Source organism: Pinus tabuliformis, chromosome 2_2 (assembly GCF_031772625.1).
Source record: "Pinus tabuliformis cultivar Carrire ecotype Pingquan chromosome 2_2, CPIR1, whole genome shotgun sequence".
NCBI lineage: Eukaryota > Viridiplantae > Streptophyta > Pinopsida > Pinales > Pinaceae > Pinus > Pinus tabuliformis.
In genome coordinates, this window is record NC_142300.1 from 1,241,236,226 (window position 1) to 1,241,812,941 (window position 576,716).

General features: G+C 40.1%; 2 protein-coding genes across 4 annotated transcripts; both read left to right on the forward strand.

Moving 5' to 3' along the window:
- The first annotated feature begins 26,329 nt into the window (after positions 1-26,329).
- LOC149197987 (disease resistance response protein 206-like) lies at positions 26,330-27,163 on the forward strand. The gene has a single exon (XM_089404039.1). It carries the CDS (start codon positions 26,403-26,405, stop codon positions 27,003-27,005), a length of 603 nt encoding a protein of 200 aa, XP_089260165.1. The 5' UTR covers positions 26,330-26,402; the 3' UTR covers positions 27,006-27,163.
- Positions 27,164-179,747: 152,584 nt separating this feature from the next.
- Positions 179,748-426,975, forward strand: LOC149197988 (uncharacterized). Of its 3 annotated transcripts, none has more exons than XM_089406041.1 (3): positions 179,748-179,901; positions 180,342-182,311; positions 182,818-185,109. In XM_089406041.1, exons 2-3 carry the CDS (start codon positions 180,428-180,430, stop codon positions 184,996-184,998), a joined length of 4,065 nt encoding a protein of 1,354 aa, XP_089262167.1. In that variant the 5' UTR covers positions 179,748-179,901; positions 180,342-180,427; the 3' UTR covers positions 184,999-185,109. The 3 variants fall into 3 exon arrangements, with proteins under 3 accessions (XP_089262167.1, XP_089262166.1, XP_089262165.1); XM_089406040.1 differs by lacking the exons at positions 180,342-182,311; positions 182,818-185,109 and adding exons at positions 422,007-423,976; positions 424,534-426,975 and having other exon boundaries at positions 179,754-179,901; XM_089406039.1 differs by lacking the exons at positions 179,748-179,901; positions 180,342-182,311; positions 182,818-185,109 and adding exons at positions 421,352-421,540; positions 422,007-423,976; positions 424,534-426,975.
- The last annotated feature ends 149,741 nt before the right edge of the window (positions 426,976-576,716 follow it).

Sequence of the window (576,716 nt, forward strand, 5' to 3'; positions counted from 1 at the left end):
CAGGCAAGAAAGAAACAACTCTCAAGACAAACAGGGAGAAAGCCCCACCCAACAACAAAAAAGTGAACTCGACAACCCCTCAAGCATCAACAGTTATGAGGATTCGAATACCGCACAAAATAAATCTTCATTTAACAGCAAAGCAAATCTCCTAGACCAAACTTCTTCTCCGACTATCTTCAAAAGGATGAACACAATAGATCGCGAAGCTAAGACACCAATGTCCGAAGAACCAGAAGAGATGAAGGAGATGCAAGATAAAGGAAGTTGGAAGACCGTAGAGAAAAAAAAGAAAGCTACAACATCAATCTTGCCAAGAAAGACGAGGAGCCAGACAATTAAAAACTAAATTATAGGTCCGATAGACCAATTTGGTCTTAGTGGACGCTAACCACTATCATCATCATCATCATCATCATGAAATAGAATTTAATTAAATTTAATATGTAATTCTTTAATATTAATATATTATTTTTTAATATGTATAAAACAATGTGTATCTAAAAGCAAAAATTAAAACTATTTGAATCTGATTCAAATTAAAAAAGAAGAAGTTAAAAACCTCTTACCTAACCTAGCAAAGCGTTACTCTCTTCGCGAGTGCATAACCTACCATAGTTTAAGCGTCATTCGTGAGATTGCAGTTGCATCTCTGTGCGATTGCAGTTTTGTCGATAGTATATTTTATGTACAATTGTCGAAGGTCAATACATTGAAGTCTCTCTTATCATAGCCTACATTATCTAGGACAACTGCTCGATGGCTTCTAAAACTGGCCCTAGATGTTTGTGCACATTTTCATTTGCACGCTTGATGACCCAAACCGAGTTAATGGGACAACTTAAATTTGAACTTAAACAAGCCGTTTAAAATTCTAAGAGAGATTGGAACTCGAAAATTGAAATCGAAACTCCAAAATTGAAATATTGCGATCCTTGCAATGAAAAATAAGGCAAATAGAAAATCGAACATGAACCAAACTTAATTGAACTTTACCCGAACCCGAAGATATTTTTGAGGTTCGCCAAATTTCGAACCTCAAAGTTCAAATTCGACGAACCCTGTGACATTAGTCATCGCTCTTCAAGAATGGTCCAATCACGAATGGTCCACTCACGCCATTCTGGAAAATAAAATCACGTAAGGACAAAACTGGATCGGCGCGACTAGCGTTGAATTCTGCACTCATAACTAGAGGGTTCAACAACATTCATCATACTAGTTATACAAGCATTTTCCCTATATCTTTTTGGCAACTGAATGTTCCTACCTGATCCCCTGAGTGGTGGGGTAGATTTAAACCTTTTCTAATCATCCTTTTGTGGACTTGGCTTGACAGCTACATCATCTTATTTTCCTTCCTGTTACTGCTGCTCGTTGTCACCTGATTCATCATTTCCTTCTTCCACCAATAAGGGAACGTGCCATTCTTCATTAGCACTCTCATGGCTTCCATCATTAACTTGCTCATGAAACACTACATCTCTGCTCGCAAAAAATTTATGAGTAGAGGTATTCAATAGTTTGTAAGCCTTAAATTTTGTACAATACCCAACAAAAATACATTTGATGGCCTTTGAATCCAGTGTCTTTCTATCTTCCTTTCGGACATGAGCAAAGGCTTTAGAGCCAAAAACTCTCATATGCTTAACTACAGACTTATAGCCAAATAAAGCTTCAAAATGAGTTTTGAAATCTGAACTTTTTGTTGGACTCCTATTCTTTAGATATACTACAGTATTAATTGCTTCAGCTCAAAACCTATTAGAAAGATTCTGACCTTTTAACATACTGTGAGCGCACTCCACAAAGGTTTTTTTCTTCCTCTCTGCAACCCCGTTTTGTTGAGGAGCGCGGGGTACTATAAACTGCTGTTGTATCTCATGATCTTTGCAGTATTTGAGAACACAAGCTTTCTTGTACTCTCCCCCTTGATCCGAGCGGAGAATCCTGATGATTTTACCTGTCTTTTTTTCAACCATACTTCTGAACTCCTTGAAGTATTCAAAAGTGTGCCTCTTCTTCATGAGGAAATACACCCAAGTAAATCTAGTACAGTCATCAATAAATAGTAAAAAATAGTATGAACCACCTACTGACCTTGTCTGCATAGGTCCGCATAAATCTGTGTGTACCAACTCGAGTATATCTCTCCTTCTTCTATTAGCATTCACAAGATATTCATCTTTGTGCATCTTTCCAAGAGCACATGCTTCACAATCAATATGGACAAGCTTTAAAACAAAAAGACCTTCGACCATACCTCTTTTCTGTAATAGCAGCAGATCATTGAAGTTAATATGGTCGAATCTCTGATGCCATAAGTCCACTGTAGTTATGGTAGATGATGTCAAAGCCTGATGTGGTGCACTTTTGGCATTTAGCTTGTACAATCCTCCCATACGAATACCTGATGCAATAGGATTCATACAATCCAATAGGTCTTTAATAACACAATATGATTTATAAAACTCTACCTTGAGATTCTGATCAATTATCGTAGAGACAGAGATCAGATTCTTTTTTATCTCGGGTACATACATTACATTATGAATATGTCTAATATTTCCATCAGGCAAAACAACAGGAATATTACCATAACCTTTGATTTGGTACCCTCTATCATCGCCAAGATAGATGTTTGCTCCACTGTTGGTCTCTTTGAAGTCTTCAAACCACTGTCTGTTCCCTGTCATGTGGATGGATGCACCTGAGTCCACAAACTAGGTATTTGCTTCATCATCCTTAGCCGAAAACGCAGAGTCAGATATGAACAATCTGAGGTTCTGACTCTGTTCCTCATCAGCAAAATGACATGCATGTTGTTTATGTCTCTTTCGGCCTTCATCAAACTTCTTCTTCATGCAATATCTGGCTATATGGCCGATTCTACCACAATAAAAACATTTGGTTGCAGAGTCATTTCTAATGAAAGACGTATCTTGAGGTGGGGGCATCTTTCTCTGTGGGGTTGCATTGCTCTTCTATGTTGCATTTGGCTTTCCTCTGAAGGGCTTCTTCTTCGCCATTAAGGCCAGATTTGAACTCAGAGGCTTATGAGTCAACCATCTTTCCTCCTCTTGCATGAGGATCTAAGTCAATTATTCAAACACGGGGTATTTTTCTCTTGCATTTAAGCCAGTGATGAACATTTGATACTCGTTAGTCATACCATTCATGGTAATCGTGACCAAATCTGTATCTGACACAACTTCACCGATGTCACCCAACTTGTTCTTGAGCTCCTTGTTTCGCGAAATAAATGCTACAACTGTCTCATTTTCCTCCATCTTGATGGAGAGAATCTTGCTCTTCAAGAACAATAATCGATTGGTGTTCTTGACCTCATAGAGATTCTTGAGCGTCTTCTAAATTTCTGGTGAAGTCTTGCAATCATAGATATGGGGAACAATTCAATCTTTGACTGACAATTTCAGGAGCATTCTCACCTTAGTCTCCTGCTTGTTCCAGTCTTGGATTGTTGTTGTTGTTCCTCCTACAAGCACGTTCGGCTTCACCTCATCATTATTCACAATTACCCATGCATTGTGTCCCTCAAACAAGGTTTGCAATTTAAAGTTCCAACCAAAGTAATTGAATCCATCTAGCTTGTTATTCTCATTGAGGTATGCTTCTGCAAACTGATTATTCATATTGAATAATAATAAAAACTTCAACCCCAACAACTTAAAAAAAACAACAACCCCAAATCTTAAAACCACTGCAAATGGCAGATCCAATTAAAACTTCAATAAAAAAAACTGAGCCGAGATCCCTTTTTTTTAAGAGATCACTCCAATTCCTCCTTTAAAAAAAAAAAAAATCACCCCTTTTATCAAATCATAAGCCCTTTTTTTAGTTAAGGAATTAAAAAAATCTTTAATTAAAATTTTAATTTAAAAAGTTCCAATATCCTTTATTTGCCAAATCTTGCAGGGTTGTCTCTATTGGTGATTGGGAAATGTCACCGTCCTCCGGAAATATACAGCTTCACTGTCAGATACAGAAACTGGATTCAACAGATCCTCCTCCGCTATAAGAAACCCAAACTCTCAAAGAATGTCGTTTCCGAGCGCTGCAGACGGCAGAAAATGAACAAGCTTCTCTACACTCTGAGGGCTCTGGTTCCCAATATTTCCAAGATGGACAAGGCATCGATTTTAGCGGACGCCATCGAATATGTGGAGAAGTTGAAGCAACAGGAGGAGAGAGCTGAGTCTGACGTTCAATCCACCAACGTCTCGGCTCTATCGGCAGATCCCCAGGTTGAGGAAACCGATTCTTTAACGGTGAGATCGCAGCAGAAAAATTTAGTCAATCTGCGGCCTCCTCCACAGCGGTCCAGGCGCCTTTCACATTGGTTGTAAAATCAAATCGCAGAGGCCTCGTAGTTGCATATCTCAGGCCTCTCACCATGCAGATCATGTCGTCAACCAAAAAACTCGCAAGTCGCTTCAGTGAGATCAGTGCAGTGGATCAATCAAGGATCAGGGAGCTCAGATCCCCCTGTAAGATTTGTGAGAAACACAGATAGATCTAGATCTGTAAAACAATAACAAGCTTGCAAGGCAAAGAAGAAAGCGAGCAAGAATTGAGAAAGAATGAAAGTAATTCTACATTATGAGGTTTAGAATAAATAGACAAAAGAAACTAAGTTAAGCTTAGTTGTGCATGCAAATAACTAAAGCTAACTAAAGTTAAGTGTGTTGTGCCGCATGCATGCAAGCAATAAGTTAACTAGAGCTAATCTAGGTGCATGTACACCAACACAACTAGTCTACAGCTAGTCTAAGTCTACGGCTAGTCTACAGCTAGTGCATGTACACCAACACCCCCCCTTAAGCATAACTTAGGTGAGTTTGATGCAATAATGAATGGGTCCCGGCAACACGGCCATTTTAGGTACCCATATACAATGTATAAAAAAATAAAAATAAAAAGTCTCGATCGCTACCGTTGTCCATCGGACACACCTCATTTTCATGCTCTGCAATACACACGGGAGCGGACAACTCGTGGCCCACCGGGATTGGCTCCAACCACGTCTCTTCTTCCAAGTCAAACAGCAGCACCATGTATGGAATCGACCAAATTTGCACACAGTCCATCACCCAACACAATAGACGCCCATTCACAATTTGAGCGTTACAATCTAAGGGTGGGCCAATTTTTAGCTTACTGCTAATTTCCCTTGACTCTGGTATTTTCTTCCACGTCAGCTCTTTGAAGTTGTAAACATAAGTGGTTCTTTCAGAATGATAATCGAACGGAATCGACTCCTGGATGGTGCTGCTGTTTGACTCGGAAGAAGAGACGTGGTTGGAGCCAATCCTGGTGGGCCACGAGTTGTCCGCTCCAGTGTATATTGCAGAGCATGAAAATAAGGTGTGTCCGATGGACAACTGTAGCGATCGAGACTTTTTTTTTTTATTTTTTTATACATTGTATATGGGTACCTAAAATGGCCGTGTTGCCGGGACCCATTCATTATTGCATCAAACTCACCTAAGTTATGTTTAAGGGGGGGTGTTGGTGTACATGCACTAGCTGTAGACTAGCCGTAGACTTAGACTAGCTGTAGACTAGTTGTGTTGGTGTACATGCACCTAGATTAGCTCTAGTTAACTTATTGCTTGCATGCATGCGGCACAACACACTTAACTTTAGTTAGCTTTAGTTATTTGCATGTTCAGGGCACAGGGATTTGTAATCAGTGCACAAGCAATTTATTTGCAGGTTCAGAAGAAGAAAGCAAGCAAGAATTGAGAAATAATGAAAGTAAATTCTACATTATGAGGTTTAGAATAAATACACAAAAGCAACTAAGTTAAGCTTAGTTGTGCATGCAATAACTAAAGCTAACTAAAGCTAAGTGTGCTGTGCCGCATGCATGCAAGCAATAAGTTAACTAGAGCTAATCTAGGTGCATGTACACCAACACAACTAGTCTACAGCTAGTCTAAGTCTACGGCTAGTCTACAGCTAGTGCATGTACACCAACACCCCCCCTTAAGCATAACTTAGGTGAGTGTGATGAATGAGTCCCGGCAACACGGCCATTTTAGGTACCCATATACAAAAAATGAAGAAAGAGGAAAAACCCAGTGGGAAGAAAACCCCCCTCAAAATATAATGCAAAAATTGAAAAAAAGAAAACTGCTAGGCAGTCGTGTCTTCACCCGGAGTCGATCACGCAGGAAGTGAAACTTCTGGTCAACGCTGCCACTGTACTCAGCGCTGCAAATCGATCACCGCGCCGCTGTCCGTTTGATTTTATCAGCAGCAATGGACCAGGGGCTGTATGAGAAGGTTTCGCCCCTTTTGAGGCCTCTTCATTTTTTCGGGTTCTCTTGCGTCTGTCTACGTTCCTTCGGCGCGGTTTCCGCTCATTCTCAACGGTTTTCTCCATATCGTGGAGTTCAGCATCAATGCACCCTGAACAATTCATTATCTCGTTCCATCTACACAGCTGTTCCTCCATCCCATAGAACTGTAAATCCAGCAACTCATCTCTAACATACCTTATTCGCGAGCGTCCACCTTTGAAGGAGAGAATTGAATGAGCCGATGAACAATTCCAGTCTTCTTCGAGGATCTTTTCAGTGCCACAGCTGGAAATGGAATTTGTTAAGACTTTAACCCATTCATCGCTCAGGGTTTGCGCGATATGGTCCGTCTTCGTTTCGCCTTCTGTGCGGAGCTCTTCAATGAGGACCTCAGGCCTGGTGGGAATCGCCTTCCTCGAAAGAGCTTGGCTGCAGCCGTAAGGCCTGGCGTGCACCACGACACCGCCCTCGGGCATAAACAGGCCATTCATGAGGCCCGTCCCATCCATGCCGAATAAAACGTCAGTGACCGCCATCAAGCGGATCTGGCTCGCCATGTCCATATCTTCAAGGTAAGATACTTGGACCGTTTTAAAGAAACCTGTTGCCATGGCCGTTTGCTGCAGCTTCTGGACGTTGAGGATTCTTCTGTTGCTTCGCCGGTCGATAATGGTAAGCCGCGGCCGGTCCAGTAGGATTTCGTTGCTGTAATCGATGGCGAAGGCCAAAATGAAATGAAATTCCACAGCCGGATTGATGGGCACGTCTGCGAATGTCACGTTTTCGAACAAGGCGCCTATGTATTCAGCGAACAAATTGCCGTTCGCACATGGGTCTTGGAGACGAGTCTGCAGGAGATCTTTTGCGTCGGATTGAGAGCCACGAGTTTCGAAATCGCGACCTCGTTGATCTCGGTCAACGACTTGGGCTGCTGCAGCAGGGCTGTCATTGCCCTCGATCCACGGGGACGTATCCGAAGAAGGACAGGGTGATCCATTCTCCGCGTGTTCGAAGCCCTGCAAGGCAGGCTCCTGGCACTTCTTGCCGAGCCTGGAAACGGCCGTGGCCACGTCGTTGAGATCCTCCAGCTTCTCGGCGCAGGCGAGGCCCAGTAAATAGTTATCGTCAAAATCTGAACAAAACCCTTTAGCATTTGCATGGACTGCCGAGGCGCCGAGATCACAAGCATCATCCTCTCCACATGGGATGAGGTCTTCCAAGATGATTAATTGGCGCTTGGATTCGAGGATTTTATGATCCTGCACCCCATGGGCCCGGGTCTCAGGAACCAAACCGTGAATCGAACTCTGCGACTCTTTGTTATCGACACTATAGCCATTCACAAGGACGGTTCCCTCGGTAGTTCGGCCATGCATTATATAAGCATGCATGGGCATGGATGGCTCCATAGTTAAGAGTGCTTGCGGATTTTCCTCAAATAGAGGAATAGAGGCAGGATTATCAAAGATATCACTCATGCTGCGCCATTTTTGTGCAGAAGTCTGATCTCGATGTTCAACAAGTGGTGATCTAACAGGGTTTTGAGGAACAAAATCAGAAAATGTATACAGACGAGATTGATCATTTACCTTGCCAGACGCAATCTTCAAATTGGTTTGCATGTCGTAAATGCTCACGGAATCTGGGGTAAATTCCACTTTCCTTCCGCTGCCTGTGTGTGTCATCTGATACACTGAGAGAAGATTCACAGCAAGCCTTGGAGTATGCAAGACATTTTCAAACCTTCCATCTTTGAATTGCACTCTTCCTTGCCCAGTTGCTGTAACTGCAGAATTATCCCCCATGAGGATGGGAGGACCTGAGTATGCATGCAGAAAAGAAAAGGATTCCTTTGAAGAAGCCATATGATGTGAAGCTCCTGAATCGATGATCCATTCTTGTGGTGCAGAACGAAGAGCAATCAAAGCATGCCCGTTACCTCTTGGATGACGTGCTTTTTCTCTTGGATCGGGTGCTTTTTCCTCAGACTTCTTCTTAGCATTCTCAGGAATGTGGTCTTCAAGATTGTATTGCTGGAGTGTCTGCGCCATAAGATCTATAGTCTTCTTCATGCATGCAGATTCAGGATGAAAACCACGGTGGCAATAATTGCACATTGATTTTCCTTTCGTTCCTTTCCTTTCCTTTGAGCCAGATGATCCATCGGGGGATCTAGGATTTGCCTTTCCTTTTGCATGCACAGTGAGTGCATGAGCTTTGGAATTTTTAAGTGTGCCCATTTTGATGAGCTTATCTTGCTCATGCATCAAAGACTGAATAAAAGTATCCAGTGAGGGAGGCTTCCAATCTGCACCAGTTGCAGATCTGACTGTGTGGAATGTAGAAACGAATACTGCATACTCTGGACCAAGTTTTGATAAAATGGAAAGAATCAACTGCCTTTCTTGCTTGGATTTGTCAATCCCGCATCCTTTCAGCTGCACCAACAAGGCTTTATACCTTGTGAAAAAATCTTGAATGTTCTCAAAGTTTCTCGGATCTAATGAGTTTAACTCATTTTCGAGAATGTGACCTTGCATTTCATCTTGTTTTCCAAACAATTCTTCCAAAATTTTCCATACCTGATTTGGAGTTGAACATGATTCAACATGAAATAGCAGTTCTGGAGAAATAGATAAACATAGGATGCCGAAGGCCTCGTCCATGCGATTGAAATATCTTGATTTCTCCACTGCCGATGTTGGTTCAACTTCCGTTTCCATGGTTATTCGAAATAAGCCTCTACTTCTGAGATGAAGTTGAATCTTTGGCTTCCATTCGAAATAATTATATGGAGTGAGAATTGCCGATTGTGGAAAATCTAATTTAGACTCCATTCTTTGTTGTTGCTTCAATCTTCTGAACCTGCAAATAAATTGCTTGTGCACTGATTTACAAATCCCTGTGCTCTGATACCATGTAAGATTTGTGAGAAACACAGATAGATCTAGATCTGTAAAACAATAACAAGCTTGCAAGGCAAAGAAGAAAGCAAGCAAGAATTGAGAAAGAATGAAAAGTAAATTCTACATTATGAGGTTTAGAATAAATACACAAAAGCAACTAAGTTAAGCTTAGTTGTGCATGCAATAACTAAAGCTAACTAAAGCTAAGTGTGCTGTGCCGCATGCATGCAAGCAATGAGTTAACTACAGCTAGTCTAAGTCTACGGCTAGTCTACAGCTAGTGCATGTACACCAACACCCCCCAATGTGCGGCCTGTCAATGAGTGTTGAGCCAATGTAGCCTGCGTTCTCACACGACGGCTGTCCCTGAAAACCTCATTCCATTTGTGTAAGTCGCAAAAGAAGGAAAGGACATGCAATAATCTTGTCGCTTAGGAACTGTGCCACGGAGCATTCAATCCAAATCCGCCTTGTCTCAGTCGATCTCAATCGACTTCTCCAGCCACAAATCGACCTTTCAAAAAAAGAGAAACTGCATCGACTCACGCAGAGTCATATATGGAGACTCCTCACGCGATCAATCGCAACGTCTTCCTACTCTTCATCGCAGACACCAACAGAAACTTCACCGCAGACTTCCTCCTCTTCACGGTCGGCGTCAAGGCACCGGTGATTTTTTTATGGCAAGAGCGATTACCACACTCTTCACCGATGCGATCGAGGGAGAGACTTATTTTCGACTCCACTTGAACATCACACTTTATGAGTGCTATTGATATATATAGCTCATCGTGATGATCCCTTGAAAAGAGAATGTAGAAGCATGCACTGTTGAGACGGTGATATAACATTAAGTGGTGTTATGTATTTTGATTTTTCTGGTAGCCGTGTTATGTATGGTTGTCTTTTTTGTTAATTTGTTGGTTTTGTTTCGTTAATATGTTGGCATTTTGTTTCAGTGGGTTTTTCATCTTGTTTTGATGATGAATCACACTTGATGGTTCCAAAGAAATTTACTAAAAATCTTTTATGTGATTTTTAATGAAAACTCTTTTAAAATTCATAATATAGATCACATGAACCTAAATTCAAATAAAAAATAAATGATTTGAATATGATGAGTTGTAATCTAAACATTACACTCCCAAAATAACCTTACACTAAATTAATATATGTTTTTAAAAATTACTAGTTTAATTTAATTCAATTTAAAATATCATATATATTTCAAAATTGAAAAAGAAGTTCACTTTTTAAAGATAGTCTTAAGAAAATCAAAATTTACAAGTGATATTTATAATAAAAATTTGATTTATGGAATATAAAATAATTGTTTATATATATATATATAATTTTTTATGCACTAAGTAGACTTTTTCTTGTAAGTCCCCATTTAAGAAAGCAGATTTAACATCTAGCTGGTGAATCATCTAATGATGTTTGGTAGCTAAAGCAATTATCATTCTGATTGTGTTTAGTTTAGCTACAGGGGCAAATGTTTCATCATAATCTATAACTTCTTGCTGTGAATACCCCTTTGCAACCAGCCTAACTTTATATTTATCTATGCTCCCATCTGCTTTAAATTTAGGCTTATACAGCCATTTTCATCCTATGGATTGTTTGCCTTCAGGTAGTTTAACTAAATCCCAAGCGTGTTTTTAAGAATTGACTCATATTCCTCTTCCATAGCAGCCCTCCATTCACTATATTGATTGGCTTCTTTATAATGAGAGGATTAACCAACATTCATCATACTAGTTATAAAAGCATTTTCCCTATATCTTGTTGGCAACTGAATGTTCTTACCTGATCTCTTGAGTGGTGGGGTAGCTTCAAACCTTGTCTGACCATCCTTTTATGGACTTGGCTTGACAACTACATCATCTTCTTTCCCTTCCTGTTGTTGCTGCTCATTGCTGTCACCTAATTCATCACTTCCTTCTTCCACCAACAAGGGGACATGCCATTCTTCATTAGCACTCTCATGGCTTCCATCATTAACCTGCTCATGAAACACTACATCTCTGCGCGTAAAAACTATATGAGTAGAGGGATTCAATAGTTTGTAAGCCTTAAATTTTGTACAATACCCAACAAAAATACATTTGATGGCCTTTGAATCCAGTTTCTTTCTATCTTCCTTTGGGACATGAGCAAAGGCTTTAGAGCCAAAAACTCTCAAATGCTTAACTATAGGCTTATAGCCAAATAAAGCTTCAAAAGGAGTTTTGAAATCTAAACTTCTTGTTGGACTCCTATTCTTTAGATATGCTGCAATATTAATTGCTTTAGCTTAAAACCCATTAGAAAGATTCTTACCTTTTAACATACTGCGAGCACACTCCACAAGGGTTTTGTTCTTCCTCTCTGCAACCCCGTTCTATTGAGAAGTGTGCGGTACTGTAAACTATTGTTGTATCTTATGATCTTTACAGTATTCGAGAACAAAAGCTTTCTTGTACTCTCCCCCTTGATTCGAGTGGAGAATCCTGATGCTTTTACCTATCTTCTTTTCAACCATACTTCTGAACTCCTTGAAGTATTCAAAAGTGTGGCTCTTCTTCCTGAGGAAATACACCCAAGTAAATCTAGTACAATCATCAATAAACAGTAAAAAATAGTATGCACCACCTAATGACCTTGTCTGCATATGCCTGCATAAATCTGTGTGTACCAGCTCAAGTATATCTCTCCTTCTATCAGCGTTCACAGGAAATTCATCTCTGTGCATCTTTCCAAGTGCACATGCATCACAATCAATATGGACAGGCTTTAAAACAGGAATACCTTCGACCATACCTATTTTCTGTAATAGCAGTAAACCATTGAAGTTAATATGGCCAAATCTTTGATGCCATAAGTCCACTGTAGTCATGGAAAATGATGTCAAAGCCTGATGTGGTGCACTTTTGACATTTAGCTTGTATAGTCCTCCCACACGAATAGCTGATGCAATAGGCTTCATATGACCCAATAGGTCCTTAATAACACAATATGATTTATAAAACTCTAACTTGAGATTCTGACGAGTTATCGTAGAGATAGAGATCAGATTCTTTTTTATCCTGGGTACATACATTACATTATGAATATGTGTAATATTTCCATCAGGAAAAACAACATGAATATTACCATAACCTTTGATTTGGTACCCTCTATCATTGCCAAGATAGATGTTTGCTCCACTGCTGGTCTCTTTGAAGTGTTCAAACCACTGTTTGTTCCATGTCATGTGGATGGATGCACCTGAGTCCACAAACCAGGGATCTGCTTCATCATCCTTAGACAAAAACGCAGAGTCAGCTATGAACAATATAAGGTTCTGACTCTATTCCCCATCAGAAAAATGACCTGCATGTTTTTTATGTCTCTTTCGGCCTTCATCAAACTTCTTCTTCATGCAATATTTGGTTATATGGCCGGTTCTACCACAATAAAAACATTTGGTCGCGGAGTCATTTCTAATGAAAGATGTACCTTGAGGTGGGGGCATCTTTCTCTGCGGGGTTTCATTGCTCTTCTGTGCTGCATTTGGCTTTCCTCTGAAGGGCTTCTTCTTTGCTATTAAGGCCAGATCTAAACTCTGAGGTTTATGAGTCAGCCGCCTTTCCTCCTCTTGCATGAGGATCTGAGTCAATTCTTCAAACACAAGGGATTTTTCTCTTGCATTTAAGCGAGTGATGAACATCTGATACTCATTAGTCATACCATTCATGGTAATTGTGACCAAATCTGTATCTCACACAGCTTCAACGATGTCACCCAGTTTGTTCTTGAGCGCCTTGATTCGAGAAATAAATGCTACAACTATCTCATTTTCCTCCATCTTGATGGAGAGAATCTTGCTCTTCTGGAACAACAATCAATTGTGTTCTTGACCTCATAGAGATCCTTGAGCATCTTCCAGATTTCTGGTGCAGTCTTGCAATCACGGATATGGGGAATAATGCAATCTTTGATTGACAATTTTAGGAGCATTCTCACTTTAGTCTCCCCTTGAGATTTTTGTTGTTGTTCCACCTACAAGCATGTTCAACTTCACCTCATCATCATTCACAATTTCCCATATATTGTGTCCCTCAAGTAGGGTCTGCAATTAAAAATTTTCAACCAAAGTAATTGGATCCATCCAGCTTGTTAGTTTCATTGAGGTATGCTTCTGCTAACTGATTATTCATCTTGAATAATAAAAAAAACTTCAATCCTAGCAACTTAAAAAAACAACAACACCAGATCTTAAAAACTACTGCAAATGGAAGATCCAATGAAAACTTCAATAAAAAAACTGAGCCCATATCCCCTTTTTTTTTAAGAGATCACTCCAATTCCTTCATAAAAAAAAAAACACCCCCTTTACCAAATAATAAGCCCCTTTTTTAATTAAAGAATTAAAAAATCTTTAATTAAAAATTTAAATGGAAGGGTTAGGGCTCTCAAGCTTTCAAAAAAAGAGAAACTGCATCGCCTGACGCAGAGTCAGATATGGAGACTCCTCATGCAGTCAATCGCAACGCCTTCCTCTTCTTCACCGTAGAATCCACCAACAGAAACTTCACCATGAACTTCCTCCTCTTCACAGTTGACGCCAATGTCACAGGGTTTGGGTTCGAGTTCGAGTTCGACAACAATTAAGTTCGATTCGAATTTGAATTTTCGAATGAGGTTCACCATTAAAGTCGAATATATATATATATATATATATATATATATATATATATATATATATATATATATATTATAACTCAATATAATATTTACCTATTAAATTTTTAATGTTTATAATACAATTAAAGTTGCCCCTTTATATACATAAACATCATTATATTTAGCATAAAATTTAATTGAACTTTATATATTTCATTATAATATTAATATATTATTTTTTAATACATATAAAATAATATGTATATAAAGTAAATTATTTATAAAACAATTTTAATGATATAAGATATTCAAATAGAATTTAGTTAAATTTAATATATAATTATTTATTATTAATATCTTATTTTTTAATATGTATAAAACAATGTGTATCTAAAAGCAAAAATTAAAACTATTTGAATCTAATTCAACAAAAAAAAAAAAAGTAAGTTAAAAGCCTCTTACCTAACCTATCAAAGTGTTACTCTCTTCGCGAGTGCATAACCTACCATAGTTTAAGTGTCATTCCTCCATGTGAGATTGTAGTTGCATCTCTATGCGATTGCAGTTTCGTCGATAGTATATTTTATGTACAAATTGTCGAAGGTTGATACATTGAAGTCTCTCTTATCATAGCTTGCGTTATCTGGGACAATTACTCAATGGCTTCTGAAACTATCAGAGTTTGCACGATGGCCCTAGATGTTTGTGCACATTTTCATCTGCACGCTTGATGACCCAAATCGAGTTAATTGGGCAATGTCAATTTGAACTTAAAAAGCAGTTTAAAATTCTAAGAGAGATTGGAACTCGAAAATTGAAATCGAAACTCCAAAATTTAAATATTGCGAACCTTGCAATGCAAAATAAGGCAAACAGAAAATCGAACATGAACCGAACTTAATCGAACTTTATCTAAACCCGAAGATATTTTTGAGGTTCGTCGAATTCCGAACCTCAAAGTTCAAATTCGGCGAACCCTGTGACACTGGTCGACACTCTTAAAGAATGGTCCACTCGTGCCGTTCTAGAAAATAAAATCACGTAAGGCCAGAACTGGATCGACGCGACTATAGCGTTGAATTCCATGCTGATAATTAGAGGGTTCAACAACATTAATCATACTAGTTATACAAGCATTTTCCCTATATCTTGCAGGCAGCTGAATGTTCCTACCTAATCTCCTGAGTGGTGGGGTATCTTCAAACCTCGTTTGATCATCCTTTCGTGGACTTGGATTGACAACGACATCATCTTCTTTCCCTTCCTGTTGCTGTTGATCATTGCTGTCACCTAATTCATCACTTCCTTCTTCCACCAACAAGGGCATGTGCCATTCTTCATTAGCACTCTCATGGCTTCCATCATTAACCTGCTCATGAAACACTACATCTCTTCTCGCAAAAACTTTATGAGTAGAGGGATTAAATAGTTTGTAAGCCTTAAATTTTGTACAATACCCAACAAAAATACATTTGATGGCCTTTGAATTCAGTTTCTTTCTATCTTCCTTTGGGATATGAGCAAAGGCTTTAGAGCTAAAAACTCTCAAATGCTTAACTGTAGGCTTATAGACAAATAAAGCTTAAAAATCCGGAATTGCCGAAACTGCCGGAACTACCAGAACTACCAAGAAAAGCCGGAACTATCGGGAAAAGCCGGAATTGCCAGGAATAACCGGAATTGCCGGAACTGCCGGGAATAGTTGGAATTGCCCGAACTATTGAAACTACAAGGAATAGCTGGAACTGTCGGGAATTGACAAAACTGCCAGAACAGCCTGAGCATCTATCTCTGAAGGAGAGCAGCATGCAAGGGACAACTAACTAACATTGGGACAGTTGTATGGTACTTAGAAGCAAATACACCAAGCATGCAATGTTACAGCTAGCATGCAAGGGACAACTAGCATGCAAAGGACAACAAGCATGTTAGGGACAACAAGCAAGCTAGGGACAACAAGCAAGCAAGATGCAGCCAGCTCATAGGTCAGTATGGCAACATGGTGTAGCAATGGCACATAATGCAGTACAGTGATGGGTATAGTCATGATTAATGAAGCATAGTGATGATGGGTGCAGCACGGTGAGGTGCAACATGATGACGAAATGCAACACAACGATTGGTGAAAGAGTCACCTTGGAGAATCAGTTGAAGGAGCATGTCTTCAACTGATTTCATGTATCATCTTCTTAGAGATGATCTATGCTCTTATCTAGATAAGTCAAAGTGTTGACTTCTTTTGTAAACGTACTATTTCTCTCTCTCTGCTGAACTATTGAAGAACATATAAGAAGAATTGATCAAGGGTTTCCCCACATTGGTGATTGTCCCTGGCTAGCGCCACATCTTGTGTCCTCTTGTCTTGGCTTGTCTTCTACGATTTATGTTTATGTTCTATTTGTAGTTTACTTTAATGCTGATTAATCTGGAAAAGATATTGAGCTAACTGTGAAAATTGAAATAAATTACTCTAAGCATAGAACATACCTAAAATTTAACATGGTATCAGAGCTGAGGTGAAGACAATGCCCAAGCAAGAGTGAAAGAGCAATCACCGAAGACAGTTGAGAAAGGACAAAAGGATCAGTGGATTCCTCATCCCTCTTCAAATTCACCGAGGGTGAAGTCGAAGTAGAGAATATTATCAGAATGGCGCAACGAGGGTTTCTAATGGCCTACCTAAAGATCACTTCATTGGGAAGTCCAGATCTAAGGGTGGAAGGAAAGGAAGATGCCTTGGTTGCAATAATTTATGCGAAGGAGTGTCCGAATGGCAGAGACACATCTCTTGATGAAGATAACAATCATTACAGGGACACCTTCAATGATCAAAGGAATGACAGGTAATGCAGGTCATCAAGGAAATGGCCGACTCTTCAAAAAGAAAGTAAGGAACCCCCTAGGTATGAAGAAGACAAAGGTTTCAGGGTGGCATTCATCGATGGAAAGGTACGTGTTAAAAAATAAAATTTTCAAAGATGCTTTTTCTCATGGGTTCAGGGTTGGCAATTTGTATCAAGCTGCAGGATGGTCCATTGTGGATCATGTCAATTGACATATTGCATCTATAACATTGGAGGTCTACCTATGGGGCCCTACCCAATGTGAGTCAGATGGTGATAGGGATGCCTGAATTCAAGAAGAGCATGAAGGTACATATCTGAGATGTACTGAAGGAAAATCTTATAAGGGGACCATTACCCTCATGCAACAGGTCCACAGGTTTGGAACAACCCGAAGAATTTGAGATTCATGATCGGGAATCTCATGTATACAGGTGGAAGAAAGCCCTCTATGACTTGAAGCAAAACACATCGGGCGTAGTATGAGAGGATTGATAGCTGTCTAATGAAGCTGAGATTCACTAGGAGTGAAATCGATCCAAACCATTACTCGAAGGTTGTGGATGATAGACCTATCATACCGGCACCTTATGAGGATGACCTATTTCTGATATGTGTAGACCCTTTCATTTGCAGAAGTAAGAGGGAGTTGGATTCCAAATGTGGAATGATAAACTGCAAGCCTGTGACTACCTCGAGGATCTTAACTTTCAAAAGTTATATGGTGGTGATGCCGGACTAGATTTGGGAAATTCCTGTGAGTTTCATAAACTCATTTGCATTGATGTTCTTGGTCAACTTCTGTTCGGACATATGTTTTGCAGTTAGCATGGTGAACTCATATTTGGTTGAGCCTCACTGGATTGGTACTAAGAATCTTCTAAGATATCTTTGGGGCACAATCTCTCATGGATTGAGATACATTGCCAAAAATATGAAGCTGCATGATTATTCGAATGCTGACTGGGCAGGCAGTGTGGAGGATCACTAGAGCACTTCTCAACATTGGTTCTCTTTGGGTTCTTCTTCGATATCACGGATGAGCAGGAAGCAGAATCCGGTTGCTATAAGCACCATTGAAACCGAATACATAGCTACGAGTATGATCTCATATGAAGTTGCATGGTTGCAGAAGCTCTTAAGTGAGCTATTTGTACACATGATGAATACCATTGTGATTATCTGTGACAACCAGAGGGGGGATTCAATTATTGAGGAATTCCGTAGTCGATGATTGCTCCAGCAGATAGACATCAGATACTGCCTTATTTGGGATATGGTAAGTCGATGAGTGAGGAGGCTCCATCGCATCAAGATTGATGTACAGGTCGCAGACATTTTGTCAAAGCCCCGGGGAAAGGTCAAATCTGTGACTTTCCCAAACGACTTGGAGTTGTTGAGAGACTTTCTTATAAGTGTCCTGCATGTTGCATGCATTGAGCTCTAGGAGCTCTAGGGAGCTTGGGCTACTTACTGGAGCAACATACGACCACAGGGTGACTCACCCTCCCCTGGTGGTGCGCTATGTACAGGATGATAGGTTCAACCTTCCCCTGTGAGACCCTGTGGTGACTGTGGAACAGGATGATTAGTTCTCCTGTGGGATGGGATGATTAGTTCTCCTATGGGCCAGGATGATTAGTTCTCCCATGGAAATTGTGGAACAAGATGATTAGTTCTCCTGTGGGTCAGGATGATTAGTTCTCCTGTGGCAACTATGGAACAAGATGATTAGTTCTCAGTGGGCCGAGATGATTAGTTCTCCCGTGGCAATTGTGAAACATGATGATTAGTTCTCCTGTGGGCCGGGATCATTAGTTCTCCCGTGGAAATTGTGAAACAGGATGATTAGTTCTCCTGTGAGCTGGGATGATTAGTTCTCTCGTGGCAACTATGAAACATGATGATTAGTTCTCCTGTGGGCCGGGATGATTAGCTCTCCCGTGGCAACTGTGGAACAAGATGATTAGTTCTCCTATGGGCCAGGATGATTAGTTCTCCTGTGGAAGCTGTGAAACAGGATGATTAGTTCCCCTGTGGGCCGGGATGATTAGTTCTCCCGTGGCAACTGTGGAACAGGATGATTAGTTCTCCTGTGGGTCGGGATCATTAGTTCTCCCATGGCAACTGTGAAACATGATGATTAGTTCTCTTATGGGTCGGGATGATTAGTTCTCTCGCGGCGACTGTGGGGCAGGATGATTCGTTTTCCTGTGGACAGGATGATTAGTTCTCCTGTCGAGGCATCCTACCCAAGTAGTCTGGAACTCATGGGAAGTACCTCTCATCTGATCAATGAGTAGGGAAATTGGGTTAGGGACCATAGTAGTACTATCGATGGATGCATCGATATGTCTACCGTACTCCTATGCTAGGATGACCTCCATTGATCTGGGATCAGTATGAGCGGTTTGAGACACTCTCTTGTGATATTGATCTGGGATCAATAAAACTGACTTTGGGCCAATAAGAGTGATGTGACACACTCTCTTCAGATGAAACTGACTTTGGGTCAGTAGAGAATAGTATGAGACATTTTCGATCAATTATTCTTCTTCATGGTTCAGCAGAGCAGAGCAGAGTAGTGCAGGGCAATGATGGCAGAGATAGTATAGTCAGACATATGGATCAGCGGATGGAGTTCTCCCTAGTTGAGAGGGAGTGTTAAAATTGGCAACTAGGGCCAAATTCCATGTGGGTCATCTTATTAATAGAAGCTAATATTTTTCTTGGATCCCTCTCATCGAGAGGTGTAAGATTGATTTAAAAATCATCCGATTCTAATAAGTATTCATGGAGATATGAATTTATTTGTGTTATTGGACAATTCCTCAAGGTCAGCCAACAACCAAATAAACCCCACTTGTGCTCAACGTTTTAGTATAAATAGAGGTGGCCTTCAAGTCATTTCAACACACTTGGGATCTCTTCTTCCCTACTTGTCTTTGGGTTTTAGTAGGAGGAGAGATCATAAGGGATAACGTTGCCCTAATCCAGAGGGCAGAAGCCGAAACTGCTGGGAATAGCCGGAATTGCCAGAACTACTGAAACTGCCGAAAAAGCCAGAACTGCCGGGAAAAACCAGAACTTCTGAGAAAAGCCAAAATTGTCGGAACTGCCGGGAAAAGCCAGGAAAAGGTAGAACTTCCAGAACTGCCGGGAACTACCAGAACTTATGGAACTACAGGAACTGCTGGGAAAAGCTGGAACTACCGGGAAAAGCCAAAACTGCCGGAACTGTGGGAAACTGTCGAAACTGCCAAGAAAAGCCAGAACTGCAAGAACTGCCTGGAAAATCCGGAACTGCCAGGAATAGCCGGAATTGCTGGAACTGTCGGGAACTGTTGGAATTGTCGGGAATAGCCGGAATTGCTAGAACTGTCGGGAATAGCCGGAACTGTCGGGAATAGCCAGAACTGTTGGAACTGTCGGAACAGCTTGAGCATCTGTTTTTGAAGGAGAGCAACATGCAAGGGACAACTAACTAACGTTGGGACAGTTGTATGGTACTTAGCAGCAAATACACCAAGCATGCAATGTTACAACTAGCATGCAAGGGACAACTAGCATGCAAAAGACAACAAGCATGCTAGGCACAACAAGCAAGCAAGATGCAGCCAGTGCATAGGTCAGTATGGCAACATGGTGCATTAATGGCACATAATGCAGTACAGTGATGGGTATAGTTATGATTAATGAAGTATGATGAGATGCAGCATAGTGATGATGGGTGCAGCATGGTGCAGCATGGTGAGGTGAAACATGATGATGAAATGCAGCACAACGATCGGTGAAGGAATCACCTTGGAGAATCAGTTGAAGCAACCTGTCTTCAACTGATCTCATGTATCATCTTCTTAGAGATGATCTATGCTCTTATCTAGATAAGTCAAAGTGTTGAGTTCTGTTGTAAACGTACTATCTCTCTCTCTCTGCTGAACTATTGAAGAGCATATAAAAAGAATTGATCAAGGGTTTCCCCACATTGGGGTTTGTCCCTGGCTAGCACCACATCTTGTGTCCTCTTGTCTTGGCTTGTTTTCTACGATTTATGTTTATGTTCTATCTGCAGTTTACTTTAATGCTGATTAATCTAAAAAATATAATGAGCTAACTGTGAAAATTGAAATAAATTTCTCTAAGCATAGAACATACCTAAAATTTAACACTAATATTTCCATCAGGCAAAACAACAGGAATATTACCATAACCTTTGATTTGGTACCCTCTATCATCGCCAAGATAGATGTTTGCTCCACTATTGGTCTCTTGAAGTCTTCAAACCAATGTTTGTTCCCTGTCATGTGGATGGGTGCACCTGAGTCCACAAACCAGGTATCTGCTTCATCATCCTTAGCCAAAAACGCAGAGTCAGATATGAACAATCTGAGGTTCTGATTTTGTTCCTCATAAGCAAAATGACCTGCATGTTGTTTATGTCTCTTTCGGCCTTCATCAAACTTCTTCTTCATGCAATATCTGGCTATATGGCCAGTTCTACCACAGTAAAAACAATTGGTCGCAAAGTCATTTCTAATGAAAGACGTACCTTGAGTTGGGGGCATATTTCTTTGTGGGGTTGCATTGCTCTTCTGTGCTACATTTGGTTTTCCTTTGAAGGGCTTCTTCTTCGCCATTAAGGCCAGAGGTTTATGAGTCAGTCGCCTTTCCTCCTCTTGCATGAGGATCCACGTCAATTCTTCAAACACGGGGTATTTTTCTCTTGCATTTAAGCCAGTGATGAACATATGATACTCGTTAGTCATACCATTCATGGTAATCGTGACCAAATCTGTATCTGACATAGCGTCACCGATGTCACCCAGCGTGTTCTTGAGCTCCTTGATCTGCGAAATAAATGTTACAACTGTCTCATTTTCCTCCATCTTAATAGAGAGAATCTTGCTCTTCAAGAACAACAATCGATTGGTGTTCTTGACCTCATAGAGATCCTTGAGCATCTTCCATATTTCTGGTGCAGCCTTGCAATCACGGATATGGGGAATAATGCAATATTTGACTGAAAATTTTAGGAGCATTCTCACCTTAGTCTCCCGCTTGTCCCAGTCTTGGATTGTTGCTGTTGTTCCTCCTGCAAGCACATTTGGCTTCACCTCATCAGTATTCACAATTACACATGCATTGTCTATCAAGCAGGGTCTGCAATTGAAATTTCCAACCAAAGTAATTGAATCCATCCAGCTTGTTATTATGGGCTTAGTTTTTTTGCCATTTGCAGTAGTTTTTAAGATCTAGGGTGGTTGTTTTATTTTAAGAGATCACTCCAATTCCTTCTTCAAAAAAAATAACCCCCTTTATCACATAATAAGCCCCTTTTTTAATTAAAGAATTAAAAAAATCTTTAATTTAAATTTTAATTTAAAAAGTTCCAATATCCTTTATTCACCAAAGCTTGTTGACGATTGGGAAATGTCACCGCCCTCGGGAAATATACAGCTTCACCGTCAGATACAGAAACTGGATTCAACACATCCTCCACTATGAGAAACCCAAACTCTCTAAGAATGTCGTTGCCGAGCGCCGCCAACGACAGAAAATGAACAAGCTTCTCTAGGGCTCTGGTTCCCAATATTTCCAAGATGGACAAGGCATCGATTTTAGCGGACGCCATCGAATATGTGGAGAAGCTGAAGCAAGAGGTGGAGAGAGTTGAGTCTGACGTTCAATCCACCAACGTCTCGGCTATATCGGCAGATCCCCAGGTTGAGGAAACCGATTCTTTAGCGATGAGATCGTAGCAAAAAAATTTAGTCAATCTGTGGCCTCCTCCAAAGCAGTCCAGGCGCCCTTCACGTTGGCTGCAGAATCAAATCGCAGAGGCCTTGCAGTTGCATATCTCAGGCCTCTCACCATGCAAATCACGTCCTCAACCAAAAAAACTCGCAAGCCACTTCAGTGAGATCGGTGCAGTGGCTTAATCATGGATCAGGGAGCTCAGGCCCCTCCAATGCGCGGCCTGTCAACAAGTGCTGAGTCAATGTAGCCTGCGTTCTCACACGACGACTGTCCTTGAAAACCTCATTCCATCTTATAAGTCGAAAAAAAAGGAAAGGACACACAACACTCCTGCCGCTTAGGAATTGTGCCACGGAGTATTCAATCCAAATCTGCCTTGTCTGAATCGACCTCAATCGACCTCTCTAACCACAAATCAGCCTTTCAAAAAACGAGAAACCGCATCGCCTCAGCAGAGTCAGATATGGAGACTCCTCACGTGATCAATCGCAGCGAATTCCTCCTCTTCACCACAGACTCCAACAACAGAAACTTCACCGCTGACTTCCTCCTGTTCACGGTCGGCGCTCCTCAAGAATGGTCCACTCGCGCCGTTCTGGCAAATAAAATCATGTAAGGCCAGAACTGGATCGACGTGACTATAGCGTTGAATTCCGTGTTGATCACCTTTAAAAACGCGCTGGTCTCTCCACTCAAGGTTACAAGAAGTCCTCAACCTTTTAGCTCCGATACCATGTCAAAAATATAAGAATCAAATTTATTGAATAACTTTGAGTAGCTTAGAGGTGTGGAATACTATTTGGAGACTGTCTCCACAGAACACACTTTGTGTTAGCAGAACATGTTCTGCCTTACTTTTATTACATGAGAAATATATATAATTTACACACAATTAAGGAAGTTGAAACAACACTCTAGAAAACATGAACAAACTCCTAATTTAAGGTTCCGTTTGAACTGTCACTCCATTAAAACATTTCTTCATTAATCTCAACATGATGCAAGTCATAGCCTAACCTAATAGACTAATGTAGCTTTGAATGTTACAACAAGGTGATCAATGAGATTACCCAACAGACTAGTTCAGCTGTGAAAGTTACGACAGGGTGACTAGTGAGATTAATGACACTTCCTGTGCCACAAAGCAAGAATTCCTTTCAGCCTCATCAGCCTACGCACCGCTCTTGTCAATTATTTCTCAATGAGCTGCTTTTGTAATTTGGCCTCTTAATCCTACTTAAAATCATCAAAAATAGGCATACTTTGAATGGCAACAATAGAGAAAAAACTTTGTACTGTAAAGTTATTCCACTCTATCACTTTTGTAGACCTTCAACTGTGGAGCTACCACCCTGGATCTTCTAAATTTCTCTAATTCTTTTCCACTCTGTGCTATCAAGGGTCTGACACAAGTGTTTCAAGGGACTCATCGTAGACCTTGTAAAGAATTAAACCAATCAAGATCATGCTTGCATTTTCTTTTCTTTTTTAATTATCTAGTGCGCGCCTTATTTTTAAGAGCTAACCACACAAGACCGACTTGCAAATTTCAAATATGTTAAAGATGAAAGTATGGAAAAGTTATTATTGCTACCATAGTAATAGTAGAAGGGATTAAAAATATGAAGGCAACCGTGAAAGTTGTTGAAATTACAGCAATAGTAGAAAAAGAGGAGATGAAAGAAAATTAATATATTATTTATGATTTTACCGAGATTGAAAAAAACTAATGTAAACTTAAAATATAATGTTTGGACCAAAAAGAAAAAAGGATATCATAGCATAGAGCTAAACACAATCTACACCCTGTAGAAATAAAACTAGTGTTTGAATTAGATTATAATTAAAGAGAAAGTTATCATATAATTCTAGTAATTTAGATATAGTTTATACTGGGGATCCTTCTGGATGAAACTTTGGCTTTTATTTAATCTATCTTAAATTAACATATTAAAGATCCTTCTGGATGAAACTTTGGTTTCTATTTAATCTATCTTGTAGATTATTATTTTAGATCAAGTTTTGGCTTCTATTTAATCTATCTTGTAGATTATTTTGGAAGATTTTCCAAAAGTTTTGGATCTATTTAGTCTTGTATTGTCAAACAATTTAATTAATTTGGCTTAGAGCCACAGCTCTATTCTTTTGTGTTATTATTGAACTATTGCAGTAGTTTGGTTTCCTCTTGTATCTCTCACATGGTAGGAAGGTTAAACCTAAGTAAAATTAAGGTTAAACCTAAGTAAAATTGGATGCTGAGGTGGTCTATAGCCTGGTGAATAAGCTGTGGATTCTGTCGTAATTGAATAAGCTGTGTATACTCCATCCACGGCTGCGTAGAGGGCGGACTCTCCTCTCTGTAAAATTTCCCGATTCTTTGAACCCTATCCTCCATAACTACAGTATCCTCTTCAAACTGAAAAGATTGTTAATTGCATGAGTTTCCGGTATGTTTTTGGTCTCAACATTGAAAAAATAATAAATTAAACAAAAGATAGACAAACTGCAGCACAACCAAAGAAAACTATGTTAATCTGAGTAGCAAACAAAACTTATTACACAGTACAACCAAAGAAAACAATGTTAATCTGGCAAGCATGCAGAACTTAAAATGGCAGCAGCAGAGAAAATAATGTTAATGTTAACAAGTAAGCAAAACGTAAAACGGTACAACCACAGAAAAGAACGTTAATCTGACAAGCAAGGAAAAGCTTATTACACTGCAACCAGTGAAAATAATGTTAATCTGACAAGCAACCAAAACATAAAGCAGTAATGACAAACATGTGAATAAATGAGAAGGACAACTTCAGAATCCCAATATTTTAAGATCCCAGGAAAATGGATCGGGCACAGTTGTTCTGACTCGATCAATAAGCATCCTTCCTCGTTGTACGGAATTGAGTGTATTTTGAGGTTACTGAACATCTTGGAGTGTATTGATTACACGATGGTTTAGATAAAAACTCTCATATTCCCTTGTTCAGAGTCCGGTCGATTGACATTGAACGGTTGTTAGTTCCAGACCAAATTCAATGCTTGGAAGTTGGTGAATATCACTTTCGTTCATGGAATATATAACATTAAAGCAACCCTGCTGGTGCAGAGAATATCACACAGGCAAGTACTTGGAAAAGTTTTCTTCAATGGCTAGTACTCACCGCTAACTCTTCAAAATAGTGAAAGTGTTGTCAGCGTCTAACATGAACCGATCCAAGTGGTTTAGGGGTGGTGCCACTGGTTTTATCTAATCTTGATGTGACAGATGACGTTCCCCGTGGACGAAGGAAGTATCCATTAGGCTACATACACTTCCCTGCCCACCATGAGTTGCGCAATAATAAAATTCAATTCAATTTCCTTTGTGCAAATATACCTACCCTTTGGAAGGGTTAGGGCTTTCAATCCTCAAGTGTTACAGTTGATTACTGAATAATATAAATAGAAACATCTTAAACTATAGAAATTAAATTGGTGTATTATCTCACTGTTAAAATTTACAAAGCTGTACCTACTCTATCTTTTAGGTTCAAACATATAACCTCAACTCATACTCTAGGTTCAAACATATAACCACAACTCATACTCATACTCTACTATTAGGTTCAAACATATCACCACAACTCATAGTCATACTCTACTATTAGGTTCAAACATATAACCTCAACTCATACTCCACTATTAAGTTTTAACCCCACTTAAATTCTAGTATATTATTATGTCTGTATAATCAGAGGTTTAATCTAAATTAAATTTAGATCAACTCAATACATCATCAAAGGCAGCTACTGCTACAATCTTCTATAAATAAGTCAGAAAAAAGAGATAGAACCCACATACGATGAGTTCATCTTTTAGACGTTGCATCTATGCCCATGATCTGATCATAAAATTCACTGGAGCACCGTCTATAAAAACTGAGCATGGCAAGCTGCAGGAGAATTGCTAAACTCTTGAACTTGTGCTTTCTATGGATTCTGCTGTGGGTTCCAGTTTTTCTAGACATGGTAAGGGGGCATAAGAATAGTAGGCTTCAATTGAAGCCTTGCATGAATCTGGTTTTGTATTATCATGATATCCTTTACAATGGGTCCAACCAGCACAATGCAACTTCTGCACCTGTGGGGGCTCCCCACGGGAAAAACCTTACTGCTCTCTCTAGTAGTAACGATCACAACTTCGGAGATATGGTAGTCTTCGACGACCCTCTCACACTCGACAATAATCTGCACTCCCCACCGGTGGGCAGAGCTCAGGGATTATACTTCTATGACATGAAGAACACGTATAGCGCCTGGTTTGCATTCACGATTGTGCTCAACTCTACAGATTATAAAGGCACTATCACATTGGCTGGAGCTGATCCTATCGGTGTTGAATACAGAGATATAGCAGTGGTGGGAGGCACTGGTGATTTTTTCATGGCAAGAGGGATCACCACACTCTTCACCGATGCTATCGAGGGAGAGACTTATTTCCGACTCCGCTTGAACATCACACTTTATGAGTGCTACTCATATATATAGCTCATCGTGATGATCCCTTGAAAAGAGAAAGTAGAAGTATGCACTGATGAGACGGTGATATAACGTTTGACTGTTGCTTTGTATTTTGGTTTTCCTGGTAGCTGTGTGTTGCATGTATGGTTGTCTCTTCTGTTAATCTGCTGCCTCTGTTTTGTTAATCTGTTGGCATTTGGTTCCATGTGGGCTCTGCTTTCTTGCGCTTTCAATAAAAGATGTTTTTTTATTGGTTACAAAACATTTTTTTCCATTTATTTAATTTGATGTAAAGATTTGTTCTTCATCTATTTTTTATAGTCCTGTCTTGCCTTGTCAATGAACTTATTTGTTGGTTTCAAAGGAGTTTATTAGTATTTTATGTGATTTTTATAGAAAAATCTCTCAACATTTATAATATGGATCACAGAAACTTGAATTCAGATAAAAATATGTTATATTAGTTAGAGTAAAAATACTGATTATATGAATAATTTGAATATAATAAAATGATTCTAATCCCCCAAACATTTCACTAACAAAATAACTTTACACTAAATTAATAAATATGATTGATATATATTTTTAAAAATTACTAATTTAATTTACTTCAATTTAAAATATCATATATATACTTCAAAATTGTTCATTTATAATAACATAACATAACTATTATTAAATATAACATATCTATAGTAGAGTAAATATACCCAAAAATAACAGGTAAAATTTCTTGGACCATTACAATTTCTTTCTCTATATGTAAATATAGTGTCAAACGCATAACACGTGTTAGATGTGGCACTTCTCTAGGACAGTAATTCAATTAAAGAAATAACAGGAAAAATTTCTCGAAACAATTTCTTGATTGAAACGTTCAGAGTATACTCAAATAATAATAAACTCTCTTCCTATTCTGGTTTTAATCATACTCAGTACAGCAATCATTCTCGTCGTAGATTCTGAAAAAGGCAGCAGCCAGCGGCGGTACAAGTGCATTGGTATGTGCAAAAGCGCTGGTACAGAAATTCTCCTGCTAGTGGGGCAAGCGCCAAGTTAACGTATAAATAAAAAATATTAAATAAAATTGTTATAAATATCTCACATCTCAACCCTCCCACTCTGAATGAGAAAGAGAAAAAGAATAGTAGTTCTTTTATAAGTTTAAATACAAAAATTTAATACACAAAAATAAAACAAGGGTATCCTAAAAAATTTTCAAAATATAATTAACTAATATTATTTACATTAACATATATACACTTATATATATCATCATCATATATATATTATTTTTATTAATAGATAAAAATTTTATAATTAAATTTATTAAAATATATTTTTAATATAATAATAAGTGATCTTAAATTGAAAATATAGAAAAAAAATTATAGTTCATGAACTTTGAAATAATAAAAAGAAAGAAATAAACTAAAAACAAAAAATCAGTAACTAATAGAATGGAAGTTACTAAATAGTACCCAAATCAATCACCTTACAAATAAATAAATTTAAATAATAATAATAAAAAAAATGATTTCCCAATTTTAAACTATAGATAAACTAAAAAAAAATTGGTCAAAGAAAAATTAATACAAAGTCAAAACAAAACTAAATGAGTAATACCATGCCTACTTCAAGTATAACCACCTGATTCCCAGCTGAAATACACCTAACAAGTAAACACTGAGTGGAACTAGAAACTCGATTATGAAAGTGTTCTTTAAGATGTCGATCCTGCTTTGAGACACGCCACCTAGCCAAAAATTGCCCAAAAGCCTCCCAGAAAAATTCTGATAGAAAAAATCACCATAGATCTACATGGTGGGAAGGAGCACAAAAAGAACACTACACTATCATCAAAGAAGAATACTCTCGAGAAAACTCTGAATCACAAGAAATCGGGCAAGAAAGAAACAACTCTCAAGACAAGCAGGGGAAAGTCCCGCCCAACAACAAAAGAGTGAACTCGACAACCCCTCAAGCATCAATAGTTATGAGGATTCGAATACCCCACAAAATAAATTTTCACAGCAAAGCAGATCTCCTAGACCAAACTTCTTCTCCGACTATCTTCAAAAGGATGAACACAATAGATCGCAAAACTAAGACACCAATGTCCCAAGAACTAGAAGAGATGAAGGAGATGCAAGATAAAGAAAGTTGGAAGACCGTAGAGAAAAAAAAGAAAGCTACAACACCAATCTCGCTAAGAAAGACGAGGAGCCAGACAATTAGAAACTAAGAAAATTATAGGTTCGATAGACCAATTTGATCTCACTGGACGTTAACCACCACCACCATCATCATCATAATAAAATGGTCAATTATCATTAAAATAATTCAATTTCAAAATATAATTTTAAACTAGAGTATAATTTTATATACAACTTAACAATGTTTATGAAACTAAAAATTTGTTAAATATGTTTATTGTCCCCCATCAAAGATTCCTTAAATATGTGGTGTATTAGAGTCTTCCTCTAATTTCTTTAGTTACGAGTGTTTGAGAGTTATTTTAGGTAAAAGTTGTGTTAGCCTTCTTTTAATTTCTTTAATTATAAATTTTTTTAAATATTTTAAATTTTAGTCATTTATAAATATGTGGTGTATTAGAGTCCTGGTGTATTAGAGTCCTCTTCTAATTTCTTTAGTTACGAGTGTTTGAGAGTTATTTTAGGTAAAAGTTGTGTTAGCCTTCTTTTAATTTCTTTAATTATATATTTTTTTAATTATTATAAATTTTAGTGCATTTTATTTAATGAATGTTGATAGGCATCAAATAATTAATAAATATTTATAGATATTAATAATAAATATTGAAATATTTATTTCAAGTTAAAAAAATCATAAAAATTAAATAAATTATAATTTTATTCTCATATATATATATATATATATATATATATAAGTTTAACATATATATATTTTAAAAAAAACTTGAAATGATATTTTTAATTATGGAGATTACTTTTATTTTACTATGGAAATTCTTAATATGTAATTAAGGTTGGATACAATATCATGGACCAATATCATTAATCTCAATACCACATGTCCAAAAAACTATAACTCATTTCATATTACATTTTTTAATTAACCAATTTAATTAAGAAGACAAAAAGGGCATAGCTACTTTGGAGATAAATCTCAACTATTGATTTGTGTATACTATTATGAATATTCTAGAATATTCAATCGAGGTTAAATCCTTGCCATCGACTTAATAATTATCCATAATTAAATTAAATGCTTGAAGTCTTTTTCCAAAATATGTCTATCACTTAAATAAAATATAGTATGTAGTTAATTAATAAAATAAGTTACTTTTATAAGAGAAGATTAATTTCTTTTTAAAGAAATATATATATATATATATATATATATTAGTAATGTCTCGGTTTAGGCCAATACCCTTACATTACATTTTGATATTTGATTAGTGGGACATTTAGCAGTACTTACATTCAAAAGGTCATCAGTAGCATTTTCATTCATGTAAGAACAAAAAATAAATTCACAATTGTAAGCCTCACAGAAGGACCCGAGAACTAACCAACATTCATAAGGAAACATAAGGCAAAATTAGAAGTTGTTGAAATCATCATAGAAAGCCATCAAACACAATCGTTGTCTAGGAGGTCATCTTCACAAGGGAAACATGTTTCCCTTATGATGAACTGACGCAGCCAAACTGCGTCTTTTCAAATATCCATGTGTAGCCTATGAGTCAGGCCCACATTTGCATCGAAAGCACTTTTACATTCGTGGACTTTACAAAAATCCGACCAACACTGGTCGTTCAACAAACAATGCAATACACGGAAAACCTGACCAACGGACATCGGTCCCACTCCGAAGCATAAGACCGGACCTCAAATAGAATTAAACTGCGTTGATAACTTATTGGGTCCACCCAACCATTAACTCGCACACACATTCCCACGCTATCACCATCTGATCCATCATCCAACGAATGGTCTGTATGGTCGGACTTCAATAATGGTTAAACCTTGTTATATAAAACCCCATCGGTTCCGAAATCCAAATTAACCTCCTCACTTGTTCATACTCGATATCCGTCCGATCATCCATTCGATGGACGGTCAGATCACCTCCGGATTTCAACTCAATCAAATCTTGGCTCATAACCTCATTGGGTCCTTTTTCTAGAAACTGCTTACGACTTTTGAGGCCGCCCGATAATCCGCTTGCCACCTTTGGGAAACCGCTCTTCTGGTTAATGCGTGCACGTCTTCACTACCTGATGACCATAGACCTCCTTTGATCAACGAACACAACACTCTTGCAACTGTTGACTTGTGTAGTGTTAAACAATATAACATGCAATCTGCGCTTAAATCTGAGCCGTCCATCCTCTGTTTTCAACAATATGATTTAATCTTCACTATCCATTGCCCTTCATTGGTTTCTTGGCCTTTCCTTAGGAATTTTTGGAAAAGTCTGCATTCTCCGTTATAGTCAGATATTCTCAGTCTTCCTCTGTTCCGCTGTAAAACTCAATTGCGCCTACTTCCAGCTTATCCTTCCATCCATTCACACGGAGATCCCGATTTCTACATGTCTATACACATGATTTATTAAACAGTTAAATATGGATACCGTAAAGGAAATCCCATCAGACATTCATGTTCCTTTCAACACATAATTCCACAATGTTTCTCAGGTTCACAGTAAATGCACCATAAGGCTATGGGGACACACGCAAGTACAAATTTACACACATAATATACACAATCCACACTATTTAGAATTATAATATTTATAGGAGAAACAGTCACACTCGACTATTTCAGTTCTCCCTTCACTCATCCATCTTGTCTATCCATTTGAATCTAACCTAGCTAACCTCTGAATTATACAAAATACTATATTTATACAAAAGTGGATTCATGAACCAATTTTGGTTTAGATCCAGAAATCTCTCGCTCTCTCCTAAAGAATCTCTTCAACTCCACTCTTTTCTAAAACAAATGCTAAATTAAGTTTTCAAATCCCTCATATCCTATTCAAAACCAAATAAATCTAACTTCTTGGCCTGATCTCCACACAGGGAGGATCAATTAGCCACTATGCCCTTTTCTCATATTTGACAATAAATAAACACTCTCACACACTTAAATAAATAAAATTAACTAATCTCTTATCTTCCAACCCCTTGTTAGTCACAACATGTGATCATTCCATCACATTGCTGACTAGGTCTGCATGCTCCTTCAGACTCCCAAAGTTGAAAGTTTTCATGACCTTCTGGTCATGTGTTTCTTCTGTTGATCATCCAGTATCCCAAACTTTACTTTGTAACTAGTCATCACTTTCATCATGTTGCTTATTCAATTCTTTTTCCACTGTCATTTTTGTTCCCCCAAGTTTCCAAATCTTATTTTGCTGTTGTCCTCTTTCCTTGCTGATATAAATTCCTTTTGTTAATTTCTCTTCCTTGCTGTCCCTCTTTTTAACTGTCTTCCTCTTCCACAATTTCTCAACTTCCTCTTTACAATTTGTTCTCAATTGAACTCCACTGACATCTGCCTACTGTACATTTCTCTTCACCATAGAAATTATGAAATTTCTGTCCAGTTCTTATTCGCCTCTACCATTTACAAACTGTTGTTTGTACGCTACAACTTCTCTTCCACTATCATTAAAGATAATCTTTTCCTCTATGTTATCAGGTTCATCTAATAATCTTTCCAGAAAAATACAAATTCCTTCATATTCAATAAGCATGTCGATTACATATGACTTCTCCTTCCTGTATAAGACAAAATTTCCATCACAATTGTCAGATTCAAAATAACTATGGTTTTCAATTTCCATAGGTAATTCTTCCATCAAATCTTTATATTGTCCCTCTACAAAATTTATGAAACTGTCATTAATTCTCATTCCAATACTTTCCTCTGCATTACACAGTGTTCCTTGTTCTAACACAAGACTATCATTCAACATTTCAATAGCTATAATTTCTTGGAGCATATCATTATGAAGTATCCTTTCATCTTCTATACTTATACTATTGCAACAAAATGATGTTGTTTCGTCTTCTCTTACATCAGAAACAAATTTTTGGTTTTCTAAGACTTCTTCATGGTTTACAGATTCATAAAAATAGTCCAGTTTAAAATTGCAGAATTCTTGAACTTCTGTATCTGTCAACATCATCTTATATTCCTTCATAATTTCCATAATACTTTCATTTTGTTTCTCGACTAAAAATACTTCATTCTGGTTATCATCACAAACTTTCATTTTCTTATCTTTAGCTTCTTTCATCATGACAATTTCCCTGTCAATACCATCATTCTCAAAATTATTAAATACATGCTCAAAATATCTTTCTGTTTCAGCTATTTCTTCCAGTAATCTCACTTCTTCATCAACATGCATAAGCACATTTTCCAATTGCTATTCATTACCTGTCAAACCTAAAAATATACACAACATGTCAATTTCAAAAATACAAGGCTCTTCATTTGAAGCCTCAGTGATAAGTTCCTCATGCTTCTCTGAACTATTCTAATAGTTTACTAAGTTATTGATAAATCCTTCCTCAACATCTCTGATTTCTTCCTCATCAGAGAAAACTTTTGGGACTACAACTTCTTGACTATGCTTGGCAACTTCATCATAAGTTTGTAGAATACCTTCCTGTTCTACACAATTTCTTCCAACACTCAGTTTATCCAAATAAGATAACAATGTCTCCTCCTCTTCTATGATAATACTTTAATCTTTCAAAGATTTCCTTGACTTAACTTCTTCGGCTGAGTTCTCTATGTCATCTTTTCTTCTCTTCATTTCACAAATCTACAATGCATTTATTTCCTTTCCTTTTTCCATTTCCCCTTGGTCTTCTATCCCTGCTAAAATTCCTTCTAACATGATCCAATAAGTTTTCACTAAGAGAAGACACAACCATTCAACCATACCTTTTAATTTCTTCCACCAATTGAAGTCTTGAAAGTATTTATGCATCTCCTTTTGTGGTTTTCTTGCCTCTGCCTCTTTCACCTTTTCATACACAGGTTCAGATTCATTAAGCTGCATACCAGCAATTTTGCATTCACAGAAATAATTAGTCCCAAAAATATGAGATTCTCTTGTCTGTGTGGATTCTACCAGCGCATTCCTCTCATTCTCAACTGTTCGGAGTATTAATTTCTCAGCAAACAATTCTCTGACAGACCACTTAACCATTTTTCCCACATAAAATCCTTGTTTCCATTTTTGTCTAATTCCTTTCAATACCAGCTTCTTCAAACGAGTGAGTTCTGCCTTCATCTCAGCCAACTCTATGTTCCTTTCTTCTTTACTCATTCCTTTGAGTCCAACTCCTTCAACACTCTTTTTCCTCTGCTTCTGACTTTCCTTTGTACCCCTATCATAACTACGAATAGTCAATTCCATTTTTTCCTTTGGTGAACTTTCTTGGTTCACTAGTGAGCTGCAACTAGCTATTTTCATTGGTAACAACTCTCCTTCATGCCTCACCAAGCTTTAATGAGTTTAGCCTTTTGGAACCTATTGGTTATTTCCTCGAACCTTTCACTGACTAACAATTCTAACTAGCAGTCCTCTTGGTGGAATTGTTATCTTTAAGACAACCCTACCCACAATCACAATTGTGGAGCTACCTCAACAACTTCTACCCAACCACAGTTGGAAGTTGTTGTCATTTCCTCTTGAACACTCCTTACTCTAGGCTCTGCATCTTCAATTGCTCACTTCCTTCTTTCATTTAGTAATTTTATTTACTGTTGGGTATTGTCACCTTTACTCATCTGAGAGCTCTTCTTGCTCTATCTTCTTTAACATAGCTCATATGCTATGATGTTGGTACAACTCATTCTACCTTTCAACAATTCCACTGTTTCTATTGACCTGCACAATCTTATCTCAAGATACATCAAAGTAACCTTTTAAACCTGCAACTTTTCCTTCAAATATGTCTTAAAACTAATTCCCATTCCATTAGTTAAATCTTTGCCAAAAGATTCATTTGTTCACTATTTCATTTAGACTCTCCATTCAAAAGACTCCATACAGCCAACAAATATTTCCCATTTTACTTTTCATAATGGACTCTTCAGCTTTCAAGATCAATTAAGATTAGATCTGAATTTCAATTATTTTGACCAATTCATGACAGACACTATCAATTCCTTCAGATAACTTGTTTATAAGAAAATCCCGTTTTGCTTCTACAAATTCCGAAATTCATTCCTTGTAATGACTCTCTTTTCAGATCTATTGAATCCAACCTTCAATCTAACTATTCCTTTATCTATCGATATCATTTTCTTCAACAATTCTTTAAGCAATCCTCAATCATTCTCAATTTTCACAAAATTCTTCAAATCATTTAAATGACTTCAATGCCATAGAAAACCACTCTTATATTCAGCTTTAACTTCTAAACCTTTCATTTCAATTTACCTTTTAAATCAAACCAATCATTCAATCAACTTACATGGAAATTTCATTTTCCTGAAAGGAAAACATCTTCTCCTTTGAAATTTCAATCCCTTGTTGTTCTTTAGACATTCAAAACACATCTCTGCAAAATTATCAAAATAAACATTCTTACCAGACCTTCATCAGAAGTTCACTGCTTCCCCATTCTGATCTCAGTGTCCTTTGTAGTCTGATCCCCATCTATATCAAATTCACTTCAGTGCAATTATACATATGCTGGAATTAAAATTCAATTTCTCAACTAATCTCTACAGAGCATTGATCTAGCTGTGATACCAAAAATGACGCAGCCAAACTGTGTCATTTCAAATATCCACGTGTAGCGTATGAGTCAAGCCCACATTTTCATCGGAAGCACTTTCACATTGGTGGACTTTACAAAAATCCAACCAACATCGGTCGTTCAACAAACAACGCAATACATGAAAAACCCGACCAGTGGACGTCGGTCCCACTCCGAAGGATAAGACCGGAGCTCAAATAGAATTAAACCTGTGTTGATAACTTATTAGGTCCACCCAACCATTAACTCGCGCGCATATTCCCACGTTATCACCATCCAATCCAGCATCCAACGAATGGTCTGGATGGTTGGACTTCAACAATGGTTAAACCTTGTTATATAAAACCCCATCAGGTTCGAAATCTGAATTAACCTCCTCGCTTGTTCGCACCCGATATCCGTCCAATCATCCATTTGACGGATGGTCCAATCACCTCTGGATTTCAACTCAATTAAATCTCAGCTCATAACCTCATTGGGTCCGTTTTTTAGAAACCGCTTACGACTTTTGAGGCCACCCGATAATACGCTTACCACCTTTGGGAAACCGCTCTTCTGGTTAATGCGTGCACGTCTTAACTATCCGATGACCGTAGACCTCCTTTGATCAACGATCACAACACTCTCGTTACTGTTGACTTGTGAAGTGTTAAACAATATAACATGCAATCTGTGCTTAAATCTGAGTCGTCCTTCCTCTATTTTCAACGATATGATTTAATCTTCACTATCCATTGCCCTTCATTGGTTTCTTGGCCTTTCCTTAGGAATTTTTGGAAAAGTCTACATTCTCCGTTATAGTCAGATATTCTCGGTCTTCCTCTGTTCCATTGTAAAACTCAATTGCGCCTACTTCCGGCTGATCCTTCCATCCATTCACACGGAGATCCCAATTTCTACATGTCTATACACATGATTTATTAAATAGTTAAATACGGATACCGTAAAGGAAATCCCATCAGACATTCATGTTCCTTTCAACACATAATTCCACAATGTTTCTCAGGTTCACAGTAAATGCACCATAAGGCTATGGGGACACACGCAGGTATAGATTTACACACATAATATACACAATCCACACTATTTAGAATTATAATATTTACAGGAGAAACAGTCACACTCGACTGTTTCAGTTCTCCCTTCACTCATCCATCCTATCTTTCCATTTGAATCTAACCTAGCTAACCTCTGAATTATACAAAAGACTATATTTATACAAAAGTGGATTCATGAACCAATTTTGGTTTAGATCCAAAAATCTCTCACTCTCTCCTAAAGAATCTCTTCAACTCCACTCTTTTCTAAAACAAATGCTAAATTAAGCTTTCAAATCCCTCATATCCTATTCAAAACCAAATAAATCTAACTGCTTGGCCTGATCTCCACATAGGGAGGATCAATCAGCCACTATGCCCTTTTCTCATATTTGACAATAAATAAACACTCTCACACATTTAAATAAATAAAATTAACTAATCTCTTATCTTCCAACCCCTTGTTAGTCACAACACGTGATCATTCCATCACGTTGCTGACAGGTCTAAATGCTCCTGCATCAAGAACTAGTATTGGAACCATAACCACCTGAGCCGATATAAAAATCACCGAAGATGATATTTTCCTGTAACACCCTCCTCCCATATCCACCTAAGTAACCAATTCCAATCAGGGTAAACATGAGACGAGAGGCTACTATGATCATATTCAACCTCCTAGGTAACCTTAAGGAAGTGGAATCGACGAAACATCACACACAGTCATCCGACATCATCAACAGAGCTCTCAGAAGACAAGTCATCCACTTAGACAGCCTGTCCTTGGGTCCCACTGTTGTCATGGGTCCCTTAGGCCATAGTTTCTCTAATGCTATGGGCAAGGGAGCGACCAACAACCCAAAGTTGCTCTCATAGGCCTGCTTGCTAGTGACTGTGGACCAAATTTTCCAGTTCTGTGCCAATGACCTTGGGATTTAAGCCATTTTTCAGGCCCATAGCCCAGGCCATTGCTTGGAATGGAATGAAAGTTTGAAATCGAGAAAGGTACAGGGAAACAATGAAGCAAAAGAAATAAACTCAACAAGACCTTAAAGGGACTCCTACTAGCCATGACAGGCATTTCGTCAAACATATCATCAACATGTAATCTACAGGTCTAAATAGTAGAATTAAGTGTAGGAATCTCATACTTATATGGGAATTGCCATGAACCATTGTTTCCTCATGTCATTTTATGCCTTATCATGTATCAAGTCATAGATACAATATCCATTCAAATACAAGTAAAAACATGCTGAGAGCCAAACATAGTTGACGTCATAAAATGTGCATATAACTAGCATAATAGGAATAGAAATACAATAAACATATTAGCCATCAAAATCCATATATACACCAGTAAATTTACAGATGAAAATCAATGGAATGAATTTCTCATTAATCAATGCAATAAACCAACCAGTGATGACACTACCATGTTCCACCGACCATAGATTGGTTGATCCAAGTCTCTCTTCAACCAATCACCCCTGTGCCATATTCCAAGCATGAATGTGGGACTCATAGAACACATAAAAAACACCAATCAATGTGGATGACACCGAATTTCTTCACCTACAACATGAGGGATTTGAGTGCCTCTTAGTCTCTCAGGATTTACCTTGCATCCACAGTGTGATCCATGGATCACAAGGCCCTACACGGAGACATACTCTCTAGGCTTTACTGTGCATTCCATCCTGGAATCACTAGGTCCAACGAAGAGGAAATCCACCTCTTGGCTTTATTGTATATCCCATCATTCACCGACAAGGATTCCTAGGCCCACCAAGGCACACAATTTGGCTTTATCGCAACCCACAGTCTGGTTTAGGGGTTACTAGGCCAGTGGCTTCATGCATCCTCAATCTGGTTCAGGGACCACTACACCATGTGTTTGTCAATTCGAAGATCCACCCCACTCAGCTTCGAATCCAATCCGACCATCCCACATAAACCAAATGAGAGAACCCATCTCATCAAAGCTATTAGGAAATGGAAAGGCTAGGCTAAAAATATTGTCACACCTGGAAAACCCATGCCATGGTGTAAAAGAAACACATGCAATCCCATGCATGCCAAAACTAGCAAGGAAAATACAGATGCAAGTCGATACCTACAATGAAGCTTATTGTAGCTACTTTATCCTGCCTTTCCCTATTTGATATTTGCTTCCTCTTGCCTTCTTTTATTTTCTTGCTCTAATGCCAAATTGCTCCAAGAAAACTCTGTGTGTCCAAGAGTATGAGAGAGATAGAATAATGAAAGTGCTCCAAAAATGAACTAAGAAAAGGTTACCAATTGATCCTCAAAAGCCTTTTTATGGATGAGGCCTTTATTTTCTTCGTTTTCCATTATTTTTCTTCATTTTCCTCCTCACATGCAACCTATGACCTTTCACCTCCTTTTTCTCCTAATTTCCATTATTTTCATAAATAATTGTGCCAAAAATGTCATTTTTCCTTACTAAAGCCTTCATCATTTCCTTTGCCAATTTCTTTAGCCATAAACAACCAAATGAACACCCCCTAGGATGTCTTTCCCAACATTCAACTTGGAATAAGTGTCCCATTCATCCGTGGTTATTATTTTTAACTTTTATTACATAGAATTTTCACCAGGGTTGTTACAGAACCCACCCCCTTGGGGAACACCATCCTTGGTGTTCAATCACTCATATACCTCAACAACCTGCTGAAAGGAGACATACTGCTTACGAAGTTTTATAACACATCTCTATGTAGTATTTACAATGAAAGATCTGCTCAAGATAAGAACTTCATGACAACATACTGCATAGTGGAGATTTATATCACAACTCATTATAGTATTTACAATGATCATCATGCTGAGTGCCAACCCACAAGACATCATAACATCATGATAACGTAACCTTATGATAGCATAATAACATGATAACATAACCATAATGACATGAGACCCATACCACAAAGTGGAGCTTTATAACACATCTCGTTATGGAATTTACATCCATACATATGGGTACATATAGCAATATCACCATAAATATATATACCAAAACATATGCCAAATCATATACCAAAACATATATCAAATATATACTAGTCATCATATCTAAGAACATATCAAAACATCATATAACATATATCAAACCATCATAAAGCATATATAGAATCACCAGAAAGCATATACCAAACCACCATAAGAAAATACCAAACCACCATGTCAAGATGCTTGCCTCAACAGGGAAACAAGGAAGGATACAGCTCAATTGCTAGGTTCCGGAGCATGAACACCTTTTTCCTCAATATACACTGAGGCTCTAGTTGGAATTCTCCATCTGGTTCCACTTGCAATATAGACTAGTCAATTACACGATCAACATCTTTAACATACTTCTTAAGAAAATATACATGGAAAACATCGTGGACTTTCACTATCGGAGGTAGTGCAAGTCGATAGGATACTGACCCAATCCTCTCAATGATACTGAAGGGTCAATAAAACTGTGGTGCCAGCTTAGCACATGATCCAATCCGCAAGGAGCTCTTCTTTGGTTTGATGTGCATGTACACTTGTTCCCCAATCTGGAACTCCTTGAACAACCTGTTATTTTCTGCATAACTCTTCTACCTATCCTGTGTTGCCTTGAGATTCTTCTTGATCACCTGCATCTCTCGTTCCATGTTTGCTAATATATTTGGTCCAATCAATACTTTTCTAACCGGATCACTCCAACTAATGGGAGTGTTACAACTCTGCCCATACAATGCCTCAAAAGAACTCATCCTCAATGACTCTTGATAACCGTTGTTGTATTCGAACTCTACCAAAGGGAGATACTCTTCCCACTTCCGTTGTTGATGCATCACATACATCGTCAACATTTCCTCCAATCCTATTGACCCTCTCTATCTGTCCATTGCCTGCAGATGATAAGTTGTGTTGAAGGCCAACTCTGTGCCAAAACCTGCAAATAACTCGTTCCAAAACTTGGAAGTGAACTTTGCATCCCTATCTAACACAATCTTCTTCGGAACTCCATGTAGTCTAACCACATCGTTGATGAACACCTGTGCCACATCACTAGCGAAGTACATATACATCACAGGAATGAAGTGTGCAACCTTTGTTAACCTGTCGACATTGACCATGATGGAATCATGTTGCTTCACTGTCTTCGACAACCTTATGATGAAGTCCATGGAAATGACCTCCCATTTCCATTATGGAATCACAATCGATTGTAGCAAGCCACATGGATGCTTACTCTGCCTTCGCTCACTGGAAATGAAAGCATCTAGCCACGAACTTTGCTACACCCCTCTTCAAATTTGGCCAATAGTAATACCTCTTCATCGCTGTCATTGTCTTCTAATAACTTTGGTGACCTTAATATTGTTTTGCATTAAATTCCCTCAAGATCACCTTCTTGAGCTCATTTTTATCTGGTACATATATCCTGTCTCAGAACCTGACCAATCCATATGATGTAAGACAATATTCCATGCCGTGTGCACCTGCACCTATACCTCTACCTGTACCACTACATGTACTTGTACCTACACCTGTACCTGTACTATCACCTTGCTGCAACCTATGCACAATCTCCACATACTTAACATCTGGTTGTCTTACCTGCAAGATCATATCCTGTATGTCTGTCCCATAGGAGCTCACAGCTACCAAGTGATGTACTTGTGCCTGTTTGCTTAGAGCATCTAGCCTGTATCTGTACAGGTACAGGTACTCCTTTGTCCATTCGAACTTCTTACCTTTCCTTTGTAATGATGTAATGAGATAAGAAATCTGTGAGAAGTTCCTAATGAACCTCCTATAATAGTTTGTTGGACCCATGAAATATCTCACCTCTTTGATGGCCCATATCTTCTTTGGATCTACTACAATGCCCTCCTTGGAGACCACATAGATTAGCATATAACTGATGCTCTCTCAACAACCTCAATACTGCTGCTAAGTGCTCGACGTGCTCTTCCTAATTTTTATAATATACCAATATATAATCAATGAACACATTAACAAACTTATCCAAATATGGACACAACACACTATTCATCAAACACATAAATGTAGTTGGAGCATTAGTTAAGCCAAATGGAACAACAACAAACTCATAATGGCCATACCTGTCTTGAACGCAGTCTTGTAAATTTCCTCCTCTTTGATGTGTACCTGATGGTATCCAAATCTCAAGCCAATCTTCGAGAACATTGCTTCTCCCTTCAACTGATTGAACAAGTCATCAATCCTTGGCAAAGGATACATGTTCTTCATAGTCACTTTGTTCAACTGCCTGTAATCAATGCATAATCTAAGAGTACCATATTTCTTCCTCACAAACAATATTTGTGTGCCCCAAGGTGATACAATTGACCTAATTCCCTTGTCCAACATTTCCTTTGTCTGCAACATTAACTCAACCAACTTAGATGTGCTCATCTTGTAAGGTGCTTTCAATGTTGAAGCTACCCCTAGCACTAACTCAATAGAAAATTCCACCTCCCTGTGAGGTGGAAACTCTGTAATGTCCTCAGGGAATACATCTTGAAACTGTTGTAACACTAGATATGTTCAACACATCTGCATCCTCAACCTCCTTACCCTTATCACTAGAAATGTGTACTACAAATATCTTGCACCCTTTCTTACTGCTATGCTTTGCTTCCATATCTATCACCATCCTAACTGATGTGGCTTTCTTCTTACCTTGCAATACTTTTGGTTCTCCATTGTCATCAACACACTCAATAGCTTTTTCATAGAATTCAACCTTGGTTCTATGTAAATACAAACAAGCCATGCCCAACAACATATTGTCTGATCACAACCGTAACACATTCAAATGTGTTGTTGTAGGCATACCATTTAAATCAAATGCGCAAGCTCTTACCCAATGATGAACTTGCTTCTTTGTACCTATAGCCAACTTCACTAACCAAGACTCTGCATGCAATTCCTTATTCAAACCACACTTATCCACCAAGTCAAGACTAACATAGCTATAATTAGATCTAGGGTCAATCAAAATAGAAATAACTTGATCAAAGAGCTTATCGTCCATCTAAATGATAGATTTCTGGTGTTCTGCTTGTCTGTTGTCCATTGCTGCATAGATACGTGGAATACTCTGGCCAACATCCCCAACAGTCTATGCCTCATGTGCACTGTATATCTTAGGCCTTCCACCCTGATGTTGCGGACAATCTCTCCTAAGGTGTTCCTCACCACATGTCCAACACTCCAACCGACCAGTGCCCTCACCTCTATGTTGTTGTTGCTGTTGTGACCCATGTCCCTGTCTAACTACATTAAATCTCTTTTGTGGAGCCACATTTTCTTTCCCATCTGCATGTTGAGGCCTTATCCTCTTAGGTTGCCAATTACCTCTAACTTTGTCTTTTCCCTTACATCCATGTTGAGCTTCCTTCTTACGCTTTGATTGCTCATAACAATGCTTCATTTTCCGAACAACTTCCTCAAGTGATCGAGGTTAATCATACTCAATCTGATCTCTAAAGGCTAATGGAAAACCACTGACATATCTACAATACATACCTCAATATCTCCAGAAACTTGGTTGTGTACTCTTTGTCTGTCATTGATCCCATCTTTAACTCATAGAATTCGTTTGCCTTACTATCATAGTACCTTTCTGACAAGTACTTCTTCTTGAAAAGCCTCTTGAATTCCTGCCAACTCAAGTCATATGTCCTAATGTCTCTAAACCACTTAACATCATCCCTCTAGATGTTTGTTTTACCTTTCAAGTTGAGGATAGCTATTCTAGCCTTCATGTTATCTGTGTACTCATGCAACTCAAAGAATTTGTTCATTCCAAGTATCCAAGCCTTTGCATCTTCTGGCTTCTTCACATCTCCATCAAAAGTAGGTGGTTTTGCTTTCTTGAATTCATCCAGTAAGTATCCCCTATCATTCCTCCTGTAAGGATGATAGTGACGACGATCATGATGTCTATCAGAACCAGAACTAGAATAATATTTGTACTCATTGCCCCTCCTTTTCGAAGTGTCCAACAACCTGCCATCTCTCACTGTGTTAGATTATTCGACATATGTCTACCAGGAGATCCACTGCCATATGCTCCATTAGTTTTATCCTCATGTGCATGGCTAATCCGAAGCGGCCCTTGCCACTGCAAGTCTGACAAACTCTGAATAAGTATAACATTGACCTCAACTTGCTTCTCTTGTGCTTGTATGATCCATTCATTATCCCCCTTACAACTCCTTATCTATTCGTTCAAGCTTCTCAATGTATCAGCCAAATTAGAAGTATGCCCCACACCACAGTGCTCATTTGATGCATAGGGATATTCTACGTAATCTAGCACCTTGCTAGCCATTTGATATTTATCTTCCTGCAATGCATAATATGTCAAATAAACCAAATCAAAATAAACCAAGGCACCTTAGTATAGCTTTGGTAGGATACCTTGTCTACAAGACCACCAAATCAGTGTGATACATGTATAACATAATCATAACAGCATATCAACATATGAAATTCAATGTATCAACTCATAAACATCACTCTAACTAGGGTCGAATGATTAATGCAAGACCATATCAACAATGGATGTTATGACCTCATGCATGACAACAACCTTTATCCCAATATACACATTGCTACATGCAACCGACAATATGCATAAGCAATGCCTAGCCAACTACAAATACACATTAAGCATGTAGTCGAACATAATCGATCAGTTATTGTAATCAACCTACAAGACTGATGCATGTAATCAAGATATTAAAAATGTAACCTAACATACAAGGATGTAAGTAGGTGACATAAAATCAACATGTATGCGAAAAATAAGCATATACAGTCAATCACATACTCATGTCAAATACGTTCTAAAATATCAACATGAAATTCTCCATGATAACCATACAACCACCTTAATCCATCATCAAGCACATGCAACAAGTATATAAGCATAAGAGACACTCATGCAACTTATATGAATGCATGACCAACACATTCAACCCATCTAGTCTGAGAGTTGAACCGTACTCTGATACCACTCTGTACACCCTCCTCCAAGATCTACCCAAGTAACCATGCCAACCAGGGTAAACATGAGACGAGAGGCTACTATGATTAGATTCGGCTTCTTAGGTAACCTTAAGGAAGTGGAATCGATGGAAAATCACACACAGTCATCCAACATCATCAACAAAACCATCAGAAGACAAGTTAGCCACTTAGACAACCTGTCCCTGGGTCCCACTATTGTTATGGGTCTCTTAGGCCATAGTCGCTTTCATGCTATGGGCAAGGGAGCGACCTGCAACCCAAAGTCACTCTCATAGGCCTGCCTGCCATCGACTGTGGACTAAACATTAGGGGATTTTTGAGGTATAAAATGGGCCTCCTAAGGAAATTATAAAATAATAGTGGAAATAATAAAATAAGATTACATTACATAATCAAATTTTAGAGAGAAAGAAGAAAAAACTATTTTTTCAACTTGCATTTTCAACTTATCTCTCTATGGGTTTAATCAAATTTCGAGTGGAAACACTCGTTGGATGAAAAATTTAATTCCTCATCCAAGGATTACCCATGTCGCATACTTTTGATGGACCCTGCTACATGAAAAATGAGAAATACATGAAAAGACTTGATTGCAATAACATTTTCTCATGTATTTCTCATTTTTCATGTAGTAGGGTCCATTGAAAGTATGTAACATGGGTACTCCTTGGATGAGGAATTAAATTTTGCATCCAACTAGTAATCCCACTCGAAATTTGAGTAAACCTTAACAAGATAAGTTGAAAATACAAGTTGAAAAAGTAAATTTATTATTTTATTTTATTTTCAATCTTTTTACTTTTTTACTCCAAAAATGGTGAATCATCCCCCATGGTTGACATCATTATCTTGAATCCTATTGGTTCTTATAAATTTTATTTTGTCTGTACATTTTTCTTAGGAGCCCCATTTTAGACCTCAAAACTATCTTAATGGTTACCAATTTTGTGCCAACGACCCAGAGATTTAAGCCACGTTTTCAGGCCCAGAGCCGAGACCACTGCCTAGAATAAAATGAAAGTTTGAAATCAAGAGAGGTACATAGAAAAAATGAAGAAAAATCAATAAATTCAACAAGACCTTAACGAGACCCCTACTAGCTATGATAGGCATTTCATCAAACATATCATCAACATGTAACCTACAAGTGTAAATAACAAAATTAAGTGTGGGGATCTCATACTTATTTGAGAATCACCATGAACCATTCTTTCCTCATGTCATTTGCTATCTTATCATGTATTAGGTCATAGATACATTATCCATTCAAATACAGGTAAAAACATGCTGAGATCCATACATAGTTGTTGTCATAAAATGTGCATATAACTAGAATAATAGGAATAGAAATACGATAAACATATCAACCATCAAAATCCATGTATACACGAGTAAATTTACATATAAAAATCAATGGAATGAATTTCTCATTAATCAATGCAATGAACCAACTGGTGATGGGACTACCACGTTCTACCTGACCATAGATTGGCTGAGCCAAATCTCTCTTCACTCAATCACCCTCATGCCATATTCCAAGCATGAATGTGGGACTAATAGAACACATCAAAAACACTAATCAATGTGGATCCCACTGGAGTTCTTCGCCTACACCATGAGGAATTTGAGTACCTACTAGTCTCTTAGGCTTTACTATGCATCTGTAGTCCAATCCAGGGATCACTAGGCCCTACACCGAGACATACTCTCCAAGATTTACCATGCATTCCATTCCGGAATCACTAGGCCTAATGGAGAGGAAATCTACCTCTTAGCTTTATGATATATCTCACCATTCACCGACAAGGATTCCTAGGCCCTCTGAGGCATAGAATCTGTCTTACTGCAACCCACAATCTAGTTTAGGGGTTACTAGGCTAGTGGCTTCGTGCATCCTCAATCCGGTTCAGGGACCACTACACCATGTGTTTGTCAATTCAGAGATCCACCCCACTCAGCTTCAAATCCAATCCAGGGATCCCACATAAACCAAATGAGAGAACCCATCTCATCAAAGCTATCAGGAAATGACAAGGCTAGGCTAAAAATATTGTCACACCTGGAAAAATCCATACCATGGTAGAAAAGAAACACATACAATCCCATGCAAGCTAAAACTAGCAAGGAAAATACATATGTAAGTCAATACCTGCAATAAAGCTTGTTGTAGTTGCTTGATTGTGCCTTTCCCTACTTGGTGTTTTCTTCCTCTTGCCTTCTTTGCCTTTCTTGCTCCAATGCCAAAGTGCTGCAAGAAAACTATGTGTCAAAGAGTATGAGAGAGAGAGAGAGAGTAATGAGAGTACTCCAAAACCGAACTGACAAAAGGTTACCAACTGATCCTCAGAAGCCTTTTTATGGATGAAGCCTCTATTTTCTTCATTTTCCATTATTTTCCTTCATTTTCCTCCTCACATGCAACCTATGACCTTTTACCTCCCATTTTTCCTAATTCCCATTATTTTCATAAATAATTATGCCAAAAATTCCATTTTTCCTTTCCACAACCTTAACCATTTCCTTCGTCAATTTCCTTAGCCATAAACAACCAAATGAACACCCCCTAGGATGTCTTGCCCAACATTCAGCTTGGAATAAGTGTCCCATTCATCCATGGTTATTGTTTTTAACTTCTATTACATGGAATTTTCACCAGGGTTGTTACATTTCCAAAGTTGCCACCTGAGCACTAAGGGAAGAGATTTCCTTACAGAGTCCATTCAAGAACTAACTCCATGTCACTAAGGTGGCATATAATATTTTTTCCTCTAGGAGAAGCTTGAAGGATTGGCATTTCAAATCAATCATGTCATCCTACCTTTGACAAGCTTTTAGAGGGGCTTTGGTAGCGTCAAAGATTCTATTAATCACCAAAGCATCCATATCTAGTGCCATCGTCTGAGAGGGCTCATCCAAATCCATGAAAAACAAAATAGACATAATTCCAACCAAATTAAACCACTCACCAAAGAGGTACAATATCCCATAGAGGCTCGATAAAACCTAAGAAGCCATTATATAATACAACGGAGGCTTTTTCATGAGCCGAACAAAAAAAAACCCACTGCAGATCCAAGATCTTCAGAAGGGTGGTGAGAAGATTGATGATAGAGAATTCATGCTAGTGATAATAACTTCCTCCCTCTGCTCAATGATAATACCATCTTTTCCATATTTGAATTCACCCACTCCTAATGAAGACAATTTAAGAACAAGTATTGTCCCGAATGGTCAATATTTATGAATACCAACCACTTGTTATAAATGAAGTGCCACAACAAAAGAATTTCAAAATCTTGTGGCCGAAGAGCATGTGACTCCAAACCACCAAACTGATTATACTCAAAATATGCACCAAGAAATGACTGAAGTGCGGAGCAAACAACCTCGACTTGAGGAGAAATAACTTCTTGAGGGAAATGTACTCCCTATCACCGACCATGCATTTTGGAATTATGTCTATCATTAAGGAATGGGGGATTTTTTTTATATACCCTAATATATTTCTATATTACCTTGGCCTAAAGTGTTGGGTTGGGTTATATTGTTTCCACGAATAGCCCACGTAGTTAACGGGGGGTTAGACGGGGGGGCAGAGCCCCCCCTTTGTTGCACTGATTGCGTAGCGGGGGGGGGGGATCACAGGGGGTTTAAGGGGTGCCGGTAACCCCACTCTATGGGGTCTGGGGTTTGTTTTTGGACCCTATATTAGGTTGGGCGGAGCTACCTATGGTTTTGTGCATGATTTTTCGCACATGGTTTTGGACGCGATGGTTTTCAGTCCATGGTTTTGGATGCGATGATTTTTAGTCCATGATATTGGATGCTTCAGCATGTATAAATATGTGTTGCAATATTGAAAGGAACATAATGAAAAATCAAGCTGGTAGTCCCGGTTTTGGGATCCAGGGGAAAATCTCTGTGTATATGTGTTTTATGTGTTATGCTCTCGCATTGTTTATTTTTTATGTTTTAGAATTCGTATGCAGGTAATTTCTGTACGGGGTTAAAACCTACATTTGGTATCAAAGTTGTTTTGGTTTCAAGGGGATGCCTTTGTTACTGAGGGGTTTTTCTCGGGCTTGTGGTAGACCCTGTTCAGTGGGAGATCTACGAGATCGATTCTGGTGGTGAAAGAATATGGCGAGCAGTGGAAAGATAAAGATCGAGAATTTTAATGGTCAGAGTTTTAAGTTGTGGAAACTCAAGATGGGGGATCTGTTGGTGGATAAAGATCAGTGGATCGCGGTAGATCCGGGTACTAAACCAACGGGAGTGTCCAATGAAGAATGGAAGAAGTTGGATCGGAAGGCAAAGAGCACAATACAATTGTGTGTCTCAGATTCAGTATTGTTGAATGTATCAAGGGAAGCTACGACAAAGTCTTTGTGGGACAAGTTAGGGACTTTGTACTAATCTAAGTCTCTGGTGAATAAACTATTCCTACGGAAAAATTTGTATAACCTGAGGATGAAAGATGGAGACTCGATGACAGAGCATCTGAATGCATTTAATACTGTGGTAAGTCAGTTATTGTCTATTCATATCAAAATTTCATATGAAGATAAGTGCATTAGTTTGTTGTGTTCTCTACCAGATTCATGGGATAGTCTGGTTATTGCAATAGGTAGCAATGCAACTGCCTTGTAGTTTGATGAAATAGTCTCATCCTTGCTAACAGAGGAGATGAGATGGAAAAATATGGAGAGCCAGAATGGTGATTCCTTGTCTGTACGAGGATGGTCCCAGAACAGAAACAAAAATAATTCATCAAGTGGAAGATCTAAATCTAGAGGGAGATCTAAATCTCGAGGAAAACTTGTAAAGGTGGTGTGCTGGAAATGCGGAAAGGAAGGGCACTACAAAAGGGACTGTAAATCTAAAGCTCCTGACAAAGGAAAGGGATCTGATGATGCTCCTTTTGCAAAGGCGAAAACCACCTCAGATGAAGGTGGGGATGTGTACTTGGCTTATTCAAGTACACATGTAGATCATGAGGCATGGTTGATTGACTCCAGTGCATATTTTCACTTCACTCCCCATAGAGAGTGGTTATGCAAGTATGATAAATACGATGGTGGTGATGTCTTCTTAGGGGATGATAGGAAGGCTAGAATCGTTGGTCGTGGAAAAGTAAAGTTGAAGTTGCAAGGTGGAAGGGTTAGAACAATTTTGGGTGTTCTACATATTCCTACATTGGCCAGAAATCTAATTTTTGTAAGCAAGCTGGATGATGCAGGTGTAAAAATAGTGTTCAAGAAGGATACCTGCAAGATGGTTCGGGGAGCACTGGTATTGATGCGGTGAGTTCGGATTGGAACTCTGTACGAGCTGAAAGGTAGCACTATTTTTGATGGTTGCAACAGTTCTGTGGTTCCTGAAAGTGGAGCAGAAGATCTAGTGGTCTCTGGAGAGAAGACCATGTTGTGGCATCAAAGGCTTGGACATATTGGAGAGAAGGGCCTTCGAATACTCCATGGTAAATGTATGGTAGAAGGTATGAGTAATATCTCTATGGATTTTGATTTCTATGAAAACTGTGTATATGGGAAGTAGAATCGGGTGAGTTTCCCCTCGGGTGGTAAGAGGGCGAAACAAATATTAGAGCTTGTGTGCAGTGATGTGTTTGGACCTATGAAGGTTCCATCACTGGGTAAGTCCATGTACTATGTATCATTTATATATGACTTCTCAAGGAACACATGGATATATTTCCTTAAGAAGAAATCTAAAGTCTTTGACAGGTTTAAAGAATTTAAGGCTCTGGTGGAAAACCAAATAGAGAAGAAGATAAAGGTGTTGAGGACAGATAACAGTGGAGAGTTTTGCAGTAAGGAATTTGAAGAATTATGTAAGAAGTGTGGCATAGCATGACAGAAGACCACCCCATACACACCTGAGCAAAATGGAGTTGCCGAAAGAATGAACAATACATTGATGGAAAGGGTAAGAAGCATGCTCAGTGGTGCCAGGTTAGGATAGGAATTTTGAGTAGTGGCGGTGGAGACAACATGTTACCTGGTCAACAGATCACCTTCATCAGCGTAGGAGGATAAGACTCCACAAGAGGTATGGACTGGTAAGAAACCCTCTCTTTTACATCTGAAGGTGTTTAGATGTGATGCATATGTACATGTTTGTTAGGGTCCCACCCTAACCCCCTTATTTATGTCATAGTCAAGAGTCAATAAAGCCCATATTAATATTTGTAAGTGGTTAACCCGCAATTAATGACGGGACCACAGTTAGTTGCAAATGGGCCGTAGTATTAGATAGATGGTATTAATAAAACCCATGGTATTGGCACGTGGTATTGCATGTATGAGTCATATATAAAGGATAGAGACTCCCTACGAGGAGCATCGTGTCTTATTTTGTAGTCGAGCTCTGCTCTATTGGAGGTTGCCCCCTCGAAGAGGCAAGTGAACATTACTCTCTGAATAATAAAATCATTGCTACTCTGTGTTTTGGGTATCTTTTCTTCGCATATTATGTATTTGGGTATCATTCTGCAGGTTAAGAGCATAAAAAGTGCTATCAGAGCACTTTCCAGGGCTGGTGGGATCTCCAATTCTTAGCAAAAAAAAATTTCGGCTAGAGACGTGTTCCAACGTCTTTAAACCACGGGATCTGTCGTTGAGCGCATAAACTTGCAGATTTGGGGAGGCATGCACGCAGGAAATACAAGAGGTGGTCACGTCTGTTGGACTCCCTTGTAACCCCTGTGGGTACCCCTTCGAGTAGTAGCGCATTAGACAGAACCGTGCACAGACTGTCTTCCACGTACCCTCTGGGTATATTGGAAGCCCCCTAGGCTCCCTTGAAACCTCGCCATAGATAAACCGTCAACCGTCTTGTGGCTACAATACACCGAGAACAGCACTCGGAGAGATTACTCGCCCGTACGATAGGGTAGTCGAGTTGTACGGCTAAGGGTATGGTAGATCCTCCTTAGTTAGAGGAAACATTGGGCCGAGTACTACTGCCAGACCCTTATGTATATTGCGATCTGTAGCACCTGACACTCCTCAAGACCATAGTTCCCTTTTCTATCGGGGGATCGCACATCATCTATATCAGATCCGCTTGTGCAAAGGAGTGCAGTAGCAGCAGCAGACATCAGTCCCGCAGTCTCGAGTTCGTAGATCAGTCATTTCGATCTATTAGATCCAGCCGATCCGCAGCAGCAGTTTGTTCCGCCACCCAGATCTATCCGATCCACCATTCATATCTCTCAGATCCACCAGATCGGAGTTGTTGTGAAGGGTTCCTATACCGGGGTATAATTTTTGCAGGACTTTTGGCCGCATTGACATTTTGAGGATTTGGAAACTGTAGTATTGATTAGGAAGGAGTAAAACTCCGTTAGGAGTTTTCATAATCTGGACGACGAGCTAAGCACGATGGTACCATTCAATTATTAGTGAAAATTTTTTAGGCGGTCCCAATTGTTCATCAGGTTGGTGTATGGTAGAAACTAGAGCCCAAGCGATGGCCAATGAAAGGATGGACAAACTTGAAGAATCCATGCAATCCCTCACCAATCAGCTTAACGGACTATGTATCCAGGTCCAGCAATTAATCCCGAAGGGCAAGGAGCAAGCCCACGAGGAGGTGTATAATGGCAATGAATACAATGAGGGTGAGTCTAGCCACTCTCCTCACGTCTGGCACACCCACCAACAACCCAGTCAGCGACCTCCCAAGTTGGATATGCATAAATTTGATGGTTCTCACCCATCAGCATGGATAGCACAAATGGAGCAGTATTTCAAACTGAATCGCATCTTAGATAATGCGACTCAGCTTATGTTGGGGAGCATGTACTTGGACAATGAAAGGTGGCAATGGTGGGAATGGCATCAACGTTGCAATGGACCTTTTAGGACTTGGACCCAATTTACAAAAGCTCTTCAAGACTGCTTTGAACAGGAAACCTCTTTTTTGGGTCGTCTTACTAAGCTCCGACAGACGGGTACAGTGGATGAATATATTACAGCTTTTGAAGCCTTAGCCTTCCGCACTTGGGGTCTCTCAGATGTGTTCTACACGGAATGTTTTATCAGCGGTCTTAAAGAAGCCATCAAAGCTCAAGTCTTACTGCACCACCCTCCCACATGGACAGAGGCTTGCAAGGTAGCCCGTAACGTGGAACGTGCATTAGCAGCCCAATACAGTTGCCCAAATTTCTCCACTAAAGGTCGCCCCCCACAAGCTCACAACACGACTCAAACACTTAAGGTCCAAAAGGTGTCACCTGCGGAAATGGCCGAAAGAAGAAAGCAAGGACTATGTTACTACTATGATGAAAAATGCTCCCCAGGTCATAAATGCAAGGAGCCCAAATTTTTTCAAATAGATGCCACTGACTACACCTCAACAGAGGAAGATCCACCACTTGAGGAACATGAGGCGCTAGAAGAAGACAACCAAAAGGACAATGTCTCTGACGGACCAGTTATTTCGTTGCATGCGTTGGCAGGGATTTCTTCCCCTCAAACTCTCAAAATCAGAGGTTTTCTTAAACATCGCCGAGTAGTAGTCAAGATTGATAGTGGAAGTACACAAAATTTCATCCATCAAAAAGTCGCAGAAGGAGTGCATTGTTTTGTACGAGCAGTTTCTAACTTCCAAATCCAAATTGCAGATGGGGGCACAATGAAATGTGAAGGCCGCTGTGAAAATGTCAAACTTCAAATGGGGGATTATCAGTTGAAAACCCACATGTTTGCCATATACATGGGGGGTTGCGACATTGTCCTCGGCGCTGAATGGCTCCGCACTCTTGGGCCAATCACAATGTATTTCCAAGAGTTATATATGATTTTTAAGCAGAACAACTCCACACATACCCTCCGTGGACTCCAGGCGGGAGCCCCCTCTATCATCAACTCGAATAGGATGGAAAAATTGTTAAAAAAGGGCCATCATGGAGTGGTAGCTCAATTTAATGCCATCCAGGTAGTCGAAACCAAGTCTCTGCCAATTCATCCTGAGATGCAACAGATTTTAAATAACCATCTGCCGGTCTTTGACAAGCCTCATGAGCTTCCACCCTCGCGAGGGGAACATGATCATAGCATCACCTTGATTCCAGGGGCCCAACCCCCAAATGTGCGGCCATACAGATATCCGTTTACCCAAAAGAATGAAATAGAAAAAATAATCAAGGAACTTTTGGAAGCAGGTGTCATTCGTCCCAGCATTAGTCCTTATTCATCCCCAGTGGTCATGGTGCTCAAGAAAGATGGGGAGTGGCGGATGTGTCCCAACTTCAGGGACCTTAATAAGTTGACAGTCAAAGATAAATTTCCCATCCCGGTGGTTGACGATTTGCTGGACGAACTCAATGGGGCTCAATTCTTCACTAAGTTGGATCTTCGCTCAGGCTACCACCAAATTCGCATGAAGGAAGTGGACATTCCCAAGACTGCTTTCCGAACTCATGAAGGCCATTATGAGTTCCTGGTCATGCCATTTGGTCTTTGTAATGCCCCCTCTACTTTTCAAAGCCTTATGAATCACATTCTCAAACTATATCTCAGGAAATTTGTCCTTGTCTTCTTCGATGGCATCCTCATCTATAGTGGCACTTGGGCTTCACATCTTCAGCATGTAGATCTACTCTTGAAACTGCTCCGCAAGCATAAATTATTTTTCAAGATGTCCAAGTGTTCGTTTGGCATGGAAGAAGTTGAGTATTTGGGCCACATTGTGGGGCGTGAAGGTGTCAAGGTGGACCCCAAAAAGATCCAGGCAATGCAAGAATGGCCTCAACCTAAGACCTTGAAGAGCTTGAGAGGATTTTTGGGTCTCACAGGCTATTATCGTAAATTTGTCCGCAACTATGGCCGCATAGCGAAGCCCCTCACTCAACTCCTAAAGAAAAATTCCTTCTTCTGGAATGAGGAAGCACAACAGGCATTTACCGCTCTCAAAAATGCCATGTGTTCCACTCCAGTCTTAGCACTACCTGACTTCACCAAATCCTTTGTCATTGAATGTGATGCTTCAGGGACAGGTATTGGGGCGGTCTTAATGCAGGAAGGGCGACCTTCGGCCTTCACAAGCCAACAACTAAGTGGGAGTAATCTGGGCCAATCTACCTACGAAAAAGAAATGATGGCCATCTTACATGCAGTCCAGACCTGGCGACCTTACTTATTGGGGCGACGTTTTCAAATCCGCACAGGTCATCACAGTCTTAAATACTTTTTGGAGCAACGCCTATCCTCCCCACAACAAAATAAATGGCTCGCCAAAATGCTGGGATATGATTATGAGATCATTTACAAGAAAGGGAAAGACAATAGTGTAGCAGATGCATTATCTCGCCAATTTGAGGAAGAAAGTACTCTGCTAGCAATTTCCCTCCCCATTCCAGAGTGGATTGAAGAGGCTCGCAAGAAATGGTTTTCACACCTTAGGCTATCCCAACTCATTTCTCAATTGCAGGTAGATCCAAATTCCACCAAGGGCTACTCGTGGGAGGATGATATTCTTCGCTACAGGGACAAAGTCGTAATAGCACCAACATCCACTCTCAAAAGTCGCATTTTGGCAGAATTGCACTCATCTCCCATTGCAGGACATTCGGGCTTTCAGAAGATGTATGCTCGCACCAGAAGATCATTTTTTTGGACAGGCATGAAAAAGGACATCCTTACTTTTGTAGCAGAATGCGATGTCTGTCAACGCCACAAAGGGGAAACCGTCAACACACCAGGCACATTACAACCATTGCCCATTCCGACATCAATTTGGACGGAGGTTTCTATGTATTTCATTACAGGTCTTCCAAAGTCCGGGAACAAGTCAGTCATCATGGTGGTCGTGGACCGACTGTTGAAGTATGCTCATTTCTTCGCCCTACCCCATCCGTTTACACCAACTTTGGTCGCTCAATCTTTCATGGATCAGATTTTCAAATTGCATGGCATGCCCACTTCTATTGTGTCCGATCGCGACCCGATCTTCACTAGTAGTTTTTGGCAGGAACTTTTCAGGATACAAGGCACTCAACTAAAACTCAGTACTTCCTATCATCCGCAAACGGATGGTCAAACTGAAGCCGTCAACAAATGTCTAGAAACCTACCTTAGGTGTTTCACTTCAGAAAAGCAACACCTTTGGGTACAGTGGTTACCTCTGGCTGAATGGTGGTATAACACCAACTATCATGCCACCACCAAAATGACTCCCTATGAAGCAGTATATGGTCAACTTCCGCCTTCCCCTACTTCTTATCTCAAGGGGTGCTCCAAAGTACAAGCAGTGGATCAACTCCTACAACACCGCACAACCATGCTCGCCCATCTTAGAGAGAATCTTCATCAAGCTCAGAACCGCATGAAGCAACAGGTCGACCAGCATCGCTCAGAGCGCCAATTTCAAGAAGGGGATCAGGTCTTTTTGAGGCTGCAACCATATAAGCAAACATCACTCAAAGACAAGGGTTGTCAAAAGCTCTCTCCAAAATTGACCATACCAAGTACTTCAACGCATTGGAGAAGTGGCTTACAAGTTGGCTTTGCCACCTACTGCAAAAATCCATCTAGTTTTCCATGTATCTTGCCTCAAGAAAGTGATTGGGAACAATTGTCGAGTTCAAACTAGTCTACCTGAATTGGACGAAGAAGGGTCAATCTGGCTTCAACCCGAACAGGTTCTAGACACACGAGACAAGCACCTGCGCGGCCGCATGATTAAGGAAGTCCTCGTCAAATGGAAAGACACCTCTCCGGAAGATGCAACTTGGGAACCAGCCACTATTCTTCAGCAGTTTTCGCAACTTCAGCCTTGAGGACAAGGCTAGTCTTAAGGGGGAGGGCATGTTAGGGTCCCACCCTAACCCCCTTATTTATGTCATAGTCAAGAGTCAATAAAGCCCATATTAATATTTGTAAGTGGTTAACCCGCAATTAATGATGGGACCACAGTTAGTTGCAAATGGGCCGTAGTATTAGATAGATGGTATTAATAAAACCCACGGTATTGGCCCGTGGTATTGCATGTATGAGTCATATATAAAGGATAGAGACTCCCTGCGAGGAGCATCATGTCTTATTTTGTAGTCGAGCTCTGCTCTATTGGAGGTTGCCCCCTCAAAGAGGCAAGTGAACATTACTCTCTGAATAATAAAATCATTGCTATTCTGTGTTCTGGGTATCTTTTCTTCGCATATTCTGTATTTGGGTATCATTCTGCAGCTTAAGAGCATAACAATGTTCCAAAGGAGAAAAGAACCAAGTTGGATAGTAAATCTGAAAAGTGCAACTTTATTGGGTATAAGGATGGTTTAAAGGGTTATAAGCTTTGGAACCCAGTAACAAGGAAGGTTGTGTACAACCAATATGTGGTGTTTAGAGAGGTGAAAGATGTTATTAAACATGATTTCCAACCTATTGACACAGCGAATGTTTGCTATGTCAACTAGGGGAACCAACCCGATTGCAAACCCCAATTAGAGCTGCTCTCGTTTGGAATTGCTAGTTCCAATGGGTTTTTAGAGGATCCTGCAAACTGTTATATGTGTTTAAAGATTGCTTCTTGGAGGAAGACTTCAATTAAATCAACAAATGAAACAGCTAACCTATATGTATCAAATCCTATCTACACTAAGTCTAACTACTTATGCTAGTCCTAACTATTCTAATCTATCCTACATGAGCATAACAAAAGGATGTTAAACATCATATATAGATTCCAAGTCCTAATGAATCAATTACCAGTTCACATATGAACACGGTTGTATTAAATCTTAATTGCAATCTAATTAATTATACAGGAATACACATTCCTTTCCATACAAAAAGAAATTTCAACTGATGTTTAACGAGGTCTCGAATCAGCAATCGCTCATGAATTAACCATGGTAACATATCATATTTGAATAACCAATACTAGTCACGAACTGTCTGTTAGCAATATGCACAAAACAAATGACATTTATATTTATGCCAGCAACAACATCTTGATTCTAAACACATGAAAGGAGAGGAAAATGAATCTGAAAAAGGCTATTTCTCGACCAAACAATCTTCTTTATTCACAATAAATCAAAAGCTGTTTTGCCCAAAAAAAGTCCACCTCTCATCTTCGGAGGTAATACTTATGCAGAAGGAACTGACCCTCCGTCTTCCCTTAACCTTTCACCTCCCTTCCTTTTCAATTTACAAATTAGAATATACAATCGTAGAACAGTTGGTGTAACCACTAACATGTAAAGGCCACATCTGCTGGAGCGTTTCATTTCCTGGGGAAATGAATAGATGTCGACTGAAAGAAGGAGGTGTGCATGTCATTTCTTCATGATAGGGCCCGAGACCGCATAACCTTTGGAACACACAGGTAACACATGGAAACATGATCGCCAATGCCTAAAGCCCAATATTTAAATAAAACATATCCACATATATAAACTCTTCGGACCCACTCATGCATCTTTTATTTGGTGCCAATATACTTGATGCTTATGCATCCGTTCTTTGACCTCGCGTGCCTTCTCTCGGTCACCAACATTATCTATACTTATGAAATATGATAGAAATGCTTAAAAACATAAATCTTGCCTTCATTAAACGTTTATAACATAAAAAAGGAACAAGTGTGAAAGAACCGGCCCCTATTTTTTAATTCACGCATTGATTAAGTCCCACAAGTGTAAACTCGATTTGCATTGAAAATCATCGCATAACACAGAACCGGATCCGAAATCCGGACTTGAAATATTATAGACAAGAACCCCTGTCGGGTCCGTGAAACACTATCACATCATATTGTTTTAGTGGAGAGGAATCGGGCTTATTGAACTGCCGAACTCTGATATTGTGATGGCGGAAGCAGACCTGAAATCATATTATGTTGCTCTTAATAATCTCGGCGGGTCCACCATATCGCATATGCATAAGCCCTGAACTCTGCTGATTGCGATCACCGATACGCTGGACTCGAAAAATACATATGCTGTGTTCAATAGTCTCGGTGGGTCCAGTTTATCGCAGTGCGCTTTATGTATAAGCCCCGAGCTCTGCCGATTGCGACTTGCGATTGGCAGAGTGGACCCGATATATATATGCGTTACGGTTAATAACACCGACGGGTCTGCCATATCGCATTGTGCTTATGCATAAGCCCTGAACCCTTCTGATTGCGATTTTCGATTGGGGGAAGCGGACCCAATAAATGTATGTGTTATGTTTAATAATTGCAGCGGGTCCGCCATATCGTGGAATGCCTTATGTATGGGCCTTGGGTTCCGCCAATTGGGATTTGCGATTGGGGAACAGACCCAACATCATATGTGTTGTTGTTAATTTCATTTGAAGTCCAGAAGGTTCTCGCTTAGCGGATGCAAAAGAGGAAGGCGCAGTATAACCGAGGAAATGGAGAAATTGTGATAACGATAGAGGCAGGCATTGAGACATGTATAAAGGCCGAAAGAGCGCTGAAAGGTAGGTTACATATGTTTGCAAAGTATTTCTGTTACAACGGTATCGTAATAGAAATAACGGCGCGATAGAAGGTTTTGAGGGTTGAGTCCACATACAACCATGGTAAAGAGTGGGGATGATTATATGCATGGGCATAGGGCACCAGGAACGTTTATGGGGATTTGAAAGAGTCCCGATGAAGGATATGAATGAAGGGCTAGACTGGGTTGTGAATGAATCATGCAGTAGCGATTTATTAAGGGGGTCTTGGCCATTAAGAATTGAAGATTTGACTTGGCACAAAGTTAAAATACTTGGGATAAAAACAGATCATTCGAAGAAGTGAAAGATCAAACTTCTAGGGGACCCATTCAAATTTTCTATCAGAGCATGTATTAATAGGGTGGTGGTTGTGGCCACAACAAATGGTGAATTGCTGGGTGAACCAGTTATCTCTGTTTCCAAATAAACCTTGGATCAATAGAACATTAGGGTGTTAAGATAAACTTGAAATGCAAACTGTATAGATGGACAGGCATGGGTTCCACTTCAACATTAATTTCTTTAGGTGGGATAAAGACAAATAGCTTCAACTTACTGATAGGGTTTTGACAGGAATTCTCCAATGGTAGTATTATGGGATTTATTGACCTTCCTTTACCTATTTTCTACTTTCAAAAATCCTTTCGGGGCCATCATTGGTTTGTCAATACCTATTTAGGTGTGTACCTCAGCTCTTTATCACTCATCAAACTTGATGTAGATATGTTTATCTGCACTTTATGTAAGAATTTCAGTGCTATATTTTCGTATGATTGAATGGGGCGCAGTCATGGATCATGCCATATTTTTAAACCGCTTAAGCAAGGTTGGGCTTGCTGTGTCAACTGGTACTCTGAGCCTAGCAACAGTCCCTACTCTAACCAGCTTCCCAAACAACCCATCCTTCCAGATTGGCACAAGGACTCAACATTTCATTTTCTTTTACATAAGTCCTTCCAGTTTCAGGCATAAGGACTAGAGCACAATTGGATTTGTCACAGGGTATATGACAGTGAGCTTAGCCCGTGAAAGGAGGTTTACTTTTAGATGACAGGTATTGGAAAACTTAATGTGGTGGATGGGACCTGTTAGCTCTGCTACATGTTGCGGATCTTCAGAGGACAAAAGTGGGCTTGGTCCTTGTTTTGGCCCAAATGAAGCTCATACCGATCACTTTCACCTTCCCCTCCACCTCTTCCATCCTCCTTCCACCTCTATTTCCCGGGACTTGCTATCAGAAATCATATAAGAACCTTCATCCTTGAGCCCCAAGCGCTAAAGTTAAAACCACATATAACCCGCGCTCATACGACCTTCCGCCGCAATTGCAATCGCAACCGCAGCTTTCAGGGGGTCCTTCATAAGCCATGTCTATAACATCGCCGATGGTCGATTGCCGATTGCCCCTATCAGATGCGATATTGCGGTTAAATCATGTTACAATGGTATAGTCGGGTCCGGGCTCCATATCGCTATCAGCAAATCGCATCAATGTATAAAATCTCCCCCCTTGACTTCCTCCGATGCGATATTACGATCGCTCCTCGGCCGTCCGATAAATCCCGACAAGATCCAACGACCCTCGTCCATCCCGATCTCATATCTCCCAATATCTTCTGCAAAATGATCTCCGCCGTCCATTCATTCGATCCGACGACATTCGCTCTCCCGTTCTCACAAGCCGTCCGCGCATTAACTCGCGATCACAGTGGTTTTCCTCCCATCACATTCACCACGCGTCACCCGAAAACTCGCATCGCTCGCCCTTGTACGATTACTGCTCACTCACCAAAAGCGGTGTGATACATACCGCTTACCGCCCATTTTACCATCCCCGCTTGTTATCTCCCATGCTACTCTTCCGCCTGATGCCCGTCGGATCTGTCTGCCCACGATCCAACGGCTCATGTTTGCCTGTTCCCACTTCCGTCTGTTTCCTCCCACTATGCCATATATGTCGTCCATCTGTTTCATTCGACGGCCAATCCTGCTCTTCTGACCAGATCTTCCACCCGTCGTATAGTATGCCACCTTTGATTGAGGCATTCATCTACCTGTGCCTAGAGTATTTCATCTTCAACTGCTGCATTCAAGAAACAGTATGGCCGAAGGGAAGAGGATGTGGCTCGAGCAGATTAGCGCATTTATCAGTTACGGAATTTCATCTATCTTACACTCCACCTGCTCGAGAAGTACAACGGAGCATCCAAAAAGATCAATTTTGTTCATTAAAGCGGCAGACTGCACCAGAGCCTCCATCAAAGAGTTAAGGTGGTTGGTGGTCAATTATGACCCCTCCACGCATAGCACAGTAGCATATCTTTGTAATCAAACTCTATATATACCCAGAAAACGGATGTAATCAGGGTTGATGGTTTTTGTTTTGATGTAAGGTTCAAATTCTGGAGACTGTAACTACTTATACTTGTAGCGTCTAGTCTTCATTTTCAGCTAATACAAGCTTCTTTTGTTGTTAATTGCTCACTTTCCATTTCTACTCTGTTCTAGGCTATGCCTGTTAGGCATTTGTTCATGTGCTCTTGATACTTAGCATTGGAGGGGCTATCATCCCACCTCTGCTGAAGTCTAGTATGTATCATTGAATGTGTTATGCAGGTTTATGTTTACTTAGTGCCAGAGAGATATCATCCTATCTGTGCATTAGAAAATATATTTGCAGACCTCTTTACTGGTTGCAGTCGGCCATCACATGGTCTTGTGCATCTGCTGGTGTGGTTAGTATTCTCCATGTTCACCTAATCCTCAAACTGTGAGTAATTGGTGGTCTAAAGCCTTGTAGTCTGGGGGTGTTCACCCATGTCTGGAGTTAAGCATAGTAGAAGTGGTTATCTGGCTTGGACAAGCATCATTCCTTCCATTCATCCATCTCCATCATTATGTTGAGTTTGTAATGTTCTCGAGCATCTCTAAGATACAACCTAGGAGAGTTTCTTGGGGTGATAACATTAATTGGTGCCGTTGTCGAGGAAAGGAGATTGAAGCTCAGCTTCCCTGGGAGACGACACAGTCCCCCAGATTTTGATGATAGACAAGGTCTGGGCACATTTCTGGTTGTAATCATCTATTTGGCGACTTCATTGGAGGAAGAGCAACCTTTGGCGACTCCACATTGTAGTCTTGGCTCAGTTCGTGAGACACACTCGAAGAAATCCTCAGAAATCACCAGCTATTCTAGTGCCTGACCCTGAGAAGATCGTTAACCCGAAGAAAACATCATAGAAAGGAGCATCAGGATCAGGTAAGCCCAAGAAATCTTATTTGTCTCTGCATGAGAATTTTTTAGTTGAAGATACACAATTTGAAGATATAAAGCCTAGTATTGCTAGTGAGAAAATTCCTTCAAAGATTTATAAAGCTCCTTGCTCATTTAGTTCCCCTTTGGATCTTAGTCCAAGGAAAGCATCCCATACAGTCCATAACATCCCCTTGTCTTTGTCATCCATTTCATTGTTTCATACTACTCAATCTGCCAGTATCCTTCCACATACCCCAGTCATGGTAGGCCAGCAAGCACCTACGAAGATAGAAAGAATTGTAGCTGCCATGTATGGACCTTTGATCTTGCCCGTTCCTTTGAACGCTATGCCTGCAGGAGAATATCAGAAATATATGCCCAAGTTCACTGCCACATAGGGATTAACAATTGAAGAACACCTTGAGGCTTTTTATAGTTATGATGATAACTTAGATATAAGTGAAAATGATGTGTGGATGAGAGTTTTTGTACAGAGCCTTGATGGAGAGGCTAGAAAGTGGTTCAAAGAATTGGCCCCTGGATCTATTGCTGATATTGAAGCCCTAGATGAAGCATTTTTGAAACACTGGGTAGATAAGAAGGACTTGCTGTATTACCATACTGAGTTTGGTAACCTGAAGAGGGAAAATGGGGAATCATTGCCTGATTTTAATAAAATATTCAATCGTATGTATAGTAAGATACCAGCTGAAGTAAAGCATACCTCCGCCTCTGCAAAACTTGCCTGTGCCAGTGGCTTTGACTTTGATTTCTGTTTGCTGCTGAGAGAAAGAAGATGTGCTACTCTAGCTTAAATGCAAGATGCAGCACTAGAGGTAAAATCTAACATTATGGCTGTAGAAAAACTTAGAAGTCATGCCGATAGAAGGAGGCAGAGAGGTGAGGCTTCTTCTTCCTCCACCTCACCTTCCGATCCAAAATTTGATAAAATTACTAGAATGATAGAGTCATTGGCTGCTGAAATATCTAATTTGAAGGCGGAGCAGAACTCTGGGAAGGCAAGGCTCCCAAATACATTTGCTCTAAGAAATCCCAATCCATTCAAAAGAGAAAATGAGCAAATGCAAATCATTCAGAGGGGTAAAGAAGTTAACGAAGATCAAAGAGTTAAATCTCCTTTCCAAAATATAGTCATGGAGGAGGAATAGATTGAAGATGAGGATGAGATTCATTGTATGGAAGATAAAGGCAGTGCTCCATTTTTTACCTTCGCTGCGTATGAGGAATCTTTGCTACAGGAACAAGACAGTCAAAGGTGGGACAGAGAGGTTGTTCTACAAACTGAGGAGCAGCGAAGATATAATCTGAGGTCACAAGCAAACAATGCCAAGGAGAATCCTGCCCAAAGAGCTACTGTCCAAACTGAGTTATAGAACAGCAAACAGAGAAGACCAGTAGCTGATCCAGTCATCCTCAAAGCACAAGTTCAAGAGGTAAGAGGTTCTGACAAGTTGCCTCCCTCTTTCAGTTTTGAATCAGAATTTCAAAAGTTAAAAATATATGTGCCTCTGGTAGAGTTGGTAAAGAGTGAAGTGTTTAGAAAACCTATCCTCGAGGCTCTTGAGCTGAAAGTCATACAAACCTCCACTAACTCTGTCAATTTGCAAGATGATAGGCCTGTAGTTGTGCTTAACCCAATGACTGAGCCTACTGATGATAATTCTCCATCATTTTATGTCTCCTTGACCATCCATGACAAAATCCTCCACAACTGCCTGCTAGATACAGGGGCCAGCCACAATCTGATGCCTAAAGCTGTCATGGAAGAGTTAGGCCTTGACATCACCACACCATATCATGATTTATTCTCATTTGATTCAAGAAAGGTGAAATGTTTGGGGTTGATTAAAGATTTAGCTATTACCCTAACTCAGCTGCCCATGAAAAGTATGATGATGGATATTGTGGTAGCAGATGTCCCTCCCAAATTTGGCATGTTGTTGTCCAGAGGATGGATTAAGAGACTAGGTGGGACATTACAGAATGATTTATCTTATGCCACTGTCCCCGTTTTTGGAGGAGAAAGCAGGAGATTATACAGAGAAGCACAGTTGGCATGTATCATCAGTGATGAGAAGAATCCTTCTAATCATCCTATTTATGCTGTGGACACTGATTTTGGAGCATGTATCCTCCAAATTGAAGAATCTCAAAAGGCCTCGTTGCAGCTCAAGTCCTTGCCTGATAACATCCACCATTGGAAATTTTTTGAGGATGATGATGAAGTGATCCAGGTGGATGTTGGTGGCCACCCACCTATCCCATTTGGACCCCCACAACTGTCTCTTTCATTTTTTCAGCTTCTTTAATAATAGCACAGTTTACTATTTTTAGCAGTTTTTCGGGTCCTAAACTTCCGGAGCTGTTTTGAGGCCCTAAACGACATTTTTTGGGAAATCCACCGCCAGCGATTTTTTTGATAAAAATCGCCTTTTCCGTCGTAGTCCTCTGAGAGATCTTTCCAACGGGCTATCATGCGCGTCAAACGGAGATAATACGACCAATTCGCGACCCCGGGAAGTTGGCTGTCCAACGCACCCCAAAACGGGGCCCGCAATTTGGCGTTTCATCTTCTAGGGTTAGGTTTTGGAATGTAAAGGGTTTTCCATTGTTTCTCAATAATAAATAGGCCTTCGAGCCTCATTGTAAAGACAGTTCGAAACAGTTCAGAGGCATGTAGCCGACACATCTCTTCTCAGAGATAAGCTACCATCGCCCTAGCTGGGTTATTTCTATTTGTAAGCATATTTCAGTATTCTCCATTAATGAAATGAAGTATTATTTCCGCTACATCTCTGTTTTTATGGTTATCGCATCTCTGTATTTATGGTTATCTCTGTAATCTATTGCGTTCCTGCTTAAATCTGGATCATGAAGTGAACAGATTCTTGCCAATCATTGATGAATTTTCTGACATGAAAATTGACCCAGAGAATGAAGCCTTGCAAGAAAGCCCCCAATTCCAGCTTAGAAATAAGATTGGCAAAGATAGTATTGTCCATCTCCCCAGTAATCATATTCCTAAGGGTCTAATTACTCTAGAAATACTGTTTGACCAGAATGGTGTGCCTTATAAAGCTGCCCAAAATGAAGATCAGTCTGTAGTCTGTAAGCATAACATAGGGAGTCTAGGCCAGCGAAAATATGTAAATCTATCCACTCATTTGTTTGCTGACCAAAGTTCAGAATACTACAATTTAATGAGGTAGTTTGATGATGTCTTTGCCTGGGAAGGTAGTGACCTAAAAACGTATGATAATAAAATCATCCCGCATAAGATTCCTTTAGAGAAAGACACCATACCTTTCAAGCAGAAGCTGAGACCAATAAACCATTTGCTCCTTCCTCTGATTGAAAAAGAACATAACGAGGAAGAAGACATGGCAAAAGGGATCACTGACTTAGCAGAGGTTCATCAGATCAGAGAACAACTGATTGAAAGGTCTGCAGCACACCAGAAGAAGATCAAGGAAGTTTCTGATAGAAGGACAAAAACAAATAATTTTCAAGTTGGAGACTTGGTTCTGAAGTGGGATGCACTAAAAGAAAATAAAGGAAATCATGGGAAGTTTGACGCTTTCTGGACAGGGCCTTTTATCATTTCTCAGATTCAAGGGAACAATACCTTCATGCTGAAAAGCATGGGAGGAGAAGCAGTTTTTGATGGCCCAGTTAATGGGCATTTTTTGAAAATTTATGTGGTTTAAGGTCTTTTGGCCTTAAAGTTGTAAATATTTTGTTTTATCAGTTTAGTGTAAGCAAAGTAGACTCCATGCCCAATGGAACACTAGAAAATTTTGCTAATTTTTTTTTCATAGGAAAGGCATTAATCTGCAAGTTCTTGAGACCTCACAGGGAGGATCTCATCCCCAGAAGGAGCCAATGTTAGCTCTGCTACATGTTTTGGATCTTCAGCAGATAGAAGTGGGCTTGGTCCTTGTTTTGGCCCAAAGGAATCTCATACCGATCACTTTCACCTTCCCCTCCGCCTCTTCCATCCTCCTTCCACCTCCATTTCCCGGGACTTGCTATCAGAAATCATATAAGAACCTTCATCCTTGAGCCCCAAGCGCTAAAGTTAAAACCACATATAACCCGCGCTCATACGACCTTCTGCCGCAATTGCAATCGCAACTTTCAGGGGGTCCTTCATAAGCCATGTCTATAACATCGCCAATGGTCGATTTCTGATTGCCCCTATCGGATGCGACATTGCTGTTAAATCATGTTACAATGGTATAGTCGAGTCCAGGCTCCATATCGTTATCGGCAAATCGCATCCATGTATAAAAGCTCCCCCCTTGACTTACTCCGATGCGATATTGCGATCCCTCCTCCGCTGTCCGATCAATCTCGACAAGATCCAACGGCCCTCGTCCATCCTAATTTCATATCTCCCGATATCTTCTACAAAATGATCTTCGCCATCCATTCATTCGATCCGACGGCATTTGCTCCTCCCGCTCTCGCAAGCCGCCTACATGTTAACTCGTGATCACAACGGTTTTCCTCTCGTCACATCTGCCACGCATCGTTCGAAAACTCACATCGCTCACCCTTGTACGATTACTGCTCACTCACCAAAAGCGGTGCAATACATACCACTTACCGCGAATTTTACATCCCCGCTCATTATCTCCCGTGCTACTCTTCCGCCCGATGGCCATCGGATCTGTCCGTTCGCGATCCGACGGCTTATGTTTGCCTGTTCCCGCTTCTGCCTTTTTCCTCCCGCTGAGCCATATCTGTCGTCCATCTATTCCATTCGATTACCAATCCTACTCTTCTGACTAGATCTTCCACTCGCCGTGCAGTATGCCACCTTTGATTGAGGCGTTCATCTACCAGTGCCCAGAGTATTTCATCTTCGACGCTGCATTCAAGAAACAGTATGGACAAAGGGAAGAGGACGTGCCTCAAGCAGATCAGCGCATTTATCAGTTATGGAATTTCATCCATCTTACACTCCACCTGCTCTAGAAGTACAACAGAGCATCCGAGAATATCAAGATGTCCAAGTGTTCGTTTGGCATGGAAGAAGTTGAGTATTTGGGCCACATTGTGGGGCGTGAAGGTGTCAAGGTGGACCCCAAAAAGATCCAGGCAATGCAAGAATGGCCTCAACCTAAGACCTTGAAGAGCTTGAGAGGATTTTTGGGTCTCACAGGCTATTATCGTAAATTTGTCCGCAACTATGGCCGCATAGCAAAGCCCCTCACTCAACTCCTAAAGAAAAATTCCTTCTTCTGGAATGAGGAAGCACAATAGGCATTTACCGCTCTCAAAAACACCATGTGTTCCACTCCAGTCTTAGCACTACCTGACTTCACCAAATCCTTTGTCATTGAATGTGATGCTTCAGGGACAGGTATTGGGGCGGTCTTAATGCAGGAAGGGCGACCTTTGGCCTTCACAAGCCAACAACTAAGTGGGAGGAATCTGGGCCAATCTACCTACGAAAAAGAAATGATGGCCATCTTACATGGAGTCGAGACCTGGCGACCTTACTTATTGGGGCGACGTTTTCAAATCCGCACAGGTCATCACAGTCTTAAATACTTTTTGGAGCAACGCCTATCCTCCCCACAACAAAATAAATGGCTCGCCAAAATGCTGGGATATGATTATGAGATCATTTACAAGAAAGGGAAAGACAATAGTGTAGCAGATGCATTATCTCGCAAATTTGAGGAAGAAAGTACTCTGCTAGCAATTTCCCTCCCCATTCCAGAGTGGATTGAAGAGGCTCGCAAGAAATGGTTTTCACACCCCAGGCTATCCCAACTCATTTCTCAATTGCAGGTAGATCCAAATTCCACCAAGGGCTACTCGTGGGAGGATGATATTCTTCGCTACAGGGACAAAGTCGTAATAGCACCAACATCCACTCTCAAAAGTCGCATTTTTGCAGAATTGCACTCATCTCCCATTGCAGGACATTCGGGCTTTCAGAAGACGTATGCTCGCACCAGAAGATCATTTTTTTGGACAGGCATGAAAAAGGACATCCTTACTTTTGTAGCAGAATGCGATGTCTGTCAACGCCACAAAGGGGAAACCGTCAACACACCAGGCACATTACAACCATTGCCCATTCCGACATCAATTTGGACGGAGGTTTCTATGGATTTCATTACAGGTCTTCCAAAGTCCGGGAACAAGTCAGTCATCATGGTGGTTGTGGACCGACTGTTGAAGTATGATCATTTCTTCGCCCTACCCCATCCGTTTACACCAACTTTGGTCGCTCAATCTTTCATGGATCATATTTTCAAATTGCATGGCATGCCCACTTCTATTGTGTCCGATCGCGACCCGATCTTCACTAGTAATTTTTGGCAGGAACTTTTCAGGATACAAGGCACTCAACTAAAACTCAATACTTCCTATCATCCGCAAACGGATGGTCAAACTGAAGCCGTCAACAAATGTCTAGAAACCTACCTTAGGTGTTTCACTTCAGAAAAGCAACACCTTTGGGTACAGTGGTTACCTCTGGCTGAATGGTGGTATAACACCAACTATCATGCCACCACCAAAATGACTCCCTATGAAGAAGTATATGGTCAACTTCCGCCTTCCCCTACTTCTTATCTCAAGGGGTGCTCCAAAGTACAAGCAGTGGATCAACTCCTACAACACCGCGCAACCATGCTCGTCCATCTTAGAGAGAATCTTCATCAAGCTCAGAACCGCATGAAGCAACAGGTCGACCAGCATCGCTCAGAGCGCCAATTTCAAGAAGGGGATCAGGTCTTTTTGAGGCTGCAACCATATAAGCAAACATCACTCAAAGACAAGGGTTGTCAAAAGCTCTCTCCAAAATTGACCATACCAAGTACTTCAGCGCATTGGAGAAGTGGCTTACAAGTTGGCTTTGCCACCTACTGCAAAAATCCATCTAGTTTTCCATGTATCTTGCCTCAAGAAAGTGATTGGGAATAATTGTCGAGTTCAAACCAGTCTACCTGAATTGGACGAAGAAGGGTCAATCTGGCTTCAACCCGAACAGGTTCTAGACACACGAGACAAGCACCTGCGCGGCCGCATGATTAAGGAAATCCTCGTCAAATGGAAAGACACCTCTCCGGAAGATGCAACTTGGGAACCTGCCACTATTCTTCAGCAGTTTCCGCCACTTCAGCCTTGAGGACAAGACTAGTCTTAAGGGGGAGGGCATGTTAGGGTCCCACCCTAACCCCCTTATTTATGTCATAGTCAAGAGTCAATAAAGCCCATATTAATATTTGTAAGTGGTTAACCCGCAATTAATGACGGGACCACAGTTAGTTGCAAATGGGCCGTAGTATTAGATAGATGGTATTAATAAAACCCACGGTATTGGCCCATGGTATTGCATGTATGAGTCATATATAAAGGATAGAGACTCCCTGCGAGGAGCATCGTGCCTTATTTTGTAGTCGAGCTCTGCTCTATTGGAGGTTGCCCCCTCGAAGAGGCAAGTGAACATTACTCTCTGAATAAAAAAATCATTGCTATTCTGTGCTCTGGGTATCTTTTCTTCGCATATTCTGTATTTGGGTATCATTATGCAGGTTAAGAGCATAACAATGTTCCAAAGGAGAAAAGAACCAAGTTGGATAGTAAATCTGAAAAGTGCAACTTTATTGGGTATAAGGATGGTTTAAAGGGTTATAAGCTTTGGAACCCAGTAACAAGGAAGGTTGTGTACAACCAAGATGTGGTGTTTAGAGAGGTGAAAGATTTTATTAAACATGATGTCCAACCTATTGACACGACGAATGTTTGCTATGTCAACTAGGGGAACCAACCCGATTGCAAACCCCAATTAGAGCTGCTCTCGTTTGGAATTGCTAGTTCCAATGGGTTTTTAGAGGATCCTGCAAACTGTTATATGTGTTTAAAGATTGCTTCTTGGAGGAAGACTTCAATTAAATCAACAAATGAAACAGCTAACCTATATGTATCAAATCCTATCTACACTAAGTCTAACGACTTATGCTAGTCCTAACTATTCTAATCTATCCTACATGAGCATAACAAAAGGATGTTAAACATCATATATAGATTCCAAGTCCTAATGAATCAATTACCAGTTCACATATGAACACGGTTGTATTAAATCTTAATTGCAATCTAATTAATTATACAGGAATACACATTCCTTTCCATACAAAAAGAAATTTCAACTGATGTTTAACAAGGTCTCGAATCAGCAATCGCTCATGAATTAACCATGGTAACAAATCATATTTGAATAACCAAGACTAGTCACGAACTGTCTGTTATCAATATGCACAAAACAAATCACATTTATATTTATGCCAGCAACAACATCTTGATTCTAAACACATGAAAGGAGAGGAAAATGAATCTGAAAAAGGCTCTTTCTCGACCAAACAGTCTTCTTTATTCACAATAAATCAAAAGCTGTTTTGCCCAAAAAAAGTCCACCTCTCATCTTCGGAGGTAATACTTATGCAGAAGGAACTGACCCTCCGTCTTCCCTTAACCTTTCACCTCCCTTCCTTTTCAATTTACAAATTAGAATATACAATCGTAGAACAGTTGGTGTAACCACTAACATGTAAAGGCCACATCTGCTGGAGCGTTTCATTTCCTGGGGAAATGAATAGATGCCGACTGAAAGAAGGAGGTGTGCATGTCATTTCTTCATGATAGGGCCCGAGACCGCATAACTTTCGGAACACACAGGTAACACATGGAAACATGATCGCCAATGCCTAAAGCCCAATATTTAAATAAAACATATCCACATATATAAACTCTTCGGACCCACTCATGCATCTTTTATTTGGTGCCAATATACTTGATGCTTATGCATCCGTTCTTTGACCTCGCGTGCCTTCTCTCGGTCACCAACATTATCTATACTTATGAAATATGATAGAAATGCTTAAAAACATAAATCTTGCCTTCATTAAACGTTTATAACATAAAACAGGAACAATTGTGAAAGAATCGGCCCCTGTTTTTTAATTCACGCATTGATTAAGTCCCACAAGTGTAAACTCGATTTGCATTGAAAATCATCGCATAACACAGAACCGGATCCGAAATCCGGACTTGAAATATTATAGACAAGAACCCCTGTCGGGTCTGTGAAACACTATCGCATCATATTGTTTTAGTGGAGAGGAACCAGGCTTATTGAACTGCCGAACTCTGATATTGTGATGGCGGAAGCAGACCTGAAATCATATTATGTTGCACTTAATAATCTCGGCGGGTCCACCATATCGCATATGCATAAGCCCTGAACTCTGCTGATTGCGATCAGTGATACACTGGACACGAAAAATACATATGTTGTGTTCAATAGTCTCGGTGGGTCCAGTTTATCGCAGTGCGCTTTATGTATAAGCCCCGGGCTCTGCCGATTGCGACTTGCGATTGGCAGAGTGGACCCGATATATATATGCGTTACGGTTAATAACACCGGCGGGTCTGCCATATCGCATCGTGCTTATGCATAAGCCCTGAGCCCTTCCGATTGCGATTTGCGATTGGGGTAAGCGGACCCAATAAATGTATGTGTTATGTTTAATAATTGAAGCGGGTCCGCCATATCGTGGAATGCCTTATGTATGGGCCTTGGGTTCCGCCAATTGGGATTTGCGATTGGGGAACAGACCCAACATCATATGTGTTGTTGTTAATTTCATTTGAAGTCCATAAGGTTCTCGCTTAGCGGATGCAAAAGAGGAAGGCGCAGTATAACCGCGGAAATGGAGAAATTGTGATAGCGATAGAGGCAGGCATTGAGACATGTATAAAGGCCGAAAGAGCACTGAAAGGTAAGTTACATATGTTTGCAAAGTATTTCTGTTACAAAGGTATTGTAATAGAAATAGCGGCGCGATAGAAGGTTTTGAGGGTTGAGTCCACATACGACCATGGTAAAGAGTGGGGATGATTATATGCATGGGCATAGGGCACCATGAACGTTTATGGGGATTTGAAAGAGTCCCGATGAAGGATATGAATGAAGGGCTAGACTGGGTTGTGAATGAATCATGCAGCAGAGATTTATTAAAGGGGGTCTTGGCCATTAAGAATTGAAGATTTGACTTGGCACAGAGTTAAAATCCTTGGGATAAAAACAGATCATTCGGAGAAGTGAAAGATCAAACTTCTAGGGGACCCATTCAAATTTTCTACCAGAGCATGTTTTAATAGGGTGGTGGTTGTGGCCACAACAAATGGTGAATCGCTGGGTGAACTAGTTATCTCTGTTTCCAAATAAACCTTGGATCAATAGAACATCAGGGTGTTCAGATAAACTTGAAATGCAAACTGTATAGATGGACAGGCATGGGTTCCACTTTAACATTAATTTCTTTAGGTGGGATAAAGACAAATAGCTTCAACTTACTGATAGGGTTTTGACAGGAATCCTCCAATGGTAGTATTATGGGATTTATTGACCTTCCTTTACCTGTTTTCTACTTTCAAAAATCCTTTCGGGGCCATCATTGGTTTGTCAATACCTATTTAGGTGTGTACCTCAGCTCTTTATCACTCATCAAACTTGATGCAGATATGTTTATCTGCACTTTATGTAAGAATTTCAGTGCTATATTTTCGTATGATTGAATGGGGCGCAGTCATGGATCATGCCATATTTTTAAACTGCTTAAGCAAGGTTGGGCTTGCTGTGTCAACTGGTACTCTGAGCCTAGCAACAGTCCCTACTCTAACCAGCTTCCCAAACAGCACATCCTTCCAGATTGGCACAAGGACTCAACATTTCATTTTCTTTTACATAAGTCCTTCCAGTTTCAGGCATAAGGACTAGAGCACAATTGGATTTGTCACAGGGTATATGACAGTGAGCTTAGCCCGTGAAAGGAGGTTTACTTTTAGATGACAGGTATTGGAAAACTTAATGTGGTGGATGGGACCTGTTAGCTCTGCTACATGTTGCGGATCTTCAGAGGACAGAAGTGGGCTTGGTCCTTGTTTTGGCCCAAAGGAAGCTCATACCGATCACTTTCACCTTCCCCTCCACCTCTTCCATCCTCCTTCCACCTCTATTTCCCGGGACTTGCTATCAGAAATCATATAAGAACCTTCATCCTTGAGCCCCAAGCGCTAAAGTTAAAACCACATATAACCCACGCTCATACAACCTTCCGCCGCAATTGCAATCGCAACCGCAGCTTTCAAGGGATTCCTTCGTAAGCCATGTCTATAACATCGCCAATGGTCGATTGCCGATTGCCCCTATTAGATGTGAGATTGCGGTTAAATCATGTTACAATGGTATAGTCAGGTCCAGGCTCCATATCGCTATCGGCAAATTGCATCCATGTATAAAATCTCCCCCCTTGACTTCCTCCGATGCGATATTACGATCGCTCCTCGGCCGTCCAATCAATCCCGACAAGATCCAACGATCCTCGTCCATCCCGATCTCATATCTCCCAATATCTTCTGCAAAATGATCTCCGTCGTCCATTCATTCGATCCGACGACATTCGCTCTCCCGTTCTCACAAGCCGCCCACGCATTAACTCGCGATCACAGTGGTTTTCCTCCCATCACATCCACCACGCGTCACCCGAAAACTCGCATCGCTCGCCCTTGTACGATTACCGCTCACTCACCAAAAGCGGTGTGATACATACCGCTTACCGCCCATTTTACCATCCCCGCTCGTTATCTCCCGTGCTACTCTTCCGCCTGATGCCCGTCGGATCTGTCCACCCACGATCCAACGGCTCATGTTTGCCTGTTCCCACTTCCGTCTGTTTCCTCCCACTATGCCATATATGTCGTCCATCTGTTTCATTCGACGGCCAATCCTGCTCTTCTGACCAGATCTTCCACCCGCCGTATAGTATGCCACCTTTGATTGAGGCATTCATCTACCTGTGCCTAGAGTATTTCATCTTCAACTGCTGCATTCAAGAAATAGTATGGCCGAAGGGAAGAGGATGTGGCTCGAGCAGATTAGCGCATTTATCAGTTACGGAATTTAATCTATCTTACACTCCACCTGCTCGAGAAGTACAGCGGAGCATCCAAAAAGGTCAATTTTCTTCATTAAAGCGGCAGACTGCACCAGAGCCTCCATCAGAGAGTTAAGGTGGTTGGTGGTCAATTATGACCCCTCCACGCATAGCACAGTAGCATATCTTTGTAATCAAACTCTATATATACCCAGAAAACGGATGTAATCAAGGTTGATGGTTTTTGTTTTGATGTAAGGTTCAAATTCTGGAGACTGTAACTACTTTGATACTTGTAGCGTCTGGTCTTCATTTTCAGCTAATACAAGCTTCTTTTGCTGTTAATTGCTCACTTTCCATTTCTACTCTGTTCTAGGCTGTGCCTGTTAGGCATTTGTTCATGTGCTCTTGATATTTAGCATTGGAGGGGCTATCATCCCACCTCTGTTGAAGTCTAGTATGTATCATTGAATGTGTTATGCAGGTTTATGTTTACTTAGTGCCAGAGAGCTATCATCTTATCTGTGCATTAGGAAATATATTTGCAGACCTCTTTACTGGTTGCAGTCGGCCATCACATGGTCTTGTGCATCTGCTGGTGTGGTTAGTATTCTCCATGTTCACCTAATCCTCAAACTGTGAGTAGTTGGTGGTCTAAAGCCTTGTAGTCTGGGGGTGTTCACCCATGTCTGGAGTTAAGCATAGTAGAAGTGGTTATCTGGCTTGGACAAGCATCATTCCTTCCGTTCATCCATCTCCATCATTATGTTGAGTTTGTAATGTTCTCGAGCATCTCTAAGATACAACCTAGGAGAGTTTCTTGGGGTGATAACATTAATTGGTGCCGTTGCCGAGGAAAGGAAATTGAAGCTCAGCTTCCCTGTGAGACGACACAGTCCCAGATTTTGATGATAGACAAGGTCTGGGCACATTTCTGGTTGTAATCATCTATTTGGCGACTTCATTGGAGGAAGACCAACCTTTGGCGACTCCACATTGTAGTCTTGGCTCAGTTCGTGAGACACACTCGAAGAAATCCTCAGAAATCACCAGCTATTCTAGTGCCTGACCCTGAGAAGATCGTTAACCCGAAGAAAACATCATAGAAAGGAGCATCAGGATCAGGTAAGCCCAAGAAACCTTATTTGTCTCTGCATGAGAAGTTTTTAGTTGAAGATACACAATTTGAAGATATAAAGCCTAGTATTGCTAGTGAGAAAATTCCTTCAAAGATTTATAAAGCTCCTTGCTCATTTAGTTCCCCTTTGGATCTTAGTCCAAAGAAAGCATCCCATACAGTCCATAACATCCCCTTGTCTCTGTCATCCATTTCATTGTTTCATACTACTCAATCTGCCAGTATCCTTCCACATACCCCAGTCATGGCAGGCCAGCAAGCACCTACGAAGATAGAAAGAATTGTAGTTGCCATGTATGGACCTTTGATCTTGCCCGTTCCTTTGAACGCTATGCCTGCAGGAGAATATCAGAAATATATGCCCAAGTTCACTGCCACATAGGGAGTAACAATTGAAGAACACCTTGAGGCTTTTTATAGTTATGATGATAACTTAGATATAAGTGAAAATGATGTGTGGATGAGAGTTTTTGTACAGAGCCTTGATGGAGAGGCTAGAAAGTGGTTCAGAGAATTGGCCCCTGGATCTATTGCTGATATTGAAGCCCTAGATGAAGCATTTTTGAAACACTGGGGAGATAAGAAGGACTTGCTGTATTACCATACTGAGTTTGGTAACCTGAAGAGGGAAAATGGGGAATCATTGCCTGATTTTAATAAAATATTCAATCGTATGTATAGTAAGATACTAGCTGAAGTAAAGCCTACCCCCGCCTCTGCCAAACTTGCCTATGCCAGTGCCTTTGACTCTGATTTCTGTTTGCTGCTGAGAGAAAGAAGATGTGCTACTCTAGCTGAAATGCAAGATGCAGCACTAGAGGTAGAATCTAACATTATGGCTGCAGAAAAACTCAGAAGTCATGCTGATAGAAGGAGGCAGAGAGGTGAGGCTTCTTCTTCCTCTACCTCACCTTCCGATCCCAAATTTGATAAAATGACTAGAATGATAGAGTCATTGGCTGCTGAAATATCTAAGCTGAAGGCGGAGCAGAACTCTGGGAAGGCAAGGCTCCCAAATACATTTGCTCTAAGAAATCCCAATCCATTCAGAAGAGAAAATGAGCAAATGCAAATCATTCAGAGGGGTAAAGAAGTTAACGAAGATCAAAGAGTTAAAGCTCCTTTCCAAAATGTAGTCATGGAGGAGGAACAGATTGAAGATGAGGATGAAATTCATTGTATGGAAGATAAAGGCAGTGCTCCATTTTTTACCTTCGCTGCGTATGAGGAATCTTTGCTACAGGAACAAGACAGTCAAAGGTGGGACAGAGAGGTTGTTCTACAAATTGAGCAGCGAAGATATAATCTGAGGTCACAAGCAAACAATGCCAAGGAGAATCCTGCCCAAAGAGCTACTGTCCAAACTGAGTTATAGAACAACAAACAGAGAAGACCAGTAGCTGATCCAGTCATCCTCAAAGCACCAGTTCAAGAGGTAAGAGGTTCTGACAAGTTACCTCCCTCTTTCAGCTTTGAATCAGAAGTTCAGAAGTTAAAAATATCTGTGCCTCTGGTAGAGTTGGTAAAGAGTGAAGTGTTTAGAAAACCTATCCTCGAGGCTCTTGAGCTGAAAGCCATACAAACCTCCACTGACTCTGTCAATTTGCAAGATGATAGGCCTGCAGTTGTGCTTAACCCAATGACTGAGCCTACTGATGATAATTCTCCATCATTTTATGTCTCCTTGACCATCCATGACAAAATCCTCCACAACTGCCTGCTAGATACAGGGGCCAGCCACAATCTGATGCCTAAAGATGTCATGGAAGAGTTAGGCCTTGACATCACCACCATATCATGATTTATTCTCATTTGATTCAAGAAAGGTGAAATGTTTGGGGTTGATTAAAGATTTAGCTATTACCCTAAATCAGCTGCCCATGAAAAGTATGATGATGGATATTGTGGTAGTAGATGTCCCTCCCAAATTTGGCATGATGTTGTCCAGAGGATGGATTAAGAGACTAGGTGGGACATTACATAATGATTTATCTTATGCCACTATCCCCGTTTTTGGAGGAGAAAGCAGGATATTATACAGAGAAGCACAGTTGGCATGTATTATCAGTGATGAGAAGAATCCTTCTAATCATCCTATTTATGCTTTGGACACTGATTTTCGAGCATGTATCCTCCAAATTGAAGAATCTCAGAAGGCCTCGTTGCAGCTCAAGTCTTTGCCTGATAACATCCACCATTGGAAATTTTTTGAGGATGATGATGAAGTGATCCAGGTGGATGTTGGTGGCCACCCACCTATCCCATTTGGACCCCCACAACTGTCTCTTTCATTTTTTCAGCTTCTTTAATAATAGCACAGTTTACTATTTTTAGCAGTTTTTCGGGTCCTAAACTTCCGGAGCCGTTTTGAGGCCCTAAACGACATTTTTTGGGAAATCCACCGCCAACGATTTTTCTGATAAAAATCGCCTTTTCCGTCGTAGTCCTCTGAGAGATCTTTCCAACGGGATATCATGCGCGTCAAACGGAGATAATACGACCAATTCGCGACCCCGGGAAGTTGGCTGTCCAACTCACCCCAAAACGGGGCCCACAATTTGGCGTTTCATCTTCTAGGGTTAGGTTTTGGAATGTGAAGGGTTTTCCATTGTTTCTCAATAATAAATAGGCCTTCGAACCTCATTGTAAAGACAGTTCGAAACAGTTCAGAGGCATGTAGCTGACACATCTCTTCTCAGAGATAAGCTACCATCACCCTAGCTGGGTTATTTCTATTTGTAAGCATATTTCAGTATTCTCCATTAATGAAATGAAGTATTATTTCCGCTGCATCTCTGTTTTTATGGTTATCGCATCTCTGTATTTATGGTTATCTCTGTAATCTATTGCATTCCTGCTTAAATCCGGATCATGAAGTGAACAGATTCTTGCCAATCATTGATGAATTTTCTGACATGCAAATTGACCCAGAGAATGAAGCCTTGCAAGAAAGCCCCCAATTCCAGCTTAGAAATAAGATTGGCAAAGATAGTATTGTCCCGCTCCCCAGTAATCATATTCCTAAGGGTCTAATTCCTCTAGAAATATTGTTTGACCAGAATGGTGTGCCTTATAAAGCTGCCCAAAATGAAGATCAGTCTGTAGTCTGTAAGCATAACATAGGGAGTCCATGCCAGCGAAAATATGTAAATCTATCCACTCATTTGTCTGCTGACCAAAGTTCAGAATACTGCAATTTAATGAGGCAGTTTGATGATGTCTTTGCCTAGGAAGGTAGTGACCTAAAAACATATGATAATAAAATCATCCCGCATAAGATTCCTTTAGAGAAAGACACCATACCTTTCAAGCAGAAGCTGAGACCAATAAACCATTTTCTCCTTCCTCTGATTGAAAAAGAACATAACGAGGAAGAAGCCATGGCAAAAGGGATCACTGACTTAGCAGAGGTTCATCAGATCAGAGAACAGCTGATTGAAAGGTCTGCAGCACACCAGAAGAAGATCAAGGAAGTTTCTGATAGAAGGACAAAAACAAATAATTTTCAAGTTGGAGACTTGGTTCTGAAGTGGGATGCACTAAAAGAAAAGAAAGGAAATCATGGGAAGTTTGACGCTTTCTGGACAGGGCCTTTTATCATTTCTCAGATTCAAGGGAACAATACCTTCATGCTGAAAAGCATGGGAGGAGAAGCAGTTTTTGATGGCCCAGTTAATGGGCATTTTCTGAAAATTTATGTGGTTTAAGGTCTTTTGGCCTTAAAGTTGTAAATATTTTGTTTTATCAGTTTAGTGTAAGCAAAGTAGACTCCATGCCCAATGGAACACTAGAAAATTTTGCTAATTTTTTTTTCATAGGAAAGGCATTGATCTGCAAGTTCTTGAGACCTCACAGGGAGGATCTCATCCCCAGAAGGAGCCAATGTTAGCTCTGCTACATGTTTTGGATCTTCAGCGGATAGAAGTGGGCTTGGTCCTTGTTTTGGCCCAAAGTAATCTCATACCGATCACTTTCACCTTCCCCTCCGCCTCTTCCATCCTCCTTCCACCTCCATTTCCCGGGACTTGCTATCATAAATCATATAAGAACCTTCATCCTTGAGCCCCAAGCGCTAAAGTTAAAACCACATATAACCCGCGCTCATACGACCTTCCGCCGCAATTGCAATCGCAACCGCAACTTTCAGGGGGTCCTTCATAAGCCATGTCTATAACATCGCCAATGGCTGATTTCTGATTGCCCCTATCGGATGCGATATTGCTGTTAAATCATGTTACAATGGTGTAGTCGGGTCCAGGCTCCATATCGCTATCGGCAAATCGCATCCATGTATAAAAGCTCCCCCCTTGACTTCCTCTGATGCGATATTGCGATCGCTCCTCCGCCGTCCGATCAATCCCGACAAGATCCAACGGCCCTCGTCCATCCCAATCTCATATCTCCCGATATCTTCTACAAAACGATCTTCGCCATCCATTCATTCGATCCGACGGCATTCGCTCCTCCCGCTCTCACAAGCCGCCTACATGTTAACTCGTGATCACAACGGTTTTCCTCTCGTCACATCTGCCACGCATCGTTTGAAAACTCACATTGCTCGCCCTTGTACGATTACTGCTCACTCACCAAAAGCGGTGCAATACATACCACTTACCGCGAATTTTACATCCCCGCTCATTATCTCCCGTGCTACTCTTCCGCCCGATGGCCATCGGATCTGTCCGTTCACGATCCGACAGCTTATGTTTGCCTGTTCCCGCTTCTGCCTATTTCCTCCCGCTGAGCCATATCTGTCGTCCATCTATTCCATCCGACGACCAATCCTACTCTTCTGACTAGATCTTCCACCCGCCGTGCAGTATGCCACCTTTGATTGAGGCGTTCATCTACCAGTGCCCAGAGTATTTCATCTTCGACCGCTGCATTCAAGAAACAGTATGGACAAAGGGAATAGGACGTGCCTCAAGCAGATCAGCACATTTATCAGTTATGGAATTTCATCCATCTTACACTCCACCTGCTCTAGAAGTACAACAGAGCATCCGAGAATATCAATTTTGTTCATTAAAGTGGCAGACTACACCAGAGACTCCATCAAAGAGTTAAGGTGGTTGGTGGTCAATTATGACCCCTCGACGCATAGCTATCTTTGTAATCAAACTCTATATATACCCAGAAAATAGATGTAATCAGGGTTGATGGTTGTTGTTTTGATGTAAGGTTCAACTTCTGGAGACTGTAACTACTTTGATACTTGCAGCGTCTGGTCTTCATTTTCAGCTAATACAAGCTTCTTTTGCTATTAATTGTTCACTTTCCATTTCTAGTCTATTCTAGGCTGTGTCTATTATGCATTTGTTCATGTGCTCTTGATATTTAGCATTAGAGGGGCTGTCATCCCACCTCTGTGTTGAAGTCTAGTATGTATCATCGAATGTGTTATGTAGGTTTTTGTTTACTTAGTGCCAAAGAGCTGTCATCCTGTCTGTGCATTAGGAAATAGATTTGCAGACCTCTTTACTGGTTGCAGCCGGCCATCACATGGTCTTGTGCATCTGCTGGTGTGGTCAGTATTCTCCATGTTCACCTAATCCTCAAACTATGAGTAATTGGTGGTCTAAAGCCTTGTATTCTAGGGGTTTTTACCCATGTTTGGAGTTAAGCATAGTAGAAGTGGTTATCTGGCTTTGGACAAGCATCATTCCTTCCATTCATCCATCTCCAACATTATGTTGAGTTTGTAATGTTCCCGAGCATCTCCGAGATACAACCTAAGAGAGTTTCTTGGGGTGATAACAGGACCAATGGAGAATAATTGTAAACCTTACAGGCAAGTACAGGCTAGGTCTGAGTGGGATATTTTAAAAATGCAGCGTTCCGCCATGCCAGTCTAGCTCTGGTTATACATTTTTCGTTTTATAAAGATGCCCCCACATGCTCCAGGTATCCAGGTTATCAACAGACCTTACATAGTTCCCAACAGATGCTAATGATTGGCTTCAATTTGAATTCCACAACTGATTTTCAAGTTCTTGTAGGCTCATTGAAGGTTTGTTTGATTTTCCAAGAAACAATGAATTTAGGACCGACAGACTCATCAGTAGGTTAATAAGGGCGGCAAAAGCTGAAGGTGATGAATGAGGGAAATCTGAAGAGAGTTATAGAAGTGAAAACAAGAGTGGAGGACCGAAATCCATTGGCTGAAAAGAACTGAAATTCAAAAGGAAAATAAACTTTGCGGAAAACAGGAAAGGATAGGATGAAAATGTAACTAAGCTAACAGCAAAAATAAAATGAATCCTAACCTACTCAGGAGGTAACCACCATGTGGTGGCTACTGGAAGTATCTCTTGAGATGCTGGCCATTAACAGGGAGTTTTTCAGTTTCTCCCTATAAAGTTTTCAATCTGTAAGTCCCTTGACCAATTTTCTCCTCAATTTGGAACGGGCCCAGCCATAAGTGTTGGAATTTCATGTGTTTACCTTTTGGCTCATTCAACTTGTCCCATTTCAGGACTAGCTCTCCTACCTGGTAATCTTTATCTCCTGCCAGATGGCAATCAAACCATCTCTTCACAATCATTTGGTGATTTCTGAATTTATTTCTGGCTTTATCTCTCAATTCCTCCAACTTCACCAGTTGGTTGATCCTTTTTTGAAGTAAGGCTGAAGGGGTCCCTCTTGAGGCTTGGGAGAGCTGTAGAGAGGGAAGGGTAACGTTGGGAGGCAATATGGCTTCCTGTCTATAGACGAGGAAGTATGGGGAGTTTCTTAAGGCCACTTTTGGGGTGACCCTATCGGCCCAAAGGGCATTTGTTAGAGCGTTGTGCCAATTCCTCTGGTTGTCAGTGACAGATTTACGGATTATGTGGATGAGGATTTTATTTGAGGACCTTACAACTCCATTTCCCTGGGGGTAATAGTTTGATGCATACCTTATGTGAATCGATTTATCAATAGTGAATTCAGTCAATTTCAGTGATGAAAAGTAAGAAGCATTGTCAAATATGAGAGTGTCAGGGATGCCAAACATGTTGATAATGAATTTTTCAATAAATGATATTACCTCATCTTCGTGAGTATATACTTATGTTGTTGTGAAGAGTTCGGAGTGATCTTGCCTATGACATCTAGGCCCCATTGCTGGAACGGGCCATAAATCATAACGGGCCTGAGGGGAACGACCAGCTTTCTTTCTCATCCTGCTGCAGTTTGACATACCTTGCACTTCCAAGCGTAGGCATGCGAGTCTCTGAACACGATGGGCCAATAATATCTGGATCTTATTATTTTTTGAGTAGTGGTCTCTCTGCCATAATGACCACCTGCTGGGCCGTCATGCATTTCTTTCAAGACATGATCGACATCATCTTTTTCCAAACACCTCAGCCAGATTCCATCATAATTTTTTCTGTATAATGTGTCATTGGCCAAGTGATACTTATTAGATTTCAATCTGAACGCTCTCCGTTGTGATGCACCCATGTGTTCAGGACATGACCCCCGTGTGAGATAAAAGTGTATGTCATAATACCATGACTCAGGATCCAAAATGGCTTCTAACATTTTGCGCTCATACATCAGCGTCTCATTAATCCATAGGGGCTCCTCCCTGAATTCTACTTGTGCATTTTGCATGCTCTGTGCTTCTTGTTCCTCGGACGCCCCTTATTTATCTGCCAAGGCTTCTGTAGCTAGCCTACACAATCCTTGCCCTTGAACTATCTTCGCCAGCTTAATCTCGAGGTCGAATTCTTGGAGTGTGGTTATCCAATTTCCTCTCCGTTCACCCATTTCTTTCTACACGAAGAGGGCTCTTACAGCAGGATGGGGAATGATCACTTTGGCACTGACCTTTAATAAATAAGGTCAGAAATTTTTTACGGATTTAAAAATTGCAAAGCCTTGTTTCTCCACGTTTGGGTAGTTGAGTTCTTCTCCCTGAAGATTAGAGCTCATATAAAAAATAAGGACTTCGTGGTCATCATCATTTTTTTGAGTGAGGATTGCAGCATATGAAACATCAGAAGCAAACGTGTATAGGAATAATTCCTTGTCGAAATTAGGACTGACCAACGCAGGAGCTTCCGCGATGGCCTCCTTAATTCACTGAAACGATTTCTTAGCTTCATCGCTCCATTTATGCACAACATATTTCTTCATCATTAGTTGCATGGGACGCACTATTTCTGCGAAACCTAAGACAAATTTCCTAACGAAATTGATCTTCCCGAAGAAAGATTGCATTGCCTTTTTATTTTCAAGGGGTTGTATTCTCATGATGGTCTCTATTCTTTCAGGATCAATAACAATCCCTTCTTTAGAGAGGATATGACCCAATAGTTTCCCTTCTGTAACTACGAAGATGCATTTCGTGGGATTCAACGATATTCCGTATCTTCAGCATCTTTCGAAAATCTGTTTCAGGTGATAAATATGATCCCTTTTGTGATATGAATACAAAGTGATGCCATCCATGTAAACCACTACTGATATGTTAATAAACCCTCGGAAAGCTATGTCCATAGCTCTCTGGAATGTGGCACCCACATTAATAAGTCCAAAAGATATTTTATGATATGCGTAAGTGCCCCATTTAGTGTTGAAGGTTGTCTTGAGCTGATCTCCATTCGCCACCAACACTTGATTATATCCCGAGAAACCATCCAATAGGGACTACATTTCAAACCCAGAAACGCACTGAAGAATGTGTTCCATAGAGGGGACAGGAAATCGATACATAACCTGATGTCTCCATTTTTCTTTCTTACTGGCACGAGATTGGCTACCCAGCGGGTGTGTCTGACCGGAAAAATGATTTTAGCATCCAGCATTTTGTTTAATTCTTTCTTCACCAATGGTTCTAGGCTGGGATGCATCTTGCGAAGCTTTTGTTGGTAGGGCTTAGCCTCCTTTTCCAGAGGAATTACATGCTGCATAACGTTGGTATCAAAGGTTTTTAAGTCGCCATATGTCCATGTAAAGATGTCCTTGTACTCTTTAAACAACTTAACAAATGCAGCCTTCTCTTGTGGAGAGCACCTGTTGACGGGAAAAGTGTCTATTCAGAACGACCCTATCCCACTAAGGTGTGACAGTGACCTTAGAAACAAACAGAGAAAACTACTTTTGTATTCTTCTTTATGAACTATAAACGAAGAGGAATAGGATGAACCAACCTGTGTCTTGCGCTAGTCCTTTGATCCAATCTCTCTCCTCTTTGACAGCTTCCAGCTACCTGCTCCCTTACTTGCCCAGCTTCACCAAGTTCCTGTAAGATCACAGAAGAAGGAAACTACACAAAGACATGGATTTATATTCATAAATAGCTTAGGATCAGATTTAAGCTAAACATACAAATGTAACAAACATCAATGATACACAAGCATGTAGGAGAAACTCAAATAGTTTTATTGATATAACAAGAAGATCCAGGAGGAGTTACAACCGATGATTCTTGATCCAGCATCAACCTCCCAGCAAAGAATCCCCTCTTCACCTCCAACAAAGCATAAATCACCCAATACTCTGATATCTATCTCAAAACCAACAACAATTCTCTGCAATGTACAAAATTCCAGCCTCCAACCTCTGGATCTCTGGGATGAGAGATCTATATATAGATATTTGCAGAGGTGTGAGTCAGCTCTGGGTTTTTGATTAGTGTCTTCTCTCTGATAGTTCTTGATGCCACTTGGAGATCTCATTGATCTCTTACTCATCCTTGGGCGATTTTGAGAGGCAAGTGTCCCAGGAGAAGTTTCTGGAAGATTCCATGATCATCCACCTCGCAAATTGTCTCCGCCACTTGTCTTTTCCCGTCGATCGCACCCTCACAGTGTATTTAGGTGCACTGCAACCAAGGAAAATTTTAAGAACCCCCCATAAATTTATAAATATAATAAATGGGCGAATCTCCATGGTATATAGGAAAAATGGAAGGCGATTTTATCAATAATATAATATGTATATATAATTTTTTGGCGAATCTCTCACCAGGCATGGCGAATATTTTACTCAATTATAAAATCTTGTAAGATCTTGGCGAGTCTTTCACTAAATAATAAAACTTTGTAAAGTCCTAGTGAATCTTAGCATAGGCTACATGCTGGTTTAATTCCCCCATTTAAATAGGCTACATTCCAGGTGAATACCATGGGTCAATACCATGTGCCATTTTGGTGAATACCATGGGTCAATACCATGTGCCATTTTTATTTTTATTAGAATATTTTACTCAATTATAAAATCTTGTAAGATCTTGGCGAGTCTTTCACTAAATAATAAAAATTTGTAAATTCCTAGTGAATCTTAGCATAGGCTACATGCTGGTTTAATTCCCCCATTTAAATAGGCTACATTCCAGGTGAATACCATGGGTCAATACCATGTGCCATTTTGGTGAATACCATGGGTCAATACCATGTGCCATTTTTATTTTTATTAATTCTAATATTAGGGTTAATAATGGTTTTTTTGCGTGGTATTAATAACAATCTAGTCCATGGTATTTGTCCCATAGTATTTTGGCCATAGGTTTCACCTAAATATAACCCATTTTTTGGGTGTTCGTAAATATAAGGTGACTTATGGAGTAAATATAAAAAAATGTTTTATTTGTTTACCATACCTCTCATTTATTTATATTTTTATTAATTTACCATACCTCTTTTACAAATATGGTATTTGGTCCATAGGATTCACTTAAATAAAACCTCTTTCTTGAGCCTTCATAAATAGAACGAGGGTTATGGACTAAATATAAAAAGAGGTTTTATTTATTTACGATACGTCTAGTTTATTTATATTTTTATTTATTTACCATACCTTTTGAGTAAGTATAAAAAGACGTTTTATTTATTTACCATACCTCCACTTTACTTATATTTTTATTTGTTTACACCCTTACATGTATATAAGGTGACTTATGGAGTAAATATAAAAAATGTTTTATTTATTTACCATACCTCTCATTTATTTATATTTTTATTAATTTACCATACCTCTTTTATAAATATGGTATTTGGCCCATAGGATTCACTTAAATAAAACCTATTCTTGAAAATGGGTGAATGGATTCACTTAAATAAAACCTATTCTTGAAAATGGGCGAATGGAAGGTTGTAAGTCCTAATTTCAAGGGCTAAATTTACCTTTTTTACCCTCTCCCTTAAAATAAGGTGGGCTATTTGAGGTGATTTGTAAAAATGTACTATTATACAAAATATTCACCCACTAAAAATTTAAAACCCCTTAATTTCGCCAAAGGGCGAACATTCGCCCCTAAAATTATCCTTGACTGCAACGCACTTCCCGTGTGTACAAGGTGCGATGCAGCGCACCCTGGCCATGGAGCAAGTGCACTGATCCAATTTTGACCAATTTTGAGTAGTTTTTCATGGAGAACTTCTGGGAGAAGTTGTAATCTGTTGACCTTGTTCCTTTAGGGGTTAGAACAACACTTTTAGGGACTTAGGAGCCCTTGGTTTATGGACATTTCATGCTTGGAGTTGTAAGGCACAAAAATGTCTATAACAGTTGCCCCCTAAAGTATGAGGCCATTAACCTTTTGGTGTCGGGTGAAATGCTTTATTATGAGGATCCGAAGTTCTTTCAATGCTGGGAGGAGACCTGTAATAAGATACAATACAATACGTTATCTCCATACTGTTTTTCATGATCTAGCTGAGGCGGGCATTCCCATGCTCAGCTTTATAAATTCATTTTCATGTACATAGGACAGACAATCGTCTGAGTGTAGACTGATGATTCTGATAGAGCCATCATCCTTTTGGTAGGATGATTATCTGTGATGCAGTGCTTGTACATTTAATGTCTTTATTTCCCTGAATATATATCGCAGCCCGGATGGATGAAACTAGATCCGGGGTCTTCAATCTCGTCCGATCTTCACTCGAAGTACAAGTCGATCCATGTGAGAAATGTTTTGAAGTCAAACATGGAAAGACATCGCTTGATTACCAATCAATGATGTAAACTGTTAACAAGCGCGAGAGGAATCACCGATAATGATAATGATCCTCAAGGTACTGCAGTACAATTCACGTGGTGTGAATAAAGGACTTGGCATCGAACACCACGCAAAATCTTTCGGTCGAAGGCCATTGATGTAAACCTATCGCCGGAAGTGAGAAACTTGCCATTGAGGCATGCAAGCTTCAAAGTACTGAATGGGGTGTTCCTAGACCAACTTCTTGGATAATGAGCTGATGTTGACAAGGAGTGATCTGTTACAGGAGGGCCTTAATGAATCCCACATCAATGACACGGAACGAAGCAAATGATTTTGATGGAGGTGAAAACAATCTGATGATATACGGTTCAGGGTGGCGGTCATGAAAGAATGGAGTATAATGTATGGTAGTGGGTGGGACACAGGTGACTTCTCTGGATGACTTCTCTTGAACATGTCGGCGACACTGATGTGATGGATTGGTAGCATTAACCCCAAATGTGGATGGTATGGCGTGACCATGGCAATGTGACCGGTGAATGAAACAACCGAACCCGACTCGGACACGGAATGGAAGTGTCATGTTCAAGAGCGACTTGCTACCAATAAAGATTCTTTGAGTTTTCTTCCCAATTTTCCCCCAGTCATTGCTGACCAGTACCTCTTTATTTTTGTCAAGCTTGAGGAGGATAACATATGCTTGTTCTATAATTTTCCCTTTGGGAAAACCCATCGCTATGTTTTAACGAGCCTAGCGATAGTGAAACTCGTTCTTGTCTAAAGACAAGTTTGTCGCTATTAATCTTTTTAACGAGTTTAACGACAAAGATAACTCGGTCCTTTTCATTTTTAGAGAGTCTGAAAAGGTACGTAAAGGTAACTCCAAAATTCCTTTTTCGTCATCTAATCCCTTAAGTCCGAAAAAGTATAAAACAATACAGAAGGGATGAATTTTCGATAGTTTTAACGAGCCGAAGAAAACAAGCGCTAGATCTTTTTGTGCAATAATCCCTCAGGTCCAAAAAGATTAAAATCTAGAGGAGGGATAACACTTCCTGTCCCTTTAACGAGCTGGAAGGCCAAGGACTCGGCAATCTTTTCATATTTTACGAGTCAGTTAAAAAGAGCTTAAAGGAGACTCGTCTTTTGAGGAACGAGTGATAAAATGGGTAGCAGCTGATTCCAGGTACAGTTTGGAATTTTCCAATCACGGCAGTGTCACAAGGATGGCTAGTGAAATCACTCTTCGCAGTTGTTCCTCAAAATGGGTAAACAATCAAATGGAGGTGAATGATCGGCCAATGGAAAAGTGGAGGTGATGGTGCAAACACGACCAAGGCTTTAATGGCAGAAGTACTACATTCACGGTGGTTATTTACCGGGGAATAGTTCATTTTTTAACGAGCTTAAACGCGGGCGGAAACATTTGCTCGGTCCGGGTTTATTTTTTAACGAGCTTGAACCTCGCGTAAACACTGCTCGAGGCGGGTTTATTTTTTAACGAGCTTGAACCCTGCGGTAACACTGCTCATGGCGGGTTTATTTTTTAACGAGCTTGAACCCTGCAGTAACACTGCTCGTGATAAGTTTGCATGCCCCCAACATAATAACGCAAATCGAGGTGCATGCCCCCCAAGCTTCATTGCATTCAACTTGGTGGTTGGAATGAAGGTTTACCTTTGAGAAAGGGGATTTGTTTCATTTTTTAATGAGGTTGACACAGTAAAAGAACCATCCTCAAGACTCCTTGTTTCATTTTTTAACGAGGTCGACACGAGATAAGAACCGTCCTCGAAATCCAAATCCATTAGATATAGAAGAATTCATATTCCACTGTGGCCATTTCCGCCAGATTACTCGAAGGCGGTAGGGCAAAAGTACCCATTAAGGCGGGGTCTTTTAGGAGACCTACTCCGATATTTTGGAGCGAATGATTGCTTCCATGGATCATTGGAATGCTTCCCGTAACTTGTGAACTGTTGGGGAGAAATGTTTGTTGGTCGACGATTGTAATTCCTCCTTGGAAGGGAAATGCAATCTTTCTGAAGTAGGTCGACACAACTGCGGCCATGGCATATATCCAGGGCCTTCCTAGTAGGATGTTGTAATCAAGGTTTCCGTCGATTACTTCAACATCAATTTCTACTGTTTTGCCCCCCAGTTCAACTTGCAAGTTACTTAAAATCCTGTATGGAGTGTATGATCGTCCATCAAATGCTTTTAACATTGTTGACGATCGCGACAAGGGTGGTGAGCCTAAATCTTTCCAGCAACTCATCGACATAATACATGTAGATGCCCCCTCATCAATAATTGTTCGATGAACAGTTTTGTTGAGGGCTTTCACTTGAATAAGGAAAGCTAGTTGAGCTGGTAACTGAGGGTCATATCCTTTATGATCAAAGGCCACAAGATTGGAATCCATTGGGTCAATCCCACCTATCGCTGATAATAAAGCTTGCTCTTGGGAGAGGCAATTTTGCGGTACCTCAAGTGTCGACATACCGGACGGCGATTGGGCCAGGTGCTCTATTATATTATAATTCTGTGCTATTTTTGCACGAGGATTAAATGTTGATTTGTGTACTACTCCCTTTGGCGACTTTATCATTTGTTCAGGAACGATGGGTGGCACAACTTCGGTCAAAGTTGTTGTCGAACTACTAGGTTGTTCATTAGCCTTGTTATTTGACAATTGTGGATTCCCGTAATCTTTATTCCTTGTCAAAGCATCATTTTGCTACTTTGATATAGACAACATAAGCACTTGGGATCGGGAAGCATTTTGATTAGCAACTAGTTTGGTTCCCGGGTTTGGAAACGGATCAGTCAATACTGCTGAGGTTTTTGAACTCTTAAAGAGTTTCTTAACTTCAGCTTTATGTGGACATTCTCTCGTCCAATGATCCTCATCTCATATATGACACCCCGCAGGGGGTTTCATTTGCCCAGAAGGGTTTTCAGAAGCTTTATCGTGCTTCTTTTTTCTCCCTTTATTTTTCTTCTTGCCCCCTGGTTGCTTTAGTTGTTTGCCCTTGTCGGTTGACATGGCATTTACTTCCGAGGCAAGAAGTTCGTCTTTTGCATTTTGACCTGAAATCTTACGGGCCTTCTTGGATGTAGCCTTTGTCAATTTCGTGTCTGTTGTGCCAATCACGCCATCGCCGGCGTGAGAGTCATTGTTTGATTTAGGAGGAGGAGGAATTGAGAATTCCGGTCTAGGGGCATCAGGTATTTTGTCGTAGAGTGTGCCGGACTGAGTATAAATCAAGTCCAGATATTGTGCATGAGCTATAACTTGCTCTTCCGTTACAACTCCCCCCTTTGCCACATCTTCCGTGATGGAAGGTAGTAATGACTTGATAAACCATTCAGCTAATAGCTGATCGAGGACATACGTTTTTACCATCCTACGACGACATCGCCACTCATGTATATGATCAGATATGTGAGTGGCCGTTGTCTGTTTGAAGTTGGTAAGGAGTTCTGTTCCCATTTCGTACCTTATCGGTAATTGAAAATGGGTTAAAAAGGTTGTGGCTAAGGTACTGAAGTTGTCGAACGAAGCTCTAGGCAATTCAATGTACCATTTTGCCGTTGGACCCATTAACGTCCTCTGAAAGAGGCGGAGTCTTATCGAATCATCATTTAGGGTGTTTGATGAACACCATAGATGAAATTTCATCACGTGATTCGATGGATCTTCACCCGGATTTCCATTAAATTTAGGAATATCTGATGGAAGTTTATGCGGAATCGCTGGCCACTAAGGGGCGTAAGCAATTGGATCGTTTGTTAACCTGTTTAAATCAGGTAACTCTAAAGTTGCCACGAATGGTAACTGTTGATTCAGATTAGGTGAAGCATACCCAGGGTAAGATGGGATTGCCTGAGTAGTTGGTCTTTGCATGCCAGCATAATGCATTTGATGCTGGTATGACTGATAAGGTTGGTGGACATGACCATTGTAAAATGGTTGATTTTGACCGTTTTGAATGTACGGCTGTCCACAGTTCGCAAAGATTTGTTGCTCAGAACCTTGGTATACTTGTTGGAATTGTGGTTGTTGGTATTGCACCAGCCATGGTTGTGAAGCCATGTGCTGTTGCGCTATACTAACCGTTGGACCAAGGTGAGGGGTGATTGTACCCGTCTGGACCTGTGTCGCCCCACTAGTTGGCGATTGTGGTTGAGTCGCAGGGTCAAGGGGCTGTTGCATTACAACCTGAGAAATCTGAGGTTGGCATACAACAGGCAGCGTTTGAACTTGTGACACCGTCACAATAGCTGGTGTAGTCGGGATATTCGACATGGGTACACATTGTTGCATCGAATACACAACTCTTGGTTGTTGAGGTAGTATAGGTACCCAACCACTTGAGGTAATTCCAGTATAACCTGAATATTGTTGTGAACTCCCGTATGGATATCCTCCCGGAGGGGATAATGAAAGGGCATACTGCCCCCCATACGGTGGTAATCCAGAACTCAAGGGAATTGTTTGCCCTTGGGGACCGGACTGCCCAAATTGACCTCCAAACGGATCAATTTGTCGAGACTCAACATAAGAGTTTCTGGATATTAATCCAGATGAACAAACAGGAACGGACCAGACTGTCGAAATAGCCCCTAAGTGGGCTCCTTCTAGCGGTTGAGAGCTAGTCGGGACAGATGGTATGCCGGCGAACATTGTCGAAGTGACAGCAGGGAGTTCTGTTGTCGCTGTGTCAGATGACACAGTCCTAGATGTTGACGGTTGTTCAGACATTTGTAGTCTATCCAAAAGATTACCTAGCGATTCTACAGGAGCTTCCACTGGTGGTAGACTAACTTCTGATGAAGAAGGATATAGAGTGATTCTGACCCCAAAGTGTGTTGGAGTACTTGTTTGAGGATCTTCTACAATTTCTTCAATTGCAATCAGACCAGGTGGAAGAGGAAGACCGTCAGGTCCGTAAAATATTTCTGGTGCCGAAGAAGGTGTGGAATCGACAGCGACAGATGTTTGAAGAGAAAGACTCTCTGAACCGGTTGTAGATGGAACTGGTTCGGTAACACAAGTGTTTACTCTCAGACTAGGATCAGTATCACTGTCCCTCTGTGGCTGTTGAACTTCTTCTGTAGAGGCAGGGATTCCAGAAATGTTTGGAGTAACCGGAGTCTCTGATGTCGTTGGAACACTTGTTCTAACTTTAATAGGAGATTTGGAACCGGTTAAACGAGTTCTCTTTGTCCGTACTGGTTTCGATTCCGGAGACAAAGACGGTTGGCTCGTAAGCCTCCACGAACGACGGGGTTTTAATTGACTTTCTTCCACGATTGCGGATTACTCGATCAACTAAAATAAAAGGGAAGGTATGTTTCCTTATTAAATGAATTTTAGACGCTTTTGACACAACTTGTTTTTCAGTTTTTAAGAGTCGAGAAAAAACAAAAGATGACTCTAGTCTCCTTCGATTTTTAATGAGCCTGAAGTGACAAGTGCTCAGATGGACCTTTTCCGTTAAGGAGTCTGAAAAGGAACGAAAGGGACTGCTCTGGAGATCTAGGTAGAGGGAGTACCAAACCAATCTCAAAACTACAAAATATTTTTTACGGTACGGCAGTCAATCTTCCCGAACACTGTGTTCGGTGCATTGCGATCAGTAGGGCGGCCGACATGGCTTCCTATGGATAAAAGGTTTTAAGCCTATAGGGGTCTCCCAATATATACTCGACGGTACGTGGGAGCACAAGTCCGTACTGGCACTTATCGTCTCAAAGTGGAGGAATCACCCAACCATCAGTGAGGACAACAGTTACCAGGCTTTACGACGCCGGAATACGTCTCTAGCCTAGACCTCTAAATGTTGTGCGTTAAGTTCCAAAGCGTTGTTAGATTCATTCAATTTATTTTAAGTTGATCTTTCTTATGAAGTTTGCCTTTTGGGTTCACCACGAGATGTAGATGTAATTCCTAAAATGCATTCTAAAGATGATAAGAAAACTTTTATCTCTTTTCAGCAATGAAAATCCTAGCTACAAGGGGAAACGAAAGACACAATCTTTTCATAAAGAGCAAAGAGCACACTGTAAATGCACTTTCCTAAATCAAGCCAAACAGACTGTCAATATGCAAATGCACATGTGCATGTATTTTTTTTTCACTTTCTTAATATTGATGCCTAAAAAGAAAGTTGATGTACAAATCTGAATTTGCTTTCAAGTGACAAACACAAACAAGCTTCTTTTCGAAATCAAAAGGTAGAGATGATTACGACACTTTATGATTTTGAAATAAATACTCGTTTCGACACTGGAAAGTCACAAATTCAAACCAAAGGAAAAAGTAAAAGCATAATCGACTGTCAACAGCAAATAAACTTTCTCCTAAGATCAAAATCGACAGTTACGACAGATCTAAATCAAAGGACGGCAGTATGACTATTCTACTTTTGCAATGGAAAACTGTAAATGATGTAACAAACACACAAAAACATCTACAGTCTTTTTGTACAAAGGAGGCAGAATTAAGGCAAAGAAAAGGGGTTTTCAAACAGACACATACACTGATCACATGCTACAAAAATCAGAGACAAAATTGAAAAATGAAGCAAAGAACCTCAGCTGCACAGGGCTAGGCTGATCAGCGCACCTGTTACACAGAGAAACTGCATTTCAGCGCAGGTAGCCCTCTCGGGAAGTGCGTTGAAATGCAGAACCTCTTCACAGAGCCTGCGCTGGGGCAGAAACGAGAATTCTATCCGGGTTCTAGGTCACGGTTTGCAGTTTAATCTATGGTTTTTGGCCGAGTAAAAGCAATCAGTAATGCACAATCAGAGGGTAGATTTAAAGGAGGTCTAAGAGCTATCACAAAGGGCAATCAGATCATTTGTGAATCAGTTGTTCAAATCATAAACAGATCCAGTGAATGGATTGAAGTAGCAGATGTCTACTTTGCATTTGTTAATGGCAAATGCAGTTCGATTGCTACTTCTAAGTTTATGAAACAAACAACAAGAGAAACACAAACAAACTAATTAGACACGATCCCCAGCGGAGTCGCCATTTTGTTGATAGGAAAAGTGTCTATTCAGAACAACCCTATCCCACTAAGGTGTGACAGTGACCTTAGAAACAAACAGAGAAAACTACTTTCGTATTCTTCTTTATGAACTATAAACGAAGAGGAATAGGATGAACCAACCGGTGTCTTGCGCTAGTCCTTTGATCCAATCTCTCTCCTCTTTGACAGCTTCCAGCTACCTGCTCCCTTACTTGCCCAGCTTCACCAAGTTCCTGTAAGATCACAGAAGAAGGAAACTACACAAAGACATGGATTTATATTCATAAATAGCTTAGGATCAGATTTAAGCTAAACATACAAATGTAACAAACATCAATGATACACAAGCATGTAGGAGAAACTCAAATAGTTTTATTGATATAACAAGAAGATCCAGGAGGAGCTACAACCGATGATTCCTGATCCAGCATCAACCTCCCAGCAAAGAATCCCCTCTTCACCTCCAACAAAGCATAAATCACCCAATACTCTGATATCTATCTCAAAACCAACATCAATTCTCTGCAATGTACAAAATTCCAGCCTCCAACCTCTGGATCTCTGGGATGAGAGATCCATATATAGATATTTGCAGAGGTGTGAGTCAGCTCTGGGTTTTTGATTAGTGTCTTCTCTCTGATAGTTCTTGATGCCACTTGGAGATCTCATTGATCTCTTACTCATCCTTGGGCGATTTTGAGAGGCAAGTGTCCCAGGAGAAGTTTCTGGAAGATTCCATGATCATCCACCTCGCAAACTATCTCCGCCACTTGTCTTTTCCCATCCATCGCACCCTCACAGTGTATTTAGGTGCACTGCAACGCACTTCCCGTGTGTACAAGGTGCGATGCAGCGCACCCTGGCCATGGAGCAAGTGCACTGATCCAGTTTTGACCAATTTTGAGTAGTTTTTCATGGAGAACTTCTGGGAGAAGCTGTAATCTGTTGACCTTGTTCCTTTAGGGGTTAGAACAACACTTTTAGGGACTTAGGAGCCCTTGGTTTATGGACATTTCATGCTTGGAGTTGTAAGGCACAAAAAAGTCTATAACAACACCCCAGGCCCAAATTGACATTTTTTGGGTCTTCTCTGGTTCCAAGGTTGACCGATTCATACTTCATGGATGAGCTATGCGTTTTGCAGTTAGTCGGCTTCTTGAATTTATCATGCAGGTCATACAAGTGCTCCATCTTGACAACTGACTTGGGAATCATATTGGACTGATCCTTTTCTTCATCTTCCCTCTCATTCATAAGTCTGTCATGCTCCTTTTCATCAATGACTGCATTCTTGAATGTCTTCTCGCAGTGCAAGAACTCAAGGATTTGCTCGTCATCTTCAAACACCTGCCACTTTGAGATGTTATCAGGCATGGATGGTCTAAAAATCAATTAAATACAACATTTATTCTTCTTTAATCTAAAATCAGGCAAACGTTTAGTAACCATACCAGCCATCAAATCGGCATCTTGGTTTTGCCCTCAAGGTATGTATGTGATATTAAAAGAATCAAAACTGTCAATTAAGCTCCATACCTCATGTTGGTACCTTACCAGGTGTGGTGAATTGCAGTGTATCCTTTTCCTTATCTGGTCCACAATTATCTGTGAGTCACCAAAAACATTAAGATTTTTTACCTTCATATCAATGGCCTTTTTCAGGCTGTGCAACAAGCCTTCGTATTCTGTCGTGTTGTTGGTGCACGCGAACTCCAACCGGTTGGCCATCAGATGTTGGTTCCCTTGCGGGTCAATAAGAATGCTCCTAGCACCTACAACTTCAAGGCAGTTATAACCATCAAAATGGAGTGTCCAAAATATAGAATCTAATGTTACATCAATTGAACTGCTTTCTACGAAATTACTCCTATCCTTTACTATAATACAAGGTAATTCATCAGTTGGATTGCAGGGGAGAGCTTCCAATTGTGTGTTTGTTATAGTTTCTTCAACTGTCTCTGCATGGAATTCTCCAAAACAGGTTTCCGTGGCACAAATGTTGAAACTATAATTCCCAAGGATAGAGTTGGTAAACATTACAGGTTCATTGGGGCCATTTAGTTCCGTCACCACATACTTCATGTATCTTTCTCGATCAACCCTCAGCATATCACCTTTTCCCTTCTGAGGCAGCAAGAGATGGGACCAATCAGTTGAGAAATATCCATTCAGTTTTGCTGACCAGTCCCTACTAAGCAGCATTCCATAAGCCTCAGGTATGTCGACTACCACTATTGTAGTGCCCACTTTGTTTCCTGACCCTAATACGACATTATCTTAGACACTTTTTCTTCGAGGAACTCAGATTGAGGATCTGGACCCATGACACTATTATTAGCGATTGAGATATTCATGGTTGTGATGTTTATGAATGCTTTCCATTGATATTCTGGTAGCATGAATGGTTATGTATCTTATCTATCAGTATTCTGATGATTGCAATATTAAATAGTTAAGTTGGTCTCTATTTGAAATTATGATGAGGGTAGTAAAGAATATGTATGCGCTCTACTAAAAACATAATGAGGATAAATTTTATGGATAGGTATATTCTACGATGTTACGATGTTGATAGCTTAATGAATATGAATGTTTCCATTGATGATTATTGATGATAGCCATGAGGGATGTGTCCCCTATGTTACCTACTTCCTTTAGTTCAGACTTACAATGGACAATGATGTGAATGACCAGGAATGGTTAATGATGCTAGTATGATAATTGACTAACATTGAGAAACCTTGTTACTGATGATGATTGAGTATGGCAGGAAACCATCAGAGGCACTCGCATATGACATGTCGATGACACCTGGTTTGATGAAAATTTATATTACTTTATCTTTGAAAGTCTAAGTCGATCTTGGAATCTGCCATATATGTTTAACTATATTCTGATGATATATTAATGGTTGCAGGCACAGATTAGTTGCTTGACCGAATGACTCACATATGGGTGATGGGGTTGTACAAGTGGATGGAACTACATGGGAGGGGTGGGACAAAGTCCCTGATCTCACCCACTAGCACTCCCGCCGTGACTTGGGCTGGAAGGGTTGAAACACCTTCGCCTTGAAGATCACGATGCCATGAGGGCAGGTTCCAAAGTTGGTTCGCTCATGAGGATTTTACCGGGGGGGCGCGCATCAAGGTGGATTCCTTGATCCCCGACACCATTAGTCTCACTATAGCAGGAAACATAAGAGATGACAGTGGTCTATGACGTTGCACTATACTTTCCCCTCGTAATCACTGGATGCATGAAGGGCAAGTGGTGTGGCACCCTTGGAACTTCAGGGGAATTTCTTGAAGGGCACAACCAACTTGGCACCCTTGGCATCACAAATAAACTATTAGGTGTGGCACCCTTGGAACTTCTAGGGAAGTTCTTGAAGGGCACAACCAAACTGGCACCCCTGACATCACGATAAGCTATTAGGTGTGACACCCTTGGAACTTCTAGGGAAGTTCTTGAAGGTCACAACCAAGCTTGGCATCCTTGGAATCATTAAAAATAAATAATAATAAATAAATATAAGCAAGGAATGAAAACTAGGTAAATTTACATCAAGGGTAAATGATGATTAGAAACCAATGTAATTAAATCAAAAATAAAACTTGGAATAAGGAGGATCATAGGAAGAATTAAAATAAAGTACCTTAAAAACTCTACCCTTCCCATTTTGGAAAATACTAGGAAGATTATGTGGTTTAATTAGGAAAAAGGGGAAAGACAAACATAATAGTAAGGATAAAGATTAATCCTAAACTAATTTAAACCTAATTAAGAAAAGGGGAAGGTGAATTAAAATAAGAATAATAAATTAAATTTAGAGAAATGTAGAGAAGCTCCATGTGTCAACAACCAACATAAGAATATCCATCTAGGAGATAACCTGAGTTAAATTAGGGAGTAGATTGGGGATAAAATCTTGACTCATTAATTGACTTCAAGTAATGAACACAAATTAAGGAATAAAAGGGGGGAATAAAGAGACAACTAGGAGAAGAAATAGGAATCTTGTTGAGGTGAGGAAAATATTAGTTTTAAATAAAAATTTAAGTAAATAATTTTTGGAGACCCTTGATGTGAGAATGACACATGGGTGGGTGAATAATCAAGCTATTGAATTATAAAAAAAATAAAATAATTAATTATGCATGACATGACAAGTGTCACCTATGAGGACTCCTATAAAAGAAGGGGCAAGCCATGGGAGAAGGGACTTTTGGGAACCCTATTGTTGGATGGATGATATGTTGTGAGAACAGTGATTACGAAGCTATAGTGAGTTTGGTGAGGTAGAGGAATTAGAGAGGGGACTCTTGAGCCAAGATGTGCTCTCCTCTACTAGCTAGTGTTTGTCTCCATTGTACAACCCCATTGCAGCTCGGGGGTCCGCGGGGAAGAAGAGTACCCAAGGAGTAGGCTGGGAGGTTAACCGGTGGGTCTTCGCATTTGGTTCAAGTGCGTCATCATTCACTTGCGGAGGTGACCAGCTACAAGGGAAAACCAGCAACAGCAGAGCAAGTGGAGTCTCACCTTCTGGTGAACGGTACATATATATTTCATTACTATTGATCTTAGTTAAAAGTATGAAAATGTTATGATATGTTTCCTAAAATGAGTGGCAGGAAGGTGTGTGCTAAATAAATTTGAATTTCAATGCGTTTCTTTTCTGGTTGTATTTGCTGTTTGTTAAAATATATATATATATATATAGTCTGGAGAGCTATGGTCCTCACACTTAGTCTGGAGAGCTATGGTCCTCACACTTGGTATCAGAGCCAGGTTGAATCCTTGAGACCTATGGGCCCATGCATGCGTGACTGGTTTGATAGATAGTTACTACATTCTAAACTTTGTATAAGGATTTCCATCAAACTCTTAGGTTTCAGAATATCTCTACAACTCGATCTTTAGAAGTTTAAATTTATAAGATCTTATAACATCATTTTACCGTGGTTTGGGGTTATGCAAATTTTTTCGGTGTTAAAATTTTTATTTATTTTAAATCGCAAACCCTTTTCAACACATTATTATGTTTTATTGATTCAATGCCATTGACTTATCTACTCCTTAACGCATGATAATATCCTATAATCCCTTTCTCGTAATGTGATTTGCTATCTTTCAAATATAAGTTAGATGAATGGTATCATAGTTGTGTAAAAGGTGTCTCATATGAAGAATAAATTGAAAGAGAATCAAGATATATTTAGGAAATAATTATAACTACATGGTCGGCTTATTCAGAAACCGCAGCAGTTATCAGCAAGCTTTGCTGTGATTTATTGTCACGACTAGATTAATCCAGTCATAAAAGAAAGGATTTGTGGTTAAAGAAGCTTTGAAGGTACAACTGAGACCTTTAATAGTCAACTTTCTTATCAAAATGGAGAGCAATCAAAGGCAGTAACAAAAAGCAAAAAGAATATGAAACATCTTTTTCTACAGATAACTTCCAACATTACTGCCAGATCACTCCTTTCAACAGGAAACAAGGTGGTGTTATTCTACAACGCGTCTGGCTATTTGTAACTATGCTTTTGTCACCTACCATGTCCTTTGGTTGATATTTTTTTAGGCTCTCTGCTGCAAAAGGCTTTCCCTCTTGAAAGTTAAGGTAGGGTTTGTAGCGCTGAGATTTTGACTTTCATTTTAAAAGTCCCAAAATGTGGTTCACTGCTTGTAGCTAATACCCAAATCCTATATGTGCGACTAAGCATGAAACAATTCCAACGCTCTAATTAGACTTGATGCTATCCAAAATAAGCATAGGCTCCAACAATCTTATACACACACTTTCCAGCTGATAGAATTAAATAGAAATCTCTTGCTTCTGAAGCTCTCTTTTCTGTCTTAAAAAGACAGTCACAAACAACTACTACTTTCAAGAGTTGCGCCGTAAGGTCGACACAAGCAAATAACTCAAAGACGAATCATCAGAAGACAGGAAAATAATTAGAAGCATCACCAGTAGTAGCGTAAGAGTCGCTGTCTTAACGTGCTCTGAAAGGATGGCCACTCAATGTATTTTAGCTGTCCTGGCTGTTCCCATAAATAACTTGTTCCATCAGCGGGGGAGTGGGGATGATCCCACTGCGGTTAAGATTAGCCTCCAACTCCTCCAAACCCCCTCTGCCGTTGATTAACCTATAAATCGTATCGCATGGCTCCCCATTGGATTTTTCGGATATAACGGTATTGGGTGAAAGACTGATAAGAGTCTCTCTTGAATTGGGTACCAAATCTATATCTGTTCCAAAGCTGCTTTTGGCGCCGAAAGCCCGCTTTTGTGTGTAAATATAGATAGAAGAAAGCCGCCTCGAATTCAGAAAATGTGAGAAGTGTTTTGGCTGCAGCCTTCTCACAGTACTGACAAGCATTGACGACCGCATGGCACTGGATATGGCAGATGCATTGATCTCTAGCCTGCAACTTGACTTACGAGAGCGTAATGCAATGAAATTTGTATCGTATCGGAGAAATTCAAACTAATCCAACGGAGACTCCAACCTCTTAATGATCCGATGCAAACCTTCCACATATGTGGTATCCTTTTCTTTGGTTTTAGTGCCTTTGTTATCACTCCCATTATTATTCTTGGATTCTTGAGAGGCTTTCTTTTCTCGGTTGTATGATGGCATGCTGTGAGACTAATCATTTCATTCTCAATTTTTACTGCTTCATCGATAGCACCCCGTAAGGTTTGTGTGTTACTCCTTTTGACCCACATCGCAGTAGGGACAGGGAGAGTAGTGATGTAGAATTCCATGAGCACCTCCTTAGTAGGTCTAGTGTTAGTCGGTATTCTGTCGAACAAAGTGTTGAACCAGATATTAAAATCCTTGACCTTTTCTTTGGTTTCCATTTTCAAATGGGATAGTTCTAAAACTAAGGCCGCAGGTGTTTTGTCATCACCATGCTTGTCTAAAAAGGCCTGTTGAAAGGTAGCCCATGAGGTGATCAATCCTATTCTCAAGCTAAAGTACCATGTGGAGGCCGCACCAATCAGAGTAAAAGGGAATAAGCGATATACTATATCTTCATCGGCTACCCCCAACATGCGCACGGCAAGGAAAAAGGAGTGAATATGGTTATCAGCAGTGTCTCCCTGCTCTTGGTCAAATTTAGGCAGTACTCTTTCTGTATTCTTGGGTAAGGGATGTTGCTGCCCAGGTACCGCTACAACATCCTGAGCGAGCCAGGGAGGGAGTGCTCCCAGAGGAGGTGGGAGTTGGTTCCCATCCGATTGAAGCTAATTATCACCTAGAAGGGGAACGTTAGCCATATTATGGATAGGGAGGTTATGGTTGAAGGTTTCTTCAAGGCATTATTTATTAGGATTTCCCAAATCGGGCCAGGGATTACTTTCAAAGGGTGGATCCTCAGGAATTTCTTCCCAAGGAGTGTCGATACTTTGCAAGGACTCTAGCACAATATCTTCAAGAGACAGGGTTGCGGATGTCTCTTCATTTATGGAACATATTCTTGGCTTTCTTTCAGTTGTCGAAGGTAAAGAGTGAAAGATGGGGAGCTGAGAGAGGGAACGAGCATAGGCCCGAGTAAGTACTCTGATTGGTTGTTCTTGAGTGACAGGATACTCCCACAATGTCTCTTCTTCAAAATGAGGTTTTTCCAAATGGGAGGAAGGATCTTTTCGACCTTTACGATCCATGCATTAATATTTTTGAATCCATGCGCAAAATTTGTAGATGAAATCATAAAAAGTTGTGGATAGCGGTTCAGGCCCTCCTAGTGCCAATTTGTTGACACGACGAATTTTCGCTATGTCAACTAGGGGAACTAACCCAATTTCAAACCCCAATTAGATCTGCTCTTGTTTGGAATGGCTAGTTCCGACGGGTTTTAGAGGATCCCATAAACTGTTATATGTGTTGAAAGATTGCTTCTTGGAGGAAGACTTCAATTAAATCAACAAACGAAACAACTAACCTATATGTATCAAATCCTATCTACACTAAGTCTAACTACTTATGCTAGTCCTAACTATTCTAATCTATCCTGCAGGAGCATAACAAAAGGAGGTTAAACATCATATATAGATTCCAAGTCCTAATGAATCAATTACTGGTTCACATATGAACAAGGCTGTATTAAATCTTAATTGCAATCTAATTACTTATACAGGAATACACATTCCTTTCCATACAAATAAAACTTGCAACTGATGTTTAACAAGGTCTCAAATCAGCAATCGCTCATGAATTAACCATGGTAACAAATCATATTTGAATAACCAAGACTAGTCACGAACTATCTGTTATCAATATGCACAAAACAAATCACATTTATATTTATGCCAGCAACAACATCCTAATTCTAAACACATGAAAGGAGAGGCAAATGAATCTGAAAAAATCTCTTTCTCGACCAAACAGTTTTCTTTATTCACAATAAATCAAAAGTTGTTTTCCCAAAAAAAGTCCACCTCTCATCTTCGGAGGTAATACTTATGCAGAAGGAGCTGACCCTTCGTCTTCCCTTAACCTTTCACCTCCCTTCCTTTTCAATTTACAAATTAGAATATACAATCGTAGAACAATCGGTGTAACCGCTGACACATAAAGGCCACATCTGTTGGAGCGTTTCATTTCCTAGGGAAATGAATAGATGTCGATTGAAAGGAGGCAGTGTGCGTGTCATTTCTTCATGATAAGGCCCGAGACCGCATAACCTTCGAAACACACCGGTAACACATGGAAACATGACCGCCAATGCCTAAAGTGCAATATTTAAATAAAACATATCCACATGTATAAACTCTTCGGACCCGCTCATGCATATTTTATCTAGCGCCATACTTGATTCTTATGCATCCATTCTGTTAGAGTCGGTCTGGTCAGTCCTCTGTCAGAGATCAAAACTCTTTATGCATTTCATTTTTAGGTGTCCCGCTCCATTCACTCAGCTGCATTCCACTAGGGGCATGCCATAATCTGATGGAAAAGGTCATGCTAGTCATTTCCCATCATGTCTGGTTCCTGCTGGCTTGGGTCTAATCACTAAAGTCCATGACAGTCAAGGTCTGGTCCTTTAATGGACAAAAGTCATTTTTGGTCATTAGGTCTAGGGATTGATCAATTTGATCTTTAAATATGTCCAGTAAAGCAATGCAAGCCAGAGTTATGCTCTTGCAAAGAAATGATCTGCAAAGTTTCATCATCATATTGATAAACTTCGACTGTTCTTCAAAACTCTGTTTTGAAGAAAAGTCAAACAGTGCTATTGGTGACAAAATTTTCAAAAGGGGTCTACAGTTGATTTCTTCAGGTGCAGTCATGGCTTCCGTGGCCAAAAGATCTGTCATGCAATCCCCGCAAAAAGTGTCGAAAATTTCATAGTTTGAGCCCAAAATTCAGAGAAAAAGTGAAAATCAGGGTTATATTAAAGTCAGTGAAAAAGGTGCCAAACAGGACATTAGAAAGTGGGTTTTTAAAAAAATAAAATTTAAAACATGACGTCCAAGCCTATATACACAAATTCCATCATGAATCCAAGCCATTGTGCAACCAAGTGCTTGGGAGAAACATTTCAAACTATTTGAGTGAGAAATCGCGCGATTTGGAGCAGTTTGAGGAGGTTTCAGGGTGCGCAGCACACACAAGCAGGGGCGTGGTGCACACAGATCCTGCCTGTAGTGTTAAATTACAACTAGTGCAGCGCACACCCGGAGCGTGGCGCACTGGGATTTATGTGCGGCGCACAGAGACAAAGTGCCCAGAAATTGCCAAACTCACCCAAATTTTTTGTGAATACACTCTAATTGCAAGATTATGAAAACAACCTAGCTTTCACCATCATCAAAAGGGGCAGCCTAAATTCAATTTATAAACAACAGTCATGGCATTCGAGGTTTCATCAGAGTATGAGGTGGAGACCCACATTGATACAGCTTCAGGAGAACAGGCTCCCCGGAGACATCATAGGAGTGGTAAACATGTTAGGGATGAGCCAAATACCCTCACTGAGTTGCAGGCATGCCCTCTTGCTATGTCATGTTTCCAGCACCTAGCATGTTTTGAATTTTGTCAAAGGGTGGCAAATGTCAGAGTTCATCATGAGTTGCCCCGTCTTTTTGCGCTTCACCTACATGGAGGTCAGTCTGTCTTGGCTGGGGTCACTTTCACATTGACACCCGAAACCATATCAGTGCAACAAGCATACCAAATGTTGGAGAACAGTGGCATCAGAAGAAGAAGGTGGGGAGGCATCATTATGAGCCTTACATTAAGGAAAATTGTTTGAGTCAGCTCACGAGAGTTTTCCCATTCAGATTTTTGAGAGTTGAGTATGCTCCACTCATGAAATTGATCATGAAGTACTTCAGTTGTGAGAGGAGGTTTTCTTGCCTTTATGCCTATCACATTAGGTTGCTCATGCACTTTACCAGGGTGCGGATGATGAACCTCCCATTTTTCATTTGCGGGAACATAGAGAGGATGAAAAATTTCATGCAGCATAAGACCCCTCAGCAGCAGCTCAACAGTGTTTATCACTTTGCTCTTATCCGGATTTTGGTGGATCATCAGTTGGGATTGTAGGGTATTGCTTGGGAGGACTTCATCTCCCGTGACTTCTTCAGCACTCCACAGGTAGTATCAGAGGCAGAGCATGAGATAGGTGGTCCATCACATCAGTATGAGCGCCATGAGACTGCTACTATGCCAGTATTCATCACCTATCAGAAAGGCAGTAGACCCTTATTTGCAGCAGCAAAGCGAGTGTTATCTCCACCCGGGGTGGAAGGGGCCTCGCTTCCAACATCAGCATCACAGGAGTAGGGCAGAGGTAAGGAGCCAATGTAGGAGGAAGGGCCATCAGGTGAACGAGAGACCGAATTCGTTCTCCTCCATGATGATGAGACAAATACAGAACCAACAAATGCAGAGCTTACAGAGATCATCCAAGAGCAGCAATCAGTGATTGAGGCCTTATCCCTTGACTTGGAGAGGGCCAAGTGGAACATGAAGTACCTGGAGCAGAGAAACAAGCAGCTTAAGGACCAGCGGGCGATTATGGAGCTGCAAAACATTCATGAGCATCGCCAATCTGCTCAAAGGAGAAGAGCTGAGATCACATCATTGGAGCAAGAGATCAATGAGGATCGGGAGGCCCATCTCGAGAGCGTGAACATGCACTTGGAGAGGCTGTTGGACAAGGCCGATCAGGACCTTACCTTACTGAGACACATGGCTTATCATTACAGGACACAAAATATGAGTGTAAGGGCCTGGATAAGGAGCTTAAAGGCAAAATTGAGGAAAGCAACAAGAAAGGCAAAAGAGGCAAAAGAGCAAGATCAGCTTTGAATCTTGGTTGAGGCTTCCTTGGCCCATCATAACACCCCATAGAGAACCTCCAGCCCAAATTTCAAGAAATTTGGGGAATTTTTGGTCACGTGACAAATTTTTGGGCAAAACACAGGGTTTTTCTCCCAGTGGCGCGGTGCTAAAAATCTAGAGCTCCAAATGAGGAATGTGTTAACACTCAGGTTTTTCCCTTTGACTCCCAAGGGAATACGGCCGAGGTAACCACAAACCAATCTTTGGACTGCAGGTTCTAGCCCACCTACAATCAGAGAGGGCTCTCTCTTTATGATTTAACTTTGTTGATGATGATTTTAGGCTAGTTATCGAGTTCAAGGGGTTTTGTTTGAGTTTGGTGGGATGGATGAGGCTTCCAAGTAGAGAGGTAAGTATAGTGTGAGAGTTTCAAACCATTGGGCATGGAGTCAAGGATTAGGACCGCTGGTGCGTTTTCTTGGTCACAAGAATAATATGGAGTTAACAATTAAGGCAATTTCTCAGCCTCCTTAAACCACTCCTGGAAAATATATATAAAACTCAACCCTACACATGAAACAATGATTCAAGCTAAAAGGATGGAATGAGGGCTAAGAAATGAGAAGCAATTAAGAATTTCTCATTTAGCTTAACAGAGGGAAGGTGAATGAGCTCTATCTAGGAGCAATCAAGAATCCCTAGATAACTGTCAAACATGAGTGAATTAGGGGGAATATGAGCCAAAGGGAATTCATATTCATTACCAATTCAGATGAAAACATAAAGAAACGGCAGAAATTGAGCATAGAGTGCAGCCAAGCAAGTTCTAAGCTAACCTTTCTTTCTGCTATTTAGATGGTGATATATGTATGATATAAACATATATGAATTTAAAATAGAGATAAGAAACACTTATTGAGTCATGTTGCAGCACAAGGATTCCATATTCACTCTTCAAAACATTAATAACATAGTAGACAGTCCGTCCTCCAAGCTTTTAGCAGTCTTTGATTAAAGAAAACATATTAGATATACAGAGCGAGTCTCTTTTGGAGTGCATTAACCAACCCACCCCCTAAACAGCAAATTAGGGTGGTTTTATAAGTAAAATATCTCCAAGAATCAGATCTGAGATAGATCTGATATAATAAGTGTCTTTAACCTAACATATGCCATGAAATAAATGCAAGAAAATATCTTCGAGCTGCGCTGGGGGCAGCTGTATCAAAAAGTGTTAATGTGTTGTCTTTATGGCTCTGTGTTGATCACTTAGCCATAACTGTGCTTTGGGTTTTGATCCCCTGCTCTTGAGTGGTTTTGAGGTGCATTAACTGTGATTTGAGAGTTTTGAAATAGCTTCACCACTTTCTTTGACTTTTCTTGGGGCCTTCAATGTTCTCCTGCTTTGGAAATACGGATTTCCACCAAAAACATTAACTGATAGTCTTCACCACTTCCTCTTATACACTTTCACTGAACCTGGACTCTTAAATGTCTTCTGAATGCTTTAAACTGTCCCATCGACATTTTATGGCTGCTGCTCGGCCCTCTGTCGCCTTTAGAACTGTCTTTGCCCCTTTTCCGAACCTATGTGAAGAAATTCCTGTGAATTTGCGAATTTCGGGCCCGCTGGTAGCCGCGCCATGAGAGGGCTTCCATTTTGGCCTATTTCCCTTAGCGATGCGCGATTAGCGCTAAGCGCTAATCGCGCATCAAAAACTGCCTCGGTTTTTCATTCCGGGCATCTGTTGTGCAGATTTCGCGCTTCACCCTTTTTGACGATGACGTCAACATGACGTTAGCATGACATCAGCGGTGGGTCCCAGTACGGCGGTGATGTGACAGGGTGACGTCAGCAGTATGGCCGGGTGATGTGGCAGTACGGCAGGGGTGATGACATGGCAGTACGGTGGCAGTGACGTGGCAATGACACGGTGGCAGGAGGCCGACGCAGGATGATGATGTCATGATGACGTGGTGCTGATGTAGGAGGGTAGAAGGCGGTATCCGGTTTTCCCCGCACCACCTTTCGGCACAGGCGGTATTGGGGAAGGGGCCTCCGAACACACCGGGAGGCTGACACGTGGCGGGGGTACGACGGGGAAACCGCCCATCCCCCGGACGTTAACCTCCGGCGGATCGGCATATGAGAACACCCGCCCATCGTCGGATCTGATACGCTGGGCATCGGACGGCTGGCGGGTTGATTGGGGTGGCGCGCAACTTTGGAGCGGGGCCCGCGTGATTATAAAAATAATACTATGCCGCGTGGGTTCAAAACTTTAGAAAATGTGGGTTCTGTGGGTTAAATAATGTTTAACCAAACTATTAAACATTAGACATTGGGGAAATGACTACGGAGGTAGAATTATAAGGTTCTTAAGGGTGAAGGGGTAGATATAGGTTATTGGCCTAACCAGAGGTTTAGACCAATCCCAGGGTTATGACATGGATGGGTTCATAATAGTCCCAGGTGGAATTTTATATCCCAGAACTGTATGTACATAGCTATAGTGGTATAGGGGGGATATGTAATATTTTTGGGATTTTTTGTAGCTTTTTTGTAAAATAGGGGGTAGGGAAATGATCTACGGAGCTAGATAGTATAGTTAGGAGTTAATATGAATTAGTGAGGTGAAGTGTAGGGGAGAGGCTAAGTTTGTGAGCTGAAACTTTAGACATAGGAAGTGAATGGACTGTGGAGACATGATTTTACACAAGAAGTGTGGCTTCTTTTCACTGAAGAAAGTCAAAGCTTGACTTGGTGCTTTACAAAAAATGAAGTGATAACATGACTGGTTAGGCAGATCCCAAGGTCCTCAAGGGGATGTTAGTGAGTGATTTGGGGAATGAGAAGAAGGGGGAGTTAGACATGCCTCGCTTGAGCTCCTCCGAAGGGGAATTGCCTTGCACTTGTGATCTGAATAGATATAACACTTGAAAACATGAAATGGATCACATAGCTTGATTCTGCAACCACAAAACTACTTACCCAGCCTACTTACCTAGCATTTTTTCTTCTTTTTGCATGGGTGCACTTGGACTTGCAGACCCTGATTATCCTTTTTTCTTTTGACTGCCCTCCTATCTAAATGTACACTTATTTCTTCCAAGGGCCCAAATTAAGCAGTTAGGCTCCTTTGTTTCTCTACCTACCTACAAATCTGCCAAGATTAAACTGTTTGGACAGATTTTCATTCTCTACATTATAGAACAAGAAATTGAAACCTAGGGAAGCCAAGATTAAGCTGTTTGGCCTTCCCTTAACAGAAAATTATTCAAAAAGGAATAACTCATCAAAATTGGAATACAGTAGTGGCATTTAGACTGTCACACTTTCATGGCCTTTTCTTTGGCCTCTTTTGGAAATATGGAGCATTGCAGCATGCAAAGTATGACATATTTGGCACTTTCAACTGTCAATAATGAAAGATGAACACTTGTTGCAACAGGAGGCTAACAAAATGGTTTGCATTTTTGGATTCAGCATGGAAAATCATGACTACTGGTGCCCGAACAAGAAATTTGGGCAAGATCTGAGTCTCCAGGAGGTCAAAAACACCCAAAAAAATGGCCTCTCTGCCCCTTTTTTGACACACGGGAAGCAGTCTTGCGAGAATGAAGATTTGGAGGGGAAAATGAGAACTAAATTCAGAAATTCCAATTGGCTTAGAAAGTAGACAGGACAAGAATTCCAACAAGCCCACTTGGGAACATTTTGGACACCTACAAGTGCCCCAAAACAGGCCCCAAAGAATCGCGGCGCATAGAGAAAATGGTGCGGCGCACAGAGGAAAAATTGCCAAATTTGCTTCCATTTCGCGAATTTTTGATTCGCGACTTCTCCAAGTGGGCCTGCTCATCTACACTTCGGTTTTTTGGCACCAAAGGCGGCATTTAAAGCATTTTCTTCCCAGATAGACTTCTATCCAAGTGGCGAAGGAAGGAAAACAGTCACCCAAGCCAAATGTCATGTTTGTAGTGTTGCACCTGTAGCTGATGGTTGGCTCTTCATCTCCATTTTGTAATGATTCGAGTAACTCCCCAACCCTTGGGCGTTCTATCTCTTCATGGCACATTCTATATATTGTATGTAAGCTATTTGCAAAGGGTTGGTTGGCCTGTAACTTCTGGGAGACTGTGGGAAAGAAACTTTGTTTCTTCATTGTGTATTTTTGACAGAGAATTAATGAAAGGCAGTGGCTCTGTTTCATGAGATTCGTGTGGTTGTGAGTGTAGTAAATATGTCTCTTATGTTTTCATATGTATTTCGTTATGTTTCATAATTCAATTCATGTTCATTTCGAGTGAAATTTTCTGAGTGAGATTAGGTAGAATTCAATTTTATTGCTCTGCCTGTGGGAAAATTTCATGTTCAGTGTTCTTCTTCTGTTGAAAAGAATTCATGTTCCTATGCCCTTTTCACACTCCTCAGCAATCTCTCCATTCCACATTATTCCAAAATAAATTGTTACACTTTCCACCTGCCTTGCCTCACGAAGTAATCTGTGCCTTTGTATTAAATTCTCTGTTCTTTGTTGACCGTTGGTCCCATATCATCCCAGAAGCTCAGTCATTCATAGAAATTGTTTCTTGTATCCCTCTTCACTTACTAGCCTAAGATCAATACTTCACTGTAAGTCATCTCAGACCGTTTTTTGCTTATCTATTCATTGATCATGACTCGGAGAGAGCCCTCTCCTGTTCTGGTAGGGCTAGCTACCAGAATGAGCGTGGTTTGTGGCTACCCTGAATTTTGCCTTCTTTCAGCCTAGGGTAGATTTAGGTGCTAACATAGTGGCGACTCCACTAGGGACACAAAACTGAAATCAAATCCCCTTGTTTCATAATAATTCTAAGCTTCCGGATGATGAGCTTAGGATTGGATAGGCTGAGTAAGTTGGTTGTGTCCTGTGATTTTTCTTAATAGCACGCTGGCTTCGAGACGATATACCAGAGCCAATCCAGACCTGGATCCTCCTCATATCTACGAAAATCCCAATTTGATTCCAAGACTCCTTCGTCAAGAAAGCACCATAACTCCCGTGTTCAAGTCTCATTCATGTCCTGATATTTTTTAGTATCTTGAAGAGCTTGAGTTTGACGAATGGTTTGAAATATCATTGTTTGAGTCTAATTCTGAAAGGGTTGTTGATTATACTGTCCCCAATCCTCAATTTATTGTAGATATAGAAACAGAATGAGCTAATCGGTTAATTGATAATTATATTGCAGCACAGCCTCAAACTCCAATTGCCAGCCCCTTACAAACTGTGCACACTCCTCCAACACCTCCAAGGCCAAATCCACCGAGAGTGATGGCTGCCCGTTTCGCACCCCTTGTTCTGCCCCAAGTTCTAGATGATATGCCCTCAGATTATCAAAGCAAAATCCCGTTTTTTGATGGCACTCCTAACAGCATTACTGCTCAGCAACATGTGGACAAAATGGCAGACTTCTATGAACTCCATGAGATCGATGCGGAGAATGTGGCAATGAGACTCTTTGTACAGACATTTGCAGGTGAAGTGAGGAAGTGGTTCAGAGGTTTGCCGGTTGCGCGTATCGCTACCTTGGCTGAACTACAAAGACAATTTTTAAACCGATGGGAAGTGAAAAAGAATCCCCTTCAAATTCTAGCTGAATATGAGCAAATCAAACGAAACGTTGGTGAGTCGGTCCAAGATTATTGTGTTAGATTCAATGCAGTTTACAACGAAATTCCAGATCATCTAAAGCCACCCGTGGGACTAGCTATGATGAAATTTCTGGATGGTTTTGATGCTGACATGGTGTACCAATTAAGAGAGAGAGAACCGGCCACAATGGAAGACATGCAGAAAATTGTGGTCAGCGTTGAAGCAAATCTGCTGTCCAAGAGAGCTAGAGCGAAAGCAGAAAAGAAAGTCACGGTTAAGGAAGAGTCTTCTTCAATGGATCAATTACTCAAAAAGGTAGAGCAGATGCTTGAAAGGGTGAAGCTCAACAAGCCTGGGCCACAAGTTAGGAATCCTAACTTCCGTGGCCAACAGCAGCCACAATATAGAATAAGACAGAGAGATCAACGAGCCCAAGAGCAGACAGCACAACAGCCAATACAGACACCTTTGCAGCAAAATTTTGTGCATGGACCAGAGTCAGATGAGGACGGGAATGTAATAGGTGAAGAGAACCACCTCTTTACTCCATATGAGCTGCCTACTTACATTACCGAAGAAGAGGAGTGTGCGGTGAGTTCAACAGCACACAAAGACACAGATTTCATTCTGGCTAGTGACAATGTTTTAGAAGAAGAATCAGAGGAATATCAAAGGGGGTATATGAATTCTCTATCCGCACAGCAGCAGCAATATTCACTTAGAAACAGAGATGTGCCGGCCAAACCAATTCAGAAAAGGAAGGAGGTTGAAACAACAAAGAATGATTCATCAGCTACACAAAGAAAAGGAAAGGAGGCGGTTGGTCCGGAGAGCAGTAAATCAACATCAGCAGAACAATCACATCAGCAAACCGCACCAAAAGAAAAGGAAATGAAAGAAATCCTAGTCAAAGAGGTATAAAAGAGTCCCACTTTTAACTTAGAGAATGAGATTTCTAAGTTAAAGGTATCCATCCCCTTGATTGAAATAATGAAGAACAACAATTATAGAGGACAAATATCTAAGATGTTGAATTTGGACCCAATGTCCGACATGGTAAATGTTGAAGACGATCAGCTTGAAATGATTTTTGGGCCAGCATCGAATGGTGAGTCTCCTAATAGCGATGTGCCACCCTTTTATATCAGTTTAAGATTGCATGATTTTGTGTTACATAATGCCATGTTCGATTCCGGAGCTTCTCACAATCTCATGCCCAAGGCTATCATGGATAAGCTCGGTCTGGACATCACCCAACAATACCACGATCTCTATTCATTTGATTCCAGCAGAGTAAGATGTACAGGACTCATCAAAGACTTGGTTGTGAGTTTGGATCAGCTTCCTATGAAAAATGTTTTGATGGATGTGGTGGTAGCAGATATTCCTCCAAGGTTTGGGATGCTTCTTTCCAGGTCTTGGGTAGCGAAATTGAAAGGGACACTACAGCTAGATTTCTCCTATGCAATGATTCCGGTGTTTGGAAAAATGAGGAAATTATATCGGGAACAAAAAATGAAATATATGATCACAAGCAAGGAGAAACCCATAAATCATCCAATTAACTATGTACATACAGATTTAGAGTCTTTTGTTTTGTTTTCAGATAGTTTAAATGATATAGATAGTCAGTTAGTAGAAGCAGATGATATTCTGGAAATAACAGAAAATTTCAGAGAAATTTTAAAGAAAGAAGGACAAGAATAGCAGAAAAATTTTGGGCAATCAGCCGAAAGTAATGGACAGCAAGTAGACAAGGCACAACAAATAGATTTCCAGCACTTGCTAGAGGAGGAAGAAGGCTTGTGGACCATGGATTTTGATGGAGCAGTGGGAAATGATGGCGCTGGAATTGGAATTTGGGTACGCAGTCCTTTCTCCGCCCCAAACAAAGTGCCTAGTAACGTGAGGGTTTGCTCTTACAAGTTGGCTTTTGAGTGTTCAAACAATGAAGCTGAGTATGAAGCTCTGATTGTTGGCCTGAAGATTCTTAGAAAGCTGAATGCTAAAAGGATTTCGGTATATGGCGACTCTGAATTGGTAATAAAGCAGGTCAGAGGCGAGTATCAAGCAAAGCATCCTAGGATGTGGGCCTATCGTAATGCAGTTTTAGACATCTTAAAATTATTTTCAGAATACACCTTGACATGTGTACCTCGTATACAAAATAGTATTGCTGACGCTCTTGCCAAGGCAGCAAGTAGTTTGAAAATCCCAATGAACTCCAGCAATAAATTTGAAATCCATGTCAAGCATCGTCCAACCATTCCAGACAATTAGAGATATTGGCAAGTGTTTCAAGATGATGAGGAAATTAATGATTTTCTGCAAAACAAAGGCAAGTTCAAAGAAACCTCAATCGATGTAGAAAATGACGATGGCAAAGGGAATGGTAGAGATGAAGTGCAGATCAATGAAATGGACGTGTTGCAGCTGAAGACTAACATTATTCCTAAATGCTTGATACCTCTAGAAGAACTTTTTGATCAAGATGATGTAGCCCGTAAACCAACATTGCAACCAACAAAGAAGGGTGTATAAGAGGTCAACATAGGAACAGCTACCAATCCTAAGTTGGTAAAATTGTCCAAAGCATTGCCGCCAAAGATCAAGGACAAATATATCAGTTTGATGGCTTCATTTGCATATGTGTTTGCTTGGGACTATTCTAATTTAAAGACATATGACACCAATATAATTCAGCACACTATACCCATCAAGCCCAATCAAAAACCATTCAGACAGAAGCTGAGAAGGATGAATCCAAAGTTGCTGCCATCTATTGAAAAGGAGGTAAACAGGTTGTACAAGTCAGGTATCATTGTGCCCATCAGATTTTCAGATTGGATCTCTAATTTGGTGCTCGTACGAAAGAAGACAGGTGAGATCCGCTCATGCATTGAATTCAGAAATCTCAATAATGTTTCATTGAAGGACAACTATCCACTGCCCAATATGGACCATATACTTCAGCGAGTAGTGGGGGCATCTCGTATGTCACTACTTGATGGTTATTCCAGATATAATCAAATTTTTGTCCATGAAGATGACCGAGACAAAACAACATTCACCACTCCATGGGGAACCTTTCATTACGCCAAAATGCCTTTCGGTTTAAAGAATGCAGGTGCCACATTTCAGCGTGCAATGGACTTGGCTTTTGCAAATGAGAAGGATGTTTTTTTGGTGGTGTACCTAGATGATTTGACAATTTTTTCCAAATCTGATGAAGAACACATGCACCATCTAAAAACTGTCTTTCAAAAGTGCAGAAAATATGGTTTATCGTTGAATCCTAAGAAGAGCTTGTTCGCCATGGAGGAAGGAAAATTGCTCGGGAACATTATTTCAAAGGATGGCATTCGTATTGACCCAGCACATGTGCAAGCAATTCAGCAAATCGATCTGCCCGAGAATAAAAAGGAGATACAATCGTTCAATGGTAAGATGAATTTTCTGCATTGCTTTGTGCCTAATCTTGTTGAACACTTAAGAGAAATGACCAACATGCTTAAGAAGGACAGCCAAGTGAAATGGACAGAGGAGGCTGTAAAATCTTTCAATTTGATTAAATTGGCCCTTTCTTCAGCTCCAGTTCTATTCAGCCCGGACTACACTCAGGATTTCACATTGTTTTCATTTGCTTCGGAGCACACTATGGCAGCAGTATTATTGCAGAAAAGAGATGATCATGAAAGACCCATTGCATTCTTCAGCAGAGCCATAAGAGATGCAACTTTAAAGTACAACATCATTGAGAAGCAAGCCCTAGCACTGGTGAAGGCATTGAAGGATTTCCGGGTATATATTCTACATTCTCATATTTTGGCCTATGTTCCTAATGTTGATGTAAAAGATGTTCTAGTGCAGACCGATCCGGAAGGAAGAAGAGGCAAATGGATTGCAGCCCTGCTGGAATATGATGTGGAAATAAAGCCCACGAAGCTGGCTAAAGGACAGGGGTTGGCGAAGTTAATGGCCGAATCAAACTTGCATGCCTTGGACATAAATTTGATCGCTTCTATGTCTGATGAGAACGAGGAAATATCATCCATTCAGGTATCTGAAATGTTTGTTCTGTCCCCATGGTATTCAGATATAATATATGTGCTAAAAAATCTATCACCACCGCCCGGCATGACTAGAAATAAAGCGAGAACACTCAAGTTGAAGGCTGCCAAGTTTTGCATTCTAAATTCTGTGCTGTATTGGAAAGATCCCGGTGGAGTTTTGTTAAATTGTTTGGTGGAAGAGGAGGCAAAGAAAGTCATGGAGGATTTCCACGGAGGAGAGTGTAGTGGTCACCTTTTTTGGAAGTCAACAGCAAATAAAATTATGAGAGCAGGCTACTATTGGCCTACATTTTTTGTTGATGTATGTAAGATGGTCAAGCGCTCTCATAAATGTCAGATTTTCGAAGGAAAACAGAAGTTACAGCCTTTACCACTTAAGCCTATTGAGGTAAGTGCTCCTTTTCGGCAGTGGGGGTTGGATTTCATTGGTGAAATTCATCCTGCTTCTTCCGCTCAGCATAGATGGATCCTCACAGTGACATATTATTTCACAAAATGGATTGAGGCAACTCCCACCAGACAAGCTACAGATACAATAATCATTTCATTTCTTGAAAATAACATCTTGTCTCACTTTGTTTTTCCGAATAAGTTAATCACCAATAATGCAACAGCTTTCAAATCAAAGAGGATGGTAAAATTTTGTCATAAATATCACATCATTTTGGGTCACTCAATTGCCTATCATCTGCAAGGCAATGGATTGGCAGAATCTTCGAATAAATCATTGGTCAACATCATCAAGAAGCTGCTGGAAATAAATAAAAAGAGCTGGAATAAGAGGTTTTTCCATGCGCTTTGGGCAGATCGGATCAGTCAGAAAAAATCCATTGGTATGTCACTGTTTGAGCTTGTTTATGGAGTTGACACAGTATTTCCCACCTCTCTCGTTGCCCCGGTAGTCAAAATTCTTCAGGAGGCCGGAAGTGAAGAAGATCACATGCAGAGAAGGTTGAATCAAATGGTACACTTACAACAAACAAGAGAAGAAGTTTTCAAGAACACATCCAAATTTCAGGAGAAAATAAAGAAAATCTATGACAGAAAAGCAAAGGCTGATAGATTTCAGTTGGATGATGTGGTGCTGAAGTGGGATGCAAGGAATGAAGAGAAAGGTAAGCACGGAAAGTTCGAGAATCTTTGGAAAGGTCCTTTCAAGATTGCAACATATAGGGGTCAGAATGCCTTTCTTCTGAAGGAAATGAACGGGGAAGATTGTCCAGGAGGGCCGATCAATGGTCGGCTGCTCAAGCGGTACCACTGCTGATTTATTAACGCTGCTTCCACTGTCATTGTAAATACCATTTTTATTTTAGTTTGGTTTCAGTCTGTCAAGTTAGTTTTTGAGTCATTTCAATGTCAAGTTTGAGTCAATCTTTTGGTCATTTCAGTTTCATAAATGAGTCAGAGTCCTGTGTTGTTAGTCGAAATGATGACTCCACAACCCAATGGACAAAAGGCACTATCTATCTCCTCCAGAGATCTACTGTTCTTGGCACCTCCAAGGAGCTACAATCCCCCATTGGAGCCAATGTTAGAGTCGGTCTAGTCAGTCCTCCGTCAGAGATCAAAACTCTTTATGCATTTCATTTTTAGGTGTCCCGCTCCATTCACTCAGCTGCATTCTGCTAGGGGCATGCCATAATCTGACGGAGAAGGTCATGCTAGTCATTTCCCATCATGTCTGGTTCCTGTTGGCTTGGGTCTTTTGTAAATAATCACTAAAGTCCATGATAGTCAAGGTCTGGTCCTTTAATGGACAAAAGTCATTTTTGGTCATTAGGTCTAGGGATTGATCAATTTGATCTTTAAATATGTCCAGTAAAGCCATGCAGGCCAGAGTGATGCTCTTGCAAAGTAATGATCCGCAGAGTTTCATCATCATATTGATAAACTTCGACTGTTCTTCAAAACTCTGTTTTGAAGAAAAGTCAAACAGTGCTATTGGTGACAAAATTTTCAAAAGGGGTCTATAGTTGATTTCTTCAGGTGCAGTCATGGTTTCCGTGGCCAAATTCTCTGTCATGCAATCCTTGCAAAAAGTGTCGAAAATTTCATCGTTTGAGCCCAAAATTCAGAGAAAAAGTGAAAATCAGGGTTATATTAAAGTCAGTGAAAAAGGTGCCAAACAGGACATTAGAAAGTGGGTTTTTAAAAAAGAAAATTTAAAACATGACCTCCAAGCCTATATACACAAATTCCATCATGAATCCAAGTCATTGTGCAACCAAGTGCTTGGGAAAACATTTCAAACTGTTTGAGTGAGAAATCGCGTGATTTGGAGCAGTTTGAGGAGGTTTCAAGGTGTGCGGCGCACACAGAGCCTGCCTGCAGTGTTAAATTACAACTAGCGCAGCGCACACCTGGAGCGTGGCGCACTGGGCTTTGCGTGCGGTGCACAGAGACAAAGCGCCCAGAAATTGCCAAACTCACCCAAATTTTTTGTGAATCCACTCTAATTGCAAAATTATCAAAACAACCTAGCTTTCACCATCATCAAAAGGGGCAGCCTAAATTCAGTTTATAAACAACAGTCATGGCATCCGAGGTTTCATCAGAGTATGAGGTGGAGACCCACACTGATACAGCTTCAGGAGAACAGGCTCCCCGGAGACATCATAGGAGTGGCAAACATGTTAGGGATGAGCCAAACACCCTCACTGAGTTGCAGGCATGCCCTCTTGCTATGTCATGTTTCCAACACCTAGCATGTTTTGAATTTTGTCAAAGGGTGGAAAATGTCAGAGTTCATCATGAGTTGGCCCGTATTTTTGCGCTTCACCTACATGGAGGTCAGTCTGTCTTGGCTGGGGTCACTTTCACATTGACACCCGAAACCATATCAGTGGCAACAGGCATACCAAATGTTGGAGAACAGTGGCATAAGAAGAAGAAGGTGGAGAGGTGTTAGGCCAGGGTAACTCCAGCAATTAATGAGCGCAAGACAGAACTGGTGGTTTTATTCATTTAGACAATTGTTATTTATACATATACAAAACGGATCAGTTCATCTTCTAGATGACTGTCCAGCTTCACCTCATCCGTTTCAGATTAGGTGTCAACATTCCCCCCCTTAATCTGAAGGGATGTTGGTGAGTCCAAGCATTGTTCTGAATCTTTCAAGCTTTTCTCTTCCAAGCGCTTTGGTGAAGATGTCTGCAATTTGCTCATTTGTGGAACAATGATGGAGATGGATTGTTTTGGCCTCAACATGATGTCGGATCAGATGATATTTAGTATTGATGTGCTTAGTACGATCATGGAACTTTGGGTTCTTGGCCAACTTTATTGCAGAGGTGTTATCAATCATGAGTGGAGTTGATTGTATTTGTTTTACCTGCAAATCTTCAAGAATTTTCCTGAGCCACACAATTTCTTTTGTTGCTTCAGCTGCTGCCACATATTCTACTTCTGTTGTGGAATCTGTTGGTACTGATTGTTTGTGTGATCTCCAGGAGACAGCTCCTGATCCAAGACTCATAACATATCCTGAAGCAGATACCCCAGTTTCTTTGTCTCCATCGAAGTCTGAATCAGAGTATCCAATCAAGTTGAAGTCGTCCACCTGTGTATACTTGATTCCAAGGTCTTGAGTTCCCTTCAAGTACCTTAGAACTCTTTTTGCAGCAGACCAATGTCCCTCACAAGGCTTTTGCATAAACCTGGATAGGATTCCAACAGCAAATGAAATGTCTGGTCTGGTAGTAGTGAGGTAGATGAGACTTCCTACAAGCTGTCTATAATTTGTTGCATCCTCAAATTCCTTTCCTTCAATAGATGTGAGCTTCAAGTTTTGTTCCATTGGAGTAGAAAGGGGATTGCACTCTATCATGCCAAATCTGTTTAACAAATCTCCAATGTATTTCTTTTGAGAAAGAAATATGGACTTTGGATGTTGGGTTACTTCAATGCCAAGATAGTAATGAACATAGCCCAAATCAGTCATTTCAAAAAAATTTCCTAATTCTTTCTTTATGGATGCAATATAGCTTTCATTGTTCCCTGTCATTAAAAGATCATCTACATATACCACAAGATATACAATTGTTTTGCCAATTTTCTTGACAAATAAAGTTGCATCATCAAGATCAAAATGTTTGAAGTTGAGTTTCAGAAGATGCTCAGTTATTTTTTCATACCAGGCTCGTGGTGCTTGTTTGAGGCCATACAAGGACTTCACAAGTTTTCATACTTTGTGTTCATGTCCTTTCACAGCAAATCCTTCAGGCTGGGACATAAAAACATTCTCTTTTAGATCTCCATTCAAGAATGCAGTTTTTACATCCATTTGATGGACTTTCCAACCGTTCTGAGCAGCTAGTGCAAAGAGTGTCCGGATGGTGGCCCATTTTGCTGTGGGAGCAAAAGTTTCCTCATAATCGACCCCTTCCTTCTGTGCAAAACCTTTTGCCACAAGCCTAGCTTTGTGCTTGTCAAGTGAGCCATCAGCTTTGTACTTGTTCTTGTAGACCCACTTGCAGCCAATTGGTTTGGTTCCAAATGGAGGATCAACCAGCTTCCAAGTGCCATTCTTTATGAGGGCATCGTACTCCTTCTGCATCGCTTCTTTCCATTCATCATGAGAAGCAGCTTCTTTGAAGGAAGTTGGTTCAAAATCTGTAGACAAGTTCAATTCACAATCATAAGTAACATCCATATCAACAGGTGAATTAGAGTTATCTACATCACCTCCATCTTGTCGATTTGTATTTCTGGTTCCTGTTTTTCCAATTTCATCAGGATGAACACTTTCAAGTGTCTTTGTCAGCCACTTTGGGGGACCTTTCTGAGATGGTCCAGGCTGTTATGTTGATTGAGTTGGGTCTGAATCAAGATTGAGTCTCCCAATTCTATCAATTACATCACTTAAAGCATCATCCGTTGTTGGAGTGTCATGCAGGGGAGATTGTTCTTCAGAAGAAGATTCCACATGTTGATCTAGTATAAGAATCCCCCCTTCAAGATGTGGAATCTGATTATCAAACTCTTGGAATGATTTCGGTTTTGTGAATCTATCCAAGCGATCAAGTTGCCGCTCAACAACACTGTCAGATTTGGATGATTCAAGAAAAATGACATCTCTAGATAAAACAAACTTTTTATTTACTTCATCATAGAGGCGGTATGCTTTAGATGTGTTTGAATACCCCAGGAAGATACACTTACGACTTCTAGCACCAAGTTTGTTTCTATGTACCTTTGGTATTAAAGCATAACAGGTGGAACCAAATATCCTGAGATGTTTTACCGAAGGAACATGTCCATACCACAATTCATAAGGAGTCTTGTTTCTTATAGCACTAGATGGACATCTATTATTTATATATGCAGCACATAGAACAGCATCAGCCCAAAACATTGTCTTTACATTTTTGAAGAAAAGCATGGATCGTACCATATTCAAAATTGTTCTGTTCATTCTTTCAGCTACACCATTCTGTTGAGGATTATAAGGCACAGTTGTTTGATGTTTAATCCCATGTTGGCGAAGATAGTGTTCAAATTCATTTGATGTATATTCTTTTCCATTATCAGTGCGAATAGACCCAATATGAGATTGTGCATCATTTTCAATCCATTTATGAAAATTCTTGAATGTTTAAAAAGCATCAGATTTGTTCTTCAAAAAATAAACCCAACACATTCTGGTGTAATCATCAATAAATGTCATGATATATTTATTTCCATTTGCAGAAGGAACAGGCATTGGACCACATAAATCTGAATGAATAAGTTCAAGCTTCCTATGTGCTCTTGAATGTGAATCATGAAAAGACTGTTTGCTATGCTTTCCTAGAATGCAAGCATCACATTGTTTATGTTTTCTAGGAATTGTAGGCAAACCAGCAACACCATTTTTCTTCAACAAGCGGAGACTATCATAGTTTAAATGTCCAAATCTAGCATGCCATAATAAACTTGATGGAAGTGCACCTTCTTCATGATGAGAAATATATGAGAAATGTTGTGCATGAGCAGAGGTTCCTTGCAGTTTAAGGAGTCTTTCTTCTTCTATACCCCTCATGACAAGTGAGTGGTCAGATGCCTTTCTTACCTCAAGCTTGCCATCAAACATGTGAATGGAGTGACCTTGCTGGCGGATGTGGACCAGGGACAGCAAGTTTCTCTTGAGCTGTGGGAGATATAGAACATGATCCAGAAGAAAGTCTGGAAGACCAGGCAGTTTAAGCCTGATTGTGCCAAGCCCTGATGGCTTGATTTTTGACTGATCTGCAAAGTATACTGCTCCATCAACATTGTCAGTGAAATCTTCAAAGAAATCTTTCCTATGAGTCATATGACAGGTTGCTCCTGAATCAAGCAACCAGTCATTTTTCGAAGAAGCAAGTGAAGCATTAAACAAATCTTCATTTACTCCAATGTTACATTGTGCCTCAATATAGTGAGCGGATTCAGGTGCTTTACCTTTGTCTGTGTCATCAGTTTTACCTTTCTGCTGATTTCTTCTCTGCTCAACTTTGTCCCATGGTAGCTTGCATGTAGAAGCATCATGTGATCCATTTCGTTTGCAGCGAATGCAATGCAGATCTGCCTTTTCTGCTTGAGGATGTCTGCCCCCCCTGCCTCTGAAGTATCTTCCTCTTCCTCTTCGTCCACCTCTTCCTCTTGTAGAATCTTGAGCAGGATGCTTTTCTTTATGAGCAAGGCAAACAGTCTCTTCAGAAGATTCAGGGACTGTTTTCTTTCCAAAGGCTTTCTCTCTTTCAGCAAACTTTTTCACAAGAGTTTCAAAGGTTATATCTTTAAGATTTCCATTTGCTTGTAAAGACTCAAGATAGTTAGAGTAGGTAGGATAGAGTGCTTTGAGAAAGGCAATAAGAGAGATATCCAGCTCAACCTTAGTGGATTTAATATCATGCACTATAGACTTTATTTCAGATGCAAGAGTAAGAGGATCATTATTTTTCAGTTCAAGAGTGAAGAGTTTAATCATGAGCTGAACAACTTCAAGTGCAGAATGTGTATCATAGAGTTCTTTCAGCTTTTGTAAAGCTTCAAAGGTAGTGGAATAGGATGAAATATGACGACTTACTTCCTCATTTACAGATGCTGCGATCAATGCAAAGGCTTTGTTGTTCTTGTTTTCCCAAATGGTGAGTTCTTTGTCTGATGTGGGCTGCACAGGGTCTTTATCTTCTTCTCCGACACACACTCCTTTCCACAACTCATTGTAGATAAGGGTGTGTTTTACCATCCAGGACCATTCAGAATAGTTCTCCTTGCCAGTGAGAACTATTCCGACCATAGAAATGATTGAATGCATTCTGTAAAAAAAATATCTCTGCCAAAAACACTTCTCTTGAGAGAGAAAAAAAATCCTTATATGATAGCCTTATGCATTTTATTTTTCTTCTAACATTTCATCAGCATATCATGAGCATTTCTTATATCACCATTTCTTTATATCACTTCCATAATATTATGTTTTAAGAAAAAAAATGAGGGCGCTCAAATATATATCACTACTCAACATATATCACTGTTCAACATATACCACTGCTCAACATATATCACTGCTCAACATATATCACTGTTGAAAAAAAGGGCGCTCATATATATCACTGTTTTGAAAAAGAGGGCGCTCATATATATCACTGTTTTGAAAAAGAGGGCGCTCATATATATCACTGTTTTGAAAAAGAGGGCGCTCATATGACTTCACTATATCAGTTTTCAATTCCCGCAATCTCAAAAGCGATGCACAGATTACAAAAATTCAGAAATGATATAAAGAACTAATGAAAAAATTCTAGTTCCACTTTCACATCCATTATATCATCGCTGTACCATGAAAACGCTGCGGTGAGGCCGGATTACATTGATGTGCAGGAGCGGAACCATGAAAACGCTGTCAACCGATGCCAAGAGTCTTCAATAAAAAACGCAGTCACCATTACAAGCTTAAGCTTCTGCCGTTCCTTCAACCTCCACAGATTCTCGACATTGAGCGTTACCGGGTTCTCTGTCACATGAGAGACGGGTTTTATGTCTGATTCGTTACGTCAATGACGCGCATATAACCAGCGAAGGTGATGGTTGGAAAAATAATATGGAGACACTACTATGTCGTCCATCATCCATTCATCAAGCATCAATGTTTGTGTGGAATGGAAGGCAGATTTACTTGTATGTAAATCTAATGAGGGCCCTTTTGGAAAGTTCTTTTCCGCTACTATTCAGAAATCGACAGACACTAAGACCATTACGACATTCGGTTTGGTTGGATGGATTAATCCAAATGGACGTGAGGCTTCAACGCATCAAGGTAATGGAGCAGAAACGCAGCGTTCCAGGGAATACATGAACGCATCAACGCTCAGGTAAAAAAACGCACATCAATTACTCATGGTCTGAGGGTGCAGTACTCATGGTCTGAGGGCGCAGTCTCCAGAGGCGCAGTCTCTGGCAGTCGGAGAGCGCAGCGAATTCAGGTCAGAGGTGCAGCGAATTCAGGTTAGAGGGGCAGCGAATTCAGGCAAAGGCAGAGGCAGAGCCAGGGAATCACGCCAAAGCAGCTCTCAAGACAGGAGTTACTACTATTTTAGGGACTGGGACCTGAGCTCTGATACCATGTCAGGCCAGGGTAACTCCAGCAATTAATGAGCGCAAGACAGAACTGGTGGTTTTATTCATTTAGACAATTGTTATTTATACATATACAAAACGGATCAGTTCATCTTCTAGATGACTGTCCAGCTTCACCTCATCCGTTTCGGATTAGGTGTCAACAAGAGGCATCATTATGAGCCTTACATTAAGGCCAGTTGTTTGAATCAGCTCACGAGAGTTTTCCCATTCAGATTTTTGAGAGATGAGTATGCTCCTCTCATGAAATTGATCATAAAGTACTTCAGTTGTGAGGGGAGGTTTTCTCGCCTTTATGCCTATCACATTAGGTTTCTCATTTACTTTACCAGGGTGCGGATGATGAACCTCCCATTTTTCATTTGTGGGAACATAGAGAGGATGAAAAATTTCATGCAGCATAAGACTCCTCAGCAGCAGCTCAACAGTGTTTATCACTTTTCTCTTATCCGGATTTTGGTGGATCATCAGTTGGGATTGCAGGGTATTGCTTGGGAGGACTTCATCTCCCGTGACTTCTTCAGCTCTCCACAGGTAGTATCAGAGGCAAAGCATGAGATAGGTGGTCCATCACATCAGTATGAGCGCCATGAGACTGCTACTATGCCAGTATTCATCACTTATCAGAAAGGCAGTAGACCCTTATTTGCAGCAGCAAAGTGAGTGTTATCTCCACTTGGGGTGGAAGGGGCCTCACTTCCGACATCAGCATCGCAGGATCAGGGCAAAGGTAAGGAGCCAATGCAGGAGGAAGGGCCATCAGGTGAACGAGAGACCGAATTATTTCTCCTCCATGATGATGAGACAGGTATAGAACCAACAAATGCAGAGCTTACAGAGATCATCCAGGAGCAGCAATGAGTGATTGAGGCCTTATCCCTTGACTTGGAGAGGGCCAAGTGGAACATGAAGTACCTAGAGCAGAGAAACAAGTAGCTCAAGGACTAGCGGACGATTATGGAGCTGCAAAACATTCGTGAGCATCACCAAGCTGCTCAAAGGAGAAGAGTTGAGCTCACATCATTGGAGCAAGAGATCAATGAGGATTAGGAGGCCCATCTCGAGAGCGTGAACATGCACTTGGAGAGGCTGCTGGACAAGGCCGATCAGGACCTTGCCTTGCTGAGACACATGGCTTATCATTACAGGACACGAAATATGAGTGCAAGGGCCCAGATAAGGAGCTTAAAGGCAAAATTGAGGAAAGCAACAAGAAAGGAAAAAGAGGCAAAAGAGCAAGATCGGCTTTGAATCTTGGCTGAGGCTTCCTTGGCCCATCATAACACCCCATAGAGAACCTCCAGGCCAAATTTCAAGAAATTTGGGGAATTTTTGGTCATGTGACAAATTTTTGGGCAAAACACAGGGTTTTTCTCCAGTGGCGCAGTGCTAAAAATCTAGAGCTCCAAATGAGGAATGGTTTGCATTTTTGGATTCAGCATGGAAAATCACGACTACTTGTGCCCAGACAAGAAATTTGGGCAATATCTGAGTCTCCAGGAGGTCAAAAACACCCAAAAAATGGCCTCTCTGCCCCTTTTTTGACACACAGGAAGTAGTCTTGGGAGAATGAAGATTTGGAGGGGCAAATGAGCACCAAATTCAGAAATTCTAGTTGGGTTAGAAAGTAGACAGGACAGGACTTCCAACAAGCCCACTGGGCACATTTTGGACACCTACAAGTGCCCCAAAACAGACCCCAAAGAAGCGCGGCACACAGAGAAAATGACGCGGCGCATAGAGGAAAAATTGCCAAATTTGCTTCCATTTCCCGAATTTTCGATTCGCGACTTCTCCAAGTGGGCCTGCTCATCTACACTTCGGTTTTTTGGCACCAAAGGTGGAATTTAAAGCATTTTCTTCCCAGATGGACTTCTATCCAAGTGGCAAAGGAAGGAAAATGGTCACCCAAGCCAAATGTCATGTTTGTAGCGCTGCACCTGTAGCTAATGGTTGGCTCTTCATCTCCATTTTGTAATGATTCGAGTAACTCCCCAACCCTTGGGTGTTCTATCTCTTCATGGAACATTCTATATATTGTATGTAAGCTATTTGCAAAGGGTTGGTTGTCTTGTAACTTCTGGGAGACTGTGGGAAAGAAAGTTTGTTTCTTCACTGTGTATTTTTGACAAAGAATTAATGAAAGGCAGCGGCTTTGTTTCATGAGATTATTGTGGTTGTGAGTGTAGTAAATGTGTCTCTTATGTTTTCATATGTATTTCGTTATGTTTCATAATTCAATTCATGTTCATTTCCAGTGAAATTTTTTGAGTGAGATTAGGTAGAATTCAATTTTATTGCTCTGCCTGTGGGAAAATTTCATGTTCATTGTTCTTCTTCTGTTGAAAAGGATTCATGTTCCTATGCCCTTTTCACACTCCTCAGCAATCTCTCCGTTCCGCGTTATTCCAAACTAAATTGCTACACTTTCCGCCTACCTTGCCTCACGAAGTAATCTGTGCCTTTGTATTAAATTCTCTGTTCTTTGCTGACCGTTGGTCCCATACCATCCCAAAAGCTCAGTCATTCATAGAAATTGTTTCTTGTATCCCTATTCACTTACTAGCCTAAGATCAATACTTCACTGTAAGTCATCTCAGACCGTTTTTTTCTTATCTATTCACTGAGCGTGACTCGGAGAGAGCCCTCTCCTGTTCTGGTAGGGCTAGCTACCAAACTGAGCGTGGTTTGTGGTTACCCTGAATTTTGCCTTCTTTCAGCCTAGGGCAGATTTAGGTGCTAACACATTCTTTGACCTCGCTTACCTTCTCTCGGTCCTCGCCTGCAGAGATAACCAACATCAGCTATACTTATGAAAATATGATAGAAATTCTTAAAAACATAAATCTTGCCTTCATTAAACGTTTATAACATCAAAAAGGAACAAGTGTGAAAGAATTGGACCCTGCTTTTTAATTCACGCATTGATTAAGTCCCACAAGCATAAACTCGATTTACATTGAAAATCATCACATAACACAGAACCGGATCTGAAATCCGGACTTGAAATATTATAGACGGGAACCCCTTCCCTATCGGATCCGCGAAACACTATCGCATTGCATCGTTTCAGTGGAGAGGAACCGGGCTTATTGAACTGCTGAACTCCGATATTGCGATGGTGGAAGCGAACCTGAAATCATATTATGTTGTGCTTAATAATCCTGGCGAGTCCGCCTTATCGCATATGCATAAGCCCTGAACTCTGTCGATTGCGATCAGCAATACGCCGAACCCAAAAAATATATATGCTGCGTTTAATAGTTTCGGCGGGTCCAGTATATCGAGTGTGCTTTATGTATAAGCCCCGGGCTCCACCGATTGCAACTTGCGATTGGGGGAGCGGACTCGATGATATATTTATGTGTTGCGGTTATTAACACCGGTGGGTCAGCCATATCGCATTGTGCTTATGCGTAAGCCCTGAACCCTTCCGATTGCGATTTGCGATTAGGGGAAGCAGACCCAATAAATGTATGTGCTATGTTTAACAATCGTAGCGGGTCCTCTGTATCGCGGAATGCCTTATGTATGGGCCTTGGGCTCCACCGATTGTGATTTGCGATTGGGGAATGGACCCGACATCATATGTGTTGCTGTTAATTTCATTTGATGTCCAGAAGGTTCTTGCTTAGCGGATGCGAAAGAGGAAGTTGCAGTATAACCACAGAAATGGAGAAATTTTGATAGCGATAGAGGCAGACATTGAGACTTGTATAAAGGCCGAAAGGTCAGTTACATAATTTGCAAAGTATTTCTGTTACAAAGGTATTGTAATAGAAATAGTGGAGATCGCAGGTTTTACCTATTGATTACCTATTAGTGCCCGTGGCCCAACTGTTCCCAACTGTTTCCCAACTAAAAAACTACTTTGGGAGAAGTATAAAAAGACTTCAATGGGAAGGCCTTAAGGAGGAGAGAAAATAGAGAATTACTCTGCTGAGATTATCCCCTGATCAAGTCTAAAGATCCTTGTGCTTCAAGCACTTCCCCAAGTTCAGGAAACCCTTGTTTCCTTGAGAGTTGATATCCTTTCACTTGTGGGAGATATCCTTGTGTTGGTTATGGAAGGAGCCTTTTGAAGATCGGGACTAGACGAACCTGGAGGACAGTTCCGCTTGGAGCCGGAAGAGGAAGACTTAGGTGAACTCTTTATATGTTTTGATTATAGTTATCTGCAATAAAAGAAACAATGTCTTGTTCCTGATATCAACTTTGTTCATGCATCTGATGTTATTGTTATGGTTTATGTATGAATGACTATTTCAATGTATAACTAACCATCTATTTATATGCTATAAAGTTGATTTCACTATAATGCTTTATCTATATGATGTTGTGTGTCTTTGAATTGGTTGTTTTGCAAGTTCAAATATCATGAGCAGTTGCAGAGGGTTTGAACGCTAGCTGGAACTACCCGAACGAAAGACCCCCGAGTATGTACATCCTTGCATAGTTTGCTCGTTTAAGCATTTTGCCTGAGTTATTTGCTTGTTTCTTATTGTGGATTACTCCTGTTCTGCTAGGGTTCTGATCCAAATCCCTAGGGGACTTTATCCCTTAACAGAATTGGCGACTCCACTGGGGACAACAGTATTATTGTTCCTAGTTTAGGTTAATCTAATCCAATCAGGGCTCAGCCATTGGTGTTCTTACTGTAATTGATTTGTCTATTCCTGTAGGAACTCAGACTTTAAGTCAAAGCAGTTTCTTCAGACCTATTTTTTGTTTTTTCTTGTGAACTGTCATATACGTTGTTTTTTCAGGTTACAGTAGCATATTTACGCAAGTTTCCCCATATGAACCCGCGTATACACAGGTTTCTTTGGGATAAATCGCGTATACACGCAACTGTGTATTAACACAGTCGCGTATACCCTAATTTTCTAAGATTTTTTCAAGTCTTTCTATCTCAGAAGATTTGTTTGCTGGTCTGAGTATTTCCTGAGTAGTCAGTTTTTGTTGTCAATCCTTGGTTTTGCAGCAAGTTTATGGTTTCAAACTCTCCCCTATTGTCGAAAGTTTTGGTCTTGTTTGGTTTTGTTGCAAGTGTCATCATTTGTGTTTGAGCACACGAGATTTCTTTCTGAGAATCTTCACTGTTCTAGCCTTCCAGAGCAGAAAGATTGGTTTCAATATTTGTGACAAACTTTATCTTTGTGATCTTCTTGCTTTGTGTCAAAACTGCATCTTGTGGCCATTTGCTTTTCTCGCTTTTTTAAAGTTGTTGATTGACGATTTTGAAAGTTGTCTTTCTTGGTCTTTTGGTCATTGTTACCAAACTCTTTTTTCTGCTTTTTGGTCATTCGGGGCATCTTGAAACACCTATTTTGTGTTGAGATTGCAACAAGATGATGGAGCTTAGTGAAAAGAGTCGCCTTCACTAAGTGGGCCCGCAGGCTATTTTTGGCGCAAGTCTATTTTTAGACTATGTCTATTTTTAGACATATGGATCATGTCTATGGATTGCAGGTTGTTGTTTATGGATGATTGATCAAGTTGGGAAAAAATAGATGGACTTCTATTTTTGATGAAAGTGTGAGTGATCACAGTGTGAGTGATCAAAGTCTATTTTTAGACTGGCTGTCAAAAATAGAAAAGTCAAATATTATTATCTCACAATAATATTTGGACTATAAACTTAATCTTATTCTCTTGGAGCACTTCAGTTTGAGCTACAGAGGTGGCACATGCAGCTGTCAAAAGGAAATATGCTTTTCTTATGAGTCAGTTGAGTTGTTGCATGCATGACTTCAGTTAGAACTCAATCAGTTGAGTTCGGTGGAGTTGATGGAGTTGTGTTCATTTTAGCTTTGTTAAACTGGTTGTATTTAGTCTAACTGGAAAATAGACTAGAGATGAGTTGGGTGAATTAGTTATTAATTAATTCACAAGTTATTAACTCATAATACAACTAATGAATACATCAGTTAACTCAGTTGCATGTCAGTGCATGTTCAGTTCAACAGGGACAGGTGGTAGAGAATCAGATTGCTATCAGTTGTGACTATAGTTGTGCACCAGATCTTGCACAATCAAGGGATTGAGTATGCCAATGAGTTTTCTCACGTATTTTCCCACATTATAGCTTGTGCTCACGTCCAACAAAGTGTGAGTGACTATTTTGCAGGTGAAAAACGAGTTTGGTGAACCATTCTCATCAGTTCTTGAGCAGGTATTGAGCAGTGGAGGCAAGCAAGCAGTGGAAGAGATTTGGAGATCAGATCTGAGCTGTATTGTGTGTAACAGAGGTGGAGATACTTGTGAGAAGTATTATGCTATGTAATGTTACATGACTCAATCATTAATATATAGATAGTTGGGGTTTTTAGCGAGATTCTTTCCCCGGGATACATACTGTGTTAATGTGTGAATGCTCTTGATGTTTTATTGTTATTGATGTTGCTATATTAATGATCAACGTAGAGGAGCTTATGTATTGTGTATGTTTTCCGCAATAGTACATGATCAGGATAATCTCCATTGAATATGTGTTAAATTATTCAAAATTTCTACATGGTATCAGAGCTGTTGATCATCAGATCTACTATTCAAGAAGTGTTTACATTCTATTTCTCTAGGCAGAGCTTGTAATCGGGCCAGGTAGCCTCTGGATTCATCCTTCCTTTGGAAGGTGAAATATCCGGTAAAAACCCATACATTCAATCTTTGTACGAGAAATATTTTGTTCTCACGAATTCTAGATCGGAAGCAGTTGAGTTGGTTGCTGGTGGAATTCGAATTTGCAGCAGTGTTTTCTTGGTGACAACGCAGCAATGCCTTTCAACGGATTGCGATTGGAGTATGCTCTTGAGGGCAGCTCAAACTATATTGCATGGAAGGACAGGATGGAGGCAATATTGGATGATAACGGGATGAAGGAGTTCATAGATACGGATATCCCAAAGCCTACTGATGCTGCTGAGGCGGAAGTTTGGCAAAAGAAGACCGCAAAATGTCGAAGGATTCTGTTGGAGGGCGTGAAGGATCACATTGTGTCCAGCCTCCATGGAAAGGCTACTCCATAATTGATGTGGAAATCATTAACAGAATTATTCCAAAGCAAGAGCGATCAGAGGAAGCTGGTGCTCAAAGATAAACTCAGAAACATCAAATGCGAGCTGGGAAGTGTGGGGGTTACTGTCGATGATGAGGACTTGCTGAGCTTGGCTCTCCTTGGTCTTCCAAAGAGTTGGCATTCCTATCAGGACTCTGTCAATGGTCAGGAGAAGTTGCCAGGATGGGAAAGACTATGGTCAGATCTTGTGCAGGAGGAGATCAGGCGGAGTACCAGGGACGGATCTTCGTCAAAGGGAGCTGATGAAGAGAATTGTGCTTTGGCTGCCAAAGCAAAGAAAGGGAAGAGTAATAAAGCTTCTCAGTCTGGTGCGAAGGCAAGAAGCAAGATATGTCCAAGGTGAAGTTTTTTCACTGTCACCAGCACGGACACTATGCCACAAATTGTCCGCAGAAGAAGAAGAACAAGCAAGCTGCTGGATCTGCAGGGGGAGAGGCCTTAGCTTCTCAATTTGAGCTTTATTTTTCATTGATCGCATGCTTGGTTTCAAGTGTGATGGGATCAGTGTGGTTCTTGGACAGTGGTGCGTCTTTTCACATGACGGGAGATAGAGATTTGTTCTCTGATCTAGACGACAAAGATCTTGGAGTGCACATCGAGATGGGCGCTGATGGTAGATACAGTGCGACCGGTATCGGTACCATTTCCTTTGAGAGGGAGTCTGGTAAACCCTTTGTATTGAAGGAAGGCATGCATGTTCCAGGATTGAAGAAGAATCTCATCTCAGTGGCGATGTTAGAAGACAAGGGGTATGATGTTGTTTTCAGCGAGGGAAAGGCCTTCCTGCGCAGCAAGACAACTGGTGAGACCCGGAAGATAGGGGTTCGAGTGAGGAACCTTTATCAGTTGCATGTAGATGGATGCGCAGCAATGGCAGGCAAGGCAGAAGGATTGGTGAGCCGGGATGATGGCGAGTTGTGGCACAGGAGATTGGGTCACCTTCACCATGGAGCCTCGAAGATACTGCAGCAGATCACTACAGGGCTTCCTAAAGGCACACTTGCGCAGTCAGATCAGTGCAAGGGGTGTACTTTGGGGAAGTTTGTGAAAGCCACCTTTCACGAGAAGGATAGTCGCGCCACGATGATCCTTGAGAGAATTCACACAGACGTGTGTGGACCTTTCTCAGTTGCTTCGACAGCAAAACACAGGTATTATGTGATTTTTGATGATGATTTCTCTCGTAAGTGCTGGATCTTCTTCATGCAGAAGAAGAGCGAGACATATTCAAAGTTCTGTGAATTCAAAGCACTGGTCGAGAAGGAGTCGGGGAAGAAGGTGAAGGCTCTTAGGAGCGATAATGGTGGTGAATACATCTCGGACAAGTTCAAGGATTTCTGCAAGACAGAAGGGATTCGTAGAGAGCTCATAGCTCCCCATAACCCACAGCAGAACGGGGTAGCTGAGCGAAAGAACATAACGATTGTGGGTGCTGCACGGGCAATGTTGCATGATCAGGGCCTACCCCTTCACTTGTGGGTGGAAGCATGCAATACAACAGTTTATGTGCAGAACCGTTGTCCTCATAGGATACTTGGCATGAGTACACCTGAGGAGACTTATTCTGGTAAGAAGCCTGATCTTTCTCATTTGAGGATTTTTGGTGCTAACGTTTACATGCATGTGATGAAGGATGCCAGGAAGAAGTTGGAGCTGACCGTAGAGGTTGGGATATTTGTGGGGTACACTGATACGCCCCACAACTATCATGTGTATTTGCCAGACAGTGGTAAAACTGTTGTGCGACGGGATATAAAATTTCAGGAGGAGAAAGCCATGAAGTGTTCTCTTGAGAGGGAGCTACACTTGCATGCACATGAGGAGCTATTAGTTCCTAAGGATGAGCTTCAGGACGTGGATCAACCACAGGACGAGGTTCATGGAGTGGAAGAGACCACTCATGCAGCGCCAACCATCAGAGGGCGAAAGCACTTGACAGAAGCTGAGCGACTGGCTCAAGATGCAGAGAAAGTTGTAGGACCACCTACAGCCCAACGCAGGCAGAGACAGTCACCTGATCGGTACACTGGATACATGGCTCTTATGAGCAAGTGTGTTGTGACTGAGCCATCCTCTTTCGAGGAAGCTGTGGAGGATCCCGCATGGGTAGACGCCATGGTGGAAGAGTATGATTCTATTGTCAAAAACAGTGCATGTGAGATTGTTCCTAGACCGGAAGGGAAATCAGTGGTGGGTTCAAGATGGATCTACAAAGTTAAGCCGGCAGCTGATGGGAGTGTGGAGAAGTACAAGGCAAGATTTGTTGCCCGAGGCTTTTCACAGATTGAGGGGATCAATTATGAGGAGACCTTTGCACCTGTCGCAAGGTATTCTTCCATACGGACGATTCTTGCTCTCTCAACGCAGATGGGATGGCACATTCATCAAATGGATGTGAAGACTGCGTTCCTCAACGGAGTCATTGAGGAGGAGGTGTACATTGAGCAACCTGAAGGCTTTGAAGTCTTCAGCAACTAGTCGCATGTGTGCAAGCTCAAGAGAGCGCTGTATGGGTTGAAGCAAGCACCACGTGCTTGGTACACACGGATAGACAGCTATTTCACAGGACTTGGATTCTCCAAGAGCGAGGCGGATCTGAACCTATACCAGATTGTGGTGGAGGGTAAGTTGCTTATCATTGTACTGTATGTTGATGATTTGATTCTAACTTGTGATGAGCTGTTGATACTGTCATGCAAGAAGGATCTTGCTACAGAGTTTGAGATGAAGGATTTGGGCCTCCTTCACTATTTCCTGGGATTGGAAATATGGCAGCACAGTGGTGGACTATTTGTTTCTCAGGGCAAGTATGCTCGGGAGATACTGGAGAAGTTCAACATGCATGGCTGCAAGCCTGTTGATACTCCTCTTCCTGGAGGTTGGAGGAGGAGGATGCCACTTCGGGAGAAGAAGTGGATGCCACTGTTTATCGACAGTTGGTGGGGTCGCTGATGTAATCGGTCAATACACGACCTGATATATGCTATGCAGTTAACCAGCTTTCACAAGCTATGGTTATGCCTACCAAGCTCTTCTGGAAGGCGGGCAAGCATGTATTGCGCTACTTGAGAGGCACATCGGGATATGGTTTGTGGTACACACAGGAGGATGAGGTGAAGCTATGTGGCTTCACGGATGCAGATTGGGCAGGGAACCCAACAGACAGAAAGAGCACATCAGGAGGGGTCTTCAGTATTGGATCGACAGCAGTTTCTTGGTACAGCAGGAAACAGAGATCCGTGGCACTCAGTTCAGCGGAGGCCAAGTATATGGCAGCAAGTTTGGCTGCATGCGAGGCTATATGGATGAGGAAGATCCTAGTTGGTTTGTTCGGTTCTCATTTGGATTCTACTGTGATTTACTGTGATAACCAGAGTTGCATTAAACTCTCGGCTAATCCTGTATTTCATGATAGATCTAAACATATTGACATCAGGTACCATCATATCAGAGATTGTGTGCAGCAGAGGATCATGTTACTTTCGTACATTCCAACGGAGGATCAGGATGCTGATATTCTGATGAAGGCTCTCACCAGGAGCAAATTCGAGTACCACCGAGGCAGGATAGGGGTTGCTAATAATCCATATCTTGTCGAGATGGAGTGTTGAGATTGCAACAAGATGATGGAGCTTAGTGAAAAGAGTCAACTTCACTAAGTGGGCCCGCAGGCTATTTATGGCGCAAGTCTATTTTTAGACTATGTCTATTTTTAGACATATGGATCATGTCTATGGATTGCAGGTTGCTGTTTATGGATGATTGATCAAGTTGGGAAAAAATAGATGGACTTCTATTTTTGATGAATGTGTGAGTGATCACAGTGTGAGTGATCAAAGTCTATTTTTAGACTGGCTGTCAAAAATAGAAAAGTCAAATATTATTATCTCACAATAATATTTGGACTATAAACTTAATCTTATTCTCTTGGAGCACTTCAGTTTGAGCTACAGAGGTGGCACATGCAGCTGTCAGAAGGAAATACGCTTTTCTTATGAGTCAGTTGAGTTGTTGCATGCATGACTTCAGTTAGAACTCAATCAGTTGAGTTTGGTGGAGTTGATTGTGGAGTTGATGGAGTTGTGTTCAGTTTAGCTTTGTTAAACTGGTTGTATTTAGTCTAACTGGCAAATAGACTAGAGATGAGTTGGGTGAATTAGTTATTAATTAATTCACAAGTTATTAACTCATAATACAACTAATGAATACATCAGTTAACTCAGTTGCATGTCAGTGCATGTTCAGTTCAACAGGGACAGGTGGTAGAGAATCAGATTGCTATTGGTTGTGACTATAGTTGTGCACCAGATCTTGCACAATCAAGGGATTGAGTATGCCAATGAGTTTTCTCACGTATTTTCCCACATTATAGCTTGTGCTCATGTCCAACAAAGTGTGAGTGACTATTTTGCAGGTGAAAAATGAGTTTGGTGAACCATTCTCATCAGTTCTTGAGCAGGTATTGAGCAGTGGAGGCAGGCAAGCAGTGGAAGAGATTTGGAGATCAGATCTGAGCTGTATTGTGTGTAACAGAAGTGGAGATACTTGTGAGAAGTATTATGCTGTGTAATGTTACATGACTCAATCATTAATATACAGATAGTTGGAGTTTTTAGCGAGATGCTTTCCCCGGGATACATACTGTGTTAATGTGTGAATGCTCTTGATGTTTTATTGTTATTGATGCTGCTATATTGATGATCAACGTAGAGGAGCTTATGTATTGTGTATGTTTTCCGCAATAGTACATGATCAGGATAATCTCCATTGAATATGTGTTAAATTATTCAAAATTTCTACATTTTGTTGAGTTTTCACCCATATTGAGTTGATAACTTGCAAATTGCTTTTGTTGCCTATTTTTCGATCTTAAAGTCTTCAATAGTATTTGGAGTGCTTTTGAAAAGTTGTGTTTTTGCTTTTGTGAAAAAGAAAACTTCTTAAAAACTTGGTTTTTGCTTTCTTTTGCCTTGTTTTGATTTGGTTTCTTTTTGCGAGTGAGAGTGCATTTTGTTTGTCATAAGATTTGCTTTTAGTGTTTAAACGAAAATTAGCATTAGGAACTTATATTCTATCTTAACATCTAAGGTGGCTAATTAGAAGCAATAAACAATTTGCGTTCATTCTTTCCTTTAGAGTAATCTTAAGTTTTTGCATCAGCATATACTCATTGCATTAGGGTAGTTTGTGCATTTTTTATGGCATCCGATAGTTTTGTTAGTTTTTGTGAGTGTGAAGCTTGTTGAAAGAAAAGAAAAGAAAAAGTTTTTGCTCTATCAAAGTTTCGTAGAACCCAAGTAGAAGTTGCTTTTCATCGAAAGAAAAATGATTGCATTCATGTAGTTACTTTTTCTTTGTTTTTGGTTGAGTCATACACACATCATAAGTTTCACTTCCATTTATCCCTTGACTTAAGAACAGCCAATTTAAAAACAAGCGCTAAATAAAATATACTAGAACTTTTTTAATCGTTAATTTAGACACACCAACAAGTTTTAGGATATTTAGGGCCTTGGATTAGGCAAGTGGAGAGAAAACTCTCCAAGGCCACTTTAAACTGTCAAACATAGAAGTTTGAATAAAGAGTGCAAATCCAATAGCGTTAGGGAGACCAGGAAAGCTTTGGATCTGGGAGTTAAGCACGAGGGTTTTTGAAGATAAGGAAGAGAGATACCCCCTCTCCTACTTGTCGGATCTTACCTCAAGACTATTCCGCCTGGCTTTTGACACGAGTTGGTAACCTTAGTTGCTTATCCTAGGGATCTACACAGGTGGCTACGGAGGGGAATCCCGTGGCACCTAAGGTCGACGTTGTATCACTCTCAGCAGTACTTCTAGAGGGCACCCTTGCGAAGCTCGAGGGCTTGCACCGGCATAGGCTGTTGTTTGGAGGTCAGCGTAACTTCCTCTAATACCTTCGCTAGTAGGCCTGGGCCATCATTATCCCAAACTATCTTCGGAAGGCCCCTACTTCACTTTCTTATATTTTTGTGTCCGATCCTCGTCACCCGGAGCGGAAATACTTGAAAGTTGTTTGACTGGCTGACTTCTTTTAGGGGCTTTATAGTTGAGTTCTCTTTTCTTCTTGTATATAGTTGGCTTTAGGTATTTTTGTCTAGTCACTTTTTGGACTTTGTATTCTGAGTGACTGACTTACCACTCCGTCGATCTTGAAAGGCTTTTGGTCGTTCTTTCGAAAGTAGTGGAGTTGCCTCCTCAAGGGCAAAGGTTTTGATTATGTATCTATCTTCCTTGAAAAGTCATTTGTACATTCCCGGAAGGGAAGGGTCTGCGAATCAGTTAGATATGGCCAATATTCCTGTGGAAACCAACCAAGGTACCCTCCCAAAAGGGGATCCTTGTGCTTTTCCTTTCTTTGGAAACATTGGTACTCCCTTGATGGCCACTTTGAATATTCCTAGATTAAATGTTGGACTGCCAGTTTGGCTGTGGTCCACTCCGAGTATTCCTGATGTTCTTGAAGCTTCTCAGTTGAATGCTTTATTTCAGGGGCATCACATGGGTGCTAATTGTTCATCTTCTTTCAAAGAGAAATCTAGCATTCCTCTTTCTCCTCCTTCTTGTAATAAGAAATCTAAAAAGAGGAGAAAGAGGAAGACAAAGAAGAAGAATAATTCTATCCATTCATCTTCAACCTCTGCTAGTCATGTTGGAGATGAGCCTTCAGTCACTGCGAGTCATGCTGGGGGCATAAGTCTAGTCACTGCGAATCATACTAGTAGTTCATCATCAACCTCTGCTAGTCATGTTGAAGATGAGCCTTCAGTCGCTGCCAGTCATGCTAGGGGCACGAGTCTAGTCACTACGAGTCACACTAGCAAAGCATCATCAAGCTCTGCTAGTCATGTCGAAGATGAGCCTTCAGCTGCTGCCAGTCATGCTGGGGGAACGAGTCTAGTCACTGCGAGTCATACTAGCAAATAGTCACTGACCTTTGCAAGTCATGTTCAGGACTCTCCACAAACCACTGCTAGTCATGTTGGTGGATTGGAGGTTCATAAGAAACCTAGACTTAGAAATTTTAAACCTAAGTTCCCTTGTAAGATATGCAAGGGAGGCCATCTTACTCATTTATGCCCTGGTATTCCAAAGGTACAAAGGATATGGTCCGAGTCTGACAGTTCTTCTACTCCTGGATTTGATATGGTTTCTCATCAATCCCATCAACCATTGGTTGATAATGTGGTAGAGCCAGTGCAATCTCTGGCCGATTACACTCCTCTTTTGAGGGGTGAAGTGCCTAACAAAAGAGTTTGTTTAATTTCTAGTACAGAGTCTTCTGGTATAGGGGGCATTCCGGTTTGTTCAAATGTTCCCCCTCCAAGTTCTAGGAGTGTTTCCTTTGATTGAGATAGTCTTGTCGAGCCTCGTCTTCCTTTCCCTGCACCTTTCCAAATAAAGGTCAAAGTTAATTCCACAAATGTCTATTGGTGTATGGTGGATGAAGGATCCTCTGCAAGTATTATATCCTCTTTCACTTGGAAATCTTTGGGTTCCCCAACGTTGTTGACAGCTCAGAGTCAGTTGTTAGCATATGATAGAAGACCTGGTGAATCTATGGGTGTTCTTCCTCAATTACCTATTACTTTAGGTGGGAAGATTGTCTTAATCGATATGATGGTGGTTGATAGCCCTTTAGACTTTAATATGCTACTTGGGTGTGATTATTTCTATGCTATGAATGTCGTGGTGTCTTCACTCTTTCAAGTGATGTGTTTTCCTCATAAAGGGAATATTATCACTATTGATCAGCTTGCATCTGATAATCACCACCCTAATTCGAATTTACTGCAGAATACCCCTTGGTTTGTTCCAAGTGTTCAAGTAGACTCTACCCCGCCACGGGTGAATTATGTGGCATTGAATCCTCAATGTTCAATCGCTTCTGAGAAGGATCCTTTGACCTATTATTATCCTTCTTGGGACTTGGTCCTGGCAGTTGACCGAGAGATTCTTCCTATAGGGACATGGGACCCCTTAATTCCCTCTTTTGATCCTTGTAGTTCTCATGATTTCTCAGAACTTGATTTGCCTTCACAGGAGGAACTCTTTGAAGCCATGAGTTTTGACTACCAAAGGAGTCCTTGGCCTGAGCCCTGCAAGGGGTTTGTCCAGAAGAACTATTATGCATAAGCCGTAAGGTTGTGTGGTTCCTTGTACCATATTGTATATATAAGGTACGCATTTTCAAGTTTTGCATTCTATAACACAAGATTTTATAGGAAGTTTATATGTGGGATGTATTAACTTCTTGTCTAGTGTTCCTATTTATGTTTACAGAACTTGGAAGATTTCTCCTTTGGAATTTGTTATGGTTGATCTGTTCGAACAGGTATTGGTTCTCGAAACTGGCATATAGGTTAGGTTTTCACCTGCATTGTGCACTTATCAGTTTCCTTTCCCATTTTGGCCTTAGGATCGACCCCACCAAGTTATGGTGCAGAACCTTCTCATTGCTTAGAAGTATCATGACTTGTGTGGTAGAGCCTACCTTATCATGGGTGCCCTAGATAGTACCTTGTTGTCACTTGGCACCCATGCTGATTTTTTGTTCTTAGGCTCGGGAGTCCTCTCTAGTCCCACCATGACTTGTGCATTGAAGACTCATTCCTCTTTGCTTCTTCACTTCGTTCTGGCCTTATACCCTAGAGGCTCCTTCGTGTTGAGTTGTACTACTGCATTGCATATTGACTATTTGCACCTTTTGGCCTTTAGCCGGCTTCACTTGGACTCGTGTTTAAGCCAACTTTTGACCAAGTCATCTGCAAAATCAAACTTGCAATCCCTTAACTTCTGCAACTTGACACACTATGACCCGTGGAAGGAACATACCTTTGAGTGTCTTTGACAAGTTTTTGCCTCCCTACATTGAGCATAGGATTGTTCCAATCCTCTGCTTCACCGACACTCGTTCTTTCCACTGTATTATAGCATTCTTCTATTCTTTTTCCAGCTTAAAGAAAAGACAAAAAATTTATATATTCCAAAAAAGAGCGAGAACGGGACAATATTTAGAGTCAGTCGTGTCGCCCTTGAACAAAGCACTCAAAAGAAAGTCTCTCCTCCATTTGGGTGGGATTTAGTTTGACTTAGGTACGCCTTAACCTTGTTATTGAGTTAGTTCTCCTCTGATTGGTTATCTCTTCCAATCATATGGAGAGTTTGTTCGTGCCTCCTACATGACGAACTTATACAGAGTCATCATATGCTACCAGATGGTCATCATTGAGTCATGCTTTTGTTCAAGGGAAGTAACTCTGAGTCGACCTCTCTGCAGTGTCTCTTGACCTATTTTTCAGTTGGCCATCCCTGGTTGTCAGTGTCTTGTCTATCATCACATCAGTTATATTGGTCCTTTACTCGTGCCAGTTTGAGAAGGTCTCCATTGAATTCTTGTTGGCGGGTCTTGTCCTTATCGACGATGACATCTTGCTCTGAGGGCAGGCCTAGAGTCACACCCTGGCCCTATTTTCATTATTGATAGGTCACCTTGTGCTCAGCATCGATCAGTATCATGGGTCTTTGACTGAGTGGTTTCCCTTGTGTTCGACATCAGCTTTCATTATCACACATTGGGATTCGTGCAGTGCCTTAGTTTCCATTTGACCCTATTGGTGGATTCCTCACCTCTGTGTTAGCTTTCATTATTGGTTGGTTCAGAGGGTTTCTATCGTGCGCTAGCTACATCTTGTGTACGCCGGAAACGTGCTTCGGTTGGGTTACTACATCTTTTTCGTCTGATTCCTTCCACATTATTGGCCTACGGGTTACACTCGCGCTAGATTGATGAAGGATGCCTTAATGCCTTCCTTCTAGCGGATCTTTCCCCATCGACTACGACTCATTGCTCTAGGGCAAAGGTCTAGAGTCCATTTGGCAGTACCTTGGGGTTTGCAGTCATTAGTGGTAGATCCTTTGTTATCGACAGTGGGAAACCATCATTTTCTCCTGTTTGATAGATTCTTACAGGTGTTCAACTTCAGCTCATTTATTCTCACTTGTTAGATTGTATTGGGTACCTTGACTCTCATTATCATTATCGGTGAGTAGTCTCGCCGCTCGCGTTTGTTAATGGTATACATCAATGACCGGTAATCAAACTATTTCTCACATGGTCGACTTCAGATCATTTATTCCCATTGTGTAGAAATGTACCACGGCGGTCGGTGAAGACCTCGGGTTGCATCAACATTCTTTGGTTCACTTGTCAGTTGCTCCTATTGCTGCTAGTTGACACCATTCCACATTATATGTTGCAGTCCTTCACAGCGACATCTTATATGCTGGCATCCGAGTTGCAATGTAGTACCATCTTATTCCATCATGTTCATTTGGTACTATTGGGATCAGTTTTTGACATCAGTGATCAGCTCCATCTTTCAACTTCATTGATCATCTTCTTATATGTGATATTCAAACATGTACTTGTTTGATTGTGATCAGATGATCCATTATGTACTTTCAGTTCCTTATAATTGTATACACAGTGGATCCACTTATACTTGATATGCAGACATAATTTACTTCTCTGAGCATGGGTATGCCCGCCTCTGACAATTGTTTCTTTTTGATCTTCTTTTGCTGGCTTGGCAGGCTGAAATCTAGTGAATTCCTTCCCGATTTTTGACAGGTTTCCTTTCCGTATACTTAATACATTTCGGTCATCATGTTCCCCTTCTGACCTCATATATTAGGGGGCATCTATTATAGCTCCAAATACCACCTTATGTATTTGTGATGCTTGGTTTATGGCCTAGGGCAACCCCTCCTTCTAGACTTGGTCCAAATATTCAAAAAACAGTGTTTTACTCCCTGTACGCGACTTTGCCCTGTATTAAACGTGTGTACACGCGGGTCAGTCTATACCCAACCCATGTATATGTCTTAAAACACTTAAAAAAATTAAATTTCCTTAATTATGGGCAGAGATCATGGGTTTTACCTGTTGATTACCTATTAGTGCCCATGGCCCAACTGTTCCCAACTATTTCCCAACTAAAAAACTACTTTGGGAGAAGTATAAAAAGACTTCAATGGGAAGGCCTTAAGGAGGAGAGAAAATAGAGAATTACTCTGCTAAGATTATCCCCTGATCAAGTCTGAAGATCCCTGTGCTTCAAGCACTTCCCCAAGTTCAGGAAACCCTTGTTTCCTTGAGAGTTGATATCCTTTCACTTGTGGGAGATATCCTTGTGTTGGTTATGGAAGGAGCCTTTTGAAGACCGGGACTGGACGGACTTGGAGGACGGTTCTGCTTGGAGCCGGAAGAGGAAGACTCATGTGAACTCTTTCTATGTTTTGATTATAGTTATCTGCAATAAAAGAAACACTGTCTTGTTCCTGATATCAACTTTGTTCATGCATCTGATGTTATTGTTATGGTTTATGTATGATGTTAGGCCCCTATACTACTAGTATAACCCCTTATTGTTATTATTACAACCCACTTATTATATTGATGTACCCATGTAGTGCCCATATTGTTACTATTGTGCCCCATAGAAGCCCACTATTGTTATTATTGTGCCCTTACATTATTATTGTTATGTCGGCTCTGATTATGTTATGACCCCTTAGACTCCTATATATAGAAAGGAGGTCTTTTCATTTGTATCATCCAAGAATTGTTCATTTATGTAATGTAAAGGAGGTTTCCCCCTCGAAGAGGTTGAATTCTAAGGCGTTGATCTATCTTTTCTATCTTTTCTTGAGTTGGTTTCATAACATTTGGTATCAGAGCTTTGGATTCTCGGGTTTCGCTGCTCCAAATAGGTGATCGTGGCATTTTCGCTAGAACGTTTTTTCTACGATGTTACATAAGCTAAAAAAAAACCGCATTTGAGAAGAAATCACGCTAAACCTCGAATCCAAATTTCAGATCTTTTTGCGCTGTATTTGCAGAGATATGATCTGAGGAAATTGGTCCTTTTGCAGACTCCTGAATTGCAGTCCAAACAGGTGACCTAGGGAAAATCGTTATAACTTTCGCTCTAAGCATCAGATTGAAATTTCGTAAGAAGGTATAGAAATCAGACAGACTGTAGTTTCTTGTATATATTTTTCAGAGCCAAAGGTCAAAACAGTGACACGTGGCACTTCATACAAGTTTTCTCTTCTGGAAAGGTCTATAATCATGTCATCTTGGGAGATTGTGCATAACTCTTTCTTGGAGAATCCAATTCGGATCAGACTAGTGGCATTGGAAAGAGGACGCAAAGGGCTACTACAGGTCGCAATTTCAAAACTTAAAGATCTGAAAGTACATAGTTACAGTCGTTTCAAGATCGAGCTCCTAAAATCAAGAAAAAGCAAGATGAGGAAGTTTGATGGCAAGGATCTGGTAAATTGGATACTTCAGATGGAGCAATATTTTGATCTACATGGTGTACCACTGTTACAAAAGGTATGTATTGCATCTTCATATTTAGAACTGGATCAATTTTTATGGTATGAAGACCTTTGTTCTCGTAAAAAACTTGTTATGTGGTTAATTTTCATGGAGGAAATGGTAGCACATTATGAGGATACAAAGAGCAACACCTTCTTTAGAGCAACACCACAATAGTTGGAAATGGTAAAAGGGCTTTGTGACATAGTGGAAAGCAAAATTATGGAAACCAAGAAGCATACCCCTCACAACTATAAAGATGGAAGTGTTGTTTCTCCTAGCCATCCACAAGCTACAAGGGTTACACCACAACAATTGGAAGAAAAAAGAGAAAAAGGGCTTTGTTACAATTGTGATAGCAAATGAACTAAAGGTCATAAGTGTGCTGAGAAGAAATTATTTTACATATAATATGAAGAGGAGGAAGAAAAGGATCAAGAAACATCAAAAGAATAGGATATACGCCAGGACCCCACCCTAGAGAAAGAAGAAATGAATCAAACCATATCTTGTAAAGCATTGGCAAGAATTACCACTCCTCAAACTCTCAAGATAGAAGGACATATCAAGAAGAAAAAGGTGCAAGAAGTGAAAGATCACATCAAGAAAGAATAAATAAATCCAACCATATCTTGTAATTCATTGGTTGAAATTACCACTCCTCAAACTATCAAGATAGAAGGACATATCAAGAAGAAAAATGTTCAAGAAGTGAAAGATCACAGCGAGCATCAAGAAATGAATCCGACCATATCTTGTAAAGGATTGGAAGAAATTGCCACTCCTCAAACTCTAGAGATAGAAGGACATATGAAGAAGAAAAATGTTCAAGCAGTGAAAGATCACATCGAGCATCAACAACAAGTTCTCCAACTTTTAAAGGATAACGCCACTTCGATGCAAAATCAAACGAAACAATAGGTAGATCAACATCGTAGTGAAAAATGTTTTGATGTAGGTGATTGGGTATTTTTACTGCTACATCTCAAGCAAGTTATTTATGAGAAGGAAATGTTGGCAATACTACATGCACTTAAAAAATGGCGGCCTTACCGAATGGGAAGACTCTTCAAAGATGAGGATGTGGAAGCATTGTTTTGTAATATTTATATTATCCAACCAGATTGGATAAACGAAGCAAGGGATGAATGGAAGAAGGACGAAGAAGTATGGCCACTTATTCAAAAGTTGCAAAAGATCCCAATTCAAACAATATTGCCAGAAATTGAAGAGGAAGGAAAAATCATATTGGAACCTGGAGCAGTCATAGAAACAAGAACCTGACAGCTACGAAATCTATCACTTTCAGAGTATCTCATCAAGTGGAAGAACTTACCCACTGAAGATTCCACATGGGAGGACAAAATTTTTATATAAAAGCATCAAGAACTACTCAAGCGTTGAGGAAAATGCTTTTTGAAGGAGAGGGGCATGTTAGGCCCCTATACTACTAGTATAACCCCTTATTGTTATTAGTACAACCCACTTATTATATTGATGTACCCATGTAGTGCCCATATTGTTACTATTGTGCCCCATAGAAGCCCACTATTGTTATTATTGTGCCCTTACATTATTATTGTTATGTCGGCTTTGATTATGTTATGACCCCTTAGACTCCTATACATAGAAAGGAGGTCCTTTCATTTGTATCATCCAAGAATTGTTCATTTATGTAATGTAAAGGAGGTTGCCCCCTCGAAGAGGCTGAATTCTAAGGCGTTGATCTATCTTTTCTATCTTTTCTTGAGCTGGTTTCATAGCAGTTGATATCCTTTCACTTGTGGGAGATATCCTTGTGTTGGTTATGGAAGGAGCCTTTTGAAGACTAGGACTGGACGGACCTGGAGGACGGTTCTGCTTGGAGCCGAAAGAGGAAGACTCAGGTGAACTCTTTCTATGTTTTGATTATAGTTATCTGCAATAAAAGAAACATTGTCTTGTTCCTGATATCAACTTTGTTCATGCATCTGATGTTATTGTTATGGTTTATGTATGAATGACTATTTCAATGTATAACTAACCATCTATTTATATGCTATAAATTTTATTTCACTATAATGCTTTATCTATATGCTGTTGTGTGTCTTTGAATTGGTTGTTTTGCAGGTTCAAATATCGTGAGGAGTTGCAGAGGGTTTGAACCCTGGCTGGAACTACCCGAACGAAGGACCCCCGGGTATGTACATCCTCGCATAGTTTGCTCGTTTAAGAATTTTGCCTGAGTTATTTGCTTGTTTCTTGTTGTGGATTACTCCTGCTCTGCTAGGGTTCTGACCCAAAGCCCTAGGGGACTTTATCCCTTAACACAATTTTCAAGGGGAGAAATCGGCAGGTCATCCAGTTGGGATCTGCGTCGTTTCTTCAAGGAAGACAGTGCAAGCAGTAGGAAGCACTGGTAGGAAAATCTGCGTAGTTTTCTAGAGGAGGTCAGGATCGAGCTGCAGGAGTTGTTGATCAACATTTCACAATTTTGGGAGACAGTTTAGGCTGGGACAACAACACGCAATTTATGGGTTGATTGCAGAGCGGGACAGAAGGGCAGGTGGCAGACATATCTGCGTAATTTTCTGAGTAAGAGAAGAGTAGGCCAACAAGGAAGCCTACCTATCATATCTATGCAATTTCTGGGCTAATTGCAGAGGGGCAGAAGGTCAGGTGATAGACAACTTTGCGCAATTTTAGGGATGATGACAGAGCATGCCAATGGGGAATTCTGCCTGTCAGATTGACGCAATTTTGGGAGACAATGCAGTGACAGGTAGTAGAGGCCTGTCACACATGTCTGTGCAGTTTCTGTGGGCAGTGCAAGGCAGTCAGTATGGACACGTTTTGCGCAGTTTTGGAGATCAATGTAGCCCTGGGTCACAACTCAAGTCATTTTTTCGGTTGACCAGCGGAAGGCTTAATGGGTGATCTTGAGGGAAGCGCGGATTGGATTGGGTTGTAGGACAACTTCTACGCAATTCTAGGAGACAGCCAGTTAGCTCATTTTTGAAATTGCGTAGTGCAGGCTGCCTGGAAGATAGCCTCAACCTCTGTGCAGTTCTGGGCCACAGTGTAAGGTTACTCAGATCGGGGTCTAGTTGAAGGATGTTTGTCCGATCAATAGATTTTCAGAAAAAATTACTAAGTGTGAAAGCAAGTGGAGTTGTGCATACATGATATTATGATCACACACTTAGCACAACTCGATGACAAGACACCTCAAACCAACAAGCAAATCATGTGCTCAGTGAGACTGACTCAAAGATTACGAGCAACAAGTACGACACTTTCAATATGTCTTCGAACGACCATAACAACACTTTTGTGGTAATGCATGCAACTTTTTGTGTGAGTGCGACCAATGTCGACAGAGCAAAAACAACTCATGCACACAAAGAAAAACCTTCAAGATTGAAAAAACAAACTCGCAAGCATGACGTAGCAATCAACATGCCAAAGACGACAGTTGGTCAAACAAGCAAAAAGGAAGCAAGACACAAAGAGGAAACACATGAAATGACTTTGTGCTTGAAAACATGCATGTTATTGAAGATAGAATGATATGACAGTGATAAGCAATCCTTCAAGCTACACTAAAATATGTACATCAAAATATATTCTTTACTTACCATACTTCCCTAGAGGTGACATGCATCAGATGGAGTTTGCATGAGGTCCATATCTCTTGTCATAACTCGGTTCCTTGTTTTTTTTCCTCAACTCCTTGAGAGTCATCTGGCATGTCATCTTTCCTTTAGGTCACTGAGAGATAGATCTGTGTAGTTTCAGCGAACAGTGATTGCTACCAGGATGATTTGCATAGTTTTCTAGAGCAAGGTTGGGCTGCATGCTTTGCACAATTTCTAAGTGCAAGGCAGGTTGGTCAGCTAGGAAAATACTGCGCAGTTTTGAGATGCAATACACTCCTATAAGATGGGTCTTGGGAAGACACCTCTGCAGTTTCTAAGTGAATTGCAGCTAGAGCAGCTGAGGGACAAACCTGTGCATTTTTTGAAGATAGGACACTACTGCGGGATGGGGTCCTAGGTTGTACCTCTACAAAACTTCTGAATGCAGGGTAGTCGAACTGCTATGCGCATTTCTGGAGAGCAGCATTGGCTACCTCACTGCTTTTCACATTGCTAGAGAGCAGTGCTAACTGCTTGACTGCTCTGTGCGTTTATGGAGATCGGTGTTGGCTTCCTGACTACTCTATGCATTTCTGGAGCACAGTGTTGGCTTCTTGACTACTCTGTGCATTACTGGAGAGTAGTGTTGGTTGCCTAAATTCTTGTGGTGAAGTAAAATTATAAGTGCAGATGCAAACAAATTCCTCTAGCCCGATAATGGATCTAGCCACAACTGATACATTCTATGGAAGATTTCCTTAGGTTAGAACCAATTAAGAGGGCCTAACTCTTAGTATGCTTATCCTGTTTGATGATGTCCTTATTTTCTCACTCCAACTATCTCTTGCTTCCTTCTTCAAACACTTGAAACAAGTAAAAAACAACAAACAAAAACCATGATAATAGACAAATTGTAATTCAACCTACTTAACAAGTCAAGAAACATTAAGCCATGAATATGTAAGATGAAAAATAATGTAGGAAATCAATCGATAGTTGCATATATATTGAATCAAGAAGAGATTACAACCATTGTCTTGATGTTGCCATTCTCCTCTGACAAGACCAGGTTCCCACACACTTCTACTAGCATTCCATGATGGCCTTAACAACAATAGTTTTAATGCTCTTCCCTTTAGGCTTCACTCCAAACCAAATCACACTTCTCCCTCACACAACTAGAGAGCTACAACTATGAATAGCTTGTTGTTTTACTCCAAACTTAATTAGCACTAGCGCACCAACATTAACACTAGCTTGTGCTTGGGAAAAAAGAAGGTTTATATAGGATGAATGGATGGGAGATGGATCCTCATCTCATGGGAGAAGGTCTTATCCCTTGAGCTAGTTCCATCGTTATAGGGGAAAGGAGCCCATACTGACATCCACAACCCCATTCGGCCAAACCATTTACCAGACTTCTATTACGAAGTGTCTAGAGCTGGAAGCTTTAGCTCTTTATTTAAAAAGCTTTCCATAAGAGGACTGGCGCGACTGAAACAAAGCTTAGTCACTCCGGTCTGTGCTAGGGATAGTGTTAATCCTTTCATATCGGTGCGAAGGGGACAAGGGCCATTAGCGCTGGTCTTGTAAACTGGGCAAAACAAAAGTTTCAGGGGAAATGGTGCAAAAGGGAATTGATTTGCTCATGAAGAGGGACACAATGGGAGTTTCTTCATGAAGGGAAAGCATTTAAGGTTCACTATAGAGGTCCTCCAGGATCAAGGAACGGGGATTACAGGGACAATGACAAAATGTTGTGCAATATATACCCCCTAAGGCGTGAAGGCCGAACTAGAGTGAGGGATGAAACGCTTTATGAATTAGTACGGGGAACCATAGTCTACTGTCGAAAAACCTACAAGCAAGTACAGATACATATACATAACTGATAACTCTGTGAAATGATAAATGAATCGTGGCATGGACACAACCATCCAAAGAATGATCATGTAAATGGATCCAGGTATGGGCGCAACCATCCAAAAATGAGAAGCATCACATATGATAACTCATGGTATGGTCGTAGCCATCCATCTAAAAGAGACATGTATATCAACAAAACCATGTCACATCACTTCACAACCTGGAATTTTGTAATTTGGGCCCAGGGTCTTGTGCTCCAACATGACCCGATCAAAGTACAAATCCTAACATGTGAATAGATGTATTGACATCGAATGTGCTAGAAAGTCACTTGATTACCATTCAATGATGTAAACTATTAACAAGCGTGAGAGAAACCACCAATAACTAAAATGTTCCTCAAGGTAATGCCAGCATAATCCACAGAATGTGAATAGAGGAATTGAAGTTGAACACCTGTGAAATCACTCAATCGAAAGCCAATGTTGTGGACTTGTCTTCAAGTGCGAAGAACTTGCCATTAAGGCATGCAAGCTCTAAGGTACTAGAAGGGAGTCTCTTGGTCAACTTCCCGAATAATGAGTTGAAGTCGACGAAAAGCGACCATGTCGAAGGAGGGCCATAATGTTTCCCACATCATTGACATGAGACGAAAGGATGCAAAATGATTTTGGATGATACAGAGAATCAGAAGTAAATGTAACTGTAGAAGGAAAACTCTTGAACATATCGGCGACACGACTGGAAGTCTGGTAGCTTTTGGATCCATAGGATCTATGGTCATGATGACACGGTAAAGATCAAATGGAGATAAAAAATAAATGGCCCAACCTAGCAAGGTCAACGACAAAAGGAGGATATCCCAACCCGACATGAAGCAGAAAGTGTCATGTTCAAGAGTGAGCTGCCGACACAACTGATTAGATTTCCAAATTTAGCCCCACCATTTCTGGCAGGTACCCCAATTATTTTTTAATCACAAGCTTGAAGGGGATAGCATATGCTTGCACTATAAGTTCATCCTTCGAACGAATCCGACCTAGTAAGTTTAATGAGCCCTAAGAAGGAGAAGCTCATGTTCATCATGACGAATCTGATGCCGTTTAATATTTTGACAAGTCTGACAAAGATGTAACTCAGTATTTTTTCATGTTTAGAGAGTTTGAAAAAGACACGTAAAAGAAAACACCACATGGTCCCTTTTCATACATTTGTGTCTCTCTAGCCTGAAAAGGTAGAAAACTATACTTGAGAGAACCGCTTGACCATTTCAATCAAAGAGTACCTTTTTTGCGCATTTCTGGAGAGCAGCATTGGCTACCTCACTACTTTTCACATTGCTAGAGAGCAGTGCGAACTGCCTGACTGCTCTGTGCATTTATGGAGATCGGTGTTGGCTTCCTGACTACTCTACGCATTTCTGGAGCACAGTGTTGGCTTCTTGACTACTTTGTGCATTACTGGAGAGTAGTGTTGGTTGCCTGACCTCTTGTGGTGAAGTAAAATTATAAGTGCAGATACAAACAAATTCCTCTAGCCCGATAATGGATCTAGCCACAACTGATACATTCTATGGAAGATTTCCTTAGGTTAGAACCAATTAAGAGGGCCTAACTCTTAGTATGCTTATCCTGTTTGATGATGTCCTTATTTTCTCACTCCAGCTATCTCTTGCTTCCTTCTTCAAACACTTGAAACAAGTAAACAACAACAAACAAAAACCATGATAATAGACAAATTGTAATTCAACCTACTTAACAAGTCAAGAAACATTAAGCCATGAATATGTAAGATGAAAAATAATGTAGGAAATCAATCGATAGTTGCATATATATTGAATCAAGAAGAGATTACAACCATTGTCTTGACGTTTCCATTCTCCTCTGACAAGACCAGGTTCCCACACACTTCTACTAGCATTCCATGATGGCCTCAACAACAATAGTTTTAAGGCTCTTCCCTTTAGGCTTCACTCCAAACCAAATCACACTTCTCCCTCACACAACTAGAGAGCTACAACTATGAATAGCTTGTTGTTTTACTCCAAACTTAATTAGCACTAGCACACCAACATTAACACTAGCTTGTGCTTGGGAAAAAAGGAGGTTTATATAGGATGAATGGATGGGAGATGGATCCTCATCTCATGGGAGAAGGTCTTATCCCTTGAGCTAGTTCCATCGTTATAGGGGAAAGGAGCCCATACTGACATCCTCAACCACATCCGACCAAACCATTTACCAGACTTTTGTTACGAAGTGTCTAGAGCTGGAAGCCTTAGCTCTTTATTTAAAAAGCTTTTCATAAGAGGACCGACGCGACTGAAACAAAGATTAGTCACTCCAGTCTGTGCTAGGGACAGTGTTAATCCTTTCATATCGGTGCAAAGGGGACAAGGGCCATTAGCGCTGGTCTTGTAAACTGGGCAAAACAAAAGTTTCAGGGGAAATGGTGCAAAAGGGAATTGATCTGCTCATGAAGAGGGACACAATGGGAGTTTCTTCATGAAGGGAAAGCATGTAAGGTTCACTATAGAGGTCCTCCAGGATTAAGGAACGGGGAGTACAGGGACAGTGACAAAATGTTGTGCAATATATACCCCCTAAAGCGTGAAGGCCGAACTAGAGTGAGGGATGAAATGCTTTATGAATTAGTACGGGGAACCATAGTCTACTGTCGAAAAACCTACAAGCAAGTACAAATACATATACATAACTGATAACTCTGTGAAATGATAAATGAATCGTGGCATGGACACAACCATCCAAAGAATGATAATGGAAACGGATCCAGGTATGGGCGCAACCATCCAAAAATGAGAAGCATCACATATGATAACTCATGGTATGGTCGCAGCCATCCATCTAAAAGAGACATGTATATCAACAAAACCATGTCACATCACTTCACAACCTGGAATTTTGTAATTTGGGCCCAGGGTCTTGCGCTCCAACACGACCCGATCGAAGTACAAATCCTAACATGTGAATAGATGTATTGACAACGAACGTGCTAGAAAGTCGCTTGATTACCATTCAATGATGTAAACTATTAACAAGCGTGAGAGAAACCACCAATAACTAAAATGTTCCTCAAGGTAATGCCAGCATAATCCACAGAATGTGAATAGAGGAATTGAAGTTGAACACCTGTGAAATCACTCAATCGAAAGCCAATGTTGTGGACTTGTCTTCAAGTGCGAAGAACTTGCCATTAAGGCATGCAAGCTCTAAGGTACTAGAAGGGAGTCTCTTGGTCAACTTCCCGACTAATGAGTTGAAGTCGACGAAAAGCGACCGTGTCGAAGGAGGGCCATAATGTTTCCCACATCATTGACATGAGACGAAAGGATGCAAAATGATTTTGGATGATACAGAGAATTAGAGGTAAATGTAACTGCAGAAGGACAACTCTTGAACATATCGACGACACGACTGGAAGTTTGGTAGCTTTTGGATCCATAGGATCTATGGTCATGATGACGCGGTAAAGATCAAATGGACATAAAAAATAAATGGCCCAACCTAGCAAGGTCAACGATAAAAGGAGGATATCCCAACCCGACATGAAGCAGAAAGTGTCATGTTCAAGAGTGAGCTGCCGACACAACTGATTAGATTTCCAAATTTCCCCCCACCATTTCTGGCAGGTACCCCAATTATTTTTTAATCACAAGCTTGAAGGGGATAGCATATGCTTGCACTATAAGTTCATCCTTCGAACGAATCTGACCTAGTAAGTTTAATGAGCCCTAAGAAGGAGAAGTTCATGTTCATCATGACGACGAATCTGATGCCGTTTAATATTTTAACAAGTCTGACAAAGATGTAACTCTGTATCTTTTCATGTTTAGAGAGTTTGAAAAAGACACGTAAAAGAAAACACCACATGGTCCCTTTTCGTACATTTGTGTCTCTCGAGCCTGAAAAGGTAGAAAACTATACTTGAGAGAACCGCTTGACCATTTCAATCAAGGAGTACCTTTTTTGTAAATAGTGCATACTAGCCCAAAAAAGGGGTAAACTTATACTGGGCGCACAACGTTTCGCATCCATAATGAGTTTGAAACGATAAGGGCTCAACCATTTTTTCGCTTTTAAAGGGTTGGAAAAGAGTTTGAAAGTGGACCCCCCATTTTATTCTCTTTTACGAGTCAAAAAGGAAAAATACTCGGCAATCTTTTGATATGAGCTTAACGAGTCCAGAAAAGAGCTTAAACGTGACTCGTCATCATCGTAGAACATCCATCACCTGTCGCTGCGCAAAAAGGTAAAGTGTATTATCCAATTTTTGAGGAAAAATAGGTAAACATATTTACAAAAACCTAATATTTTCATGAAAAAATAATAAAAAGGAGAAAAGTAAATATATTCTTACCATTTACCATTTTACCTTGCTGTGAAGACTTTTTACTCACTTTTTCCCTAATTGTTCTGGAGCAAATTGCGGGAGATCCAAGAGGTCATTCGTCGAGCCGCTAGTTATAGGTAAGAGCCAAAGCCTTGAGCTCCATTTTCATGTCTTTTATTCCCGTTTATAACCATTTTTTTGGTTTTTTGAGGGAGTTTTGCAAAAAGTTTTTCGCCCTCGGTCAACGCGACTTCCGGGCACAGAATCGCGTTGGTCGAGGATTATTAACAAAGCTTGTCCCGCCGTTGATGAAACTGTTTTTAAAAGAGGCATGTCGGCACCGTGAATAGGGAAAAACCCTATTTCCTCAAAAAATCACCGTTAAAACTTGAATTTTATGGGCCAAGCATGATTGTTGCTCAAATTAATGGCTTTTGCAGGAAAGAATCACCAAAAATGGTGGACTGGAAAGAACGAGAATATGAGGATGTGGACACCTAGGCACTAAATGATCTGAATTTCCTAGAAGCTTTGTGGGCTTGTGGGATCCTCAAATTCTTTCTCACGACAGGGATGCGGGCCCAACCTGAGTTGCTTTGGTACCTGCTTAGTCTTTGGGACATAAATCGAGAAATATTTGTCATTGGTGACTAGGAGCTGGATTTGGAAACTTCAAATATATCTTTCATCACTGGACTGTCTCGAAGAGGGGAACCAGTCAACTTGTACGTGTCATGACTGATTGGGGCAAGCATATCTTCATTGCTTGCTGAACACTGCCCTGAGGCCCTGAAATCCAAGAGTGGGAAGATTGAGATTTCCAGTGTTCAAGATCTGACACTGAGAGTGATTCTGCTGACCATCAACAGAGTGGTCAGGTCCCAAGCAAAACATGAGACCAACAAGTCGAAGTTCCTATCAACTGTACAACACCTACGATCTTCAACTAGGCAGAGGCCATGAAGATCAACATAAAGTGCTAGCTGACCAAAGCTAAGGTGGGGAATCTGAAGCAATTTTGCTTCGGATCTATGCTCATGACCTTTTTCTTGGAACGGGTGCCACTGTTCCAATATCAGCTGACTGAGGTGGATCCTCCTATGCCACGCGATCCGCGGATGGCCCGCTAGAGTCGTTTGATGCCTAGGATCATTGGGGGTCAGCACATGTCGTATAGACCTACATTATTTTCATGGCTACAATGATAGAAGATCATCATGGAGGACTGGCCATACAGTGGCACCAACTTCCGTGGAGATCCGGACATGCCCTTACCAAATGGAGAGGATTTTGATGATGAAGGTAAAAAATCAATCTTTTAATTTTGAGATTTTTTTTAATTGTTTTTTGGTATATATGTGCTTATAACATTTCTCTTGTTAATGTAGACGTTGGACCAGAGCGGCCTATTGGGATGTCCCCAATATCCAGGCGCGTCCCCTGCCCGATTGATGTTGTCTATCGTTACTAGGAGGTGAGTGAAAACGAGAGGAGATCGTGAGGAACCTTGAGGGGTTGACTCGTGGTATCCCGAAGTATGCTCAAGTAGGAGACATTCCTCGTCAGTACCAGAGACACATCGTGGGAGTCTCGGATCGGATCTGTCAATTGCTGACTCGTGTTGCATGAGCTATATCATACTACCATGATCACCATGCTGATTAGTTCTTAGGTCCAGCACTTACATTTTTTGAGGCCTGCGTGACACAGATATATGAGGCCTGCGTGCCACAGATATATGAGTCCTGCGAGCCGTCGATGTTATTTTGGACACACATATTATTTTTTGGGGTTTTGATGTATCAAACATTATCACCATATATATATATATATCTATATATATATATATATATATATATATATATATATATATATATATATATATATATATATATATGTTGTATTTCCTTGCTTACTATGGTACAAATGGTTTGTTTTATCTTTTCACATGTTTCGTAAATGTCTATCCAACACATAATTAGCTAATGAATCTGTCAATGTATTCATGCGCCTAGAAATATGATGATATGTAATGTAATCAAAATGTCTTTCTAGTAGACGAATAAGGAGATACATTCTCAATATTTGAGGGTTTCTTACGGAATATTTCCCATTGAGTTGAAGGATGACAAGCTGTGAATCCAGGTTGACAACCAACTCTCTAATGTCAAGAGCAATGGCTTCTGACAACAGTTCGATGACCGTACTGTATTCAACAATGTTGTTAGTTGTATGACCTAAATATACCTTGAAGGTCAATCAACTCACCGTTAGGGTCATAAATAGGCCATGTTGCAAATGATAGGTTTCGGGTACTACGGCAAGCACCATCAGCAAAACCGATGTGAGGAGTCGCAGACATCTGCAAAGCAAGAAAAGCATACTTAAAAGGAAAGTTGTTTGAAAACTAACACATTAAACCACACTGCACAAAAATGAATGACACACTAATGTACACAAGTAACCATGCAAGATGACCTAAGCATAGTACTTCTTGAGATGGGAGTCCATGTTGGGACTCGGGTATTTGATCAACACAGAAGGACATCGTAGTTTTACCGTTGCCATGACAAGTAAGAATCGACTCAGCCAAATAATGGAGTAGAACTCATATAAGGCTTTACCCCCATGCCCCCTAGGTGAGGGAGGGTTACGAGTCAGATGACAACCCCATTGCAATAATGGGAAATCGGAGAAAACTCGGGGAGGGAGAAAAATCCTGAATCCATGAAGGGACAAAGGTTCCCTTAGCTGAAATATCTTGACCACATCAGGATAAATTGACATGTCAATAGGCGATTGAGAAGATAACCCTTCGAGACCGATAAACATGACCATTGAGCGAGGCAGGAACGAGGAATGATAATGAGTGTCAGCCCAAGGTGGTTCCTCGAGAGACATGACTTCCATGATATCTTCATCAGCAAGGAAGGTCTCGGCTAAGGGATCAGGCGATTCCAAAGCGCCAAGCCACGGGGATTGAGAATACGTATCGAGAGAGGTCTTATTAACACGTGGAACTTGAAGCCGAAACAATTTCCACATAATTGACTTCGGCGGGACTGAGCGACATAACCTCACCCCAGGTATCAACAAGATCTGGTGAAGGTATGACCCAAGGATCAGATTTAACCAAGACCATGTTAACAGAGGCAACATGAGGAGGTGGGAGTGGAAAAAATCCCATTAAGGCAGAATCTTTAAAAAGAACTGCCCCCACACTCTCATAGGGAGCACCATTGTGCTTGACATACAGAACATTTCCATTTGAGGAGGAAGAGGCAAAGAAAGACAGCTAGTCAACATTGACAATCTTCCCTTGATGGGGACAACGAATCACGCCAAATAGGTAGGAGGCTACAACATGCATAGCATGGGTCCAGCTCTGACTGAGTAGAAGATTGTAATTAATATTGGCATCAACAATCTCTACCTCGACTTGCACTGTCTTGCCTTCCATAGTAATGGCAAGGTTAGGTAAGACACCAAAGGGTTGTGAATCGCGCCCATCGAAAGCTTCCAATGTGTTCAGAGATTGGTTCAAAGCAGGAGAACCAATAGCCTTCCAGCGTGTGGTTGACATGATGTAGGTGGAAGCGCCTTCATTGATGATAGTTCTGTGGATGGTCTTCTCATTTATGATTACCTGAATGAGAAAGGCAATCTGATGAGGGAGGCGCGGAACATGGTTCTCTAGATCAAAACATATCAAATCGGAATCGGTAGGATCGATACCCGTAATAGCTGACAGCAAATATTTCCACTGTAATGGGCAACTTTGGAGCACCTCGAGAGCCGAGATAGCTGATGGTGCCTGAGCCAAATCCTCAACAATATTATAGTGCAGAGCGGCTCGGGCGTTAGGATTGTACAAGGATTTTGACAGCACACCTCGAGAGGGTGGTCATATAGCGGAATCAGGGTTAGGGCGCTCAATATGCAGAGGGCCAGAACTCGGGGAATAAGAAGAAGGGGTGGCTTCTTTCTCTTTCCCAGCTGCCGGAGCAGGAGTTTGATAATATTTCGATCTAGTAGCCACGTTAATAGGCGTACTCATCATGAACACTTGAGATCCTAAGGAAGCAGATTGGGGTTCGTCTACCATTTGGGTCTGCTGAGACTAAAATGGCTCTTTGAGGACAGCGGGGGTCCCTTTGAGCATGTGACTAACTACGAAATGTCGGGGAAAATCCTTAGTGTAGTGATCTTCCTCGCAAATGAGGCAGGGATACTTGGGTTTCTGTTATGAAGATTCCCCAGCAGACAATTTGGGAGGACCCTGTTTCGGGGCCCCTTGCCTTTGCCTTTCCTCTTACCTTTCAAGGAATTGTCCGTTGCGGTAAACTGGACAGCGTGGACCTCTAAGGATTTACCAGGGCTAGGTGGATTTTAGGAAGAACCACTAGGAACAACATTTGAGACTGACTTCTGTTTGGAAGAAGATTTAGCAGGGGTCAGGGATACTGAACCAATAACTCCATCAATAGGAGGTGCAGCTTGTGACTTTGAGGCCGCGGGATCGGATGATGGCCGCGGAGCATTGGATAATAACTCGTACAAAGTGCCAGACAGAGTAAACTAGATCTAAGTACTGGGCATGAGCAATGGCTTGCTCTTCAGTAACGCATCCACCCATAGCTATATCACGAGCAATTGGGGCCACGAATGATTTAGTGAACCATTCAGTGAGAAACTGATCAGCAATCTCAAATTTGATCAGGCGACGTATACGTCTCCATTCATGGATGTGATCGAAGATCTGTGTTGCAATATCTTGCTTAAGTGATGTGAGTAAATAGGTGCTAGTTTCATAGCGAACCGGAAACTGAAAATGCGCGAGGAAAGCCATGGCTAAAGAGTTAAAGTCATGGTAAGTACTTCAAGGGAGCTTGATGTACCACTTTGTTGCAGCCCCTGTGAGGGTTCTTTGGAAAAGATGGAGACAAATGGAATCGTCAACGTATGAGTTCGACAAGCACCAGAGGTGATATGTCATCACGTGGGCTTGAGGATATTCTTTTTCTTTCCCATCGAACTTTGGGCAATCGCTTGGTATCTTGGACAGCACCGGAGGCCAGTATGGTGAATGAAGGATTGGATCATTTGTAAGGCGAGATACATCTGGCAACTCAAGTGTGGCCAAGAATGGAAATTGGGTCCTAAAAGGCATAGGAGGTCGATAAGTGGGTCTGAATGGAGGAGCTCATCCCTACTGGTAAGGATTTTGGCCCCATAGTGGGGGATTTTGGCCATATGGCATCTGATGCTACCCCCATTGTGGATTACCTTGACCATAGGGAGGATTTTGACCTTGAATACCTTAGAACTGTCCGACCATAGGTTGATGATAAGAAACGTACGGGTTAAAATGTTGTTGAGCCTATTGACCTTGGACATATGGATATTGGACATGTTGCCCTTGAACATAGGGGTGATGAACCTGTTGTCCCCAAACAAGAGGATTTTGGACCTAATGTCCTTGGGCATAAGGTTGATACACTTGTTGCCCTTAGACATAGGGATTCGGTACCTATTGCCCTTGACCAAAAGGATTTTGAACCTGTTGAAGTAGGGCATTAGGGTTTTGTACTTGATGCCCTTGGCAAGAAGGATTATGGACTTGTTGACCTAGGACATTAGGATTTTGGGCCTACTGCTGCAGGACTTGACCTTGGCCGTGACCTTGCAAGGGTTGACCCTGATGATACGTATACAAGGGTTGTTGTTGCCCAAGTTGGTTTTACTGTTGCAAGGGTTGACCTTGCGGTTGCAAAATTTGTCCCTGGGGCTAAGATTGAACCCTCAACTACATTTCCTCCGTACAAAGGAATCATCCTTGGAGAAACCCAAAACTCAGCAAAAGCTATTCCCTGAGACTCTCAACTCCGATGCCTCATGAATGAGCCTTACTCTCTATTTATAGCAAAAGAGAGGGGACAAACATTCCTGTAGGACATGTGACAAAGGAATGGAATCATTGCTTTCGGGTAACACTGAGGCGACATCCGCACAAAGATTCCAAGTTCGGAAAAGACATATGGGGACCAAGGAATTAAACAAAACATAGTGGATACTTTTTTGTACAGAAAGCCCATGTGAAAACTGAAAAGACTACACAGAGGAGACTTTTTACCAGAAAGTCCTCGAGAAAACCGGTCACAATATACCCATGACTAGGTATTACATACAATGTGGATACTTTTTAGATGGAGTCCACGAGAACCATTTCATGATGGATCTTCAAGAACAGTAATACCAGGAAATTGGTATTATTATATAAATGTTCATCCCATGCTTTAATATAAATTCTTCTGACTATCATGGGTTTGTTTAATACAATCTGATGTTTAATCTTAGTCATGACCAACCATTCATAATGTCTAGTCATATACTGGTGTAGAATTTGACTTTCCGTGAGTTGGAGTTCACTAAAATTTTTGCAAGGAGTATGAAAGCACTTTGGAATATTATTTTCGAAACACCAGTCACAATGCAGTTGATAATATGATTCATAATAAACAGGATCAATGGCTGTTTTGTTGATGCCGTAATCATTCCACCAGTCTTGTAGCCATTCACACTGTTGATTCTGTTGCATGATCCAAGTTGAACCAAACTTCAGTTTTGTATAATGGGTTTCGTTTTTCCCATCTACATTTAACAGATCCCACCAGAGTTTTTTGTATCCTGCAAAATTGTAAATAGTGTCAGGAAAAATAAGATTTGGATCTCCTCCTAGCCACTAGGCAAAAAATTTTCTATGTGTCCATGCAAGATTTCTGGTTCTATTTATACAAAAATATTTGTGATAGACTCTGCGTCTGTCACCTCCTTCAGACCATATCATGGTGATATCATGGAAGTCACTTCTTAGTGCTTCTTCTGCTTGATGAGCTGTTGTCATGCTTCTGGAATATACCATGTCATGAATCCATCTACTTCCTTTGGGATACACCTTTCTTTCGGGAACTAGGTGTAGAATATCTGTGTGATTTTGCAGATTGGCATCCAGAACTTTAGTGTTTCTAAGTTTCCAGGTTGGTTTCCACTGGTCACAGTATTCCTGCCAACTCTTATCTTCAGGAATAGACCTAAGGATTTCTTTTTGCTGACTAGGGTCCCATTCTGTTACAATTACCATTATATGCTCAGGTTGTTGTATATGCTCTCTGCTAAGAAAATCTGGTAGACAATTTTCAGACCCTTTAATGTGTTCTACATCAAAGTCAAAATTTGCAAATAAGGCTTGCCATCTGGCGAACTTTGCTTCACCAGGATTTTTGATATCTTTTGTTAAAACTTTCTTTAAAGCAGAGGCATCAGATCTTAATAAGAATTTCTTATTGACCAAATGGATTTCAAATTTGTCAATAGAATTCCAGGCAGCTTTTACCTCTCTTTCAATGACAGAATAATTTCTTTCTATCGGGTTCCATGTTCTGGAGGCAAATTGGATTATTTGTTCTTCATCATCCTTCCTTTGCTTGAGTATTCCTCCCCATCCTAAATTGCTGGCATCTGATTCAACAATTTTAGGAGAACTGTCATCAGCAACATACAGAATTGGAAGAGATTTTACCTTGGCCTTTATATTTTTTACAGCATTTGTATGAGCACTATTCCAAGATGGAGGATTCTTTCTCAATCTTTGGTTCAAAAGATTTCTGTCTTTTGCACAATCCTGATAAAAATTGCTGACATAATTTAGGCATCCCAAAAATCTCTGAAGCTGAGTTTTATCTATAATAACATCAGGAATTTTTTCTGCAAACTCAAGGGCATGTTTTTGGAGAGATATCTGGCCATTCTGGATTGTGTGACCGAGGAACTTGATAGAAGTTTGAAATAGTTCAATCTTCTTCTTACTCAAAACAAGACCATTTCTTTTGACCACTTGCAGGAAGGTTTGTACATGTTTGAAGTGGTCATGAACATTCTTAGAAAATATAAGAATATCATCTATATACACCATTAACCAATCAAAATAAGGCTTAAAAATTGAGTCCATTACTTTCTGAAACTTTGAAGGAGCGTGTTTCAGAATGAATGGCATAACATTCCATTTGTAATGTCCTCCGGGAATACTAAAAGCAGTTTTGAATTTGTCTTTTTCTGCAACTGCTACTTGCCAGAATCCTGATTTGAGATCAAACTTTGAAAATATTTTTGCTCCGACGATTTTAGTTACAAACTCACCCTTGTGAGGTATTGGATAGGTATTATCAGCTAAAACACAGTTTAGAGGTTTGTAATTTATGACTAATCTTGGTATACCTCTAATCTGTTCATATCTTTTATTCACATAGAATCCATAACAATTCCAGGGACTCTCAGATTCTCTTATCAATCTTCTATCCAATAGTTTTTTGATTTCTTTTTCACAGAGATCTCTATATTCTTTGCTCATAGGTATGGCTCTACTTTTGCAAGGCCTACCTTCATATCTTTCTTTGTATGGAAAATCAATATTGTGTTGCTTTCTGTGCCAGAAAGCATTGGGTTCCTCAAAACAACATTCTTCTTCAATTTTTCTTTTCAATTCAGAAACTTTATTACTGACAGTGGGAGTTTTTAACTGTTCTGCTATTTGGATGGTAGATTTCAAATATTTTAATTCAGTCAACTTTGTTTCAACTTTGTCTAATTCTTTCATAACTTGAACCATTGTAGATACTCTTGGATTTGAAATATATGGCATTTCAATCCGTTTTTGACTTCCATCAGAAGTGGGTACAGTAATAAAATATCTAGCTCTATTTCCCTTTAGTCTCACTAAACCATGTGGTTCCACAACTGCAAGAAAGACATTACCTAATATACAATCAATAGGAATGTCTGCTACTACAAATTTAAGCTTTATGCAATGTTGATCAAAGCATATGGCAGCTTTGGGTACTTCATATCTAAGAGTTTTATCTCCCAACCCTACTACTTTTCTAGTAGTTGCAACCCAAAATTTGGATGGAATTACCTTTGTATTGAAAATATTGATATCTTCACCTGAATCAATTAAAGTTGTTAGAGAAAACATTTCTCCTTTAATACAAACATTTATGAGGACATGATGTTGCTGGTATTCAATTGCTAGTATCCTCATTTCCCTGAAAGCTACTGTAGGATCTCTTTTTCCTTCAATTACTTCAACTTGAGACTCAGTAGATTTTGGTGCAGAATGTAGAGTGTATGCTTGTGTGCATGCAGAAATATTTTGTGTCAAAGGTTGCTTGTCTTTTTCTAACTGAGCTATTTGATGCTTAAGAGTAGAGATTTTTGTTTTAAGATTATGGATTTCTCTACTTACCTCCCCCAAAGTGAGTGCGCGGACTTTAGATGGAAATTGGTCACGCTGGAAGGCTTTAGTGTTCTTCTCATAGAAGGCATCAACAAAGAGAGACTTTTACCAGATCCTTTGCTGGAGTTGGAGGAATGAAATTGATTTAAAAAAGTTTCCAGGAGTTTATCTTTCATTTCTCCTTCTTCCATGGCACGAATTTGTGACAGAATTTTTAGTTCTTCTTCTTCAGTTTGAGCCATCAGTGTTTTTTCTTTCTGATAATTCTATTCTTTAGAAGTATCACTGGAGTAATCAGAATCAGTAGAATAGCTACAATTACAGCCATCTGAATCAGAACAGAAACATTGCTGCATATGAGTATTTAATTATTCTATTGATGAATCAAAAGAAGAGGAATTGTAAGAATCAAAGGATGATTCTTCAAGCTGTTGTTGTTGAATCTGTTCACGAATCACAACATTCAGACAATGATCAGTTTTGTGATTCCTAGACCCACATCTCATGCATAACATTTGGGTCTCTGTTTTAACAGCTTTATTTTGTTTATTTTGAGGCATGGATTTCTTGCCTCTATTTTTTCTAGATTCTTCACCAACAGGGCACCTATTTGAAGTGTGACCTATTTTCCCACATAACCAATAGGTTAGTTCATTCCATCTATCTTGTTTGTGAGACTGGAGATGGATGTCGTATGGCTTGTAGTAATGTGTTTTAGGGATATATTTGTAGTATCCCTTTCTGTGTCTAGAGGTAGGCCTTCTTTTCTTGCTGGTTGGATTATTTCTAAATTGTTTGTTAGCTTTCTTTGCCTTTCTTTTGTCTTTCCTTCTTTTGACAAGAGGATCTTCAATATTTAGGCCGTATTTGTTGTAGATTGACTTACTGTCAGGCAATTTGGAAAGCTTTTCTAATGATTTGTTAACTTTAGAACTTGTGCACAGACCAACCAATGTTTTGGTAATAATGGAATATATTTCTCCCTAGGTATATGATTCAAAGGGTAATTGGAAAGCTTCTTGTAAACATAATAAGTCTACAAATCTAGATGGAAGGGCTGCTAGGTATACCTGTTTCCAGAGAATATTTTTGTTATTGTTTTTTAATTGAAATTTATTTTAATAATTGGTTTAATATATCATTTTTGTCTTATATGGATTTTTTAATATATATCTATCTATCTATATATATATATATATATATATATATATATATATATATATATATATATATATATATATATATATATATATATATATATATATATATATATATATATATATATATATATATATATATATATATGGGGTAAAGTTTTAATGATATATTTGTTTTGTCTTTTGTGTAGGGTTAGGAGTTCAATTTTGGATTGCCATGTGTTATTGTCCAATTGGCCAATCAACTGCCACATATGTTTAGTGGGTTCCATTTTCCTATGTAACTTGCAAACTTTCGATGGTGATAAGTTGGTCATACGAAATCACATTGGAGTGTCGTTTGCACCATTGGAATCGTAACAACATGCACTACAACTTGATGCTAATGTTGTTGAGATTCATGAGCATTGAAAATTGAGCCTTTAGAGTTCCACATAGATCACTTATGCTTCTCCATCATTTCAGCTCCCTAAGTTTTCAATAAATATCAAATATATAAAGTAACAAATGTATGGACATAAAAACACCTCAAATTTATGTTAGTTTCAATTTTGCATGTACGCAAATATACCTCAAATTCGTGTTAATTTAGCTTATTGCAAAAGGTATAATAATAATTTATTTTATGACTATAGTGTTTGAACCTAAAATCGTACTTATTGGAAATAATTACATCAATTTTACATGACTTGATACCTTAAAGGTGCTTGTAGGTGTATGTCATTCATGCTAGCGCCATTATATCACCGAGATTTAAAAGAAGATTGGATTATTTTTTCGAGGTTGTAATTTTTGTGTTTCTTTACTCTTGCCTCCCTATCTTGGTCTTTATCCCAATGAACTCTAGCGTGACATTTTTATTTCATGCGTTAATTTACTATACAACTCCTCGTCCAGCTCAACAACCTCATTAGCATGTTGGCCCACCAACCACAACTTCCTTTTTTGTGAATTTTATAAGTCAGGGTCGGGACTGTGTCGTGGGTCAGGGCCTTAATGTTCTCCATCGGAGTTGTGTCATTTGAATTTTATGTTTTATGGACAAATAAAGTGGTCGGACCCAACTAAATGTCGGGGTTGCCTCTCTCTATTTGAATGGGACTTACGCCGACTACAACGACTAAGTAGTGGCCCACAATGTGAGGTCAGGGTCGACCTCTATTCATCCATTACGAATTCCCACATACTTCTAACTTGTTTAAATGCCGACCAAAATGCCTGGTCACTCAAAGGTTGGAGTTCTATTCCTTCTTTTTTTTGGAGAGAGCCTGTCAAGCTCCAAGCCCAATTCTTTCAATTTTTTTCTTCATACCCATAACTTCCTTCTACAAGGTCTTTGATCACTTGAGTTCTTAACTTGATCTATCTCCACCTTGCTTCATCTATGTGTCCACGTCCACCATTGGAATCCAAACTGCAACAAATATAGTAGTACAAGAAATTATTGGCATGATCTTAATTCTGGAGGGGGAAGCAGGAGTTGGAGGGGTGATCTATAACCCCAACAGAATAATTGAAACAAGGTATGCATGGGGCTTGGGGAATGCAACAAATAATCAAGTGGAAGCCTTATCGCTCTAGCAAAGACATAAGATAACTATATCCAAAGGTCTGCGACAATTCAGTATAGTTGGAGATTCAATGGTCATCATTTAAAGATGTTCCAAGAACATGCAACAATCTGACTCTGAACTCTCCCCTATGTACCTCCAGATAGGGGTTCTCCTAATTCAACTCGAAGATTAGAATATTTTCCATGTTAAACGTGAAAACAACAGTGAGGCATATAGTCATGCCAATAGAGGCGTCACCTTAGAACAAGGGGTTTTGATTTTAGATCAAACAAATAATCAAATATGTCATGTTCCATGACAAATCAAACGAGAGACATGACTTCATATATAAAAAGGAATAAATGGTGCATTAAAGGAGACAAATCATAACAATCTAAGTATCATTTTGAGGTAAGGAAGAACCCTCTCGGGAGTCGGAGTAGGAAGATGGGATGTCTCGAATACAAATGGAGGCATAAAGATTTAAATTACATGACGATGATTGAGTGGAAGACAAATGGATTAGTATTAAATGCCTAATACGGGGAAGCCAAGACTAGTATTTCACCTTAGTTGCGAAGAGTGGTAGCAATTCAATCAGTTTACAAATTGGTGGTTGTAGGTATGGTGGTTTGTGTCGAGTGTGATCAACAATTTGGGAAGATCATTTAATTTGAAACGATGGGTGCAACAATCGATGAGGAGAAGAGCATTATATTAAGGTGATGGATGCATCAGTTAGAAGTAAGAGTTATTCGTGTGCAGGGGAAGATTTCTCTTAAAATGGCTTCTTCCAGCATCAATGGCGGCGGAGACAATGCGAAGGAGTAAGGAATCCGGCACACAAGAGATATCGTGGCCATGGTCGAACAACTGGGAAAACAAGTAGCACAAGAGGTTCATGAACATATGGTGGTATTGATGACCCACCTCTCGATCACCAGGAAAGACCTGGAACTGTTGCAGAAGACAATGGAGCATCTAAACACCAAGATGATCAACTTGTATTTCAAGGTCGATAGCATGGAGGCTAAGGAGGAATTTGTGATGGTCGGAGTGTTAAAGGAGGTATTCGAGATCGGGGAAATGTCCCTATCCAGACTTCATGCAGCTAGGGAGGAAGGATAGGAGCATCTCGAACCTGAAAGAAATATGGCTACTGATAACCCTGAAGACTCGACCTAAGAGGATAGCCCTATGGAAAAAATGTAAGACATCGGGTAGATAATTTTTGTTTTTATTATGTATAGTTGATATGATATGTCATTTTTTGAAACTCTATGGGATCTTTTGGAGATACTGTAGTATAAATGTTGTATGTCAAATAGTAGAAAATAAACAGGGTAGTAATAGACTCTCTTCTGAAACCACTCTGGAAATCTTTGAAGCGGAGAAAATTTTGAATATAAGGGACCTAGCCCGTTTCCAATTTTGAAATACAAAATGCTACCCATTTCTTTAAAAAAAAATTATTGGCACGAAACGCTTGAATTTTTCAAACATCTTTGGATGCTCATAACAATCACTAGCACTAGATTCCAACGACATTGTATTATTGACATTAATATGAGGAAATCTCTCCACCTATTACCGTTTTTCGTCAAATTATTATGGGTATCCAACTCTGGAACAAAAATATGTTAATCAAATTATATTATTATATTTGTAATTTTACATTGTTATTCTAGCTAAAATAATTAATACACTGACAAGATTGTGAGGATCCTAAGGAAGCATAAGGTGGCTTCAACCTTTAGGCCTTTAAATACCATCCAGAGTTCCCTTAGATCTATAAAAGACCCAGTGGACCCCAAGAATATGAAGGGTGTTTGCGTTATCCCATGCTCTTGTGGTACTCCCTACATTGGTGAGACATGCTCTTGTGGTACTCCCTACATTGGTGAGACTAGTCGCTCGATTGATCAAAGGATTCGTGAGCATGTCATTGACATCAAGCATGGAAAGACCCGCTCCTCTGCTTTGGCAGAGCATGCAGATAAATCTAAGCATCACATATGCATTGAGGTGGTCCAAGTCGTTGCTAGGGTTAGTCATTTCCATCATCGTAAATTGAGGGAGGCCCTAGAAATTGAAAAAAGACCCAATAATTTGAATAGAGATGTGGTTGGAATATTAGTAGAAGTTGGATCCATGTCCTATCCTCCTAGTTTTTTAGGCTTCTTTTTGGGATTTATTTTGTTTGTTGTTTGTCTATGTAGATATTGGCGTCCTTTTTATAGTATTTGTTGTTGATTTATTCTTCATTAGAGTTTATTTTCTAGATCCTTCGTGTTTTTTATGTCTTCCTACAAGTACCTAGGAATTGATATTCATCACAAGCTCAACTGGAACTACAACATTGAGAAAAGGATTAATGGGGGATGGAAAGCTTATTTTGGTCTTGAAAATAATTGTAAAACAACAAACCTCGTAATTTGGGATAGAAAGAAGTTCCTCTTTGAAACTTTAGTCACTCCGGTTATCTTATATGGATGTGAGGTTTGGGGTTGTACCATCTCTAGAGAATCCTCGAGAAAGATTGAGCAAATCCAGAAGTGTTTTATAACTTATAACCTCAAAATTAAAAGCAACACACCCTATCCTATTCTCCTTATAGAAGTGGGTCTTTCCCCTATCGAGAGCCTAGCTATGACTAGGTTTCTATTGTACAAGCACAAACTCAATAACGTAAGAGACCATAGACTTCCTAAGCTAACTTTAAATTCCAGCCAAAACCACCTAAGGCTGAAACAAGATTGGTATAAAGACACTAGGGCTTGGTTAAACCATTGGGAGATCGACGAGAATGTTGCATTGCAAAACATTAATAACATTAAAAATATTGTTACTTCTAAGTTCAAAGAAAAAATGTGGTGTGAAAAAGATTTAGCAGCTAAAAGAAAATTAAGATATTATAAGGAGGTCATCAACCCCACCCTAGAAGATCAAAAGTATCTCTCCATTTTAACTAGCTCAAAGAAGAAAATTAATATAGCCAATATTAGAACGAACTCTTATGAGCTCCATAGTGAAACGGGTCGTTGGGCAGTTCCTAAAACACCATGGATGGAAAGGTTCTGCCATCTCTGTGAGAATACGAACATTGAGGATGAAAATCGCCTCCTCTTAGAGTGCCCCACGTACAACCACATTAGATCTCAGTTTCAAAATCTTTGTTGCAATACTGACCTTCCTAGCCTTTTACGTTGTCAAAATTACAGTGAGCTCGGGAGGCTTCTCTCCAAGCTTTTTGAGCATAGGAATAAAATCTTAAATCAAACTAAATAATTCATTTCTTTAGGTCTGATAGACCAAAGTTTGGTCTCAGTGGACGTTAACCACCACCACCACCACCACCATCATCATCATCTTTAATGGGCCTCAGCCCCATATTTTATTGTCAACCCTGTTTTATTTATTGATTACTTTTCTTTGAATATATATATATATATATATATATATATATATATATATTTCTTTTGACTTATGTATATTTTTGTTTTTTTTTTAATTTATTTTTCCATTAATTATTTTTAATTTAGTTTATTTTATTTCCATTAATTATTTTATTTATTAAATGATTTTGCCTTGATTAGGGCCTTGACTCGTATTTATAATTTTTTACTTCCCTCCTTATTTAGAGTTTGACTTTGATTATTATTATTATTATTTTTTAATAAATTAATTTAAATATCATTTTTCAAAAACTAGCTATTTAATATAGTGGTTACTTATTAATATTTGTTTTTAATAGTAAGGGCACAATAATAACAATAGTGGGCTTCTGATCAGAAAACGAAATGGAGACTAGGGTTTTGTCGATGGCTCTTTCTTTTGCAACTCTCGCGCCGCACCAGAGTGCCTCGAACGACATTGACCCTGCACTATGTGCTCCGCTCAGCCCTTGCTATGCGGATCTGCAAAGGCAGACGCAACATTCAGAGAAACAGCGACAGATTCAGCTTTTTAAGGGTCCCTTTCGCCCCTCTACAGCTCTTTATGCTGGTAACCTCAGCATTTATCATGGTTCAGTGGCTCTCTCCGTTGGAGTTTCAGTGCCGAGTAGGCTTGAGTTTCAGACTGTGGCTGATCCCGCACCAGTTCCTAATGTTCGGCAAAACCCACACTCTGTAGCGCTGGCGCTTACGACCACAATCGATGGCCAGCTTCTTCTCCGGCTTGCTGGTGGCCTCTGCAGATATTCTGAAGACTTGCTTGCCAGCTGCCCAGACTTTTCTCCCGGGACAGAGACCCTGGACGCGCTCCAAGCATTGGCCTCACTCGCTTTACTCCAAAAAGGCAGCGAGGCAGGGGTTTGTCTGATGCAAATGATCATTCGGCCTCTCTACAGATCTGCAGCCCTATCCTTGATCCGGATTTAAACAGGAACGCAACAAATTACAGAGATAACCATATACACAAAGATGCAGCGGAAATAATACTTCATTTCATTAATGGAAAATACTGAAATATGCTTATGGAAATAAACCAGCTAGGGCGATGGTAGCTTATCTCTGAGAAGAGATGTGATGGCTACATGCCTCTGAACTGTGTTACAATGAGGCTCGAAGGCCTATTTATTGTTGAGAAACAATGGAAAACCCTTAACATTCCAAAACCTAACCCTAGGAGATGAAACGCCAAACTGTGGGTCCCGTTTGGGGGTAAGTTGGTACATCAACTTCCCGGGGTCGTAACTTTGGCATATGATCTCTGTTTGACGCGTACAATAGCTCATTAGAAAGATCTATCCGAGCACTATCATTGTTGGAACGGGCACCCATGTTGCCCCCGGATTCCCCAAAAAACGTCGTTTAGGGCTTCAAAACGGCTCCGGAAGTTCAGGTTCCGAAAAACTGCTAAAAATAGTAAGTTGTGCTATAATTAAGGAAACTGAAAATGCTGAGAAAGATAATGGTGGGGGTCCAGGTGGACTTGGCAGGTGGCCACCAATATCCACCTGGATCATTCCTCCCCCCTTAGGAAGCAATGGTCCCCATTGCATTGAGCTCCTCCATGAGATGAGGAAACTTCCGCTGAACTTGTTCCCTGGTGAGCCACTTGCCCTGCTGAAGGAGTTGGCCTGCTTTGACAACTCGATACAGTTGGATATTCTGTTGGCGAGTGTTCTTGATCTGTGTGTCCATGATCCGATCAGTTGTAGCTTGTTCCATGCAATCTGGATTTAATTCTGTGGGTTTGAGCTGTTCTGCAATGTCGGATGTGTCTAGCAATGGTGGAAAGTATGGACAAAGGTGGTCCACATTGAACACTGGGTGCAGGCCAAGGAATGGGGGAATGCTGAGCTCAAATGCATTGTCTCCCATAGCCTTAGTAATGGTGTAAGGACCATATCGGAGTGGTCTCAATTTCCGATAGGCTCCAGTAAGGCGTTCCTTTTGCAAATGCAACCAGACTTTGTCGCCCACCTGAAACTTGTGTGGCACCCAATGTTGATCATGTCGCTGCTTGTACTTGGCATTTGATTTCTCAAGAATGTCATGGACATGCTGGCGAATATGTTGGATGCGCTCAATGAAGCTGGTGGCCTTATCTGTTTCGGACTGGACATGAGCTGAATTCATGTGAGTAGCTGCAAGTGGCATGGCCACATCAATGGGGCATAGTGGCTGGAATCCCAAACCCACCTGAAAAGGGCTATGGCCAGTGGAGCTGTGAAGAGCTCGGTTGTAGCTGTGCTGAACATAGGGGAGGCTCTCGTCCCATGTGCGTGGATGCTTTGAGTTATACATGCGCAGAATGTGCACAATCATCCTATTGACAACCTCTGTCTGGCCATCAGTTTGAGGATGGAAGGCTGTGGACTTCGTGAGTTTGGTGTCCAGCATTGACCAGAGACTGGACCAAAATGTGCTGAGAAACCGACTGTCCCGATCTGAGATGATAGACTGTGGGATCCCAAAGTGCACCCACACTCGTTCAAAGAAGAGTTTAGCAGTGGCTTCTGCTGTGATATTCTTCTTGCAGGCCACCATAATGGCCATCTTCGAGAACCTGTCGACAACCACAAAAACACAGTCATTTCCATGCTTAGTGGAAGGAAGGCCTGACATGTAATCCATGGAGATGGATTCCCAAGGTCGACTAGGGGTAGGCAACGGGGTATATAGGCCGTGCTTCTTAATGGCCGGTTTGGCAATGGCACAGGCAGTACATGATCAGATGTACTTCCCAACATCCTGTCGAAGATTCGGCCAATAGAAATAATTTTGCAGTACTGCCACTGTTTTCTCGACCCCGAAATGCCCAGCAGCCCGACTGTAGTGTGCTTCCCAAATCATCTTGGCACGCTCGCTTGAAGGAACACAAAGGTGACCGAGGTGGCATAATAGGGCATCCTGGAGGTGAAAATCTGCAACCTGCTGACCCTCCAAGAGTGTCTTGTATGTGTGGCCGAATTCTGGGTCGCTTTTGTAGAGAAGTGGCCAATCAGCAGTCTCGTGCCCACAAGAGTTGAGCACGGTGGTTAGCACCATGATCGGTGGTCGACTGAGGCAATCTGCAACATTATTGGTGCTGCCCTTTTTATACTTGATATTCAAGTGAAACTGTTGCAGGTATGTAGACCACTTCTGATGGCGATCATTCTGCAATTTCCCTTGGGTCTGTATGAACTGCAGAGGTCGGTGGTCTGTGTGGATGACCGTTTCCTTCCCCAAAATGTAATGCTTCCATTGTCGGTAGGCCTGTACAATGGAATACATCTCTTTATCATAAGTGGGGTACTTCCGGACTGTGTCTGAAAGTGTTTCACTGTGATATGCCACTGGATGTCCATGTTGAGTAAGGACTGCCCCAATAGCATAGTCAGAGGCATCTGTCTCGACCTCAAATGGTTGTTGTAAATCTGGTAACGCGAGCATTGGTGCCGTGCAGAGGCGATCCTTCAACTCCCTGAATGCCTTCTGTTGAGATTCAGACCAAAAGAATTTTGCTTTCGCTCCGCCCTTGGTGACTTGACTCAAGGGCCAAGAAATATGAGAAAACCCCAACACAAACCTGCGGTAGAAGTTGGCAAGACCTAGAAAACTGCGGAGCTCTGTTAGAGTGGTTGGAGTGGGCCAATCCCGAATGACTTGGATCTTGGCTGGATCGACATGCACCCCCTATTCATCAATGATGTATCCCAGATACTGAACCTGGGTCATGCCAAAAGTGCATTTCTCCAAATTGGCACATAGCTTGTGTTGCCGCAGTGTTTGGAGAACCTGTCGGATGTGGTGGAGGTGCTCTTCCCAACTCTGGCTGAAGATCAGAATGTCATCCAAGTATACTACTAAAAAGGAGTTGGTGAATGGCCGCAAGATGTCATCCATTAGCCTCATAAAGGTTGCAGGAGCATTCGTCAATCCGAAAGGCATGACCAACCATTCGAAGAGGCCCTCCTTGGATTTGAAGGCAGTCTTCCACACATCGGAGGGTTCGATTGGTACCTGGTGATATCCCGACTTCAGGTCGATCTTGCTGAAATATTTCGCCCCCTTTAGTTGGTCTAGGAGGTCATCAATCCGCGGGATCGGGTACCTATTACGGACAGTGATCTTGTTCAGCGCCCGATAGTCAATACAGAGTCTCCACGTCCCATCCTTCTTCTGTACCAACACGATCGGGCTCCCACAGGGCGATGAACTCGGACGGATGTGACCTTTCTGCAGGAGCTCCTGAATCTACCTCTTGATTTCATCGTTCTCCAGAACGGAGCGCCGATAAATTGGTCCATTGGGTAGCGGCGCACCTGGGGTCAGATCGATGGAGTGCTTGACTTGACAGTGCAGAGGAACCCCTGCCGGGGAGGTGAAGATGTCCTCGTACTCCTCCACAATCTTGTCCATCTGTAGTTGTCGTGCAGAGGGGCCCCGTTTGGAGGCCGCGGCCACTGTCTTCTTCTTTCCTTGAGGGCGTATCATCAGGAAAACAAATTTCCTGGTTTTGGAAATGATCTTACTGCATTGTTTTGCAGTAATCAAAGAGAGGGCGGCAGGTGGTGCTACCTCTGGTATCCTGAACAACTTATTTCCCAATGTAATAATAACAGCACGGGGCCTTGATTCATACACAGCATGTCGCTTCCACAAGTATGGTTGTCCTAGTAATACATCACAAACTTCAAGGGGAGCAATGTCACACAATACCTCATCCGTGAAGGGCTTGATGTTGTATGGAAGGTGACACTGCTGGCTCACGCGAAGATCTCGTCCTTGGTGAAGCCACCCAATGGTGTATGGTTGTGGATGTGCTGTGGTCGGTAAGCCCAACCGCTTCACGACCTCTGCCGAAATGAGGTTCTTTTGACTCCCGCTATCAACAATGAACTGTATCGGGGAGTCCTTTACCCACATCTGGGAGTGGAAGAGACGCTCCTCCTCCTCTAGATCTTCGGGTTCATTTTTCTGGATCTTTGCGGTAGCAACAGTGGCGCTGGGGTCCGCATCAATGATCTGCTTCCCTTTTTCATACCCCTTATCGGGTTCTGACTCAGAGTCGGAACATGCATCTGATTCTGAAACCTTTAGCTCAGCCACCAGTGACTGCTTGGCCCGACACTCACTTGTGTTGTGAGTGGAGCTCTTATGGAACTCGCACCATTTTCCAGTGTCCTTTCTCGGCTTCGCGGCGCTGTTCTTTGCTTGCAGCTTCGGCTGGTTGTCTTGGGCTGTCCTGCCTTGGCTTTGTCCTTTGTTCTGTGGTTTAGGGGCACCTTTCCCCTGCTTTGGATTCACAGATCCAAAGTCTCGCTTCTTTTGTTTAAACTTCTGCTCGACCTTGACGGCATACCGGTATGCTGCGCCGAGCGAGGGGATGTTTAGGAATTGTATTTCTTCCTGAATGTACTTGTGCAGGCAGCCACGGTATTTGAGTATCAAATGTTGCTCCGAATCCTTGATACCCAACTTTGTGTGAAGGGTATGGAAAAGATTGGTGAACTCCGGCATGTCTTGGTCCCTTCCCTGCCGCAGCGTGGTCCACTTTATGTATTCATCCTCATAGCTCCCGACAGGGTAGTACTGCTCCTTGATGACATCCCGGAACGAATCCCAGGTGGGTGCGACTGAAAATAGTGAGCCAGTACTTTCATCCTTCTGCTCGCAGTAGGTTTCCCACCAGTCCTTGACGTGGGGGGCTGCTTTGAGGAGAGCAAAAACAATCTTTTCCCGACTCGAAAATTCATGAACAGAAAAATAACCCTCTAGCAGATTTAACCATTTATCTACGACATCTGCGTCTATCTGACCCTCGAATATGGGGATTTCAAAGTTAACTTGTACCTTAAAGGGTGTGGCGTTTCCAGAGTAGCTGCTGGAAGCCGATGCGTTGCTTCTGGGTAGCCGCTGAAGGATCTGGGCAAAGTTGTCCATCATCGCGTTCCGTTGTCGCTCGAGGGCTTCTTCGAGCAAGATTTTGATGGGATCTCCTGCCCCCTCGTCTTTCTTCTCGTCCGCCATGGGAGGCCATCGGGATTTGCGAGGCTGGTCTTGCAAAGGTTCAACCAGTTCAAGCCCTAACTCCTTATATCCTGACCTTGTTGGGGACATGCAAAGAAAAACAGAGAAAAAAGCAGACCGCTCTGATACCACTGATCCGGATTTAAACAGGAACGCAACAAATTACAGAGATAACCATATACACAAAGATGCATCAGAAATAATACTTCATTTCATTAATGGAAAATACTGAAATATGCTTATGGAAATAAACCAGCTAGGGCGATGGTAGCTTATCTCTGAGAAGAGATGTGATGGCTACATGCCTCTGAACTGTGTTACAATGAGGCTCGAAGGCCTATTTATTGTTGAGAAACAATGGAAAACCCTTAACATTCCAAAACCTAACCCTAGGAGATGAAACGCCAAACTATGGGTCCCGTTTGGGGGTAAGTTGGTACATCAACTTCCCGGGGTCGTAACTTTGGCATATGATCTCCGTTTGACGTGTACAATAGCTCATTAGAAAGATCTATCCGAGCACTATCATTGTTGGAACGGGCACCCATGTTGCCCCCGGATTCCCCAAAAAACGTCGTTTAGGGCCTCAAAACGGCTCCGGAAGTTCAGGACCCGAAAAACTGCTAAAAATAGTAAGTTGTGCTATAATTAAGGAAACTGAAAATGCTGAGAAAGATAATGGTGGGGGTCCAGGTGGACTTGGCAGGTGGCCACCAATATCCACCTGGATCAATCCTTTGCAACGAATCTGGGCTGGAGCGATAGCTTCCATCGGCAGAAGCTTTTTCCTCCCCCTCCAGTTCGTCAGGAGATAGGAGACCCAAAAGATTCTGGCCCTGTGTCGCTCCAGAAAGCTTTTGAAAATTTCTTTGCCCCCTTTCAGGTTCAAATCACACAGATCTCAGGCAAGACCATTCTGCAATGGGTATACCCTTCAGATCTGGTGCAGAATCTCAAGGTAAATCTGGAACGCCGATTCGGGATCCCCTCTGCCCTACAGAGACTTATATTTCAAGGTAAACAACTCGATGATCCTCTTCCCCTCTCTTCTTACAACATAAAAAATAATAGCTCTTTAGTGTTTTCCCTTCGTTTGAGAGGTGGCGTTGTAGGTCAATCTTCTTCTGCTCCTCCCTTCTCCTACAAAGCTGCAGTACACTCTGAGATTCCCATTTCCCCTGAACCTCCCAAACCCAAGCCTTTTCTGGTTGACAAGTTAGAGGAGGTTCCCTCTGTTGAGATCTCCCACCCTGGCCTTGCAGATGACATTCAAAAATTTGCTGAAAGGGCCATCATTTGCAGATTCAATGGGCTTTGGCCATGCTCTAAGGACCTCTATGACTAGATCCATGACAACTGGACTCACCATTGCAAGGTTTGCTTCTGCTCAAAAGGATATTTTATAGTTCTATTCGACAATCCTAAGCACTATGAATAGGCCTTAGAAGAAGGTCCTTGGTTTATGGGTACAGCAGGACTCTTCTTAACTCCATGGTTCCTAGATTTTGACCCAGCATCTGCAGTCATCACCAAAGCGCCTGTCTGGATCAGACTTCCAAACTTTCCAGCTCACCTGTGGCATTTAGCAGTCTATAGGAGCATAGGCAACACCTTGGGCCGCTTTTTAATGGGAGATTCCAGGCGGGAACATCAAGGTCTCTACACATATGCCAGAATATGTGTGGAGCTAGATCTAAGCAAGGGACTGCCAGATCAAATCAATCTCAAGATCAATGACTTTGTTTGGACCCAGAACCTGGATTACGAAAACACTGCCTTCCGCTGCTACCACTGTCACCTAACAGGGCACCTGCAGAATTCTTGCCCATCGCTGACTGCAAAATCGAAAAAGGGCAACTTTGCAAAGACCAAACCCAAGCATTGGACCCCTTGTTCTCCGCCGCCAACAGTGAGCTCTGATTCCTCAAGCTCGGAAGATGAGGAGAGCGATGCAGAACTAGACCAGGCGCCTCAGACGATGGATCCGTCCACTGATACTCCTGCGCACACCACTGTCACAGCAATCTCCCAGAAACGCATCCATGAGACCTCCTCTTCTGAATCAGATAAGGAGATCCCCCTGATGGAGAATTCCAGTCTTCAAGTTGTTTTAGCTCATACTCCCCAGGATGGCTGGATAAAAGTCAATAAAAAGAAAGGGAAAAAACATCGTGTTGAGAATTCTGCCCCTGTGGGGTAAAAGTCAGTTCTTTGCTCTCAAGTTAATTGTTGTAGCTCTGTGAATGGTTCACTCCTTCTCCGAGACCGAGGTTGATAGTTTCATCATTTCCGGTCTGTCGGTTTCTTATCTCTCTTGATTGTATTATATTTTACTCAATAGCAATAGTTTACTTTTACTGAGAAAAAAAATATTTGTTTTTAATAAATTAATATCATAATTTAAATATTATTTTTCAAAAACTAATCGTTTAATATAGTCATTACCTATTAATAAATTAATAAACTAATATCGTTATTTAAATATTATTTTTCAAAAACTAGCCATTTAATATAGTCGTTACTTAATAATATTTGTTTTTAATATATTAATAAATTAATATCATAATTTAAATATTATAATATCACCGTTACTTCTCTATTTAAGCCTTTGCCATGGTTTGCCTCTTCATTTGGTCTTTATGATTAACCACACTTGTTGGTTCGAAAAGCATTGGCCAAAAATTTCTCTTATATGATTTCTACCGAAAGAATTTGCTTAATTAATATAGTTTTTAAAATTTTAATATTTATTATTATTATTTTATTTTATTATAATATATTTTTTAAAATTTAATATTAATAAATAATTTTTATTATTTTATTAAAAAACATATTATAATATAATGTTTTTAAATTTAATATTGATATTCCTTTTATTACAATTTTCTTATGGTAAATGATATTATGATGACGATGATGATGGTTAAGGTCCGCTAAGACTAAACATTGGTCTACCGGACGTAAAGAAACAAATTATTTATTTTGATTTAATATTTTATTCCTATGCTCAAAAAACTTGGAGAGAAGCCTCTCGAGCTCACTATAATTTTGACATTGTAAAAGGCTAGGAAGGTTAGAATTGTAACAGAGATTGTGAAACTAAGATCTAATGTGGTTGTACGCAGGGCATTCTAAGAGGAAGTGGTTTTCATCCTCGATGTTCCTATTCTCACATATATGGATAATATTTTTTTGTTTTTTATATACTAAATTTTGACATTTAATGTTACACAACTAACTTTCTCTCTCTCTCTTTTTCTCATCCTTTCTTCTTCTTCTTTTTTTTGTTTGACTTTTACCTTCTTTATAATGGACTTACTCTAACCAGACTGCTTTTTTACGTTGAAAATCATGGAAATTCCAACAATATTTTGATAAAATCCTATAGGTGTTTTTGTAAATACAGGTTACAACTCTCAAACTTCAAGATTTGGGTGCCCTAAAGCTTTTTGATGGTGCTGAATCCATTTTCACCATCAAAAATATGATTCAAACAATGCCACTGCAATATTTCTTGAAATTCTTCAATCTTAATAGACCACGCCCTTTTTTTGTTTACATATCTTGACTTTTACCTTCTTTATAATGAATAGAACCTTACTATGATGTATTTTACAAATATAATTGACCATATGTGCCAATTCTTCAACCTTAATAGACCACGCCCTTTTTTTGTTTACATATCTTGACTTTTACCTTCGTTATAATGAATAGAACCCTGCTATGATGTATTTTACAAATATAATTGACCATATGAATGTAGAAGTTGGTTCAGAGAATTAAACTAAGTGACATCAAACACTAACTATGCTACCTTGTTTTGTAATCAATGTTTAAATGCAACTCTATCCCATTAATTTAATAATAACTATTATAATTGGTAATTAAACCAACTTTCATTCAAATAATTTTAAAAATCACACAAAATTTTCATTTATATATAAAATTGTTTTTATTTTTTTAAATATCATTTGATTTATATTAAATTAATCATTTCCATGAACACATATTATTTTTTTTTATAAAATTATAAATAAATTTACTTTAAATATTTAAATATTTTATCTGTATTAAAAATTAAAGTTATTATTTTATTATTTATTTATTAAATAGTTATCAAGTTATTATTTTATTATTTATTTATTAAATATTTAAATATTTATCTGTATTAAACATTAAAGTAAACCTCAATACTAACTATATAACCCTGGTTCTAATACTAAATTGGTTTATTCTAATACTAAATTATTTTGGTAAATTCCTACCTCCAACGGATAAAAAATTTTAAAAATCCTTTGCAATAGACACACATCCACGTAATTATTATATTGCATTAGAAATAAAAATTATTACAAAAAAAATTAAAATAAAAAATATTGTCCAGGCTCTCACATCACAAGTTCATCCTTTCGAGAGCGTAAAATTTGCGCCAACTTCTATGAATCATTGAAATGTCGAAATTCTAGAGTTTGCCGTGGGTCCATGTTTAGGTTAGGAGTCGTTAGTTGGGACACGTCGGCGTTCCAGAAGTCTCAATTATTTACCTGGTTAAAATACTCAGAAAGTTCCAGGGAGTTCATGGTGCTTCTGGAAGTTTTCAGAAATTACACGAGCTAACCCAGTGACGACTATATAGTGCCACTTTCCCAACACGCATTATCTGTGATTGTCGAACCAAGAACTAAGAAGTTAGAAGCGCGCACTCTGGGAATTGTGGATCGCTCGAATCGATTATAGTCAAATCAGGCATTGTGGTATAGTGGGGAATTCGATCATTTATCCGTTATCTAGCAGGAGGTATAGTAAAGATTGCATTTCCAATTACATGTTTGTAATCATGCCAATTGGAATTAATGAACCTGTCAATTAGGGTTTTTCATATCTGGTTTCAGTTTTGCCATTGAATTTCATAAGATTTTGTGTTGATCAGAGGCAATTTTTATTGGGTAGTTGTCAATTAAGATTTTCATATTTGGTTTTAGCTCTGGTATCGATTTCCATCAGATGTTTGGTAATCGGAGCCAAATTTCATTGAGTAGTTTTGTAGATTAAAATTCATGTTTGGTAATCGGAGCCAAGTTTCATTGGTTTCGATTTTGTAGATTAAAATTATGTGTTTGTCGGAACCCAATTTGATCGACATTCTTCATGTTTGGTTTTAGTTGTCTTCTGTGCTGATCGGATCTAAATGTGATTAATTAATTTTGTCGATTAACGTTTTTCGCATTTGATTTCAGTCGTGGTATCGATTTTCATCAGTTTCTGTGCTTATTGGAGATAAATTTAGCGGACGAAGTGCCGCTTGATTGTTTGAAGCTGCAAAATGAGTCCTATGTACGCGTATGGCGAACCCAGCCCACACACCTATCCTCCATATTACTGGGCTACGCCAAATATACCACGCCCCCAGCCAATTTCAGCGCCGTGGACAGAACCTTATTATCGTTATAGAGAATCGCCAGGGAATTATTATGGTCATCCGCACGATTGTGGCTTTCAGTATGGGGGCGGTCCTTACTGGCATTGTCCTCCCGACTATGAATTTTACAGGCCTAAGTTCAGGAATTATGAAGGAGATGGTAGAGATTTTAGGCCTTACACCTATGCTCCTCCGCCTTCTTCTTTTATGTACAGTCGACCTTTCAATCCCAATGAACAATTCCGGCACCCAGATGATTACCCAATGAGATTCGTACCCGCGACTGGTTATGATCGCTTTGGCCCTTATCCCTTTGAACGGCATTGCTGCGGGTGCCCGAATCACGTAGCTTATCCTAAGCCGGTTGAGAGGATAAGTGATGACGTTGTTGATGAAAAACGAAGTAAGAATTCAAAGGACAGTGATGGTAAATCGATGACGGATGATACCGAGAAAAAGAGGGCGGAGAATTTGCAGAAACTTCCGGAACCGGTTGTCTGGATTCCGGGATCTTTGTCTGATCGCAATGAGAGACATCCGGTGTATTCGGTTCCTTGGAACAGAAAATCCACAGAGGGTGATCGAGAACAGCCGTTTCCCGGTTATTGGATTCCTTTGGATTCGAACACGGCATCTGGTGATCGGAAAACTGAAGACGAAAATGCAGAGGAGAGACATCCCGTGTATTGGGTTCCTTGGAACAGAAAATCCACAGAGGGTGACCGAGAACGGCCGTTTCCCGGTTATTGGATTCCTTTGGATTCGAACACGGGATCTCGTGATCGGAAAACTGAAGATGAAAACGCGAAGTTACCATCATTTCCCATCTTTTGGATTCCGAGAAAGTTTGAAGGAGAAAGGGATGCAAAGGTACAAAACTCTCCGCAAGAGACCAAGAAAACAGAGGGACGAGATACCTTGAATGTAGAAAACATCCAACGAAAGCCCAGAGAAACAAATGGAGAAGAATCCGAGGTATCAAACGATGGCATTAATGGTAGGTCTGCACAGCAGAAAAAGGAAGCTGCAGTGGCGAGAGAAATTCCTGTGAAACAGCTTGGGGAAGAAGGAAAACCTTCACAAGCCCCGAAAGAGGAGAGGGTTCCGAAGGTTTCAGATGATAATCATCACGTGAAGAAGGCATCTTCGCCCCGGGCTTCCAAACTCCCTCCTGTGTGTCTGAGGGTTGATCCTCTGCCTAGGAAGAAAACGAATGGGACGAGCTCTTCCAGGTCTCCTAGTCCGCCTCACAAAGAGGAAGAAAGCAAGGATAAGGTTGCTGTAAAGGCTGAAGGAAAGGAAAATGCCAGTAGGACAACCTCTTCCAGGTCTCCCATTCCTCCTCGTAAAGTGGAAGAAAGCAAGGATAAGGTCGCTGTAAAGGCTGAAGGAAACGCAAATGCCAGTGCTTCAAAAGTTGATACAAAAATAAATAAGGATGAACAGCAATCCAATGCCAGTACTTCAAATGTTGGTATAGAAACAAAAAGGAATGAACAGCAATCCAATATGCAAGGTGAAGGTAAAAAACAGGTGACAAAAAATATAGAGATCGGTCAGGACCAAGCAGCCCTGAAAATTCAGGCCCTTTATCGTGGATATCAGGTACGAAAGTTTCAGCCTCTGACAAAACTCCGCGAGATTATGAAAATTAAAGGACGGGTCGAGGATCATAAACAGCAAATGTCAAGTCCCAAGTTCGTCGAAGAGATGAGCGGAGATTCTAAAGCTAGAGCGAAATTTAATGAGACTCTCATGGGCCTGCTGCTTCAGCTGGATACGATTCAGGTTAGAAAACAAGCTAAATATCTTGCATAATTTCTTCTCAGTTATATTGTTGTATTTGCATTAGTACAAAATTGTAAATGCAGTTAAGCCGGGTCTGATACGCATTTTGAAACTATGAATCGGTTTTCAATATTCACCATTTCTCAAATTCGAGTACTGAGTAGTGTTGTTATCTGTGTCAATTTGATATATATATATATATATATACATACCAGGTATGCAACCTTGAGGTGTTTATCAGAGTCAGAGCCTATATAGGTTCTTGTAATTTGCCCATATTTGTATTTGCTTAGTTTGTTGGTGTCAGTGCCCATATTCAGTACCGCGAAGATATCTTTAGCTTCAGTGTAGCGTTATACAATTGGTTCGTGAATTGCCAACCTTATGATGAATCCCCCACAAATGACCTTAAAAATGACGCCTTGTTTTATGTGATCAAAGTAATGAATAGGTATGTTACATGTTTTGATGTGAAATTAACGATCCATGCCTTTTCGTGTGGCCAGGGCTTGCATCCAGTTGTGAGAGATGTGAGAAAATCTGTGGCACGAGAACTTATTACAATGCAAGAGAAGCTTGATACGCTGGTTGAACAGGCTGGCACTAAGAAATTGCAGGAAGCCACCAGAGAAACTGCAGAGTCAGATAAGATTGCTGCGGCTGAGAAGACGGAAGATCCCATTACAACGTCGGAAGTAAGAGAGATCTTGGATGACATAACTAATGGTAACAATCAGCGGATTGATAGTGTGAAAGCTATTAATGGCGAAAATGTAGAGAACAAGGGATCTGTCAATTTGGGAATGCTTGAGCTCGAAAATAAAGCCACTAAAGATGGTGAAGGCGCAGAGGAAAAAGCAGCTATCAAGCAGGATGTTCTTCAAGTCCAGAACGAAGACGTTAAAGATGGGGATGATTTAAAGAAGGCACCTATCAAGCAGGAAGGTTGTCTATATGCAACCACTAAAGAAATTAAATATGAGGAGAAGGTGGAGACTGTAAATCAGGATAACAATGTTACAGGAGAAAAGGATTTAATATCAGTACCTGCTGAAGCAACCAGTTACAATGCTACTGCAGAAGAAAGGGTTGAATCTGGATCCCGTAATGCTAGGTTGCAGGAAAAACTGTTAGATTCAGCCGTGCCCAAGGAAGATGTTGCTAATGAGAAACTGTCATCTGCGATGCTGGGGCAAGAGCATCACATTGTTGATGTCGAGAATGAAAAGTTAGATTCATCTATGCCTGGGGAAAAAGATGCCGTCAATGAAAAACTGCCATCTGTGACTCTGGAGAAAGAGCAGGCTATTGTAGACATTGAGAATGAAAAGCCAGAAGATTCAGCCTTGTCCAAAGAAGATGTTGTCAATGAAAAATTGTCATCTGCTATTCTGGGGCAAGATAATGGCATTGTAGATGTCGAGAATGAAAAGTTGTTAGATTCATCTCTGCCTGTGGAAGAAGATGCTGTCAACGAAAAACTGCCATCTGTGGCTCTGGAGAAAGAGCAGGCTATTGTAGATATTGAAAAAGAAAAGCCAGAAGATTCAGCCGTGCCCAAAGAAGATGTTGTCAATGAAAAACTGTCATTAGTGACCCTGGAGCAAGAGCAGGCTGTTGTAGATATTGAGAATGAAAGGATATTAGATTTATCCTTGTTGAAGGAAGATGTCAATGAAAAACTGCCATCGGTGGCTCTTGAGAAAAAGCAGGCTGTTGGGGATACTGAGAATGAAAAGTTATTAGATTTACCCCAGCCGAAGGAAGAAGATGTTGTCAATGAAAAACGGTCATCGGTGTCTCCGCTGTCTCGAGAGCAAAAGCAGGGTTTTGAAAATGTGGAGAATGTAGATGCCTTCGAGAAAACAAGCATGGTGGGTGAAGACAATTCAATTATTACTGCACCAGAGGTCGAGATTGATCAGGAAAAAATTTATGAGATACGTGCAGCCCCTGTTTCTGATAGGAATGCAGGTGAAAGAGAGGTAAGCAATCCTTTAACAGATGGGACAGAGGAGTGTCACGACAATGGCAAGAGGGAGTTAACTGTGGAGGCTCCCTCACTGACGATATCTCATGTCATAGAAGAAAACAATTTGTCGAGATTGGAGGAGACTTTACCTTCAAATGAGAATGTGGATGGGAAAGAACCTCCAGCAGCGGCTGAAACCAAATGCATAGGCAAATCGGTGGAAATGGATAACACTATAGAAGCTGTTGCCGAAGAGGAATTATTGCTTCCAGCATTCAAGCAGCCAGCTGAAGGCAATGAATCAACTCAAAGAAGTGAAATTTTGCAGAAAACAGAGTCTGGCACAGCCAAGATAGAAGATAAGTCTAGCATTGACTCGAAGTCCCTTGCAGACAATAAGGTTGATGATGTACACGTTGTCAATACAAGTGAATCAGAATCAAGGAGTTTGCAGTGTGAAGGAAAATTGCAGGAAGGAAAAGATCATGAGAAGTGGATGGAAGAAAATGAGAAATTGAGGGAAATGGTGGAGAAGCTGATGTCAGCAGGAAAATGCCAAATGTCAACTATATTACAACTTAACAACAAAATAAAACAACTGGAGAATAAGCTTAGTCAAGGGAAAAGCAAGAGGAAGGTCAGAGCTGGGCAGCTGAAATTGAAAAACAATGTAACGGCGACGAACAAGAGAAATTCTACAGTCCGTGGAATATAGTATGGATGTTGTGTGTGAGGCTTGAGCTATGTTTTATGTGTTGATGTGCTGTGTATGCTTTATTATCTTTTGAAATAATAAAAGAAGTCCCATTTTATGTTCTTGGTTTTATTCAGTTGCACATATAACATCCTCAATGTTCAATAGAACAGAGTTTTCCATGACATTTGTATGACAGTTTCCTCTCGACTTTTAACACTTTTGAAATGGCTTATATGGTGAGCTTATCTCGTTATTCTTTGAAACAAAGTATTCTTGTGGTTCTTCTCTGGTGTGTGTAACAGAAGTTAGCATTTTTCTTAGTATATGGCTGTCAGCTGAGTTGCAACTTTCAAATCTTTTGCATGGTGCACAATGTGCATGGTTCGACCCACCTGTTTTTATATGCTTCAACGTGATAAGTTAGCCAAAATTTAAATACTGACCAGATTAATAGAAACGATATAATGGATATGAGTCATGACAGGCAACTCACCAGGCAACCAGATAAAAATTTCAATCCCGAATCTGGTCGATTCATATAATGATATTAGATGACAATATGCAATGCTTTCTCCGTGGCCCCAAATATTTTGCAACTGGTTGGCAATCAGCTAACAGTTTCAATCCTGAATCTGCTAAAAAAATACAGGATTGAAAGCAAAATAAGCAAGACAAGTCGCATAAAACAACTGCCAAAAGTCATGTAGGCACCTAATCAACTAATCAAACAGGCACCAATACTGCCTTCAATGAAAACATATGATGTGAGCCAGTGCACAATGCTACAAAGTATTTGTCATGCATTCTATGGAATGTCCCCGACATCTTTCAACTCCAATACGGAACTTAGAACATAACAGCATGATCTTTGTAATAATCTATACATTTTTTTAGCTTATAGGTACAAGAGGGAAGGATAAATTTGAATTTGTGAGTCAGCCACTTCTTTGGTCAGTTATTCAAGATATTGTCCCTTTAATGTTGTCCCCTCAAGCGGAGACATGTTCGTGTCCTCCTCCCCTCTGTGTAGAGGTGGTCTTTCATTTTTGCCCAACGGGGCTTTCGTTTAGTTCTTTTACTGCCAATCTTATATTGTCCCTTCAAGTGCAGCCATGTTCTTGTCCTTCTCCCCAATCTGCGTAGAGGAGGTATATCTTCTCTGCCCAAGGGAGCCCTCGTTCAGGTCTAATGCCCATCCTATATGACATTTTTGTAACGAATTGTTGGAGTTAGTCTTGCTCTTTTCTAGTCTAGTCTAGTAGATGATGATTATACATTTTCTATATTGATTTCCACTCTAGTTTGCGAAGATTCTGTTGAAAACCAGCAGTGTGAAGTCTGAGGTGACAGAGAACAGGGAGTCCTTAACAAATCTAAACCTAAATCACTCTTTACTAATATTTTATCTCTTATAATATACATTTCTATATTGATTACCATTCTAGTTTGCGTGTTGAAAACCAGGTGTGTGAAGTCTGAGATGACAGAGAACAGGGAGTCCTTAACAAATCTAAACCTAAGTCATACTCTACTAATATTTTATCTATTATAATTTGCTTTGCACATATGTAGGTGTGAGTCTGAGCCCTGTAAATCAAATTTCAGTTGAAGTAAAACACCTGGGGCAAGAGCAATAATATTCACAACAACAATTACATGTCCTTTACTTAAGCATAGTGTTAGGGTCCTATAGTCCTGTCCTTTACTTAAGCACAGCGTTAGGGTCTTATAGTCTAGGAATCATACCGTTTGCTTATCTTACTATTCCATTTTGGAGGTATATTTGTAAATTTTAGCCTATGAATCACTAGGTGTTGTAGTTTAAAGGTTTCTATGTGAAATGGTTTGTGTGTGTCATAGACCGTCATCCCCCATTTTAAAGGTTCATGTCATAAAGGTGTGTCTTTGAACCTAAAGTTGAATTTTGTAAAAGTCTAAAGTCTAAAATCCATGAGAGGGTCATAAGGTCATAATTTCAAATGTGTAATCATGGAGGGAAAAGGAATCATTGAGGGCTCAAGGGGTCATTTCAATTAGTAAGAATTGTTATAACACTGGTTAGTCGTCTTTGCTTCTCATCATTAGTCTTATCAGTGAAGGATATCTTCATGTAACTTCACTTTTCCTCCATTCAAAATTTGCCCTCATGACATGAAACAAGGCATGTGGAGGCATTAATTTCAAATGTTTTCGAAGTTGTGTTCATTACTATTTCATTGCAACCCGCACTCTGATAAGTTTTGAAAGGTTGCGGTAGGTTGAACGGTGGTCTTTAAAACTTAGGTGGAAAGAGGTTGTTGTGCAATTGTTGTGCAAATTGGCCATGCTACTCAACTGTTGTGCACAGGGTTCAGAGTCTCGGGGATTTGTGTAAGTCTTTTGCTCGTTATCCTCGTTTTTTCATGGTGTCTGAGATAGGAATAATGCTCTTCGGCCATTGCTTTCGTTAGAGAAATGATCGGGTATGGTTGGAGATTGATTGTGTTTATATTTGCTCTGTATTTGTTGTGCAAAGTTTGTACATTGTTGATCACTCCTTGAAATATCCATTTTGTAGCTCTATGGGTTTTGTATGTGTTCGGTCATCTAATTTAAGAGTCAATTTACACCATTGAAAGTCTGGATTATCCTCTCAGCTACGTTTTTTTTATTGATCTGGCACGTATTTCATGTCTAAATCCATGTTTTATGATATGACTTAGGCATATAAGGTTGTTGGTGTTTGTTTTTTGCAAACCCCAAAGTCATTCATCTCATTGAAATCATTATCAGTTGGCTTAACACCTGTTCATCGTGTTGTCACTCAATTCCCTGTTCATCATGTTATCCTCTGTTCATTGCGCTGTCTCTTAATCCTCTGTACACTGACTTTGTGTTTTACATGAAATTGGATTTGAAAGGGTGTGTAGCAGTCTACATAATTAGGGGGAAAACCTTGGGAACAAAAGGAAAACAAAGGGAGGAGAGGTGGTCCAATTTAAACCCAGGGGTTTGGAGATGGTCAATTTTGACCTAGCTATCCGAGTAGCATTTGAAATAACAGGTTGCATAGCGTTTTGTGAAAAGATTCAAGCCTATGGCTACCACTTTCAACTAGACAGTCTATTTTCTCTCAGTCTCAAAGGTAACCAAGTGAACATTGGGGACTTGGAGTTCACAGTTTCAGAGGAAAACATCTCCCAAGCCACAGGGATACCATTACTTGGTGAAAGTTGGTTCAAAGGCATGGAGCTCGATGCATCACACTACAAAGACTTTCTAAAACCTCAGTATAAAGGCCAATATGGGCCCACATTTCCATGGAATTACTTGTTGAACTACCACAAAAAACTATTGAAGGTGATACAAAGATACTTCACTTGTGAGGGTCGCTTCAACAGAGTATACCAATACCATATTAGGTTGCTCATGCACTTCACTGGCAAAAGGAGCCTTAACTTACCTCATTACTTCTTCAAAAGCTTGGGCAAATTGGCAGAACAGGTTCAGTCCAAGGGAGAAAAGCATTTGCCTAGTTTGTTTCACTTTGCACTAATTAAATTGCTGGTCTTGAATGAGTTAGAGAAGAGGAAGAGGTCTTGGGATGCTTTCTTGTTAGCCTCAGATTTGTTGGCCCATTCAGACAACTCTAAAACTCAAGAAGACCTTCCCTTAGTGAGCACAAACAAAGGAGCACCTACAGTTGAAGAATTTGTTAGTAGGCCTGAAGTTGAAAAGACAGAAAAATCATTGAAGGATAAGAGAGCAGTAGATAAAGGGAAATGTGAGATGCCACAAGCTACCCAAGAAGAAACACACTTTCTCCACAGACCAAGAACCAGGGCAACTACAAAGAAGAGGATTGAGGAACTAGCCTCTAATAAGACAATTGAGACACATAATGATGCACCAGAGCAATTAGAGCAAGGTGGCCAAGAATTTGGAGAAGATAGCCAAGAGTCTCCCATGGAGAACAAGGACCTAAAAATCATAGAGTTGCAGGATAGCCTTGACATAGTGCAGCAGAGGCAACCCAATATAGTGAAGGTGATTCATCCAAGAAGCCTTCTAGACCTACAACTCAAGGCAAAGGAAAGAAAGTGATTGATGTGGAAGAGTTCAATGTGCCAGAACAACTAGGAGACCCAGGACAAGATCATCAGGTAAGAGGGAAGAATGGATGAAAGAGACCTTTCAAGCAAAAGAAAATCTAGAGTTTGATGAGTGGAAAGAGTATCAAAAGTTATTTGAGCAAATTGAGGAGTGCCAACATCAAGTTGATTGGGTGACAGAAAGGAATGAAAGGTACAAAGAGGAAATCTATGCTCAAGTTTTGGAAGCTCTTGACACAGTTGATAAAGCCAAGGTAGTTTTGAAGTGGACTCTACCTTTACATAGAAAAATAAAGAGCTACTACACAAGGAATTTGATCATAAGAAGAAGGTTAAGATCGATGAAACAAAAGTTGGCCAGTGCTAGAAAACAACTCCAGAAAACCAAACAATCATCCAAGAAAGTTGAGTAGTCATGTAGCAAGCAAGTCACGATTACAAAGCAATCCAGGGAAGCCAAACCATCATCTAGCAAGAGGAGGAGGAGGTAGCCTTGGCATCTTGGTTGAGGCTACCCAAAACTGAGGTGGCATAAGGAAATCTTGTTCATGTTGCCATTTTTGAAGTTTTTGAAGTTATATGCTATGTTTCCTTTTGTTGAAGGCTAAATCTGTATAACTAAGGGCTTGTTATGTAGTGACATAATGTCATATTTTGGTGAAAATGTGGAGATTTTGGTAGATTAGAAGTATGCTCAGTAATTCATGTTTCCCATTATTCTTTGAATCATCGCATCGAGAAGCACATTCTACACACTTAGTATGAGGGGATGTGTAAGTATGTCTCCAATAAAAATAAAAAAATTAATGTGAGCTCAAAACAAAAATGAAAATAACCATATAAATACAAAAGCTACAATACAATTCAACACAAAGAATAAAAAAAACTACTCCAAAATATTTTAATTAAATATTTTTTAAAATCATCTTTAAAAAGAAAAACCATATCCTATCGATATATTAAAATCTTTAAAGGCATAAATATTTCTACATCAAAGTTTTAATAAAACTTTGAAAATATTAATTTGATGTAGTTTTATTATAAATGTAAAAAACATCATTAAATTTATTATTATTATTATTAAATCTAATATTAATATTAATAGGACTTTAGTAAATGTGAGATTATCATTATGGAGAAAAATTTCACGAAGCTCTGGTTCTAGGGTTTAATGAAACTAGTGGCAGCAAGTACCAAGCATCCATGGAGACACAGGGAGGATTGAGCTCCACTCCCTCCTACAGTTATATGGTAGCAGACAGAGGAAGAGGAGGGAAAAAGAACAAACCTCCAAAGCCCTAGGAGGTCAAGACAAAAGACACAGAAACTCAGAAGGCGGAAGGTAGCAAAACCAATGCAGATCAAGGGGCCCACGAAGAAGACTGTCAGGAGGAAAAAGTGGAAAATAAAGGTCAAGGGTTAGAGAACAGAGCTAAGATGGGGCCCTGTAAACCCAAGACCACAACTAAACCTTGGGTTATTTTGAACGATCCAGCTCTGCAAGCGCACAGAGATCACATGGCTAACTATGCCATCATATGTAAATTTATGGGAATCTGGCCATCAGAGAAAGCGTTGTACACCTAGATAAAATACAACTGGAAACCAAAGGGGGAGTTAAATATTCATCTTGGATCCAAAGGTTTTTTCATTGTGGTGTTTACGAACATGGAAGACAGAGACAAAATCTTTGAAGGAGGGCCATACTTCTTTACAACTGCTGGGCTTTATATGAGGCCATGGACGATGAACTTTGTGCCTGAACGAGAAACCTTCACTTCAGTACCGGTATGGATTCGACTATACTCCTTACCTTTAGATTACTGGATGCTAGAGTCTTTAAAAGCTATAGGCAATAAATTAGGTCATTTCTTAAAGATTTCAGAGGCAACTCTAAGGGGAAAATATACATCCTATGCCCACATATGTGTGGAAATGGACCTATTAGGAGCCCTTCCAGATGAGGTCATTCTAGAAGTCTATGATGAGGAATGGCTTCACGCAGTTGACTATGAACATATCCCGTTTAGATGTCACAAATGTCATGAGCATGGGCATCTATCCAGAGATTGTCCACTCAATCGAAGGGAGGAAAACCTAAATCCCAACAAAGGCAAAGACCAGACAGGTTTCACTAAAGTAGGAGGGAAAGGAAAAGGGGGAGGAAGGAAGACACAAAAAGCCCTAGTGTGAATGATAAAACAAAAAGTTACAATATCTTTGAGATCTTAGGAGAAAAAGAAGTTGAGGAAGAGGATAAAGAGAGTACAAAGAATTAGACAGCAAGGGGGAAAGAAAAAGAGACCAAAGTGGAGTACATTCAGGAACAGAATGAACACACGATGGACTCTTTGAATACCATGGAAGTAGAAAAAGACTAGGAAATGACTCAAAGTGAAAGTGATACAGAGGATCAAGATTTGCAGGAGATCTTGGAAAGGGAGAACCTAAAGCTGGAAAAGTTTCTACAATAGGGTGAAAACTTGGGAATAAATTCCATCCCTCAGGAGGACGTGGATAAAGTCCAATAGATATTCCTTAACAAGGCACATCAAATAGCTGCAGGAGTCAAAAGAGGACATGACAACCAGGAAAAAAAGGGAACCTCCTCAATAGGACTAATAATCGGAAAATTAACAAAGAATCCAGGCAAAAGGAGGGGTAGAAAAAGACAGAAGGAATTACTACTAGAGTGTGGCAAGCTCATGATTGATTCAGGAATGATGAAAGACCTTTCTAGTTACTCCTTTATAACCCCACTTCAATGAAAATCACAACTTGGAACATTAGAGGTCTAGGGAGCAGAAGAAAATAGAGGAATCTTGGTACAAGGATTAGAGAGGAAAAATCTGACATAGTATTCATACAGGAAACAAAATGCTTAGTGGAGAAAATCCGTGAAAAACATAGCAAATGGGTAAATAGATATGAATACCTTGAAGTTAAGGCAAATAAATTTTCTGGTGGTATTCTCACTCTCTGGGATCCACAGAAATTTGGTGTGATTGATGTGGAGGCATCCAGACATCACCTTTCTCTGATTTTCCAACCAGTGGGAGATAGGCAATGTTACATGATCACCAATGTCTATGGTCCACAACCAATGGAGGAAAAACTTCAACTCCTCACAACACTAGAGGATATGAAAACGAGATACCCAGCTCTACCTTGGATTCTTGAAGGTGATTTTAACATAAGAAAAACACTCATGGAGAAAAGAGGAGGAACTAGAATACTTGGGAGAGATTCAATTGCCTTCCAGAACTTCATCACCAATATGAAATTGGTTGATATGGAAACAAGCAATGGCATTTTCACTTGGAACAACAAAAGAGGAGGCCCTACTCAAGTGGCCTCAAAATTGGACAGATTTATGGTTTCAGAGGAACTTCTTCTCAGGGGAAGCAGCATTACTGCACTCATTTTACCTTTTGGGGGTTCAGATCATTGGCCTATCCAATTAGAAGCCTCCCTTTTTGGCAAACCAAGGAACACCCCTTTCAGGTTTGAGAATGCTTGGTTCATACATTCAGATTTCCTCACAAATATTGAACAATGGTGGAAGGAAGATCTTCACCTTCAAGGTACAAAGATGTTCCTGCTTCATTGCAGGCTCAAACACATTAAACACAGACTCAAAGAGTGGAACAAAAAGGAATTTGGTAACATCTTCAAAGCTAAAGGAGAGGTGGAAAAGAAACTAAAGGAAATAAACCAGATTCTTATCACAGAAGGATACACAGATGAAAGGAAAGAGATGGCAGAGTTACTCTAGCAGGAGTGGAACAACAGATGCCTTCAAGAGGAAATACTCTGGAGACAGAAATCCAGAGTACAATGGATCAAAGAAGGGGAGAGAAACAAGAAATTCTTTCACAGATCCACCATAGCTCACCGAAACAACAATAGAATTGTGAAACTTACAGACCAGCATGGGGTAGAGAGAAACACTCATGAAGAGATGGAGAAAGTTCTACTCCAGCGTTTTCAGAAAATTGCTGAGGAAACCTCGGAAGATAGAGACTAGTTTACAGAAAAATTCACTCAATACATCCCTAAATTGGTCACCAAAGAAGATAATTTCAATCTCAATAGACCAGTAACAGTGGAAGAAATTGCGGAAGCAGTGAAAGAGATGCAAAATGGGAAAGCACTAGGCCCGGACGACTTCAATGTGGACTTTTTCAAAGCTTGTTGGAAGATAGTGAAACAGGACATCCTGGAGGTAGTGGAAGACTCTCGAAGATTTAAGAAAGTCTTAAAGGCGCTCAATGAATCTTTCATAGCCTTAATCCCCAAACAGGAGAAGGCCACCTCTCCAGACAGATTTCGACCTATAGCATTATGCAATGTGATCTATAAAATTATATCCAAAGTCATTGCCAATCATCTCAAACCTCTCCTCCCAACCCTAGTGTCAGAGGAACAAACAGGCTATGTGGAAGGAAAACAAATTCTAGATAATATAATACAAGCACATGAAATGGTTCATTCATTCATTACCAACAAACAGGCTAGAATGATAATGCAGCTGGACATCGCAAAAATCTATGACAAACTTAGCTGGTCATATATAAGAGCAATTTTAAAAGCCTATGGCTTTGATCATGATTGGATAAAATGGGTTATGGTGCTAGTTACCACAGCCAGTTGTTCAATTCTTCTCAATGGCGCTCCTTCCAAAACCTTCAAGCCTTCTAGAGGTCTAAGGCAAGGAGATCCTCTTTCTCCTTTCCTCTTCATTCTAATGATGGAAGGGTTAGGAAGAGCTATCAGAGCTGCTAAGGAGGAAGGGAGAATTCAGGGACTGAGACTCACTCATGGTGGGGACACGGTGACACATCAGCAATTTGTGGATGACACTATGCTTCAAGGCACTCCCACTGTTAAGGAAGCCAAAGCATTCAAATAGATTCTGAGTGAGTTTGCTAGGGCAACAGGCACTGAGGTAAGTCTCACTAAATCAAAAATCTTCTTTTTCAATACAAATATTTCAATTCAAAGAAATCTTTCTAGAATTTTGGGCTTTCAAAGGGAGACACTGCCTGTGAAGTACCTGGGAGTTCCTCTCACTGACAAACCGCTTCACAAGGATATCTGGGAGCCTGTTCTTAATAAGCTAAAAGATAAGATCAGCAAATGGACAAATAGAGCACTAAATCTAGCAGGGGGACTAGTTCTTACTAAGGCTGTCCTACAAAGTATCCCTATCTATATGCTATCCGCCATTCCAGCACCAGCCAGTGTAATATATATAAAACATTCAGAGAGACTTTCTATGGGGGAAAGGTGAAGAAAAGAAGAAATGGGCCCTTGTGGCATGGGACAGAGTATGCAAACCTAAATCCCATGGTGGCTTGGGTCTTCATGACCCATAAATTCTAAATAGAGTTCTTGGTGCCAAAATTTGGTGGAGATGGCTGAAAGAAATTCAAGCCCCTTGGGCAAAACTCTGAAAGAACAAATATGTTAGTGAATCTCAGGAAGAAAATCTAATCAGAATGACAGGACAGGTAAACAGGTCTGCAATTTGGAATAGGGCATGGGAGAACAGAGCCCTAGTCCAAAACCATAGTTTCTGGGAGATCAGAAATGGGAACCTGGCTTGGTTCTGGGAGGACAATTGGTAGCAGGAGAACAATCTCCGAAGTGAAGAATTAGCAGACATTCACATTGATACCATCAGAAAAGGACTAAAGTGGGTAAGTGACTATTGGGACCAAGCCAGGAATGATAAGAAATGGCAAACTTGGAAAGTTCTAGATTATAGTGGAATGGGCATGTTGCATACTCAATCTAAAGCCCTTCAAGATCTTTTAGACAAGAGACAAATCTTGAACTCAAACTTGAATGATCAACTAATATGGGGAAGGAACAAGACATGTCTCTTCAACCTTAAGGAAGCCAAAAGAATAGATGCAGGGCTAAACCATCCCAACATTGATAATACATGGATAGAAATCTGGGAAAATCCTCATTGGATGAAAGTAAAACTATTCAAGTGGCTGGTTCAACAAGGTAAGATTCTGACATGGGATAACCTAAGAAAAAGAGGTTTTGTGGGCCCCTCAAGATGTCACTTATGTAGACAACAGGAAGAAACTTCAAATCATCTCCTGAATAGATGCACTTTCACCACAACCCTTTAGAATTGGGTTGAAGAAGTCTTTGAGCAGACAGACAGAGATGCTAATGACATCATCAACACTTTAAAGAACTGGAGGTAAAATTTCTCGGATAATGAGATCATGAACTCTACCTGGATGCTGATCCCAAGATTCTTAATCTGGAATGTCTGGAAGGAGCGTAACAATAGGATTTTCAAGGAGAAAGTGAGTCCGGTGAGTAATATCCTCAAACTGGTCCTTAAACAACTCAAAGAAACTGTACATATACTGGGAGGAGAAGCTACAGGTAAACCTATTGAACAAAGAGAGGCAAGAATATTGAAGAAATTAGAGCTCAAGGTTATTCCCCCTCAGGGCTCTATGCAGATTATCAAGAAAACCTCAACAGAAAAGTCTTCTTGGCAACCCCCTTCTCATGGTTTTTTAAAATTCAACATAGACGAGGCTTCAAAAGGGAATTGGGAGAAGCAGGTTATGGAGGGGTTCTGAGGGATGAGGAAGGAAACATACAGGTCATCTTCCACAGTTATCTTGGCAAAGCTACTAACAATATGGCTGAGCTCATGGTGATGGAATCATGCCTGGAAATACTGCTCAAGTACAACATTCAAAATGTCATCATTGAGGTTGATTCAGAACTAGTCATTAACTCAGTAAAAAGGATAAATGTTGGCACTGCTCCTGAGAAAATCTTAGAACATTGGCGGGACTTTTGCAAGTCTACCAAGGAATCCAAGCGCACCTAAGAACGTTGAGAACCCTCAGGTTGGTGCATGTTCGTAGGGAAGCCAACAAAGTGGCGAACTGGCTTGCCAATGAGGGGGTACGAAATAAGCATATCGATCTCTGCTGCTAGTGGGAGGAGATAACAGATGACAGGTTGAAGGAGGGATGTTCATCCAGAGCCCTTAGCGACCGACAACAGCATCAGGAAAATCAAGAGACTGTATTTGCTGACACAGAGCCACAATAACGGGGTATAGTTATTCTGGTTTCATTATGAAGTGTTTTGACATAAGTGTGATCCTTTTCTGGTGGCAGGTCTATGGCAGCCTCATTAATGCGGGTAATGGCAATCCAGACATCTCAGGGGGACAGCTGGATAAAGGGATCTTCATCTCCCTTTGGCCCATGAGCCGAAACCTGGATTTTCTTGGTAACCGCAAAACCCCAACTTTTATTCCGGTGAACAACTTTACTACCCTTGCGGTGGTTTTCGGTATTTTGCAAGCTCATCAAGCAAGAAGTGGTTTTTCTCATTTGGGAGCAATTCCACTCACCACGCGACACGTGGCTAGGGGTGGGGAGGAATTACCGCCTTCATCGCACGCTAACTATCGGTGCTCTTAGCCTGTGCGATATGATCCGTAACCGTTGGATCAAGCGAGGATAATCTACGGCCAGGATTTTGCATGCAAGTTGGTGGGTCCACATCAGGGGTTATGTTTCGAGCTGCTCACAAGACCTCTCCAGGATCGCGCGCAAATGGTGGATTTCAGAGGGTTAAAGTGATCGAAGGTTAAGCCAAAAACGGACCCGATATGATTATAGATTATGGTCTATTGGGTTTATCGGGTCTGATTCATTTGTTAAAAGGTGTGCTTGTTGGCCACCCAATATCTTTCTAATCCGCTGGATCATCAGTTCAAGATCCAACGGTCAGTTTTGGACGGCAGGTTTGTTTTGGTGGGCCCGCGTCCTAGGTTAGGCTTTGTCGTTTTGTGACCTTGTACTGGGGTTGGCCTGTCGTGTTGGCGGGCCTCATAGCCGTGGTCGCCTTTGTACAATATTTCTCTTTTTAATTGAATAGAAGGATCCACTCTTGCCTTAGCAAAATAAATAAATATTAATATTAATATCTTATAATATTAATATTATTAGATTTAATAATTTTGGATTAATAATTTCAAGAAAAGTTTGCATTTCAAGGAATTTGATAGATCCCAAATTAAATAGATCTAAGTTGGTTAATATTTGGATAGTAATTTATTAAATGTAATCCAGTTGTTGATGGGCATGATCTTATCCATTATATTATACAACTTTTAAATTCAGCGTACTCTCTGTTGGAGAGGTAAATCCCCTTTACGGATAGAGGCGATCCCTACTAGCCCAGCAAGGGTCTAGCAACAATCAAACAATGCTGCTATGCATGTTCCTAATTACAATTAAACAAGAGGTAAAGAGCACCTACTTGGATTCCCGCGCTGTCGTTTGACGAAGAGATGCTGCCTTCGCTCCTTCGCTTCAGCTGGTCACGATCCCTCGCGATCTCCGCGAATAGATACCTGCACACACGAAGAGGAAACAAACGCAAGCGTGAAATCTAGTAAAAGCAACCATACATCGGTCAGAAAAGATGTAATTCACATTTAACCATTGCAAGTACAAATGAGAATGGAACAATAATAGCAGTCATCTATTATTAATCAGAATAGAGAAGAGTACAACCAAATGTTCTGACGTCGGTAAACTCCTTAGGAGGGGCCAATCAGCATGTATCTCAAGCATTCACCTTTGAGGATGATTCTCCCAAGACAAACAACTCTCTCTCACACACAAGCAACACAAAACAACCTTCCCTAAGCAATCAATCACTTCCACACCTAGCACACCAAATACCTATAGTAGCAGCAATCTAAGCACTATAAGCTCTATACAATCCAAGCTATGTCTAACTAGCTGCTCATGGTAATGGTGGAAGTATATGTAGGAGAAGGAGCCTCCTAAAAGGGTGGAAGGATGAGCTCATCTTCAAGGGAAGTGGTTGCAAAGGGTCGAACAGACATGCCAGAGAAGGGAGTCGACATTCACAAAGCTAACAACCAAGCCTGGAGTTATCTGGGAGGCTGGTTGTTCGAACAAATTCGCCCAAACTGGATCAGCACAGATTATGAGGCAACTGACGCGATGTCGCCGCGTCTACATAACTAGGACAGTCATGTCAGCGCGGAAGAACACGGGAAAGGCGCGCTGGCGACCAGCGCGGGAAAGTGATGTCCTTCCGAGCTGGCAGCGCGCGGAATACAATATGGAGCGCCAGTCATCGCGGGTATTTTGCAAACAGTCGCGCTGATGAATAAAACTTTAGAAAAATGGGTTTTTGGGCCAGTTCAGAAGGCATGAACTTAGTGATTGGCACAGCAGGGTGACTGACAGGAAGGCAGTGACAAATTACTGTGTAACAGATGCCCCCTAAAGCATGAAGACCGAGAGAGTGGGAGGGGTGAAATGCTTTACAACACACGCCGAACTGGAACACCACCAGGAAGGACCGAAATATCTCTGATAATCAAGTACATGCAGTCTAGGCATGGGCGCAGCCATCCAAAAAGACATGCGAAAAGGTCTGTGGAATGGACGCAGCCACCCAGCTAAAGAGACCATAATAATGATAAGGTATGGTCGCAGCCATCCATGAAGACTCAGGTATGGGCGCAGCCATCCATCAATGAGTCATGTAATGATCATCCACAAAATCGCAACCTGGACCATAACAGACAGGGATCCAGGGTCTTGCGCTCCGTCCCAATCCGAACAAAGTACAAGTTCAAGCATGTGAATATATGGGTTGAAGTCGAACATGCATGAACATCGTCTGATTACCAGTCAATGATGAAAACTGTTAACAGACGTGAGAGGCACCACCAATAATGACAATGGCCCTCAAGGTACTATAGGTACAATCCGCGGCATGTGAATCAATGAGCTGGTGTCAAACACCCACGGAATCATTCGATCGGAGGCCAATGATGTAAACCTCGCGTCGAACACGAAGAACCTGCCATTGAGGCATGCAGGCTCTAAGGCACCTGAAGGGAGTCTCTAAGTCACCTTCCCGGATAATGAGCTGAAGTCGACAGGAAGTGACCTTGATCGAAGGTGGGCCATAATGGTTCCCACATCATCGACACGAGACAGAGGAAAAATGATTTGTGTGAGATAGCAGATGAGGTTGTATTATTGCAGAGGTCAACTTCTCTTGAACATATCGGCGGCACTGTAGCGGGTTTGGCAGTATTTGACATCAAATGAGCAAAGGGTATAGTGATGATGGCAATGGGCAGATGAGAGGTCGAATAAGATAACCCAAACCCACGGAGGCCAGTGAAAAACAAGATGAGATGGTCCCACCCAGACACGAAGCAGAAGAGTGCCATGTTCAAGAGCGACATACTACCGACACGACTATGATTACAGTTCCATTTTCCCCACCATTTCTGGCAGGTACCCTGGTTATTCTTGGATGACAAGCTTGACGGGGATAGCATATGCTTGAAGAGTGTCATTTCGACAATATCCGATGTCATCAAGTGTTTAACGAGCCTGACAAAGGAAAAACTCGGCGTCTTTTCTTGTTTAGAGAGCCTGAAAAGATAGCAGAAAAGAAGACTCCAGGGGGGTCCTTTTTCGTACAGTTGTGTCTCTCGAGCCCGAAAAAGTATAAAACAATGCTCGAAAGAACCGCCCGACCATTACGATCGAGGAGTACTTTTCGTAAATAGTGTTCTTGACCCGAAAAAGTAAAAAAGCGGTCGAAAACACGTCGTTTTAGAGCCGATAACGAGTGCGAAACGACAAACACCCGGCAATCTTTTTAAGTTACACGGTCGGAAAAAAGAGCTTAAAATGACCGCCTCTCGTTCCCTTTAACGAGCCGAAAGGAGGCTCGGCCATCTTTTCTCGTTTTACGTCGGAAAAGAGCTCAAAGACGACATTGTTGGGACCAAGTGATTCCAGGACCATGATGATTTTCACCTTTTATTCGAACCTGCACAAGAGCACTACCCGCATAAATCCATTCGATATGTGTAAAAAAAAACATATTAAAACATGCATTTGATAAATTTAGGGCTAAATCTATAGCAAAAGGTGGTAGAAACCCAAAAATATGGACATTTATGAGTTTTTACTATAAATAGGGGGGGGGTGAAAGATCATTTTACCATTTTACCATTTCTGGATGTGAAGGACATGGAGAAGCTAGAAAGTTGACGGAGTGATTTCCAGCTCGTACGGACACCATTCTTCGAACCGTTTCTTCCAGGTAGGTTCTCCTCTCCTTGCCCTGCATTTTGATCATATTTTGTGGGATTTTAACGGTCGAATTTGCCCAATTGGACAAATTCTTGGTGCATGGATGCGCTCTCGGTCAGCGCGGATTTCCCACGCGGGTCCGCGCTGGCCGAATTAGGACAAAACGCACCCAACTTCGGGTCAGCGCAGAAAACCCGTGTTCTTCCGCGCTGACCTTGAAAAATAACAAAGGGCTGCCATGGCCAGCGCGGTTGTTTTTAAAACAGCCGCGCTGGCGCGGAAATTTTTTTTTGTTTCAATTTGAACGTGAAAAATTTCATGCCAGCACTTCTAATTTCTTTTCATGGCTTGTGCAGGATGCAATGGCTTTCCAATGGCAGGAAAGAGTGCACGAGGTTGAGGACATAGCTGCATTTGCAAGTGTGGAGTGCTGCAATGCCATGCGGGCATGCGGGTTCATGAAGTTCTTCCTCACACCGCGCCTAAGGGCCCAGCATGATCTCCTCGAGCTACTGATCAGGGCATGGAACCCGGTAGATGGGAAATTCACCATCCGGGGCCAAGACATTGAATTCGACCATATGGACATTTTCTTTCTGACTGGGTTGTCACACCGGGGTGCAAGGCCCATCATAGAGGGACAACGACCTGGCGGCGGTCCTCTAGACGATCTCATGGCTCGAGTATGTCCAGAAGCCGAGAAGACGCGGAGCGGGAAAGTGGCAATCCCCACGGTGAGAAACATAGTCCTTCACACCATCCTGTTCATGGTGACCCGGGCAGCGGGGAGCATGGCCAACCACGAGGCCTCGAAGACTCACCTTATGCTGGCTCTCGATTGCCTTGAGCCTACTGTGTTCGATTGGGCCACAGCGGTGACCAACAATATGAAGAGGCAGCTCAGCAACTGTCGTCGCGGAGAGACGAAGCAGTTCGGCTACGGGTCTATCCTAGTCCCGCTTATCCTAGAGCGAGTGCCAGCCATGCGGCTGCAGACGATGGCCGTGGATGCTCCTAGGGATCCTCGGGAGACGAGGGCCACACGATGGGCTCGCATCATGCCACGCGGAGGTGGTGGCCGGCCACATGCCTGGGGGGCATTCTTCCGGGACTGGCTAGATCAGCAGGTTGTCTTCGTGGAGGACTGGCCATACGCGGGTATGGATTTCCGCAATGACCCTGATATGGCGCTGCCCCCAGGGGAACAGTGGGATGATGCAGGTATAACCCTTGACTTTTTGAGTTTTATAATGTTTTTGAATTTTTCATGTACATGTCCTAATAAATGTCATGGTATGCAGATGTGGGGCCCACTAGACCGATTGGCCTAGCTGCCGAGGCACGGAGAGAGGGACAGGGAGCTGGAGCCCTGGCCTTAGTCCCTCCAGGGGTTGACACGTCAGAGACTGTAGCTCGCAACCTTGAGGGGTTGCTGGAGGGAGTGCCTGACTACCAGGGGGTCGAGGAGGTCCCTTTAGGGCACCAGATCCATACAGTGGGGGTGGAACCCAGGGTGCACCGCCTTCTGAGGCGGGTAGCACGGGCGGCTGTGTACTACAGAGAGCACCACCCGGATCAATAGTCGCCTAGGCTTTATTTCCACTGTTATTTTGAGACACATGACTCAGATGCACTGATTTTGGACATATACACTTATTTTTGAGCGCCTTAGTGCGCCACACGATATATATATATATACATACCGGCTTTTTGGATGGATCATGGTTACATGTGATGATGTTTTGTTTATGTTATGCAATTGTTCAGTACAACTGTGATCTTATGTATGAATTTGCACGACACATGACCCATGTATTTTATATTTTTAAACAAGCTTAAAGGCACACACATGCAAACTATGCTTGAAATGATTTATTTACATATGCTTTACTCTATTATGCTTTCTATGTCTTCTTGTATGATGTTATCTGTTACGCAAATGTCTATCTAACACATGATTTGCCAATGCATCAGTCAACATATTCAATCGTCTTGGAATGTGTTGATAAGTAATGTAATCAAAGTTCCGTTCCAACAATCTTACACGTAGGTACAACCTTAGTATGCGTTGGTCTCTGACAGAATATCGCCCGTTAAGTTGATGGACGACCAGCTGGGAGTCCAGGTTCACCACTAATTCTCGGATGCCGAGGTCAACCGCTTCGGCAAGTAATTCAATTACAACGCTGTATTCGGCAACATTGTTAGTGGTACGACCTAGGCAGACACCCTGAAGGTCTAACAACTCTCCGTGAGGATCGTAGATCACCCATGCCGCAGATGACAAATTGCAAGTACTACGGCAGGCGCCATCAGCGAAACCAACATAAGGTGCACTAGACATCTGCACGAGAAGAAGAAAACACAATAAGAGGCAAACACGCTTTCACACCAAAGCAAAAACGAAATCATGCACAACACACCAAACACACGTATATACAAAGTGAGTGCGCGAAGTTATGCATAATATTTCTTCAGATACAGCTCATTGCGGGGCTTGTCAAGAGGATTTCCTTCATAATCAATCAACTCATATGCGCCCTTTTGCAAAACTCTTTTCACGATGTAGGGACCTAACCACATAGATTCGAGTTTCCCTGCCCCCAGCTTATCCTTAGCTTGATCGTAGAGCAGTACTAAATCTCCCTCAACAAAGGAACGAGGATGAATATTCTGGTCGAAGTGAGCCTTGACTCTATTCTTCTGTGCTTCGATAGCCAGAGAAGCCAAACGACGAGTCTCGTCTAACCGTTCTAGGTAAAGAAGCCGTTCCTCCACCGGAGTGGTGTTGGGGAGTAACTCGACAGCTAATTTTAATGAAGGAATCTCGCATTCGACGGGAAGGGTAGCCTCCAGTCCATAAACCAACTGGAAAGGAGTGAAACCGGTGGCATCCTTCACAGAAGTCTGGTAGGCCCACAAGGCTGGGAAAAGCATAAGGTGCCAGTTAGACTTGTGCGTATTGACGGTGCGCTGAAGCATAGTGATCAAAACTTTGTTCACGGCTTCAACTTGACCGTTAGATTGTGGATAGTACGGTGACGAACTATCTTGGCGCAAGCCTAGTTGGGTCGTTAGCTCCGTCATCATATGATTTCGGAAATGCTTTCCATGGTCTGTAACGATAGCCTGAGGGACTCCGAAACGAGTGATAACATGATTGAATAAAAACTGCGCCGCTGTGTGACCGTCTTCGTTCAATGTAGGCATCGCTTCGGCCCACTTGGTGAAATAATCCACAGCAACGATAATGTACCCATGCCCCCCGGCCGAACGAGGGTTACAGGATGTATAATCGATGCCCCATTTGGCAAATGGACCTACGGTTACAACAGGGTGCAGTGGTGCAACAGGTGCACGCATCTTCCGGTGGTAGACCTGGCACTCGTGACATGCACGCACAACAAGGATGCAATCCTTGAAGATGGAAGGCCAGAAATAACCAGCACGGAGGATCTTCTGGGCGGTAGCATATCCGGACATATGGCCGCCACAAGCGCCGGAGTGGCAGTCATTCAAGACTCGCTCAGCCTCCTCGAGAGTTAAGCATCGGCGAAGAACAGAATCGACGCCGAGGCGGTACAGGGTATCGCCCAAGATACGATATGGTTGAGCTTGGTGACGAATTCGTCGTCGAGCATCTTTCGATACGTTTGGACGGAATGAAGATGTTTGTAAGTATACGATAATATCCCCGTACCACGGGTCGAGGGTGCTGATGAGAAACAAAGTTTCATCCGGAATATGCTCCTCTGAGCGGGATGGTGCAGAGTGAGATGGTAAGGAACAGAGCAGTTCAGCAAAGACCAGAGATTTCTTAGACTTGGCTGCAGTGAATTCCAAGTCGAACTCTTGGAGGATTACAATCCACTTCGAGTATTTGCCCCCCAGCAGCTGACGTGACAAAATGTAGGTCATGGGGTTGCAATCAGAGATCACGGTCGTTGTGCGCAACAGGATATAATGCCGGAATCATTGGACGGCACAGACAACTGCCAATGCCAACTTCTCGACGTATGCGTAGCGAGTTTCTGTATCCAGAAGGTTGCGGCTAAGATAATAGATAACATGCTCGGTGCCAGCATCATCGTCCTGCACTAGAACCATACCGATGGTGGTGTCAGCGGCAGCTAAATAGAGAATGTAGTCGCGGTGATAGTTCGGAGGTCTTAAGAGCGGAGCTGAGACAAGAAGGTCTTTAAGGCGCTCAAAAGACTCTTGGGCGATGGCATCCCAACGAAAGGGTGTGTCTCGCTTTAATAACCGCGTGAAGCCTTTAGCCACCTCGGCATAATTCGGGATAAATCGTCTGAGAAAATTAGCTTTCCCTTGCAAGCTCTGCAATTGCTGCAAAGAGGCAGGGGGAGGAAGATTCAAAATGGCCTCGACTTTCAGGGGATCCAGGCGGATGCCTTCCCGGGAGACGATAAACCCGAGTAGTCGGCCAGCTTCCACGCAGAAGACACACTTATGCGGATTGAGTCGAATACGGTAGTGTCGACAACGGAGAAAGATTTCGCGTAAATGAGATGGATGGTCTTGACGTTTAGCTGAATGAGCTGGGAGGTCATCCAGGTAAGGCTGTACGATGTGTCGGATATCATGAAAAGCATACGACATCGCACGCTGGAAAGTGGCACCGGCATTTTTGAGACCGAAAGGGAGCTTTTTATAAGCAAAGGTACCCCAAGGACAAATGAAAGCTGTCTTGTGTTGGTCTGCTGGGGCTATGTTGATCTGGTTGTAACCAGAGAAGCCGTCCATAAAGGAATAAATCTCACTTCCTACGCAGTCGTCAATGAGTTGATCAATAAAAGGCGTAGGAAAGTTATCTTTTGGACAGGCGCGATTAATATCGCGGTAGTCAACACAGACCCGAATAGTGCCCTGCTTTTTATTCACAGGGACTATGTTAGATACCCATTCCGTGAGAGGAATGGCATAGATGAAACCAGCTCGAAGAAGCTTTTCAACCTCGGCCTTGATGGCTGCTGCCTTTCGAGGGTGCACAGGACGTAAACGCTGACGAACAGGTTTGGCGCCTGGATAAGTAGGAATTTCGTGCACCACAATACTAGGGTCGATGCCGGGCATTTCCTCGTAAGACCATGCAAAGACATCCCGGAATTCACGAAATAAAGTGGTATAAAGTTGAACTTCCTCAGGAGTGCATGTGACTCCAATGAAAATATTCTCGACAATCCCTGGTTTGACAGAGATGTCGATTGGCTGGGTTTGCGTTATATTTCCCAAATTGCCCTCCGACGACACTTGATATAGCTGGATAGGTGTTTGGAGAGGCGGAGACGGGACACATGAAGCAAACCGCTCGAGACATGCGGCCATTTCCGGATGGGGAGGGAGAAACGAAGAGCGATGGTGGTGATCTGACCAAGGGAGCTCTTCTAGAGACATAATCTCTATAATGGCCTCATCGGACGGGAAAATCTCTTTCAAAGGGTCCGAAGTAGGCTCATCTCCTAACCATGGGAAATGATCATATGAATCGGGAACACTGCTTGGAAGAGCAGGTTCTGGGGGTGGAGCCGATGCAGCGACAATCTCGATGTAATTGAGCTCGGTGGGACTCAATGGCATCATATCGCCCCAAGAGTCTTCCTGATTCGGGGGAGGAAGAACCCATGGATCTGAACGTACAGAGATCATATTGACAGAGGCGAAATTGGGAGGTGGGAGGGGAAAAACTCCCATCAAAGCAGGATCTTTGAAAAGTCCGGCTCCCACACTTTCTAAGGACTTGGAGGTATGCTCCACAAATGGCACATTACCTTCAGAGGAAGAGGCGAAGAAAGAGAGCTGGTCCACCGTGACAATCTTTCCCTGGTGAGGGAAACGAATGACACGGAATAAGGAGGACGCTACGGCCTGCATGGCATATGTCTAGCTGCGGCCGAGGAGGAGGTTGTACGTGAGATTTGCATCAACGACCTCTACCTCTACTTCGACTGTCTTGCCTTCTAAGGAAATGGGTAAACGTTGGAGAATACCGTAAGGGCGAGATTCTCTTCCATCGAACGCTTCTAGGGTCGTAGGAGACTGACTCAGAGCGGGGGAACCAATAGCCTTCCAGCAAGCGACTGACATGATACAGGTTGAGGCACCTTCATCAATAACGGTACGATGAATCGTTTTGCTATTAATGATGACCTGAATAAGGAATGCTACTTGGTGAGGCAGCCTCTGGGAAAAACCCTCGAGGTCAAAAGTAATCAAATCCGAATCTGCCGGGTCGATGCCACCAATCGCTGATAGCAGGGACTTCCTCTGTGAGGGGCAGCTCTGGAGGACTTCTAACGCGGACATAGCAGACGGAGCCTGAGCTAAGTCCTCGGCAATGCTATAGTGCTGGGCGGCACGAGCATTGGGGTTATAGGATGACTTCCTAAGTACACCTTTAGGAGGGGGTCGGGGGATCGTCTCAGCGCTGGGCCGTTCGATGTGAAGGGGACCAGAACTGGATGGAGGAGCGCTGGAGGGAATCTCCAGCTCCTTCCCGGCTGAAGAAGGATAATCTTTTGCTCGAGTCGAAACATGGATGGGAATGGTGCTAGCCATGAACACTTGAGAACCGAACGAGGAAGGGGACTGAGAGGGGTTAGCCACCTGATGCGTCTGTTGGGAAGGGAAAGGTTCTTTCAACACGGCAGGAGGTCCAGGAGTGCCTTTCAATAACCGACTAACCTCGGACCGCCTAGGGCAGTCTTTGGTATAGTGATCCTCCTCACAGATGAGGCAAGGATACTTAGGTTTTCGCTTGGCTCCATCTTCAGATGAATTTTTAGAAGGTTCCTACTTGGGTTGTTTATTCTCATTTTTCGGTTTTCCTTTCCCCTTCCCTTTCCCTTTCGAGGATTTGTCCGCCGCGGTGGACTGAACGGCGTTAACCTCTAAGGTACTAACAGAATTCGATGGGCCCTGAGAAGCATTTTCATTGGAAGCATTTTGCTTTTGCTTTCCAGGGTTTGCGGAGGATTTCTTCGACGACGAATTGACAGAGCCAATGACTCCATCTACTGATGGTTTCGGCGGAGCCTTGGTCTGCCCAGGCCTCGGAGCATCTGACAAATACTCATATAGGGTACCTGACTGAGAATAGACTAAGTCTAGGTACTGAGCTCGCGCGATCGCTTGCTCTTCAGTTACACAAGCTCCCATGGCAATATCTTTTGCAATTTTGGGCACAAAGGAGGTTGTAAACCAGTCGGTCAGGAGTTGATCAGGAATCCAGAATTTGATCAAACGACGACGCCTTCTCCATTCATGTATATGATCAGAGATGTGTGTAGCCGTGTCCTGTTTCAAAGACGTGAGGAGATTAGTCCCAGTCTCGTACCGAATGGGCAACTGAAAATGGGTTAAAAATGCCATAGCTAACGAGTTGAAGTCTTGAAACATACCGCGATTCAGCTCAATATACCATTTCGTAGCTGCACCGGTGAGAGTCCTCTGAAAGAGGCGAAGCCGGATAGAGTCATCAAGCCATGAGTTCGATGAACACCAAAGATGATAAGTCATAACATGTGCTTGAGGATCCTCTCCTGCCTTACCGTCAAACTTTGGACAATCACCAGGTATTTTAGTTGGAACCGACGGCCAATATGGATTATGCAAAATGGGATCATTTGTTAACTTGGACACATCCGGAAGTTCCAACGTCGCTAAAAATGGCAGCTGAGGATTAAAGGACATCCGAGGCTGAGGGTTCGAGGCAGTATTAGGGTTCCAACCAGATGGTGGTTGTCCCCAAGGATCTTGTCCAGATGGACCTGGCCCGAAAGGGCCTGGAACATAAGAACTTTGTCCCGACGGACCTGGCCCGAAAGGGCCAGGCGTATAAGGACCTTGTCCCGACGGACCTGGCCCGAAAGGGCCAGGCGTATAAGGACCTTGTCCCGACGGGCCTGGCCCAAAAGGGCCAGGCGCGTCGGGACCTTGTCCAGAGGGGTTCTGTCCATACGGATTTTGTCCATATGCGAACGATTGACCCTAATACTGCCCCCCAGCACCCCACGTATTAGCAGCTTGGCCCGTAGGTGCACCATATTGATAGTTTTGGTAAGGAGTGACCTGTGGTTGCTGATAATTTTGATAAGGAGCAAACTGATTTTGCCCCTGGGGTTGCTGGTAGCCATATGGTTGCTGGGCCCCATACGGAGCCTGATACGCAGGTTGCGTTTGGTAAGGAGGTTGATAACCTGTTTGAGTTTGAGACCCAGGGTAATGTCCTTGAACCGGCTGGGGTTGAACCATCTGTCCCGAAGGTTGACTTGGTTGGATTTGAGATGGGCCCGGTTGGCCAGCAGGATAAACTTGCTGGGCACCAGGTTGTCCATGCGCCACTAAGGGTGGTCTTTGCGGGACGGATGACTGAGCTGGCCGAATAGCTGGTTGACGCCGAGGTTGGCCAGCTTGTCCAGCTGGACGATTAGGGCGGACAACGGGTTGACCTTGCTGCGTAGAAGGTTGGCCCGTTTGCCCCCCAGGGTGACCAGACTGAGCAGAGGGCTGGGCTTGATGCATAGCAGGCTGCCCTCCTTGGTGCATAGGCTGAGCAGAGGGTTGGCCTTGCTGTATAGCAGGTTGCCCCCCTTGCCCAGAAGGATTCATGGATTGAGCAGTGGGTTGACCCTGGTGAACATAGGGTTGCCCACCCTGCCCAAGAGGATATCCCTGCTGGACTGCTGGTTGATTTTGAGGATTATAAACTAACCCAGTTTGTCCAGATGGGTACCCTTGCTAGAAACCGGGTTGGCCTTGCTGAACGTAAGGCTGCCCTGGTTGTCCAGTTGGGTAACCTTGCTGAGTACCAGGTTGCCCTGGATACCCGGTAGGTTGACCTTGATATGAATACGACGGACCTCCAATGGCCGAGGGTTGTCCCTGGTAGGGTTGTCCCTGTGGGCCCCCAGGTTGTCCTGGGTAAGGCGGGCCATAAAGTGGTTGCCCTTGAGGGGTTTGCACATAAGGCGGCTGGCCTTGATTGGGTGGTCCGTGAGGCTGCACGGGAGGATCCCGGTTCCCATAAAAAACATGAGAGGTGGGATCGTACCTCATGTTCAAAGGTTCCTCGTTTTCTTCGAAAGGACGATGAGGGAGGATCGAAACGTTCTCGAGGTACTGACCATTCGCATCATAATAAAAGAACGGACCTTCGTAATCTGGATCCGTAATAGGCTGCCCAAAGGCATCATGCAGCCCCGATCCTGGAACACCGCCAGAAGAGGGTTGAGCACTTTGGGCAGGGTCGATGACTCTAGACAAAATCTCAGGTTGGCTACTATTCACTTGAGCGTGAGAAGAGCCAGCTCCTGGGTTTGTAGATGAAGATGCTGTGACAACACTAACGACTGGAGTAGAATAGGCCACACAAACAGTTGGAGTTGTGGGAACTGAGGTAACCGATGTGGTATGAGGTTGTGAAACAAAAGGCCCAGTGGTAGGAGTGACATTAGGATCCCACATAGTCGATGCAGGCATTTTAGCAGCCATCTTATCCCTCATTTGTCGATATCGAGGAGGGAGGGAGGCAGAGGCTGAGATGGGAGTAGAGACGCTCGAAACCACAGGTGTTTCACTGACACTGGGAGATGTCTCCCCCGAGGTAGACATTGGAGACGACATACCGGGAGGGGTATGAAAAAGGTCTTCGTCGCCTTCCCAAGAAGGGCTCCAATCTTCTACGTAATCCGCGTCGCCTGGGGCACGTACGTTGATGGGCTGGATACTCGGAATGACAGGAAGAGTATCGCTTACAACTGGTACCTCAGGAGCAACCGAAGATGGAGAGCCTTGATCGCTTGGATCGGGGGTGGACGGGTCAGCCAGGATGACAAACCCCACACAAAAACCTAAGGGAAACTAACGATAGACAACCCTACTCAAACTAGCGCACACAAGATCTAACAGGAAATGTTATCGTGGCCGAATAAATTTTTTAAGACATTGGAATTAGACTTGACCTTTTCATGTTTCAAGAGTCGAGAAAAGGACGAAAAGATGACTCCAGTCTCCTTCGAATGTTTAATGAGCACGAAGTGACAAGACGCTCACTTACACCTTTTCATTTAGGGAGTCCGAAAAGGATCAAAAGTGACTGCTCTGGAGATTCTAGGTAAAAGGTGTGCCAGACTTTTCGCAAAACCACAGAATACTTTTTAGGGTACGGGTGGTCAATCTTCGTGAATGCTGTGTTCACTGCATTGCGAATCGTAAGGCGGCAGACTTGGCTTCCTATGGATCAAGGATAAAAGCCTAGTGGGGTCTCCCTATATACGCGACGGTACGTGGGAGCACAGTCCGTGTTAGACCACTATCGAGTCACAGAAGGAGGAATCACCCAACCGTAATGTGAAACAACAGTGACTATGTTTAAAGACGCCGGAACACGTCTCTAACCTAGACCTCTAGATGTTTTCGTTTAGTTCCAATGCGTTTTTAGATTCATTCGGTTCATTTTATAGTTGATCTTGAGATTAAGTTTCGATTTCAGGTCCTATCGTATGTTCTCTCACAATTACCTAGATGCAAACTACATGCCAAAGAGAATCATTTTGTTCGATGAATTCTAGCTATGGAAGAGTAAAGAGATTTCGATCAAACAAAACGAACACAATCAATCAAGCGGCCTAATGCAACTAAAAGCGAGGAAAGGAAACTTTTTCTTTTGAAAATGCAAATCAATGAAACATTCTTTTCCTTTTCAATTTTTAAAAGTAAAGCCACTAGTTTGATTTTCTTTCAGTGACACAAAGCATCTAAAATAATTTGGAGGAACTAGAACACCAAGCAAAATGCAATTGCCTAATGAAAGCACACAAAGTTCCCAAAACACTTCAACAAAGATTTCCAAATCAAAGGGAAAACTAAGTTCTGCACGAGCTATGTGATCTAAGCTCGGCAAGTCAAGCAAGGATTGCAAGCAAGGAGAAAGCGAAAAACACTCGGAAACACAACCAAAAGCACTTCAACAATCACTGAACAAGTGCATAAACAAATCTGAAGTTGGCTGGTCAAACAAGCAAACAAGGTCCCTACGGAAGGCTTGACACACACACGACCACTAGATACCCTAGGGCTAGAGTGCAGAATCAACAGAAAAGGGCAGACACCCGAAGGATGAGAGTTACAACCAGTCAATTAGAGACTCAAAACCATTCAGCAATCGAAAAAGTGACGGTGTAAACACAAACCAAGCAGCGAAAGCAAAAGGGAAGGTATCCGCAAAACCAAAAACTAAGCAAAAACGGAACCCTATGGATCCAGACTCCGCAATCAAGGAGTTCAGAGTTCAGACAGTGAAAAGCAAGTCACAAAACAGGCGGAGAGAAGAAGGGATAGTCAAAGCAAGAGGTTCAGGAGGCTAATTTGGTCAAAAATGAACTTTACAGGACCAGCGCGGGTAGCCTTCAGCAACTCGGCGCTGACAGGAGGAGGCCTGTAGCAACTTTGCGACGTCAGCGCGGAAGGACAAGGATAAAGCGCACTGTCTCAGAAAAACGAGGTCAGCGCGGAAAGAAACCACACAGACGCGATGACACAGATCACAAAGAAGCGGGGACGCGATGCCAGTGCGGAAGGACACGAATAAAGCGCGCTGTCTCTGAAAACGAGGTCAGCGCGACTGTTAGACGTAAAGGCGCGATGAAAAGGATACCAAAGGAACAGGGGCGCGATGCCAGCGCGACTGTTCTGAATTAAAGCGCGCTGAGGATGAAAAACAAGCAAAGCCAAAGCAAAAACTTCCCAAACCAAAGGCAAGAGCCTTCTAACAATCAAGACACTTCCCAGATGTACCCAGAAAGTTTATAAGCAGAGAGACAATCCCAGAATCTCGGAAAAAGAGACCAATCAAAGTCAAACACAAAAGTGGACTCAAGAGACAAAAAGGCTGATCCCCAGCGGAGTCGCCAAATTGTTGGAGAGGTAAATCCCCTCTACGGATAGAGGCGATCCCTACTAGCCCAGCAAGGGTCTAGCAACAATCAAACAATGCTGCTATGCATGTTCCTAATTACAATTAAACAAGAGGTAAAGAGCACCTACTTGGATTCCCGCGCTGTCGTTTGACGAAGAGATGCTGCCTTCGCTCCTTCGCTTCAGCTGGTCACGATCCCTCGCAATCTCCGCGAATAGATACCTGCACACACGAAGAGGAAACAAACGCAAGCGTGAAATCTAGTAAAAGCAACCATACATCGGTCAGAAAAGATGTAATTCACATTTAACCATTGCAAGTACAAATGAGAATGGAACAATAATAGCAGTCATCTATTATTAATCAGAATAGAGAAGAGTACAACCAAATGTTCTGATGTCGGTAAACTCCTCAGGAGGGGCCAGTCAGCATGTATCTCAAGCATTCACCTTTGAGGATGATTCTCCCAAGACAAACAACTCTCTCTCACACACAAGCAACACAAAACAACCTTCCCTTAGCAATCAATCACTTCCACACCTAGCACACCAAATACCTATAGTAGCAGCAATCTGAGCACTATAAGCTCTATACAATCCAAGCTATGTCTAACTAGCTGCTCATGGTAATGGTGGAAGTATATGTAGGAGAAGGAGCCTCCTAAAAGGGTGGAAGGATGAGCTCATCTTCAAGGGAAGTGGTTGCAAAGGGTCGAACAGACATGCCAAAGAAGGGAGTCGACATTCACAAAGCTAACAACCAAGCCTGGAGTTATCTGGGAGGCTGGTTGTTCGAACAAATTCGCCCAAACTGGATCAGCACGGATTATGAGGCAACTGACGCGATGTTGCCGCGTCTACATAACTAGGACAGTCATGTCAGCGCGGAACAACACGGGAAAGGCGCGCTGGCGACCAGCGCGGAAAAGTGATGTCCTTCCGAGCTGGCAGCGCGCGGAATACACTATGGAGCGCCAGTCATCGCGAGTATTTTGCAAACAGTCGCGCTGATGAATAAAACTTTAGAAAAATGGGTTTTTGGGCCAGTTCAGAAGGCATGAACTTAGTGATTGGCACAGCAGGGTGACTGACAGGAAGGCAGTGACAAATTACTGTGTAACACTCTCCTCTCAGTACTAATTTCCCAAATTCTTTAAGCCCAGTCCTCAACAATAGCAACAACACATTGCCATGGCATTGTGATTCTTTTTCATTGTTATTATGGTAAATAGAACATTTTACCTTTAAGCCAATTTAGTAAATGGTGGGAATGTTAAGTCTTTTTTTTTTTTTTTTAACCACATGTTGAATTGGTAACTACCAGTCCTAATCTATGGGAGACCCAGGATCAATCCTCGTAGCTGCCACTATAACACCAAGAGTATATCCAACTATCTGCAAGTCGATATACTAAGATCCTATGGTTTTAGCAAAGCGAGACTCTCGTGCTGCCAAGGCGGGGGTGGGGAATCTGCTTCTCGAGCATCCACCACAACAGGCTAGTGTACTCAATGAGATTTGAACTACGAAGGTTAACCTTGATTTTAATGGCTAAGCAGCATTGAATGTTGAGAATGCTTTATGGGCCGTACTTTTGAATATGCAGTGAATTTCACTACATATTGACCCATTCGTAGTTGCATATAGGGTGGATTGTCCCCTTAGTAAAAACTTTCCCGAATTCTTTGAACCTTATCCTCATAAGCTACACCATCCTCTTCCAACCGAAAATAGTGTTAACATCATGATCTTTCAACATGTTTGTGGTCTTCACAGTGAAAAAATCAAACTAAATAAAAGCAAAAGAAAAATTATAGTACAACTAGAGAAAACAATGTTAAACATGTTTTTTCAGGTTGTATTACAATTTTTCTATTTTTCTTTGTTTACTTTGATTTTTTCGTTGTTAAGATGAAAAACATACTGAAAGATCACATCGTTAACAATATTTTTGGTTGGAGAGGATTTTGTAGTTTTTGAGGATAAGGTTCAAAGAATGGTGTTGTCTATTGAGCGTCCAATTTGCCAAGATGGCTAAAAATTGCTCAAATCTAGTCATGTTTCCCAGAAAATCTGATAGTAGGAGTGCTTGAATCCTATTTTTTTATGTTGGAAAAGGATTCAACACCATCAAAAACCCTTGGTGCATCAAAAATCTTGAAGTTTGATAGCTGTAACCTGAATTTCCAAAAATTCCTACCAAATTTTAACAAAATCATGTTGGAATTTCCATTATTTTACGAGCACGTTTGAAGCCTACTACTACACAGTACAACCAACCAAAGAGAACAATGTTAATCTAAAAAGCAAGCAAAACTTAAAATCATACAAGTAGAGAAAATATTGTTAGCTTGACAAGCAAGCAAAACTTGGAACAGTACAACCAGTGAAAATAATATTAATCTGACAAGCAAGCAAAACATAAAACAATAATGACAAACATATAAATAAATGAGAAGCATCTTGGAGTGTATTGATTACATGATGGTTTGGAAAAGTACTCTCATATTCGCTTATTCAGAGTCCGGTCGATTGACATTGAAAGGTTATCAGTTCCAGTCCAAATTCAATGCTCAGTGAATATCTCATTCGTTCATGGAATATATAACATTAAAGCAACCTAGTTGGATGCATAATTTTGTAGAGAATATCACACAGGAAAGTACTTGTAAATATTTTCTTCAATGGCAAGTATCGACTGTGAACAACTCATCAAAATAGTGAAAGTGTATTTTGATTCTAACATGAACCTATCCAAGTGGTTTAGGGGTGGTGCCACTGGTTTTATCTAATCTTGATGTGACAAATGACTATTAGATAAACTTGACCCAGTGATGAAGTTCAGGTTGTGTCAACAGTTATGGTTAATAGTTGTGGTTTTGGGCACTTGGTGACTCAATTTATTGAGCTCATCGTATTACATGTAGTTGAAGTTGTTAACAGGCTTGAGGATTCTTCATTGTATGAAGCCAGGGTTGAGAGTGAAAGCTTAGGTTGTCGACCGACTTGGCTGTGTTTTAGCCAAGGACAATAATAGATCTATTATTGGTTGGTTTTTCCCCATTAGGGGCTTTCCAGATAAATCATGGTGTATACGATTTGAATGTGTTGCTGATATGTGTTATATTTATTTCTCTTAAACCCTAACAAGTGGTATCAAAGCGTGGTGAGAAAATCATAAAAACACCGATTGTTTGTCCTTATGGAATTTCTCTCATGGATGAAGTGTCCCCAATAATGGGCTTTGTTGCACAAACTAGCAGCATTTGTTGAAGCAATGGCTCATTGCAAAAACTAGGAAGGACAGTGGAGAAATGGTACGATGAGGAGTGAGAATAAAATGAAGCTTGAAGGCTTTGACAAAGCCTAGGCACATAGAATATTTTTTTAAAGTTTAAATTATAGTATGAGGCCATGGTGGAGGTGTGCACGTTGGAGATGTCATCGATAGGGTTTTACATGGTTGTCAGACTACATGCAGAAAAAAGAAAGTAGTGTAGAAAAAGGGTGAGGTGACAAGAAGAAAGCGACAAAGTCTATTCACGTGCTTGTGCCCGACGGAAGAATCAACATCCCTTATATGAGGTTCACCCATAATAGTACTTCTGAAACGACAAGGAGAGCAAAAGTTCTTGCCACAATTTTATCGAATTGAAGCATTTAACCTAACTATCTTAACTAGCCTTTATCAAAGCACAAGGTTAGAGACCATAGTTGTTGCTGAAAGAAAAGAAAGAGAGTTTCATATCAATAGTTTTAAAGGTTTTTCCATTTGTTGTATGTTTCCTTCATTATCGAGAGTCAAGTTCAAGTCTCAAAAATTCAAGTAAGGGGGCATCAGTTTAGCCATTCTCAAAGTTTCGACTTTAGAGATCCTACACGTGGGGCAGGCATGAAAAACTATAGAGTGGTTCTATTCTCAGGAGATTGTTACACTTGGTCATAAGAAGGGAAGAAGCGGAGAGCATAATGATTGTGGTTTACGGGCAACTGGTGAATATGCAGTTGTCGGAGACATACGTAGCAGTTTGATATCGTTGGAGCAGAATCCAGTCTTCCTATCAAGCAACACTTCACCTAATAGTTTTTATTATGAGATAGAAACAATGACCAAGGCTCGTGGCAATTTCAATCAATGGTGTGTGGCCAAGCCCAATTCTATGGACTACAGGAGCACCATTTTTCTAGGGATGACGAGGATTAAAGGAATGGCTATGCTACTCTGACGGTAGGATGGAATGCTCATTTGGGGTCTTGCATTCGATGGCGCGCTCGATTATTTTGCAGAAAAGAGGCCTTTATGCCTTCTCCATCTGGATGAGCACAAACTAGAGAAGCGCCCAAGGGATACAAGACAGTGTATATTGCCAGATCAGTTCCATTTTGTTTCTTGGTTGTGGAGACAAAGGTTTCCGCATCAAGCAATGTGTATAGAACATGGATTGATCACTGCAAAGTGGTGGTAGTCATGAAATTGAAATGCAATAAGAAGTATTTTTTTTTATCATTGAAACTGGAGAAATCCAGTGTTGTGAATGTGTTGGCGTCCATTGATGGTTGGAACATTTCTATCTCCATTAAATAGTCTTTAGATTAAAAAAATAACTGCTAACTTGATATACCTAGAAGCAATGTAACGTATTATGATGACATAATATGATTGAATATGTGTCTACAATATTCTATCTTTCGAGGTGATTGTTACCCTCCATTTTGTAGGTAATATCCCTGGGATATTTTTTCTCCAAGATGGCCCTTAGCCGGCATCCACCAACCACCAACTAGCTCATTGTGCTATTTCTTCACCACCTGAGCCAGCCATGTGGTCCCTCGTTCATCTTCCATGATCGTATGTTTGAAGGTGGGCCTCTCAAATCTAAAGATATGCCTTGTCATTTGGAAATTGAGCATTGTAGTTCGCTTATCATAGACACTTTTGGGTATGGATTAATGGGGGGATTCGAAGGAAAGAATCGGCTAGGTTTGCGCTTCTATCGCCTAGACCCCCTTTTACGAATTAACCTTGGATTCTAGTCCTATGGGATCTCTTTCACTGATCATTTGGTTCCAGGGATGGTATTTCACGGGAAACACCGATTTTGGTTGCATGGTCTTATTCCCTTATCCGCTTATATTACCCTCTTTCCATTCATTATTACCTCATCCTTTTAAAATTTTATTTGTCCTCAAAACATGGGTAATGAATGATGATGTTGACAAAATTTATCTGTCTCCCAAGACGCATCGTCTTCCAATAGGTTCTTCCACTTAAAATATTCTTTGATTACTCAAGATCATAATTTCTTTTCTTTGGCGGCAATGATACCTCCTAGTTCATTTAAAAAAAAAAAAACCAGTTCCATCTATCATAGGGAGTATTATTTGTGATGTTTGGTGTTTACCCAACTCGCCAATATGAATATTGCACACTAAAAATTCCTTGATAAGATCCATCGATTAGTGCAAGTTTTTATGTGTCATTTGTGTGAGGAGTTATATTCTGCAATTCAAGTATTTAATACACATACAAATCGAATGCATATGAGATGTAGAAGAGATGGAACTCATCAAATTAATCTTAAACATATTTAAAATGATTAGATTAATCATATGTTTGATAAATTTTGTGTGATCACACATCAGTGAAACCAATTTAGATCCATCTTAACTCCAAATCTATCAAGTTCCAAGAGGGATCAAATCTCTCAAGGTGCAAACCTTTCCTCACATTTTGCACTAAAAATGAGGTTTACACCTCAAGAAATTTGATCCCTCTCAGCGCTTGATAGATACAAATTTAAAATAGATCTAGGTTAGTGTAATATTCCAAATACAAACTTTGCATAATATTTCTTCAGAAAAATATGAATTTTCTCCAAAATTTACACCATCAATTTTAACAATTAATTTATGCAGACTGCACCATAAAATTAATGACAAAAACTATAAATATAATTTACCAACGACGAATAAACAAGATAACTATGCAAATAATCTCATCCTTATTTTATTAATATGGAATATGAAATCACATGCTAATACAAATACTGAATATGGTTGAGGTGATTCCCTCAAAAGATCAATAATAGTGCTGCAGCGAACCTCCAAAATAATTGATTGGCTAAAAAAACCTGTGAATTCTGAATGAATTCAACAAGGGGATGTGAAAATTTATGAATCTACACATCAGAAATTCTACTGCAATCATTGGTTTATCATCTCCTACTTGTTATTACATTCAACAAGTTATTTGATTTATAAACAACGATGAAAAACACTATCGCAGACTACATTAACATACAGATCATAAAATGAAACAAATATGAGACAAACACACAAGGGACACCGTTATTTTTGGACAACATGTCCTTGGAAAAACCCAAAGCAGGAAAAATGGTGCAACAACTCTGAAGGTTTTCTATTATTAAGAATTAGTTCTGAATACAACTCTTGATGCCCTCTTGGAAATCCACTTACAGAGATAAAATATACTGGCAGAAACCTAAGTGAGATTACCTCACTTCACCCAGGAAAATCCCTTCGATATAGCAACTGAATTGACTATCCCCAGGTACAACTGCGTTGCCCTTTCGCAGTAGTTGTGTGATCCTACGTGGAGCACTCTGAGACTCTACATCAGCCATGCACTGCCTCTTACTACCTCTTGGAGCTCTGACGTCAGCCTTCACAGCTGATCCTGCTGCTCCTCGACTGAATTCAGACTTCTGCAGGAGGAAAACTCTTCCTTTGCGTTAAGCAATGTGTGGGCCCTCTTGGCCCAACATTAGCCTCCCTTGGTCTGCTTTTCCTCCTCTAGCATATATATGCCTCTCTCTGCTGAGTATTCGGGGTCTCGGAGAAGATCCTCCAACCCCAACTATCCCTGCCTCTCTGCTACAACTCATATCACCTATTCGACTTTCTCAGCAAAGCTCGCCCCAGAAAAATCTAACTCACTAATCACTTGGTATATCTCCAACTGACCCTAAATCCTCCTCTTATACTTTTCATGTTGATGAATCAACGATCGATATTAAGTCCCTAATCAATGGATAAGATTAAAACAGACTTGATCCTCATCACTTAGAAGTTTCTCACCCATATTCTTATTATACCCATTAATATTTTTATTTTCCAAAGTTTAGACTTAGGAACCCATTAAAAATATTAATTATTTTCATAACTCCTCATCCGAGTGGAATTTCTCCAAATTATTTCTGGGTCTTGGAGATCTCATGCTTTCTATACCCTCCACAAAAATTTAGAGCTAGATCACATCCGATGCTACCCAAAATAAATACTCTCTCTTAGCAAGAAATGCGCTCTAGCGATACTTCTCAATAGAAGTATTACACTGATCCACTGCATCGGTCCTCTGTGCTACTAATGCTTTGCCTAATGCCCTTCATCCACTGCACTGTTGCATCTTGTATTGCTGCCCATGACTCTGCCACTATCACTGCTACATTTGTAATGCAGCTCCCTCTCAAAATGTTGCATCATGCTGCCCATAACACTACCAATACCAACTGTTGCACTGCAACTCAATTACTGAGAAGTAAGTAACTGAAACTTCACCCAAAAACTGACATGTTGGTCGGTGTGGATGCCTTGTGATGTTGAAGCTACCTCTGCTACTAATCTATGTTGACCCTCTACTACTACTATGTTTCTGCAATCTACTCTGTGCCTCTCGCACTGGTACAACATCCACTGCGTTGTTTTAGACTTTGGCACTCTAGCTCTGCCATTGTTGCTCCATCACACCTTGCACCAACTAACTCCCATCATTCTGCTACTGTCATTAAGGGATCCCATAACCTTATGTGATCCAAGAGTTTGGGCACCTCAAAGATCTTACACCTTATGTACTCCTCCCGACTACAACTTGATGTCGCCCCACCTCTTCTCCAGAGGTGCATGAGCACTCATGGCACAATCCTCATCATCATCCTCCTTGTCATCTTTCATTGGAGCATCCTTCGAGTTAGGCTTATCTTCCTTTCCTTTCTTCCGAGAGCACTGAGTGGTGAAATGTCCTAGTTCTCCACACATGAAGCATCTGAATTTTCTTATATCCTTTTTCTTCCTTTTCTGCTACCCTTGTTGATCCGAATTAGATCAATGAAATTATCACAGTACCATGATTGTATCAAATCAAGACAAAATTTCAAATTTATGAACATAGAGCGATCAGGAAGACCTCTGGACAATGGCAGTTTGCAGCCAACGAGGAACGACGAGGACCTCGGTCAAAGCGTACTGACCGAGGCCCATGGAGACCGCGTAGGAGGCAAAACTGGCACTTGGGAAGCCTAGATTGGGAAACAGAGGGCATTTCTAATGCACTGGGAAAAACCCATCGAGAAGGAAAGGCCTCGGGTGCTCGGTCGCATGGAAGCCGGAAAACCGTGGGGAAAGCACTAAGGTGAAAGGCAGGACCCGCGCTCCGAAAACTGGCGGTATATATCGAAGGCATCCTTAGGCGGTAAGCGGATTTGGTTGAAAGTGAGCGATTCCATTCAACAGTCGACGCATGGCAGGTGGAGGAGATAGAAAACTGCCGCTCATCGCGCACTAACGGTCGAGCAAGTCAACAGTGCGAAATGAGCGAATGTCATAGGATCTGGGGGCTCCAGATCTGACGGTGGAGATTGCACCCGATGGAGAAACTGAAATTCACAGGGGAATTAAGCCGCGGCATAGAGAAGTTTGACGTCCAATTTGACCGCTAAGTTGGCGGATGACTCGTTCCACAGTGTAACTGAAAAATCGAACCGTTGAGGAAGAGCTGGCGCTGTTTATGAGAGGACAAGTGGCTACTCCCTGTGAGATGTTGGCGAAGACGCAGAGGTAGGGAACTCCAAGTGAACAACAGTAGGTGAACCGAAGGGGTGGAAGAGGAAATGAGAAGTCATGAGACAGATTGGCTTTTAGCTATGAACAGATAGAGAACAGAACAAGGGGGAAAAAGAGAACGAAGACAAGAAAAAGCGAGAGCAAAGAAAAGAACAGTAAATCAAGAAGCAGAAAGATAAAGAGCCGAGCTGACCTGTAGTGTAAGGCAGCATTGAGCAAACAAGTAATCCTTGTGAGGATTTGTCGGGAACTGAGCACCACATTGTGATCCTCCCATTAAAGACCAGAAAAGTCAAGAGTTGGCAAGGAAAAGAGTTTGTGCACTCTAGTGGCTTGGGGGATCCAAGAACCACCCTACCAAACATTCTCTGTTTCAGGGGACTCAAATTGAGCTCCTCATTGTAATTATGTTCTTTAAAGGCACAATAAAAGAAGTCCACCACTGAAAGCTGGATCGGAGATGTAGCCCTAGAGAATAGGGTGAACTCCTTATTAATTGTTATGTTCTTGCATTGCTTACTGTGTTTTCCTTACTGTTTTTCATTTTCCAGTGTCTGTGTATTTTGCAATCTGATCGATCTATTACCTAAAATAACATAGACACACACCAGTGCATGAGTCTGTAATACCTTCATTCAATAATTATTTAACTGATGTCACACACGAGTGATTTCAGATCAAGTGGTACCAGAGTTCTACGCTGCTAAGGTTAGACAAGCTTGTGTTGGTTTAGTTGTTGAATGCTAACTAGATCAAAGCTCAAATTTGGAGAAGGAGACTTGGTCGAAACTAATCCTGAAATTGGGAGAGTCTATTCTCGGAAGACAATGTCAGAAGAAGGTTCTATGGGGCCAGACCCTCAATTCATAGATAGTTTCCTAGCCATAAAATCCATGGTAGAAGAAATGTATAAGGACTTTAGAAAACACAAGGATGAAGATGCATCAGGCTCCAAACAAGACAAAGGAGAAGATGAGTCCTTCTTCCATGACCACTCAAAAGGAAAGGGGAAAGAAGAACACTTTTTCACACCTCCTAATAGTCCTGAACATAAAAAGAAAGCATCTTTGATCAAACTAGATGTTAAATTTGATTTGCTTATATATGATGGAGAGTTGAATGCAGAAAAGATGGAAAATTGGATTAGAAAAATTGATGTTTATTGCAGAGTGCAGAGTATTGAATCAGACAAGAGCAAGATTTAGCTGGCAAGCCTGCGCCTTGGAGGCACTGCCTTGGTTTGGTGGGAAGGCACGACCCAAGCTGACCTGAAGAAACATGGTAAGACTATCTCTGTCTGGAGTGAATTTGTTTCTGCAATAAAAAAATAGTTCTATCCATTGGCCTACACGCAGCAAGCCATGATGAGTTGGCAAACTCTTCGACAGTTGAAAGGGAAAAGTGTGCAAGGGTATACTCAAGAATTTAAAAAGAGAGCATTGATTCTAGGAATCTCATTAGACTCACCTGAGACTCTGTTGAAGTACATTGGTGGTCTACACAGCTACATGAGGCACACTATCCTCATGTTTAATCCCACTAGTATAGATGAGGTATCTGTACAAGCTACTCATCCAAAAGCTAGAGGAAAGAATGGAAGTTCAGAAGTTGGGGGATCATCCCAACCCACTGCAAGCAAGAATAAGGAGAAAAGAAAGAAAAAATGGAAAGCAAGGAAGGATAACACTGCACAGAAGAGCAAAGCTTCATGCACTCACTGTAAAAAGGATGGGCATGATGATGAACATTGTTGGATTCTGCATCCAGAGCTGAGACCTAAGAAGTTCAAGGGCAAGAAGAAGAAGATTGTTGCGGCTATCTATAAGGATTTGGGGTCAGACTCAGGAGATGAAACAACTGTTGTAGCCACAGGTATAAAATGTAAGAATTATGAAGCATCTACTAGTAATTCTGCACAATCTATTATTGATGAAGAAAATGAGAGAAAAAGACATGAGCTTTTCCATATTCGAGTTATTTCCAAACATCAAAAGATCGATACTTTGTTTGATAGTGGCTCACAAGTAATTTTAATTTTTAAAGCAACTGTAAAGAAGTTGGGATTAGTAACTACACCTCACAAGAAACCATAACCATTAGGATGGTTGAATGATAAAGCACAACTACAAGTGACTAGACAGTGCAAACTCAAGTTTTCTTTTGGGTCAACATTTGTAGATGAGGTTGAGTTAGACATAATTCCTTTGGATATATGTGGAATTGTTTTAGGAAGTCCTTACTTGTATGACAAAAAAGCTATTTTCTATAGAGCTGAGAACAAGTATCTACTTGTTAAAGATGGAATCGAATACTTTGTAAGAGCTCATAAGCTCAAGAATAATTATATTCTCATAAACTCAGGGCAGATGAAACGAATGATAAATTCATGTAAACAATTCTTACTGATGGTTGTAAACGAAAAGAAACCTGATAAAACCAATGTATTTGAGGGCTATAATGCTGAACAGCAAGCTAATTTAGAAAAAGTTGTTTCAGAGTATGATATCTTGTTTCAAGAACCTAAAGGTCTGCCACCCAAAAAGAAAATAGTACATGATATTATTTTTTAGAAAGATGCTCCATTGCCTAACATTGGAATGTACAGGTTGTCTGCTTTAGAGAATGCTAAAATCAAGAAGCAGGTGCAGGAGTTGCTCGAGAAAGGGTTCATCAGACCTAGCACATCACCATGTGGGTCACCAATCGTTTTGGTGAGAAATAAATATGGCTCGTGGAGAATGTGCATCGATTACCGAGCACTGAATAAGATAAAAATCAAAAATCGTTATCCCCTTCCTCGCATAGATGTTCTTTTAGATCAATTGAAGGAAGCTATTTTTTTTTCCAAGTTGGACTTGCACAGTGGATACCATCAGGTCAGAGTTGCAGAACAAGATGCATGGAAGACTACTTTCAAAACAAATTAGGGATTGTATGAGTGGCTGATTATGCCTTTTGGCTTAACTAATGCTCCTGCTACTTTCATGAGATTAATGAATGATGTACTCAGACCTTTTCTTGATGATTTTGTTATTGTGTATCTGGATGACATTCTGATTTTTAGCAAAACATGGGAAGAACACTTAAATCATGTTAAACAAACACTAGATGTTTTGGAAAGAGAAAAACTTTATGTTAAACTCTCAAAGTGTGAATTTGTTAAAACATCTCTAAATTATTTGGGTCATATAGTAGGGAGTGGTGAATTAAAGATAGATCCCTCTAAAGTGGCAGTCATTATAAATTGGCCTAAACCCAAATCTGTTATAGAAGTTAGAAACTTCTTAGGAGCAGCACAATATTGGAGGAAGTTCATTTCTAAATTTTCCTTAATTCCAACTCCCTTACATGCTTTAACAGGATTGAACAAGGTGTTTTAGTGGGGAGGCAAACAACAAAAAGCCTTTGACACCTTGAAAGAAAAGATTAGTACAACACCTGTACTAGCACTACCTGATCTACAAAGACTATTTGAGATCCAAACAGATGCCAATGACTATGCTATGGGAGCAGTGTTGACATAGCATGGTAAACCCATACGTTATCATTCTGAGACATTTAATTCTACAGTAGTTAACTATCCTACATATGATAAAGAATTGTATGCATTAGTACAGAGTGTGAAAAAGTGGAAACATTACTTAATGGGCAAAGAGACAATGATACATACTGATCATCAACCGCTTTAATATCTACACTCCCAAACTAAGTTGCAGCAATCAAGACACTATAAATGGATGGGTTTTCTACAATAGTTTCATTTAGTCATCAGATATAAAAAGGGCATACATAATAAAATTGCAGACATGTTATCTAGACCCATTATAAATGCATCTACTATACTTAGGCATAATTCTGTGTTACATGAGAGCTACATTGAACAATATGCTCAAGATATAGATTTCAAAGATGTATATGCAACTTTAAGTCAAGGAAAAAGAGTAGAAGAATTGGACTATCATGTAAAGGACCAACTCTTATACCATTGTGGGAAGTTATGCATTCCACAAACTGAAAGAGTAATTGTCATTCGAGAATCACACACTTCTCTAATATCAGGTCACTTTGGGGTAAGTAAAACAATTACACAGCTGCAAAGATTTTGTTATTGGCCAAAAATGAATGAGACAGTTTCTAGATATGTAAGAGGGTGTACTATGTGTGCTAAAAGCAATCCCAACAATAGAAAACTAGGCTTGTACACTCCATTACCAGTTCCTTTTCACCCTTGGGAAAGTGTTTCCATGGAATTTGTTGGAGGACTGCCTAAATCTAGGAAAGGTCATGATTACCTATATGTTGTTGTGGATAGGTTCAACAAAATGTGTATTTTGATACCTTGTAATAAACAGATTACAGTTGAACAAACTGCAAAACTATTTTTTGAACATGTATGGGTTCATTTTGGATTACCCACTTCCATTGTATCTGATCGAGACACCCGATTTGTGGGGAAGTTTTGATCAAGTCTGTGGGAACTAATGGACACCAAACTGAAGAAAAGCATAGCTTTTCATCCACAAATTGATGCCCAGACAGAAGTAGTTAACAAGACAGTGATCCAGTTACTCAGGGGATATTGCAGCAAGCATCCTAAGCTTTGGGACGAACATTTGTGTTATGTGTAGCATGCTTACAACAGAGCAAAACATTCTTCTACACAGAGATCTCCTTTTGAGACCTATTTTGGTTTCACACCAAGGTCTCCTTTGGATTTTGTCTTTGGTAAAGATACCACAGTTGAGGGACATAGTGATGTGGACAGGACAACTAGGTTCATTGAACAAATCCAAGAGATCCACCAGGCAGTATAGCAACAGCTGGAAAAGAGCCAAGCCAAATACAAGGCAAGGCATGACAAGCATCGGATGGAGCATAGTTTCCAAGTTGGTGATCAAGTATGGCTGTACATCAGCAAGGACAAGATGCAAGGTGAAGGTAAAAAGCTGAAGCCTATAGGTATGGACCTTTCAGGATAATTGAGAGGATTGGTGAGAATGCTTTCCGCCTTGATCTACCAGCTTACATGTGTTAGTTTGACAACGAATTAGTAACTTTAGGTAAAATTGTAAATAGACAGTTGTATACCGAATAATTAGTTATGTAACGATAGTTGGTGATATAAAACTATCGAATGCCCATGAAATGTAGTGTTAGAGTCGGTCTTGAGCCCTCCATCAATGATCAAAACTCTTTGCATTTGCATAGGTAGGTGTCTCATCAGTGTCAATTTTTGCATCCCATTAGGCATGCCATAACCCTGATGGAGGAGTTGGTGTATTTGTACCCCTCTTGGCATTGCTGGATCAGGTCATTTCAGTCATTAAGCTCTTTCAAGCTTGTCTTGTCTTGTCTTGAGGTCAAATTCCTAGGTCTAGGGTTTTGGTCAAATATGTTTACAAGGTCATGTGGATCAAATGCACACTTGGAGAGGCTGTTGGCTAAGGCCAACCAAGAGAAGAAATTGTTGAGGAACATGAAGAACCATTACTGGGCAAGGATGCATGTGTGCAAGGCAAAGATGAAAATGTTTCAAAGGCGGTTGACCGAGGCACTAAAATGGAGAAAGAGGCCCAATCCCCTCCGTATCTTGGCTGAGGCTTCACTCAAGGATCAAGGCACTAAATAGCCTAGCCACAGCACAAATCCCAAATTTTTTTTGAGAATTTTGGGTGAATTTTGGCATTTTTAGGCAATTTGCAAGTTTTTCCCATTAACGCGTCTCACCCCCCGCACGACCCTTCATCATGGCAACTCCATTTGACAAAAACCCAGCATTTCCAGATTTTTCATGCAAAGTTACACATGCTCATGGATGGACTTGAGATTTGGTGAAGTTTTGGGCCTCCAGAAAGTCAAAAAACTAGCAAAAAATGAATTTCTGCCACTTTTTTGAATTGCAGAAAGCAGTCTTGGGAGATTTGATTTTTGACAGGGAAAATGAACTCCAAATTCAAAAATTCCAGTTGGGTTGGAAAGTAGACTCACAGAACTTTCCAACAAGCCTACTCTTGCCCAATTTGGACACCTGAAAGTGCCCCAAAATTGGCTCCAAAGGCGCGCGACCCGTCAGGCAGGGGCGCGCGACCCGTCAGGCAGATTTTTCCAAAATGCACTGTACAGCTCAGAAAAGCGCAGTTTGACTCAGTTTGACTTTTTGGGGTGAATTATGATTCTCTTTGATGTAATTATTGTACTTCTAAGACACTTTTACTCTTATGTAACACTTCTAGAAGATTCATTCATGAAAAGGGTAAATATTAAATGAATGAATTGGTTTCCTAGCTTATAGAGGCAAGTTGTTTTGACTGCCTAGTTTGTAGTGCTTAGTTTAGAAGTGGTTGAAACAGCTCCTAGGATAGTGAGCTCGACCCATGGAGGCAGGGAAAGAGGTTAGATCATCTATATTATGTACTTTCTTGCTCATTTTCATGGTTGGACTCTTGAGGGAGAAGCTATCATTGTATTATTCACTGTATCTCTGCAATTTTTGGCTAAGGAAGACCAGGGTTTTGCAGTCCTCTTTGGGATTCTTGTGGACTCATGTGTTGATGGTGTGTTTCTCAATGTACTTGTAAGCTTGTTATGTGACTCATTTCCTTTCTTTTATTTCTGCACATTAAACAAATGAAGTGTTAAAGTAAGAATTCATGCCTGCCATGCTCTGCTTTTAAGTTTGTTTAATTTCAATGTTTTCTATTGTCTGAAGAGAATTCAAAGTTATTGTTTGCTCTCTTTAGCTCCTCAACTTTCATTCCGGACCATCCACCTCAATCAAAAGCATCAATACTGTCTCCTACCTCGCCCCAAAGAACCCCCTGCAGAAACTGTGTCCAAACCCCGCACCCAAAATTGCCATCCCCTCAATTTGCCACCAAAAACCCTAAAAACCCTAAATCAACCTTTTGATCAATTTACTAGCCTAATATCAGTGTTGCTTTATTGGTCATCTCATCTATTGAAGATTTTTACCGAGATAGACCGGAGAGAGCCTTCTCCTGCCCCGTAGGGCTAGCTACGAGGCTAAATGGTTTGATGTTACCTTGAGGTTTACCTTTCTCAGCCTGAGGTGAAATTTCAAGCGCTAACATGTAGCACGGAGAATCATTTGTTCAATAAAAATTCCTATTAATTCATTCAGTTTCGTGTCTTGGCTATTCAGTTGTTATTCAGTGATTGCTTTCTTTTTTGGGTTTCTTTTTCAACAAATGGTATCAGAGCGTGAGCATGAAAGAAAGCGAACCCGTGTTGAAGAAAGGGCATCCAGCGAGAGTCCAGAACTGGTGAAAGAAAGCGAACCCGCATCCAGTGAGAGTCCAGAACCAGCCTGCACGTTGAAGAAAAGGCAATCTCGTGAGAGTTATCTCTGTCAGGCATCCAACGAGACTCCAGAGCCGGCCTGCACGTTTCAGAACCTGCGTAAAGACCAGCAGAAGCTGCGTGAGAGGAGGTCAGCGTGGAGACCAGCTGCGTGAGAGGAGGTCAGCGTGGAGACCAGCTGCGTGAGAGGAGGTCAGCGTGGAGACCAGCTGCGTGAGAGCCTACGTGAGCCCAGTTTTTTTTTTTTTAAATCAAAAGCTTCATGAGAGCCTGCTGAGGCCAGTTATCTGCCTGCTTGAGGATGCGTGAGGAAAGACCGCTGCGTTGATTTCCTTGCCCGCGTGCTGTTGCGTGGAGGTTCTAAAGGGTGCCGGAACTGTGGCACTGTTACGTACCAGAGATGAACTGTGCTGATCAAAGCTGCGTCTGGGTATCATTTTTTTTTCTTTCAGCCATTGCTAAATAAATTCTGGGCTTGTATTCAGCAATAGCAATAGTTTCAGATTTATTTATTTTTTTATAAAAGGAATGTGTGAGTGAAATAGAAGGAACAGAAGACAATTTTTTATTGAAGAAAAGAAAATTTTAAGGGTTTTGGAGAAATAAGGAGACAATTTTTTTTTATTATTGAAGAAAAGAAAATTTTAAGGGTTTTGGAGAAATAAGGAGATATACTCCTTAGGGTTCTTTCTATTTGGAGAAATAAGGAGATATACTCTTTAGTTCAAGGAAAACTTAAAAAAAGAAGGAAATATAAAACCCTAGAAAGACTGAAACCCTAGGAAGGAGGAAAAATGGCCAAGATGTCGAATGCAAGATTCGAGGTGGAGAAATTCACCGGAAAGAGCAATTTTTCTCTTTGGAAACTGAAGGTTAAGGATCTGCTTGTGCAACAAGGGTTGCACAAGGCATTGGATGGGGTAACTAAGAAACCTACAACCATGACTACTTCAGACTGGGAGGACTTGGATGCCCGAGCTCTTAGTACCATCCGGTTATGCCTAGCGGATGAAGTTCTCTTCAACATTGTTGAAGAGACTACGGCGTCAGGATTGTGGGAAAAACTTGAAAAACTCTATATGACAAAATCATTAACCAACAGAATTTATCTAAAACGACAGTTATACAGTCTTCGAATGAAAGAAGGTTCAAATGTTGCAGAACATTTGAATGTTTTTAATACACTAATTTGTCAATTAACAGATATGGAAGTCAAAATACAGGAAGAAGATAAAGCCATAACCTTGCTGTGTTCTCTGCCTGAATCATGGGATCACTTCGTAACTTCAATCAGTTTCAGCTCTACTGATTCTTTGAAGTTTGAATCAGTCATGGGAGCTCTTCTGTCTGAAGAAGTACGAAGGAAATCCAGCACTGAAACAGCTGCATCAGAAGCCATGGTCGCTAGAGGACGCTCAAAGGAAAGAGGAGAAAAACCAAGGGGGTCTTCCAGGTCGAAATCGAAGGGCAAGAAGTGTAAGGCAAAATGTTGGAACTGCGGTAAAGTTGGACACTTGAAGAAGGACTGTTGGAAACGGAAGGAATCCGAAAACCCGAAGAACGAAGCGAATAAGGCCGATTCAGGTATGATAGACGAAGTTTTTTCTGCTGAAGAATTGTTTATGATAGATGAAACTTCACCTGAATGTAATGTCTCTCAGAGTTTTGATAGCTGGACGTTAGACTCTGGTGCTTCGCATCACATGTGCCTACATAGAAATTGGTTTAATTCGTATGAAAATGTAAACGATAGTTCTGTGTTTATGGGTAACAATATGTCATGTCAGACTGTTGGGATGGGAGATATCAGGATTAAGATGTATGATAACACAGTTACGACATTAGCTAGTGTTAGACATGTACCTGATTTGAAGAAAAATATAATCTCTTTGGGAGTGTTGGATTCAGATGGTTATAAGTTTACATGTTAGGATGGCGTCTTGAAAGTCTTTAAAGGAGCCCTTGTGGTTATGAAGGCAGAAAAGGTCGGAAATCTTTACAGGTTAAAAGGAAGTACTCAGGTCAGTGAAGCAGCGGTTGGGTCAGAAAAGGAAGAAGCAGGTACTTGTCTGTGGCATTAGCGTTTGGGTCATATGAGCGAGAAAGGTCTTCATATACTGATGAAACGTAAATCTCTTCCAGGTCTGAAATCCTTGAATTTAGATTTCTGTAAACATTGTGTGTATGGAAAACAGTGTAAACAGAGATTTAAAGTTGGAAATCATAATAGTAAAGATGTTTTAGACTACATTCATTCTGATTTGTGGGGGCCTTCCCCTGTTATGTCATATGGAGGTGCATTGTATTTTTTAACGTTCATTGATGATTGCTCCCGTAAAGTTTGGATCTATATGATAAAAAGGAAAGCCGATGTATTAAATGTCTTTAAACAATTTAAAGTAATGGTAGAGAAAAAAACAGGCAAATCTATTAAATGTATAAGAACTGTGGTGGTGAGTTCACTTCTGTTGAATTTGAACAATGCTGTAAGGATGAGGGCATTGTTAGACACAAAACTGCTGTTTATACTCCTCAGCAAAATGGTGTTGCTGAGCGTATGAATCGGACTCTTATGGAAAGAGCCAGAAGCATGATCAGCAATGCTAACTTGCAAAAAGAGTTGTGGGCAGAAGCAGTATCTACTGCTTGTTATTTAGTTAACAGATCACCTTCAATAGCAATTGATTGTAAAATTCATGAAGAAGTTTGGACAGGTCAGTCTTGTGACTATTCACATTTGAGGATATTTGGCTGTGATGCTTATTCTCTTATTCCAAAAAATCAGCGTTCAAAATTAGATCCAAAGTCGAAATGTTATGTATTTCTTGGGTATGACTATGCAGTGAAAGGATATAGGTTGGGGGATCCTACATTGCGGAAGATAGTCATTAGTAGAGATGTAACATTTGATGAATCCTCTTTGTTAAAATCAAATGTTGAAAGAATTGAACAGGAACACATATTGCCGAGTCAACAAGTTCAGTTGGAGGCTAGACCTTTCGGTGATAGCCAAAAGGAAGGACTTCTGGAGAAAAAGGTGTTGAAGACACATAGGAAGCCGTTGAAGCTTCTGAATCAGTGCGAGTTTCTGAACCAGTTCAGCAACCAGTCGCTCTGAGAAGGTCTACAAGGGAAAGGAAAACTCCCAAAAGGTATGAAGATTCTGCTTCATCTTTTGCTTTGATTACTGAAGATGGGGAACCTTATTGTTATCAGGAAGCAGTAGATGATACAAATAGCGAGAAATGGAAAATGGCTATGGAAGAAGAAATGGACTCCTTAGCCAAGAACAATACCTGGGATCTTGTAGAGCTTCCTGAAGGGAGAAGTGTTGTTGGGTGTAAATGGGTCTTCAAGCTGAAACGGAAAGTTGATGGTAGTATTGAAAGGTATAAGGCGCGACTGGTAGCGAAAGGGTATTCTCAGGTTGAAGGTATAGACTTTCATGAGATTTTTTCTCCAGTTGTAAAACTTGTTTCTATACGTACTGTGTTGGCACTAACTGTGTTGCTTAATCTTGAGTTAGAACAGTTAGATGTTAAAACAGCTTTTCTACATGGTGATTTGAACGAAGAGATATATATGGAACAACCAGAAGGTTTTGTATGAGGTCGTAGTAGAAGAGTAGATTGCAAGCTCAGGAAATCATTGTATGGTCTGAGGCAGTCTCCCAGACAATGGTACAAGAAGTTTGATTCCTTCATGGTGAGCCAGAACTTTATAAGAAGTGAGTATGATCATTGTGTGTACTTCAAAAGTTTCAATGACATATTCATTATCTTAGCTTTATATGTTGACGATATGCTTATTGCAAGCAAAAGCATGGAAGAGATCAACAGGTTAAAGGCTCAATTCTCTAGGACGTTTGATATGAAGGATCCTGGAGCAGCAAAACATATCTTGGGCATGGAGATACACAGAAACAGGAAAAATGGTAAGCTTTGGTTGTCACAGCAGAAGTATGTGGAGAAGGTACTTGAAAAGTTCTCTATGAATAATGTGAAACCTGTTAATGTTCCTTTAGCTTCCCATTTTAAGCTTTCTTCGATTTTGAGTCCTAGAGCTGATGAAGAAAAGCAATATATGTCTCATGTACCATATGCAAACGTTGTAGGCAACTTAATGTATGCGATGGTATCTACAAGACCTGACATTTCACACGCAGTTGGAGTTGTCAGCAGGTTCATGGCAAATCCAGGTAAAGAACATTGGCAAGCAGTGAAATGGGTGCTTCGATATCTAAGAGGCACAAGTGACCATTGCATCGTCTTTAATGGTAGTGAAGGATCAGTCTGTGGATATGTAGATGCTGACTATGCAGGTGATTTGGACAAAAGAAGATCTACTACAGGTTACGTCTTTACTCTTGCAGGTGGAGCAATTAGTTGGATGTCAAAGCTTCAAGACACGGTTGCATTGTCCACTACCGAAGCTGAATATATAGCTGCTTCAGATGCCAGTAAAGAAGCAATCTGGTTAAAGGGTCTGCTTGATGAGATTGGAAGGACGCAAGAGAAAGTGAATGTACTTTGTGACAGTCAAAGCGCTATTCACTTGGCTACAAACCCTGCCTATCACAGCAGAACCAAGCACATTGATGTAAGGTATCATTTTCTGAGACATGTGATCGATGGCGGAAAAGTAGCTCTTAAAAAGGTCCATACACGAGAAAATTGTGCAGACATATTCACAAAGCCAGTTACAGTAGAGAAGCTGCGGTGGTGTTTAGCTTCTCTTGGCTTGCAGGAAAGATGATGAATGGGAAAATTGTTGTCAAGGTGGAGTTTGTTAGTTTGACAACGAATTAGTAACTTTAGGTAAAATTGTAAATAGACAGTTGTATACCGAATAATTAGTTATGTAACGATAGTTGGTGATATAAAACTATCGAATGCCCATGAAATGTAGCGCGGAGAATCATTTGTTCAATAAAAGTTCCTATTAATTCATTCAGTTTCGTGTCTTGGCTATTCAGTTGTTATTCAGTTATTGCTTTTTTTTTGGATTTCTTTTTCAACAACATGCACATCTACTCAGTCGTGAATGCAGATTGCTTGAGACTGTTTGAACCTTCACTAATTGAGGATCCTGAAGAGCAGAGTCAATTTCCTTCTATTGATGACCTGTTACCTGAATATCTTAATGAATTGAAAGAAGACATAGTGCTGGACTGGAAGGTGAGGACGACGCATAGGGGAGATGTTTAGTACCTCAGAATTGGGCTCAAGGGTTCAAAGCCGAGCAGTGAAAAGTGGATAGAGATTGGAAAAGTGAGACAATCTTACCCTCACTTAGTCGATGCTTAAAAAAAAACCAACTTTTGGTGGTCCAAAATCTTTTTCAGTGGGAAGGCCGTGATCCGAATTGGATCCATGAAGATTATCACAGTACCATGACTTTATCAAATCAGGACAAAATTTCGAATTTATGAACACAAAGTGATCAGGAAGACCTCTGGACAATGGCAGTTTGCAGCCAGCGAGGAATAACAAGGACCTCGGTCAAAGCGCGCTGACCGAGGCCCATGGAGACTGCGCAGGAGGCAAAACTGGCACTTGGGAAGCCCAGATTGGGAAACAGAGGGCATTTCTAATGTGCGATTAGCTCTTAGTGCTAATCGCGCATCACTGGGAAAAATCTCGAGAAGGTAAGGCCCTGGGCACTTGGTCGCATGGAATTCGGGAAAACCGTGGGGAAAGCGCTAAGACAAAAGGCGAGATCCGCGCTCCGAAAATCGGAGGTATGTATTGGAGGCATCCTTGGGCGGTAAGTGGATTTAGCTGACAGTGAGTGATTCCATTTAGCGGCCAACACGTGGCAGGCGGAGGAGAGAGAAAACCGTTGCTCATCGCGCGCTAATGATCGAGCAAGTCAATCGCGCGAAATGAGCGAATGTCGTAGGATCTGGGGACTCCAGATCTGACGGTGGAGATTGCGCCCGATGGAGAAACCATAATTGACAGGGGAATTAAGCCGCGACATAGAGAATTTTGACGTCTAATTTGACCACTGAGTTGGCAGATGACTCGTTCCACAGTGTAACCGAAAAACCGAACCATTGAGGAAGAGCTGGTGTAGTTCGTGACAGGACAAGTGACCACTCCCTGTGAGACGTTGGCGAAGACGTAGAGGCAGGGAACTCCAAGAGAACAGCAGCAGGCAAATCGAAGGGGCGGAAGAGGAAGCAAGCAGTCATGAGATAGATTGGCTTTTAGCCATGAACAGAAAGAGAACATAACAAGGGGGAAAAAGAGAACGAAGATAAGAAAAAGTGAGAGTGAAGAAAAGAACAACAAAGCAAGAAGCAGAAAGGCAGAGAGCCGAGCTGACCTACAGTGTAAGGCAACATCGAGCAGACAAGTAATCCCTGTGAGGATTTTTTGGGAATTGAGCACCACATTGGACTCCTCCCATTAAAGACCAAAAAGGTCAAGAGTTGGCAAGGAAAAGAGTCTGTGCACTCTAGTGGCTTGGGGGATCCAGGAACAACCCTACCAAACATTATCTATTTCAAAAGACTCAAATTGAGCTCCTAATTGTAATTCTATGCTTTAAAGGCACAATAAAAGAAGGCCACCATTGAAAGTTGGACCGGAGATGTAGCCCTGGAGAATAGGGTGAGCTCCTTATTAATTGTTGTGTTCTTGCATTTCTTACTGTGTTTTCCTCACTGTTTTCCATTTTCCAGTGTCTGTGTATTTTGCAATCTGATCGATCCGTTGCCTAAGATAACATAGACACACACTAGCGCATGAGTCTATAATACCTTCATTCAATAATTATTTAATTGAGGTCACACAAGTGATTTGAGATCACTTGTTGTCCCGATGACGCGAGATTTTCATCCTCCTCCTCCTCCTTGACCCGGGCTCCTCTGGCGCTACTCCCTGCCTAGGTTAGCCTCCTGAACTCTTCCTGTTAAAGAGTTGCCCACATCTCCTCCCAAATGGGGAGAGAAGCTTTGCCAAAGATACTCTGGACAAATGTCTCCTAGTCTTCAGTGAGTGTATTTAGGGCAGTGCTAACCATGAACTCAGGATCTTGTGTAGACCCCACGAAAGTCAGCTGGTCTCAAATCCATTACAACCTATGGAGGAAGGGATTGATCTCTTCTCCCTTCTGCATATGGTACTGTCTTATTTGATTCTCCAATAGGATCTTTCATTGAATGGAAGTCCCCTGGTACAAGGTGGTCAGTGTTTCCCACATCTCCCTTGGTGTTTCCTTCTCGGCAATGTGTGGGACCACATGATCTTTGACCTCGTCTAGAATCATGCATTTAGCCTTCACCTGGGCCTCCTCATACTTCTTCAACGGATCAGTGTTGACCGGAACAACAACTACCTTCAAGGCATAGTCCTTGATGCGATTCTTGTCTAGGACTGCCAGGATATTGGCCTTCCAAATGACAAAATTGGATGCTCCATCCAATTTGTACTGATCCCTCAGTCCATTGATTGCCATATTTTCTCAACCAAATGTAGGATTGGTTCTCTTTTCCCTCTCCTGCTGCTACTCTAGCAAGACTCAGATCAGGATTTCTTCGGCGCTAGAAATCCTTTAAGGAACAAGCTCCTCTAGAATCCCTCTGAGCCCTTATTTCCTTCACGGAAAAATGTCAAATCACTCCTCTCCAATCCTCCTCTGCTGCTACTCAGCAACTCGGATATAGATTTCTTTGGCAAGAAATCTACTAAAGCAGTGACTCCCTCTACCTCAGGTTTGTCTCTGCAGACACTGTTCTGCACCAATAGCAACAACGTCCCACTAGCACCACAGATCGAAACTGCACTGCTCCTATAGCCCTAGCAACTGAAGAATCTGAGCTCCTCCATCTCTGCATAGTCACTGTGTGAGCTAGATCAGCTCCTCGTGGCCACTGCATCATTCCTTATTGGTCCAGAAAGATGATGTGGCTCTGCGTGAGCCTAATCTACCCCTCTTTTCTTCTGCATTAGCCTATATAGATGATGCATTTACTACGTGGGATCCTCCCATCTATCATGTCACCCTCACCTAGCTCAAAATGCTAACGCATGCACTGTGTGAGCTTCTGCATCACCTCTTCTACACTGCATCACTCTCCCTCTACGTCTCTGGCTCTGGAACAACGTTGTCACTCGGGACAACTACCTTTCTGCAACAGATTTTCTGGATCTCCTGGCTGATGGCTTTAGTATCCTATGATCTGCAATGCTCTAATACCATGTGAAAATTTCTGAATCTACACATCAGAAATCCTATTGCAATCACTGGTTTATCATCTCCTACTTGTTATTACATTCAATAAGTTATTTAATTTATAAACAGTGATGAAAAACACTACTGCATACTACACTGACATACATATCATAAACTGAAACAAATATGAGACAAACACAGAAGGGACACCATTATTTTTGGACAACACGTCCTCGGAAAAACCTAATGCGGGAAAACTAGTGTAGTATCTTTGAGGGTTTTCTATTACTAAGCAGTAGTTCTGAATACAACTCTGGATGCCCTCTCGGCAATCCAGTTACAGAGATAAAATATAGTGGCAGAAACCTAAGTGAGATTACCTCACTTCACCCGGAAAAATCCCTCTGTTCGGCAACTGAACTGACTTTCGTCGGGAACAACTACTTTGCCCCTTCGCAGTAGCTATGTGGGCCTGCGTGGAGCACTCTGAGACTCTGCATCAGCCTTGCGTTGTCTCTTACTGCCTCCAGGAGCTCTAACATCAGCCTTCACAGCTGATCCAACTGCTCCCCGGCTGAATTTAGACTTTTGTAGGAGGACAACTCTTCCCCTGCGTTGGTAGTGCGTCAAGCAATGTGTGGGCCCTCCTGGTCTAGCGTTAGCCTCCCTTGGTTTTCACTGCCTCCTCTGGTGTATCTCTGCCTCTCTCTGCTGAGTATTTGGGGTCCTAGAGAATATCATCCAACCCCAACTATCCTTGATCCTCTGTTGCAACTCAGATCACCTATTTGACTTTCTCCTCAAACCTCGCCCCAGAAAAATCAAACTGACTCATCAGTTGGTTATCTCCAACTGACCCTCAAGCCTCCTCTTATACTTTTCCTGTTGATGAATCAACGACCGATATTAAGTCCCTAATCAATGGCTAAGATTAAAATAGAATTGATCCTTGTCACTTAGAAGTTTTTCACCCATATTCTTATTAATAGCCATTAATATTTTTATTTTTCTAAGTTTAGACTTAGGAACCCATTAAAAATATTAATTATTTTAATAACTCTTCATCTGGGTGGAATTTCTCCAAACGATTTCTGGGTCCTGGATATCTCATGTGTTCTAGCCCATCCACAAAATTTTGGAGCTATAGCACATCTGATGCTACCCAAAATTAATATGGGAGAGATGGATTCTCACCCACTCTCACTGAATCCCCCGAGATTTTTCGTCCTGGGGCTACTAGAGAAAAGAACTAAATTCTCCAATCTATATAAAAGATAAATACTCAAACCAATATGTCCTCAAATGATCTCTTCCTCCTCCTTTTAAAGAGTCAATAGATATATCTCCAAGCTTCTAGAAGTATCGTATTTTGATTATTTTATTATTTTTGTAGAAGCTCCCCTTTGACCTCATCTAAATGACTTTTAATTTTATTTTTCTTCACTTAAGTCACTTTGGCCTTTTTCCTTCAATTAGTTATTTTCCCCTCCTTTTATTTAATTAAGTGATTAATTAAAGTTACTTTTTAATTTGGGAAAATAGTAAATTGCTCACTGTGCTTCATCTTGCCACCGGAATTCTCTTCTCATCATCCCATCTTGTAGATATTTTTGTTATGGTTCCAATGACTATTACACTGAGTTGTTCCATCAAATATTCCTCCCGTAATGCCACCTCAAGGATAATTAATTAAGTCAGACCCACTAATAACCCTGTTTTATGAAAGTTGTCGGAATGCAACAGAACAAAAGACAAGTTGTATGGATGATGGAATATGCCAACCAAATGCCTTTGAATCTCATAAAAACACCTTGAAACCCCTCTGGAACCCCTTATGATGTAATATTTCTCATGTAGTGTGGTCATTACATACCCTAGAAACCTATCATGGTTATACTATAGAGGAAACTGAAAATGGAGACATCATTGTTAGTTTAGCTATTTTGCAATTATCTCACTTGTTATCTAATATTGAGTTTAGAAACAATGTAACTAATATATTTGTTAAAATACTAAAAAAATATTTAATAAAAATTCTCAAGCAACTCGATTGTCAACTTTTCTAAGAAAATGAGTTTCTCCTTTAATCCAAGACAACAAAAACATAAGGGAGAAGTGATAGCCTATGCCAACAAGCTCTAGGTAAAACTAGTTTTTCAAAAAATTCAATGCAAAAATTTAACGTAAATATTTATGCTTAATAAAAGAAATTTTGTAATAGATTATTCATTATTATCACAAGGAAATAGTAACATTGGGTCATTTAAACCACAAACATATTAAAAAGAAAAGAAAGTATCATTACCATGTGCATCCAAAAATTAAGACACAAAAGGTAATAATTCAATCAACGACGACTTAGAAAAGATTGGGAAACGCCTAAGCCATAATCAATGGACCTTAAAAAGATTGGGTGACCCCTAATCCTAGGATAATGGGTTATTTAAAATCTCAAAATAAAGCTTAATCTTCGAATGGTGATTAGTAACCAAACAAGACTTCATTGAACAACTACACTAAAACAAAGGGTTTATTGTAAATTCCAAGGATACAAATTCCAAATTGACCAAACTATAATTTGTTATAAAATCTTTCATTATTATCCCTACCGCTGGTAGGATATAACACATTCAATATGTGTTGACCCTTATATTAAGCCTATGTTGACTAAAAATTAAAGAAATAACATGTAAAGTCTACATTACAAAACATTTTATTTTTTTAATTTAATTCTATTTATTGACGTTGTGATTAGTGCAAAGGGCTTGAGCCTTATTTTGCAATGATTATTTGCATCATCGGATGGCATTGGGGGTATTTTTGTCATAACATGTACAGTGTACAACATGTGCATGTTTAATGCATTAGAGAAATTTGAGGTCTAAAATGGGTATCCTTGGTAATATTATAAAATAATAGTGGAAATAATAAAATAAGATTACATTACATCATCAAATTTTAGAGGGAAAAAAGAAAAAAAATACTTTTTCAACTTGTATTTTCAACTTATCTCCCTGCGGTTTTACTCAAATTTCGAGCGGGAGCACTCATTGGATGAAGGATTTAATTCCTCATCCAAGGAGTACCCATATTGCATATTTTTCATTGCAATCACGTTTTTCATGTTTTTCTCATTTTTCGTGTAACATGGTCCATCAAAAGTATGCAACATGGGTACTCCTTGGATGAGGAATTCAATTCTACATACAACGAGTGTTCTCGGTCGTAATTTTAGTAAAACCATAGGGAGATAAGTTGTAAATATGAATTGAAAAAGTAATTTTTTATTTTTTTTTACTCCGAAAAAGGTGAATCATCCCTCATGGTTGACATCATCATCTTTAATCTTATTGGTTCTTATAAAGTTGATGTTGGTTTTACATTTTTGTTTGGAGGCTCATTTTAGGCCTCAAAATTTTTCTAATGTTTGATTCACAAGTGATATTACTCCTCCCTTGTGGCGTAATTTCATTTTAATTAAAGTTCCATACCATGGGCCCACACATCATTATGTAACCAAATAGCAAAAAACACATACCTTGAGACCCACTCTAAGTCGAGAATTGGGTGCCGTCACTACGCCTCCACAACGACTTTGGTTCAATGGCCCTACTATGTTGAATGGGGTCGTATCTAACCCAACAATGGTCGGCTCAGTTTTTTTATCTCCATGCATTTTTCTCTTTGCACCTTCATCTATCAAGTAGTGGCTAGAGCCTACAACGTGAGGTTAGGAGGTCAAACTCTATTCCTCCATTATAACTTCTAATGCACCTCTGACTGGTCTAAAACTAACTAGTCCAAGGATCGAATCCCTACATGCTAAACTCCATGTATCAATAGTTTCTACTATTTGATTGCTCCCAGTTGCATCCATTATTTCCCTCCATATTCTCTTTATATCAAAATTCCATGGCAAACCTAGAAAAATAATTCACAGAAACCCCTTTTTCATGTGCAGGGATGAGTCCTTACCATAAGATGGTGTTTGAAGAATTATTTTCACTAGAAAAAGACAATCAGCCTTCTGAGTTAGCATCACCTCGTTAATTTTCCTTATAGATCATTTTGCTATGCCAGGTGGACTCATTATCCCCGCAATTCACCCACAACAATTAACTTCACTAGATATTTAAAAATATACGAGAAAAAATATCTTTAAAATAAAATAAGAAATATAGATATTCATTCCTGTATAAATTATCCATAATTATTAAATGATTGTGATGTGATAATGTTTAAGCAACAATTGGAAATATGGTGATGTTAGATATCACAACAATAGTGTGAAATTTGTTGAACTAAGTTTTCAACCCATGGATCCGGAACCAAGGAGGTGGGCCACTAGTCTATGGTCGGTCCCTCTGAAAACTCTACAAATGCAAATTTATTTCAATTCTAACCCTGACCTATAGGAATACTGGTACTGTATTCGAACATGATTGGACAACAAACAATATAAGGTCCTAAGACCCCGACCTGGACCTAGGTTTGACTCTTGATCTATTACTAGAGATAAGATTAATAGCAAAATAATTTGACTATGAAGTGCTCGTCCCTTAGGCTAATAGGCATTCACAACCTTGATGGTGCTCTCACGATTTATTGCATCAAGGAACTCTATTAGTCTGGATTCCTGATAATGCAACTTCAATAGATCGAAGCTCCTTAATCACATATATAATTCGCTTCGGACATTAAATATAGTCAAGAAGTCATTCACAATGGAATAAATCTGAGGCTTAAATTTGTGTGCCCAATTGCGATTCACTAGCCAGAGCCATTAGAGAAATAAGAATCCTCCTATTTTAACCAAACCCTTTAAATTGCACAATATTGCGACTCATTTTTTTCTCGTACCAGTGGTCAATCAAAAGGCGATCTTTCAATCTTTTGGATCAAGGTCCAGAACCATTGTTAACTAGCGCATAATGTGTACCATCAAATTCTCAGTTGTGCATTGTGCCCTATTAACATTCAATTAATAATAACTACAACATCAACGTTGATAAAAATTTCAAGGTTTTATGGAAAACAACATTACATTCCAAGTTACATGGTCGATATCCGACTGTTATCATTCTTGTCAACCTTGGGAGGAATATGTTACTATTATTATATCACCGGATCTAAATATTATTATGAGGATAATTGCATCTATAATGTGAAGCTTACTACTAGAATTGCTTTGATAGCGAGGATCTCTAACCCTTAATTTTTTCTTGTATTTCCTTTTTCATTGAGTTAGGTTATCTCATCTCTCTCTAGTGACACATATCCTGCTTATGTGATTCCTTGTCCATTTTTTCGGTTAGTCTCACATATAATACTTGTATTTTAACATAAACACTCTATTAAAAAAACACTTAGGTAGATTGCAAGCCCCGGATCTTACTTTGTTGTTGTTGTTTTTTTTTTTTTTTCTTTTTCTTTTTCTTCAGAAAACCCTCAACTAGAAAGAGGCCACCATCTGCAAAAAATATGGTAGGCTCCCTATACTCGCTTGCAACTTCTGACAAGGTCCCAAACCTTAAAAAAAAAATTAAACCCAATGTTCAAGGGGAATTTCGGAGAAAATCTAATTCATGCATGGTTACCAAGACAAGTCAGGAGTCAAGCTCCACAACATGTCAACTTTGAGTTTTTCACTGAAAGTGATGTCATCTGACTATAGGTCGAATCTAACTATGGTCAACTTTCCTTTACTCGCTGAACCTTTACACTGAACAAAAATCAACAACCCGACTGCCGAGGGGACCACCCACAAAGTCGGGGTCAAGAAGGCGGTTGCAACTGGTTATGGCACGAAAGGTTTGGAGGGACGACCTCCGACCCATATGCTTCGGCTTCGTGGAAACCGAAGATCTTCGTGCACAGTGTGTTTGAAAGAGACAAAGAAATAACAAGCACTCTCTTCATCAATTATGCCCATGTTAATTGTTTGGTGATTACGTTTCTTAGTGGAAGAGAGAAGACTATGGTTGAAGGGTTGATGATCATACAACTTCATTATTCTTATTAGTGTTGATAGCCCCCACTGTGATGCTTCTTTGACTATCTTTATGTAATCGTCGTCATTGTCCTTGAGAGAAAAACAGTTGAAATTGAACTCCTTGGGAGAGTCATGGTTACCCCAGTTCCCCCACCAAACCAAGGTTGTTGGCCTTCCTCAAAAACTAGGTCATGCTAAGGATATACAAATCTCGATCTCTTTCCAAATAGAAGATGGGAGACAAAGCTTCGATAAATTTATAGAGAGATCTTACCATCGACCGCTTCATGATCTTTTTTATTTGCTTCTATTTTTCCATCTAACTGTGTGTTGAACTCTCACTCAATCTGTTTGTTGATATAACACCCTTCCTCTAGAAACTAAGGGTTGGAAACAATCTACATTATTGGTGTTCGATGAGGACTATGAGGGCAATGATTTCAATATGAGGTGTTATTGTCTTACTCAAGTTATTAACTCCGATAAGCATAATGATGACTTCAACTTGCCATCAAAATCACTAAACAAGTATATGCAAAATTAAATAATGTCGAAAGTATTGACATAAATTAAATAATTCCAAATGAAATTGGTTTTTAATTCATTATATTTTGTTTTATATTGGTTACTCGGATAAAAATAATACCTTTGCAGCTAGCACATCCTAAACATTCAACATTTCATTATAAAATAGAGAGTTGAGGTGTGAACTTCTGCTTCTCATCTATTGTTGGAAGCGGTGTGTTGTAAATAGTTAAAAAAATGCAAAATTATTGATCTAAGAAATTTTTGTGAGTTCTTTCAAACAAAAATTCCCATTATATAGGACCTTTTACTGACACTTAAATTTTCTTTGTGAAACATGAGCAAGGCTTATTCTAAACAACACTTCAACAAACCATCAACATGACACAAGAAGAAATTAATAAGCAATCATAACACACAATATGATAATGGATTTTGTCTAGTGTGGACTACATCTTCGAGCCTTGGGTCAAGAGTGGGGAGGTCGCTTCATTAGTCTCTGCAAATGAATGTGTTGACGGTGTTGGACCGGCCAACATTCAGGGGATCTCCCTGATATGAAGTCCCAACTAGACCTCATGCTGTTTGGATTAGGAGTCCCAATAGTGGGTGGTAATGTAGTGTCTTGACTGTAAAAACGTGCAGAGGAAATTATGATAACTTTGGGTGATAGAAAGTGTGTGACCCTGTAGAAAGTCAAGTGTGATGCATAAAGGTTCCAACACACGAAGGGAAAAGGAAGTGCGCCCCTTGGAAGACTGTAATAGTATGCAGCTTGAAAGGAACACATAAGCAAAATGACATCACAAGCTAAGATGCGGAATAGTCCACAAGTTAAATTGATGAGTTAATCCAATAACACACATTCAACAAAATTTGTACAAATGAAAACAAAATAGGCGTAAGTTAAATAACATACATTTCCAGTACAACAAGAATAGTCCTACTATATTAACAACATATGCATGAAAGTGTGTTGGATCTGATTTTATTATTGTAAGTGAAAGTTCCATCCACACATACACCATTGACAACCACTATCTCCAATAGTAGAACATTATAGTCAAGAACACTTGCTCCTCCAAATACATATACTCACTCTACGCTATGGAGAAGCCAAGGCTCTTCACAATACTCCCAAGCTCTTTCTAAGCCTATGCCTAGCCAAAAGCTTGGCTCCCAAAATCCTCTTCTATGAGTTATGAGTTCTATTTATAATAAGAGGGGGTGACTCTTCAACCCCCCTTTGTGACCTTTGGACTACCCTCATGACTCTTCAACTTCTTTACAAAATGACACGTTACATTACATGGCGACTTTTCATATTCCAATATTGACACTTGGAATTTCACTTACAACATAATTACAAATAATATTACATTTTCCACTCGTACACATTTAAGACAAAATAGGGTAGAGAAAACCTAACAAGACACAACACTATGATGTTGGAGTTTGGGAGAAGTCCAACTCAACAACCTCCACTTGTTGCATCTTGGTCACATATTTGTGCCAGTCTTGGTACTATATGATAATGTCCTCAAACTGCTTAACGATGTCTTGTTCAAAGCAGACTCTGGCCTCCATGGAAAATGGGTACATTGTCTTAGAACCTGTGTCGAACGCATTATGAAGCATGAACAACATTGTCTTGACCTTGATAGGACCACCAATGAACTTCTGCATGTTGTGTGCATTCAGCTCCAAGTCTTCCCTTGTGGCCTCCCGTCTTAGCTACTCCAGGTACTCTTTGACGTCCTGCTAGACTTGGTTCTTGGGTTTAGCTTTGGTGAGTGAACCGATAGATAGGATCTCGTGTGTTCTCACCAAGAATTCAAAACTATTATACAACTACACATATGAGGCCTATGCATTGCCAGAAAGGATATTGGGCTCTCTTATATGACTCAAGATTTAAAGACTTCAAGGGTAAGATCTGCACCATATGGCTAGGTCCCTATGAGGTAGATGCAGTCTTTGACAATGGGACTGTAAATTTAGTTACCATTGCCAGTACGAGGACACCATTGCTTGCAAATGGGCACCGTCTTCGGTTATATCACAAACCTGCTTCAAGGGATTCATTTTTCAACATTGTCACAAATTTAGATCTTCAGATTACAAGAATAGGGGAAAGCCCCCCTATGCTGCCAAAATTCTAATTTTTTAATAAGTGTAATAGCTGAAAACCAACCGCTGTTCGTGGTTGTTACACATTCAAACTATTTAAAAAAAAAAACATAATAAAACAATCTGGTTGTGAAAACCTTTTTTGGGCGTAGATAGATAATTTTTGTAGCAGTTGAAAACCACTTTGTGGTGGATGTTACACACTCTGTAATAGCATTTGTTATTTCAAGAATACTCTACAATAATTTGTTACATGACCTTTTTCTTTGCTTTTATATTTTGTGAATATTAATAATACATAACAGTGGTCTTGGTTGTTACATCTGTAACAACCAACGACGTCTATAGATAATCCAAGTAAATTATTTATTGCATTAGACATCATGCATCATCATGGTTTGAAAAACAGCTGCCTTGACTGTCGGAGTTAAGTTCGCATGCCTCGCCACCGACGTCTTCTCCCCACGTCACCCAGGTATGTCATACAAAGGTAATATCATTATCCACTTTTATTCAGTAACTATGGCGATTTAACACGATATCCCTTTTGATAATCGAGGTTAGCTGTCACATTTAAGCCCAAGGGGGCAAATTATTTCACAACATGACCTTTGTATGACCTGTGAATATTTAAAAAACACAACTAAAGCATGGTGATCTAGTAATCATTGTCACTTAATGATTGATCATACCAAAAAAGGGAATTGTACCTCCGACTAGACCTCCCATAACCTAGCATTAATAGCTAACATTACTGCATAGTACGAACCATGATTGCAAATCTTAATTTTAAATTCTCACCTGTGCCACCCTATCATTTACCCCCTGCTGGAGCATTGCATCCCCATTCAGAGTGCTTAGAGAAGTGGAAAAGAACAATTGTAGGTTGAAATAGCTGATTAGTGTGTCAAATGCTTTGGAACTTCTAAAGGAGGGGAAAACGAAGGAGAAAAACATTGAATTTGTGTAGCGATGGGTGGAGCAGCAACTCGGCATGAACTAGGGTCAATAGAGGCTTTGGAGAATTTCCCCGAAGAATGTCATATTTTTAAGGATGTAGGCTGGTTTGATTTCTTCCAGAGGCTGGAGGGATCAGACGGGGGGGTTTACATGGAATTCGTGAAGAATTTAGAGTGAAATCAGACGAGGGTTAGGGGATTAAAGTTGGAGGTTACATAAGGGGTGATTGCCCGAGTGACGACATTACTAGTGGAAGTAAGAAGGTGGTTTAACAGGAAATTTAATGACCCCCCCGGAAGGAGGATTTCCTCAGAGAGGAGGAACAACTGGTGAAGAAATGGAGGGGGATTGATAGCTTGTCACTTCCCCAGCGATGGGATGATGTTTCCCTTTACCTCATCAAATACATCACTTGTGAGGGAAGGGAAAAAATCATATTCAATTACAAATTTTTGTTGCTAAACCACTTTTGGTATCGACGGCTGATAAATCTTCCCTACTTTTTTCTGGGAAACATCAGGCATATGGCTCTAACTGTAAAAACAGTTGTGCATCCAGAAACATGCGTCACCAACCATAGCCTCACCAAGCTTATTATGTTGGATGCCCTAAGTCGCCAGGGTAGAAGTTGGGAGGAATTGATGAGAAATAAGGCCAGAAATACTGGGAGGAAACAAACTGGGACATCTGAGGAAGCTCCAACAACAACAAAGGAGTAGCTCCAGCCTTCAAAATTAAGGGTTGGAAAGAGGCCAATTGACAAGCCAATTGGTTGGTGATAGGTGGCCAAAGCAGAGAATAAGGTTTAGTGGGCACCCAGAGTCCCCATCCATGTCTAAGAAGAATGAGGAGGCAGTAGAGCAGAAGGACGAGGAGCAGGCTCATCCGGAGGAACCTTCCTCACCTGGTAAGAGCGAAACTCAATCCTTGCTATTAAAAATTGAAAATTTAGAAAAAGAGAGTAGAGAGCTAAGGAAAAAACTAGCAGAAGAGAAGGTAGAGGCAAGAACCTGGGGATTAGACACTTTGGTCGAGGCCATAGACAGGGCCAGGAAGGGAGATGTCCCGGGTGCTGTGTGACAGCTTGTGTTGAGAAGCTAGTGGCAGTGGGGTATAGAGTCTATGTAGCAGACACCATCTCAAGGGAAACACAAACCGAATACTAGGAAGCTGACTCACAAAAACCCATTGAAGATGTTATTGTTACATAAGAACCAATACCTGAGACGGCACAGTCCATAGAAAGTAATTTGGTAGCGAATACACAGGAGCCCTTGGTTGACACTGTTGTTACACAAGAACCAACAGTGGAAACAAAATTCAACCAAGGAAAGGAAGAAGAAGCTGTTATCAATGAACCTGTGATTGAAATTGTTGTTACACAAGAACTAGCAGTGGAGAAAAAAGCCTACCAAGGGAAAAGTGATACACAAAAACCTGTGGATGACATTGTTGTTACACAAGAACCAACAGTGGAAATGGAAGCTGATCAGGAAGAGAAATAAAATGTTACACAAAAATCCATTGATGAAGTTGTTGTTACACAAGAAATAGCAGCTGAAATAGAGCAATTTCACCCTCGGGAGGTTGTTACACCCTCGATTGTTAATGCATGTGGGAGAACACTGGGTCCTGACGAAGGATGGTGTTCTGAAAAGATTTTGTTGTTACCATAGCTACAGAAATGGAAGCCGCGTGCACTCTCACTACAAGAGGGGGTGATATCGCTCAAGGCACACAAAAGGATGATGGATTCCCTCAGGGAAAAATGGTTAAAGGAAGAATGGGAGAAAGAATGGGAAGCACAGAGACATAAGGAAGCCATGAAGAAAAAGGACGAACAACTGGAGCTGTTACAGCGTCAGGTCCTAGATCTGACCAATGACAAGACAAAGGTTCGTGATCTTGCCTTGAACCTGCTAGCATGCGGGCGACCATCCCCATCATATCTAGTGTTCCTTTGGGAACAATATTATTTATTCGAGTTAAAAGCAGTTTTTGAGAATAGGTCTTATTTGGGTTCTTCTACCTGAATTTTTCTTGATATTTTTCGCACTTGGAATTTTGATGAACAAAGCTTGCTTTTGCGAGCTATTTTTGCATAACATCATGTGTCATTATGTCAACACAAAAATGGTAGCAAGTGTATTCTCCTATATGGGATATTTGCAGTTGCAGACCTTTCTTTCGTTTATGAGAAACCAAATCGAATGGCATCTAGCCATGAAATCAGTCGAAACTAATGAAGAAAGGACAGTTTTATGGGTCAGAGCAAAACCAGGGATTATTTATGAGCTCATGTGTGAGTTTAAGTTGTTCCTAATCACCCTAGAGATCAGGGAACAATCGACCATCTATAGGAAGAGGATTGTGAGGATTTGCCTCAATTTGCATGCACAGATGAGAAGGCGAGTGCTAGCTAGATGCCTTAAATGCACCAAAGCCTATAGCGTTGAGTTGCAAGAAGGGGATCCTTTTGAATACAAAAATTTCAGGGTTGTTGTTACAAGGGTGCCCGAATATTCTCGGATCCTACAAACATTGGGGGCATTCTATATCGGGCTCAGGTTTAAATTTCCTTTGATTTGGTTACCAATAGAAGAATATCAGCCGTACTACCACCTATGTGATTATAAAGAAGAATCTTGGCCATGACAGTTGATGGCCACTCAGGGGTGAAGAACTCTGGGTGAAGACACTGCTGGTGCTTATAGTTTTACAAATTTGCATCGGAGGTATAGTAGGAGAAGCTGAGGCTCTGCATGGGGACATGAAGTTGCTTCAGTTGGGGGGGATGTTGGGTGTGACTTTTTACCTATTTTCTACACTTTCCTTCCCCAGTTTTGATCCTCTTATCCACCAGGCCCATGAAACTTCACATGATTAATCACCCTTTTTCTCATTTATACAACCTATTCCACTGTCATGTTATTTTGCCATGTTTTTCTGAATAATACGATACTATATTCTTTTTTTTGTGCCTAACTGGGGTGAGCATTGGAAGAGTATTTTGGAATCTCTTCTCTTTTTCAGGTGTTTCTCGTGGGAACAAGGTTACGGAGTAAACAGGTCGCGTTGATCGGTTTCAGAGCAGGGTAAAGCATGTTGGGGTCCCACCCTAACCCCCTTATTCATGTAGTAGGATCGCGTCATAGTTATAGTTAAGTAAGGAGTCAATAAAGCTCATATTGATAATTGTAAGTGGTTAACCCGCAATTAATGACGGGACCACAGTGAGTTGCAAATGGGCCATGGTATTAGATAGATGGTATTAATAAGAACCATGGTATTGATCCATGGTATTTCATGTATGAGTCATATATAAAGGATAGAGACTCCCTGCGAGGAGCATCGTGTCTTATTTTGTAATCGAGCTCTGCTCTATTGGAGGTTGCCCCCTCGAAGAGGCAAGTGAACATTTCTTTCTGAATAATAAAATACTTCTTGTTGTTTCTCATTATTTTAAGTTTTGGGTATATTTCTTCACATATTCTATATTCCAGTATCTTCTTGTAGGTTAAGAGCATAACAAGTGGTATCAGAGCTCTTTCTAGGGCCGGTGGGATCTCCATTTCTTAGCATTTTTTTTTTTTGGCTAGAGACGTGTCCCGACATCTTTAAAACATGGGACCTGTCGTTGAGCACATAAACCTGCGGATTTGGAGAGGCATGCACGCAGGAAATACAAGAGGTGGTCACACTTGTTGGACTCCCTTGTAACCCCTGTGGGTACCCCTTTGAGTAGTAGCGCATTAGACAAAACCGTGCATGGACTATCTTCCAAGTACCCTCTGGGTATATCGGAAGCCCCCTAGCTCCTTTGAAACATCACCATATATAAACCATCGGCTATCTTGCTGCTATAGTACACCGAGAACAACACTCGGAGAGATTACTCACCCGTACGATAGGGTAGTCGGGTTGTATGGCTAAGGGTATGGTTGATCCTCCTTAGTTAGAGCCCTGAAACATTGGGCCGAGTACTACTATCATACGCTTATGTATATTGCGATTTGTAGCACCTGAAACTCCTCAAGACCATAGTTCCCTTTTCTATCTCGGGATCATGCATAATCTCTGCCAGATCAGATCTCGCAAGTGGGGTTGCAGCAGCAGCAGACATCAGTCCCACAGTTCCGAGTTAGCAGACCAGCCTTTCTGATCCATCAGATCCGCAACAGTAGTCGATGTCGCCGCTCAGAGCTATCCGATCATCCATTCAGATCTCTCAGATCCACCAGATCTGAGTAGTTGTGTGGGGTTCCTATATCGGGGCGTGATTTTCGCAGGACTTTTGGCAGCATTGACATTTTGGGGATTCGGCTACTGTAGTATTCCTAAGAAAGGAGTAAAACTCCATTAGGGTTTTTCAGCAAAAAAAAAAAACAAACAAATCCCCGGGGCGCTTGTTGGTGATCTAGCCCATAAGAATCAGGACGATGAGCTGAGCAAGGTGGTACCATTCAATTGTCAGTGAAAAAAAAATTCAGGCGGTCCCAACTTTCAAGTACATAGGATCGGTGCATGGTAGAAACTAGAGCCCAAACTATGGCCAATGAGAAGATCGACAAACTTGAACAATCCTTGCAAGCCATCCAATCTCAGCTTGACAGACTAACTGACGCACTCTTTAAAGGCAAGGAGGAAGCCCGCGAGGAAGCGTATATTGGCAATGACACAGTGAGGGTGAGTCTAGCTGCTCTCTTCACCTTTGGGGAACCCACCAACAATCCCGTTTGCGACCTCCCAAGCTGGATATGCATAAATTTGATGGTACTCACCCGGCACATGGATAGCACAAATGGAGCAGTATTTCAACCTGAATAACATCTTAGATAATGAGACTCAGCTTATGGTGGGGAGCATGTACTTGGACAATGCAAGATGGCAATGGTGGGAATGGCATCAACGTTGAAATGGAAGTTTTCTGACTTGGACCACCTTCAAAAAAGCTCTTACAGAGCACTTTGACCAGGAATCTTCTTTCTTGGGTCGTCTCACTAAGCTCCGACAGACTGGCACAGTGGATGAATATGTTACAGCCTTTGAAGCCTTAGCTTTTTGAACTAGGGATCTCTCATATGCGTTCTACACAGAATGTTTTATTAGCGGTCTTAAAGAGGCCATACAAGCCAACGTCCGACTACACCACCCTCCCACATGGTCAGAGGCTTGCAAGGTAGCTCGTAACGTGGAACGTGCGTTAGCAGCCTAGTCCATTCGCCCAAATTTCACCACCAAGGGTCGCCCCCCACAGGCTCACGACACGACTCAAACACTTAAGGTTCAAAAGGTGTCACATGCAGAAATGGCCGAAAGAAGAAAACAGGGATTATGTTACCACTGTGATAAAAAATACTCCCTAGGTCATAAATGAAAGGAGCCTAAATTTTTTCAAATTGATGCCACTGATTACAGCTCATCGGAGGAAGCCCCACCACTTGAGGAACCGAAGGAGGTAGAAGAAGACAACAAGAAGGAAAATGTCCTTGATGAACCAGTTATTTCGCTGCATGCTTTGGTAGGGATTTCTTCACCTCAAACTCTCAAAATCAGAGGTTTTATTAAACATCGCCCAGTGGTAGTCTTGATTGAAAGTGGAAGTACACATGATTTCATCCATCAAAAAGTCGCGAAAGCAGTGCATTGTTTTGTACGAGCAGTTTCTAACTTCCAAGTCCAAATTGTGGATGGGGGAACAATGAAATGTGAAGGCCGCTGTGAAAATGTCAAACTTCAAATGGGGGATTATCAGTTGAAGACCCACATGTTTGCCATACACATGGGAGGGTGCGACATTGTCCTCGGTGCTGAATGGCTTCGCACTCTTGGGCCAATCACAATGGATTTTCAGGAGTTATATATGAGCTTTAAGCAGAACAACTCCACATATACCCTCTGTGGACTCTGGGCGGGAGCTCCCTCTAACATCAGCTCACATAGGATGGAAAAATTGCTAAAAAAGGGCCATCATGGAGTTATTGCTCAATTTAATGCCATCTAGGCCGTTGAACCCAATTCTCTACCAATTCATCCTGAGATGCAACAGATTTTAAATAACCATCTGCCAGTCTTTGACAAGCCTCATGAGCTTCCACCCTCGCGAGGGGAACATGATCATAGCATCACCTTGGTTCTAGGGGCCAAACCACCAAATGTACGCCCATACAGATATCCATTCACCCAAAAGAATGAAATAGAAAAAATAATCAAGGAACTTTTGGAAGCAGGTGTCATTCGTCCCAGCATTAGTCCTTATTCATCACCAGTGGTCATGGTGCTCAAGAAAGATGCGGAATGGCGGATGTGTCCAGACTTTAGGGCCCTCAATAAGTTGACAGTCAAAGATAAATTTCCCATCCCGGTTGTTGATGATTTGTTGGATGAACTCATTGGGGCTCAATTCTTCACTAAGTTGGATCTTCGCTCAGGCTACCACTAAATTCACATGAAGGAAGTTGACATTCCAAAGACTACTTTCAGAACTCATGAAGGCCATTATGAGTTCCTGGTCATGCCATTCGGTCTTTGTAATGCCCCATCTACTTTTCAGAGCCTTATGAACCACCTTATCAAACCATATCTTAGGAAATTTGTCCTTATCTTCTTCGATGACATCCTCATCTATAGTTGCACTTGGGCCGCACATCTTTAGCATGTAGATCTTCTCTTGCAACTGCTCTGCAAGCATAAATTATTTGTTAAGATGTCCAAATTTTCTTTTGGCATGGAAGAAGTTGAGTATTTGGGCCACATTGTGGGGCGTGAAGGTGTCAAGGTGGACCCCAAAAAGATCCAGGCAATGTAGGATTGGCCTCAACCTAAGACCTTGAAGAGCCTGAGAGGATTTTTGGGTCTCACAGGCTATTATCACAAATTTGTCTGCAATTATGGCCGCATTGCGAAGCCCCTCACTCAACTCCTCAAGAAAAATTCATTCTTCTGGAATGATGATGCACAACAGGCATTTACAGCTCTCAAAAATGCCATGTGTTCCACTCCAGTCTTAGCACTACCTGATTTCACCAGATATTTTTTCATTGAATGTGATGCTTCGGGTACGGGTATTGTGGCAGTCTTAATGCAGGAAGGTCGACCCTTGGCCTTCACAAGCCAACAACTAAGTGGGAGGAATCTGGGACAATCTACCTATGAGAAGGAAATGATGGACATCTTACATGCAGTAGATACCTGGCAACCTTACTTACTGGGGCGACGTTTCCAAATTTGCACAGAGCATCATAGCCTTAAATATTTTTTGGAGAAACACCTATCCTCCCCACAACAAAATAAATGGCTCGCCAAAATGCTGAGAAATGATTATGAGATCATTTACAAGAAAGGGCACAAAAATAGTGTAGCAGATGCATATCTCACCAATTTGAGGAGGAAAGTACCGTGCTCGCAATTTCCCTTCCCATTCCAGAATGGATTGAAGAGGCTCGCAGGGAATGGTTTTCACATCCCGGGCTCTCCCAACTCATTACTCAATTGCAGGCGGATCCAAATTCCACCAAGGGCTACTCGTGGCAGGATGAGATTCTTCGCTACAAGGACAGAGTCGTAATGTCACCAACATACACCCTCAAAAGCCGCATTTTGGCAGAATTGCACTCATCCCCCACTGCAAGACATTCAGGCTTTCAGAAGACATATGCTCGCACTAGAAGATCATTTTTTTGGACAGGCATGAAAAAGGACATCCTTACTTTTGTAGCGGAATGCAATGTCTGTCAACGCCACAAAGGGGAGACAGTCAAAGCACCAGGCACATTACAACCGTTGCCCATCCCAACATCTATATGGACGGAGGTTTCTATGGATTTCATTACAGGTCTTCCAAAGTCGGGAAACAAGTCAGTCATCATGGTGGTTGTGGACTGACTTTCTAAGTATGCTCATTTCTGTGCCCTACCCCACCCGTTTACACCGACTTTGGTTGCTCAATCTTTCATGGATCAGATCTTCAAATTGCATGGCATGCCCACTTCTATTGTGTCTGATCGTGACCCGATCTTCACCAATAAATTTTGGTAGGAACTCTTCAGGCTACAAGGCACCCAACTAAAACTCAGTACTTCCTATCATCCACAAACGGATGGTCAAACTGAGGCCGTCAACAAATGTCTGGAAACCTACCTTAGGTGTTTCACTTCAGAAAAGCAACATCTATGGGTATAGTGGTTGCCTCTAGCTGAATGGTGGTATAAAAACAACTATCATGCCACCACCAAAGTGACTCCCTATGAAGCAGTTTATGGTAAACTCCCTCCTTCCCCTACTTCTTATATCAAGGGGTGCTCCAAGGTACAAGCAGTGAATCAACTCCTACAAAACCGCACAACCATGCTCGCCCATCTTAGAGAGAATCTTCTCAAGCTCAAAACCGTATGAAGCAACAGGTAGATCAGCATCGCTCAGAGCGCTAATTTCAAGAAGGGGATAAAGTATTTTTGAGGTTGCAACCATATAAGCAAACTTCACTCAAAGACAAGGGTTTTCATAAACTATCTCCAAAATTATACGGACCATATCAAGTACTTCAGCGCATTGGAGAAGTGGCCTACAAGCTCGCTTTGACACCCACTGCAAAAATCCATCCAGTTTTCCATGTCTCATGCCTCAAGAAAGTGATTGGAAATAATTGCAAAATTCAAACTAGTCTACCTGAATTGGATGAAGAAGGGTCAATCTGGCTCCAACCTAAATAGGTCCTAGACACACGAGAACGGCACTTGCGTGGCCGCATGATCAAGGAAGTCCTCGTCAAATGGAAAGACACCTCTCCGGAAGATGCAACCTGGGAACCAACCACTATTCTTCAGCAGTTTCCGCAGCTTCAGCCTTGAGGACAAGGCTATTCTTAAGGGGGAGGGCATGTTAGGGTCCCACCCTAACCCCCTTATTCATGTAGTAGGATCGAGTCATAGTTATAGTTAAGTAAGGAGTCAATAAAGCCCATATTAATAATTGTAAGTGGTTAACCCGAAATTAATGACGGGACCACAGTTAGTTGCAAGTGGGCCATGGTATTAGATAGATGGTATTAATAAGAACCATGGTATTGATCCATGGTATTGCATGTATGAGTCATATATAAAGGATAGAGACTCCCTGCGAGGATCATCGTGTCTTATTTTGTAATCGAGCTCTGCTCTATTGGAGGTTACCCCCTCGAAGAGGCAAGTGAACATTGCTTTCTGAATAATAAAATACTTGATGTTGTTTCTCACTATTCTAAATTCTGGGTATATTTCTTCGCATATTCTATATTCCAGTATCGTCTTGCAAGTTAAGAGCATAACAGAGCAGTTAGTTGTTATACCCTGTATGATGTTATAGGTTGTTGCTACACCACGTGCTGATACAAAGGACCGCTGTTACACCAAGGGTGTTGTCACCAATGATTTCTGTTACATCCCAAACCATTATTCGGCCATAGGATGTTGTTGCACCGGAGCTGGAAAAGTTGTGGGTACTATTCCACACAACAGTTGTCGGGTGTTAGGAATTGTTTATTTTAGAAGCAACAGAACCAAGTGGTTGCAATCTTAACCAATGTATCTAAGAAGTATTTGTATTTAGAAATAGGTTTTAACTACTTCTATTCTATGATCAACATGAGAATCATGAGATTCTCATGTTGATCATAGAATAGAAGTAGTTACAACCTATGTAATAATTATAAAAGAAACTCAATTTCCCATGTACAAGGACGACATATAGAAAAGCATTGTTACTCTGCTCTTGTAACTCTGAATTATTTTTAATATTAAAATCACTACATTGATGTTGTTACTATTATTCATCTAATTCGTTAACTAATCTCATGTTATTCCTGTGCTGCTTCTACGGAGGAATGGCCCCCCTCTTTAGCAAGGACTGCAGTGATAGAAGTAGTGTACATTATTGTTTCTTTTATTGTCATATGGTTTCTGTTGTTGCTGTATAAATTGTGAAATACATCCGCTTCTGTTCCATATTATATTATGTTGTTACACTGATTTGATTAAACAAAATGATAGTGACCAGCTGGTGTAGTCATTAGTTTACTGTGTGGCGCGCCCTTACTCTGGTAATTGTGAAGTGTGATTTCAATTCTGTGGAGTGTTTTAATTTCTACATGAATGATTTAATTTTTTCAATTGATTCAGCGACATCTTTTACTGTTATTTCTATTTTTTCATTCTTGGTTGTAGTGTATCGGCACAGATAGTGTGAACTCCATTGAAACAACAAGACCTACCCTGGGTTGACAATTAAATGTTGCAATCTTGGCCAATTAGGATTAATTAAAACAACACTACATCATTCATTCCCATTGAGGAGCTTTTGGTCCTCCAAAAGCATAAACATGATTGCAATTTCAATATGCACAACAAATGTCTCTAACAGACCACCTTCCTTTTCTTTCACTTGTGTACTTCAAAACTCAAAATGATGAAAATGACACCTGTATCATATGAAAACTCATAACTGCTAAGACATGTTCAATTACAAGACCAAAATAAGACCCAAGCAAACCCCAAACTTGCCAAGAGTTTATAACACACCCATGGTCAAGTTTACATCAAAATCAATACCCATGCTATCAACTAAAAGGCCAAAAATATCATCATGTTGCATTCATAAGTGATGGAAAACCCCACCACTTTTACAAATATTTTTACAACATGTGATTTACAATGTGGCCAAGCTCAAAAAATGTTTTGATGCCACCATCTCTCACCTAACCAGGTGAATGGGTATTCTTCGTTTAGTTGATTCTGTTTTTCAACAACTTCATTGATTGGTTCATTCAAAATTTCTTATTGGTCCTCCTTCGCTCACTGCTCTGGATGGAGTTCCCAACATGTGTCTCTATGATGTCCACTCTTGCTGCAATGACTACAAAAATTCTTCTTCCTCCATACTTTCTTAACCTTCTTCCTATCTCGATGTGGAGAACAACCTTCATGTCTTGTCCTCTTCCTTGTTGCCACTTTTTTCCAACACTTGGAAACAACATGGTTATGCATGGCCACAAAAAGAACATGGTTTTCTATGCCATAAATGATGCTTGTAATCAAAAGGGACATTAGAATATCAAGATATTTTATACCTATGGCGCAAGCCTAGCAATGAGAAATTGCCTTAGCTCTTCTTTTGAAATGCTCACTTCCCTTTGGAGATGAGCCACAATCACAACGACTAGAAGGTTTTGATGCACTCTCAGTATCTTTCACTATCTCAGACTTATCGCTTAAAGACTCTCATGTCCCTTCCTTTTTGACATAGCCAATCCTCCATGGCATGGTAATTCCACCACTTGGATGGGATTCACAATGCCTTGGATATTAAATCTTAGACCCTCACCTTCATATCCCATCTTTTTCATTAATCTCGAACCAATGCCTGTAGTGTGTTTTTCAAAAGCACCCAAATCATCATCATCATGTGAAAATGAAACTAAAGAATTACCAACATTTTTTACCTTAGTTGTTGATTTTGAAGAAGATCATGATGGCTTCGCTAAGCCTTCGTTGCATTTCAACTTTTCCAAATCCTCTTCTGTGGCTTGTAACTAAAGTTGCAATCTTTGCTTGTCCTCTTCTACTTCTTGTAGAAGTCTCCTCAATCCAGTGCTCTCTGCTTGAAGGATTTAATTGATCTCCTAATTTGAATTATGAGAAGAAGATGAAGAAGAAGAATATTCACCCGAGGATGGAGATGGAGCATCGTCCTCTGCTCTCTCTTTCTCATGTTCCTCTTTTCCATTGTCTCCTCATAATATGAAAACAATATATCTACCATGTTTTCCATCCTGTAAAAGGCCACGTAGAGATGTTGGTTCTTTTCCATTTTCTTTTTTGTTGCACGTTCAATCTCATCCATGATGATATTCATAATCCATGGAAAAATGGTCAAACCACTTTGATACCACTTGATCCAGGAAATTTTTGTGAGTGTTTTCAAACAAAAATCCCCATTATATAGGACCTTTTATTAACACTTACACTGACTTTATGAAACATGAGTAAGGAATATTCTAAACAACATTTTAGCAAGCCATCAACATGACACAAGAAGAAAATAAGAAGAAATCATAACACACGATATGATAACAGAGTTCATCCAATGTGGACTACATCTTTGGGTCCTGGGTTAAGAGTGGGGAGGTTGCTTCATTAGTCTATGAAAATGAATGATGAATACATGATGCAATATATGTCAATATAAGGATTAAACCCTTATCTAGAGTGGCATGTATCTCCCAATGCATGTTCTCCTACAAGAACCTCTCACTCACAAGATGTTCTCCTTCAACATGAAAAAGGAACAATCTCTAAAAAAGTGGCATAAATGAACTCACACATAAGTGGAATAAAATGGAATTCTTGAATATTTTTATCAGATTCAAGGCATACTCATCATCATTACATACATATCGAAATTCTGAGACTAACGATTGTAAACACAACTAATTTCTGTAAAAAACAAGCAAAGTGGGAAAAAGCATCAATATACCTCCCATTTTAATGATGGCCTGAAAATCAGCTGCTCAAATGAAGAAATGGTTTGTGTCATCGGGTTCCTTATGAAACATCATGGAATTTCAGTATAAAGTTGACCATGTTCTGAAACTGTCAAATCCGAGCCTTCAGGGAATCTAAAAGATTCCTTACATATTCCTGCGTCAAGGTTGCACCTATATGGTTTCACTTCTCATCGACATGCCTCTGGAAAATTGGCTGCTTATATCAAAAAACTGTCAACATCATCAGATTCTTGGTGAAATTTTGGTTCAGATGAGTATAAACTTGACATATTTTTGACATTGTCAAAATTTGGCCCTAAGGGAATCTTCAAGATTCCTCACAAAATTCCAAATAATGGTTCCAATAGTCCAGATTCCATCATTGGTGAGATTTCAGCCTTCGATCTGTGTTCTCACTGTTACACAGTAATTTGTCAATGTCTTCCTGTCAGTCACCCTACTGTGTCAAGAATTCACAATAATCAAGTTCATGCCTTCTGAACTGGCCCAAAACCCACTTTTCCAAAGTTTTCCTCATCAGCACGTCTGTTTCTAAAATATCCGCGCTGACTGGCGGCTCGTAGTGTATTCAGTGCGCTGCCAATGCGGAAGCACATCACTTTTCCGCGCTGGTCGCATTTTACGAGCCAGCGCACCTCTCCTTTGTATTGGGTCGCGCTGACATGACTTTCCCAGTTATTGAGGCGCGACGTCAGCGCGTCAGTCGCCTTATAATCCGCGCTGATCCTGTTTGGGCGAATTTGTTCGAACAGCCAGCCTTCCAGATAACTCCAGGTGTGGTTGTTGGCTTTGTGAGTATCGACTCCCTTCTATGGCATGTCTGTTCGACCCTTTGTAACCATTTCCCTCAAGGATAAGCTCATCCTTCCACCCTTTTAGGAGGCTCCTTCTCCTATATAAACTTCCACCATTACCATGAGCAGCTAGTTTGGAATAGCTTGGATTGTATAGAGCTTATAGTGCTCAGATTGCTGCTACTATAGGTATATGGTGTGCTAGGTGTGGAAGTGATTGATAGCTTAGGGAAGGTTGTTTTGTGTTGCTTGTGTGAGAGAGAGTTTCTTGTCTTGGGAGAATCATTTCCAAAGGTGAATGCTTGAGACGCTTGCTGACTGGCCCCTCCTGAGAAGGATACCGACGTCGGAACATTTGGTTGTACTCTTCTCTGTCTTGATTAATAATAGATGACTGCTACTATTGTTCCATTCTCATTTGTACATGCAATGGTTAAATGTGAATTACATCTTTTCTGACTGATGTATGGTTGCTTTTATTAGATTTCACGCTTGCGTTTGTTTCCTCTTTGTGTGTGCAGGTATCTATTCGCGGGGATCGCGGAGGATTGTGACCAGCCAAAGCAAAGGAGCGAAGGCAGCATCTCTTTGTCAAACGACAGCGCTGGAATCCAAGTAGGTGCTCTTTACCTCTTGTTTAATTGTAATTAGGAACATGCATAGCAGCATTGTGTGATTGTTGCTAGACCCTTGTTGGGCTAGTAGGGATCGCCTCTATCCGTAGAGGGGATTTACCTCTCCAACAATTTGGCGACTCCGCTGGGGAGCAGCCTTTTTGTCTCTTGAGTCCACTTTTGTGTTTGAATTTGATTGTTCTCTCTTTTCGAGATTTTGGGATTGTTTCTTTGCTTATAAACTTTCTGGGTGCATCTGGGAAGTGTTTTAACTGTTAAAAGGTCTTTACCTTTGGTTTGGGAAGTTTTTTGCTTTGGCTTCACTTGTTTTTACCCTCAGCGCGCTTTAATTCAAAACAGACGCGCTGACGGCGCGCCCCTTCTTCTGTTCTGTCCTTGTCATCGCGCCTGTACAGTCCATAGTCGCGCTGACCTCGTTTTTAGAGACAGCGCGCTTTATCCGTGTGCTTCCGCGCTGACGTCGCACACCTGCTTCTTTGTCCTCCCTGTCATCGCGCCTGTGTGATTAATAGTCGCGCTGACCTCGTTTTCCTGAGACAGCGCGCTTTATCCGTGTATTTCCGCGCTGACGTCGCAAAGTTGCTACGGGACACCTCCTGTCAGCGCCGAGTTGCTGAAGGCCACCCGCGCTGATCCTGTAAAACTTGATTTTGTCCAGATTAGCCTCCTGAACCTGTTGCTTTAGCTTTCCCCTCTTCTCTCCACTTGGTTTGTGACTTGTTTTTCACTATCTGAACTCTGAGCTGCTTGCTTGCGAAGTCTTGTTCCACAGGGTTTCGTTTTGCTCATTTTTTCGATTTTGCAAATACCTTCCTCTTTGCTTTCGCTGCTTGGTTTGTGTTTTCGCCATCACTTTTACAGTTGCTGGATTGTGTTGAGTCTCTAATTGACTGGTTGTAACTCTCATCCTTCGGGTGTTTGCTTTTCTCCATTGATTTCGCACTCTAGCCCTAGGGCATCTAGTGGCCGTGTGTGTGTCAAGCCTTCCGTAGGGATCTTGTTTGCTTGTTCGACCGGCCAACTTCAGATTTGTGGTTGCACTTGTTCAGTGATTGTTGAAGTGTTTTGGGTTGTGTTTCCGAGTGGTTTTCGCTTCCTCCTTGCTTGCAATCCTTGCTTGTCTTGCCGAGCTTAGATCACATAGCTCGTGCGGAACTTAGTTTTCCTTTTGATTTGGAAGCCTTTGTTGGATGTTTTGGGAACTTTGTGTGCTTTCATTAAGTGATTTGCTTGGTGTTCCGGTTCCTCCAAATTCATTTAGATGCTTTGTGCCATTGAAAGAAAATCAAACTAGTAGCTTTGCTTTTGAGAATTGAAAAGGAAAAGAACATTTCATTGATTTGCATTTTCAAAAGAAAAAGTTTCCTTTCCTCGCTTTCAGCTGCATTAGGTTGTTGGTTTGCTTGTATTCGTTTTGTTTGATCAAAATTTCTTTACCTTCTCATAGTTAGAATTCATCGAACAAAATGAAATTCTTTGGCATGTAGTTTGCATCTAGGTAATTGTGAGAGAACATACGATAGGACCTGAAATCGAAACTTAATTTCAAGATCAACTATAAAATGAACCGAATGAATCTAAAAACGCATTGGAACTAAACGCAAACATCTAGAGGTCTAGGTTAGAGACGTGTTCCGGCGTCTTTAAACATAGTCACTGTTGTTTCACATTAGGTTGGGTGATTCCTCCTTCTGTGACTCGATAGTGGTCTAACACGGACTGCGCTCCCACGTACCGTCGCGTATATAGGGAGACCCCACTAGGCTTTTATCCTTTATCCATAGGAAGCCGAGTCTGCCGCCTTGTGAACCGTAACGCACCGAACACAGCATTCGGGAAGATTGACTACAGTACGGAAAGTCCTTGGCTCTCATACGATTGCTAAGGTGTATAAGCAGTTTTACGGGTTGCTTGGTAAACCTTATACCTAGAGTCTCCATAGCAGTCACTTTTGATCCTTTTCGGACTCCCTAAATGAAAAGGTGCCTGTGAGCGTCTTGTCACTTCGTGCTCATTAAACATTCGAAGGAGACTGGAGTCATCTTTTCGTCCTTTTCTCGACTCCTGAAACATGAAAAGGTCAAGTTTGGTTCTTGTGTCTAAAAATTAATTTGGCCACGATAACATTACTTGATTAGATCTTGTGTGCGTTAGTTTTGAGTAGTATCTTTATCGTTAGTTTGCTTTAGGTTTTCTAAGGGGTCTGGTCATCCTGGCTGACCCGTCAACTCCCGGTCTAAGTGATCAAGGTTCTCCATCTTCTGTTGCTCCAGAGGTACCAGTTGTAAGCGGTACTCTCCTCATTGTTCCGAGTATCCAGCCTATCAACGTACGTGCCCTGGGCGACGAAGATTACATAGAAGATTGGAATCCTATCTGGGAGCCCGATTATACCCCTCGTACCCCTCGTACTCCTCTCGGTATGTCGTCTCCAATGTCTACTTCCCCGATGGATGAGACAACTTCCAGCACCGGTGAGACGCCCGTAGTGACGAACATTGAGACTCCGATCCCGTCTTCCTCTCCACTCCCTCCACGATATCAATCAATGAGGGATAGGATAGCTGCTAGAACTACTTCTACGACTATATGGGATCCTAATCTTATTGCCTCCACCGGGCCTTTTGTTTCGCAACCCCTTAGTACACCCCTTACTTCAGGGCTTAACACGCCCGTTACCTCAATTCCCACCAATCCAACCGTTTGTGTAGCACGCTCGACTCCGGTCGTCAGTGCTATACCAGCATCCTCATCTGTAAACCCTGAAGCTGGGCCCTTTCCTGGTGGCATTCCAGGAGCAGGGCCGTATGATGCCCACGGGCAGCCCATTGTGGACCCAGATTACGATGGTCCACTCTTTTATTATGATGCGAACGGCGAGTACCTAGAGAGCATTTCGGTCCTTCCTCATCGTCCTTTCGAAGAGAACCAGGAACCGTTGAACGTGAGGTACGATCCCGCCACTCATGTTTTTTATGGGAACCGGGATCCTCCCGTACAGCCTCAAGGACCACCCAATCAAGGCCAGCCGCCTTATGTGCAAACCCCTCAAGGGCAACCACTTTATGGCCCGCCTTACCCAGGACAATCTGGGGGCCCACAGGGACAACCCTACCAGGGACAACCCTCGGCCGTTGGAGGTCCGTCGTATTCATATCAAGGTCAACCTACTGGATATCCAGGGCAACCTGGTACTCAGCAAGGTTACCCAACTGGACAACCAGGGCAGCCTTACGTTCAGCAAGGCCAACCCGGTTTCCAGCAAGGGTACCCATCTGGACAAACTGGGTCAGTTTATAATCCTCAAAATCAACCAGCAGTCCAGCAGGGATATCCTCTTGGGCAGGGGGGGCAACCCTACTTACAGCAGGGCCAACCTACTGCCCAGTCCGGTCATCTTTCTGGGCAGGGTGGGCAGCCCTATGTTCAGCAGGGTCAACCTACTCCTCAATCCATGAATCCTTCTGGGCAAGGGGGGCAACCGGCTATACAGCAAGGCCAACCCTCTGCTCAGCCTATGCACCAAGGAGGGCAGCCCGCTATACAGCAAGCCCAGCCCTCTGCTCAGTCTGTTCACCCTGGGGGGCAAACGGGCCAACCTTCGCAGCAAGGTCAACCCGTTGTCCACCCTAATCGTCCAGCTGGACAAGCTGGCCAACCTCGGCGTCAACCAGCTATCCAGCCAGCTCAGTCATCCGTTCCGCAAGGGCAACCCTTGGTGGCGCATGGACAACCTAGTGCCCAGCAAGTCTATCCTGCTGGCCAACCAGGTCCATCTCAAATCCAACCAGGTCAACCTTCGGGACAGATGGTTCAACCCCAGCCGGTTCAAGGACATTACTCTGGGCCTCAAACTCAAACGGGTTATCAACCTTCCTACCAAACGCAGCCTGCCTATCAGGCTCCGTATGGGGCCCAGCAACCATATGGCTACCAGCAACCCCAGGGGAAAAATCAGTTTGCTCCCTATCAAAATTATCAGCAACCACAGGTCACTCCTTACCAAAATTATCAATATGGTGCACCTGCGGGGCAAGCTGCTGGTACATGGGGAATTGGGGGGCAAACACAGGGACAGCCGTCCGCATATGGCCAGAATCCGTACGGACAGAACCCCTATGGACAAACTCCCTATGCGCCAGGCCCTTTTGGGCCAGGTCCATCGGGACAAAGTTCTTACGCACCAGGCCCTTTTGGGCCAGGTCCGTCCGGACAAAGTTCGTGGGGGCAACCACAATCTGGGTGGAACCCTAATGTCGCCTCGAATCCGCAGCCGCAAATGTCCTTTAACCCGCAGCTACCATTCTTAGCAACGCTGGAACTGCCTGATGTGTCCAAGTTAACAAATGATCCTATTTTGCATAATCCATATTGGCCACCGGTTCCAACCAAAATACCAGGGGACTGTCCAAAGTTTGATGGCAAAGCTGGTGAAGACCCTCAGGCCCATGTAATGACTTATCACCTTTGGTGTTCATCTAACTCGTGGCTTGATGATTCTATCCGGCTTCGCCTCTTTCAGAGGACTCTCACTGGTTCAGCTGCTAAGTGGTACATCGAACTCAATCGCGGCATGTTTTCAGATTTCAACTCGTTGGCTATGGCCTTTTTGACTCATTTTCAGTTACCCATTCGGTACGAGACTGGGACCCATCTTCTCACGTCTCTCAAACAGGATACGGCTACGCACATCTCTGATCATATACATGAATGGAGAAGGCGTCGGCGCTTGATTAAATTTTGGATTCCTGATCAACTCCTGACCGACTGGTTCACGACTTCCTTTGTCCCTAAGATTGCAAAAGACATCGCAATGGGAGCGTGTGTAACTGAAGAGAAAGCGATCGCGCGAGCTCAGTACCTCGACTTAGTGTACTCTCAGTCGGGTACTTTGTATGAGTATTTGCCAGACGCCCCGAGGCATGGACAGCCCAAGGCTCCACCAAAGCCTTCTGTTGATGGAGTCATTGGTTCTGTAAATTCGTCATCTAAGAAATCGGTCGCGAACCCTGGGAAGCAGAAACAGAACGCCTCTAACGAAAATGCTCCTCAGGGCCAATCTATTTCTGGGACTACCTCCGAGGTAAACGCCGTCCAGTCCACCGCGGCGGATAAATCCTTGAAAGGCAAAAAGAAAGGGAAGGCTAAAGATATATCTGGACATTCCAAGCAGAACCCTCCTAAACCTCCCTCCGAGGAAGGAGCTAAACGAAAGCCTAAGTATCCTTGTCTCATCTGCGAGGAGGATCACTACACCAAGGATTGCCCTAGGCGGTCCGAGGTTAGTCGGCTTTTGAAAGGTGCTCCAAGGCCTCCCGATGTGCTAAAAGAGCCTTTCCCTTCCCAGCAGACGCATCAGGTGGCAGATCCCTCTCAATCCTCTTCCTCGTTCGGTTCTCAAGTGTTCATGGCTGGAACGATCCCCATCCATGTTTCAACTCGAGCGAAAGATTATCCATCTCCAGCCGGGAAAGAGCCGGAGGTTCCCTCCAGCGCTCCTCCGTCCAGTTCTGGTCCCCTTCACATCGAACGGCCCAGCACTGAGATGATCCCCCGACCCCCTCCCAAAGGTGTACTCAGGAAGTCATCTTATAACCCCAATGCTCGTGCTGCCCAGCACTATAGCATTGTCGAGGACTTAGCTCAGGGTCCGTCTGCTATGTCTGCGTTAGAAGTCCTCCAGAGCTGCCTCTCCCAGAGGAAGTCCCTGCTATCAGCGATTGGTGGCATAGACCCGGCAGATTTGGATTTAATTTCTTTTGATCTCGAGGGTTTCACACAGAGACTGCCTCATCAGGTGGCTTTCCTTATACAGGTTCTCATCAACGGCAAAACGATCCATCGTACAGTCATTGATGAAGGTGCCTCAACCTGCATCATGTCAGTTGCTTGCTGGAAGGCTATTGGTTCTCCTGCTTTGAGCCAGTCTCCTACGACCCTGGAGGCTTTCGATGGAAGAGAATCTCGTCCGTATGGTATCCTCCCGCGATTGCCTATCTCTTTAGAAGGGAAAACCGTAGAAGTAGAGGTTGAAGTTGTTGACGCTAATCTCACTTACAACCTCCTCCTTGGACAAAGCTGGACATACGCCATGCAAGCCATGGCTTCCTCCTTGTTCCGTGTCGTTCGCTTCCCCCATCAAGGAAGAATCGTCACGGTGGACCAGCTGTCCTTTTTTGCTTCCTCTTCTGAAGGGAATGTCCCATTCGTGGAGCATACCTCCAAGTCATTAGTGAGTGTGGGTGCCGGACTGTTCAAAGATCCCTCATTGATGGGAGTCTTTCCCCTCCCACCTCCGAATCTCGCCCCTGTTAACATGATTTCAGTGCGTTCTGATCCATGGGTTCTTCCTCCCTTGAATCAGGAAGACTCTTGGGGTGAGATGATGCCGTTGAGTCCTGCCGAGCTCAACTACATCGAGATTGTCGCTGCATCGGCTCCCCCTCCTGAACCTGCTTTTCCAAGCAGCGTTCCCGATTCATATGATCACTTCCCTTGGTTGGGAGATGAGGCCACTTCGGATCCCTTGAAGGAATCATTCCCCTCCGATGAGGCTATCATTGAGACTATGTCTCTCGAGGAGCTCCCTTGGTCAGATCACCACCATCGCTCTTCGTTCCTCCCTCCACATTCGGAAATGGTCGCATGTCTCGAGCGGTTTGCTTCATGTGTCCCATCTCCGCCTCTCCAAACGCCTGTTCAGCTATATCAAGTGTCTTCGGAAGGCAATATGGGTAACATCACGCAGACCCAGGCCATCGACATCTCTGTCAAACCGGGGATTGTCGAGAATATTTTCATTGGAGTCACATGCACTCCTGAGGAAGTTCAACTTTATACCGCTTTATTTCATGAATTCCGCGATGTCTTCGCATGGTCTTACGAGGAAATGCCCGTCATCGACCCTAGTATTGTGGTGCACGAAATACCTACTTATCCAGGCGCTAAGCCTGTTCGTCGGCGCTTACGTCCAGTGCACCCTCGAAAGGCTGTAGCCATCAAGGCCGAAGTTGAAAAACTTCTTAGAGCTGGTTTTATCTATGCCATTCCTCTCACAGAATGGGTATCCAATATAGTCCCTGTGAATAAAAAGCAGGGCACTATCCGGGTCTGTGTTGACTACCGCGATATTAATCGCGCCTGTCCAAAAGGTAACTTTCCTACGCCTTTTATTGATCATCTTATTGATGACTGCGCAGGAAGCGAGATTTATTCGTTTATGGAAGGCTTCTCTGGTTACAACCAGATCAACATAGCCCCCGCAGACCAGCATAAGACAACTTTCATTTGTCCTTGGGGCACCTTCGCTTATAAGAAGCTACCTTTCGGTCTTAAAAATGTCGGTGCCACTTTCCAGCGTGCGATGTCGTATGCTTTTCATGATATCCGACACATCGTACAGCCTTACCTGGATGACCTTCCAGCTCATTCAACTAAACGTCAAGACCATCCATCTCATTTACGCGAAATCTTTCTCCGCTGTCGACACTACCGTATTCGACTCAATCCGCATAAGTGTGTCTTCTGCGTAGAATCTGGCCGACTACTCGGGTTCATCGTCTCCCGGGAAGGCATCCGCCTGGATCCCCTCAAGGTCGAGGCCATTTTGAATCTTCCTCCCCCTGCCTCTTTGCAGCAATTGCAGAGCTTGCAGGGCAAAGCTAATTTTCTCAGACGATTCATTCCGAATTATGCCGAGGTGGCTAAGGGTTTCACACGGTTGTTAAAGCGAGACACGCCCTTTCGTTGGGATGCTATCGCCCAGGAATCTTTCGAGCGCCTTAAAGACCTTCTTGTCTCAGCTCCGCTCCTAAGACCTCCGAATTACCACCGTGACTACACTCTCTATCTAGCTGCCGCTGACACCACTATCGGCATGGTTCTAGTGCAGGATGATGATGTCGGCACCGAGCACGTTATCTATTATCTTAGCCGCAACCTTCTGGATACGGAAACTCGCTACGCATATGTCGAGAAGTTGGCATTGGCAGCTGTCTGTGCCGTCCAACGATTCCATCACTATATCCTGTTGCGCACAACGACCGTGATCTCTGATTGCAACCCCATGACCTACATTTTGTCACGTCAGCTGCTGGGGGGCAAATACTCGAAGTGGATTGTAATCCTCCAAGAGTTCGACTTGGAATTCACTGCAGCCAAGTCTAAGAAATCTCTGGTCTTTGCTGAACTGCTCTGTTCCTTACCATCTCATTCTGCACCATCTCGCTCAGAGGAGCATATCCCGGATGAAACACTGTTTCTCATCAGCACCCTCGACCCGTGGTACGGGGACATTATCGTATATTTACAGACGTCTTCCTTCCGTCCCAATGTATCGAAAGATGCTCGACGGCGAATTCGTCACCAAGCTCAACCCTATCGCATCTTGGGCGATACCCTGTACCGCCTCGGCGTTGATTCTGTTCTCCGCCATTGCTTGACTCTCGAAGAGGCTGAGCGGGTTTTGAATGACTGCCACTCCGGCGCTTGTGGCCGCCATATGTCTGGATATGCTACCGCCCAGAAGATCCTCCGTGCTGGTTATTTCTGGCCTTCCATCTTCAAGGATTGCATCCTTGCTGTACGAGCATGTCATGAATGCCAGGTTTACCACCGGAAGATGCGTGCACCTGTTGCACCACTGCACCCTGTTTTCACCGTAGGTCCATTTGCCAAATGGGGCATCGATTATACGTCCTGTAACCCTCGTTCGGCCGGGGGGCATGGGTACATAATCGTTGCCGTGGATTATTTCACCAAGTGGGCCGAAGCGATGAACGAAGACGGTTAAACAGTGGCGCAGTTTTTATTCAATCATGTCATTACTCGTTTCGGAGTCCCTCAGGCTATTGTCACAGATCACGGAAAGCATTTCCGTAATCACATGATGACAGAACTAACGACCCAACTAGGCTTGCATCAGGATAGTTCGACACCGTACTATCCACAATCTAATGGTCAAGTCGAGGCCGTGAACAAAGTTTTGATCACTATGCTTCAACGCACCGTCAATACGCACAAGTCTAATTGGCATCTGATGTTGTTCCCAGCCTTGTGGGCCTACCGGACTTCCGTGAAGGACGCCACCGGCTTCACTCCATTTCAATTGGTTTATGGACTGGAGGCTACCCTTCCTGTCGAATGCGAGATTCCTTCGTTGAAATTAGCTGTCGAGTTGCTTCCCAACACCACTCCGGTGGAGGAACGGCTTCTGTACCTAGAACGGTTAGACGAGACTCGTCGTTTAGCCTCTCTGGCTATCGAAGCGCAAAAGAAGAGAGTCAAAGCTCACTTTGACCAGAACATTCATCCTCGTTCCTTCGTTGAGGGAGATCTAGTACTGCTCTACGATCAAGCTAAAGATAAGCTGGGGGCAGGAAAACTCGAGTCCATGTGGCTAGGTCCCTATATCGTGAAAAGAGTTTTACAAAAGGGCGCATATGAGTTGATTGATTACGAAGGAAATCCTCTTGACAAGCCCCGCAACGGGCTGTATCTGAAGAAATATTATGCATGACTTCGTGCACTCAGTTTGTACATACGCGTGTTTAGTGTGTTTTGTGTGCATGATTTCATGTTTTTCTTTGGTGTGAAAGCGTGTTTGCCTCTTATCGTGTTTTCTTCTTCTCGTGCAGATGTCTAGTGCACCTTATGTCGGTTTCGCTGATGGCGCCTGCCGTAGTACCTGTAATTTGTCTTCCGCGGCATGGGCGATCTATGATCCTCACGGAGAGTTGCTAGATCTTCAAGGAGTCTGTCTCGGTCGTACCACTAATAATGTTGCTGAATACAATGCCGTAATTGAGCTACTAGCCGAAGCGGTTGATCTCGGCATCCGAGCAATGATGGTAAACCTGGACTCCCAACTGGTCGTTCATCAACTTAACGGGCGATATTCCGTCAGAGACCAACGCATCCTAAGGTTGTATCTACGTGTCAGATTGTTAGAAAGGAATTTTGACTATATCACATATCAACATATTCCGAGACGATTAAACACGTTGACTGATGCATTGGCAAATCATGTGTTAGACAGACATTTGCGAAATAGATAACATCATACAAGAAGACATAGAAAGCATAATAGAGTAAAACATATGTAAATATTTTCTCAAGCATAGTTTGCATGCGTGCTGTGTGTGCTTTTAAGCTTGCATTAAAAAACATTAAAATATATGGGTCATGTGTTGTGCAATTCATACATAAGATCACATTTGTACTTGAACATTTGCATGACATAAACATCATCACATGTAACAAGATCCATCCAAAAATCGGTATGTATATATATATATATCGTGTGGCGCACTGAGGCGCTCAAAAATAAGTGTATGTGTCAAAAATAAAGAGTCACTGTTCTCCATACATTTGAGACATATGTCTCTCAAAACGTCAAAAAGAAACCTAGGCGACTACTGTGCTGGGTTGCGCTCTCTGTAGCGCACAGCTGCTCGTGCCACCCGCCTCAATAGGCGGTGCACCCTGGGTGCCACCCCCACTGTATGGATCTGGTGCTCTATGGGAACCTCCTCGACTCCCTGATAGTCTGGCACGCCCTCCAGCAACCCCTCAAGGTTGCGAGCTATGGTCTCTGAAGTATCAACTCCTGGAGGGACCAAGGCAAGGACATTGGCTCCTTGCCCCTCTCTCCGTGCCTCTGGGGCTAAGCCAATGGGTCTAACAGGTCCCACATCTGCACACAGCGACATCTGTTAAGACATATGCATTAAAATAAAATAAAAAATATTTAAAAAATTCAGAAAAAATCAAGTGTCATACCTCCATCATCCCAGTGATCTCCCGCGGGCAGTGGCATGTCGGGATCGTTGCGGAAATCCATACCTGCGTACGGCCAATCCTCAACGAAAACGATCTGCTGCTCCAACCACTCTCGAAAGACCACTCCCCAAGTAGCTGGTCGACCACCACCCCCGCGTGGCATAATGCGAGCCCATCGAGTAGCCCTCGTCTCCCGCGGACTTCTAGGAGGATCCACGGCTATAGTCTGCAGCCGCATGACTGGTACCCGCTCCAGAATGAGTGGGAGTAAGAGCGACCCATAGCCAAACTGTTTCGACTCTCCGCGTCGACAGTTGTTGAGTTGCCTCTTCATGCTATTGGTCACCGCAGTGGCCCAATCAAACACTGTAGGCTGTAGACAATCAAGAGCTAGTAGCAGGTGGGTCTTCGAGGCCTCGTGGTTGGCCAAGCATCCCGCTGCCCGGGTCACCATAAAAAGGATGGTGCGGAGGACTATATCTCTCACCGTGGGAATTGTCACCTTCCCACTCCGCGTTTTCTCCGCCTCTGGACATACTCGAGCCATGAGTTGGTCGAGAGTCTCGCCGCTGGGCCGCTGTCCCTCCAGAATGGGCCTCGCACCCCGGCGCGACAATCCAGTCAAGAAATATATGTCCATATGGTCGAACTCAATGTCTTTACCGCGGATGGTAAATTTGCCATCTATTGGGTTCCATGACCGGATCAGGAACTCAAGTAAGTCATGATGAGCTCTCAAGCGTGGAGTCAGGAAGAATTTTAGAAATCCACACGCCCGCATGGCATCTCGGCAATCCGCTCTTGCAAAAGCGGCTACATCCTCAACATCGTGAGCCCTCTCTTGCCACTGGAAGGCCATTGCGTCCTGCATGAGCATTAAAAACAATTAGAATGCTGGCTAATAAAAATTTCACGTTCAAATTATAAAAATTGAAATTTGACTGCGCCAGCGCGGCTGTTTTTAAAACAGCCGCGCTGACCATGGCGGATCTTTTGTATTTTCTCCAGGTCAGCGCGGAAGAACACGGGTTTTCCGCGCTGACCCGAAATCTGGTACGTGTAATTTTCATCGGTCAGCGCGGTCCCGAGCGGGAAACCCGCGCTGACCGAGAGCGCACCAATGGCTCAAAAAATCGCCCGATTGGGCCAATCCCACCGTCAAAATACTTACAAAAAGACTCAAAAAAGGGCGCATGGCAAGAGGAACCTACCTGGAGCAAGCCGTTCGCCGAATGGTGTCCGCACGAGGAAGAATTGGCTCCGTCAACTTCACAGCTTCACAACGTTCTCAAAGGCTCAATTTGGTAACAATGGTGAAAATGACTATTTACCTTTCTATTTATAGTAAAAATGGCTTAATTAACTATAATTGTTATGAATATGGGTTTTTGGTCATGCTTTTACCATGGATTTAGCACTTCTACATGTTTCCATATATTTGTAACATGTCGAACGGATTTATGCGGGTATTTTTATTGTGCAGGTCCTCAGAGACGGTGAAAATCATCATGGTCCTAAAATCACTTGGTCCCACAAAATGTCGTCTTTGAGCTCTTTTCCGACATAAAATAAGAAAAGATGGTCGAGCTTCCTTTCAGCTCATTAAAGGGAACGAGAGGCGGTCGTTTTAAGCTCTTTTTCCGACCGTATAACTCAAAAAGATTGCCGGGTGTTTGTCGTTTCGCACTCGTTATCGGCTCTAAAACGACGTGTTTCCGACCACTTTTTTACTTTTTCAGGTCGAAAGCACTATTTACGAAAAGTACTCCTCGATCGTAATGGTCGGGCGGTTCTTTCGAGCATCATTTTATACTTTTTCGGGCTCGAGAGACACAACTGTACGAAAAAGGACCCCCCTTGGAGTCTCCTTTTCTGCTGTCTTTTCAGACTCTCTAAACAAGAAAAGACGCCGAGTTTTTCCTTTGTCAGGCTCGTTAAACACTTGATGACATCGGGCATTGTCGAAATGACACTCTTCAAGCATATGCTATCCCTGTCAAGGTTGTCATCCAAAAATAACCGGGGTACTTGCCAGAAATGGTGGGGAAAATGGAACTGCAATTGTTGCGTCGGCAGTATGTCGCTCTTGAACATGGCACTCTTCTGCTTCGTGTCTGGGTGGGCCCATCTCATCTTGTTTTTCACTGGCCTCCGTGGGTTTGGGTTATCCTATTTGACCTCTCATCTGCTCATTGCCATCATCACCATACCCTCTGCTCATTCGATGTCAAATACTGCCAAATCCGTTATGGTGCCGCCGATATGTTCAAGAGAAGTTGACCTCTGCAATAGTACAACCTCATCTGCTGTCTCACACAAATCATTTTTTCCTCTGTCTCGTGTCGATGATGTGGGAATCATTATGGCCCACCTTCGATCAAGGTCACTTCCTGTCGACTTCAGCTCATTATCCAGGAAGGTGACTTAGAGACTCCCTTCAGGTGCCTTAGAGCCTGCATGCCCTAATGGCAGGTTCTTCGTGTTCGACACGAGGTTTACATCATTGGCCTCCGATCGAATGATTCCGTGGGTGTTCGACACCAGCTCATTGATTCACATGCCGCGGATTGTACCTATAGTACCTTGAGGGCCATTGTCATTATTGGTGGTACCTCTCGCGTCTGTTAACAGTTCTCATCATTGACTGGTAATCAGACGATGTTCATGCGTGTTTGACTTCAACTCATGTATTCACATGCTTGAACTTGTACTTTGTTCGGATCGGGACGGAGCGCAAGACCCTGGATCCCTGTCTATTATGGTCCAGGTTGCGATTTTGTGGATGATCATTACATGACTCATTGATGGATGGCTGCGCCCATACCTGAGTCTTCATGGATGGCTGCGACCATACCTTATTATTATTCTGGTCTCTTTAGCTGGGTGACTGCGTTCATTCCACAGACCTTTTCGCATGTCTTTTGGATGGCTGCGCCCATGCCTAGACTGCATGTACTTGATTATCAGAGATATTCGGTCCTTCCTGGTGGTGTTCCAGTTCGGCCAAGTGTTGTAAAGCATTTCACCCCTCCCACTCTCTCGGTCTTCATGCTTTAGGGGGTATCTGTTACACAGTAATTTGTCACTGTCTTCGTGTCAGTCACCCTACTGTGTCAAGAATTCACAATAATCAAGTTCATGCCTTCTGAACTGGCCCAAAACCCACTTTTCCAAAGTTTTCATCATTAGCGCGTCTGTTTCTAAAATATCCGCGCTGACTGGCGGCTCGTAGTGTATTCAGTGTGCTGCCAGCGCGGAAGCACATCACTTTTCTGTGCTGGTCGCATTTTACGAGCCAGCGCACCTCTCCTTTGTATTGGGTCGCGCTGACATGACTTTCCCAGTTATTGAGGCGCGACGTCAGCGCGTCAATCGCCTTATAATCCGCGCTGATCCTGTTTGGGCGAATTTGTTCCAACAGCCAGCCTTCCAGATAACTCCAGGTGTGGTTGTTGGCTTTGTGAGTATCGACTCCCTTCTATGGCATGTCTGTTCGACCCTTTGTAACCATTTCCCTCAAGGATAAGCTCATCCTTCCACCCTTTTAGGAGGCTCCTTCTCCTATATAAACTTCCACCATTACCATGAGCAGCTAGTTTGGAATAGCTTGGATTGTATAGAGCTTATAGTGCTCAGATTGCTGCTACTATAGGTATATGGTGTGCTAGGTGTGGAAGTGATTGATAGCTTAGGGAAGGTTGTTTTGTGTTGCTTGTGTGAGAGAGAGTTTCTTGTCTTGGGAGAATCATTTCCAAAGGTGAATGCTTGAGACGCTTGCTGACTGGCCCCTCCTGAGAAGGATACCGACGTCAGAACATTTGGTTGTACTCTTCTCTGTCTTGATTAATAATAGATGACTGCTACTATTGTTCCATTCTCATTTGTACATGCAATGGTTAAATGTGAATTACATCTTTTCTGACTGATGTATGGTTGCTTTTATTAGATTTCACGCTTGCGTTTGTTTCCTCTTCGTGTGTGCAGGTATCTATTCGCGGGGATCGCGGAGGATTGTGACCAGCCAAAGCGAAGGAGCGAAGGCAGCATCTCTTCGTCAAACGACAACGCTGGAATCCAAGTAGGTGCTCTTTACCTCTTGTTTAATTGTAATTAGGAACATGCATAGCAGCGTTGTGTGATTGTTGCTAGACCCTTGCGGGGCTAGTAGGGATCGCCTCTATCCGTAGAGGGGATTTACCTCTCCAACACTCACAACATGGTTCTGAACACTGTAGTGGTTCCTTTGGTGTGTTGGGTTCCACAACCCTTCATGCTCTACCTCCTGGTGATTTGCAATGACTTGTTTTAAATGGTGTTGTGGGCAAATTTTCCAGCATTCAAGTGTTGGCATATTGGCTGGCATAGGTTGGAATCGATGCGGGGTTCTCCATAGGTTCCAGATTCAAACCCCATGGAACCTATTTATATATAACACACCAACGGATATATAATCATTTTTTTTGCCGTCAATACATGTGCCACTTCGATTATCATGTTTGTTGACAATTCAATACTGTTGGTTGTTGTTTTAACAATAAACACCACCAAACCAATAATCATTGTTTTTTTCGTAAATATAAATTTATATTACTATTGAAAACCAAGGGACATAAGAGCTTGCTTCTGGAAATTGACATGACTATGTGAGCCTCTTTGTGGCAAAAATCTCTATTCTGGTAGACAAAAATGGGGACCTTTCTAGACTTTGATAACATCCCATAAAATAGGGTGTCACTCAAGTAGAACCTTCTTTCTTTCGGCCGCCCTTTACAAAAGGAGATATTATAACTAAAACAAACATAAGAACATTTAGTACTAGAACATTTACAATAGAGTAACCCCATTACTCCCCATTACATATATACTAGAACTGAAATGGAAAAAAGGCTAATAAGGGATGATGATTGGCGAGCCAACATTGTTGGAGTGGATTTCTGATGAGACTGAATTAGCATTGTTGGTATTGGTAGGAACTATGTTGGTGACAACATCCTCTTCTTTGTGACCACTGGTTTTAGTATCCAAGTCTGGGGCTATGTACCTTTCCACCCGAGTTAGTCTTGCAACAATGTCATCCAAGTTATAGTAAATGTCCCTCATGATGCGCTTGACTTCTTCTTGGCCTACAAAAATTTTGTAGTTGTCAATTTGTTTACCTCTGATAACCATACAGTTTGTCCGCCACAATGTAGCTCTTACAGTTATAGCCTTTTTCGGTTACAATAGCACAGTTTAATTCCATGGGTGAATGAATACCATGGGTGTATGTCACAATAGCACGGGTCAATTCCATGGGTGAATGAATACCATGGGTGGATGTCGCAATACCATGGGAAAATACCATGGTGGATGCCACTTACAATACCATGGGTAAATTCCATGGGTGGATGAATACCATGGGTTGAGGCCATTTTCCATTCGGATCATATGGAAGCTAATGGGTTACGAGATCAAGATCGGTTGGAGGGTACATCCAACTATGTGATATGGAAGGCAAGGATTTCTTGCCTTCTAGATGAGCATGATCTCAAAACCTATGTTGACTGTGTGGTAGTTGTACCCGCAGATCCAGATCCGCTCAAGAAATACAAGGCTGAAATGGCAAAGGCCAAACGATTGATCCTAGACAAAGTGAGAGATCACGTAGTGTGTCACATTTTCAACAAGGATACTGCCCGACAGATGTGGGAAGCATTGACCATGCTATACGAAGATTATTTCAAGCACGGAATATGTACTTGGAGAAGAATATGAGATCCACACAGATGTAGAAGTGGGAACGCATTGATTTGTTCCTAACAAAGCTTCAGGAGATCTGAGACACATTGGCAACTGTGGGGTTAACACCCCAGCCTACCGAGACGGTGAGGCTGGCCCTGAATTCAGTCTCAGAAGAATGACAAGTGTTTGTCTAAAGTATCCTGGGCAGAGAGATATTTCTGGATTGGAAAGGAATGTGATCCGCTCTTCAGCAGGAAGAGATGAGGAGAGACTTAGTCAATGAAAAATTGATAGTAGTAGCAGCAACATTGGTATGAAGCCAAAGGAGGAAGAAAATGTAGCCCTTGTATCTAAGGGGCTGCAGGAGTAGTGGAAGAAGAAGAAAGATGTTTCAAAGATCAAGTGCTTCTGGTGTGGTGAACTTGATCACTACGCTACAAAGTGTCCTGTCAAGAAGAAGGACAAGAACGAGAAGCATGATCCGAAGGTTGCATCCATAAAGATCAAGGAGGAAGAGTTTTCCATGGTTGCCTAGGTACCTCCAAGGGAGAGGTGGGGTGATCAAGAACTGTAGTTTGAAAGAACTGTAGATGGGTAGGATCCTGGAGGAGTCCACCTCTTGGATCAATACCTTGCTACAGGAGCCCAAATCAATAGTAGCAAGATGGGCTAGTGTCAGTTGGTGTAGAGGAGTGTCAGAGTGACAATTTCAATTGCTAAGAGCACCAGAGATTGAGTAGCACAGAGCAGAGTTGGCAGCAGTGTAGTTGGCACAGTGCAGAGCCAATAGTAACCCAAAGGCTTCAGAGGGTCAACACAGAGACTAGCAGCAGTCAGAACTCCAGCAACAGATGCATCATGCTTAACACTTGTTCAATAATTTTGGATGTGTTTCCGTTGCTGATGCAATAACAATAGCAGTTGGAGAAGGTTACAGTGCAAATGTGGTGTTGGTAGTGGCAGTGCTAGCAATAACACAAATGAAGAACTTATGAGAGTTGTAGTACAGATGTAGTGTCGGCAGGGCCAGTGTCAGTAGTAGTACAGATGTATCATTTGCATAGTAGTTGGTGGGAAACGATGTCAGACATAAGCAACGTGGAGGGAGATGTTATTGAGAAGGGTGATGCTTCAGTAGGTTGCATTACTAGAGCACATTCCTTGCTAAGAGGGAGTGTTGATTTGTGGTATCATCGGATGTGCTCTAAGCCTCAAAATTTGTAGGGAGGCTTGGACACATGTATTCCACAATACACAAAAATCGTTTTGGGAAATTCCACCCGGAGACATTTTTATTAAAATAATTAATTATTTTTAATGGGTGCCTAAGTCTAAACTTAGGAAATTAAAATAATTAAAGGTATTAATAAAATTATGGGTGAAACTTCTAGAAGAAGATGAGGATCAAGCCAAAATGATCTGAGCCATTGATTAGAATCTAATCTGGGTCGTTGGTTCTCAACTAAAGGATTATAAGAGGAGGCTTGATGGGAATTTGGAAGACACATTAGTGAGAGATTAAGAGATAAAATTTATCAGAGAGGGCAGCACAATAGTTGCTAGAGAGAAGATCAAAGTGATTTCTTACAGTGAGGGGCAGGGATAGTTCTGGTTGGATAATTTCCTAATCCGGGAATACATCACAGAGCAGGCAAAGAGAGATCCAGAAGAGGCAGCACAGAGGCTACGCTGGGAAACATAGGCTAACATAGAAGTAAGGCAAATCTTGAGAGGAGATTCGTATTTTGCTGGATAGGTCGAGTTCTGAAGCTGGAAGCTGGGGTGTGAGACCAGGAGGGCAGAAGTCAAAGTTCTAGAAGCAAAACGATCATCAGAAGGAGTGATGTATTCCCCAAAAGCTGTGACGTAGGGCCTACACAGTGACTGTGCAGAGGCAGCAAGGGACTAGCCATTTTGTGGCTCAATCAGTCAGGATCGCCAATGATAGTGTGACGTATATCTCACTCATCTCTTGGTCAATTAGATTATCTGTATTGGATAGCCAGTAAGGCATCCAAATATTGTATTCAGAAAAATACTACTTAATAATACAAACCCTCAGCTCCTACACCGATTTTCCCTCATTTGGTTTTTCCGAGGACATTTGTCCAAAAATAGCAGTGTAATGTGTTGTGTATTTATTTCTTCCTCAATTTCTTGCTTTCGCATGTAATTTTAAATGGTGAAGTATGCAGTGTATTATTTTCGGTATTTGTTGTAGGATGTAGTAAATAATTTGTTCAATAATTAATAAATAGAATGAACTTAATCAGTTGCTGCAGTAGTGATTCGGGGTTTCTTGAATTTTCACATTACCATCATAAAAGGTTTATATACAGACTCTTGCATGGCAAGCTTGATGATGTTAATGGAGATGGATTTGTGGGAAACACATGATGCAATCCATGTGTCCTAGGGATACCCGAGGCTCCCAAAAACCGAACAAGAACACATTATGAAACCATTAATTAATGAAATTTTCCTGTCAAGAAAATCTCTAGTGATCGACAATCCGCCATGAGAGAAGGTCACCATGATTACAGAGACAAAAGGAATGAATGAGTATGATGATCCCAAAGTGCTAGTTATGACGGAGCCTGTAGGTGGAGCATTTAAAACCTTGTATTGAACCTCGTGAATCAATGTACCAAAGACGCACGCTTGCCACGCAGTTGGCATATGAAGGAAATAAGAGGGCCCAACTCGCTTAATGAGGACTTCCAAAGGTTGTTTGCAGTTGAGGACATGCGCGCAACCAATTCTCATGTAGAGTAAATTGGTTGTGATTCACTGTGCCAGCTAGAGAAAGGTTTGCCCCTTATCCGAAATGTTCCCTTTGGCAATCACCCCATTAGGGAGAACAATCGTTAGTTATATAGCTCATGGTTTAAAACATTTAGTAAACACCCCATTTGATATATATATGTGGTATGTTGTTACCATATAGTCAGTACTATTAACATGGGTCCATCATAAAACATGACACCCTTTGTTTTAATATGTAACCATGTACCAAAGTCGTTAGATGGTGGATGAATAACCAAATTTGTTTTTATATGATACGTTTTTTAATTCATTGGATATATATATATATATATATATATATATATATATATATAATTTTATTGCAACCACATATTTAATAACCCCACCCTATTTAATATGTAACCTTTGAATGGCTTTTATAGCCATATATTGGTTGGTTTTCATGGCTTTACCAAATATACATATATATGGTTATTGTTTTTAATTGAAATTTATTTTATATAATTGGTTTAATATATAATTTTTGTCTTATATAGATTTTTTTATATATATATATATATGGATGGGATGAGCTTTCAATGATATATTTGTTGTCTTTTGTGCAGGGTTAGGAGTCCAATGTTGTAGTGCCATGTGTTATTGGCCAATCAACTACCACATAAGCTTAGTGGGTTCCATTTTCCTGTGTAACTTGCAAACTTTCGACGATGATAAGTTGGTCATACGAACTCGCATTTGAGTGTCGTCTACACCACTAGAATCGTAACAACAAGCACTAAAACTTGATGCCAATGTTGTTGAGATTCATGAGCATCGGAAATTGAGAATTTGAAGTTCCACATAGATCACTTATACTTCTCCATCATTTCAGTTCCTTAATTTTGGTTCCCTAAGTTCTTAAGAAATATCAAAATATATAAAGTTACAAATGTATGGACATAAAAATACTTCAAGTTCATCTTAGTTTCACTTTTGCATGTACACAAACATACCTCAAAATCGTGTTAGTGTAGCTTATTGCAAAAGGTATAATAATAATTTATTTTATGACTATAGTGTTTGAATTTAAAATCATACTTATTGGAAATAATTACATCAATTTTACATGACTTGATACCTTAAAGGTGCTTGTAGGTGTATTTCATTCATCCTAGCGCCATCATATCACCGAGATTTAAAAGAAGATTGGATTATTTTTTCGAGGTTGTAATTTTTGTGTTTCTTTACTTTTTCCTCTCTATCTTGGTCTTTATCTCGATGAACTCTATGGTGATAAAAAAAATTTCATGTGTTAATTTACTATATAACTCCTCTTCCACCTCAACAACCTTGTTAGCACGTTGGCCCACCAACCACAACTTCTTCTATTGTGAATTTTATAGGTCAGGGTTGGGACCGTGCCATGGGTCGGAGCCTTATTGTTCTCTATCGGATCTGTGTCATTTGACTTCTATATTTTGTGGACAAATAAAGTGGTTAGACCCGACTAAAGATCGAGGTCGCCTCTCTCTATTTGATTGGGACTTACATCGACTATAACGACTAAGCAGTGGCCCACAATGTGAGGTTAGGGTCGACCTCTATTCCTCCATTACAAATTCCTACATACTTCTGACTTGTTTAAATGACGACCAAAATGTCAGGTCACACAAAGGTCGGGGTGCTATTCCTTTTTTGTTTGGAGAGAGCCTGTCAAGCTCCAAGCCCAACTCTTTCTGTTTTTGTCTTCATACCCACAACTTCCTTCTACAGGGTCTTCGATCACTTGAGTTCTTAACTTGATCTATCTCCACCTTGCTTCATCTACATGTCCACGTCCGCCCTTGGAATTGAAATTGCAATGAATATAGTAGTACAAGAAATTATTGACATGATTTTAATTGACATGATTTTAATTCTGGAGGGGGAGGCAAGAGCTATGGTGATCTATAACTCTGATGGAAGAATTGAAACAGGGTATGTGTTGTAGCATCCATTGTTATTTAAGTTTTATTTTTAGTTTTATCACAAAATGAAAGAAAACTCAAAATATGAAAGAAAAACCAAATATTATGTTATAATGGAAATAAAAAGAAATGTGAAGATTTGAAAGAAATGCTTGATTTTATATTATTAATGGCTTTTGAAAGTGATAAACCCGCGAAAAGATCTAGGCCGTCTGATTAACAAGTCACATATTCGACGACAATCGTGTGGGTAACTAGAATGAAGTTTATTTCAGAAATCGGACGTGATGGTGTATGAAATACCATTTAATTCGCTGAAGTCCGGGCCAATCGCAACCGTCCATTGAAAGAGACGAGATCCGACGGAGATCGGGTTGAAAAGTAATCAGGTTTTACCTTTAAAATCAGACCCGATAAATCATTAACTGGCAATTTTATTTCCTATCGGGTTCGTATGGGAATCAAAGGGGCGTTGAAAAACGGACGCGATAAAGTTTTGTTCGAACATGTTTAGAGTTTTGTGAGTTCCGAGGCATCGGACCATCCATTGAAGGGGTGATCGGACGGTGATTGTGTATAGCTCAGGCGAACGCAATAGGTTTATGAACCAGAGTTTTAATTCTTTGAGTTCTGTGGCAACCAAAGGTTTGCCATATTCTAAAGGTCATGCAGGTTCAAGAGGCACGATCAAGCGATAGCTTGATAGGTACATTGAGGTGTGCTGCGGGGAAGCAATGAGCACGAAGATTAATTAAAGCTCAACCCCTGCAGTTGACCATGACGTTAGCATGGTTGACCACAATGTGTGGACTGAAATTGCTGTGGGGGTTCAACATCGTTCAAGCTCCCGTACATTCTTTACCCCCTCGGTGAGCTCCCAAAGCTTTCCGCCCCACATCACTCTTTCCACATCTTCCACCGCTTTCATCTGTTAATTGTCCATGTCACTCACCATACCCCGCCACTTCATTCACTACTCCATTAAGGCTCAAGCTATAGATTCTAATAGTGAGCAACAATCTCCCATCATTCTCTGATTTCTATTACTTCGTATGATCTTGTTTTCTTGAAATGAATGAGGTGTTTTTACCCTCAAACATAATATTTTGTAATAACTTTTACTTTAGACAGTTAGGAGAATAGTTAAGCTTTTTCACAGTTTTGGTGATTATCAACTGTCTCATACTGTATAAAAAGATAAAAAGTTACAGAGAAGAGGTTCGAACTTTGGAGAACCTGGAGACTAGGCCACTGTATTCTTGATAAAACTATTGATTAATCAAATATATTATTCTATTTGTAATTTTAGATTGTTATTCTGGCTAAAATAATTAATATAACTTTATATATACATTAAATTAATAATGATATTTAAAATTTTGTATTAATATATTTTTTAAAATTTAATATTAATAAATATTTTTTATAATGTTATTAAAAAACATATTATAATATAATTTTTTTAAATTTAATATTTATATTCTTTTTATTACAATTTTCTCATTGTAAATGATATTATTTATTTGATATTATGTAAATACAGTTTACAACTGTCAAACTTCAAGATTTTGGGTGGTCTAGAGGTTTTTGATGGTGTTGAATCCATTTCTGCCATCAAAAATATGATTCAAAAATATTATCTCAATATGATATATTCAACTTTTTCTTTCTGAACAAAAATATGATTCAAACACTGCAAGATTTCTTGAAATTTTAATTTTTTTTGCTCGGATTCTGGCCACTTTTGATTGTCCGTGCAATTCCTGGTAAACTATGCATTTTTTTGCATATCTTGACTTTTACCTTCCTTATAATGAATAGAACCTTGCTATGATGTATTTTACAAAGTAAATTGACCATATATACTATCTATAACCTCTGTAAACCTTGTTCAAATGTGGGAGTTGGTTAAAATAATTAAACTAAGTGTCATGAAACATTAACTATACTACCTTGTTTTGTAAATGCAACTCTATCTCATTAATTTAATAATAACTATTATAATTAGTAATTAAACCAATTTTTTTTTTTATAAAATTATAATTAAATTTACTTTAAATATTTTATCTATATTAAAAATTAAAATTATTATTTTATTATTTAATTTTTTATTTTTTATAAAACTATAATTAATTTAATTAATATTAGTAAATATAATTAAACTTAGTATTAATATAAGTATATAATTGAAATGACTGATAAAAATAAATAAACATTAAAACGCTTTTCTCACAATACACTTTGCATTATCAAAATTTAAAAAGTCATAAAAAATAAATAAATTATATTTTTTTTCAAAGAAACAAATATTCATTACATTAAAAAAAACATGTTTTAAAGCCAGAACTTTTTACTAAAGATCTTGAAGACCAGGGACAACTCAAAGGAAAAAGATCTTGAAGACCAAGGACAACTCTAATTTCCTTTGTTGGCGGCCTCCAAACTCACCCTAACCGATCTTAAATATAGTCGATGCAAAGTAGACGGGACACACGACTCATTATTTTCTTGAAGATTAATAACTTTTCGATCACTATTATGGAGTCCCCACAAACAAATAATTGACGAATGCCCTCCCATGCCAAATTTTATTGGGTAGTTTTGTTTTTTTGTTGGGGGCAAGTTCCATTAGAAGCTATATAAAGCCCATTCATTCACAATTATTCAAATATATTTACATTATATTATCTTGTATTTATTGGGTAGTTGGTAGTTTTGTTTTTTTTGCTGGAGGCGAGCCCCATTAAAAGCTATATTCATTCACAATTATTCACATTATATCATATTTACAAGATGAGTGATTGACACGATGCTTGAACAACGAAACAGAATGGCGAACCCGATCTTAAATATAGTCGATGCAAAGTAGACGGGACACACGACTCATTATTTTCTTGAAGATTAATAACTTTTCGATCACTATTATGGAGTCCCCACAAACAAATAATTGACGAATGCCCTCCCATGCCAAATTTTATTGGGTAGTTTTGTTTTTTTGTTGGGGGCGAGTTCCATTAGAAGCTATATAAAGCCCATTCATTCACAATTATTCAAATATATTTACATTATATTATCTTGTATTTATTGGGTAGTTGGTAGTTTTGTTTTTTTGCTGGAGGCGAGCCCCATTAAAAGCTATATTCATTCACAATTATTCACATTATATCATATTTACAAGATGAGTGATTGACACGATGCTTGAACAACGAAACAGAATGGCGAAGCCGATCTTAAATATAGTCGATGCAAAGTAGACGGGACACACGACTCATTATTTTCTTGAAGATTAATAACTTTTCGATCACTATTATGGAGTCCCCACAAACAAATAATTGACGAATGCCCTCCAATGCCAAAAAAATTTATTGGGTAGTTTTGTTTTTTTGTTGGGGGCGAGTCCCATTAGAAGCTATATAGAGTTCATTCATTCACAATTATTCAAATATATTTATATTATATCATCTTGTATTTATTGTGTAGTTGGTAGTTTTGTTTTTTTGCTGGGGGCGAGCCCCATTAAAAGCTATATTCATTCACAATTATTCACATTATATCATATTTACAAGATGCCGGAACAACGAAACAGAATGACGAACAATACGCTGGGGAGCAGCCAACATGCAGCTAGAATCGATCCCGGGTATATTCACATTATATCATATTTACAAGATTATATCATATTTACAAGATGCGTGAAGATGTCGGAACAACGAAACAGAATGGCGAACAATACGCTGGGGAGCAGCCAACATGCAGCTAGAATCGATCCCGGGTATATTCACATTATATCATATTTACAAGATTATATCATATTTACAAGATGCGTGATTGACACAATGCCGGAACAACGAACCAGAATTATATCATATTTACAAGATGCGTGATTGACACGATGCCGGAACAACGAAACAGAATGGCGAACAATACGCTGGGGAGCAGCCAACATGCAACTAGAATCGATCCCGGGTGGGGAGGGGGTAAGCCGTCCGTCCAACCACTCGGGCTACATGACCACGTAAGGTATCCGTTAAGGTTTTCATATTTGGTTTTAGCTTTGGTGTCGATTTCGATTAGATGTTTGGTAATCAGTGCCAAATTTCATTGGTTAATTTTGTAGATTAAAATTCATTTTTTTTTTTTTTTCAGAAGAAAAATCACGATGTATTTATATCAAGGAAATATAAAAAGTTGAATACATGAGAGGAGAACATAACAGAACAGCCCGGAAAACTGTTCCCGATAGTCAAATAGGCACTGCCTATGAGCCTGATAATAAGATAAAAGAAGAAGCTGATAGCCTAGAGCGAACAGAGATCATGAGTAGAAAACAAAATATCCATCCGGAATTTGTATCAAAGAAAGAGATCCTCATAGCAGTGAGGGAAAACCAAAAATGAAGAGAAAAACATATCAGCCCAGATCCATCAGTGAAGATATGGAGTCCATCACCGAGTCAATAGGAGCGTTTGAATCCTGGAAAATACGAGCGTTCCTCCACTTCCAGAGAAGCCAGCAAGTGAGGATAAAAATCGATCGCCAAGTTGGTTTCTATTCACTCCACCACCTGAAGGCATCCTGTACAGAGGAGAAAGATTGGTAAGGAAAACCGAGAGTTAATGAAAGATCATACCATATTTTGGCCGATGCCGAGCATTGAAAAAACATATGGATGTTTGTTTCCAGTGCTTGACAGCACATAACGCATCTGCCAGGACCCCTCCAGCCTTTTTTTGGCAAAACTTCCCATGTGAGATTCCTATTGGAAAAAACCAGCCAGGAAAATAATGTTGCTTTGAGGGGCATGTTGTTTTCCAGAACTTCATGGGGAACAAGGGCAAATGGAGCGGCTGTAGAGGCAATGTTGCAGCGGCATATAGGTCTTTGACAGAGACAGGCATAGTGGATTTAGACTTCGACCAAACCAGAATATCATTTGATCCTGCTTGTTTAATTCCTTTGCCATCAAGACTCTTGACCGCCGATGCCCATAGTTGAGAGAGAGAAGAAGGCATATGAAGATCATCAGCGGACATCCAAGTGGGGGTCGATGAGGACCAATGAAGAATGAGCTTGTTCCATGTGAAAAGACCCTATGAGTGTAGAAAAGAAATGAGAGCAGGGGAGAGGGATTCTTCCAGTCCAAGAACAGTCGGTTCCAGGCCAATCAGAATATTAGAGCCAGAGTTAAGACGCCATCAAAGGAAATAAAAAAAAAGCAGCTGAATCTTTCTGAATCCACGCCAAATAGCTGAACCCCCTGCAGATCTGAGAGACTTTCTCCGATACCAGTAAACCAGAGGCTTTCCTTTCAGGTATTGTTGGTTGATGATGGCACTCCATTTTCCCTTGCCGAAAATACCACGCTGCAATGAATTACAGAGGAGAGCTTTACCAAATGATCTCATGTGAAGCAGTCCCCATCCGCCAGATCGCTTTGGTCTAGAAATAGTGTCCATCTTGACTAAATGCATCTTGGAAAATTGAGATCTGCCGCCCCATAGGAAATTAGCAGATAGTGAAACCATGGTGTTGATAATAGAAGTGGGGAGGAAGTAAAGGTGTGCCCAAAACACCGCAAGCTGCGATAAAACTGACTGTAGAAGGATGAATCTGCCTCCTAAAGACAAGAACCGCAACTCCCACCGAGATATTTTTTTGTAATAGCGGTCTATTAGCCATGTCCAGTCCAACCTGCGATTTCCTTTTGGTTTTAGAAAAAACCCCAAATACTTGAAGCCATCTTTAATTGGAGCGAGTTGAATGCCAAAGAGCGCTGCGATCCACATAGTCAATTCCTCATTTGTGTGGTTATGATATAGCAGGGATTTTGCTTTGTTAATGATCAAACCTGTTGCAGATTGAAACAATTGGAATATTCCATGGAGGCATGACCAGCTCGATTTTCGGAGCATGGCAAAGAGAAGAATATCGTCAACGAACAAATTGTGTGACAAAGAGATATTCTTGCAAATCTTGATGGGGGCGCATCGATTTTCTGCAACAGCTTGGTTAATGTGAGTGCTGAGTGAGTTCATAACCAAGATAAAGAGAAGAGGAGCAAGCGGACATCCCTGACGAAGTCCTCTTTCCGCCTAGAAAAACGCTGAGGGAGAACCATTGATGATGACAGAGTATTTAATGTTCTCAACGCAAGCCATGACCCAGTTTATACCCTGAGTTTTCAGCCCAATTTTTGTGAGGAGAAGACGGAGAAAACCCCAATCAACACAGTCGTATGCCTTTTGTAAATCGATTTTAAGAATGGCAGCGTCTGTGTTTTTCATAAGAACAGAGAATAAACATTCCTGAGTGGATGCGACAGCATCAATAATGTTCCTGTCCTTTAAGAACGCATGCTGATCCGAGGTGATGAAGGAGTTTAAGGTCGATTTCATTCTCTCAGCAATGATTTTAGAAGTGATTTTGAACAGAGTGTTACACAAAGCTATTGGCCTGAAATCCGCAAAATTTTCGGGCTGGACCTTTTTAGGGATGAGCGCTATGAAAGTGGCGGTAAGGGCGTTGTGCACATTTCCTGACATTCGAGATGCATCAATCATCCCAAGCAGATCATCCTTGAAGAGTTCATAGAAATGTTGGAAAAATTCAATGGGCCATCCATCCGGCCCAGGACTTTTGTCCTTTTTAAAAGTCTTGATGACCTTCTGTAATTCTATTTCGGAAATGGGCTTGTAGAATTCCACATTAGCTGCTTCATCAAACATGATAGGGACATGTTCTATCATTCGAAAGGCACCCTCACACTGTATATCCCGCCGCTTGTATTGTTCCCGGAAATGCCTGAAAGCTTCAGACGAGATTTCATGCTGAGAATGAAAGAAACCCCCGTTGCCATCTTGAATCTTCCAGATCGAATTTTCCTGTCTTCTTGCATTAGCAAAATTGTGGAAAAATTTTGAGTTTCGGTCGCCTTCCTTTAGCCAAACCGCCCTGCTTTTGAGTCTCCATGCAGCTTCTTCCATTTGCAGTAGCTCTTGCTTCTTCTTCTCTAGAGATCTGAGACGGGTTTTTTGTTCGAAAGACATGCCATCAGAAAGAAATGATGCAGATAAGATGCATAGTTCTTTTTTAATATCCTCTAGCTCCAGTTTATCCCGCTTTTTCTTTTTGATAACCCAATCTTTTGCCGCCACCCTCAGAGACTGTATGTTTTCACGGAAAGTCGTGAAAGGGGCGTTTTCTGAGCGCTTAAGTTCATCCCATTTTTTAGTTATAAGATCAGTGAAAGACTGGTCAGACAGATATGTTCTATTAAACTTGAAGGAATAACCAAGTCTAGTGTCCGCTTGCCTCCAGCATAGATGAATTGGCCGATGATCAGAGGTGGTTTCAAATCCGGTACTCGCAAGAGGCATACCCCATGCTTCAATAACACTGGCGTTAATAATAAAACGATCCAGCCTTTTTGCGATATAAGCGGCGCCCGTCCTGCAATTGTCCCAAGTTGGAGACAGCTTTTGGGGGATGACATCAATTAAATTTCTGTTAAGAAACTCCATGCGTAATCTGTCAGCCATACTGTCATGATTCCTGCGCAGGCCCCAACATTCATTAGAATTCAGGGTGATATTGAAATCCCCAACTATCAACAAGGATTCAATGTCAAGAATGTTTGATGCAAGTAACCAGTCCCAAAATGAGGATTTATTCCTGGAAGGCGCATATAAATTTAGAATATGTAAAACCTTAGATCGACCCCTAATCGAAGCTGATATAAGAATTCCTGCGTTACATTTGTAAGCTCGTGCTTTTACCCATGACGGGTCCCATAGGACTGCCAGACCCCCCGATAACCCATCTGCATCTGATGCAACCATGTACCAAGTCGGGTACATTCTTCTGAAAAAGGCTAAGGCAGCCTTACTGGGGTGCATGGTTTCCTGGATAAAAATAATGTGAGACTGTGCTGTTTGAAAAATCTCTTTGAGCGCCAAGAATTTTGGGGATGCGCCCAAGCCCCTGATATTCATAGAGGTTAAAAAGGTCATGTTGATGGCTGGCCAGCCATACAAGCTCTAAGAGGCTGGGGGGCAGGAGATTCAGTAATTGGAACTTCTACCAAAGAGAGATTTGTAATGCCACAATCAGATACGATTGTTCTGCCCCTAAAATGACGGGACCCCCCTCTTTGTTTTTTCCGGACAGTGATATTCTTTGCTGAGTTAGGACTGATAGTGGGAAAAGAGGGCTTATGAATGGTTAATGGTTCAAGAATAGAAGGGTTTCTCTGAAGAAGAATTTCGATATCACTGTCAATTTTATTCACCGGGGAGTCAGTTGGTGAATTGTAAGGAGTAGGTGAAGGCATGGGATCCTTACCTCTGCGCTGACTAACAGGAGGGGGGGTCGATGATAGCGGAGAAGAGCTTAACAGAATGGGATGGGTCCCAACCACAAAGTCACCTTGCTTCATAGGTGAGGGAGAGGGAACCGGGACATCATCTTTAGGCTCTGGAATAGGAGGACAGTCGATGACCGGGGAAAGAGGCACATCCGTTTGGTCATAGGAAAAAAACTGAGAGTGGCAGGAGGCTTTTCCCTGGTTGAGAGATTGCTTAAGAAAGATTCCTGTATCTTCCGATGAGGTATCCGCGACAGTCGATCTTCCCCTGTAGATAGATGGACGCTTGACTTTCCGGTTAAAGCGCATCCTGCAGTTTTTAATGAGGTGGCCAGTTCGATGGCAGAGAGAGCATCTGAAAGGGATGCCCCAGAAATCCAGTCTTTGACAAATGGTGGTTCCTTCCCACGAGATCTCAATGTGCTCTGGGTAACCACCTTTGAAAGGCCTTTCTATCAGAATCCAAGCGATCCTTTTATCTTTCTCTCCCCTGACCCATGGATCAACATAAATAGCTTTGCCCATAGCATTACCAATGTCCAATCATGTTTGGTAATCGGAGCCAAGTTTCATTGGTTGATTTTGTAGATTAAAATTCTGTGTTTATCGGAGCCAAATTTGATCGACATTCTTTATCTTTGGTTTTAGTTTCGGTGTCGAATTTCATAGTCTTCTGCGTTGATCGGATCTAAATGTGATTAATTAATTTTGTAGATTAATGTTTTTTGCATTTGCCTTCAGTTGTGGTATCGATTTTCATCCATTTCTGTGTTTATTAGAGATAAATTTAGCGGACGAAGTGCCGCTTGATTGTTTGACTCTGCAAAATGAGTGCTATGTACGCGTATGGCGAACCCAACCCACGCACTTATCCTCCATATTACTGGGCTCCGCCAAATGTACCACGTCCCCAGCCAATTTCAGCGCCGTGGACAGAAGCTTATTATTGTTATAGAGAATCACCGGAAAATTATTATGGTCATCCGCACGATTGTGGCCTTCAGTATGGGGGTGGTCCTTATTGGCATTGTCCTCCAGAGTATGAATTTTACAGGCCTAAGTTCAAGAATTATGAAGGAGATGGTAGAGATTTTAGGCCTTACACTTATGCTCCTCCACCTTTTGTGTACAGTCGGCCTTTCAATCCCAGTGAACAATTCCAACACCCAGATGATTAACCGATGAGATTCGTACCTGCAATTGGTTATGATCGCTTTGGCCCTTATCCCTTTGAATGGCATTGTTGCGAGTACCCGAATCACGTAGCTTATCCTAAGCCGGTTGAAAGGATAAGTGACGATGTTGTTGATGAAAAACGAATTAAGTATTCTAAGGACAGTGATAGTAAATCAATGATGGATGATACCGAGAAAAAGAGGTCGGAGAATTTGCAGAAGCTTCCAGAACCCGTTGTCTGGATTCCGGGATCTTTGTCTGATCGCAATGAGGAGAGACATCTAGTGTATTGGGTTCCTTGGAACAGAAAATCCACAGAGGGTGATCGAGAATGGTCGTTTCCCGGTTATTGGATTCCTTTGGACTCGAGGACGGCATCTCGTGATCGGAAAACTGAAGACGAAAATGCAGAGGAGAGACATCCCGTGTATTGGGTTCCTTGGAACAGAAAATCCACAGAGGGTGATCGAGAACCGCTGTTTCCCGGTTATTGGATTCCTTTGGATTTGAACACGGCATCTCGTGATCGGAAAACTGAAGACGAAAATGCAGAGGAGAGACATCACGTGTATTGGGTTCCTTGGAACAGAAAATCCACAGAGGGTGACTGAGAACGGTCGTTTCCCGGTTATTGGATTCCTTTGGATTCGAACACGGGATCTCGTGATCGGAAAACTGAAGATGAAAACGCGAAGTTCCCATCATTTCCCATCTTCTGGATTCCGAGAAGGGATGCAAAGGTATAGAACCCTCCGCAAGAGACCAAGAAAATAGAGGGACGAGATACCTGGAATGTAGAAAAAATCCAATGAAAGTCTATAAAAACAAATGGAGGAGAAGCAAACGAGGGCATTAATGGTAGGCCTGCATAGCAGAGAAAGGAAGCTGCAGTGGCGAGAGAAATTCCTGTGAAACAGCGTGGGGAAGAAGGAAAACCTTCACAAGCCTCGAAAGAGGAGAGGGTTTCGAAGGTTTCAGATGATAATCATCACGTGAAGAAGGAATCTTCTCCCCGGGCTTCCAAACTTCGTCATGTGTGTCTGAGGGTCGATCCTCTGTCTAGCAAGAAAACGAATGGGACGAGCTCTTCCACGTCTCCTAGTCGGCCTCACAAAGAGGAAGAAAGCAAGGATAAGGTTGCTGTAAAGGCTGAAGGAATTGCAAATGCCAGTATGACAAGCTCTTCAAGGTCTTCCAGTCCTCAGAAGGTGGAAGAAAGCAACGATAAGGTTGTTGTAAAGGCTTAAGGAAATGCAAATGCCAGTGCTTCAAAAGTTGATAAGAAACAAATAAATAAGGATGAACAACAATCTGTTAGAAAAATTTAGGAAATTGAATTTTCGTGGAGGGGCAGAGAATTATGATTTTCCTGAAGCTACTTTGGCGCAGCTATCTTCGCGCACCGTGTATTGTTAATGAGAGCAAGAAACTGCTGATAGCCACTGCAATATGAACAGGTATACTCATCCGAGCTCGGAGCTGATTTCGCGAAGCCAATTTCACAGAATTGGATTTTGCAAAATTTACTCATGGCAAAAACTGAAAATAAAACAAGATAAGGTTGGAGCAACACAATAAAAACTTAGTATGACTTGGATTTCGCGGAGCTATTATAGAGACTCAAAGATGCAAAATTTATTCATGGAAAAAACTGAAAGTAAAACAAGATAAGGTTGGAGCAACACAATAAAAACTTAGTATTGAATTCTAAAACATGAAAATACATTCACATGAAGCTGGGCTCATTCACCAAGTAAAAACAAAGTTTTTAGGGTGATTTACACTTACACGGAATAACACATTGTGAAACACAGTGATTGTTGTTTTCACGCACCCACCAAAATTTGCTCCACCATTTTCTATTCAGAAACTTATGCTCTCTTTTTCTCCAACTCTCTTACTCTCTAACCTATCAAAATGAATTTTTTTACATTCATATTTAACTCAACATACAATTTTACATTTAATTCATGACAAAGTGAAATTAATATGATGTTGTTGTTGAGTGTAATCAGAATCTCCGAGGTGTCTCTGGAGTGTGGGCAATAGGCACTTAATAGATGCTTGCTCATATCTATTTACCAAAGTACATTAACTGCTTTAAATTCCTTGCTGCATTTTGGAATGGTTCACATCTGGCTTCAATCCTTCAATCTTCAAACAGAGACGCAACCTGCAAAAATATGTCTGACAAGTATGTTGTTGTCACGTTGTTTATTGTGGTGGTTGGGATTATTATTTCCAACACTCTCTCTTAATCATAATTGCCGCCATTAACAATTTCCAAACAGTTTTTGAGATAAACAAAACTTTCACATGCCAATGACTTTGTGAAGATGTCAGCAAATTGTTCATGTGACGTGCAGTGCTGCAACACAATTTCATTATTGTTAATCAACTTTCTAATAAAATGATATTTAGCATCAATATGCTTGGTCCTCTTGTGGAAGACAGAATTCTTTGACAATGCAATTGTTGAGGTGTTGTCGTAAAAGATAGTTGTCGCACCCTCTTGGTCATGATGAAGATCCCTCAACATCCTTATCATCCAGACTACTTGACATGCTGCTGCTGTTGCTGCGACATATTCAGCTTCTGCTGTTGACAGTGACACTATTGGCTGCTTCTTGGAGGCCCATGAAATGGCTTTGGAACATGAAAAACATATCTCGATGTGCTCTTTCTGTCATCGACACTGCCTGCCCAATCATTGTTAATGTAACCAACCAGCTTGAAATCACTTGTTGCTGTGTACAAAATGCCATACTGTTTTGTCTCATTGACATACCTCAGAATCATTTTCGCTGCTTGCCAATGTGTCTCCTTGGGTGTCTCCATGAACCTTGACACCAAACTTACTGCATACATTATATCCCGCCTAATGGCGGTCAAATACATCAAGTTGCCTATCATGTTTTTGTATAATGTCGAATTGACATTGCTACTGCAATCTTTTTTGCTCAAGTTCAACCCTATGATAGTTGGAGTTGGTGTGGACTTGTTGTTCTGCATTTTAAATCTCTCTAAAATTTCTGCCACATACTTTGCTTAAGAGATAAAAATTCCATTTTCTGTTTGCTTCACTTCTATGCCCAAAATATATCTTAACAATCCCAAGTCAGTCATTTCAAATTCACTCTTCATGACTTGTTTGAAATCAGCGATGAGGAAATCATCACTGCCTGTAAAAATCAAATCATCTACATATAAGACGACAATGAGAATCTTACCTTCGCTCTCTTTGATATAGAGAGTAGGCTCACCGTCACATTTGTCGAAACCATTGTCTAACAAGAAGGCATCTATCTTGCTATACCATGCGCGCGGTGCTTGATTCAATCCATAAAGATATTTTCTCAACTGATACACTTTGTCTTCTTGGCCTTCAACCTCATAACCAGGCAGTTGCACAACATACACTTCCTCTTTCAGCACTCCATTCAAGAACGCTGATTTTACGTCCATTTGATACACTCTCTATTTGTGTTGTGCGGCAATCACCACAACTATGCGCATTATATCCATCCGCGCGACTGGTGTGAACGTCTCCGCGTAATCTCTTCCATGCTACTGCTTGTATCCTTTGACAACTAGCCTTGCTTTGTGCCTTTCAATCTTTCCCTCAATGTTGCTTTTGGTCTTATAGACCCACTTCACTCCAATGACATGTTTTCCTTTCGGAAGGCTCACTAACTCCCATGTGTCATTCCTTTCTATTGCTTCTATTTCTTCCTCCATTGCCACAACCCATTTTTCTTCTTTGACTGCATCTTCAAAGTGGATTGGATCATCTACATGACAAAATAATGCAAATAAGGAATTCAGACCTGCGCTACTATCAACTTCATCTTGCTCATAAATTTCATTTAAATTTCTGAATTTTGGTCTTCTTGTGCTTGTTGAAGATGGGCTTGACATGTCACTTGGTGTCGTGCTTCGCGGTGTGCTTAGAGAAGCACTTGCTTGGCTACACGAAACTATCCTATTATTTAATGATGGCGTTGCTTGCTTCCTGCTTTCCTGCGCTTGAATAGGAGTAGAGGGAGTCAGTGTTGAGGAATTACTTGCTGCTATTAATTCCTCTTTGTCTGCATGTGGTATGCATGCTTTGACATTGACTGTCTTTTCTAAAATTCCATCCCATGCTTCTTCTTCTATGAACTGCACATCTCTGCTGATTATGACCTTCTTGGTTGATGGATTGTAGAGCTTGTATGCCTTGGATTCATCACTGTATCCAACAAATATACATTTCTTCCCCTTGCTGTCCAACTTCTTTCTTAACTCATCAGGGACATGTGCATATGCCACACATCCAAAAACTCTCATGTGAGTGACATTTTGTTTTCTTCCACTCCATGCCTCTTCAGGAACAATGTTTTGGACACTTTTGGTTGGACATCTATTCAAGATATATGTTGCACAAGCGACAACTTCAACCCAATAGTCATTTGGCAAATGCTTTGCCTTCAACATACTCCTTGCCATCTCCATAATGGTCTTATTCTTCCTTTCTACCACACCATTTTTCTGCGGTGTATATCTTGTTGTAAATTGTTTGTGAATTCCATGCTCCCTGCAAAATCAAAGGAATTCATTTGAGATTCTCCACCTCTGTCAATCCTAAGGACTTTGATATAGTGTCCACTTTGCTTTTCAACAAGAGCCTTATATTTGCGAAAGCGCTCAAACACTTCACTTTTCTGTTTTAGGAGAAAGATTGATGTCTTCCTTGTGTAGTCATCTATGAAGGTCAATCCATAGTGGCTGCCACCAATTGATGGTGTCTTCATTGGTCCACATAAATTTGAGTGGACAATCTCCAAAGGTGCCTTTGCCCTCACTAACTTTCCTATTGGAAATGACTCTCTATGTTGCTTGCCCAAGATACATCCTTCATACATGCTATCTAGTTTTTCTATAAGTGGTAAACCCTTCACCATGTCTTTCCTATGCAGCAAATTCGAACCTCCAAAGTTGAGATGTCCAAATCTCAAATGCCATAACCAATTTTCATCTTTTACCTCTACTTGAAGGTTCACTTGTATAACAACTACCTCTTTTCACACAGCTTCTTGTGAGTTCACTGAGAGTTGTGCTTGTGCACCTTCTTTCTGAAAATCTGATATTATTTTTAGGGGAAACATTCTATTGTTTTTCATCTGAACCTTTGCAAGCAGCTGTCCGCTTGAAGGCCTATCCAAAATTGTGCACACATCATTTTTGAAGAAGACATTGTAGCCTTTCTATATGAGTTGTCCAACGCTCATGAGATTATGTTTCAGACCAGGGACAAAGTAAACATCTGAGATGTATTTCTTCTCCCCCTTCTTTGTTAGGATATTAACTCTTCCTTTTCCTATGACAGAGACTTTGCTATCAGTCCCTAATGTCACTTCAGATTTCACACCTTTCATCTAGTTCAGAAAACATTTCTATGTTTCCTAACATGTGATTGCTACACCGTAAATCTAGATACCATATATAACTTTGTTTTTCTTGTGCTACATTACAAGCTAAAAACATGCTATCATGGTTCTAATTTTTTCTTGTGAAATTTAGACTTGGTTTGTTACTAATGTCATATTGCTTCTTTCTACATTCATTTGCATAATGACCATACTTCTTACAGTAATGACATTGAACTTGAGATTTATCATACCTCTGACCTTGTGCTTGATTTTAGCTTGGGCCTTGACTTGGATTTTGATTGCTACCTTTTCCATTCGAGCTTGAAGGGCTGCTTCTTCCACCTCTGTGTGGACTTCTTCCTCTTCCTCTAGCATATGATCTTCCTTTGCCTCGACCTTGACGAAATGATACTTGTGTCTTGAAGGCATGCTCCAATGAGGAGCTTGCTTCTCTATTCAGTCTATGTTCATGAGAAATTACTAATGCATTAAGCTCACCCACTGAGAACTATGAGAGATCCTCTGTCTCTTCTATGGCCAAAATAATGGCCTCAAACCTTGCTGGAAAACTTTTCAAAACTTTCTCAACTATTCTTCTTTCCTCAAGTGTCTCACCATGAGACCTGATTTGAGTAACTGACCCACTTACATGTGTAAAAAATGAGTCTATGTTCTCAGACTCTTTCATACAAAGTGTTTGAAAATCTCTTCTCAACATTTACAACTTTGTTGTCTTGACTTTTTCCATACCTTGGTAGGCTGTCTAAAGGGTGTCACATGCTTGCTTGGACTTTGTTGTTGCTGAAACCCTTGGGAAAATACTTTCATGAACTGCTTGGAAAATATAAAACAGAGCTTTTGAATCCTTCTTCTTGTTGTCCCTTAACACATCTTTTTCTTGTTGAGATAAGGCATTGTATGTTGCTGCATCTGCTGGTTCTTGAAAACCAATCTCCACCAAATCCCAAATGTCTTGAAAAGAAAACAGGGCCTTCATTGTAATAGCCCAATAATCATAATTTTTTCCATTAAACTGAGGTAATTGAGGATAAGTCAAGCTTGTGCTTTATGTTGCCATTTCTGAGCGTAAAAAAAAACTTTCTACCTGCGAGTAAATATGCTATAAACAATTTGCCTTCAAAACAATTCTTACTGCTAGTAAAAACACTTGTTTTTACACTAACAATTTTTAACCTGCTCCAATATCATGATAGAAAAATTTAGGAAATTTAATTTTCACGGAGGGGCAGAGAGTTATGATTTTCGCGAAGTGTTTGGCAACGGATCTCCCCATAGCGGGTTTTTGGGGCTTTTAGCTTGAATTTTGGTCAAAAGTAATGTAAGACCCCGCGAAATGCGGGCGCAGAGCGCGAGAATCTAGGGTTGTCTGCCCTAAAATATTGTAATTTAATAAAGAATTTTTTGGCCTACCCATGGTCCATGGACCATGGGAATGTATAAATAGAGCGAGGCTCTAAGTGTAGAAGTCAGTTTTTAGTCTTGATCTTAAGTAATATGGGTTTTTGAATGCGAAAATTCGCTCTGAGTCTGTAAGTCCGAGTCTTGGGTCGTAGTAGTAGAGAGAGGCTCTGCAACTGAGTGTGTAGAGGCTTAGTAGAGTCCGCAGCTATGTGTGTGGACCCTTGCAGCTGAGTGCGCAAAGCGGAGTTGGGATCGTAATGGAATAGAAGTTAATAAAAGATAAGTTGATTCTGAAATATTGTGCATTTGCTTGTAGATCTGTGTGTTTATGCTTTGTTAGTCTTATGCATCTCTTTACAGTTTATAATTGCACACACTTGTTATGAATGATTGAATGATTAATAAGAATACTAGGCCCACAAAATTAAGTCAGATCTATAATAATACCACAGTAAGGATAAAGGATCTAGACAACGCCTCTTCGCGCTCTTTACCAAGTTTCGTGAAGGTCATACAACTGCGCAGAGCAGCGCAAGTGCACAAGATTGGTTCGCGAACTTCCCAGATTTCATCAAGAGATCCCCAGGGTGCAGAAACCTAGTTCCAGCACCCTCCCATACTCCCTCGGGTGAGATGTCAGTCCGCGCACCAAGGATTGTTGCCGAAAGGCCGGTAGTTTCGGGATTTGTTTGGCTAAATCACTTCTGAACCTGGGTTAGGCCCCAACAAGCCAACAAATGGTTCCGTTGCCAGGACCGGGATCTGCCTAAGGGATGTCTGATGTCGAAACACTGGAACCCTACGAAGAAGGAAATTGAAGGGTGGTTGGATCAGAAACTTCACGAGTTCGTGGCACAGGAAAACATAACTCCGCAAATATCCGAGAAGAGGTGGCTGGATTACTACGTATATACGGAAATCCATGAGATCTTCTTCGCATCCTTCTCTTCAAAGCTGTATGATTGCATAGCAAGGTTAGCAGACAGCCAAGGAAGGTATAAGCTCGATCAACCGATAGTGTGGACTCCGGAGTTAGTGTGCAGACTAAAGGCATCAGAAGATAAGATCGCGCGGGCCATGGATCATTGGCTCGATCGGATAATAGGGGGATTTATCACTGAGTTCACGATAGACACAACCGTGAGCTATAGCGAAGCAGAACGATGTTTTATCAAGGGACCACGAGGTAGGTACATTAAATCCTTGAACACCTGGATTAAGATGTTGTTATGTGAAAAATGGGTGATGCGAATACATTGATGTTTGGAACGATGCGAAGCGGAAGGATCTACAAAGGGACCGAGGAATGAGGAAATAGTCCTTTAATTTCACCTTCGTGAGAGAACGAGGGAGAGTGCGCTCAGGTTTCTTCGAGAAGTGCGGTCACTCTGATAAGGCAACGCATTCCATAGTTATCACCTCCACTTACGCCATCACCCGCTTCACCTACTTCACCTCCATCTTCACCCACCCCACCTCCACCACCCACACGGTTCAGCATGGCGAGCATGATCAAGCTACCCGTATTCAAAGGAGTAGGGAATGAGGATTCAAACCAATTCTGGTTCGTGGTAAGAGTAGTGTGGGAAGCACAAGGGGTCACGGATGACAACATTAAGAAGGCCACATTGGTGAGTGTGCTGTAGTATCGCACGTTGACATGGTATATCAAGTACTTGAATGATCACCCAAATGTAGGAATAGCGAAGATCCAGAATGCGTTGAATAGAGAATTTAGCTGGTCGAAATCAGAGACATGGTCAATTATCAGATTTAAAGAGATCACGATGCTTTTGGGCGAGACCCCCTAGGATCTAGATTAGAGGTTGAAGAGTATGATCCACGAGGCTAATATGACGCTGACGGATGCGCAACACCATGCATGGTTTGTGGCGTCTTTGACACCACACCTGAGGATGATGCTGTCACAACAAAAGCTTTCAACCCAGGCTGAAGCGTTGGAAATGGCGATGAGGTTGCATGAAGCACTGATGCAGAATCTGGGGTTGGGAGTCCAACAAATCCATGCACAATTACAAAATCTATTCTTGGAGATGCAGAGTTTGAAACAGGATAGGGTGCCACGGCTAAAGGCGTGCGAAGGAGTGTGGTGCATAAAATGCAAAGGCCAGGGCCATGACAAAGACCACTGTCTAGTATTCGTGAACTACTTGGCAGGAGGGGGACCAATACCATTGAGACCAGAGGCATAGGTAAGGCCAAGTGCAGCGCCCGCGCTCTGGTGTGTGATCTGTCAGATAGGAGGAAAACACACGACAGACAACTATCATTTGTTACAGAAGTATACACAGACTTCCTAGTAGCTGTTTTGCAATTTTTGTAGATCGGTGGGCCATGACGAGCGTACTTGTCGCAGCTACGAGTTAATGATGGAGCGGACCCCAGCATATAGAATGTAGACGGAAATGCGAGGCCTTGACCCAGCCGCAGTGATGGCGTGCGCTGGATTTTAGGGACGAGGTCGAGGACAAGGAGGAATGGGACCAAGAAGGGGCCATGGACAGTTAATTTGTTACATTTGCATAGGACCAGGGAACTACGCTTGTGATTGTACCAACCCAACGAAAATATCTTGTTTGTAATGTTCTAAGTTTGATCACGAAATGGTAGATTGTCCTACATTGATCGCGCAGATGCATGAGAAAGGGTAATTTAGCCTACTCCGACGTAGAATATTCAAATGATGAGGTCTAAACCATGCGAAGAAGACCCCAACATGAACATGGTGCTTAGAAGTGGCGCGACCATAGAGAAAGATAAGGGGAAGCAATCCGAGAAAAATACATGGGTTCGCAAGGCTCCTACAAAGGAACTTGAGTTTGATTTGGAACGCGTAAAGGATACATTTATGGAAGTTAAGAAGAGCTTCATCGAGGCCTCTACTTCTGGTAGTAAGGATCGATCAGAGCCCGGAATGGATCCTTCTATGCTTACTACCATTTTAGAGACATGCATGAAGCTGCTGCATGATAATAGAGTAGTGAAAGGACTTCAAGAACTGATAAGTAGGTGCGCAGGGTCAGGTGAACCGCGCGTAGTTTGGAAGCTGGGAAAGCATGCATTGCACACCGGGAGGGAAATGAGATTGACGGCACAGATTGGCGAATATGAAATGGATTAGGTAATCCTAGACCTGGGTTCGGATGCGAATGTGTTACCAAAGCAGACATGGGAACGCATGGGCAGGCCCGCATTGCAGTGGTCCCCTATTCAATTACGAATGGAAAACCAACAAAATATCTTGCCCATGGGGAGGTTGCAAGGGGTAACAGTGGATATCGAAAGCGCAAGCACGCAAACGGACTTTGAAGTGATAAAGATTGTTGATGATAGCAATCCTTATCCCACATTGCTAGGAATAGACTGGGCCACTGATATAAATGGAGTCATCAATCTAAAGAAGCGGAAGATGAAATTCGAGAAAAAGTCCCTATGGGAAGTAGTTTCGCTAGACCCATTCGAAGGAACGCGCTACACTAAACCCGTGCATGACGATAAGTTGGACTGTATCTACAAGATAACTGTGCGAGATCAGGATTGTGTGAATCTGGCTGTAGATGGAAGGATGTCGTGGGAGTGCGTAGCTTCCTGCACCTCAGATTCAGATGAAGAAGATGAACATTGGCACAATCGGTTGAACGAAGTGACAATGCTGAACTGCAACATGATGACTAGATCACTGTGTTGCGTAATAGCCCAGGCCCAAGATCTACCAACATATGATGGATTGATAGCGGTGGATGAATTCTTGAGCAAGTTTGAGAGCGCAGTACCGGAGCAACAACAGTTTGATGCATTGAAGTGGGCGTTGCGTGCGACACCTACACGTTGGTGGGGAACACATCAAGGAAATTTTGAGAACTGGTGTGGTTGCAGGAGGATGATGCGGCTACGATTTGGGAAACCAGAACTACGGCTAGCAGATAAATACGATGGACGTGATGACCCACGCACGCACCTTGCAAAATGGACCAAGGCCTATGGAGAAGAGCCTCAACCTGAATGGGTACACTTATTCTACCATACCCTGGATGTCATACCCATGAATTGGTATACCAAGACGAAACTTCAACATGGTACGGGCAAGTGGGATGTTTTGCATGAGGGATTTTTGTTAACATTCACATTTGAAGATCGATGGTCGAATACTGTTGACGATGCGTTGCAAGTCGTGAAAGCCACCATCTTCAAAATACCACAGGAACCACAGGAAGTAGTTCAACCAGCATGGGAAACCCAGTTAAGCCGTGCCCTAGAATGTTATAACGTCTAAGTAGGGGAGGATGATGACGACCACTGAAACATTAATATTCTAGAAACTGAAGGGTGTTGCGAAGTTCGAGGACCATCAATTGAGGACCCCGACATCACTGTGCCGCTAAAGACAAAACAGGTAAACATTGGTACAGATGCGGAGCCGAAGTACACGACACTTGGGGACTATTGGGACGATGCGACAGTAGATAAGGTCGCTGAGTTACTCCGTGAATATCAAGATTTTTTCCCGACCAAAATCACGGATTTAAAGGGGATCATTCGCAAATTAGGGGTGATGAATATCACTCTGAAACCGGCCACGAAGCTGGTTAAGCAGTGACCTTACCGTTTAAATCCGAAGTATAAATAAAAGGTTCGCGAAGAATTAGACAAAATGCTTGCAGCCGGAATTATTGAACCAGTGGAAGAATCAGACTGGGTGAGTCCTATGGTAGTACAGGAGAAAAAATAGAAGGGTGAAATTAGAATCTGTGTGGACCTCAGGAAGCTTAACGACACCTGTGTTCATGATCCATTCTCGACACCATTTATAGATGAAGTATTGGAAAATGTTGGCGGACAGGAAGCTTACTCATTCACGAATGGTTTCTCAGGGTACCATTAGATCAAGATCGCGCCAAAAGATAGGAGCAAGACAACCTTCGCAACCGAATGGGGTTGTTTTCAATACACCGTTATGCCCTTTGGACTGAAGAACACGCCAGCGATATTTTCGCGCATAGTGGTGGCCGCGTTCAAGGAATACATCCACAAGTTTTTGGAGGTCTATCTGGATGATTGGACTATATTTGGGTTAGTTAAACACCATATAGTGAGCTTACGGTTGATGCTGGATACTTGCCGATGACACCAGATTGTGCTGAATCTTAAGAAGTGCACCTTCCTCATCCCCTTTGGAAATATGCTCAACCATGTGGTCTGCAAACAAGGCCTGATGGTGGACCCTGCGAAGATTGTTGTTATTCTCAATCTGGAAGCGTCGTGAAGTGTCAAACAACTACGTGCCATGTTGGGGCACACTGGTTACTATAGAAATTTTATTAAGAGCTATGCACAAATCACAGCACCAATGGAACAGTTATTGAAAAAGAACACTACATATTGTTGGAATGATGATTGTAAGAAAAGTTTGGAGGTGCTCAAGGAAAAAATGACATCTGCTCCCATTTTGGTCTTCCCAAAATGGGACATTGAATTTCATGTACATGTTGATGTGTCGTGTATCGTGCTAGGCACTGTACTTACATAGGAAGGCATGGATCACCCGATCGCGTTCACGAGTTGACGGCTGTCCAAATCAGAAAAGAACTATTCTACTACTGAGCGTGAAGGATTGACAATGGTATACGCACTCTAGAAATACCACCACTATCTACTTGGGGGGCACTTCAAGATGTATACTGATCATTCCGCATTGAAATACCTGGTGAACAAACCTGTGTTGGGGGGGGTGCATATGCCGATGGTGTTACTATTTCAAGAATATGACTTCGAGGTCATCGTGAAGCCAGGACGCCTAAATGTAGGACCAAATCACCTATCACAAATTGAGACCAGTGAGGAGCCAACAAATTTGGAGGAAGGAATACTTGATGCACAGCTCTTTGTAGTGTATCACAGAAGACCACTTTAAAGATATAATCCATTTCTTAACCACAGGGACTATGCCATAGGGATATTCAGTCTAACAGAAGAAGGAATTGATGGTACGCGTGGCAGATTTTTTTGTCATCGTGGGGTACCTCTACAAAATGGGAAATGATGAGATATTACAATGATATGTATCTGAATTTGAAGGACGACAAATCCTCGTGGAAGCACGTGGGGGGGCTACAGGAGGACACTATGCAGGACGAGTGACGACACAGAAGATTCTTTGCGCCGAACTATGGTGGCCAACCCTGTTAGGGCCTAAATCTACCTCAGGCTGAGAAAGACAGGTCTAGGGTAATATCAAACCACACTTAACCTGGTAGCTAGCCCTACCAGGTCGGGAGAGGACTCTCTCCTTGTCAATCTCAGGAAAATATGGCAAGTAAATCTTGAGATGACTGATATAAAGACTAATTTTAGGCTAGGTATATGCTCAGAGGAGTTTGATTGAATTTAATGGAGGTTTGTTGGATCAGATGTGAAAGGCAGTTTTGGGTTTGGGGAATGAGCTCAGTTTTGCAGAGGGTTCTATGGGGCAAGGTAGGAAAGTGCTTTAGTACCTTGAATTAAGTGAAATGGAGAGTCTTAAGACTGGTGAGGAGTTGGAGAGGGCATGGAAGTGTCATGAGTCCTCTTCAAACAGTAGAAAACATGTAAAGCTAAACAAACCCTAAGGTAGAGCACTGCAACATCAATGATTTCCACCTTTATACTTGATTCATTTAGTTAAGCTGAAAAGATAGAGATAATGGCACACATAAACACATGATAACTTGAATCACAGAAGGAAAAACAATACTAAATCACCTTGCCACAAGAATCCCACAAAATATTGTAAACCCTGGTCTATTTCCTTGCCAAACTGTAGAGATGATGTACAATAATGCTCAAAGCATTCACAAGAGTCCAACCCTGACAAATGACTGAAAAAACACATGATATAGACCTCCAAACCACCTGTGCTATCCATCAGGGGTCGAATCCATGAGAAGAGGGGTGGTTTCAACCATATCTAAACTAGGAACACAAAAATAGGCAGTGGAACAACTTGCCTCTAAAACCTAGAAAACTGATTCATTCAACTCAAAACCACCTACAACTGATGTATCTACCTTATCAAGTAAATTTTTATCATTTTTACATCATAGTACACCAATTTACATCATGTCACCTCATGAATTTGAACATAAGAGAGAAAAATTCAAACTAGAAGAAAACTAGGCGAAAAAACAGAGTTTTTTAGCAAAATTGGCACTTTTTCATCCTATGCATAGCGCCACTTTTTCTGTGCGTAGCACTTTTTCCTAGCTAAATTTGGAGGCCATCCCGTTCACCAAATTTTCTCCAAGGTGGCTTGTTGAAAAGGTATGTCTGTCTACTTTCTAGGACAAGTGGAATTTTTGAATTTTGTGTCCATTTGCCCCTCCAAAAATCAGTTCTCCCAACACTGCTTCCTGTGTGGCCAAAAAGTGGCAGAGAGGGCATTTTTGAGGTGTTTTTGGCCCTTTTGGAGGTCCAAAACTTGTCAAAATTTCCTAGTAATTTCTGGGCATAAATAAATTTTCATAAGGAATCCAAAAATTCAAAGTTTTCCTCCAAAGGAGGTCTCTATCAAAAGCGAGTGCCAAGTGGCGCTACACACCTGCCAGAAAAACCTGTTTTTTCCTTGAAAAATTCAAAATTGCCAAAAATTTTGCCAAATTTCTTGAAATTTGGCATAAGTGATCTACATCAAACACTATCCTGGGCCAATGAACCTTCAGCCAAGATCTTGAGTTTATCTTGCTCTTTCTTGCACCTCAAAGTATTCCTCAACTTGGCTTTTAGTCACCTTATCCTAGTTTTGCAAATTTTGCTTTGCGCCAAATAGTGATAAGCCATGTGCCACAACATCTTTTTCTCCTTATTGGCTTTCTCAAGCAGCTTCTCTAAGTGCATATTTTCCCTCTCTAGCCAAGTTTCCCGGTCATGTTCAATCTCTTGCTCATACCCATAATCACTATCTCCTTCCATTATTTTCCTTTGGTTTTGAAAAATGTGGTTGCATATGGATGGTTTTGTGGATAACAATGTGAAAATATGGTGGAGCAATGAAATGGGTAGAGTGTAGGGAAGAGAGAGTGTAAAAATGTATGTGTGAACAGAGTTTAAGGATGGGAGTAAGAGTTTAGGGATATGGATAGGGTTTGGGGAGTGTAGAGTTTGGGAAATTATATGTGGAGAATGGGATTAAGGGGAAAATGTATGAGGGGAATGGGATTAAGGGGATAGGGTATACAACCACTAGTGAAATGAAGACAACTAGGGTTTCACCCTAGAAGCTATGGTTTTATTTTGAAGAATACAAAACACCAATCTTAGTAAACAAACCCTAACACACAAGATAGGATTCATGTACTTACTTGTTTAGAGGGAGAAATTGAAGTTTTAAGACAAAATGGAAACTCGGTGAAGTTTTTGGGGCTTGACTGGGTAGGTGCGTAGCGCTGCCTCCCAGGTGCATAGTGCCTCCCAAGTGCGTAGCGCCCGTTCAAATTGCAGTGTAAAACCTGCACCAGGTGCGTAGCGCCAGTTGACAGGGGAGTAGCACTTTTTGCAGGACACTTTTGGAGGCCTTCCCGGTGTCCAAATTGGGTGTGTGATAGTTCGTTGGAAATATTATTGAGTCTAATTTCGAACACAACTTGAATTTTTCAATTTGGAGTTCATTTTCCATGTCAAAAGTTAAATCTCCCAAGACTGGTCAAAATGTGCAAAATGAGGCTACTTAAAGGCAGAGTGCTATTGCAGTCAACTTTTGAAGGTCTTCCTCAACCCCAAATTGATCTCATGATAGCTCTTTGGAAAGATCTCTCTATCTATATATCATTTCACTCATCAAGCAAGTAATTTGGACAACCAAGCTAGGAGAAATATTGATTTTCACAAGGCCACTCCAGAGGTGCAGCAACCCTCCTGAGGCAACTTTATTTTTGACATTTCTCTACAACCATGACACCTGTGTAAAAAATGAAGGAGGTTTTTCTTCCTTGGCCTATTTTGGACAAAAAAATCTCTTACATTTTCCAAATTCATCTTTTCTTTCTCATAAACACAGTTTCAGTAAAACCTATCCCGATGTGTGGAACAGGGGATTTGTCGAAATGAAGTGAAATGAAGGGGATAAGGGGCTTCTAAATTCTTGAGAAAATTTTGGGAAGTATGGAGGGATGTTAGGAAACAGGGAAATGTGGAATTTCAAATATTAAGTGAGGGGAAGGGGTCCAAAAGGGAAAAACGCAGACCTAGCCTAAAAAATTGTCAAATTGTGGCAAGAAACTAGGGTTTGTGGGAAAATGATGAATTTGAGGGATATTAGTGATGGGAAGTGTTTAATAAGATACATTAAGGATAGGGGAATGTGTATGAGCATCAGGATAAAAGTTTTGTTGATGATTTGACCATCCAAGGGAAATTGCCTTCAAAACCCTAGGAGAGGGAAATGATCCTTCCCCAGTACAACTGAAGCACGAACAAGGTGTAGAATGACCCATTGGAACTTGAAATGATGATGACAACTCTCTGAATTATGGTACAGTCAGCTGAATGGTGACATGGACCGACATTGGGAAAACTTTGGAAGGAGTGAACACAAACCCTAGACCTAATACCTAGTGATCAAATTTTACTTGAAAACTCACTGAAATGACAAAATTTGACCTTGACACCTTAAAATCACTTTGTAAGAGCATTTTTGATCACTGGAGGAAGGCTTCAAAGACTGACACTAACATTGGCTCCAATGGGATGGTAGCTCCTTGGAGGTGCCAAGAACTGCAGATCTTTGGGAGAGCATACTAGTGCCTTATCCATTGGGCAATATGGAGTCAATAACTTCAAAACACCCAAAAACCAATTACTAGGAAAATTTGACTCAAGACTCATAGTTGAAATGACTAATTCAAAACTGAAACAAGACTCTTAAAAGCTAAAACTGGACGCTCAGCTGAAACTATCTTGAAACCGATTGAAACAAAAAATGACTGAAGACTAAAACACAACTGACAAACTGGAAAATATGCTCAAAATGGAGCTTATTCAATACAACCTACTCTAGTTGTTCCATTCATCACCTGATCAAGTGAAATGAAACAACCAATGCAACCAAGTAAGCATTCTGGCTGTTGTTTTCATTCTCCACAAGTGCTTGCTTATAAACCATAAGAGAGAACTACTAAAATGCAACTCCCATGAAAACTTGTAAATAGATCCGTTGAATAATTTGAATTCTCTATTTGACTCCATAAACATTGCATAAGGATCTTGAAATTCATGCACACTGGGACTTAGCTCATCCAATGGATTACCTTTCTTCTCCTCATACCATGAATGCAAACTTTCATCTGAGCTTTGTGACGAGACTCCTGCTAAAAATGACAAAGAAACCAGCTGCCGGATCAAGTTTGTATCAATACTTGTTTCAAGTTCACAGGTAGCTAATGGAGAAGGACTTTGACTACAGACATCATCCAACACATCAGCTATTGGATCGTGAAAAACTTGAAAAGACTGTTGCAACCCATTTTCTATTGGTTCTAATGTGATTGCACGATTTTCTACAGGCTACTCATTTGAAGATATGCTATGCAATTTACCCTTCAAAAACTGAAATGATTCAAAACAAAATGGTACGGAATCATCTTATATCATTTGATCATATGTGCCAGCTTCCAAATCTTCATCTGCAACTTGACAATCAATGGAATTTGGGGGCTACAAATCTGGATATGAGAAATCTTGAACAAGGATTTCATTGCCCTCAAGATGGTCCAAATCAAGACTCATCGATAGTTGATTTCTAATTGCATGAAAGTTGTCTCTGATGAACTGAAACGAAGAAAAACAAAAAGGAAAATATCCTTCACTTACTTCAAAATTTGCTGCACTTTCCTCCTCACTTCCATAGTTGATATGCAACGGCTGATCATTGTATTCGAGCTGAAAGTGAACTTCCTCCTCCCACAAACTAGTTGTTGATTTGTCTACAAGATTAGCTTCTGTTTGGAGAACATAATCATCATCATACTGATCAAACTGAGGCAAATCATGAGTATAAAACACATCATCAAGCATACATGTCATATCAACAGATCTCTCTTCTCCAAGATGATCTATAAAACAATCATTATTAGATCTATGACAACTGGGATAAAAAGGAAGATGTTTTGGATCAGCAACTTGTTCTTCTTCAATCTGTAAGCCATGGGCTTGAACATTATACCCATTCCTTGTGGTGATCCTTTGCATCATCTCTTCCACTGCAATTACCAAAATGTTGAGCTTTACCTCTAAAGATGTCGATTCCTCTAGATCTATGTTCTTCATTTCTTCTTCCTTCAACTTTGCCCTTCTAATCAACAAATTAGCCTCTACATCTACTGCACCGTTTTGCATCTCTTCAAGTGTTGCAAGGTTCCTTTCTCTTAGTTGAAACTCCATTTCCAGATCAAAAGCTTCCTGGTAGTGCAAGAGAGCAGATCCAAGAGGAGGTCTTATATTAACCGACATCGAAAAATAGACTTGGTTAAATCTAGCAGAAAATTGTTGTACTGTCTCCCCTGGCAGTCTTTTCAGCTGGTTATACTCTTCTATAATCAAGAAAGGGTTTTGTCTGACCACCCACCTATCGAGGAAAACTTTGACGAACTGTTGTAAATTTGAGATGCTCGCATCAGGCAGGGTTTTGAACCAACTCTTGACTTTGCCTTGCAAAGAAAGAGAAAAAAGCCTAATACTGACATACTCTTCATCAACTTCAAAAAAGTCGAGAAAAGACTCAAAATTCAATACATGTCTCCCAGCAGTGATGTTGTCACATTCACCATCAAATCTTGGTAGATATAGGTAATAATTTTTAGGGAAAGCATGGGATATAGGAGGTAAAATCAGAGGTTTGTATCTATCTGGAATTTTACAAGGTATAGAAATATGTATAGAAGGTGTAGAATCAGTTTTGGTGTCTTGAGGCTCATCAGTTTGAAGACGGTCATCACAAGATTTGGAAGAAAGGTCTTGATCAAGCTCAAAGGCATGCAAATCTTTGGTATTCACAATCTTCGAAGGGAATGAATCAAATGCAAGCTGAGGATCTTTTCTAAAATACAATATACTTTGCAAAGCCTTCATGACATTCTTGGGAAAAGAGAAGAAATAATTTAGAACAAAGAACAAAATGTCTTGGATGAAATTCCAACTTGAATACCTGATCTTTTCATATTGTCCTTTCATGTTTCTGCTGGTCAAGTTCATCCTCGAGTGGAGTCCTTGGATCTGATCTTGAAACTGATTTAGAGTCGCCAGGTGAATGATTTCAACCTTTCGGTGTTTGATCGTTGTCCACCATCAACAATCAAATCTGAACTTGATTACATTTGCTGAGGAAACCAGATGTTCAGTTCATAAACTAAACCGGAGATTGACTGAAGCAGCGTTCATCTACTATGCACTTGTAGAGCAAGAGCAGTTTGAAGGCTACCTGGCTAACTTCAGGCTCTTTCTGTAGTTTATAAAGAAAATAAAAATAAAAAACAAACAAAATTTTCTTCCCCAGTATGGTCGCCAATATGATAGGGAATAAATCTACCTCAAGCTGAGAAAGGCAGGTCTAGGGTAACATCAAACCACACTTAACCTGGTATCTAGCCCTACTAGGTCGAGAGAGGGCTCTCTCCTTGTCAATCTCAGGAAAATATGGCAAGTAAAGCTTGAGATGACTTATATAAAGGCTAATTTTAGGCTAGGTATATGCTCATAGGAGTTTGATTGAATTTAATGGAGGTTTGTTGTATCAGATGTGAAAGGTAGTTTTGGGTTCGGGGAATGAGCTCAGTTTTGCAGAGGGTTCTGTGGGGCGAGGTAGGAAAGTGCTTTAGTACCTTGAATTAAGTGAAATGGCGAGTCTTAAGGCTAGTGAAAAGTTGGAGAGGGCATGGAAGTGTCATGACTCCTCTTCAAACAGTGGAAAACATGTAAAGCTAAACAAACCCTAAGGTAGAGAACTGTAACATCAATGATTTCCACCTTTATACTTGATTCATTTAGTTAAGCTGAAAAGATAGAGATAATGGCACAAATAAACACATGATAACTTGAATCACAGAAGGAAAAACAATACTAAGTCACCTTGCCACAAGAATCCCTCAAAATGCTACAAACCCTGGTCTATTTCCTTGCCAAACTGTAGAGATGATGACCAATAATTCTCAAAGCATTCACAAGAGTCCAACCCTGACAAATGACTGAAAAAACATATGATATAGACCTCCAAACCACCTGTGCTATCCATTAGGGGTCGAATCCATGAGAAAATGGGTGGTTTCAACCATATCTAAACTAGGAACACAAAAATAGGCAGTGGAACAGCTTGCCTCTAAAACCTAGGAAACTAATTTATTCAACTTGAAACCACCTACAACTGATGTATCTCCCTTATCAAGTCAATTTTTATTGTTTTTACATCATAGTACGCCAATTTACATCATGTCACCTCATGCATTTTACCATAAGAGAGAAAAATTCAAACTAGAAGAAAACTAGGCGAAAAACAGAGTTTTTTTAGCAAAATTGGCACGTTTTCATCATATGCATAACAATTTTTCCCAGCTGAATTCGGAGGCCTTACCCTTCACCAAATTTGCTCCAAGTTGGCTTGATGGAAAGGTATGTCTGTCTACATTGTAGGACAAGTGGAATTTTTGCATTTTGTGTCCATTTTCCCCTCCAAAAATCATTTCTCCCAACACTGTGTCTTGTGTGGCCAAAAAGTGGCAGAGAGGGCATTTTTGAGGTGTTTTTGGCCCTTTTGGAGGTCCAAAACTTGTCAAAATTTCCTAGTAATTTCTAAACATGCATAAATTTTCAAAGGAATCCAAAAATGAAAATTTTTCCTCCAAAGGAGATCCTTATCAAAAGCAAGCGCTAAGTGGCTACGCACCTGCCAGAAAAACCTGTTTTTTCCTTGAAAAATTCAAAATTGCCAAAAAGTTTGCCAAATTTCTTGAAATTTGGCATGAGTGATCTGCATCAAGCACTATCTTGGGCCAATTAACCTTCAACCAAGATCTTGAGTTTATCTTTCTCTTTCTTGCTCCTCAAAGTCTTCCTCAACTTGGCTTTTAGGCACCTTATCCTAGTTTTGCAAATTTTGTTTTGCGCCAAATAGTGATAAGCCATGTGCCGCAACATTTTTTTCTCCTTATTGGCTTTCTCAAGAAGCTTCTCCAAGTGCATATTTTCCCTCTCTAGCCAAGTTTCCCGGTCATGTTCAATCTCTTGCTCATACCCATAATCACTGTCTCTTTCCATTGTTTTCCTTTGGTTTTGAAAAATGTGGTTGCATATGGATATTTTTGTGCATAACAGTGTGAAAATATGGTGGACAAATGAAATGGGTAGAGTTTATGGAAGAGAGAGTGTAAAAATGTATGTGTGAACAGATTTTAGGGATGGGAGTAAGAGTTTAGGGATATGGATAGGGTTTGGGGAGTGTAGAGTTTGGGAAATTATATGTGGAGAATGGGATTAAGGGGAAAATGTATGAGGGGAATGGGATTAAGGGGATAGGGTATACAACCACTAATGCAATTAAGAAAACTAGGGTTTCACCCTAGAAGCTAGGGTTTTAGTTTGAAGAACACAAAACACCAATCTTAGTAAACAAACCCTAACACACAAGATAGGATTCATGTACTTACTTGTTTAGAGGGAGAAATTGAAGTTTTAAGACAAAATGGAAACTTGGTGAAGTTTTTGGGGCTTGACTGGGTTGGTGTGTAGTGTTTCCTCCCAAGTGTGTAGCACCTCCCAGGTGCGTAGTGCCCGTTCAAATTGCAGTGTAAAACCTACACCAGGTGCGTAGCGCCAGCTGAGAGATGCGTAACGCTTTTTGCAGGACACTTTTGGAGGCCTTCCTGGTGTCCAAATTGGGCATGTGATAGCTTTCTGGAAATCTTATTGAGTCTACTTTCCAAAACAACTTGAATTTTTCAATTTGGAGTTCATTTGCTCTGTCAAAAGTTAAATCTCCCAAGACTGGTCAAAATGTGCAAAATGAAGTTGTTTAAAGTTACAGTGGTATTGTAGTCAACTTTTGAAGGTCTTCCTCAATCCAAAATTGAGTTCATGATAACTCTTTGGAAAGATCTCTCTGTCTAGATATCATTTCACTCATCAAGTAAGTAATTTGGACAACCAAGCTAGGATAAATATTGATTTTCACAAGGCCACTCCAGAGGTGCAGCAACCCTCTTGAGGCAACTTTATTTTTGACATTTCTCTACAACCATGACACCTGTGTAAAAAATGAAGGAGGTTTTTCTTCCTTGGCCTATTGTGGACAAAAAAATCTCTCAAGTTTTCCAAATTCATCTTTTCTTGCTTAGAAACACAGTTTGAGTAAAACCTATCCCGATGTGTGGAACAGGGGATTTGTCGAAATGAAGTGAAATGAAGGGGATAAGGGGCTTCTAAATTCTTGAGAAAATTTTGGGAAGTAGGGAGGGATGTTAGGAAACAGGGAAAAGTGGAATTTCAAATATTTAATGAGGGGAAGGGGTCAAAAAACACAGGCCTAGCCTAGAAAATTGTCAAATTGTGGCAAGAAACTAGGGTTTGTGGGAAAATGATGAATTTGAGGGATATTAGTGATGGGAAGTGTTTAATAAGGTACATTAAGGATAGGGGAAGGTGTATGAGCATCAGGATACAAGTTTTGTTGATGATTTGACCATCCAAGGGAAATTGCCTTCAAAACCTTAGGAGAGGGAAATGATCCTTACCTAGTACAACTGAAGCACAAACAAGGTGTAAAATGACCCATTGGAACCTGAAATGATGATGAGAACTCTCTGAATGATGGTACACTCAGCTGAATGGTGACATGTACCGACATTTGGAAAACTTTGGAAGAGTGAACACAAACCCTAGACCTAATACCTAGTGACCAAATTTTACTTGAAAACTCACTGAAATGACAAAATTTGACCTTGACACCTTAAAACCACTTTGTAAGAGCATGTTTGATCACTGGAGGAAGGCTTCAAAGACTGACACTAAAAAATCCTACATCAAGAATTGAAAGCATACTGTCAAGCCTGCGACGTATGTCAACGAACTAGGAAACCATCACGAAGGGATGAGATGCCACTCAATCCACAGATGACGCTGCATCGATTTTGAAAAATGGGCGATAGACTTTGTTGGGCCAATCAAACCTCAGGGCAAGACATGTGTGCACTACATTATCATCGCGACAGAGTACCTGACTCGATGGGCTGAAGCACAATGTGTTAAGGACTGCACGACTGCCACGGCTGCGAAATTTTTGTTCAACAACGTGTTGACACGATTTGGATGCCCGAAAATTTTAATGAGTGATCGTGGAACACACTTCCTAAATGAAATTATCAGTGCACTCACCAAGGAGTTCCAGGTGTATCATCAGCAAAGTACGTCGTACCATCCGCAAGCTAATGGGATAGTAGAAGCATTTAACAAGACTCTAGAGACTGCACTGACCAAAGTATGTAACACGCAGCGAAATTACTGGGACTTGCACATACCTACCATATTATGGGCATACAGAACCACATGCAAGAAATTGACAGGTCAGACACCTTTCAGGTTAGTCTATGGAATAGAAGCAATCATGCCAATGGAATACATCGTACCTAGTTTGCGGATAGCAGCAATGACAGGCATGTCAGACCGTGAAGCATTGGAAGAGAGGCTCGTGTAATTGGAATAACTTGAGGAAGAACAGTTTCTGGCGGGATTCCATCAGAAGGTACATAAACAGCACGAGAAAGCTTGGCACGATCGCCATATCAAGTTGCGCACGTTCAAGATAAATGATTTAGTGTTACTGTATGACAACAAATTCGAAAAATTTCTTGAGAAATTCCGAATGCATTGGTTGGGACCATATGTGCTAAAAGAGGTCACAGATGGAGGCGTAGTCCAGCTAGTCAAACTTAATGGAGAGCCCTTCCCAGAAAGAGTAAATGGCAGTTGCCTGAAGCCCTACATGGATGGGCCAGTTGTCTGACTAACTGACCGAAGCACAGTCTTCGCGACCCGAGGAGCCGGACAGAGGCGCGGGACTATAGACACATGTACTAGAAGTTGGCATCACAGTAGAGGATCAAGTCAGATGCAGATGATTCTGAAGAAGAAAGGGAGCCAATCTAGACAATGGCAGCATGGTGAGTTGTGGACCTTCACGCTACATAGGCACAGTTGGATGGACTTCACGCAAGGGTTGCCACACCAGCCGAGTGACTCGAGATGAGTCACGATGATTGTGTTGGGGGTCTGTTGGGCAACAGATTCCCCCATAGCAGGTTTTTGGGGCTTGTAGCCCGAATTTTGGTCAAAAGTAATGTAATACCCCACGAAATGTGGTCACGGAGCGCGAGATTCTAGGGTTGTCCACCCTAGAATATTGTAATTTAATAAATAATGTGTCGGCCTACCCATGGTCCACGAACCATGGGAATGTATAAATAGAGCGAGGCTCTAAGTGTAGAAGTCAGTTTTTAGTCTTGATCTTAAGTAATATGGGTTTTTGAATGCGAAAATTCGCTCTGAGTCTATAAGTCTGAGTCTTGGGTTGTAGTAGTAGAGAGATGCTCTGTGGCTGAGTGCGTAGAGGCGTGGTAGAGTCCGCAGTGGTGCGCGAACCCCTGCAGCTGAGTGGACAGGGCGGAGTTGGGATTGTAATGGAACAGAAGTTAATAAAAGATAAGTTGATTCTGAAATATTGTGCATCTGCTTGTAGATCTGTGTGTTTATGCTTCTGTTATAGTCTTATGCATCTCTTTACAGTTTATAATTGTGCACACTTGTTATGAATGATTGAATGATTAATAAGAATATTGGACCCACAAAATTAAGTCATATCTGTAATAATACCATAGTAAGGATAAAGGATCTAGACAATGCCTCTTCGCGCTCTTTATCGAGCTTCACGAAGGTCAGACAGTTGTGCGGAGCAGTGCAAGCATGCAGGATTGGTTCATGAACTTCCCAGACTTCATCAAGACATCCCTAGGGTGTGGAAACCTGGTTCCAACACCCTCCCATACTACCTCGGGTGAGACCTCAGTCTGTGCACTATGGACCATTGCTGAAAGGGCCGGTAGTTTCCGGATTTGTTTGGCTAAATCACTTTTGAACCTGGGTCAGGCCCCAACAAGCCAACACGAAGCTACTTTCATGCAGCTAGCTTCGCGCACCACGGAGCTGATTTCGCGCTACTACCTTTAGGCACAGTGAAGATAATTTCATAGACTTGGATTTTGCGGCCCTGAATTTTGCAGAGCTATTATAGAGACTCAAAGATGCAAAATTTACTCATGGCAAAAACTGAGAGTAAAACAAGATAATGTTGGAGCAACACAATAAAAAATTAGTATTGAATTCTAAAAAATGAAAATACATTCACATGAGGCTACTGCTCATTCACCAAGTAAAAACAAATTTTTTACGGTGATTTACACTTATGCGGAATAACACACAGCAAAACACAGTAATTGTTGTTTTCATGCACCCACCAAAATTTGCTCCACCATTTTCTCCTCAAAGACTTTCCCTCTCTTTCTCTCCAACTCTCTTACTATCTAATCTATCAAAATGAATTTTTTTACATTCATATTTAACTCAACATACAATTTTACATTTAATTCTTGACAGAGCAAAATTAATATGATGTTGTTGTTGAGTGCGATCAGAATCGCACAGGGGTTTCTGGAGTGTGGGCAATAGGCTTTTAATAAATGCTTGCCCATATCTATTTACCAAAGTACATTAACTGCTTTAAATTCCTTACTGCGTTTCAAAATGGTTCACGTCTAGCTTCAGTCCTTCAATCTTCAAACAGAGACACAACCTGCAAAAATATGTCTAACAAGTATGGTTGTTGTCACGCTGTTTATTGTGGTGGTTGGGATTATTATTTCCAACACAATCCAATGCCACTGCTTCAAATGTTGGTATAGAAACCAAAAAGAATGAACAATAATCTAATCTGCAAGGTGAAGGTAAAAAATAAGTGACAAAAAAATAGAGATTGGTTAGGACCAAGCAGCCGTAAAAATTCAGGCCCTTTATCGTCGATATCAAGTACGAAAGTTTCAACGTCTCACAAAAATCCACGAGATTATGAAAATTAAAGGACGGTTCGAGGATCATAGACAGCAAATGTCAAGTCCCAAGTTCGTCAAAGAGATGAGCGGAGATTCTAAAGCTAGAGGGAAATTTAATGAGATTTTCATGGGCCTGCTACTTCAGCTGGATACGATTCAAGTTAGAAAACAAGTTAAATATCTTGCGTAATTTCTTCTCAGTTATATTGTTGTATTTGCATTAGTACAAAATTAAAAATGCAGTTAATCGGGTCTGATATGCATTTTGAAACTATGAATCAACTTTCAACATTCACCATTTCTCAAATTCAAGCACTGAGTAGTGTTGTTATCTGTGTCAATTTGACATATATATATATATATATATATATATATATATATAACATACCCGGTTTGCAACCTTGAGGTGTTTATCAGAGTCAGAGTCTATATAGGTTCTTGTAATTTGCCCATATTTGTATTTTCTTAGGTTGTTGGTGTCAGTGTCCATATTCAGTACCTCCAAGATATCTTTAGATTCAGTGTAGCGTTATACAAGTGGTTCGTGAATTGCCAACCTTACTTTGATGAATCCCCCACAAATGACCTTTACTCGAGTTTTCGCTTAATGCACTTATTCTGAAACTCTACGTGAAAAGAAGGACGCCTTGTTTTATGTGATCAAAGTAATGAATAGGTATGTTACATGTTTTGACGTGAAATTAACGATCCATGCCTTTTCGTGTGCTAGGGCTTGCATCCAGTTGTGAGAGATTTGAGAAAATCTGTGGCATGAGAGCTTATTACAATGCAAGAGAAGCTTGATACGCTGGTTGAACAGGCTAGTGCTAAGAAATTGCAGGAAGTCATCAGAGAAACTGCAGAGTCAGATAAGATTGATGCGGCTGAGAAGACAGAAGATCCCATTACAACGTCGGAAGTAAGAGAGATCTTGGATGACATAACTAATGGTAACAATCAGCGGATTGATAGTGTGAAAGCTATTAATGGCGAAAATGTAGAGAACAAGGGATCTGTCAATTTGGGAATGCTTGAGGCCAAAAGTAAAGCCACTAAAGATGGTGAAGGCGTAGAGGAAAAAGCAGATGTCAAGAAGGATGTTCCTCAAGTCTAGAACGAAGACGTTAAAGATGGGGATGATTTAAAGAAGGCACCTATCAAGCAGGAAATTTGTCTATATGCAACCACTAAAGGAATTAAATATGAGGAGAAGGTGGAGACTGTAAATCAGGATAACAATGTTACAAGAGAAAAGGATTTAATATTAGTACCTGCTAAATCAACCATTAACATTGCTACTGCAGAAGAAAGGGTTGAATCAGGATCCAATAATGTTAGGTTGCAGGAAAAACTATTAGATTCAGCCATGTCCAAGGAAGATGTTGCTAATGAGAAACCGTCATCTATGATTCTGGGGCAAGAGCATGACATTGTAGATTTCGAGAATGAAAAGTTGTTAGATTCATCTATGCTTGGGGAAGAAGATGCTCTCAATGAAAAACTGCCATTTGTGGCTCTGGAAAAAGAGCAGGCTATTGTAGATATTGAGAATGAAAATCCAGAAGAATCATTCATGCCCAAGGAAGATGTTGTCAATGAAAAAATGTCATCTGTGATTCTAGGGCAAGAGAATGGCATTGTAGATGTCAAGAATGAAAAGTTGTTAGATTCATCTCTGCTTGTGGAAGAAGATAGTGTCAATGAAAAACTGCCATCTATGGCTCTGGAGAAAGAGTAGACTATTGTAGATATTCAAAAAAAAAAGCTAGGAGATTTAGTTGTGCCCAAAGAAGATGTTGTCAATGAAAAACTGTCATCCGTGACCCTGGAGCAAGAGCAAGTTGTTGTAGATATTGAGAATGAAATATTAGATTTATCCTTGTTGAAGGAAGAAGATGTCAATGAAAAACTACCATCGGTGGCTCTTGAGAAAAAGCAGGCTGTTAGAGATACCAAGATTGAAAATTTATTAGATTTACGCCAGCTGAAGGAAGAAGATGTTGTCAATGAAAAACGGTCATCAGTGTCTCTGATGCCTCTAGAGAAAAAGCAGGCTTTTGAAGATGTGGAGAATATAAATGCTTTTGAGAAAACACGCATGGTGGGTGAAGACAATTCAATTATCACTGCATCAGAGGTCGAGATTGATCAGGAAAAAATTTATGAGATATGCGCTTCCCCTGTTTCTGATAGGAATGAAGGAGAAAGAGAGGTAAGCCATGCTTTAACAGATGGGACAAAGGAGTGTCATGAAAATGACAAGAGGGAGTTAACTGTGGAGGTTCCCTCACTGACAATATCTCATGTCATAGAAGAAAACAATTTTCCAAGATTGGAGGAGATTTTGCCTTCAAATGAGAATGTGGATGGGAAAGAACCTCCATTAGCTGCTGAAACCAAAAGCATAGGCAAATTGGTGGAAATTGATAACACTCCAGAAGCTGGTCTTATTATCCAAAATGAGGAGGACCTTCTTTCCAAAGAGGAATTATTGCTTCCAGCATTCAAGCAGCTAGTTGAAGGCAATAAATCAACTCAAAGATGTGAAATTTTGCAGAAAACAGAGTCTGGCACAGCCAAGATGGAAGATAAGCCTAGCATTGACTCGAAGTAACTTGAAGACAATAAGGTCAAGGATGCACACGTTGTTAATATAAGTGAATCAGAATCAAGGAGTTTGCAGTGTGAAAGAAAATTGCAAGAAAGAACAGATCATGAGAAGTGGATGGAAGAAAATGAGAAATTGAGGGAAATGGTGGAGAAGCTAATGTCAGTAGGAAAATGCCAAATGTCAACTATATTAAAACTTAATAACAAAATAAAACAACTGGAGAATAAGCTTAGTCAAGGGAAAAGCAAGAGGAAGTTCAAAGCTGGGCAGCTAAAATTGAAAAACAATGTAATGGCAAAGAATAGGAGAAATTCTACAGCCCGTGGAACATAGTATGGATGTTGTGTGTGAGGCTTGAGCTATGTTTTATGTGTTGAGTGTAAACTTTATTATCTTTTGAAATAATAAAAGAAGTCACATTTTATGTTTTTGGTTTTATTCAGTTGCACATATAACATCCTCAATGTTCAATAGATAGAACAGAGTTTTCACTCACAGTTGTACGACAATGTCCTCTCGACTTTTAACACGTTTGAAATGGCTTATATGGTTAGCTTATCTCATTATTATTTGAAACAAAGTATTCTTGTGGTTCTTCTCTAGTGTGTGTACCAGGAGTTTGCATTTTTCTTAGTATATGGCTATTAGCTGGAGTTCAAATCTTTTGTGTGGTGCACAATGTGCATGGTTCGAACCGCCTGTTTTTAGATGCTTCAACGGGATAAGTTGGCCGAAATTTAAATATTGGCCAGATTAATAGAAACGATATAATGGATATGATAGGAAACCAACTAAAAATTTCAATCCTGAATCTGCTCGATTCATATTATGATATTAGATGATAATATGCATTGATTTTCCGTGTTCCCAAATAGTTTGCAACCGGTTGGCAACCAGCTAACAGTTTCAATCCTGAATTTGATAAATGAAGTACAGGATTGGAAGCAAAATAAGCAAGACAAATCTCATAAAACAACTTCCAAAAGTCATGCATTCACCTAATTAACTAACCAAACAAGCAATAATGAGCAAGTGCACAATACTACAAAGTACTCGCCATGCATTTTATGGAACTTAAGTCCAACATTTTTAAGTCCAATACGAAACTTAGAAGATAATAGCTTATCTTTGTAATAATCTATAAAAAAAAGTTAGCTTATAAGTAAAAAGGGAAGGATAAATTTGAATTTGTAAGTCAATCACTTCCTTGGTTGGTTATTCAAGATATTGTCCCTTTAATGTTTGGTCATTCAAGATATTGTTAACTAATTTTGGGGGATTGTTATTGTATATTGTATAATATGTAATTAGTTTTACATTCCGTTTTTACAGTTAATAAGTTATGGAGACACAATTGTCTCGTATTTAGATTTCACATGTATAAATAAGTAATTTTATCATTAATATGACGCTCTTTCATTGTGTTTTTTCATTGTGGAGTTTATTTGGGCTTGTACAGTGGTATCAGAGCCTTGGTTGGGTTATTCCTAAACTCTATGGTAAAGAAGACGCAGAGCGTGAAAACTGTGAAGATAGTGCAGCAAAAGGTTAAACCAGTGGAGCAATGTAGTGGGATGCCCAAACTATTGACTCTCTGTAAGTTTTATATCTTCCAGTCATAATGAAAGACGATTGTGAAGAGGTTTTCCATTACACCAAAACCCGCAGGTGTTGGTAAACTTTCCAAACCAGTAACTAGAATCCTCAGGGTGGAAATTATGGATTCCATAGAGATGCGGTGATTCTTCCAACACCCCCCATCAAATGCAACTCGGGGGAATCGAACCTGGGTCCAAGCTCTAATACCATGTAGGAATTTACAAGGTAAGTTCATTAGATAGAACACGAAAGGACACCGCTCACAAACAGATCACAGATCAATACACCAGTATTGTTGACGTGGTTAAAACCCTCAAAGAGGGAAATAGTCCATGGTCTGACCCAACGCGGCCACTTCAGGCAATTTATTAATAAAAGAATGAAAATTTACATAAGCTTCTCTCATGAACGGTTACCCTACAAATGATCCTCCATGCTCTTTAAATAGAGATCATGGACCAATCGAGTGTTAAGCCACGGATCAAGTGTCAGTAATACCGAGGAGAGAATGAACTGTCGCATCACTACATATCGTGACTGTCAGATTGTGAGTTACAAAAGTACACAGTAAAGAAACACCTTTACCTAACTCTACACTAGACCAAGTTATACTTAACTATTTCCTATGTGTCGGAATATCCTAACATGTTGGAAGAATCACCGCACCTCTATGGAATCCGTAATTTCCACCCTGGGGATCCTAGTTACTGGCTTGGAAAGTTTACCAACACCTGCGGGTTTTGGTGTAACAGAAAACCTCTACATGGTATCAGAGTTATTTGAGGGCTGCATCTGTTGGTGATCCAAATCTAACTCTGGTAGAACTGCATCCGACTGTCGTTTCCTAGATCTACTGTTACTGACTATTTTCGGGCCGAGAGGACTACTCTATTGTGTTAGGAGTATCTGTTCCACTGAGGAACCCCTTTAGCTTGACGCGAAAAGGTTTTCGGTAGCCATAGCTACGTCATTTTTAAGATGTGGAGGTATACAATGTTTATTTGCAGTTTTTAGTTATTTTCTCTCTGTTTATTTAGCTCTTTGTTTTTTATTACCGGATCTATACCTTTAATTTTTGTGTATTATTTTTGCCCTATGACTCTGTGCGATCTAGGAAAATCAGAAACAGAAAGGAAATATTTTTCTCATGCATATGCTCTTTTCCACCGCGCCTTAGTGTGATCTCGGAAAATCAGAAACATTGAGGAAAATATTTAGTTTTTGGCTAAATCTAACTTCAAGCCGTAAGTTTTTCTTTTTTTTTGTCCATGTTGGGTTTTGTGTTTTTTGTTTTGTAAGCAAAAAAAAGCTTTCTCAAGTAAGCACGCACCCCAAAGCTTCAATGAATAAAAAAAAGAACCTCCTTCCTCTTTTCCAAAAATTACTAACCTTTTAATCTAGCTCACTTGGTCCAAAGCTACTTTATGAGAATAGAGGTCTTGAGTTCAAGTCTTTCTTTTAGTTGAGATAATTAGATTAAGTTTGGAAAGGGGGAATATTTTTTTTAAATATAACATTATCATTCATTTATGCACATTCCCACACTTTGTCGGCATCTTCAACAACTTTTCTTCAAAAAGCCATAATTTCTTCATCTGGAAGCCGTTTTCAGAGCCTTTTTTTTTTTAATCAGCCTAGTTTTTCGAGATCTTTCCATTGGAACACTTAGTTTTAGCATCTATAGCTTTAGTTTCTATTAAAATGGACATTCCATGCCAATTTATTCTTGACAACATCAACTACTTCCAATGGTGGTCCTACATTGTGGATTTATTTAAAAGTAAAGGTCTTTACAGAATAGCCTCAGGCCAAAAAACAAACCGAAAGATGAAGATAAGGAAGCCAAATGGGAAAATAGGCAAGATCAAGCACGTGGGTTGATAGGGATGTCTATTTCTCTAGATCTTAGATTCCATATCGTAGAACTTGATACTCCTAATGAAGCAATGAAACAAATCACTAATGTTTTTGGAATTAAAAATGAACTTAGAGCCCATCAACTCAAAAATGAGCTTCTTACATTGGACCCCAATAATTTTTCTTCCATTGAATTGGACCCCAATAATTTTTCTTCCATTGAAGATTTTTTGTCCAAGTTCAAGACCCTTAGACTTCTCTTGGAATGTGTTAAGGTTAAGAAAAAAGATGGTAACCTTATCTATTCCATTCTTACTAAGTTGGGACCAGCCTACTCTGTGTTTGTTTCCACCTTCCATTCTACAATAGAAGCCTTCATTTCTCAAGGAAAAGACTACAAGTCCCCTTCCTTTGATGCCTTTTGTGATTCTTTAATAAGAGAACAAGAAAAACTCTTACATCTTGGTCTTCTTAATCTTGGAAACTCTTCTAAGAAAGCCTTAGCCACCCAACAACAACCAAATTCAAAGAATCTTAAGAAGTCGTATCTTAAAAAGAATGGTCCTAAACCAAACAAGGGTCCTAAGCCATTTCAGTCTCAAAATGAAAAATCATTTCAATAAAATGATAAGGCAAATAAAAACAAAGGGAAGAAGACTGATAGACATTGCCACTTTTGTAATCAAGATGGCCACTTAGAATCCAAATGCTTTAAGAAGATGGAAGCCTTGGAAGCAACAATGAAGAAGCATACATCCATTTGGAGCACTCAACAACTTCAAGTTCATCTTCAGGAATAACAATATTTGCATCTGGTTGTCAAGCATCTTGGTCTGGATATGCACTAAATGTATCTTCTTCTTCTCATTCTCATGAGTGGCTCATTGATTCTTGAGCTTCTTATCACATGGACAAAAACAAAGCCATGTTTTCTTCTTTAAATGATTGTAACACCAAAAATATATATGTTGGTGATGATAGATGTCTTAGTGTTGAAGGGACTAGAATTGTTCATATAGACAATGGTCAATTCAATGATGTATTATGTGTTCCAACCTTATCCTGCAACCTTCTATCTGTATATCAAATAACTCATTCAGGTGAAGGTAAAATCGTTGAATTTTCACCTCACGATGTTGTAGTTAAAGACCTAAGAGATCCTAGACAGATTTTAGCTACTGGCATTGCTAATGATTCTACAAGGTTGTATAATTTTAACAACTTTGGGTCATCAAATCTTCCCTCAGTATTTGTTGCTCATAATGATGAAGCGAGCAAACTTTGGCATGAGCTATTTGGTCACTTAAACTATCGCTCCCTTCAAAATCTATGTAAAGAAAACATGGTGACATGTCTTCCAATGGTATCTTGCAGAGATGGTGTTTGTTCCGGATGTGTACTCAAAAAACATCATCGGGATAGTTTTGAAAAATGTGCCTCTTAGCACGCCTCAACCCCTTTACATCTTGTGCATAGTGATTTATGTGGTCCACTTCCAGTTGTTTCATTCTCTGGCTATAAGTATTTCTTAACTTTCATTGATGATTTCTCCAAACGCACTTGGGTATACTTCTTAAAACTCAAGAGTGAAGTATTTAACATGTTATTGGCCTTTAAGGCCTTTGTTGAAAAACAATCTGGACATCAAATTCTTAAGCTAAGATTTGATAATGGCAGAGAATATGTTAACAACAAATTCATCGACTTTTGCACTGAGAATAGAATTCAAATGCAACATATTGTTCCATATACTCCACAGCAAAATGGTGTAGCTGAAAGGACGAATTGCACCTTAAAGGAAATGGCTAATTGTATGCTTCAATCTAAAGGACTTAGTCTTAATTTTTGGGTAGAAGCAATTAACTGTGCAAATTACATAATAAATCAAACTCCTACTAAGGTTTTAAAGAATATCACTCCACAAGAAGCATGGAGCTCAATTAAACCAGATGTAAGTCACTCAAAACCAGATGGAGCTCAATTAAACCAGATGGGCCCATATTCTAGATGAGAAACATAAAGCTTTAGAACCTAAGAGTGAAAAATGTATTTTTGTTGGATATTCTGAAGATGTCAAAGGATATAGACTTATTCCACTTAAGTCCAAAAATGTTATCATTAGAAGAGATGTAAAGTTTGCTGAAAATATATCGGCCTACAAGCCTAGTTCAGCAGATGTGCCACCTCTCTCTATCCCTTCTACTTTTGAAAATATTTCTTCTTCAAATGATGACAACGAGGATGACAATCCTCCCCCACCTTCTGAGGATCCTCCTTCAGCTCCTCAGCTTCCAAAATGGGTCCGTGCTACTCAGGATGCAGTAGGTGCTCTTGCCGGTGATCCTACAGATCATCGACGTACACTTTCTCAGTTCGATAAAGCCTCTTCTTTACTGGCTCAAGCTTCAGCTAATTATGATCCTGACACCTTTGCAGAAGTTTCAGGCCATCCAGATTAGGACACAGCTATGAATGAAGAATATCATTCATTATTGGAAAATAATACATGGGATCTTTTTCCCCTTCCAAAAGGACAAAAAGTTATTAGATGCAAATGGGTTTAAAGAACCAAGTATGGACCAGATGAAAAAGTTGATAAACATAAATCTCGTCTTATTGCTAAGGGTTTTTCACAAGTTGAAGGCATTAACTATACTGAAACCTTCTCCCCTGTTGCCAGAATGAACTCTATCCGCCTTGTTCTTTCCCTAGCTGCCTCTTTCAAATGGGAAGTCCATTAGATGGATGTTAAATCTGCCTTCTTGCATGGGGACTTGCATGAAGAAATCTATATGGAATAACCTACTGGCTTTATACAAACAGACTCCAACCTTGTATGTCGGTTTAAGAAATCCCTTTATGGTCTCCAGCAAGCCCCTCGGGCTTGGTATGCCAAAATGGATAGCTTTCTTTTAGAAACTGGATTTTCTAGGTGTCATTCTAACAATATTGTCTACACCAAGAAAGTGGGCAAGTCTCTTATCATTCTTGTTCTTTATGTTGATGAGCTTGTCCTTACTTGTAGTGATCCCAACCTTATAAAACATGTGAAGTCTAGCCTTAAAAAGAAGTTTGAAATGACAGACTTAGGACACTTGCATTATTTTCTTGGTCTTCAAGTCTTGCAATCCAAGGAAGGTATTTCCCATTCCCAGTCCAAGTATGCATGTGATCTTCTACGCCATTTTTGTTGAAATTTGGTACCGGAGGACAGGTGGTTCCCTAAGGCTTTGATCTTTGGCCTAGGGAAAATTGTCCAAAAGAATTTAATTTTTCTCCTAAAGTGACTTTCTAATTTTTATAAAGTCAAATCTAATTTAAAAGTGACTTTAAGTGATAAAGTTACTAAAGTCTAATTTTAAAGTGACTTTAATAAAGTCAATGTAAAATTAGAAAGGAAAAGTGACTTTGGAAATAAATGACTAAGTGGGTCTTTATTAAAGTGGGGTGAATTAAAAAATAGAAAGTGAGATTTAAATGAACATTTAATCTCAGCCCTAGATCTCAATCTATTTCAGCCATTGGATTTAGGGATCACCCAAAAGTCACTTAGGATTAGATTAAAGGAGGAAAAGGTCATTCATTCTTTCATGAGTAGATTGGGAGAAGGAAAGCAAGAAAGCAAGGGAGATTTATGGACAGGGAGGAGAAGGAGGCAGCAGCTTGGCACACATTCCAAGAGTTGTAGGGGGTTTTTCCAGGGTCACCTTGACCAAAAATCACTTTGTTTAAATGAGTTAAATGGCTGTTTGTATGTGCTGATTTTATATTTCTGTATTTTCCAGCATTTTGTAAAATTTCCAGAATTTGTGTTTTCAGCAAAATTTATTTTTCAGATGTTAAATGTATGGATATGGGAAAGGGCATTTAACTATTTTGGAGAAATAAGGTGAAACTGAAAATCGGGGTGGGAAATGAGAAATTTTTACATGGTATCAGAGTTTGAGTGTTGAAGTGCAGTTTGGGACAGCAAGGAGGAAAATTACAGCCTGCTGATTTTTCACTCAGAAAATTCTAGCAAACTGATTTTTCACAGACACCAGTTTTATCTTTACTACAGCAGTGCTATTTTTCAGTTTTAGGACAGCAAGCTGTCATTGGGATTGAGGGTGGAAGATAGGTTGGATGGGCATACAAATTACAGCGTTTGGAAGGAGAGAATGTAGAGTATCTTTGAGGAGGCAGAAGTCTGGGATATCATGGTGCATACCACACAGAACCCTGTTGTTGTGCCTACTGATGCTACTCAGTTGGCTGAGTATAATAAAAAGAACAACAAGGGTAAGAGACTGATTCTAGACGGAGTCAAAGACCATTGCATTCCTCATGTGAGAGGAAAGAGAAATGCCCATGAGATGTGGACAACATTGTCCAATCTCTACCAGAGTACCAATGAGAACCAGAAAATGGTCCTGAAGGAGAAGTTGAAGACCATTAAGATGGGCAATGATAGTGCAGCTGGATATCTCACAAATATTACTAATGTGAGAGATGAGTTGGCAGCAGTTGGAGAGGACATTCCACCCACTGATTTGGTGCGGATTGCAGTGAATGGCCCGTTCATGGATGAACTTTGTTGATGGGGTTTGTGCATGTGAGACCCTTCGCACATGGGAGAGGTTTTGGTATGATTACATTCAGACAGAGATCAGAAAAGGTCAGCTTGGGGCAGCCAAGCCAGTTGAGCAAGATGAGGATGTAGCACTGTCGGCAAGAGGCAAGAAAGGCAAAGGGAAGAAACAGGCTTCCACAAGCAATGGTGGGGGCAAAGGCAAAAGTAAAGGTAAACAGGGTAACACATAGAAGGATTATTCCAAGGTGAAGTGTTGGAATTGTCAAAAGATGGGACATTATGCAGTTGTGTGTCCAAAGAAGAAGAAGAAGAAGGGGAAGAACCAGAGCGTGGCAGCTTCAATAGAGGTTGAGGACTTTGCAGTTCGTTTTGACCGGGAGTTTGGGTTCACTGCGTATGAGTCCTCTAGTGCAGGATCACCTGCCACACAGGTTCAGAGGGAGCATGATTTTCCCTCGATTGGCGGAGCATCTTCGGGTATCTGGTATATGGACAGTGGGGCTTCACGTCACATGACAGGAGTCCGTGAGTACTTCTCAGAGCTTTCAGAGAGTGGCACTGATATAGAGGTAGTACTCAGTGATGACAGATTTGTTAGAGCAGTCGGTGTGGGGACACTGACATTTCAGAGGGAGTCCAAACCTCCCTTGAAGGTGTCAGATGTTCTTTATGTGCCAGGGATGAGGAAGAACCTCATATCCGTCTCAGCTTTGGAGGACAGAGGATATGAGGTACTGTTCAGGGGAGGACAGGTGTTGATGCATCCCAGGGGCACTCCAGCTGATTCAGCTAGAGTGATAGGTGTACGCCATGCAAAGGTGTACAAGTTTGCATTCCAGTCCCTTTTGGTATTAAGCAGTAGTACTAACAGCAGAGCTAGCAGTTCTGAGCTGTGTGAGATTTGGCACCACAGGATGGGAAATATGTATCATGGAGCCTTGAGGACCTTGCGGGAGATCACTACAGGTGTCCCAGATTTCAGTACTGATCACTTTGATACTTGCAGAGGATGTACGATGGGCAAGTTTTCCAAAACCCCTTTTCCTAGCAGTGACAGCAGAGTGACTGGGATACTTGATTTGATTCATTCCGATTTGAGCGGTCAGAGGTCTCATGTTTCCTTGAGTAGATATGAGTACTATGTTTTATTCATTGATGATCACTCCAGGAGGACTTGGATTTATTTCTTGAAGACCAAGAGTGAGGTCTTCAAGCGGTTTCAGGAGTTCAGAGCTCTTGTGGAGACACAGACAGGTCGGAAGATCAAGTCCCTGAGGTCGGACAATGGGGGAGAGTACACCCTTGGAGAGTTTGTTGACTATTGTGCGGAGGCAGGCATTAGGAGGGAGTTCACTGTTCCTTACAACCCCCAGCAGAACGGGGTTGCGGAGAGGAAGAACAGATACATCGTAGGGGCTGCCAAAGCCATGTTACATGATCAGGGGTTGCCATTGTTCTTGTGGGAAGAGGCCTGCAACACAGCTGTTTATTTGCAGAACAAGAGTCTGCATCGTGCCTTGGGGCACATGACTCCGGAGGAGGCTTTTTCTGGGAAGAATCCTGATATTGGTCATCTTCGTATCTTTGGATGCATTATATACTCCTACATACCCAAGGAGAAGAGGACCAAACTAGAGCCCACCGCAGAGAAGGGTATCTTTGTGGGCTACAGTGAGACCTCAAAGGCCTTTCGGATTTACATTCCTGCATAGAGGAAAGTTGTTGTCAGGCGGGATGTGAAGTTCGAGGAGGACGGGGCCTTTAGGAGGTTACGGGAGTTAGAGTATCTGGATCAGCCAGACCCTCAGCAGCAGTTGAGTCAGTGGCAGGGATCCAGTGGGTAGGGATCAGGAGGATCCAGAGGTACATCTATGAGGATGTCAAGTCCTTCAGTGAGCAGTGGCTCGCCAAGCCAAAGGGGTGGTGCTCCGGGCAGCATGCAGAGCAGTTCATAGAGCAATTCACTAGGGAATCCACTGATGGATAGTTCACACAGTACCTCAACTTCTACAGGTTCAGGTGCAGGCAGGAGGACAGCAGACAGACAGTCAGGAGTTCAGGCTCCTGATGATGATGAGGAGGAGGAGTTTCAATCTCCTATGGGAGAAGTGTGCTCAGGGAAGAGGAAACCCAAGTGGCTTTAGGACACCTTGAGAGATGCCACATCTGTTGCTGAGCCTAAGAGGCCGGTCAGAGAGAGTAGACCACCTGAGAGGTTTTGTAGCTATATGGCAATGGCTACCAGCATCCTTAACTTTGAGCCTTCTAGCTATGAGGAGGCAGCTAGCCAGTAGGTCTGGAGAGAGGCCATGCAAGAGGAGTATTCTTCTATCATGAAGAATGGTGTTTGGGAGGTGGTGCCGAGGCCTAAGGGCAAGTCCGTGGTTACTTCCAGATGGCTTTACAAGGTAAAGCATGCTGCAGATGGCAGCATTGACAAATTCAAAGCGAGGTTTGTGGCTAGAGGGTTCTCCCAGGTATAGGGAGTTGATTATGAGGAGACCTTCGCTCCCGTGGCTCGATATACTTCGATCCGCTCCATTATATCGATAGCAGCAGAGATGGGTTAGAAGATCCACCAGATGGATGTGAAGACTGCATTTCTCAATGGCTTCATACAGGAGGAGGTGTACATTGAGCAGCCACAGGGCTTTGAGGTGCATGGGAAGGAGTCCCATGTGTGCAGACAGAAAGAAGGCCCTTTATGGCCTGAAGCAAGCTCCCAGAACTTAGTACTCCAGGATAGATACATACTTGCAGGGGATGGGTTTCACAAAGAGTGAGGCAGATCTGAACCTTTACTTTATTGTGATTAGTGAGGAGCCTCTCATTCTGGTGCTGTATGTGGATGACTTGGTCATTACAGGTGCAGAGAGACTCATAGAGCACTGCAAGAGAGATCTTGCAGCGAAGTTTGAGATGAAGGACATCGGCTTGATGCATTACTTTTTGGGTTTGGAGGTGTGGCAGGAGGAGGGGCATTTCTTCCTAGGGCATGGGAAGTATATTGTGGACATCCTTGGCAGATTCCACATGGAGGATTGTAAACCCATGTCGACACCGATGATCACCAACTAGAAGAAGCTTCATGCTTCGAATTTTGAGTTGGTGGATCCCACTTTGTACAGGCAGCTGATTGGTTCCTTGATGTATTTGGTCAACACTAGACCAGATATTTGTTTTGCAGTCAACACGATGAGTCAGTTTATGTGTGAGCCTAGGAAGGTTCACTGGGTGGCTGCAAAACACATTTTGCGGTACTTGCAGGGGACAGTGGATTATGGTCTAGACTACAGGCACGAGGATGGAGTAAGACTGACAGGTTATACTGATTCTGATTGGGCAGGTTGTGCTTCTGATAGGAAGAGCACTTCAGGGTGCTGTTTTGGGTTGGGTTCAGCAGTAGTGTCATGGTTCAGCCGGAAGCAGCAGTCAGTAGCATTGAGTTCAGCAGAAGCAGAGTATATGGCAGCCAGTCTAGCTAGTTGTGAGGCCATCTAGCTTCGCAAGATGTTGTTTGGCTTATTTGGTCAGCCGTTGAGACCTTCAATCATTTACTGTGATAATCAGAGTTGCATTAAACTCATAGAGAATCCAGTATTTCATGATAGGTCAAAGCATATCGAGATCAAATATCATTTCATCAGAGACTGTGTTCAGAAGGCTGTTGTGAAGCTTGAGTATATTCCCACTGATGAGCAGGTTGCAGATATTCTTACCAAAGCCTTACCATGGGGCAAACATGACTACTTCAGAGACAAGATGGGTGTGGTGAGGAACACCTTCCTCGGTAAGAAGGAGCGTTGAAATTTGGTACCGGAGGACAGGTGGTTCCCTAAGGCTTTGATCTTTGGCCTAGGGAAAATTGTCCAAAAGAATTTAATTTTTCTTCTAAAGTGACTTTCTAATTTTTATAAAGTCAAATCTAATTTAAAAGTGACTTTAAGTGATAAAGTTACTAAAGTCTAATTTCAAAGTGACTTTAATAAAGTCAATGTAAAATTAGAAAGGAAAAGTGACTTTGGAAATAAATGACTAAGTGGGTCTTTATTAAAGTGGGGTGAATTGAAAAATAGAAAGTGAGATTTAAATGAGCATTTAATCTCAGCCCTAGATCTCAATCTATTTCAGCCATTGGATTTAGGGATCACCCAAAAGTCACTTAGGGTTAGATTAAAGGAGGAAAAGGAGGAAAAGGTCATTCATTCTTTCATGAGCAGATTGAGAGAATAAGAGCAAGAGAGCAAGGGAGATTTCTGGACAGGGAGGAGAAGGAGGCAGCAGCTTGGCACACATTCCAAGGCAGCATTCCAGCAAGTCCGTACAACTGAGTTAGCATACATTGAAAGGCATATTTTTGGGCACAATTTTCAAGGAGACGGTACAGCATTTTGCACAGAAATCGAGAAGCAGAAATCTGAGTTTGCTGGCATGATTTTCAAGGAGGTCGTACAACAGATTTTCAAGGAGGTCGTACAGCAGTTTTCGGCACAGAAATCGAGGAAATCATACAGCAGAATTTCTGGCAGCTTGCACGATTTTCTAGGCAGGTCGTACAGCAGAATTTAACGCTGAAAATTGGCACAGAAATCGAGCAGGATGTACAACATTTATTGCTGTTCAGATTTTGCTGTTTGCATGTTTTTCCAGTTGGCTGTGAGGCAAGGAAAACGAGATAAGTTGTAAAAGTTTACTTGCTGATTTTCGCTGAATATTTCTCACTGTAAAAAGCATTTTTTAGAAATAAGAAGGAGCTCTCGAACTGGTTTTCTCCAAGAGTTGTAGGGGGTTTTTCCAGGGTCACCTTGACCAAAAAATTATTGTGTTTAAATGTGTTAAATGGCTATTTGTACCTACTGACTTTTTATTTCTGAATTTTCCAGCATTCTGTAAAATTTCCAGAATTTGTGTTTTCAGCAAAATTTATTTTTTAGTTGTTGAATGTATGGATATGGGAAAGGGCATTTAACTATTTTGGAGAAATAAGGTGAAACTGAAAACCGGGGTGGGAAATGAGAAATTTTTACAATTTTCACATGGAAGACTGTAAGCCAACCCATTTTCCCTTTCAGTCTGGAGCCAAACTTTCAATCACTTGTACTTCCCCTGAAGTTGATGCTACCTTATACCGTCAACTTGTAGGAAAAATTTTGTATCTGACCCATACTCGTCTTGACCTTTCCTTTGTTGTTGGCCTTATTGCTCGGTTTATGCAAAACCCACATGAAAGTCATTAGAAAGCAGTTAAAAGAATACTTCATTATGTTCGAGGTACAGTTCAGTTTGGGATTCATTACAGTGCAGAACCATCTCCTCTATTGGTTGGTTTCACTGATTCTAATAGGGCTGGTGACCCTAATCATTAGAATTCTATTGCCGGTTATGTGTTCACTCTTGGTTCAGGACCTATTACATGGGCTTGCAAGAAACAGAGTGCCATTTCTCTTTCTTCAGCAGAAGCAGAGTATCATGGTGTCGTAGAAGCTAGTAAGGAAGCCCTATGGCTTCGTCAGATCCTGTCAGAGTTTGGCTTTCAGCAGCAACATCCAACTAAACTTTGGTGTGATAATCAAAGCGCCATTCAACTATGCAAAGATCCAGTCCAACATTAGCGCAGCAAACACATTGAACTACACATGCACTTCATCAGAATGCTCATTCACGACCATGTTCTTGAAGTGCAATATTGTTCAACAAATGATCAAGTTGCAGACATCTTTACAAAGGCTCTCACAAAGGCGAAGTTTACTAAACTTCAATTTATGGTTGGAGTTCAGGAAGTCGTCACTAAGGGGGGATAAGCTCTAATGCTTCCTTCCTTCTCCTATTGTGTCATATTTGTACATCCTTCAATCCTATCCCAAGTTGTTCTTAAGGGAGGATGTTAGGATATTCTGACACATATGAAATAGTTAAGTATAACTTGGTCTAGTGTAGAGTTAGGTAAAGTGTGTTTCTTTATTATGTACTTTTATAACTTACAATCTGACGGTTCGTTCTCTCCTCGGTATTACCGACACTTGATATGTGGCTTAACACTCGATTGGTCCATGATCTCTATTTAAAGAGCATGGAGGGTCATTTGTAGTGTAACCGTTCATGAGAGAAGCTTATGTAAATTTTCATTCTTTTATTAATAAATTGCTTGAAGTGGTCGCGTTGGCTCAAGTCATGGACTGTTTCCCTCTTTGAGGGTTTTAACCACATCAACAATACTAGTGTGTTGATCTATGATCTGTTTGTGAGTGGTGTCCTTTGGTGTTCTGTTTGAGGAACTTACCCTGTAAATTCCTACAGATTAGAGAAATTGAGTGGCATAAATTTCTTTAGAAATTACATTTACTACATTAAACAAGAGTTTAATCACAGTATTTGCATTTACCATATTAAACATGAGTTTAATGACAGTAAAATTTATGAAGGATAACAAGATACATTTACTGCAAACGGGAGATGTATGAAGGATACAAAGTTTAAATGATACAAGTTTTTTACAGAAAGATTTTTGAAGAATGCAAATTTTTTTTTGAAGAATGAAATTTTTTTTACTCAAAATGATACAAGGTTTGAATGAATGAATTTTTTTAACTGAAAATGATACAAAGTTTGAATGATACAAGTTTTTTACAAAAAGATTTCTGCAGAATACAAAAAAATTTAGTGAAATTTTTTATTGAAGTATTTGTGAAGGATACTTAAAATGAAGTATATATATTTTGGTTGCTTGAATAAAACTTTTAATTGAAGAGTGGTCAATTTTTGGTGGTTTGAATTAAATTTTTAATTAAAGAGTGGTCAATTTTCTGCTAATTTGAAATACATATTTTTTTAAGAAGCCATTGGTAAAATAAAATTTATTTTTGAAGGATAATAAGATTTGAACCTAGCTCTTTACTAAGCTATTTTTGAAACTTACCATTAAACCACAAAGCCAACTTTGTTAAAACAAGAGGAGAAACACATTTATATATTTTTAGAAGTATTGCATATATTTTGAATTTGAAAGGATTTGAAGAATATTTGACTACATAACAATTATGACTTCAATAGTTTCTATAGTTGGAGTTGTTCTTAGTGGAAAGGAAAATTATCCAGAGTGGTTTAGAAAGCTTAAAAGTGCTCTTGTTTTTAATGATTTGTGGGAAGTTTGTCAAGGCAAGAAGGATAGTGATGGAAAGGAAATTGCACCAGAGCTACCTGATAATGAGAAGCAACATGCAATTTGGGAGGCAAAAGACAGCAAGGCATATGCATTAATAACTGCATCAGTGATAGAAGAGGTAAGAAGAAATATCGTTTCTTGTGGTATTGTATTCGAAACATTAAAAATGTTGAAAGAATTGTATGATTCGCACTCAAAACTTGAAATTATTCAGTTATTGTTAAAGTTGTTTAAGCTAGAGATGGAGGATAATGATCCTTTGAAGAGTGCCTCTGAAATAAAATCCATTTTTCATGATATAGAAGCCACTGGAATTAAAGTAGATTTACAACTTATAGCTTTTATAAAAGTCCTTCACCCTGTCTATTCAAACTATTTGGAATCTCTCCAAGCTAGTAGGCAGCTAAAAGACATTACATTTGATAAACTAGTAAGTAAAATAGTTGAGAGAAAAAAAAACCTTTGGGAAGAAAGAGGCTCCACTTAACTCTAATGTAGAAACTTTGTGCAAAGGATCAGAAGTCTTATGCTGAAACTTCTAGAGGTGATAAAAGTAGTAGAGGTTGTGGTAGGAGAAATTAGAGAGGCAGGGGGGCAATAATTATCAGGGAGACAGACAACGCAGGAATTTTAATGATAGACCAACTATCAAATGTTTTAGATGTGGTAAAATTGGTCATACTGCTACTAAACGTAAAATCCCTTGGGAGAAAGTCAGTGAAAGGAGAAAACAATTGAATGAAAAGAAATATCAACTACCACCAGATAAGAGAAAATCATCAGAGTCTACACATTACATTGTTGCTCACTGTAATTTTAATATTAATGATGTTTTCAAAATTACATTTTCTTCAAGGAGAGATAGTTGGATTTTGGATTTATGAGCCCCTTGTCATATGACATTTAGGTGAGATTTTTTTTAAACATTTAATGACGATATTGATGGTGTTATTTGCTTTGCTGACAAGTCTCAAATTAAACCATCTCGCATTGGGTTTATTTGTTTGAAGATATCGAATTTTGCAGATTATGTTCTAGAGGATGTACTTTATATTCTACAGTTTCAGTGAAATTTGATGTCTCTTATCCATATTCGGCAGCAGGGGAATTCTATTCATATATTTGATGGCATTATCGAGATAAGAAGAGCATCTAATCATGTAGTTGTTATGACCGGTGTGGAAGAAGGTACACTTTTAAAATTAAATGGTACTTCATCTACTAATTGTCGTGAAAATTATGTTCTTTTGGCACAACAAAGTGATATCATGTCTCCCATATTTTTGTGGCATGCTCGATTTAGTCACATCAATTATGGTAACATCAAAATTATGAAAAAGCAAGGTATTAAACGTCTTCTGACAATTCCAAGATATATTATACCTTGTGATTCTTGTATTATAGGAAAGCATTGTAAACAACCTTTTCATAGTTCTTCTTTCAGATCTTCACAAAATTTAGGTCTCATACATTGAGATTTATGTGGACCTATGCCTGTTGCAACTACAAATGGAAATAAACATGTGCTCACATTTATTGATGATTACTCGAGAATGTGTTGGGTGTATTTGTTGAAGGTAGGGGTGATTTTAGGGGCGAATGTTCGCCCTTTGGCGAAATTAAGGGGTTTTAAATTTTTAGTGGGCGAATATTTTGTATCATAGTACATTTTTACAAATCACCTCAAATAGCCCACCTTATTTTAAGGGAGAGGGTAAAAAAGGTAAATTTAGCCCTTGAAATTAGGAGTTACAACCTTCCATTCGCCCATTTTCAAGAATAGGTATTATTTAAGTGAATCGTATGGGCCAAAGGCCCAAATACCATATTTATAAAAGAGGTATGGTAAATTAATAAAAATATAAATAAATGAGAGGTATGGTAAATAAATAAAACATTTTTTATATTTACTCCATAAGTCACTTTATATACATGCAAGGGTGTAAAAAAATAAAAATATAAGTAAAGTGGAGGTATGGTAAATAAATAAAACATCTTTTTATACTTACTCAAAAGGTATGGTAAATAAATAAAAATATAAATAAACTAGACGCATGGTAAATAAATAAAACCTCTTTTTATATTTAGTCCATAACCCTCATTCTATTTATGAAGGCTCAAAAAAGAGGTTTTATTTAAGTGAATCCTATGGGCCAAATACCATATTTGTAAAAGAGGTATGGTAAATTAATAAAAATATAAATAAACGAGAGGTATGGTAAACAAATAAAACATTTTTTTATATTTACTCCATAAGTCACCTTATATTTACAAACACTCAAAAAATGGGTTATATTTAGGTGAAACCTATGGGCAAAATACTATGGGACAAATACCATGGACTAGATTGTTATTAATACCATGCAAAAAAACATTATTAACCCTAATATTAGTATTAATAAAAATAAAAATGGCACATGGTATTGACCCGTGGTATTCACCAAAATGGCACATGGTATTGACCCATGGTATTCACCTGGAATGTAGCCTATTTAAATGGGGGAATTAAACCAGCATAGATCCATCTTTACTCTGGATCTACTAACCGCTGAGAGGTATCAAATATCGTGATATGAAAACTAGCATAGAGTGAAAAAATATTTGATCCGATCAAGAGTAAAAATGGATGTTGTAATTTAATGTATGTTAAACATTTTAGCTTGGTTAAAATAAAAAATAAAATAAAAATCAACTATTAATTTTATTAATTTTTATAAATTAGTAATAGTAATTTTTAAGCTCCAGGTTTATGATAACCCATGGTATTGACCCATGGTAATACCATGGTATTCATGTGAGCATAGACTATTTAAAGGGGAAATTCGATCATCTTAGATCCATCTTAATTCTGGGTCTACCAAGTGCTCAGAGGGATAAATAGATTTCATCCCCCTAAGAGTGGTAGATGTGGAGTTAAGATGGATATAGGTTGGTTTTTATGATAATGAAGATATTAAATAGACTTAGGAAATTATATTGTAAAAAAATCTTAAGGTGAATGGTTAAACCATAGACATTGGACAAGTATATTTGTATACTTCTGTTTTAAACTTAAACAAATCCAGGGCTAAAAGGAATGGATTGATTGCACTAGTCATCCTTCTATAACTTTCCAACATATGCTGGAGTAAACAGATTGTAATTTGGGTAATTTTTCTAATTGCAAACAGGAACATACTTGTGTATTGGCAGGGTGGTTACGAGGTCCCTAGAAGTGATGAATTTGAATTTTTCTTGGTTTTATATATAGTATTAGGTTTTTTCTCATGCTTTCTATGAATGGCACGGGTGAATTTTATCCTACACCTACTAGGTTATCGATATGTAATTTCGGTAATTTTGATTACAAAAGATATTTTAAAGAAATGCAATGATTTCATTTGTGTATTCAATAAACACAAGATTTTATAATTGAGTAAAATATTCGCCATGCCTGGTGAGGGATTCGCCAAAAAATTATATATACATATCATATTATTGATAAAATCGCCTTCCATTTTTCCTATATACCATGGAGATTCGCCCATTTATTATACATGTAAATTTAGGGGGGGTTCTTAAAATTTTCCCTGGTTGAAGGATAAGTCACAAGTGTTTGATGTTTTTAAAAAATTTCATTTAGTGATTAAAAATGAAACTCAACAGAATATAGGCATTCTAAGAACTGATAATGGTGGCAAGTACACTTCTCATGCTTTTGAACAATACTTGAAGGACAATGGAATCAAACATCAAACTACCATACCTTATAATCCACAACAGAATGGTGTCGCGAAACGTATGAATAGAACTTTCCTTAATATGGTTAGATCTATGATGTTATTTAAGAATGTTAAGTTAATGTTTTGGGGAGAAGCAGTGCTTTGTGCAGCTTATATTCCCAATCATTGTCCTTCTTATGTCATCAATAATAAATCTCCTTATGAAATGTGGCATAATCGTCTTCCTATTGTTCAACATTTTAGAGTCTTTGGTTCTCTATGCTCTGCATTAATTCCTAAACATCAGCGCAACAAGTTGGGTGCTAAGAGTCGTAAATGTATTTTCTTGGGATATTCTACTACTTCCAAAGCTTATATAATGTATGATGAGGAGAATAAGAAGTTCATTCTTTCGAGAGACGTTATTTTCCTTGAATCAGATAAAAGTAAGTCCACTGTTGATAAGCAACTTGCTCATTCGGAGAAATTTTCATCTTAGAAGTTTTATTTTGAATCTGATAATGTTGTTCCACACACTGAAGGGGGGGTTCCCATTTTGGATCAGTCTGTGGTTCTTCCGTCTTTGACTCATGAGAATGTTATTGCTAAAGAAAATTTGGATGATAGTAATGTTTCTGCAGGACCAGAAATTTCTCTTGAAGAGCTTGTTCTTGAGCCCGTTTTTCAAGATGAGCAACCATCACAACCACTTCAGCAACCATTACGAAGATCTACACGTGCTCGAAAAGTTCCAAGCAAGTATGACAATTTTGAAACAAAAATGTCTTCTAAAGGTGATTCAGATAATGTTTCTCATGACTGTGAATTCAATCATTGTACAATTAGCAAACCTAATTGTTTTGAAGAAGCCACTAGTTGTGATGAATGGAAGGATGCAATGCAAAAGGAATATGATGCACTTATTAAGAATAAAACTTCGAGGTTAGTGGATCCTCCTGCAGGTGTCAAACCCATTGGTTGCAAATGGGTGTATAAGATCAAATACAAAGCAAATGGTTTGCTTGATAAATACAAGGCAAGACTTGTAGCAAACGACTACGCCCAGAAGGAAGGCATTGACTACACAGAGACATTTGCTCCTACAACAAAATGGGGCATAATTAGAACTCTGTTTTCTCTTACAGCTCAGAATAGCTGGAAGATACACCATATGGATGTTAAAACAACTTTTTGAATGATGATTTGAAGGAGGATGTTTATATGTTTTAGCTTGAAGGTTTTGTTGTTAAAGGCAAAGAGAAAAAGGTAAGAAAATTGGTTAAGGATTTGTATGGAGTAAAACAAGCATCTCGTGCATGGTATGAAAAGTTAACTAAACACCTTCTCAAGTTGAATTATAAGCTATTTTATCTGGATGATGCAACTCTTTTTGTTAAGAAAATTGGAAAGTCAGTTGTATATTTGGTTGTGTATGTAGATGATTTGATGATCACTGGAAACAATGATGACTATATAGTGTCCGTTAAAAGAGAATTATTGAAAGTTTTTGACATGACAGATTTGGGTTTATTACATTATTATTTAGGGATTGAAGTTGATCAGAAACCCAAATATATTTTCATTTCTCAGAAAAAGTATATTGGACAGTTATTGGACAGATTTGGGATGCAAGATTGTAATCATGTCGCTACTCCTATGGAGCAGAATTTGAAGCTTACTTCCACTGAAGGAAGTATGTTTGAAGATCCAAAAAAGTACAGGCAACTTATTGGAAGTTTAAATTTTCTAACTACTACTCGACCTGACATAGATTTTGTTGTGGGGATACTTTCCAGGTTTATGCATAAGCCACGTGAAGGTCATTGGAATGCAGCAAAGCGAGTACCCAAGTATTTGAAAGGCACTTGAACATATGGCATCAAATATTCCAAAGTTGTAGATTTCCATCTTATTGACTATTCAGATTCTGATTTTGATGGAGGTAAGGAGAATGGAGTCTCTACTTCTAGTTATTTGATGAGTCTTGGATTAGCAGCCATCAGTTGGAGATCACGCAAGTAATATGTTCCTGTTGATTCTACCACTGAAGCCAAATATGTTGCAACAGCTCAAGCTATAAAAGAAATCATTTGGCTTCGCAAAATACTTGAAGACTTGTAGGAAAAACAAAAGGCTTCAACTCCACTACTCGTCGATAAATCTTCTGCAATTCAGTTGGCCAAGAATCCCAAGTTTCATGATCGAAGTAAGCATATTAACACCAAATAATACTTAATTTGACATTATGTAGAACCAAAGTTATTATCAGACACATTGTCCTACTTCAGAGTAGATCGCAGACATATTTACAAAGTCATTCGAACGTGAAAAGTTTGAAAAATTCAGAATGTTACTCGACATGTCATATTTCTCTTCGGATTAAGGGGGGAATGTTAACTAATCCTTCTAGATTGTTATTGTATATTGTATAATATATAATTTGTTTTACATTCTATTTTTACGGTTAATAAGTTACTGAGACACAGTTGTCTCGTACCTAGATTTTGCATGTATAAATAAGTAATTTTATCATTGATATGATGCTCTTTCATTGTGTTCTTTCATTGTGGAGTTTATTTGGGCTTGTACAAATATTGCCCCTTTAATGTTGTCTTGTATGTTCTTTTCCTCCCCCCTTGTGTACAGGTGGTCTTTCTTCTTTTCCCAGGCCCCAAAGGGGTTTTTGTTTAGTTCTTTTACTGCAGCCATGTTCTTGTCCTCCTCCCCTCTGCGTAGAGGAGGTCTTCCTTCTCTGCCCAAGGGGGCTCTCATTTAGTTCTTTTAATGCCAATCCTATATGACATCTTTGTAATAGATTTGTTGGAGTTTAGTCTTTCTCTTTTCAGCTTTTAAATTCTTGTAGTAGATGATGACTATACATTTTCTATATCGATTCCCATTCTAGTTTGGGAAGATTGTCTCTTGAAAATCAAGAGCGTGAAGTCTAAGTTGATAGAGAAGAGGGAGTCCTTAACAAATCTAAACCTAAATCACACTTTACTAATATTTTATCTATTATAATTTGTTTTTCATGTGGGTGAGAATTGAACCAATATGTTTGTGTTGAGTGTGAGCCCTGTAAATCAATTTTCACAATGGAAGTAAAACACCTTGGGCGTCAACAATAAAATTCAGAACAACAATTATGTGTCCTTTATTTAAGCACAAAGGACTTAAAATCCTGGAATTCATTACATCTTACATGCAATAGACCAAGTATGTTCTGTCACATTTAATTTCAATAAAAACCAAAGGCCTCTCTTTTTCTAATGTTCATAGTATTTGAAAAGAAAGATGTGAAATTGGTTTACTATTTTTTGTTTAAACAGAAAATTTTCAAAATTTCATACATATAAACAAAATAAGTTTTCATAAATGTGAAACTGTATTTCAAAAAGAAGATAATCATAGGTCACATAAGTAGCCTCCTTCGGCAAATACATCAAAATAGTGCCATTAACAAGACCATATATCGAAAACAAAATAGAGGTAGACTCTAAAAAGTATCCGAAGTATTTAACGATAACTCGAACCTTGGATACAGACATCAAAACAAAATAGAGGTCAATTCTAAAAATTGTCCAGATAGTCTTAACAGTAGAACCCTAGGTGACAGTCCTAGAGATTCGAAATATTCCTAACATTTTGTATACTATTTAAAATCTCTCTAACGATATGAAACGATTATGAAAATATTTAGTGGTTTGGTCGTCTTTGTAAATAAACCAAACACTTGCATTCAAATGTAATCCAGCGTTTGAAAGCCCATTAACATCCACATCCCTCTCTCTACTCCTAATGAAAAAATAGAGTTAGGTTGTCCAAGCTGCAAGTTGCACCTCTTCAAATATAGCCTACAGGATTATTCAAATTATTTATTCCATTCATCCAATTAACCACAAAGAAATTATTATTCAAATTATTAGTAGACTTGTTGCATATCATTGAGAAGATCTAGGATCAAGTCGGTGGGACTGCCACTGTACTGTTGAGCCTAATGCAACATTTCACAAGGCATGCTGACAGAGCCCCTATATTGGTTGGCAAGATTTGGGATCAAGTCGATGGGACTGCCACTGTACTATTGAACCTAATGCAACCTTCCACAAGGCATGCTAGACACAAATTGATTTTCAAATCTAGGTAGGGCCCCTATATTGGTTGGCAAACATCTGGGATCAAGTCGGTGGGACTTCTACTGTACTGTTGAGCCTAATGCAACCTTCCACAAGGCATGATAGACACAAACTGATTTTCAAATCTAGTTAGGGCCCCTATATTGGTTGGCAAATGCCTTCTGATGTAGGTCGTGGCCTAACCCAATAGACTAGTGCAACTTTGAAAGTTACAATAGGTGATCAGTGAGATTACCCAATAGACTAGTGCAGCTTTGAAAGTTACAACAAGTGATCAGTGAGATGAATGACACTTCATGTGCCACAAAGCATGAATTCCTTTCAACATGCCTCATCAGCCTACGCATCGCTCTTGTCAATTTATTTCTCAATGAGCTGCCTTTGTAATTTGGCCTCTTAATCCTATTTAAAATCCTCAAAGATAGCCATACTTTGAATGGCAACAATAGAGAAAAAAATTTGGACTGTAAGGCATGGAAAATTTTTGGGGCTAATATTCACAGGTGGGTTAATTTTCCATGATTTTCCCATAAAAAATATTCACCAATTACCATTTTTTATAAAAATGATTAGCCCAAATTTTACTATATAAAAATATTTTACCTTAAAAATCGCCAACATTATAAAGAGAGTATATATAAAATCATTAAAAATTTGAATTATTTAAAAATACATTAATAAACATTTTATAGTTTGCATATTATAAACTAGTAAGATTTACTAATATTTTTAAAATTCAAAAAATAATTTCATCTTTAAAATTTGCAATGCTCTAAAGTTATTCTACTCTATCGCTTTGTAGACCTTCAACTATGAAGCTACCACCCTAGATCTCCTCTCCGTAAAATTTCCCGATTTCTTTGAACCGTATCCTCCATAACTACAGTATCCTCTTCCAACTGAAAATATTGTTAATGTCATGAGTTTCCAGTATGTTTTGTGGTCTCAACATTGACAAAATAATAAATTAAACAAAAGATAGACAAACTGCAGCACAACCAAAGAAAACAATGTTAATCGGGCACAGTTGTTCTGACTCCATAAATAAGCATCGTTCCTTGTTGTATGGAATTGATTGTATTTTGAGGTTACTAAGCATCTTGGAGTGTATTGATTACACGAAAATTTAGATAAATACTCTATTATTCCCTTGTTCAGAGTCCGGTCGATTGACATTGAAAGGTTGTTAGTTGCAGATGAAATTCAATGCTTGGAAGTTGGATGCATAATGCTACAGAGAATATCACACAGGCAATACTCGTAAACGTTTTCTATAATGGCGAGTATTGACCGCTAACAACTCTTCAAAATAGCGAGTGTTGTCAGCGTCTAACATGAATCGATCCAACTGGTTTAACGGTGGTGCCACTGGTTTTATCTAATCTTGATGTGACAGATGACGTTCCCTCTGGACGAAGGAAGTATCCATTAGGCTACATATACTTCCCTACCTACCATAAGTTGCGCAATCATAATATTCAATTCAATTTACTTTGTGCAAATATACGTACCCTTTGGAAGGGTTAGTGTTACACTTGATTACTGAATAATATAAATAGAAACAGGTTAAACCAGTGGAAATTAAATTGGTGTATTTTTCATAAACATCTCAATGTTAAAATTTATAAAGTTGTACCCACTCTATCTTTTAGGTTCAAACATATAACCTCAATTCATGCTCTAGGTTCAAACATATAACCACAACTCATACTCATGCTCTACTATTAGGTTCAAACATGTAACCTCAACTCATACTCTACTATGAACCCCACTTAAATTCTAGTATATTATTATGTATGTATAATTGGGTTGCAGACAAAAGGAGGCCATGGCAGAGAACGGCTAAACCCTAGTTTCTCGGCCGTGAATCGCAGGTTCCTTGGACAGCATTGACCTGGTGCATTGAATCCCCGGAAATGGTGATGCTCGCGGGCTCTGCTGTTATTATATGGTGTTGACCCATATTGGGATCGCTGAAGTTTTTTTTTAAAAGGGTTTGCAGTCTTCTGATCGGCCGTTCATTGCCTTATCGTCGAGATTTCGGTTTCCCCTGCAGACGGTCCCCCTGGTCGGTGGTCAGAACAGGTTTTGTCGAGTTGCTATGGTGGAGGAGGACCTTGTGGACTACGAGGAGGACCCCATGCCAGATCAAGATATTTGGGCGTATAAAAATCAGCCGGCTATGGATCCCTGGGGTAAAGACCTGCCTAGCTTGACAGTTGTTGTTCATTCGTCACTCCACTCGCCGCGCTCTGGGAAAAAGCAGCATCCGGCTGTCAACATAGCGGACCTTCCGGTGTTAGAGTGCCCTCCCCTCTCGCCGGCCACGCTTCATCTGCTGGGCTCCTGCTTGCAGACCTCCCCATCCTTCGACTCCCCCCTACCACACCCTTCACAGCAACCCCTGCTTTCCCCCACGCTTACCTCCCAGCCCATAAACCCTTCCACATCCTTGGCACCGGTTGGACCCTCCAATGTACAGCGCCCTGCTCGATCTTCCTTTCATCCCGGCTCCTGCAGTTTAAACCCTCACTCCCCTATACGCTCGGGCTGCTTCAGCTCTCCGCTTCTACCTGCTCGTCCGGCCAAGTCTGCCCAGCACAGCACCTCGGACCCGTGTCGCAAACTCCTCAAAGAATTCCCTATAGGCAGGCGCTCCGACAAGCAGAAAAAAGGTCGGTGCCTCCGGGCCATCGACTCTGATATAAACTTCTGGACCCCTCAGGTGTTCAAGCGCATTGGCGATGCACTGGGAACTTATCTTGAACACGACAATCCTATGAATGAACAGGAATTATGACTATGGCAAGGATATTAGTCCATCTTGATACCAGGGCTGGGCTGGAGGAAAAAATCACATTGCACCGCAGACACTTCTCGCGCAAGCAGCTTCTGGACTATGAAGGTGTCCCTTTTCGGTGTAGAAGGTGCCATAAAGTGGGCCATTTGTACAAAGACTGTCCATTGCTCTCTGGGGTGACTTCGGAAAATTCAAGGGGAACAAAGCAACAACCTTCAGTTGAGCAGAACAAAGGCGACATAAAGCAAGGAGAGGGTGAATTGAACCAAAGTGAGATCCCATCGGTGGCGAGGAATGGCACTTCAAAGAAGACAAATAGTAGGCGGAAAGTTGCGTCCTCCCCACCTCGCACCCGGTCCAAGTCTGCAGTGGAAGCATCATCGGCCCCGGGTAATGAGTCTCTTCCCATAACCTCTGCAATTTTTTCAGATGTTATGTTTTCTGCATTGCACTCATCTCTGCATCCTCCTTCCTCTGTACCGGGATCTATCCCCTCTATTCCATGTTCCATTGCCCCTCCCCCCCCACCTTCTCCACCACTCCCTCCTCTCACAGGATGATTTCCTCTCCCCCCACCCTTTCTACCTCCCATACTGGTTCGGGATCGCATCCATACCATCTTCGACCTCGTGTCCATCCAAAAGTTTTGGGGCTGGGACTTTCCCCTGGACGAAAGCATAAACCTTCTAGGGGCCGTCCATCCAAACTCAAATCTGCCATTCAGTCTGCCGTGGCAGATGTTGCACAAGGCCGACAATGCACCATTGAGAGGGCGCTTAGAGCAATTGAGCCCTTTGCCCTTGGTTCCCCATGATTTGGCTCTCCTTCAACTGCAGGGGATTAGCCAACCCCAAAAAGCGTTTGGCTCTCAAAAGGCTAGCACAGGAATCCAGATGTGACATCCTCTTCCTACAGGAGACTCTATGCTCTTCGGAAAACTCTGTGAAAACTCTACAATCCATCCTGCCGGGTTGGACTTTTCAAGGTTTGGATGCGAACGGCAAATCTGGTGGCCTTGCTATTGGCATAAACCCCAGGACTGTCAAGATCATTTCATCCTGGGGTGGTTGGGGTTTCATTGGAATGGACATCTTCATGGGGGAACTTGGGCTCACATTAAAAGTTATCAACATTTATGCCCCAAATCAGAACAGAATGGCTTTTTGGCTCAATCTATTGGAAAATAATCTTGTCACAAACTCTACCATTATTGGCAGAGATTTAAATTTCTCCTTGGGTTTGGAGGAATCCTGGGGACATCATGCTCAATTGGACCCAATCTCGGAGCAGATGAGTACGTTACTAGACTCATACAAGCTAGTTGATGTTCCCATGAACAAGAAGGTCCCCACTTGGCATAACAGGAGAACGGGGGAAGCTGCATTGGGACGGAGATTGGACAGATTCCTTATCCATGAAGACCTCATCCATAAGCTACCCCTGTACAGACAATGGGTAGGCACAGGCGGTTTATCCGATCACCTTCCCATCTTTCTCCAAGTCAGTGGACCAACAAAGAAGCCCCGTGCCCCCTTCAAATTCTTCTCTGGCCATTTGCAAGATCCAGACTTCATCAACCTAGTCACGGATTTCTGGAGATCTCAACCCCCGCTGAGGGCACAGAGAAAGGCGGTGGATTTCTGCGAAAGACTCAAAGCGCTCAGGATCATGACTGAGGATTGGGCAAAGAGGAAGAGATTGAGAGACGATCAGCACCTCTCAGATATCGAGTTACAGATTGCACAGTTTATGGATGAAAGGGGGCTTGGCTTCCAATCAAAGGATTCAAAATCACTGCTGAACAACCTGGAAAAGCAAAAAATCAAGCTGCTACAAGACAAAGAAGAACAGTGGAGGTTAAAAAGCAAAGCCATTTGGTTGCAAGCGGGAGATAGCAATACTAAGTTCTTCCACAACCTTGCAAATGGCAGAAAGGCCTCTAATACTATATGGCAGCTGCCTAGTGAACCGGAAGGATGGGCCACAATGCACCAACAATTAGCCAGATTGGGTATATCACACTTCAAAAGGCAATTTACTGCTCCGACTGTCATCAACCTCCTGGATATTATCAACCTGGCAGGACATTTTCCTAGATTTGTTGAGCCTGAGGCTATCGAGGATTTGATTCAACCGGTCACCATGGAGGAACTGGAAGGAACACTAAAGTGGTTCAAGAAAGATAAGAGTCCGGGACCGGACGGCTGGCCTGTGGAGTTCTATCTGGCTTTCCTGGAGCTGTTGGGGGAGGATCTACTGGCAGTCATAGAAGAAAGCAGAATCACTGGGCATATTCACCCCCCTATGAACTTCACCTACATAGCCTTGATTCCCAAATCTGACTCCCCTTCTTCGTTCAATGACTTCAGGCCCATTTCCTTATGCAACTGTCTATACAAAATTATTTCTAAAATCATAGCTAACCGCATCAAGCCCATCCTATCAACTCACATCTCCCAGGAGAAATTCACTTTCCTCCATCACCGCCACATTCAGGATGCCATTGGTACAGCCCAGGAAGCCCTACACTCCATCAAACTCAAAAACCTCAAGGGCATCTCCCTCAAAATAGACCTATCGAAGGCCTTTGACAAAGTAAATTGGCTTTATCTGAAAATGATCCTTACCCATTTGGGCTTCCCCCCCGCTCTCATATCCTGGATTATGGGTTGTATCTCATCTGTTTCATTTGCTATTCTCGTTAATGGTTCGGCCACTACATCTTTCAATATTGACAGAGGGATCAGGCAGGGCTGCCCGCTATCCCCACTCCTCTTCTTGCTTGTTATGGAAGGCCTGAGCAGACTTATAGCATCCGCCAAAAGGAGCGGGGGATTTAGTGGACTAAAAATCATGGAGCACTTCTGCCTAACTCATCTACTTTTCGTTGATGACATCCTGATATTCTTAAATGGAAGTGTCTGGGATACTACCTCGCTCAATGAGATTCTGAACCTTTTCTGCAGAGCTACAGGAATGGAAATAAACAGAGGAAAATCCACCATATCCCTATCGGAATGTACCCTGCAGGAATCACAGCTGGCCTTGCAGAAATTTTCCTTCCAAGAAACTGATCTGTTGGAGGGTATCAAATACCTGGGCTTCAGGCTTAAACCTGATGGATACAAGATTGCAAACTGGACCTGGCTCATCACAAAGGTCGAAAAGAGAATTAGTTGCTGGTATCACAGGCTCCTCTCTAAAGCGGGAAGACTTACCCTAATAAAATCAGTCCTTGAAGCCACCCCGGTATACTGGATGTCACTTGCCTGGATACCTAGGGGTATTCTACACAGAATCCAACAAATTTGCTGTAAATTCCTCTGGAATGGCAAGAAGGAGGGCAAGACCTTTGCCTGGGTTAAATGGACCAAAATTGCTACTCCTAAGAAGTGGGGAGGGTGGGGACTTAAATCACTCCCGGCTTTTGCACAAGCCTTGGCTGCTAAACAAGGATGGCTTCTATTGAAACAGAATAGTCTATGGGCGGAAGTCATACACCACAAATATATTTGGCCATTGACCATCACTGACTGGATCAGAAGGCCGAATTGGAATCGAAAAGGTATCTCAGGGATTTGGAGGGCCATTCTCAATGCTTTGCCCATTATAAAAGATAGGTTGCTATGGAAAATTGGCAATGGCGCATCAGTCCGTATTGGTATTGACCCATGGCCGGGCTGCGGAAACTCCCATAGACTACCAGAAGGTTTGGTGCTCTATCTAAATAACAGAGGTATTAAATTTCTATCACAGATTGGCGACCAACAGAATTCTACCTTCTTTTCTCAGGCCTGGTTAAATGAACAGCACTGGAACATCCCTATTGAGTGGAATGAGGTTTGGCAGAGATATATACAGGCCCTTGCTGAGACTCATGTCAGATTAAGGGCAGAAGAGGATGAACTCATATGGGCTCTTTCAAAATCTGGACAATATACGCCAAAGATGGGCTATGACACAATTATTGAAGACAGAAAACCTGAGAACCTCAAAAGCTGGTGGGTCTCTCTATGGAAACTGAATGCTCCTCCAAGAACCAGGTTGCTGATGTGGAACATATTGGAAAATAAAGTCCCCACTGGTTCATATCTTAAAAAAAGGGCTTTCTCGGGACCGTCCCGATGTGTGATGTGCCTGCAAGATGAAGAAACGACCCATCATCTATTCCTCTCATGTCCGACCACCAGGACTATCTGGTCTCAGGTCATTCAATCTCTTAATTTAAATGTGAACTGGCAGGGGGCGGATATCAACACAGCGTGGGAACAGTGGTGGAGTAACGTGGCGGCGGAAAAGCCTAGGAACCTCCCTCTCCTGGTATCATGGTATATATGGATCAAGAGGAACACCATCATATTTGAGGACAGACATGTTAATTGGAACCTTCTCCACCCTATAATCTGCGCGGCATACTCAGAACTACCAAACGAGAACAGTCATGGAAAGCCCAGAAACATTCGACAGGAGCAGATTAATAAAGATAGGTCGTGGGCCTACTTTGACGGAGCCGCCCAACAGCAAGGCTGTGGTGGCGGCATACTATTTCACCTATCAGAAACCCATTACTTTCAGATTAGCATGGGGCTAGGCCCGGGAACAAACAACCACGCTGAATTGATATCTCTGAGGCACCTTTTATACTTTGCCATTATGAAAAACTGTCGAAACTTGCAAATTTTTGGTGATTCAAAGACTGTGATTGATTGGTATAACAACACGGCTGTCTGTCATGCATACTCATTGAAGCATATCTTGGAAGAAATTGTTTTTTTCAAAACATTCTTTGACCAGATATCTGTTTCTCACATCTACAGGGAAAGAAATGGAACTGCTGACCAGCTATCGAAAGAAGCGACGCATCGTCCTCTAGGCGAGTGGATGATCGTTGAAATTTCTCCAGCAGGGACATACCAATATTTTCACAGGCCTTATATAGATGGGGCACTCCAGTGAGGCAGCAGCCTCTATTTTATCAATCATTTTTGATGTCCATGAACTTATGATTATGTTTATCTTTGTATATATTCAGTACTTATTCTAGTAAATAGGAACTTTATGTTCAGGCGATACTATCTCTTTTTTGATGGTCTCTGCACCAATACTGTACGCCCCATGGGTTTTATTTTCAGCATCTAGACTTTGACAGTGGACGTGTGCCACATTACAGCATATGCCTTCGGGCATCTACAGCATGTAATTTATTTTATGAAATTATGAATTTTCTTTTTCGGAAAAAAAAAAAAAAATGTATAACTAGAGGTTTAATCTAAATTAAATTTAGATCAAATTAATACATCATCAAAGGAAGCTATCGCTACCTTTTTCATTCTAGTCCAGTCTAGTTCATTTTTTAGGCGTTGCATCTATGCCCATAATCTGATCATAAAATTCACTGAAGCACTGTCTATAAAAACTAAGCATGGCAAGCTGCAGGAGAATTGCTAAACTCTTGAACTTGTGCTTTCTATGGATTGTGCTGTGGGCTCCAGTTTTTCTAGAAATGGTGTATGCAACCAATAATAGAAGGGGGAATAAGAATTGAATCTGGTGTTGTATTATCATGATATCCTTTACAATGGGTCCAACGAGCACAAGGCCACTCCTACACTTGTGGGGGCTCCCCACGGGAAAACCTTACTCCCACCACTGGTGATTTTTTGATGGCAAGGGGTATTACCACACTCTTCACCGATGCGATCGAGGGAGAGAGTTATTCCCGACTCCGCTTGAACATCACACTTTATGAGTGCTATTGATATATATAGCTCATCATGATGATCCCTTGAAAAGAGAAAGTAGAAGTATGCATTGTTGAGACGGTGATAGAACATTTGAGTGTTGCTTTGTATTTTGGTTTTTCTGGTAGCCGTGTTGCATGTACACTTGTCTTTGTTAAACTGCGGGCTCTTTGGTTGGCATCTTGTTGGGTATTTCAACCATAAAAAGACGATTCAAACACTCCTATTGTCATATTTTTTGAAAAAAATGACAAGCTTATAAATATATGATGTACAATATTAAAATCTTTTATAATTTAACTTTTCTTTTATTTTAAATTTCTCTGTATTTTTTCTCTTTTCTTTTTCTTTTTTCTTTTCTTCTTTTTATTTTTAATGTGTTCACATATTCTAGAGATTAATGACCCATACATTCATGGAATATCTATACGTCCACTCTAAGGGATCACTTATTGCCAGCTCAACTATGAAGCCTAACCCTGAGAGGGATCTTGTCATGACCATGAGCTAGGCACATGTGCGACGAGCGAGTGTGTTTGGTTAAACGCACTCTGGAAAACGTGTGACGACGAGTTGTGACGAGCTATTATGAGAGTCGAAAAACCGAAAATCGGAAAATTGACTAAGTATGGGAACGTGCGACGAGTTTATAAATGTCGAAAAATCAACGAATTGGTGGGCCGATGTTCGGAGCGACAAGTTGGGTGAACCAATGCATTTTTTATATTTTATGTGCCGACTTGTATAGTCAGCCTAGGTAGGCCAACCCACCTTGACGTTTGGAGGTCACATATATATAGAGGGCTACTTGATGGAGGAAAGGCATCAACTCAAGCATCCAAAAGTGACTTCAAACATAAGGGGGCATGCTAAGAAGAAAGACGAACAAAGGAGGACGAGGTGCAAGCGAACAAAGGATTGCAGTACCGAGGCGAGAAAACCGAAAATGCAGGTTTCGGGTGCGTTAGGTAGGCGAGCTACAGGTGGGGTGACCTTGCCTACGGCCGAGCTGCAGTGGGACGACCCTACCCGCGGTTGAGCTGTAGTGGGGTGTGTCTGCACAGTGATCTGCGGTGGGGCGTGTCTTCCTAGCGAGCTGAATGGAAGAGCATTGTTGAACGAAGGGAAACCCTGAATGAACGGAAGGGCGTTGCTAAACGAAGGGTGACCCTGAATGAACGGAGGGGCACCGATGAACGAAGGGAGACCCTAAACGAACGCAAGGGCACTTCTGAACAAAAGGCGACCCTGAACGAACGGAGGGGCATTGTTAAACGAAGAGCGACCCTAAACGAATGCGAGAGCGCTACTAAACGAAGGGTGAACCTAAACGAGCGAGAGCATTGCTAAACGAGCGAGGGTGCTGCTGAACAGAAGGGCGACCCAGGGTGGGCGATCCTAAACGATCAGGCCGAATTGCGTATTTTGGTAGAATTGTTAAGGTGAACCTTAGGGTTTCTTGGCAAAGATTTTATATCTAAAAGTACTTCTAAAACATTGTTATATTATTATTTGGGTAGACTCTAACAAGGGATTTTCCCCTCCCATTAAAAGAAGTTATCCGTTGTGCATATTTATATGTTGATGATGATGAATGTTATTTCTATTATGTAAAATGATGAATGCTTCATGTAATTGTAAAAAAATAACTAAGTGTTGAATATTTGTAGCCCATACTCATTAGTGTTGGTGAAAAGAAATTGGGTAGCGGTGCCGCACCTGCCTATGTGCAGTTGAAAGATCACTGTGAGGATAGGGGCGTGACAGTTGGTATCAGAGCCCAGATTTGGTAAATGAGTTGAAGCTTATCCCACTGCACTTCATAATAGTTGATATCAAAGGCTTGATTCAAAGAATTGAGTTTTGCATATTGAAGTGTTACTAATACACTTCGTGACGGGTTTAGCAGAGGTGAAGCATTGTGCTTGGGCCACACTGAACGACGAGACATGGTAAGTTGGAAATAATGCCAAGGGAGGCTCTTTCTTACCTTGTATAGGTTGAAGCTGATGAAAGAAGAGAACCCATAGATTCGAGATGAACTTGAAGTCTTGGAAAAGAATGTTGAAGACGAACTTCTTCAACTTGGTTGGGAAATGGAGCAGGATGTAGCTGCAGATTGTGATGATGAAGAAGAGGAAGTCATGATGTATCAGGATGTTGCAGATGTGACAATGATGGAGGAATAACTTGAGGCACTTCCAATTGCTCAAGTTGAACCAAGATCGTACATATTGCAAACATTGATGGATGAGGATACTTACATGGAGGACCCTCATGATGAAGTAACTACTACTTTTACTTGTGTTTCATTGGAGATTTTGGAGGATGGACCATATGCAGAGAAGGGGAAAAACAGTTTTTCGATGCAATGGACAACCTTACCATGGATGACTATGATGAGACCTTATGCGGAGAAGCAAGTAACATTGATTGTTGTAGGGCTTGTTGGAGAAATTTGTGATCTCATGGCAGGGGGTGAAAATGCTCGTGACAAGGGAGGAACATGATGATCATTGTGGAGGATGGGTCATGCTTTAGCCATATGGAGAATTGGCTAAGTGCCCGGCATGACTCATGGACAGATTGGAGAGAGGGCACACTTGAGTATTGATGATATGATACTTGGGTGGACTTCTTCATGGCTGTGACCAAGAGGCAGTCTTGGTGGACCTTTAGTGGGGGAGATAGTGATGATGGAAGGAACCTGTGATATGACATGATGGTATATGTGGTTTGAGTGGCTGAGGGCACTAAACCTGATTGAGGACTAGGATGAGATGACCGATGTTGTGATGGGTCTACTTAGTTAGACAACATGGGCAGCTTGAGTCATGGACATCGAGTTGGATAGATGGAGCATGGAAGACACTATGCAAGTACATTATACAGGTGCACTTATATAGAGATGTCACTTATGGGCATCCGATGAGGAGTGCCAAGGTAGTGATGTTGTGCAGATGGATTTGTTAATGCGACATGGGGACATTTTACTTATGATTCAAGGGAGAGGTTTTGCATTCGTGTACAACAAGGCCATGGAATGGTTAGATTTGTGACCAGTCTATGAGAGCATTCCTACTACATGGAGAGCAGAGGCATCTTGCAGTGGCATTTTAGGCCGAGACATGTATGCTTTCCGAGATGTTGGATGGAGATGATTCATGGAGCTCATGATGACTTGAGATAGTTGCAACCATTAGAGACTTCATATTATAGTGGTCTTGGAGTATCTTATGCATTCAGGAGCTGAGGTCGGTGATGTACCTAATTTTGATGCGATATGGGATGCATACTTTTGAGCACATTTATGGGTGTGTTCGGGAGAGTGACTTGATGGGGATGATCGAGACAAGACACTTTGGAGTTGATGGAGTTGCAGCGATGATGATGCCTTGGTGGAAACACTTGGGCATGGGTTGAGCCGAGACTTAACCACTTTTGATACATGGTAGCTGATTGGTTTATGACCATGGGCAACACATGGATGATGAGACAGGTGTATACTTGTCCTTTGATAGACTTGAGGTATGGCATATTACAGATGTGATGGAGGTTGCTTCATGGACCTGGATGTGGCACATTGAGAGTCAGTTTGATGAGAGGATCTCTTCATTTTGAGGAGATGGATCTCACACACATATGGATGATGATGTTTGGATAGATGCGACTGGTTGACATGTAGCACATTGACACCAACATCATGGACAACATGTTACGAATGAGATGGAGAGACTACTTCATGGACCTTGGCATGGCTTACTTACGTTTTGATGGAGATGGGATGGATTCTTGATCGAGTTGATGTTGTGACAGGATGCTGAGAGAAAGGATCGATGATGGCATGAGGAGCTGCATTCTCATGCTTTGAGCGTGACAGTTGGACTAGCTACCCAACTAGTTCGGGTCATGGGGGTCGACAGTGTACTGAGATATGTTAGAGTTTGGTTGGATTATCATAGCAATAGTTCACATGATGACGATACATGATGAGGATCGACACAATATATGTTGCAGTGATAGCGTGTAGCTTGAGTTACAAGGACTAGCCTTCCATGGTGGGGCAGCATGTGGAGATTGCGACAGATTTGGTTGATGATCATGGATTGAGGAGACTTTCCTATTCATGGAGTTATAGACCTTTGTGTTTTATGTAATCGCAGATCACAGGTGGGAAACATGGAAATTTTGCAGATGTTGGAGCTAGCGACACTTTGCAATGTTGTATGATGGTGTTGTCGAGGATGACAACCGCTTAAAGTGGGGGAGTATGTCACGACCACAAACTAGGAACATTTGTGACGAGCCGGTGCATTCGGTTAAACGCGCCTGAGAAAACGTGCGACGACGAGTTGCGATGAGCCATTAGGAGAGTCGAAAAAATGAAAATCAGAAAATTGACTAAGTATGGCAATGTGCAATGAGTTTATAAGAAGTGTCAAAAACCGACGAGTCAGTGGGCCGACGTGCGAATTGACGAGTTGGGTGAACCGACGCATCTTTTATATTTTATGTGGCGACTTGTATGGTCGGCATGGGTAGGCCGACTCACCTTGACTCTTGGAGGTCGCATATATATAGAGGGTGACTTGATGGAGTAAAGGCATCAACTCAAGAATCCAAAATTGAGTTCAAACATAAGGTGGACGAGCTAAGGAGAAAGTTGAACAAAGGAGAGCAAGGTGCAGGCAAATCGAGGGCCACAGTAACGAGCTGAGGAAACAAAAACGCAGGTTTCGGGTGCGTTCTGGGTGGTCTAGTTGTAGGTGGGGAGACCCTGGCCACAGACGAGTTGTAGTGGGGTGACCCTGCCCATGGGCTAGTTGTAGTGGGGCGACCATACCCATGGACGAGCTGTAGTAAGGTGTGTCTGTCCGACGGGCTGAGGTGGAGCACGTCTACCCAGCGAGCTGAATGGAAGGGAGCTGCTAAATGAAGGGTGACCCTGAAGGAACAGAAGGGTGCTATTGAATGAAGGGTGAACCTAAACAAATGGAGGGGCACTGATGAACGAAGGGCGACCCTGAACGAACGCGAGGGTGTTGTTGAATGAAGGGTGACCCTGAATGAATAGAGGGGCGTTATTGAACTAAGGGCGACCCTGAACGAACGCTAGGGCGCTGCTAATTGAAGGGAGACCCTGAACGAGTGAGGGCACTGCTGAATGAAAGGGAAACCCTGAACGAGTGAGGGGGTTACTGAACTGAAGGGCAACCTGAGGTGGGTGACCCTGAACAATTGGGATGAATTGCTGATTTTGGCAGAATTGTTAAGGTGAACCTTGGGGTTTCTTGGTAAAGGTTGTATATGTAAAAGTACTTGTAAAAGATTGTTATATTATTATTTGGGCATACTCTAACCAGGGAGTTGCCCCTCCCATTAAAAGAAGTTATCCGCTGTGCATATTTATATGTTGATGATGATGAATGTTATTTCCGCTACATAAAATGATGAATGCTTACTAAGTGTAATTGAAGAAAAATAACTAAGTGTTGAATGTTAGGTGTAGCCCGTACTCATTAGTATTGGTGAAAATAAATTGGGTAGCGGTGTCACACCTACCTATGTGCAGTTGAAAGATTACTGCCAGGATAAGGGCATGACAGTTGGTATCAGAGCCCGGATTTGGAAAACGAGTTGAAGTTGATCCCTCTGTACTTCGTGATAGTTGGTATCAGAGGCTTGATTCAGAGATTCGAATTTTGCAGATTGAAGTGCTACTACTACACTTCATGACAAGTTTAACAGAGGTGAAGCATTGTGCTTGGGCCAAGCTAAATGACGAGACATGACAAGTTAAGAAGAATGCCAAGGGAGGATCTTGCTTAACTTATACAGGTTGAAGCTGATGAAAGAAGAGAACCCACAGATTCGTGATGAACTTGAGGTCTTGGAAAGGAATGTTGAAGACAAAATTCTTCGACTTGGTTGGGCAATGGAGTAGGATGTAGCTGCAGATTGTAATGATGAAGAAGAGGAAGTCGTGATGTATGAGGATGTTGTAGATATGACAACGATGGATGAAGAACTTGAGGCACTTCCAATTGCTCAAGTTGAACCAAGATCGTACATATTGCAAGCATTAATGGATGAGGATACTCACATTGAGGAGCCTCATGATGAAGTAAGTACTACTTTTACTTTTGTTTCATTGGAGATTTTGGAGGATGGACCATATGCAGAGAAGGGCAAATACAGTTTGTCGATGCAATGGACAACCTTACCATGGATGACTACGATGAGACCTTGGGCGAAGAAGTAAGGAACATTGATTGTTGTAGAGCTTGTTGGAGCAATTTGTGACCTCATGGCAGGGGTTGAAAATGCTCGTGACAAAGGAGGAACATGATAATCATTGCAGAGGATGGATCATGCTTTAGCCATATGGATAATTGGCTAAGTGCCCAACATAAATCATGGACAGATTAGAGAGATGGCACACTTGAGTATTGGTGATATAATACTTGGGTGGACTTATTCATGGCTATGACCAAGAGACAAATTTGGTGGACCTTTAGTGGGGGAGACAACGATGATGGAAGGAACCTGTAATATGAGATGATGATATATGTTGTTTGAGTGACCAAGGGCACTAAACCTGATTGAGGACTAGGATGAGATGATCGATGTTGTGATGGGTCTACTTAGTTAGACAACATGGTAAGCTTGATTCATGGACATCGATTTGGATATATGGAACATGGAAGACACTATGCAGGGACATTATGCAGGTGCACTTATATAGAGATGTGACTTATGGGCATCCGCTGAGGAGTGCCAAGGAAGTGATGTTGTGCGGATGGATTTGTTGATGCGACATGGGGATAATTTACTTATGAGCCGTTGGATAGGTTGTGCACTCTTGTACAACAAGGCCATGGACTGGTTAGATTTGTGAGTAGTCTATGAGAGAATTCCTACTACATGGAGAGTAAAGGAATCTTGCAGTGGAATTTTAGGCCGAGACATGTATGCTTGCCGAGATGTTGGATGGAGATGATTCATGGAGCTCATGATGACTTGAGATAGTTGCAGCCATTAGAGACTTCATATTATAGTGGTCTTGGAGTATCTGATGCATTGAGGAGCTGAGGTCAGTGATGTACCTGATTTTGATGTGATATGGGATGCATAATTTTGAGCACATTTATGGGTGTTTTTGGGAGAGTGACTTGATGGGGATGACCGAGAGGAGATACTTTGGAGTTGATGGAGTTGCAGTGATGATGATGCCTTGGTGGAAACACTTGGGCATGGGTTGAGTTGAGACTTAACCACTTTTGATACATGGTGGATGATTGGTTTATGACCATGGGTAGCACATGGATGATGAGACAGGTGTATACTTGTCCTTTGACATACTTAAGGGATGGCATATTAGAGATGTGATGGAGGTTGCTTCATGGACCTGGATGTGGCACATTGAGAGTTGGTTTGATGAGAGGATCTCTTCATTTTGAGGAGATAGACCACACACACATATGGATGATGATGTTTGGATAGATGTGACTGATTGACATGCAACACATTGACACCAACATCATGGACAACATGTTACGGATGAGATGGAGACTACTTCATGGACCTAGGCATGGCTTACTTAAACTTTGATGGAGATGGGATGAATTCTTAATCGAGTTGATGTTGTGATAGGATGTTGAGAGAAATGACTGATGATGGCATGAGGAGGTGCATTCTCATGGTTTGAGCGGGACAATTGGACTAGCTACTTGACTATTGCGAGTCACGGGGGTCGACAGTGTACTGAGATATGTTAGAGTTGGGTTGGAGTATCATGGCAACAGTTCACATGATGACGATACATGATGGGGATCGACACAATATATGTTGCATTGATAGTGTGTAGATTGAGTTGGAGGGCCCAACCTTCCATGGTGGGGAAACATGTGGAGATTGCGACAGATGTGGTTGATGATCATGGATTGAGGGGACTTTCCTATTCATGGATTTATAGACCTTTTTGGTTTATGTGATGGTAGAGCATAGATGGGCAACATGGACATTTTACAGATGTTGGATCTAGCGACACTTTGCAATGTTGTATGATGATGTTTTCAAAGACAACAACCGTTTAATGTGGGGGAGTATGTTATGACCACGAGCTAGGCACATATGTGACAAGCGAGTGCATTCGGTTAAATGCGTCCGGGTAAACGTGTGACGATGAGTTGTGACGAGCCATTGGAAGAGTCGAAAATCCAAAAATCGGAAAATCGACTAAGTATGGGAACATGCGACGAGTTTATAAGAATTTTCAAAAAAATGAAAAGTCGGTGGGCCGATGTGTAGAGCGACGAGTTGGGTGAACAGACGCATCTTTTATATTTTATGTGGCGACTTGTATGGTCGGCCTGGGTAGGGTGACCACCTTGACTCTTGGAGGTCGTATATATATAGAGGGCGACTTGATGGAGGAAAGGCATCAACTTAAGCAAGTTCAACCAGAAGGTGAATGACCTAAGGAGAAAGGCGAATAAAGGAGGACAAGGTGCAGGCAGACCGAGGGCCGCAGTACCGAGTCAAGGAAACAGAAAACGCAGGTTTCAGGTGCGTTCTTAGCGGGCAAGCTGCAGGTGGGGCGAACCTGCCTGCGGACGAGCTGCAGTGCGGTGACCCTGCCCACGGATGAGCTACAGTGGAGAATGTCTACCCGGTGAGCTGTGCTGGGGCATGTCTGCCCGGCAAGCTGAATGGAAGGGCGTTGTTGAATGAAGGGCGACCCCAAACTAATGGAATGGTGTTGTTGAACGAAGGGCGACCTTGAACGAATAGAGGGGTGTTGTTGAACGAAGGGTGACCCTGAACAAACGTGAGGGCGTTGCTAAACGAAGGGCGACCCTGAACAAACGGAGGGGCACTGCTGAACGAAAGGCGACCTTGAACGAACGTGAGGGCGTTGTTGAACAAAGGGCAACCCTGAATGAGCGAGGGCGTTGTTGAATGAAAGGGTGACCTTAAACGAGTGAGGGTGCTACTGAACGGAAGTGTGACCCAGGGTGGGTGACCCTAAACGATCAGGCCGAATTACTGATTTTGGCAGAATTGTTAAGGTAAAACATTGGGGTTGCTTGGCAAAGGTTTTATATGTAAAAGTACTTGTAAAAGATTGTTATATTATTATTTGTGCATACTCTAACCAGGGAGTTTCCCCCCCATTAAAAGAAGTTATCCGCTATGCATATTTATATGTTGATGATGATGAATGTTATTTCCCCTGTGTAAAATGATGAATGCTTACTAAGTGTAACTGAAGAAAAATAACTAAGTGTTGAATGTTAGGCATAGCCCGTACTCATTAGTATTGGTGAAAAGAAATTGGGTAGCGGTGCCGCACTTGCCTATGTGTGGTTGAAATATCACCACTAGGATAGGGGCGTGACAGTTGGTATCAGACTCTGGATTTGGAAAATGAGTTAAAGTTGATCCCACTACACTTAGTGACAGTTGGTATCAGAGGCTTGATTCAAAGAATCGAGTTTTGCAGATTGAAGTGTTACTACTACACTTCGTGACAAGTTTAGCAGAGGTGAATCATTGTGCTTGGGCCAAGTTGAACAACAAGACATGGCAAGTTGGGAAGAATGCCAAGGGAGGCTCTTTCTTAAGGAATTCGTGATGTATGAGGATGTTGCAGATGTGATAACAATGGAGGAATAACTTGAGGCACTTCCAATTTCTCAAGTTGAACCAGGATCGTACATATTGTAGACATTAATGGATATGGATACTCACAGGGAGGAGCCTCATGATGAAGTAAGTACTACTTTTACTTTTATTTTGTTGTAGCTTTTGGAGGATGCATCATATGTAGGGAAGGGAAAAGACAGTTTTTCGATGCAATGGACAACCTTACCATGGATGGCTACGATGAGACCTTGCGTGGAGAAGCAAGGACTATTGATTGTTACAAAGCTTGTTGGAGCAATATGTGACCTCATGGCAGGGGGTGAAAATGCTCGTGACAAGGGAGGAACATGATGATCATTGCGGAGGATGGGTCATGCTTTAGCTATATGGAGAATTGGCTAAGTGTGTTAGGGTCCCACCCTAACCCCCTTATTTATGTCATGGGATCACGTCATAGTCAAGAGTCAATAAAGCCCATATTAATATTTGTAAGTGGTTAGCCCGCAATTAATGACGGGACCACAGTTAGTTGCAAATGGGCGGTAGTATTAGATAGATGGTAAATGGGCGGTAGTATTAGATAGATGGTATTAATAAAACCCACGGTATTGGCCCATGGTATTGCATGTATGAGTCATATATAAGGGATAGAGACTCCCTGCGAGGAGTATCGTGTCTTGTTTTGTAATCGAGCTCTGCTCTATTGGAGGTTGCCCCCTCGAAGAGGCCTGTGAACATTTCTCTCTGAATAATAAAATCAATGCTATTCTGTGTTCTGGGTATATTTTCTTCGCATATTCTGTGTTCTGGGTATCTTTTCTTCGCATATTCTATGTTTGGGTATTACTTTGCAGGTTAAGATCATAACAAGTGGTATCAGAGCACTTTCCAGGGCTCGGTGGGATCTCCAAATTTTAGCAAAAAAAATTTTGGCTAGAGACGTGTTCTGGCGTCTTTAAACCACGGGATCTGTTGTTAAGCGCATAAACCTGTGGATTTGGGGAGGCATGCACGCAGGAAATACAAGAGGTGGTCATGTCTGTTGGACTCCCTTGTAACCCCTGTGGGTACCCCTTCAAGTAGTAGCGCATTAGACAGAATCGCGCACGGACTGTCTTCCACGTACCCTCTGGGTATATAGGAAGCCCCCTAGCTCCCTTGAAACCTCGCCATAGATAAACCTTCGGCCGTCTTGTGGCTACAGTACACCGAGAACAGCACTCGGAGAGATTACTCGCCCGTACGATAGGGTAGTCGGGTTGTACGGCTAAGGGTACGATCGATCCTCCTTAGTTAGAGCCCTGAAACATTGGGCCGAGTACTACTGTCAGACCCTTATGTATATTGCGATCTGTAGCACCTGACACTCCTCAAGACCATAGTTCCCTTTCTATCGGGGGATCACACATCATCTATTCCAGATCAGCAAGTGTAGCAGCAGCCGACATCAGTCCCGCAGCTCCATCAGATCAGCAGCAGCAGTTGTTCCACCATTCAGATCTCTCAGATCCACCAGATCGGAGTAGTTGTGAAGGGTTCCTGTCCCTGGATATAATTTTCGCAAGACTTTTGGCGGCATTGACATTTTGAGGATTTGGCGACTGCAGTATTGATCAGGAAGGAGTAAAACTCCGTTAGGAGTTTTCCAAATAAAATAAAAAAAAAAAAAAAGTCTGAGATCTTCCGGGGCGCTTATTGGTGACCTAGCCCATCAGAATCAGGATGACGAGCTGAGCAAGGTGGTACCATTCAATTTCTTAGTAAAAATTGTTTAGGCGGTCCCAATTTTTCATCAGGTTGGTGTATGGTAGAAACTCGCGCTCAAGCGATGGCCAATGAAAGGATAGACAAAATTGAAGACCATGTGAACTCCCTCCAAACTGCGGTGAAGGATATCCAACTTGAGCTTAAAGGAATAAGTCTCCAGATACATGATGCACTCTCGAAGGGCAAGGAGCCAGCCCACGAGGAGGCGTATAATGGCCATGAATACCATGAGGGTGAGTCTAGCCACTCTCATCACGTCTGGCACACCCATCCACCACCCAGTCAGCGACCTCCCAAGTTGGATATGCATAAATTTGACGGTTCTCACCCGTCCGCATGGCTGGCACAAATGGAGCAGTATTTCCAATTGAATCATATCATAGATGAGGGGACTAAGCTTATGGTGGGCACCATGTACTTGGACAATGAACGATGGCAATGGAAGGAATGGCATCAGCGTTGCAATGGACATTTTCAGAATTGGGCCCAATTTGCCAAAGCTCTTCGAAATCACTTTGAACAAGAAGACTCTTTTTTGGGGCGTCTCACTAAGCTCCGACAGATGGGTACAGTGGAGGAATATATTACTGCTTTTGAAGCCTTAGCCTTCCGCACTAAGGGTCTCACAGATGAGTTCTACATGGAATGCTTTATCAGCGGTCTTAAAGAAGCCATCAAAGCTCAGGTTCTACTCCACCACTCTCCCACATGGACAGAGGCTTGCCAGGTAGCTCGTAAGGTGGAACGTGCATTAACAGCCCAATCCAGCCGCCCCAACTTCCGCGCTAAAGGTCGTCCCTCACAGGCTCCCAACACGACTCAGACACTTAAGATTCAAAAGGTGTCACCTGCGGAAATGGCCGAAAGAAGGAAGCAAGGACTATGTTACTACTGTGATGAAAAATATTCCCCGGGTCATAAATGCAAAGAGCCCAAGTTTTTTCAAATAGATGCCACTGACTACAGCTCCACCGAGGAAGATCCACCACTTGAGGAACCGGAGGCGATCGAAGAAGATAACCAAAAGGAGATTGTATCTGATGAACCAATTATTTCGTTAAATGCATTGGCAGGAATTTCTTCCCCTCAAACTCTCAAAATCAGGGGTTTTCTTAAACATCGCCCAGTAGTAGTCTTGATTGATAGTGGAAGTACCCATAATTTCATCCATCAAAAGATCGCTGAAGCAGCACATTGTTTCGTCCGAGCAGTTTCTAACTTCCAAGTCCAGATTGCAGATGGGGGCACAATGAAATGTGAAGGTCGCTGTGAAAATGTCAAACTTCAAATGGGGGATTATCAATTGAAAACCCACATGTTTGCAATACACATGGGGGGTTGCGACATTGTCCTAGGCACGGAATGGCTCCGCACTCTAGGGCCAATCACAATGGATTTCCAGGAGTTATATATGAGTTTTAAGCAGAACAACTCCACACATACCCTCCGTGGACTACAGGCGGGAGCCCCCTCTATCATCAGCTCGCATAGGATGGAAAAATTGTTAAAAAAGGGCCATCATGGAGTGGTAGCTCAATTTAATGCCATCTAGGTAGTCGACACCATGTCTCTGCCAATTCATCCTGAGATGCAACAGATTCTAAATAAACATCGGACGGTCTTTGACAAGCCTCATGAGCTTCCACCCTCGCGAGGGGAACATGATCATAGCATCACATTGGTTCCAGGGGCCCAACCCCCAAATGTGCGGCCATACAGATATCTGTTCACCCAAAAGAATGAAATAGAAAAAATCATCAAGGAATTGTTGGAAGCAGGTGTCATTCGTCCCAGCATTAGTCCTTATTCATCCCCAGTGGTCATGGTCCTCAAGAAAGATGGGGAGTGGCGGATGTGTCCCGACTTCAGGGCCCTCAATAAGTTGACAGTCAAAGATAAATTTCCCATCCCGGTGGTTGACGATTTGCTGGACGAACTCAATGGGGCTCAATTCTTCACTAAGTTGGATCTTCGCTCAGGCTACCACCAAATTCGCATGAAGGACGTCGACATTCCCAAGACGGCTTGCAGAACTCATGAAGGCCATTATGAGTTCCTGGTCATGCCATTTGGTCTCTGTAATGCCCCCTCTACTTTTCAGAGCCTTATGAATCACCTCCTCAAACCATATCTCAGAAAATTTGTCCTTGTCTTCTTCGATGACATCCTCATCTATAGTGGCACTTGGGCGGCACATCTTCAGCATGTAGATCTACTCTTGCAACTGCTCCGCACGCATAAATTATTTGTCAAGATGTCTAAGTGTTCGTTTGGCATGGAAGAAGTTGAGTATTTGGGCCACATTGTGGGGCGTGAAGGTGTCAAGGTGGACCCCAAAAAGATCCAGGCAATGCAAGAATGGCCTCAACCTAAGACCTTGAAAAGCTTGAGAGGATTTTTGGGTCTCACAGGCTATTATCGTAAATTTGTCCGCAACTATGGCCGCATAGCGAAGCCCCTAACTCAACTCCTAAAGAAAAATTCCTTCTTCTGGAACGAGGAAGCACAACAGGCATTTACCGCTCTCAAAACCGCCATGTGTTCCACTCCCATCTTAGCACTACCGGACTTCACCAAATCCTTTGTCATTCAATGTGATGCTTCGGGAACAGGTATTGGAGCAGTCTTAATGCAGGAAGGGCGACCATTGGCCTTCACCAGCCAACAACTAAGTGGGAGGAATCTGGGCCAATCTACCTACGAGAAGGAAATGATGGCCATCTTACATGCAGTCGAGACCTGGCGACCTTACTTGTTGGGGCGACGTTTCCAAATCCGCACAGATCATCACAGTCTTAAATATTTTTTGGAGCAACGCCTATCTTCCCCACAACAAAATAAATGGTTAGCCAAAATGCTGGGATATGATTATGAGATCATTTACAAGAAAGGGAAAGACAACAGTGTAGCAGATGCATTGTCGCGCCAATTTGAGGAGGAAAGTACTCTGCTCGCAATTTCCCTCCCCATTCCAGACTGGATTGAAGAGGCTCGCAGGGAATGGTTTTCACATCCCGGGCTCTCTCAACTCATTTCTCAATTGCAGGTAGATCCTAATTCCAGCAAGGGCTACTCGTGGCAGAATGATATTCTTCGCTACAAGGACAGAGTCGTAATATCACCAACATCCACCCTCAAAAGTCGCATTTTGGCAGAATTGCACTCATCTCCCATTGCAGGACATTCGGGCTTTCAGAAGACGTATGCTCGCACCAGAAGATCATTTTTTTGGACAGGCATGAAACAGGACATCCTTACTTTCGTAGCAGAATGTGACGTCTGTCAACGCCACAAAGGGGAAACCGTCAACACACCCGGCACATTACAACCATTGCCCATTCCGGCGTCAATTTGGACGGAGGTCTCCATGGATTTCATTACAGGTCTTCCAAAGTCTGGGAACAAGTCAGTCATCATGGTGGTTGTGGACCGACTGTCGAAGTATGCTCATTTCTGCGCCCTACCCCAACCGTTTACACCAACTTTGGTTGCTCAAACTTTCATGGATTAGATCTTCAAATTGCATGGCATGCCCACTTCTATTGTGTCCGACCGCGACCCGGTCTTCACCAGTAATTTTTGGTAGGAGCTCTTCAGAATACAAGGCACTCAACTCAAACTCAGTACTTCATATCATTCGCAAACAGATGGTCAAACCGAAGCCGTCAACAAATGTCTAGAAACCTACCTTAGGTGTTTCACTTCAGAAAAGCAACACCTTTGGGTACAGTGGTTACCTCTGGCTGAATGGTGGTATAAAACCAACTATCATGCCACCACCAAAATGACTCCCTATGAAGCAGTCTATGGTCAACTTCCGCCTTCCCCTACTTCTTATCTCACGGGGTGCTCCAAAGTACAAGTCGTGGATCAACTCCTACAACACCGCGCAACCATGCTCGCCCATCTGCGCGAGAATCTTCATCAAGCTCAGAACTGTATGAAGCAACAGGCCGACCAACATCGCTCAGAGCGCCAATTTCAAGAAGGGGATCAGGTCTTTTTGAGGCTGCAACCATATAAGCAAACATCACTCAAAGACAAGGGTTTTCAAAAGCTCTCTCCAAAATTCTACGGACCATACCAAGTACTTCAGCGCATTGGAGAAGTGGCTTACAAGTTGGCTTTGCCACCTACAGAAAAAATACACCCAGTTTTCCATGTATCGTGCCTCAAGAAAGTGATTGGGAACAATTGCCGAGTTCAAACCAGTCTACCTGAATTGGACGAAGAAGGGTCAATCTGGCTTCAACCTGAACAGGTTCTAGACACACGAGACAAGCACCTGTGCGCCCGCATGATTAAGGACGTCCTCATCAAATGGAAAGACACCTCTCCGGAAGATGCAACTTGGGAACCAGCCACTATTCTTCAGCAGTTTCCGCAACTTCAACCTTGAGGACAAGGCTAGTCTTAAGGGGGAGGGCATGTTAGGGTCCCACCCTAACCCCCTTATTTATGTCATGGGATCACGTCATAGTCAAGAGTCAATAAAGCCCATATTAATATTTGTAAGTGGTTAGCCCGCAATTAATGACGGGACCACAGTTAGTTGCAAATGGGCGGTAGTATTAGATAGATGGTATTAATAAAACCCACGGTATTGGCCCGTGGTATTGCATGTATGAGTCATATATAAGGGATAGAGACTCCCTGCGAGGAGTATCGTGTCTTGTTTTCTAATCGAGCTCTGCTCTATTGGAGGTTGCCCCCTCGAAGAGGCCTGTGAACATTTCTCTCTGAATAATAAAATCATTGCTATTCTGTGTTCTGGGTATATTTTCTTCGCATATTCTGTGTTCTGGGTATCTTTTCTTCGCATATTCTATGTTTAGGTATTACTTTGCAGGTTAAGAGCATAACAAAGTGCCTGGCATGACTCATGGATAGATTTGAGAGAGGGCACACTTGAGTACTAGTGATATAATACTTGGGTGGACTTCTTCATGGTTGTGACCAAGAGGTAGTCTTGGTGAACCTTTAGTGGGGGAGACAACAATGATGGAAGGAACTTGTGATATGGGATGATGATATATGTGGTTTGAGTGACCAAGGGCACTAAACCTGATTGAGGACTAGGATGAGATGACCAATGTTGTGATGGGTCTACTTAGTTAGACAACATGGGCAACTTGAGTCATGGACATCGAGTTGGATAGATTGAGCATGGAAAACACTATGCATGGACATTATGTAGATGCACTTATATAGAGATGTGACTTATGGGCATCCGATTAGGAGTGCCAAGGCAACAATGTTGTGCAGATGGATTTGCTGATGCGACATGGGGACATTTTACTTATGAGTCGATGGAGAGGTTGTGCACTCTTGTACAACAAGGCCATGGACTGGTTAGATTTGTGAGCAGTCTATGAGAGCATTCCTACTAAATGGAGAGTAGAGGCATCTTGCAGTGGCATTTTAGGCAGGGACATGTATGCTTACTGAGATGTTGGATGAAGATGATTCATAGAGCTCATGATGACTTGAGATAGTTGCAGCCATTAGAGACTTCATATTATAGTGGTCTTAGAGTATCTGATGCATTAAGGAGATGAGGTCAGTGATGTACCTGATTTTGATGCGATATGGGATGCATACTTTTGAGCACATTTATGGGTGTGTTCGGGAGAGTGACTTGATGGGGATGATCGACATGAGACACTTTGGATTTGAAGGAGTTGCAGCGATGATGATGCCTTGGTGGAAACACTTGGGCATGGGTTGAGCTGAAACTTAACCACTTTTAATACATGGTGGCTGATTTATTTATTACCATGGGCAACACATGGACGATGAGACAAGTGTATACTTGTCCTTTGACAGAATTGAGGTATGGCATATTACAGATGTGATGGAGGTTGCTTCATGGACCTGGATGTGGCACATTGAGAGTTGGTTTGATGAGAGGAGCTCTTCATTTTGAGGAGATGGACCTCACACACATATGGATGATGATGTTTGGATAGATGCGATTGATTGACATGCAACACATTGACACCAACATCATGGACAACATGTTACAGATGAGATGGAGACTACTTCATGGACCTAGGCATGGCTTACTTAGATTTTGATGGAGATGGGATGGATTCTTGATCGAGTTGATGTTGTGACAGGATGCTGAGAGAAATGACCGATGATGGCATGAGGAGGTGCATTCTCATGGTTTGAGCACAATAGTTGGATTAGCTACATGACTAGTTCGAGTCATGGGGGTCGACAATGTACTGAGATATGTTAGAGTTGAGTTGGAATATCATCACATCATTTCACATGATGAGGATTGACACGATATATGTTGCAATGATAGTGTGTAGCTTGAGTTGGAGGTACCAGCGTTCCACAGTGGGGAAGCATGTGGAGATTGCGACAGATGTGTTGATGACCATGGATTGAGGAGACTTTCCTATTCATGGATTTATAGACCTTTGTGGTTTATGTGATGGTAGATCAGAGGTGGGCAACATGGAAATTTTGCAAATGTTGGAGCTAGTGACACTTTGTGATGTTGTATGATGGTTGTTGAGTTCCAAAACTGCCTTTCTATTAGCTACTTTTCTCATCCTTCCTTCTCTGTTTTTCCTTGAAAAATGTATCCTTATCATCAAAAACCATTATACATTGCCTCAAGGAGTATATTTCAGTTATTCACAGTTTATACTTTTATTTTTTCTATTTGAATAAGTTTTTGACTTTTAGCTACGGAACACAACCACATTCTGCAGCTAATCGGCTGTTCTGCAGCTACTTTTGCGGGTTCCAGGTGTCAAGAGGGGAAAGGACTACATGGGTAGCTTGGAAAACATCAGGGCATGGATCGTATCCTATTCATCTGGCCTAGATCGACGAGGAAGACTCCGGTCAAAGGGAAGTCAAACATAGAAACCTATGGCAAACAAAACTCTGTTTTGCACACGTTTCTTAGCAATGGGATCCGAAGCAGTTTCCTGAGGCCACGGACTTCATCTGCCACCTGCGCAAACAGAATCCAACAGCCATTACCATAAGATTTATGTTTCCAAGCAACCAAGGACAAGAATTCTGCATACTTTCCTATCTACGTGTTTTGTTGTAGCTTAATTCTCTCTTTAAAACAGTTGTATAATTTCCCTATATATACCTGTGTGAAGAATGCAGAAGAAGTTAAGTTTTTGCTTATGTATTAAGTTCAGATTTCTGCTCTGTAGTTTGAAGAACTCATTCTCTGTTTTAATATAAAGACTTTGTTTCATGGATACCTGAAGCGTTGTTGGAGTGTTGATTAAGTGCTTATAATCTGAGACCTTTGCAGAGGGCCCCTGCGTTGGTCAAGGTTACATTTTATTTCTATTTTGTTTTTCATAGTTAATTGTAAATTCACTGTGTTTTTCCATGATGTTTATAACCATTTTCTAACTCTGTTCATAATGCAGCTTGTGTTCACAGAATAGCTCTTTTGTTTCATTACTTTCTAGTTTCTTATTAGTAGCTTGAAGTTGATGTCAGTAGCATAGAGTAATTTAGATTTGTTGATCATTAGTCTAGTTTCTTTCATCTGTTGTTCATTAGTCTTTAGATTTTTGAATGCCATTTTGATGTTAGTTTAATAACTCATGTTGTAAGTGAATATTTCCGAAAGCCCTTTCAGTTGATGGTTCATCTTAAAACTAAGTGGTGAAGTATTTCATTTATGAATGAGTCTTTCTCTGCATTTTTATGTTTACTTTTTCTTAGAACAATGAAGTATGGAGTCCCTCAAAATGTTATCACAAGGAGGTAGTTCTCCCAAAATTGTATAGCAAAGTGATAAAGCACTTCATTTAGCTGTTATAGTAGATTAATTGCAATTTCACTTTCAGTTTTAGTCTTTCATTTAATTTTATTGTAATTTCATTCTCAGTTTTAGAACAATGAAGTATTGAATCCCTCAAAATGCTATAACAAGGAGGTAGTTCTCCCAAAATTGTGTAGCAGAGTGACAAGACACTTCATTTAGTTTTTATGACAGATTAGTTGCAATTTCATTTTCAATCATAGTTTTTCATTTAGTTGCAAGTCCATTCTTCAGTTGTTCATTAAGTTTTGATTCTGCAAATAAATTAGACAATAGTTGTAATCTTATTTTCAGTATTTCATTTTTGGTTCATCATAGATAGTTGCAATCTCATTTTCAATTTTAATATTAGCTCTCATTTCATTTCTTTAGATTCTTAGCAGCAGAAGATTTAAGATTTCGTTAAATGCATTGCAGAACATTAGGAATTAAAAGATCAAACCCCCAAAACAAAAGAAAACTCAAAAACAGTGAGGTAAGAAGGGTCATCTAGCACATATACTGCACTACACTTCATCAATTTACGATACCCAGATTGATAATTTATGTAGAGCAATTTAGGACACTAAATTGACCAAACATTTTGGCGTCGTTGCCGGGGAAGTGTAACTAGGTAGCCTTATCTCTTACATTCATATATAAAAAAAAAAAAAAACAACAACAACAACAACAAAACAATGACATGCATAGAGAACAAGACTCTAGGGGTAGATTTATAGCTAGGGGCAGAAGTTCGATTCCTACAACTCCACCTACTCCACCAAGAGTTAGAAAAGACACACCTCCATCCCAGACTCATACTCCCAGCCATAGGATTCCTGGAATTCAAGGGGCAGAAATTCAATCAGAATATTCTCCTACATCATCCACCAAAACAGTCCTAGGAGAGAAGACCTTTTTCACCTCCACAGGGGAGCCTATTGTAGTTGAAGAATTAGGAATACCTAGTGAGGAAGTAGAAACTCTCTCTCATAGTCCATTAATAGAAGAACCAGAGGAGGAAGGAATAACCTTGCAGGTTGAGCCCTATACTGACTCTGAAGAAACTATAATGGCAGAAGAAGAACAAGATGGAGAATTCACACTGTTTGGAGGAGGGGGTAGAGGGAGAGGTAGAGGAAACAATGGAGGAGGTAGAGGAGGAGGCAGAGGAAATAGGGAAGTAGATAACTCATTTGGATTCCCTATAGTAGATGAGGAAACACATACCATAATGAAAAACATTTCACCATCTGTCCTCCCAAAATTTTATGGGTTGAGAAGTGAGGATCCTGAAACATTTTTGTTTGAGTTTGAAGTCTTGTGCAGAACCTATGACTATCTAGAAGACTCTCAAAAACTCAAATTGTTCCCTTTAACACTAAAAGGGGCTGCTTTGAAATGGTTTATGGGGTTGGTCACTCAATCCATTAGAACTTGGAATGACATGAAACAAGCATTTTTGGATAGATATTTGGATTATTGTATGCCTACCAATCATAAAGATGAGGTGTTCAAAATGATGCAAAAGGAAGATGAAAACTTAGAGGATTTGCTTGAGAGATTCAACTATAATTTGAAAAGAGCAAAGATGAACAATTTAGATGAAGAAACTTTGAAAGCTCTTTTGTTAAAGGCCATTAGAGATGAATGGATAGATATCCTTAACATGATGGGGAAGGGAGATATCTCTCAACTTCCATTGAGTGACATAGCAGAACTATGTGTTCGAGGGAAATCTAAAACCGGGAAAGGGCTAAGAGATCCTTCTCTTGTTAGAGCAAACAAATATGCAATCGTATCTGTAAGTAGCGCAGAAATTGGCAATATGCTTGATGAGTTGAAAATTGACATTTTAGGGAGCCTTAATGAGCAACTAGACACCCTTAAAATTCAAAACAAGTAAAACATAGAGGTTGATGCTTTAGCCATTTTTTGTCCAAAATGTAGAAAGAAACATGCTCTAAGGGAATGCCCTTTAGATGCAAAAATTGTAGAAACTTGTATGATTTGTTCAGAAAGTCATGAGACCAAGGATTGTCCTTCAATCCCAGGTCTTAAGGCTATCTTTCAAGAGGAAACAGTCTCAAATCTTGTAGAATCTCTTTGTTTTGTTGCAAGAAGACCTTGGCAAGAGTCACAAAATCAAGGATTTAACAATCCAATGTATCTTCAACCCCCACCAAACTGGAATTCTTGGTAGCAACCTTGGCCTCAACCTCAATCTCAGTGTCAATCTCAACCATGGGCACAAGGGGTACAAAATCCTTATGGGAGATTTGCCCAATATTACCAATATCCTCCATCTTATCAAAATCAGCAGCAACTTCCAAATCAAAACCCTCAACTTTCATTGCCATTTCCAAAACAACCTCCACAACAAGGTCAAAATCCTAAACTTTTACTTCCATTTCAACAAAAATCAAATCAGCTACCTGCCCAACCATTTCCAAAACCCAATAATAAAAACCCTCACAATGCTTATATGGTAGAAGGACAACAATTTCCAACTTACATGATTACTCCTCTAGATCTTAATGATGTTCAACTTAGATCTGGTAGGATATTAGAAAAGGAAAAACCTTCTATAGTTATTCAAGAACAAGACACTTCTGAGGAGGATTCTCTGAAAGTCAATAAAAGTTTTGAGGGAACATCCCTCCAAAACCAAAACATAGAAAAACAAAAACAAAAAGAATCAATAAACACAACTCCTATAATTGAGCAACCAGCATCTACTTCTACACCTCCTTTTCCTAAGAGATTACAAATTGATAGAGGGGTAGAAAAATAGATCTTGTTGCCCAATTATGATTTTCTAGATGAATTGAAGAATGTTTGCATCAAAATTCCTTTGCTACAAGCCATTAGAGAAATTCCTATTCTAGCCAAGACAATAAAGGAGTTGAGCATCAAAAGACCAGGAAGAAAACCGAGAGAAACAAAAAGAATTCACCTGGTAGGAAAGATAGCAGATATCATGATGGGAAAGATTTCCATGCAGAAATATGTGGATCCAGGAAGTCCAATTGTCAAGACACATATATATGGGATTGAATTTCCAAATACATTGATTGACTTAGGGGCAGCAATAAACATTATGAGCAGACAAACTATGGAGCAGCTTAAACTTCCTAACCTTATTTACACACCTACCCTATTGCAACTTGCAGATAGATCAGCAATTAAACTAGATGGTGTGCTAGAAGATATTTCAGTATTCTTAGATTCTTGGGAATATCCTATTGATTTTATGATTTTAACTCCCAAGAATAATTTCGGAGGACACCCACTCATATTAGGAAGACCTTGGTTGGCCATAGATGATGCTTTTATTAGTTGTAGATCTGGTGACATGTATATTTCTGATGGTAATTTAACAAATAAATTTACTTTGTATCCTCCAACAAAAGCAATAAAAGAAATAGATGACAAGGAATGAATTAGTGATAAAAATGATATTCAGCCTCTCTTTACTATATCTGAAATTAGTGAAGATAGTCAAATTTTGAACACACTGGAAAATTTTGAAACATCTTCAGAATGTGATCATGCGCAATTTCAAGAAATATATAATATTGAATACTTGTCATATAGGCAAATGTCTCTCTATTCTATGGAAGAGTTTGATAGCTCTACAATTGAAATTTTTCTAGGTAGGACATTGAACATAAACAAAAATTTGGAGAAACTACAACAAGAAGAGCTAACTAAAATATTACAAAAACATTCTGTTGCATTTGCATTGGAGTATACCGACATGAAAGGTATTAATCTTAAGACTTGTATCCATCATATCTATATTGAGAAAAACAGTAGACCAATCAGACAACCTCAAAGAAGAATGAATCCAAATCTTAGGGAAATTGTGAAAGAAGAGCTCCAAAAATCACTCAATATAAACTTCGTTTACCCAATTTCAGATAGCCAATGGGTTTCTCCTTTGGTAATCGTGCTTAAAAAGAATGGTGAATGGAAGGTGTGCATTGATTACCAAGAATTGAATAAAGCAACCTTGAAAGACCACTTCCCTTTGCCCTTTATAGATCAAGTGTTAGATACATTAGCAAGTAAAAAGTATTTCTCATTCTTGGATGGTTTTAGTGGTTATAATCAAATTCAAGTAGCACCTGAGGATCAGGATAAAACCACATTTACTTGTCCATGGAGAAATTTTTCCTACCGGGTGCTTCTTTTTGGGTTATGTAATACACCTGCAACATTCCAAAGAGCAGTACTAGGAATTTTTTCTGAGCTAATACATGATTGTGTAGAGGTATATATGGATGATTTTACAGTTTATAGTGACACATTTGAAGAAGCTTTGGAGAATTTGGAAAAATTCCTTAAAAGATGTAAAGAAACAAACCTTTCACTAAGCCATGAAAAATGCTTTATGATGATTACAGAAGGTATTGTTTTAGGACATCACATTTCGGGAGAAGGGATTAGAGTTGACAAGTCTACAGTTGAAGTTATCTCTAAGTTGTCAATTCCAAATTGCCAAAAGGATGTTAGAAGTTTTCTAGGATTTACAGTATATTATATAAGATTTATAGAAAACTACACTAAAATAGCATCTCCACTCTTCAAATTGCTTACAAAAGATTGTGAATTCAAGTGGAATCCTGATTGCCAACTAGCATTTGAAACCTTGAAAGCAAAAATATCTTAAGCACCTATCTTAAGAGGACCAAATTAGAAACTTCCTTTCCATATTTCTACAGATGCTTCAGATACATCTCTGGGAGATGTATTGGGACAAAAAGATTTGATTCCTTATGCCATTTACTATACAAGTAAAAATTTAACTCCCACTGAGTTGAATTATACTGTAACTAAAAAAGAGTTCTTAACTGTTGTTCATGCAATTAACAAGTTCAGACACTACATAACAGGCTATGAAACCTTTTTTTTCACAGATCACTCTGCAGTTAGATATTTGATGAATAAACCTATTACTAATGACAGAGTTACAAGATGGATTTTACTTTTACAAGAATTCAATATTACTGTGCCAAATAGACCTGGAAAACAAAACACAGTTGCTGATTTCTTGTCCGGGATTCAGAATATCAAATAAGACTCTCTGGTTGAAGATAAGTTTCCTGATGAATATCTCTTTGCAGTAACTACTCAAACTCCTTGGTTTGCAGATGTTGCTAATTACTTAGTTACAGGGAATTTACCTTCACATTTATTTCCTAGAGAGAAAAGAAAGATTATGCAAGATATTACAAGATATTCATGGATCACTAACAAATTGTATAAAACATGGCCAGATCTTATGATTAGAAGGTGTGTCAGGGAAGATGAGATGCCTGATATTCTCAAAGCATGTTATGATGAGTCGTGTGGTGGACACTTTTCTGACAAGAGGGCAGCCTATAAAATCCTTTCTTTAGGATATTTTTGGCTATCCATCTTCAAATATGCTAAAGAATATGTTAGAAGGTGCGACAACTGCCAAAGGGTAGGGAAACCTGCTCCCTCAAATGAAATGCCATTACAACCTCAGGCACTTATCGAACCCTTTGAAAAATGGGCTTTAGACTTTATTGGACCTATTAATCCTCCATCCAAGCAAAAAAATTATATATTGGTATGCACTGATTATGTCACCAAATGGGTAGAAGCCAAAGCATTACTTTTTGCTAATGAAAATTATGTAGTTAATTTCTTTTTGAGGATATTTTTACTCGCTTTGGTGTTCCAAGAGAAATTGTGACAGATCAGGGACTTCAATTCACATCCAACATGGTGGAGAAGCTTATGGAGGAATAAAAAATCAAGCATAGGAAATCCACTCCCTATCATCCACAAGCAAATGGTCAAGTGGAGTCTACAAATAAAGTGATTGAAAGAATCCTCACCAAGACTATGCATCTACATAGAAGAGATTGGACAGAAAGGCTTCTTCAAGCCTTATGGGCCTATAGAACTACATGGAGGAACACAACTGGACATACACCCTATGAACTTGTTTATGGGAAGAAAGTCCTGTTCCCCATAGAGTTCCAAGTCAAAACTTTCAAGATGGAAATCTAGTTGGGGATGGATTTATCAAAGACTCAAAAGCATAGACTAGAACAATTAAATGAACTTGATGAAATCAGACAAGAAGTTGTTCAAAGGACTGGTATAGTTCAACTACAGAGGGCTAAGTGGCATGAAAAGTACATTAAGAACAAGAAGTTTCAAGAGGGAGATTGGGCACTGTTATTTGATTCAAAGTTTAAAGATTTTCAAGGGAAATTTCAAACTCATTGGCTTGGGCCATATGAGATTGAAAAAGTTTTTAGCAATAGAGCAGTAAGGATCAGAACAATAGATGAAAGTCAAACTCCTCTCCTTGTGAATGGTCATAGATTGAAAATTGATCAAAAACCAATCTCAAAGGAGAAGTTCATCAAGATATTTCAGAACAATTCTAAAATGAAGTTGGTGAAGAATAATCCTTCTTCTCCACCAACTTAGTCTTTGTTTCTCCTATCTAAAAAAAAAAAAATGTATAAAGTTGAAAACCAATCACTGATTGGCATGCTTATATAGAAAATACAGGGTGAAAACCAGAAGCTTTTGACACCCTATATTTTCCATTTCCTTTTCTGAAAAAAATAAAATAAAAAAATAAAAAATGGTGACCCACTTTGAATTCTACAAAATTTATTGTTTTATCTCATTTTCACTCTGTTTTACTTTTGCAAAGTTTCACTTTCACTCCACTACCATATTCCACCAATAAATTTTTCCTCTCCAGCATTTCTTCCATCTCCATTTTTCATTTATCATCTTGTCATATTTTCACCCACACAGCCATCTCCATTTCATTCATTCATAAAGTCATATTTATTCTCTGTTTTACATTCTGCAGTTGTTTCCACATTCTGTAGTTGTTCCTGTTCCGTAGCTAATCCTGTTCTGCAGCCAATCTGATTCTGCAGCAACAGTTTGATCATCAGTCCAAGCATAAAGAGGCTAGTTCATAATAAAATTTCATATGCAAGTAATTGAGGGGAGAACAACTTTTGAAGACCAATCACATCTAAGCACCTGTGGAAGCAAACAACAAGAGATTAGCAAGCGGAAAGGTATGGTTCTAAAGGTAAAAGCAAAAACTTATTTCAAAAAGAAATACAAAACATAAGTTTGTATAACTCGTATAATCACATGACTCCTTGATTTATCATTATGAGATTTGATTGCCATGATGATCCCGCCACACCTTCTGTCTTTAATACCTAACGGTCTAATGATGCAATCTTCGTTTTAAACTCAATGACTCGTACTTAACCGGACTCCTCCAGCACACCTGTTAAACGGTTAGATTCATGACGTAACCTATTTGAATACGACTCCTCAAAACCCTGATTGTTCATTTATTACACCAAGTTTTCTTCTCTTATACTTCCGCAGCCTTTTTGTGCATACAATCACTCTGTTTTCCTATATTTTGTGCATACAAACATTCTGTTACCTTGTGCACACAGTCACTCTGTTTTCATATTCTCTGTGTATAACAATCACTCTATTTTTCACACAGTTTACGTATACAGTCAGCCACTCCGTTTTCATATACCTTGTGCACACTCTGTTTCCACACATTTTACGCATACAACTACTCTGTTTCTGTATACCCTGTATGTACAGTCATTTTATCCCATACTCATAGTCGTTTCACTTCCATATACTCTGTCATTTTGTCCCCATATCCATAGTTACTTTTGTTTCTATATACCAGTTGTTCCACTATCGTATACACAGTCCTCTTTACACAGTCACTCCATTTGTCAATCAGTGAAGGGAATTTTTTTGAAGAATAGCAGAGAATAGAGGTGATGGAGCTCATTGTCAAAACTGAACCAACAGGGGTGAAGTACATGGAAGGTTATCCTCAGTTGAAAGGGATGTTGCAGAAGGCTGGTTGGTTGAGTTTCATTGAAAAATTCAATGGTTACAATAAAGAAATCACCAAATCTTTTGCCAGATCATTTGATGGGATAGACGTGGAAATAGGTGACATAAAGTTTGTAGTGACCGAGTCTTTTATTGCTGAAGCAACCGAGCTACCAAGGTTAGGAGAGAGGTGGTTCAAGAATAAATAATTTCATGATGAAACCTGGAAGGTCATTCTCAAAAATCCAGGTATGGACACTTCAGTTTTTAGGAAAGGAATTCCAATCTCTGCACTTAAGGGAAAATGGAGTAGCATGCTATTAATTTTGCAAAAGTTTATTACATGCGAGGGAAGGTTTGGTTCCATGTATGTATATCACATAAGACTGTTAATGAATTTTCTTGAATATGGAACCCTCAATCTCCCATTTTTCCTGTTGAATAGTTTGAGAAAAATGACCACTAATGTTCAGAAGAAAATTGAAGCAATAGAGACCACTCTTTATCATCATGGACTGGTAAAAATTTTAGTTGAACATCACTTAAAGAGTGTAGGGGACACATGGGATGACTTTTTGGTCAAAAACTTCTTCCAAGATGCTCAAGAATTGCCTGAGGGAAGTTCTGTAAAAAGAAGTAGGAGAAGGAAGACCAGTCTCACCATTCAAAACACTCCTGAAACTTCAGCACAGAAAAACAATGAAGAAGAGCCCATCTCTGAAACATTAACAGAGATCAGAAAGCAGACAAAGCAGAGAAAGAAAATGAAAGAAAAGGTTGAGGAAGTCCACAAGAATATTCTTGAACCTTCATCATCTAAGGAGGATGAACAACTTCTTTCAGAGAGATTAATCAAAATCAGAGATTAGCTCAAGAAAGAGAAGAAGAAGGGAAAAAGGAAACAAGTTATAGAGGAAGAAATCATAGGCTCCCAAAGTTTGAGGAGAAGTTCTAGACTCAGGGGCAAAGTGAAGAAAGAAAAATCAAAAGAGGCCCAATTCATAGATTTGGGAAAGAAACTCCAACTCCAACTCAATCCCAAGACAATATTCCATATGAGCAAAGCCCACAGATCTCTCCTCAACAAAACCTTGAAAGCAGCCCAAGAAGAGCTTCTCCAGGCATTGATCTGGTCCAATAGCAGATTTGTTATGAAACCAGCTCAAGAAAAGATAGAAAAGATAGATCAACGCCTTATAATTCAGCCTCTTCGAGGGGGCAACCTCCTTTACATTACATAAATGAACAATTCTTCGATGATACAAATGACAAAACCTTCTTTCTATATATAGGAGTCTAAGGAGTCACAATATAATCCAGCCGACCTAACAATAATAATATAAAGCCACAAAAATAACAATAGAGGGATTCTATGGGGCACAGAAATAACAATATGGGGGTAATAAGGGCACAACAATATAAATAAGGGGTATAACTACAATAGTAATGGGGTAATAACTAGTATTATAGGGACCCAACATGCCCCTCTCCTTCAAAAAAGTGGTGTCCTCAATGCTTGAGTAGTTCTGGATACTTCTGCATAAAATTCTCATCCTCCCATGTGGAATCTTCAGCGGATAAGTTCTTCCACTTGATAAGATACTCTGGAATTGATCGATTTCGTAGCTGTCGAGTTCTTGTTTCTGTGGCTACTTCCGGTTCCAATATAATTTTTCCTTCCTCGTCAAGTTCTGGCAATATTGTTTGAATTGGGAGCTTGTCACCTATAACCTTCTTTAAACATGAAACATGGAAAACTGGGTGTAATCGAGAAGCTGCAGGAAGCTCCAATTTGTATGCCATAGTACCAATCTTTTGCAACACCTTGTACGGACCATAATACTTTGGTGATAATTTATTATCCTTCTTAGCTTGCTTTAGGGATATTTGCTTATATGGTTGTAGCCGTAGGAATACCCAATCACCTACATCAAAACTTCTTTCACTGCGATGTTGATCTGCCTGTTGTTTCATTCTATTTTGTGCCAAGACGAGGTTATCCTTTAAGAGTTGGAGGACTTGTTGTTGATGTTCGATGTGATGTTCCACTGCCTGAACCTTAGAATTTTCTCTTAAATATGATGTGATGGATGGTGGTTGATACCCATAAAGTGCCATAAATGGGGTCATTTTTGTTGCTGTATGGAAGGAAGTGTTATACCACCATTCAGCCAGAGGCAACCATTTGACCCATTGTGTCTGTTTATCAGATACAAAGCAACGAAGATATCCTTCCAAACATTTGTTTACTATCTCAGTTTGCCCATCAGATTGAGGATGATAAGATGAGCTATGAGCTAACTGAGTACCAAGACAAGAAAATAATTCTGTCCAAAAATTTCCAGTGAAAATGGGATCTTTGTCACTTACAATAATCTTTGGGTTTCCATGTAGCTTTTGAACTGTTTCCATAAATGCAGTAGAAACTGTACTGGCTTTACATGGATGTGATAATGCACAAAAGTGTGCATACTTGGTAAGTCTGTCAACTACCACCATGATGACACTCTTTCCCTCAGACTTGGGTAAACCTGTGATAAAATCCATTGAAACCTCCTCCCAACGTTGGCTTGGAATGGATAAAGGTTGTAATAGACCCGGTGTCTTAATTGTTTCAACTTTATTTTGCTGGCAAACCAAACATTCCGCCACAAACTTTTGAATATCTGATTTAAGGCCATCCCAAAAAAATTCCTTCTTAACCCTGTGGTAAGTTTTTAAAAATCCTGAGTGCCCTCCTAAGGGAGAAGTGTGCAATTCCATAAGAAGCTTTTGTTTTAGCTGGGAATTCTTACAGAGGTATAAGCGATCTTTGTACCATAACGAATCATTTTGCCAGCTAAATGTATCAGAAGTACTGGAATCTTGTTGTAGCTTTCGAATAAGTGCCCACACTTCTTCGTCATTCTTCCATTCCTCCCTTGCTTCGTTTATCCAATCTGGTTGGATAATAGAAATGGCACACAACAATGCTTCCACATCCTCATCCTTTCTTGAGAGTGCATCTGCCACCACATTTTGCTTCCCTTTTTTGTAGATGATTTCAAAGTCATAACCCAACATCTTTGTGACCCACTTTTGTTGCTCTTCAGAGGATAATCTTTGTTCTAAAAAGTATTTAAGGCTATCATGATCCGTTTTTACCTTGAAGTGTCTTCCCATTAGGTAGGGTCGTCATTTCTTAAGTGCATGGAGTATTGCCAACATTTCCTTCTCATAAATAGCTTTGCTTAAAAACTTTCCCTTGATTGGACGACTTTCAAAATCAATGGGTCTTTCATCTTGCATTAGAACAGCACCAATTCCATTTCCTGAAGCATCACATTCCACAATAAAGGTTTTTGTGAAGTCCGGTGTAGCTAAGACCGGTGCTTGGCACATTGCCTCTTTAAGATGTTCAAAGGCCTTTGTTGCTTCCGGAGTCCATGAAAATGAATCTTTCTTCAATAATGCTGTTAGAGGTGCTGCTATTCTCCCATAATTCTTAACAAACTTGCGATAATACCCTGTCAACCCAAGAAATCCTCACAAATTCTTTATGGATGTGGGGATTTTCCATTCCTTAATGGCTTTAATTTTGCTAGGGTCTACCTTAACTCCTTCATGAGATACAATATGACCCAAATATTCCACCTCCTGGACTCCAAAGAAACATTTGGATCTTTTTGCATATAATTATTTCTCCTCCAATAGTTGTAGCACCCTATCAACATGTTCAACATGATCCTTCCAAGACTTGCTGTAGATTAGTATATCATCAAAAAATACTAACACAAATTTTCTAAGGAATGGTTTGAAAATTGAATTCATCAAACATTGAAATGTTGAAGGTGCATTAGTAAGGCCAAAAGGCATGACCAAAAATTCATAATGACCCTCATGAGTTCTAAATGCCGTTTTCGAAATGTCTTCAATCTTCATTCTGATTTGATGATATCCCGAACGAAGATCCAACTTGGTGAAGTAAATTGATCCATGCAATTCATCCAGTAATTCATCAATAACAGGAATGGGGAACTTATCTTTAATAGTGAGCTTGTTGAGCTCCCTATAATCCGGACACATGCGCCATGATCCATCCTTCTTGTGCACCAATACTACTGGAGCTGAGAAAGAACTTTAACTCGGTTGAATTATACTAGCCTCTAGCATTTCTGCAACCATACGTTCAATTTCACTTTTTTGGACATAGGGATATCTGTACGGCCTGATGTTTGGAGGAACACTTCCTGGAATCAGATGAATAGCATGATCATGATCACGCATAGGTGGGAGACCCTTGGGAGTCTCAAATACCTTGGAATGATTGTCCAGGACTTTTTGGAGCTCTGGAGAAATAGATGATTCCAATGTGGAAACATCTAGTGAGCATAATTGTGCAATTACACCTCTTTGCTCCTTTTTTAGAAGCTTTGTCATACCATGAGAGCTGATTATCTTTCCTGGTTTCCCTGCAATACCCCTTAATTCAACTTCCTTTCCTTTCGTAGAAAATTTTATGAAAAGTTCTTGAAAATTAAAAGCTATTGTACCCAAGGATTGTAGCCATTGGACTCCTAGTACAACATCCGCACCTCCCATTGGAATGGAAAGCATTGGGCTAGTCAATACATATTCTCCCATGGATAGCTTGATATTATGGCACTTTCCAGAGCAATTTATTGTTCCTCCATTTGCAATCATCACTTGACACTCTGGTGCTGGATATAAGAAGCAATTCAATTCTTTTGCTACCCTACAATGAATAAAATTGTGGGTGCTTCTTGAATCAATCAACACTATTACCTTTTTCTTCTTGATTTGTCCTTCTATCTTGATGGTTTGAGGAGTGGTAATTCCTGCCAATGCATTACAAGATATGGTCGGATTTATTTGTTCTTCATCTAGGCTTTGTTCCTGGAGTATATCTTCTTCTTTTGACCTTTCTTGCTCCTTTTCTTCTTCCTCTTCACAATCTATGTAAAATAATTTCTTCTCAGCACACTTATGACCTTTAGTGTATTTGATATCACAACTGTAACAAAGCCCTTTTGATCTTTTTTCTTCCAATTGTTGTGGTGTCAACCTTATAGGCTGTGGAAGACTAGGGGCAGCAACACTTCCGTCTTTATAGTTGTGAGTGGTATGCTTCCTGGTTGCCATAATTTTGCTTTCCATTTTTCTTGCTAACCTGAATGCCTTCTCTAATGAATCAGGTTCCCAAAGGCGAACATCATGTTGGATATTATCCTTTAAAGACCCTATGAACACATCAATCCTATGCTCCTCTGGAATATCTTTTACCCTTATGTTCAATTTTTGGAACTCCTCAATGTGCTCCATTACTGAACCCTTTTGTTTGAGACTTATCAATTGGCTAAAAAAAGTGTTGCTTTTTGTATCTTCATAATGTGTTATCAATTCTTCCGTAAAAATTTCCCAAGTAATAAATTGTTTACGAGAACAAATCCATTGATACCATACAAACTGATTTGGTTCCAAATATACAGTTTCCATACGTACCTTTTGTGCGTTTTGCACATTATTGAGATCGAAGAATTGCTCCATTTGTAATATCCATGTGGCGGGATCCTTGCCATCAAACTTCCTCATATCGATTTTTGGAATATGGTGATTCTTCGATCCAACATTCGCGTCTATGGAATCATGATTAACATTTATTTTGTTCTCATCATGAGTTTCCTTTACTACCTTGTCACCATTAGTGACCCTTTCTTGTAGCAACTTCTTCATTTCTTCCATGTTTGTCTTCAAATCTATCTTCAAATCTGCCATGTCTCTCTTCAAATCTGTCTTCGACTCATCCATCTTAGCTTCCATGCCCTTTATCTTAGATTCCATGCCATTTACCTTAGATTCCACGCCACTTATCTTAGCTTCCACGCCATTTATCTTAGCATCTGTTAACTTTTGTGAGCGTGACATTTGTTGCACTTGTTCTTGTAATTTTGATATATCATGTAGCATTTCTTCCTCTTCTTCATGAGTCATGCTAGAGCTTTCAGGTTCCTTACTAGGTGTTTGCATTTTCTTTCCTCAGGGCATCAGTTACCGATAATAATGCTTTATTATGCCCTTTGAATTCCGTTAAACCAAGCTTACACAAAAATTAAAAAAAAACACTACACACCTTATTTCACTTTATAGAAGCCTGATATTGAATCTGATGTATCTCTATAATTTCGGATCATCTAGTTCTTAAATTGCTACCTGTAGTAGCCTTCTGTGTCCTCTTTCCAATGCCACAAGTCTGAGCCAAATTGGATTCTCCAAGGAAGAGTTATGTGAAATCTCCCACAGTGACTTGCTTTTAGACTGGTTCAGTAGAGCGAACTTGTACGACGTGACACGAGTCACTATTTCAACCTTTGAATCTAAAACACACACGCAAGAAACTACAGTCCGTCCTCTTTCTGTACCGTCTTACGAAATTTCAATCCAATCCCCAGAGAGAAAGTTATGACGATTTTCCCCAGGTCACCTGTTTTGAATGTAATTCAGGAGTCTGCAAAAAGACCAACTTCCTCAGATCATATCTCCGCACATATCGCGCAAAAAGCTCTGAAATTCGGACCCAAGGTTCAGCGCGATTTCTTCTAAAATGGGTTTTTTTTTAGACTTCTGAAACGTCACAGAAAAAAAAGTTATAGCGAAAATGCCACGATGACCTGTTTGGAGCAGCGAAACCCTAGAATCCAAAGTTCTAATACCAAATGTTATGAAACCAGCTCAAGAAAAGATAGAAAAGATAGATCAACGCCTTAGAATTCAGCCTCTTCGAGGGGGCAACCTCCTTTACATTACATAAATGAACAATTCTTCGATGATACAAATGACAAAACCTCCTTTCTATATATAGGAGTCTAAGGAGTCACAATATAATCCAGCCGACCTAACAATAATAATATAAAGCCACAAAAATAACAATAGAGGGATTCTATGGGGCACAGAAATAACAATATGGGAGTAATAGGGGCACAACAATATAAATAAGGGGTATAACTACAATAGTAATGGGGTAATCACTATTATTATAGGGACCCAACAAGATTTATGACTACATAGAGTCATTGGAGAAAAAGAGTACATCAGTGGACCCAGGGACTTCATCTAATCCTGAACAGCTTGCCACATCACAAGAAACTTTGACTAGCTCACTTAAATAGGAAATCTATGAGCTAGAAGTTCTAAATAGGCATATCCAAAGAAAAAATGAAGCCTTAAAAGAACAAAACAAGTTGGATAAGATTATCCATGATAACACTATGCTTCACTTGGGTTTATGGCACAAGAAGAACAGAAAACTAAAGAAGAAGCATAAGAAGTTAAAAAGGACACTCATTAGCCTCAAGTACAGATTTCTCATGAGGAAGCCTAGGATGGCAATTGGAGCAAAGAAAAACAAGAAGAGGTTGGATGTTTTGGCTGAAGTCTCAGAACAAATGCAGTGGAAGGATGGAGTTCACAATTTTGATTTCATGGAGACATGCAATAGTCTAGCAGTGGGGGTATGTTGAGTTCCAAGACTGCCTTTCTCTTAGCTACTTTTCTCATCCTTCCTTCTCTGTTTTTCCATGAAAAATGTATCCTTATCATCAAAAACCATTATACATTGCCTCAAGGAGTATATTTCAATGATTTACAAGTTATAATTTTATGTTTGCTATTTGAATAAGTTTTTGACTTTTAGCTACGGAACGCAGCCACATTCTGCAGCTAATCGGTTGTTCCGCAGCTACTTTCACGCTTTTGCAGGTTCTAGGTGTCAAGAGGGGAAAAGGACTACATGGGTAGCTTGGAAAACATCAGGGCATGGATCGTATCCTATTCATCTGGCCTAGATCAACGAGGAAGACTCCGGTCAAAAGGAAGTCAAACATAGAAACCTATGGCAAACAAAATTCTTTTTTGCACACGTTTCTTAGCAATGGGATCTGAAGCAGTTTCCTGAGGCCACAGACTTCATCTACCACCTGTGCAAATAGAATCCAACAGCCATTACCATAAGATTTATGTTTCCAAGCAACCAAGGACAAGAATTCCGCATACTTGCATGTCTACATGTTTTGTTGTAGCTTAATTCTCTCTTTAAAACAGTTGTATAATTTCCCTATATATACCTGTGTGAAGAACGCAAAAGAAGTTAAGTTTTTGCTTATGTATTAAGTTCAGATTTCCGCTCTGTAGTTTGAAGAACTCATTCTCTGTTTTAATATAAAGACTCTGTTTCATGGATACCTGAAGCATTGTTGGAGTGTTGATTAAGTGCTTATAATCCGAGACCTTTGCAGAGGGCCCCTGCATTGGTCAAGGTTACATTTTATTTTTGTTTTGTTTTTCATAGTTAATTGTAAATTCATTGTGTTTTTCCATGATGTTTATAACCATTTTCTAACTATGTTCATAATGCAACTTGTGTTCACAGAATAGCTCTTTTGTTTCATTACTTTCTAGTTTCTTATCAGTAGCATAGCGTAATTTAGATTTGTTGATCATTAGTCTAGTTTCTTTCATCTGATGTTCATTAGTCTTTAGATTTTTGAATGCCATTTTGATGTTAGTTTAATAACTCATGTTGTAAGTGAATATTTTCAAAAGCCCTTTCAGTTGATGGTTCATCTTAAAACTAAGTGGTGAAGTATTTCATTTATGAATGAGTCTTTCTTTGCATTTTTATGTCTACTTTTTCTTAGAACAATGAAGTATGGAGTCCCTCAAAATGTTATCACAAGGAGGTAGTTCTCCCAAAATTGTATAGCATAGTGATAAAGCACTTCATTTAGTTGTTATAGTAGATTAATTGCAATTTCACTTTCAGTCTTAGTCTTTCATTTAATTTTATTGTTATTTCATTCTCAGTTTCAAAACAATGAAGTATTGAATCCCTCAAAATGCTATAACAAGGAGGTAGTTCTCCCAAAATTGTGTAGCAAAGTGACAAGACACTTCATTTAGTTTTTATGACAGATTAGTTGCAATTTCATTTTCAATCATAGTTTTTCATTTAGTTGCAATTCCATTTTTCAGTTGTTCATTAAGTTTTGATTCTGCAAATAAATTAGACAATAGTTGTAATCTTATTTTCAGTATTTCATTTTTGGTTCATCATAGATAGCTGCAATCTCATTTTCAGTTTTAATATTAGCTCTCATTTCATTTCTTTAGATTCTTAGCAGCAGTAGATTTAAGATTTTGTTAAATACATTGCAGAACATTAGGAATTAAAAGATCAAACCCCCAAAACAACAGAAAACTCAAAAACAGTGAGGTAAGAAGGGTCATCTAGCACATATAGTGCACTACACTTCATCAGTTTACGATACCCGGATTGATAATTTATGTAGAGCAATTTAGGACACTAAATTGACCAAAAAATGGTGTTGTCGAGGACGACAACTGTTTAAAGTGGGGGATTATGTCACGACCATGAGCTCAGCACATGTGTGACAAGCGGGTGTGTTCGGTTAAATGTTCCCAAACAATTGTGCAACGATGAGTTGCGACGAGCCATTAGGAGAGTCGAAAAACAGAAAATCGAAAAATCAACTAAGAATGGGAACATGCGACGAGTTTATAAGAAGTGTCAAAAAACCAACGAGTCAGTGGGCTGACGTGCAGAGTGACGAGTTGGGTGAATAGATGCATCTTTTATATTTTATATGGCGACTTGTATGGTCGGCCTAGGTAGGGCGACCCACCTTGACTCTTAGAGGTCGCATATATATAGAGGGTGACTTGATGGAGGAAAGGCATCAACTCAAGCATCCTAAAGAGAGTTCAAACATAAGGTGGTCGACCTACGTAGAAAGGCGAACAAAGGAAAGTGAGGTGCAAGCGTACTGAGGGCCGTAGTACTGAGCCAAGGAAACAAAAAATGTAGGTTTCGGGTGCGTTCTAGGTGGGAGAGCTACAGGTGGGGAAACCCTGCCAGTAGACGAGTTGCAGTGGGGCAACCCTGCCCTTGGATGAGCTACAGTGGGACGTGTCTTCCTGACGAGCTACAGTGGGGCGCGTCTACCCAACGAGCTGAACGAAAGGGTGCTGGTGAACGAAGGGTGACCCTGAACGAACGGAAGGGTGCTTTTGAACGAAGAGAGACCTTGAACGAATGGAGGGGCATTAATGAACGAAGGATGACCTTAAACGAATGCGAGGATGTTGCTAAACGAAGGACGACCCTGAGCGAACGGAGGAGCACTATTGAATGGAGAGGCACTGTTGAAGGAAGGGCAACCCTGAACAAGCACGAGGCCGCTGGTGAACGAATGGCGACCTTGAATGAGCGAGGGCGCTTCTGAATGAAAGGGAGACCCTGAACGAGTGAGGCCGCTGCTGAACGGAATGACAACCTAGGGTGGGTGATCCTAAATGATCAGGCTGAATTTTTTATTTTGGAAAAATTGTTGAGGTGAACCTTGGGGTTTCTTGGCAAAGGCTATATATGTAAAAGTTCTTGTAAAAGAATGTTACATTATTATTTAGACAAAGTCTAACTAGGGAGTTTCCCCTCCCATTAAAAGAAGTTATCCACTGTGCATATTTATATGTTGATGATGATGAATGTTATTTCCGTTGTATAAAATGATGAATGCTCAGTGTAATTGAAGAAAAATAACGAAGTGTTGAATGTTAGGTGTAGCCCATACTCATTAGTATTAGTGAAAATAAATTCGGTAGCGGTGTCGCACCTGCCTATGTGCGGTTGAAAGATCACCGCCAAGATAGGGGTGTGACAAATCGCTTCCTGCCAGCTCAACCATGAGGCCTAACCCCGAGAGTGTCAAAATAATTTAACCTATAACCTCTCAATAGAAAAGGTTCTTTAACAACAAGGTATTATAAGTATTTTTAATAAAAATAACAATTAGAAATCATATGATATTACATTGTGGAGTGATTTAAAGATAGTCTAAGATTCATGTTTATGAAGAGTTATAACCTTTGAGTTGTTATAATTATTGATTATATATTTAATTTTATTGTTTTTTAATTGTATTTATTTATTTATTATTAGATATAATTATGTTCTTTAAAAAAAAATGCTTTGTCCTCACATAACAACAATGAATGATGTTGTTGACAAAATCTATGTCTCCTCGGAGATAATGTGTTCTATTTAATAATGTCTTCCAATAGGTTCTATTTAATAAGATATTCTTCATTATGCTTGAGCATAATTTCTTTTCTTTACTAGCAATGATACCTATTAGTTGTTAAAAAGTCTTATTTTCATCATCTATCATAGGGAGTGTTATTTTTTATTTTCGGTGTTTACTCAACATTCTCTTTAGTAAAGATACATGAAAAACATTGTAAATGCGACTTTTGTCAAGTTAATCCAAACCATATACTACCTGGATGATCCTATTAATATGATATGGTTTGATGTTAACAAGGTTTGACCTTGATTTAAGGTCAATTAAATGTGTTCAATCTTCCTTTCAAGAGACATCTCCAAAGGAAAATCTTGGAATATCTTTATGTGTTTTTGAATTAAATCTTAAATCTCATATTGTTTGACATTAACTAATCATGGGGATATTATTTCCATTTGGTGATATATATATATATATATATATTTCCTTTTAAAAAATACTTTGTCCTCAAAACATAGGTAAAGAATGATAATGTTGACAAAAAATGTCTCCCAAGAGGTGCTATCTTCCAATAATTTCTTCTACTTAATAAGATATTCTTTATTAACTCATTATTACAAGTTCTTTTCTTTAGCAGCAATGATTACTCCTTATTCTATGAATTAAGCACACCGAAAATTTCGTGATAAGATTCATCAATTAACGCAAGTTTAATTGTGTCATGTAGAAATTTCTTGTAGATTCAAACTGCTAATTGTAATATGCTAAAACAAAATACATGAATCTACTATACTCATGAGCAGAAACAAAGATTGATCGATGAAATCACGAAACATAAAAGGAATAATTTCAATCACACATAACACAATAATTTTCTGGGGAAAGCCTCATCTAAAAATCATGTTATTTGTATATTGCATTAATCAGAAGATCTAAGAACAAAGTACAATGCTTGCTCAACCCGAATAATCTTTGCACAAGTACAAACTATCTCTCTACTTCACAAACCAGCTCAAGCCAAAACTTAGACAAATATGTTGCCTACCAAGCTCCTACTTCCTTGTGCTCACAAGCTCCACCATCAGTTAGAACTAGTTAGAACTAGTTAAACTGATTTTAACTCAAATAATTAAGTTCAATAATTACAACTGAAAATAAACTGCAACTGGAGCCCCTTAAACTTAGGGAGAACTCTACATGCCTCTAGTTTGACCCTCAAGTCGAATTGACTGAACCAACTAAGTCAAATTAACTTAGTTAACTACTACAAGTTGTTATGAGAATAAAATTACAATTTAATTCAAGGACAAATTAAATTAAGATTTTTCTTGATGTTATTTTTAACATTTCTTGTTTCTATTGTCAACACTCCCTCTCAACAAGAAGGGAATTCAACTCTATCTCGATCAGATACCTTTGGAATGTTCTACATGCAACTTTTGTCATTGTTATTGTTTCTACTACAACATCTGCAACCCAAAAAAAGCATCCAAACAAAATAAATTAAATCAACTGTGTTCGTAACTGTCTACTGGGAAAACTGTGTTGTTGTTAACTCTGCTACTGAGCTTCCTGATCAGTTGTCAACACTGCTCTGCACTCCTCAGTATCTGATTGGCATTGATCCTCCTGCTACTAAATATTGTGGGCCCCCCGTAGCAAGGTAATGATCCATGAGACAAAAATCACCTCAATGGATCCTACCCAATTTCTGAAACTCTTGGACTAAGGTGTCATATCACCCCACCTCTCACTTGGAGGTATGGATGCATGTGCTCCCTCTGCCCACTTGGCTCAAAATTTTCTCTCTACTTGAGCGGATGGTTCCACCTTGTCTCCTCTCTGCTTCTCCAATTGTGGCTACTCCACAACTTTCTGAAGTTGCTTTTGAGGCTGCATGTTGAGAGATAATTCATGCTCCCTCTCAACCACCAAGTCTCTAACCTTTTCCGTACTCCTCAAGGCTTTGCATGCTTGAGCTAAAATCTGATCTTCTCATACTGTTAGTGCTACTGCTCTGCTGCTGCTTCCTCATTGCTGTTGCAACTACTGCAATAATGAGTATGATCTCCCCATATCTTGAAGTACTAGCTTCCATAAGGTTTCTCCCTCTGAAACTAGACTCCCTATAAGTCTCAATCTCCCTGTGGGAAAGCTTTCTACTCCTCAATCTACCACTGTCAATGATCATAACTCCTTTTTGTGTCACTAAATATTGGCTCATTGATCTGCCCACTAGCAACCTTTTAGCTCCATTAAGAAGTATGCACATAGGGTCTTCTGGATCTGCCTTGAACTAGAGCTCCATCAATCTGCAAGGACAACTTCAAATTCTTCTCTTCTACTTTGATTTCAGCTCTGATACCGTGTATAATTTTCTATAAATCTAGCTCTAATACCATGTAGAAACTTCTACAAATCTAGCTTCGATTCCATGTATAAATTTCTTTAGATTCAAACTACTAATTGTAATATGCTAAAACAAAGGACATGAATCTACTCTACTCACCAGCAGAAACAATAATTGATTGATGAAATCACAAAGTAGAAAAGGAATAATTTCAATTGCACATAACATGATAATTTTCTAGGGAAAGCCTCAGCTAAAAATCATGCTATTTATATATTGCATTCATCAAAAGATCTATGAAGAAAATACAATGCTTGTTCAACCCGAACAATCTTTGCACAAGTAAAAACTATTGCTTTGCTTCATAACCCATCTATAGCGAATACTTAGCCAAATTTGTTGCCTACCTGTAACAACCCTAGTGAAAACTCAATGTAATAAAAGTTAACAAAGGCATAATAAGACCATGGTTAAGAGACACTTATTCCAAGCTGAAGGTTGGGCAAAGATATCCTAGTGGGCATCACTGGATGTGTGTTTTGGCTAAGGAAAATTAGCAAAGGCTGAGAAAAAAAGGCATTTTTGGCACATTATCTATGAAAATAAAGGAAAATATGAGAAAAAGAAGGTAAAAGGTCACAGGTTTCATGTGAGGAGGAAATTGAAGGAAAATAATGGAAAATAAAGAAATAGAGGCCTCATTAATAAAAAGGCTTATGAGGATCAGTGGGCAAGCTTTTGCTAACCTTTTTTCAGTTCAAGTTTGAAGCTCTCTCATTATTCTCTCTGTCTCTCACTCTTGGTCACTTGATTTTTCTTGGAGCACTCTAGATTTGGATTAAGGAAGGAAAAGAAAGCAAAGGGAAAGGAAGGAAAGCAAGGATCAAGCAAGATGAGTAGGATTGGGCAGCTTCAGCAGGAATACTTGCAGGTAACCTTTTGAATGTGTGATATCCTAGTTGGTTTGGACATGCATAGCTTTGCAGGTTGGTGTATGGTTCTCTTGTTTTCGGTGGCATGGCTTTGCCAGGTTATGACAGTGGTTTTCATCCTATCCTTGCCTTTTTCTGAATGCCATGGTATGTTGGGATGTTGATCTCGGTTTTGAGCTTTGGTTTTCCGGATGGATTTCGGAACCTGGGGTGGAGGTGGTCTCAAGTTTCATTCTCAAAGGCCTAGAAATCCCTTGACCGATTTTGGCGAGATACAATGTAAAGCCTAAGGGAGAAGTTATTGATCCGGGTTTGGATTGTGGTAAAGCCTGAGAGACTAGTATCAGTTTAGGGCCTAGTGATCCAAGATTGGATTGTGGTAAAGCCTGAGAGACAAGGAGACGAAAAATTCCTCAAGGATAGTGATGGATTCCGGATGGCATTCCAAGTTCAGTTCAGTTTTGATCGGAGCATCGGTTTGGTGTGATCACGGTTTGGTGAGGGTGGAGATGGTTTAACCTCTAAATTCCCTTGGTTGTTCTATGAGATCCCACATTCATGTTTGGAATATGGCACAAGGGTGACTGGCTGAAGGAGATATTTGGTTTAGCCATGTCTATCGTCGGGTGGTACGTGGAAGTCCCAACCCTGCTCGGATTTTCCTATGATTAATAAAAACTAAGTTCTCTTACTTTTTCACTGGTTTGTATGAGGATTTAATGGTTGTCATGTCTCTGATATTTATATGGTTTTACGCTGGTTATAAGCATGGTTAAATGATTGTTTTATGTCATGGTTATTTCATGTATTTACCGGAAATTGTTTAATGGATGGATGCAAGACCTAATTGATGATATAATATTTCAATGGAGAAGAACAATATAAACTTTGAAACGGGAACTGATACTATTACCCATTTCGTAGAAATAGAAAAAAAGGGACCCGATTTTGAAAAGGGGCGATGCAGAACCCACATGTTTTTTAGAGCATAGTTTTTGGCACTTTAAATTTTTTATGTACATTAAGTTTTAGAATGTTAGTGATTTGCATGATGATTTTAAAAAGTGGTGATTCTGCACCAGGCCCTTTTTTTAAAAGACCTAGTTTTTTACTTTAAATTTTATAATGTATGAAATGTAAATAATTATTTTCTAAATTTAACAACTTTTGAAGTGGTCTTCTTCTTCATATTTTCTTGCTTTTATTTTTATTTTTTATTTTTTTTTATAGTGAGGTTTTTATTCTTTTGCATATTTAAAGAAGAAGGTCGATATTTTGAAGTTTTGATATTCTACATATTTATACATCGTTAATTAATTTTTCAATGCACATGAAATAGTTGTCTCTAAAAAACAATAATTTTTAACAATTGACATAAAAATAACCATTTTCAACATAAATATAACTAAAAAATTACACATTTTGATCATTTTTTTGTAACTTTTTGGCTAGAAATGACAAGTCAAAATCACAATTTTTACAGGAAAATTTTAACTAAAAAAGGTTAAATAATAGTTTTTTTTATGAATTTCATGTCAAAAAATAATAAGAATCACTGTTTTTTTCAAAAAATAATTATTAACATAAAAATTAATGCGAAAATCACATAATACAAATATTGAACATATAACAACATTAATTGAATGCTTATTATTCTCATAAAATGTCAAAGTCAAGACATTACAAGTATAACTAATTAATAGTTACAAAAAATGAGTTTGATTTTCCAAGCATAACCTAAATTTAATCAACAATATCACGTAATCCAAACTCTTCATCCTCTAGAGTTTCATCATTGTCTTCTTCCACAATATTTTCTGCTTCATTTTGCTCATTTTCTTCTTCTAATGGACCTTTGATGTCTGCAAATCTCCCAATGTATGCCTTTCCAATCATTCCATGTGATGGTGGTTGAGGTTCATTTGCCTTTTTTGCCACACGTGATTCACTAAAGTCCCCTTTCTTCAACCCAATTTCTTGCATTGCATCTAGAAGAAATTGAAGAGCATTAATTCTTTGCTGAATAAAATTGCACTATGTTAGATCTTTTTCAATGGCAATGCAATTTCTTCTTTTTTGAAGGAAACATGCTAGTGTTGTACCTAATTATCGAGCACAAAATAAATAATGAAGTAAATTAGTACAATTACATATAAATTAAGAAAGAAGATATTGAAATTCGATTCCATATAATAAAACTTACTTGAGCCAGAAAATAAATCCAGAACCCAATCTCCTTCATTTGAACATATGTATATAAGATAGTTAATCAATAACTGTGGTTTTTGATAAATGTTAACTATCTTTCCTTTTTATTTTGTCTTCATATGTTAGTTTTCTCACAACAACATCATAAGCCAGTACTTGGCTATGACTCTTTCCATCTACCTGATTAAAAATCATAGACATATAGCTATCATCTTTTGCCAAACTATCAATATGGATGAACTCACAATTATTTATAAATGGTTGATCTTCATGGTTAAGAAGATTTGACTTTTGCCTATAACATGAAATAGTAAAAGTTCAATTAACTTGTACATAAATGAATTTTTGAACATTAATCAAATATACATTTTCAACGTCTTACCATGTAAGTTGCATCATTGAGTTTGTTTTCCATAATGGTGATGATGTGACTTCTAGAAATCCCACAACCACTTTATTAAGAACTTGATAAATATAAGGGTCACTATCATAGTCAATGTTTGGGATATTGAAACCATGGGGAATATCCGCAATAAATAAGGCATAATCCCTTTTAGGTATGAGTCTAGCGATGTCTTCACAGTCGCCTTGTATTACTTGATATTGAATAAGGTCAAGCCCATTCCAAATGGAATGAGTAAGAGTTGGATCAAGTTCAACATTCTTAAGATGTTGCTTCTTCAGTCTTTTGATCTTAATTTTTTCAATAAATGTTCTGAAACTATCTGGTGCTCCATTTGCATCCTTCCTCATCTTTAATAAAATAAACAAATATATGTATAAGTTATAAAATAAAAATAGTATACATATGAATAAAAATGAATGTATAAATCAACATATCTTTTTAAATGCAAGATAAAAAAATTTAATGTTGATGTAGAACTTAAATCTGGATAGTTGCATACAACATCATCCCAACTATATTCATTCAACAATTTAACCATTTGTTCTTGTATTTTCATGTAAACTTTGTGATTGCATAAATAAAGTAAAAAAAGTTAATATAATGATATGTATAACAAATACTACCAAGAACAATATGTTATATTTAAAAGAAAATTATGATCTAGAAATAAGTAAAAATAATTCAACAAACTTACTTTTAAAATTCCTCAGACATTTCCTCCAATGATAATTCCCCTAACCTCACACGAGATAAAATTTCTTTGACAAGTATTTTATCCTTCACTCCTTGCAATGCTCTCCAAGGTGTGATAGTCATATTTTATAGAAATTGCTTCATTTCAAGACCTGATTCACTGTTTCTACATATCAATGGTTTATACCTTTTGGCCTTCTGGTTTTTAATGCCAATGTTCTCCCACATGCTAAAAATCGCATTAATCAATTCCTATATCTCTCCAGTTCTAAATGCCAACTGGAAAATGTTATCAATACCTTTGAATAAATCAGTATTTACTCTGTCATATTTTGAATTGATTTTCTCCTCAATTTGATAGCCTATTTCCATACAAAATTCCTTTCAAAAATCTATAGTAACATTTATCTTATACCCACCACATTTTTCTTCAAATTCACTATGAATAAATCTAACCCTTTGGATGAAAGTCATAGACATCCTATATTCATTATCTGAATTATGATCCCATGCCACTAACTTTGCTTCTGTATCTAATAAACCAGCATACATGATACATTTTATTGTTTCAAAACGTGAGTTATTGAGATATTCCTCCATCAATTTTCTTTGAGCTTCTACAGAATGGTTCCCCCCAAGCACATAATAATTGTATTCAAAACATTTTGACTTACCAAATGCTTCTTTGTTGGGAACTTGAGCTGGATCAACAAGAAGCACATAATTAACCACATGAGCATATGGATTGTACCTCATCAATGTCTTCAAGTTGTGAACATGCAGGTGGTGTGACTTTCTAATTTGATATTTACATTGTCTTTCACTTGCCTTATAGATTTGTCTCACATTGCGCTGAAATATATGACCACCCTCAATTAAGTTTCTCTTTGTCAAGTTCTGTCGAATGAAATTTTGTTTTGTTTTACTAATGCCATCTTTTAAATCAGCTCCTGGTGTAATGATTTCTTTGCTTTATTTTTAAGTTTCACTAGGATCTTCACTATTGGTAATGACTACTTGAGAATGTTAAACTTTACTTTTCTTCCTCATAACATTCTCATCATTAACTAGAACATATTTATTTTTAGGCATTGTTACTTTTTTCCTTTTACGGCCCTTCTCCTTTCTAACATCAGTTCCAAAGTCATCCTCAATAACGACAACATATTCTTCAGTGTCAGTTTCAACTTCCTCATTTTCAAAAATAACTTGTCTACCTTTGCTAGATTTATCCACTAGAGGCATTTTTTCTAATCCCTTGGATGTATTTTTGTAGCATCATGAATTACTACCTTTTGCTTGTTTGCCATATCTTCTTCTGACACTGAGTAGAAACTGTTGACAACTTTCATAATATCATGCTCTATGAAATGAATGCCTCCCAACATAATTGAAACACTTTCAACAAAATTCTGCCAAACAAAATATCATATGTCAATAAAAACTAAGTTATAAAAATATAATGAGACAGTTACAATAATGAAAAACACAAATATAAATAGCAATACTTACAATATTTTGTATCATCTCATTTACGATTTGTTTACACAACTTTGTAGCTACCTTTCTCATGTCATACAATGAATATAATAATTGATATTTAATCCTTTCATGTGACTTGGGTAGTTTTGTAAGTATGTAAACAACTTCATTGTCCAGTACCGAACACATGTCTATGACCTTTCCCAGCACCTCATAAATTCCATTATCATTAGGTATATCAACATATAGATATATCTTCACATCTTTGCTTTCTCTTTCTTTCACATACCAAACATTTTCTGGAAGTTTCACTTCTTTTGATTTCTTCCAGTATGAAATCATCTTTTTATCGTTTGAGGCACTTGAAAGATTTGTAGCTATCAGCTCAGGTTTGGTTCATTCAACAGTATTTTTTGAGGATCCACTTTTAACAGTCTTCGGTCCAAAAAGATTCACAGAAATTTTCTTTGATGCCATTTTCTTAAAAAAAATAGATACATATATAAATCAGTAAATTACAAAAAAATAATAGCTTAAATTAACAAACAAAACGATAAATGATAATTAATTTTGTAAAACATAACAATTTAATAAAAAAAATAAGAAATTTAAAAAATAAAGTGCCTGCCACCCCACCCTAGAAATCGGTCAGCCACCTAGGCCAGCAGTTGGGCCAGCCCCCCTACCCCACCCTAGCGACCCAACAACCGCCACCCCTCCCCAACCCTAGCCTCGCCCGGCCCCCTGCCCCACCCTGGCAGCCTAACAACCCGCCACCTCGGCCAGTCGTTGGGCCGTCGGGGTGGGGCGGGGGGTCGATCACCAGCCCCCACTGCCCCATCCCTGCGAACCAATGTCTGGTCGCGACGGCAGGCCATTAGGCTGCTGGGGTGGAGTAGGGGGTTGGCACCTGGTCCCCTGCCCAACCCCGACAGCCCAACAGCCTGCCGCCCGGGTCGGCCATTGGGCCGCCAAGGTGGGGTGGGGTTCTGGGCATCTAGGCCCTCGCCCCTCACCCACGGGCCCGTTGGGTCGTGGGAGCATGATCGGGCCCACCACGCCCACCGTGGAGGTAGTGGGTAAATCTATATAACTAAAATTTTTAATTTCTAAAAAAAAATCATTAAACTTATTTAATTTTAAAATTTGCACAATAGAAAAATTAACTAACATTTCAAATGTGATAATCCTCCGTTGAATACGTTGTTGATAGAAATGTAGCTACTCCACAAATTCGCTCCAAGTCTTTTAACGAACCACAGAAAACCTTGATGTGATGTGAGGAATAATGATAATGAAATTTATTATATAGCTGAAATTACGGAATTGTTTTACCGTATTGTTAATGTGGGATTAATTTTTTTTTTTAATTTTAACATATAAATTTTGTTATGGCGATATAAGAAACTATGATAAAGCGAACATTACGGAATTGTTTTACAACACGGTGAATGTGGGATTAATTTGTTTTAGAAGGTATAATAAAATTAAAAAAAAAAACATTCAATTGTCTAGTAAATATTATATAGTTTAAGTAATAAATTAATTTAGGTAAAAGATAAATAATGGAGGGAAATACATAAAACAAAAAATTTGGAGGGAAAAATTTTGGCGAAATTTTTTTGAGGGAAATTTTCATTTTTTAAGCTATATATTATCATTAGGAGAGTCTGCATTTGTATCATTCAAACTCTTATGTTTGAAAGGCATGGATTCTTTTGATAGTGAAGTTTCGCTTTGTGAAGCATCAACATCTTCGTTGCATAACAACTCTATTCATATTGATGAATATAACAGAAATTCTTCCACTATGAATAGAGAGTCAATTCTTCCACTTAGTCCTAATCCTAAGGACTATGAGAGCAGCACTGATGAAAGACGGGATGAAGAATTTCAAATAAATAAAGAGTCATGGTTTCCACTTAGTCCTAATCTTATGGACTATGAGAGCAATAGTGATGAAGAGCATGATGAATAATTTCAAAAGAATGGAGTGTCACGATGTCCACTTAGTCCTAATCCTATGGACTATGAGAGTAGCAGTGATGAAGAGCATGACGACGAATTTCAAAATAATGGAGTGTCACGATGTCCACTTAATCGTAATCCTATGGACTATGAGAAAAACAGTGATGAAGAGCATGATGAAGAATTTCAAAAGAATGGAGTGTCATAGTGTCCACTTAGTCCTAATCCTATGGAATATGAGAGCAACAGTTGTGAAGAGCATGATGAAGATTTTCAAAAGAATGGAGTGTCAAGGTGTCCACTTAGTCCTAATCCTATGGACTATAAGAGCATCAACGATGAAGAGCATGATAAAGAATTTCAACTGAATAAAGTGTCACAGTGTCCACTTAGTCCTAATCCTATGGACTATGAAAGAAATAGTGATGAAGAACATGATCCAGAATTTCAAAAGAATGAAGTTTCATAGTGTCCACTTAGTCCTAATCCTATGGACTGTAAGAGCAGCAATGATGAAGAGCATGATGAAGAATTTCAAATGAATAGAGTGTCACAGTATCCACTTAGTCCTAGTCTTATGGACTATGAAAACAATAGTGATGAAGAACATGATGAAGAATTTCAAATGAATAGAGTGTCACAGTGTCCACTTAGTCGTAATTCTATGGACTATGAGAGCAGTAGTAATGAAGAATATGATGAAGATTTTCAAATAAATAAAAAGTCGCAGTTTCCACTTAGTCCTAATCCTAAAGACTATGAGAGCAGTAGTGATGAAGGACAAGATGAAGCACTTAGTCCTAATCCTAAGGACTCTGAGAGTAGCAGTGACAAAGGATAGGATGTAGAATTTTCAGTAAGTAAACAATCACATTTTCGACGTAGTCCTAATCCTATGGACTATGAGAACAGCACTGACAATGCACATGAGGAAGAATACCCAATAAACATCGAGTCAAATTTTCCATTTAGTCCTAATTCTAAGGACTATGACAGTAACACTGAAGAAGGGGAAGATGAAGAATATCCTCCAAGTCAGTATTTCAAAAGCATAGATGATCATAGTGAGGATAACATTTCTCAGAATAATGATGAAAATGCTTATACAAATGATGATCCAATGATGTATTTGTTGCCAGGAAATATTGTATCGAGGAGTAGGAGAAGACCTTTTCGTATCAATCCAAGATGTTCTAGTTATACAAGGGGTAGAGCAGAATACCTGACGAGAAGAAGTCCTATCAGCATTGTCATTTCAAGTGAATGTTGTCAAAAAGATTGCTTGATACATATGGATTTCAAGTTTGCATTAGAGAAAAGGAAGAGATATTTGTCAATGAATAAAAGCATGCAAAATTCATATTCAGTTGGGTGCATGCAATATACATTGTCAGGTTATGATTATCATATTGGGTCTTTATTTATCTATAGAAAGGCTTTCAAAATGTTTCATTCGATGGGTAATTTTCGTCTCTCAAGAATCCAAGAAAATTTGGAAAAGGATCCCACATTTTATTCAGAAGTATGTCATAAATGACAGTTTGGACCATTATCAAATACTGTAATGTCATGGATGAAAGATTTCTTTTCAAAGCATGGAGAGTGTATGCCAAATAGAGAGACAATACATATTCCAGATAATTTTTCAAGACGAGAAATCTACAACTTATACAAAGAATATGCAGAAGGTGCTAAGGGACATGGTCAATTTATTACATATCAATATTTTGTGAAGGTATGGAAGAAATAATTCAACAATGTCCGTATTCCTAAGAATACAAGGATGGAGCCCACGGGGCTTTGGATTGACGGTGAATGGGTGCGCTGTTAAGACACTCCTTGCGATAGGTCACTGGTTCAATTCCCCGTGGGTACTTAGTTTAGTCTTAACCTAGAAAAAAAAAAGAATACAAGGATGGGGATTTGCAGTACATGTGCTTCTCTTAAATAAAAAAGGGATAAATTTGAAGGGTCAGAAAGAGGTAAGTATTCATAAATTTAACTTTTAAGATTGTATAGTCATCAACTATGAAAATGTATTTCTTAATGACTTTCTTTTATGTTGTGTAGATTCCATTGTCAAAAAACTTCAGAAGAATCGCGAACAACAAACAAGTGAAAGGAAAAATTTGTACAAGCATCGAAAGAAGTGTTATGATAATCCGAATAAATATTTGGGTTTGATAATTGATGGCATGGACCAGAAGAAAACACTTTTACCACATTTTGTTCGCACACCCAAAAATTTACAGGAGGAAAATTGTATTCAGTATCACTTGGTTGGTTTTATGGTCTTCAATAGGAAAATGTTGCCAAGGGTGTACTTCAAAGCTCCAAATATTCATAATGATGCAAATCTAACAATAACCATAATTCATGATGTGTTTTCTCATTGTTCTGGTAATCTTCCTGAAGTTTTGTATCTACAATTGGACAACACTTGCCATGAAAACAAAAATCAGGTTTTCTTTTTATATCTAAACATGCTTGTTGAATTGAGAATTTTTCAGAAGGTAAAGGTTGGTTTCCTTCTTGTTGGGCACACTCATGACCATATTGATCAGTTGTTCAGTCGTTTTTCAGCCACATTGAGGAGGAAGGAAGATGGGAGCTTGCTATTATTAATTGAATGTATTAAGAAATCATACATGCCAAAGCCTACTTTTGATGTGTTGGAAGAAAATGTTGACATGCGAAGGTTTATTCTGGGATCACATGGCGAGGAGAAATGCATTGAACAACTTAATGACATTAGCTTCCAACATCAATTTCGTATCAAAAAAATTGATGGGAAACACTAATATGGGGCAAGAAGTATTCAGCTACTGCAAAATGGGCATTGTCATCAGGTTTGGAATTTTTGAATTTCATTCCAGATCATCCAATATTTGCATCAAATATATTGTTATCACAATCAGTTGATGAAGTTCATAATGCACGCAAACAAAATAGAGATATAAATTATTTTGATTGCCTAGAAGAAATTAACAAATGTATTAGATATACATATGAGTACTTTGACATTGCTAATTCAGTTTGGTGGGAGCCATTTTTCAATAATCAAAGTGATATCATTTCAAGAACAACAAATGAAGATATACCTTTGAAAAATCCATTTATTTGGCCACAAAATGTGTCAAATGAACATGAGGAAAGAAATATTATTGAACAGCAACAATCTCAAGGTATTATTAATTCTTCACAGGCAAAGGAAAGAGAGATGTATATTGATTCCAGAAAATCTCGTGCACAACGTGAAGCCATGGAAGACCTTTACAAGGGTTCAGTACAGGATATTAAGGAGGGTTGCATGATCGCAGTGCTAGCAGATGGAGATCCCAATGAACATCAATTCTGGGTTGCTAAGGTTATAAAGGTCTTTACAGAAAATGAAGATATTACAAGTATTGAAGTACATTGGTATGCCACAAATACATACCCATTCAATGGTTTGTATAAGTCAAAGATGGTAGTTGATAAAAAAATTGGCAGAAAGAGAAAAAAAAAGGGTACAAATATAAATCGTCGCCGCACAGACCTCTTAAAATTGGAGGATGTTGACATACTTGTTTATGACTTCAATTTAACAAAGAGAGGAACTCTTCGCTTCAAGATGATAGAGATTCTGAAAAGGTTGTTACCAAAAGGAATAGTGTTGAGATGGGAGTCTGCTAAAACCAGTCATAGATCTAGAAGAATTTTGAAACCTGAAATAGTGGGCATGCATGTGGACTCAAATGGAGCACTAGTTGATGAAAGAGAAGAATATGGAACATCTTCGTCTGAATCCGGTCATTCATCTGAAGATGTGAATTCTGATGGTGTGCAAGAAAATTTGAGTGATTTTGAATAATTGTCTAAGACAATTTATAAAATTGATGTTTGCATCGTATCTTGAAATAAAAAATTTGATTTCCATATGGTGTTAAATTAGAAATTATGTGTCATTTTTATGTTCTTGGATTATGTGTTTTAATTATGACGATATATATTGTTTAGAATATCTACAATGCAACAATAAATTAGAGATATAATGTATGTTTCATTCAATCTACAAATAATGACATTTTGATTAATTTAGTCATGTAATTTGTACATAATGTCATGGTTTTTAATTTTATGGTTGAAAATTTTCCAATTTTTTTGTATCTTTAATGTTATGGTTGAAAACAATTAGAATTTTAGCGATATTTAATGTGATGTTATTATATGTTTAACAACATGGATGAAAACTAATAGAATTTTAATGTGTTTCAGATCCCATTATTTTATCTTTATCGTCATTACTAAAACATGTTGAAATTATACTTAGGAAAGAAAAATGTTATTCTACCAAAAACATTAGTGTGTTTTTTCCCTCAAAAACAACTGTTTTTTTGCACATAAAAATTCGGTTTTACTGGCATTTTTTAAAAATGTTGAAAATTGACCCTAAAAAAAAAACCATCGTTCTAGTATCAACACTTTTCGTTTTCAGGGTGTTTTTTGCACAATTTTTGCACAAAAAAATTGTTTTCACTGCCATTTTTAAAACATGTTCAAAATTGACCCTAAAAAAAAAAAAACCATTGTTCCAGTATACACACTTTTCGTTTTTAGCATTGTTTGTCATGTTTTTTGGGGGTTTTTTTTGCCAGAGTTCCTGTTTTGAGTTTATAGTTCCCGTTTCAAAGTTTGCGTTGTTGAAGGAGGTGATCTTTCTGTTTATGTTTCATAAGTTCTTTCAGTCATTTATGCTTTGTACTGTATCCTAGACCTGTAGGTTGCATTGATGCCAAGTGTTTGACAAAATGTTAGTCCCGTTCGGAGATGCATAGGCCTAGTCTTGAGGTTGCTTTTTTATTTATCAACATTGTTATCATGTCTTTGATGGATTCTGAAGGTTGTGGCAAGTTTTGGGCAGAGATCGGGAGTCTAGGCTAGAAAAGTGGCTCAAATTGGAGGGTCATTCGCACAGGTCTTCTGAGAAAAGTCCACAGTCGTTGGCACATAGGCCTATGAGAGAAAATTTGGTTTGTTGGATGTTGACATGCCTATAACATGAGAGCGACCAGGAGTTAAAAAGCTTAAATCATCAGTGGGACTCAGGGATAGGATGTCTGAGTGGCTGACATGTCTCCTGAGGGTGTTGTTGCTGATGTGGATGGGTTTGTTTGATATGTTCCGTCGGTTCCATTTCCTTAAGGTCACCAAGGAAGTTGAATCCCTTATAGTAGCCTCTCTCGTCGCATGTTTACCCCAGCTGCTAGGTTTCTTGGGTGGACCTGGGAAGAGGGGGTGTTACAAATTGGTATTAGAGCATGGTTGCGCTTTCCTTGGGTGAATGTGTTGGTCATGCATGCATGCCAGTTGCATGTGTGTCCCTTACACTTACATTCCGTGTGCTTGTTTCATTGCATCATGCTGATCATGATTGTAGTAAGGTTTTAATGAGGAACCTGAGAGACAAGGAGACGAAAAATTCCTCAAGGATAGTGATGGATTCCGGATGGCATTCCAAGTTTGATTTGGTTGTGATCAGAGCATCAATTTTGTTTTGATCACAGTTTGGTGAGGGTGGAGGTGGTTTAACCTCTGCATTCCCTTGGTTGTTCTATGATATCCCACATTAATGTTTGGAATATGGCATGGGGGTGACTGGCTAAAGGAGAGATTTGGTTCAGCCATGTCTATCGTTGGGTGGAACATGGAAGTTCCGAACCTGGTTGGATTTGCCTATGATTAATAAAAATTAAGTTCTCTTAATTTTTCATTGATTTGTATGTGGATTTAATGGTTTTTATTTCTTTGATATTTATATGGTTTTATGTTGGTTATAAGCATGGTTAAAAGATTGTTTCATGTCATGGTTATTTCATGTATTTACCTGTAATTGTTTAATGGATGGATGCAAGACCTAATTGATGATATAATAGTTCAATGGAGAAGGAGGTGATCCTTTTGGTTATGTTTCATAAGTTCTTTAAGTCATTTATGCTCTGTCTTGTATATTAGACCTGTAGGTTGCTTTGATGCCAAGTGTATGATAAAATGTTAGTCTCGGTTGGGGATGCCCAGGCCTAGTCTCAAGGTTTATTTTTGATTTATCAACATTGTTATCATGTCTTTGATGGATTCTAAAGGTTGTAGCAAGTTCTGGGCAGCGGCCGGGATTCTAGGCTAGAAAAGTGGCTCAAATCACAGGGTCATTGGCACAGGTCTGCTGAGAGAAGTCCACAGCCGTAGGCACATAGGCCTATGAGAGCGACTTTGGGTTGTTGGACATTGTCATGCCTATAGCATGAGAGCGATCGGGGATTAAAATGCTTAAATCATCAGTGGGACTCAGGGATAAGATTTTCTGAGTGGCTAATATGTCTCCTGAGGGTGTTGTTTCTGATGTGGATGGGTTTGTTTGATATGTTCCGTCGGCTCCATTTCCTTAAGGTCACCAAGGAAATTGAATCCCTTATAGTAACCTCTCTCGCCGCATGTTTACCCTATCTGCCAGGTTGCTTGTGTGGACCTGGGAAGAGGGGATGTTACAGATTGGTATTATAGCATGATTGCGCTCTCTTTGGGTGAATGTGTTGGTCATGCATGCACGCTAGTTGCATGTGTGTCCCTTACACTTGCATTTAGTGTTCTTGTTGCATTGCATCATATTGATTATGATTGTAGTAAGGTTGTCATGAGGAACTTGATGTGATTTTGTGGGATGCATCGTCGGAAGTATATGATTGGTTTCATATGGTTATATGTCTCTTACATGTTGATTAGATGTCGTTTGACTACATCCTTGTAGGTTAAGTGAATTCTTGAATGTTTTGATTACATGTATCAGTCTTGTAGGTTGGTTACAAGAATTGATCGCTTATGCTCGACTACATGTGTTTATACGTATGTGTAGTTGATTAGGAATTTCTTATGCATGTTGATAGTTTCATGTGGCAATGTCTACATTGGAGTAATATTTGTTGTCGTGCATGAGGTCATAGCATGCATTGTTGATATGGCCTTGCATTAATCACTGGACCCTAGCTAGAATGATGTTTTTGCGTTGATGCACTTATTTGATATATGTTTATATGTTTTCATGATTATGTTATACATGTATCATGATGATTTGATGATCTTGCAGACAAGGTATCCTCCCTGAATTATGCTAAGGTACATTGTTTTATTGTGATTTGGTTTAACTAACATAGTATGTCTTGCAGGAAAGAGATCAAATGGCTAGCAAGGTGTTAGACTACATAGAATCTCCCTATGCATTAGATGGGCAGTGTGGTATGGGGCACTCTTCTGACTTGGAAGATACATTGAGAAGCCTAAAGGAAGAAATAAGGAGTCGTAAAGTAGAGAATAACAAAATCATGCAGGCACAAGAGAAAAAAGCAGAGGTGAACGTGATACTACTTCAGAGTTTGTCATATTTGTAGTGACAGGGACAACTTCGGATCATCCATGGACATGAGGAAAGAACTAATGGGGCATATGGCAGTAGGTCTCCTAGAAGACACAGGTCGGATAGATCTGACACAATCAAAGATGGCAGGTTGTTGGACACTCCATATAGGAGATGCGATCGACACAGGTACTATTCAAGTTTTGGTTCTAATAAACATCATGATCATCATCGTTATCATCCTTATAGGAGGAGTGATAGGGGATACTTTTTGGATGAGTTTAAAAAGGAAAATCCACCTACCTTTGATGGAGAGATGAAAAAATCGCAAGATGCAGAAGCATGGTTTCTTGGTATGAAGAAATTCTTCTGATTGCATGATTATTCAGAAAACATGAAAGAAAAGATAGCCACTTTGAGTCTTAAAGGTAAAGCGGATATTTGGTGGGAAGACGTGAAGAATTTCAAATAATACATGACGAGGATTTGACTTGGCATGTATTTGAAACACTCTTCAAGAATAAGTACTTGTCTGAGAGGTCCTATGATGACAAAGCTAAGGAGTTTTATGAGTTGTGGATGGGTTCTATGACAGATGATGAGTATACTAGCATATTTTTGGAGCTATTGAGATATATGCCTTACATCAGGGAGGAGAAGGACAAGGTTAATAGATTCATCAATGGACTTTCAGTTGCATACAGAGACCAAATTGAGTTCGACGAGCCTAGATCGTTGGAGGAGGCCATCCGAAAGTTGAAGCATTGTTATGAGCAATCGAAGCGCAAAGTTGTGCCTAAGCATGACTTGAAAAGAAATGAGAAAGCTAAAGGAAAATGGATACCAAAGAGAGGAAAACCTCAAGATGCATGTGAGAAAGAAAATGTAGTTCCTTATAAGGGATTCAATACATTTGAGAAGGGACGTGGAGAGCAACAGGTTAGAGGCGGTGGTAGGGAACCATTACAGTGTTGGATATGTGGTAAGGATCATCATAAGAGGTATTGTCCATAGTATCAGAGTGGTTGTAGACCCCAGATCTACAGTGCTCAGGAGTCACATATAGTTGGTGATGTTGGTCATAGCATTCCTTGGATCTATACAGTTGTGGTGGAGAAGTGTGGTTTGAGAAAAGAAGTGCATGCAAAATCTTGGTTGATACAGTTGGCTACAGGTACAAAGAAACGAGTTCACCATTGGGTAAGAGCTTGTGCATTTGAGTTAAATGGCATGCCTACAGCAACACATTTGAATGTATTTCCAATGGGATCGTATAGTATGATTTTGGCTATGGATTGGCTATACCTTCACAGAACCAAAGTGGATTGCTTCGATAAGGCCATTGAGTGTGTGGATGATAGTGGAGAAAATAGGACTTTGCAGGGGAAGAAGAAGCCTACATCAGTGAGGATGGTTACCGCTATGTAGGATAAGCGTAACTGCAGAAAAAGTTGTGTGATGTTTGTAGTACACATTTCTAGTGACAAGGGTAAGGAGGTTGAGGATGCCAATGTGTTGAGAAGGTACCCAGTTTTGTAGCAGTTTCAAGATGTATTTCCTGAGGACATTACAGAGTTTCCACCTCATAGGGAGGTAGACTTTTCTATTGATTTGGTGCCAGGGGTAACCCCAGCATCAAAAGCACCTTACAGGATGATCACACCTGAGTTGGTTGAGTTAAAGTTGCAACTGAAGGAAATGTTGGACAAGGGGTACATTAGGTCGAGTGTATCGCCTTGGGGTGAACCAGTGTTGTTCGTCAAGACGAAAGATGGTACTCTCAGATTGTGCATTGACTATAGGAAGTTGAACAAGGTAACGATCAAGAGCAGGTACCCATTGTCGAGGATTGATGAATTTTTTTATCAATTGAAGGGAGCAACAATGTTCTCTACGATCGACTTGAGATCGAGATACCATCAGGTATGTATTAAGGAAGAGGATATCTTCAAGACTACGTTCAGGACCAGGTATGGGAATTATGAGTTTGTTGTTGTTCCATTTGGCTTAACTAATGCTCCAGCTACATTCATATGTTTGATGATTAGTGTGTTGTGTCCTTATCTAGACAAGTTGTTATTGTATTCATTGATGGCATACTGGTATATTCTAAGAATGAGGAAGAATATGTTGAGCATTTAGCAGCAGTGTTGAGATTGCTAAGAGAGAATCAGTTGTATGCTAAACTTAGCAAGTGCAACTTCTTTCAGACTGAGGTACATTACTTGGGGCATGTTGTCTCCAAGAATGGCATAGCAGTGGATGTAGAAAAGATAAGGGCCATCATGGAGTGGGCAACTCCTAAGAATGTGCATGAGGTAAGATCATTTATGGGATTGGCAGGTTACTATAGGAGGTTCATTAGGAACTTCTCACGCATTGCATATCCTATCACATCATTGTAGCGGAAAGGTAAGAAATTTGAATGGACAGAAGAATGTGAGGCTAGTTTTGAGCAGCTTAAGCAGTTGTTGACACATGCACCAGTGCTAAAGATTGTGGATACAGATAAGGAGCGCGTAGTGTGTAAAAATGCTTGCAAGAGAGGACTTGGTGGAGTTCTCATGCAAGAAGGACAAGTAGTGTGCTATGAGTCATAGAAAATGAATGAGCATGAACAAAACTGCTTGACACATGATCTTGAGCTAGCAACAATTATACATGCATTGAAGATGTGGAGACATTATCTTCTTCGTAGGAGGTTTACATTGATAAGCGATCACAGTGGTTTGAGGTATTTGTTTGACTAGGTGAATAGAAATGCTAGGTAAGATAGATGGGTTGGCTACCCTTAGTGAGTTTGACGTCGAGATCAAATAAATCAAAGGGAAGGAGAACTGAGTTGTATATGCACTTAGCAGGAATGTACAGGTAAATCATATATCATATATGAGCTCTTATGTGACAGAGTTACAGGACAAGATCTTGCAGGCAGAATAGTGGGATGAAAAATACATGGAGATCATGCATAGGCTACAATCGAGAACATGTATAGGTACAGGTGATCGAGATGCAGACTATTGTCTCATGGCAAATGGTTTGGTGAGATTTAGAGACAGGATCTACGTGCCGAATTGTAGTGAGCTCAAGAATCTTACCTTGAGGGAGTTTCACGCCAAGCCATACTCGAGTCTTCCAGGATATCAGAAGACATTGACGGCGGTGAAGAAGTTCTACTATTGGCTGAATCTGAAGAAGAAAGTGGTAGAGTTAGTGGCTAGATGTTTAGATTGTCAACGGGCCAAGGCAGAATGTAAGCATCCAGGTGGCTTACTACAGCCTATAGCAATTTCGGAATGGAAATGGGAAGTCATTTCCATGGATTTCATTACAGGTCTTCCGAGGACAGTAAAGTAGCATGATTCTATAATGGTTGTGGTTGACAGGTTGAGTAAGGTATCTCACTTCATTCCAGTAAAGACTACATATTCAGCCAGTGAGATAGCATAGGTGTTCATTAGAGAGATAGTGAGACTGCATGGTGTTCCAAAGAATATTGTGTCAGACAGGGATGCAAAGTTCACTTCCAAGTTTTGGAAGGAGCTATTTGTAGGCTTGGGCATAGAGTTGGCCTTTAGTACAACTTATCATCCATAGACAGATGGATAGACAGAGAGGGTAAACATGATCTTAGAGGATATGTTGAGGATGTGCGTGATGGACCAGTAGAGGAAATGGGAGGAGTATCTTCCATTGGTTGAGTTCGCATACAACAATGGTTATCAGGAGTCATTGAGGATGAGTCCTTTCGAGGCATTGCATGGACGAAGTTGTAACACTCCCATCAGTTAGAGTGATCCAGTGAACAGGGTACTTATTGGACCGAACATGTTGGTAGACATGAAGCAGGAAATGTAGGTTATAAAGAAGAATCTAAAGGCAGCACAAGATAAATAGAAGAATTATGCAGATCAACACAAGGTGTTCAAGGAGTTTCAGGTTGGGGAGCATGTGTATTTACGCATCAAGCCCAAGAAAATATATTTGAGGATTGGTTCATGTGCCAAGTTGGCACCATGATATTGCGGGCCTTTTGATATCCTTGAGAGGATTGGACCAGTGGCATATCAACTTGCACTACCTCCAACAGTGAAAGTCCATGACGTTTTCCATATTTCATTGCTTAAGAAGTATATAAAGGATGTTGATCATGTTATTGATTTCTCTGTATTGTAGGTGGAGCAAGAAGGAGAGTTCCAGCCAGAGCCTCAGTGTATATTGCAGCGGAAACATCTCATGCTCAAGAACAGAGCCATAGAGAAAGTTAAACTGCAGTGGAAGCACTTTGGGCCTGAAGAAGCTACATGGGAGATGGCGGATCAGATGTGGGCCCTGTATCCTTCATTTTTTGTTGATTGAGGCGGATGTAAATACCACCATGAGCTAAGTTATAAAGCTCCAATAAGCAGCATGAGTGTCATGTTATTATGGTTGTTATATTGTCATGTTTTCATGATGTTTTGATTTTGAGTAGGTATTTCATTGTAAATACTGCATCGAGTTAAGTTATAAAGCTCCATGGGTAGTATGTTTTCTTTTCAATGGTTTTTCTGAGGTCATGCTGTGGTTTAACACCAAGGACGGTGTTCCCCAAGAGGGAGGGTTATGTAATAGCCCTGGTGAAAATTCCATGTAATAAAAGTTAATAAAGACAAAATAAGACCACACTTAAGGGACACTTATTCCAAGTTGAATGTTAGGCAAAAATATCCTAGTGGGCATCACTGGATGTGTGTTTTGGCTTAAGGAAAACTGGCAAAGGCTATGGCAAAGGCATTAAAAAGCAAAAAGGCATTTTTGGCACATTTATTTATGAAAATAAAGGAAAATAGGAGAAAAAGAAGGTAAAAGGTCACATGTTGCATGTAAGGAGGAAATTGAAAGAAAATAATGGAAAATGAAGAAATAGAGGTCTCATTAATAAAAACGCTTATGAGGATTAGTGGGCAAACTTTTTCTAACCTTTTGTTAGTTCAAGTTTGGAGCTCTTTCGTTATTCTCTCTCTCTCTCTCTCACTCTTGATCACTTAGAGTTTTCTTGAAGCACTCTAGCTTTGGATCAAGGAAGGAAAAACAAGCAAAGGGAAAGGAAGGAAATAAAGAATCGAGGAAGAAGAGTAGGATCAGGCAGCATCAACAGGAATACTTGCAGGTAACCTTTTGCATGTGTGATTTCCTAGCTGGTTTGGACATGCATGGCTTTGCATGTTGGTGTATGGTTCTCTTTCTATCGATGGCATGGTTTTGTCAGGTTATGACATTGGTTTTCAACCTAGCCTTGCCTTTTTCTGGATGCCATGGTATGTTGAGATGTTTATCTCGGTTTTGAGCTTTGGTTTTCTAGATGGATTTCGGAATCGGGGCGGAGGTGGTCTCAAGTTTCATTCCCAAAGGCCTAGGAATCCCTTGACCGATTTTGGCGGGATACACGGTAAATCCTGAGGGAGAAGTCTCGGTTTAGGGCCTAGTGATCCGGGTTTGGATTGCGGTAAAGCTTGAGAGACTGGTCTCAGTTTAGGGCCTAGTGATCTAGGATTGGATTGCGGTAAAGCTTGAGAGACAAGGAGACAGAAAATTCCTCAAGGATAATGATGGATTCTGGATGGCATTCCAAGTTCGGTTCAGTTGTGATCAGAGCATCGGTTTTGTTGTGATTACGGTTTGGTGAGGGTGGAGGTGGCTTAACCTCTAAATTCCCTTGGTTTTTCGTGGATTGGTTGTTCTATGAGATCCCACATTCATGCTTGGAATATGTCACGAGGGTGACTAATTGAAAGAGAGATTTGGTTCAGCCATCTCTATGGTTGGGTGGTACGTGAAAGTCCTAAACCTAGTCGAATTTGCCTATGATTAATAAAAGCTAAGTTCTCTTACTTTTTCACTAGTTTATATGTGGATTTAGTCGTTTTCATGTCTCTGATATTTATATGGTTTTATGCTAGTTATAAACATGGTTAAATGGCTGGTTCATGTCATGGTTATTTCATGTATTTACTTGTAATTATTGAATGGATAGATGCAAGACCTAATTGATGATATAATAATTCAATGGAGAAGGAGGTGATCCTCTAGTTATATTTCATAAGTTCTTGCAGTCATTTATGCTCTGTCTTGTATCCTAGACTTGTAGGTTGCATTGATGCCAAGTGTTTGACAGAATGTCAGTCCCAGTCGAGGATGCTCAGGCCTAGTCCTGAGGTTGATTTTTTATTTATCAACATCTTCATCATGTCTTTGATGGATTTTGAAGTTTGTAGTAAGTTTTGGGTAGAGGTCGGGATTATAGGCTAGAAATGTGGCTCAAATCTCGGGGTTGATGATACAAGTCTACTGAGAAAAGTCCACATTCGTTGGCACATAGTCCTATGAGAGCGACTTTGGGTTGTTGGACACTGTCATGCCTATAACATGAGAGTGACTAGGGGTTAAAAGGCTTAAATAATCAATGGGACTCATGGACAAGATGTCTGAGTGGATGACATGTCTCCCGAGGGTGTTGTTGTTGATGTGGATGGGTTTGTTTGATATGTTCTGTCAGTTCCACTTCCTTAAGGTCACCAAGGAAGTTGAATCCCTTATAGTAACCTCTCTCATCACATGTTTATCCCAACTAGAAAGTTTCTTGGGTGGACCTGGGAAGAGGGGGTGTTACACTGCCGAGATCCTACTTCCTTGTGCTCACAAGCTCCACGCACAAACTTGTGCTTCTGATTGCTTGGTCTCACCAACTCGTGTTCAATAAAACAATGATTAAACTTATGTCTTCATTCCTCCTTTTAAAGACAATTTCTCTAATTAAGGAATGATTTATTTTAGTCCTTCTTCTGACTGTATGCACTACCTGTACAATTTGATGATTATACAACTGATAGTACATTTCCCTTTAACTCCAATCTCAACTAGGTCTTCCTCATAACTGACATGCAACAACTATTTATAGCGAATTATCAGTTATTTGATTGATCACTGCATGTGAATTAAATCTAATTTAATTCACTGGACCTCTCACTAGTTCCTTTTCCAGTTAGAACTAGTTAAACTGATTTTAACTCAAATAATTAAGTTAAATAATTACAACTCAAAATAAACTGCAACTAGAGCCCCTAAAACTTAGGGAGAACTCTACATGCCTCTAGTTTGACCCTCAACTCGAATTGACTGAGTCAACTACGTCAACTCAACTTAGTTAATTGATACAAGATGATATGAGAATATAATTACAATTTAATTCAAAGAAAAATTAAATTAGGATTTTTCTTGATGTTATTTTTAACATTTCTTGTTGCTATTTTCAACATGTCATGTGTGTGAGGACTGGGGAGTCATATGCTGAAATTCAAATATTTAATACACATACAAGTCCCACGGGGGCTTCACTCAATGAACCTCTGACATATCACGTGTGGGTTGAAAATTATTGATTTGAGGCTTCTACGATCTATGTTTTGTGTGTTCTTTTCTAGAGTCATCGCATTCATGTTTTCGGAATCAATGTTTCGAACCCTCGTCTATCGTTCATCATCAGGATAGATCCATGAGTGCTCTATCCTGATGATGAACCACAGAGGAGGGTTCGAAACGTCGATTTCAAAAACATGAATGCGATGACTCCGAAAAAGAACACACATATCACATGTGTTCATGGCATACTAAACAATACCCCTAATTTGACTACATATTGGAAAATACCTCTAAAGATAACATTATTTAACCCCCTACCAATACGAACTCAATACACCTTCCTAATTTAAAAAACCCCTACTTTCAATAGATATTATAAGTATCCATTTTCTCATTAACATTTCTTATACCCCTTTATATTTTCTCTTTAACTTTGAGCTCCATTTTTTATACCTACCAATATAAAAACCCTTTACCCCTATTATATGCTCAATATATTGTGTTATTTTTTCCTCAATATTTATATGCACATAGTAATGATACTTTTTTTTCTTTTTTAATATATTTGTTGTCTAAATGAGCCAATCTTACTATTTGCTTGTTTGTTATAACACTGAATAATCTATTATAATATTTTTTCATTAAGCAGAAATATTTACATTAAAGTTTTTAACTGATTTTTGAAAAACTAGTTTTTGTTAGAGTTTGTTGATATACTAGTTTTAGTTAGAGTTTGTTGATATAGGCTATCACTTCTCCCTTAATGTTTTTATTCTCTTGGTTATGTTTTTATTCTCTTGTATTAAACGAGACTCATTTTCTTAGACAAGTTGACAATCAAGATGTTGGAATATTTTTATTAAACATATTTTAGTAGTTTAACCCATTTTGTATTGTTTTTAATTCAATATTAAATAATAAGTGAGAAAATTATAAAATAGTTAAATTAAGTTAGATTTATTTTAATTTTGTATATTTTATATTAAATATATTTTAGTTATTTGATAATTTTGTATTGTTTTTAGATTCAATATTAATTAAAAAGTGAGAAAATTATAAAATAGTTAAATGAAGTTAGATTTATTTTAATTTTGTATCTATTAAGCATCTAGAGATCAATTTTTTTGATGTATAAATCTTATTTTTAGTATAAAATTTAAGGAGACCCGTAATCTTAAGATGAGGGGTTAATTAAAATCTCAAAAGAAAGCATCGCCCACTAGTCATAAACACGACTTCGTTGGACAACTGCACTAAAACCAAGGGTTTCTTGTGAATTCCAGTGCATCCCCAAATCCAATTTAACCAAAGTAGAATTTGTTATAAAATCTTTAATTATTTTGTGATGATGATGATGGTTAACGTCCACTGAGACCAAATTAGTCTATTGGACCTATAAATTTCTTAGTTTTTAATTATCTGGCTCCTTGTCTTTCTTGGCGAGATTGGTGCTGTAGCTTTCTTTTTTTTCTCTACGGTCTTCCAACTTCCTTTATATTGCATCTCCTTCATCTCTTTTGGTTCTTGGGACATTGGTGTCTTAGCTTCGCGATCTATTGTGTTCGTCCTTTTGAAGATAGTCGGAGAAGAAGTTTGGTCTAGGAGATCTGCTTTGTTGTTAAATGAAGATTTATTTTGTGCGGTATTCGAATCCTCATAATTGTTGATTTGTTGGGCGGGGCTTTCTCCCTACTTGTCTTGAGAGTTGTTTCTTTCTTGCCCGATTTCTTGTGATTCAGAGTTTTCTCTAGAGTATTCTTCTTTGATGACAGTGTAGTGTTCTTTTTGTGCTCCTTCCCACCATGTAGATCTGTGGTGGTTTTTTCTAGCAGAATTTTTCTGGAAGGCTTTTGGGCAATTTTGGCTAGATGGCTTGTCTCAAAGCAGGATCGACATCTGAAGAGGACACTTTCATAATCAAGTTTCTGGTTCCACACATAGTCTTTACTTGTTAGGTTTATTTCAGCTGGGAATCCGGCGTTGAAGTCCATTTCCACACAAATGCGTGCATAGGTGGTTCTGGCATATTCCTCTATTTCTGGGCACCTGCAATAAAATTTCCCAATTGCATTTCCAATGGCTTTTAGCGAGGAGAGATTCCAGAGATGCAAGGGTAGGCTTGGCAATCTCACCCAAACTGGTGCTGAAGTTATGACTGTTGTAGAGGGATCGAATGATGGGTTCTATGGCTTCATGAATAGGCTTGATTATTCCCTAAACCAAGGGCCGGAATCTAGAATACATTGTTTGCTTTCAGGATTTTCGAAATCTACTATAAAGAAACCCCTAGCACAGGAATAACTATTATGGTAATTAAACCAACATTTCTCTAAATATTTTAAAAAACCACACAAACTTTTCATATATATATATATATATATATATATATATATATATATATATTATTTTAATATCGTTTCATTTAATTATATGACTCATTTTTATGACTAAATATTAATATTAATTTTTTCTATGTGTTTATTTTAAAAATTAAAATTATTATTTATTTATTTTTATATAATTAAAAATTGTTATTTTATTTTTTCAAATATAATTAAATTTAATATCAATATTAGTTACATAGATAAATATTAAAACACTTTTTTATATTACATTTAATATTATTAAAAATCAGAAAAATTAACTGAATTAAATGGCTAGTTTTAAAAAAATAATATTTAATTTATGATACTAGTTTATTAATTTATTAAAAACAAATGATGATGATGATGATGATGGTTAACGTCCACTGAGACCAAACTTTGGTCTATCGGACCTAAAGAAACAAATTATTTAGTTTGATTTAAGATTTTATTCCTATGCTCAAAAAGCTTGGAGAGAAGCTTCCCGAGCTCACTATAATTTTGACATTGTAAAAGGCTAAGAAGGTCAGTATTGTGACAAAGATTATGAAACTGAGATCTAATGTGGTTGTACGCGGGGCACTCTAAGAGGAAGTGGTTTTCATTCTCGATGTTCCTATTCTCACATAGATGGCAAATCCTTTCCATCCATGGTGTTTTAGGAACTGCCCAATGACCTGTTTCACTATGGAGCTCATGAGAGTTGGTTCTAATCTTCGCTATATTAATTTTCTTCTTTGAGCTAGCTAAAACAGAGAGATAATTTTGATCTTCTAGGGTGGGGTTGATGACCTTCTTATAATAACTTAATTTTCTTTTAGTTGCTAAATCTTTCTCACACCACATATTTTTCTTTGAACTTAGAAGTAACAATATTTTTAATGTTATTAATGTTTTGCAATGCATCATTCTCGTTGATCTCCCAATGGTTTAACTAGGCCCTCGTGTCTTTATACCACCCCCGCTTGAGCCTTAGGTGGTTTTGGCTGGAATTTAAAGCTAGCTTAGGAAGTCTATGATCTCCTATGTTATTGAGTTTGTGCTTGTACAACAGAAGCCTAGTCATAGCTAGGCTCTCGATAGGGGAAAAACCTACTTCTACAAGGAGAATAGGATAGGGTGTATTTCTTTTAATTTTCAGGTTATACGTTATAAAACGCTTCTGGATTTGCTCAATCTTTCTCCAGGATTCTCTAGAAATTCTGCAACCCCAGACCTCACATCCATATAAGATAACAAGAGTGATTAACGTTTCAAAGAGGAACTTCTTTTTATCCCACATTACGAGGTTTGCCATTTTACAATTATTTTCAAGACCAAAATAAGCTTTCCATCCCCCATTAATCCTTTTCTCAATGCTATAGTTCCAGTTGAGCTTGTGATGAATATAAATTCCTAGGTACTTGTAAGAATACACTTCCTCCAAGTTATTATTGTCATACATAAAATTAGCGTAAGTGTCCTTCTTGGATTTGATAATCATAACTTTTGTTTTGTCAGTGTTAACAGTCATACCCATGGTAGAGAAGAAATCCTTAAGAAGCCTAAGTTGCTTATCAAGATCAGATGGGCACCTTGCGAGAAGAACAATATCGTCAGCATAGAGAAGAAGGATGATGACTATCTCAGCTAAGATCGTGCCAGCACATCCTGCTTCCTCTAAATAACCTTCAAGCTTGTCAATGTAAATGCCAAATAGGGTAGGGGAGAGGGGGCAACCTTGTTTAACTCCGATATTACATTTAATATCTTTTGACCACCCCCCATTTCTTTTTAGCTTGGCAATTACATTTTCGTATAACCTTATAGCGACAGCTCTCAACTCGAAAGGAACCTTTAGCTCTTCTAATCTATTCCAAAGGTTGTTTCTAGGAACCGTATCGAAAGCCTTTCTAAAGTCTACAAAGCAACAAAAGAGATTGGATTTATCATTACGACATTCCTCCACAATGATCCTAAGCGTAACGAGGTGGTCTGTTGTTGAGTGATGCCTTCTAAAACCCGCTTGGCCTTTAGCCCGCTTACCTTCACTTTCAAGCCATATGCTCAACTTCTTTTCCAAAATAATACCATATAACTTGGCTAAGAGAGGGCTGATCATAATTGTCCAATAATTAGAGGGGTTATTTGTATCCCCACTTTTAAAAATAAGGATAATGAGGCTCTCAGTCCATGGTTTAGGGAACCCTTGCTTGACTTCTTGATTGAAAAGCTTGTGGATGTGGGGGATGAGGACAAGACCTCCAATTTTTAAGATTTCTGCCTGGTAACCTTCAATGTCCTTAGCTTTCCCATTTGCCAAACGTTTAATCCCAAAATCAATATCTTCTAATGAGAAAATTTCTTTCGTTGTGAGGAAGGTTTCAAAGTTATCCATGACATTAGGAGATTCATAAAGCTTTTTAATATAGGAATTCCAATCGTGTAAAACAATTTTATTATTATCTTTAGTTTTCCTAGTCAGAATCTGCCTCCAAAATTTCTTAGGAGCTACCTTAGAGAGGTGTAAGAGATTCTCTTGTCTTTTACGAATGTACTGCCTCTTTTTCCTTTTAGTTAGGGCTTTGTATATTTTTATCTTGTCCATTTTAAGAGATTCATCAACAACCTTCTTAATTGCTCTCCTTGCACTTTTACAATCTTTGTCATACCATGGGTTGGTTTTGTTATTTCTTTTATTATTTGAAGCTTCAATTGAGAACTTGTTAATAGAATATGAGAGGGTTGTAGTAAAATTGTGATAGAGGTCTTCTATGTTGTCTATCCTAGATAAAGGAAGCAAATTGGTTTTTAATTCATTTAGAAAGAGATTGTTTTTATTTCTATTAAATATTAAGTTCTTTTGGCTATAAGGATTAATTTCTATGGGATCTCTATGCATGACAAAATTGAGAGTTATAAGTAAAGGCCTATGATTAGAGTCAAGCTCATGGTCGTTTAAGATGTCAAAATTTATTATTCCATTGTATAAATAAGTAGCGACTATATTAAATGGTTAGTTTTTGAAAAATAATATTAAAAAAAACACTAACAAGAATAAAAAAAAATCAAAGTCAAACTCCAGACAAAAAGGGAAGTCAAAAATTATAAAAAGGAGTCCAAACCCTAATCGAGACAACATCATTTAATAAATAAAAATAATTAATGCAAATAAAATAAACTAAATTAAAAATAAGTAATGGAAAATAAATAAAATAAAACAAAACATACACAAGTTAAAAAGAAATATATATATATATATATATATATATATATATATATATATATATATTCAAAGAAAAATAATCAATAAATAAAACAGGGTTAACAATAAAATATGGGGCATTAAATAAATAATAAAAATACTAAAAAGAATTAAGAACAAATAGGATGATAAAATACTTAAGTAAACATGAAGGGTCAAGAAAATAAACTCTAATAAAGAATAAATCAACAACAAATACTATAAAAAGGACACCAATACCTACATAGATAAACAAACAAATCAAATAAATCCCAAAAAGAAACCAAAAAAACTAGGAGGACAAGACACGAACCCAATTTCTACTAATATTACAACCATCATCTCTATTTAAATTATTGGGTCTTTTTTCAATTTCTAGGGTCTCCCTCAATTTACGATGATGGAAATGACTAACCCTAGCAACGACTTGGGCAACCTGTCGTACCATGATTCATGTCAGTGACATGCTCACGAATCCTTTGATTAATCGAGTGACTAGTTCTCTATGATAAAGTAGAAGTAAATTTATATAACATGTTTTTTTTAGATGTATGGAAATGACTAACCCTAGCAACGACTTGGGCAACCTACCATGCTTCATGTCAGCGACATGCTCACGAATCTTTTGATTAATCCAGTGACTAATTCTCTATGATAAAGTAGAAGTAAATTTATATAACATGTTTTTTTAATTCTCTATGATAAAGTAGAAGTAAATTTATATAACATGTTTTTTTAGATGTATATGTATTTAAGCTTATATTAATTCATTTTATAATTAATAATAATATTATTAAATAAAATCATAAATTAATATAAGCTTAAACACATACATTCAAAAAAAAGTCTAACATAGTTCTTAATGATAAAAATTTACTTCTACTTTATCATAGAGATTTATAACTTTTTCATAGAAATTTTTAAGTTGTATATAAATTTTATTATAATATTATAACTAATCAATATTGTGATGATGATGATGATTAATGTGATTAACGTCCACCACAAATGTGATCTATAAAACTTCAAGAAAAGAAGAAGGAAAGGAGTTTAATTGTAATTCTTCAAAATTTTGTTTCTATGATCAAGGAGAAGAGAAAGAAGAGCTCCGAGATCACTATAGTTGGGCTGGCTTAATAAGTCAAGAAGATTGGAAGATTGGAGATGTTGAGAGAAGATGCACTCTAATAGGAAGTATTTTTCATCTTCCACCTTCTTAGTATCACAAATAAGTCAAGAAGATTGGAGATGTTGAGAGCAGATGCAGTCTAATCGGAAGTGCTTTTCATCTTCCACTTTTTTAGTATCACAAATCTAACAAATCATGGCTCGATCTCACTGAGAAGCTTATGATAATTAGTTCCCAAAAAATATTCATAAATAAATTTTATATTTAATTTTATACTATTTTTTAAACTAAATAAAAAACAAAAACAGTGATTACTCTAAAATAAATCTTATCCTATTTATAACATACTACTAAACTGTTAAATTCCTACGCCATTGAGATAAATATTAAATTTAAATTTTACAAAACCGTTCCACAATAAACCCACCTCTCCACGTAATTATTACATTACATTAAAATAAAAAATTATTGCTAAAAATAAAATAAAATTCACACTCGGTCGTTGGTTGGGACAGGTCAGCGTTCCAGAACTCTCAATTATTTCCGGTTAAAATACTCAAGAGAGTTCCAGGGAGTTCATGGTGCTTCCGGAAGTTTTCAGAAGTCGCACGAGCTAACCCAGTGACGACTATAAAGTGCCACTTCCCAACACGCATTATCTGTGATTGTCGAACCAAGAACCAACAAGTTAGAAGCGCGCACTCTGGGAATTGTGGATCGTTCGAGTCGATTATTGTTAAATCAGGCATTGTGGTATAGTGGGGAATTCTATCATTTATCCGTTATCTAGCAGGAGGTATGGTAAAGATTGTATTTCCAATTACATATTTGTAATCATGCCAATTGCAATTAATGAATCCTGTCAATTAGGGTTTTTCGGGTTTTTCATATCTGGTTTCACTTCTGCCATTGAATTCCATTAGATTTTGTCTTGATCGGAGCCATATTTTATTGGGTAGTTGTCAGTTAAGGTTTTCATATTTGGTTTTAGCTCTGGTATCGATTTCCATTAGATGTTTGGTAATCGGAGCCAAATTTCATTGGTTAGTTTTGTAGATTAAGATTCATGTTTGGTAATCGGAGCCAAGTTTCATTTGTTGATTTTGTAGATTAAAATTGTGTGTTTATCGGAGCCAAATTTGATCGACATTCTTCATGTTTGGTTTTAATTTCGGTGTCGAATTTCATAGTCTTCTGTGCTGATCGGATCTAAATGTGATTAATTAATTTTGTCGATTAACGTTTTTCGCATTTGATTTCAGTTGTGGTATCGATTTTCATCAATTTCTGTGCTTATTGGAGATAAATTTAGCGGACGAAGTGCTGCTTGATTGTTTGAAGGTGCAAAATGAATCCCATGTACGCGTATGGCGAACCCAGCCCACACGCCTATCCTCCATATTACTGGGCGCCGCCAAATGTACCACGTCCCCAGCCAATTTCAGCGCCGTGGACAGAACCTTATTATCGTTATAGAGAATCGCCGGGAAATTATTATGGTCATCCGCACGATTGTGGCTTTCAGTATGGGAGCGGTCCTTACTGGCATTGTCCTCCCGAGTATGAATTTTACAGGCCTAAGTTCAGGAATTATGAAGGAGATGGTAGAGATTTTAGGCCTTACACCTATGCTCCTCCGCCTTCTTCTTTTGTGTACAGTCGACCTTTCAATCCCAGTGAACAATTCCGGCACCCAGATGATTACCCGATGAGATTCGTACCCGCGACTGGTTATGATCGCTTTGGCACTTATCCCTTTGAACGACATTGCTGCGGGTGGCCGAATCACGTAGCTTATCCCAAGCCGGTTGAGAGGATAAGTGATGATGTTGTTGATGAAAAACGAATTAAGTATTCTAAGGACAGTGATAGTAAATCGATGACGGATGATACCGAGAAAAAGAGGTCGGAGAATTTGCAGAAGCTTCCGGAACCCGTTGTCTGGATTCCGGGATCTTTGTCTGATCGTAATGAGGAGAGACATCCCGTCTATTGGGTTCCTTGGAACAGAAAATCCACAGAGGATGATCGAGGACGGCCGTTTCCCGGTTATTGGATTCCTTTGGATTCGAACACGGCATCTCTTGATCGGAAAACTGAAGACGAAAATGCAGAGAAGAGACATCCCGTGTATTGGGTTCCTTGGAACAGAAAATCCACAGAGGGTGACCGAGAACGGCCGTTTCCCGGTTATTGGATTCCTTTGGATTGGAACACAGGATCTCGTGATCGGAAAACTGAAGATGAAAACGCGAAGTTACCATCATTTCCCATCTTCTGGATTCCGAGAAAGTTTGAAGGAGAAGGGGATGCAAAGGTACAAAACCCTCCGCAAGAGACCAAGAAAACAGAGGCACGAGATACCTCGAATGTAGAAAACATCCAACGAAAGTCCATAAAAACAAATGGAGGAGAAGCCGAGGTATCAAACGAGGGCATTAATGGTAGGCCTGCACAGCAGAAAAAGGAAGCTGCAGTGGCGAGAGAAATTCCTGTGAAACAGCTTGGGGAAGAAGGAAAACCTTCACAAGCCCCGCAAGAGCAGAGGGTTTCGAAGGTTTCAGATGATAATCATCACGCGAAGAAGGCATCTTCGCCCAGGGCTTCCAAACTTCCTCCTGTGTGTCTGAGGGTCGATCCTCTGCCTAGGAAGAAAACGAATGGGACGAGCTCTTCCAGGTCTCCTAGTCCGCCTCACAAAGAGGAAGAAAGCAAGGATAAGGTTGCTGTAAAGGCTGAAGGAAATGCAAATGCCAGTAGGACAAGCTCTTCAAGGTCTTCCACTCCTCGTAAAGTGGAAGAAAGCAACGATAAGGTCGCTGTAAAGGCTGAAGGAAATGCAAATACCAGTGCTTCAAAAGTTGATACAGAAACAAATAAGGATGAACAGCAATCCAATGCCAGTGCTTCAAATGTTGGTATAGAAACCAAAAAGAATGAACAGCAATCCAATCTGCAAGGTGAAGGTAAAAAACAGGTGACAAAAAAAATGGAGATCGGTCAGGACCAAGCAGCCGTGAAAATTCAGGCCCTTTATCGTGGATATCAGGTACGAAAGTTTCAGCCTCTGACAAAACTCCGCGAGATTATGAAAATTAAAGGACGGGTCGACGATCATAGACAGCAAATGTCAAGTCCGAAGTTCGTGGAAGAGATGAGCGGAGATTCTAAAGCTAGAGGGAAATTTAATGAGACTCTCATGGGCCTGCTGCTTCAGCTGGATACGATTCAGGTTAGAAAACAAGCTAAATATCTTGCATAATTTCTTCTCAGTTATATTGTCGTATTTGCATTAGTACAAAATTACAAATGCAGCTAAATGCAGTTAAGCCGGGTCTGATATGCATTTTGAAACTATGAATCGACTTTCAATATTCACCATTTCTCAAATTCGAGTACTGAGTAGTGTTGTTATCTGTGTCAATTTGATATATATATAACATACCAGGTGTGCAACCTTGAGGTGTTTATCAGAGTCAGAGTCTATATAGGTTCTTGTAATTTGCCCATATTTGTATTTGCTTAGTTTGTTGGTGTCAGTGCCCATATTCAGTACCGCCAAGATATCTTTAGCTTCAGTGTAGTGTTATACAAGTGGTTCGTGAATTGCCAACCTTACTTTGATGAATCCCCCACAAATGACCTTTACCCGAGCTGTTCCCGTAATGCACTTATTCTGAAACTCTATGTGAAAAAAATGACGCCTTGTTTTATGTGATCAAAGTAATGAATAGGTATGTTACATATTTTGACGTGAAATTAACGATCCATGCCTTCTCGTGTGGCCAGGGCTTGCATCCAGTTGTGAGAGATGTGAGAAAAGCTGTGGCACGAGAGCTTATTACAATGCAAGAGAAGCTTGATAGGCTGGTTGAACAGGCTGGCGCTAAGAAATTGCAGGAAGACATCAGAGAAACTGCAGAGTCAGATAAGATTACTGCGGCTGAGAAGACGGAAGATCCCATTACAACGTCGGAAGTAAGAGAGATCTTGGATGGCATAACTAATGGTAACAATCAGCGGATTGATAGTGTGAAAGCTATTAATGTTGAAAATGTAGAGAACAAGGGATCTGTCAATTTGGGAATGCTTGAGGTCGAAAATAAAGCCACTAAAGATGGTGAAGGCGTAGAGGAAAAAGCAGCTGTCAAGCAGGATGTTCTTCAAGTCCAGAATGAAGACGTTAAAGATGGGGATGATTTAAAGAAGGCACATATCAAGCAGGAAGGTTGTCTATATGCAACCACTAAAGAAATTAAATATGAGGAGAAGGTGGAGAGCGTAAATCAGGATAACAATGTTACAGGAGAAAAGGATTTAATATCAGTACCTGCTGAAGCAACCAGTGACAATGCTACTGCACAAGAAAGGGTTGAATTGGGATCCAGTAATGTTAGGTTGCAGGAAAAACTGTTAGATTCAGCCGTGCCTGAGGAAGATGTTGCTAATGAGAAACTGTCATCTGCGATTCTGGGGCAAGAGCATGGCATTGTAGATGTCGAGAATGGAAAGTTGTTAGATTCTTCTATGCCTGGGGAAGAAGATGCTGTCAATAAAAAACTGCCATCTGTGGCTCTGGCGAAAGAGCAGGCTATTGTAGATATTGAGAATGAAAAGCCAGAAGATTCAGCCGTGCCCAAGGAAGATGTTATCAATGAAAAACTGTCATCTGCGATTCTGGGACAAGAGAATGGCATTGTAGATGTCGAGAATGAAAAGTTGTTAGATTCATCTCTGCCTGTGGAAGAAGATGCTGTCAATGAAAAACTGCCATCTGTGGCTCTGGAGAAAGACCAGGCTATCGTAGATATTGAAAAAGCAAAGCCAGAAGATTCAGCCGTCCCCAAAGAAGATGTTGTCAATGAAAAACTGTCATCCGTGACCCTGGAGCAAGAGCAGGCTGTTGTAGATATTGAGAATGAAAGGATATTAAATTTATCCTTGTTGAAGGAAGAAGATGTCAATGAAAAACTGCCATCGGTGGCTCTTGAGAAAAAGCAGGCTGTTGGAGACACTGAGAATGAAAAGTTATTAGATTCACCCCAGTTGAAGGAAGAAGATGTCAATGAAAAACGGTCATCAGTGTTTCCGGTGTCTCTAGAGCAAAAGCAGCCTTTTGAAGATGTGGAGAATGTAAATGCCTTCGAGAAAACAGGCATGGTGGGTGAAGACAATTCAATTATTACTGCACCAGAGGTCGAGATTGATCAGGAAAAAATTTCTGAGATGTGTGCAGCCCCTGTTTCTGATAGGAATGAAGGTGAAAGAGAGGTAAGCCATGCTTTAACAGATGGGACGGTGGAGTGTCACGACAATGACAAGAGGGAGTTAACTGAGATACCTGCAGCCCCTATTTCTGATAGGAATGAAGGTGAAAGAGAGGTAAGCCGTGCTTTAACAGATGGGACAGAGGAATGTCACGACAATGACAAGAGAGGGTTAACTGTGGAGGCTCCCTCGCTGACGATATCTCATCATCATGTCATAGAAGAAAACAATTTGTCGAGATTGGAAGAGACTTTGCCTTCAAATGAGAATGTGGATGGGAAAGAACCTCCAGTAGCTGCTGAAACCAAAAGCATAGGCAAATCGGTGGAAACTGATAACACTGCAGACGCTGGTCTTATTATCCAAAATGAGGAGGGCCTTGTTGCCGAAGAGGAATTATTGCTTCCAGCATTCAAGCAGCCAGTTGAAGGCAATGAATCAACTCAAAGAAGTGAAATTTTGCAGAAAACAGAGTCTGGCACAGCCAAGATGGAAGATAAGCCTAGCATTGACTCGAAGTACCTTGCAGACAATAAGGTCGAGGATGCACACGTTGTGAATACAAATGAATCAGAATCAAGGAGTTTGCAGTGTGAAGGAAAATTGCAGGAAGGAAAAGATCATGAGAAGTGGATGGAAGAAAATGAGAAATTGAGGGAAATGGTGGAGAAGCTGATGTCAGCGGGAAAATGCCAAATGTCAACTATATTACAACTTAATAACAAAATAAAACAACTGGAGAATAAGCTTAGTCAAGGGAAAAGCAAGAGGAAGGTCAGAGCTGGGCAGCTGAAATTGAAAAACAATGTAACGGCGACGAACAAGAGAAATTCTACAGCCCGTGGAACATAGTATGGATGTTGTGTGTGAGGCTTGAGCTATGTTTTATGTGTTGATGTGCTGTGTATGCTTTATTATCTTTTGAAATAATAAAAGAAGTCCCATTTTATGTTTTTGGTTTTATTCAGTTGCACATATAACATCCTCAATCTTAAATAGAACAGAGTTTTCACTCACATTTGTATGACAGTTTCCTCTCGACTTTTAACACTTTTGAAATGGCTTATATGGTGAGCTTATCTCGTTGTTCTTTGTTATGTAAAAATTAGTTAGATTAGGTTATTATTAAATATTAGTTAAATTAGATGAAAGGGCACGATCATAAGATCATGCCCTTTCCCCAAAGGGTGTTCTTGGCGGTATATAAGCCAAGTTCCCGCAATTGTAATCTCATCATCTGTAATTTTCATCTTATTAATAAAATATTTATATATATTCTGTGTATCAAGCATTTTCTGTTTCATTGGTATCGGCGCAGTTTGTTCTCGGTCTACAGTTGTCCGCCCGCTGCTCACAGCCTGCCGTCCGTTCGCTGCCCACAGACTTCCAATACCATTGCCGTCTGCGTCCCCCGTCCCCGCTGCGTCCGTCCCATACTTACCACCACAAACCTTTCTTCTCATTACATGCAGACCACGTCGTCGATCTGAGTGATCTGCCCTCCTATCTCTTGTCATTCATAAAGCCACCCACGTTCCAGTCGCGTCCCTATTCACCCTCAAAGCACGGCATACGGGATCACTTTGACATTTCTCTATTGTGTCCGGTCCTCATCACAGTCGACATTCACGTCCCTCCGCTACCCTGTCGTCCTCGACCATCGACCCTATCTGCCATCGTGTCGCTGCCTCCGCACTGTCCAGGCTTACCACTGTCCACAGCCCTGCACCGGTTCCCACTCACCAGTAAAACGTAGCCATCCGCATTCAACAGGTGATAAACTGTGATATTCCGTTCCTATCCGCCATTAATCCTGGTCATCGGTCCGCTGGATAAACTGCGGATATTCGCGATTGTTTAAAACAGTCAACCGGTTTCGTCAGCCAACACGACTGTCCAGATTGACATTTATGATATATTAAAAAAAATAATTATAACGTGATTTGGTTATATATATATATCATATTTAATTTATATATAATATATATATATATAAATAATTTAATTATAAGTTATATTATAACTTTAATTTATATATATAAGGCTAATAATTATAAATTATAATTATTATAATTTATAAATAATTAAAAAAAAAATATTATTAATTAAATTAAATTATTAAATTAATTTAATTTAATTATTTAAAAAAAAAAAAAGGGAAAGGAAAAATATTTTAGCTGGCAAATAAATACACGCCTCCGCAAACCCGCTCAATGTCGACAATGACAATGGCGGATTTTCAAAAAAGGTTGTTGGATGCAGAGCAAAAAATAAATAACAACCACGACGAGGTCAGTAAAAGATTAAATGAAGTTGAGAGCAAGCTTGGGGAGCAAGCGGACAAAATCAAAAATCTTGAAGATACGACAAATCGAATAGAGATAAAGATGGAAAGTCAACATGTCCAAACAGGAGTAAACTTCAGAGAAGTCTTAACAATGCTGAAAAGTCTGTGTAAAAAGTCGAATTGTACACCCGAAGAGCTATTAAAAGATGGTGAAGAAAATCAAGAACATCTCTCATCAGATTTAACAAAGTCAACAAATTCTCATGAAAAGGTTGAATTCCCAAGAAAATCAGCGGCACCCCACCAAGAAGCAAGTAACATTGCCTTTACAAACAAGCAACTTTGGGATACCCTTAATAATCAACACCCTTTTTTTGCTCAACCATTAGCCACATACCAGAAGAGGGTAAAGGTTGAGATGCCTAAATTCGATGGGAACGAAAAAAACAATGTTGCATGGATAAATAAAGCAGAAGAATACTTTGAGATATATGACATCACTGACGATGACGAAAAACTCAGACATGCATCCATGAAAATGGAGGGAGAAGCATATAACTGGTATATGTGGTGGAAAAAGACAACACACGTCATTAGCTGGAGGAGATTTAAAGATGCATTTTTCAAAAGATTCCAAGGTGTAAAGGAAGAAGAGTTCTTTTCAAAACTCATCAAATTACGACAAAAAAGAAGTGTGGATGAATACACTCAAGAATGGGAGACTTTAGTAACTCGAGTGCCTGGGTTATCGGAATCTCGTTTAATTCAGTCATACATCTCGGGAATTAAAACCCATTTACAAGTAGAACTTGAGATGCATGACATTTCATCAATAGAAGTAGCAAGACGAAAAGCAAAAACAGCCGAAAAGAAATTCGAACAAATATTTTGGTCAAAAGCCGAAAAAACATATGCAAGACGAAGAACACCTCAGTATGCAGACGCAAAAAATACAAGATATGTTCCACCACATCGTCGTGAAGATGAAAAATCTAATTTGGAAGCGCAAAGGATAAAGGAGGGTAAATGCAAGCGCTGTGGTGAAAAGTGGGATCCCAAACATAGGTGTGTTAAAGGAAAGGAACCAAAGAACCTATATAATTGTGAAGCAACCAATGATTCAAACAGTGAAGAGTCTGATATTGAAGAAACAGAAGATGCCCCAGAATTCTCACCAGAACTAGATGACGAAAGTATGCCGCAAGTGTCATTATCAGCTATGACAGGTATATCACAACCTCAGACTCTAAAATTAAAAGGACACATAAAGAAGAACAACGTGGTGGTTCTCATTGACTCTGGTAGCACACACAATTTTTTGGATGCAACCATGGCCAAGAGACTCAATATTTTTTCATTCCCTTTACCAAACATGAAGGTAATGGTAGCGGACGGTAAGAGGATTGAAAAGGTGGGGAAATGCCATAAGGTTAAATTGCAAATTCAAGACTTCAGTTTAGAGTCTTCATTTTTCACAGTACCATTAGGAGGAGTAGATGTAGTTTTAGGTGTCCAATGGTTGCGAACTTTAGGTACTTATGCCGCTAACCACCAAGTACAATTTATAAAATTCAAATGGGGAGGTCAAAAGTACAAATTACATGGGTTCCAAGCACCAGAAAATCAAATTGTATCATCATCTCAGATGATGAAGATGATTCGAAAGGGAGCACCTGCTTATGTAGTACAATGTCATCAGTTAGAAATGTTATCTGCAAATATGACTAGTGAAGAGTCACCAGAGATACAAGATTTAATTAAGAAACATGAAGAAGTATTTCAAGATCTACCTCTAAAGATGCCGCCTAATAGGGAAATTGAGCATACAATAGAAGTCAAGGCAGGATCAGACCCGGTTAACATCAAGCCATACCGATATCCACATCACCAAAAAACAGAAATCGAGAGATTAATCCAAGACCTCTTAAGGTGTGGAATCATCTCGAAAAGTAAAAGTCCTTACGCTGCTCCAGTGGTGTTGGTAAGGAAGAAAGATGGGTCATTCAGGCTATGTATTGACTATAGGGGATTAAACAAAATAACAATTAAAAACAAGTTTCCAATCCCCTTTATCGACGAAATGTTGGATGAGCTACATGGCGCAAGGTATTTCTCAAAATTGGACCTAAGATCAGGTTACTATCAAATTAGAATAAGATTAGAAGACATACCAAAAACCGCATTTCGAACACATGAAGGTCATTATGAATTTAAAGTAATGCCGTTTGGATTAACCAATGCACCAGCAACGTTTCAAGCAACTATGAATGAATTATTTCGCCCACATCTCAGGAAGTTTGTATTAGTATTCTTTGACGATATTCTAATTTACAGTAAAACCTGGAAGGAGCACTTGCAACATTTGGATAAAGTTCTTACACTACTTAAAGAACACCAATTTTACGCAAAAAAATCCAAATGCACCTTCGGAAAGGAAGAAGTAGAATACCTTGGACACATTATATCCCATGAAGGTGTAAAGGTGGACCCTAACAAAATCCAAGCTATAAAAGAATGGACCAAACCTGTTAATATATCCAAGCTAAGAGGGTTCTTAGGTTTGACGGGATATTACTGAAGGTTTATTAAAAACTATGCACATATAACTGCACCTCTAACAAATCTTTTAAAGAAGAATTCGTTTCTATGGGATGAGGAAGCAGGAAGGTGTTTTGAAAAATTAAAAGAAATTATGTCTAATGCTCTCGTATTAGCAACACCAGATTTTTCTAAACCATTTATCATTGAGTGTGATGCTTCTGGATTCGGTATAGGTGCAGTACTAATGCAACAAGGACATCCAATAGCTTTTGAAAGTAGGAAGCTCAATAAAAGAGAACGCCTCAAATCCACATATAACAAAGAAATGCTCGCTATCATGCATGCACTAGCTAAGTGGAGGCAATATCTTTTGGGAAGTAAGTTTTCTATTCGAACAGACCATAACAGTCTCCAACATCTCCTTCAACAAAAAACACTTTCCGAAGAACAACAAAAATGGATTGAAAAAATTGCTGCTTTTGACTTGGAAATATTACATAAAAGAGGTAAAGACAATGTAGTAGCAGATGCCTTATCCAGGAAAGATGAAGAACCAACACTACTTGCAATGTCGGTTGTTGTTCCTGAGTGGCTTAACGAAATTCGAAGTGAGTATGCCAAAGATCCAGAAGTAACAGCAATAATCAATAACCTTCCCAATAACTCAAAATTTGAGTGGAAGAATGATATCTTATGGTATAAGGGAAGAATATATCTAAACACAAATTCCAAGTTTAAGTTTAAGATACTCAAGGAATTACATGACTCACCGTCAGCTGGTCATGTAGGATTCTTTAAGACTTACTACAATGTACGTCAATCCTTCTTTTGGAAGGGAATGAATCATGATATTCAGAAGTATGTAGCAGAGTGTGACACATGTCAAAGGAATAAAAGCGAAAATATTACGACCCCAAGATTACTTCACCCCTTAAACATTCCAAATCAAAAGTGGGAAGAAATCTCAATGGACTTTATCGAAGGATTACCAGTATCTGAAGGCAAGGACAAGATTTTCGTAGTAGTCGACAGACTCACCAAATATGCTCACTTTATGGCAATAAAAAAGTCATACTCAGCAAAAGAAATTGCGGAAATATTTTGCAAAAATATATATAAGTTACACGGTTTTCCAAAAGTCATTGTAAGTGATAGAGATGCCAAGTTCAAAGGTAATTTCTGGAAGGAATTGTTCAACCATATAGGAACTTACCTAAATATGAGTTCCGCTTATCACCCGCAAACAGATGGTCAAACAGAAGTTGTCAATAAATGTTTGGAGGCCTACCTACGTTGCTATGCTACAGAAAAACAAAATAAATGGGCTCAATGGTTACACCTGGCTGAATGGTGGTATAACTCCACCTATCATACATCAGCGAAAATGACGCCATTTCAAGCCCTATATGGGTATGAACCCCCGAAATGGAAAGATCTAGCTATTGTCCAAACAAATTTACCCGCTGTTAAAGATCAACTAGAAGAAACCCAAAAAATCGTCCAAATATTAAAAGAAAACCTGAATAATGCAAGGAATCGTATGAAGCAACAAGCAGACCGTAACAGAACCGAAAGAGAGTTTAAAGTTGGAGAATGGGTATTTGTTAAGCTCCAACCATACAAACAATTATCCTTATAACAGAAGGGAAAAAACAAATTGGCACCAAAGTTTTATGGACCTTATCAGATTAACAAAAAGATTAGCCAAGTTGCGTATGGTTTAAGCCTTCCAGAGACAAGTCGTGTTCACAACATCTTCCACGTATCTTGCCTTAAAAGGGCACTAGGTAACAATCAAACAGCACAAACGACACTTCCATCCCTTGATGATGAAGGAAGAGTCATTTTAGAACCAGAAGGTATTTTGTCTACTAGAGAAAGAAAGCTTCGATATCGTACTATCAAGGAATATCTGATCAAGTGGAAGGACTTGCCTGAAGAAGAAGCTTCTTGGGAGAATGAAGCATTTTGTCAACAACATCCGTCGTTACGTATGCTTTGAGGACAAAGCATTATTTCGAGAGGAAGGCAATGTTATGTAAAAATTAGTTAGATTAGGTTATTATTAAATATTAGTTAAATTAGATGAAAGGGCACGATCATAAGATCATGCCCTTTCCCCAAAGGGTGTTCCTGGCGGTATATAAGCCAGGCTCCCGCAATTGTAATCTCATCATCTGTAATTTTCATCTTATTAATAAAATATTTATATATATAAATTTCTGCGTATCAAGCATTTTCTGTTTCATTCTTGGAAACAAAGTATTCTTGTGGTTCTTCTCTGGTGTGTGTAACAGGAGTTTGCATTTTTCTTAGTATATGGCTGTCAGCTGAGTTGCAACTTCAAATCTTTTGCATGGTGCACAATGTGCATGGTTTGACCCACCTGTTTTTATATGCTTCAACGTGATAAGTTGGCCGAAGACCAGATTAATAGAAATGATATAATGGATATGACACGCAACTCCACCAGGCAACCAGATAAAAATTTCAATCCTGAATCTGCTCGATTCATATAATGATATTAGATGACAATATGCGCAATGCTTTCTTCGTGGCCTCAAATATTTTGCAATCGGTTGCCAACCAGCTAACAGTTTCAATCCTGAATCTGCAAAAAAAGGTACAGGATTGGAAGCAAAATAAGCAAGACAAGTCTCATAAAACAACTGCGAAAAGTCATGTAGTCACCTAATCAACTAATCAAACAGGGACCAATACTGCCTTCAATGAAAACATATGATGTGAACAAGTGCACAATACTACCAAATATTTGTCATGCACTCTATGGAATGTCCCCAACATCTTTTAAGTCCAATACGGAACTTGGAAGATAACAGCTGGCCTTTGTAATAATCTATACATTTTTTTAGCTTATAGGTACAAGAGGGAAAGATAAATTTGAATTTGTGACTCAGCCACTTCTTTGGTCGGTTATTCAAGATATTGTCCCTTTAATGTTGTCCACTCAAGCGCAGACATGTTCGTGTCCTCCTCCCCTGTGTAGAGGTGGTCTTTCTTCTTTGCCCAATGGGGCTTTCGTTTAGTTCTTTTACTGCCAATCTTATATTGTCCCTTCAAGTCTTGTCCTCCTCCCCACTCTGCGTAGAGGTCTTTCTTCTCTGCCCAAGGGAGCCTCGTTCAGTTCTTCTAATGCCCATCCTATATGACATTTTTGCAACGAATTGTTGGAGTCTAGTATTGCTCTTTTCGATGATGATTATGCATTTTCTATATTGATTCCCACTCTAGTTTGCGAAGATTCTGTTAAAAACCAGGAGTGTGAAGTCTGAGGAGACAGAGAGCAGGGAGTCCTTAACAAATCTAAAACCTAAATCACTCTTTACTAATATTTTATCTATTATAATGTACATTTCCATATTGATTTCCATTCTAGTTTGTGAAGATTCTGTTGAAAACCAGGAGTGTGAAGTCTGAGGTGACAGAGAACAGGCAGTCCTTAACAAATCTAAACCTAAATCACACTTTACTAATATTTTATCTATTATAATTTGTTTTGCACATGGGTGAGAATTGAACCAATATGTAGTTGTGAGTGTGAGCACTGTAAATCAAATTTTAGGGCAACCGCAATAAAATTCAAAACAACAATTACGTGTCCTTTACCTAAGCATAGAGGACTTAAAATCTTTTGGAATTTATTACATTTCACATGCAATGAGCCAAGTGTTGGAATATCTAATTCCTACTTGTCTCTAGTTGTGATTCTTTTTATGTAAGGAGTCAGTTCCTATTCTATAGGAGTTGGCTATATCTACTTGTTCCTAGTTTGGTTTGTGGTTGAGAGATTTCCTCAACCAATAGATTGTGTGTCCAAAATAGTCTCCCTATCTTGAGACAACACTCTGTATATATGTAATCTTATTTTAATGAATAGAATACAGATAAGGTGCATATTGATATTTTAAGTTGGTATCAGAGCCCTGAGGGCCTGGCCCCTGGTGGGCTTGGCCTCTCCTGGGCCGAGGAAATAAAGAGTGGGTGATTTTTTTTTTGTCCATCGACTAGGGTTCTGAGAGTCCAGGGAGTGTAATGCTATGCATGGAGCATCGATTCAGCCTATCGATTAGCTGGATCTTGGAGTAGTGGTGGTCACTGATCTTGGATCTACCCATAGCTCCACTGGTGCCTGTTTTTCTTTGGGATTTGTTCATGGGCTGTGCTTTGGTTAATTGAGTTCGGAGCGGTTTGCGGAGCGGCCTATTTGTGCCTTTGCAAGTTCTAACAGCCTGTGTTCGTGCCTCTATAGAGCCTATGTTCGTCTCTGCGTCATGAGGAGACATGTTTATTCATGGACACCATCGTTAAATCCAATCTGCAGTCCCTAGCTCACATCTCCAAGCACTTGAGCGCACAACGTAGCTTAGCGTAGGATTGAATCTCATGCCGCAATGACTGCCCGCTCTGCCCAATCCACGATCGAATCTCGCCGTCTCTATTGCCCTCGTCTGATCTCTGTGGATTAGGTTAACCAGATCGGGCTAGGCATTTGTGTGGAGAGTCGACCTGCCACGAGCCGATCATGGAAGTGCTAGAGGGGAAGATTGGTAATTGGATCCACTTTGTGTGCATAGCTGTTAAGCTCTTATTTGCAGGGGAGCGGAAAGTGTGTGATCAAATTTTTTGAAGATTTAGATCCTCTTGGAAATCAGTGCTATTGTTGTTGTCGTCGAAGGCATCGAAAGAGAATTTTATTGAAACACTATGGGAACAAATATTCAGGCCCACTTTTATCAACAGTCATCGCAGAAAATACAAAGGTGGCTCGGCGTGGACTACCTCAGGTGCATTTGTGTTTGGGAGTTCTACCAACTCACCGTCTCTTTCTAGTTTTGTGCTGTCAACATCTTCATTTTCAGGGAGCACCCCTTCATTTGGTTCCGGGAGTACATTTGGATCTAGCAGCGCTCCAGCATTTGGTGGAGGCAGTGCCTCGTATGGTTCTGCTAGCACTCCATTATTTGGTTCAAACAGCACTCCATCATTTGGCTTGGGACAGCCTTTTGGAGCTTCTAGTATAACATCTTCACAGTCAATAATGATCTCGTTTGGATCAACTGATGGAAGACAACATGGCAGAGGATCTTGCCTAGGTATCTAGTCCCGTTCAACCAGTATTTGGTGGATAGACTGCTTCACTAGCTCCATCTTTTGTGTTTGACTCTCAGTTGGCGCCCGGTCGATCGGCAGATCCGGTTTCAGTAGCGAGATTCTGATCCAGTTTGGGGATTGAGACGTGATCTATGCGAAGGAAGTGTGGATCTGGAGTGAAGGATGTGTTTGGGCCGATCGGTGCAGTGTGATCAAGCCAGAGGTCGAGCAGGGGCAATAGTGGTGTCTTGATGCACTGTTTGTGGCAGCGGATCTGTTGTGGTGTGGAGTTGGTTGTGTATGCCAAGCAGTCAGCGGAATGATTCGGGGTTGCTGTCGAGCAACAGTTGGTGGCAACACACAGTGGATAGGGCGGATCTGTTGGAGCATAGATCTGCGAAGTTGACCGATTTTGTGAAATGAAAAGAAGTTTGCCCACGTTTAGTCAGTGTCGTTTGGGTGGAAAGGCAAAAACCTAAGTGAGGAACCGAGGCTTTTAGTGTCCGAAGGATCGCCGCTTGCTTTTATAAACAAAAGAAAGCAGTGAGGGACGGAGGTCGAGAGGTTTCCTATATTTATACCCGAAGTCCTCCGTGACTAGTTTGATTACCTCCCTATGCCTCCCTGTCTAACATTGCATTGCAGAGAGAGGCCTTCATAGCTCTGGGAATCCATTACATCTGCGTTTTAAAAGAGAAGAAGAGAGAAAATGGCGAGAGGCTTGGCAGGTCGGCTGCTTACCAGGGCTGTTACAGCAATCAGATCGGGGCAATCGTGGCAGCAGCAGCAAGTCTGACATCTCAATATCCACGAATACCAGGGTTCAAGTCTGATGAGCAAATATGGAGTTAATGCTCCCAAAGGTATTGTTGTCTCTTCAGTTGCAGAAGTGAGGCAGGCCATCAAAGACGCGTTTCCTGAAGAGAAAGAGGTTGTTGTGAAAAGTCAAGTACTTGCTGGTGGTCAACTTGTAGACAGTAGATTGAAAGAGGCCTCTATATGGCACAAGGTTACTCCTGGCGTAAAAAAAAATTGCAAACTACAATTCGTAGGCGTCTTCAACAACGCCTACTACAAATTTGAAGAAAACTTTCGACAACGACAATGGATTTCTCAATGGCTTTTCTCCCATTGGGGCAGATTCACCCTTGACTCCTGTAGATTCAATCACTGCTTGAGTGTTTTCATCGAGCTCAACAGTTTTTTCCATCCACTGTAATTCCAAGCGTGCAGCTTCACGCTCAATGGAGCTTGCACTCAATGTCGATCCACAAGCTTTCCCGCCACGATACATCAAAGCCCCAGAAGAGAGGCCCATGTCGTCCTTACTCATCTCGCATGACTCTGAAATCCCTGTCATCAAAGTTGACAAGGGTGTAGTTCCACTGCCAAGATCAAACAATGAATCTTGGTGCCAGGGTTTGGATGGATTAGCCTCAAGATCTGCTAAGTACTACAAACTGGGTGCAAGATTTGCTAAATGGCGAACAGTTGTCTGCATACCCAATGGGCCTTCGGAGTTAGCTATCAAGGAAGCTGCGTGGGGACTTGCACATTATGCCGCTATCTCTTAGGACAATGGTTTTGTGCCCATTGTGGAGCCAGAGGTTCTTCTGGATGGAGACCATTCCATTGACAGAACCCTTGAAGTGGCGAAGAAAGTTTGGGCGGAGGATTTCTTTTACTTGGCAAAGTGCTATGGAGGCCATCAGTTTGAAATGGGGGCTGGTCAGCGTGGTGATGGACGAGCCATAACACTCGGATCGCAGTTGGGTTTGAGTTTCTTTGGTAATATTCTGCCACTGCAACGGTAAAATGTGGTATTTATAAATGTTTTGGAATTATAAGCATTGAGTTTAGCTAACTCAATGGAGTGGTTTTGTTAGAATTAGCTACTCTAACAAATCATGCAGGTAAATCCAAGACAATTAAATTAGAAAGATGATGCAAATGTACTATGTGGTGGGTAATAAGGTTGAAGTGCACCAAATATTAATTTTGTGCAACAGTGACACTAAAGGAGCAGCAACAACTATTATGATGGACAGCTAGTGAAAGTTTGTGAAAGTTTGTGTGAGTTTGTGGAATAGACTCACTAGTATGTTGTATTATGAGTCACACATTTTAATTGTAAGCAAGTCTAGGATGGTTTTGTAGTGGTCTTTGTAGAGTATGTACCTGGTAACTGCGCGAGTTGGAGTTGTGTTGTAAGCATTGTAAGGCATGTGTATCCCCATATAGTTCGTGGTAATCTAAAACCCACTTTGTATTTGAAGTGTCGGTTTGTGGTAAGCCAGAAACCACGTGTAACAGTGAAGTGGGACAGAGATTCCTGTAAACATGGTTTAGGGTTTGCCGACAAAACCCTTGGCCCATGGTGGCTAGAGTGCCCTAGTGGTATCTCATTTTAACATGGTATCATTTTAACATGAAGAGACTTCGTGGCTGAATTGAGTGCCTTGCCGACATTGTTGAGCCTTGGTGGTTGAGAGCCCTTGGTGACATGGTTGAGGGTGATTCGTTAAAACCCAGAGCATGGTTACGGGTAATCCGATAAAACCCATGATGATATTGGAGGGGGATTTACAGGTACATGTATGCAATTATAATGGTTGGAAGAACCATGCATGCGAAGGACATCTTACAACACTGGCGGTTGCAGCGGTTAGTACCCATGCATTCCGGTGGATGGTTTCTCCTTTAAATGGACATCAACATATTCTTTTTGGTATATTTGACCACAAATAGACTTTGCAAATTGATATCAAGACAAGTACTCATTAAGGGGGAGTGTTGGAATATCTAATTCCTACTTGTCTCTAGTTGTGATTCTTTCTATGTAAGGAGTCAGTTCCTATTCTACAGGAGTTGGCTATATCTACTTGTTCCTAGTTTGGTGTGTGGTTGAGAGATTTCCTCAACCAACAAATTGTGTGTCCAAAATAGTCTCCCTATCTTGAGACAACACCCTATATATATGTAATCTTATTTTAATGAATAGAATACAGATAAGGTGCATATTAATATTTTAAGTCCAAGCATGTTTTGTCACATTTAATTTCAGTGAAAACCAAAAACATCTTTGTTTTAATGTTCATTGTATTTGAAAAAAAAATCAGAATTTCATATATATAACAAAATTAGTTTTCATAAATGTGAATCTGCATTTCAAAAAGAAGATAATCATTGGTCACATAATTAGCCTCCTCCAACAAATACATCAAAATAGTGTCGTTAACAGGACCACATATCGAAAACAAAACAGAGGTCGACTCTATTAGTAGGGTCCTATAATATAGGTATTCATAGTCTGTCTGTCCATATTTTATTTAGGGAATTTATTTGTGAAGTTTAACCTATGAGTGACAGGTTGTTATAGCCTAAAGTTTCACTTGTCAAAGAAGTCATTCGGCCCTTGAAATTATGTGGTCAAATCAGTCTAAGGTTGGGAAGGATTTTTGCTTATCAAGCTTCCGTAAAATGATTTAGCAAGTGTTTTCAAGATAAAGTCCTCAAAATGAGCTTTCCAACGGCCTATAGATCTCCTGTGATTTCCCTTTTTATCATTGTCCCCATTTCATCTATCATCCAAACTACTTCTATACCAACTCAGCAAGTCGTAATCCCACCTTCTTTACCACCCGTGACATCCACAATGACTGTAGTTTCATATTCTTCCCATTTACTAGTCATGGCAAGTCGTTATGCCCCTCTTGTTTTACCAAGACAATTTCATGGCATGCCACAGGATTATCAGAACCATATACCTCATTTTGATGGCACTGGGCAAATCATAGCAAAATAACACATAAACATGATGAATGGCTATTCAGATTTACAACAAGTTGATGAGGATGATGTGAAAATGAGGCTCTTTGCACAAAGTTTGGTAGGGAAAGTTAGAAAACTGTTTAGGGCATTTCCAGTAGCCAGTATTGTTGATCTCCCACAATTTCACCAAAGTTTTCTCACAAGATGGGAAGTAAAGAAAAATCCTCTTCAAACCCTGGTCGAATATGAGAGTATAAAGAGAGCTCCTGGTGAAACAGTTCAAGATTATTGCACTAGATTCAATAATGTTTACAATTCTATTCTAGAAGCAATACAGCCTCCACTAGGGCTAGCTTTGATCAAATTTCCAGATGGTTTTGATTCAGATGTCTTATCAATTGAGGGAGAGAAATCTTGCTACCCTAGAAGAAATGCAAAGAAATGTTGTCAGTGTGGAAGCAAATTTGTTGGCTAAAAGAGCAATGTTAAAGGTTGAGAGAAGAGTCACGATCAAAGAAGAACCTTCTTCTTCTTCATCTGATGTCAAGATAGATACCTTAGTTAAGAAAATGGAAAGGATGATGGAAAAAATGAGTTTGACTGATAGGGCTCCACCAAGAGAACCTCAAGGAGGTCCACAGATCATAAATCCTAACTTCAAGAGAAATCCTCCCCAGATTAGACAAAGAGATCAAAGAGCCCCAACAGATCAGCAGCAAATCAGACCCCCATTCCAGGAGAATTATGCAGATGAAGAAACTGAAATAGCAGATGACCCCGAGGAGAATCAGATTAATCTTTTTGGGGAAGGGGAAATAGACAATATTTTCCTAACAAAGGAGGAACAAGATTTGTTTTTGTTATACAGTCAGAAGTCATCCCTGCAAAAATTGATGATTATAAAAAGGGATACCAAAATGTTATCATGGAGGTACACAAACAATACAATTTGAGGAGCAAGAAGACTGCAACAAACCCTCCCAAGAAGATTCAGAGTGATGCACCTTCCACTAGCCAGACAAAGGATGATTCTCAAAAGGAGGTTTCTCAAAAACAATATGTAAGTATCAAAGAAGTTGATAAATCTCCAACTTCTTTCAGTATTGAAAATGAATTGGCCAAGGTCAAAATTTATATTCCTTTGACAGAATTGATTAACAAGAATGTGTATAGAACTCAAGTCATGAAGGCACTAAAGATAGGAGAGGGAACATACAGTTAACTTAACTAATGACCAACCTGAATTATTATTTGGACCTGAAGTTGAAGGGAAGTCACAGGATGGAAATGTGCCACCTTTCTATGTCAGTTTGAACATTCATGACTATATTTTTCACAATGCCATGCTTGATTCTGGTGCTTCACACAATCTCATGCCTAAAGTCATTATGGAAAATCTAGGATTAGATATAACAAGACCCTATAAAGACCTGTACTCTTTTGATTCTAGCAAAGTCACATGCTTAGGTCTCATTAAGGATTTGTGTGTGACTCTAGCTCAAATCCCAGCCAAAAGTGTGGATATGGATATTGTAGTCATTGATATACCTCAAAAATATGGAATGTTGTTATCAAGATCTTGGGGGAGGGTGCGGGAATTACAGGGTACCATGTAGATGGACATGACTTTGCAACTATTCATGTTTTTGGTCAATAGAGGAGGTTGTATAGGGAAGCATTAATGAAGTATATGGTAAGCAATCGAGACAAACCTAATAACTATCCACTTCATTCAGTGCATTCAGATATGGATTCTTTCATTTTGTATAATGCTAAGTAACCTGACACGGGGATTTGGGATTCGTAGGATACGGGGATTTGAGTGTCGGATTCGGACACGTTGACTCCCCGGAACAAGACATGTTAGGATACATTATATATATATATATATATATATATATATATATATATATATATTAAAAATTAGATATTTCTTACGTAAATTCTTATTAATGATACAAATTCATTGATTTCAAACATAGATCTTCATTTAAATGTAAGTTTTACTGTTTACAAAGTAAGTTAGTAACATTATAGCATGCATAGTGCATACAAAATTCAAATACATGTCACATAAATGATAAATCATAATACATCATCAATGATCCAATAGGAGAAAGACAAAATAGTAAGATAAAGACACTGAGAGCTGTAGTTTTCTCATTAAGTCATCAAAATCAAATGTGTTACATAGGTAGTGCAATGCCAATGGAAAATGGAAATAGAAAATACAAAACAACTACAGTTATACAAGCCTCAAGGCAGTAGGTAGCCCATGACTCATGAGTCATCAATCATCATAGTCAACATCAGAATCAACATCATTGTCCTCATCATCATGGTCACCACTGCTCTCCTCTGCATCCTCCTCCTCCCTTGTATCCATAGTCGCCTCTGCATCTGCTAGTGTGGAGGATGACCCCTCTACAGTATCACCGTCATCAAATCTAACATGCTCTAGCACTGGATCATTGAGATCCATGTTTGCCAATGCCAACTCAACACTGTTGTCCAGACCCATATCATTAGGAAAGACATCCCACATATTTTTCTTTCCCTTCAACTACTCTTCCCTCTGCATGTAAATAAGACGAAGGTTGGTGTGCACATACACCATTGTCTCTGCCCTGGACTGCTCAAGCCTGCTCTTCTTAACACTAAACAAATTCCCATATGTGCTCTAATTCCTCTCGCAACAAGAGGATGAAGTCACCTGAGAGAGGAGCCTCATGGCTAACCGCTGAAGATGAGAGCTTGTTGCCCCATGATTTGCCCACCAAGAATAGGGCTTCTTAGCCCCCCTGTCTCTAATCACATCATATCCTGCAAATCGACCAGTGCCAGTGGAAAACTCTGCAAAGGCATCCTCCACCTCATCAAGCAATGCTCTATCTTGAAAAACCCACCTGAATGCATCTTTCCTCCCCTGTGAGATTTCACCATCCATGTGAGGAGGGAATCTGCGAGAAGGTCCACCATTCAGCCACTCATGGCTATAGTGAGCCAGACAATGTAAAGGTGTGCAATTCTTGTCTCATCTGCTGACAAGAATATCTTGTATAGTACCACAGAAGGCCTCTGGTGATGTCTCATACTCGGGGCACTCACTCTGTAGAATAATTCTCCTCACGGACTCAATCATAGAATCCCATCCCTCATAAACCTCTTCTAGAATGGGTTTGTCTGTATCTGCAAATCAAAGCAAAGAAATGATAGGGTCCATGATCTGAATAATTAGATCTACCCTCTCCCACCAAGCATCATCTAGCACTGTGTCCTTCACTCTTTTAGAGGCTAGTTGATCTGTCTTTCTCCAAACAGACCAAAACTCATAAATAACCATGGCCCCAAGAGCGGTCTTGACCTCCCTCAACCTCTTCAACATGATGAATGAAGAGGCAAACCGTGTATCAACAATCTTCAACAATGATGTATTGATGTACTCCTTGTAGATATTGAGGGAATTTGTATGATTTTGCACAAAGTTACAGATATGTCGTGCATCCTCAATAATGTTACCAATCCAAAGCACATAAGAAGAAATGTATTTCAGTGCTAAGTTAAATGAATGGACAATGCAAGGAGTCCAAAACACTTGTGGATATTTAGCTTCCACAATCATGCCAGCAACCTTGTAAACAGATGCATTATCTGTAATGATTTGTATATAAGAATCAACATCTACATCTTCAATAACTTTAATAAACAACTCACCGATAAATTGTGCATCATTGTATTCTCCAAGTGTATCCACTGCTTTCAAGAAAACTGGACCATTCAAAGAAGACACCATGAAGTTGATGAGTGGGTGTTGTGTTGGATCTGTCCATCCATCACAAACAATGCTAACCCCAGATGCTGGCCATGATGCTTTAATAGGCTCAAGCATTTTTTGCACCTCTTTTTTTGCCTTCGTCAACAATGTGGTTCTAAGCTTCTTTGAACCAGGAGGCACATACCATGATGGAGACCCGTGAGTTAGAGCTCGGCACATTTCAATAAATAGAGGTGAGCGTGCAACATTAAAGGGTATGAAGTTTTGATAGAAAAAAAAAGGGCAATGGTGAGATCAAGCTCTTCCCATTTCTCTTTCTAAAAAATCTTGTCCATTGAACCAAGTGAAATGATCTTTCTTTTTGCTGCTTGTCCCCCAATAGAACTCTCAAATGGAAATTTGGTGGTGCCTTTCCTAAAAAATGGAAGGGGGTCATCATTCTTGGTTTTTTTTATTTTGCAGCCACATTTGCCATACCAACAGTGAACTCTTTTTCCATTTCTTTCCTCTTTTGTAAATGAACTTGTGTACAATCTCCAACTCCACAACCTGGTAAAGCCAACAAATGGCCTTTCACATGAAAATATGTGCTTGTGAAAGTATTGTGGAAAAAGTTGCATCTCCAATTCACATTGTCTCCTCCCTTCCCCTTGTTGCTTGGTCCATCCTCTCTTGTGACATATTTCCACAAGGGATATTTATCAATGTTACCTTTAGGAGGAAGTCTTCCCTCAATATTACTTGTAGCGGACTCTGGTGATATTGGGGGAAGAGGGGCATCTCCAATGGGGACATTCTTCCCCTTCCTTTGCCCCCTACCTGCTGCCCTTGATTGAGCCATGAATATTGTAAAAGAAATGAACAAAATATGCACAAATTTGTAAAAGAAATGCATATACAAACTGTTGTAATACAAATGCAAAAAAATAGAGAGTAAATGCACTTACATGTTGCTTGAATCTCCTTGAAAATGCTCCAAATCCTTGGATCCTTGCTCCAAACTTCTAACAGCAAACCCACAGCTCACTGTTTGCAAAAGGAATGAAACAAAATGGTAAAGAAAATTAGAAATTGTGCCCTTTTATTGGCCCGCGAGTTCCTTTTCATTGGATTCGTGTCCAGATTTCGTGACATGATGTGTTCGAACGGGACACAATCTGCATTCGATTGTGTCACAAATTCGGACTCGAATTAGGGTGCATCGAATTTGATTCACAGGATTCAGACACTTGCCAAAAAATCAATGAATCCAGTTTCTGAGGTATAATGATACATGTGAAGAAGAAGAAGTGAAACATTTGAGAAGTGAATCAAGTGAGGTGGAAGATGAGAAATCGAATTCTGAAACGGAGGATGAGGAGGATGAAGCCCTTTGGAATATGGACTTTGATGGAGCAGTCAGTAAAGATGGTGCAGGGGCAGGTGTTTGAATTTTGAACTCAAAAACAGGCATAGCAAAGGGGTATTCTTACAAGCTAAATTTTCAATGCACCAACAATATAGCTGAGTATGAAGCAATGATTTTAGGACTGCATCTTTTGAAAAGTGTTGGACACCTAATCCTCAATGGGTTAGTGTGGAAGCCGAATAGACAAAAGGAGTCCAAGAGATCTTGGGATGTGGAACCCAACGGTCACAATATGTACTATAAATGTATATCACTTGTTAACAAAAAAATTGTACTCTCATGCTTTATCCTTCATATTCTATTGCTGCCCATGTGTGTTTAACATGGTATCAGAGCGGGCGATTACTGGTCCTGCTCCAATGTGAGCCACTTGTTTTGTGGTCTCTATATACATGTTAGTTCTGCGTTTCTCCTAATCAAAGTTGATCAGAATTTCCACCTTATAAAGCGTTTTACTGTGTGCATTAAAACTGCTCCTTGCTCAGACCTGCCATTTCTGCCCATTACCTGTAACGCTCCATTAATTCATTGTCTGCCAGAAATCTGCTGCCTCTCCTGACTGACATCTCTGACCTCTCTTCCATAATCATTGTCTGTGCCATCTTCCTAACAGTTGGCACGGTTTTCCTGTATAGGTGTAACGTTTCCTTACCCACTTTCGTCTCTCAGTTTTCTAGAAGAGGAGCGTTGAATCTCCACATCTCTGCGCGTTGAAACTCCTGGTCGGTTTCTCTGTGCATTAAGCTTTGAAGGTCATTGTGTTTATACCTTTCGTTTTGGTGTTTATACCTTTCATTCTGGTGCTCATCCCCTGAGCACTTGGCTCTCGTAACAGCTCTATCTTTTGGTTATTTACCTGTTCCTTCTCTGTACCTGAAAGTTTTGAGAACTAGTATCGTTTGTTGAGGATGATTCAGCTCTGTTGTGGCGTTTGATACCATAAACCAAATGAGTCACAGTGCTGAGCAATAACTCTGCAAAGCATAGACCCAGCGACACTACCGCCCATAACCGCATATTCAGAAACCAGAGAAATGCCTTCGTGGTGCCTCCATGTTGGACCTACTGCTCATTCTTGGACACGAGAACCGATCTGGAGCTGGTGAAGATTTATTTGGGTATCGACAAATTTCATTTGGATGCCGAGAAATGCAATCGGTTGCCAGATTGCTGCCCAACTGCATTCATTGTTGTCGTGACAAAGAGGAGTAATAGAACGGGTGTCAGGATCAATCCAGTGGCTTGACATATGCGTGGTTGTTCATTAACATGTGATACCGCACCTGTCCCAGTTATCCGTGTTGTGGTGGCTCTGAGTCACACTTTGGAAGTCTCTACGCCCTCCTCAATGGTCTGTAAGTTGTGGCCAGGACTGTTAGTTTATTCTGTGGCGTCTATTTAGTTTATGATTCATTGCCCGCTGATTCATATGCTGTTCATATTAACACCGCACTGCCTATGCTGTTCTATCCATAGTAGTAATACATACGCTCAGTCCATATTCCATGCCATATGCTGCCATAAGCTCCATACGCTCCATACGCTTTGATAATCAGATTCCATATGCTCCTTGCAATCCGATTTCTTCGGCGCCCAAATTTCTTACATTGTTGAATGTGTTGACACTGGGGCATGTCGCTGCAGTTCCTCTTCTAATTGTCGTGATAGATATGAACATCATAGATATCATGAGAGAGAGCGAGATTATCACCGTCGAAGCCGAAGCCGCAGTGTGAGTCCTTCATACAGTCGTAGTAGAAGCCGGAGTAGGGATGATGAGAGAAGGAAAAGATCTCGGAGTCGTTCTGTAGACAGTGGTTCCCCAGTTCGGCACAGTCGGTCTCGTTACAGGAGTGCCACGCCACAGCCGCGAAGTCCAGATCAGTCTAGTCCTCCTGCTAGGTCTCCTGCACGTGCAAACTTATCACCCAGTGCTCGAAATCTGTATCCAAAACTTCGGAGTGTGTCACCTAGTAATTCAATAGAATGAAATCTACTTTAGAAAGTTGTCAGAGATGCTAATGCAGATAATGCTGCTAGTCTCTGCCGTTCTAGCGCTGATTTGAAAGAGAGAGCATGAAATCAAGTCCACAACTGCGCTTACCATGATGTTGCTCTTAAGCGAACGGAAACGAAGGGTTTGTCGCAGAGTGGAGCTGCACTATCACTTGTAGTTCCAGAGATAGATGCTAGAGAAGAGAAAGAAATGCATTGTATTACAAATACAACGTTGATTGAAGAGATAATAGAATACGTCTACAATGCAGCTACGTAGGGTTGGCATGCTCGTGGTATAAGTTATTCAGTTCATCTCTATGGGTAACACCTCTAATTCTTGAAAATAATTTGTGTTTGAAGAGCATTGAAGTTCAGTCCCTCTACATTGTATGCATGAGTCATATATGTACACTGGTCAAAGGAACCTTTTTGGTTACCAAAGAAATTTCACGGGACACCAGAGATCGAACTAATCTAGAGGTGTGATGATGCAGCAACTGCCTGTACTAATAACATCACTTCGAATGAAGTAGATACTAAATTGGTTTCGTAGTGCTCCTGATTCATAACAATGTAAACTTTGAAACGGGAACTATAAACTCAAAACGGGAACTCTGGCCCAAAAACCCCAAAAAAACATCAAAAACAGTGCTAAAAACGAAAAGTGTGTATACTGGAACGATGTTTTTTTTTTTTAGGTGTCAATTTTGAACGTGTTTTAAAAATGGCGGTGACTACGAAATTTTCGTGCAAAATATAGCTTCAAAACGAAAGTGATGATACTGGAATAACGTTTTTTTTTTTTTAGGGTCAATTTTCAAACTTTTTAAAAAATGCTAATAAAACCAATTTTTTATGTCTCAAACAAAGTTAATTTTTAAGGAAAAACACATTAATGTTTCTGGTAGAATATCATTTTTCTTTCCTAAGTATAAATTTAACATGTTTTCAACCACACCATGCTAGATACAAAAGAAATTGAATTTTTTTCAACTATAAAATTAAAAAACCATGACATTATGAACAAATTATATCACTGAATGAAATCAAAAGTCTTTATTTGTATACTGAATAAAACAGACATTATATCTCTAATTTGATATTGCATTGTAGATATTTAAACAATAAAATTTATCATACTTAAGACATAATCCAACAACATAAAAATGCTTCATTACTTCTCATTTAACAACATATGGAAAACATTAATTTTATTTGAAGATATGATGCATACATCAATTATATAATCTGTCTTAAACAATTATTCAAAATCACTCATATTTTCTTGCACACCATCACAATTCACATCTTCAGATGAGTGATTGGATGCTGACGAAGATGTTCCATATTCTTCTCTTTCATCAACTAGTGCCCCATCTGAGTCCACATGCATGCCCAACATTCCAGGTTTCAAAAGTCTTCTAGATCTACGACTGGTTTCAACAGACTCCCATGTCAACACTATTCCTTCTGGTAACAACCTTTTCAGAATCTCTGTCGTCTTGAAGCGAAGAGTTCCTCTCTTTGTTAAATTGAAGTCATAAACAAGTATGTCAACATCCTCCAATTGTAATATGTCTGTGCGGCGGCGATTTATATTTGTACCCTTTCTTTTTCTTTTTCCACCATTTTTTTTGTCAACTACCATCTCTGGCTTATACACACCATTGAATGGGTGTTTATTTGTGGCATACCAATGTACTTCAACACCTGTAACATCCTCATTTTCTGTAAAGACCTTTATAACTTTAGCAACCCAAAATGGATAGCCTTTGGGATCTCCATCTGCTAGCACTGCAATCATGCAACCCTCCTTAATATCATGTACTGAACCCCTATAAAGGTCTTCCATGGCTTCACGTTGTGCACGAGATCTTCTGGAACCAATATACATCTCTCTTTCCATTGCCTGTGAAGAATTAATAATACCTTGAGTTTGTTGTTGTTCAACAATGTTTACTTCCTCTTGTTCATTCGACACATTTTGTGGCCAAATAAATGGATTTTTCAAAGGTATATCTTCATTGGTTGTTGTTGAAATGATATCACTTTGATTATTGAAAAATGACTCCCACCAAACTGAATCAACAATGTCAAAGTACTCATATGTATATCTAATACATTTTTTAATTTCTTCTAGGCAATCAGAATAATTTATATGTCTATTCTGTCTGCGTGCATTCTGAACTTCACCAATTGATTGAAATAACAATATTTTTGATGCAAATATTGGACGATCTGGAATGAACTTCAAAAATTGCAAACCTGATGACGGTGCCCATTCTGTAGTAGTTGAAAACTTCTTGCCCCATATTAGTGTTTTCTCATCAATTTTTTTATACGAAATTGATGTTGGAAGCTAATATCATTAAGTTGTTCAATGCATTTCCCCTCACCATATGATCCTAGAATAAACCTTCGCATGTCAACAGTTTCTTCCAACACTTCAAAAGCAGGCTCTGGCATGTATGATTTCTTAATACATTCAATTAGTGATGGCAAGCTCCCAACTTCCTTCCTCCTCAATGTGACTGAAAAACGACTGAACATCTGATCAATATGGTCATGAGTGTGCCCAACAAGAAGGAAACCAACCTTTACCTTTTGAAAAATTCTCAATTCAACAAGCATGTTCAGATACCAAAAACAACCTGATTTTTGTTTTCACGGCAAGTGTTGTCCAATTGTAGATACAAAACTTCAAGAAGATTACCAGACCAATGAGAAATCACATCATGAATTATGGTTATGGTTAGATTTGCATCATTATGAATATTTGGAGCTGTGAAGTACACCCTTGGCAACATTTTCCCATTGAAGAACATACAACTGACCAAGTGAAACTGAATAAAATTTTCCTCTTGTATATTTTTGGGTGTGCGAACAAAATGTGGTAAAAGTGTTTTCTTCTGGTCCATACCATCAATTATCAAACCCAAATATTTATTTGGATTATCATAACACTTCTTTCGATGCTTGTACAACTTCTTCCTTTCATTTGTTTGTTGTTCGCGATGCTCCTAAAGTTCTTTGACAATTAAATCTACACAACATAAAAGAAATTCATTAAGAAATATGTTTTCATAGTTGATGACTATACAATTTTAAAAGTAAAAGTTATGAACACTTACCTCTTTCTGAGCCTTCACATTTGTCCCTTTTTTATTTAAGAGAAGCACATGTACTGCAAATCCCCATCCTTGTCTTCTTAGGAATACGAACACTATTGAATTCTTTCTTCCATATCTTCACAAAATATTGATATGTAATAAATTGGCCCTGTCCCTCAGCTCTTTCTGCATATTCTTTGTATAAGTTGTAGATTTCTCGTCTTGAAAATTTATCTGGAATATGTATTGTCTCTCTATTTGGCATACACTCTCCATGCTTTGAAAAGAAATCTTTCCTCCATGACATTGCAGTATTTGATAATGGCCCAAACTGCCTTTTATAACGTACTTCTGAATAAAATGTGGGATCCTTTTCCAAATTTTCTTGAATTCTCGAGAGACGAAAATTCCCAATTGAATGAAACATTTTGAAAGCTTTTCTACACAATAATAAATTCCTAATATGATAATCATAACCTGACAATGTAGATTGCATGCAGCCAACTAAATATGAGTTTTGCATGCTTTTATTCATTGACAAATATCTCTTCCTGCTTTCTAATGCAAATGTGAAATCCATACGTTTCAAGCAATTTTTTTGGCAACATTCACTTGAAATGAGAGCGCTGATAGAACTTCTTCTCATCAGATATTCTGCTCTACCCCTTGTATAACTAGAATAGTTTGCATTGATACGAAAAGGTTTGCTCCTACTCCTCGATACAATATTTCTTGGCAACATCTCCATCATTGGATAATCACTGCTGCTCTCATCCTGTTCTTCATCACTGCTACTCTCATAGTCCTTAGAATCAGGACTAAGAGGACATTGTGATACTCCAATCTTTTGAAAATCATCATCCCGCGCTTCATCACTGCTGCTCTCATAGTCCTTAGAATCGGGACTAAGAGGACATTGTGATACTCCAATCTTTTGAAAATCATCATCCCGCGCTTCATCACTGCTGCTCTCATAGTCCTTAGAATCGGGACTAAGAGGACATTGTGATACTCCAATCTTTTGAAAATCATCATCCCGCGCTTCATCACTGCTGCTCTCATAGTCCTTAGAATCAGGACTAAGAGGACATTATGATACTCCAATCTTTTGAAAATTGTTATGAAACCAGCTCACAAAAAGATAGAAAAGAGAGATCCACGCCTTAGAATTCAGCCTCTTCGAGGGGGCAACCTCCTTTACATTACATAAATGAACAATTCTTGGATGATACAAATGAAAATACCTCCTTTCTATATATAGGAGTCTAAGTGGTCCCAATACAATCAAAGCCTACATAACAATAATATTGTAGGGCACAATAGTAACAATGGTGGGCTTCTATGTGGCATAATAGTAACAATATGGGCACTACATGGGTACATCAATATAATAAGTGGGTTATACTAATAACAATAAGGGGTTACACTAGTAGTATAGGGGCCTAACATGCCCCTCTCCTTCAAAAAGCGTTGTCCTCAACGCTTGAGTAGTTCTTGATGCTTCTATATAAAATTCTTGTCCTCCCATGTGGAATATTCAGCGGGTAAGTTCTTCCACTTGATGAGATACTCTGAAATTGATCGATTTCGTAGTTGTCGGGTTCTTGTTTCTATGACTGCTCCAGGTTCCAATATGATTTTTCCTTCCTCTTCAATTTCTGGCAATATTGCTTGAATTGGGATCTTTTGCAACTTTTGAATAAGTGGCCATACTTCTTCGTTCTTCTTCCATTCATCCGTTGCTTCGTTTATCCAATTTGGTTGGATAATATAAATAGCACAAAACAATGCTTCCACATCCTCATCCTTGAAGTGTCTTCCCATTCGGTAAGGTCGCCATTTTTTAAGTGCATGTAGTATTGCCAACATTTCCTTCTCATAAATAGCTTGCTTGAGATGTAGCAGTAAAAATACCCAATCACTCACATCAAAACATTTTTCACTACGATGTTGATCTACCTGTTGTTTCATTTGATTTTGCACCGAAGTGGTGCTATCCTTTAAAAGTTGGAGAACTTGTTGTTGATGCTCAATAAGATCTTTCTCTACTTGAACCTTTTTCTTCTTGATATGTCCTTCTATCTTTTGAGGAGTGGTAATTTCTTCCAGTCCTTTACAAGATATGGTCGGATTCATTTCTTGATGCTCGATGTGATCTTTCACTTCTTGAACATTTTTCTTCTTGATGTGTCCTTCTATCTTGATAGTTTGAGGAGTGGTAATTTCATCCATTGAATTACAAGATATGGTTGGATTCATTTCTTCTTTCTCAATGTGATCTTTCACTTCTTGCACCTTTTTCTTCTCGATATGTCCTTCTATCTTGAGAGTTTGAGGAGTGGTAATTCTTGCCAATGCTTTACAAGATATGGTCTGATTCATTTCTTCTTTCTCTGGGGTGGTGTCTTGACGTATATCCTCTTCTTTTGATGTTTCTTGATCCTTTTCTTCCTCCTCTTCATATTCTATGTAAAATAATTTCTTCTCAGCACACCTATGACCTTTAGTGCATTTGCTATCACAATTGTAACAAAGCCCTTTTTCTCTTTTTTCTTCCAATTGTTGTGGTGTAACCCTTGTAGGTTGTGGAAGGCCAGGAGAAACAACACTTCCATCTTTATAGTTGTGAGGGGTATGCTTCCCGTTTTCCATAATTTTGCTTTCCATTATGTCACAAATCCCTTTTACTCTTTCCAATTGTTGTGGTGTTGCTCTAAAGAAGGTGTTGCTCTTTATATCCTCATAATGTGCTATCATTTCCTCTGTGAAAATTGACCACGTAACAAGTTTTTTACGAGAACAAAGCCCTTTGTACCATAAAAATTGATCTGGTTCTAAATATGAAGATGCAATACATACCTTTTGTAACAGTTGTACACCATGTATATCAAAATATTGCTCCATCTGAAGTATCCAATTTACCGGATCCTTGCCATCAAACTTCCTCATCTTTCTTTTTCTTGATTTTAGAAGCTCTACCTTGAAACGACTGTAACTCTATACTTTTGGATTTTTAAGTTCTTAACTTGTGATCTGTATTATCCCTCTGTGTCCTCTTTCCAATGCCACAAGTCTGATCAAAATTGGATTCTCCAAGAAAAAGTTACGCACAATCTCCCGCGGTGACCTGATTATAGACTAGTTCAGTAGAGCGAACTTGTATAAAGTGCCACGTGTCACTGTTTCTACCTTTGACTCTAAAAAATATATAAACAGAAACTACAGTTCGTCCTCTTTCTGTAACTTCTTACGAAATTTCAATCCGATGCTCAGAAAGAAAGTTATGACGATTTTCCCCAGGTCACCTGTTTTGAGTGTAATTCAGGAGTCTGCAAAAAGACCAACTTCCGCAGATCATATCTCCGAAACTATCGCGCGAAATGATCTGAAATTCGGACCCAAGGTTTAGCGCCAATTCTTCTCAAATGGGTTTTTTTTGCGACTTCTGAAACATCACAGAAAAAAATTTATAGCGAAAATTCCACGATGGCCTGTTTGGAGTAGCGAAACCCTAGAATCCAAAGCTCTGATACCAAATGTTATGAAACCAGCTCACAAAAAGATAGAAAAGAGAGATCCACGCCTTAGAATTCAGCCTCTTCGAGGGGGCAACCTCCTTTACATTACATAAATGAACAATTCTTGGATGATACAAATGAAAATACCTCCTTTCTATATATAGGAGTCTAAGTGGTCCCAATACAATCAAAGCCTACATAACAATAATATTGTAGGGCACAATAGTAACAATGGTGGGCTTCTATGTGGCATAATAGTAACAATATGGGCACTACATGGGTACATCAATATAATAAGTGGGTTATACTAATAACAATAAGGGGTTACACTAGTAGTATAGGGGCCTAACAAAAATCATCATCCCGCGCTTCATCACCGCTGCTCTCATAGTCCTTAGAATCAGGACTAACTGGACACTTTGACACTCCATTCTTTTGAATTTCATTATCACACTCATCATCACTGCTGCTTTCATAGTCCTTAGAATTAGGACTAAGTGGACACTTTGACACCCCATTTTTTTGAAATTCATTATCACACTTTTCATCACTACTGCTCTCATAGTCCTTAGAATTAGGACTAAGTGGACACCGTGACACTCCATTATTTTGAAATTCGTCATCATGCACGTCAAAACTGCTGCTCTCATAGTCTTCAGAATTAGGACTAAGTGGACACCGTGACCCTCCATTCTTTTGAACTTCACCATCACACTCTTCAAAACTGCTACTCTCATAGTCCTCAGAATTAGGACTAAGTGGACATCGTGACACTCCATTCTTTTGAACTTCACCATCATGCTCTTCATCACCGCTGCTTTCATAGTCCTTAGAATTTGGACTAAGTGGAATCTGTGACTTTTTATTAATTTGAAATTCTCCATCTCCTCTTTCATCAGTGCTGCTCTCGTAGTCTTTAGAATCGGGACTAAGTGGAAGAATTGACTTTCTATTCATAGTGGAAGAATTCCCGCTATATTCATCAATATGAATAGAGTTGTTACCCGATGAAGATGTTGATGGTGTATAAACCGAAACTTCACCATCAGAACAATCCATCCCTTTCAAATAGAAGATGTTGAATGATATAAATGGAGTCTCCTAAGAATATTATATAGCTTAAAGAATGAAATATTCCCTCCAAAATTATTCCCTCCAAAAATTTTCGCGAAAATATTTCCCTCCAAAAATTTTCGCGAAAATATTTCCCTCCAAAAGTTTGTTAGATTTATTTACCTTTATTATTTTATTCTATAATTCATTGAAAAACATAAACTAAATTTTTTTATGAAATCAATCACTGAAATTCAAATTGTAAACTACAACTTCTATATTAATTATTCTAATAGTTAAAGTATAAACAACTAATTTTTTTTTTAAATTTTTATAATATATTCTAAAACAAATTAATTCCGCATTCAATCCATTGTAAAATAACTCTACAATATTCGCTCTATAATAATTTAAAACAAATTATCCCACATTAATCGTACAGAAAAACATCTTCGTAATTTCACTTATATATTAAATTTCGTTATCACTATTACTTACCTCACATCCAGGTTTTCTGAAGTTCGTTGAAAGACTTGTGAATTTGTGGAGCAGCTATATTGCTATCAACAACATATTCAACAAAAAATTATCGCAATTGAAAGGTAAGTTCAATTTTTTTTCAAAATTTTCATATTAAATTAATTTAACGAAGAAGATTTTTTTTTTTTAAATTAATAATTTTTCCAAGCCAAAATAACAATTATGTCAATCCTGAGCATGGTGGGCCCAATCAAATTCAATCACCCAATAACCGTGGGTAGGCCGTTGTCGTGCCCCCTTCCCCCAACCCATTACCGATCTTTCCCATTCACCCATGCCCTCTTCCCCCTTCTACCCTACCCATGCGTCAGCCCTTGCCACCCCCAACTCACCCACCCATGCACCCTTTCCCCAACTCTTCCTTCCCTACCCCACAACTCTCCTCCCCATAAGCCCACCCCCTAACTCCCATTCCCCTCAAATCTCAACTCCTCCCCCCCTTCCTTAACGCCGGCCCCATGGGCCCCACCCCCTAACTCCTTCCCCGTGCCCCCTCTCCCTCCACCCCCTTCTGCCACCTCCCCAACCCGCACCATACCCCCCCCCTTCTGCCCCTACCGCTACCCCACCCCCTACACCCTAACCCCTACCCTTACCCCCCTTCCACCCTACCCGCGCCCTACCCTTACCCCCCCACCTCATCCCCCTACCCCCCCATTCCCCGCCCGCCCCCCGCCCCCTACCCTTACCCCCCCCACCCCATCCCCCTACCCCCCGCGCCCCCTACCCTTACCCCCCTACCCCCTACCCTTACTCCCCCCATTCCCCCCCCCGTCCCCTCGCCACCCCGCACACCCTCTGCCCCCTCTGCCCACCCCTCCCCGGCCCCTCCGCCCACCCCGCCCCCTCCCCGGCCCCCTCCGCCTGCGCAGGGCCACCCCCGGGCCACCTCGCCTCGCCCGACCGGCGGCGGGTCGATTCCCTGAATCGACCCGCCGCCGGTCGGGCAGGGCGGGGCGACCCGGGGGTGGCCCTGCGCGGGCGGAGGGGGTCGAGGAGGGGGGGGGGTGGGCGGAGGGGCCGGGGAGGGGGAGCGGTGGGCGGAGGGGTGGGCGGAGGGGGCCGGGGAGGGGTGGCGGAGGGGGAGGGGTGGGTCGGGTAGGGGGCGGAGGGTGTGCGGGGTGGGGAGGGGGCGAGGGGGGAATGGGGGGGGGTAGGGGTAGGGGGCGGGGGGGGTGGATGGGGGGGGTAGGGGGATGGGGTGGGTGGGTAAGGGTAGGGGGCAGGGGGGGAATGGGGGGGTAGGGCGATGGGGTAAGGGTAGGGTGGGGGTAGCGGTAGGGGCAGAAGGTGGGGGGGATGGGGGGGAGGACGCGAGGAGGGAGGGGTAGGCGGAGGGGGCCGGGGAGGGCTGGCGGAGGGGGAGCGGTGGGCGGGGTGGCCCGTGTAGGGGGCGGAGGGTGTGCGGGGTGGGGAGGAGGCGGGGGGGAATTGGGGGGGTAGGGGATGGGGCCGGGGGGGGGTATGGGGATGGGGTTGGGGGGTAAGGGGAGGGGGCGGGGGGGAATGGGGAGGGTAGGGGGGTAGGGCGATGGGGGCGCGGGTAGGGTAGGGTAGGGTGGGCGGGGATTGGGGGGGTGGGGGGAATGAGGGGGGTAGGGCGCGAGGGGGGGGATGGGGTAGGGGTCGGCGGGGGGTTGGGGGGGCGCGTGGTGTGGGGAGCAGTGGGCGCAGTGGGGAGGGGCGGTCGCGGGGAGGTGTTGGGGGGTGTAGGGGGTTTAGGGGGATGGGGGGCGGGGGATGGCGGGGGAGGGGGTTTTGGGGGCGGGGGGAGAGGGGGGATGGGGCGCGGGAGTGTGGGGGGGCGGTAGGGGGTAGGGTGAGGGAAGGGAGCGGGGGCCGGGGAGGGCGGTTGTGGGGGGCGCGTGGGTAGGAGCTCGCCCATACTTGCCTAAATGTCTACTTAGCCTCATTATCCCTCACCTGACCTCCCGCTCGCCCATCGACCCGCCTGCCCGTTAGAGGTGGTTGGGCAATTCTGATTATACAAATAAAAAAATTATGGTATATTTTTGTTATTAATTTAAGTTAACATGTTTTTTTATTTACTAATTTATGTGTTTTTTTTTAGGAAAATGGCATCAAGGAAAATTTCTGTGAATCTTTCTGGACCAAAGAGTCTTAAAAGTGTATCTTCAAAAAACATTGGTGAACGAACTCCACCTGAGCTCATGCCTACAAATATTTCAAGTGCTTCAAGTGATAAGAAGCTAATCTCAGATTGGAAAAGTTCAAAAGAGGTGAAATCTCCATCAAGAGTCTGGTATGTGAAAGAAAGAGAGAGCACAACTGTGAATATATATCTATACATTGATATACCCCATAATAATGAAAATTTGGAGGTGATGGGAAGAGTCATAGATATGTGTTTGGTACCAAACACTGAAGTTGTTTACGTACTTACAAAAGCTCCCAAGTCACATGAAAGGATTAAATACCGACTATCATATTCATTATATGACACGAGAGAGGTATCTACAAAGTTGTGTAAACAAATCGTAAATGAGATGACACAAAACATCGTAAGTATTGTTATTTGTATTTTTATTTTGCGTTTTGAAAGTGTCTCGCTATATTTTTTTAACTTTGTTTATATTAACATATGATATTTTGTTTGGCAGAATTTTGTTGAAAGCTGTTCAATTAGGTTGGGAGGCATTCATTTCATAGAGCATGATATCATGAAAATTGTCAGCCATTTTTACTCAGTGTCAGAAGAAGATATGGAAAACATGGAAAATGTAGTAATTGATGATGCTACAAAACTACATCCAAAGAATCAGAAAAAAAGGCCTCTGGTGGATAAATCTAGCAAGGGTAAACAAGTTACTTTTGAGGACGATAAAGTTGAAATTGAAAATGAAGCATATGTTGCCATTACTGAAGATGACATTGGAACTGAAGAAGGTCGTAAAAAACCAAAAGTAACAATGCGCAAGAATAGATCTCTTGAGAATGTTATGACAAAAAAAAAGTAGAGTTGAAGATCTTGAAGTAGTCATTACCAGCAGTCAAGAACCTAGTGAAACTTCAAAAGAAAGCAGAGAAATCATTACACCAGGATCTGATTTAGATGATGGCATAATCAAAACAAAACAAAATGCCATTCGACAGAATTTGACAAAGAGAAAATTGATGGTGGTCGTACATTTCAGTTAAATGTCAGACAAACATATAAGGCAAGTGAAGGACAATGCCAATATCAAGTCAGAAAGCCACATCATCTGCATGTTCACAACTTGAAGACGTTGATGAGGTACAATCCATATGCTCATGTGGTTAGTTATGTGCTTCTTGTTGATCCACTTCAAGTTCCCAACAAAAAAGCATTTGATAAGTCAAAATGTTTTGAATACAATTATTATGTGCTTGGGGGGAACCATTCTGTTGAAGCTCAAAGACAATTGATGGAGGAATATCCTAATAACCCACGTTTTGAAACAATGAAATGTATCATTTATGCTGGTTTAAATGAAACAGAAGCAAAGTTAGTGGCATGGGATCATAATTCAGATAATGAATATAGGATGACTATGACTTTGATCCAAAAGGTTATATTTATTCATAGTGGATTCCTAGAAAAATGTGGTGGGGATAAGATAAATATTACTGCAGATTTCCGAAAGGAATATTGTATGGAAATAGGCTATCAAATTGAAGAGAAAACCAATTCAAAAGGTGGAAAAGACAGCAGATATAGCGATTTATTCAGAGGTGTTGATAACATTTTCCAATTGACATTTAGAACTGGAGATATTTGGAATTTGATTGATGACATTTTTAGCCTGTGGGAAGACATTGGCATTAAAAACCAGAGGGTCAAAAAGTCTAAGCCATTGATATGTAGCAACAATAAATCAGCTCCTGAACTGAAGCAACTTCCAGACGATATGACCATCACACCTTGGAGGGCGATGCAAGGAGTGAAAGATGAAAAAATTGTCAAAACAATATTATTTCGTGTGAGGTCAGGGGAATTATCATTGGAAGAAATGTCTGAAGAATTTCAAAAGTAAGTTTGCTGAATTATTTTTACTTATTTCCAGGATTATAGTTATCTTTTAAATAAAACATGTTGTTATTGGTAGTATTTGTTATACATATCATTATATTAACTTTTTCTTACTTTATCTATGCAGTCACAAAGTTTACATGAAAATTCAGGAACAAATGGTTAAATTGTTGAATGAAGATAGTTGGGATGATGTTGTACGCAACTATCCAGATTCAAGTTCTACATCAACATTAAAAGCTTTTTATCTTGCATTTAAAAAGGTAACTTGATTTATACATTCAGTTTTAATCATCTGTGTACTATTTTTAATTTAAAACTTAGACATACATTTGTTTGTTTGGTAAAAGATGAGGAAAGAAGATAATGGAGCACCAGACAGTTTCAAGACTTTTATTGAAAAAATAAAGATTGAAAGACTAAGAAAGCAACGTATTAAGAATGTTGAACTTGATCCAACTCTTAATCATTTCATTTGGAATGGGCTAGACACTATTCAATATCAAGTAATACAAGGCGACTGTGAAGACATTGCTAAACTCGTACCAAAAAGGGATTATGCCCTGGTTATTGCAGATATTCCCCATGGTTTCAATATTCCAAACATTTACTATGATAGTGACCCTTATACTTATCAAGCTTTTAATAAAGTGGTGGCGGGATTTATGGAAGTGACGTCATCACCATTATGAAGATTTGTGACATTTCATTCAGACATACAATTGGCAATGGTATTGTCAAGCTTCAAGGGGAAAACAAATTCAAGGATGCAGCTTACATGGTAAGACGTTTAAAGGTATATTTGATTAATGTTGAAAAATTCATTTATGTACAAGTTAATTGAACTTTTACTATTTTATGTTACAGGCAAAAGTCAAATCTTCTTAACAATGAAGATCAACAATTTATAAATGACTGTGATGCAAAAAAATCGGGTGTGATGCAAAAAAATTAAAGTTCCAAAAACCATGTTCTAAAAAAAACATGTGTATTCTGCATCACCACTTTTGAAAATCGGGTCATTTTTTTGCTATCTCTACGAAACGGGTAACAGTATCAGTTCCCGTTTCAAAGTTTACATTGTTTCATGGTGGAGCATATGCTAGCAAAAGATAAGAAGGCGATGTGTTAAGTAGCACAAAATGATAGCTGCGAAGTTGTAAGCCTTCCAAGATTAAGCATATGGTATTTTGAGATTTTGGTTGTTTAGAAGTCCATTTGTTTTCCAGGTATGTTCTAGACAGATATTTTTTTACGAAAGTATTCTTCTTCAGTGAAGAAATATACTTTGTCAAAAGCTTGTGTCAGTTTTTGTATTGTGGAGCTGGCTAGTAAAGCATTCATTACGGGAAACTTAAACTTGCACCAGCAAATTGTTGGTGATTTATATACCATCACTATTTAACGTTGTACAAAGGATCAATACAAAACTGTAGGTTTAAATTCAATATATATATATATATATATATATATATATATATATATAAGTTGCTATCTATCTACCCTTACAAGTACATTTGTGGTCACTTTTTGAGGTCTTGAGTTGGTTGAATAATGGTGAAAATTCATGGCTTATTAGAGTTATTGAAAACTCTAATCAATTCTACTACTGAAAACATAGTTAAAATTAGCAAAGCCTCTCTTTTAGACATTCAGGTCTGTCTACAAAATGCACAAGAGAAGATAGAATTTTTACAGCTCAAAACTCAACTACAGCAAGAAGAATTAAAACAGAGGAGTCATCACTCTGGACCTGTTTCTATTCAAAACAAGAAACAGACTCCCATAAACAGAAAGACAATATTGTTAAAGTTCATTCAGATCCAGTTCCCAATAAAGCAGCAATTGTACATGCAGATGTAGAAACTCAGTCTGCACTTCCCAAGCCCATCATCAGACCTTGGGAACAGCTTGTCCACAACAAGCACAGAACTGGTCTTGGATATGACAAGGACTTGTCCTTTCATATTCCAGACTACTCAAAGCCCATTCAGTTTCAGAGTGTTAGATTCATTCATGACAACTCACATTCAGCTGTCCCAGATTTTGCCACTCTTCCACAGCAGCAACAACAACAACAGATTGTAAAATTCCAACACTGTGACCGAGTTGGCCATCTGAAAGATCACTGTTTTGATCTTCATACATGTAAGCACTGTCATAAAACCATTCTTCACACAAATGCTTTAGAAACAAACATCCTGCAAGAACAAAGATTCATCTTGGATGGATCGCTTCTTGGCAATGGGCATTAACAGCCAAGAAGATATTCCAGTCACATGTCAGAACTTGTTCCAGAGTATTGAACAGTCTTGTAGTTGAGTTTTCTCCATCATCTCACCTTGTATCTGACAGGGGGGGAAATGATAGTCATCTACAAGCTTCAAAGTCACATCAAGCGAGCCTGAGCCACAACCTGCCACACCAGTTTCAGAGTTGTAGCCAGAAACAAAGATGCCCCTGAGCATGCCTTCAGTTGGTAATCTGGGACACTTCCTTTAGCAGAAGACTTCAACTTCTTGCCAATTTTGGAAGAATTCCAGGAACAAAATTGAGAACACTTTCTCTAGCAGAAGACTTCATCTTCTCGCCAGTTTTGGAAGAGTTCCAGGAATTACATTAAGCATTCTAGAGTTGTTGGTCATCCTTAAACCATCACAGGTTGAGACTTCCCTTTTTAGGTTGAAGTTCTCCCTTTTATGCGGGGTGAGACCTCCCTTTCATGGTTGAAGGTTTCCCTCTTCAAAACAATAGGAGCACTTCCTCTAGCAAAAAACTTCAACTTCTTGCCAGTTTTGGAAGAGTTCCGGGAACTGCACTACGTGTTCTAGTGTTGGTGGTCATCCTTAAACCACCGCCCTTTATACCAACATTTCAAAGAGCACATTCAGCCTAGTGCTACCATGCATTTTTTCACATTTTGTATTATAGATCTCTTCTTGGACTCATACATAATCCTTCGGATTAAGGGGGGGAATGTTGGACACCTAATCCTCAATGGGTTAGTGTGGAAGCCGAATAGACAAAAAGAGTCCAAGAGACCTTGGGATGTGGAACTCAACGGTCACAATATGTACTATAAATGTATATCACTTGTTAACAAAAAAATTGTACTCTCATGTTTTATCCTTCATATTCTATTGTTGCCCATGCGTGTTTAACAAAAAGGTCAAGAGCTAAAAGGATTTGTGTTCATGGTGATTCAGAACTGATTATCAATCATATCAAAGGTGAGTACTCATCTAAACACCCTAGGTTAAGGGCCTACAAAAATGTTGTCTTGGACTTTCTGTAGTGTTTTCCAGAGTACCAGTTATCTCTGATTCCTAGGGGTCAAACTGTATTTTCTGATGCACTACCTACTTCAACCAGAACTTGTAAAATTCCTTTCCATCCCAATAGAAAATATGAAATTGAAGTGAAGCATAGACTATTCCAGATAATATTAGATATTGGCAGGTTTTTGGTAGTGATAAGCAAGTAGAGATTTTTTTGTAGTTAAAAGAAGAGTTTGAGAATGTACATATTGATACAGATGATAATATAGATAAAGATGTAGATGAAACAGTGTTGAACCAGATCAGTGAAAATTGAGAAGAACTTGAGGTCCTACAACTGAAAGATAATGTGTTACCAAGGGTTTTGGTGCCATTAGAAGAGCTATTTGATTTTAATGATGTAGCTAAAAAGCCCAAGATAGAACCTGTAAGAGTCAAATTCGAAGACTATAATATAAGTATTGAGAACAATCCAAATATTGTAAAGATGTCCAAGTCTTTACCTCCTAAAGAAAAACAAAAGTACATTGATTTTCTAAAATAATAATTTGATGTGTTTGCTTGGGGTTATGAAGATCTAAAGGCGTATGATACCATCATTATACAACATACCATTCCCATTAAAGAGGATCAAAATCCTTTTAAGCAGAAATTGAGGGTGAATCTAGTTATGTTACCCTTGATATAAAAGGAGATCAGAAAATGTTTTGATGCCAAAATCATTGTGCCTTTGAGGTTTTCGAAATGACTATCTAATCTGGTGCCAACAGGGAAAAAGATAGGGGAAATAAGATTATGTGTGGATTTCAAAAACCTAAACAAAGTTTCTAACTACCCTTTACCCAAAATGGATCATATTTTACAGAAAGTAGTGGGTTCCGTCATAATTTCTTTGTTTGATGGCTTTTCAAGATAGAACCAAATTCTATTACATCCAGATGACCAGCGTAAAACAACTTTCACAGCATCGTGGGGAACCTTTATGTATGTGAAGATGCCCTTTGGCCTTATCAATACAAGAGCCACTTTCCAAAGAGTAATGGATATTGCTTTCGCATATGAGAATGATAGGTTTATTGTAGTTTATCTAGATGATATAAATGTATTCTCTAAAACAGAGGAAGATCACTTATTTCACTTGAAGATAGTTTTTTCAGAAATGTAGGAAATTTGGGATTTCCCTAAACCCAAAAAAGTCTATGTTTGGATTAGAGGAACGTAATTTACTTGGTCACATTATTTCAAAGGATGGTATCAGAATAGACCCTAATAGAGTTGAAGAAATAATGAAGATTGATCCCCCCACGAACAAAAAAGAAGTTCAATCTTTCATCAATAGGATAAATTTTCTGAGAAGATTCATCCCAAACCTCGCTGAAATATTAAGAGCAATTACCAACATGTTAAAAAAGGAGACTAAGATGAAATGGAAAATTGAAGCTAAGAAATATTTCAGTGAAGTAAAAGCAACTTTAACATGTGCTCATGTTTTGATTAGCCCTGATTTTATTAAAGATTACATGATTTTCTCCTTTGCATCAGAACACACCATTGCAGCAGTATTGTTACAGAAAAACGAGGGACATGAACAACCTATAACATTTTTCAGCAGAGCTTTAAGAGATTCCTCCTTGAAGTATAATATCATGGAAAAGCAATCTTTTGCTTTAGTAAAGGCCTTGAAAGACTTCAGAGTGTACATCTTACATTCTCACATGATTTATTTTGTTCCAAGTGCAGTGGTAAAGGATATCCTCACCCAGGCTTATCTAGATGGCAAAAGAGGTAAATGGATAGCAGTGATTTTGTAGTACGACATTGATATCAAGCCTACAAAACTCATCAGAGTTCAAGGACTTGTCAAACTGATGGCTGAGTCAAATTTTCATGCACTAGACATAAACTTGGTAGTTACTCTTAATGAACAAGAAGATATGTCGACTCCATAGGTATCAGATCATTTTCTTACTTCTCCCTGATATGCAGACATTATGTATGTTTTGCAGAATTTACAAGCTCCCCCTGGTTTGACAAAAACCAAAGCAAGTTTTCTCAAGCTAAAAGTTGTTAAGTTCTACATTTTGGATCAAGATTTGTATCCGAAGGATGTTGGAGCTATTTTGTTAAATTGTTTATTAAAGGATGAAGCAGATAAAATCATGGAAGAATTTCATCAAGGTGATTGTGGAGGACATTTGTACTTGAAAGCCACAACGAAAAAAATCTTGAGAGTTGGTTTTTACTGGCCTATCTTGTTTGCTGACATTCATAAAAAGGTTTCAACGTGTCATCAATGTCAGATTTTGAAGGTAAGAGGAAACTCCTACCTCTACCTCTGAAACCTATCTCGGTGGAGGTGCCTTTCCAATAGTGGGGTTTAGATTTCATTGGAGAAATTCATCCAAGTTCATCACCTCAACACAAGTGGATCCTGTTAGCAATAAAATACTTCACCAAATGGATTGCAGCCATTCCAACCAAACAAGCTACAAATTCTGTAATCATGCAATTCCTTGAAGGTCATATTCTCTCTAGGTTTCGTTGTCCCCATAAGGGAAATGCGGATAGAAACCTTTATGCAAGGATTGAACATGATAGTCTGACGATTATTGAAGTATATGTGGATGATATAATATTTGGGAGTAATGATGACATGTTAAGTAAATAGTTTTCTACAAATATTCAAAGTGAGTTAGAGATGTCACTACTTGGTGAGTTGACATACTTTTTAGGACTTTAGATATCTCAGCAAGACAAGGGAATATTTGTCTGTCAAACCAAATTTATCAAGGAAATGTTGAAGAGATTCCTAATGGAAAATTGCAAGCCAGTTCTCACCCCAATGGTGACAGGTTGCAAGTTGAGCATAGATGAATCATCCAAAGATGTGGATCAGAGGATATATAGATCTATGATTGGTAGTCTTCTATATGTAACAACTTCTAGGCTAGATGTGATGCAGGTAGTTGGGAAAGTTGCAAGATTCCAAGCAGCACCAAAGGAATCCCATGTTGTTGTGGTACAAAGGATATTTCGATATCTTAAGGGGACAACAGAATGTGGATTATGGTATTGTTGTAGTAGCTACAACCACCCTCCAAATTTTTTCCTTAGCTTCGTTTTGGATCCTCCCTACCAACCATTCTCAACAGCGTATCTTGCCTTGTCAAGTACACAAGCTTTAGTGGTTTACTAGCAGATTTCCAGCTTGTGCATGATAGCTTGTTGCATCTCCCTCACAAACTGTTTCTCCGGACTTGGTCCAGCTGCATGCTGAGAAACTCCCTCAATAAATTGTGCAATTCTGGAGGGGAACCAATCTTCCCTCCAGAAAATGCACAATCTTGTCTGGCAGCCTATTGGGCTCAGGAATTGCGCAATTCTGCATGTCAACCTACCCTGGAAAAACTACGCAATCTAACTTAGCCCAGAAATTGCACAATCCTAGGCAGCAATCAATTTCTCAGCCCAGAAATTGTGCAATCCCTTTGGGCACCCAGCCCAACTCTCTCCCAGAAATGCACAAATTTCTCCCTCAGGCAACCAGACTATTGCATGTGCCATCGAGTTGACCGGTTCCACTAGGGACCGAGAAAACTTGACTTGCATGCATGGACTGCTTTTTCCCAAAATAAAAAAAAAACAACATGCAAAAAGCATCCCTAGATTTTAGGGAGCTATTTTTAGCAGTTGGAGGTTACATGTAAAGATCGTTTTAGAACCTTTTCTCTAAGTGTCGCTTTTTCCTAGATTTGTGGCATGCACGTCATGAGCCTCAAACTTATTTATTCGATGCTTTAGAGCTCACTTCTTCACATCGATCTTGGAGCTTTGACATCCCACAACACATCCAGGAGTCTTCGATACATCCAGCTCAGCTATTCACGGGTAAATCCTCTTAACTTGTCTTTTGCAGCATTTCTGTCGCTTTTTTTGTTTTTGCTTGTGTGAGTGTTGTCTGCTTGATTTCTGTGAGTGCTTGCTGCCGTTTGCATGCATATTAGCTTGTATTAGCACTGTTTCAGTTTTCGTTAGCATCTCACTGTTGTCGCATGCATGACACTGTTTTGCACAAACAGTGGCCGATTCGGCGACTCGCTTCACACACATGCATGTTGTTTCGTTTTCTGAATCTTGCATTCATTATTTGCATGCACAATCATTCACTCCTGCTTACACTCAATATTGCCATGAATTCACATTCACATTTGCTTTCAGTTGCTCGTCGACAGGTCTGGGCAACCTTGGCCCAGACTTTGCCTCATCAAGACAACATTACATAATCCTGAGAGGGAAGGCTCTGCCTTCCTCCCAGAAAATGTGCATTTCTACCCAGTGACTGTCCTCCAGTCTTGCATTGCGCAATTCTGAGAGGCAGTGACTGTTGGCCCAGAAAATTGCATAATGCAGTCACTGGGCCTGTAATCCTTGCCAACTGAAATTGCGCATTGCGCAATTCCAGTAGTGAGAAGGCCATTTTGGATTGCGCATTTCGCAATTCCAGCAACCAGCCAGCTTCCAGATAGCCTGGACTGCCTTTTGCGCAGTTCTGGCAACCAGTCTCCCAGCCTCCCAAGAAAAATTGTGCAATCCTTGCCAGTGAATCCCTAGGTATGTTACATGTCTTTCTTCAATTTTTCTTTGGTTTTAGCTGAAAGATTTCTTACAATGCATGTTGTTATGTCTCCAGATCTAGCAGGTGTTCGTCCGCCTCTCAGTAGTTCAGGATCAATGGCCTCCAAGAGAGCAGGATCAAAGGACACTGACGGAAGTGTAACTAGAGCAGTAGTTGAGCGAGTGTCTACAAGTTTGTCGATCTATGAAGACACTAGTTGATTGTAGAAAAGGACATTAAGATGAAATGGCAAGAGGTCAATGATGCATTTGTAGGCACATTTGGGGAATACCTCAAAGACCGCCAAGTCTATGTGAACATTCACAAGTCCGGCTTGTACCGGATTGCATGTAGGCATCCCTTGCTCCCATGCGCGGACATGATACATTAGATCATCTCGCACACGGATCCTAAGATGATGACATTGAGCAGTGTCAGTGGGATGAAGATTGCTAACATCAGGGCACAAGATTATGAATAGATGTACCATATGTCGAAGCCCATGGTCACCATGGAGACACCCTTCAGCATACCAAGCAGCAATGCCAACTCCAGGGATATCTTGAAGAACTGGGTGAAAGAGTTGGCCAAATTCAAGATGATACCCAACCAAGTTTACAAGATGAAGATACTGCACAAGGCGTATCAATACTTGGTCATCTTTTCATGTCGCCTATATGGCCAAGAGAGTACAAAAACCTTCCCACAGAGTTGGGTGATCGCGTTGGACCAACTAGCTAGTGAAGGCCGAGCATGCAACTGGTCTGACATGTTGGATCACAGGCTGAAGGAACATGTAACAAGAGCTCGACAGCCGCCCAAAGGTCAGCAAGAAGAAATCTACATGTCCGCTTACATCTTGGATGCAATTTGTGCCCGTCAGGAGTTCCCGGGCTTGAAGTGGGCTTAGATATCGGCGGAGACCTCTGTGAACACTTATTGTAAAATGATCGGACATCTGTGTGATAACGCCTCTGAAGCTATGTTCGCACAACAGTTTACAAGATGATATTTGAACAGGATCCACCTTGCATGTCGAAGGCAGGAACGGAGGCATTGATCGATATAATAGATTGGTATGCCTCACTGTCCAGCGCCTTCATACGGATGTACAACATGAAGAAGCTTATGCATGTTTTACTGAAGTTTTCCTTGGACAAGCTTGTCATGCAGGAAGTATCATACCACATCTCGGCAGGATTGTCAGCTAGGCTGCATCGGAAGAAGAAGGCGCCTTGGCCTACTCTTCCGTTGCAGATCGGGTTATACGAGATACTGAATTTCAAGAATGCAGATGTCGAAGCAGAGAAGATCAAGAAATATACATTCGACGCCCGAAGCTTCAACCTATATGACCCGCATTGTTATGTGAAAGATCACTGCACGAGAGTACAGTTTCCATGGATCCACAGGGAATTTCATTGGGCAGAGGAAGACCCATGGAGATATTGTCATATCTTCTCGAGGCCCAATAAACTGGTCGACATCATTGTGGAATGGTTAGTGAAGAAACATCCAGGAGAGCACCAGCAACAGTAGCAGCAGAGGTAAACATACCGGTGCGCGACAAGGGAAAGAGGAAGATTGACGATAGCACGGAGGAGGAACAAAGCTGCAAGTTCTGAGTAGGCCCACTTGCGCAGAAAGCATCTTTGACAATAGAGACGAAGAGGCAACAACACGACAAGAGGAATGCGCAAAGGCAGAGAGAAAAACAGAGAATGGAGGAAACAGAGAAGGAGTTACATGAGTTGAAAGAGAAACTCCAGAAGGAACAGGAGCTACGCAGACAGGAGAAGGAAGTGTAGTAGGAACAGATACAGCAGGGGGTGATGCATGTACAGACAGCCAAAATTGCGCCTGTACAAGTAGTTGACTCATTCGAACAGCTGGCACCAAGCAGGCAGGGTGAGAAATTGCAGGAGGACTTTTCTCAAGAGATCGAACAAGCATTTGCGCAGACGGATACGAACATGGAGCAACAAGAGTTAGAGCAAGATATCGACCTCATGCCTCACCACCAAGAGGTCAACCCACCACCTTCACCAGATCCAAAAGCAGAGAAAGTCTCAACCAACCAAGGATACACTGAAATTCTTGGATACACAATCCGGAGGGAGAGATGCACAACATCTCATTCGATGAGTCCCAACATAGAGTTTTGAAATCTCGCACAGTGTCGACTCCGGATGATCACACATCTCCTGCGTAGTTTGAGGAACGAGTGGTCGTGTCTGACGTGCGCAAGAATCCATCAGAATTGGCCAATTCTACCAGAGCATATGCCGAAGCCACTAGCTCGAGTGTTTGCTTCCTGATAGCCGAGAACGAGCGAATGGGTAAGGAGTTACAGAAGGCCAAGCAGGGAGGATAATGGTTTGCAGCTTTCGCCCAAACAGAGTTGAAGAAGGAAATACTAGATGAAGTATTGTCCCTTGACACAATCATGCGGATGTTGTATTCCAAGTTTGGTACCGTGCATAAGGTAGTTGTCCATCTCAACAGTTGGCAGCAGCGATGTGCTAAGAGAGCACGTATCTTGTCGAACGTGCATGTTGTTGTTGACTACATGCAAACATGGACAATGAGATACAAGGGAGCCCTGTTACACTTGTCCAAGATGATAAAGCCCAGAGCGGTCAAGCTGAAGGCACACAATCGGAGTCAGATCCGGAACAATGAAGACCCCTCGCAGCTCATCACTAGTCTACAGGCTTCCCATGCACGGGTATTCAGGAGTATGGATGTTGTTGTGCGCGCACATGCGATCCCATCTATTGGGACACTCACCCAGGCAAAGACAAAGGCACAGGTCCGACTAGAGCTTGACTCGTACTTTGATGAGTTAATGCGCATAGCTACCAGCCTAGACTTGGTGATCAGTACAAACACCATGCATCAGGATGTCGTTGGTCCAGCCACACTCAAGACAATGATGTGCATATTATTAGATGAATTGGACAAAGGAGCTCGAGCAGTGTACCCGGATGCTATGGAGGCAAGAGTTCGTTTCCAGAAAGATGTCATCTTAGAGTACACGGACACCATCGTGGACTACCCAGCTTGGCATCGTTTCGCTACTTTCGACCACAATGAGGATGTCGAAGAGCTTGTCTTCTCACAGTTGTCCAAGTCATAGTGATGTCTTGCATGGCTTTCTCAAGTCTATTTTGTCTCACATGGGTACATGTGCAGATTGTATGTAATGTCTTGTCAAGTGTAAGTTCAAGTGTCGATAGTTGGATGTAGCAATCATAGAGTAGATAAAGAGTCATGAGGGTAGATGAACTGTCACAAAGGGGAATGTCAAGGGCCACCCCACCCTTTGCTATATATAGTCCCTCATAACTCATTGTAGAGGATTTTGGTCAACCAAGCTTCCAAGGAGTATCTTAGAGAGAGCTTGGACAATATTGTAACGAGCCTTGACTTTTCCACTGCGCAGAGCTAGTATATCTCTTTGGAGGAGCAGGCGACAGTGACTGTAACGTTCTGTTGTCGGAACTAGTGGTTGGACATGGATGTATTGTATGACTGGAACTTACACTTCTTAATATAACAGAGTCAGCACGTTTCATGCATATGTCGTATTTTATTTCAGCTATCTTGTTTACTCTAAATGATATATGTATATGTTTGCTTACGCATGCATGTGTAGCTATTTTCTGTATATGTATGTATGAATCTTACTGAAATGTGATGTTGGTTTAACCATCACTTTGGATTGCTAGCTTACTTGCCTTCCATGTTGTGATGCATCTTTGCTCGTGTGTTCCCTTCTTAACTGCGTGCTTTCACAGGTTTCCAAGGGGCGCACTCACCTCACCGTTCGTTTGTTAGAACCGCTCATGCACCTTCCTTGACTTACTGCATATGTCACACCCAAGCTACCAACAGGGAAATTTTACTTGCCTCTGTGCAAAATTGCGGTCAAGGCGATATCATACGACCCACTGTTAGGACTCCTACACCAAACGGTCTGAGGTCTAATTGGGACTTCTTACCGGGGAGATCCCCTGAAATGTTGGCGAGTCCAACATCATCAACATTTCTGGCACTAGAAGGAAGGCCAGATAACAAGTTGTGTCCTCTCATCCTGTTTTGAACCTTTGCACATCTATCATGGATGATGTTACACTCATCCCTCCACGATGTGTTTTGCATGCCAAACCTCTCAACATCACAAGGGAGTTTTTTTATCTCTTGTCCAAATCCACGTATGATGGTGAAGGCGAAGTGACCTAGCCGATGTTCTTACATGACTTCCTTGCCGTGCTTGACGAGGAATATGGATGTTCTGACGAACAAGCCAGTCTGTTTCTTGCACATGCACTTTGCAAATCCCCATGACGGTGGTGCTGCAGCCTAGCGGCTGACAACATGCACTCACTCGAGCATTTATGTGATCTCATTGAAGACACTTTCCGTCATTTTGATCCAAAACATCTTGACCAAAAAAAATTACAACAACGGAAGGCTCCACATGAATTGCCTATGGATTTTTGGCAGCGCTTTTGTGATTTGTAGTTTCAAGCTCCGAAAATCCAAATGAAATTTCCTTATCTTGGGGATAGATTTGAGTACTGTCTTAACAAATCAATCCATCTCAAGAAGAAGTTTGAGCCCAAGCCTTGCTCAGCATACTTCAATGATGGATTTACGCAATCACAGACGGATACGGTCACTGTCACGAGTGACTATCCGTCATCCCCTCATCAAACAGCTCCACCACTGCAGAGTGATGTGGGAGAACATGCACACACATCTGTTCAACTGTCACATCCTCCCAACATCACTTCACTTGATTTTCGGGCAGATTTGGTTGTGAGTCCATTGATTTCTCACACGTATTTTGTACCTCAACCTCCGCCTTCGTACTCAGATGATCCTCCGGATGATACTATCTTGTGTTCTTCCATTCCAGACGCTACACATGTTGCGAAAGAGGATGAAGCCATCGACAAAGTTGGTGTTTCACAACCAACATGCGCTGTCATTCATGAAGAGTATGGTTGGGATCTTGAGCATCAACACTCGGTGAAGGATGACTCCCTTCTATCTGATCCTCCTCTGTTCTTCCCTGACATCTTTGGTGAACCTACCATCCATGATTTCACGTGTATCTTCATCTACAGATGCACCCATTGTTGATCATTCGCAGGACACATCGGATGTCAGTCCATCATCCGACAATGGAGAGGATAAGCTATTCATTGAAAATCCACTTGACTTTTCATCTGATTTTTCTGGAAACATAGAGGGTGAATTTGTTTGCTTCTCATCTACCCCTCTGTTTGATTCATCATATCATGAGGATGCCGATGAAATCATTGATTTTACTGATCATAGTTGTCGTGATCTATTTACTCTCATATTCGATCACGATGATGATTCTATCGCAGTTGATTTTCGAAGCCACCTATTTATGATGATCTATCTGTCGACGAAGTCGAAACCCCCTAGACTATCAAGGCACTTCAGCCCGAGCTGATGGTTATGTCAGGCCCTCGCTGTCCTGAGGTTGGTTTCACTTCCGATCAGGAAATTGTTGAAACACCCAAGGCTCCTCATCACTCATTTGTATGCATTGAAGATCAATCTCACACACAGATCATACTTCCTCCACTCGAACTGCACGATCCCATCGCTCATGCATTGGAGGAATCTTACATTGCAAGCACACGTGCACGACGCAAGTTGTCTTTGTTTCTTTCATTTTCTTGCATGTCACAGTCAAGAGTATGCGTATGATTCACAGCTGCACGTAGTGTCGAACAACACCATGACAATTCCACGGACTGTACGCCATGCACTTGTACTCACCTTTGTTCTGTGGACACATTTAAACATGGAATGTGTTTGTCTTCATTGTTATATCTTTCTTGGTTGCTGGTTCGCACAACCAGGTTGCTCGTGGACCATGCCTTCACCAACATGGGTCAACCAATGCGTCGGTGGTTGCATTGGAAGTATCACTTCACGTGATCAAGCCCATGCATCGTTAGCTTAGGCGTAGGAATAGTGTTTTCTTTTGGTTGTTTGCTTACATGCTTGTTTTCTTACTTACCTCGCATGTTTGTTTGTTTGCTTGCTTGTTTGCTTACTTACTTTGATTTCACATTTACTTTTGTTTTCGCTTTTTTTTATGTTTGTTTGCTTGTTTTGTGCTCGTAGGTTAGTTTCGCATAAAACCGTGTGTGACTCTTGAAACAAGTTGGGTAAAGTACAAAAGGAATTGTGCAGCTATAAACATTTGGTTATCTATTGCCCAACCTCTGTATGAAGAACTTGTTATCTTCAGTCTGTGATACGTCGATGGAAAATACGTATTGTTCGAAGTGAACCTTGGTGAAAACACAATGCTTGCGCGCTAACTAGTGTCACCTACTCTAGTCGGTTGTTTTTGGGTTAGTCCTTGGCAGCTCAGTTAAGTAGAGTAAGATGAGCGGAAAAACCTTAATAGGCACGTCAGAGATATATAATAAAATACTTCTCTGAAGGAACAACCTCTTATGCTCTCAATAAGTCGGGATCCCTCTTTCGCCTCTGAAATGAGTAAGTACTATGCACAGTTATGAAAATTTCGAAATTTTAAAATGAAAAGTGAAAATTTTCAAAATGAATAAGGCGAAAGAAGAGAAAGGCTTCCTACGCAGAGTGGTGATGCAAGTAACTCCACCGGGGTACTGACCAAGCTCGTTGGTAGTGGAGTAATGCTTGTGTTCCTGCTTGACTCCATTGGGGTGCTATACAGGCCTGCTGGCAGTGGAGCAACACCAGAGATGAAACTAAAACTCTGACGACTATACTACTTGTGCACATGTATACCCCTCAACCTCAATCGAAAAAACTGTGTTGGCTTGGCTTGGAATGTGTGTCGACCAACCAAGAGTTGGGAAGATGCTACATCTTACAATCAAGCAAGCGTAGAAACCAAGACGAATAGAGAATTGAACAATACTTCCGGAGGTGTTAGACTTGCTTTTCATGAACAAGGTCCATTCAGAGAGCTAGAGTTCTTCCAGTGTGTCGCCAAGTGTTGTAGCAGCTACAACCACCCTCCAAAATTTTGCCTTAGCTTCGTTTTGGATCCTCCCTACCAACCAGTCTCAGCAGCATGTCTTGCCTTGTCAAGTACACAAGCTTCAGTGGTTTTCTAGCAGATTCCCAACCTGTGCATGATAGCTTGTTGCATATCCCTCACAGGTTATTTTTCCAGACTTGGTCCATATGTAGGTTGAGTAGATCCCTCGAGAAATTGTGCAATTCTAGAGGGGAACCAGCCTGCCCTCCATAAACTGCGCAATCCTGTCTGACAGTGTGTTAGGCTCAAGAATTGCGCAATTCTGCCTGTCAACCTTCCCTGGAAAAACTGTGCAATCTGACCCAGTAGGATTGCTCAGCCCAGAAATTGTGCAATCCTGGGCAGTGGTCAGCGTCTCAGCCTACAAATTGTGTAATCCCTCTAGGCAGCCAACTCAGCTCCCTCCCAGAAATGCGCAAATTTCTCCCTCAGGCAAGAAGACTTTTGCATGTGCCATCGGGTTGACCGGTTCCACCCAGGACCGAGAAAAGTTGACTTGCATGCATGGACTGCTCTTTCCCAACATAGCAAAAAGAAACATGCAAAAAGCATCCCTAGATTTTAGGGAGCTATTTTTAGTAGCTGGAGGTTACATGCAACGATCGTTTTAGAACCTTTTGTCCAAGTGTCGCTTTTTCCAAGATTTGTGGCATGCACGTCATGAGCCTCAAACTTATTTATTCGATGGTTCAAAGCTCACTTCTTCACATCGATCTTGGAGCTTTGACATCCCACAACACATCCAGGAGTCTTCTACACATCCATCTCATCTATTCACGAGTAAGTCCTCTTAACTTGTCTTTTGCAGCATTTCTGTTGCTTTTTGTGTTTTGGCTTTTGTGAGTGTTGTCTACTCGATTCTATGAATGCTTGCTGTCGTTTTCATGCATATTAGCTTGTACTAGCATCGTTTCAGTTTTCATTAGCATCTCGCTACTATCACATGCATGACATTGTTTTGCACGAACGGTCGTCGATTCGGCGACTTGCTTCATACACATGCATGTTGTTCCATTTTCTGAATTTTGCATTCACTGTTTGCATGCACGATCATTCACTCCTGCTTACACTCAATATCTCCATGCATTCACATTCACATTTTCTTTCAATTGCCCATTGGCGGGTCTGGGCAACCTTGGTCCGAACTCTGCCTCATCAAGACAACATTGTGCAATCCTGAGAGGGAAGGCTCTGCCTTCCTCCTAGAAAATGGCATTTCTACCCAGTGACTGTCCTCCAGTCTTTCATTGTGCAATTCTAAGACGCAGTGGCTGTTGGCCCAGAAAATTGCGGAATGCAGTCACTGGGCCTACAATCCTTGCCATCTGAAATTGCGCATTGCGCAATTCCAGTAGCTAGCAGGCTAGTCTGGATTGCGCATTGCACAAATCCAGCAGCCAGCTAGCCTCCAAACAATCCGGACTATCTTTTGTGCAGTTCCGGCAACTAGTCTCCCGGCCTCCCACGAAAATTTGCACAATCCTTGCCAGTCAATCCCTTGCTATGTTGCATGTCATTTCTCAAGTTTTCTTTGGTTTTCGCTGACATATTTCTTGCCATGCATGTCGCTGTCTCCAGATATAGTAGGTGTTCGTCCGCCTCTCAGTAGTTCAGGATCAATGGCCTCTAAGAGAGCAGGATCAAAGGACACTGACGGAAGTGCAACTAGAGCAGCAGTTGAGCGAGTGTCTACAAGTTTGTCAATCTATGAAGACACCAAGCTGATTGTAGACAAGGACATCAAGTTGAAATGGCAAGAGGTCAATGATGCATTTGCAGGCACATTTGGGGAAGACCTCGAAGACTGCCAAGTCTATGTGAACATTCACAAGTCTGACTTGTACTGGATTGCATGCAGGTATCCAGTGCTCCCATGCACAGACATGATACATTGGATCGTCTCGCACACTGATCCTGAGATGATGACATTGAGAAGTGTCTGCAGGACAGATATTTCTACCTTTAGGGCACAAATTATGAACAGATGTACCATATGTCGAAGCCGTGGTTACCATGGAGACACCCTTCATCATAGCTAGCAGCAATGCCAACTCCAGGGATATCTTGAAGAATTGGGTGAAGGGGTCGGCCAAATTCAGGATGACACCCAACCAAGTTTACAAGACGAAGATATTGTGGAAGGCATATCAATACTTGGTCATATTAGCTTTTTTCCTGTATGGCCAAGAGAGCACAGAAACCTTCCCGCAGATTTGGGTGATAGCGTTGGACCAACTGGCTAGTGAAGGCAGAGCATGCAACTGGTCCAACATGTTGGCTCACATGATGAAGGAACAGGTAACAAGAGCTCAACAGCGGCCCAAAGGTCAGCAAGCAGAAATCTACATGTTCACTTACATCTTGGATGCAATCTGTGCCCGTCAGGAGTTCACGGGCTTGAACTGGGTTTGGACATTGGTGGAGACCTCTGTGGACACTTATTGTAAAATGTTGTTCGAATGCAGCTTCAAACGAGTTATCACACAGTTGTCTCATCATTTTGTCACCTCGGTTAACAAGATGATATTTGAACAGGATCCACCTTGCATGTCGAAGGCAACAATGGAGGAATTGATCGATATAGCAAATTGGTATGCCTCAACGTCCGACACCTTCATACGGATGTATAGCGCAGAGAAGCCTCCGCATGTTTTACTGAAGTTTGCCTTGGACAATCTCGTCATGCAGGAAGTATCATATTGCATCTTGACAGGATTGTCAGCTAGGCTGCACCGGAAGAAGAAGGCACCTTGACCCGCTCTTCCATTGCGGATCGGGTTATACGAGATACGAAATTTCAAGCATGCAGATGTTAAAGTAGAGGAGATCAAGAAATATCCATTCGACGCCCGAAGCTTCAACCCATATGACCCGCATTGTTTTTTGAAAGATCGCTGCATGAGAGTACAGTTTCCATGGATCCACGGGGAATTTCATTGGGTGGAGGAAGACCCATGGAGATATTGTCATAGCTTCTCCAGGCCCAATGAACCGGTTGAAATTGTGGAATGGTTAGCGAAGTAGTGTGAAGCAGCATCCAGGAGAGCACCAGCACCAGCAACAGCAAAGGTAAACATACCATTGCGCGATAAGGGCAAGAGGAAGATTGTCGATAACATGGTGGAGGAACAAAGCTGCAAGTTCTGAGTAGACCCACTTGTGCAGAAAGAATATTTGGCAATAGAGGCGAAGAGGCAACAGCACGGCAAGAGGAATGCCCAAAGGCAGAGAGAAAAACAGAGAATGGAGGAAATAGAGAAGGAGTTGCATGAGTTGAAGGAGTAACTCCGGAAGGAACATGAGTTGCGCAAATAGGAGAAGACAGCGCAACAAGAACATGTACAGCAGGGGTTGCAACATGTACAAACAAACGAAATTGTGCCCGTATAGGTAGTCGACTCATCCAAACAGCTGCCACCAAGCAGGAAGGGTGAGCAATTGCAGGAGTAGGACTTTTCTCAAGAAATTGAACAAGCACTTGAGCAGATGGATACGGACATGGAGCAACAGGAGTTAGAGAAAGATATTGACCTCATGCCTCACCACCAAGAGGTCGACCCACCAACTTCACCAGATCTAGAAGCGGAGCAAGTCCCAAGCGACCAAGGAGACATTGAAATCCTTGGAGACAATCTGGAGGGAGAGATGCACAACATCTCATTCGATGAGTCCCAACATAGAGTTGTGCAATCTCGCAGAGTGTCGACTCCAGATGATCACACATCTCCTGCGCAGTTTGAGGAACGAGTGATCATGTCTGACGTGCGCAAGCATCCAACAACATTGGCCGATGCTACCAGAGCATATGTCAAAGCCACTAGCTCGAGTGTTCACTTCTTGATAGTTGAGAACGAGTGAATGGCTAAGGAGTTACAGACGGCCAAGCAAGGAGGAGAACTAGTTACAGCATCCGCCCGAGCAGAGTTGAAGAAGGAAATACTGGATGAAGTATTTTCCCTTGACATAGTCATGCGGGTGTTGTATTCCAAGTTTGGTATCGTGCATAAGGCAGTTGTCCATCTCAACAGTTGGCAGCAGCGATGTGCTAGGAGAGCACGTATCTTGTCAAACATGCATGTTGTTGTTGATTACATGCAAACATGGACAATGAGATACAAGGGAGCCCTGTTACACTTGCCCAAGATGATGAAGCCCAGAGCGGTCGAGCTGAAGGCATGCATCCGGAGTTAGATCCAGAACTATGAAGACCTCCCGCATCTCATCACTAGTCTACAGGCTTCCCATGCATGGGTATTCAGGAGTATGGATGTTGTTGTGCGCGCACATGCGATCCCATCTATTGGGACATTCACCCAGGAAAAGAGAAAGGCACTGACTGGAGCTTGACTCGTACTTTGACAAGTTGATGTGCATAGCCGCCAGCCGAGACTTGGTGATCAGTGCAAACACCATGCATCAGTATGTCGTTGGTCTAACCGCACTCAAGACAATGATGTGAATGTTATCAGACGAGTTAGACAAAGGAGCTCAAGCAGTGTACCCAGATGCTATGGAGGTGTTTGGTCAGTTTAGTGTCCTAAATTGCTCTACATAAATTATCAATCCGAGTATCGTAAACTGATGAAATGTAGTGCACTGTTTGTGCTAGCTAACCCTTCTTACTTCATTGTTTTTGTGTTTTATGTTGTTTTGGGGGGTTTTTGGTCTTTTAATTCCTAATGATTTACAACATAATTATCAGAACTAAATCTAACTTTCGTAAAGACTGCTCAAAATCTAAAAATGAAAATAGAGTTAAGAAAGAAATGAAAACAAAGTTTCTATTCTTATTTTACCATTATTTCCAAATCATGAATTAACTGAAAGTGAAAATTGCAATTGATGTCTAACTAATTACAGAAATAAAACTAAATGTAATACTTGGTTACTCTGCCTCCCAATTTTGGGATAAAGTCTCCTTGGGATGACATTTGAGTAATTTTGTACTTCATTAATCTAAGAGAAAGCAAATACAGAGATGCAGAAATAACTCATTGCATAGATGAAATGTTCAACCACTTAGTTAGGATGAATTATCAACTTGAAGGGTTTCCCATAAACATTCATTAACGCCATGAGTCAGTATGTTGGGTCCCTATAATACTAGTGATTACCCCATTACTATTGTAGTTATACCCCTTATTTATATTGATGTACCCATGTAGTGCCCATATTGTTACTATTGTGCCACATAGAAGCCCACTATTGTTATTTTTGTGCCCTACAATATTATTGTTATGTAGGCTTTGATTGTATTGGGACCACTTAGACTCCTATATATAGAAAGGAGGTATTTTCATTTGTATCATCGAAGAATTGTTCATTTATGTAATGTAAAGGAGGTTGCCCCCTCGAAGAGGCTGAATTCTAAGGCGTTGATCTATCTTTTCTATCTTTTCTTGAGCTGGTTTCATAACATTTGGTATCAGAGCTTTGGATTCTAGGGTTTCGCTGCTCCAAACAGGTCATCGTGGCATTTTCGCTATAACTTTTTTTCTGTGACGTTTCAGAAGTCACAAAAAAAAACCCATTTGAGAAGAATTGGCGCTGAACCTTGGGTCCGAATTTCAGAGCTTTTCTCGCAATATTTTGGGAGATATGATCTGAGGAAGTTGGTATTTTTGCAGACTCCTGAATTACATTCAAAACAGGTGACCTGGGGAAAATCGTCATAACTCTCTCTCTGAGGATCGGATTGAAATTTCGTAAAAAGGTACAGAAAGAGGACGGACTGTAGTTTCTTGTGTGTGTGTTTCAGATTCAAAGGTTGAAACAGTGACTCATGGCACGTCGTACAAGTTCGCTCTACTGAACCAGTCTAAAAGCAAGTCACTGTGGGAGATTTCACATAACTCTTCCTTGGAGAATCCAATTTGGCTCAGACTTGTGGCATTGGAAAGAGGACGCAGAAGGCTACTACAGGTAGCAATTTCAGAATTTGAGGATCCGAAATTATAGAGATACATCAGATTCAATATCAGGCTTCTATAAAGTGAAAAAAGGTGTGTAGTTTTTTTTTAATTTTTGTGTAAGCTTGGTTTAACGGAATTCAAAGGGCATAGTAAAACTTTATTATCGGTAACTGATGCCCCGAGGAAAGAAAATGCAAACACCTAGTAAGGAACCTGAAAGCTCTAGCATGACTCATGAAGAAGAGGAAGAAATGCTACATGATATATCAAAATTACAAGAACAAGTGCAACAAATGTCACGCTCACAAAAGCTAACATAAGCTAAGATAAGTGGCGTGGAATCTAAGGTAAATGGCGTGGAATCTAAGATAAAGGGAATGGAAGCTAAGATGGATGGCATGGAAGCTAAGATTGACGCTAAATTTGATGGCATGGATGATAAGATGGATGAATTGAAGAAGTTGCTACAAGAAAGGGTCACTAATGGTGAAAAGGTAGTAAAGGAAACTCATGATGAGAACAAAAGAAATGTTAATCATGATTCCATAGACTCTAATGTTGGATCGAAGACTCACCATGTTCCAAAAATCGATGTGAGGAAGTTTGATGGCAAGGATCCCGCCACATGGATATTACAGATGGAGCAATTCTTCGATCTCAATAATGTGCAAAACACACAAAAGGTACGTATGGCAACTTTATATTTGGAACCAAATCAGTTTGTATGGTATCAATGGCTTTGTTCTCGTAAACAATTTATCACTTGGGCAATTTTTACGGAAGAATTGATAGCACATTATGAGGATACAAAAAGCAACACTTTTTTTAGCCAATTGATAAGTCTCAAACAAAAGGGTTCAATAATGGAGCACATTGAGGAGTTCCAAAAATTGAACATAAGGGTAAAAGATATTCCAGAGGAGCATAGGATTGATGTGTTCATAGGGTCTTTAAAGGATAATATCCAACATGATGTGCGCCTTTGGGAACCTGATTCATTAGAGAAGGCATTCAGGTTAGCAAGAAAAATGGAAAGCAAAATTATGGCAACTAGGAAGCATACCGTTCACAACTATAAAGACGGAAGTGTTGTTGCCCATAGTCTTCCACAACCTACAAGGTTGACACCACAACAATTGGAAGAAAAAAGAGCAAAAGGGCTTTGTTACAATTGTGATAGCAAATACACAAAAGGTCATAAGTGTGCTGAGAAGAAATTATTCTACATAGATTGTGAAGAGGAAGAAGAAAAGGAGCAAGAAAGGTCAAAAGAAGAGGATATATTCCAGGAACAAAGCCTAGATGAAGAACAAATAAATCCGACCATATCTTGTAATGCATTGGCAGGAATTACCACTCCTCAAACCATCAAGATAGAAGGACAAATCAAGAAGAAAAAGGTAATAGTGTTGATTGATTCAGGAAGCACCCACAATTTTATTCATTGTAGGGTAGCAAAAGAATTGAATTGCTTCCTATATCCAGCACCAGAGTGTCAAGTGATGATTGCAAATGGAGGAACAATAAATTGTTCTGGAAAGTGCCATAATATCAAGCTATCCATGGGAGAATATGTATTGACTAGCCCAATGCTTTCCATTCCAATGGGAGGTGCTGATGTTGTACTAGGAGTCCAATGGCTACAATCCTTGGGTACAATAGCTTTTAATTTTCAAGAACTTTTCATGAAATTTTCTGTGGAAGGAAAGGAAGTTGAATTAAGGGGTATTGCAGGGAAACCAGGAAAGATAATCAGCTCTAATGGCATGACAAAGCTTCTAAAAAAGGAGCAAAGAGGTGTAATTGCACAATTATGTTCGCTAGATGTTTCCACATTGGAATCATCTATTTCTCCAGATCTCCAAAAAGTCCTGGACAATCATTCCAAGGTATTTGAGACTCCCAAAGGTCTCCCACCTATGCGTGATCATGATCATGCTATTCATCTGATTCCAGGAAGTGTTCCTCCAAACATCAGGCCGTACAGATATCCCTATGTCCAAAAAAGTGAAATTGAACGTATGGTTGCAGAAATGCTAGAGGCTGGTATAATTCAACCGAGTCAAAGTTCTTTCTCAGCTCCAGTAGTATTGGTGCACAAGAAGGATGGATCATGGCGCATGTGTCCGGATTATAGGGAGCTCAACAAGCTCACTATTAAAGATAAGTTCCCATTCCTGTTATTGATGAATTACTGGATGAATTGCATGGATCAATTTACTTCACCAAGTTGGATCTTCGTTCGGGATATCATCAAATCAGAATGAAGATTGAAGACATTCCGAAAACGGCATTTAGAACTCATGAGGGTCATTATGAATTTTTGGTCATGCCTTTTGGCCTTACCAATGCACCTTCAACATTTCAAGGTTTGATGAATTCAATTTTCAAACCATTCCTTAGAAAATTTGTGTTAGTATTTTTTGATGATATACTAATCTACAGCAAGTCTTGGAAGGATCATGTTGAACATGTTGACAGGGTGCTACAACTATTGGAGGAGAAACAATTATATGCAAAAAGATCCAAATGTTTCTTTGGAGTCCAGGAGGTGGAATATTTGGGTCATATTGTATCTCATGAAGGAGTTAAGGTAGACCCTAGCAAAATTAAAGCCATTAAGGAATGGAAAATCCCCACATCCATAAAGCATCTGCGAGGATTTCTTGGGTTGACAGGGTATTATCGCAAGTTTGTTAAGAATTATGGGAGAATAGCAGCACCTCTAACAACATTATTGAAGAAAGATTCATTTTCATGGACTCCGGAAGCAACAAAGGCCTTTGAACATCTTAAAGAGGCAATGTGCCAAGCACCGGTCTTAGCTACACCGGACTTCACAAAAACCTTTATTGTGGAATGTGATGCTTCAGGAAATGGAATTGGTGTTGTTCTAATGCAAGATGAAAGACCCATTGCTTTTGAAAGTCGTCCAATCAAGGGAAAGTTTTTAAGCAAAGCTATTTATGAGAAGGAAATGTTGGCAATACTCCATGCACTTAAGAAATGGCGACCCTACCTAATGGGAAGACACTTCAAGGTAAAAACGGATCATGATAGCCTTAAATACTTTTTAGAACAAAGATTATCCTCTGAAGAGCAACAAAAGTGGGTCACAAAGATGTTGGGTTATGACTTTGAAATCATCTACAAAAAAGGGAAGCAAAATGTTGTGGCAGATGCACTCTCAAGAAAGGATGAGGATGTGGAAGCATTGTTGTGTGCCATTTCTATTATCCAACCAGATTGGATAAACGAAGCAAGGGAGGAATGGAAGAATGACGAAGAAGTGTGGGCACTTATTCGAAAGTTACAACAAGATTCCAGTACTTCTGATACATTTAGCTGGCAAAATGATTCGTTATGGTACAAAGATCGCTTATACCTCTGTAAGAATTCCCAGCTAAAACAAAAGATTCTTATGGAATTGCACACTTCTCCCTTAGGAGGGCACTCAGGATTTTTAAAAACTTACCACAGGGTTAAGAAGGAATTTTTTTGGGATGGCCTTAAATCAGATATTCAAAAGTTTGTGGCGGAATGTTTGGTTTGCCAGCAAAATAAAGTTGAAACAATTAAGACACCGGGTCTATTACAACCTTTATCCATTCCAAGCCAACGTTGGGAGGAGGTTTCAATGGATTTTATCACAGGTTTACCCAAGTCTGAGGGAAAGAGTGTCATCATGGTGGTAGTTGACAGACTTACCAAGTATGCACACTTTTGTGCATTATCACATCCATTTAAAGCCAGTACAGTTTCTACTGCATTTATGGAAACAGTTCAAAAGCTACATGGAAACCCAAAGATTATTGTAAGTGACAGAGATCCCATTTTCACTGGAAATTTTTGGACAGAATTATTTTCTTGTCTTGGTACTCAGTTAGCTCATAGCTCATCTTATCATCCTCAATCTGATGGGCAAACTGAGATAGTAAACAAATGTTTGGAAGGATATCTTCGTTGCTTTGTATCTGATAAACAGACACAATGGGTCAAATGGTTGCCTCTGGCTGAATGGTGGTATAACACTTCCTTCCATACAGCAACAAAAATGACCCCATTTATGGCACTTTATGGGTATCAACCACCATCCATCACATCATATTTAAGAGAAAATTCTAAGGTTCAGGCAGTGGAACATCACATCGAACATCAACAACAAGTCCTCCAACTCTTAAAGGATAACCTCGTGTTGGCACAAAATAGAATGAAACAACAGGCAGATCAACATCGCAGTGAAAGAAGTTTTGATGTAGGTGATTGGGTATTCCTACGGCTACAACCATATAAGCAAATGTCCCTCAAGCAAGCTAAGAAGGATAATAAATTATCACCAAAGTATTATGGTCCGTACAAGGTGTTGCAAAAGATTGGTACTATGGCATACAAATTGGAGCTTCCTGCAGCTTCTCGATTGCACCCAGTTTTCCATGTTTCATGTTTAAAGAAGGTTATAGGCGACAAGCTCCCAGTTCAAAAAATATTGCCAGAACTTGACGAAGAAGGAAAAATTATATTGGAACCGGAAGCAGTTATAGAAACAAGAACTCGACAGCTACGAAATCGATCAATTTCAGAGTACCTTATCAAGTGGAAGAACTTATCTGCTGAAGATTCCACATGGGAGGACGAGAATTTTATGCAGAAGTATCCTGAACTACTCAAGCGTTGAGGACAACACTTTTTTGAAGGAGAGGGGCATGTTGGGTCCCTATAATACTAGTGATTACCCCATTACTATTGTAGTTATACCCCTTATTTATATTGATGTACCCATGTAGTGCCCATATTGTTACTATTGTGCCACATAGAAGCCCACTATTGTTATTTTTGTGCCCTACAATATTATTGTTATCTAGGCTTTGATTGTATTGGGACCACTTAGACTCCTATATATAGAAAGGAGGTATTTTCATTTGTATCATCGAAGAATTGTTCATTTATGTAATGTAAAGGAGGTTGCCCCCTCGAAGAGGCTGAATTCTAAGGCGTTGATCTATCTTTTCTATCTTTTCTTGAGCTGGTTTCATAACACAGTAAACTAAAAATGAAATGGCAAAGACAGTAAATGACACTGATCAGTTTAATTGAGAATTTAAACTAGCAAAACAATGAATGAAGTAAACTATCCAACAATGTATCCTTATCATTCTTCAATCCTACTCTCATCCTGAAACAAGGTTAGTTTTTAATTGAAGAAACAAGATTACACCATTGAGTTCTATCTTCTAAACTACTGATAAAAACTAAAAAGAGATCAAGCTAATGGAAACCACTCTAAATTATAAACATTGTTAATAAGAAAATGATGGAAATTGCATTATAAACATTGTTAGTAAGAAAATGATTATAAACACTGTGAAAGAAAATGATGAATTTACAGTTAACAAGAAGAAGAAAAATAAAATGAAATGAAACCTTCTTCAGTGCAGGGGCCCTCTGCAACTGATTAGGCTATGCTTGCTCAATCAACTCCAAGAAACTCCTTCAGATGTTCATAAAAACATGTGGTCTTCTCATATTAAAACAGGGACACAAAATGCCCAGAAATTATAGAGTCTAGAACTTTGATTTCACAATAAAACTATTACTATTACTACTAACTTCTTCGGTCCTTTACACAGGTATTTATAAGAAAAATCATATAACTGTTTGTGGAGAAAAGCATGCTACAGCCAAACACATAGAAGACAGATATGCGGAATTTCTTCCTTGGCTGCTGGAGACATAAATCCAAGACATGGTGGCTGTTGGATTCGTTTGTACATATGGCTGTTGAAGTTCGTAGGTACAAGTAGTTGCTCCAGATAACACTTCCCATCACCGTGAAATGCATTAATTAACCACGAAACAGAGTCCTGTTACCTTTGGTCTCTTTGTGTTTGACTTATCCATTAACCGTAGTCTTATGCCATCTTCTTTGTCGACCTGGGCTAAATGAATAGGACAGGGTCCATGTCATGATCATTTCCAAGTTGCCCATGTGGCTAGTTTCTCCTTCTGAAACCTGGAACCTGTTGGAGCATGAAGGTAGCTATAAAATAGTCGATTAGCTACAGAATAGGCTGCGTTCTGTAGCTAATATACAAAAATTTATTCAAACAACAAAACTTAAAAGCATAACATGTAAATCACTAATGTCCTCCTCAAGACAGTATATACCGGTCATTGGTAATGAGAATGCATCTTTCTTATGGAAAACAAAGAAAAGGAATGAGAAGAGTTGCTATGGAAAGAGTAATTTTGAGGCTCAACAGGAGGAAAGAGTTTGTTTCTAGAAATATGTCACCTTAGACTACACGGACACCATTGCAGACTACCGAGCTTGGCATCGGTTCGCTACTGTCAACAACCATGAGGATGTCGAAGAGCTCGTCTTCTCACAGTTGTCTGAGTCATAGTGATGTCTTGCATGGCTTGCTCAAGACTATTTTGTCTCACATGGGTACATGTGCAGATTATATGTAATGTCTTGTCAAGTGTAAGTTCAAGTGTCGATAGTTGGATGTAACAGTCACAGAGCAGATAAAGAGTCATGAGGGTAGATGAACTGTCACAAAGGGGAATGTCAAGGGCCACCCCACCCTTTGCTATATATAGTCCCTCATAACTCATTGTAGAGGCTTTTGGTCAGCCAAGCTTCCAATAGGAGTATCTTAGAGAGAGCTTGGACGGTATTGTAATGAGCCTTGGCTTCTCCACTTCGCAGAGCTTGTATATCTCTTTGGAGGAGCAGGCGGCATTGACTATAATATTCTGCTATCGAAACTAGTGGTTTGAAATGGATGTATTATATGGTTGGAACTTACACTTCTTAATATAACAGAGCCAACATGTTTCATGCATATGTCGTATTGTATTTTAGTTATCTTGTTTAGTCTAAATGATATATGTATCTGTTTGCTTATGCATGCATGTGTAGCTATTTTCTGTATATGTATGTATGAATCTTACTTAAATGTGTTGTTGGTTTAACCATCACTTTGGATTGCTAACTTACTTGCCTTCCATGTTGTGATGCATCATTGCTCATGTGTTCCCTTCTTAACTTTGTGCTTTCATAGGTTTCCAATGGGCACACTCACCTCACCCTCTGTGCGTTAGAACCGCTCATGCACCTTCTTTGACTTACTGCATATGTCACACCCTTGCTACCAACAAGGACATCTTCTTTGCGTCTATGCAAAACTATGGTCAAGGCGATACCATACGACCCACTACTCGGACTCCTACACCAAATGGTCTAAGGTATAATTGGGACTTCTTATCGGGGAGATCCCCTGACATGTTAGCAGGTCTAGCACCATCAACAGTTATCCTAAAGTAAATGAGCTACCCATCGAAGCTTATACCAATGCAAATTGGGTAGGAAGTGTTGATTATCGTAAGAGCACTAGTGGAGCAGCCTTCTATCTAGGTGGTTGTCTTGTTTCATGGTTGAGAAAGAAGAAATCTTCAATCTCATTATCCACAGCAGAAGCATAATACATAGCAGCAGTAGCTTGTTGTACCCAATTCCTCTGGATGAAACAAACCTTGCAAGATCTTCAAGTGAAGTTTGATGAGTCCATTCCAATTTTCTGCGATAACACCAGCGCCTTCAAACTCTCCAAGAATCCTGTGATGCATTAAAAAACGAAACACATTCTGATCAAGTACAATTTTGTTAGAGAACAGGTTGCTGAGAAAAATATCAAGGTTGAATACATTGGGACGAAAGAACAAATCGTTGACATATTTACCAAACCTTTACCACGTGACGCATTTGAGTATCTTTGCCGAAAGCTACAGATTCTCCCACATTCCCATTATACTATTCTTTTATTCAGTCAAATCGAAAGGGGGAGTTATGGAAGGTTACAGGTCCACAGGAGAGGCAATTTGTCATAGTGAGTTACCCTTTGCCATTGATGTCAAAGGCGGAGAGAAAGAGCTAGGAAGGTTAGAAGCATGATGTCAGAGGTATTTATGATCACAGGGGGAGTACTTGTGTTGCCATCAATGCCAAAGAGGGAGATTGTTGATAGGTGGTTGTCATTGATGTCAACCCAACCAACAGCGGGAGCTACCCCGATCGTCCATGGAAACTTTGACATGGAAATTCATGGAATATTGTGGCATGATACTTCTAGATATATTTTTATCTATGAGATGTTTCTGTTGATATATGGTACGCCTCGTGGTTCCTCCTGGTTTGAGAGAAAATTGAGGTTGAAGTTGAAGACCCGGTTTTGTAGGTTAAAACCCTAGGGGGTAGAGACATGACACCTTATTCACCAACGGTTGTCAGTATATGAAAAGGATTCTCACCATAATCTCACCATGTATAAGTTGAATAACTTAAAGATCCAAATGTAGTAAACCAATCATTGACTTCACACTCAAGTAGGACCGTATGCATTAAGCCAATCATTGATTTCAAAATTTCAGTGGAATTTAAAAACAAACAAAAAAAATATACTCCTAGACAAATATTAATAAGGATTAGTATTTAATTAAATTAAGGGTCACTTATCATTTTTTCACATCATAAGATATAATTGTTAGGTTGCAAAGCCAGCAATTAAAGCACATTCCCTCCACTAATTAATCTAAAAACTCTTCTATGGTCAAATGGTCAAAGGTCCATTGACCTTCCTTGATTCACAAGGAATTCATGCTTCCATCGTTCAAGAAGTTTCCTTCAATGTCCATAAGAGAAACCCTTTTTCTCATCCTATAAATTGATTTATTGTGAACCTTAATGAATTATCCAAAAAAAATCTTAATTTTGTGATCACCCTACAGAGAAAATCAATGCAAAATCTTTATGTAAAGGGTTTGGTTCTTATTTTGCTTTAATTGCAGGTTTGAGACCGAGAAATATCCAAGAGAGAATATTTGAACTTCAGTCATCTTACTGTAGCATATATACAAGAACACAAATGTTACAAGTCATTAAAGGTCTACATTATTGAGTGAAGGTCATTACAGGTCTAGAGAAGGTCAACACAAGCACAATTGAGGGTTTCGGTCTTCCATTCGAACTGTAGTTGAAGAAAAAATTAACGTAGGAAGTCAAGCTGCAAGAAGATACATGAGACAAACTGTAGTGGTAAGTATTATTGTTAAAATTTGATTTTTAATTGATTAGTGTGCTTCTTCCTGTCATTGTTTTAAGGTTTGTATACTAGTTAGGATTGTATCAAGTCAAGTAGAGGGGACTAACAACTTATTGTGATGTGTTAAATTTGAGTGTTATGTTTGGGCTATTAATTAGGACTGTGTCAAATTAAGTTAAGGATTGCATTTAGTATAATAGTGTTGTGTTGCATTTAAGCAAGTATTTAGAACTGTGTCAAGTCAAGGTAGTCACATTGGTTAGGGTCTGTCATAAGTTAGTTCTTGATTAAGATTCTTGTATAGCTTATTTGTTGTAGTATGAAAAGTATTCCTTAGCTCTGCCTTAGTTAACAGTTAGTCCAGTCTTAGATTAACTATATTAATTGGACAAGTCAAGAACACAAGGCACAAGCTCACTTCAAGTACATACTATTGTCATTTAATTTATAAATCTTGTATATACATTTTTTGTACTTACATGTGTATTGCAGGTAGAGGTAAGTATCATTGAAGGGTATTTTTGTTATTTTTGGGATTGGGTCTCGTCTTGGGAAATGGGAGTTTCGTTTGTTTCTTTTCAGGTATGAGAATCCTACAACAGTGACAACAACAACAACAATGAATCCTACAATAGTGACAATAAGATCAAAAACATCAAAGCAGTAAGACTTTCTTTAGCTCAGTACAACCTAATCATCAAGAACATGGTTGACATATTATTGAGGCAAAAGCATTATTGAAGGACATATTGTTGTGGGACAGTGCAAAAGATTGGCATCTCTCAGTGTTGCAGTACATCATATACATCAGTTTCATCACCAGTTTTAAATCAACAACAAGGCAGAAGAGATAGGTCATTAAACAAGTCATTGTATAAACATTATAAGTCTTGTAAGTAGTCTTTCCAAGAGTCTGTGTTATTTTTCAAACATCATTGTAAAAGGGTCATTATCCCTTGTAAAGGAGCCCACATTTGTAAAGAGTATATGTCATTTCTTAGAGTTGAAGAAGGAAAATTTGTTTTGGGAAAAGGGTTTGTTTGTTGTTGTGACAAGGGTTCTTACTTTGTCAAGACAAGGCTTTAGGTCCTAGTGTGTCAGTTAGTCAAAGAAAATCATTGTAATATCATTGTAACGTGGATCATTGTCCCTGGTATGGCAGTCCACACTTTTGTATTTAATTTTTGTCTTTATAAGGTGGTAGGGTGGTGCTAGGTAGGTGAATGAAGTCACCTACAGTTTGAGGCCTATAAACACTTCAGGGTGGTAGGGTGGTGCTAGGGCGAGTTGAGGCTCTCTAGGGTGTTGGCGCATCCATTCAGTTGACTGCTGATAAAACCAGGGAATTGGGGTGTCCTTCTAGTGGGAGCTAGAGAAGAATGTTTTTTCTTGAGTTCTAGGAAGTCGTATATTTCTTTTCAGTTGGAGTTGAATATTAAAGAACTTATTAGAAAAGCATTCAGTGGTTTTTTACTCGGAGGGGGTTTTCCACCTAAAAATCTTGGGCCTATTGTCTCTATTTTTGCATTGTTGTTTATTTCTCTTACTAAACAATAATAATAATAACTGAAGATTAACTAATGCTCTGAAAAGATTAATAAAATTTTAATTGCTAAGAAACATTGATTCACCCCCCCAGTATTTCCAACAATAACTTTGGTCTAAGGTACTAAGTTTCGACCCCATGTAATATGCTCTTAAGCCTTTTCGAACCATTGAGACAAGAATTAGGGCTTTGATTTTTCTCCTAAGAGATTTTTCCCTATTCTCAAGATTAGAAATAGATTACAATCCTTTTAAATATGAGACTTAAGAAAAACTTCAGCCTGCCTGTAGTAGGACAAATTTTGAGGCCTTCCTTGAAAATAGTCCTGATGTCTTTCTCTATCATGAACTCTGAGACTAATACATAATTCGGTCTAACTTCATCAAGATTTTGATCCTCCTTTTTGGTCATCTTACAAGCTTCTTTGATCAGTCTTTTTTGAGGCAAATGAAAGCTGCAGATTTCAACCCTTCTATTTAACCATTACAGAGATCCTTTGATTTTGTCCTAGGATATTTTAGGGCACAAATATTCTAAGATTATTTCTAACCAAAAATTGATTAGGGAAAACACAAACCCTAAAGGACAAGTTTGTTTCTCTTCTGCCCAAGCTCTGATACCATGTTGATTTTTCATTAGTCCTATAAATTGATAAGTGTTTGTTATGAATTTTCTTAGATTGTTATTTTTTTCACTTATTATTCATCATGAAGCAATTACACATAGAACTTCATGTTGAGAAATCAAGGGCAGCTAGATTAAGGTGATTTATTTTAATTTGATAATTGCTTGTGATGTTCTTGTACTTAAATTGATGCACTTGTTATTAGCTTCTTCTTCACTTGATTATTATTGTGTTCTTTATCATCAGACAACTACCAAAAAATGAAGATAAATGAGACAAGAGGGCACAAAATGTAGGCTGCTAGCCAGGGCCAAAAACTCTCCTCTTGAGAGGAAAACCCACAAGAATTCTTCTCTTCTTATAGAATCTTCAAATGATGAATTCCAAGACCTAAGACTCTTTTCAAATACCCCTCCAAGGCAAAGTAAGCTTCTCGTTTTGATGATCTTGTCCTTCAAAAAGTCAACCCAAGTCAACTTGATCCAAACTTCAGATTTCAGCCTCTTTTTCATAATTTCAACCTTCAAGACTGCAATTTTTTGGCCTCTACTATAGAAACCCTAATTTGGCACATGTGAGAAAAGATGGTGACAGATGAATATTTCTTCCTTCACTTGGGGAGTTACTTCTTCCTTAATAATTTGGTCTACAATCTTGATTCTTATGACTCAAATTTCGGCCTTATATAGTGGCTGCAATCTCGGTCTTGTTGCTGCAAAAATGGTACCCTAATTTGCTTGCACATGTGAGATAAAGGTGGCCCAAAAACAGTACTTAATGCTTCACTCTTCCTTCTTTTATTTCTCCTCCCCTTCGCTTGTCTTTCTTGTACTATATCAAACTTATTTTATGCCTGATTGATGTCTCCAAATGAGGTTGAGTGCATCTATATATAAGGTTCTTATGGTGGTCGAACAACCCTTTTATTAATTTTCCATATTATTCTATGTCGTTTTAATTACTTCAACCCAATTCAATTATTCATTTAGCATTTCATCCAATTGTTAACAATGTTTCCAATCATAAATAGTAATTGAAGATAAAACAATATATGCAATGACAAAGGAGACAATAGCACAACAACAAGAGACACCAGATTGGTCAAAGGCCAGTGAAGAACCCCACTAGGGAATAGAACCCTTTCAGATCTTCTTTTTATTAGATTGTCATAAAAGGTTTCAGCAGAGAGTATAATGAGCCCAATACATAATCATCCAGCAAATATTTACCCAATACAAATCAGAAGAAGACTTCCAAAATTACTGTACAACAGAGAGAAACCTTCCAGCCTTCAGACATCTATGGTCCATTACGGTCAACTGTCAAACCCTAGCTCAGAACCCTAGACGCACTCATCAAGTTATTCTGTGAACGACAGTGTCTTCCCGATTGCTCACTGAGATGTTGTGAGCAAGCGAATATGACTTCCCAACTGTCAAACCCTAGCACAAAACCCCATTCGCACTCATCAAGTTATTTTGCGAGTGATTGTGTCTTCTTGGTCGTTCCCTGAGACAGTGTGAGTGAGCGATTATGATCAAATATGCCCAGAACTATCTCAGAGCCTTTATCGCACCCTTCAATATGTTATGTAAGTGATTGTAGCTTCCCATTCACTCTCTGAGGCACTACGAGCATGTGACTGCAGTCATATCTATCCTGCGACAAGCGTGCCAATGGAAAACAGAAACCCTAAACACGTGTGAGCCTCAAACCTGTAATTTCAAACCTTGCGCAAGCTTCCTCCATCAGACCTATGCAAACCGAACAATAGAAGGAGAAGAATATGTTTGATGATGATGTTCAAATGAGCTTGAGGTCTCTTGTATTTATAGGCTTCCATGGGGGTCCATTTTATGTTGAGGTCAACCTGTCCAATTGTACATGTGTGTGAGGCTAACCTATCCCAATGTACATGAGTGGGTATATAAATTCAAAAACCAACTTTTGTTTGTCCAAATGAGGTGATATTTAGGTCAATTTTGGTCCTCTCAAAAAAAGGAATTCAATGCAATAATCATATTCGTCATATGCTCTGTCCAAGGTGGAATTTGACCCTAGTTTCATAAACTAACACTCCCTCTCAACTAGGAAGAATTCCACCGGCCAATATCTATCTGTTGATCGTCATATCATCCTGTCATACTATCGTCATGTCGTGTCCATCTTTGCTCAACTCTATCTGCTAAAACATTCTTGAATCTAAAAGAAGAAGAATCAGGGAGAATTAGCTTCTACCCTCTATATCATGGAGGAGTCACATATCTCAACCCCATATTGAGCAATAGGATATCCAAACACACAAGGGAGCACATCTCAACCCTAGAATCCAATCGGGGAGCTCATTCTCAACCTAGAGCCACAAAGGGGAGCAAATATCAACCCAATCTTGATGTCTGTCGATCTTCCCATCAATGACCCTCAAGAGTCATGAGGTAGAATACCTGCATCATAATCAACTTGGGTTGTAAACACCGATTACACTCTCAACCTATTGGCCAAATAGGAAGTAGTATTCCCAACAAGCTTGGCTTGTGGGTGTTATCACTTCGTAATTCTGAGGCTGAAAACAAAATCACAGAGGTAACATCAAAACCGCTTTTGGAACTGGGGTCTAGCCCGGAAAACTCCAGAGAGTTCTCTCTCTTTGATATATAGCTTTGTTGGCTGAATGGATATTGAGCTAGTTAATAAGCACAGGTTTGGTTTTTTTTTAAATGGGTTTGGTAGGGAAAGCAAGGGGAAAAGACCATTGGGCAATGGAGTCAAAGGCTTGGGGTGATCAACTTGCAGAAAGAACAAATAGGAGTGAAACGGGGCAAGCTAGGTGCACTGCATGGATCTCTGAGAATAAAATGGATTGAGGAGATAGAAGGAGAGAGAAAGTCAGTAGAAACCCAGGAGCAATTAAGAATTCCTCAATTTGGCATTAGTAGAAAACATGTAAATTGTAACACAGCCAGAAATAAGGTGCTCAAATAGCAAATCTTAATCTTCACTTTCTGTTTTACAATTGAGGATTCAGAAAAACAGAGAAATAAATACAGTGGATAAACACATAACAACAGGAGAAAACTTCACCATTTAGTACACCACTTGAATCCTGAACAGATGGTCTTTTATTCCTTTGCAAACCATCACTTGAAACACAATGAGGACCGTTACAGAATGGGACTCTTCCCTTCTTATGAATTTTCCCTCCTTTAAAATATATAGAAGAGATCCTCTCCTAGGATCAGGAGGTCAAATTCAACTACCTCAGCCAAAGATAGACATAAATCCTTGAAAATCTTGGATTGATTTCCACAAAAAATGGGTCGAACTACTGAAAACATGGGTAAACTCAGAGATTTTATTCTCCCAACTGAAGACACCTGTGTAAATTCTGAGAGAGGTTGTTGTTCCTCAGCCTATGTTGAACAAAAACCTCTTTCAGTTTTCCAAAATTCCTTCCCGTTTTCCTGGAATCACTCTTGTAAACAGACTGGTAAAACTGCAGAAAAGCGGTTTTGAAGGTGGTAAGTGGTATTGGAAGGGGGTGGTGGTGGGGGTGAAATGCTGAGGTTGTGCCACGTGGGGGGAGGGGGGGGGGGGGGGGCTCCTCCTCAAAACCATTTATGTCGCACCCCTTCGTGGCTTGAGTGATGAAGAGGGGGAGGGGAGGGGGTCCGAAGTGATGAGCGGGAGCTAAGGTAAGCTAAGGTAAGTTTGAGGTAAGCTTTTTTCTATTTCATTTCTTTTTTGTGTTTTATAATGTTTTTTATATTTTTTTAGTTGTAGTATTATTAATTTGTTTTTAATGTTTTAATTTTTAGTTTGTTTTTTATATTGTATTATTAATTTGTTTTTAATGTTTTGATTTTTTAGTTTGTTTTATATATATATTTAGTTGTATTATTATTTTGTTAATGTTTCTCATTTAAAATTCTAACCTAAACACTAACCTAATTACTAACTTAATTAATTAATAATTAATTTATTATTAACAAATCTAACCTAGTTCTGCACTAATTTATTCTAATTAACGTTAAAAAATGTCTCTAAACATTTTTGACCTAATATTTTTTATTTATTTTTATCCTAAGCTTTTTTACGTGTGTAATGGATGAAAATGATGGAGGGGTGAAAAAATGGAGGGTAGGGCGTGAAGGGTGCAGCAGGGTGATGAAGGATTTAGGAAAAATGAAATCAACCGAGCCCAATCAAGCCAGATGTATTCATCATAGGAGAAATGCCAAATAAACAGTTGAAGAATCAAGCTACCTATAATTATAGGATACTAACAGTGGGTATGATGCCAACTGGGGTATACTCTGCATAGACCAGATAGGAGAGAAACATTTCCAACCCTATGGCTAAATAGGGGAGCATCATCTCCAACCCTATGGGTAACAGATAGGGGTAATACCCTATTGTCTAGAGATACCTCAACCCCATGAGCCCTTTATCTCAATTCCTCACCCTGTGAGCTCAATAAGGGGGAAGAGTTGGCTCAGTGTCCTCGATCAACTTTGCCCCTTATCAGAAGGGGTCACATCCATCAATCTAAGCTTCTCTTTGAAGACCAAGAACTTCCCTTTCGGAAAATCCTTGGTGAGAATATCTGCAATCTGCTCATTTTTTGATATGTGATAGAGTCTAACAGCTCCTCTCTACACCATGTCTTGAATGAATTGATATCGGATCTCTATGTGCTTAGACTTGTCATGAAATACGGGATTCTCTGCTAGACAGATCCCACTCTTGTTGTCACAATATATTACTATAGTATCTAGGACCTACTCAAATAGCTCTCCAAAGAGCTTCCTTAACCAAACTGCTTCGCAGCTAGCCATGCTAGCGACAATATATTCTGCCTTAGCGGGACTCAATGCTATGGACTTCTCCTTCCTTCTCATCCAAGATATCATGGAAGATTCAATACTAAAACAACATCCAGACGTACTCTTCCTATCGATAACATTTCCTACCCAGTCAGCATCGGTGTATCCATGAAGTCGAACATCTCTAGCAGAATATCTCAGACCAAGTGTGATCATCCCATGCAAATATCTCAAAATGTGTTTGGCAGTGATCCAATGTGCACGAAGAGGCTCGATCATGAATTGAATCAACGTGCTCACTACATAGCATATGTCTTGACGGATGTTTACTAAGAACATCAAAGCCCCAACCAACTGTCTATACTCGGATGGTTTCCACATAAATTCTTAAAGTTCATTTCCATCAGTGTGGCCATGGACTTGCATTTTGTCATTCCAAATATTTCTAACAGCTTCACAACATATTTTCCTTATGAAAGGAAAATCTCACTAGGCCTTTGCCACACCTCAAGGCCTAGAAAGTAGTGCATGAGTCCAAGGTCCTTCATCTCAAATTCAGAGGCTAGCTCCCTCTTACACTCGATCATCAAAGGCTCACTACTTTTCAAGAATATATCGTCAACATATAAAACCAAAATCGACGGCATACCTTGGACTACCTCGAAGTAGAGGTCAGGATCAGCACTACTTCTTGTGAATCCCATCTTCACCAAATAACTGTCTATGCGAGTGTACCATACTTTGGGGGTTTCTTTAAACCATAAAATTCCTTCTTCAACCTGCAAAAATGTGTCTTTCGATCCTCTACTTCAAATCCCTATGGCTTCTCAACATACACTTCTTCTTGTAACATGCCATGGAGGAATGTAGTCTTTACATCCATCTAATGAAGAGTCCATCCTTGACTTGCCACAAGGGCTATTATCGAATGAATGGTTGTGTATCGAGTCATAGGTGCAAATATATCATCATAATCCTCACCCTCTTTCTATGAGAATACTCAAGCCACAAACCTTTCCTTGTATTTCTCAATGCTACCATCAATTCCATGTTTGATCTTGAATAGCCTCTTTGAAGTCGCCATATATTTCCCCTTCGATCTCGGCACAACATACCATACATCATTCTTCATAATTTATTCGTATTCCTCATCCATAGCATATTTTAAACTTGTTCTTTTTACAGCTTCTTTGAATGTGGAAAGTTTGGCTTGAATCATAATGCTCGTGGCTGCAACATATCCCTGGTACCTACATGGTTGTTTCCTTTCTCTGAATGATCTTCAAACGGGAACATGTCTCTCAGCATCGTGTATAGTGTCACGGAGACAAAGTGGTCTCTTCCTAGTAGGAGGATCACTTGGAGGAGGATATAAGGGATCCATAGGCTCCATGGGATCATCAACAATATCAGTCTCAAACTCGAGTACTGAAGGACCATCTAGAAGATCCATGTCATCATTCCTCTTCTCAGGAGGAGGATGTGGAGGAAGGTCTTTTTCTTTTCCAAGAGCCGCATCTTCATCGAAAGTTACATCCCTTCTAATTTCAACTTTCCTTTGACCAAGAATATATATTATATATGCTTTAGAATTTTCATAATAACCAACAAATGTACTTTTTCTTCTAGTAGCCTCCAACTTGTTCCTTTTTTCCTTCAGCACATGAAAATATATAGGGCATCCAAAGATGCAGAGATGGCTAATGTTGGGCTTGACACCTGTGAACACTTCTTTGGGGGTCTTGTTTTCCAGTGCTTGATGAGGCACCTTGTTTTGAACATAGACAACAACATGCGTTGCTTCTCAACAAAGGAACTTTCACAACTTTTGATCATGGAGCATGGCACGGGCAGCTTCTAATATAGACTTGTTCTTCCTTTCTGCTAATCCATTTTGTTCGAGTATATATGGCACAATTGTTTCCTTTTTTATTCCTTATTTCTTGCAAAATGCTATGAACTCATTTGACATGTATTCTCCACCATTGTCGGACCTCAATATTTTGATTATCTTCCCTATTTAATTTTCGATCAAAACTTTGAACTCCTTGAACATTTCGAAGGCCTCATCCTTGTGCTTCAAATTGTATATCCATGTCTTTCTTGAGAAGTCATCGATGAAGGTGATGTAGTAGAGATGACCACCAATAGAGTGCACAAGCATCGGACCACATATATCGGAATGAATGAGATGGAGGATGTCATTTTTCTTGTTCTCACTAGAGGGGAATGGTCCCCTTTGTCTTCTTTCCGCTTGCACAACTTGGACATACTCCATCATGATGGGCTTGAACATCGGGAATACCAGAGACCAATTTATTCAATTTCAGAAGAGCATCATAATGTAGATGAGCCAATATTCGGTGCCATAATTCACTTAGATGATTAGTATTATGAACCAATGCTAGAATTGGTCTTCCAGTGACTCTATAGAGTCCTTCAAATCTTGATCCTAATGTGAATGCATCTCTCATAGGTGAACCAATAGACCAAGCCATAACTTTTCCCTTGATGAAGGCAACCCTCATCCCTTTATCTTCCAAAGCGGATATAGATACCAAATTCTTCATTAATCCTGGCACATACATAACATCATGCAACAAAACTAATTCCCTAGAATTCAAATGAAATTTGACGGACCCAAAACCTTTCACAGGATGAGTGGAGTTGTCTCCAAGAATAATCTTTAGCTTAGTCTCCCTCTCTACTATATTAGAGAGAACTTCCTTATATCCAGAGAAATGATGAGTGGCCCCACTATCAACCAACCAACTATCCCACGAATCTGGAGGAGAAGAACTAGTAAGGGCAGAAATAAGAATGTATTCAGATTGATTTACAACATTACTTTCATACCTAGGAAATCTTGACTTCTTTTGAGGATGACGATCTTCTTCATGGTCGCTTGAGGTATCTCTTCTTCTTCTTTCATATATTTTATTGTGGTCATTTCTTCGATCATATTTTCTTCTTTTATTATTGTATTTGTTGTTGTTGCTTCTAGTGTTGTAATGTGGCCCTTTGTTCTTCTCGGGACAATCTCGTGCATAATGATCCTTCTTGTGACAATTATAGTATTCAATATGAGATGATGTTTTGTTATTCTTTCTTTTTTCATTTTGAGGAGGGAGGCTTTCTTGATGGACATCCTTTTCCTTACATCTTATTTTTGTCATGAGTGATATATGTAGTGAGCTCTCCTTCTTCATGTTTTTAAATTCTTCCTCTTGATATCATTCTTGATTCTTCTTGTATAAGATTTCCAAAAAATTCATCAAATGATGGGAGGACATTGTTGTTTCTTATAGTAGAAATGAAGGTTTCCCAAATAGGAGGGAGACCTCTAAGAGTCACAATCACTAATTCCCTGTCAAGCACAGATTCTCTACCTCTTTGCAATTGATCTCTAAGGCGAGATATCCTCATGATATAGGATTGTACATCTTCTCCTTTTTTCATCTTGGTGTCTTTGAGTTGATATTTCAAAGTGATGGTCTCATTCAAATTGTTGATTTTGTACATGCCAACTATATTATTATACATATCTTTGGACTTCCTTAAATTCCCAACAGATGCAAGTAAATTATCTTGTAAACCATCAGTTATAATTTTCTTTGCTTTGGACTCGCCTTTCTTGTACTTGTTTTTGAGAGAAGCGGAAGTATTTTATGGAGTCTTGGGAATTCTTCCTTGAATGTACTCCAACACATCATTGTTGTCAACGATGATATCCAACCTGACTTTCCATGCAGCAAAGTTCGATGAGTCACCCAAATTCTCATGCTCCTTTAAGTTAGAGGAAGACATCTTGATTTTGACTAGATAAGCTCCTTCAACTTTCCAAAGGTGATGGCTTCAATTCTTGTCTCCTTTTGGGCTTGTCCTTCACCTTAGCTCTAATACCATATTAATTTTCAAAATTGTTCTATGTTGTTTCAATTACTTCAGCCCAATTCAATTCTTCATTTAGCATTGCATCAATTATTAACAATGTTTCCAATCATAAACAGTAATTGAAGATAGAACAATATATGCAATGACAAAGGAGACAATAGCACAACCACAAGAGACACTAGATTGGTCAAAGACCAGGGAAAATCCCCACTAGGGGAAAAACCCTTTCAAATCTTCTTCTTATTAGATTGTCATAAAATGTTTCAGGAGAGAGTACAATGAGCTCAATACATAATCATCCAACAAAGATTTACCCAATACAAATAAGAAGCAAACTTATAGAATTATTGTACAACAGAGAGAAACCTTCTTGCATTCAGACATTTTCGGTCAACTATCAAACCCTAGCTTAGAACCTCAGTCGCACTCATCAAGTTATTTTGCGAGCGACTATGTCTTCCTAGTCACTCCCTGAGATGCTATGAATGAGTGACTGTGTCTTCTTAGTCACTCTGTGAGATGCTCTGAATGAGCGACTATGACTTCCCAACTGTCAAAACCTAGCTTAGAACCATAGTCACACTCATCAAGTTATTTTGTCAGTGATTGTGTCTTCCCTGTTGCTCCCTGAGACACTGTGAGCGAGCGACTATGATTGGATCTACCCATAACTATCTCAGAGCCTCAATCACACCCTTCAAGATTTTATGCGAGTGACTCTAGCTTCCCAGGCGCTCTTTGAGGCACTATGAGTGTTCCACTGCAGTCGGATTTGACCTGCGGCAAGCGTGCGACCAGAAAACAGAAACCCTAAACACGTGTGAGCCTGAGACCTGTAATTTTGAACCTTGTGCAAGCTTCCTCCATCAGACCTGTGTGAACCAAACAATAGAAGAAGAGAAGAAGATGCTTGATGATGATGTTCAAATGAGTTTGAGGTCTCTTGTATTTATAGGCTTCCATGGGGGTCCATTTGATGTTGAGGCCAACTTATCCAATTGTAAATGTGTGTGAGATCGACCTGTCTGAATGTACATGAGTGGGTACATAAATTCAAAAACCAACTTTTGCTTGTCCAAATGGGGTGATCTTTAGGTTTATTTGGTCCTCTCAAAAAGAGGAATTCAATGAAATTGCCATCTTAGTCATATGAGATGTCCAAGGTGGAATTTGACCCTAGTTGAATAAATTAACACCTTTCATGAGGTTGACTTGTCACTTTGTAGGCTGACTTGATCTTGGAGGAGGAAATTTGACCCTTTTAACTCTAAATAAATTTATTTTTCATGATACAAAGTGCCCAATGGTATCTTTCATATATGACAATGAGTCAATTGACTTCTTGACTCTAACAAACCCTAGAAGCACTCAATGGGTGCTTGACCTACAAATAAATTGACCTTGAGCATGAAACCCATGCTACAAAAATAATAACAATAATTTTTCTTTCTTTTTACAATATACAAGAATCAAGAGTACATTTCATATTTATTAACACCGAACCTAGTTACAAACTTCAACACTCCCTCTTAACTAGGGAGGTATTCATAATATATAAGGTACTTGGACATTCTCATTCTGAAGAATTATCATAAGAAATGTCAGATAGGTAAGCCATCTCATAAGCTATCTTCTTAGCTTATATCAATGCATCTCATCGTATCAACCAGCATTGTCACATAGCAATGCCTTGACTAACAGCTCTGACTCTCCATAAGATTAGAGCACAATGTTGGGTAGACAAATTACTTATAGACACCATCATTGTCTCTCAAGGAACATACCCCATCTGAATGTTCACAAGGTATGTCCCTCTAGGAACATTCCCATCTTGGATTTACACATCCTCATGGAATTTCCTCTTCGACTACTCTTGCCTATTTGATGCCCTACCTCATCCCCAAAGAGTTTCAGAATAAATCTCAGATGCTTACCCAATCCTCCATTCTTTCTTCATAACATGAAGACAAGAACGATGTGTCTATCTCTCCCTCTCAACTATGGAGAACCAATTCATTCCTATAAAATAAATATACCCAAGCTCCCTCTTAACTAGGGACTTGCTACCAACATCAGCGATTTTCTCTTCGGTGGAGATCATGGTACTATTAGCTCACTGTAGGGCTCCTTCTTTCTACATCATCTTGTCATGGATGAACTTCAACTTCTTCATCATGGAGCCTTCTTCTTCATCTTCCTAGGGCATTCGCCATATTCTACATCACTTCCCTTCAACGAAATATCTTGTTCAATCAATAATCATGTCATCCTTCTCTTCATCAGGAAGTGTTATTCTAGTCCACATTTGGATATCCTTCATATAGCTACCTCTTCCAAATCATGTTTCTTTTAGGATATTCCATCCGATATCAAGAGTACTAGTTGTAGGTGGCATTCTACAACCCTCTTTTGGTAGCCCTATTTCAACCCAACCAGATGCTTTTTCAAAAAAATAAAAAAATGAACATTAAATCAAAGTTACCTTTTTATGATGGCCTTTCGTCGTGACATCATCTTCTTGCAATATCAACATCCTGCACATGCATGAATCCATATTCAATAGATTCATATCTAAGGTTCTTTATTAAGGTATTCATACCTTCTTCATGGAGATGTCATTGCTAATCCTTCTAATCATCATATGTTGATATTTTATCTATATATAATTTTTTCACAAACTCTTCTTTCACCCTCTCCACATATTTCTTTTTCAGGATATTCTATACATAGTTTCTTCATCATAGGAACCATAGTTTCCAACCACCTCATATTCTTCATGAGATCATATTATGTTGATTTCATCTTGTCAATACGTAGAATATTTCAAGGTACATTGTATTCATACCTTCATGTATCATTCATAAGGAAGAGTCCCTTCTTCTTCAATCATGCTCATGAGATAGAGAATTCGACCATTCTATCTGTAACCATACGATGACATGAGTTTATCTATCTATTACAATATATATATATATATATACACACACCTCTTCCTTCATGTGGTCATCTAAAATTCCTTCCAACAGCTTCCTTTCCTTGATTGAAGATGAAAGTACTTCAATCAACTTGACGAGTTTCATGCCATCATCCTTCTACACTGTGGATCCCACACAAGGTGGATTGTAGACTATCGCTTGCTTCTTCTAAGTAAAGGTGAATCTTTCTAACAAAGATTCCAAGGGAGGATCTTGATTATCCTCATTCTGCAAATGCTTATCTTCTAATGATGATGATGTATGATTCCATCTTTTCTAGATGACTTTCTCCAATTATTCAACCTATTACTTCATTTATCCTTCTATGCTTCCAATGAAGATGTCATGACCTACTTTCTTTATATCATGATGATTGCTTCAACCATATAAACTTCTACTTTAACTATCCTTCCATGAATCTATGATGATCTCATTTCAATTTTGCTAAAATGCATCCTATCATGTTGCAATTCTTTCCATCATGACTGCTTATCTTCTATACACTGAAAAGAATTAATTGTAGGATCTTATTTCAGTCATAGTAAAGGTCTTTCACCTCCTCATTTGTTTTCTTCTTTTTTGGTTCTTCTACTTCTTTGGTTACATGGGCTTCATTTATTTCCTTTCTCTTTTTGTTGTCCTTCTTGAGTTTAGGATAATTCCTCTTGAAGTTCCCATATTCATTACACTCATAGCATTGAATCTTAAACATATCAATTTTCTTTTGAAAGTTCTTTTGAGGCTCGAACTTTCAAAATTTCCCTTTCTTCCTAGCCAATTTTGCATATTCTTGTGTTTGTTCACTCGATCCAACATCATTCTTCGCCTTTAATCTTGTTTCTTCAATCTTGTATAATGACCACAGATCGATAAATTGAGTGGTTACATTCTTCCCATAGATGCTCGATAAAAAATTCCACCATTCATCTGGTAATGCATTGAGTACTATGGTGGTCATCTCTGGATCAGACATTGTTTTTCAAGTTCTTGTAGTCGGTCTTTAATTTGAGATACCTTAATGAAATATGAGGCTATCCATTCTTCATTTGAGACTTTCATTTTGTGTAGTTCATTTCTTAAAGATATGATTTCTCCTGTAGTGCTTACAGAAAATAATTCCACCAGTTTGTCATATATCTCTTTAGATGTTTTAAACTTTTCTACATAAGGGATGAGAGAATCCTTTATTGATTATATGAGGATCCTTTGATCCCTTATTTCTCCTTTCATGTACTTTGATAGTGCTTGAGATTGTTGTTGTGATGGTTTGGTGATTGAGCCCTTGATATATTCAATAACTTCATTCTCCATGACAATTAAATCTATTCTCTTCTTCCATGCAAGGTAGTTCGAGGTCCAAACCAATTTATTGTTCTCCTTGTAGAAAGAAGGCTTTGGTTTGTAGATTGAGACACAAAGTATAAAGTACTTACTTGTCTAATGAAGATACTCCTTGGATGATGATATATTCAACTTGATGCCTTCTTGATGATGTTTACTTCCACTACTTCTTTGACAATTGAAGATGCATCCTCGATTGCTTGATGATCTTCTTCAAGGATGTTTGAGATGTGATCCTTTCTTCAATGAGAGGGAAATCACCTTGATTTCTTTGATGAAGATGGAAATGCTTCTTCCTTGCTTCCTTCGGTTGATGATTGTAGAATGTGTAAGCTTCCCAAGAATGCTTTAAGTGTAGATTCCTTCTTTGAATGGAGGTATGGTCTTTGAGGTCTTCTTTTTCTTTGTGATGATGTGATCCTTGTGATGTGATGGATATTCCTTCTTGATGATTCTTAGTTCTTTTGGATGATTTGATGTCCTTGAAGCTCGACCCTTATGTATCCTTCTTCAAATGGATGATCTTCAAGCTGCCTCTTCTTCGTGTTGTTGTCACCTTAGCTCTGATTCCATGTTGAGAAATCAAGGGAGGCTATATTAAGGTGATTTCTCTTACTTTGATAACTGCTTGTGATGTTCTTTTACTTAACTTGATGTACTTGTTATTAGCTTCTTCTTTCACTTGATTATTATTGTGTTCTTTATCATCAAATAGATACCAAACAATGAAGATCAATGAGACAAGAGGACACAAAATGTAGGCTGCTAGCCAGGGCCAAAACCTCTCCTCTTGAGAGAAAAACCCACAATAATTATTCTCTTCTTATAGAATATTTAAATGATGAATTACAAGACCTAAGACTCTTGTCAAAGACCCCTCCAAGGCCAATTCAACTTATCCTTTTGATGAGTTTGTCCTTCACAAATTAAACCCAAGTCAACTTTCTCCAAACTTCATTATTTCGACTTGATGCTTCAGGACTGTAATTTTTTGGCTTCTACTGCAAAAACCCTAATTTAGCATCTGTGAGAAAAGATGGTGAGAGATGTCTCTTTCTTCCTTCCCTTGGGGATCTACTTCATCCTTAATAATTCATCCTGCCATATTGATCCTTATGACTCAAATTTCGGCCTTCTATAGTGGTTACAATTTTGGTCTTGTTGCTGCAAAAATGGTGCCCTAATTTTCTTGCACGTGTGAGATAAAGGTGGCCCAAAAACAATCCTTAATGCTTCGCTCTTCCTTATTTTATTTCTCCTCCTATTCTCTTGTCTTTCTTGTGCTATATCAAACTTCTTTTATGGTTGATTGATGTCTCCAAATGAGGTCGAGTGCCTCGTTATATAAAGGATTCTTATGGTGGTCAAACAACCCTTTAAAGCGGCTGACGTATCACTTTGTAGGCCGACTTGTTGCAGCTAGGCCGACTTGATCTTGGAGGAGGATATTTGACCCTTCTAACTCTAAATAAATTTATTTTACATGATACAAAGTTCCCAATGGTGTCTTTCATATATGACAATGACTCAATTAACTTCTTGACTCTATGAGAAACCCTAGAAGCACTCAATGGGTGCTTGACCTACAATTAAATTAACCTTGAGCATGACACCCATGCTACAAAAATAATAATAACATTTTTTCTTTATTTTTACAATATACAAGAATCAAGAGTACATTTCATATTTATGAATATTGAACCTAGTTAAATACTCAACACTTCAACAGTATAACAAAATGCTAGAGGATCATAAAGAGACAACCACACAAAAACACAAGAGTTTATCCTAGGAAAACCCACATGGGGAAAAAACCCAACAATCATTTCCTTATATAATCAACTCAACAAAAGAGACATCAAAGTCAAGATCATAGATAAACTAACCAACACGATTACAACCCAAGACAACCCACAAGATGACAATTCAAACTCCACAAAAATTTCCTCAAAGACTTCCTCTAACAACTAATCTAGGTCTACAATAAATGTTGAATTTCGCCATATCTCTTCCATAGAAAAAATTGGACTAACCTCAAACTTTACCACAAAATATACCACAAAAAATCTTGGCCTGGTACAGTCACACGTGCGAGGGTCTTCTTCACATGGAACTTCAGCTATCTTCTTCTTCTCCTATTCGGTCTTCTTCTCTTTGTCTTCTTCACTATTGCAGGTTTTAACCCCGTACAGAAATTACCTGCATACGAATTCTAAACACACAGAAAATAAACAATGCGAGAGAATAACACATAAAACACATATACACAGAGATTTCCCTTGGATCCCAAAATTGGGACTACCAGCTTGATATTTCATTATGTTCCTTTCAATGTTACAATACATATTTATACATGCTGAAGCATCAAATACCATGGGTCGAAAACCATCGCGTCCAAAACCATGTGCGAAAAAATCATGCACAAAACCATAGGTAGGTCTGCCCAAACTAACCCCTCAAAACCCCTGTGACCCCCCCTCTTCCCCCCCCCCGTTATGCAATCGGCGCAATGACCCCCCGATTAACTACATGGGCTAGTCGTGGAAAGAATATAACACAACCCAACATTCTTCCACTTGTTGTTTTCTTTCCACAGGGGGCCACAAGAGAGCTTAGTCATTTATCCAGCTCTGTAACGCCCATTGTTTCTCTACACCAAGAGAACTTCTCAGAGCTCACAAATTTTGTCAATGCATCTGCAGTATTCTTCAAAGTGTCCACCTTTACCAACAACACCTTTTTGTCTTCTATCATATCCCTCACAAAGTGATACTGAACATCAATGTGCTTTGTCTTTGAATGATATGCAGGGTTCTTTGCCAAGAAAATTGCACTTTGGCTGTCACAATCTATCCTTATAGCTCCCTGTACTAACCCCATACTTGAACACAATCTCTACAACCAAACTGCTTCCTTGCTTGCATGAGTGGTTGCCATGTATTCTGCCTCTGTAGTTGATAGTGCCACTACAGATTGTTTCTTACTCATCCTACTGACTACACCTCCAAATAGGTTAAACACATGCCCACTTGTAGATCTTCTTTGATCCAGATCTCCAGCCCAGTCTGCATCAACAAAGCCACGAATATCCAACACTTTGTCCAATCCTGGTCTTCCTTGGTAGCACAAACCATAATCACTAGTGCCACGCAAATACCTAAAAACCCGCTTCACTATTGTCAAGTTCTCCTTCCTTGGTTTTGACATAAAACTGCTCAATACTCCCACTGCATGTGCAATGTCTTGTCTAGTATAGACCATTGCATACATCAGGCTACCGACTGCACTTGCATATGGAACACAGGACATGTTCTCTTCCTCTTCTTGTGTCTTGGGACACTATTCAGAAGATAGCCTCACACCTACAAGAATAGGAACCTTCACCGGTTTACTATCCTGCATATTAAACCTCTGCAGTATTGTCTCGACATACTTCCTCTGGCTTAACCAGAGCTTCCTCTTTTCCTGGTCTCTTTTAATTTCCATGCCCAAAATATAGTTTGCAGCACCAAGATCTTTCATGTCGAATTGGGAGGACAATTAGGTCTTCAGATCCTGGATAATTTCTTTGTCATTTCCAACTAGCAACATATCATCCACATACAAGACCAGATAAATAACACGGTCACCAATTAATTTAAAATACACACAGTGATCTGCTTTGCTTTTGGTGAAGCTGAGTCCCTGTATAAATGTATCAAATTTCTGATACCACATCCTTGGTGACTGTTTTAACGCATACAGAGACTTCTTTAACTTGCATACCAGTTCTTTCTTACCTTTCACCGCAAAACCTTCAGGTTGCTTCATGTAGATCTCCTCATCCAGATCCCTGTGAAGAAATGTTGTCTTCACATCCATCTGTTCTACCTCAAAATCAAAAGAAACAGCAACAGATAAAAGTAATCTAATAGAAGTTACCTTGGCAACAGGAGAAAAAATATCACCAAAATCAATTCCCAGCACCTGGGAATAACCTTTTGCTACCAACGAGCTTTGTATTTCTCCACCTTTACTTCTGCATTTGTCTTCTTCTTGAACACCCATTTTCTTCCAATGGGTTTCTTTCCAGCTGGAAACTCCACCAGATCCCAAGCCTCATTTTTGTGCAAATATGTCATTTCATCAACCATGCCCTCTTTCCAGAGTTTTCCATCCTCTGAATCTACTGCTTCCTTCACAGTTCTGGGATCATCATCAGTAATAGATAAAGAAAAATTTGAACAGAAAGAAGATGGACTATACCTTTCTGGCTGCCTTCTTTCTTGAATTGATCTTCTCACACCCGGATTTTGTGGCTCTTCATCTTTTGATTCCTCCTCTGTTGTAGAGTCTAATTCTTCCTCCTTTAGCTCAAACTCTACCTTCTCAGGTTCCTTTGGTTGGACTTCATGTTTAATAACATCTTTCACCTCTCTAAACACCACATCTCGGTTGTACACAACCTTCCTTGTTACTGGGTTCCAAAGCTTATAACCCTTTAAACCATCTTTATACCCAATAAAGATGCACTTTTCATATTTACTATCCAACTTGGTTCTTTTCTCCTTTGGAACATGTACATATGCATCACATCCAAATACCCTCAGATGTGAGAGAGAAGGTTTCTTACCAGTCCATACCTCTTGTGGAGTCTTATCTTTCAATGCTGATGAAGGTGGTCAGTTGACCAGGTAACATGCAGTTTCCACTGCCTCTGTCCAGAATTCTTGTCCTAACTCGGCACCACTGAGCATGCTTCTTGCCCTTTCCATCAACGTCTTGTTCATTCTTTCTGCAACTCCATTTTGCTAAGGTGTATATGGAGTAGTCTTCTGTCGTGCTATACCACACTTCTTACAGAATTCTTCAAATTCCTTACTGCAAAACTCTCCACCGTTATCTATCCTCAGCACCTTTATCTTCTTCTCTGTCTAGTTTTCCACCATAGCCTTAAATTCTTTAAACCTGTCAAAGACTTCAAATTTCTTCTTAAGGATATATATCCATGTATTCCTTGAAAAGTCATCTATAAATGATACATAGTACACAGAATTACCCAGTGATGGAACCTTCACAAGTTCAAACACATCACTGTGCACAAGCTCTAATATATGTTTCGCCCTCTTACCACCAGAGGGGAAACTCACCCGATTTTGCTTCCCATATACACAATTTTCACAGAAATCAAAATCCAGAGACCTATTACTCATACCTTCTACCATACCTTTACCATGAAGTATTCAAAGGCCCTTCTCTCCAATATGTCCAAGCCTTTGATGCCACAACATGGTATTCTCTCCATACACCACTAGATTTTTTGCTCCACTTTCAGAGACCACAGAACTGTTGCACCCATCAATAACAGTGCTATCTTGCAGCTTGTACAGAGTTCCAATCCGAGCTCCCCGCATCAATACCAGTGCTCCCCAAACCATTTTGCAGGTATCCTTCTCGAACATTGTTTTTACACCTGCATCATCCAGCTTGCTTACGGAAATCATATTTCTAGCCAATGCAAGAATATGTAGAACACCTGGAAGTGTTCTAACCCTTCCACCTTGAAACTTCAACTTTACTTTTCCGCGACCAACGATTCTAGCCTTCCTGCCATCCCCCAAGAAGACATCACCACCATCATATTTCTCATACTCGCATAACCACTCTCTATGGGGAATGAAGTGAAAGGATGCACCTGAGTCAATCAACCATGCCTTATTATCTACATGTGTACATGAAGAAGCCAAGTACACATCCCCACCTTCATTTGAGGTCGTTTTCACCTCAGCAAAAGGAGCATCATCAAATCCATTTCCTTTGTCAGGAGCTTTAGATTTACAATCCCTTTTGTAGTGCCCTTCCTTTCCGCATTTCCAGCACACCACCTTTACAGGTTTTCCTAGAGATTTAGATCTCCCACTCGATAACTTATTTTTGGAACTGTTCTAGGACCATCCTCGTACAAACAAGGCATCACCATTCTGGCTCTCCATATTTTTCCGTCTCATCTCCTCCGTCAGTAAGGATGAGACTATTTTGTCAAACTGCAAGGCAGTTGCATTACTACCTATTGCAATAACCAGACTATCCCACGAATCTGGTAGAGATCACAACAAATTGATGCACTTATTTTCATCTAAAATTTTAATATCAACAAATAATAACTGACTTACCACAATATTAAATGCGTTCAGATGTTCTGTCATCGAGTCTCCATCTTTCATTCTCATGTTATACAGCTTTTTCCGTAGGAACAGTTTATTCACCAGAGACTTCGATTGGTACAAAGTCTCTAACTTGTCCCACAAAGCCTTCGTCGTAGCTTCCCCTAATACATTCAGCAATACTGAATCTAAGACACACAATTGTATTGTGCTCTTAGCCTTCCAATCCAACTTCTTCCATTCTTCATCGGACACTCTCGTTGGTTTAGTACCTAGATCTATCGCGACCCACTGATCTTTATCCACCAACAGAGCCTCCATCTTGAGTTTCCATAACTCAAAACTCTGACCATTACATTTCTCGATCTCTATCTTTCCATTGCTCGCCATCCTCTTTCACCACCATAATCGATCCCGCAGATCTCCCACTGAACAGGGTCTACCACAGGCCTGAGCGAAACCCCTCAGCAACAAAGGCGTCCCCTTGAAGCCAAAACAGCGCTGATACCAAATGTAGGTTTTAACCCCGTATAGAAATTACCTACATACGAATTCTAAAACACATAAAATAAACAATGCGATAGCATAACACATAAAACACATATACACAGAGATTTTCCCCTGGATCCCGAAACCGGGACTACCAGCTTGATTTTTCATTATGTTCCTTTCAATGTTACAATACATATTTATACATGTTAAAGCATCAAATACCATGGACCAAAAACCATCACGTCCAAAACCATGTACTGAAAACCATTGCGTCCAAAACCATGTGCGAAAAATCATGCACAAAACCATAGGTAGGTCCGCCCAACCTAATATAGGGTCCAAAAACAAAATTTTCCGAGGCGCTGCCCCGAACCCCATACAATGGGGTTACCTGCACCCCTCAAGCCCCCTGTGACCCCCCGCTACGCAATCGGTGCAACAAAGGGGGGGCTTCGCCCCCCTTCTAACCCCCTAGATAACTACGTGGGTTAGTCGTGGAAAGAATATAACACAACCCAACAACTATAGAGATCATAAATGTAGTTGATTTGATGTGATCCAAATTTCACTTGGAGCAAAGATCAAATGGTCTATTTATATGCATTGGATAGGGTCCGAATAGGTGCCTCTTGGGGCAGAGCCGACTTGATCATAAGGTAGGTTTATTTTCCATTTTTTGGTGTCAAAAATTCAAATTCAAAAACTTAAATTCCCGCTTTTGATCAGGTCATGAAGAACATGCCTTATAATTTATTTTTGAACTAGATGATGAAGAACATGCTTATAATAAATACATACATGATGAAAATATACATTATGAATACCAACCATAGTTACAAAATTCAACTGATAGTTCCATTTTTTTCATTTTATTTGGTATTAGTTACATTTATATTTGTAATCTTAGATGCACATCTTATTGCAAGTCTTCAGTGGCTTCACTAAAATTTGACATTACTTAGTTATAATCTTCCTAGTTAGATTTGATTGGGTTCAAAAGAGCTTAGTTTATTTGTGTGTTTTCTTTTCGAATAATGTAGTTATAAAGGCCTTCACGATGGAATTGAGTCATCATCAGGGAAGACACTATAACCTTTCTTTATGCTTTCATTTATCACTTTGCCAAAATTTAGCTTCGCTAAATGTTTCTTTTAAGTTTTATTTTTTATTGCTACTTACTAAGGATTATTTAATGAATGTTTAATGTTATCATGAAGCAACGAAATATAAAAGAACCAACAATAGCTTGATGAGACACTCATATAAAATTATACTCATAACCGTGTTTTATATTTGGGTTTTGTTTTTGACTAATTCCTAACTAACAACCTGCCATGCAAGACAAAGTTATTATATTCTTAACATAAAACAAAGGACATATCAAGTAAGAAGATATCTAATAATTTACTTTCTACTCTTTATGTTAAGATGCTTCTTTACATCCTGTCTGGTTAGAGTTTTTTTTATTACATGGCCTATTGTTTTTATATCTTTTCTTTCTTCCAAGGTTGTGAGGTTTCTTATAGCTTAAGTTTTTTTCTTTCATACAATTATTTGATATTTCCTTTTATTTTAGTTTAGATTTGGATTTCGTGATGTTTGTAAAGTCTATATGAGGGTTATCTCTAAAGCAACACCAATTAGTGGACCAGGGAAATATATACTCTATTACTATAATGGGGTTTAATTTATTTAAAGGTCGTCTTTATTAAGTTTACTTTCTCATAATCTTCTCCATCATGGAAATTTAATATAATTAATGGTATAATAATGAAAGGGAGGCACTGCAACTAGGGTTTGAATCGATCTTTGTCTTACAGCTACTAATTCAATCCAATGGCACCCCATGGGGGGGGCGTTGGACGCCCCTCGTTCAAAACTGTGGTGTCCAATCGTGCCTCTCAATAACAGTTGTACAAAGCCACGAATCATCCATCTTCGCAACCAGTTAATGTTTCTATTGTCGTGGGTCCAAGGCAGCGATAATCATCAAGCACCCCTTCGAATCAACCTGCTAAAGTAAAGCAAAATCCTAGACTGTGTCATCTACAAGCTCATGATATTCCTCTTCTAGAAATCCCAACTGAAAAACTCGGATCCAGTATAGAGCATATGAAAGAGCAGGCAATCATTTGCAATTTCATTGGTCCCTGTCCGTCAAAACGAACTTACCTCAATTGACTTCAAAAAAACTGGGTAATCAAAGGGTACACAGAGCTCAATTTGGGTTCAAGAGGCTTCTTCACTATTATCTTCAATAACATTAAATATCTAGATAGCATCATGTAATGAGGGCCCTATTTCATGAACTCAGTAGGTCTCTTTATGAAACCCTAGGTTCCAAGGTTCAACCTAGAAAAGGAGGCTTTATCATTTTGATGGTGGGACTCGACTTCGTGGTAGCGGATCTCAAAGGATACACACTTTTTTCTTTTGTGCCTGTTATGGTCATCCCTGCATTGGAATGTTTGTATCATTGTAGGATATGCTCTCGACTATAGAAAATCTTGTAGATTCACAAGCTCATGCAATGTACTAAAGCACAGGAAAAGCATCTACTTCTACTTTCAACCAGAGGAAGCCAATAGATCGATGAAAACAATATGAACAAGAGGAAGATAAATCAATGGCACATAACACAAGATGTATCTGGGGAAATCCACTGCTCAAAATCCCGCTATATGTATTGCATATATCAAAAATATGAGTGAAGATACAAAGCTTGTTCTCACTACAACAATTCTGCACAAGTATGCTCAACTCTCTTAGCTCACAAGCTAGCTCTTGGCCAACACTTATCCAATTATGTAGCTCTCCAATCCCCTAATCTCTTGTGTAATTCCTAGGATGAATAGCTCGTATTTAAAGGGAATTCATGCTTCCAAAACTACGCAATCTAAACATAGTATCAATCTCTGATGCATGCATGATATTTACAGTCCAGTAAATAATACCACTGATAGTACACTATCCCTACACTCTAGTCTCAACTGGGTCTTTCTCTAAACTGACATGCATGAGTTTCTCATGAGGGAATATTTAGTTAACTGGAGTAGCACTAGTGGATGCATTAGTGCACCAACTGACTGTTATTCCTCTATTAGTTCCAAAAACAATTTAGAACTAATTTAACTAAACCTAACTCAGTAAACTGAGTAATCTAATTTCCAACTCAATTTAAACTCATATTGGACCCCTAAAACTTAGGGAGAACATATACATGACTACAGAAAGACTTCCAACTCGAAATTCCTAATCTAATTAAGTTAATTAAACTTAATTAACTATTTACAAGTTGCTATGAGAATAGAATTTGGTTTTAATTCTCAGTTTAATTCAAGGACAAATTAAACTAGAAATTCTTGTTGCCATTTCTCAACATCGACCATATTCTAGTTTTCATTTTTAATTCTCGGCCCAAGTCAAGGTGAAAGACTGGGGATTGTGCAATCTTGAGGTGTCAGGTAGCCTTATTGTGGCTCAGTTCGTCTTTTCTTTCGGCCACTCCTCATCCTATCAGGATAGACATACAAATTTCGTCAAATGCTCGTTGGACAATGGAACCATCCTTCCTAGCATATTGTCCATTTCTCAAAGGCCGATGTGGATCACAGTCCATAACCACTGGCCCAGTGATATTCCATCAAATGTCTACATGGAGCTTGGGCGGCTACCAATTTCATGGAGCAACTCCACATAGGCTCAGGGTCGGCGTCCCCTCTTTGGAATTTGGTTTGTTGACAATTCAAAGCTATGGTTTCAAATGACGTCTTTGCTTATCTATGGACTTTGATTTTCATTTTTGTTTTGTTATCATTGGATTTAATAAACAAAGTCAACATATTTGTCACAGTTAGCACAATAGCTAATTTTGTTTATGTTTTGAAGGACATTCTTGTAAAGAAAAACTTATGTAATCTGAAACAGCGAAATTTGTGTTATTGGGTTAGTTTCCCATCTGGGCGGCACATAACACAAAGCCATACTCTATGTATCATTTTTCATCTGTAATATAAAGCCAAGCATTAAACAAACAAACAAACAAAATCCATTTCTCTTACATTAGCCAATGACTATGGAGGAACACTAAGATATGTTTCAAGTAGTATAGTTCATTTTTATAAAGGAACAGGTTCACTCTAGTCTTTTTCTTTGAATCTCGCCCTAGTCCCAACACACTTTAATAATTCCTCTACATTAGTAGACACAAGGGAGGCTTGTGGAGTCAAATATATCAATTATAACATCTATTTTTTAAACAAAAACATCTCTTGTACCACCCCAATCTCTTCACCCAATTACCAAATGCAATTCTCAAATAATCGGATCTAAAGGGTGGAAACATAAGAGAGTTTGAATCACTTTAAGTGTAGGAAGTACAAGTAAACCCATCGTGCCTATAGCCACTCGCTGACAATGGGGCTATGCTTGTATGGTGCCAAGACATCTTCATCGGAGCTATAGACGCTTATGAGCAGCGAAGCAATGTTGGGAAAGAGAGATAAATTATACATTCAATAGATATGTATTCAATATAAAACTTCAACGTTGTCCCTCAGATGCGGAAAATATAAAATAAATTTCCCTTTAATGGATTTATTGTTTTAGGACTAAGTAGATATCAAGTACTCAAATCTTTATAAATTTATATTATTTGATTCATCTCATGTGGGACCCATAGAAGTGACACAATGTTCGAGAATTTTTTAAACTTATCATTTGAATTTTGATAAATTCAAGCCTCATGACATTAAACACCAGAGATCACTGTTTTGTCCCAATGTGCCATCAATTATTGATTCCTCAACAACTTCCCCTAATTTTCGATGAAAATAAAGGGGCCCCATTATAAATTTTGGAAATATCGCCTTGTATTGTTTTGGGTTTCTTATTTTTAGTGAATTTTCAATTTCATAGTTTTCGGTTTCTAACAATTCCATTATCTTTGACTCATTGAGACCTTTCCGACAATATAAAATTTCACTCATTTCGACTCTCAGATCAAAAGTTATGGTCGTTTATAGTTTTGCATTTTTTCACTGGTTTGATGAGGTGGCATGCCACGTGACATCCACATGGCATGTTGACAATGGCAATGCTGACTTGGAAAAAATGTACACATGGAATCTCCACGTGCCACTTCATCCTATCACATCAAAACCCGAGCACACTTTCTCACACACCACGTGGCACTTCCATGTGGTTGCCACATTAGCATATGCCATGTCATCTTGCCATCAACTTCACGTTGGGTTCATATTTTTCATATTCCAAATCGCAGCATGGTGGTGGGGAAAATATGTCAACTAATGAGCCTTAGGGATATCAATTTTTATGTCACGAGAAGGAAATTTCTTTTAACAGCAACGAAACTTATTTTTTGTAATTTCATCCCAAGATTCATCAATTGACAGGCCCAAGGTATTGCAATTTTTCCAACCCATGATGGGAATTTTCACATCTCGCCATATTTTCTTGCCTTAGCTCATTTTTATTTCATGATTCAAGGAGGTGTAATGGCGTGAAAGGTTATGGGGTTTTTTTAATTCAACTATAGTATATATCCATTTCCAAGAGAGACTATGAATTTCTTTTTAATAAATTCTAAACCCGCTAAGGTTCCACATTAGAGCACCTGGCTCAAGATTTAATGTTATGGTTCAATCTATATTTTTTATAAATATGAGCCCAACTCTCCACACCTCATCCTTAACCATAGTTCTCAGAACTTTACCATGTCTTAAGTGGGGTTTAGCACCAATTATTAGCACCAAACTAATATTGTTTCATTTGTGGAATGGCGCAGTTCGGGGGTCTGCGCTGACTTACCATGTCTTAACCGGGGTTTAGCACCACACTAATCTTTGTTTTGTTTGTGGAAATGGTGTAATTTGGGGGTCTCGACTAACTTTGGTCAATCGGGAACGTACTAACTTAAGTTATGACTTCACATATGAACTCATGAGAACTTATGATTATTACGATTATTTTATTCAATTAATCCATGTAGGATTCTATGCCACCTAAGACTCACAAAATTTTACTCCTTCTATGGCTTCCATTACATCTATACACCATATATGTCTCTAAAAACTAAAACCTTCATTTCCCCATGCATGTGTGACAACTATCTTTTAAGTTAATCATTCTACAAAACACGCAAACCATTCTACAAAATGCACTTGAGCTATTACAGGACCCTCTCTTCCGAAGGCCATATATGGGGCTACGAGGCATGAAATCAGGCCCATGATACCTCATTGGAAAGTTAAATCAAGGAGAACAATCTAGGATAGTTTATTTTAGGAAATATGTAGGTTTTATGCTCCAAACAATTAGCATAAAAGGGGGCTAAGAAACTATAACAAATTGAGTTTCCTAGCCTTGATGGGTAGCCCAGTTGGTTGAAGCCCCACCCCCCTGCCAAATCTTTGGCCCTCTGTCATGAGGTGTGGATTCAATTCTCCTTGGTTCTATCAAGGTTATCTTCTGATAGCCGAGTCGGTTGGTTGACTCCTTCGAGTGTGTCGACCCAAGATAACTACGAGAAAAAGAAAAAAGAAAAAAAAACAAATTGAGTTTCTTGTGTGAATTTTCAAAAATAATGACTGCCAATGTGTTTTAATGTTGGGATTGCATTACTAGTTTGCTTATTTTTCAATAATGCAACAACAAAAAATTATTTGGACTCGAATATAGGGATCTATTTTTAATTTTGAATTTGATTTTCTTCAAATGAGTAGTTCTTAACAATTTTTAGATATGGGTTTTTCTCTCAATTTTAATATGTTTTTAATGAATATTTTGTTATTTATTTGCAGGGATTTTGGAGGGAAATTATTAGTTGGAATGACAAGATGGATTAATAAGAATTTCAAAGTTGGGAAAAGGGGATTCTTCAGCTCCCAAAGTTAGGAAATAAATATACAAGAAGTTGTCATTAAAATAAACTTCTATTTTTAACATTGAATTGTATGATTATAAACAAGGGGTCTGTAGAAGAGAGAGGGGTTCCAATTTCTGCAAAAGAGATACTTTTGCACTACTACATGAGACTTTTCTTGGAAAAAATTAGTTGTCTGTTGGACCAAGCCAGAGAAAACTTTATTTTGTAATCAATAAGAGTATTGTTTTTCATATTTGAGTATGAATAAAGATGTCATTAAATTTTGATTTATTTATGTTCCAAATTAGTTTTTATTATTCAATTTAGCACTATTGTTAATTCTATATCAATTTATGCTTATTTGAAATTGGTGTAAAGTTGCCTTTACATAGTTGGTCAGTTTTGAATCAAAATTAAATATTGTATTATAGTATACTTGCATGTGTTAGTTGTTAACAGTTTAGTAATCTAATTACATTCATGTCTTGATGCTAATTATTGTTATATTACAGAACTATTTCTCTAATATGACAAGTACTTTTTATCTTGAATTCAATTGCAGTTGTTTTAATCTTAGTATATGCATTGTAAGTCTCTAGTAACTTCTTAATAGATAACTATAGATTCATATATATTTGAATGGTTGCAAGTCATATGAACTGTTTCTATGACTTGTTAGCTCATATTAACCTTAGTTTCAATCATGGTCCATTTCATTTCTGCTCTTGATTGAGAGTGGGATTGATCCTTCTCTTAATTCAGATAGGTTAGATTTATTTTGTTTCTTGCATATCAAATTAAATTTCATTTGCATGTAGGAACCAATATTAGAAAGTCCCATTTAATGAGCAATTCACTCAGTGGAAACCAGGCCCACATACTAGTCAAAATCACCACAACAAACAAAAAAGGATATAATTGGGGCTCTGAGCGGGTGATTTCCTAAATGTTGAACATGGTCATTTTTTTCCATCAACATATTCATAAATATTAAATGGAAACAAATTAAGGAAGCTCCAAAATCTCCTCCACAATGAGGAAGCTCCAAAATATTGAAACTAATATCTTCAACAACTCTTATTACAAACCACATAACATGGATGCTTGGAAATAGTCGATTAATAAATATCTGGAACTGCAATATTATGGGATAGCTTCCTGTTGTGGCCACAACTACCACCCTATTATAAATTTTGAATGGGTCCCCTACAAGTCTGATCTATCATCTCTCTAAATGATCTTTTTCATCCCAGTGATTTTACTCTATGAAGAGCCAAATCTTCCATTCACAAATGGTGAAAGCCCCTTAACAAATCCCTCACATATAACCTTGTTAAGCCCTTCATTCATATGCTCATCAGGGTTTGTTTAGCTTCCAAAACCCTTCATCGCATCATTGTCCTATTATAATCCCTTTACAAAGGAAACCCTTCGCAAAATACATAAACCATCCCTCTTTCGCTTATCGCACTCAATCTGGGTGCATAACGCATGCCATAAGGGCCGGACCCGACGGCATTATAAACCACAATATATATATATGTCAGGTCTAAAAGCCTGTCGCATATCGCAATCGGCCTAAGTCCAAGGTTTATATATATATATATGGCGTGCCCCTGGCCTCCGGACCCAACGGCACTATGAACCGCATTGTATACATTATCAGGTCCGGCCCCCAATTGCATATCGCATATCGGCGGAGCTCGGGCCTTATACACAATACGCGCAATGATATGGCGGACCCGTCGAGCTATCAAATACGATATATATATATATATATATATATATATATATATATATATATATATAGATATATGTCAGGTCTAAAACCCTGTCACATATCGCAATCGGCCTAAGTCCAAGGTTTATATATATATATATGGCGTGCCCTTGGCCTCCGGACCCGACGTCACTATGAACTGCATTGTATACATTATTGGGTCTGGCCCCAATTGCATATCGCACATCGGCGGAGCCCGGGCCTTATACACAATACGCGCAATGATATGGCGGACCCGTCGAGCCATCAAATACGATATATATATATATATATATATATATATATATATATATATATTCGGGTCTGAAGCCCTATCGCATATCGTGATCGGCGAAGCCCCAGGCTTGTGCATATTGCGATATGCGATAGGTCGGACCTGGCGATATTTATAGACTCCAATATATAGCATTTGAGGTCTGGCTTGAGCGATCAGGGCGGGATTTTCTGTGTTTTCATGTGTTTTCCAAATTTTCCGAAATAACAAAGGGATCAGGTTTCCAGTGTAGAAGGCGGGCTTGTGGAGTCCCGATAGTGTAATTGTGCATCAGGGAAGTGGAAGGCATGGGTACTGTGACCCACGGGGGGGCCGATACCCGATTGCGATTAAAAGAAACCCTCGAAAACTGTGCCAAGCCTATGGGTTGAGCGGGAAATTGTGTGTTGACTGTGTTTTAGGCATAAATCCTTTTCACACTTGTTCTGTAGTTTATAAAATGAATGGAGGCAGCGTTTACGTTTGATTGAACATTTATGTTTTCGTGCTCACAATCAACAAGCTAATGATAGCTATCCTTGCAGGTGAGAAGTAAAGGACGCAAGAGGGGATTTGAAGAGCCATGTATGCAAAAGCGTTGTGTTTAAAGGTCTGGCCGCAAGCGTTCCAGGTCGGAGCCCCACGTGTTGCCTGTACATTCCAAAAGAAAAGTTGTCCCAGTCTTCATTATGGGAACGCAACATATAGTCACCCTTTTTACCAACATCTGTTCACTTCCTCAGGAAATGAATCAATCCGGCCGTTATGCTTTCTACGTGTCAGCGGTCACGCTGACGATCCTATCTCTGTGTACTTGATTTGCATATCGGATACAGTGGGAAGATGAAGAGGCAGGGTAGACCTAGAGTCAGGGGCGTTTGCATAAGTATTACCTCCAAAGAGGAGAAAGGGCTTTTGATTTTCGAGAAGAACAGTTTTGCTTTATTGTGAATAAGGAGGACTATTTTGGGGGAAGAAGGAGCCTTTAGTTTCAGACTTATGTGATTGTTCTTTTATATGTTTTGGATCAGAGTGTTGTTGCTGGCATGAATGTAAATTTGATTTGTATTTATGCATATTGATGACTTACAGTTCACTATTAGTCTTGTTAAATTGAATGTGATTCAGTTTCATGGTTAACTTGTGAATGGTCTCTGATTTGAAACTAAGTTAAACATCAGTTGCAAGTTTTAATTCCATAAAAGAATGTGGATTCCTATATGAGTGATTGGATTGCAATTTAGCTTTAATATAGTCTTGTCCAGCTGTGAATTCAGTGATTGATTCATTTGGACTTGAATCTATACATGATGTTTAATCTTCTTTATCACGCTCCTGTCGAACATATATATGATGTTTAAACCTCTGTATTATGCTTCTGCAGGATAGATTAGGATAGCTAGGACTAGATTAGAGTAGTTAGAAGTAGTATAGATAGGATTTAATACATAGAGGTTAGTTGTTTTATTTTGTTGATTTAATCGAAGTCTCCCTCTGAGAAGCAATCCATCAATGCATTTAATAGTTTACGGGGTCCCTTAAAACCCATTGGAACTAGCTATTCCAAACGAAAGAAGGCCTAATTAGGGCTTGCGATCAGGTTAGTTCCCCTTGTTGGTATAGCGAACATTCGCCATGTCAACACTTCCCTTGAGTGATTTGAATCCTCGTCTTCCCCTTCAAGAATGGCTAGCACAGCACAACAAGACTTCTCTAGTGGATATATCATGCTGGGATGAAGAAGAGAGGTGGTTGGGATGGGCTTCAAGATGCTCTAGACAACCTCAATGAAGTGATAGGCTTCCTCCTTGGGATTGGGAATCTCTCACAGTGTGCCCCAAATCATATCTGTTGGATAAAGTTGTCAATGATGTAAATAAGATGGCAACTTGGGTGCATTACTGAAGTGTGCCCTAGAAGAAAAAACCCTATCCCTGAGTTCAAAACCTAAGTGCAAAACCATAACCATAGCATTACTTGTTGAGGATGAAAACCCTAGGTAAAATATTTTGTTGCCATTAGCCTTAAAGCTATATGATGAAACCCTAAAATGCTCAAGTGAAGATTCCCTAATTCCATTGAGTAAAAATCTCCATGTAAATAGTGTTGGTAAGCCCTAATATAGAAGCCCTTGCATACCCTAGCCTATGGATAAAAGGAACCTTAGGTCTATGTTGAAGATGCCCTAAGAGAGAATCCCTATTGAAGATGATCATGATGACCTTATCCTTGTTCCTTATTTAATGAAGAAATCCTAACCATAATGGTGATACCCTAGCTTTGTTACTAATAAACACATCCTAATGCCTTATTCACTTCCTTAGCCCTAATCCTAATACCCTAGGGGTAAAGCCTAATAATCCCAAAATCCCTAATTCTAATACCCTAATCCTAATGCTCGAATGCATGAGGAAACCTTGATCCAAAAAAACCCTAATCTAGAAAACCATACCAAAACCTTAATGTTAGTACTATCATATATATATAGAGATATATATATATATATATATATATATATATATATATATAGATATATATATATATATATATATATATATATATATATATTTCTTTGACATTTGAGACATCACCTTGAAATGGTTCTTTCACCAGCTAGAAGAAGACTTCAAGACCTTTCTAATAAGCATATACTGACTCTCCAAACCCTTATCATTAAGGAAAATTTATTTTTTTAAGTAAAAAAATATGCACTTTCTATAAGCCGACTCAAGTCAGCCTCCCCCATACGTGTCGGCTCCTCATAAAGACATGATTGTTCAAAATCATCAAATAACTATAAATATAAGTTGACAATTCAGTCAAGCGATCATCTACTCAATTCGAATCATGAGTGGAAGACAAAGTGCAGAGAATAAATGAGTTCACACCCCATGAACTAGCAAGGAATAAGAATCATATATCTTAAGCTTGCAAACTTGTGAAAACTTCTTGTTGCAGACCAATGATAACTCTTTGCAGACTCTTTTTGTGAACTTTCTTGGACCGGTGGAGTAACTTGAGCAAAAATCTCTCTCGGACCTATGGAGTAACCTGAGCAGACATCTCTCTCGGACCTGTTAGTAACCTGAGCAAACACCTCCCTTGCAAACCTGTGGAGCAACTTTGTGACTGAATTTCAGACTTATACTCATTGCAAAACTAAATAAGACACCTTCCTTGTAGATTTATGGAGGATTATTTTCAGTCTATGAAGACTTAACACTTCAGACCTATATATCTACCATTGCAAACTTGTGGAAGCTCATGAAACCATTCCTTGAAGATTTGTGGTGACTCGTTGAAACCTGTGAAAGTTACCGCTCTTGGAGATTTGTGGAGAAAGTTATTTTTGGACCTATAATCTCTTTTTATAGACTTAAAATCTTGCTTGGAAGTTTGGATCAACCATACTTTGCATAACTGTGACGTGAAGACTACATTGGAGAAAATATTTGCAAGTCATTTTATTAAATTTTGGATTGGTAACCTTGGAATCTCTATTTAAAGGATTGGAGTCCTCAAGGTTAAGGACCACTATAAAAGGAGTGTTCAAACCTATTGAAGACCCCTTTGGAGCATTGCCTTGAAGATCTCCCTGAAGCATAATTTGAGGCTTAGTTGAAGACTGATCGTAGACCATATATTGGAGTACTATTTGAAGAGAATTTGAACATCTTAGATAATATCTTGGCACAACTCATTGAAGACATCTGGAAGAATTGTTGAAGACTAGTAGAAGTTGATCTTGGAGATAATCTTGGAGACATGATTCTTTGTTGAAGCTCTCATGAAGTAATCTTGGAGAAAATTGTTTAGGGGACATGAAGTGTCTTGGAGACTCCTTCTGTGGTTAATAAAGTTTCCATTGATGAGCTAAGTATTTCTGAGATCAATTGAGGGCATTGTTGAAAGCAAACTTGAAGATATTGTAAGGGTTTGTTCCAGAAGACATTGGAAGCCTTGAAGAACTACTGATCTTATATTGAAGAACAAAAAGCATAAGGTTGGTGCCCTAGAGGATTGGAGTCCTCAACAAGACCGAGTTGGAGCCTAAACCAGTTGAGAGGGTTGAAGCCATAGAGGATTGGAATCCTCAAGAAGACCAAGTTGGTCTTTGGTGAAGCACATGCTGGAGCTTGGTGAAACTGATGATTGCAGTCTTCATCTAGGGTTGGAGCCTTGAAGAAATTGTGACTGCTCAAACTAGCAGGGGATCTAAGGGGGATCCCTAAAGGGAAAATGCTAGACCAAGGGCAACAAATGGAGACTTAGCCCATTGTCACCTTAGCTAAGGCTCCCTTCTATTTGCATAATTTCACCGATGGGAGGAGACCCGATATGTATGGAGTCACTAATGAATGATAAATCAATGGATATGAGTGACCTAAACAAACCCTTTCCCAGAAGAGTTTGAAAGATGGAGCTTGCTTGCTCACTAAGCAAAGTAAAATAAATTCTAGGGAAAGGACAAGAGGATTTTGGGGGTTAGGTTTATGGGAAGCTCATGACAAAGTTCCCCAAACCCTAAAATCCTTGTTAGAATTGGTATCCCGGATGGTTCTTGAAGAATTGTCCTTTGAAGGAGCGGGACCACACGGGACCAAGTGGACCCAGTCTAGGGTATAAGAAAAGTATGTAGCAATCAATGATATTCTTACCCTAGACAAGGTGGGGAAAGGATCAAAGAAATTATTTTCACTCAAAGATGTTGTTGTGACCCTTATGAGGCGCTAGCCTTGAAGATGACAGGGCAAGTTTTGATCTCGGAGCTAGGGCTTGGATTTTCTCCCAACTGCACCATTGGAATGTCTTCAAAAATGGAGGGCTAGAGGAAAGGCCATTGTAGGAGACCTGAAGAGATCGAATTCTTTTGATGGCTAGTTTGTCGGGAAATTGACATCCTAGGAACCCCAATGTGGCTAGTCTCAGAAGGATGTGATAAAATATGGATTTTAGTGACCAGAGGAAAGGCCATTGTAGGAGACCTGAAGAGATCGAATTCTTTTGATGGCTAGTTTGTCGGGAAATTGACACCCTAGGAACCCCAATGTGGCTAGTCTCAGAAGGATGTGAGAAAATATGGATTTTAGTGACCACGCTTGGTATATCAATATCTTAATCTTTGGAAGAATGGATTCTATGTTGAGTAAGAGTAGGATTTCTTGGTTCCCAATCAAGGAGGCCTCAATATCACTTCGTTTGACTTCTAGGTAAAGAACAAGAAACCTTGCAGCTTTTATACTTTGATGTGCAAGAGAAATGGCTTGTCAAGTCAAATTTTACCCCTAGGATATTTCATCCACATTACATGGCCCATACATTGAAGGAATGCTATAATAGAGACAAATTCCACAATATTAAGCAGTAAATGCATGCAACAATTAGCCCTAGAACAGCGAAAATCCCAATCCAACATATAGAATAACTTCAAAAGTGTGTACTTACATGTAATAGAGTATATTCAACCATTCACAATTGACAATAAAGAAGCTCCAAGAGAAGAGAGACCAATATCCATACATCAAAACTCATCCATAAAGTTCCAATTCATCCTTAGAAAAACTACGAAAATCTCAAGAGAGATGAGAGATCCAAACCAAAGTGATGATGAGAAATGAACTCATCCCACTTGTATTTAGACACAACTTAGGAGTTCACATTAGCCTCCTTGGCCTACATACGCACCAAAAATAAAATAATGTTCTAATAATATAACTTTTGGTGACAAGCCCACCAAACTAGCTCATAAATGAAAAAGTAAGCCTCTCAAGAGGTTAAATAATAATCTATGCATGTCGTAGGGCCCTCTAAGAGGCCTAATGAGGTCCATGGGTGCCACAATGAAGAATAGGACCCTCAAAAGCAGTGGACAAGGGGTTGGCCCCTTGTAATAACCTGTGGTGCTCCAAATGATATGTGGGGGCACACAAGTGTCCTCATGAGTCTCCAAACAAATCGAAGATGCATGTAGATCGCCTGCAACAGCTAGGATGATGGTGTAGTTGATTCCACATCATTGTACAAGTCTTGGATCATCTGTTAAGTGTATGGTGTAGATTTGGGGCCAGCTAAGCATGATGGATCAGGTGCATCCTCCTCACCCAATAAGTGAACCACAAGTAATCTCTGAGTGGCTGTGAGGATCCATGGAGTGAAATCTGTTATTGTGGAGGCCCATGGCTCTCAACGCTCACCCTACATGTTCCAATGTAACCCTCTGGAGGATTAGGACCCCGTATAGGGAGACCATACCCTAAATGGAAACCATTTGCAATCATGCATAATATCCATTGTGTCCCCTAGTCTTCCAGTACAACAAGTAATTAGAGTAATCGAGTAAATGAGCTTACCTAATCATGGACCATAGGTGGGGACTTCATAATGGCTTTCTCTTCCATAATGGGATCCGGGATGTCTCAATGTCTCCTAAACTCCAAATGGGGTTAGCTAAGCACCCTATTAAGTGGTTTCTACTTCTAAAGGGGACAATATTCAAGTGACATCCTTCAAAAGGTGGTGGCATGTGAAAGAGACGGTGAATGAAGTAGGGAATGAGAAGGGGCAACCCTGGGTCACATGTTGGGGTACAAGGGTACCTAATAAGAGGGAAGCCCGCACTTGGGTTTATAATGTATAGGAGGGAATAATTGTGGTACGTGAGGTGCCCCGACCTTGATTTTTCCACCCTTCTTTTGTTCCTTTTTCCTTTTTTATGATTTTCTTTGATTAACTCCTCAGGGCTCAAGGGGTTAGAGCATGATGTATAAGATATAGCATTGAATTCCCCCCTTTAAGGTGGGGCGTGGGTTGGTATAATCATGGGTTCCTATATGATAAAAAATTCTCATAGAACCTGTAGGAACCAGGGCGATGGCCATGATGATGGGGTAGAGATCATGTATTGGCATTTGCCCACGTGCTAAATGTTTTTGTCCCGGCCATCTTTTGCATTTTGTGGTGCTCTTCCTATTGAATGTGCCCATATATGCTTTTAACTTTATTTTTAGTTGCATCAACCTTCGGGCTTCATTCCAAGCCATGACCCAAGGTGTGGGCAAGGGGAAGGGGCAAGCTAACCCTATGTGGACCTAATGGAGGAATGTGGACCCAGGCAGGAAAAATGATGGATGGGGTAATAATGAATGGAAAGGGGGTAATATAAGCTAATAAGGGAGCAGGACCATGCAACCAAAATCAGGGTTTCCCATGAAATACCATCTGTGGAACCAAATGGGTAGTAAATGAGACCCCACAGGACTAGAATCCAAGGTTAATTCCTAAAAGGGGTTTAGGGGATAGAAGTACATACTTATCCCATTCTTTCCGTCGAATCCCCCCATTAATCCATGCCCAAAAGTGTCCATGATAAGCAAACTCCAATACTCAATTTTCAAATGACAAGGCATACCTTTAGATTCGGGAAGCCCACCTTCAAACATATGATCATGGCAGATGGATGAGGGACCACATGGCTAGCTCAAATGGTGGAGAAAATGGCACAATGAACTAGCTGGTGGATGCAAGGGGCTATTGGCTGCCAGCGGAGGACCATCTTGGAGAAAAATTTCTCCTAGGGATATTACCCACAAAATGGTAGGTAACATCTAGCTCCAAATGGGACGTGATTTCTCGAAGAAGTAAGTGAAGCTACTCAAACGAGAGGTTAGGAAAACTCCAGTAATCTCTTGGTTTACCTTAGATCTATCTCCTACACAAACAATAGATAGAAAAACATGGGGCAGCATGCTTTCGCAGTGTCTCATGATCGCACATGCTAATATGTTAGGCCATAAAATCAACAGAAAAATAAAAATATGCAAATTTTAATCTAAGTGCATCTAATCTACCATGACAAATATCATATGCCATTAGTTCTAATGTGAAAATCAACATGCAATGCATCCTACTCTACCATGCATATGATACAATGTCAAGTCTTAAGGAAGGAGGTTATACGACTTAATTTAACCAGCTGAGGCCAAAGTTCGTCGTTAATTTTAGCAATGTAATAATAGTCATTCCCAACCCTTCCATGGATCCCGACTAGAACGAGATCTTCATCCCCCAAGACTAAGTCCCCAACCTTATATTCTTTCTTAGGCTTCCACTTTTTTCTTGTTTGAGAGATTGGTCGCTTGAGGATTCATACTTCTTGGGTAGGGAGGATATGGGAAGGTTTCTCAACCTCGCATGTCTCATAGTATGGTCCAGGCTTCATCACATGTGGTAAATAAGCAGGTTCCCTATAAAGGATAAACAGGGTGCCATCGGATTGCGGGATGGTTGTCTATGATAATTCCATTTAAACATGCCCCCCAACGGTAGCTCCCCATTTATGGGATAACAACATCCCCACACATTAGGAATATTGATAACAATAACATCCATGAGGAGGGATATATCAGGATTCCTATCTAAAGAGGCCTTAAGGTCTTTGATGATGCCTTCAACTTCCACAGGTTTGGAATTAAAACCACATACCCTTTTATATGGCCAAGTGATGCTGAGACCCAATTGCTTCATAACAGTGAAATGCATGATATTGGTGGAAGCCCCCGAGTCTAGCATACAATTGTGTAAGAAGAGGTCATTGATAGCCAAAGTAAGCAAGAATGTTTCATGCATAGGGTTTCGGTCAGGAATATGAAAGTTTTGCAATTCCTCAAGTAATTCCTCAACGGAACAGGTATAGTCATCTTTCGTATGGCAACCCCTATGTCAATGTCAAGTTTAATTTCCTTCCCCTTTTCCTTCTTCCTGTATTCTTTCCTAGGAGGAACCTTTTTTTTATTAACCTTTGTTGGCAGATCCTTCATGGGAGGAACTTTGGGGATGGACTCTTTAGGAGGGGCTTGCTTAGGTGATAAATCTTCTTTAGGTGATTTCGTAGGAGGTGAGGGGTCTTTTTCCTTTTCCTTTCGGGAATATTGGACCCCTTTGAATCTTCCCTGGCTATCAGCATTAAGAATGGATTATTCCTTTTCTTCCTCAAGGGTGACCGCACTAATTGGAGGATGCATGTATGATCCTCCTAGCAAAATGTTGAAGACATCAGATTCCACGAGATTGGCTTGCTCATATGTTTGTTCTTCCTCACTTTCATCCCCTTCACTCTCCACATCATCAGATGAAGAATTTGGCTCAACTGCATTAGTTGGGGCCAATGTGTTTGGGATTTGAGAAGAACTCGGCTTATCTTCTTCACTTTTCTATTTGGGAAAAGGCCTTCCTTTAGGGATGTAACTTGGTTTTTGGGCCCTTTCTAAGGCATTGATTTTGTTCATTATAACCCTGTCACGTGCATTGGATTCTTCAGTGAACCTTTCCATCTTTTTTAGAATAGAAAGGAGGGTTTCTTTGTGTTGATCTTTGGACTTCTCCTTCTTGGTTTCAAATTTGGCCTTAGGGTGATCATTGATGTCAACCTTTGAAATTCGCAGGTTTTATTCAACTTCCATTGACATTTCCTTAGTCTCGGCCAAAGTGGATGGTTTCTTATCCCTCAACACATAGGTGAGGTGGCCACCCACGGCTCTTATGAATTTGTCAAGAATGTTGGCTTTAGATGGCTTCAAGCAATCAGGTATATCTTTGACTACCCTATCAAACTTTTGAATGAACTCTCACACATCTTCCCTTCCCTTGTTTATTTGGTAGAACATTTCAATGTTGAAGGTCCCTTGGGCACTGCATGACCACCTTTTCATGAATAGATCCTCAAATTCATCGGAGTCCATTATGCATACAGGGGGAAGGCTAAGATACCAATATCTTGCTTGTCCCTCAAGTAATAAGGCAAAAAAATCATGATTCTATCTTCGTCAAATATCACTCTATGGGACAACTGCGAGTATAATTTTTCAATAAAACCATGGGCATTCCAAGTGGAATCCACTTTGAATTTGGGCAACCATCAGTTAGATTTTCTAGGTAATGGCTTGGGATCGTTACTCAATTTCAAAGGGGCAAAGACACTAACCAAGTGTCTTTCACTCTTGGTCATCTTGGGTTGATCCCTTTTGAAGTCAGTGCTTCAAGTAGATGCCATCTTTGGAGATGTATCACTGACCTTCTCGAATTTGGGGAAAAGGGAGGTTCCAACAGGTGATGTAGTTCGTTTTCCCCTTTTTGCAGCAGCCCTAGTTAAAGGAGGAATGTTGTCACCTTCAAGTAAACTAGGGGATTGGACAATGAGTGGAGTTGACAGAGGAATATTTATAAATGTTGTTAATGAATCAATTCCTCAATGATTCACTAGGGAGGTAGACTTGTTTCCTCCCCAGCAACGGCACCAAAATGTTACCACTCAAACTAGTAGGAGACCTAAGGGGGATCCCTAAAGGGCAAATGTTAGGCCAAGGGAAACAAATGGAGACTTAGCCCATTGTCACCTTAGCTAGGGTTCTCTTCTATTTACAGACCTTCACCGATGGGAGGAGACTCGATATGTATGGAGTCAATAATGAATGATAATTCAATGGGTATGAGTGACCCAAACAAACCCTTTCCCATAAAAGTTTGAAAGATGGAGCTTGCTTGCTCACTAAGCAAGGTAGTATAGATTCTAGCGAAAGGACGAGAGGATTTTGGGGCTTAGGTATATGGAAATAGGCTTGTGACAGAGTTCCCAAAACCCTAAAATCCTTGTTATAATTGGTATCCCGGATGATTCTTGAAGAATGGTCCTTTGAACGAGCGAGACCACACGAGGCCAAGTAGACCCGGTCTAGGGTATTATGAAAGTATGTAGCGACCAATGATATTCTTACCCTAGACAAGGTGGGGAAAGGATCAAAGAAAGTATTTTCACTAAAAGATGTTGTGACCCTTATGAGGCGCTAGCCTTGGGGATGGCAGTGAAAGTTTTGATCATGGAGCTAGGGCTTGGATTTTCTCCCAACTCCACCATCAGAATGTCTTCAAAATTAGAGGAGGGCTAGAAGAAAGTCCAACGCAAGAGACCCTAATAGATCGAATTCTTTTGATGGTTAGTTTGTCAGGAAATTGATGCCTTAGGCACCCCAATGTGGCTAGTCCCAGAAGGATGTAAGAAAATATGTATTTTGGCGACCACCCTTGGTAGATCAGTGCCTTAATATTTGGGAGAATGGATTCTGTGTTGAGTAAGAGTAGGATTTCTTGGTTCCCAGTAAAGGAGGCCTCAAGGTCACTTCGTTTTCCTTCTAGTTCAAGAAGAAGTAACCTTGCAGTTTTTATACTTCGATGCGCAAGAGGAATGGCTTGTCAAGGTAAAATTTTACCCCTAAGAGACTTCGCTCACATTACATGGCCCATACATTGAAGGAATGTTATAATAGAGACAAAATCCATAATATTAAGTAGTAAATGCATGCAGCAATTATCCCTAGAACAACGAAAATCCCAATCCAACATATATGACGAAAGTAAACAAGAATAACATCAAAAGTGAATACTTACATGTAATATAGTATATCCAACCATTCACAATTGACAATAAAGAAGTTTCAGGAGAATATAGACCAATATCCACACATCAAAACTCATCCATAAAGCTCCAATTCATCCTTAATAAAAGTGTGAAAATATCAAGAGAGATAAAAGATCCAAACCAAAGTGATGATGAGAAATGAACTCGTCTCACTTGTATTTATACACAACTTGGGAGTTCGAATTAGCCTCCTTGGCCTACATAAGCCCCAAAAATAATATAATTTCTAGTGACAAGCCCACCAAACAAGCTCATAAATGAAAAAGTAAGCCTCAAGCCTCTCAAGAGGTCAAATAGTAATCTATGCATGTCGTTGGGCCCTATAAGAGGCCTAATGAGGTCCATGGGTGCCACAATGAAGAATAGGACTCTCAAAAGTGGTGGACAAGGGGTTGGCCCCTTGTAATAACCTTTGGTGCTCCAAATGATATGTGGGGGCACACAAGTGTCCTCGTGGCTCTCCAAACAAATCAAAGATGCTTGTAGATTGTCTGCAAGGGCTAGGATGATGGTGTAGTTGATGCCACATCATCGTGCAAGTCCTAGATCATATGCTAAATGTATGGTGTAGAACTGGGGCCAGCTAGTTATGGTGGATCAAGTGCATCCTCCTCGTCTAATAAGTGAACAACAAGCAATCTCTAAATGGTTATGGGGATCCAAGGAGTGCAATATGCTATTGTGGAGGCCCATGGATCTCGACGCTCAATGTAGCCCTCTTGAAGATTAGGACCTCGTATAGGGAGACCAAACCCCAAATGGAAACCATTTGCAATCCTGCATAAGATCCAATGTGTCCCCTAGCCTTCCAGTACAAGAAGTCATTAGAGAAATCGAGTAAATGGGCTTACCTAATCATGGCCCACAAGTGGGGACTTCATAATGACCTGCCCTTCCATAATGGGTTTTGGGATGTGTCAATGTCTTGTAAACTCCAAATGGGGTTAACCAAGCACCTTATTAGGTGGTTTCTACTTATAAAGGGGACAATATTCAAGGTACATCCTTCAAAAGGTGGTGGCATGTGACAGAGACAGTGAATGAATTAGGGGATCAGAAGGGGCATCCCTCGGTCACATGCTAGGGTACAAGGGTAGCTAATAAAAGGGAATCCCACACTTGGGTTTATAATGTATAAGAGGGAGTAATCATGGTACATGAGGTGTCCTGGCATTGATTTTTCCACCCTTCTTTTATGCATTTTTCCATCTTTATGATTTTCTTTGATTAACTACTCGGGGCTCAAGGGGTTAGAGCATGATGTATAAGATATAGCAATGAATTCCTCCCTTTAAGGTGGGGCAGTTCATCTCCCACTAGGGTTGGGACAATCATGAGTTCCTATATGATGAAGAAGACTCATAGAACTTGTAGGAACCGGGGTGATGGCCATGATGCTGGGGTAGAGCTCATGTATTGGATTTTGCCCACGTGCTAAATGTTTTTCTCCTAGCCATCTTTTGCATTTTGTGGTACTCTTCTTGTTAAATGTGGCAATATATGTTTTTAACTTTATTTTCCTCCCGTTAAATGTGGCCATATATACTTTTAACTTTATTTTCAGCTGCATCAACCTTCGAACTTCATTCTAGGCCATGACCCAAGGTGTGGGCAAGGGGAAGGGGAAAGCTCACCCTATGTGGACCCAATGGAGAAATGTGGACCCAGGCGGAAAAAATTATGGATGGAGTGATAATGAATGGAAAGAGGATAATATAAGCAGATAAGAAAGAAGGACCACGCAACCAAAATCTTTTCCCAGTGAAATACCATCCCTGAAACCAAATGGTCAATAAAATAAATCCCATGGGACTAGAATCCAAAGTTAATTCCTAAAAGGGGTCTAGGTGATAGAAGCACAGACATAGCCCATTCTTTCCATTGAATCCCCCCATTCATCCATGCCCATAAGTGTCAATGATAAGCAAACTACAATACTCAATTTCCAAATGACAAGGCATACATTTAGATTCGGGAGGCCCATCTTCAAACATATGATAATGGCAGATGGGCGAGGGACCACTTGGTTGGCTCAGGTGGTGGAGAAAATGGCACAATGAGCTAGCTGGTGGTTGCAAGGGGTTTTTGGATACTAGCTGAGGACCATCTTGGAGAAACATTTATCCCAGGGATATTACCCACAAAATGGTGGGTAACATGAATCATCGGTGTGATTATACAAATTGGAAATTGAATTATTGTAATAGAGGATTGGAGTCCTCGCCATTTATTTTTAATAAAAATATTTATTTTATTGTTTTTCATTTTGTGTTTTGTTCACAAGTGATCTTAACTGGCATAAAAGTAACAAATGTAAAAGAAATATTGATTCACCTGTTGATCAGTGGTTGTCAATGATGTCAACCCAAGTAGCACCAGGGGCTACACTGTTCTTGCATGGGAATTTTGACTTGACAACTTACTCTATTCTGAGTCAAGGATATTCTAGATGGATTCTACTCATCAAGATGTTTCCATTGATATATGGCATGCCAAGTAATTATTTACGGTTTGAGATATATTCATGTTTGAAGTTAGTAACCCCAGTTAGTGGGCTAAAACCCTATGGGGTTGTGGCATGGCACTCATAATTGGTTGTGGTCATTGAATAGTAAATAATTAATAATAAAAAAATTACTCCTAAAATCCCTTCAACGTTCACTTGTTGAGGACCCTCTCAACTTGTTGGTACCATCCCATGACCTCCTTTTTCCTCCTAAAACATATCATTTGCCTATTCATTTTCATCATATATCTCTTAGAATCCTTGAAAATTGATTAGTTAATAGTTCTATAGTTATTAAAATGCATTGAAATTGATTTAGGAGTTTTATGTTAAAGAATTAGAAGTTTTTGGTAAAATGGCTACAGGAAGTTCCAACATCCTGTAATTAGCTCATTGTTTGACATGTGGCACAACAGCTAGGCTAGAGCGAAAGGCATGGATGAAAAGTAGAATGTCCAAGCATGGACGAATACCTATCCTACAGCAGAATCAACCCTCCTACATGCGTGGTCAACACAGGTCAAAGCATGGCACACTGGCGACAAAGGCAGCAACAGCAGAGCATTCTAATTTGATTTAGTTTTTGTTCTTTTTGAAATCAGTTTAGGATGGAAACATTTTAAAAATCTCGATGTAGTAAAAGCGGCAACAGCCATATCATGTATGTACATTCGTTTTTGAAATGTGTTGTAAAAAGACATATGTAAATACAGTTCGGGGTAATGAACAATGGTTAATCGTTGTATCATTTTGAAACAGAGTTTTTGAACTTAATATTAAGAATCCAGTTACAGTCACGACCCTTGTCTTGTGCGTTGATTTGATAACCGGTTGAATACAGTCCAATATACCTCTGGAACGCGGACGGGCCCTGCGTTAAACTGGTATACTATCCTTTTCGTTTTATTCGCACTTAGGGTATTATATGGTTTGCACAGTAGTTAAGATTGGTTTCCGATTTCAATAGTTAGGATTGGTTATTGACTTTAATCGAATGCATATGGTTGTGTTTGTGATAATGCTTGAATAGCCCATCGCTGAGATCGTGAATCGTGTCCTGTAAGGGATTCGATCCCTGTGTTGTCTTTTAAAGCAATGTCATGAACTTTGTTTTCATTTCAAAATCTGTTTATGATCTCTGTATATTTTTATCTTGTATAAATATTAGTGAATGCTGGGTGTTTGCTGAACAAGGGTTTTATGTATAATGTCTCTGTAAGGAGATTGAAATCTTGGTTTGCAGTGATACACAGTGTTTAATTTCAGTGTTTAATTTGGCGAATGAATTTAATGACCGTATTGTAATCAGGTATATTAGCAGAGTGACCTGAGTGTTTGGATGATAGGTAACATACCCCAATCTTCCGTAAAGAAGTTCTGTGACCTACATCATAACCACTTAGCTAATAATCCTTTATGTCTATATACTTTAGACGCATGCCTCTAAGCTTACGCATCCTGGTCGATAATAAATATGGTCTAGTCTAGTACCCTAGATAGAACACTACATTTTGGCGCCGTTGTCGGGGAGGCGTACTTAAAGGATTCAAACAAAAAGAAAAAATTTCAATACACAAAAATAAACAAAAACACAGTTAGAAATCGTGTTCATTTATGCCTAGATTTAGAGACAGTCAAGGTAGATTTGTAAAAACCCCCCACCATCTAAAAACTAACCCATCATCATCAGGAGCAGACTCTCTAGGGAATACAACACCAGCTGAGGAAGTTATCCAAGCATTGGAAGAAAAACAAAAGTCAGGACAGAGACTTACTCTTATTGAAAGGCAAACTTTATTTACACATAAATCTCAGAAGAAGCACTTTCCTAGACCTTCCACACAAGGAGGAAGTAGTACAGTGACTGAACAATCTTTCTTTAATCTCCTTTTTCAAACAAGTGACACTAACACAGAGAGACCTATTAGAATGGCTGAGGAAGGATCTGGATCAGTACCACGCCAAGGAGATGAAGAGGAGTCAACTTTTAAGTTTCCTATACATGAACCACAGGAAGATGATGAGATCAAAATGAAAAACATACCCCCATCCGTGCTACCAAACTTCTATGGTATGGCTTCGGAGGATCCAGACTCATTCTTGTTCGAGTTTGACATTGTATGTCGAACATATGGCTATACAAATGATGCTCATAGGCTTAGACTATTCCCAGCGACATTAAAGGCATCATCCATAAGATGGTTCATGAGGCTTGGTGAGCATGCTATAGTTGATTGGGATGGCATGAGGAGAATATTTCTTAGGAAATATCAGCCTTATTGCAGATCCAAAGATTCTAAAGATTATATCTTTAGAATGAGTCAGCAAGAGGATGAAACCTTAGAGGAATATTTAGAACGGTTTGTCTATAACTTACAAAAATCTAAACACCGAACTATGCCTCTTGATCTGATCCGCACAATATTCTTGAAAGGTATCCGAGAGGAATACATGGATGACCTCAACTTGATGGGCAAAGGTGACATTTCTGCCTTTCCCTTTGAAGAAATCGCTGAGTTGTGCGAAAAGTATTCAAGGAGTAAAGCTAAAATGGGAAAGAGAACCCTGTCATCCAAAGTCACAAAATCTGCCTCTGCAAGTGTCACAAGGGCTGAAATAGGGAATCTTTTAGAAGAGTTTAAAACAGATCTGTTAAGCACTCTAGGGAACCAAATTGACACTTTAAAAGCCAAGAAGAAACAAGAAGATGAAGATCAGATAATGGCTATCTTCTGCCCAAAATGCCGAAAGAAACATGCATTAAAAGACTGCCCTCTAGAAAACATCCAAGTTTGTGCTTTCTGTACTGAACATCATGATATGTTTAACTGTCCTAAAGTTAAGGTTTTGCAGAACTGTAATATGGCAGCCAATGCAGAGATGGAAAACGTGTATTACATGGGTGCAAAGAGACCATGGCAACCAAGGCCAGCACCTCAAGGTATGTTTCCAAGTCAAAATTTGCAATTTCCTATGAATGATCAAATGTATGTACAAAACTCATGGAATGTACCCATGCCATGGCAGCACCAAAACCAATCACAACACCAATGGAGACCGTCTCAACAGTACTCCCAATCTTATCATACATACCCTCAATCATACCCACCATACTCACAACCATATCAGCAATACCAACAGCCGTATTCATCACATTCTCAACCATATCAGCAGTATCCTCAGCAAGTTGCTTATCAGCCCCAACCTCCTCAACAAGCACTGCCTGCTCCTCCACCAATAAATCCACCACAACTGCAATTTCCAACTAACTCACAACCTCCCAGACCCACTCAAATTCCTGCTCAAACTGTCCCAAATCCAAATAATAGAGCAGAGAGGCCAGCCTACAATGTAGAAGAGGGAACCTCATATTCCACACTGCCTTTGCAAAATATTAACTTGAGGTCTGGTAGGGTACTCCACAAAGGTTCTCCAATAACAGATAAGCAAGAAGAAAACACAGAAAATGAAAATGAAATGACAAATCAAAGAACACCAAACAATGATACCAAAGATAAACAGATGCAACCACTGCATCCACCTTTTCCAAACCGATTGGTCCAAATAAAACCTCCACTGTCTATACCACAGTTTGATGTCTTAGATGAACTCAAGAATGTCTACATAAAAATTCCACTGCTGCAAGCTATAAAAGACATTCCTATCTATACCAAAGCCATCAAAGACATGTGCCTCAAGAAGCCTGCTAGAAAAAGGATTGATCCTCAAACCATTCATGTTTTAGGAAATTTAGCAGGCCTTATGACCAATACCATCTCCATGGAGAAGTATGTTGATCCTGGCATCCCCAGAGTGACCACCATCATTAACAACATACGGATTCCAAACACTTTGATAGATCTCGGGGCCGCAATCAATGTCATGACTCTTGAAACCATGAGAACACTCCAGCTCATAAATTTGCAACATACAACGATTGTTCTAGAACTAGCTGATAGGTCTAAAGTGATTCCTGAGGGGATCTTGAAGGACATCATTGTCTCATTGGACTCTTGGGAGTATCCAGTGGATTTCTTAGTCCTTCAACCCAAATCCAATTTAGGAGGACACCCTATCATCCTTGGTAGACCATGGTTAGCGACTGTTGATGCATTTATAGGATGTCGATCGGGCAACATGATCATTTCAAGGGGGACCGAAAGAAAACAACTCACCCTTTATCCATCGGCACAATCACCAGCAGTAACACACAATTTGTGGTTTGATGATAAATTTAATGATAAAGAAGAAGTACAATCTGTTTTTAGCATTGACCAAATCTATGATTTCCAAGAACAAGACAATAATGATTTGGTAGAATTATTCCTTTCTCAACCTGATATCTCCGAAAATTTGAGAAATGAACAATATCATGCTGCAGATGTACTTTTGGCCCAAAACTTTCAGGAAACATGCACCATTCAATCTTTGCAAACCACGTTCCACGACATTTTCCCAGTTCAATCCATCACCAACACACAGAGTCAGATCATAGAGATTAGTCCAGGGAAAACTCTGAACATAGGCAATCACCTAGACTCATCTCAGCAAGAGAGATTGATTCGACTCTTGAGAAAATACCAAAAAGCCTTTGCTTGGGACTACACCAATATGCATGGGATTCACCCCGACACATGCACTCACCATATCTATACAGATAGCACCATTAAACCAGTGAGGCAACCACAGAGAAGAATGAACCCCATGCTCCAAGATATTGTCAGAGAGGAATTGCAAAAACTTTTGAGAGTTAATTTTATATATCCTATTTCTGACAGTCAGTGGGTATCCCCATTGGTTATAGTGCCCAAGAAAAATGGTAAGTGGCGCATTTGTGTTGATTACAGGCAGCTGAATAAAGCAACGCTCAAAGATTATTTCCCACTACCATTGATTGACCAAGTGTTAGACACCCTAGCTGGCAAATCATCATTTTCTTTTCTTGATGGTTTCAGTGGCTACAACCAGATCAGGATCGCCTCAGAAGACCAGGACAAAACCACATTCACCTGTCCTTGGGGAACTTATGCTTACAATGTTTTGCCATTTGGACTTTGCAACACTCCAGCTACATTTCAGAGAGTTGTGCTAGCTATTTTCGCTGATTTAATTCATGATTGTGTTGAAGTTTACATGGATGATTTTTCAGTATATGGCAATTCATTTGAACATGCATTAGAAAACCTTGAGAGAGTTTTGAAAAGATGTATTGAAGTTAACCTGTCCCTCAGCAATGAAAAGTGTTTTATGATGTTAAACGAAGGGATAGTTTTAGGCCACTATATTTCTTTTTAAGGCATCAAGGTTGACCCAGCAAAGATCCAGATCATTGTTGATTTGCCAATCCCACAGAATCAGAGAGAGGTAAGAAGTTTCCTTGGGTATGCAAGCTACTACAGAAGATTCATTGAACATTTTAGTAAAATAGCTTTACCTTTGTTTAAACTTCTAACCAAAGATATACTTGTCAACTGGAATGAGAACTGTCAACAAGCATTTGAACAACTCAAAAAGAAGTTATCAACCGCACCAGTCTTGAGAGGGCCTAATTGGAGCCTACCATTTCATATCTTCACGGATGCATCTGACACTGCAGTGGGTGCATCCTTAGGCCAAAAAGAGGAATCTTGTACTTATGCCATTTATTTCATTAGCAAAAATCTAACACCTGCAGAGTTAAACTACACAGTTACAGAAAAGGAAACACTTGCCATCATTTATGCTGTGAATAAATTCCGACATTATATAACTGGTTATGAGGTTTTTGTACATACTGATCATTCTGCCATTCGACATTTAATGAATAAACCAATAACTAGTGGCAGAGTTACCAGATGGTTATTATTGTTACAGGAATTTAACATCACAGTGTTAGATAGACCAGGCAAAGAGAACCAGGTGGCAGATTTTCTTTCTAGACTACAAAATCCAGGTGAGGTTGTTCCAGTTGAAGATTCTTTTCCAGATGAAAACTTATTTGCAATTTCCATAGTAACTCCTTGGTATGCTGATTTGGCCAATTATTTGTCTACAGGAAGGACACCTCCACACTTTACTGCAAAGGAAAGGAAGAGACTAGTCAAACAAAGTGCTAGATATTCATGGCTTAATGGCGATTTATTTTACACTGGTTATGATATGATCATTAGAAGATGTGTAAGAAATGATGAGGTAATTGATATTTTAAAATCTTGCCATGATGAACCGTGTGGTGGACATTTTGCAGCTAAGCGGACAGCATTCAAAGTTCTTACTCTTGGATACTACTGGCCATCCATTTTCAAGGATGCCAAGAAGTATGTAAAGAGTTGTGACAGCTGCCAAAGAATGGGCAGGCCAACAGCTACCGATGAGATGCCCCTTCAGCCCCAAGTTCACTTAGAGCCATTTGACAAATGGGCTCTAGACTTTATAGGACCCATTAACCCAACATCCAATGGTAAAAAGTACATCTTAGTATGTACTGATTACGTCACAAAGTGGGCTGAAGCAAAAGCACTGGTTAGAGCCACCGAACACACAATAGTAAATTTCCTTTTTGAAGAGATTTTTGTGAGGTATGGAGTACCAAGGGAAATTGTGACTGATCAAGGTACTCAATTCACCTCAAAGCTAGTGAAGGACACCACAGACAAATACCAAATCAAGCATAGGAAAAGTACCCCTTACCATCCACACGCCAATGGGCAGGTGGAATCCACAAACAAAACTTTGGAAGGGATCATTACTAAAACTGTGGCAATGAACAGGAAGAATTGGGAAGAGAAGCTCAAAGATGCACTCTGGGCTTACAGAATTACGTGGAAAGATACTACCGGATTTACACCATATCAATTGGTGTACGGCAAAGAGGTAATGCTTCCTATTGAGTTTCAAATACATACTTTTAAACTGGCTGCAGATTTGCAAATTGACTTGGACCAAGCACAAAAAGAAAGAATTCAGCAGTTGAACCAGCTGGATGAAATGAGGTAGCAAGCAGAGGAGACCACAATCCTCATGCAAAAACAAAGGAAGCAGTGGCATGATGCACATATTAAGAAGAAGCAGTTCAAGGAAGGTGACTGGGCTTTACTTTTTGACTCTAAATTCAGAGATCATAAAGCCAAGTTCACCACCCATTGGATGGGCCCATATGAAATTATTCAGGCTTACGACAATGGTTCAGTCAAGCTCAAAACTATTGATGGGGAAGGTCACTCCTTTACTGTCAATGGTCATCGCCTGAAACTATACACCAAGCCCATCAGCAAGCAAGATTTTCTCCATACAGTATCTCAGCAAAGAGAGGTTGAGGTATTGCAGCCCTCAGCTGCAGTATCACTGCCTTAGTTCATTTCCTTTCAATTTCAGAGTCAAAAAGAAATAAAAAAAATATATATATATATATATAAAACAAAAACTAAAAAATATATATATATATAAAAATTAAAAATATATATATATATATATATATATAAATAATGGGTTAGATGTGAAAACCAGCCTCTAGCACACTCTAACCCCGAATTCCTACTTGAAAACCAATTCGTTGGCGGATATGAATTCTCTTTCTTTTGTTCACTGTTTGATTTATCAACTGAATCATGACTTGAGGACAAGTCAAAATTTTAGTCGGGGAGAGAAGCATCAGCATTTTGTTATTTTATCTCTCCATTGTAAATTCTTAAAGATTTCTTATCTTATCTCTTCACTGTAAATTTCCAAAGCAGCTTGTTCCAGCATTCCAGACTTCAATAAATAAGCTGTTTTGTCATTGTTTTATCTCAGAGGGACCTGGTTATAAACATTATGCAGGGGGACCTGTTCTGTCCAGACGACTATGCTACCAACATCAGCAGTAATGGGACCTGTTTAAGACACCTAGAAGGGACCTGTTAAAGAGATTGACACCCGGGGCTACTTCAACAAAGTTTCATCAAGTTTCTACAAGAGTTTCATCAAGTTTCTACAAGGATTTGGGCACCAAGATTCCATCAAATGCCCAAGCTCAATGAACCTGTATACATATAAGGAGCTGTATGAACATCTTCAAATTTTTCTCAAGGGACCTGTTGCATTTAATCTTTCACAAGGGACCTGTTGCATTCAATCTTTCTCAGGGGACCTGTTACAACAAGCAAAAGAACAGTCAAAAAGGGACTAGTCCTACTCAGCATGTCAATACAACAACAACCAACAAAAGAGTAATATGTTTCTTATTCTTAACATTTAATTTCTTAGATTAATTTTTAATGTAAATTTGATGACTGTGACTGTTATGATCGATTTCAAGGACACCTACATTTTCCATCATCCCTTATCCCACCGATTCTTATCATTTTTTTTCATACTTCAACCTATTCATACCTCTGAACCCATTACCAACACATCAACCTTGTCATGCTAAATGCATCCTACAGCCATACCAACATCTTCCATTTGACTGAATGCCAACCGAAACAGGACACGTGGTGGATTGTGTTTTTAAATAAAAGGGAAAGAAACAAATGTAAAGCGGCCTATTCATTGTATTCCACACGGCCAAATTATGACTCCACCACCCGACGTAGCCAAATGATTCAAGGGACTCCCCGAAATCATAACCAGCATTGCATATACGCCTTCAGCGCTCTTATGGTGACATCTATACAAGCGGTACAGCACTCCTCTGTTCTAAAAAATGAATACGCTATGAAGTAAGTACAGCTGGGTATCCCACCATCATTTTCGGTTATCTTACGTTGGCATTTGATTTCCCGTGACTTCCACAGTAAGAATCAGAAGCAATGAGCGCCGAAGGAAATATTATCATATGGTTTTGACAAGAACCGGAAGCAGTGAGCGCCGAAGGAAATATTACCATTTGGGTTCGACTTACACAGTGAGGATTGGAAGCAGTGAGCGCCACAAAAAGGGAAACATAACCACTCGGTTTCGACTCCCACCAAAGTCATAAGACAGTCGACCGACCGAGCATCATACTGAAGATTAAGGGAGCGACACACCAGGTAACAAATTGAAATTTCTTTGTTAAAATTGCAAGACATAAACAGAGAAGGGTTAGAGCACGACCCTCTGCCACTATGACTAATAGGGTCGAGCCGAGTGTGTTCGACAGTTCTCAATATCATGAAGATTGCATTGCAATTCTTAGAGAGATACAGTGGTTACCATTTTTAGAAAAATTTCATGGAAGTAATGAAGAGGTTACCAAACAATTTGCTTTCACCTTCAATGGAGAAAAAGCCCTGATAGGTAACTTCTCATTCAGGGTTTCAGAGGATACTATAGCTCAGTCAATAGGGATTAGCCCAGAAGGGGAGAAGTACTTTAAAACAAAGCAATTTAAAGAGAAATCGTGGACACGGTTTATGTCTAGATCCAAAGTCTCATCAGTTAACTGGAAGAAAGGTGTTCCAAGAAGTTGGTCGATGCATCCCTGGGATGAGATGGTCTATATCCTTCAAAAATTCATAACCTGCGAAGGCCGTTACAGTATTGTTTATCTATACCATATTAAACTACTGCTCGACTTGAAGAAACAATGTGTTATCAGTCTACCATATTTTCTATTACAAAGCTTAACCAGGATGTCCAAGACCATCCAGAAGCAGAAGGGAAATGAAGACAAGAGCCTATATCACTTAGGCTTAATTAAAATTCTTATTGAGCATGAATTGCAGAGAAGAGGGAAACCGTGGAAAGAGTTCCTAGCTGCTAATCAAATTAGAGATGAGGAAGACAAAGAAGAAGTGTAGGAGGACTCAGGGTTCATGAAGGATATTGATGAAGAAATCCCAGTATCCAAAGCCATCAAGGCACCTCTACCTGTGGGCAGCATAAGGACTAGGAACATGAGAAAGGAAGATGCTAAGAGGGCAGAACAAGATAAAATTTTCACCACTTACTCACGAAGAACAAGGAGGACACCAAAAGACCAGTTACAAGAAGACCAGCTTGAATCCAATGCACCTGCACAAATGGATGTTGAGAGTGGTGACCACTCACCACCAGGGCCAGGAGTTGATATAGAGGTAGAAAGCAATAACAGGCAGGAAAAATGTTCACCACCTCCCATTAAGAGACAGAAGAAATTGGAAAAACAAATTGAAGAATTAAAGGAAGAGCTCATGGAGGCTAATATGCTAGAAAAAGTTATCAAGAGAGAAAATGAAATGCTCCGAGCGCAGAGTAAAGAAACTCAAAAGAAGAATGAAAAGTTAAGGGAGAGAATCAGTGAACCGGAGGCTGAGCAAACGGAGATTTCTGACTGGGCCACTAAGTGGTACAATCAGAAGAAGACCCTCAAAGAAAAATACAAAAGATTAAAGCAGGAGCTCAAGGGTCAGAAAGATACCCAGGTGAAAAAGAATGTGGACAAATTGCTAAAGGCAGCAGAGATCCAGGCAGGGACAGAGTTCAAGGGAAGCACGTCGGGGTTAGCATGAGGACATGCTAATTCCTTAAGTAGGGGAGAGATGTTGGTACCATCCCATGACCTCCTTTTTCCTCCTAAAACATATCATTTGCCTATTCCTTTTCATCATATATCTCTTAGAATCCTTGAAAATTGATTAGTTAATAGTTCTATAGTTATTAAAATGCATTGAAATTGATTTAGGAGTTTTATGTTAAAGAATTAGAAGTTTTTGGTAAAATGGCTACAGGAAGTTCCAACATCCTGTAATTAGCTCATTGTTTGACATGTGGCACAACAGCTAGGCTAGAGCGAAAGGCATGGATGAAAAGTAGAATGTCCAAGCATGGACGAATACCTGTCCTACAGCAGAATCAACCCTCCTACACGCGTGGTCAACACAGGTCAAAGCATGGCACACTGGCGACAAAGGCAGCAACAGCAGAGCATTCTAATTTGATTTAGTTTTTGTTCTTTTTGAAATCAGTTTAGGATGGAAACATTTTAAAAATCTCGATGTAGTAAAAGCGGCAACAGCCATATCATGTATGTACATTCGTTTTTGAAATGTGTTGTAAAAAGACATGTAAATACAGTTCGGGGTAATGAACAATGGTTAATCGTTGTATCATTTTGAAACAGGGTTTTTGAACTTAATATTAAGAATCCAGTTACAGTCACGACCCTTGTCTTGTGCGTTGATTTGATAACCGGTTGAATACAGTCCAGTATACCTCTGGAACGCAGACGGGCCCTGCGTTAAACTGGTATACTGTCCTTTTCGTTTTATTCGCACTTAGGGTATTATATGGTTTGCACAGTGGTTAAGATTGGTTTCCGATTTCAATAGTTAGGATTTGTTATTGACTTTAATCGAATGCATATGGTTGTGTTTGTGATAATGCTTGAATAGCCCATCACTGAGATCGTGAATCGTGTTCTGTAAGGGATTCGATCCCTGTGTTGTCTTTTAAAGCAATGTCATGAACTTTGTTTTCATTTCAAAATCTGTTTATGATCTCTGTATATTTTTATCTTGTATAAATATTAGTGAATGTTGGGTGTTTGCTGAACAAGGATTTTATGTATAATGTCTCTGTAAGGAGATTGAAATCTTGGTTTGCAGTGATACACAGTGTTTAATTTCAGTGTTTAATTTGGCGAATGAATTTAATGACCGTATTGTAATCAGGTATATTAGCAGAGTGACCTGAGTGTTTGGATGATAGGTAACATACCCCAATCTTCCGTAAAAAAGTTCTGTGACCTACATCATAACCACTTAGCTAATAATACTTTATGTCTATATACTTTAGACGCATGCCTCTAAGATTACGCATCCTGGTCGATAATAAATATGGTTTAGTCTAGTACCCTAGATAGAACACTACACAACTCAAGACACTCATATAAATAATGACCCTCCTATCCTCCTCTAGTAGGGATTTTGTGCCTTCAAATAGGTAATCGTGGAATTTTCACTATAATTTATTTTTTTGTGAAGCTTCAGAAGCTAAAATTAAAACCTAGTTGAGCCAAAATCTTTATGAACCTCATGACCGCATTTCAGATCTTAGTTGGCTATATTTTTAGAGATATGATCTGAGGAAGTTAGGGTTTTTTCCGGCTCCCGGATTCCATGTCAAACAGGTGACGTTGGGAAAATCATCATAGCTTTCTCTCTGAGCATTGGATTCAAATTTCATAAATATTCACAGAAATAGGACGGACTTTAGTTTGTTTAGTAGCATTTTCAGGGCCGAAGGTCGCAACAATGACACGTGGCACTTCTTACAAGTTCCCTCTACTGAACCAGTCTATAATCAGGTCATCGTGGGATATTTGAAATATCTCTTTCTTGAAGAATCCAATCTTGATTAAACCTATGGGGTTGGAAAGAGGACTCAGAGGGCTACCATAGGACGAAATTTCAGACCATGGAGATCCGCAATTACATAGATACAATAGATTCAATATCAAACTCCTAGAAGGCAAGAAAAAGCATGCATTCAAGGATCATTGCAATAAGGACCACACATCAATAATCAAGGGTAAGTCTCCTATAGCAAGGTATGTATGATTAGTGTTTACATTCGAATTTTGAGTATCATCTCTAGCATATGTTTTTGCAGGAAAACGTAAGTATATACAGTGTTTCGATTATAGATCTATGTCTCTATATGTCACAATTAGTTTTTCAGATGTCCTATTCTTGATACTACACATTTTATGCTACGTATTCTTGATGCTACACCAAGTTTGCTAAATCTATATGATGTTGTAAGTTCATGTTACTTGTCTTGTCATAGTTGATAGAATGTTCTATGTTGTTGTACTTAGAACTTGGTCCATCACAAGTCTAGGGTATGTCATCGGTTCTTATTGTATATATATTTAGGTCAGTTTTGAATATAGTCTTGCATAGAGTTTGTTGTTCCTTAAGAAACCAATTTCCTAGCTATAGGGAAATTGTGCTTAATACATTAATAAAGATTGTTTACTGTCACTTATTGTTTATTATATTCCCAAATGAAGGACTTGGAAAACTTGGCCTTAGACTTTTAATACATGTATGACCAGAACATCTCAGAATGCCATTTGCAGCTAAATATAAATGATGAATGAGGAAAGTTTGAAAGGGAAGTTAAAGACAATATGTTGATCTCTCACAGGAACTATTATCTATAACTTAGAGGAATTATGATCATGAGAAATAAATCATAGACAATATGTTGGTCTTTCACAGAAACTACTATCTATAACTTAGAAAGGAAGTGAGGACTTTAAGTATAGGAGCGCTCTTTAAGGGATTTTACCCTGCAGCTTCATTACTACACTTAAAAAGAAGAAAACATTGCATGACACATGATAGTGAAACTTACAAATTATATGTAACAACTCCTGGAAACTTCTGGTTGTTTCATTAATCAATGATGTTATCAGAAATATAGTGGCCTCGTTCTCCAAAATTCCAACCCTTTCTTAGTAAATGTTTCCACTTTTTATACATTGTGGAACAGTTATTGATTTCTGAAACCTATCTAACTGCTTTCTAACTATATGAAATAAAATTACTACAGAATTTACAGAGGGTAAAACACCTCAAAGAACATGAAATAGCAAGAACAAAACTGAATTTAGAAGGAGATGACAATTGTTGACTCGCTCTACTTAATCCGCTGTTGAATTCCTCTAAAGGTGCCTCAATGGTAATTAACCTGCTTTAATCATAACAAACCTGTATTTAATTTATGCATAACGTGGCTTACGCATGTATCTAGCGCATTTCGATTGGCCAGAACAACAATAAATTCAACCAACTGCCTTCTTCTTTAAATCTGGCTTTAACACTGATTTTCCTGTTTACACAGCAAAACCAATGCAAAACAATCAAAGCGGAACTGAAAAGGGATTAACCCGTTTTAATAAACCTATTTATCATTACATTGATTTCCCCTTATAAATCACAATCGACGCTTATTTCTTTATAATCCCTTTATAATAGAAATATATTAAAAATGCATGATTATAACGCATATGAAAACTTTTCAATATAGCGGACCTGCCAGAACTTTACAACAGGATATATAATATTTCGGGTCCACTATATCAAGTTGCAATCAGCGGTTCTTAATGTTCAAGGCTCTCTGGCGTGGCGGACCCGACAGAACTTTAAACCATGGTGTATATACCTTTCGGGTCCAGCGTACCCCTATCGCAATCAGCATAGCCACCTGCATATATATTAAGAATTTATGCGATAACGCGGACCTGCCAGTTTATAAAACATAACCTATATGCATTTCGGGTCCAGAACCCAAGTCGCAATCAGCGGGGGCATATGTATATAATATAAGTGTTTTATATTATCGCGGACCCGCCGATGTTATAAAATATGGCATATAAATTTTCGGGTCTGGAACCCAATCGCTAATCGCAATCGGCGCTTATCCGTGGTGCCAACCATCCATATTGCGGACCCGTCGAACTTTTAAACGCAGCATATAATATTTCGTGTCCGATGTTAATGTTTTAACACTTGTTTTCTTTGAAATTCGACATTTTCCTTCATTTCCTTTCTATTTTGATTTCTGATTGTTTTGCGATATATAACGCAACATATAATATGTCGTGTCCGATGTTAATGTTTTAACACTTGTTTTCTTTGAAATTCGACCTTTTCCTTCATTTCCTTTCTATTTTGATTTCTGATTGTTTTGTGATATATATATACATGCGCCCGTATAACCATTGACTTCTGATATACCACTCCTTTTGCTTTTTCTCTTTTTTTTAAGTATTTTCGAAGATTCTCGAATGAAAAATGAATGTTATAAACAATGGACAATGCATGTTACAACAAAGTCCAGGCCTATATCAAGAGTGAGAGTCTTTGTCTACTGTTGTAGCATGTCAACAACAAAAGTGACAAGCACACTTCAGGTACGCATTGTAATTTTTAATTTGTATTTATTCATTATTATGCACTTACATGTGTTTTGCAAACAAAGGTAAGTTGAAGGGTATTTTGTTTTGTTTTGGGATTGGTTTCATCGGGCAAATTTTGCATGCAGGTAGAAGAAGATTCAAGTACAACTTCAAGCAAAAATTCATGAGCAGAAGTATCAAATCAAAGGAAGCATTGCAGCCAGACATCCTTTGAAGACATGACAACCATCTGTATATTGTGAAGAAGATTTAAGGCCAAGAGTCATTATTGTAAAGTTGTAAAAGAGTCATTTATAAAAGAGTCATCATTGTAAAAGATTCATCACTATAAAATTGTAAAAGAGTCATCATTGTATATATTGTAAAAGAGTGATTTGTGAAAGAGTCATTATGCCTAGAGTTGAAGGGGCAGGGTTGGAAGGTATAGGAGTCACTGTTGGGATGATGTCATGGTTGGGTTGCAGGTCATAGTGTGATTGGGTGTTCGATCAAAATCATTGTAAATCATATTGTATCGTGGATCATTGTCCCTAGTACGAGAATCCACACTCTTGTCTCATTTCATTCATTATAGGGTGGCAAGGAGGTGCTAGGTTGGTGCATGAAGTCGCCTACAAGTTGGAGCCTGTGAACACTTCAGGGTGGTAGGTTGGTCTAAGATGTTGGGGCATCCATTCAGTTGATTATTGAAGAAACCAAGGCGTTGGGGCGTCCTTCTAGTGAGAGCTAGAGAAGAATGATTTTCTAGAATTCTAGGAAGTTGTTGCTTTCATTTCAGTTGGGGATGAAGATTAAAGAATTTATTAGAAAAGTGTTCAGTAGTTTTTGACCCGGAGGGGCTTTTCCACCTAAAATTCTTGTGTCTATTGTGTTCTTTTATTTACTGTTATTACTACATAAACATTAATAATAATTGAATATTAACTAATGTTGTAAAAAGATTTAAAAGTGCTAATTTCTAAGTAATATTGATTCACCCCCCCCAGTATTTCCAACAATTGGAATCAGAGTTTGGTTCCTTCAGTAACAGCTTAACCGCTAGAAGTCAGTTTTCAGAGCATAGAGATGGGAAAGTCAAAGAAGCAGGGTACAAGGATTTCAAAGGAAGGTACAGGTACAACAAAATCTGAAGAAAGTGAGTATTGCGTACCAACCCCTAATTTTGATGCAAATAATTACTGGATATGGGTATCTAGGATGGAAGTACATTTGCAGGCACATGGCGTATGGGAATCAATTTTTTCTAGAGACACATCTACCGATGAAGCTAACACGTACAATTAAAAGGCCATGAATGTAATTTTGAATGTTTTGCCAAATTCTGTGAAAACAAAAGTTGATCAATGTTCAACAGTTAAAGCTCTTTGGGAAAAGATTCATAATCTCTATTCAACAAAGCAATTAGGTCAAGATGTTATTGAAAATTCGGATCCTTCTGATTATGATGAAGAAATGGGAAAAATGAGTAAAACAGAGTTTCAAAATCAAGTGATCAAGGTGATAAAGGAACTCAAAAGTCAAAAGGAAAAGACAAGACTTTTGGAAGAAGAATTTAAGACAGCGAAAGAACTCATCAAAGAAAATGAAGAGTCTGGGAAGATGATTAGTAATCTTAGAACTCAATTGGAAGAAATCAAGAATACAGCGACACGAGACCTCAAGAGAGAAGTCCAACATAAGCAACAAGAACTCAACACAACGTTTGCAGATATTAACAGGATCACACAACAGATGAAGGAAGCAGAAATTGAAAGGAAGGAATCTAATCAAAGATACATATCTGTTGTTGACCAAAATCAAAAGGAATTATAAACATCTTCAGTATAAATAAGAAGGCTCGAGATTGTAAATGCGAAGCAAAAGGAACAAATACATGTTCTCAACAGAGAAGTAGAGAAGACCACTCTTCTCAAGCTACAGGTTGAGGAGGTAGAAAAAAGAAGGAAGATCTTGAAAATATGGTTTCAAGAAGATCTTTCTCAAAAGAAAGAAGAACTTGATGGAACACGTGATGAGATCAACAAACTCAAGGGATCGCAAAAAGAGCACTTACAAGACAAGACAAATGAAGAAGAAAAAATGAAGGCAATTAAAGATGGTAAAGCTCCAGTTGATGAAGGTACAAGCTCCACATCTTCGAAGGATGATTCTAAGAACGAAGTTCATCAAAGTGAAAATCCAAAGAAGAATGTTGCACTCCATAGAACAAGAACAAAGGACCACAACAAACTACAACACAGCCTCCAAAGAAGAATGAAAAATCTTCCATGTATGTTCGCTTATTTAATGGTTATTGTTTTCCATGCGCTAACTATGGACATATGGCAAAGGATTGTAAAGTTATTGACAGGTACAACTATCAAGGAACATCGCATCCGAATGAAACATTCAGGTACGCACATTTATTTAATGGTTATTGCTTTTTATGTGCTAACTATGGACATATGGCTAGTAATTGTGAAGTTTTTGACAGGTACAATCATTATCTGCAAAACCCTAGAAGCAAGTTTGCAAGGTCACGAGACGGGTTCCACGATGATTTTGTCAAAAGAGAATATGTGCTAGATGGGCCAAACATTGAATGTTTCAAATGCCGTAACTATGGTCATAGTGCTCGCGGTTGCATATATCAGATGGAATCACCTATCGAAAACATTGAATGCTTCAATGTCATAACGATGGGCACATGGCTCGAGATTGCAGGAATAAGAAGGTCTGGAAAAGGAAATAGGTACAGGAAGACAAAGTAGATAACAAGGTTTCAGCAGTTATGCTTTCAGGATTTGTAAAAGCAAAAGGTCATGAGGAATTAGCAATTGCTTCAGATAATGACTCAAGTCAAGATGGCTTGTTAGGTGACTCACTATTTTGAACAATATGGCTTGTTGACTCCTTAATGTTTGTAGAGGAGGAGTCTATGCAGCAGTATATGGCACAAGCCTACGATTGACAGGAAGGTAGTTTGAACAAGATGGCAGTTTCATTACAAGTTCAGGGTGAGAAAAACAGTTGAAGGATTACAGGTTACCAGGAACAAGGCAAGATTAGTCTGCAAAGGATATACACAGGTTGAAGGAATCGATTTTGAAGAGACATTTTCTCTCATTGCTAGAATGGAAGTTATCAGGATGTTTCTCTCTTATGCTTGCTCGAGAAAAATCAAGGTCTACCAAATGGATGTTAAGTTAGCTTTTCTAAATGGTGAATTGGAGGAAGAAGTTTACATTGAACAACCCGAAGGTTTTCTGCTCTCTCACAAACAAGACTATGTCTGCAGATTAAAGAAGGCTCTATATGGTCTCAAGCAAGCTCCTAGGGCTTTGTATGCTCTTCTTGATGGATATCTACATCAATAGGGATTCAAGAAAGGAAATGTTGACAACAATCTTTATTAAACAAAGTCTTTCGGTAGAAATCACATGAGAGAATTTTTTTGGCCGACGCGTTTCGAACCAACAAGTGTGGTTCATCATCAGGACCAGATGAAGAGGCAGACCATGGCAAAGGCTTAAATAGAGAGCAATGTAGAGACATAATTTCAAGTAACAGCTGTTACTTGAAATTATGTCTCTACATTGCTCTCTATTTAAGCCTTTGCCATGGTCTTCCTCTTCATCTGGTCCTGATGATGAACCACACTTGTTGGTTCGAAACGCGTCGTCCAAAAAAATTCTTTCATGTGATTTCTACCCAAAGACTTTGTTTAATTCATTATGGATCACAGAAGCTTGAATACATAAACAATATTTATGTGAAAGTGGATCGAGATAACCTAACAATTACCGAAGTATATGTGGATGATATAATCTTTGGAAGCAGTGATGACAGATTAAGTAAAGACTTTTCCACAAAAATGCAAAGCTAGTTTGAAATGTCTATGATTGGCGAACTGACATACTTTTTAGGGCTTTATATTTCTCAGTTGGATAAAGGAATATTCATATATCAAACCAAGTACATCAAAGAAATGATCAAGAAATTCCATATGGAAGATTGCAAACCAGTCCTTACCCCCATGGTAACATGTTGCAAGTTAATCTTAGAAAATTCATCAAAGGATGTGGACCAAAGGTTGTATAGATCCATGATGGTAGTCTCCTATATGTGACAGCCTCCCGGCTTGATGTGATGCATGCAGTTGGACAAGTAGCAAGATTCCAAGCAGCACCAAAAGAATCTCATATTATTGTTGTCAAAATAATTCTTCGATATCCTAAGGGCACAGCGGAATATGGTCTATGGTATCCCAAAGGAAATGATTTGGGCATCCAAGCTTATACAGATGCAGATTGGGTAGGAAGTGTTGATGATCGTAAGAGTACGAGTGGAGTAACATTCTATCTAGGTGGTTGTCTTGTTTCATGGTTAAGTAAAAAGCAGTCTTCAATCTCGTTATCCACAGCAGAAGCAGAATATGTCACGGCAGCAGCTTGTTGTACTCAAGTTCTTTGGATGAAGAAAAATTTGCAAGATCTTCAAGTCAAGTTCGATGAGTCTATTCCCATGTTTTGCGATAACAGCAGCGCCATCAGTATCTCCAAGAATCCTGTGATGCATTCCAAAACGAAGCACATTCCGATTAAATATCATTTCGTTAGAGAGCAGGTCGCTGAAAATAATATCAAGCTTGAATATGTTGGCACAAAGGAATAAATTGTTGACGTCTTTACCAAACCATTACCTCGTGAAGCATTTGAGTATCTTCGCCAAAAGCGTGGGATTCTTCTGTGTACAGGTCCGCAGGATGGCTATTTGTCAAGGGGAGTTACCCTTTTCCATTGATGACAAAGGGGGAGAGAAGGCAGTACGAAGAGGTGTCATGATCACAGGGGGAGTACTTGTGTTGCCATCAATGCCAAAGGGGGAGATTGTTGATCAGTGGTTGTCATTGATGTCAACCCAAGCAGCACCAAGGGCTACCCCTATCTTGCATGGGCATTTTGACTTGACAACTTACTCTATTCTGAGTCAAGGATATTCTAGATGGATTATTCTTGTTGAAATGTTTCTGTTGATATATGGCATGCCAAGTAATTCTTCATGGTTTGAGATATTTTCATGTTTAAAGTTAGTAACCCCAGTTAGTGGGCTAAAACCCTATGGGGTTGTGGCATGGCACTCATAATTGGTTGTGGTCATTAAATAGCCAATAATTAATAAAAGAAAAATTGCTCCTAAAATCCCTCCAACGTTCACTTGTTGAGGACCCTCTCAACTCAAAACATTCATATAAATAATGACCCTCCCATCCTCTAGTAGGGATTTTGTGGCTTCAAACAGATCATCGTGGAATTTTCGCTATAACTTTTTTTCTCCGAAGCTTCTGAAGCTAAAATTAAAACCCATTTGATCTGAAATCTTAATGAACCTCGTGACCGAATTTCAGATCTTGGTTCGCTATATTTTCGGAGATATGATCTGAGTAAGTTAGGGTTTTTGCAGGCTCCAAAATTCCATGTCAAACAGGTGACGTTGGGAAAATCATCATAACTTTCTATCTTAACATTGGATTCAAATTTCTTAAATAGTCACAGAAATAAGATGGACTATAGTTTGTTGAGTAGCATTTTCGGGACTTAAGGTCGCAACAGTGACACGTGGACCTTCGTACAAGTTTTCTCTATTGAACTAGTCTATAATCAAGTCAGCATGGAAGATTAGGCATAACTCTTTCTTGAAGAATCCAATCTTGATCAGACCTATGGGGTTTGAAAGAGAACTTAGAGGGCTACCATAAGACGAACTTTCAGACCCTAGAGATCCGATATTACATAGATACAACAGATTCAATATCAAGCTCCTAGAAGGCAAGAAAAAGCATACGTTCAAGGATCACTGCAGTAAGGACCACACATCAACAGTCAAGGGTAAGTCTCCTACAGCAAAGTATGTATGATTAGTGTTTACATTCGAATTTTGAGTATCATCTTTGGCATATGTTTTTGCATGACAACATAATTATATACAGTGTCTCGATTATATCTCTATGTCTCTATATGTCACAATTAGTTTTTCGGATGTCCTATTCTTGATACTACACATTTTATGCTACATATTCTTGATGCTACACCAAGTTTGCTAAATCTATATGATGTTGTAATTTCATGTTACTTGTCTTGTCATAGTTGATAGAATGGTCTCTGTTTTTGTACTTAGAACTTGGTCCATCACAATTCTAAGGTCTGTCATCAGTTCTTATTGTATATATATTTAGGTCAGTTTTGGATATAGTCTTGCATAGAGTCCAGGCCTATATCAAGAGTGGGAGTCTTTGTCTACTGCTGCAGCAAGTCAATGACAAAAGTGACAAGCACACTTCGGGTACGGATTGTAATTTTTAATTTTTATTTATTCATTATTATGCACTTACATGTGTTTTGCAGGCAAAGGTAAGTTGAAGGGTATTTTGTTTTGTTTTGGGATTGGTTTCATCGGGCAAATTTTGCATGCAGGTAGAAGAAGATTCAAGTACAACTTCAAGCAAGAATTCATGAGCAGAAGTATCAAATCAAAGGAAGCATTGCAGCGGGACATCCTTTGAAGGTATGACATCCATCCATATATTGTGAATAAGTGTTAAGGCCTAGAGTCATTATTGTGAAGCTGTAAAAGAGTCATCATTATAAAGATTGTGAAAGAGTCATTCTACCTAAAGTCGAAGAGGCAGTGTTGGGAGGTATAGGAGTCATTGTTGGGATGATGTCATGGTTGGGTTGCAGGTCATAGTGTGATTGGGTGTTCGGTCAAAATCATTGTAAGTCATATTGTATCGTGGATCGTTATCCCTGGTACGGGAATCCACACTCTTGTCACATTTCAGTCATTATAAAGTGGCAGGGAGGTGCTAGGCTGGTGCATGTAGTCGCCTACAGGTTGGATCTTGTGAACACTTCAGGGTGGTAGGTAGGTCTAGGATGTTGGGCATCCATTCAGTTGACTACTGAAGAAACCAGGGTGTTGGGGTGTCCTTCCAGTGGGAGCTGGAGAAGAATTTTTTTCTAGAATTCTTGGAAGTTGTTGCTTTCATTTCAGTCGAGGTTGAAGATTAAAGAATTTATTAGAAAAGCATTCGATGGTTTTTGACCCAGAGAGGGTTTTCCTCCTAAAATTCTTGTGTCTACTATATTCTTTTATTTATTGTTATTATTGCATAAACATTAATAATAATTAAAGATTAACTAATGCTCTGAAAATATTTAAAAGTGCTAATTGCTAAGGAATATTGATTCACCACCCCTCTCAGTATTTCCAACAATATCTTGGGGGTGGAAAAAGGCAGATACATAGTCAAAGAGGGGTATTGAAGCTTATTATTTCCACAAGGAAAGCCCCCAAAATCAAGATTGTGGAGTAATATTTGCAGTCCAATAGCATCCCCAAAATCAACTTTTTATGTTGGTTCCTAGCTCATTGGAAGATTCTCACAATGGAAAATCTTGTCAAAAGGGGGATCCAAGGCCCCTCCAAGTGCCCTCTATGATTTTGGTTGAAGAAAACATTACACACCTATTTCTGGAATGTAGATTTTCTAAGGAATTCTGGAATAGGACTTTACAAATTCTAGTTATAAGAATAATTTGGCCAAATTCAATGCAAAAATTCTTTGAGGTTTGACATAAAAATTATATTTGAAATTTCCAACGAAAGGTCCCCCTCAAATAAATTTGGGTGGCTCTCCACAAACCAATATGATGGAAGATATGGTTAGCCGGGAAGAGAAGTCTCAAAATCTCAAGAGCAGATCCTCTCTTCCTTGGGAAAGATCTAGACATAAATGAATTAGAATGGTTGAATCTTCTCTTTCAATATCCTTGGTAAGCCTCACTTCACTCTAAAGGTAAGTTTGTTGTCTATGGGAAATAGAAAATTTGCGTCTTTGAAGTTAATGTGGAACAATGGATCAATTCCAAGAAATGGCATATCTTTGTCTTTGATGATGCTTTGAAAAGAAACCTAGGGGTGGAAAGAGCATTAGGGGTTATTCTTCGCCCCAATTAGATGATAGAATTAACCTTTGCTTGGGGCCTACGAACAAGATCAAAAAATCAAGCAGAAGATTACACTCTTCTCAAAGGATTACATCTCGCTAAGGAAATATTAAAAAAAAAAATCAATCCTAAAAATTCGAAGATCGTAATAGAAAACATAATAGAAAATAAATTGTAAAAGAGCATAAAATTGAAACTATACTTTTAAAAGTATGGGGGACGTTAAAACAATTTTTTTTCAATGAAGCACACCACATTCTAAAGCAATACAGCAAAGCAGCTGATATTCGGGAAAATAAAGGTTGTACTTTTGATTTAGGAAGGATTGTGGTAAACAAATTGGAGGGGCATAACCCCATTCCCTAAATCTAATGGCCATGCATCAAAATTTGATAATAAAAAATCATGTAGGACATGCTAAGTGGCTACCCACATGAGAGCTTTAGCATGCATGGAGATATAGTAGAATGTATTGGAAATCAAAGAGCGTATGTATGAATACAATGCCAAACTGGGCAGTGTGGGAGAGGTACAACACACACTAAGTGAAATCAAACAGAATGATTGTTTAGGTTGATAAAAAGAATTTCATGGCAGTGGATTCCCCTATACAAGTGTGTAAAGAATATGGCGGCAATGAAATGGACTGGGGTCGAGATCCGAAGCTTATTATCAGCAATAAATCCAATCACATCACTCATAGTGAGATTTGGAAAAGGTAGTGTAGAAGGGTGAAGATTGTTGGAAACTAGGAAAATACTAAGAGAGGGGAGGTGAATCAATTTTTTATGAATTTTAGCAATTTTTTGTCAATTTCTTTAATAATGAGGAGACCTAATTAATTTTTCAACAATTAACTATGTAATTAATACAAAACAATATTATCAACAATATACATATAAGCAACACATATAGACATTGTATATACATGGAAAACCATAAAGGGAGAAAACCACAAATCTTTTTGTTTTGATGTAAATGCAAGCACCAACTCCTTTTTACATCATTTTATGTAGCCTCCAACCCCTATTTTTCTTTGCAATCATCCACTTGGTGGAAGCACCAACTCCCATGATTCACAAACACCAACCTACTAATTTTTCACGCACCTACCTGAAGGGGACTCCAATCCCCTAATAAATGATATTAATATTTGTTCTTGTTGGATTAATTGATCTTCTCTTGGTTGTACCCTCTCTGGCTCTAATCCTCTACACGTTTCTTTACAACAACTTCCGCTTTCACCCAATATCCACCTACATCCTCTGAATTTATCTTTTTGTTCTCTATATGCTTCAGACCTTTGGCATTTAATAGGTTTTTCACTATCTTCTCATATCAACTATCTCTTTCTTTGTCTCCTACGTTGTTAATTTTTCAGAACTAGTGTCAAAAACCCCTTTTATAATTTGTAGCATTAGCTTATATCCATCTTAGCCATGTATTTTCGTTTTTATAAATATCATAAACGCAATCACTTTATTGGTTTCTTTGTTTCAGATTCAACCCAAATACAACAATAAATTTTTAACCGCTAAAATGAAACGTCAAGAAAAAAAAATGAACCTCCAAGCACCAAATTCACTTTTATGCCAAAATGCCAAATTCTTGTGGTAGAGGACCTCGACCTTAAGATTTAGCATCTATACATTTACATTTTCGCAAGGGTTGTGGTCGTGGGCTTATCACGCCATTGTCATATGTTTCTCGAGTCCCATCTTCCACAGAGTGGTGAATTCTATTATATACCAGTATTCCTCCTAAGATTTGTGCCATGGGCCAATGCTATAAACTTGGCATTTTTCAAAGATTTAGGCTGAATTTAAAATTTTTCTAATACTAGAAAATACCACCAAACACACCCCTTGCCACGGATCTCAACACCTTTATGTACCATTTGTTGATGATAAACATTTCATTCCCCAAGTCTATCTTGTGTTGTGCTCCTCAATTGTGACTTTCCTTGCACCTCTGAGGCCGGATGTGAATGTTCACGTCAACCGATGGATTTATTTCTGTCTCCTGGCTCTGTCAATCATATCTCATTCCTTATCTGTGCCTCTGCTTGGACATCCACGATGGGACGTGAATGTTCACCCCAGATGACGATGAGCTTTCCTTCTCATAGCTCTATTAACTGCGGCCTTGTCCACTTTAAACTTCTGCAAATGTGCGTCTCTCGGCCTTCATCTTACGAGAGGTCCTATGTGTTGCACTTATAATTGTCGGCCCAAGGCACGATGACATCGTCATCCGTCACTAGACTGCCACGTGTCACTCGAATTTGGCCCACTTGGCCACCTGAAAATTCCAAATCAGCATGCCACGTGTCCTCACCTAGACTACCACATCATCATCCAACTAACACCAATGCCACCTATGCACCACATCATCTTAGCCAACCAATATGCTTGCACCACCTATATTTGTGCCAAATCACCCTGTATGGAAGAAGAGGCCCACGTTCCTTTCTTTTGAAGTTATTTCCTTCGTTGTTTGAAAATGGCAAGTAACGAATTCCTTTGTTCACAATGAGAAATTCATGTTATTCGTTATGTCGTGAATAATTTTTGTCCCCTAGATCTTGTTTCATGGCCCACTCCACCAAAACTTCATTCAACAGCCAATGCTCCCAGGGCAAGACATGAAACTTCACATCACCTATTGGAGGCATTCCCATTTGTGGGTTATGTCTTCTACAGGACAGCTCCAACTTGAAACCTCTAACCAAGCTCATGGGGTGGGACGTGAAAATTCAGATATACCGACAGGGAAATTGTTGTCCCCCAAATTTATTACCCATGGACCTTCCACTTTATGTCATCAAGTGAAGGCATATGGGGTGAGGAACGTGAATATTCACGTTATTTATCAGAATCTTTCTCATCTCTCATCTTTGTCTCATGGCCTGACATCGTGCCAACACATCACTTCCTCCAAACCTCCATGATGGGGGACATGAATATTCATGTATGCTAATGGAAAAATATTCATCTCATAGCCTTAGTTAGCCTGTGGAATCTTGAGGCCATGGAATCTTGTCAGAATTTCAAACCATAATAAATTTTGAACCCTTGGGAGTTTTTCAGGCTATCATATACCATTGGAAAGGTCTTTCCAAGATCTATCCAGTTGACCACTTTTCATATGCTTCTAAACACTTCACTTGTTGACAAAATTGTTTCAAAAATAGGCTATAATACACAACAAACTCCCCCTAAACTTATATTCTTGATATCAATGACAATACCTTTCCAAACAATCTCCCCCTTTAGCATTGATGGCAACACTAAAAATTTCAAGGTCAATGATGATTGTATTTCTTGACAGGAGGAGAAACACTCCTCCTAGTATACTACTCATGTTTTCTCATTCTCTAATGTCCACACATTCCTTCCCCCTTATTCTCCATTGTTTGTTAATTTCTCCCCCTTTGACATCAATGGAAAAGGGCCTGGATTCTTTATATTTGACCATTCTTCCCCTTAAGAAGGTATGATAGGTTGTTGATGACTGCTATTGTAAATACATGCTCCCCCTAAACTTTTGAGAGGCCAATTCATCTTTGATGATTTGTCCACGTTCATTTAGCTTGTTCTTGAAGACCCATTTTGTGCCTATGACATTCTTATCCATTGGTCTTGGAGTCAACTCCCATGTCTAGTTATTTTCGATTTTGCCTAATTCTTCATTCATGGGACCTATCCAATATTTGTCTTCACTTGTTTGAGCGAATTTTTTGGGCTCAATCATGAATAGCATGGAAATTTGTGCCTGACTAAAAGTGCCTACTAGTTTTCTTCTAGATTGAACACCTTCATCCTTATTACCAAGAATTTGATTTTTAGGGTGGTTCTTTTGCACATACCTTGAGGGTGGTTTTCGGTGAGCGTATTTTGCCTCTTTTTCTTCTCCTTTTTCTGATTCTTCAAGTTGTTCTTCTTCCTATTCATTGATGGTCTGATCAGGTGGGTTAATGAATCTTGTTTGCTTGTTTTTGATAGATAATTTCTCATCAACTTTTACATCAATACACTCAACTATTTTATGTAACATTTTATTGTAGCATATAAATCCCTTGCTCTTTATTGAATATCCTAAGAACATTACTTCATCAACTCTATCATCAAACTTACCCAATTTTTCATCATTATTTTTTATGTAACATTTGTTGCCAAAAACTTTGAAGTGTTTTATTGATGTTGTTTTTCCATGCCACGATTTGTAAGGTGTCTTATTACTGTTTGGCCTTAGATGTGCTTTGTTCAAAATATAGATTGTTGTAAGTATAGTTTCAACCCAATATTTTTGTGATGGATTTCTTTCATTTATCATTGCTCTTGCCATTTGTTGCACTGATATGTTTTGTCTTTCAACTACTACATTTTGTTGAGGGGTGTCTGCAATTGTAAATTGTCTCTTTACGCCATTTTATTCAAAAAATTACTCAAACTCATTTAAGTAAATTCCCCACCTCTGTCTGACCTTACACACTTTATTTTGCAGCTAGTTTGATTATCATCCAAGGCTTTGAAAATTTTGAACTTTTCAAATGCTTTTGATTTCTCCCTTAGAATGCAACCTAGGTAAGTCTTTTGTAATCATCAATAACCAACATGAAGTATATCTCACCACTTGGAGCCTCAGTTCTTGATGGTCCAAATAAATTTGTATGAACTAATTGTAAAGGTTTGATGGTGGATGAATATTCTTTTTTTTTAATGACACTCGAGCTTGCTTCCCCATTTGGGAGACAAAGTATGGTTACAGTAGAACAAGAAGAGGCTATAGTGTCCTGGTAAGAAAATCAAGGCTTTATGGTATGATCCTTTTGAGATACTGGAAAAGGTGGGAGATAACACCTATAAACTCAATATACATGTTGAACCTCGCAATTACTTCTTTTTTACATCTTTTTTTACCCTATCTATTTCCTTTTGATCTCCATAATAACACATTGGGCATCAAGTTATAGGAATTATGATATGGAAGGTATACAATTGTCTTTTATTTCATAAAATGATAATGTTATTTATTATTTAGTTTAATGTTTACTTCAGCTACCGAATTACAACGATTCTACAACTAATACACGATTCTGCAGCCAAGTCTATGGTTTGTGTTGTATCTCTGAGATGATAATGGTCAGCTATCATGCTAGAGCATCTAAGATATTTGTTTTGGGGGCTTTTGTTTTAATTTTTGGAGGACCAATGTATGAAATAGATTCAAAACAGTGATGACTAACCTTCTTGAATAATACTAATATTAAACAAAAGGGCTGCTATTACAATCCACACAATGATTTATCTTGTCTAATGATGAGTAGAAACAGAAAGATGATATGACTATTACAGTTTTCAAAAAGAAAATTAAATAACCATAAGTAAAAAAACCTTCAAACAATGTTCAGAAAGTTTAACAAAATATGCCTAAGATTACAAAGATACTGATGATTTTATGATTTAGAGGGAATTACTTAAACAAACAGTTTTTATAATTCATTCTCTTTAAAGATGATCACTTCAGAAAGCTTATAAGAGTGAACTGAAACTCAACTACTCCTATCTGGTTATCTTTGTAAAACTTAAGAATATGAAGAAAATACGGTGAATGAAAACTAGAAAACTTACAAGGAATACAAAATTGTATGGATCAAAATTCAGAATCTTTTGCTTTGGTATTAATGATTCAGAAAAAGCTGAGTTCATTTAGTGTTTACAAATGTTCGTCCATGGGTGCAACCTTTAATAACTCGTTAAAGAGAGTTATTTATATAATCTTAGAGCTAAGAAAATATCTTAAACAGATTTATCAATGTAAACTTTGAAACGGGAACTATAAACTCAAAACGGGAACTCTAGCCAAAAAACCCCGAAAAAACATCAAAAACAGTGCTAAAAACGAAAAGTGTTGATGCTGGAATAACACCTTTTTTTTTCTTGGGTAAATTTTCAACATGTTTTAAAAATGGCGGTGAAAACCAATTTTTTGCGCAAAAATTATCCAAAAAACACCCTCAAAACGAAAAGTGTTAACGCTGGAAGAACACTTTTTTTTTCAAAAGTAAAATTTCAACATTTCGAAATAATGGCGTAAAATATTTTATTATGACCCCAAAAAACATTAAATTTAAGCACTAGGATTATGGTTGTTAGCCCTGGCCATAGTATGTGACACATGGAGAACACGGTCCTCACTCCCTCTCAACCAGGGAGGAGATCTTCATTCCCTCTCAACCAAGGAGGAGATATACACAAGTCCAAGCTTGTCTCGAAAATACTCATGCTTCTTATTAGGAAGGGATTTCATCAATACATCTGCTACATGTTCGTCAGTGGAGATCTTGTTTGTAGCTTCTCGGCTCCTATCTACACCATACTCTTGAATCACCAAGCACTTCCATCTTCTATGAAAATCCAGGTTCTTAACAATCTTTGTAGAAAATCATGATTGAATCCAGCACGTCGTCAAATAGTTCATCAAACATTTTACAAAGCCAAACTGCTTCATAGCTAATTGTACCAACAACCAAATCTTTTGCCTCTGCAATGCAATAGAATTATGCTTCATACTCTTCCAGGAAACCATACCAGATCCCAATCATCAGTGGTATTTTTATTAGCATCAATATTTTCAAACCAATCGATGTTTTCTTGAATCGAATATATCAGGGAACCAATCAGTTGTCGATACAACAATATCATAATTCTTCAACTTTTGCGATGGTTCTATCATCTGTCCTTATGAAGAATTTTGATCACAAGCCTTTTTAGGTTTTCTGCCAAACTTTAAGTAGTATTGTATCCATCCCAGATTTTACAGCTCCCTCTTTCCAGCTGAGGTAAGTAAACTTCTTTTATTAAGTATTGCTTTCATGTTGCCATCAAAATGATTTCTTTGATGCAAACTTCAAACTGCTTTCTCCTTCTTCATTTACGTCTATTAAGATTCAGAAAAGTCTTTGTGCTTTGCTACATTCTTCCAATTCTTCCATATGCTAATAAAGTTTAGATAGATTTTGTTTTGACCTGCGAACTAATTAAGACTATGAAAGAACAAAAAGCAAAGTGCATAGACAAAATAGCAACAATAACAATTAAAAAAAGGAGATGTAGAGTATTTAAATTTTGAGGAAGGTCAACTCCCTCTTAAACTTGGACCTTTTTCACCAACCTTGTCCTCACATTACCATGATTTCATTTCTATCATCTTCTAGAGCTAGATTTTCTTCTTATAGCAAAATCAATTATTTAGGGTTTTTGTTCCTAAGGTTTTCTAATTCAAACCTTTTCTAGGGTTTACAAACCCTAAATGCTTCAAGTTCCAAAGTCATCATGACTTGCCAAAATGTTACAATTTCTACAATTACGCTAATATGTTAGTTTCAAATCCAAGAGATGTTATTGCCAAGCCTTCTAAAGGTGTTTTGTTCCATGATCACAAAAACCTAATCTTCATATGCAAAGAAAGGATTTGAGTGCTAACATATCAATGATATGTAATATGTCTATACATACCCTTTTATAATGTGACACTATCTTTCAAGACAGCATGTGATTTCACCATGACCTAGAAAATTTAGCATAGGTTATTGATTGCAAATAAACAAAGATTATATGTACCTTCTTCAACCTTACCTTATCCATCCTTGCAGAGATTTAGTCCTTTGACATTTCTTCAGTTGTCATGCATTATCTTCCTTCAACATAGATACCTTAGACCTCCAATCCTCGAACTAGGATGTTGGCCATAGAGATTTCCTTATGTTGGTTACAATGTTCTTTGCACATACGTTGTCTATAGAGGATGCTTCAGTTTCTCCATAATCTTTAGTCCTTTCAAATATCTTATCACAGTTATTCCATAGTGTTCACAAAATTACATAGATTTTGACCTTGTTGACCACACTTTGTCAACAGTCTGAGAAAGCAATGCACAAGGAAGTGGAGAAAAGTTTTCAAAGATCAAAGTCACCAATCGGCATGAATATATCATTGTAAACCCAATTTCTGCAAGAATTATTGTAAATGATGCTAGTATGACGATTAAATTATGTAACAACGCCTAGGTAAGCCTTTGATTTTGGCAAAGGATTTCATCCTAGGAAGTTTTTTAACCTCCCTGAATTATGTGTGTTTGTAAACACATAATCGGCGGAGTTTTTCTTCCAGCTATAACCCCAAAGCTAGGGTGGAATTCGTTGACAAGGTCTTAGGTGAGTCCTAGTGTTTATCGAGTCTATTGTAAAAGTGTGTTTAAGAATAATTTTAGTGCATGGTCCCTCATAATCAGAACACCATGGCTAAATTATTTTATTATAAGCACACTTGGTTTCATACTAGATCATATTGTGTCGCAGAATTGGGTAATGTCTTGAGGGTCTAGTCTAAATGTGTATTTCCCCTTCTAAGGGTTGAATTAATTGTAATATTTTGATGTAAAAATATTTTAGTGCATGGTCCCTCGCAATCAGAAACCATGGCTAAAATATTTGAGGGTGGAAAAATAATTAAATCCCCTCTAGAGTCAATTAATTAATTTTTCTGGCAAATTTAAATAAAAATCCTAAGACAGAAAATTAATTAATTTAAAGTCAAAAATAATTATAGAGAAATCAATAAGTCTCAAGGGATAGCTTAGTTGGTCGAGTTCATGTTGCTAAGTACCTCGATTATCGGGAGGTCACGAGGTCAAATCTCCTCTACGCCCTTGGGGTTAAGCCTTGCTAGTTTAGCTGATAGGTAGATCCCTTCGAGTTGATCTACCTAGATTTTCCCATGGATGTAGTGATCACCCAGTATCCGTGAACCACCCTTAAAAAAAATTATAGAGAAATCAATTTCTCTCTAAGTGGAAAATAATCAAAAATTCGTTGGTCAAGAAGAAATCAATTTTTGGAGGTCTTCCACAAGGGAAAATTGGATATTTAAGAAATTTGAGCCTTTGGACCTTATCGATTAAGTCAAAGTCAATTTTTTGAGGAAATTAATCCAAAATATTAATTTTTGGATTAATAAAAAAATGGTTTTCAAAAGAAATTCGCTCCAAAATAAAAATTTGATGGTGGAGATTAAAAGAAGATCAAGTTATTTTAGACTGTCGAGATTAACTTGACGAGGATCAAGTCAACTAGCCGATATTTTCCACTTGGAGGGGTTTTCTCTATTTAAGGAAGCTATTGAGCTTTTATTTCCCGTCTTTGGGTGGAGTAATTTTCTATTGATGTACTGAGTTGCTGCTCTACTTGAATTATTTTTCTCATAATAAAAAGACTTTGGGGTTTTATTTCATGATGTTCTATCTGTTGATTTGTGGTATGTGTTTATACTCCATATTGTGTTGAATATTACAAACTATTATTTCATTTGTCAGTGATAAGAACATTCTATTGGTACGAGTTATCTTAGACGATCTAATTCACAATATGACCTAACAGTTTATTTTGAGATTGAATAGAGATTTACAGGTACGCTAGCCCTTGGGATCCAAGTTCACACACTGTGGGGAAGGGTCGACTTTGTTCGAGCTTCAAGTTTTCATTGTAACGAATGATTTTGCAGGAGGGTTTTGGCCGGTAATATTTTTTGAAATTATTCATCCATGAAATTTATTTTAAAAACTCTCAAAAAAATATTTGACATTGGGCTACAAAGATTTAATTTGTTAATGAGAGTTAATAATTTAATTTTGTAAATATTGTACATATTTGTAAATTATTTTAACCCTTGTATCTTAGAATTAAAAAAATTTATTTTGTAGCACTTGGGATTTTAGGAATTTTTTTTTAATTTTTTGTATATATTGGGGTTTTTGGGAATTCTTTCTATTCATTTTTGTAAGTGAGTCCTCAAGCCACCAAGAGAAATCGAATTTTCCTGAAGAATATAGTCGTAAATCTAGGGTTTGAGGAGTCTCTCTCATTCAAGTGTGACGCCTAGCCTTCTTAAGCAAATTCATTGGCGTTTTGAGACAGATCTAGGCCTAGGAAGGCAAGATCTAGCCTCTAGTCGTCATCCAAGCTCAACGTTCAGCCAAGAAAGGAAGACGTTGGCCCTACAATGTGAAATTTTTACGTTTCGTGGAAAATTTGTGTGATTAGAAGGGTCCGAAATTTTTTTAAGGCCTAGCCGCTACCCTCATTAGAGGAAATTTCAGCCTAATAGTGGTCTCCTAAGGAAAAATCAAGAAATTAATAAAAAATGTTATGTAAACAATTTTTAATATTATTTTACTTTTATCTATGTTCCACAATATTTATTAGCACGAGATTTAATAATAAAAAAATTAATATATTATTTCTAATATTTTTTTTTCTATGTAAGGCTAATTCTATTAATAAAACCAAAAAAATATTTACAAAGAGGCCCTGCCTCAACCGTTGTCACTGAAGTTCATCAAGGAAGTCTAAACTGCCCCAGATTGGGGAAACCAGTTTGACATGGCAAAGACCAAACATATAACCCGAGATCATCACCAAAAGAAAACCATACATAAGACCAGGATCCATGTTTAAGGCAAAAACCAAAGGAAGATTCAGCACAGCACCACCTGATGCTACAGCAAAATGACAAACCCACTTAACGTTCATACAAACAGTAAAAACAACACGTGAATAGACCAAACCCGTCAGCAGCAGAAGTCTGAGTTGGCGCTTAGGTGGCCACAGATGCCACGTGGCGTCAATTGTTATCATCCTGGTCAGGTGGCTCCTCGACGATGAGGCAAGCGTACTGGTCCCAGTCTTCATCCTCCTCCGCCATGTCGCCCTTCGCTACGCCACCTGGAGGCTCCCTTGCATGCTGGGTGCCGCTCGAACTGCCAGCAAATTCCATCTTTATTGAAGCTCCTGCTGATCTGCCACCATCATGCTGAATGTCACCAGCTTGAACAGCTTCACCATGTAGACGGCCATGACTAACGCCCCTGCAATCATCCTTCGGGCTTTTCTCAAAACCACAACCCACTCCCTGATTTCTCTCCTCCTGAGAAGGCGCTTCAGAATTTCTCGCCTGAGCATTGTTCTGCTCATTTTCTTCAGAGAATACTATGGTCACATTGGCTGTAATGATGGGCCTGTTCAGGCTACTCTGGAACCTGAACTGGGTCGAGTGAGGGACAGAGCTGGGATGCAGAGGAGAAATTGCAGTGTGGAGCCGGATATCACTGTGCGCAGCCATGGAGGCCTGCCCTTGCCCCCGTCCACTGCGCGTATGGGGATAGTATCTGGGCGGAGACCTGGGAGGAGGCGAATTCTCATGGGAATGAGGGGGAGAGGCAGGAACAGAGCTCTGCGCTGCTTGAGGGCGAGCGTTGCCACCGCGGGTGCCTCCTCTGCGACTCCTCATGCGGTGACGGACCATATCAGTGAGGTTGGCATGCAATTCAGCTGGACAAGAGGTCGGGAAGGAGAACAGGTTGTGGACAGAGGGCTCCTGTGCAGAATTTAAAGGGCAATGCCTGGAATGGGAGTAATGGTGCCCATTTCCGAGGTCAATGCAGCAAAGAAGCCAACATCGGCTACCGGTGACAGTTCTGCTACAAGAATTTCCAGCCTGAGGCGGACAGATGCAGAGGGAGGGAGGATAAACAGAGGGTTCGAGAGGCTCCATATTGTTTCCAGCTGCTTCCAGATCTCGGCCTGAGGGGCCATTTAATGCTGCTCGCAGGCTTGCCTGCGCTCGTCTTAGGTGAGCGTTGAACAGAGCGCCACCCACCGTCTGGCAGGTCCGATCGCCGGCGGTCCGTTGGGTGGCCATTAATGGTCTTGGATTTCACCCACATCCGGGTGTTATTTCTAATATTTTACTGTCTATATATATTTTTATTTAAATGCAGTTTTCTATATTTATATTTTAAATTTCGTTGTGTATATATATTTTATATTTAACTATTTTTTGGTGTTTTATTAATGACATTGTCTATTGAAACCATAATTTTGCCCGAAATATATTTTTTTGACAGTAGTCCGGTAATTTTTCCTTTCTGGAATACATTTTTTAAAACTATTCAACTATTTATACTTAACTATTTAGCTATTTTATATTTAACTATATTTAAATATGTATTTTATATTTTTTTGTTAAAATCCAATAATTTGTCCTTTCTGAAATACATTTTTTAACTATTTAACTATTTTATATTTATCTATAATTATATTTTATTTTTAACTATTTTATATTTTATATTTAACTACTTTTTGACTATTTAACTATAATTATATTATATTTTTAACTATTTAGCTATTTTATATTTAATTATAACTGTCTATATATATTTTATATTTAACTATTTTTTTGGTGTTTTTTTGGCATGGTTATTAATGTCAAATGAACCCCCATTTTTAATTTATATTTTTTCACTAATATCAAGATTTACATTGCATTATTAACTTTTTCAATATTCTAATTCATATGGGTAAGGTAGGTAAAGAACATTAATAAAATATTTCATGAATGACCAAATTAATAATAAAATATTTCACCAATACCCAAATTAATAATAAAATATTTCACAGATACCCAAATTAAACAATTTAAAAGTATTTAGGACATGTACCTCTTTTTAAATTTAAAGGATTTTGATTGGTTTACATATTATTAAATGGAAATTACGTGAAAATTTCATGGGCACTTTTAGGTTGAAATTTCCTCTAATGTTCTAGCCTTGTCGTGGCCTCCTTTGCCTTCTTTAGTGGATTGCTAGCCCTTTTTCCCTTGTCGCAACCGTAGAAGGGCTCCCCTTATTAGGCTTCCTCCTAGTTGTTGTTGCCCCATTAGGGCCTCTTTTACCCCTGCCACAGGCCCTTTGGCTTATTTTCCTTAGGTCGCAGGCCTATCTCCCCTTGTCGTGGTCTTGAAAGGCCTTGAAGCCCTAGTTGTGCCTCTAATCTAGCCTCTAACCCCTCATCATTAGTTGATTAGCCTTTCCTCTAGCCCTCATTCAGTCATTGATTGAGTCTATATTGGTTTGTTGCCTCTAACACTTTGGTTTTGCAATGGTTTTGGAGCTAAAGTTGTGGTTGCAAGTGGGCAATTTCTTTGGAAAAGTCTCTAGTCACCGACAAGGCCATAAGGCCTAGTGGTTTGGCCTTCTATCCCTCTTCTCTCATCACTGCTCTACATATAATTCTGAAGCACATTGTTTGCAGTGGCATGTTCAAGGCTTAAACACACCTAAAATAAACCATAATCTCATTAATTGATCACTTAAGGCAATAAGCATTTATCTTCAGTTTCTATTGGTTGCATATAAGTGAAAGTTGGATGACTGGTGAAAGTTCAAGTTTGATATAATCACCTACAGCCATAATAAGTCACCTACAGCAGTGACAAAATTACATGACAGTGGCATAATAATTAACTTGCAATCATCTCTTATCATTGGCATATCATTTGCATTGACTGGGCTTGCATTTCTTGGCTTCTTTTGCATTTTTGGATGACTGTCATATTAATCTAGGGTCTGATATATGCATCATAAGGTATGATCATAAGTATGACAGTGGTGTGAAAAGTAGTAGACATTCATCTAATTCCATTGGGCATGCATTCTTGACATCCCTTGCATATTTGTTTATGATCTTGTTGTTGGCAAAGTAGTTTGATTGAGCTTCCTCTCTAGTTCTTCTCTTGCATGCATTTGCATTCTTGCACTCAAGCATTCACTGTTAGCAATCTTTCTTAAGATAAGAACATAAGTGCTCTAAGGATAATTGGCTAAGATAATTTTGTTGCTCTTGTTCTCTCAAAGTATCATAAGCTAAAGAGTATCATTGTTGAGTAGTTCTAATTGTGAGTTTGGTGAATATGCTCTCTTTCTCTCATTGATAGCTAGCATTATTGTGACATTTGTCTTTGAAGAAAATTCTCACTTGTCATTGCTATCATATTGCTATTTACTTTGGTGTACTAACTTCTTGTTTCTTGCAAGTGATGCTTCACATCTAAGTTTATAATCTTGCTAATCAAGTCACTCTTAAAGCACTTAATTGATCATCATAGTTGTGATAAGAGTAATCTTGAGATTATCTAAAGAATTGCTAATTGTGTTCATAAGAATTGAGGTTTCCTCTTTTGTCTCTAATTAGCACATTGGCATTGTCATTTCATGAGAAATTGATCACCATCGTAATCTTGGATAATCTAAGTAATCTCAACAAGTTGCTAATTGTGTTGAAAGATTATCATTGTCTAACATCGTTAAGAAACATTGGACTTGCATATCTATTGTTATTTCATGAGCAATTGTCTATTGTGATATTGGTAATCTTGATAACATTTTCTAGTTCGTTGAGCACTTTCTTTTGGTGAAGATTGTCTTTGCAAATTATTAAGTATTTGTCTTCATTGTTCTAAATTGAATATCATTATAATTTGTTTCAAAGTACTTAAACACTTAACAATCTCACCTAAAGTTAATCTCTCATATTTTGCATTCTAATTCTAACCTTGCATTGATTAATGTACCTCCAAGCATAAGCTTGGTTGAAAGACTCTAGGACCATCTTTCTCACCCAGCTTGCAAAATCTAGACCCACTCTTGTGTTTAACACGGTGACCTTACAGTCGTCAGAGCCACAGTCTCTGCAGCGCCAAAGGCATTAGGTGGTTAGAATTCCAGGGAAGGTATCTTTAATATAGCCTTTGCTATCTTTCCCTGGGCTTCTCTCCACAACCTACACTAGAGACTAGTTTCAAAATAGCTGAGAGAAAGGACTCATATAGGTAGGCATTTAACTTAAAATTAACCAAGACTTTGCACTTCACATAGATCTAGGTGTCGCATTTCATATAGGATAGTGTGCATCCTAAGCAGCAATTGTTCATTCAGTAACTTGGTAACCCATTTATGTTAAGCAAGTAATTTTGACTCCATAAGGCATTGGTCTCTCAAGTAATTTAATCTAATAATTAAGCTTGCTAAATCATCATTAACCACTTTGTTAGGCCATTCAGTTGTGTCTCCCGGACTAGTCGGTTCCCGACTAGTCTTTCATCTACACATTTCATAGGGACTACCCCCAGAGCGTGTTGTTGGGAGATAGCTAGAACGGAGAGGGCAAGGATCAGAGTGATAACCCTTGCCCTGAGTCGTTGTCGCATTCACCTGTACAATTTGGGTGACAACAAACATCAAAATTTCTCTAATGTGCAATTAGTATAATTTGTTGCTTCTTACCACAATCTCATTTGCTAACTCCCAGCCTCAGTGTTTCAGATACACCTTTTGTCCTCAAAAATATACATCATACCCCTTATCCTAAAGAGCAGATGCTGAAATTAGATTCATTCCCATACCTGGTGTTGTAGCTTATATTGTGATTTAAGCCTTATTTTCAGTTTTATCACGAAATGAAAGAAAAATCAAAAGAAATGAAAATCAAACCATTGGCTAAAGGTTGTGCAGGTTCAAGAGGTGCGATCAAGTGATAGCTTGATGAATACGATGAGGTGTGCTGCGGGGAAACAATAAGCACGAAGGTTAATTAAAGGCTCAACCCCGCAGTTGACCGTGACGTGAGCATGGTTGACCACAATGTGTGGCCTAAAATCACTGCAGGGGTTCAACCTCAATGAAGTTCCCTTATATTCTTTACCCCCGCAAAGTTTAAAAGAAATAACCTAAATAACTTATTTTATTTGATTGACGGGACGGCTTTTGAATGTGAACATGCGAGAAGATCTGGGCCGTTTGATCAACAAGCCACAGATCCAACAGTAATCGCACAAGTTAACTAGAATGGTTTGTTTCGAAGATCCGATGCGACGGTGTACCTGCGAGAAGATCTGGGTCGTCCGATCAACAGGCCACAAATCCAACGGTAATCGGGTGGGTAACTTATCGGACGCGACGGTATATCAAACACAGTTTAAACTTGTTGAAGTCTGGGCCAATCTCAGCCGTCCATCCAAAGAGACGGGATCCAACGGATATCGGGTGAAGAAATAATCGGGTTTTAGCGTTAAAGTCAGACCCGATAGATTATTAATTGGCGGTTTATATTTCCCATCGGGTCCGTATGGGAGTCAACAGAGCGTTGAAAAGGCGGACTCGATAAGGTTTAATTCAAACGGGTTTAAAGTCTCGTGAGTTCCGAAGGATCGGACCGTTGATTGAATGAGTGATCGGACGGTTCACGTACAGCTAAGGCGGACCCGACGGGTTTATGAATCAAAATGTTAATTCTTTTCAGTTCTGTGGTAAACTAATGTTCCGTGTAAATTAGTCAATTCCGCTGTTTAAGCGAAATAATCAAAATTAGCGGTGGATGACTAAAACTCCAAAGAAAGGTGATTGGTCGGGTTTTCTTGTGTTTTGGCCAATCAAAACGCGCCTGATACATACGTGAGCCCAGGTCCACGCACGGGGTTTGAGTCAAATACAGTTTATTATGATTAAAACAGTTTAATCATTATTAAAGCATCTACAGAGAAACTCAGCAGCCAAACAACAGAGCCGAAAAAGCTAACAGTCATCATCATTTTCTAACTTTCGTTACTTCCAGTTATTCTATGTTCTTTAGAATGAGGTGTCTTTTACCCTCTGTGTAATGTTCTATAATAATTTTTACTCTAGACAGTTAGAAAAATAGTTAAGTAGTTTGAAAGTTTGGTGATTACCAACTATCTCATAATGTATAAAAAGGGAAAAATTTAGAGAGAAGGGGTTCGAATTTTGGAGAACCTGGAGACTAAGCTACTGAATTCCTGATACAACTGTTGATTAATGAAGAATCAGAAGTTTTCCATACGTTGTTGGGTATGATTTTGTGTCTTCTTTGTTATGTGTCATCTTATGTTTTCTTCCTTTAAGTATAGTAATTGAAGCTGCAGGTCTTTATTTGCTTGTGTAAATAAAGTTAAAATCCCTTAAAAGAGCGCTCCTATACTTGAAGTTCCCACCTCTGCAATTCTTCTAAGTTACAGATAGTAGTTTCTGTGTAAAACAACATATTATCTATAACTTCTCCCAGTGTCACAGATAGTAGATCCTATGTAAAACAACATATTGTCTATGACTTATTCAATCTTTCTTCATTCATCATTTGTATTCAACAATCAAATGGCATTCTGATGTTTTCTTGTCACCTAAGTATTGAGGGTCAAGAACCAGATTTCCCAGGTCCTTCATTTGAGAACACAATATATAATTAAGTGATAATCATTATAATCATTAATGTCTTAAGCACAATTTCTATACAGCCAGGAAATTGGTTTCTTAAGGTACAACACCTGGCACGTGCAACACATCTGTAACATTGATATTTTTGTCTGACTCCCTCTAAAATGTGACTATCCCTCTCCCAACTAGGGTACACTTGGACTTGTTTCCCATTTGTATCTGGAAGCCTATCTCCGTTGCTTTGTAGTTGGAAAGGAATACTCTATAAATATTGTCATGTGACATGATGGCCCACTCTCAATGTACCAAAATCTCGTGGTGGTCGAGCTAGATAGACAAGCTATGAAAGCAAACTCATCCTCAAGTCTTGAGGACAATTCATCAATGTTTGTTGAAGCAGATCTCTGTTGACCATAGCCAAAACACTTTATTTTACTCAAGTCTTTCTTTTCCTTCTCTCCCTTGGAGTTAGGCCCTTTCCTTGATCCTTTCTTCGGTTTTCCCTTTCTAGCAAGAGCAACATTCTCATCATCATCACCCTTCTGGCCTTTATTTTTGCCTCCACTGACAAGGCTCAACCTAAGCTCTTATTGAGTGAAATCGCTCCAAATATGATCCCAGTCAGACAGGTCTTGTCGTCCATTAATCACTTGGACAAAAACATCTCACTGCTTTGAGAACCTATTTAACGCAATTCTCATGAGCTCATCATCATCTATTTTCTCTCTGGCAACTGTTAACTCATCTTTGACTTGTCTGACCCTTGTTTTGTCTGGTGTTTTGTAGCTTCTCACTTAAGGATCAACTTTTTGTTAATAGTTGCACTTTGGAACATATTTAAGATTGCATCCCACGTCTTCTTACATGTATCCAACTCTGCAATGTGGGGTATGATATGATCTTTGACCCCATCTTGGATAAGATGTCTAGTTTTAGCATCCTCCTTGTGGTAGGTTGCTCACTGTGTTGGATAGTCAGTCCGAAAACAATAGATGTTGTATATTCCTTCAGCCCATGCTCCTCCAGCAACAAAAGTATCTTGGATTTCCAGATACCAAAGTTTGATGCACCATCAAGTCTATCTTGATCCCTCCAACCAGTTGCAGCCAGTTTTGAAACCCTCGAACAATAAACTCCAACAAATCCGAAGAGATCTATCTATGTGCAAACCTTGATTTCTCCTTCGAAACCCTTGTACTTAGATAACCAATAACCTCAACGCTTTAATGCTTTGATACCATGTGAAATTTTTTGGCTACCCAAAAGGTGTTATTAACCCTATTTATTCTATTACTTATACATAACACATTTTAATCTTCAACTAAAAGCAATAAATAAAAATATGAACAACACCATTCACAAAATTAAAATTGCAGTGGAAAATGCGAGAAATCAATTACACAATTACCACAAGCATTTTTGGATAAATGTCCCTAGAAAACCCCAATAGGCAAACCAGTTTTCCACTCTAAGGATTTATATTATTAACTTCAGCAAATCTGTTATTGAGAAATTACATAAATTGCTTGCCTAACACTAGTAAAGCTCCAGCAAAATAATTGATCTCCATCTATGCTAATCAAATCGACTAAGGAAATAACCCTTCAGCCTCGTTCCTACAATGTGCACCGCCTGCAGCAACTCAGCTGACGCTCTGGCAATTTGCACCGACTCTCTGGCAAAATTGCACAACTCAAATGTGTAGCCTTTTGAAGCTCAATTTGCCTTCCTAAAAATTCAATGTCTTCCAAGCAATTTTGCACTACCTCCTGGAGAACTTGAACCACCTCTCGAAAACTCGCACTTGCTCTAGAAAATTAACTCGACCCTCTTCTGCTAAAAATAAAATGATAGAACCCCAATCGGGGTGTTTGCCGGTGGATGGAGGTGTCTGCGGGCAGTAATGAAGAGGACAGGTGAATTACGTACCACCGCCCCCCACACGCTCAAAGCGATGGGTGTGGTGGCCCTTGGCATGAGTACATGCAAGGGTGGTGGGAAAGGTGGCAGCGATGGCAGGAGGGAGATGGGATGGATAGTAATTAAGCCGAGACAGACGGGTAAGAAACGTAATTTGGCATGCGGAGCAAGGAGCGGGAGCAGCAGAGAGGGAAGGCGCGGAAACTGTAGCAGCATCCTTGGAGCAAAAACGGGTATGTATCCTGGCTTGTCGTCTCCTTTGCAATGTCGACCTGGTTTGATTCTTGTTGGGGGAGATGTCAACCTGGTTTGATTCTTGCTGGGGGACAGGGAGATACTCGGGAAGGGGAATTGGGAGAAACGCAGAGGGAAATGGAGGCGTCGTGCGGCTTTAGACTGGCTATGTGTCTTTGTTGTGAGTCTGTTGGGTCTATACCTCGCCTATGGCTGTGTGGACCTTGAGTTGGGTGACAAGGGAAACCCGGGCTATGCATACTGTGGGATGAGAGAGGCTAATTGCTGGGGTCGGGTAGGCAGAAATTCGGCACCAAAGGTTGAGGGTGGCAAAGGGCAGCTAGTTTGTTGGGTAGGAGGTTGGGCCAGTGGCCGCAACCATGGCAAACCATGGGGCATCGAGAGAAATTACTGCACTAAGAAACCAGATAGGACCCCTGTGGGGGATGTCGGGCATGATGAGAGCAGCGGAATGCTTATGGCTTACTGGGCAGAGGGGAATGGGGTCGGGCTGAGATTTAGCTTCATTGCATGGTCTTGGTCAGGGCGTGCTAACCACACTGAGTACGCGAATCGATGGGGAGGGAGGGGCGGAAAATTAGAAGGGATTAGGAGTCTGGACCTTGCATAGGACTGGATCTCCGCCCATCTTTCCCCAGGTGCAGCTAGCAAATGGCAAAAAGCAATGAACGGGGAGAATGACGACATTGGCAATTACAGTCGGGACAGTAACCATGG

Coding starts and splice junctions, on each gene's coding strand:
- LOC149197988 (XM_089406040.1), top strand. CDS start 422,093: ATGAATCCCATGTACGCGTATGGCGAACCCAGCCCACACGCCTATCCT. Junction 423,977..424,533: donor TTCAGCTGGATACGATTCAG/GTTAGAAAACAA, acceptor TCGTGTGGCCAG/GGCTTGCATCCAGTTGTGAG.
- LOC149197987 (XM_089404039.1), top strand. CDS start 26,403: ATGGCAAGCTGCAGGAGAATTGCTAAACTCTTGAACTTGTGCTTTCTA.